At 44.7% G+C, this 572930-nt stretch overlaps 4 protein-coding genes across 5 annotated transcripts; all 4 read right to left on the reverse strand.

Moving 5' to 3' along the window:
- Window positions 1-1138: 1138 nt before the first annotated feature.
- ARHGEF16 (Rho guanine nucleotide exchange factor 16) lies at window positions 1139-12655 on the reverse strand (the record flags this gene model as incomplete). The annotated part of the gene is made up of 14 exons (XM_082328739.1): window positions 1139-2332; window positions 2811-2912; window positions 3384-3457; window positions 3867-4076; window positions 4452-4606; window positions 5291-5383; window positions 6491-6565; window positions 7272-7401; window positions 8014-8166; window positions 9281-9441; window positions 9805-9861; window positions 10704-10873; window positions 11359-11410; window positions 12101-12655. The coding sequence occupies 14 exons, from the start codon at window positions 12653-12655 to the stop codon at window positions 2193-2195; spliced, it is 2127 nt and encodes a 708-aa protein (XP_082184865.1). The 3' UTR covers window positions 1139-2192.
- A 10243-nt stretch (window positions 12656-22898) lies between these two features.
- PRDM16 (PR/SET domain 16) lies at window positions 22899-363369 on the reverse strand (the record flags this gene model as incomplete). 2 transcript variants are annotated; one of them, XM_082328865.1, is made up of 17 exons in its annotated part: window positions 22899-22976; window positions 25597-25771; window positions 26755-26985; window positions 28241-28415; window positions 29204-29373; window positions 35411-35488; window positions 37422-37591; window positions 41798-41885; window positions 45653-47054; window positions 51343-51496; window positions 52017-52164; window positions 56951-57149; window positions 64358-64460; window positions 74237-74371; window positions 187521-187571; window positions 235977-236326; window positions 363333-363369. In XM_082328865.1, the coding sequence occupies 17 exons, from the start codon at window positions 363367-363369 to the stop codon at window positions 22899-22901; spliced, it is 3744 nt and encodes a 1247-aa protein (XP_082184991.1). The 2 variants fall into 2 exon arrangements, with proteins under 2 accessions (XP_082184991.1, XP_082184990.1); XM_082328864.1 differs by having other exon boundaries at window positions 22899-23033.
- Window positions 363370-389677: 26308 nt separating this feature from the next.
- On the reverse strand, window positions 389678-390804 carry LOC309598426 (actin-1-like; the record flags this gene model as incomplete). Its single annotated transcript, XM_082328990.1, is given in 4 exon segments — window positions 389678-389980; window positions 389986-390185; window positions 390188-390723; window positions 390725-390804. Coding segments are annotated over 4 exon segments (1119 nt in total).
- A 656-nt stretch (window positions 390805-391460) lies between these two features.
- Window positions 391461-407925, reverse strand: LOC309598524 (actin-1-like; the record flags this gene model as incomplete). The annotated part of the gene is given in 7 exon segments (XM_082329204.1): window positions 391461-391771; window positions 391774-392087; window positions 392089-392145; window positions 392147-392471; window positions 392474-392646; window positions 399906-400014; window positions 407802-407925. Coding segments are annotated over 7 exon segments (1413 nt in total).
- Between the last annotated feature and the right edge of the window lie 165005 nt (window positions 407926-572930).

Here is a 572930-nt window from a genome sequence, read left to right on the forward strand (position 1 = left end):
TCTCCAGACAATCATACGTTTTGTTACATTTGCCTTTAAGTGACCGTTGCATTAGGCGAAAGTTTCTATTTATTCCCTTGGCCGGTTGGAAAGCCAACGCAGCCTCTCCCCGAAAGCGAGCGGCCCGTCCCCGCGGGCCCTTCCACCGAGCGCGGCCAGCCAGGCTCCGCAGGGCGAGCGCCGGGCCGGCCGGAGACCCGGGAGCCGTCGGGTGCGGCTGGGGGGGCCGGCGAGCGATGCCACCGAGCGATGCCACCGAGCGATGCCACCGAGCCGCACCGGCAGCCCCTGCCGCCCACCGGCACCGAGGTGCAGAGAAGCCCTCGGCCCCGAGGGCCCTGCTCCAGGAGAGCACGGAAACGTAGCCCTGCCTTAAGCATGGGGATGGATCGCTCCTGTCCCATTACAGCGTGAAAGCCTGAGCCGCAGCTCCGTGGCTCCCGGCAGCTGCTTGGAGTCAGCCGTACGTCTGAGCAGGGGAATGCAGCAACTCTGTACCTATATTTTTTATATCAAGTTTTTTTCCTGTTCCTATTTCTTAATACAGTTTGTTTGCCTCCTGTTTTCATGCAGCTAGTGTCTCTCTTTTTGGATCCCATCTCCTCTAATTTAGCACTGATGAAAAATTTTAATTCGTCCACAGTTAAGAGAAATAAACAGAAAGCCTGACTGAATTTCTATTGATCCGGTCTCTCTCAGTTGATTACACTTGAAATGTGCTGCACCTGACAGCAGGTTTTTAGTCACCCGTTCTGAAGGATTGTTCCCGAGATGTGGGTATGTCGAGAACAAGCAGAGGTCAGCAAGATGCTGCCATCGGACCGAAGGGTTCTTTTTAGAGCTTGTAACGGGGAAGCCCGCTCCTTGGCGTCAACGCGACGCGGAGCTGTCATGCTCGGGGACACCGTCACCACCAACAGCTTAAACACAGGGACCGACCGGTGCTGCCGACGTTGCGCACAGTTCCAGGAGAACATGCATTTCCTTGGGATCCATGAATTTATTGCTAATCCAATTAATCCTTTAACAGTTTAATCAAAACAGACACATTACAACACTGCTGCCCCTGTGAATGCACACCCAGACGGCACACGGGGCCGCCTCACCCCAAAATCCTTGCTGCCGTCTCGACCGGCCGAGAAGCGCGCAGCAGCGGGCAGAGCCGCGCAGCCCCCGCTCCTGCCACCGCCCCAAAGGCCCTGTGGCATTAACCATTCGACTCGTGAAAAGCCCAGATGCGAACTGCTCAGTACAACAAGAGAGCTGCCCTGCCTCGGCCCTCGTCGGTAATCGCTTGTCGGTGCTCATTCTGGGGGAGAAGGGGAGGAGACGGGACTGCTCTGCCTCGGGAAGGACGGGGTTTGAACCTCCATGACTACGTCCCTCTCCAGGGGCACTGAGCCTCCCTCTTCTGCCAGGGCACATCCACCTGCCCACCTCGGAGACGGGAAAGGCAGCCGGGAGCTGCAGCATTGCTCTTCTTCATGCTCCTGGCTTGCTCCTCCAGTAGGACTTGCAAATTGCTTCCCTCTGGCTGGAGCATCCCATTTCTGGCCCTAGCCCTGACTCCATGAGAACGACTCCGACTGCACCAGCCTCCAGCACCTGCTACTTTGGCAAGTGATGGAAAGGTGGGGGGCACCATCTCACCCTGCCGAGCTCACAGTTGTGTTCAAAAGAAGCAAGAATAATTGTGGGGGAAGAAAAAGAAAGAAAAGAAACAGGAGGGAAAAATTGGGTCAAGGAATAAGCCTAGCATACAGATTTAAGTTCTTAAATTCTCGGTTCAGGTATGCTCTCCCCATGCCCCAGTCTTCCCACGCAAGGTGTGCGGCCGCTGCCACCAGGCCATGGCCCAGACGGCAGCAGGAGCCACTTCACAGAGCCCAGAACACAGCTGCAGCCTCTTCAACTTGAGCCGACACCTTGGCTGCTTTTGAAGCCTGTTCCAGGTCATCAATACTGGCGTTGGCCAGGAGCACTCGGATGCCAGCTCTCACATTAATTAGCTACTGTCACAGCCGCTACAAAGACCAGTCCTGAACGATAAGATCTGCTGCCTGACAGCTCAAGACAAATGAAATTCAAGAAGAAAGGATCTCCCACTCCCTTCTTGCTATGGGCTCAGTCCGCAGAGGTTTGAAGACCCCTGAAATAAGTCACGACAGAGGCATCTTTCCTTGGCTGTAAGCCTACACATTGGTCTCTATCCGCAGCCGCTCCATCCGGCGGACGTTGCACTCCACTGCTGCGCGACTGGTGATCTGCCGAGCGCAGGACTGGGGGAACCAGCCCCTTTCACCATCCCTCAGCCTCTCACCCCAGCACCAGCCTAGGAGAAGAACAGAGCCGGTCACGCAAGGAGGAAAGGCCGTGGCTCCTGGGGACGCACGTGGAAGGAGAGGGCTGCACCGCTCCCCTTCCCACGGAGGAGCCAGCTAGGGGCGTGCAGGGGAAGCTTCGCAGGGGAGGAGGTTTCTGATGCCCTGCCTGTTCTGAGGTTGTTGCTCTCACTTCTGAGGTCTCTGCTGCTGGCTGCCAGCCGCAGCCTGCGCGCAGCATCACTGGTAAGTAACACAGCACCCACCCGTGGCAGTGCCACCTCCACCAGCCACCGAGGACCCGCCGTCACCTGCTGGGCCACAGCACCAGCCAGCGACACGGACCCTGCCAGTGGCTAGGGCTTCCTGGAAGCTTCTGAAAATTGCTAAAATCCCAGTTCACTGGGATCACTGAAGCCTTTCCCCCCACCATACCTCTGCCTAAGGTAAGCCTTGCCCAGCCGCAGCTGCCCACTCGCTGCCGCTTACCATCCTCTCCACCCAACACCAGGACAACGTCAGCCTGCTGCAGGGAAATCTCGTCCGTCTGTTTAGCCAGGTATGCGTGGGTTATCTCCACTTGGCTCAGATCTGCAGAGGACAGCAGGGACCCAGTGAGAAGGCACGGCCGGGAGCCGCAGCCCGGCACGCTCGGCCGTGCCACCCCAGTGCTGGGCAAGCTGCCCCAGCCCCGCCTGGCCGCCCACCGCTCCGGGGCTCCACAGCAAGTCGTGCTCTGCTCCCCTCCTGCTGCCCCCTCCAAGCACACGGGAAGGGGAAGCCAAATCTCTTCCTCCAACAGCCTGAGGCATTCCTGGAATTTCACTGTGCCTCCTAAGAACTGTATTTAAAGTTTAGTGTGTCTGATAACTTAATGGGAGGCAACTCCTAGCGAGCAAGGTGTGGTACCCTGAGTTCTCCTCTCCATCAACACACATCCTCAGCCCCTTCTCCAGCAGGAGCGGATAAGAGCAGGGTAAAAACCTGTGCCTGCAAACGCTCAGGCTCTAGGACAACCGCTAATCCCCGCACAGCCAGGCCTGACCTCCAGCATGCCAGTACCTCCTTTAGGAGTGGTGTCAGGCTTTTCCTTTTCTCGGTGCATCAGCGCAGCAATCCACCGGGCCCGGTCACTCCTGGCAGAGGGAAAGCCCGTATTACAAAGAAAGCCTTAGAGACAGCATCCGTGTTGCCAGCAGTAGCTGGGAAATTCCCAGCAGGAAAAGATGAAGGCTTTCAAGGGAAGTCAGACTGAGCAAACATCACGTTCAGAGCATTCAACATACAGATACTTCACAAGCGGTATGCATCGCCCAGCTGCTTTGCTTAATATGCGCAGGGGAAGCATTATATGGGAATTATAAGGGAAATCTAAGAGAGAGAAGGAAACAGAGCAAGGGGACAAGCCCGCACAGATCCCCCTTTCTGGGAGGAGGTGTAGGGAGGGAAAGGGTGCTTCACAGAAGCCTCAGGAAGATTTCCAGGGCACCAGTTTATCCCACAAGCAAGAGCGTGCACCCTCTGAAATCCCACTGGGCCACTCACAGCGTCTCTGCCGACAGCACGATCTCCTCCCGCCTGCCCTCGCTGTCCTTCTCCATCACCACCCGGAGCAGGTGCCCGCCGGCCACGCCGCGGGCCGTGCCACCGCTCCCGGTCTTGCCAGGAGGAGGGGAAGGCGGGTCCGTGTTCTCGATCTTCTCCACCGTGATCTGGTCCAGCGTGGCGTAGTTCATCACGGTGTAGCTCTCCTCACTACAGCAAAGACAGGATCAGCACCTTGGCCGCGCGGAGCCGCAGCGCGGACGCCACCGGCGGGGACCGAGCTGCTTCCCAGCACCAGCTCAGAGCCCCAGCGGGTGAAGCTCAGTGGGCACCACCCCGGCGACGGTCACGGCGAGGACATGAGCTGATGGCCAGGGGTGGGACACAGCTCTGCGGACTTGCCGGCTACCCACAAACAGAAGCAGGGCCAAGGGCTGTGGAGCCGGGCACTTCCCTTCTGGCTAACAGGGGACACTTCAATAAAGGTTAAAACAGGGAAATCTTGAGAATTTCTTAGGCTACGTGCTGCTTGGGAAACTGAGATTTTAATCCCCCTAGTTGTTATGTAGGGAAAAGAAGCCTTACCTCTTCTTCTTGGTTACGATCAGGACGTCGTTGAACAAGAAGAGGTAGCAGAGCCTGCCAGCGCCTCGGCGGAAGATGCCCGCCTCTTCCGACAGCAGCAGGTACAGCTCCCCCCGCTTCAGCAGCCAGCGGGAAGCAGAGATCAGCGGGAAAGGCTGGAACAGATCCAGGGGAAGTCTGACTTACTACCTGTCTCACAAGCGGCAGGCAAAACCAAGTTCGGAACCTGTGTTTGAACTCGCAGTGGACCCTGGGGTCCATTGGAGACTTTCCAGGAGGCAGGCGGGGAGCGGAGCAGCCGTACACCCTGCTCCAGCTCGCCCGGAGACACAGCCCCCCGAGCCGCAGCAGTGGGGCACGATGTCAAGGCTTTGCTACACCCCTTTAGAAAGCTGCTCGCATCTGACAGCGCCTACAGACAGGCGAAGCCCCGTGTCTGTCTGGAACAACACAGCAAGGGCAGACGTCGCTGCCAGCTGATCCAGCCAGGTAAAACCTCCTCTTGTCAGGGGCAAGCCCAGCTTCCACCAGCTGAAAGCACAGAGCGAAGCAGAGGAGAAAGTGGGGGGTCGTGAGGGAGCATGGATTATCCAGGACTACTCTGCTGAACCCTCCAAGCTGGCAGGGCGAAGGCCCAGAAACTCGTATTTAAGTCAGAACAGCAGGAAGAAATGGTCACCCCGGGCACGACGCAGCGATGCTGCTCGCGGCAGCAGCGATGCTCCAGCCGGTCAAGGCTTCCTGGAAGGAGTCCCAGGACAGGCCCAACGCGCCTGGGATGGGCCACTCTAACAGCACACCCCAGAAGATATTTTTTCCGCCACTGCCACGGTCCTCACCTTCTTCTTTCCAAATTCCAGCTGTTTCTGCAGGGTGTACATCTGCTCCGTCCTCTCCATAGCACGAGCTCCCTCATTGCAGTTCTTAACCAGCTAGAAAAAGAAACACCACCACAAGTGAAGCGGAGGATGGCAAGACGCTGAGCCCGTCTGTCCTCTGCACCAGCGCTGCCGGCGAAGGGTCAGGCAGCCGCCCCGCTTCCCTGGAGAGGAGAAACAGCCGAGTCCCGACAGGCTCCAAGCCAGGGCTGGGGAAAGGCAGCTGGAGGTTCTCCTGCCACGAGAGATCTCCAGGAGAGAGGTGGCACCTTTCCTTTGCCTGGAGAAGGACCAAAGTAAAACCACACCAAAACCGAGCTTCACCAAGGAGCAATACAAAGAGGAAGAATTAATCATCTGAAGGGAGGAGGTTAAGACAGGAGGACGAACGATCGAACAGTCAGAGGGAGGACAGAACCCTTCCACAGGCCACGTTTCGCGCAGCCGCGTGGCTCCCCGGCCCCTCGCGTTGCCTCTCCCGAGCAGATGCGCCTCTGCCTGCCGCCCCTCCAACCCGGGGAAGGACGGAGCGTCCTGCATTTTGTTGCCCCGCGGGATGAGCGATCAGGACAGACCACGAGTGGCAGGAGTGCGTTGCCGAGAGCCGGTCTTTAGGGGGACAAAAGGAAGAGCCGCCACCGCCGCTTTGGTGGCCATGATCTCCGCGGTGCATTGCCTTGTGTGAACGACAACCGGCTGGGCAGGCAGGTGAGACATGAGAGCAGGAACAGCGCACGGCTCACGAGTGCCACTGCTGCCGCTGTTCCTTCGCTCCTCTGCCCTTTGCTCTTTGCTTTGTTTACTGCTCTTTGCCTAAATCTCCAAAAACTGAGGCGAGTAGGTGTCGCAGCTCGCTGTCACCTCGAGGGAGGTTCTGAGAAGGGAGAGCACTAATGGGGAAGATGACACCAAAGGGAAGGACAAAAGATGGCCCAAAGAGAAAAGAAGAGAAGATGACAAGAAAAAGGAAAAAACAAAATCAGGTGAAAAAGGTGAGCAAGGGAGAAGACGTGTACATCCAGCAGCTATTTAGGGCCGAGAAATCTCAAGTGAACCAACGTAAGAAGGAAAACCAGAGGCCAGAATGGCAGGCTCGGGGCCGGAGCGACGGAACGGTGCGCTGGGAGGAGGAAAGGTGGAGAGCTGGCAGCCGGGCCTCACCTTGCTGATGGCTTTCAGAGCTCTGGTGGCAGCTCCATACGCTGCAGTGCATGCTTTTGTTTTTTGACAGACAGTCTAGAATGTCAAGATAAGATGCTTTAGTGATATCGCAGGACACAGAACTGTGCATCAACCTGGGATTTCAGGATGTGACACAGGCTCGAGACGTTCCCAATGGTCAGCCTGGCAGCGGGACAGGCAGACGGGCACAGCAAGGTTTAACAGTGCTGGTAGCTGTCAATCTGCTTTCTGCTGGGGCTTTCACATCAGATACGTACCTGCCCATCACTGTCACCCCGCGCACCGGCATCCCCCTGGCCCTCACTCCCGCAGCCCCTTGCGGACTGGGAGCAGTTCCTAGAAACCCCCCACCCAGCAGCTTTGCTGTTTAGAGCAGCTGGGTCCAGAAGTCCCGGATTTCAATGCGGCTTGTGCAAGACCTGCGGTCCCTTCCTGGGCCGCCTGACCATTAATGAAACAGGACGCTCGTGCCACCCCACCCTGGGTATCCAGACGCAGCACAGGGCACGGAGGAACCTCACGGCACTCAGGTAAGACGTGAAGTATTATTCACAAAGCTTTAAGCTGCACCTCTGACACCCACAAGAAGCAGATCGCTCTGGATCTAAATCCTGAACAAAGGCTCGGGCATCCCAGCCTCGGCTCCCAGAGGGATGGAAGTCCAAGCAGGAGGCTGTCCCCGGCTCGGCAAACCGGAGAAGGGAATAACACAGTCACCTCTTCAGAGGTGCCACGCAATGCCACCGTGTGACTTACTTACATCTAACAGCAGAGGAAGCCGTGTTACCCTCTGCATAGGGAGAATGAGAAATGATATCATTGGCAGGCCTCCGCATTCTGGTCTCCTTTCAATTTGTTTCAAGCTCTCTTTAAATAAGGGGTTTGTGTTTCTGGAACAGGACAAGAAATCTCCATTAACTCTGTTCTTCAGTTATCGAGATTTTCTGGCAGCTCTCCGTGCACAAGACCCTCTGGTGCTCAGCGGCAGTCTGCTGAGCTCAGGGCACACAGCTGGGGTGGAAAACGGCCCGATCCGTTAGCAGGTGATGGAAAAGCACCTAGAGATGTTGAGTCCACCAAAAGGCGGGTAAAGCCGTAGATGCACCAACAGCAGACACAAACTTGACCTGTACCACCAGTATGATCTGGAGACGACCAGCCTCCATAGATGTCCCTAACACACCCCATACGTGTTCTGACCTTGGCAAGAGCCGTCTGACTTCAGTATGTGGTAGCATCACCCCCCGTTATCCCTGTCCTTCACCTTTCTCACAGCACAACACAAACCACGTCCTAATCACCCGACACAGGCACACTGAGGCCTAGAAGATGAACTCTGCTCAGAAAGGAGACAGCCTTCCTTAGGGAAAAGGACTCAGCCACAGGCTGAGGGAGCCACCTGCAAGTCGCGGTCCCGTCTGCAGCCAGCTAGCGTCCCTGTAGCCCAGAGGCCCCTTGCAAGCGACTCCCCTGCAAGCCCAAGGCCTGAGCCTTGTACTCACAGCAGCTTCTGAAGTGTCCTCTGCTGGTAGACTTCATTGGAGCAGTAGCTGATGTAAGGATTGAAGTGGTTCGAGGCGTGTTCCTCCACTATGTCACTGATGTCAGGAATTAGGACATTTTCCTGGTGCCGCTTCTCTAAGTCTTCAAAGAATCTAAGGAGAGAATTTCAAATAACTTCACAGCATGACTCGTTAGGGCCAGACAAACCGAACAGATATGTGTTTAACAGTGTTCCCACTGCAACTTTTCCCCAGTTTTCCCAGAGGAGTCAAGGCCCTGGATCCCTTCTGCACGGGGTCAGCTCTGCGCAGCCGAGACGCCCACGTCCTCAGCGCGGCTCCCAGCTCCGCTGCAGAGATGGGGAGCGCAGCTCTCAAGCTCCCCGGCCCCCAGGTGTGTAGGCTTCCTCCATTCCCGCGTGCGATCCCTCCTCCGCTTTAGCTCTCCGGGAATATTCGTTTCTGCCCCATCAGGGCCGCTTCTGCCCAGCTGCGGGAAGCCGCGAGCCCTCACCGCCCCCGCAGCAGTTCCCACGGCTGCCGCAGCCGCGCCTGCGCTCTCCTCCCGCTGCTTTCCCACACGGACAGGGCTCGCCGGCCACCCCGAGCACCGGCTCCCAAGGCGTGCACTCCCCACCTCCCAGGGAGCAAAGGCCATGCTTATGCTGGCTCGTTGCAGGTGCAGTTTCATTTTTGGCACCCGAGCGATCCCCTGCCCATGCTTCGCAACAAGCAGCCGCTTGCTGCGGCTCAGCCGCCCCGTGCCCTGCCTCGCCGGCCCCCGCTGTCGGCCAGGCTGGAGCCGGGCGGCTGAGCCGCAGCGCTACCAGCTCCACCTGCCCCGTCTCACCAGCCCAGAGGCAAAGGGAGGCACCACCGTGGCGGCAGCACCAGGACACGCGAGGAGGAGTTTCCAGGCAAACGGGAGCGTCCCAGGCGCGGGGACAGGGGCTCAGCCAGCTTTCGGTGCCTGATTGCAGCTGCACGACCGAGCACCACCATTATAACCCATTAAAAAACTGGGTGTCAGAGTAACAGACCACCAGACGTTCAGGTCCCGAGCATGTAACAGCGGGAAGCCGGTGCAGCACGGTCCGGGGTATGTGCCGTGACATGAGGCACTAGGAAGAAGGGCAGTAGGTGGGCTGTCTCAGTACCTTCAGCAAATCTAAGGGACAGTTGTTGTTACACGGCAAATAAACCGAGTTCCAGAGTCGCGGCTCCAGGCCTGCCTGGTCCCAGCCCCACGCCGGCGGCCCCCACTTGCCTCGTGCTGACCGCCAGGACGTCGCTGATGTTGGAGAAGAGGTGGTGGTGCTCCGTCTGAGTCATGGTCTCCTTCAGCTCCTCCGACCTCATGAAGTGGCACACCAGGATGTTCAGGCTGTGCATGTAGGAGTACTCAGAAGTGATGATCTCAAACATTGCCTGAAAAAGCAGGGCGGTGAAGATGTAACAACGCAAACGGGATTATTACCAACTAAACAAGGCCAGGAATTAACACTTGCTACATCTTATTTACATTCGGTTGGCACGAAGGCACTGGAAATGACTTTGCTCCAACAACACGGCCTTCCCTCGCCTCATGCATTGCCTGGCCTACACCAGCTTCAGCATCTTTTAGGACTTGCATTCATGAATAAGCCACAGCCCTAAGGTGTTTTCCCTGGCAGCACGCCTGCTTCCCCGCACGGCGCGCGGGCGAGCCCTCCCAACGCCGCCCAGGCCCGGCCTGAGCCGAGCCCCGTGCGAGGGGTCCCGCCGCGCCCCGCGGGGGAAGGCCCCGCTCACCTCCTGCCGCTTGCGCTCCTCGGGGCAGACCCTCTGCAGGAGGCCCGCGTCCAGCACCTGCGGGCGGGGGCGGGGATGAGCCGGCGCCGGGGCTGCGGAGCGGCGGTGCTCGCACGCCCTCTAGTGCGGGCCGGGGCTCTGCCCAACGCCGCACCCCCCGCCGGGCCCGCGCCAGCACCCCCCGCCCGCAGCACCCCCCGCCCGCAGCACCCCCCGCCGGGCCCGCCCGCAGCACCCCCCGCCCGCAGCACCCCCCGCCCGCAGCACCCCCCGCCGGGCCCGCGCCAGCACCCCCCGCCCGCAGCACCCCCCGCCCGCAGCACCCCCCGCCGCCCGCCCGCAGCACCCCCCGCCCGCAGCACCCCCCGCCGCCCGCCCGCAGCAGCCCCCGCCGCCCGCAGCAGCCCCCGCCGCCCGCCCGCAGCACCCCCCGCCCGGCCCGCGCCAGCACCCCCCGCCCGCAGCACCCCCCGCCCGGCCCGCGCCAGCACCCCCCGCCCGCAGCACCCCCCGCCCGCAGCACCCCCCGCCGCCCGCCCGCAGCCGGTAGCCGACACCGCGCCGCAGGAGGAGCTCATTCCCGCCGAGGGCCAGCAGGGAAAACCCGGGTGGCCGGCAGGAGAACCTGCCTTCCCCGCGTCTGCGGGGGAACCTCTCCCGAGCACAGCCGCAGCAGCTCCGCCGGCATCCCGGCGAGCCGGGACGGGGACCTGCGTGTCCCAGAACACCCCATCGCAAAGACTAATGCTGCAGAATTACCCACCCGCAGTTTGTTCGACGGCTCAGAGAGCTTTTAAAATACACGCAGCTGTGCTGCGCCACGGCACGAGCGCGGGAGCAGCCCATGGCGAGGGCAAGCGGGGCTTTTCGGACCCTGCGGGCTGGGCTGCTGCTCCTACCTCCGGGAGCTGGCTCCAGGTCACCTGCGCCGGGCGATAGCTCTGCACCACAATAGCGGCATCCGGAGGGGATGGCTCTTCTGGGACGGATTCCTCCAGCAAATCCTCATCTGACTCATGGCTGACAGAGTTCAGACCTCTCTCACGGATTTCCTGATACAGCTGGGGCTCTGCAGAGGCAAAGGCACGAGGTCAGCGAAGCCTCTCCCAGCTGCGGCCCACAGCTTCCCTTCCCACCACTGCCTCACCCCGTCGGCCATGAGCCCTGCCACGAGCCAGGGCCAGCGCCTCCCCACCAAGGTCGGACTTTGCACAGCACCAATTAACCAGCAGCTCCTGCTCCCGACAGCTTCCCGCAGCCCGCGCGCCGCTCCCCCGTGTTTGCCCGGAGCAAGCAAAGCTGGGAGCGCTCCAGCTGCGAGCACGGCAGCAGCCTGAGCCTCATCACGCCCCAAGGAGTGGGGAAGCAGGGCTGCAATGCTCCTCTTGCAGGTGGGGAAGCGGTGGCAAAAGCAATTCCCCCAGGCCAGAGACAAGCAGCAGCACGCGTGGCAAAGGGACTTCTAGGGATTCGCTGTGCTGAGCAGCGCCCTGGTGCCCTGCGAGGCAGAGGGGACGCTGGAGCCGCGCTCGCGGGAGGACGGGAGGCACTCACGGTCCTTGAACGAGCCGCCACGCTTCTGCACCCGCCTGCGCCCAAAGGTTCTCTGCAAGAGGAAGAAGAGGAGAACACGCTGCAGTTACTGTATTTCTGTGGCCCTGGGAAGCATCCAGCTCCTGCAGGAAAGGGAAGAAGTTACCTGCGCGGCCAGTCAGCAAATACCACCCTGTTCTTTCAGTCTGGTTTTTGTCTGAGCTTTTGTTTGCCTTACCGAAGTGACTCAGCTTTCACCTTGTGTTATCGGGGTCACGATCTAAACCATTTTGTGGTTACGCCGCTGCCTTTCACATCTATGTGTCTCACACCTGGACTTTGCCTGCACTGGAGTCTCCTTTTCCCCAGCCCTGCTTCACCCATGTTTGTGTACACCCAACCGCCATCGCGGAGCCACACACCCGGCCAGCCCCACCCTGCAAACATGCCCGCAGCTGCCTGTCGACAAGCGGGAGCCCCGGAGCAGCCAGCTGCACTCCCCACGAAAGCCGCGGCAGCTATTCCCGCGCTCTCTGGGGACCTACAGCATCTGCTGGTGAGATGCAGGCCTCCCAGGGCACAAGTCACGCCAGCAGGCTCAGCAAGCCCTGCCAGCTCCGCGCTGGGCTCACACCGCTCTGTAACTGACAGGAGTTGCAGGAAAAAGGCTCTGCAGATCCCCCGGCAGCAGCTCATCGCCAGGGAAAGCGGGGGCTCGATCCCGGCCCGAGAGCAATCGGGTGGCAGCGGGTGCAAAACCCACCTTGTTCCTGCCGGGGCTGCGGGCAGGCAGGGCGCTGCCCTCCTCCGATGTGGGTTTCAGCAAGGGGACGGCGCTCACCGGCTCCGGCTCCGCGCCCAGGCCCTTCATGGCCGCGCGGTAGGACATGTTCCTCAGGTTGCGCTTGAGGGTCGCCCCACCGTCATCCTCCACCTCCGCCTCCAGCGAGAGGCTGGGGACGGACGCCCGCTTCGGGTCGGGGCTCAGGGGCTCCCGGCTCGACCCAGCTGCCCCCAAGCTCTGGTGCCGGGAGGGGTTGTTCTTGGTCTTGGTGGAGACAGCCAGGCTTCTGGGGATCAGCTGCTGGGTTCCCACCTTCAGTGCGGCCGGGCTGTCCGTGCTGAGGACGATGCGGCGAGGCTCGGCCGAGGTGGGAGAGCCCACTGCCGAGAGCGAGGCGGCATCGGGCGCCGTGGTGGAGCTGCGCTTCCCGGGGTAGGAGGTCGGGCTGGAGGGCTCCGGCCGCACGGGGTGGCATCGGTACTCCAGGAGAAAGGTCTTGTCATCCACAGAGGTGCCAGGGGGACTCTGAGACATTTCGGTGGCACAGGGAACCAGAAAGCTGCGTAAGAGACAGGCAGACAGACAGATGGAACGACTTTTCCCAGTAAGGCAGAGGGCATTTACACTTGGCCGCGGCCAGCGCACCATTTTGCACGGGGAACCTCGGGGCAGCGCAGAACCCAGCCTCCGCTCTCCCGGGCGCTGTCTGCAGGCAGAGCCCGCACAGGCGCGCGCGTGATGCTCCCACTGCCCACGCACCTCTCTCAGGGCCCCCTGGTGCGCAGGGGCTGGGCTGGCGGCTCCTGAAGCCCACGTCTGGCTTCAGAGAGCGCAGGATGCAGCCAGGCGCCAGGGAGCAGCCAGGCCACACAGCCGGCACCAGGCAGGCTCGCACCCGAGCGAGCAGCCGGGGCAGGGCTGGAGCACCCCCGAGCACCCGCTTCTCCTCTGCCGCACCTCCCTGTCCCCTCCGAATCCCCGCCGGGGACGAGGGGTGCCGCCAGCCTGAGCCACCAGGGCCAGCCTTTCCCTTCCCGGCTTCCACCTCCCCAGGGCTGCCGGGCTGTGAAAACCCCGGTAGGCGCCCCAACGCGAGCCCTGCGCTCCTCAAAGCTTGTACCTGTCCCAAACCGCCCCGAGGAGCGGCTCCGCATCGCGTGCCAGAACACCTGCCCGAGTCCCTAAAGCTCCTCCGTCAGGGTTACGCTTACTCATCCCCTCCTGTGCCACGGCACGTACCCTGCCCCTATGGGACGAACACCCGACAGAGCGTTTTACGCCCACTGCCTACCCCGTTGCATAACTTGAGGAAAAACTACAGTTTAATTTCCCTCAGCTGAGATCTCACTGTATGCCATCACCGTCTCTCAGCTGTTCCTTTCCAAAGGCCACGGACCAGGAAACAGAAACCAAGGCTTCAACTTAATTCCCTGCCGCAGCGACTGGCAGAAGCACAAATCAGACCCATCAACACAATCTCATTTGATCAAGATGCTGCTTATTTTCCCGTCTTCGGATGGGGGACACACGCCCCTTGGCCAGGGGTCTGCCGAACGTCCTGCGGGTGAGAAAAGCGCTACGTCCTGCTCCTAACCCGGTCCTGGCTGAGGATGGAGCCCGCCCGAAGCACCAGCCCCAACGGCACGAACCAGGCACGCCCCGTGTCAGAGGCACTGGGTGCCACCGCACCCCCGGGTCTCCGGCGCCACCGGAGGCGGCCCGGGCCGTACGCGGGGCCGGGGCCCGCACCGCCGCGGCACCGGCTGCCGAGGCCCCGCGGGAGCTCCCGTGCGCCGCGGGAGCGCGCTGCGGGAGGGGCCGCCGCGCTCGGCCTGCGAGCGGGGGGCGCGGGCCCCGCACCGGCCCCGCTGCCCCCAGACCCCCGCGGCAGCCGGAGGGTAACCCCCTCCGCCGCGACAGCGAGGGACGGGGCCGCCGGCCACTCACCGCCGCCGCCCGCTCCCCCGCCGCGGAGCGCCGCTCCCCAGCGCCGGGATCCGCCTCCTCCCGCCGCCCGGCCCGGGGCGGGCAGCGCCGCTCGGGGAGGAGGCGGCGGAGCCGGGCCCCTGCAGGCGCCCGCCCGCTCCGCGGCCCCGGCCCGGTCCCGCCCGGGGCCCCCGCGCAGGAGGCGCCGGTCCCGCCGCGACGCCCGCACCTACCGCGGCCCGGAGCGCAGCGCGGCGGCCGGGGAGGGGCGGGCCGCGGCGGGGGCGGGCGCGGAGCCGCCCCGGGGAGGGACGGGGCCGGGCCGGGCCGCCCCCGCGGCCGGAGGCGCCGGGGCCGGGGCGCTCGGGGTCCCCGACGCTGCCCCGAGCGCCGGCAGCCGGTGCCCCAGGCACCTCGGCGTGGAGGAGGGCAACGCTCCCCTCCTGGGCACCGTCCCGGGGGCCGGGACCTCACAGGAGCGCGGAGCTGACCAGACTTAACTGAACAGGACTTCTCGCCGCTTCTTGGCCTTCCCAGCAGAAGGTGCCTGCCCGGCCCTTCTCTCCTGGCCCCTGGACTCTCTCGGGTCGCCCATTCCCGAAAGCCTCGTCACCAAGGTCACTGAAGGGTACAGGATCCTTCGGCATCGCCCTCCCATCGTGTTAACGGGTGACAAACTACCGCACCTCCGACTGTCCTCAGGGCCCGGCCAGCAACAGGCACGCAGTCACTCCAAGCAGGCCAGGGACTGTTTCTTACTAAAGGCGCGTGTAAGGCTTGCCGTGGCAGCTTACATCTTCCCTGGTTAAACGCAATCGCGGGCCGTCCCTCCAGGGGCATAAACCGCCTGGTTCGGATGCTTTGGCACCGCACGGCCTCTGTCAGGACGCGCAGCTACCGGGGGAAAGAGGATCCGAGGGTCGGGCTGCTGACAGCCGCCCAGTAACGCGGCTGCCCAGTAAGGCCAGGCCCAACAGTGCTCTGTATTCACTGGGAACAGATTTTTCCTTGACCTTCTCTTTTGTCCCCCACTCTGATTCCCGCCCCCCCCCCCCAAAATGGAGCCTTTCTCTCGCTGGTTTATGGTGAATCTCAAGTGCTTTCTGGATGACAAAGTCCACTTGTCAGCAATATCCTTTTCAAAGACTGTTCTCTTCTCTCTAAGGCCTGCCTGACAATCGCTCTATTATCAGAGCTTTCTTATCCGATAGATTTTTTCCCTTTCCCTCCAGGGCTAATAAGGAGAAAGGCTGCCAGCCGTCACGGAGAGGCAGAGGGTTTCTGCTCAAGAGTTCAGCTAAGACTGAAACCCTTACATGGCAAACTCCAGGGAAGGGCTATTATGCTGTATGTAGGATACCATCATTTGATCACGGTGAATGACTTTTTGAAGCGGAGACCATTCATCAGTTTTGTAATGCATGTTGTTAGTTCAAAGACCCTGCTTTCAAGTCATTTTTGCTCCCAGGGCCCCCGCTGAAACATCTGACCGCTATCACTAGATAGTTCGCTAACTCTCGGCTCGTAGCTGTGAAAGGAAATATTCCTGACGGGTTTAGGTAGCTCACTAGTTCTGTCCTAACCTGTTCCCCCGCCCCAGAGCGTTCTCACTCTTCCCCGTGCAAACTTCCCAGCGAGGACGACGCACCCCTTCCGCGGGACGCAGGCACGGCTCGGCGGCACCACTGGTCCTTCGGGACCTCGGCGGCAAGGAGGGACGTCCATCATTTAATTTTTTGAAGCTCTTTTGCGGTATTAACAAGCCAAGCACGTAATACATCAGACAACGGTTACTGCAGGGGCGGGGAGCGCTCGTTAGCGTTATGCCCCATTACTCGGCCAGGAAGGGTTCTGCCGGCTCTGGGTGCCCTCCTGCGCCCGCGGTCGGCCCCCGCAGCCCCCGGCGAGGACGTGGGCGCTGCTCGCTCAGCCCCACGCCGGCCCTGGGAATCGGCCCCGCAGCAGAGAAAATCGGAGGAGGCCGGGCAGCGGAGAGGGCAGGAAGGGCTGCAGAGCCGTCCCGGCTCCCCGGGAGGACGCGCCGTGGCGCAAGCAGCAGAGACGGTGCAGGACTGGCTTCCTTCTGTACCACAACGAGCTGCGTGGGAGCCGGAGGAATAAAAACTGCTATTTTTGCTAAAAATCCTGAAATCCAATTCTTCATCAGACTGTTTCTTCCTGTCAAACACCCTCAAACCGCTCCCGTCCAAGTTCCTATTTCTGTTGCCTCCCCCTCAACTCCTGGGCTTGCTCGTCCGTGCCACGCCTTTCCAACAGACCTTTCCGCACAGTAAGAGCGCAGCCCATCCCAGCGCCCCATTCTGCGCGTTTGTCGTTGTGTCTCTACTGTTCTTCCAAGAAAAAAAGCTCACGGGACCATTGCTTATAAAAGCACACAGGTTTATTGCATATCAATCTCATGTATAAATTCATTGTAGCATTGGAAAGATTACATTTGGTATACATTCCTATTCTACAGCATTAACCTCAAAATCAGCTTTTTCTATTCATTATTTTAAAGGAATTTCTCTACACAAGTACATTTGCCTTTTATCACAAGCATCAAAATGAAATTTGTAAAATCGCTTTTTTAATTATTTTCTACACTTCATATCTTTTATTTCATTATGCTCCCAACAAAGCGATTTCATATTAATTAATAACTGCCAACACTTTTTTTTTTTATTCCTTGGCAGTTCAAGGCTTCTAGCCTCGGACGCAAAATCTAATCACATATACAATAAGTGCATCTACGGAATTTTTTTCTTTTTAATAAAAATTTCACAAACAGACACAATAATGACTGCTAAACACAAGTCATGCACAGTTTACTTATAAACATAACAGAAGCAATATACAATCAAGAATGATATGGAACAAGCACCATCCTCTTTCTCAATGTTTTTTAAACATTATATGAAAACCAGACATTTACAATTGATTTAAAAAAACACTATACAGTTCTAAAGAAAAAAAAAAACCCCTAAATCATATCTGTATTGTAACAATGGGCAAAGGAATGACATAGGATGCACAGATTTATGATTCTTGCAAGCACAATATATATATGTTTTAAATTACATCTTCTGCAGGCTGGAAATGACATCAGGGCAAAACATCTCTTGCTTTGAAGAGAGCAACCAGAATGTAAAATACATTGAGAATGACTTTCAGAATTACTTTGTTCACATGTGAATTGCACATTTGGAAATCAAAGCTGCCTTTTTTTTCTTTTTCATTCTTTTTCCAAAGTGGTAATAAGAATTAATGACAGAAGAAAGAGAAAAATAATCTTGGAATCATTCAATAACATTTTAATCACAGTATCACTCAACACTACAAAGAAAAAGTTCCATGGCTTTGTGAAAACACTACTGACCATCGTCTAGGAGCAGAGGCTTTGCCCTTATGTTACCAGCACTGATCCGAGCGGCCTGCGTCGCCCCCCGCCCGCTTTCCGACGGGCAGAAAGGGGCAGGTTCCCACACCATGAAGCTCTCCCCCTTCCCCCGCCACACACACACACACAATACAGCACGTAAAAATCGAACGCAAGTCAGTAGATTGGAATCGGCTGAGGGGAGGGGGCTCACAATCCAGTGCTTTGATGCTTAGAGTCAAACACGTTCATGTCATTGTGCAAGTGCTTTTCAAAATGCTTCGCATGAAGTGAGAAAGAACGTCTACTGGAAGTCTAAGTGCTGATTAGGGAGAAATCGAAAGCTTCCACTAGTCTGTTTTAGGCAAGACAGAAACCCAGCTTTGTGTTTTGTCCTGGAATGCAAGAGGCAAACGCGGCTCGTGTTTTGCTGTTTCACCCCGTTGGGTTCGGCCTTGCTGCTGGCCCTCGGCTGCGCCTGCGGAGCCCCGCGCACCCGCTCGCCGCAGCCCGCGAAGCGCGGGCCCAGCCGGCACGGGTGCGCTTCAAAGGCGAGCGGCCGGAGCCGCCGGCCGCCCAGCAGCAACGCCCGCACGCATCAAACAGAAACCGCGCTCCGCACCGCGGCGGCCCTGCTGCGCCTTCAGCTTTCTGCATCGGCCGCAGCGATTCGCGTCGGTACTGCCCGCCGGGCTCCCCGCAGGCACGAGAAAGGGAAAGCACAGGCGTCCGACCTGTTTTCTCCTCCCTAACTAGCTCAGGCAGAAAGAGCTACCTGTGGTCAAAGTCACATTCGGGAGAAGCAAGGACCCTTCTCGGGGTACCTTCACTTCAGCAGTGCCGAACAGCCGGGAACAGCCGGCGGCCGTCAACCTTATCTGGCTATACCAAAAATTCACAGGGCTCCTCCCGTTCTCTCCTCCTTGCTGTTGTGGCAATATGGCTACGAGATGCGAAAATGCTTTTAATAAATAGATCCTACACAAATATTCCTGGTTTAAATCACACCTCGAGTCGTGCCCTGGCTTTCAAACAAACAGCAGCCCGTATTCCAACCGCTGCAGCCCACACCTCGCTGCGTGGCGCCGCCGCGGCGGGTCCCGAGCACGCCGTGTCCCTGGCGCCGGACGGCCTCGAGCGCTACAGCTCCACGCCGCACCGAAGCCCAGGGGGCCCAGCCCTGCCGCACCGCGGGGGAGCGAGCCGCGCTCGGCGGCAGAGCCCTCCTCCGCACCCGCGCCTCTCGGGAAACATCCTTCGAAAGAAGGGATTGCTTTTGGCTACGACAGCAAACCAAAACCTAAACATCTGCTATGAGCTGCAACGCGTTTCAAGTGCAATTGAATGAAAGCTACAAGATAAACAGAGATTCGGTGAGGCTTTCTGTTTATTTATCTGTGGAAAAATTTAAACTTGTAATCAGTGCTAAATTAGAGGAGTCGGGAGATCCTACACCAAACAGAGACACTAGCTAGAGAAAACGGGAAGAAAACTGAATTAGGAAATATGAAAAGAAAAAAAATCATTTAATGATTTTTAAAACTATATTTTTCATCTCCGTAATCCCTGGCTGGATTGTACCCCCCGTCCCTGGCCGGCACCAGGCCGCGGGAGGAGCCCTCGCTCCTGCAGAGCTGCGGGGAGCACGGAGCAGCCCTGCGCGGGAGACGGCGGCTGCGCGAGCTCCGCGGTCAGGAGCTGCTGCCAAACTGTGCTTCTGGAGAAACGACGCAACGGACGGGAGGGCCGAGATACTCAAGGGAAGACCACACATACCCCAAATAAATCCCCACAGTAACATTCGCATTTCTCAGTACTTGGCCCACCGGTTGGAGACCAGCTTACTGCCGCCCCTTCGGCTGCGCTGCTGCCTCCTCATGCCGAGGAGCGCGACGTCGACCTCTTCAAAGCTTCAAGGATGAACAAAACATTGGGTCAGAGCATGCAAACACTTACTATTACCCACAGATCTTGTTCCAACATGGCAGACAGCGCTGCAGTCCCTATCAGAAAGATGCTCAGACGTACGGCTGACTCCAAGCAGATGCTCCAGGAGCCACGGAGCTGCAGCTCAGGCTTTCACGCTGTAACGGGACAGGAGCGATCCATCCCCATGCTCAAGGCCGGGCTACGTTTCCGTGCTCTCCTGGAGCAGGGCCTGGGAACCTGCAGGGCTGGACAGTCCCATCGGGGCCGAGCGCTCCTCCGGGCCGTGCTGGCAGCGATGGGCCCCTGGCCCCGCGAGCGCTCGCTGGACGAGTCTCTCTCCGCGTGCCGGGGAGTGAGGCCGGCAGCCGGCTGCGCGGGTCAGGGCTCGCAGGCCGGAGGCTTTCCCGGGGCAGGGCGCGGGTGCGCACCTCTGCTGCTGCCAAGAGCGAGTCCGCCAAGGACGCTGCGCTGCCGCCAGCTCTGCCGTGCCGTGGCCTCGGCAGTCGCCCGCTGGCTCGGTGGCATCGCTTGCCAGCTCGGTGGCATCGCTCGGTGGCATCGCTCGCCGGCCCCCCCAGCCGCACCCGACGGCTCCCGGGTCTCCGGCCGGCCCGGCGCTCGCCCTGCGGAGCCTGGCTGGCCGCGCTCGGTGGAAGGGCCCGCGGGGACGGGCCGCTCGCTTTCGGGGGAGGCTGCGTTGGCTTTCCAACCGGCCAAGGGAATAAATAGAAACTTTCGCCTAATGCAACGGTCACTTAAAGGCAAATGTAACAAAACGTATGATTGTCTGGAGAATCGGCAGCAAGGCTAGCAGGATTGATCAGGGTCATTTGGCACACGGACAAACTCTTCCTACTCCCTGGTTATCAATCATACAACATACAACCTTAATTACACAAGTTTGGTCCTTCACTACATACTTATATTAACATTATTTCTTCACAATAATGATATCTAATGCAAAAAATACTGTTAAGGAAGAAATAAAATAAGAAAAGAATTAGCAAAAAATTACAAGTTATATACAGATTAAAATAAATTCCATCAGGAAAAGAAACAATTCTTTTTTATTATTTTCAGTTGGCCCCTGTGGGAATAATTTAAAGGCCAAGCGCCTGGGCAGGGCTGTACTGCAGCAGCAGCAGAGGCAGATGTGCTGGGACGGGAACGTCCCATCTCCTTCGTAGAGACTGGGTTCTTTTGACGTTGTCGGCTCTCGGGCTCCACTTACCCAAGAGCTTTGTGCAAAGAGATGAAGCAGTTCGGGTTACGCTGACTGTTGGTCTCAAGAGCCTTGGGCACTTTCACAGGGTGTTGTGGAAAACCAAAAAGGAAGGGTAAATTTTCTTGGAAAATAGGCGGATGCTGCGAATTTACCTTCTGTTCCTTCTGCACCAAAGCTACCCTAGATGCTTTCCTCCACGGGCAGGCTGAGGCTCCTGGCTATCCCAAAACAGCCTCGCATGTGCTCTTGGGTGCAAAGAGTGCATTGCAAAGGTACTGTTCCTAACACAACCTCCGCTTTATTTGAGTAGCTGTTGCCTTTGTTTTAGCATGCTGGAATGAGGCTTCCCCGTTGCGTTTCTCCAGCCTGGACTGGCACAGAAGCCTCCGTCTGTTCCCTTCCATGCCAAGCAGACAGAGAGGCTACGCGTGTCAAGTATTCACAGGCAGATACACTGACGACTGCGTGCTGTTTCTCTGAAATCGGCCATTAACCCAGTTCTGCAAGCAGTTACTACCTGATGAAATACTTACTGGAAGCACACCCAGCACTAAAATATGCTGAAACTAATGGGAAAAGTTCCTCTCGACTCCGCTGGCTTTGAATGCAACCTTTACACAGCCAGGCTGCCAGAGCACCTCCAGACTCCGAGCAGGTTGCTGCTGCAGAACTGCAACGGCCGAGATGCAGAGGCACACGTTTGCACTCAGCGGCGGCAGCAGCCCAGTCCTCGGCATTTCTAACTTGTAGATGATGTAATGCAAAAATTCTCAGGACACGCCTTCTGAACTTTACCTGGGTAGGCAATGGTATCCTTTGCAAGGTCTAATTGCTTTCCTGACTATTCTGTAACTCAGCTTTACCTGCAAAATCACTGCTCCAACAGCAGATTGTAATTGCAATGTAGAATAGCACAAACATCACAGTATTTCTGGAGGCTGCTTTCTATCAGTAAAGAAGATGAGACTTTGAAGCGATTTAAAATCACTCATAAAATATCTGCGAGCAATTTTAGAGTCAGAGAGACAATTCGATTCTTAGCTATGTGCTTGAATAGAGGGCTGTACCCCTGAGGTTGCTGAAGCAAGTAAATTTTAACCTTTCTACTTAAATTATAGGCCAAATAGCAGCGTGCAATGCATAAGCAACCATCCAGCATACCAAAACAACTGCACGAGGCAGAAATTTCTGCCACAATTCCCAGATACTATCAACACTGAAAGGATGTCACTCTCAAAAAACCCTGGGAGATAAATGAGAAGATGTGTCCAAATTGGCCTTCCTAAGGCGAGACTCGCCCACCATCCACGCCCAGCTACACCCCTCCAGGTAAGGCTTCACCCCGGGACCCCTCTGCCTGGGCAAGTCCAAGCACTCTGAGCCGCTCCGTGCGGGGCGCCGGGCCGGCGCAGGGCAGCGTGCCACTGCCCCTCACCAGCAGACCTGCCGACCATGGCTTTTTCTGAAACACTCTTCGAGTCCAAGCAGCAGCTCGGGCTCACAGGCACTAGCAGAGATGGAAAGCACTCTTAACCTTGCAGCGTAGGCACAGACAGAAGGGCATTCAGGGCACAGCCGACGACCGTGAATCACGTATTTGCATGATACATCACTAACCCCAACCTCAGCAATGCTCCAGGCTGAAGATTTCTCAACCGGGACACTGCATATAGTGTATCATGACCGCAGGCAATGTGGCCTCACATTCGAGAAGCTTTGCACTGTGCCAATACGTTTTGTTGGGAACCAAGGATAGGACGGTATTTCTGCAGGAGCTCCGAATTTGAAATTCTTTTTGGGGTCAATTAAATGGGTTGAATTTACCCTTCCCTGGTATAACTCCAGTGACTGTGTCAGAATTGCACCAGGGATAGGTCACACCTGGCTCTCCTTCCTCATGACTTCATTATTCAGCTGAATTGAAAGGATATGCTACAGAATGGTTTCAAGCTTTCATTTATACGCAGGCTTGACTGGCTCAGTGACACTGTTTTGTAACGTTAGAGGGGCCAATATTTGATTGCACTGTTGCAATTGGTGTCTTGCTCATGCTATTCCTATAGACTGTGAAATCCTAGGGCTGCATCAGGGTTATCCAGTTTTGGAGAGGTTCATTCTGATAAATTAGAAATGAGAACTCTGGATAGATAAAAATGCAGGACTCGTAGGGTGGATGCGACAGGTTTCCTTCTCAGCCAAAAGTCCAGACGACTCCCTGAGGCCCTCTCATCCATCTTCTGCTTGCTAGGATTTTTGCTAGGATAATTGCAGCACCACCGCCTCCTCGCTTGGACTCTGGCCAGTGCCTTGTTGACCTCTCAGAGGTGGTTGATGGGGTTAAAGGTCCCCGACTCTGAAGCTGCTCCTGCCATGTCCAACCAAGCACCCAGAGAGTTCTGGGAGGACGTGTGGAGGGGAGCGTTCTCAGACAGGGACAGCATCATTGCATAAGCCTGGAGGAGAAAAGAGTAATGCAGAGGACACGTGTGAATACGCACACAGGACAGGCTATAACAAAGCGTGTGCAGCACAGCACCATCCAGTATCCTTTGGCCTGGGCTAAGAACCTTGCCAGCAGGTCTCAATTTACATCTGCACGCTAGGACGACACCCATCACTCCAACTACTCAAATTTGCCAGAGTTTATAGGCAGTTGTAGGGTTAGTCAGGAGAGGCCATCGTGCCCATTGGCTTCTATAGGACCAATTCTGCACCAGCTCTGCACTTAGTCACAAACCCACATGCTTAATTCTAGGCTCTGCTCTCAGGGGAAAGCAGCTACATGCAGAATGCCAATTACTTCATTTTGTTCTTAAAAAAAGTAATCCTACAGACAAGCAAGTGGCTAAGTGAGGCTAGGGCCCGGTCACACGCCACAGAAATGGTGTAGCAATGTCCACGCTAGCTGTAAGCCGATGGGCAGCTGCGGGCAGCAGGCTAACCACCCCGACTCACTGCTAGGCGTGAGCTCGCTGGTACCTGTAGAAACCTGCGCAGAGGTATTTAGGAACATAGGCATGAAATGCTCCCTAGCATTAGCAATGTGTTCACAGGTTTTTGTCGGGGTAGATTTATTGCTGCAGTGAAATGGTTAAAAGTGTCTGCTGAGAAAAATGCATTGAGACTTCTGTTTTCTCTATAACAATCTGCTTGCTTCTTTGTAACCCAGGTGCTCTCCCTCTTCCAGCACCACTTGTCTCATTCACCTTTGTGTCCTTCGACAGCCCACACAGGTGATGTGAAGACTTAGGTAGGGGCTAACCTCACATACTGGGGGTGAAAGCCAATGTAACTGCCACCCATGATCTGAAACAGAGGAGGACATGGTCCCCGTCCTCCCTGGTCTGTGTTAGCTGGTGTAATGCATGCTCCTACTTTGCAATGAAATCGTGGCCATGTAGCCCTCTCCTTCACGCTGAGGTTGCACCCACCCACACACAATCCTTTGCAGGGCAACAGACAAAGGCCATGCGTTATCTGGGACCATCAGTACAACGCTCAGTCCAGTAGGACCCTTAGTAATGCAACTGTAATGGTGACCATACTAACCAGTTATCCAACTTCAGTCTCTCCTCTTAAAAGCTAAGAGTCAGGTCTACTCGTCAAGTCAACACATTCAGGTACTGCAGGCGTGTGCTGGAAGAGGTACAGCTTTGTAGTGTTATGGAAGTGCCCGCTTCTAAAATTGCTTAAAAGACAGACAGCCACAAAGGAGTGCTGTGCTGCTCACACCCATGTTGTTTTACTATTACATTTCCTGCACAAGAGATGGTTCGAATTATTTAAGTTACTTTTTATGATCTAAGTGTAACCAGTCCTGCATCTCATACACTACAGAATTGGTCCAAAAAACCAAAAATACTTCTCCATCCAAGCATAGGCTAGACCTAACAACATAGTACAAATTTTAAAAGAGCAAGCTGTTCCTAAGTAGTTAGTACATGTGGCATATTAGTAACAGACACGTGTAAGAGTCAGGCAAGTGGCTTGTGTTTAAATTAGTTTCACCCAGAGAAAAGCTGTGTCCTATCTTCAAGCAGACCTTCCGCAGCTTCAGTACTAGCACCTACTACGAAGGAGGTCAATAATTTCACAAGTTTTGGGTGATGATAAATCAAAAATCATGTTCTGCTTGGCAACTGCATTAAGCTACTGCTTTGCTGGACATTTAAAATAAATTTCATGACAAATTCTGTTGCTTGAAGGTTGGAAAGGGACTCCAAGGCAACAGCTACGCTCATCCCCCAGGAAGGGCTGAGTATGCTCCCTCCAGTCCAGTCCGGTGATGTAACTTCATTGAACAGTTCTTTTGTGAGAATCCTTTTGTAGGGACCAAGATATGAACTTCACAAAATGACACTGAGTATTCTGGTTTAATGAAAAAGCAGAAAGCACAAATGGATCTGCCCTGCACCTCCAGATCCTTCTCAAAACTCCAGTAGGTGCTGAGATGTCATTTTGAGGTTTCTGGGTGGGTCTGAACTGGTCTAGCTCACAGGGCAGATTTCCATTTTATGGTTTGCTTTCAGAAATCAGGGAGATAAATGGGGAAGTCCTCTGGACTTGCTGGACTGCAAGTCCTGGAAATATTATTGTCTATTACACCCTTTATAATCAAACCCAAGGATACTTTATTACTGTTTCTGCAGAGTTTCTTAGTATATACCTACTGAAGACCCATCCCAAAGAATAAATAAATAAACAAAAGTTATAAAAACATTTATACAGACAGATAAAAACAGACAGATGCCCCTATCTTTCTATATAAGCGTGTTCCCACAGCACAGGCTAACCGATAAATGGATCTGCTGACCTAAAACTGATGCCCGCTCCGTTTCTCCTCTATTTCAGTGTAGTTGCAACAAGACACGGTTCACATACGATTCACACATTACAGTTAGAATCCCTGCTCGCTGGAAGGGGAAAATAAACCTCAGCTAAACGAGGCCAGCTGCTTGCTAATCCTATCGTACGTGCTGGCGGCAAGCTAGATAAAACGTTCTGTCATATACCTACCTGGTTTTTAGCCTGCCTGTACAGAGTCTGTTTTATTGTCTCAGAGTCTAAGGTGGAATTAAACACATCTTTAACTTCAAATGCTTCCTCGGCTGCTTTGCGAAGATCCAGCCCCTTCCCAAAATTCGGCATCTGCTCCAAATCTAACAAGCCGGCTTCGTCCTCCTCAATACACCTGTACCAATGACCAGGGGAAGGGGTTGACCTGTTGTTAGCTCATCTCACCGTTCACATCTAGCCAATGCGAGTGTTGCTATCCCAGTGCCTGCATGCACATCCCATGGGGGTCTCACAAGCCACATGCGTGAACTGACAGACAGACAAACACGAAAATGACCCAAAATGCAAGGAGCAAAGAAAAAGTGGAGAGCATGACTATGCACAAACAAGCATTAGTGCTATAGATATTTGTGATTCAGTGTGGCTACAGTTCACTTTGCTCTTCTGTGTGGAGATGTCCAATTGCTGTCCACTCCTTGAAATGTTTGGCACCGGCTCAATGTCTGAAGAACACTGCTGCATTTTCTTTGAGTTGCAATGAAAATAGTGATGCGCTGAAATCAAGTAAGATACTACTTTCCATCATGGGACGTTTGTTGCGAATACCAGTTGGGAAACTGAGGCAAACTGAGACAAAAAGAAAGCTAAGCCTATACTATGCGCAACAAACTTTAATTTTAAAGGTGTCTAGACATGGCTTGACCTTGGAAAAAAAAAGGCTTCACTTTTTCCCAGAGCTCTGAGAACTCCACTTGAAGTCAACAGCGTTTTGCTACAACTAAAAGGGGTAGAGCAGCACAAAACGGATCGCATACATATGCCTCTTCCTTTGCCCTGACCAGCGTTTTAGAGAGCAAGACATTATCTGCTGAACTGCGGTACCCTGAAAATGCTGTTCTCTGTGTTGGGCTAACTGTTCTCCTGATAGGAACTTCTCAAGTCTCGGACATACACCTTAGCACAGATTCTCCTTGCAGTCCACTTGTTTCATGTCCCCCACCACGGTGAAAATGGAATCTCTCAAGTGAATGCTTAAATCAAACCGGAGGTATGACACATGGCTTGAAAAAGAAAACAGTCGCGCTCACAATCTACCACCGACACAGGGTCAGAAGCCTGAGCCCCGTTTGACCTCTCAAAGGGAACGGCCCGCCTCACCTTCGGGTGTGGTCAAAGCTCATGGTGAGAGATGTGGGCTCTTCATCTTCTTCATCCTCAAATGCTCCTCGGGGCTCCGCAGTGGGCGATACCGTTTCATCCTGTGACTTCCCTGTCAGGCTGTCATCATCTTCCTCTTCCAGTTCTTCATCTTCATCATCCACATCTTCTGTTTTCTCATTTGCTAATCCATGACACTGGGAATTGCCATCAATATCCTGGATTTCTGGCCTGAAATATTTGGGCAAGGGGGGGAAGAAGAAAGAAAAGGAAAAAAGAAAAGATGCCAAATGCGTCAGTCATGCATTTTCACTGTAATGCGAGACTTTGATAATTTTATACATATGTATGAATACAGAGGCGTATTTATGTATATATACATATTACTTAAGCTACAAGGAAAAGGAAAACCGACATGTTTCAGGCATTTAAAAATCAGCCTTCACAGTGTCTTAAGGGCTAATAAGCATGTCAAGTATATACCAACCCAATGCTTTTCAAGCTAGAATTTTGTCTAGTCTGGATTTAAATGATGGTATTCCATCTCTTAAAATATAACATCTGTGGGACAAGCGGCTTTCTTCCTTCGCCGTGCTACTGTATTCTAACAATCTCCCTTCCCGCAACCAGAAGGAGGAAGCTTCCTCACAGTGTCATCTAACAGCCAGCCCAAGTTCTCTCTCCTATCACTTTTGCTATTCATGCCCGTACGGACCTAGCGGACTCCACAAAACTAGCGGTTTTGCGTTACGTGAAGAGAGCTCGAGTGGGATCACCAGTGCTATGGACTTGGGACCCACCAGGATGCCACCAAGTGACATAAAATAAGATGAACACCTTCACTAGAAATTTTATGTCCGCACGTTCCTCACTTCTTACTGTTCTTTATGCGGATCACATCATCGTGTGGATTTCTCATACTTACAGTTTGGACTTAAACCTTAATATTGGCATTCAACAGCTATTTGTGAAAACAGGATAGCAGCAGGTGAAATATCACTCAGTCAAAATAAGGCTTGTGATACGGCTAGAACTGAAACAAACTGATAGACTGGAAAAGCAGGTGCCGCCCGTTTCCTTCGTCAGTACTCTCTGAGCGGTGATGGACCAGGCCCGTGGTTTCACGGCAGAAGGCAGCAGTTCAATAATCACTAATTTAGCTAGAGAAGAAATGGTGTTTTCTCGCAGCTGCCAAGGGCAGCAGTCAGCCTGCCAGCCTGCTCCTAGTGCAACTTCGCTGGAAGTTTGCCCCACCGCTTGCAGCCCCGTCTCCAGCCGTCAGTGGCTCTCTGCTGTCAGCCCCCCTAACTTAAGTCACGGTCTGAAAAGACTTAACCCTGGGCGTAGAGCTTGAACTTGAACGCCCTTTCCTTCCAAACTGTTACAGTTCTCTCTTTCGAGCGTTTTAAATCAAGTACTGCAGGACAGAGGCTGACTGGTCTTTTAACCACGTTAACAATACAGAAAACTTTATGTGCTTGTCTACCTTTTATCTGCCAAAGTTGATGCTTGATTCATCTCACTATTTGCAATAAAATTTCTGATCTCAGAAAAATATGAATCCTCTTTTTCATCTAAAAGTGCATGGTTGTCTGATTCCGAGTTTGGGGAAGAGGCACTGGTCCCAAGGTGGTTTGTAATGACTCCAGAGTGCTGGCTCACTGAGAGAAACAAGAAAAGAGAACAGGAGAAACAATCAGGTACTGTCAAAGCTATTATTAAGAGGAAAAATACAGGAGGAACATTACACAACAATCCTCTCACTACGTATTAATGATTTAACATTAAGAGACATCTCACAGACCAAAGCTGCCAAAGGAAGCTCATGTTTTCCAGACTTGAACTACAGAGAGAAATATAGGTGCTATTTAGCATTTATGGATGGTATATACAATTGCATAGCTGTTTGCCTGTAACTTTTCAATAAATTTTTTTTCCTAGGCTGGGAAATCACTTAGTTGGCTTCAGCACAGGAATTTCTTCCTGCAGTTTTTATCCGAAGGCAAAGTCTATCTACCTTCTTGAACTTCACACATACCTACAAATGCATTTCAGGTTGAAAACCCTCGGCAGATCTTGACGTGTCCACGTCAGCATTGTACCGGGAGGCCTCACAGTGCGAGGTTAAGCTCCCTGGACAGAGTCCCCAGAAGTTAGTATCACGGTTGCTGCTTTACGGACTGGAAAAGGGCACGTACAAGCACCACCTGACAAGAGCTTGGCAGAGCTGAGTACTGTGCATGAGCGCCTGTGTGTTACAATCATGCACCGTGGATAAACGCATCTTTGGCTGCATGAAGAGCTGGCGTTTGTTTTTTGCTACCTAATGATATTCAGCCTTAAGAAACAGTGCTTTCCCTAAGGGCTTCCCAAGGACCAGAGAGACCAGCCCATGGTGTCTTCTCCCTCCCGTGCCCCACCAGAACCACGCGGCCATGCCCTCTCCTACCTGGAACATTCTCGTGTTCGTGTTTCTTAAGATGTCGGTCCAAGTTGGTCTGCTGCCCAAAGCATCGGTTACACAGGTGACATTTGAATGGCTTCTCCTTGTTATGGATGTTTCGAACGTGCCGCTGGAGGTTGGAGGAAATGCTGAATGACCTGTCACAGTATTTACACCTGAAAAATAGAAGCAAATGCCAAAGAGTGCAACGTGAGGGAAAAAAAAAAGGGCAGAAGAAAAATCTGACTATCAGAAAACCAGAAAATGTTGGTCTATAAATCTTTACTCAGCTGAGGACCTGGGAAGCACAAGGCATTAATCATTCCAGACAAATCTGATATTATTGTTACTCAAGGTGCACAAAGAAAGGATTAGGATTAATTAAGAAGCGAGTTGTCCAAACAAATAAGAATTTTTGAACAAAATAATTATTTTTCCACACATGAATGTAAAAATAAGAAAGGTGAATTTATTTCTTCCACCACTCTGATTTTGTAGGGGAAGCAGGTGAAATATGGCTGTGGAGGGAGGAGAAAGAAGACAGAAGGAGAAGAAAGAAGGGAGGTTAAATGTATACAATAGTTGTAAGCCAGCATACCCCTACATGACACAGTTATTTGGACATACAGAAAACTCCAGATTTATTTGTGAAATTCCTTGTGGTACTCAAGATGTAGGCAGTACAGCATGCCTTTAAAGGTAATTATGGTTATTATTATAGTACAATAGCTCCCAAGAAATACACCGTAGTTTCCAAACAGGATAAGATTTACTCCTATGTAGTGAATATCTGGTTTACGATGAAAAAATGTGGAATGTAAGGAGCCAAGCCAGAATGTTTAGGCAAACTGCTGAGTGAAGAAATGTCCTCTCTTTGAAACAAACCTCTGCAGGACCCAGGGTAGATGTGCTGGAAGCTTGTTCAAAGTTTGCAGGACCCAGGGTAGATGTGCTGGAAGCTTGTTCAAAGTTGCCCCCTCCCTCTCTGCACTGGGATTCCCCCCAAATACAAACAAGGCTTTGCTAAGCCCTGGTGCGGTGGGAACCCAGCCCTCTGCTTCTCCTCCAGCGCAGAAGGCGGCAGCCGACGTACTGAAGAGGGCAGCTTTGAGCCACAGTGAAGAGCTGCTGCACTAAAGCTGTAGGAAACCCAGTTCCTCTTTGAACCCGCCTGAATCCCTCATTAGATCTCCCCCGAAATACGTCATTTGTACCTCAACAAAGCTGCTTTCCTCAAGGCTCTACTTCCAAAACCCATGAGAAGTAGAATCCTTGCTCCGCTACAGACCTCTGCAAATCCTGTACACTTACAGGACAAAACAAAAACTGTTCTTAAGCCTTCATAATTCCAGCACAAAACCGCTTGCTTTAGCAGAACTGCTCTGTGCTCCTCTAACTGAGAGCAAAATTTGTCCCACTGAGCGGAGCTACTATCTGGTAAGGCGGGCAGACGGTGGTGCATCTGTGCACGGTTTGGGAAGGCCCGTAGCTCGCTAGGGGAAGAAGCGCACAGGACTCATCTCGTGCCCGCGCCATGCAAGTGTGACACTGGATTTGCCCGGACGCTAAGGACGTGGTATTGCTTCCTACAAACACAACAGGTTCAAACGCGGGAAGGAGGTGCGAGTGTAAAAAAATCTATGCTGTGAAACACACACACAATTTCCAGATGTGCTACAGCTGTGATTTTTATTTGGTCTCTAAAAATAAATTGATATTATTTTTGGAAATAGCAGAGATACATTTATGAAACACTCTCTCTTGCTGAATGTTTATGGATTCCATGTCCACCTCCGAATTTCCTACTGTTAAATCACCAAAAAGAATGAAGATATTTCAAATAATGAACCATTATCGTGATTAACCTAGGAAGAAAGCAAAACCTATTTTTAAACCACGGTTTTCTCAGTCTTCAAAAGTTTTGCATTTTTTCAAAAAACACAACTCAAACAACAGAAGAAAACAAGACGTTATTTGAACATCAGCAAGAATGAGCACCGTTTATATACGGCGAGTTAACACGCACAGATTTCCAGCTCTTGTTCTCCTCCTATCTGCTAGCAACCGATGAATCTGCTTTCAGGAGCTGCCAGGCTTCGGCAGCTTCTCCTGTCCGGCACTTCGGAAAACTGCAACGTCCAAACCAGCCAATACGCCAGTACCCTGTTATTCCACAGGACTTTCACACGCAGCTTTGCCCAGCTTAGTGCTACTGGCATTGTACCAGCAGCCCCCTCCTCGTCGCTGCTGGTGCCCGGGGCCTTCGCTCCCTGCCTGCCTCCCCCAGCTCCCTGCCCTCGAAGCCAGAGCAGCCCCCGCTCGGGCCTGCCCAGCGCCGGGCACAGCGGGTACCGGGGCTGCCCCGCGTCCCCACGCCGCGTCTCCCCTACATTACTCACACGAGCAGTTCCAGTGACTTCAAAGGCAAGAACGATCTGGCCTCCTGCATGTCAATTTATTTAGATGTTCAGGAAGTCTTTGAAAAGTTTCCTTTGACAGGTCCTTGCTCTAACTATGAGCTATGTGGATCCAGGTTAGGGTACGGAGAAAGGATAAAGAGCTTGTTAAAAAAATAGAAAACAGAGGGGCATTCGAAAGGAGCAATAGCTAACGTCTGAAAGCAAAGGGATGAGGGAGACGTACTGTATTATTTGTGGTCCCAGAGGGGTCTGTACTTGGATCTCTGCTGGTTTTAATCTAAATAAATGACCCAGACAGAGGAACCAGCTTAAATTCAGGGAAGAGGTGAACACAGAGGCAGGAGAAGAATAAAACTCAAAAGAAGTGGTATTTGCTTTGTAACCACACTGACAAAACACTAGCAAACTTTCTTCCTTATTCAGTTTAAAGTAACACACCAGTGGGCTAAAAATATATAAAGTGGGAGTGAATGATAGCCAAGAACGAGCCAAAGCCGGGACTCGGGAGCCCTGAGGAGCGGCAGGCAACCCTCGGAGCTCGAGGGAACTCAGGTGCCTGCTGTGACACGACTGGAGGGGAAAAACAGAGGGCAAAACCCAGCAACGTAAGAACGAGTAACTGAGCTGATCGCTATATGACTACGACAGTTTGGTAACACTTCACACGTGGCAGTGAGGCATTCGATACCACGCTTTGCAAAGTTTCAACAGCACTTGCAAAATTTTACACTTATTTGATGATCAATGTGAGCTGTAAAGACAGAACTGCAGTAACAAAGCATAAAACACAGGGGCAGCTACCCTTCCTCTGAGTAACTCCTTAATCTCAAGTGCATTTATACCAGGGATGAATTTAGGCTACATTTTAAAAAAAAGAAAACGAGAAAGGAGATATTTTTATTGAACTATGTGCAATCATGAATGACATGGTAGACGTCAGCTTTAGCGGTTAGTTTCAGCTTAATGCAGATAACAGGACACGGGGGCCTAAGAGGAAATTAAAGAAAAACAAATTCAAAACAGACGTCAGGAAGCACATCTTTATAGGAGGAATCACAGCCTTACAGGCAATGCTTCAGCACTGGGTGTAATTCAAGAATCAATTAGATGGCATCCTGGAGGGCAGGGACATTTGAAAGAAGAAAATAAAGTCTTGCTGAATCAAATAGCTTTTAGTTGTTCCCAGTCCAGGTTTTATGTAGTTTATGTGATTCTGTGATTCCAGACAATGAAAACAAAACTAAGAAGCAAACCTGCAATACACCCTTATGTTCACGTCCTCCAAGCACGAGGAGCTTCACTAAGAACGGCCTCCTCTGGATTTGGCTTGGTAAGCTCGGAATGACAGCAAAGTCCTATTTTTTACGACCTGAGTTTCCAGGTAAGTCTGACAGGATTTTACAAGCCCAACTTATTTTGCATTTCTCTGAAAGAAACAGCTAAGTTTGACAGTCCTTTTTACCACTGGGTTTTGAAATACATACTACTGAATTTTAGATTTGGTGTGGAAAAGAAGCGTGGGAAGAAGCACGTGGAATTTCACTGTACAGCATATTGTCTTTGAGTCTTCTCAAATCAGCTGATTTTTAGGAAGTGCGTTACCAGGTATTTCTTACTCTTCAAAAAAACATGTAGCACCTTCCCTTTACAAAAAGAATTAATTGGCCTCCTTATTGCTCATGTGCTATTTATTCCTACTTTATACATAATTAAATAGACACCTAGGAAGTTTAAGTGACTTGGCAAAAACCACATCGCTTCTCAATGACAACCAGGAATCAAAACCAAAGCACTCTATTTTCTGGCCTGCTTGTTTCTTGATCTACACTTGGACATTTGGTCAGTTCATGTTAGCTTTAAGAACATTTTAATCCATATTTAGATGAATATATAACACTGACAGAGTCAAAAGAAAAAATATTTAAACAATCAAAAGAAAAGTCGTAAGAAAGACAGCAGTAAAACACTCAAAAGTCAGCAACCTCCTTTTACCTGCCTAAAGTTGGCACGTAAAAAACAAGCTTTCCAAACAATTATTGCTGCGAAAGTTGGAAATCTCAGTTCTCTGAGAGCAAAAGAAAAATCAATGATAATTAAGCTCTTCTGTAAACGCAGCACTAACTCTCCGGAGTGCCATTATAATGCAACATTGTCCAGAAGTCAAACCTCCATTACAAAAAAAACACACGGGCCATTTTCTGGGAGAAGACCAGATCAAATAAATCTTTATTTTCCTAACCTTTGTTAAGTTGCAAGTCTCCTTTTTTGGAAGAAAACTGAACTAACAACCTCTGAATAATCGAGAGCAAGCATTTTAGTCAGACAGGGGTGTACAGTGAATACACAGTATTCATTCAAGGCGTATCAAATAACGCAACTGAAAAAATCAGAACGGGGAATGGTTCCAAAATATATGTCTGCTTTGGAGAGGGTTTTTTTAATTTTTAATTTACCTCATGTCTACACTCAAAATACTGTATGACTCTGTATGGAAAAAAAAATTTGACTCTGTGTGTACCAGGGATTACAATGTGGGAGAGAGTAGCTTCTTAAGTTAAACTAAGCGTAAAAATTTGATGTATTTGACCACATGGCCTTTTGCTGCTCATAAATGTGTTTGTGTTTCTCTTTATATAATAACTGTTACATTAGCTTTGTTGTGAACTTATGACTGTGTACGGAAATACCATAATACTAGCTACCAAAAATGAAACTGTTTGAATTGTTACTATCGTTTGACAACGCGCAAAACACTTACTCACATTATGGAAAACACAATGCTTGATTTTCAGTGAGCTCTCAGCTCATCATTCATTCCGGTTTGCTCATATATGTACCTATTCTAACAAGAAATCAAGCAAAGCATATTTTTGGCCAAAGTTTTTTGAAACCGACTGCAAAACACTAGGAGAAAATATTGGGGGAAAACATTCCTACTTGGTCTTCCATGAGAAAATGTTCCTCCATATATCTATATACACGCACACGTACTTACATGTATTTTCTTGTGAGTTTTATTCAAATTTAAGACGCTCACGGAAGCAGGCGTCCCTCTGCGAGAACCAGCCCCTGCGCGCGCGCAGGCTGGAGGGCGAGGCCTGCAGGCAGGGTGCTGTCCGCAGGAAGAGATGGGCCGTTTTGCAAAGCGCCCTTTTGCACAGACACAATGCAAACTGAAGTACAAAATCACATCACCTTGTCCACGACTCGCAGAAAACAGTCGTTCAGCCTTCTGCCTCAACCCCCCAGCTGAACCTGCGAAGCGGTGTCTGAATTTCCCCTCTCTGGTCACTCTTTATAAACTTCGCGATTTAAGGCAGGGCACTCCCTAACTTAGATTTTAAAGCAGATACACTACAGGGCTTTGCTTTTCTTTCGTTTCTTGATCTATTCCAGGCACCTCTGATACGCATTAGGAAAAGAAAAAAAAACCTAGCTAGACCCAGCAGTTAACCTACTAGCAAGCCCTTCAAACCAGCCCGGTTTTCAGAGACATTCAGCACCTTCAGCTGTCCTTGAGATGAATGGTTAATGTGAGTGTTAAACAACACTGCAAATCAGACCACTCATTTGCCAGCATACATCTAAATATAAGTTAAGTGTCTATCTTCAAGCTGCCAAGCCTGATTATTTTTGGCTGGTACACATAATATACAATCCTATGAATCATTATATGTAATGCTACAGGACCGCGGTATTATGTTGGCAGAGCTTTATAGAAAGCAGAAAAAATAACACAGCGGTGAATGAGGAGTGTGTCGGGAAAGGGGTTTTATCCGGGGGACAACATCACCTGTAGGGCTGCTCTCCGGTGTGTGTCCGCAGATGCCTTGTCAGGTTCGCTGAGCGCGGGAAGATCTTACCGCAGTACCTAGACAGCGAAAGGCAAAGCAACCGTCAGTGCCCGCAGGTCCTGCCACGCCAGATCGCTACGAACGCCGCACCGCCAGCTACCACCGGCCTCGCGCTTTTTGATACCGCTCCCAAGAGGGGAAAATCCCTCCACGCACTAACAGCTCTCAGCACCTATGCCCTGAGGGAGGAAGACGTGGAGGTGAAAACTAACAGAGCGACACCCGCCCCAGAGCAACAGGATTCACAGGGGCGAGATACTGGTGTAACCCATTTCCATCAGAGAGACAGAATGAGCCGATTGCACTGCATCATTGGGAAGGGGAGGAAAAAGAAAAAACCCTATCAGAGCACCCAGTTCAGACCCAAACGCTGGCTGACTTCTAAGCTTATCTTGGAGGCCTGGGCAAGTACACAGGAAGGCAGTAAGGCTGTAGTGACCCACCCCCAACATATTCTCCCAGAGATCCTCCTGAGCCTAAGGCTGAATAGCTGTGTTCGACACCCTGTTGCTGAGTTTCTTCCATCTATTTCTCTAAAAGCTTTCTGAATGCACATAAGCTTTGGACATCCACAGCCTCCTACGGCAATGAGTTCCTCTGCCGAACGGTGTGTCGTGTAAAAGAACCTCCTGCTTGTTCGAACCTGTCACTCAGCAACTGCGTCGATAACACCTCAGTCCTGCACGAGGATAAAGAGTGTTTAACCACTGCCTATTCGTCCTGTCCGTCGCTTGAGATTTTTATAGATCACCTTTATAGCCCTGTTTAGTTGCTTATCATACAGAATCTACTTGATCATCCTTCTCGGAATTCACTGAATTTTCTCCTGGATGAATGCTGCAGCCCTGTGTTACTGTTAGCGGGATATGCTGCTGTGAGTCTGACAGTCTGCTTAGAATAAGCAAATGCAGCAATAGGAAATGAAATAAGAGAAGGAACCGTGTTCCACAATAAATCTGATTCACAGTAACCTCAAAAGGAAGGGAGATATAAATAAAAGTATTAATTGGGAAATAAAATATTAAGGATGAAGGGTTACATTCTGTGACTATGAAACCTGACGCTTACTGTTGTAGAAGGAACACGAGTAGACTTTCTTAATTTCAGAGACATTCAGCACCTTCAGATGTCCTGAAGATGAATGGTTAACGTGAGCGTTCACCAACAATGAAAATCCAGATGTGAAGTTGTGAGTGTATACCTAAATATAAGTTTAGTCCCTATTGTAGGCAGAAACCTCAAATTTCTAAATAATCAGCTGCAATTTGAGCCCATAGCTTTTGTGGCAAAGCTGAACATAAGAGATACATCAAACAAAATATGTACCCACTTACTGCACCCAAGACAAATGCAGCGGGAGCCACCACAAGAACCTCTAGTAGCTGCAGGGAAAACAGCACAAGCAGATACAGGTTTCTATTCCCCAGCGATCTGCTCCGATACGAGCTGTTAGAGCTGCAATGGATACGTACGTATATCTGTGGGTACAACTGTGTTTGAAAAAGTTGTTTACTGTGTGCCATTTTTTAAATTCCATTATTTTGCATAGCAGAGATTGGGCATAGCTGAGATTGCACTCGCATTGGAGACCGTGGCATTTGCTGCCACACACAAGAGACTTGGCTTGGAGAATTCCGTTTGCCTGAGAACCTCCAGATCTGCTCTCAAGGTTATTAAAAATTACAAAAGAAAATAGAAGATGCTGATTTTCTACCAGACAAAACAAGCTATTTCAGAGTGAATTAGTCATCAGAATGCCCTGTTCTAATTCTGCTGCTTCTTGTTTTTCCTCCCACCCCTGCCGAGACAGTAAAGCTGCCCTGTCCCTGTGAAGCTGCGCTGCTGCACGCCGGCGGCTGGTGCAGCGTCCCAGCGGGGGTGGCACTCTGCCGGGCTGCCTCGACAAGCCGGGGGCAGGGTCTCGCTCCCGCGGGGCGCCCAGGCCCTTACCTGCAGGTGTAACGCTCCTTGCCCTTGCGCAGGATGGGATCGGATAGCGTGGGCGGTGGAGATCGGAAGTTGAAGGGGTGATGTGGAAGGGGCTGCAGGGAAGTGCCACTGTCTGCCTTCATGGCTGCAAAACTCTCCAGTTTCTCTGTCATTGTTTCTATGGCTGACATCTGCAAGTACAAGGCAAGACCTCATGTCATAAAAATCCACAGGAAGAACAGTATCTGACGCATAAAACCTGTCTTTTACCACTAGCATGGTGGTCAAAGCCTGTTGCTGGTGTTCGCTCTTACTCTCAGAAGCTAGCTGCACAGCGTGAAACGGAGCCACTGAATCCAGCCAGGAAAGAGAGAAATAGTGTATCGGGCTCGGAGAAATCAGAGAAGATACAATTGGCAAAGCCACGCAGTAAGCATTAGATCTCAGAAATTAGACACTTGTTTACCTTCTGCTATGTGAATGTGCTTACTTCCAACATTTCAGATTAAAAATTATCTCAGAATACGCTTGGCTTCCCTTTTTCCAGGGATGACACTGAAATTAGACTCCGTGGCCAACTGCTGGATGTAGAACTCACCACCCAACCCCTCCTCTCACACTCAAAACAAAGTCTTGGAGAGCAAGGAGGTTTGATTTCTCATACAGCATCCATTACCCTCGCACGGGCTCAGAGGGGCAGCAGCAGCGAGCTGCGGGCAGGCAGGCAGGCGGGCAGGCAGGCAGGCAGGCGGGCAGGCAGGCAGGCGGGCAGGCAGGCGGGCAGGCAGGCGGGCAGGCCGGCCGCCCCAGGCTAGAGAGGACAGAGACGTTTGGGGCAGGAGGCAGAAGGCTCCTGGCCAAAGCAGAGCGGGAGGGAGCACGGGGGAACGTGCGACCGCTGATCGGGAGCCGAGGCAGAGGAGAGGCTGAGGCTGCAGGGTGAAGAGGGAGCAGCTGGGGAAGAGGAGTTCAGATCAGACTCAGGACGGAGTGGGTCCACAGAGAGTTTGCTAGCGAAGAGGCCAACATTTTAATTCTATGTAAGAAAGGTTCAGAAGCCAGTAAAGGTGATGGAAGGGTGGGTGGGAGATGGCTGAGCTTCCGGGAGTGAAAGGGAATTCTGGCCAAAATGCTCCACGTGAGCTGTGGCTGGATGAGTTACGGTTAGGAGGACCACAACCTACACGTCGAAAGCCTGTTCGGATGGGGGTGGCAGGCACACAGGCCTAGAGATGCAACGCCGAATAAAACGTTTCTGGGTGCCTTTAGCAGCTTTAGTTTGTGTGACTCAGCTATGGCCATGTCCTCACGCAAACACTGGATTAAACGCCACACCAGAAAGAGGGAGAAAGGGAAAAACCTGGAGATACAGGAGAAGGGGAAAGCAAAAAAGGAAAGAAAAAAGCTGGCCTGTGTGCAAAAACCAAGGATAGGCGTAGAAGTCCTGCCTAAAGAAAACCACTTCTACTTTCATCAGCGCAAAACAGGAAATCCAAATCCAAGAGAGAAATGCAGCTCGGAGGACCACGCTGACATCTCCAACGCTCAATTTTATGCACTCTTGAGAGCGCTTTCAAGATACCAAGCAGAAAACACGGATAAAACAAACAAGGCAGCAATAAAGCTGCCTCCTGGCTGCAGCTGACATCACCGGGAGAGCAGGGAGCACGGGGGGAGCGGGAGCCTGAATGGAGAGCCAGCCCCGGAGCCGGGACCGCGAGCGAGCGGAAGGCAGTAGGAAGCCATATATCAAAACTCGATGCTCTATTGTACAGGAAGGGCTGACCTTTTGCACGTTTACACTTTATTAAACTGGGCTGGGGGGTGAGGGGGAAGAGAGCCAAGATATTGTTTAAAATGTATGACTATAAAAAAAAGTTGTCTTAATCACCAAAGAATACATTGTGGAAGGCTGACAACCATTCATAAGCTGTAAAAAAGAGGAGTAGTAAAACCCATTTCCCGATAATAGATCCACGGCCCCTTAGTCGGAGGCTCCCAGCCCATGATAAATAGTAAGTAATACTTAGCGCCAGCCACTTGAAAAGGTTACTTGATCATTTACAGCAAAAGCTCTGCCCCAGCTGCCAGTCATGTAACAAAACCATCACGTTAAAATGCTATCCGGATCTTTCAGAGCTATGCCACTCAGCCCTTTGCTGGAGTACCTGGAGATATCTTTTGTTGTGCCCTGTTCTTTAGGCACTTAGTCAGAGATGTTTGCTGGCTTGATAGCCGTAGGCTTATTTTAAAATTCTAAACACCGGCCATAGCCTCTCCAGTGGTAAAGGCACTTTGCTATTTAGGGAACAACTGCCTGGTTATAATGAAAAAGAAGGGGAGAAGAAAAGAAACTTAACAGGTGAGGAAAGGTTTTCCATTAAGTTATCAAAAAGTTACACCATTTATTTATGTTGTCCAGAGTTTCATTTAAAATAGACAATGTAAGAATAACTCCCATCGGAGCAGAGAAACTACTGTCAATGACTGGCTAGGAAAGAAAAGTTGCCCGAAATTCATTTTGAGAGAGAAAGCATCTTCTGAATGCTCAGTCTTTGCCACATCTTTTGGCTTCATCACACCCCACCCAGGGCCCTCTGTGAGAGCTGGGGAATTACTCACAGGAGAAAAGGCTGAGACCAGACTCGTGTTTAGAGCGAGAGAAACACAGGCAGAGCGTGCCTCTAACTGACCCGGGACACAAACGCCGGTCCTAACGAAGAAGGCAGAAGCAGGAGCCCCTGAAAATACGATTTCTTAGGAAAAGATCCAGGATAATATCGGATGGGGATCTGGTAGTAAAAATCTCACATATGCTTGAAAAAATGACCTGTCTTCATTCACGGTATTTGAAATACCTGATTGATTCCATAGCATGGGAACAGCAACTCTCTAGATCAAGTGATCTTTATACAGCAACCCGCTTTATTAAAAATTAGTTATCAGGAAGTTTCGGGCTCGAGTGATTGTAAATTTTAGGCTATTCTGTGTGATAAGCTATTAGAGATAACCAGACCTTCCACATCTTTTCATTGCCATGGGAAGAGGACGTGGTCAGGATTTCAGGAACAATGTTAACAACTTTCCACCCAAGGCCTGCTCCTACTCGGGGTCTGTACGCTTCTCCTCGTCTTGCTGGGTTGCTTTGCCACACTAGCTCCTCCCTGCTATCCGATTCTTTACAGGCAGATATCCCCACTATTCTAACTCACACAAACACAGGATGTTCCTGGCCAGCCTGTCACCATTATCCAGCCTGTATGAAGGAAAAATCGGGGGAAGTTATTAACCAAACTCTGAGGCTGATGCAAAACAATGAGGGAACTAAGTTTAGCTGTGAAAGCAACCAGGATCCAGCTTTCACAAACCTGCAAGTTATTTATCTAAGGTGGGAAACATTATCAGAGGGGAACAATGCATGCGAATATAAAGGAGAGTACAATAATGACCGCAGGGCTCAGCTCCCAGCGTGTGTTCGCAGCAGGCGAGACGGAGGATAGCTGGCAAGCCTCGCGCTGGAGAGGATGGCGGGCAGCGCGTGGCAGGACTCGCTGCGTTGTCATTACGGAGCGAGGAACCCTATGGGCAAGGAGTAACATCGCTTCTTGGGGAGTTCAGCTATCGCTTGTGAGATAAGGGGGGTTGCAAAGTGGGGTTGATTCTCATGAATGGTCTCGGTTGCACTGGCCTTAGCTGTGCCCTTCCAGCGCTCGCAGCTGGTATGGCCGCGCTGTGGGCTGACGGGCTGGCATTCCCGGCCCGCCGTCAAATGGGAAAGCTGTCCAGCAGCGTTTCCCATTGCTCTGCAGTGACTCAGACCTGGAGGAGATGCAGAGGGAGCAAATACCCGCGAGCTGTCAGAAGAACAGAGACTAGAGCAGCTGTGCAGGAAGGAGAGAGTACAAGTTCTCCGTCAAGTGACCCATCACCTTTTGCAGCAAGCAGAACCGAACCCCGGTTCTCCATTGCCCTGCACTTTCACACTTTCTAGATGATGTAAGGAAACGTCAGGCAGTTATAAAATGCTACTGCCTGGATGCCCGACAGTCATTCTCCACCTTGCACTACTGCAAACGACTGCACCAGGTGTTCCCAAAGAAAAATTATGTAGGCATTCTGGCATGTGAGAGGGGGATGGCAGACCATACCGTATGAGTTGTCCAGACCTCATCCCTGTTCTTCTGTTAATGCAAAAGAAACAGCAAGGCATAACTACCATCATCCTCAAACCAGGTAGGAAATTAAAAGTATCTGAGAGCAACTGGCGGCAAACAGTGGAGCTTCCAGTCAGGCCCATGGATGAGAAAAGGTCTGATCCCCGTGACCCGTCTGTACCAGCTCCATCTCAGACTTCTTGGCATTGAATCTGCACTGCATTATACGGTCACTGCCTTTACCTGGGGGTGAAAAAGCAGCGGGGAGGGTCGCAGGTACTTCTCCTTTAGGGCACCCACAGGGTCTGTCACCTTCCGCTTCTCCACCCTGCTGGACAACAACACAGAGGGTTACATACCTTCCAGGCTACAGGCAGCAAAGAAACAGCCAAACCATTTGCAGAGGTGTTTAAATTCTACATACGAGGTTATTCTCCTATTGACACAAATGTCTTTCTTCCCTTTCTGCTAGATACTACAAATTATCACCCACAAGTTATCCCACAAATGGCACTGGAAACGATATGAAAATGGATCCCCTCCTTTGGGCAATATTTTTTTAGCCATTAGGCTGACGACTAAGAAAACATTTTAATCTTTCTATGTGAGAACTAATGCCTCTGCAATACGGGCTTATAAGGCTCTGCTGTTGTGAAATATCACGAAAAAACCTACGGCTACAGCAAAAGCAACGTTTAAGTGGGAGACGCTCGAGAGTCCGCAGCAGGCAGCCACTGCGTGGAAAAAATTTGTCTTTGAGAGTTTGTCTTTATCTGAAGAGTTAACGCTGGGCCAGACTTTGCAGCCCCAAGCGTGCAGAAATCATTAGGTGTTTCATATTGATTTCCTCCCTTGCAGCTGAAAGATAATTTGCATCACGTTTCTTTGGCAAGCATATGTGGACAACCATTTAAAAAGTTAGGAACTGGTGGGAGATTTCTGAAGTGACTTAGGAACCCGAGTTCTTCTGATGTCACTTTGGTCCGTCCAAATACTCCATCCTTAAGCACCTTACTATGCAGCAACGATCCTAAAATTAGGCTGCTATGTTTGAAAATATTGGCTTTGCTTTCACAAAATATTCTACTTGCAGGGAAACCATGGTATGGAATCACCAAAAAGAGAAACTGAAATGTCCTCCATGGGAAAAAAGTGTTACGAAAGTAACTCCAATAAATGCAGCTGCATCTTTAAATTACTGGAATAGAGTCCATCTCAGCTAAACCAGCAGAAATCCAATAGTAAGAGTAATTTTAACTACATTAGTCCAGCATAAATGAGAGCAAATTATTTTGCTGCATTTCAGCTGATTGGTGTGTGGATCAAATTACCGAAGAGTTTAAAAGAAGAGTCATGCAGAGTGCCATTTGGTGAACTGTATTTAATCTGCATTTAATTTTTCTTAGGTAGAAGAGAAGAGCTGGATTTGAAACGCAGTCAGAATTACCGTGCTTTGGAAGGTACGTGTTTTTACGGCCATGAGTTTTCAGAAAAACAACAGTCTGTAAAACAATACGTAAAAAGTTTCTCCCTGACAGGAGGTAAAACAGCCAGGGGCAGGGAGCACGGCCCGGCCCGGGGCAGCTCTGCTCCCCGTGCGGCGCGAGATCAGCCGCGACGCCCGGGGGATGCCCCGGCCCTGGCTGCGGGCGGCTGGAGACGGCCCCACCTGCATCAGGAGCGTAAACCCTCGGTGACGGCGTTTCACACGGCTTCACCATCTCCCGGCCTCGGGTACCGAGAACAAAGGCCCGAAGTTCCTCGCCAGAGCTGCGCTCCGCAGTGACCAGAGGATTAAGCCGATCTTCTCAGCCCAGTGCCTGAGAACGTTACCTTAACAAGGCTGAGCTAAAAACCGCACTGATTTCAGGCTGTCTGGCTGCATTAAATTATATCACCAGGAGAAAATGTCAAGGATTTAAGTGGCCTTTGGGAGAAAAATGAAGGAGCCAAATGATGTGAGAGAGTCTGATAAAGAGAAGTTTAGAAACAAAATATTTCCATATTTTTTAAGCTGGGACTTGGAAGCTGTGCCGTTTAGCTCATTACATTAGAAGTCTGATTCGCAAGCAACTCCACCACTGACTTTCTATTTTAATATATTACTAAAACTATATGCATCCCATGGAATGCAACAAATGATGCCCCCATCCTTCACTTCCATCTGTCTTCTGGACCTTTACGGTTTTCCCGAGGCTGCTGTTTTAATTGGCAACGGCTTTTTCAACCCATGTTATTTTAACATTCCTACTGCGAATGCCCAGAGGTGGCAGGATCCTAAGCTAACTCGAAGCTTTTCCCTTTCTATCCTCTTTTTTTTTTTTTTCCAGAAGTACTTTTTACAAAAATAAATGCTGGACTGTTTACATCATTACTTATTTTTCCAGGAGGAGATGACCACGGCGGGTCCCAGACAGAATACATTACACGTCCCGGGTTGTGATGTAGCCGTTTCCATCACAGCTGGTAAGCATGTAAGCAAGCAACACAGCATCAACCCCGAGAGTGCTGGCAAAGCGAGAGACGCTTTCTTAATAGCAAGCAATGAGGGCTCACTAATCCTCATCTCAGCTGACAGTTCTTTGGCCTGGCTAGACATTGACATCATTTTTTCCCACAGTTATCAACCGTACAATAGCAGCAAGGCAGTGACATAGGTGCTGTTCTCTTGGCCTGCTTTTCCAGCCGGCAGCGAAGGCCACGCCACCCGTTGTTGTTCGCAGTCCTTTGAACGCTCAAGCGAACCATCCCAGCGCTGACATAATCGCTCTGCGGTGACTCTGAGGCTTTCCAGCGCTCAGAAAGCGCCGGCTGCTGCAGCACATCCCTCGGCGTTCCTGCAGGCTGGGTCACAGCTAGGCGCACCGCGCAGCCCTGCAGCACGCGACTCGCGGGCAGCTCAAGCGAGGCAAGAACAAACCCTTCGCTTCCAAGGACTCGGACCCCGAGTGCGGGAGCCCTCTGGGCCAAGCCCACCTACCCAAACGGGTGTTAGGAAGCATCCTGTCCTAAGGCAGAGTTAACCGCCGTGTTAATGTCTAAAGCAAACCAGTTCGGGGTGTCTCTTTTCACTGGACTCTGCTAAAACCAAGCAAACGGTATCTGCGATGCGACAAATACATCTCATCCGCAGCAGAAGGTAACAAAGGTAGGGCCAGCGCCCGGATGGGTAATACGCAAACCTACTGGTACCCTCACCTTAAAGCTTAAAATAATTTTCCTTTAGAAACAGGTTTTATAAAAAGCTCCTAAACAACAAAAGACTCAAGTCTTCCCTGCACATCTTCTTCTGGACTCATCCCTTCTGGAAGTTTAACTGGCATTTGGGTAACTTCATCCCTCTGCTTTACGCATGCCTTCCACGTTCAGCTCATTCTAGGCATGACATAACGAATCGGGCCTTCCTCAAAACCCATCCATTTCAAGTGAAACTAGAAAACCCCTGTTATCTTCTGAGAGAGATAAGCCTGCAAGAAATGTATCTGGGAGATCCGGACAATAACACGCTACTACGTATTTACACAGTAGTCGTTACTCTGGACTTAAAAATGTTTCAAAGGCTGGGTCCACAACAGCAGTTCCTATGAACTGAAAAACTCTAAGAAAAGGAATTAGGAAGAAAAGGGGGGTTGGGAGGAAGAAAGGTGAAGTGGCTCACAAAAGGGCATCAAGTAAGTCAGTGGGAGAGCTGCATTTCCAGGCTCCCAGGGCTCCTGACTCATTCCCAAGCCATGAGAGCCCAGGCTCCAAGGCATCTGAACTCTGCATTCTTATCGAATCAAACCTCTGGAATTTCCCCAGCAGAAGTGCCATCTTAGTGTTGGCTCGTGGGAGAGTCCTTAAATAGGTCAATTTTCTTCTTTATCAAAATAAGGATGTGTTCTTTATACATATTGGTTACAAGTACTCCTTTCAATTGTTCAGCCCTTTTGATTCAGAAAATTCAACGTGCTGTGACAAAGGAGAGAAGTACAACCAACTGCAGCAGACTTTTGCTGCTCTTTCTAAACAACCTACATCCCGATCTGCTTCGAGTTGCAACGTCAGCTAGAAAATGAGCTCATTAGAGGAAACGCTTAAGGCAGGGTATGTTAATACCTGTATATGGGGTCCATGAAAAAGGGTGATGGCTTAGCATAATGCAGGGATGGCTGCTGAGGCAGTTGAGACTGGGAAATCTTGGGTAAGACTTCACTTGCCATTAGCTTCCTTTCCCCATAAATGTGGTTTTTCCGTGGCTCTCTTCCTCCGTTCTGACTGGCTCGGATGCGGTTGCCAATGCTCAGATCCAGTGGCTGTTCTTCCCCTGAGGATGGGGCTGGCAGGACCTTAGGTGGCGGCAAGATTGGCTTAATCTCTTTTGGCTTTGTGGTGAGATCGAAGGGTGACTCTGAGCTGGTGCTGCCTACTTTGTGGAGGTCCCTGGGTGACTTTGGTTCTGCCTTGACCAGCAAGTTGTGATTGAGGGTCCGCTCCGTAAAAGGATAGAGTGAATGGGGGAAATTGGGGAGGAACTGAAAAGGGAACATGGAATGATACGGCAGCGAACCCATCTTTTTCTCCTGCATCCCCATAAAGCCAGGCCCAAAATATTTCTCTGCGATGGAGGCGATAGCTTTAATAGAGTCATTAGCTGCTCCCGTGGTAGGCAGCAGGTGCTCCTCGGGGGGAGGAAAGAAGGAATGCTGAGAATAGAAGAGAGGGATCTCACTCGTGTTGTTGGTGGAGCTTGCAGACACAGAGCTGCTGACAAAATCTGGCTTGCTCTCAATTTGCTTGCTCTTATCTTTTGTTTTGTCCCTGTCACTCTCTGCATCGCTGTCCAGGTCGGAACCGGTGCCAGTAGTGGTGTCCAGATCTGTGCCTGTGGTTGTATTGACATCCTCAAAGTCACTGCCATCGGACATGTCACTGTTCCTGGCTTTTAGCTTCTCCAGGTAGGAGTTTTCCAGGCCGCTTTCACATTTCTCCTCTCCTGAAGTGGCCTGGTTGCTGTTGCTCACTGCAGAGATCAGAGGAAGTGCTGGGTTCCCGAGGGGGCTTGGAAGCTTTGCGTCTTGAGTGTGGTTGAGGGGACTTTTGAGCAGTTGTGTGGGTGGTAATAAGGGGGGTCTGGGGTATAGAGATGGCGGGAAAATCCCTGGGAATCCCGGAGCAAGGGCAGGAAATGCTGGGGGGGCAGGTGAGAACGGAAGACCCCCCGGGTGCGGGCGGGACGGAAAATAATCGTTAAATCCCAGGCCGGCATGATTGAGGTTGGGAGAGGGCTTGGATTTGTCCATCATGGAAGTGGGCGTTAGGGGTAGGCCAGGGGCAAAAATCCCCCCCGGGTTGTAATGGTTCTTGCCCTCGCAGAAGCGCCGGTGTTTGTTGAGAGAGGAGGTAGTGCTGAACATCTGGCCGCAGTCCTTGCATTTGATCTGGGTGCGACAGTCCGCGTGCATCCGCTTGTGACGGCAGAGGTTGGAGAACTGCGTGTAGGATTTGTGACAGACCTCACCTAAAGCATCAACAGAAACCAACAACAAAAGCAATATGAAATTAACAGGAAATGGCAGGGGATCCGTGAGGGTCTTCCTCGGCGTCCCCCCCTTCCACCCTGCCCCTGAAACCCCCTCTCCCTACAGACGGACGAACAGAGGTGAAGAGCGGGCTGCAGCTACACGCGGGACGGGGTCGCGAGCAACCCCGCTCCACGCTTCTCCCGCTAAGGCTTCCCTACGTGGCTCTCCGCACACCGTTTAGTTTCTCTCTGCTTCAGCCCTCCCTGTACAAAACCAAGCTAACGAGCCCATCTGGCCCCCGCAGCTTGCAAGGATGTGGGAAAAGCCGTCTCCCTCCTTCGGTGTTTATACAGGACTCGGCCTCACCGGGCCGTGATCCCGGCTGCGTTTGGAAAGGAAGGGGCAGCCCGGGGAATCCCGGCCGAGGACGCTGGAGAGGGGCAGGGGTGCGGGCTGGAAGAGCCAGGAGCAGCTGACAGAGAGCAAGGCTTCCTCTGACCCCCCGCCATCGGCCAGCTGGCACGGGCCAGGCTCGCAGGGGCTACCAGCCCAGAAACACCACCACATTGCCCTTTCAGTAAACCGCCTTCCGAGAGACTCTCCACAAGCGACTCTACAGAAATCTGAGGGGATGTGCTACTCCTGCTCACGCATTTTTTTTGAATTTTCAATAATGATGCATGTTAATGATAATATCCATTCATATTAGCTAGTCTGCTTTCCCCTGCAGTCCTGGCATGGCAGAAAGCACTGAAGGCTGAGGGGAGAAGAACTTTGCCTCATTTAATCAAACCTACCCCTTCTTTAATGCCATTAATAGTAAGTAACCACTCCACAGGGATGTTCTATAAATACTTTGCCAGCCAGGCCTCAGTTCAGCTAGAAACGGGGTGAGATCTTGTATTCGTTATATTAGTAAGACACCCTAGCAATGCTAAGTTAATGCTACATCAGTGTTTTCTTTAACAACCTGTAAATACTGAGCTTTCAAGATGTGAATTTTTCTGACCTCCTTCACCTACAGACTTTGCCGGTGTGGAAGGAACAGTAAGAAAAAAATCCCACCCAAACTTTTCCATGTCTCAAAACACTGTAACCTTTCATTATCTGACGCCTCTTTCAACATAGGAAGAAATTCTACTTCTTAGTGAATTAACACACTTCTTTGACAGAACTGCTGTTATCGCCATTTTGTAAATGTGGAAACTGAGACAAAGAGAGGGAAAGTACACTGTTCAGGGTTGGGCAGGCAAGGACCCGAATCCAAATCCTTCTGACCCCCCGGCCTCCAGCTCCGTGACAAAGTGGTCCCTTCCTCCTCCCTCCCTCCCGACCTTTACTGACAGGTACACGCAAGCGGGACTTTCCCTGTGTTTTCTTCTAAATCTTTAGGATTTACATCAGTGCTTGGATATCAAATGACTGTCAGGAGAATATTTCACCGGCAGCTCTGAAAACATACAGGGAAGTCCTTCTTATTGAAATTCAAAGCAAAGATTATTACAATTTAACAAATTCAACATTCAAGTTCAAACGAGCATCCCGAAGTTCAGTGGATTGCCACTGAAGGGCCTGCTGGGGCTGGTTTCTGACTGCGCTAGAAATGCAGTATGAACTGTCTTTCCTCAGAGTGTTTCAGCATTTCTGCTTTGGGTTAGATACAGCAAGGGCTGCAAAGGACACACAAACAGAAGGAGAAGTAGTAATCAGCAGAAGAGTTTCAACATTTGAGTAACAGCTTTTTCAGATTAGTATGCTAAAGCCACCCCTAGTTTTTGGCAATCACACCTTAAGAACTTGTGTCAGTTCTTCTGAACTACTATTATTGTATACATACGGGTTTATGGCTGTTGCACGTATTACTCTAGCTACCTTAACTTTCAAAGAAGGGGTTTATTTATTTTTTTACTTCATTTTAAAATGCTTTCTTAAAAAATACCTAAAAGAAACACTTCTCAATTTGCTTTCCATAAAGCTAATGGTCCATAAAGCTAATGCTACAACAATCTCGGGTTCTACAGAGATTTAAGCAGAAAGATATGTCAGCATCTGCACAACACCCAAGTCCCACAAACTAGTTCTGCCTCTCGGGCCCGTTCCCGTGCTCCGCTATTGCCAGAGGCCACCGCTCGCCAGCCTGAGGGATGCCAGTGCCGTCCCCCGCCAGCGCCGCCCAGCCGAGGCCGCGACGGCCGGGCCGCTGCTGCCGCCTCGCCTTGGGTGCTCCTTCAGCTGCCCGACCCCTGGCTCTACAACGGGGGAGCGGTTCCCTGTCCCGCTTGTCTGCGCAAAGCCAGCATCTTTAGGGTTGTGGGGATGGCTCTGTGTGTCCAAATGAACAGGCAGGTGCAAATACTTCCACGGGTAAGGGTACCGTAAACCCCCCCTCAAATTACTACTACTATTTGAGGAAATGTCACATTTGGGTGGATTTCTTTAAAAGATATTTGTATATTTTTCTTTCCACAACAAAACTACTCCTTTCTAATTTCAACCATCTCCCTTGCCATGTGCCAAGGGATGCTATATGGTGGTTTAGAAGATACACACAGGTTTATAAGAAATGGCTAATCTGCTTAAGCAGATTGTACCACAACTGGGTGCGCTTGCTGTCAGCTCCCACTGCCTCGACACTGGGATCGTGATGTTTGTGTTATTTTTATTGTACGCATTTGCAGTTTTACAAAAAAGAAGTTCTACTGTTCCCAAGTGGCAAAACTTTATGAGAAGACTAAGGATAACGAAAGCAAAGTCTTCCAAGGCAATCAGGTTCCTTTTTTACATTTTCCACCCCGGAAAGAGCTGCTAGATATAGATGATGCTGCATAAAATTCCCTAAAGAAAAGTGCTACAGGTATGACAGCTCACATCACCGCTCTAAAATAAGGAAAACTGGAAAATTTTTGTTTAAGTTTCCAGTTATACAATGATTTAGTAACTCCGCTTGTGATGTCCTCTCTTGCTGTTCTGTCTTCCGCAGTTATAAAGTTAGTGTTGTGGGGGTTTTTAATGCCAGGTATAATATTGTAAAACACAAACAAACAAACACTCCCCCCCCTTTCTGCCACTGCAGAGGAAAGAAAACCGTCCCCGCGGGTCCTGCCTCGCGGCTCCCTGGAGCTGCTAATGGGTTCCATACTCACGCTCGTGACGCCTCCTGGCACATCTGAACTTGGCAGAATCAGTCTCAAGTTGTTTTACACGCTGATTTAGACTGACAACTCCCTAATTCTTATGAGGTGAGAGTGAGGAGATTATGAGAAGAAATCATTCATCTCACTGCAGCAATACTATGAGATTCAAATTATCTCTTTCATGTGCCCGTCATCAAATGAAAGATTGCATCAAAATGAGCAATACGACTATTTTTTCTTCCTCCACTGACACCCATCTGATTACCTCAGAACACATTAATGAAACGAGTCTCCCAGGATACTCTGGCATACTGTTCCCATTATACCAACAGGGAAAAAAAGGCAGAAGTGGGTTCAGTGGCTTCCCCACCGTAACATCAAAGCCTGGAATCAAACACAGATCCCGTTCTGTGCTTGAACCGCGCTTTCTGAAGGGTGTCAGGAAGTCGTCCCTAAAGTTTCGATAGCTTTGTTGTGACACAACCCACTTTTCTGCAGAGTTATCAAAATCCAATAGGAGCTGTGTCAATTAAAAAAATATACAACCCTGAGAATGACAAGGGATGAGATGCATGGCTCTCGAGGGAAAATGCCCTTTTGGAAATATTCCCCTAAAGAGAGCACTAAGGACAGAGTTAATCTGCTGTTTATCTGGCTTCCAAGCATTATCTAGATGAAACATGCAGTAAATAAAGAAGGAAAAAACTCTTTTTAAAAAACACCTTCTTCTCGTCTCTGTGACTATTCCAAATTCTTTACAACGGCTACGGGATTTAAGGCACCCCTGAAAAACATTTCGATCAGGCTGTGTCAGCTATTTATTTATGTCACCAACATGAACATTCAAAAATTATTAAGGAAAAAAAGAAGAGAGAAAGAAAAGATATGAGAAAATGGCATCACTAGGACTGCTGAGAGACTCAGCTTTTAACTTGTCAAGAAAGTCAAAAACTGCCACGAATGTTTACTGAAAAAACAGGGAGCATTAAAAAAAAGAAAAAAAAAAAATCGCTGCGGAATTTCATCTTGTGCTCTGACCTATAAAATTACAGCGGCTGCTCACAGAGGGACAGCTAGTACTGGGGGGCCCCCGCAGGATACGTGCAATTATAGCAAAAGCCAGAGCTCTGTGATGGCCGTGACAACTTACATATGAAAGGTTTGACAGTACTGTGAATGTGTTTGTGTTGTTTGAGGCCAGACGAGGTGGCAAAGGTTTTGCCGCAGTCCGGGCAGGCATGGGCCCGCGCGCCAACGTGCTGGGAACGGATGTGCCGCTGGAGGTTGCTGGGGTCGGTAAACACCTGAAAGAGAAAATGCCTTCAGGAGGGGGAAACAAAGCAGTAGGGAGAAGACCGTATCCGTGAAAAGCTTGACTATTTTTTCTGTTTTTTGTCACCGCCGCTGCTGGCATTAGGAGTGCAGAATATTCACCACCCGCTGCAAACAGATAAGGAAGCGAGCAGGGCTGAGCCGTGTCCCGCCAGGCTGCTGGCACGCTCTCCGAAGCGTGCGGTGCTCACCGGTTAGCAGCTGTTTGCTCACCCACATCTGCCCTGCACAACGCCCACCACCCCGGCAGCTCCCCAGTACCCGGGACAAGGCCAAAGGCGAGCTGCACGGGGCAAGGCTGAGCTCCACGCTCAAGCTGACGTGCCGGGGCCAGCTGAGCGTGCTGCTCTCCTTGTGTTACCGCGCTCCACACCATGGCTGGGCCACCGAACCATGCCGGCACAGGTTGCCCGTCCTCTGGACCCCTTCCCCCAGGCCCCAGCGCCCTCTCCCAGGCAAAGCTGCCCACGGTTACCATGTCTTGCACCATACCTTAACGCAGTTTTCACATTCAAACCGCTTCCCGCTGTCGTGAGACATTTGGTGACGAATCAGGTTGGATTTCCAGTTGAAAGCCTTGGGACACTGGTCGCACTTGTACTCCCTCTCCTCGGTGTGGATCACCATGTGCTGCTCCAGGCTGGGAAAGAGAGACAGGCTGACCTCGCATGGCAGGCGGCGGCCACAGCCCGGGCCGGCAGCAAACCGAGCCCAACTCCGAGCGCCCACCTGAACCGGGCACTTACTGCCAGGGCATACACTGTTACAGGAGTGCCCCTTATCAGGGAGGTCTGAAACGGAGAGAGGCGATCAGAGACGGCGACAGAGAAACAGGCTGCGAGCCCGTGGGGTCCGGGGGGTTTCCAGGGCTAGCTGGTGCCGCGGAGAGCGACTGCAAAAGCCCTTGTGAAAAGGAGGTGAGCAGCACATCGACCACGAGAGGTGCAGCGACACACAAATACCATTTCTTTTTTTGGCATTTATTTCACAGGTGGAAGCTGCCCTATTCTGCCTCAAAACATCGCTGCATTTTATGGTATTTCTTATTAAATAACTGAGTCCATTTAGAAGGAGGAAAAGGAAGGTAAAACCAGACCTGACCCTACAGGTTCCTGAAGGGAAAAATGGGCACTTTGTGACCAAGACTTCTATGGCATCCCCACAGGGAAAGACAAGATATTAGCTGTTGCTGCTGAGACTATCACGTTGCCGTTTTCGTGGGCACAAAGCCCACAGCTTCCCAGAACACAGCAACTTAACATTGGAAAGAAACACGATAAGGTGCAAACACATTTCACTTCTAAATGTCAGACATCTTTTATTACTTAACTCGGCAATTTTAACTTCTGCCAACTGGCAGCTTCTCCCAAACCAGGAGGACGATGGCAAACCAAAGTGGCTGCTGGAAGAGGGCCACGGCAGGGACGGCTTTTCAGAGAAAGGCACGGGGCGCGCTGGCTCCCCGACGCCGAAGCGCTGTCCCTGTGCCGTGGCACGCAGCGCTCCGCTGGGCCGCCGAAGCAGGCGGGACAGGCAAGGGACGCGCTGCCGGTGGCGGTGGGGCAGGCACGGCGCCCGGGACACCGTTCTGTTGAAGACCGAGTGCTGTAAAACGTGCTAAGCGAGCTGGAAATCCTGCGCCTCAGGCCAGCCCTCAGAAACAAAGGCAGAAAATTTGCGTCCCTTGCTGCGGTCAGTGTAGTTTAATGGGAGTTACAAATGCTCCTCCTTACTGTGAATTCGGATGAAGGACAAACTTATGTGAAATCTACCGCTGCCTGAAATCCCCTACAGATCGATATTAAACCATTCCTATGGAACTTTAAAGCACGGCTATATTTTTTATAGGAACATTAAAACTAAACACTGCTAGAAAATCCTGCCAGTCTCCATTAAATGCTCCAGGACAACTTCACAGCAGGTAGCTCCTGGGCATTTCCACAGAGCCTGAGGGATTTAGAAACCTAGGAGCCGACTCAGCCTTGGCATGGTCCTCAGGACTACACGGCTCGCGCTCCCTTCAGCGGCCCGCAGGGACCTGCATCCCAGTGGGACCGCATGCCGACGGGCACCCTGGCACCAGCGGGCACCCGCCTGCTCGGCAGCGGAGCAGAACGGACCTGACACCGGGGTCCTTTGCAATTCCCAGTGTAAAGGCTAATTGCACTGACGATTGACCTGCACGGAAATCTGTGTGTCCTGAGGGCATTTGCTGGCATGGGAACAAGGGCAACCCTGTAGAAGGTGGCTTCATCACAAGTGGGCTTGGTGGGACGGCAACCTGCCTGGCAACTCCACGTACCAATCTAAGCAGCCACCAGCCTGCTACTCCCTTGAAGAACCTCCTCTTCCTTCAAGTCAGATAGTTAATATTCATGAACATGCCCCTTATAAACTGCCAATCCAGTAATTTTAAAGAAGCAATATTCATTTTGCTAAAGAAATGGTGTTCTTAGCACCACAACATTTTTTACACATGCAAAGAAATATATACCTTTCATATACATATACAAAAATACGTTCCTGTTAACTGTGATTTATGAGTTTATTTAGAGCAAATATGGACAAACTAATATGCTGTTTAGAGGCAAGTACCTACTGGGATTAGCAAAACATTTATTTATTTAGTCAGCTGCTAAATGCTCAATTTCAGTTCCCCAGTGGCACTCTTGATTTGATCTGTATTAACTTCTGAAAAATTATAAGAACATCGAGGTACGCTGACTGGATATATTCTGTGTTTTAGTGGCTTTCTGAGGACATAAAATGCAGCAGATTGATGGGGGAGGGAGAGATGTGGACATTCTCGCCCAGCTCCACTAAATCCATCAGCGTGTAGTACGCTGAACGGTGATGTTGCTGACTCTATCTTTCCCTGTCGAAAAAAATAACTTCATATTGTTTGCTTAAAAAAACCCCAACCCAGATATTTCGAATCAGTGGTGTAAAAGGCAACGCAGCCACTGAGCCCAGGAGCCCCTATCACAACTCCAAACATTTTCCAGGCCTGTAGCTCTGTGGCTAGTGGGGTATCTCCACCTGAGTTCAGTTGGAAAGACCTTGAAAGGGCCTCTCTGCCACCTAGGGATGCTCAGAAGTTGGAAATCCCTGCTAGCACACACATGGACTTTTGCCTCAAGCTCGAGATGTTTGTGTGGAGCACGCTGATGACCGGTAAATGTTCTGCCACGTTTCCTTCTTAATTACAAGGTCTGTAAAGTAACGGTGAGGCGTGATGCTTTTGAAGAATCTCCTCTACAGGAGAAGGTCCTGAAAATATACCAGGACAGAGCTTGTAAAATTGGTGTTCTGTCCTTGGCCCTTCCAAAGGTTTTGGATCTGACTTTGAACAAGTCACTTGTTCGCTCCTTTTACCTACCCACACTTAAAACCAGTGCTCACGCCCGGAGCCTCCGCTCACGGCGGAGATGTGCCCTCAGGGCGAGTCAGGTCTGACGCTCGGTCAAGGTCTGCCTCACCCCCTGCTCCCAACAAGTCAAGGGAGGCTGGGACCCTAACTCAGCCACAGCTGAATACCTACAATTAGCTTCACCAGACAGCTCTGAACATCTTACCCACAGGGACAAGTAATCACTAAAGGGGAAAAGGGACTTCCAACGTTTCTGCTTCTCTTAACCCCTGCAAAATGGACACGGTGCCACCCCAGCGCCAAGGGGAGCCAGGAAACCCGGAGGTGTCCGGCGGAGGAGACGCACACGCACGGCAAGAGGGGTTAACATAAAAACTACAGAGTGCTGGAAGCCAAAGAGGGGAAAGTTTCTAACACAGCTAGAGAGAGAAAAGAACTGGAAATTCGACTAAACATCATAAATATTTAAAACATTTAAAGGAAGCTCTCCTTTCCTTGTCAGGTAAAAAAATTAAGAGACTTGCAGCCTCCTAGTATCTAATCAAAAGTAGCCAAGGCAGGAACACAAGGCGAGGAACAAAGACATCGGGCTGTGCTCACAGAGCCGCGGCACAGATGTCACCGGGAGACCGTATCTGTTACCGACTCTTAAATCGCCCACTGCACAGCCAAGAGCCAAGCTCCTTTCAATACAGATAAACTACTGGAATGTTCTTTACATTTCACCTTTCTCTACATTTTTTAAAACAGATTTTCTTCTTCATTTACCTAGATAAAAGATCTGAAAGTAACAATACAATTAAGTTCAAAGTGACTAACGCTGGTGAACATCATAAATGTTTAACTGAAATGAAACAGGCTTTATATCGGCTTTAAGCTCAACGCTTTTGCTCTGCTTACATCGTACGTGACAGAGGATTGCCAGTTCTCACAATTTTGTAACAAATCTTGCTGTGCGTGGTGTTTGTTCATCTAAGAAGTAAACCGAAATGAGTATGTGAGAACTTCAGCCTCCGGTAAACAGATAAAACCCTAGGCCTAATGCTGCAGAGAAAACCTTGAAAGTACAGCCCAGGAGTTAAAGGCTCAGGATGCAAATAACCTCAATCCTAAAATGATTTAAAAAAACTCAACTTTTTAAAACTGGCTCCTAATATTTAACCATTTGAGCCTCACGTTGCAAACGAATCAGAAATCTCAAAGATCTCTGCTTTAAAGCTGCATCTGATTACTATCACGTTATGCTTGAAAGATGGAAATTTTCAGTTAAAACTGAAAGACAAAGAATTCTTCCTTTCTTAAAAAGTTTTAATTCTTGTTTAGAGTTGCCTTATAATAATAATTGAATAATTATTGCAAATAAAAACATGAGATGGAGAATATCATTATCTTCTTTTTTTTCCTTTTCACACTTCTATTACAAAAATGCTTGGTGAACACAAAATTGTTCAGGAACATTTTCTTTAAAAAAAAAATTAAAACCAAAAATTTGATTGGAATAAATTGTTTTAATTGCTTCTGCAAGATCAAATAGGAGCTCATGACCAGGTTAAGAGTTCTTAGTATAACAAAGCCTCTTTATAGCCGCTGATCTCAAATGACCAAGAATTACATATAAAAAAGTCTGCATGCAAATATCAGCAGATCGTAATACCACTCTTTTCCCTCAGAACCAGATCACATGGGAGCAGCTGCTGCAAAGATACCAACCAGGTCTACCGACCTGTCACAGCCCTGAAAAAGTCACAGGGAATTCAGAAAACAACCATTCAAACTTCATATTGCCAATAATCTGCGGGTGCTTCTGCCAATGGGTAACGAAAAGCATCGCAGTCTATGAAATCACGGTGAAATAAAATGCTGTCCAATAGCTAACGACACTGAAGGATCCCCAAAACGACTTTCCCGAACCCCATGGAGAAGGAAAGGCGCTCTCCCGCAGCCACCCTGAGCCGCCCAGCTCCCACCTCGGCCCCGCGCCTCCCATCGTCAGACAGCACTGCGCAGCAGTACTGCGGAGGGGGAGGCCAAGGGGGCTCTGGCAGCATTCCAGTACCTGTATTTATTGGGGAACATCCTCTCACAGTCTTTGCACTCATAGACCTGTCCATCTCCAAGACCTTCTTGCTTGATGTCGTCATTCAGGGTCTCGTAGAGGGAGCTGACAGCGTTGCAGGCGTACTTCTTGTGTCGCCGCAGGTCGAGCTTTGACTGAAAAAGCTCATCACAGTCCTCGCAGCGAAACGTGTGCTCTTCTACAACAGACAGAGAACGTGATTTTGACTTGTGGATCAGGACGTTCAAACAAGTCTAATTATTTTACCCAGCACTGGGCTTGTAAAGCAAATGTAATATTCGGTGAGGATCTATCAAACAAGCAAAGAGGAAATTTGCAAGTGACAGGAGAGAGAAACCAAGGCAGGCTGTGCCAGCAGACTGCTTTCACTTTAAGCATTAAGAAAAAAAAATAAATCGCACAACCAGGAGAGATCTTGTTTTCTTTGTGTCCCGGCCTCTGCTGAGACGTAGAGACCTACAAGAATTAGCAGATACACAAAATACTGGGGCTATTCTGGAGCATTTTGTTTGTTTGCAATGAGGTTTTTTGAAAATACAAATGAGCTCTTCCTCAAAAGGGGCTGCCGGGGAAAGAGGAACAAACCACACTCCTCAAGACAGACACTGGGAAAAGCAAATGGCCACGGCACAAACCTGGAGAAGCTCCTTTCTACGGAAATGTCTTTCTAATGTTATCCTCTTAGCTCGTCCCGCACAACTGCAGAAGCACAGTGCGCCATCAAACCCGAGGAGTTCAAAACCAGAGTACCATGGAAGAAAGAAAAAGGAGCCAAATTCTTTGTTGTTGTGCTGTTTTGGTTTGTTCTTTTTTTTTTTTTTTTTTTTTTAAATCCAGTGCACATAATAAATTATTGTAGTCAAGGTCAAACAAATTAAAGAGAGGGCAGCTATTATTAAGTTTACAAGGCAGCATCCTGACCATGGTGCCAAGCCAAACAATCAGCTCAGAGCTGTAAATTTTCCAGGAGAACGACCTCTGCGAGGGAGTCGGGAAAGCTCCGGGTTTCTCCACCCAGCAGCCAGCTTGAAACAGAAGCTTTCCAGCCACCACTTAGTCACTGGTGCCGCATTTCCCTGTCCTCCTCTACCCTCTTCCTCCGGACTCTGCGGCTCTGTTTCCTATTAAGTTTTATTCTCTTTTTCTGATAACTTTACTTTCGAAAGGAAAGCTTGTGGTACAATGCATTAGCTCAGAGGGAAGAGTGGAAATATTCTAAGAGATGCAGCCAAAAGCCAATGTCGTGATGGAGCCGATCCATCCCCGCGCGCCGCGGCTCCGCGGGGAAGGGGACGACGGGCTAAGACGCGGGCGGCACTCGCGTCTTCGTGGCCGCTTCCCCGCCCGGAGCCCTTTTCAAAATCTGCAACCTTTCAGCAAACCCTTGGTTTGAAGTACCCCACGTACTCATCTGCCCAAAGTTTTGCACAATTACAACCCCTTAGGCTGTGCTTTAAGGCCTGAAATTGCGTTTTATATAAATCAGGGTTAATTTTGTTAAAAGCGCGCCACGAGTACAAACACAGGCGGCGTCACACCCAGAGACCGCCGCTTCCCCGCTTGCGCTCGGGCAATGCTCTCCTTTCTCCGTTTCTCTCAATACAGCCTATTTAAACTCGGGCTGTGGTTTTCGACCCGTGCCCCTGCACGCCGGGGTGTCAGTGACTTGCTGCTGCGGTGACTAAGACAGACAAGATCCCATAAGCTGCTACAGCAAGCTATGTAGGCAGATGAAACCCAAAGTGGTCCACACCTACACGGAAAGTATCGACATGCCCACAAACTGGAAAAAGTCAAACACAGCTAAAAAAGAAAATATCACTACGACACAATCAGCGAAGCCTTGCTATTTATCCAAGCTGCATGTCTAGTGGTACTATACCCCGTTTGCACACGGAATGAGTAAAATACAGAGATGCTATAGGGTTTCCTGAGCTGCAGAAGAGAGGGATGTGAAAAGAAATAAAATCCAGCCGTCAGCATTTTCCTTTGGGGGGGGGGAAAGGGGATTTTGACTAAAAAAGGAGACCTAAGGGAAGAAAATACCCATATCTTTCCCACTTCAACTAGTTTTGACAGATCGTATACTCTGAAATTGCTATCAGCAGCCTCACAGTGGTATGGATCAGGCCCTGCTCTACTCCTTAGAGAAATTCTATTTACCGGCATTTTGTAGAACAGTACCAATATGTATCTTGTGTGTTTTATGTCCCTGGGGAGGCAAACCTGGAAATCAGGATATAAAAAACTACCGAGCAGTATCGAGAGACCATGTGTACCCTACCATTAAAATAATCCAAACTACTTTATCGGGGTGGAGGGGGGGAAATAGTACCATGATATGTCTTGTTATTGCATTTTACTTGGAACAACGTTACCTAGCAAAATTTAAGATTTCATCTACACATGCTTATGGCCCGAAAACATTCTCAGCGTGAAAGCAGCACGCGAGGGGGCCCAGGGCTGTGATGAGGTGTGCTGCACCTTTGCAGCCTCCGCACCACACGTCCCCAACTTGGGTGAGAAGGGACAAGCCTGACAGCATCGAGCGTCCCGAACGTACGCACTGCACGGGCTGAGGCAGTAACCTCATCGTGCCGTCTCTCCTCCTTATTAACGAATTCACATGAGCTCTCACGCACACTGAAACAAGTGTTCATCTGCTACGACGCTCCGTTTTCATCGTCTCAGACGTCAAGCTGTACTCAAAAGTGTCACTGGCACTAATCAACATGACCTTACTTTTGTTCTGTTTTTGACTCCTAGAGACGTAGGTGGGATAGGAGTTCATTTGACTCATGCAGCCCACTGAACTGTGGAGTAACAGGATAAATCCCTCGGTAACTCCAGATAACGTGGAACTGCTCTGCCAAGGTGTTCATCTACCTCAGAATCACCCCGCAAATCCAGGGTTTCCCTTCCTCGCTCTTTGCAAACAGCGGTGGCTCAGCGCGAGAAGCGACTGAAAGCCCCCGGCTGGGGAGCTCCTGGATAGCTTCACCTCTTAAAGAGCTCCTACGAAACTCCCAGCATCTCAAGCTCAAACTGGCAATTCCCCAGGCCTGACAACCGGGAATGCAGGAAACAGATTTTTTTTTTTTTTTTTTTTTTTCCTCCTTCTTTTGACTTCGGAGAACGTGCATCAGAATACCTTCTGCAAATCCATACTAAATTCTTCCGACTTCAGTTTGAGATTTACATTATTAATTGTATCTTATTTCACCCAAACTATCCTCTAGGAACCAGAAATCCACTTCGACTTTGGAAAACTAGCCATGGAGAATAATTTATTATATCCCTGGCTAAAGATGGACAACTCGCAAGCACCCCCTCCCAGAGGATGCGACCTGATATAGCCCTGCCTGTTGTTACCATCGAGAATAACATTATTTTTGTCCTTTCTATGAGATTACAGAGTAGGGAGACAGACAGACAGACGGATGGAATACACTGACAGCCTCAGTAACAACTGTTAGAGAAGAGATTTTGCTTCTAATTCTCCTTGGCCTTTGTCAGCAGAATTGCAGATCTCTCGCAAATCCCACACAACACAACGGGATCCTCCCTCGGTAGAAGCTGCCGTAGCTACCTTTACACGAGCTGAGGCGCTGCCCCATCAGACTTTTATTAAGAAATGTTAAGAAACAAGACAGCTCAGCTGAGACGTGCATTTTTTGCTTTGCATTTGCATACTTCCAGAGCTACACAGATTTTACAGATTTAGCCCTTTCATGTCACTAAATTGACAAAACCCTATTTTGTACAGGCTCGTGCTTCAGTAACAACACCATTCCTCTCCTACCACCAAGCACAACAGCTTTTCCATAGGTAGAAAAGATGGATAATAGGAAAAGAAATGCACGTACTTCAGAATATTTGGGTTTAGAAAAAGAGGTTTTTATTGAAAAGAAGAGCGAGAAAACTGACAAAAATAGGATTAAAAGCCTTGTAGTCACACGTTATAGATGTTGCCACTGGTTGCAAATATTATTTTGATGCTCAGACAAGTTAAACAGAGGAAGAACTGCCTGGCTGGTGGCGTAGCTGGCTATATCCTATCAATATCCAACCCCATTCCTCTGGCGTTCCCGTTTCTGAACTCGAGACGACTGGAGATCAGACTTCTCAGTAAATACCGCTGCAGGGAAGGAACCGGCCTGCGGACTAAGGGCCGGACCATCACGCCGCAAAAACGAAACCTAAGTAACAAAGGGGGCTCAGGACTGAACGAAGACCTGGCATTATTTTGTGTCTTTATATCAGACAACCAGTCTGTAGGCTTCAGGTTCATTAAAGTTTTTTTTTCCTTCTTTAAGCATCAAAAAGAAAAATACTGCCTTTCAAAACAAATTCTCCTTAAAGTTTTCTTCTTTCTTTAAGCACCACAAATGAAAATACTACCCTTCAAAAAAGGTTACTGCTCCAGTATCTTACAGGGAGAAGGGGATAAAAAGGACAGAAAAATCCAGTTACAAAAAAATTGCTGCCTGTTCTCTATGTCTTGTTTGTCAAATCTATGGCTATATGTGTCTATCTTAAGTTCCATCAGTAACGCTCAGGACAAAGCAGGAATGTAACAGAAAAATAAATCAGTGCCTAATAGCTTTCAGAGAAACCAAGGGGAACACAATTATGTGGCATCTACATGCTAATCTACCAGACTTGAATCTCAAAGGAGTTCAAGTGCCCTACTCAAAATTCCTGCAGTGATAAGGGGTCTGCTGTGTTTGGCTGGGGTTTGGATAAAAGATTTTTATGATAATTATCTTTGTGTGGAACAATTTTGCATTTTCTTTCTTGTTAATTCAGAATCGAAATGGGGGTGCGAGGCAGCAGGAAGATAGCATTACTGAAAGTAAAATGTATTAAGAAGTCAAATATTTAATGTTGGCCTATTATAATTTGAAAGCAATTATGTGGCAAAAGCACTAGACATTACCGGGAAGATACAGATCAACGTTACACAAGGACAAAGACGGAAAACAAGGAGCACTTTTTGCTCCTTCAAATAGAAGCCTATTAGAAACAGAAATGCAAAACAGCGGTGAGTTTTCTTTCTGATTTCTTCCTGACATCAAAAAAAGGAACGTGTTACTCCATCACTGTGAATACAGAAACTACTCGTCTCTGTGTGCTGGTCTCAAGGAAATTATTAACTTTTTGTTGGGAGAACACTGAAAAAATAATCCCAAACCTGACACCTCAGTGAGACAGCAGCTGCCACGCTGCCTGCTCAGTCGCTTCACCCACCGACCTCCAGCAAAGAGCCTTCAGCAGCACTAATCCTCAAACTACCCGTTTTCTCAGAAATATTTCAAACTGATTGCGCATATCGTATGTATACTCTTAAAGAGTTTCACTGCAAATTTGAATCTGAAAATTATATTCATATACAGGTAAAAGAAAATAAACGTATTGTAGGATGTCCAGGTGAGAGAACTCAAATTTCGGCCGTTAATTATGCAGAACAGCAGTTCCAACTAACAGTTTAAAAAAAGACTGGTAGATGAGAATATATTTATAGAAATTAGTCATCAAATAATAACGTGAAACCTGCAACAGGCTCTACGTTCAATGAATGAGCAGAAAAAGACATAAGTAACGTGCCCTAATCTCTTCACTTGAGAAAATTCATGTACCTCTTACATTGTTCTCTAACTTTCGCTGTCAGCAAACGTCACGGAAACTAAGAACCCTACAAAAGAGAGGAGAAGTTTGCAAGTGCGGACTGCTTCCCCTTCCACGTCGGGACCACAGTGCTCCTCACACGAGGTGCGCTGCTGCGGCAGGGTTTGGTACTCAGCTCAGGAAAAGATCTGGACTTGCAAACAGCCATTTTAAAATAAGAATCTGTACAATTTTTGATTACTCCAGATATGTCTGTGCTGTTGCCTTGGTTTTATAATATTTTGGGGAACGGCGTAGCCCATCTTTCCTAGCGTTCCTACGGGATCACTACAGCAGGGTGTCTGCACCGACAGGCTCTGCCGCTCGCAGGGAAAGGGGTGGGCTACCAAACACCAGTCAGAGCCTCAGACGAATGTGGAGAAAAGCACTCTAACAAAGGAAAAAACCACCCTGGCGACACTCTCGGATTGCCAGCGTGTTTCAGGCCATGTGTCCCCTAACCTGCTCCCCCGTCGCGGACAAGAGCCAGCAACAGCCACTACGGAGAAGCATGCGAGGGCCCTGCCAAGAGCCGGTGAGCAGCAACCTGTCCCCAGGGAACGCAGGCTCTTCGGCGGACCAGCTCGGTCTGCGCTTCCTTCCCAGGCCCCTGAGCTACAGCTGTAATCTTACTGTAGGAATTCTGGCTGTTCTTACCCTGCAGCACCAAATGTTCCTGTTCTTTGGGAAACTAAAATTGAGCCCAAAGGTTTCAACGGTCTAACAGAACGCCAAGCAGAAAGCTCCGTGCTGCTTCTTGTTAAACAGGTTAAGTACTTTATAGCCATCTTCGTGCACCATGAAAAAGGAGGAAGGACTCGGTCTTCTCTTTGCCCGTCCCTCTCTATATGTCCTCTTGAGTTTCACATAGCACCCTCCTGGTGTAGGAAGAGAAACCAAAAACCTGAGCGCACTGCTCCTTGCCTTCGCTTACTAGAAAACACTCACTTAACCTGGAAAGCATCACGGTCTTTCAGATAGCCTGTGTGATGACTGAACGTCAGGAACGAACAGCAGGATATTTAGAGGGAAACGGTTATGCTAACACTTCATGAAGACGTGAGTAAGGCTTAGTCTTTCAGGCTGCTCCGCATGCAATACGCAGTTAAGGAAACTTCTCCCTCTGCAAGCCTGTGTGAGCTGGGCACCTTGTGCTGCAATGCCACTCACTGCAAGGCAGGAGAGGCACTGCAGTAATAAAAATGCGACCTTTCTTTTAAAAATAATCATTCTTTTGGCCTTCACTGCATCATTTCAGGGTTTCAGAGGTATCTATAGTCTAGCAATAATAATTCTAGCAACAACTCTTCCATCCTCTGCCTGGATCCCCCTTTTCCGTGTAATCTAAAACTCTAAAGACCAGTGTTTTGCAAGCCTTGGAATGGTTTGGCCCATTTTTATTACACCGAAAGAAACACGGTGACCCCGGGAATTCAAAAGGCACCTTCAATCATATTCAAAACCACAACGTTCCTCAAAGAGAAGCAGCAAATTGACCTGTTGCATGCCTTGAGGTTAATAAAAATTTGCTCGCTACCACTAAGACAGCTACTCTCACTAGAGAAAGCATGAAAATAAGCATAAAATATTAACAGTTACAGAAGGGGCAGGTACCAGATCAGGTTTTTGTCCCCGTTCAGCACTAACTGAGGTTCTCAACATTCCTGGTTTGCTGGTGAGAGGTGCAAAAAGGTCCTATCTAGCAAAACGAGGCCTTACCTTCCATGCTGGGCGCCATGTTCCCAAGTGAATAACCACCTTCCTTCAAATACACCAAGAGCTCTTCTCCTGGCTCAATTTCTTTAATAACTTTATAATAGATCTGGGAATCAGAAACAAAAAATTGAGAGACATGTTAAATATGCAAAGACTTGCACTTTACATTTTAACCAATAACTCAAATTATTCCAGCTAATAGGGGAGGCTGTCACTTGATTTGTGTGATAATTGCTACCGAGAGCTCTTTCTTCCTGCCTTTATTTTACTCTATGTGTGTCGGCGTTTCACGCGGCTTGGACAATAAAGTAGTATTTACGGTAACAGCCTCTCCCGTTCAAATTACACAAAATCTTCCCATTGTTTTCCCTACCTCCTATAAGCTCAGTGTATTTGTTATAGCAAAGGGAAGATTAAACTGATGGCACTGACACTTTTAAGTCTCTGCTTCTCTAAGCCGAAACTAGCCTGATAATTAGAGATCTGAATTAGCATATCCTCACGGAATTATTTTGTCGATTACTCTCACCTAGAGCTTGAGGACCTGAGCCCTGAAGCCAAGATGTGAACCATCGCGGGTGAGCAGTTTATCCCCATTCAGAGTTCCTGTCTAAGCACAGAACCTGGGCCCTCTGCAACGTACCGAGAACAGCACGGCTCACCCACCGTACCTGCGCCGTGACACCCCGAGCGAACCCAGAAACGGGCTTCAGACGAGGGCGGAGACCACACGCCCGCTCTGTGCCCCACTCACATTGCCATTTGAAGTGTGCAGAACATGATTCAGAGGATTCCTAGGCCTCACCCAGGTTTCCTGAACCAAAATGAATTTTCCCACTCCAAGGATGCATTTCTTAGAAAATATTACAATGAGAAAGAAATCCCCTTTATCCAAGGTGCAACACAGTGTAACGTTGCAAGGCTTCGACGTATTAGCGTATGATTTCACACACCCCACACACTCATCTTTACTGTTCCACCCCCAAACCAAACAGTCCGTCCAGCAACAAATGGGTTACGTGCGAGTGGACCCCAATGGCCTCATTCCTTCTGACAAACGGGCAGCGTTGGCTGGGAGGGGCAGCGTGCCGATAGCCGCTTATTCGCCTTAGCAGGGCGCTCGCGGGTTCCCTGTAACGCCTGGGAACCGCATCCTACCCCCGTTCGCGGGCTGCCCACGGGTACCACGCAACATGGGGCCCTGCGGGCTGCGGAGAGCGAGCTCAGTAACTCCAACCGGGAGGGCGTTTCATGAAACCCACGAAAAACAGCAGCAGAAGGAAATCAACAGCGGGATGGGAGTTTGCGTGACCGACAAAGAGGATCGGAACTGCATGAAATCCAAGAGACTCAGTGTCTTCCATATGTTAGCCAAATTTTTAGAGTATGCTGGAGCCTGTCCTCTTCTAACAATAATACCGTGAGAATTCAACAGACAGTAGTTATTAACTGCAAAGTTTTATTAGCACTGGCTTTAGTAGCAATGCACAAAATTCTTTTTCAGGTTATCAGCTACAATTTACCCAGAACGATTCCCTAAATTAGCTGCCACTCAGCCTCTGCCAATCTACCGCTTACGGGGAACGAAGACAGAAAACCCTTAAACGCCTGCGCGGGCTGCGTTAGTAGTGTCGCTACGATGCATTTTTCGTCCCCGAGCCTCCTTCGCTCCTCCGCAGGGAAGCGCGAGGCCTTGGAAGCCGCGTGGCTCCGAGCCCCGGCGGGAGCAGCGGGTGCCCGGGTCCTGGCTCCCCGCTCCGGCCCAAGACGCCGCGTCGCTCCCCGGAGCAGCCGTGCTGGGTTCGGCGGGTACAGCAGAATCCGGTCGCTGCTCTGGGCTTTCCTCCCGGCTGAGCTCGGCAGGCGCCCAGCAGAGGAGCGACCCGCGTCCCAGCCGCGCGCGAGGCGGCCGTTCGCCCCGCGGCAGCGAGCCGTCCCCGGCGCGCGCACCCGCGTGCCCGCCGCCGGCCTCGGTGCGCGCCCGCGGAGGGCAGCGCTCCCGCGAAACGCGCTGCCCGCGGCGCTGCCCGCGCCCCCGACGCCGCTCCGGCGGGCACGGGCCAGGGCCGCTCCGACGGCGGCCGCGGCAGCGCCCGCCCCGGGCTCCCACCCTCCCCCGGTAAAGACCCCGCCGAGCTCGCCCGCGGCGCGCACGCCCGCAGCCGCCGGCGCCGCGCCGCTTGCAGCCGCGGAGCAGGCGGCGGGGCTCCCGCTGCCCGCGGCCGCCGTCGCGGCGGGGCCGGGGCCGGGGCCCGGAGCGGGGCCGGGAGCGGGGCCGGGGCCCGGAGCGGGGCCGCCGCGGCGGGAGCCCGGCCCGGCGCGGCCCCCGCCCGCCCCAGCAGGGGGCAGGCTCCGCCCGCCGACGGCCCCGCTCCGGCCGCGGCTGCCGAGGCCGCGGGGCCGCCCCGCAGCGGGGCCGGGCCGGGCCGGAGCGCGGGTGGCGGCGCGGGGGAGGACGGGGACCCCCGACCTGTTCGCCCCGGGCAGCAGCCCTCCCCCGCCGCCCGGCTGCTCCGCCGCCTCCCCCCGGCGGCAGGGACGGGACGGCGGCGGCCGGTCCCGCAGCGGCCGGGGCAGCGGGGCAAGGGCGAGGCGCGGGGCACCGCCGCCGTGGAAGCGAGGTAGCAGCCCTGCTCGGTGCGGGGCGGCCGCTGAAAACCCTTTCGGTAACACGAGAGCAGCACGGCGTCTGTGATTTCTCCAGTTGCTCCGTTTATCCTCTCCTAAGCATGCTCTAAACCTCCCCGCCATTTCACCTGCAAATTAACTGAAACATTCATATCTCGCATACAAACAGATTCACGCTGCCCGACAGAAAAAGCTGTCAAATCTCTTCCTGAGAGTTTCAAACCGGCAGCACTGACAGGGTCACAAACCCAAACGTTTAAGAAGAGAAATGAAATCTAACTGCTTGTGATTTGCAAGTTGTCCCAAACTGCACAGAAACCCATCCCTGCACTTGCCAGAATCCTTAGCATAATTTTCATCACCATTTTCCACTGGTTTGTAACCAGTTCTTCCACTGAAGACGCCTCCATCCTCGCCCCGCATGCCGCCTGGCCGGGACGCGGTCAGAAGTGAACTTGTGCGGCTGGAAGGAGCTGAGCATCTCGCAGCGCTCCGAGATCCTCAGCTGAAAAACCCTGAGCAGCGCAAAACGGACAGCGAGCTACTTGCTTACGTACAGGTGTAAGGAGGCGAACGTACGTCTGAACGATTGCGCTTAACTGTTCCACATGGATCGGATACTTAATTTCTATGGATTCCACTGCAAACTACAAGTGGTATAAAATTCTCCTTTTTCTCATTATTTTTTTCATTTGCACTTCAACTCTCCTGCCTGCCTGCTTGTTCGACAAGAAAAGCCTTTCCCAGGCCCAAACCACACTGAGTTCACCGGCAAACCTGCCTGAAAAACAAAAGACTGGGAATAAGCGCAGAGCTTAGGGCTTCACTCGGTAAAACAGAACTCATCACGTGCCATCACTTGCAGTAGCTAAGAGAAAAAAGAAAAGCACTCAAAATAGCCATTAAGGGAGATTTCTCTTTCAGCTAGTAACCCAAACCCAAACCAGCACTAAAATACAGTCCACAATCTAAAAGGTACACCTAGTTCCTAGATACATTCACACATCGTAGGTTGGAAAAATCCGTCAGAACGACACTCGATGCTAACTGCCACTGCACTGCGATCTCTGCCTCTCCTGTTCGTTCTCAGGACAACGTAGCTAAAAACCCATCTGGTACAGTCTTTCAAGAAATATAGTACAAGCTTCATTAATGATTAAAGAAAAGTTGGGTTCTGCTGGAGTCACATTAATTTCATCAAACATTTCATTATAATAATTAACTTCATCTTGCAATCATGCTACTGATGGTCTGAATTAATTAAAACTACTGCTGTGTTTCCTTTCCTTTTTTATTTGTTGTGCACCGAAAAAGATCAGAGTTACTAATCCGTCAGAACAGTTACATTCACAAATCATTTATGTTCATTGTTTATATAAAAATTCCACACATTATCGTTTCTTCTTTCTCACAACAAAAGGGCACCTCTCCTAATTACCAGTCCGTTTTATTTAACACAAAATAGTTAACAATGTAACTGGGGTTTGGGTAGTGCTCTCACAGATGATTGAAATACTACATTTCTTGATTTTTATCAAAATTACTCCAGGAACGGAGCACTAAAGAAAGAAGAAAAAAAGGAAAGTAAAAAAGAACCCAGAGGAATCCTTTTCCAGTCCGGGCTTGACAGAGGGATCTGCCCTGCAACTGCTTGCGTGGATGTAAACTCGGGGTAGCAGAGCGCTGGCTCTGGCTGCAGCATTTTGCAGCACGTAACCGAGCAATTTGGGGCAATTACTGCAAGTACGGGTAATGCAGAACCGCAGACACAACCCCATCCTGAGGCCGACCTCGCTCAGAGCGGAGCGCAGCGTAATCAAAGCTGTACATCTCTCTGCTGAGAAAAAGTGTTCTTGAGACAGACAGGGCTCAGGAACACCGTGGTAACGGTGGAAGCGTTTCCAGCGTCACGGCAATCGGCGGAGATGAAACGCGTCAAGTGAGAAAAGTACGTCCGAGTATTACCTCATTATTTAGGTATCCTTCATAAGAAACAGCACTGTTTACCTGCTGTATGAGTTCTGTCTACTATTTATCTTGGCTTCGTTGCGGCAACATGTTTGTACTTCAGGAAAAAAAGAGCAGCAGAGACGGGAGAGAAGGGCTGCAGCGTTCACCTAAAGCTCAAACCCCACACCCACTAATTGCACCAGCGTGCGGCAGGGGGGATGGACAAAGACAATTCAAAATGAGCTAAAAAGCGGTTGCTTTACGTTCGTCTTGCAAATAGTTAACCGTACTAGAAACCCAATGAAATAACACGGCAAATATTTCTACCTACTGTTCGCCTAAGACAACGATCAGACCCATGTACACGTCTGGCTGGCTCAAGGAGGAGCGCACACGTCAAAGTTTGGCCTCCTGTATTTCTGGCCAGAACGGGGCTGCACATTTTGCTTTTGTTCAGATGTTTTCCTCCTTTGGAATCGCCTTCCCTTTGTTTCAACTAAGCCACATTGCCTTTTATTTCCTCTTTTTAAGCCATTGTGTTACATACCTAGGAATCCTGAGCAGAGTCACCGAATATGGATGCAAAATGCATATACGATATCTCTATTATACACACACACTCACACAAGATTGGCTTATTAAACAGAGGCCTGATTTTTTTCCATCACTGTAGCTCCTGTTAGTCCTTCTTTTTTCCAATGTATGTAACACAGACAAAAGCAGCAGCTATCATCCTGAAAGCAAGCTCATGGCTATTATATTTATTACATATATGCTGTTTAATATTACGGTCTCCTGAATAAGAACAGCTAAACTGCTGAAGTATTTGCCCTGTGAAGGCAGCAGTAGCAACATGAAAAAACAAAGCAGAAGTCACGTATCATTTTCCAGATGCATTTAGCAAATCGTATCATTTTTCTACCATTCTTTTCCAGTCCTCCTTTAGAAACACAATTATCTCAGTCAATCAAGGATCTTCTATTCTTTCCAAATACCTATCAAGTAAGAAGAAATATAAAGAAAACTGGCTAACATTATTTTACATTTGAAAATTGGTTTCTCAATTGAAAAATAGTTAATGAAACGTCTCAACTAATCTCTATCTAAATAGCAGCATTTTGATCTGTAAATTGGAAAAAAACCATGCAGAAGTCCAGATTCTGCTGTGAATTACTTCACTAAAAATCCAGGAAAATTCGCTGTACGTTCCTGGGAATGTTCCCAAGTTACAGGGGTGTAAAGAAGAACAGAATGTGGTCTGGGGAGGGAGGGGAGGTGCAAAGGACCATCTCCCCATGTAAACATGTTTGGTTTTTTTCCTGAAAAGCAAATGGTTTTGATTAAAAGCTTGTCCTGGCTCTTATCATCACAATGCTGCTTAGTTATTTTGTGGGTAATCTTTTATTGCAAAAGCTTTTATTTTCTTTATGCACTTACAAACGAAAACCAAATCTTTGCATGCCTCCTGAACAGGAATGATAAAGCCTTTCTCCCTGGTTTTTAAGTCCCTGTTAAAGAAAAGAGTGTACCCTGCTAGCAACGTGAAATTAAATAAAGTTTAAACCAGCAGCGCCAGGAGATAGCACTAGGTAGAAATCAGCAATGCTTAGTCACTCTGGAAATTTATAACATGTTTCCGGCTTTAGGAGTCACTCTCGCAAGGGCCTGCGATCTCTCCTGTCGGAGATCTCTGCTTTCGGAGATCTCTGCCTTCAGAGATCTCTGCCTTCGGAGATCTCTGCCTTCGGAGATCTCTGCCTTCGGAGATCTCTGCCTTCGGAGATCTCTGCCTTCGGAGATCTCTGCCTTCAGAGATCTCCCCTCTCTCACCCGCAGGATGCTCAGAGCAGAAGCACCCAGCAGAATCTCCCCGGGAACAAACGGTGTGTGGGGTTTTGTGCCCACAAAAGAAAGTTTGAAGTCGATGCAAATTGAATTTTCTAAATATATCTCGCAGGGAAAACGAGGGGATTCATTTTTAAAGCACACAACGGCCCTGGCCAGAAACGTACCCTCCTGGGAGGAATCCAGCTCAATGCCCTTGGCTGCAGTGAAGCAACCACACGAGCAAAACCGGTCATGGCCAGCGGTACCCGCAGGAAGATCATCTGTAACACCCCCACGCCCCTTCTTGTTAGTATGGAACTCACACTGACATCAGCTAAACAAAAAGCAATGAAGAGCAAAAGTGTTCTGCACCCTCCAACCAGGGCTAACGACAGCATCTCTGAAACCCCACGCCACTCCTGCTTTGGTGTTTAGTAGTCCAGCGTTTCTTAGGACCAGGACGAAGATCTTGGTTTTGCAATCTAGTAGTTTTATTTTGAGTGTCTAAGAGTTCAAATACAGGGGGTCTGTATCCAAAAGGCACCTTGGCTACTTGTGAATTATGAATTCACCGAGTTTGGAGAAAGCACACAGCAGCTCGCAGACATACATGCTTATGGACTGTTTGACATTTTTCTTGTCTATTTATATTTGCAGCTTACTCTCTTAGTTTTCGTGACAACCAAATGCACTCACAGCCACCTTTATCCTTTGAAGCTTTACAATCCAGAAGAATTACTACCAGTTTCAGTAAAAGAAGTAACCACCAACTAACACCAGAATCTTTCCAGGAGAGAAAGTAGTGAGACTTGGGTTTGTGTAGCAGTGGTGTGAAAGAAAACTTGGAACGAAGAGGAAATTCCAGAACAAACATGGTTAAATTGTCTCCTCTATAAATAATTATACAAAAATCCACAAAGATTTTCATGTGCTGCTGATTGCTCTAAGTACTGCCGCCACTCAACTGAGTCCATAGGCTGTCATAATCAATAGCTTAGGAAACAGTATATCCTTACTCTGACTTTACTCCTCCCCCCCAAAGCATCCAGTGCCTCTAGTTATCAATCACCATCATCCGCTGCTTTTTACTCCGGGTTTTTTCATTCCCACCAGCTGGCCTGACCTAAGGCTCTTCAGTCTTGCGGGAAAGAAGGCTGGGGGGGGAAGCATTTTGCTTTACTACTGTTTCGATATATTCTGCACCTTTTTATTTTCTTCCTCACGAAGAAGCATTTGCTTGCTACCCACCCCCTTTTATGTGACTTTTAGTAAATTTATTTATTAAGAAGTTGTAAAAGAGTGGTCATTGCAGAGAAAAAATACAGAAAAGAGGATGAGGGTGTATGATAAACAGCTGTTCTTTCCAAGCAGATTGCTGCATGCACTAAAAATACGCACAACCCAAAATCTCCAGATGAGGGACAAGGACAGAAGGACATGCAGTGGACTGGGCTTAGAATAAAATGTGATACAGCCTTCAGGATTCTGGCAAATTTTGTTTATATATGTAGTCCTTAATCGAAGCATTTATAAGAACCTGGGAAAAGCCAGCAGTGTACAAGTTAACATTTTAAAAAGAAGAAATGTGCATTCATGTAAAAAACCCTGTATGAACCCTGTTTTCTTTCCCCAGTCTAAGACTTTTTTAAAGAAACTCAAATTCAAAATATTTGTTTTTTCTCTTCCTTTAATATTTGTGCTTTTCTACTGCTGCTGGTAAAAATTCTTGGAAACAGCTTCTCCACCCTTCTGCAAGGATGAACGCTAGGGAAAAGTCACCTGCACAGAGCACTGAGCAAAACTGCACTGGGAAGAAGTGAACGTATCTAGCTGGCTAAAGCGCTGCAAGTATTAGATAGCGTACGCAGCTGCGCTGGTCCTGCTGAATCTTCCCGGAGTCCAGGAAGGTGTCCCTCAGCGTGGGCTCAGGTAAGCTGGAGGGTGCACAGCGAGAAGCCGGGTCAGTCGCAGGCTCCTGCAAACCAGGATCTTCTGGGCGGAATGAAGGACGGTAAAGGACCTAAGCAACAGGTGAGGGCAAACGTAACGGCCCCCAAGATATTTATCCCGTCATTCTGTGACACTGAGAGACGGGAGCAGCCTGTCTGTGTCACAGAAAGCACCGAGCGGCTCACGGCGTAAGACAAGGAGTTGATGATAAATGTTGGCTCTTGGTTAGAGGGCTCCTTGTTGTAAGAGCACTTGTGAGTAGTGGTGAGTGGGCACTGAAGCAATCAGCAGCTCATTTTAACTAAGCAGGCTGAAATTTAGAGCTTTGTGCCTCAATCTCTTCTGGATTGCTTAAATCATGAACATTTGTGATATTTTTGTATTCTTTTTCTGCATCCACAGTTATTTAAAAGCATTTTAAAACAGGAACTAAGTTCACAAAGTGGGCTGACATTTTGCGCACCCTGAGCGATTCTCATTTTACGTGAGCTGGCTCACTTCGGGTTCACATCGGAGCTGCCCGTGAGTAACAGGCTCAGGATTACAATCGTTACGGAGACAAACACACAGTTTTAGCATCCACATCAGCTTAAGTAAGCAAAGCAGGTATCTGCTCCAAACTGTATTGATTTTAACGATAAGGGCCTTAAACTACTCCATCTTCCCGTTATCTATTTTATCCTTTCACGCAGGAGCATTTCTTCCCTGTCAGCTACAGATTTGTAAATGGTTTTGTCAGAAGTGTGGTTTTCCATCCTCAGCTCAGTTTTTGTGTGCATCCAAATACGCCTCCTGTTTGCTAACTGGTAACAACATTAAGACTGCATTTCTCATTTAAGTTAGGTCTGAAACAGTAACTTATATTTGAATTGTACTCGATTTGAAGTTCGTGAAACTCCCAACTTGGATTGCTCATCTTGAATCCATTTTTGGGTTTAAGCTTCAAAGAACGTTACAAACGTTAGCTAACATTATCAAAAGCCTGTTAATTCCACGTAATATCCCTCGCCCACACCCCCACCTAGAGCCTGCTCTACCAGCATTTCTGTAACGTGCCTACCAGGTTTTTACTCTTCTTCCTCCTCAGCAGACTCCCAAACCATCTCCCGCTCTCACTCCCCTCTTAAATACCGATAACCACTGAGTTTACAGCTTGGAATCGCGCTCTTTACCCACCGCTGTCAACTGGTAACGTAAACTTTCTACCCTTCTGATGGCAAGGAAATACCCACCGCTGGTTTCCATTTGTCTCACTGTGTTTTGTTAAGAGAACCTATGTTTCACACCAGGTGCTAACCGTTCACACGACCTTCCCCACCACAAAAGGAGTCAAGGACTGGAAGATCACCTGAGTGCAGGGGTTTGGGATCATTTCAGGGACGCCGCAGCAGAGCTGCTGAACAGACGAATCCCTCGGTCGCTTCCATGCAGGGCTGCCACTACACACTGTCCTCTGGCCAACCCACCCCAGCATCTCTTGAAGTGGTGAGCTGAGCACAGCAGCCTAGTGATCGCCAAAGTCATTACCTGGTCGTTAACGTGACACACGGCTAGATTCTGTTCATCACAGGAGCAGGCCACGCGGATGTACTTCAGCCAGTTCCCAGCTCCACTCTGGCTAGCATCAATACAGAATTTCTCATTTCCCAGGTCATCGGCAATCTGTAGAACAGGAGAAGAAGAAACACATGGGTGATCTGAAAGCAAACGATAGCTACAGAGAGAATAAAGAAAGGAGAATTATTTGCAATGCAGGATTCCAAACCAGAAATAGAAAGGAGAAAGCTGGATGGCGTACGCGATTAATAGAGAGACATATGAAATCAGCTTCTATGCATAATCTGAAGTTCCTGGTTAGCAGAACCGCCAAGGACGTACATCGGAGCTGCCCGTGAGTAACAGGCTCAGGATTACAATCGCTACAGAGACAAACACACAGTTCTAGCATCCACACCAGCTTAAGTACGCAAAGTAAGTATCTGCTCCAAACTGTATTGATTTTAACGATAAAGGCCTTAAACTACTCCATCTTCACGTTATCTATTTTATCCTTTCATGCAGGAGCATTTCTTGTTATAAATATAAAATTACATTCCTTTTTTTCCTAAACTTTCAAAACAGGTCGCTTTCCACAGCGCTGTGAAATTGTATTTTAAAAAATGCTATAACAAATGATGCTTTCATTTATATATCTACGAGACCAGAAATTCACTGACACTAGAGGATCTGTGTGGCTGAAGATGAGATAAAATTTGGCTAGTGTGCAAAAGAAGGATCCTTCCAAATAAAAACCCTCAAATACTTAAAAGTCCAGGTGTAGGAAAAAGGGTTAATTAAAGGGTTGTGGTCTAAAGAAAATCACTGTTTTACCAGGAAGAGACTTAGCACTTTTTCTTTCTTAAGACAGTAAAGTAAGTTCGATGACACAGAGAGAAAAGATGCTCAGCCTTCCACACCAATGTTTGTGATGATCCATTTTGCAACTCACTCAAAAAAGCACATTTTAAAAATTGCACAGGACACCACCAACACGAGGAAAAGCCCACTGAGTCCTAAGGCTGGCAAGACTATATTCTGCTCATAGTGGGCCTCCTTATTACAGAAACTCCTTTTTTCCCTAGACTTAGATTTCCCTCTACCCCTACCAGACCCTGTGTCATTGCAAATTACTTCAGTCATCAAAAACTCTTTAACATGCTTTTCCTAGCAATTAATTCTCCCAAAATCTCACGGGATACGATAATACTTTCCCATCTATTTCAAGACAGAGAAAAAAGAAAAGGTAGGAACAAAGGAAAGGAAAAATTAAAACACAGCGATGACAGCGACAAATCAAGTCTAAGGTCAGGCTGAGAAATGTCGGGGCGACGCCGTCAGCTGGGGCTCTCGCTGCCCAGCTCCCAGCACCCGCGGCGCGCCAGGACCCCGCCGGCAGCGGCCCGCGCCGGCCGCCCGGCCAGGCAGCGTCACCGCGACAGCTCCCGCCGCTCCGCACCGGCGCGGACGTACCCCGGCCTCTCGCCGCCAGCGCTAAGCCTTTTCTTTTGTCAAGCTACGTGTACTAAAATGAACGAAGGGAACAGCATGCCGTTAGTATTTGGCTTCTTCCTTCCTAATCAAAATACAGCACTGAAGCTTCAGTGAAACACTGCATTTTCTCCCACATCATGTTTGTTTGGGACAGAACTGGTGAGAGAAGCAACCCTCCCTGCGCTCAGTTCCATTAATCCCCTGCTCGGGAACACTCTAGCAGTTGCTTACCAATTAGACTTCAGTAGATGTAGCTAAATGGACAGGCCCTGTCTCTAACAACAGTAAAGCGCAGAAAGTCACCGAGCTGCACTAGAATATTGCACAAAAGTATTTTAAACGAAAACTATGCGCAGCAGCACCATGCACCCAAATTGTCCTTTAGTTTTATAACACGCTTGTGAGGGATTCCTAATAAACTCACTTTATAGCTCAAGAAGCGAGACAAAGGGATGACCACTAAACACCTGGAGTATTCTTGCACGCTCCTGTGTTTCCAGGTTATTCCTCCACCTGGCGCTGGCGGCAGCTCTGCGGATTAGACCCCTAGGTCTCAAGTTGGGCATTCAAAGATAACGAGGAGCACGCAATTAGCGGCCACTTCAGGCAAGTTTGGCTTCAATGACTTCCTCAGAACACAGTAGCAGAAGCACTGACGGAGTTTAGTTTTCAATCCAGCTGTCTTGGCCACGGAACATCATCCTTCCCCTCGGAGAGAAACCCTGCCTTGTTCATGCCTCGCATTCCAGCTTCCTGAGTAAATAAAACGGGAGTTGCACAGGCAACGTCCTTTGCCACACTGCCCCAGTTAATGTCTAGAGCAGATCTACCTACTCAGGTTCTGTAAATGGAAGAGAGCTCCCCTGTCCAAACCAATATGTAATTCACAAGTCAAAAACCGCATTGCAAGACGTTTTCTGCTGGCAATGCTGTTAAAATTATATTAGCAAATTCTGGTTTATGTGAGCTGATTCTCAGTCATTTGTTTCCTTTTTGTCTCGTTCGTTTTGTTTTTAAAGCAAACTCTAGCAGCAGCAATCCCTCCTTGTGCTTTCAGACGTCGCGCACGTGGCTCAGCGCCGCAGGTTTCCTGATGCACGCAGCGAAGCCGGCAGCCGCGCAGGCGCCGCGGCAGCAGCCAGTCCCCGGCCCCGCAGCAGCTCGCGGGCTCTCTGCCCCCGAGCCCCAGAGGCTCTGCGGTGGAGAAGAGGGTAAATGATGCAGATGCAGGCGCTCAGGAGGACTGCAGGGCACTAAACACAAATCTGTTGCCCATTTCCAGGAATTTCACCCTGTGCCACCTAGTTCATCCCAAGTTATCCAGCCTTGTCTCTGAACCCCAGTCCCAAGCATTTTGCCAGACAGCTCTAACTTTCAGGACTCAGATTTTTTTTCTCCAAATCCCAGGTTCCTTGCCCATCAGCCCTAGCATCTTTTCCCTGTCTTGCCCCAATACATATTCCCGAGCCTGCAAACCTCTCCTCTTGCACCCTCCATGCCCGTCCCCTCGCCAGGATAAGCCTCGGTCCCCGCTCCTCCTGCGCAGTCTCTCTCCTCCCTCCTTCCCACCTGCACTGCACCTGGCACGGGTCTCCTCGCTTGCAAAGCCCTGGCCCGCTCCCCACACCCTCCGCTCCCCACAGCCCCGCCGAGCCACTCGCACGCAGTCCCATCACTTCTCATCACTCACTGGTTAAACAACTCCACCCCAGCCCTCCCCGGCTTTGCTCTTCATCTCCTGGTTGCCTTCTCCACCATCACCAGGGCCTCTCCTGATTCCTTCTCCCACAATAAACACAGTTCCCTTTTCCAATGGGAAGAAGGAAGGGAGCAGAGGAATTTCCCTAGGCAAGTGAGTCTCAGATCATTAAAACGTGTTACTGAACGTAGCCATGAGCTGAACCCAACAGCATGAGCTAGCCATTTCACAGCCAGGAGCCCTGGGGTTTTCAGCTCCCCACGTTTAAAAGACGAGCTGCTGCACCTTGTGCTGGCCGCGGGTTCTCGGTGGCCCTCGAGCGCCGGAGCCCTTCCCCTGCCTTGCCCCACGCTGGCCCCGCGGCTGCGACGGCGTGAACTCCTGTGGCGAGGGCGACGTCGGGGGAACAGCGGGTCCGACCACGAGCACCGTTTCCACAGTGAACACGTAAAACTGTACACTTGCAATTAATCCTCCATCGGCCAGAAGGGAGCAGGACGGCCGAGGTCAGGTCTCACACCAAAGTAAAGGACGATGTGAAAACCCCGTCAGGAACCACCAATTTATGTCCGATGTTAAATACACATGTGAATCAAATCGAAGACATATCGCATGCAAAGGGATCTGGGGAGCGTTTGTGCTTTTTTACTGTAGATACTCCCCTCAAAATTGCTTGCATTTGTTCAGGCACCTGAAGTTTTTAGGAGAACCACCCGGAGGTGCTGAATTTGCTCTTCAGCAATTTGGAGGGGGAGGGAGACCCCAGCAAAGCCCCTGCTCTTCCCTAAGCAGACTCCGTCTCAATAACTGGTACTTTCTAATGCCCTTGTTTACCTCCCCTTGAGCTCCACTCGTAACAGCAAAGGCCTGATACACAGCGGTAATGTCACAGGAAGCCAATTTAAGGCAGTTTGGACTTTGCAAGGAAAAAAACAACAAAAAATAGCATTCTTAACGTGGGTTGAAAAACTCTGCCGAGTTTACTCAAGCTAAAATAACAATAACTTCTGTTTTATCTCAGGGAACCCCTAGGAACATGGAGGCTGACTAAAGCTGTTGACTGTTGCTGAGATTAAAGTACTTGTCTCGGCCTTACTGACCCCAAATTAGCTAACGAAGCGGAACAGCCAGGCCAGCACCTTGGGGGGCAGGAGGGGGACACACCTAGGCAGAAAGTGATAACAGCTCCCAAGGACATCGGCTGGAAACCAAACCCGAGATGAATCATCAATGTTCAGCTGTTGACCTGAAGCCACTTTGGGTATATAGCATGTATTTTTTAATAGTTTGAATAAGCAGCAGCCCGCTAACCTCCCAGTACCGTTCATTTATACAGCAGCAATCAGTGAAATTAAGTCACCCTGGGAATACAATATGGCAACCTCCAGGACTACACAAATAGCCTATTTTGTTTCAGAGCTGTATCTTCCAGATACCCTGTTTCATATTCTAGAATTGCTTTGTTGAAGACACTCAGATAGCTCTGGGAAAACCCAGAATTCAGCTCAAATTCATCAACTGTTTCGCAGGGTCCCTGCACAAGGCTCAACAGCTCTGCTTCAGAATGAGGTCCTGTCTTAGCTAGAAATCACCTGAAACTCTGTGGTTTTATCTGAGTGGAGCTTTAAAACCCAAACAGGGGGTGTGAAATCTCACAGATCAAAATGAGGGGAAAAAAAAAAAGAGTTGTATGAAACCCTGAGAACTGAAGCCCGTTTTTCACACACACACTCGCTCCACTCCACAAATAGAACAAGCCATCACGAACCAAGGCCCAGCAGCATCACTGCACGGTATTTTGCGTATTACTATCCCTTATCGAACGGCATGCTTCTGTTGTTATCACTAAGGAACCTTTCAGATCGGAACGGCTGGAAAACAAAATAAATGTTACGGAGGTAAAGTGGACAGAGTATCACCAGCGATACAGCTGCTGAACAGCAGTAAGTTATCACTTGCCAGCTGAACCACAGTGAAGCAATTATGCGAGTTCTCCTATCCCATTACACAGATTAGTAAACGGCATTATTTTTAACTAGGGAATTCCCGAGGAAGCGTGCGGGCAGCCCACTGATGAGAGGCTACAGCCAAGCTGAAACAATATCATTGCATTTGAGCAGATGGGCAGACCCCGAGATAGCAATCGTGGCATCTGCACCTGGAGCCGGCCAGTTCTTCCACTGCCACCCGTAGCGTAGATGGAGGAGCAGAAACTCCTTCAAAACTGTACATTTTAGGTGTGCTACCTTTTATGCACGCCAGAGAGACCTGGCTCTGACTTCCACTTCTTCCATGTGCTGCAGTTTCACTCACTAATTCCGAGGAAGACACACGCCTCAGGAGCGAATAAAAATCAAGCACAATGGGACCTAATGACAGGGAACAGATTATAGCCAAGTTGTACAGGCTGGTCTACAGTTTTACTGGGTGTAAACCCTTGCAAGTCTAGAATTATCTAGCTTTCTAATTTTCACAGAACATTATCTGCCTGATTAATAATAGCATTTTTTTCTGTGTGCCCACGATCCAGGAGCAAACAAAGGTAAGTATAGGTTAAACTACTAGTTATTTAGTCCCTGGCAGTTAGGTATTCATTAGATACTTGCAATTTATCGCAGGCACAAAAATAAAAGCAAGATACTATCTACAAGAACACAGGCTAGTCTTATAAATCCTGCCTTTAAATGACAATTGTTCCATAAAAATATCAGTATTTGCAAACACATAGTATATGCCTTTCCCCTACAGCTGAAGTGAGAAACAGAGGTGATATCTCCAAGGTTGGCAAATACCTTTAAATGTTCATTTACTAGGATGCTTCAGTATTTGTCTAACAAAGTGTCAAACTGTCTGGAGAGGACGATTTTTCTCAGGCTCGGTGAGATACAGTATGCGTAATCCGCCGATCCCCCAAGGCGCTGCAGGACCAGTTACACAGCAGGGGCATTCTCGAGTGAGTCCGGCTCTTTGTGGTTGACACCTCTAATTAAAGATCAAGTTCACACGCTCACGCTCTTTTCTGAGGTTCTATATGAAAGTTATATCACAAATTAACAAACACTGAGAAATCCAATAGTAATCACAGATTACCATCTGCAGTATATATTTTTTTGCCAGATGTGCACACACAGAATAGTCTCCTTAAGTCCCTCTTCCCCCCACCTTAAAAAACTCCGGAAAAAACAAACCGAAATCTTTTACCACATCTTCTTCCAGTTTAGACCAGAAGGAAATCAGAAATTTCCTCTGCTGAAATTCTCCAAACCAACTGTCTACAAGTCATTGTCAGTAACAAAAAAGATTTTCTGTTTGAAGGCTTGCTTTTGGAATGCACATAAATCATCCATTTTTTGGTACGTTTTTTAGAAGAAGCATGACCAGCACTAAGAGATAACTGGTGCTCTGAAGAAGCCCAAATGGAGACAGAAAAGGGAGGCAAATGGTATCATCTACGGGTAAATTAAAGACAGCAAACGGAAGCACAGAGGGATTCATCCGCAGCAGCCTGCTGGAAGGCTCAATTCACCACAGCCACCTGATTTGGGATGTACCCATTAAAACAGTCATAGGTAGCGCTATTAAAGCAACTGGTTATTCACAGTTAAGACCAGAACTAAATTCATCTCTATCAAGGACTAATCAGTGCCTTTAATCATAAGACCATTCATCCATAGGCATCCCTGTTTTCCTGGACAGGTGAAGGCTGACGTCAGATATTTAGCACCAACAGCAAAAAAAAAAATGCCACAGGAAGAAAAAAGGCAACAGAAAATCCCGTGTAATTAGCAGGAATCTGACTTGGTGGAGTTGAAATTTAATAGCTGTACTGCTGCTTGTGCTTTGCGCTCAGGGGAGCTCCGAAAGCAGTGAGGTAGCAGAGAGGTCTCTCCGATGGATAATCGCTTAGACGTTAAAAGAAGTTAACAGAGAAAAGGACAGGGGAAAAAAGGGGGGAAGATAAGGGAGGGGAGAAAAAGAGAAAAGACATTTATAATTAGTAATCGGTAACATTTTTGCAAGTCTAAAACTATTACGTGCTGATATTCCAGTCGGCTGCAGGGCAATGCGCTTTACCTCCTTGCTTGTCTAAGGTCTGCAGTACGGTAGCATTGCCCCACAAAGCTGTGTTCAGTGCCAGAACACATTTTGTCCGTCTTACCTCTCCCCCAAGCTAAACTACAGACATGTGCAACTTGTCGATCTGCTGGAAAAGTAAGCTTTCATCTGGATTGCAGCCTGTGGGCATTCCCATAAAGTTAATTATTGTGGGAGCACTTCCTTTGCATCTCCCTCTGATCAGTCTTCCATTTTACCCCACCCACCCAATCATGGACTTCTCATTGCTTTTTCTTCATTGAACATGCCAAAAACTAAGGTCATCTTTTTTCCCTCTGCTGCAGATGGCGAGTTCAGTATATACTTTTATTTATTAACCCGAGGCACCTCCCATCACTTTTCTCTTCAAATCCAACAGTTCATCCAAGTACTCTCAACTCCACTCCCCCTCCTTGCCAGTAACAGTGCCACGATTTTGCCTTGCTGAGATGTTTGCTGTCCTTCCCTGCATGCTATCCTTTCCCCACTCCGAAGTCCTCATCCGCGTCGGTCTATCTGGTTAAAACAAACGCACCTTCGTGTTCATTTGGACTGCAGGGGTTTCGACTGGCCCATCGCAGAGACACGAATTTTGGATCCAGACCCAGAATGCTGGCTGTGGTTGTGGTTCAGACTCATCTCTATCCAGCCAAAAGGAAATTGTTGTCATGTTCCAGGACTCACTTTGCAGCTTCATCTGCTGTCTGCTGAACAGCATTCAGGATTCGAATCCAAAAGGCTCATTGATCTTGCAAAGGCTCTGTTTCATAATTTATTAACATCAGAAATGCTGAGTTATGAAGCAAAAGTTATGGAAAAATTCTCTTGAACGTTTACAATTTTTTTTGCACATCATTTGAGGTTTCCTGCTTCTCTAATTTGTGGGCTCTCTGTTGGGTTGTTTCTTTCACGTTCTAATGGGCAGCGTCCAACGTTTGGCCTCCGCAGAGGTGTGCTGTAGGACTGGAATGCCTAGGGATCTGTCGTCAGTTAGCTTAATGGATTCCTAGTGTGCATGAAGAAACGAAGCAACCATGAGTTTGCCATCAGTGACCCAGCGTCCTGTTGCTATAACATCCCTCCCCAGAAGCCGAAAGTGTAATAAACCTTCTCATCCCATAGTTGCAGGATCTGCCTTTGACAGTTTGGCTGATGTACGCATTTTACTTGGCAGCAGTTAGAGGGAGATTTTTCCTTTTTTTTTCCTTTTTGCTTTAATGACCCACAAGCTGATTTAGAGCAATAAACTGTTGCCATGAAGTTTTGTTGTGTTTCTTTTAAATAAAGGGGAGGGAGGGACTGCTACAATTTATGACTTTCAGAAGTAACTGAAACAGAAAGTCCATTCTTGCCACAAAATGAAGAGAAAAAGACTTCATCCAGAGAAACACCTCTGTCAATGTGTAGACACGAAGCCTAGATGAACTCATAAATTCAGCACTCTGCCTGCAATTAAGCAGGCTTCCTGGTGATTTGACAAAGAGTTAATGAGAAACGTGTCAGACAAAAACAGGTCATAGCACTGAAAACTGATGGGAAGAGCAGCTGAGCCAAACCCAACTTGTTTGCTGCCCCCAGCTTAGGGCCACAGCAAAAGCTCTAAGTATATTCAGCGAGAACTACTTTTCTTTGTGTAAATTCCTTATCCAAACGTAAGGTCCTCCAGCACAGCCTGGAGCCAGCTCCCCATCCCCAGAAATGCCAGATGATAAGGAGAGAAAATGCTATTCCCTGAAAGCCTCTACCTGTGCTTTAACTTACGTGTGTGCGATAGACCTCTCGCCATCACCCCGGGCAAGCTACTCGGGCCCTCCTCTTCAAAACGCTCGCGCACGCCCACGGACGCGTGTAGGTGGGTAGTCCAGGGGACTGCAGGGACCCCTCCTGGGAGTAAAGTTCTCAGTGCTATTAAATGACTGCCGATCAGAAAGCTTAATTCAGCTGCGACTGACTTTCCGGCTCCGTGAACTGGCTGCGTGGCCATCCTCGGGAGCGTCCTCCGTGCCCACATTCACCCCTGTTCGCAAGCAGACTTTCAGATTTTCAGCAGAATGGCAGCACGCACGGAAACCACGGGCTCCGTGACAAAAGCCCAGCATATCGAAACGCTGGGGAAGCTCCGAGGAGAGAAAAAGAAATCTTTATGGATCTCCTCCTCTCAAACAAGCACGTTGCTGTCTCACCAGTACTGAGACAGAGTGGGGAGATCCACGGGCGAGAGGCAACCCAGCCGGAGAGCGCTGGGGCAGGCAGATCTGCGATGCCGGGCAGAGGCAGGAGCAACCGCTGCCGAGCCCGGTGCCGCTGCCAGCTCTGGGATGTAGCGCACCGCTGTAGCCGACGGGAGAGAGACTGATTCAGGTTTTTAAAAGAACAAATGTTTTTGAACTTTCACTCCCACTCAAGCCACACGTCTGGAGTGGAAATTTTCCACTGGTGTATGCGTTTCTGAGTTTGCTGTTGTGCTACCGTATTATCTGGTTTCATGAAGGATCTGAGGGAAAAATATCAGCAAGCTGCAGGGAAGGCTGCTACTGAGACATACTTCTGTCATGGAAAAATAACCTCCTCATTCTTTTTTCCACCACATCTAAAGAACACGAGAAATCACAGGAAACAAGGCTGTTTTCTACCAAAACGTCCTGTTCGATTTCCAAAGCAGAGGAGTCTGGATAGCTCACACAAGCTTTGCAAGCGAGGCTGAATTTCTTGAGCGTGTTTGAATCCAACTGAGCCTTTTGAAGGTCTGCCCATTATTAACTGCTATTCTCTTACATACCAGCACAGAGCAGCCAGCGAGTGTTTCCTATGTGTCAGTTAGCTTTGCATGAGGATAAAAAGCCTGCAAAATTGCAGTGTCATCGATGTGTCTTTCAAGCACAGCAGATTCATTCCAGCTGAACGTACACCAGACCTGACCATCAATAGAAAGCCTCGCAGGAGAAACCAACAGCAGCAATAATTACATGGTACGCCATTTACAGAGCTCGTTAAATACGATCTCCATGAAAGCATCTCCTGCTCTGCGGAGCAGCTTGATGCAACAGGCACCACAGTGTTTCTGACGCCGCACTGATTACACAGCAGAGCAAGTTCTGTGCAAAGGGGCGAGGAGGAGAAGCCAAGAACTCGTGAGAAAAATCGACACTGGCTCTGCTTTCCCTCTCGCGTACACACCACTCCTCAGATTCTTGCTTCGGAGGTGTAGTTTTGCTACCCAGAAGACAACCCCGAATAACACAGGATGCCGAAGAAGGTGCTACCACCGCCAGCTCCTGTTGAAGCATGAAACCAATTCCACCCCCTTGTATTTCTCTCCCACCCTCGTTCTCTTTGAGGGCAATCAGCTAAGCTTGCACAGCAACATCTAATCACCACGCAGAAAAACACAAAGTAAAAAATGTCAAAACAGAAGACGACTTTCAAGATGATGGCAGGCATTTATCTCAACAAAAGCTCATTTTTCACTAGTAACGTAATTCATACCACACTGATTTAAATTAAACAGTAAACCGTAAAAAATTATGCTTGAATCAAATCACAGGGTTGCCTCAGATATTGTACACACAAGTCAAGAAAGGGATTTCCAGTTCTTTGCAATATACAGACGCAAAAACTTTGAAGTTTTCCTCCCCCCTGAAAGAGTTCAAGACATCACACTTTTGTACAATTCTACTTCATTTTGCCTCATTTTAAAAAATCATAATTAGTAAAGTTCTATAAACTTAGTAGATGAAAAATACATGGGAACTGGAGAGAAGTCTTCATCTGACAAACAACAGACAGAGACTACGTGCAGGCAGATGAGGATTTAGGGTTTCAGGACATTTCATTTCACTTACTTGGGAAGAGGGAGCAGAAGCAAGAAGTACAGCAGTGCTGAACTCCCAGTGCCTGTTGCAAGGGGACTCGCCAGTGTCTTAGCTTCTGCGAGACACAGAATGCTGTCGGGTATGATTAGCCAGGTAGTATTTCAAAAGGAAGATGTGGTGCTAAAATGGCTCTCCCGAAGGAAAGCGTGCCAGTCAGCCACGGGGAAGGAAGACCAGAGCAGCACTCCCGGCAAAAGGGAGCAAACGCAGGCCAGAAGCTGAACAGAACCTTATTGTAGTAAGTGGGGAACAATTTCTGGCGGTAATTTCTCCAGGAGTCCTCTCACCACTTGAGACACAGCTCCCCAAACAGCTCTCCTCAGCCTTTTGCCCCCAGTGCTCCAGCTAAATGAGCTTTGCTGTTTTCCAGAAGTGAACAATTCCCACAATCCAGCTGAAGGCCCTGCAAGGCCGGACACGTAAGACTTCTTCCTACGCTTCCCTGAACGGTACACCAGTCTGTTGTACGGGACCAAAATCTCAGCAGCCCCCACCCCTGGTGCAGTGTGGAGGTTTACGACTCCAGAGTGCTCACTAAGCGAAACATCTGGCTCGGTGTTACTGCGAACAGATTTGTAAGACTTCAAGTCTTAGCCTCATTGCTCTACAACCTTGTTGTAGGCATCTCGATGATGCTCAGCCTTGAGGAATTTTGCCACTTTTAGCAGCTATGCATGCCTTTTGGAAACGGCAGATGTTGTCTTACAAACATCTGATTCCTGGTGCAAAAGTGCCAAAGAAATAGGAAGGTGCCCAAGGAAGCCCACCCGCTCCCCTTCTGATCGCCTTTGCTTATTGCCTGCCCGGTGGTTGTGGTCCCTCGGCAGCCCGAGTGGTGCGGCACGGTGGAGATGCCACTTCCACCCAGGTCCTGCGTTAGAAATATTCACTTACGCGCTGCTGAGGACCGAAAACGAACGATTCTCCGCAGAACTCTGAGCTAAAGTGAACAGTACAACACCCTCAGGTACAGGGCAATGCGTGCCGTCCAAAGCAGTTAATTTTTGCAAATTCTGCAAATTAGGGCCCCAAAATCACATGGTTGTCTTAAAATTCATGAGATGATAAAAATGCTGATGGATTCTTTTCACTTTTTGGTTTCCGAGTCTGTTGTCTGTAATTGATTCACCTTGGGGTTCCCCTGTGCCCAGCAATTAAGAAACCTGAGGTCCTGTACTAACCGCTTGTTTCCAGGAACTGGGGCTTTACACCGAACATTAAAAGTGGCAAGACACACATCATTTGTTACGATGAAACCAAAGAAATTGGCTCCTTCTCCTTATTCATACTCAAAGGTGCTACTGCTGTAACGAAAACGCAGCCGACCTCAAAAATAAATTCTGATCAGCTCCTTTAGGTGTGTTTTGGGTGTTGCACTAGATCAGTATGTATGGAGGTTACTGCTGCTTGTTTTAAATCATTTCTTATTACTACAACTTTATTTTAATAACGTTTTGGGAACGGAGTTGTGGAACACCACTAACATGTAGACCTCTTCAGAGTGATTTATTGAAAGCACTGAGTGCCAAAACCATTTGCCGCATTTTACACTCTGGCCAAAAAAGTAGCAGAGACTTCAAATGCCCATTCATACTGCTAATATCAATTACAAAATACCAGCCTTTTTACAGCGCTAGCAAAGTCCACTAAAGGATCTAGCGCGAGAAGATCCACGTGAAATAACATTGTCTTATGGCCTCTTACGAGCCTTTTCCTCGGGAAGAATTCAGACTGTTACCTGACGGTCCTGGCAGCTCCACTCCCTTCCCCTGCAAACCCCTCGCCCTCCGATTATACTTGATCATTAATAATATATGAAACAAATTATACCATCAATTATCCAGGTACCCCAGGGAAAGGTGAATGAATTCAGATACCTGAGGTTCTTGAAATTGCACATATTTTCCATTTAATTAATAGATTTGGGGATATATGGCCCAAGTTCAAGTAACAGGAAGATGCAGATGGCTGATGTCCAGGTAACTAAGCCCATGTCCTGTGCTATATTGGATGGATACAGCTTCTGTGTCTCCCTCCCTAAAACTGAGAAGAGAATTGTTCTTAAAGCTCAACATATGGAGTTATCCCGCCACCTGGTTTTGGTGCTTGGGCCACGTTTTGAACACCTCAGCATACCACAAATCAAACTTTCTGTCAGGGAATTAAAATTACTGGGAATCGAAAGTGCAGGGAATCAAAATTACTGGCAGGGTAGGCTATAAGCAGCGTAACAAGACCGAGCTGTTAAATCTCTCCAGAGGTAGGAAAGGAGATAAGGTTTTATTCTGTCCATGGCTGGTGCCAGTTACACCCGTGCAAGGACAAACACCGTGTTGGTCCCACTTCTGTCTTCGCCCACAGCTTCTGCCCGACGTGCAGAAGCACCTACGCACGAGCGCCCTGCCTTAGGCACTGCCGAAACAAGGCTCAAGTTGGCCATGACCGACCGGCACTGGGCACAGCTGGGAAAGAAGGGCACCACCGTCAAAAAAGCTGCCAAAGGTGCGGTTCAGAGCAGCAAAGCAAGGAAAAGAGGGCAAGCCCAAGACAGACAGCTGTCATGCTCTTCTAGCACAAAATTTCCCAACAACGGTATGCCTAATACAGAGGATTATTATCCCTCCTTCCTTTTCATGTCAGCATATATAATGGCAATCAAGCGGTCTAGGAATATTTGTCTGGAAGTGTATACTTTTCCACATACTAGCTCTAAATGCCTTGAATTTGCAGGCCAAAAGGGTGCATATTACCATAGCTTTAGCCATGACCTTACACTTTCAGAACAGAGGTTTAAAAAAAGAAGAAAAAAGAAAAGCCAACCACAAAAAGAAACCCTCAAGCAAAGCCCAGCACCGCGCTCCCGCCGAGCCGACAGCCCCGCGAGCGCAGCTGCACCCAGGCCTCATTTACACAGGAAACCCCCCCAAAGGTGCCAGGGCCCTGCAAGGAAGCACGGTCCTTGTAACCTTTCTTATCAGAAATGAGTAAGGCAGCTGCTTTGCAGACTATTCTCATGCTCTTTAGAAGGTGTGAAATAGATGAGTTTGTGAACTGGGTTGGCACTGAGAAAAAGAATGAAAGGATATTATAGGTTTCCCTCCTGAACAACGCAGCTGATCACAAACAGGAACAGCAGACCCCTGTTTAAAGAGCTTTGAAAACAAAGCAGCCATCTCACACCGAGCCAAAGAGAAATTTTCTCTTGATGTAGTAACAATGTACTGCTCACCTCTCATAAAGCTGAAACGTGTGATTTCTTTATAGTTGATATTTACCGAAAACATTACCAAAAGAAGGTGCAAAAATGAGGCGATGAAGCCTGTGCGCCCGCTCCACAGCAGCACCGGAGGCTCCCACCCTGCTGAGCTACATCCTGCATAAAAGCCGCCTACTGATTTATTTTAAAACTATATACAAACAAGTTCGCACGAGACCTTCCCAGCACAAAGGCAGGCCCGATTCTGTCTGCGAGGCCCGGCGCTCGGCTCGCGCCCTCGGGGACGCCCAGGTAGCGCGGGCAGGACAGAAGCGGCAGGTCCCGGGGCAGTGTCGGTAGAGCCACGGCGCGACACTGCCCGTCGGCACGAGCCTGCGGGGTCTCAGAGGTGGGCTGGGAAGGAGAATGAGTTATCAGTTGCTCACCCGGCCTTGGGCTGCTGGAGGGACGAGGAGGACAGCTGTCCGGTTTGGGGGCTAGGCAGGCGGTTCCGCAGCTAAAGCCTCCTCGCTGCTTTGGGCTTAGAGGAGCGAGCAGTGAAGCACCCAGGCTTATTCTGTCCCTCTGCCTTGCAGCACAGGGATCTTTGCTGAACAAGGAGAGCAAGGCAAGGAAAGCAGATCCTCGGAGCGCTTCCAGCTTCCAGAGAATCTGTCTGCTCCTGGGCTAGTTTGCCTCCCAAGGGAGATGAAGATTGTTCATGTGCTCTACATCTTGAAGGAGAACTTCTTCATTTTGTAATTCTTACGCGTGGTTTGTCTTCAATCCATGTGTCACTAAAATGAGAACTGGGGACACCAGGGCTGGACATCTTTGCCTCGAGTGGTTTGTTTCCGCACCAGAAAAAAAAGGTTTTGGGGCCCCTTCCTATCCAAAGATATAAGAGTGTTTTTACAGAAGGGGAGCCACCCCCTGACAGCTACCTGCAAGTTAGCATCATTCTCACTCAACAGACGCACATAACGAAAATGAGCAAAGTAACTTTCCTTCACATTTATGCACTGAATATAGTACTTTTGCCCTCTAACACAATTACTCAAACTGTAAAGGAATTCTGAGGTGCTCGTTTTTCACCAAAATCTCAGAACCAATAATATCCCTGCTTGTTAAACAACCTGACATCCAGAAGAGGTTCATAAACCTGTTCAGTTATACTTCAAGTACGTTACATCTGAAGGTGAAAGGTGTCGGGCTCAACACCAGGCGACCCGCAAGCTATTTGCCAGGCCAGCGGCCGCAGCACGCTGCCTACGACGGGTCCCGAGGGAAGAGCGCCCTGATAACCAAGGTGTGCAAGCCAGGAGGCTGGGCTAGAGCTACCCACACGCTCTGGCATCTCCAGTATGTTCGAGACACCGTGACATCCCTGAGCCGATCGTGTTTCTATTTCTGAAGTGCTCTGAGTGTTGCCATAGAACCATAATACTGAGACATGCTGGATCATCTGGTCCATCCCCCTGCCAGAAGAGGATTATTCTCTTCAATACACTTGCCAGCCCTTTTTCCAATAGCCTTTTAAATGGCTCCAGCCCGGGAGGCTCCGCCGCTCCAGGGGGAGGCAAAGGAGCCACAGCCCAGTTCCACTGCCCAGTTTTAGCCCACTACTGCTGCCTGTTACTTGTGCCAGTCACAGGGAAGCCCAGTACAAGACGATGTCTCGTTAGGCTGTTTGCTAGGAGGAGAAGTGAGGTGCACAGTTCTTGGCTCAGGGAGCATCTTATCTACAGACCTCTTACTTCCACACACCATCCTAGAACAATTGCCTTCCTCTTCTGGCATTTGCATCCTCCAAAGAAATTCGACCATTACCCTCTCGTACTCAAATATGCGGAAATGTCTTTTTTTTAAAAAGCAAGCTCTAGAATTCTTCAAGCCAAAACTTGTTGCTCTTTTCAAAATTATGACCAATGAAGGGCTGATTCAATTATTTCCTCCCAGAGCGTGGCGATTTGACCTCTCTGCAGCTGAGACCAAACAAGTATCTTGTCTGACATCACGAACTGAAATCTGAGTTATAAGGAAGTACGAGGGTAAACTGCGTAGTCCCAAGTGCCGCCTGGACGAACTTTACCCCAAGCCAATTCACCTACTTATGAAATGATATATTCCAGGGAATTGATTCTGATGATAAATCTGCCCTTTGAATATGCTGAGAAACAACATTTCAAAATCTCCAAATCAGATCTTATACCATCTCTGGGTCAAAAGACAGTTCAGCAGAATGATGTTGTTAAGGTAAGTGCTCAGAGGGAAAGCCACAGCAAAGTGTCAAATGAAAGGTGCACAGATGCCTCTGCTCAGGTTATTTTACTTAGGCAATTCCAACACATCTGGTTCTCTGACAGCGGGTCTCAAAACAATACCTAATCTGACATACCATATATCTTGCAAGGCCTGAGCAAGTCAGGTTCGAGTTAAGGGGATTCTGATAACCTCCACACAGAATTTCTTATCTTCTGTGGACACTTCTCGCAAGTCTCAGAGACACTGCCGAACAACTGAAGCCAACATTTTGCATTTTGATCCACTTTCTAATCCAACAGAAGATGACTTCTGCTCTTTTTAAGATGTGCTGTTTTGACGCCAAATGGAAGGAAAAAGAAAAACATCTACCTTTTATAGCAATTTTCTCAACTATCAGAAAGCCAGACTTAGAGCCAGTAAACGGAGCTGAGGACGACAAATATTTGCTTTCCAAAATGGTCCCACGGCAGTATGGGAATATGCCTCACCTGTTAAAATAACGGACAGGTGGGGAAAAGGGAACCCCCATCCCGTCTGGGCCTGCGTATTAAACAGGGAAGACGTTTGCTCCTTGTGCAGAGTTTGCTTGCTATTGGGATTTCGGTATCACAACTGTTATTGCAGCAAGTGAGCATCTACTGTAACACGTGCACCTTCCCCCAGGACAACTGCAAAAAAACCCCACTTGTGTCAGTCAAACACGAAACAGGACACAAAGCGAAATGCCTGGAAAAAGCGGCTTGAGGATTTTTTTAATATATGAGCAGCACACAAAACGATATTATATTCTCAAGTCAACTCTCAGTCACGCTACATGTGAGGATGGTTGCGTCTCTTCAAACTGAACGCTCTTCCACCAGTGACATACTCTTGGAAAAACATTCAGAGACTTCAGGTATTTAGAAGGCCCACCTGATAATAACCTGAAAGCCTTCTTCATTAACAGATGGAAGCACTTTTTTTGCGACAGCATTCTTCTTAACTTATTTTGAAGTTAAAAATCATAGATTATAGAACACAGGACTTCACAAATTCCTTTCAACCATAATAAAAAGTATTAATTAAATGCTAAGTAGGAAGCACCATATCACATTTTTAGCAGCGCTTCAGCATGCACAGTAAGTGAAACACGCAGTGAAAACAAGAAGATTGTCTTCATTCCCCTTGCAGATACCCACACAGTGCAGCTGAAGCAACTGCACAAGCCTTGAAAAGCTGTTGAAACAGTTTATTGAGACCTAATCCTACGGCCTTTAAAAAAATCTCATAGCATAGTATTTCCATGGTATAAATGATTCCTGTCTGTATCTGGCAGCCCCATGAGTTCTCTAAGGATGAACATAAATTCAATTATACCAAATTAAATCTGAACATACATAAGCCACATAACATTTTAATAGGGGCAATTCTTAACTTTTTTTGGAAGAACTATACAATAGTCGAGTCTACAAAGATGATACGACACACATGCTTTCTCCCTTGAGCTGCCTGCTTTTATTAATTACTCTGGCAGCGATATATTTATATTGATGTTGTCAGTGTGTGAACAAAACCTCATGGACAAAAATGGTTTAATTAAAGCAGAAAAACATGGTTTATGGGTGGTTAGCAAATCTGTGCTTTAAAGTCAGTAAAACTTTCATAAGCGATTAGATAAAAATAAATCTTAGGAAAACATTTGCACCAAATATGTCTTTTACGTTTTAAACACTGAAGCATATCATAAAAAAAAGACCTAAGCAGGCGCATGGATTCAATAATCTGTTGGCTGCCCCTCTGGGGGTGATTTCACATGGCCTCAGCTATCTCGCGCTCGCTCTTCCTCTGCTTTGATTAACAAATCCTCCTCGTCTGTCCAAAACGGCTACCTCCCCGCACCCCGTTCTCTGTCGTGACATCGGCAACCGCAGAAAATAAGCCAAGAGAGGACAAAGCTACGGCCTGTCCCGCTCTGCCTCGTGACGGCCAGCGTGCACCAGTACGCAGTCACTGGTGGACTGGGGAAACAGTTAACTGGCAGCAGGGCTCTGCCAGCTCTGTTTTCCCTTCCGTTTCCAAAGGAAGAGTCTGTAAATAACGGAACAAATGTTTGTAAACTGCTTTGGGGACAGAAAGAATGTTTGGAAAACAAAGCTACGCTGACACCCAGGTGTGCACAGAGCACGCTATCATACCCCCGCGCTGCACACCCGAGGCTGGCAGGCGCTACCCCTGCACAGCGGCGCGAGTAAATCGTGCCAAATGGAAGCATTTCACTCTGGGGCACCGTCCCTGTCCCTTGAAATCAGGCAGCCAGAAAATAAACAAGCTGGGGAAACCCCAGGCCGGGGAGGGAGCGGTGCGGTGCGGGGGACGGCCCGGCAGAGCAGCCCCTCCCTTGGCACAACGCTCTCTTTGTTGATGGACAATATTCCTAAGAGAGATGCTGCTTCAGACCAAAGCTAGGCCGTAGATGTAGATCTCACATTCTAATAAATAAAAATAAATATCTGGCCTCAAGTAAAAGATCCTTCGTTCGACACTCCTAATCATTTTTTATACTTCAAGTTCAGTTTTTACTGGACCGGATCCAGTCATCCTATGGTAATGTAACAGTCTTTTTCTTTACGTGAACAAAAGTCCTTTTCTAGTCCTGAGGGCCGGCAAGTTTATCCAAATATTCTCAGTTACTACTAGCCCCTTTTGGAACCGATATATTCAATACAAGCGCACTTTGTACCTCCAGCACCACGGCCCGGAGCGGCGCGGGGCAGCGCAGGGGCCGGGGCGCAGGCCGGCGCTGGGGACGAAGCCGCCCGGCTGGAAGGAACCGAGCACGTGTCCGGCAGAGACGCCCGCCCTCCAACCCGACAAAGAGCTGCTCACATCTGATAGCACCGCAGAAAGAAGAGAGATAGGCAGAGCGGTTCCTCCTCCCCCTCCTGCCATCTCCCCAGGAAGAATGTTTGGAAATGCTAAATAGTCTTTTCCATGTTTCTACATCAGTTCTTATTTTGGCTAAGCTTGTCCAGTCTGTTAGCAGCTGCCAAATGCATGAAGTAATGAGAAAGCATAGGGAGAGAAAGCTGACTTCATTCCAGCAGCGCTGGAGCTAACACACCCAGTATGTTCTGTGGCTGTCAGCACGTCGCTGAAGTGGACCTCATTAGCAGATCTGACTTTAACAACCAGAGGAGATGCATTCCTTGGTGCCCCCTTCCTTCTGCTGCGAGCGAGGTCTAACCTGCTCATCCTTCCTTGGCTCGTACAGCTAGAAAGCAGCTGGGAAGTTCATATCGAAGCGCTGTTTCCCCCGCTGCCCCCAGACGTGACCTGCAGCTGGTGATGCTGATCACACCAGCCTCGGAGTCTGCCAGGGATGCGGAAGAGGGGGGAAAAAGGCAGGACACAAACGGCTCACCAACGTATTGGGGTATATCAGAGCCCTCAGGAGGCATTAAGCAGACTTTCATCCTACGCAGCGCTGGTACGGCCGCCGACGGGGCAGCACTCTCCAAGAAAGAGGCAGAGCAACTGGAGACAGTCCAGAAAGAGCAGGGGAACAAGCCAAGGTCTAGAAACACCACTGTGAGGAAAGCTGGGAAGAACTGGAGTTGTTCAGCCTTGAGGGACTGAGTGATGGATGCAACGACCATCTTCAGTTCAGACATCAGGACGCTGCCTAACAGCCAAGAGAGCAATGCAGAAAAGGACGATCACCTAAAGAGATTGTGGAGCCTCTGTCTGTAAAGAACGGGTTAGATAAATATCTGCCCCAAATGCCCTGGAGACCCTGTATTGGTCGAGGAGCGGGACAAGGTGGCTTCTACAGCCTCTGTATGATTAAACGTTGTGGTAAAATAAAACGATTGGGCCATCTGCTTTGAAGAAACACAAACTGATTAAACTAGGGCTTTCACAGAAAGTAGAATCTTTATCAATGGGGGAAAATCTTAAGCGATTAAATTTGTTGCACATCTACTGGGTGCAACAGATGCTGAACCAGCACCCCCTCTGCACCCCAGGGCCAGCCCAGCGGCCGAACCCCGCACCCCTCTGCGCCCCAGGGCCACCCCCGCGGCCGAACCCCGCACCCCTCTGCACCCCAGGGCCACCCCAGCAGCCGAACCCCGCACCCCTCTGCGCCCCAGGGCCAGCCCCGCGGCAAAGGTAAGTTTGCAGAGAAGCTCGCAGAGAAGCGCGGTCCTGCCCATCGGAACGGCTTGAGCTGGAAGCGGAGGCTGTGCGATTAGCGGTGAGCAGATGAATACTACGAAGTGGTCGCCGGGCACCTCTGCAGGTAGCTGTATCCCACTCCCAAGCACTTACTCAGCAAGTGCTACTATTTGGGGGGGAAAGCATTCAATGGAAATTCTTTCTCTCATTGAATTAGCACAGCAACACAACACATCCAACCCCTTCAAGTAAGTACATTGCCCTGTGATAGATTTTACAAATACTTGTATTATCAAGGGTCGTCTTATTTATACAAGTCTTATCCACACAATGAAACAAAAATTTCAGCAGATAAAGGTCCATAAATCTCTCTACCTTATTACAATGACTGCTAGCTAACGAAAATGAACCCAGCTTATCCCTGGAACATGTGCTGCATTTTTGACAAGGGGTTTGTAATAACATGCACAAGAACATAGCTGAGACCAGTGCTGTAATTTCCATGGGGCCGAGTGCCACAGGTGCACTAATATAGGCATTAGTGAATGATTAGGCCTCGTAAAATATATGAATGCTGTTTCTTTAAGAAGCCATAAAATTTTATTGAGGAAAAAATCCATGTGCAAGGCTTTTGGTTCGTTTCATGCGGTCATTCAGAATTTCACTCATTTCTGACAGGACTATGATAATTAAAACTGTGGCCTGGGTCTGGTTTCTATAAAGTCCATCTGGCCTTCCGCGATGGAGAGTTTTGGAAGTATGTAATTGCCTGGGCAGCAAATAACTATTTTGCCATCCGCAGTAGTTTAATTTTGTCCCTGCAGCAGGGGAGCTAAGTCAGAGGGGCAAAAGATCATTAACGTCTGCAGCTAGAAAGAGGGGCTCCCAGAGCAGTCGGCTGGCCCATATTTGTTGAAATGCTTGACACCAATGGGCCCCATTAATGCATGGGTTAGATACAATCTGTGGAAAAGGGTCTATTATAAAGGGATTATTTGGAAGTGTTCTGTAGTTGGGGGTGGGTGTGATTGAAGGACTTAAAACTGTTACATTAACCCTTAGGGCACTCCAAGCAGTAACAAACCTGGCATTAAAGAGCTGGTGTTTGTCACAATTTCTCCACTTCCCTCTTTCTCTGCCACAAGGTCAAAGAGATTAAAAACATCCATAATGCACTCTTCTGAGTTACAAAGATGAAGCTTGTTTTCTGTCCACTTTATGGCTGCAGCCAGCTCCCCCGCCTCTCTACTCTCACCCCAAACAGAATCATTGAACAAGAAAACAAATCACAAAGGACAGACGACAGCAATTATTAATATATCTATATATATACATATATGCACGTATGTACTTACTTACATATCAAAAGAAAGCCAATGTAGATGCAGTGCTGACAGAAGAAGCTCTAGAGCTCTGCTTAAATGTCCAAAATATGGCTGTTCATACTTTGCTTGACTAAAAACCAAGCTGGAAATTTCAGGCTTGCGAGCCGGTACCTTTGCTGGCAAGCAGCAAGGTTCTGTTGTGTTTTAGAGAACTGCACCCTGCTTTCCCCTTCCTTTCTGGTTGGTATCAGGAAGGGCACAGATGAAAAAAACTACTTAGAAACCTGAGAGACTTTAAAGTACTTCACAGAAGTCCATTTAAATACAGATTGTTTAATTTACTTTTTAACCAGCATTTAGTGTAATTTCTTTGTCAGTTGGATGCATATGTCTCCCATGGGAGATAAAAAAAAATGTATCAAGCATTACGGGGCTGAAGCCAACCAAGTGACCAAATCTGCATCACCAAAGGCAGGCACGTTCACCACCACCCAGAACTGCTCACGTGTTCTGGTTTTTTAAATATGTAAGCGCGCATTAACCAGTCTCACTCTCCATCCATTGTTCACTCTTCTCTTTGTGCCCAGTACGTGGTAGCGCCGCTTGAGACACAGGATACCTGTACAGTATTTCTAACGACGCAGATGATACTTCTGTTATGGGACCACAGTGCACCAAACATCGTGTGAGCAACCTGTCTGCTCCGTGTTTTGAACCCCACTGCTCTCATGTCCAATTTCTGGAAAGCTCTTATCTCTACAAATAGCTCTGCACGCACTCTTCAGTTCAGCTATGTGCTATTTACCCAGCGACTTCTTTAACAACGTGGTCTTCTGCTTCATTCTGCTTGTATTAAATAGCAAGTCCAACAAAAACATATTTCTGTTTGGCCTGAGGACGAGGTACTGCTATGCCAACCGTCTAAAAAGATGAGGAGATTCAGGATCAGCTGAATTCAGACATTCTGAGTGCTTAGAAACCTGATTTGTGGGATAAGAGGCAGAAAGCGCCACAAAAAATAATGAAAAGATCCAACGCAGCAATGCATGAGAAAATAAAATACATCTCAAGGTGGAAAACACACTGCTCCGATGACAGGTTGGATGAAATCCTCTAACACTTGCCCATCACCTCGAGATTCACCTGCTCTTCGCATTGCAGTAGAAAGAGATGAAGGAGGAGAAGACCAGACAGAGGACACTCGCTCCAGAGGCTGGGCAGACCCGTCTGTGAGGAGCCGGAGCATGGTCCTCCTCCTCTGGCTGCAACTTGTCAAGGTGACAATTTACCCAAGCGTGTATCACAATAATCTCAGTGACTGTGATCATCAGCTATTTCAAGTGCAATTTTCTTTAGAATAAGTGACTTTTGTTTTGCTTTCTTTCCAAGGGTTCATTCATTTAATACAATCTTACATGATCCTCAAATCAATCACTTGATTCACAGTGTGTTTACAACACTATTGAGAACACGGTAAAAACCCCAACGGTGGTAAGAGTGTCCTGTTTCCTTCAGGATCGTGCCATACTTTGATACAGGAATGTTAGTTACTGCCTTTACTTCACTGGGCAGCTCTGGGAACTCTGAGAGAAAACATGTGCGCATTAACTGTTCCCTAGACCCCACTTGAAAGAACAACAGCAGATATCACAGTGGAAAACACGCTTTATAGAGAATTATTGAAACCGCAACTCCTCCAATACAGTAGAACGTCTGTTTTCTTTGGCATGCCCATCTCTGCTCACCACAACAATCTGACAGCGTAAACGACGGTCAGAAATGATCAACATTTAAAAATTATTCTGTTTGGAAGACCAACGAGGTTGATTAAAACCCATAAATTAGGAAAAAAAGGTTTTATAACCTTTCTCTTACAGTGCCTGAGCCCGATCCACAGAAGTTTATATATACCAAGCAGTTACAAAAACAGACCTCCTAATTAACAAAATGTTCAAGTTGCTAATGCCAGTTAGCTTGTATGTTTGCCGTTTCAGCGCTCTGACCCGTGTGTGAGGTGGCACACCTGACAAAGCAGACGGTAGCCCGCGAGCCGCAGGCAGAGGGTACAGCCACACGGGAGGCACGCCAAAGGAAGCGACGAGCAGCCTCCCTTTTCCCAGGCAAGATGCTAAAATCAAAGCACCAGAGCCACTGCTTACTTTTAAACAATGTCTCTTCAATATTTTCCAGGAGGCCAACACCTCTGAGATGACTACGCCTTACAGGAAACACAGCTAGATACAGCCTTCTGTAAGACGATCTCACCGCCAACTAACCCAAACTCAGACGCAGTCAATAGCATCCCTAAAAGGCAGGGCTCCCGAAGCGACACGGATACCGACACGGCAGGGATGGGTGCCCTGGGGAGACCGACGTGGCTCCCGGGCCAGGCACGACCCCGGCCAGCTCCACGTGGCTGCGTCCTCCCGGGACGCGGGTCAGTGTCCACTACAGACGTCAAAGATGAATTTGAAATTCAAGTTTCTAATCCAGCGTGTTAAGAGACAGTCATCACAGCATAATCACGTGAACAACATTTTCCTCAAATTCATACTTTCTCGGAACTGGGGTTTCAAGCTCAGCCCTCCTCTAATCGCAATGGGATGTGAGACTGCTAACTTATTCGATACAAGAAGCAACCAGAGACGATAATAGCTGTTTTAAGAAAATATACGAGAATTTTTTAGTTTTCGAAGTCAAATGATACGGAAGATTAAGGAGCTTTTTTAAGAATCTGAGTCTTTTAGGATGAGCAAAGCTAGGCATCTACAACCGCATATCTCTGATGATCGCCGACAGGTATGTATGTTGTCTGCCCTTAGGTAAGATACAAACCAAAGCGGTCTTAGCAAACAAAGGGCTTTGTAGGAGGTTCAAAACGCAAACACCATTTTTAATAAGGCTTTTCCTATAATAATCTATCCTAGATGATGCCAAGTAAAGATTTTTTTAATGCCACTCTGAAAAACACGCTGCATACTTAATTGGTAATGCTCTTAATTAATTTGCCATTACCTTTTGTTAGACAGAAGTAAAAACAACTGGCTGTAAGCTTAATCAGCAAACCAAATAGATCTGAACGAACCCATCTTTAAAATTTGTTAGAATGCTCTTCACACAGCTACGCAGAGCACGACCAGAATGACGTGCCCACACCAAACCAAAAGCACGCTTCTGCTGTAGCACTTCGCAGACAACTCCCCTGAAGGTTTTATCTTCCCATGCCGCAGAAATCACGACTAGCAACAGTGCTATTTTTTCTTGGAAATCACATTAAAAAATATTCCGTTCTCCCAAAGATATTGTAGATGCATTAAACCTGCGTCTTTTCTGAATCAAGGAGAGCGAAATTTTGCTAGGCAAAGTAAGCGCAAGATTGCCAAAAATCCTGAAAAGGTCTCTCAGAAGAAAAAAAAAAAAAGAAACAGAATAAAAGAAGCTGTGAAAGTTTATGAGGATAAACACTGATGACAGGTGGAGTAGAAGCTGAAATTTGAACTCCAAAGTAACTGCAAATAAAGATTTGTTACAGATGGTTTTAATATGACCTAACACTGGGATGCCAGCTACAGTATCACTTTTTCCTGTAGGCTGGACAAAACTAATAATACAGTTATGGAAACATGCTACACTACTACAGACACCTAAGGAATAAATGGCCTTTAATACACATAAGTTATCCTCTTAAGGGAGCAAGACAGGATCAATAAAATGCTGATAAAGAGACACATAGCTGGAACCAGCAACAGTGCGTATTTTAAATAGGTAAAATCAAGTCAGCCCTTCACCCGCAGGCCCAGTTATAAATGTCTTTCGCTTCACATATGCGCAGGCACATGTGTGTGCACGTGGGTGTGTGCGTGATGGAAATGTTCACTCTTGGCACGCGCTTAATTTGAGCCACTGATCTTTTGATCTTGGAGAATAATAATTCTCTATTTTCTAAAGACTGCATTTGGCAAATGGGTTTTTTTTCCCCCCCTTCACTTTGCTAAAAGAAAGCATAAGCCGACAATATTAGTGCTAGTGGTTATAATTGTTTCACGACAACTTTTCAGAAGGGAACATTTTGCCATTTTTCAGCTATTACCAATTTTCTATTTTATTCAGGGCACGGAGAGTCCATTTCCTTCAAAACTGTTTCAATTGCGATATTCTCGCCGCTCTCCTGGTATGAATCATTGCACATACTGTAGAGAGTTCGTAGAGGAAAGAAATAAGATAAAAATCACCTATAATTCCCTTTTGTAAGGTCAAATTATCTCCAGTAACTACTTGTACAATTACGTACGGCCAGGTTTGTTTCACACGAACCCAGCCTGGTTCCCCTCGTTCAGAGCATTGTTTGCTCTTCAAATGCTGGAGGTGGTTTGAAACGGTAGCCGAGAAGGGCTGGAGAGAAGGGACGGGGCGGCCGCCGGAGGTGAAATGCCTCCCTGCCCCGGCCCGGCGGCACGCTGGGTGCGACAGCGAGCCGGTACGAGAAACGGGGCAGAAACTGCCCGTGCTCCGTGGACAGGGGTTAATCTGAACCACGGAGGGGGAAAGCGCGGCCCTGATCGCCACCAAACCTTCCCCATCCTTACCTTCTGCAGCACGGCTGCGCTGAAGAAAAGCAAGGGGGCCAGGCCCGTCTCTGCTGGAGCCGGGACACGTGCAAAGCCTTTGCCAAGTGCTCTTGAGAGCAGCCCACTATAATGCGACCGTGCTTCCGCTAGGGAGCAACACAAACCCTCAGAAAGGTTTGGAAAGGGATAAAAGCAAAGCACAGATGTTGCGTTGGAGGGCAGAAACGTATTCGAGAGTTAGAGATGCGTGGCACAGTAAGCGCGCGTTTACTGCGCCACAGCTGGGTTGGCAGAAGGGCTCCGCTCGGGGGGTGCAGACGGGCTCCCCGACGCCTCCGGAGCAGACGTGCCCGCGGGGCAGCACCCAAGGACACTGGAGAGGGGCAGAGCACCAACGTCAAATTCATGAGCCCCAGCACCGATGGGTGAAAACAAAATACAGATTGGAAAAAGGTAACGGGGAGAGGAGCCCGAGGGACAGCAGCCACGGTGGTAGCGCACGTGGGGGAGAGTGCTGTCTATAAAAAACTGGGATGCCGGGATCAGTGAAACACACTGACTGCGAGTGTGGGGTGGAAGTGCTTTACCCCAGCAATCTTCTTCTGATGTGGATTTTTAATTCCTTCTCACTTAATCACACTGCAGCCACTGGAACTTACTTGACAACGCTGGGCCCTTCTTCACGCTGTTTTTTCCCCAGCAAATTTTAGCAAAAAAGCATCCCAGAACCAGCCAGGGAAGAATACATCGATATGCTGACATTCAACATTTCTGGCTCCCAATGCTTTAGAGCCAGTGAACTTGGGCACATAACCTTTCCTGACCTGCTCCAAAACGCCTGTGCGCATTCCTACACCTACCGACACTTTAGGTGCTGGCTGAGCACGGTCCCACGCAGAAATCCAGCTGCGCACTGCTGAGCTTACTTGGAGCTCCTACTTTGCTGCATCCTGGTGTATCCCAGCACCCACACGTGGGGAACTGAAAGATGACTGTCGCTACTAGTAGTTATATTTGAATTGTACCAATGGTCGCTTAAATCCCACGGCCCTACGCTGCTCTGACTGAGCTGAAACGCAGAGCGACTTCTCTGGAAAGCGCAGCTCTCCAAAGCTCTGTCTCCAGAGAGCAGGGGCTGCCCAACCTGCCCAAGCACCTCCTGAGCCCCGCGATCCCGACTGATGCCGCTGTGACAGTATAAACAGCTCCTGCCTTCCTCCAGCGCTCGGCGGTATCGCTCGGCGATGACGGAGGAAGGGAAAGAAGCCTCTTCTCTTATTTCCACCGTAAATTCATTATTTTGGCAGCTGGACAGTCTCAGATAAGCAAACAAACTGGATCTTCTGAGGGAGAGTTGTGAAGTTCTTGTTTCTGAGCACTGACCTCCACCCCAATTTGTGGAATCTCTACTTAATTTCAAAAGCAAACTCCAGCTGAAACATGCCTGGTTGCTACATCTTCGTCTAGACTTCAAGCATATAACACAGTTGGCAGGTTTAAGCATTCTTGCCGAGATCAATGACAACTAACCTACTGCACCACAATTCTAGGAGGATTTGGGGTTTTTTTCACAGCATGGTAAATATGAAATGCAAGTCAGGGTAGGAAACGCTGCATTGTTACTGTTCTTTCCAGTATCAGCTGGCTTATTTATTTGTCATTGTTGCTTCAATCGGCTTTTAGAGGAACACGTGTAAAAGCTATTAAAGAAAGAAAAACTTAGCAAGATTTTCAGAAGTGCCAAATACCCTGACATTTTAAGCCATATTTATCAAAGACACAACTGAATGGAAAAAAAAGAACATTAAATCAGTAGTATACTGAACAAAATGTATAAATGAAACCACTAACGGTCACATTATCACATCAGCCACTCAAATTAATACAGCTAATGACAGACATAAAAGGAAGCTAACTTTCTAAGTTTGTACACAGCAATATATACAGATGCTTTATTTTATTTTTACTGGTTTTATATATTATTCTGACAGGCATAGAGTAAAACAAGGGAAAGATCAGTGAAGACCTAAACATGCTGTGTGAAAAGCAAGTAAAAAAAAAACTATACTGAGAAGTGGGAACCTTTCGCCTGTTGCCAAAGTGCCGAAGCAGGACTGGGTACCCTTACCACCTTCCCCTTCCTCTTAGCTTGTACAAAAGGATTCTTGATCGGTCCGCTACGGGCTAGTTATTTATGTAGGTTGGCTTGGAAAAAGTCTGCGTGGAGGGGAGAGAAACTACTGAGAGCGGTAGCTGGCTGCTGGCGCTGGCCTGGACGGGTGAGAGCTGGCGGGCTCGTCGTCAGCCGTCTTCCCTCGCTAATGCTGTCAGTCACAACACACATGGAGCAGTGGCCTTGCTGGAATAAACAGTAGTTCCTCTCAATTGCCAGCAAAATTTCCTGCGTTTACCTAAGAATATTGTAACTCGTAGCTGGAGAGCTTTCCCTCTAAATTCCTACGGCCATGCCAGGCACCTCGGAGAGCTTCAGCGTGGAACGGGGAGCCCGTCCCCACGTGCAGCGCCGCTGAAGGGCGGCTGCGGGCTGCAACCCTTCTGGCAGGAAAGCGCACTGGGGTTGGTGGTATGCCATAGCTCATAACGCCGAATGGAGTCATCAATAAATCCAACATCAGTAATAATAAAATTTTACCACTCACCTTATGTAACTTTTATTTTACACTCGATTAACTTTTATTACCAACTCCAAAGAATAAAGGCATTCTTACTGCAGAGAATTAGAAACAGCCTTTTGGAAAAAAAAAAAAAGATGCATTCTAATATTAGGGGCTGCATTCCCTGGCAGCTTAGAAATATCAAGAACAAATACAGTTTAAAACATACATGTCTAATTCACAGCTAACAGAGAAAGAGCCTTACCTTTCTTGAGACTTGTCAAGTAACCCCATGCTTTACCAACACACTGTGCTCTGCGCTTCCCAGGATCAAATTCAAGTGGTATACTGAGGCAAGAAATCCCCGAGCTCTGGATATACAATAACTCAGTATGACAGCAACTGATTTAGCAATTACTGTTTTCTAATTGCAGCAAAAGAAGACCCAACTGCACAAAATATGTATTAAGATCACCAAGGTAGACGCATCTGAACTACATACACAAGCAAACTGTTTCCCAGGGATTTGTGTTAGTAAACGAAAGAGGAAGCCACGCCTTTCTATATTTCCTTTAACTCATTATGCTTATTTTGTGAAACTTTTATGAACATCAATCACGAACAGCCCATGCTGAATAAGCTATTGTTTGTTAAACCGGACAGTGCCCTCAGCCATCATGCCTGAGAAGTCAGGGGACTGTCTAATGTCTGTTTTTAATATGGGCCAAGTCCTTTTTCCCCTCCTGTTTAGTATAATTTTATACTGGGTGGACATATTTAGGGCCTGAATGGTTTGACAGTAATGATTAATACCCTGCATTAGGAGATTCCAGTGAAAGTATTCAGGAGCACGCTGTGCAGTTTGGTTCTCATCAGATGGTCAGGTCTACAGGCCTATTAAAAACAGCAGGAGAGCTGCAGACTTAATCACAGAGGCTGGGCCCATGGAGGGAGGAAGAGCGAGATACAAAAACGGAGAGAATGAATAGAATGACAGACCAGAGGTACACGAGAGCACAGTTTAACTCACGCTCAAACCAGGTGAGGTTTTCTTTTTTAAAATCTCTGTCCACGAATGATTCAAACATAAAATCTCTTTTCAAAGCCAAAGCAGGCAAGGTTGGAAGGCTGTATGAGACAGTAACAAAGAGCTGAAGGTGAGAATTACTTACGGTCTAATAGCAAAAATTTTAGCAAGACAAAATAAGACCAAAAGCAGAACAGGTGACGCTAGTGCTCCATGTGGCAGTAGGCCCTAGAAAAATGTGTCAAAACAGCGTTTAGGAGAGAAATCAGAGAAAATAAGCCACCCAGAGAAAGGCATAGTAAGTCATTGTTGTTGTTTGGTGCCTTGCTATTAGTTCATAGAGTCAGAGTCATCCCTGGGTGGCTGGAAACCTCATTACAAAACACCGGCCCAACTGAGGTCCCCAGTAACCCAGCAGGAACGTTGAGAGCTTCAAGCGTAGCGAGGCTGAATCCTGTGTAGCCTCCTGACCCTTGGCACAGCAGGACAGCATCTTTCTTAGATGTACAATCAGTGACTCACGGTAAAGAACCGTAGATGATCTCCCAGGCAAGGCTAGTATCATAATCTGTGTAATTAAATATTCAGCATCCTTCATTTGAACTAATCTGGGGGGACGGTACACAAGGACTTTGAGCTTGGAAGTCCCTAATGAACTCTGGGCAATGTGCTTAGCAAAAAGAGTGGGTATTTTTGCCACTTCTCTCTTAGCATAAGAGCACAGAGGGAACCACAGAGACACCGAGGTGAGCGCAACATCTCACCTGTAGGAAGGTACGTGCTCCATGCAGTGGGCAAGGAGAAACTGCCATAGCAATGCCTAGCTTAACTCAAGGGAACAGAGCCAAGACCTAGTTTTGCTCAAAGGGCGTTCTCCAGAAGGTGAGGAAGCACCAGAGGCTGGTCAGTAGTACTGCACACAGTGCCGGAGCCTATCTCACTCCTGGTGTTCCACTTGCTAAGTGTTTTCTTCTCACCCCTTTCTTCGGTGTTCAGAGGTTTCAAATACTAACAATCCTTGAAACATTACCCTAGCCACCATTTTCCCAGTTTTCCCTATGGTTCTGTGCAGGGCTGAGGACTACAGAAGAACTTACTCTCCACCACCGGAGAAAAACCAAACCAACCCCATGGAGATGCTCAGTTCATCTTACGGAAGAGTCTGGAACTTCAGCAAGGGCTGGGTATTTATTCCATTATCCAGAAAATAGTCTTATAGACCACTAGGTAGCAGATTACATGCCTGTCTCACGAGAAACATAATGTTTCTGACAAAATAAAGCCATCACCACCAATTAAGATCCCAGGACGTTCCATACAGGCTAATCCCGACAGCAACCCCAGCACTCGCTCCCCACCTCTCAGAACCGGGAGAAGCACCGCAGCAAAAGGTGCCCGTGCAGGGCGGACACGGCATTTCAGACCGCAGCATCTGCCCTGCTGCCGAGCAGCATCTCACCGGTCGCTGCGGCGCTCCGTGCCCTCCTGATGAAGACAAGTCAGAGGGACGAGAGGGGCAGTAGCTGGAGCATCAGCAGGAGGCAGCTCTGAGCCCCGGCTCACGTCTCAGACCGGGCTTCATAAACACAAAAGTGCTGTGGGAAACGTAGCTTGTGTACTGTGAAGAAAAGCTGTAAAATATCTACATGCTAAATATAAAGGTTTGATGCTGTCACTCCTTGAGACCAACTATACAAGGGAAATAGATTAATGGATTGTGACACCTTTTATGGGACCAGTTGGGCCATTAAAACGTTACACGTTACTCACCTGGTCTGCTATAAAGTACAAAGCACGCTAGCAAGAAGGATGCAATGCCAGCAAAATGCTGCTCGATACCAAACGGAGTAGGGATTCCTCTTTCTTTGAAGAAAATGGCTAAAATCCACAAGCATGGGCAGGTGAAGTTCTGTTCCTAAAACTATTAAGACTCGCAATAAATTGGCTTGTTTTCAGCAGTGGTGAGCAGTTCGCAGCTCCCACCGAAGGCAAAGGCAAATGTTCTGTACTTAGCACTTATGAAAACGAAGCCTTTTAAAAACATGGCTTTTCACAGGTTGCGTAGACTCAGGGCCACACGGTAAACGTCCAGGAGGTGAGTTTTTGAGCTGCTCTTACAGGCAGGAAAGCTTTATGCTCTCCTAAATCTGCAGAGCTGAAATATCCCTCCCGGGAGCAGCAGCAGCTGCGGCAGCCCAGGACGCCCTGCCCGGCAGAGGGAGGACCAGGCACAGCCAGCCGGAGGAGCATCCTCTGCCCCCCAGCACGTTTCCTCCACTTTAGCAAAGCACCAGCAAGATGCTGTGACTGCTCTTATATCTTCCATTTTATAATTTTGGCAGTGAACTTTCAGATTACACCTCTTTATTTTCGTCCACACGTACACAATTTAAATAAAAATAACAAACGAGAGCAAGACTTCCTCCTTTGTAAGTATTCCTGCCACTGACATGAGCCACGGACTGCAAGAAAGTGACCAATAAAAAAAAAGCCTTCACAACATGCTCACTACAGAACTGATCTTTTAAAGAATTTAAAAGAAAGAACTGGAGCAAGGAGAGAAGTTCTGTATTTGCTGGAATAAACAGTACATTGATCGAGGTGAGCACGGACTTAGGACTTTATTATGATTTTTACAGTTTCTACGTTGACCTCAGAGGTGACCATCCACTGAAAAGCAACAAACGGCAACTGCTAAGCAGGCACCTTCCACGGCACACCAAGCAAAGAGGCCGCGCATCGCACCGATTCTTGTGACCTTCTTACCAACTTCCACAGCCTGGCTCAGAATAAGCATCCAGACGTTCCACTGTTTTCCTGAAACCTCTCCAGATTTCCCTAACATCTGGATTCCTCCTTCTGTATTTGAAAGTGTAAAGACGCACTCACTATCCAGTGTCCAGGTACACGTATGAAACAAAATAAAAACTACAACTTGGTGAATACTGTAGGTATTTTTTCTTTAAATTTTCAGTCATTTTTAACGAATTCTCCCAATGCATTTTTGTACCCCATCAGTCTAATTTCCACAAATTTTTACAAAGTCAGTATTTGTTTGCAAGAACTTTGTACAAAGCTGCATTCAAATGCTGGAAAATGCACGCTGCAGTCACACGTGTGATGGCCAGCCGGAGCATTTTTTCTACAACCACTTAATTGAGGAACAAAAAAATTCAGTTCGATATCAAAAGAACACAGCTGAGATCGCACAAATGTCTTATCAACTGCCTTCATGAATCCATGTGGTTCAGAACATCCGACAAAAGTATTATCAGAAGATTTGATCAAAGAAATCGATAGCATGTTGATCAACTGGTAAATACTCTATTCAGGAACGCTGGAGGCTACCAACATGTAAAAAGAGCTTGTTGGAATCACTAACTTTTGTTTATTAAAAAAGGGCGGACTTCAGCTGAGACCCTGCAGAAAGTGGAATTTTCCACTGAGCAAAACTACAAACCACCTGTGCTTTGGGAAAGGAATCTGGGAGGGAGCTAAAAGATATTAAAGTATTTGTTTAGTTAACGAACCGTGGAAAACTAGAGGGTATACCCTTGAAGAAGAGCTACCAGACTGATAAAAGGGAACATCTTGGCGCCAAAGACTGGATGGCGGCCAGAAAAACACGAAGTCTGATAAAACCGCAGTAACTGGGTGAAAGGTAAATGTGGCGAGGGGAGATCGCGACCACCGACTCGATTCAGGACCGAAAAGCCTTGCCCCCCCACCTGAGAGGAGCATGCGTGCTACTTTGCATAGCAAGCGAGGCTAATTTAAATACAGCAAACCAATAGTGTACGAAATGCTAATCACTAACCAATAAGTGTAAGTTTGGGCGGGTCTATACTGGTCACATAGCAGGATAAACATGCTGTAGTTTTGTACGAAGGTGTGCTTGATCTGTGGGAAGCCACCGAGCACCCAGATTTGCGCAAACCTGAAATAAATAAGCAACGCCTCTCCCGAGTGTGTGGTTATTGGCCTGTTGCACACCGGGCGAAGGCTCCGCTTTTTGGACAGCACAGGTACTTTTACAGCGCTTGGTGAAGTTTAGTTCTTTCCTCCCAATGGCGAGGGCGAACTCCTGCCGCGTCCGGAGCTGGTCTGCAGGCACCCGCCCCCGGGCAGGCTGCTGGGGCCGCCGGGGAAGAGCGCACTGCCGCTGGGGTTAAAACTCTTGCGTGGGTAACCGAGGGCTTTACTGGGCAGGGCTGCCACCTGTCAACAGTGCTGAATTTATATTAAAAACGAAATCATCATTAAAACCCCAACAACATACAAACGGCATGTAACAAAGCCCCTGAGGTGTTCAAAGTCTCCAAATCCCCCCTTTTTTGAACGTCTGAATAACAACAAACCCAAAACAATAATTAATTCTTCTCCAATGCACAGACCCAGTCCAGTAACAAGCGCTAAAAATACATCTGAACCTTAGAAACAAAAGAGGAGGCACGGAGCACTTTGAAAGTTTGCTCCAATGATTAAATAAATTAGACCTGAGCTGCTAAGAAGGGAAGGACAGAAGTTCACTACCAGCATGACAAGGTGGTGCTAGGTCTTTACTTGTTTACGAAGAGAAAAAGGGGAGAAATTAGCACGTTTTAACAGATTTCCAAATTCCAGGCTTTTTTTATTATTAAGTGACAATATGCTTTTCAAATCTATGAGATCAGCTGTGATTCTTGACTAAAGCAAGGACAGTGCCCTCTCACCGGGCTCTGACAGCTGCCAAGCAACAACCGCTACCGCAGAGGGAGAAGGGCCCAGCCAAGGACCCTCCATGCGGAGGAGAGACAAGCAACTAAAATGACGACAGAGCTCTCCTTTCGATCTGTCCTAAAAAGCTGCTTTTCTCCCTCCCTCCCCGCCTCCTTCAGCACTCCGGGGCATCTCCCAAATCCGCCGAACGCTCCGCTGCTGACCGCGCTGCCTCCGGTGCAGCCCTGGGGCTGATGCTCCCACGCCATCCGTCGCTCCCGGCCCCGGCGCGCGCTGCCTGGGCGCTGCAAGGCGACCTCCGGGCCCGCTCCTTCCCAGCCTCCACGCCGAACCGCAGGGAGGCTCCGTCTACTCCTTCCTAAAAATATTGTTATTGAAATCCAGTGCTTTTTTGTGAGGCACGAGGAATGCTCCCCTCACATATTTAGAATCATCAATGAAAAAGATCATTGTCTGAGGATAGTAACTCTTCTGACACGCGTTTAGTGGCGAAAAGGATTTCACTAAGCCTTAGTACATTTAAACCGAACTTACCACCCTCTACAACCTACACACAAAGCTAGCTGAAGCCCCACTTTTTCAACCATATTCGGAACTACTAATCCAATGTAACAATTCTCTTAGACACGAGGAGAATGCAGGGCTCCCTACGACAGCACTCTGCCGAGCCTGTGCAGAAATTTCTTGTATCCCGCTGCTTTCCCATAGCCTGGACCAGCTCTGGGAGCTGCAAAAGGAATGAGTGTTATCCTTTTGGAAGCATCGTCATTTTTTTTTTTTGATCGGGTGCTTGAATGTGATGGACAGCGAGAGAATACGGGGACAGGACTTCTGAACACCCTACTGATATCCTCACATTATTTGGATTTGCAGGTTATCAGTGGGGCAGCAACTTCAGCTATGACCTCATTAACTAATGTGGCCACATCAGCACCTCTCCACAGCCTTTATCACTCATCATGTGTCATAAAGCAGCCCGCTGACACCTCATAGTGAATACCGGTTGTATCTTATCTCCTGCAGGGATAGGACCCTCGCTGGGAGACAGAGAGCATGTCTAGGAATGCAGCTAGGAGACAAGTTCACCAGCAGCAGCTGACAGGGGATGATTTCTCAAACAAACACTGAGTGGGAAATTAATGGGCTTTGGTTTGCCACTGACAATACTGCGCAGAAATACATTAACTTCTGACTGCTATAATTTAAGAATTATTACTGTAATTTCAGACCGAAGCTACTGGGACACTTCCATCCCTCTGCATCCAGAATACAGCTGCTTTACTCTCCTGTTATCACCATTATACGAGCAACGTCCAGTGTCTTTCATTTACAAAAATACAGGCTTATTCCTGGTGGCTGGACGGTGGAATTCTCTTCCCATATGTGAAAATTGTAACGGTATTTTCTCCTCGTTTCTTCACATAAAAATCCTACTTCTGCTTCTCACAAGTTGGATACTGGGAGAAAAAGCAGCACACCCGAAATACGGTAGCTCCCAAACAGCTGGAGTGGAGACTAAAATGATGCCAGAATGTTTTACCTTGTTTTACCTAGCATCACTCTTCTAAAGATGGTTTTTAATAGGTGTATCTTGCTAGGAAAATGGCACATTTAAGTGGCAGAAGTGGTGTCTTCTCCTCTTGATGTGCAGGGAGGACCCAGCACAGCAGGGAGCGAAGCGCAGGGACGGGGTGGTGCCAAGTCACCAGCACGCACATCTCTGGGGAGTCGCGGGGGCCCTCTACTCGCTCCGTTGTTAAAACAAAAGACAGTGCGCGTGCTTATTTTAAAGTAACTCAAATGGGCCTGTTAAATGGTACTTCCAATTAAAAAATCAACAAACCCAGAAGGCATGGAACAATTCCTCAGATTTAAATCGAAGTAAACATAACGTAATACAGACTGTGAGCGCGTTGGTCACTACTAAGCCAGGAGTGCTCCGCGGACCAAAACAGGCAACGGCCACCGAAAAGATCGCGCATCCTGTCAAACCTCGCCGGAACAATACCCCGCGTTCTTCGCTATCTGGGCCTGCAGCTGGCAAGCCCGCTCTATTTCGAGCAATGAATAGGAAAGATGATCTGCTGCTCAAGGCACTGGGCTGGGATGACAAAAAGCTGGGGCGCGTGCCCCGATGTGTCACTGACGCTCTGGGCCACGTCGGGAAAGTTTTGTGATTTTTTTCTTAATGTTGCATCTCTAAAATTGTGTTAATAATCTTTTCTCTGACTTGATTTAGACCTCTAGCTGTTAGAAGCAGTTATTCTGGAATGATTACAGGAGGTGGGTAAAACCTGAAATTCCCATTCTATAGATTGAAAACTGGAAATACAGTTACAGTGCGTAACAATCGCATGATCTCTCACCATACACCCGGGACAGCTACAGCCAACACAAGCCCCGGACCATGTAATCCCTTTGCACCAGACAAACGCCGAATTTTGCTAAATAAGTTCACCGCTTAGAATTAAAAACAAACAAACAAACAAGCAAAAACAACCCCCTGAGATCTGGCATCGTATTGCACAGCGTCCGCCTGACGTTGCCTGTTCTCCGCCCAGCACCGGCGGTGAGCTGAACAGTCGTCGAAAACGGGCGCTGGATTGGGCAGCTGAAATCCCCCTCGGGAGCGCGTTCTGTCCGCGGCTCTCCCGGTAAAATACAATTTATCTTACATCACTAGGGGTGCTTTTCTGACCGCTTTAAAACCCGTGGAGTATTAAAATGCAGTTTGCATACCAACTTGAATGTTCTCTTTTTTCTAATTTTCTTTTATTCTCTGCTTTGTAAAAGAGCATCTTGTCCTCAGTTACATTTTTTCTTTTGTAAATGACCTAATGGCTTCACTAGGAAAGATCAACTTGGGGGATCTAACAGCTGTAAAATTCACAAGTCTGACAATTTGGTTCCCAGCAGCTAAACTATGAAAAATCACTCAAACTTCCATATTATTTTCTCGTATCCCAAACCTGTTATTGAGTCTGGAGGCTAAAAGATCCCTTACAATCAACACTGGGCTAAAGCCTCTTCTCTATGCCTTTTCCAGACTTAAAACCAGATCTTTTATTAAACCACATTAACCTAAACATCCTCCCTTTATTTCTCCCCTGCTGGGTAACACCATGTCAGAACATGAGCTGCCAGAAAAACTCAGTGTCCTGCTGAAAGCTGTAAAAGAGGCTGACTAAATGCACAGAACAGAAAACATAAACACGTCGGGCTGACGTATTTTGCGTGGATTGAACCGACCAGGAGCATCATAATGACTTTCCTCAAATGATATAAACAAAAGCAAAAACCGGTAAACATTTTCCATACCCAACATGCCAGGAAAAGTAATTTTTGAAAAATAAAGTAAAATCACACTGCTCTAAGAAGGTTCCACTTCAGCAGAAACAGCTAAGTGTATCACAAAGCCCATATTGTTTAAAATCCGCGCAGAGTCAATGCACCTCTGTGCGCTCTAGAGGCAGCATCGCCCAACGGACTGAGGGCAGCCGCAGGGACTGGGGACCCACCCAGCCTTCCCAGCATCTCCAGGCGCCTCGCCCGGCCCTTCCGCATCTCACCTTCTTGTGGTTCTTGAAAGTGGCCACTAATCATCGTCCACCTCCTTCAGATGGTGCTATCACTCATTAATTAACGATCGCCCATCTCCTTTGGAGGGTGTCATCATTAACTGCTCATACTCAGGAACCGCTCTGCAACCCCTAAGCGCTGATACCGACGCACGTGAAGGTCTCGGAGAGCTCTCCGACATGCCCCTGACGTGACACGCTGCAGGACGCTGACGTTACGCATTTGACATGCTGAGCCATGACGGCTTTGTGAATTTATCTGTTGTCAGCCCAAGTCAGGCCAGACCTGGCCCACCTCTGACAGCGACTCTGCCGAGGAGGAACCCGTCCGAAATGCAACACTTTTTTGGCCACATCTCCATTATGAAAACCCGATCCCCAAATGACATTTCGCTTCATAACAAATACAATGTTTTGTTCCAATTCCTTCTTCTTTAAACTTTTCTTCCCAAAAAGACCAAAAAAAGACCATCTGATCATTATTTTTGTACGGTCACACAATTTAAAGTATCATGGAAGAATTACCTCAATATGGAAGTATTTCTTCTTTTTCTTGTCACCTACATTACTACTGAAGGTATGTGGGCTGTCTGGCATTAGAATAGCTGGGGAATTTCTTTATGTCATATTTTTCAAATGATGTAAAATGTCTCCAAGGCCTAATATAGCCTTTATTAGAAGTCAAAATACACACATAATTACCTGATAGCCAAGCATAGCGTTACGAGCCAGAGCAACAGGACAGCTCAGCAATTTCTCAACTGGTTGTACCACGAGGCTTTGCTCTGCTCCAGGATTTAAGATGCGGAGACGGCAGCCGCTGTTGATCGAGGCCCATGTGAAGAAGGCTGACTGCGCGCACCCCTGCCCCGCAGCCCTCGTGCGTGGGTGCACGTGCGTACGCGAACGTGCATCACGGGGCATCAGCCTCGAGCGTGGGACGGTTTAAACCTGGGAAGCGCAGTGTCACCAGGAGGCCTGCTGCGAACAGAAACAGTGCAACGGCACTCACGGGCTGTATGTGGCTTTGTCCATACGGTCTCGTCCTCTTCTGTACAATTATCTTGAATTCAGATAGACATTCCAATTTGTTTTTATGGTAGGAGTTCTTCTCGTTAGCTGATGATATTCCTTTGTCTATTAAATGTAAAGGATCATTTTGTTTTTCTAAAGACCATCCAAAAGAACACGTCCCCTGTGAATGATGATGTTTAGTTAATAATTTAGCACCGTGCTGCCTGCTGAATTTTCTGAATCAAAATATGATCAATAGGAAAACAGTTGGTTTATTGAGTTTTCTGTCAGTTTTATTTCCTGAAGACATGGAAGAGAGTGCAAAGGATACCTGCTGTGCAGAGCACACTGCTGAAAAGTTAGACTGGATCGATGCAAGTTTGCCAAAAATAATTATTCTCTCAGGGAATGTTCAAAACACTCTCTGATACACCGACCTCTTAAAGCCGAAGCTTGGGAAGTGCAAAGACTTTTGCCCGTATTGGTGTTTTCTTAGCAACTTCAGAGATTTTGCAAATAAATATCTATGCTTCAGTAGCCTACTTTTAATTTTTATATTATCTGTACAAAAAAGATGCAGCTGGAAGGTAGAAGATGAAAAAAGTAAGTTAGCAAACACACTGCTGGTGGAGGCAGATAGCTCCAGAACCTCTCCTCTCTCTCAAATGAATTCAAAGTCCTTACTCTGTCTGCTGTATCTGCCTGCAAGCACTAAGCTTTGCACCGAGAAGATGCCCCCTTTGCACTGAGCATCTTTCAGTACCAAGCAAGGAACGCAGAGTTGGTCAATAGCCCAAGGCGGGAGAGGGTATTCCGACAAAAGCAAAGGTGAAAACGAGTCTTCAGCGCGCACGAGTTCAGCGCCCATGAGTTCAGCGCTGCGGCAGGGCCGCCGGGAAGCAGAGCGGGGGGATCGCTGAGCGGGCGCGCTGCTAACCCACCGCACGGAGAGGCGGCGAGAGCGCTAGCAGCACAGCACCGCACCTGCAGCCAACACCTTTCCTCCTGACTCTCCTAAGGACTAAAACATGGCAAAACGTAGATCTCGCCATGATGATGTTTCTGAATCCTGTAATTACCTTACTACTCAACTGCACAACCCTGCCATGTAGCGTCATTTAAATGAGTAAGAATCACCCAAAAGCCCCTCCGGTAACGACAACAAAGAGCAGCGCAGGAGATTGATCCGAAAAGGTGAACCGGCTTGTTTTCTCTCGTGTATTCAGAGCTGCGGGTTGAATGTTCAGAAAGCGGCTAGTGTTTGCATAAGATGCGATCTTACTTTCCCCGTTCCTTTTAAGTTTCCTGCAACCTTGCAGGTGTGGGTTGATTCATTTTTTCTCTTTTTCTTTTTTTTCGTAAAGATTGATTACATGCTAAGCAGGGTTTCTTTAGCGAGCACTCACATCTCTAATTATTAGCACTGCCAACTTTGCCAGCACAATGCTCAGTGTCAGATAAACGAAATCTGTTCCTGTCTGTTCTGTAACTGATACCAGCTCCATAGTGACAGTCCCTGACCTAAGGACCCCGGGCTTTGTTTAGTGCTACATCTTTACTCTGTTGAGAATGGAGTCCGTACACATCAAAAAATCACCAATATTAATTAAATCACAGAGACTGTTATCACTTCACCGAACAATGGGCTTTTTCAAGCCACACTGAGTAGCCTCAGCAACGCTTTTCTACTGACAATGTTCAAAATACTATACTTTCTTTCATCTTACTCACAACCTATTTGAATTAGTGGTTATTACATTCTGACAGTCAGAAACCTGTTAAAAATCTACACACAGCACAATCCAATACAGACATATATTTAGATCCTACATCATTCTTTTTCTAATGGAAAAAATAGTTAACCTAAGTATTAAATATGTAAATATCAGCAGTCTGCCTGCAAAATGGATATTCTGGCAATGTGACATTCTGGCAACACGGATATTCTGGCAACGTCTGGCACACCAGGCTCGAAGTAACAGAATTTGGGGTTTCTAAGTGCATATAATGGGAATAACAGCATTACCTGGGATCAGCGTCACTTTGGTTTTTAGGGATACCTCAGCATCCCATAAACGTTCAGTACTGACATTTACTAGAACTCTGTTACAGGCGACAGAACAGGGTACCCACCGAGGTACGCGACTCCTGCGGGCGCTGCACGGCACTACAGAATCCAGAACAGACTCTGGGGCTCCTGCTTTGCACCCGGGGGACGTTGCTAAGCATTGTATCAGAATTAGACGGGCACCTGCGGGAACCATTTGTGGCAGACGTAAGCTACTCTAGCTAAGGGAGAACACCTTTGCAAGGGAATTTTTTAAAGCATGATGTATGAATGCCTCCTTTTTCTATTTTCAGTGCTGTCCAAATCTAGGGAGTATATTCAGAATGTAGACATTTTCTTCTAAAACTTCACAGCCAAGTCTAGCTGTCACAACAGCGAGAGCACTCTGGCTTGCTTTCCACTGATGACTGCAACGGGAAATTATGTAATTATTCACGAGAGGACGGGCCAATGCCAGCCAACTCCATCTACTTTCAGACAACGACAGAGACTTGGAGACAGAAAACAACGGCAAATGGGTAAATAAATAAATAAATAAATAATAACAACAATAATAATAGAAATGTAGCTTCCTTTCCTACCTCCACTCTACAAGCAAAACCAGTGAAAAAGAACTTTTCAATACTGCAGAATTTCTAAGGTCTAACCAACTCGTGAGCTAATCCAGTCTGAGTCTGCCATTTCTTGAACATATCCCAAATATGGAAAATACCTGACTTTGAAGAAACGTAAAACATTTCCCCTCTGCAGTCATTCGAACACTGCTCGTTACACAAGCCATAACACCCCCTCCAGCAACAGCTCCTCACACGCGCAATCCCGCTGCTTTCCTCTACGGCAGGAACGCGTGGAAGCACGAACGCTCTGCACAGGGACCCACGCTCTAACGGCTCTCCAAGAACGTCTGAAAGCAGAACCTGCGACCGCTGCCGAGAGTCGATTTCTAAATTGTCATAACAAAACCACATCTCTAATCAATATGAAAATACCTCCTATAATCATTGCAATCCTTCTCCTGTTAATTATTTCATTAGCCTTATTGGTCTGATAAATCTCTGAATTTTCAGTCCTTCGGATTTCTGTATGGATCAGAGGCAGGGGCAGAGCTGGGAGATGTTTGCCATCTGGGGGCAAGGAACTGGCGAAGCAGGACGCCTTATTTTGCGTAGGTACAATCTGGAAGAACTGGAGTCCAATAAACTGAGTTATATTACAAAAGATGTGGAGTGAGATTAGAGCCTAATTTAAAGGTTGCTGAGGCAGATGTTTAAGAATATTAACATTTCTTTACATCTTTAAAACTGACCTGCATTTCCCTTTTCTAAGAAGCACCTACTGTAAATAAGCAGCGAAATAACCTAACACGACACATTCAGCAACGTGCACGGTTTTCCACTGGAATTTCCTTTTAGATTAATGCGTCCACAGATTCTTAAAGTCAAAACTTAAAGGTTAAATGCCACAGGTCTGCAGAGCTCCTGTGAAACGGCATTTATTTGGGTTTGTTGTTGAATAATTTTTAAGTGATTTGCTCATGAATGGTGGTGCGACTGAGAAACCACCTTTCTCATAGACCAGTTCTCACTAAGTCTAAAGGATCATTTTACATATTCAAAGGACTTGGCACAAATGTAAGCACAATTTAAGGTAAGAGAGTTAATACAGTCTTTAGACCCGTTCTCCGCTGCTGAGGGGAGCAGGCAGGGTCCTTGAGAGGACACGGAGCCCTGTGAGCTTCAGCTTGCTGCTGCTCGTCCAGGCCTCCGGAGGCCGGAGCCCCACCGCAGCGCAGGCGAAGGCCGCCGGTGCCCAGGTCTGCCTTCAGGGCCACCCTCAGCCGCCACGGGCTGTGTGCTGCCACGCCTGCAATGCCACGGAGGCCAACAGACTTCCAAGAAAAAGATTACAGGATTTTATGCCAAGCTGAGCCACTCAAAAGAGAAACCCCATTTTCGAACGGCACAGCACTATTCTGAGAGGTGTCTTCCCTATTTCCAAAGGACCCTACAGATGGAAAAAGTACCGGCAGCAAGTGTTACTGCCTTGTCATTAGGAGAGGTTAGCAAAAATATTTCCTACCCTCTCCGGTTACATCGACGGGCGACACGAGTGCTGGGCCTCGGCGTGCTCAGCGGCAGGGAACGCGTCCTCCCGCCGCGAGCCCTGCGGCGGCCGCGGACCGCTGCGTGAGAGAAGCTGCACAGTAAATCCCGTTTTGCTCCTCGCCGGCATCACCAGGCAGGCAGCAGCAAAACGCCTGTAAAATGAAACCTTGCAGCTTACGGAGTCTCGCGCAGCCATCGGGCAGCAGCACCCTTCCTCCAGGGACACAGAGTCTGGGACAGCTGCACAAAATCCTACAGCTTTTGTCCAACTGGACCCAGCGGCGGCTGTTTTGTTCGCAGGCTGCAACGATACTTTAGGTGAAACAGGTATGAAATGAACTGGTTTGCAGTGAGTAGATGAATTTCTCTGCGAATGCAATGAATGCCTATACAACAGAAAATTGGAAGGGGCAGACCATGCTAAAAGCTGTTGGATAAAAATGTTTTTAGAAACATTTTCCATTCAAATAGGTTTGTGTTTTAACTTTTTAACTTACTGGGAGGTCTGCAAACCCAGCATTCGCTTATTTTCACGTCTCTGATAGATCACGCTGCCCTGTATGATCGGCCACAGCACAGGGGGAAACACAGCACTTCCAGACAGGTTCGAAACTCTGGCCCCTACGCTCCTCTTGCAAACTTGAGTTCCTTTTTGATAAATTAAATATAATCGCCCTTCACGGGTGATGAGATAATGTATTTTATGTTAATTACAAGTAAGCTGATTTGTCTCTCAGCCTTAACCGCTTCCATTATTTGTGGAATAACAGGGATGTGGCGGTGCCTTCCCTTAGCTCGGGTTCTGAATCCTTTGCCTACCAATAACATCTGACTGGTACAGTTTGGTTATTTCCTCTGTCTCTAAAAATCACTGCGGCTGAACGATAAATCAGTGTAATAGGCACTTTTTGACATCCAGAATGTTGCCCTTCCTCCCTAAACTCTTTTTCACAACTTCTTTTCATGACAGTTATTAAAGGCATGTTGATTACTTGTATAATTGACTAGTACTGCTGGTAACAACACAGCAGACTAATTGAAATGTATGAGAAACAATTACGAGTAATTGGAATCAATTAATTGATGATTTTCTGGGGAACTGCTGCTTGATGCAGGCAAATTCTAATTACATTTACACAGTCTAAGAAAAAACTGAAACCACGTTATAGATTTTGAAGTAACGGTGTTATTTTTGTTAGACCAGTTTCTGTTTCGGCGCGAGTCTGCAACCAGAGGAGGGAAGGGAAGCTGCCCCAGCCCCGTTTCTCCTTACCCCCAAGCAGTGTCGAGCGGACCGAGCCCACGCCGGCGGCTCTCCCCGGGGACTCACCCCGGCGCGGCAGGCACCCGCAGAGCGGGTTTGGACACGCGGGAGGCTCCGGGACACCCGCCCAGCACCGCGCCCTCCGCCACCCCGCAGCCCTCGGGAGCCGGGAGCTTCTGCTCAGCCCGTTACTGCCTTCCCCGAGGCAGGATGGTTTTGATACTTAGAGCGATATATATGGCTCCTCTTGAGACACGCTGACATTCATAGCTTATTCCGCAGGGACAACTTACGGACTGATTTCTGAAACCTCCCTCTCAAACTTCTGCCTATGGTACCAGCAGTTTTGTCTTCCTTCACACTCAAAACGTTACTAGAAAGGAAAAAGGCGTAAGGTGGAGAGAGGGAGACTTGGGCATTCACAGGGGTATCGCACCCAGGTGGTGGCCTGTGATAACGCTCGGGTATCGCCGGCGCAGGGACCCCGGCGCGCTGAGGCCCCGGCGCTCCGCGCGAGCCTTCCGCAGCGAGGCAAGCAGTCACCGGAACGGGAGAGCAAGAGGCGTGGGGGCGAGAGGCGCGGGGTCAGCACTGCTCATGCCGACGAGGGCTAAATGATATTATTGCTTTGATTGTAAATACACAAAACAAACTCCGGCAGGCCAGTGGCTGCCTTTCTCCTTCGCCTCCGAGTAGAGCCGCCCTGTCAGTGTTAAGTTTAGTGTCTCTTTCTTATCAGATGAGAGCAGGCTGGAGTTTCACCATCCTGACTCCTGCCATTCTCCCCGCATTCATTCCGACTTCCTGCTCTCTGAAAGTCAAGCTCCCATTCACAAAAGACGGGCCTTATCTCCTTACCTCTTGACCCTGAATCATGGCTGCAAATACAGGATTTTATTTCTGCCGGGCAGCTAACAGGTGACAAAGTCCTTTGGCTCTGTGTCTTTACAGAATAAAAGAAACACCATCTGCCAATAGATTTTTGTTGTGTTGAATACAGTAAATCTCGATCTGCAAAAGCCCTTTAACACAATCTACCCTTTATAAACAGATCTTAGAAATTAGGAGGACATTTGCATTAAAATCAGAATCACCTCGAATTCTGCGTATTTTCAGCAACAGAAATGGTTGGGTTTAGTGAATTTTCTCTTTCGCTGAAGCCCAACATTCAAAGTGACCGTCAGACGACTAGCTTCTTCACCGAAGACGCACTACATAACAGCCCTTATCATAACTTACTTTCATACTTAGCCTGGCTTTGAAAGAGGTTTATCAAATCTCGCAGCCATACCACTTGAGCCGAGAAGCTTCGGTGGGGAAAGGGCACGAGACAATTAAGGTAACTACACCACGAGTGCCCATGAAAATTTAAAGTGGCAGAAATAGATGTGTTATGTTAATGATTTGGGAGAAAAACCATTTACTTGTGAGACAACATTTAAACTTCTACCCTTCAAAATTAACTATTAGCCTCCAGAAGCCTCAGGAGATTTTTTTTTTTTTTTTTTTCCACAAACCTGTATTTAAAGAACGCGGTACCCCTACGGGCTTACGCTCTGCCCGCAGTCCCTGCTTAGTGGCAGTGCAGCGTCCTTACATGCACGCGGACTTTCATAATTCAGCCTGCAGCTCTACTTAATATTTTGCAAATTAAAAACATACAAAACCTCCAAACCTAATGGTAAAATTGATTTTCGTATTTATGGCTACTAAAACTTCTGTTTTCTCCTAAAATATATCTTACTGTTAAAGTGAAACACTGACGTAAGCTGGCACTGGTGGAAGAGGCCAGGTAAGGGGGAGCCTGCCAACGGCAAGCGGCGAGCACGGCGCAGGAGACGCCGGAACGTTCGGCAGAGCTGAGAACTCCCAGCGGGTGAAGACAGGCCATCTGGGCCACGTGCAGGTAGCCAGCCTGGCAATGAAGAGTCCCTGGGAGCTCCTGGGACAGACCCCCCCATGCCAACCTTCGCTCCCTGGCTCTGCGCCTCCGCTGCCCCGCCGGTGGCTGCCGACGCTCCCGCTCTGCGGCAGGCCGGCATCTTCTGACGGCAGCACCGAGAGCGCGAGTGGGAATTGCCCACAGGCGGGCGCAGAGGCAGGGCCCGGCTGCCTGAGAAGGGACGCAGCAGCGGAGCGGCGCTGCCGCCCACCACCGTTCTTTTCCTTTTGTGATGGCTGGAGCTACCTGTGATTTGGCAGCTGGTGCATGCGGCTTAGGTCCCTAGCAGAAGGAACGCCTTGGTGAGAGAACCATTCCTCCAGCAATTCCAGGAGCGAAAAGCTGACCCCGATACCTGTGCTGCCACAGAGAAGCAGAGAGCATCTGCTGCAGCCAGCGCCTAAGGGCAGCACAGCAAGCTCCCCGTCCTGTCTTACCCAGCGTCGCCTGGATAACGGGAGGAAAGAGCTCTTCCAGGGGATCATCCCACAGGCTGGATGATCTTACAGGATGGTGCGGTCCTTGCTCAGATGAGTGACCTGGTGAAACAGGACAGCACATAGGCACCCGAGGAAAGCCGTGCAGGATCCCACCACGATTTATTAAAAAGAATTTGGTGCTACCTCTGTAAACTTGTCTCAGGCGTCCAGTGTCAGATAAAAGTGACATGAAAGCATTTCTCTCTACTGCATTCAGAGCTGCCCCGTGTCCCATGGCAGGACAGTGAGAGCTGACAGTGTACAGTAGTCACCAAATTGTTTGGCAAACTATGTCATGTACAAGATAGCACAAAGAGCCTGCATTTAACAAAGTGTTCGTGGTCCTTTGAACTCGTGATGAGCTTTGTGTGTTTTCTCCTCTTTATTTTTGTAACTGCTCCAGACCCCGAGGCAGGTGGTGCAAAAAGATCAAGACAGGGTTGCAGGGAGCACCAGGCGCTTGGTCTGAGGGGCAAGAGAGACAAACAGACACTTGCTGCTGCGACTGATACAAGTCTGATGGCACGACAGAAGGATTTCAGAGAGGTCCTTTTGGATGCACGGTAGAAGAAAGGAACTTCTTTGCCTGGACAGATATTTCCTTTACTTCAATATGAAGACGGAGAAACATAAATACTACCTCAAAAATATCTCCCCTTCCCTGAGAATCCTGTAGCAATTTGTACACATCAACAGAGAATAAAGAAAAGAGAAGTGACTTGCTTAAAATTGCAGAACCAGAGAGGGAGCGAGGAACACAAGGCTGAAGTCCTGCCTGCCAGCTAGGGGCCATCTCTTCAGCAGGCCATGGAGCCTCCATTCCTGAAGCATCACTCCTTATACTGACAAAACCTTCCCGCACTCTCTGCAAAAACCAGGCTCCTCCTTTCAAAGGCTCGCTGAAGTACACACACGAGCTGTGAGTGGACATCCCTTTTAGATTAAACATTTGGGAAGAATCAGAGCCTTTGAAGGAAGAGTTTGGAAGGATGTTTCCGGTGAGATTAATACGGCACACATTTTTCAAAATGTTGCTGTAATTAAAGCATCCCAGTTCGACTTATGAATGTTCAACTGCATCTACAGGTGATTAGCAGAAGCTTTCGGCTTCACTTTCATCCCCTTTTAATTGGTTTATCACCTTTCCAGGCAGCCTCAACAAACAGCTACTATGGTTAATCTGGAATGAATTATTCAGAAGACCCTTCTCCCCAGCCAGGAGAAAGAAAAATGTCCTAATTACAAGACATTTTTACTAGAGGATGTAAAAGCTTTTTTAAGGTGAGATATTCTTCCTTGATGCTCCTTCTCTGCCTCTAAACACAGTCCAACTGCAGCATCCCAGATGTCGCTGCAATGGATTTCACGTTATCAGCAGGTAAGTCAGTGAGCTGATACATTCCGTATCAGAAACATGATCAGCCTGAAGGTCAAATAACTTATTGTCAGCATAAACAGAATTACTATAATAGGCCCATCTAACTTTGTTGGCCCTAATTGTATATGGCCTCAGTGAAAAACGATTCCCAGCGCACGGAAGGGTGTGTGGGTAAGGGCTCCACAAAATGGGTGCAGCAGCTGATTCCTTTCACACCAGATGCAGACACACATGGATTAAAGAAAATACTTGCATTGAGGCGAGTGCAAATTTACAAAAAGCTGGCCTAAAGCTATCAACCACAAGGTATTGCTGCCTTTGCCGTTGATCTCGCAGAAGCCACAATAAGTTTTGCTTTCTGTGTTTTGTTTTTGGTTTGCCTTTTTTCAGAGTGCCTGGATATTTTGGACGCCTGAGATGAAACATGAAAGGCTGTGGCTATCAGTGGGGCTGCGTGCCCCACATCTAAGAAACCTGGCGGAGATGCCCCCGTGCAACGGCTCAGGACCACAGAACCTCAGTGTGCAGCGAGGCAAGCGGAACGTGCCAGAATTAAGACACATCTGGAAGGGCGACCTTCCCTTCTCCCTGCCTCTGCTTACCCAAGTAGCTATACTCATTTCAGAAGAGTGTTGCAAGGGCTAGTTCACTGATTTTTAGAGAACACTGAGTCACTGAGACTTTCCATGTTACAATCAGAAAAATTTCAAAGTCCAGATATCAGCCTCACACTCCGTACAAGCTCATTCCAATGCAGCGCTGCCTGTTACAATAAACTGAATACGTACGCGATCAGCTTTTCTGTCCTAAACACATCGGAACGGCGTATTAAAACAAGTAGAGGCACACGCAGGCTCTGACGGTCTGTACACCCACTGAGGGGCACTGCCTTCCTTCAATCTCCAGTTTTTCAACTTTGACAAATTTTCCTAAGGATAATATTTTACGGTTTTCCCCCAGAACCTGCAGAAACAGCAGCGCGAGGCAATTTAACTCCACGTTCAATCTTCTACGATAACAGGTTATCTACATAGCAGCCTGCAGGTCGGGCCTCCCATAATGAGAGATGCCTGGCAGTTGACTGAAAGCTGATTCCTGTCAGAAGCTATTTTCTCTCCGAGACAGAGGAGACATTGTGCCCCTTGGTGCTTGAGTGTGGCCTTGGCTACTGCCAAAAGACCACCTTTTTTTTTTTCTTCGCTGAGACAAAACAGAATACCCCCGCTGTCAGCTCTATCTGGAGCTGCTGAAAGGAGATGTATAAGCCCAGTAATGCTGCTGAGGAGATAACTGTCAAACAGCATGAAAAACGCTGCCTATCTACCGAGCGGAGGAACTGAAGCACCATGGAGGCTACAACTCAATGCTCAACAGCTCTTGGCATCTGTGAGGTCTCTTTCTTAGTTGCTTTTTAATACCCTGGTGAAAGAAAATACTGTATGCACCAGTGGGATTCAGAACCTGCCTCTCCTCACCAAACGCTCCGGGAGCTGGTCAACCGGGTGGCTCCCGGAGACGTGCGAACAGGCATTGTTCTTCTTGCAAGGGGAGGGAAAAGAGGCAGATTCTGCAGCGTATGGCGTGAATGTGAACTAGATTTTCAACCTGGTTTACAGTGCTGGGCTCATCGGGACAGAAAAACAGACCCAAAGAGAACTACAAACGGCTACCAAAGTCACGAGGACAACACTGTGCTGCTGAGAAGTTGCATTTGTTACCAAAGGCTTTTGCCACTGCAGTCACATACAAACCCATAAACAAAGCAGTTTGCACTGACTTCAGAATAGAAACTGTAAGTGAAGCATATACAAAAATTATAGAAGTATTTTTAAAAAGATCAAATACGGTATAGATGAACATAAGAAAACCGTATACTACTATTTGTAATGATACGCTAGAAACAGGTAAACTAATGTCCTCCTCCCTGGCATAAGCTGAAAGCCACAGCTGGAAGGAACCAACCCGCACGTTGTTCTACCTAATAGCACCTGCTGGGCAGTGGTTTAGTAGGGTGGGCTCCAAAAGCATCTTCAGCTGCCGTCAGGAGCCAGGTCCTCTTACATGATCCACATCTTTCTGCTTCCGAGGTTGCAGCTGGTCAATCAAGGTGTTTACTCAATGCCACACCTAACAAAGCCTCTGCATTTCAATTACTTTGGAAGACATAAAACAATACGCTGCACAAACAAGGATGTTAGCAACAGTAGGCAATAGAAAACAAGCAAAAAATCACCCCCATTCCAATAAAAAAAAGTTAAACTCCCTTTCACAGCACTGAAAGTATGAAGGTAATTAAGTTACATAAAATATATGGAGAATGCTCCTCATTTTTATATAGTATTTGAGAATGAAGAGAAAGCAAATTCCATCAACGTAAGAAAATGACTGTAATGTCCAGTCCCTTACGCTACTGAATATAAGAGTAAGGTGGATTAGTCAAGATCTGTGCTACCCTCCTACAAATCCCAATGCAAAATCAATGCCATTAGGGTAATGCAAAGTCAAGGTCAAAATTATTAGTTGGCAGAGAGTTTTTGCTCCCAAAAGCCTTTTTTGCTCCCAAAAGCTTTTGGCAGGCTGTCTTATGCAGCTTATGACAGGGAGCTCACCACTGTTAGAAGTACTTGTCTTACTTATGAAAGACAGTCTTTTTTTCAGAACGGGGGGATTTGCACAGACTCCAGACTCTCAAATTACTCCTGGAAGTTTACCCTAACTTTTTATTCTCCGCTGGGAATGTTTTGTCCTTAGCTTCTCATGAAGCTCTCACTACAAGCTCCTGAAGCATCTCATCACATGATGGCCACTGTCCGAGAGAGACTGTCCCCCAGTCTGGGTGGCCTTTCGTTACCTCTTGTTGACACCACACCACTGAACAAATGAGAAAGGTATGTCTATGCCAAATTCCAGAGCACCAAATTGTAGCAGGCAAGTATTTCCTTAAAAAAGGTTCACAGAAAAATCAGGTTTGTATTATGAGTTCTCTGGGCTAAATTGTGGATCCATTACACCAAAGAGTATTAATTGATTAAACTATAATTTATTTAAAGTGGATGACGTGCAGGTACAATGTGGCAGAAAGACACACAAAGAGTAATATCCGCAGTAATCCCTACCACTCTCTTAGGGCTTAACTCCACGTATTACAAAATGACTTGGCTATTCACGGGCAGCCCAATGCATCCTTGTGGATGTTTTCTGAGTGAGAGCTTTGACAAAACATTAGTTAAATATTTAAGTCAGTCAATAATATCAGACAGGCATTTCAAGTGCAGTTACAGTCATAACCACCATGTAGTCTTCACTACACAAAATGAAACATTTCTGTGACGTTATACTAAGACATAGTGAGGACTTGAGAAGCAATTAACACCATGTGAAGTCTTAAGACACCCATGCCCAGAACAATATCCTTAACGCAACACTGCCAGTCCGAGCCCCGCAGTTATCATCATCTTATTTGAAATCTAAGAAACACTGACCCTTCATCTGGTGCCGCTCCGTCCCGCACCTACGCCTCACTACGTGCCCGGACGTAGCTGGAGTAACTTGTCTTCCACATGCGTATTTTTTAATAATACATGAAAAGAGAAGTTTTTTTCCCTTTTTATTTCATTACAAGGTAGAGACACTACATAAATTGAAAACTCTGAAGCCTCAAAGGCGTTTCACTGAAATTCGGCTCTCTAATGAAGGGAAGCTGAAATTCTCGCTGAGGAGCGATTAGCCATGGCCTCACCATCTTTTACTTAAAGAAATTACAAGGTTTTCAGGGTTAGGAAATCTTTGGGTAGTATTAAATCCATAATATTTTTAGGCATACAAATGAGATTTTTACTCTGAGATAAAGCGTGCTACATACCTTCACAGAAATGCTTAATAATTGCTCTGGCTCCAAGACACAACCTTGATGGAGGCCAGAGTGAAATGACACAGAAAGCTTGTCTGCCAAGCCACGTCTCTGTGCTCATATTCCTCCTCACGCTGTCCACCTGCTTTGGCACATCTTCTGTTACCAGGGGCCCTGTACTGTGTTCTCCAGTGGCAGAGACTTCCACAATCCGTACATATATATCACTATAAATATATATATATGTGTGTGTGTGTGACGGGGCTCTGAGCAGCCTGATCGAGCTGAAGATGTTCCTGCTCATTGCAGGGGGGTTGGACTAGATGACCTTTAAAGGTCCCTTCCAACCCAAACTATTCTATGATTCTATGATAAATTTTACCTTAAACTTATGTCTACATGAGCTATGTGTCTTAATGTCTACAGGCATCCTTTTTCATTAACAGAGTTTCATCAGGCTAAAAGGTTTGGGGAGGAAAGCGTCCACCAGATGGTTTAACCCAGCCACTGACTCATTTGGAAACTTCTAAAAAGAAAGTGCAAATTGAAATCAGAATGTAGTGGGGACACAGCACACGATAAGCTGCTGCTTAAGCCATCACGATGTAGACCTCAATCCACAAAGTGATTAATCAGATACCTTCTTTTTGTTTTCATAAATGATAAGTAAATCCACTTAGTTTATATGAATTGTGCCTGCAGGGATTCCTTCTTCCTCACCCCTGTGCTAACTCTGGGATGGCAGCAAGCCAGAAACGAGCAAATACTAGCATTTTTGAATTATGTCAACTTGTATGTTTATTTCTTTTCTCAGGGAAAAAAAAAAATCAGTCTAGAAGGAATTGCTGGTTTCATTATTTAGTTCTGCTTTTCCTGCACTTAACCACAATATCATTATCAAAGGACCCCTTGATAACTAAAACACAAACTCTTCCATCTATAAGTTTAGCCAGTAACAGCATGGCCAAGTGTAGTAACCATTACTCTCCCCTTTACTGAATGAAAAGAACAATCTTCGCTCACAGTGTATGTCTAAGAAAGTATTTTAAAGTACAGATTTTTATATGTTTACATACCTAATAGTAGAGAAGCCACTTTAGAGCTTATCAGCTACAATAAAGAGAGCAGAACTTTAGGGCTTTGGTGTTAAGGCTTGGATGTTAGCCATGAGAAAGCTTGGATCGGGCTGAGAAATGCCTCCTTGACATCGCTACACAAGATATCACATTGTTACGGTGGCAAAAGGCTGCAAATAGACTGCGAAAAGCCCCTTATGTTTCTCCAAGGTTCCTAGAGACTTCTGAACCAGAGCTTTTACTGCCACGGATTAAGGAAGGAGGACCCACGCAGCTTTAGTAACTCCAGTCCTTTCTCCATAAACTCCATGTCCCCATATAACAATTATAAAAATGATCACCGAGACTTGGCTTCTAATATCAAGACAGATTAAATGCCAGCTCTGCTTGGTTAGCATCTAGCTCATAGGCGAGAAGTGGCAAACTGCCGCTCGTCTGGGGCACCGCAACATTAAAATATGCATCGTTCCATTTAAGTCCCTTTTTCACCCTCCAGAACACTGATAACCATCCAAAAGACTACCCCAGCTGTGGAAAGAGCTGCAGCCCATTGTATCCCATTAGCAACGAAAAAATAATAAAACACAAATCCCCGTTGAATTAAAAAATCTCTTCAGATGCAAGATTGAAGGCAAAACTAATGAGGACTGTAGCAAGCTCAACAATTGAGCGTTTTTCTTAAAATGCAAACCCTTAGAGCAAAGAGGCCGTAAATTGCACAATAATCAGAAGAATCCACTTTTTAACAGAGGCACCTCTGCCAGCCTGGGCGTCTTTGATCAGAAATATTATTGAAGAGAGGAGAAACCTGAACGTGTGAATTAATGACTCTCTGAGCTTCGTGGCCAAGTCAGGAAGCCTGCTATTTAGCTAAAGCCCCGTGATATGTATGGGGAGAGTGTTATCTAAACCACTAGGACGACTATAAAATATCTTAACAGCTTCTGCTGCTTAGCTGGAAGCAGGGCTCCCCTAGTATCTAATATGAAACAAGTGGTCCAGCCTGTGAAAGGCAGCTCTATATTCAGAGGCCACAGCGGCTGGAAGCTATGGGGTCGTCTCAGAAGCTCTCAATTGTTTTTAAATTCTGTTTTTACAAGGAGCGTGAGATTTATAGGCTCTTGAGGGGAAGAAAATGATGTAACTTGAGTAAATCAACAGGCCATTTATTCCTGGCCCTGTTTCCTCTCTGTCACTGAGCTCTGGAACTAGCCCCCAAGCACTCCCTCTTCAAAACAAGAGGCAGCCCAGGCTGCAGACATCTTGCAGGGACAGTTAAAGGCACAGCTCCTTTTTCCTTTGTTGCATGGGCCGAAGGTGGGGGCCAGCCTGCGGCTCGACACGGCCCCCGCCGTGCAGCACAGCCCAGCGCCGGCCGTGCTTGCCCCGCACAGAAATGGGGATATGGCAGCCACCTGGGGCACTTGCAAGCTTGACGCTTGCCTGCGGAGAGATGGCACGTGCAGGTTTGCTCCATCTTGGGGACAAAGGCACACGCGTTTGCAACTATTAGAGTGATAAACCCGACATTTGAGCTGTCTGATGAGAACGTTTCCCAAAGCAGAGTGCTGCAAACAGGAGCGAGCTCAGGAACAGAGGGGCGCGGGGGGCCTGGAGCGGGGAGGTGGATTTCTTTCCCCCCGTTTTTCCCTCTCACGTTCTGGTTCTCTAATGATAATGGATTAGTTCATTATAAACAATTTCCAAACTGCTCCTAAACCTTCAGCTTAATTTAATCACTGCTCAGTGACCACCAGCTCATGAAGTGACGTCTACTGAACAGCAACGCAGCTTTGGAGGCCAGGCAAAGAGGGACGATTTTCCTTCCAAGGCACCTTCACTCGGATAAAATTTCTCTTTGTCTAGAGTCAGCGAAGGACCTCCAGCCACAGGGCCCAGCCCGGCACCGGCAGCGGGTGCCACCGCCCTCGCCGGGCGAAGGCAGCGGCTGTTCTCTGGCGGTTAGCTGGTGCGCGGCTCCCCTGCCTCCGGCTGCGGGCGCGCACCCTTCCTTCCAGGACGCGCTCCCTCCCGCGAAGCGATGGCGCAATTTGAAGAGGTGATTCCCACCCCAGAGCCTGCTGTGATTTCCTCAGGACGCTTTCCAGATGAAAATGTGACTTCGCGGGTCTTGCAAAGCAAGAAGCGTGGGCACGAGGCGGGTACCCGTCGCAAGTAGTTCCCACAGCAAGCGTCAGCCACTGCTGCGCTAAACCTTGCTTAGCTCAATCCCCGGGAGGCACGGGGTGTCTAAGCGTGCTCGCTGCAACAAAGACCCTGGGGGAGGGTATAATACAGAAGCATGTGTTTGATAATGACTTATTTCACAGAACAAAATCTGAACGGCTGAAAAGCTTGCTCTAAACCCAGGTATGCCTACAGGCTCCAAATTAGAAGAACATTTTAACCTTTGCACTCTTCAAATTTCAAGCCTTGTTACCATCCCCTAATCTGCTCCCTTAACCTTGACCAGAGAAGGAAATTTTTTTTTTATAAACACCATTTGATGGATATACACTGTAAATAGAAGACCTTTACTCCTCCATCTCTTCTTTTCAATGCTCTGCCTATTCAACAGAGCAAAAAACTTTTGTTTCCTGCTGACACACAGCTGCCTTCAAGTTGCTGCTACAGCAAGCAGGGCAATTTTACCTCTCAGGTCAGCTAGCCAGGTTGACCCCTCACCTTTGACAGTGATCTTTATCTAGACTCCATCTTAATTATTTATCTCAGGAAGGTCAGAAAGAAAATGCCTCTCTCAGGACCCCGACTGCTTCAGCCTGTGTAACTTGTTAAAATGCAAGTTCTTTGAGGATGGTAATTCAACCAAGCCAGCTAAGAAACGGATGCATCACTTTTGTAACAATTCGGAAATGCTGACGTTTAGAAAATTGCTTTCAGTTCACAATTGTCATTCGTAAACCTAGCAATTGAGAAGCTTTTCTCGTAAAACTTGTAAGACTCAGAAGGGCCGGTAGATCTTCGCTAATGAGAATGTAAAAGATTTGACATCATTTTGAAAGCCATTAACATATTTTTGCCTGAAAGTTTAAAAGTTTAGCAAAGGTAAAAATACAATAAAATTTAAAAACTCTTGGAAAATACAGGTCACATTTATAGGAGGAATTCTTCAGAAACTTCAGCAGTATGAAAGCTGAAAGAGTTCTAGGCAAAGTTTTTAATAAAGTTATTAAAAATGCAACACTTTGTCTTCCCCGCAATAGTATTTCACAGCATAATTTAGGAAAAGCCACACACACAATAAAAGGAAGAAAAAGAAAAAAAAAAAAAAGCTTGTAGTAAAAAACTGGGGTATAATTTTCTTCAATCAACTCCAGCTCATGACTGCAATTACCCCAAATCTTTCCGAACCTTGCTGCGATACACCAGGGACAGGTCTTGGAGCCTCTGTGGGTGGCAACCTTTCATCTGCCTCTCAAACTGTTCTTTATTGTAAGGTTTCAAATTAGTGCTAGCAGCAATGAGCAAATTTGATAATTCGATCTCAAATTAGTTAATGTAATGTGCCAGGAACCACTAACTAAGGCACTGCAAAGATGAAAATGTATCTTTCCAGACTCAGGATGCAAGGTTAACCAGCCTGACATTTCATATTTGAAAAGTTGCTTTTTATTTTAATTAAAATGAAATATTGCTTTAAATGCCCCCCCTTTCTTCCCCCGCAGTGTATTTTTCCCATTCTGCGTGGAAAAACATACTATAAATACATGAGGTACACATTCTTTTGTGATACTACGTAAATTGTGTCTGACCCAGATAGCTGTGAATTGGGTGGAAATCATTAGGATCATATGTACTGATTGAGCCTTTGTAGATAGTAAAGTTAACTGGGGATATGTTTCCATGGCAGCTTTCAATGAAATGAGCCAGTGATTCACATTTCAGATCCTTATCTCAAGTTTACCCAAACTCATTTGTTCTGGAAATCAAGATGAAATATTTAACAAAAAACCAGACATAGAGTTTTCCAGTGATTCTTGGTTTTGACAGGTTGGGACCATGAGGGCACTTCATTGCACCTTGGTGGTTTTGCTTCGCTTTAAAGATGAAGCCAGAGAGACCAGGTTTGATCTTTATGTACTTCTGTTTGTCTCGGAAGGACTTCTCTTCCACCTCTACACTCACTTTTTCTTTTCAGGGCAATGCAACGAGCTACAAAGCCCACACCAGTGCTCGTGCATCTGCCCCCTCCTGCAACACCCCTCGGGCCCCAGCAGGACAGGCTCTCCCAGCCCCTGGCCCCACGCAGATGCAGCAGCAGCTCATTTTGCTGTCTGATCCGCCGACCGGGAGCACCCACCCCGCGGCGGCACGCAGCCCAGGTGTCCACCTAACCTCATCCTGAACTATGCCATCTATTGGGGTGCAGGCTCAGAGGATTCTTCTCGAGGAAAAGGGCGATCTGAATGCCGGTCTCCACCATCCCTACCCGTCAAGGTGCAAGTTATATGGCACAGGGCATAAAAGGTCCCTAGCTTCTCCTCCCTTCTGTGTACGCTGCCTATGTCCCCTTCTCCATACGCAGGCAGGCATTTCCATTTTACTATGTAAAAGCTGTTATCCGCCCTTCAGCCAAATAAAAACGTCATTATTTAGATGAACTGAGATATTAAACAAGGGAGTCCGAGAGTCCCCCAGGTGGGACTGCCTTAAAGCCACTGGGAAGGAAAAGGATACGGGGAGAATCATGTTCAAGACCCTTCTCTGAAACCATCTGTGGATTGCTGACATTTTTAAATTCATCTTTCTTTTGGTTAAAAATATCCATTAAAATTGACCAAATCTGTGATTAGTCTCAGCCTCCCGAAACGGAACTTCCTAGTGAATAAACAGTTTTTAACATGAAAAAAAAGTTGCCATAGTGGGGAGGACCAGCAGGTCTGTCTGGACTAGATGAGCACAAGCGGTAGAATAAAATGTGTAAAACTTTCCAAAAACGTATCGCAGACACTCTTAGTTAGGCTAACGCATGAAGCTTCAATTCTTCCCTAGGCATTATTCTACACCAAGAGTAGAGGTCACCGTCTGCACTGGATTTGTATTAACTGCCAGATTTACTCTAATACATTTATTCTAACGGTATGAATTACATTTGAATCGAGATAAAACTCGAGACAACACAGACGAGTTGAGGATCCACCCAGGAAAACTAACTCCCCATACAAAATCTACTTTGTTTGTTGTTTGGTTTTGGCCAGGATGGGAAGACACTTGCGAGAGGGAAAACAGGGAAGGGACATAAACTCCCTAACGGAGCAGTTCTGCAAGACGCTTGGGAGCAAACGCGCGCTAGGCCCGACCCAGCCGGCCCGGCCCAGGGGACGCCTGCGCACACTGACACCACCGGCAGCGTTCGAACCCTGGGCAGTTTGTTTTAAACTGTGAGAAGCTGGGAAGCAAATTCTGGAAGTTAAAATGGAATGAAGGACTGGAAAGAGTTTGAAAAGCGTCCCTGTTGCGCTGGCCTCCACACCTCGGTCGGAGCTGAAAGGCCTCCAGCCCGGAGCCGAGTGACAGATGATTCTCCCCTGAAATGTTTTAAAACGGAACAGAAGACGTTCTTTATCTGTGTGGTCTGAGCTCATTTACTCCAGGAGAAATCTCCAGCTCCTGCCCGACTGAAAGCCAGGTCTTGTTCTCCCATCTGATGGATGAATGGAATTTGGAAGTTTGATACTGTCCCCTGAGATGTCATTTAAATCCACAGATACATTCAGCAAGCAGGTAAAGTTATAATGTCATTCCACAGGCTCATCTCTCCGGCTCCCCACCCCCTTCCTCTCGCGTATCAGCCTGTCTTCACTTTTTCTTGTTTTTATAAATCACAGCACCTCTAAAGGAATTATCACATTTTCTTCCTTCGGAGACGTCTGTCTGGTTTTCTGTGTTTTGCTGTGAAATGACAAAACAGAAAAGCAAGCTCACACACACACAGCTTCTTAATCACCTGTCTACTGAAACTAGCTACAAAAAACTGCTTTCCTTGTTATTTTTAAGCTATATATAAACAAAATAGGGAAAGTAAGAGTTACTGCCACTTCTCACTGCGAAGCCGTACTGATGTAAGCTACAGAGTGCCAGCTTTCCCCATTGCTTCTGCAAGGTGGGAAAAATACAATTCAGTCAATGCTGAAGATTGGCAGAAACAGCATTCCTTCATGACAAACTTACCCACCTTCTTGAAATCCAAACATAAATCCCAAGCTCTACCCTCATCTTTTGCAAAGTATTTATGGCAGTTTGATTTATTTTGCCAGTTCCACTGCTGCTGTAGATTCAAAACTTTGAAAGCAAAAGAATGCAGCAAAGCAGCAGCAGAACAGAAGCAAGCCCTTTTTTTGGAGCAAATGACTCATTTGCTGTATTGACATCCACATAGATTCTTCTCCAGAACAGACTGCGCGCTAGGGTAACTGCTGCTGAACTGGACATAAAAGAAATTCTTCCCAGTATAGCAACATATAGAACATGAGGGGCTATTGCATCTGATTACCCACCAAAGATGTGCGCTCGTTCGGTCCATCCCAAATCAGATAGCGCTAGCCTGCACATTTCTCTGTGAGGCCACCTCCGCTTTGTCGCTAAAAGGGCTCCAAGACAGTCGGAGCTGCTACTGTTGTAATCCATCCAAGATGAACAGTAGAAAAGCCTGAAATAAAACCCAAGCTTCCCGTCCCATGTGTCTGCCAGACCGCTGGTAAAAGGTCAGGGGCATCCTCACTCCAGACTGGTAATTGCAAGAAATGAAGGAGGTGAACCCTAACCAGCAGATCAAAGGAGAGGAAAGGAGAGGATTTTACAGGGAACAGACCGACTACAGGGGGGAAAAAATATCTTGGAATAGAAAAAAGCCAGTTTAATTAGCATTGCCTCCATGAATCAGTCAGATACCAAGTAAAACTCAGCAGATAACTAAATATAATGATCACTGGCCAACTGTTTATTCCTATAAGCAGAACACGTTGATGTTTTATTTAAGTAAATTTTCTCTATAAGTCGTCATAGCCAGTCACGTACAAGTGCTGGAAAACTTGCTTTTCATTTACTGGGAAGAAACAAAACCGCAGCTGAGAATCTTCACAATCCTCAGAATATTTAGTGGACACAGGATTTGAGAGGCCAACAATTTGCTAGGCCACCCCAGGCAACTGCCGCAGCACCGACCCTGCAACAAGAGTCTGAACCCGGCCTTATCAGTTCCTTGCTCCCGAGCAGCCTTGTTCTCTGCCGCATGTTACTGGGAGCCAGGGAAGGAATGAGATATCCAGTTGCATCCGCAACGTGCACAGATGCATAAACCAGAGTTTGAACCTAACAGAAGAGACCACGCTAATCACGGCACACTCCTTTCCGTCCTCCCCTGCCCGCCAGCGAGACCCGCAGCTCCCGTGGCGCCTGGTCCCTCCGCCGCCGCGCTGGTGATGCCCACGTACAGCATCCCCACCTGGCATGGCCAGAGGACTCTGCACCTACCACCTTCAGTCCAAGCTCTCTTCTACTTTCATTCCTTTTAAAAAGCTCAGAAATTTCTTCTAAGCAGAAAAATTAATGCTGTCTCTCTCTCAAAGCAGGTACGGCATGGCTGTAAATGCCACCTCTACAAAGACAGCGCAAAGCGCCTGCCTGCTCAGGCTCTACGTTGAAAGGAATTCCCTCGCTTTCAGGTCTGTGTATTTAATGAACTAATCCATTAATGACATTTCCTATTTAAATGAACAAGATCATGCAACTAAACAATATTTTGCAACCAAAATGGATAATAAATCATGCCTTTGGAAGTGCTAATGGTGCTCACATTTATTCCTATTAATACTTCCTGGTTTTGAAAGCTGGGCCAATTCCAGAGATAATGTATTACAAACTTTCCCGCTGAAGGATTTGGGTTCCTCTAGGCTTGATTCCAGTTATAACTGGCAGCTAATACTTTCACACATTCACAAATCCCTAACTCCTCCCCAAGAGCAGGAGAGAGCGGAGAGGTTTTGGCTTGGGTCAGCAGATTTCGGAGTGTTACAGAAATGAATGGGAAGTGATGCAGTCCTCTTTAAACATTAGGCTCTAACAGTGAGAGCTCTTCATAAATGTATGTTCGTTACGTTATATGCTCAGATATATAGGTGTACACATCTGCACACCTATGTAATGCCCTGCATAAAAGCCCCTAAAATTAATGTACAGAAATGCGGCATTACAAATTTCCTTTCCGTTCCATAGAAGTACCACTATATGACTCTAAATAATATGCTTCTGTAAAAACTAACCAAGCCGTTCACAAGAATCACAACTGCATAGCGTTCAAGGAATGTTTGCAACAGACACAGGTATGAATTTGAAATGGGCGTAGACGGGAATTTCATTTTTCCTGAGCCCAAACTACCTGGTTCCAGGCGAGCCCAATTAGAGAAACCCCCACAGGCTGGGTAGGAAGGCGAGGGGAGAGGAATCCCTTGGTAACCAAAATCAAAATAAGCAGCACAGCTTCTGTTTTCCGACAACAGAGCTGGAGTCTGGCATTGGGTGAAGTTAGCGGTAGCTTCACCGTCTCCTAACAGTCCCCAGATCGCACAAGAAGGATGCAGGGGAATGCAAGACCCCGTGCAGAAATGGCTGAATGCTTTAGCAGCTTGCTGTGCGTTGGCATGCAACTGCCGAAGGTCATCCCTCAGTAACCGCTGCGCACCAGCGTCACTGGGGAGGTGGGCGAGGCAGGCTTACCCCGCCGGCGGAACAGCAGGCTGCAACCCAGCAGCACCCCAGAGCGACACAGCTCGGGGTTTTACCGCGGCCTTCCCCCTCGGGCCTTTAGCCCGTCACTGAAGCCCCCCGAATTTCAGTTCGCTACCTGTCAGAAGCGATGCTAATCCTTGGGTTTGTGATAGGGGCAACATGGGAATTAGCTGATGTCTACACAGTCCCTTGGAAATGAAAGGAGCCAAATACGCCATTAGGTTGAGGACAGAAAAGAATTTGTTGATTCCTATATTGCTAGCCAATTAAATACCACACAATACCTTAAATCCAACCCCAAAAGAAAGCTTCACAGACAGCATCCTAACCATCGCATATACACTACCAATATACATTCAGAAGAAACTCAGAACTCCAAGCATCAGTCAGCCACCATCAGATGCACCAAGCAAACTCTAACGTAGCGAACTGATGGAATAACAAGTCTGGGTGTGCGGAAAGGCTATTGTCTCATCACGATTCACAAGAAATATCTTGAAAAAAGCTATTTCAGTTTCCCACAGGTACTCCTTACTTTTCAAAATACATGTTAGTATACATTGTGCATTGTAAAATACTTCTCCACTGTATCTGGCAACACCTATATCCAAGACCCTCAAGCAGCTTTCAGAAGTTATTTCTGGAAATGTTGAATCTCATAACAGCAATAAAAGGAAAATATTGTTGTAGCCAAAATAAATGTCTATTTGGAACATGTTTAAAAAGCATTGGAATATTTGCGTAAGTTTGAAATACTAGCCTTCACAGAAGAACAGCTTGACTGTTGAGAGATACCAAGGAGCAGGATAAATTTATAAAGACCTCATAGTTGATTTGTCTATTTAAAGCAAATGCTCAGTAAGATAAAAGTCTGAATTCTGATTCTTTTGCAGTCAAATCAGAATCTCCTTCTATCCTCTACCAAATCAGTTACAAACCATGAAATCTAACCAACAGCTAAAAAAAAAGCCCCAGCACTGCATATTTTGATCAGGTTGCTAAAGCCCACGTCGATGTTGCTCCCGAGGTCAGCTAGCTGAAAGCACTCCGAAGCCTCTACGTGTCATCCAAGAAACACAGGCACAAGAGAGGTGAGATCCCAACAAGGATGTGCAAAAATATTCGCAACTCAAGCAAAAGTGTGTGAGAAAAATGTATTTTCAAGGTTCCACTGAAACTAGACTGGGTTTAAACTTGGGGTTTTTTCTAAGGCGGGGGGATCTCTGTCACAGTTGTAGTCACTTTACATCTGCCTAACAAGATCAGAAACAAGTGTTTTGGTCCTTGCAAGGGCCTGGGAGATCCCATCCAGAAAAACTCTAATCTTTCATCCGAAATCTGACAGTCCGACTGTGCGCTATGAAGTAAATATTTCTTAGGTCAAGTCTCCCTTCTGGTGCGCAGTCTGGTATGCCAGAGAAGCTCACAGACGGGAAGGAACGGGGCAGATAGCAGGAGCATAACGTTTGCTTAACAAAGTGAAATACAGCAAACAGCCCCTGTACATGTCCCCTGCCCCAAAAAAGGGCTGCGAGACACATAGTTAAGACTCTAACTAGTGTAACTTTGGTTATTTTGTCTGAACTAATTCACAGTAGGATCTGGAGCAATGGCACTGCAAACTCCCTCCCATTTTCTTTCACTTGAGACTCAGCACTCAGACCTGGCAACCCTTTTTATTTTATTTTTTCCAGAAAGAAAACCAGATTATAAAATAGATCAACTCTAGAAATATAATGTATGAGTTCAGGGCTTTTTTTTAATAGAAACAACAATAATGCGTCTCTCTAGCTAGGAACGGTATCTAGGAACAGTGGAATGATTGTTGTAGGAGTGAATCTGGTTTTCATTAGTGGGAAGTGATGGGTCCAATTTCTGCTGGGGACTGTTTGCTTGCATCTCTTGTTTGTGTTCTGCGTTGGCAGTTAACCCTTTAATTGAGGAGTAGCGGAGGCTGCCATCCAGGTCGCGCCCCTCCTGGCACCGCACGCACAGGGATAACGGGCTTACGTCGGGCCCTAAAGTCTACGCAGAACAGTATGAAATTACTCCAGGTAATGTCTGTAGCCAAGCTTAGTGGATAGGGAAGCTTTTGTCTTTGGTCTCAAGTTGGAAGGAATTTAGAAATTGATTATGGGCTGGAGAGATTGTTTTACACAAAAAGAAAAAAAAAATCCATCCATATATATATGTGCGTGTGTGTATATATATATCTATATATACTTGCAGCTATAAATTGGCTGAAGTTGCATGTATACTGTTGTGGTTTAACCTCAGCCAGCAACTAAGCCCCATGCAGCCGCTCGCTCACTCCCCCCCAGTGGGATGGGGGAGAGAATGGGAAGGGTAAAAGCGAGAAACCTCGTGGGTTGAGATAAAGAATAGGTAAAGCACAAGCCCTGCACGCAAGCAAAGCAAAGCAAGGAATCCATTCGCCCCTTCCCATCGGCGGGCAGGTGCTCAGCCATCCCCAGGACCGCAGGGCTCCATCACATGTCACAGTGACTTGGGAAGACAAACGCCATCACGCTGAACGTCCCCCCCTTCCTTCTTCCCGCAGCTCTATACGCCGAGCACGATGTCATACGGGGCGGGATGTCCCTTGGGGCAGCTGGGGGCAGCTGTCCCGGCCGTGTCCCCTCCCAGCTCCTTGTGCCCCCAGCCTGCTCGCTGCTGGGGTGAGGTGAGGGGCAGAAAAGGCCTTGACTCGGTGTGAGCACTGCTCAGCAATAAGGAAACCACCCCTGCCTCACCAACACCGTTTCCGGCACGAGTCCGAAGCACAGCCCAGTACTAGCTACTATGGAGAAAATGAACCCTATCCCCGCCAAACCCAGCACACGTCCAAATTGAGAGCAGGCTGACTTTTGCGCGGCTGGGCGCCCTCCAGGTGAATTGGGCACTTGTGCAAGCTGCCAGGAAGGGCTTCACCAAGCAGGTCCAGAACCATCGCAGCCACCGCCAGCCCCCGCAGTCTGCTACCTCCTGCCCGGCCGGGCGAAACATTACACAGTAATGAACTAATTATTAGGGAGATACAAACTCAGAGCAGGCAGCGAAAACTTCTGAATTGCTAACTTCGATTTCAATACACTAATTTAAATTATATATTTACTAATGTCATACTAGCATATTAGTATATTAGCATATACTAATTTCACCAGTAAACTGTTGTTTGGTATTCAGTCCAAGTTTCACATTGTCCAGATATAATAAAATCCCACAGTTACACAATGCTAATGAATTACTGGATTAATTTAACTTCTTTTTCGATTCACAAGTTTCTATGAATTAACTGTCAAACTTGGTAATGTATTCAGCTACTCAGAGTTACTGGCTTTGTGCGTGGTTGTGAATACTTCTTGATTTACAGATGCTTTGCAAGCAGTTCATTTCAAATTTGGTTCTTATTCCTTACATTGATAAACTCCCATACCTGACCCACTAAAAATGAGTGTCTCCGTTAAATTTTCACAAGACAACAATGCAAGTATTGAAACTTCTCTATTTATGAATGAATTCATCAATATCAATACTATCATTTGCATTATTTATTAATTAAAATGGGATAAATGAATGCGTATAAACGCAGTCAGCAAAAGATGTTTAAAAGTATAATTCAATTTTTTAGGGTATTTACTATATATATGTGGACTTAAGTATTCTGCCGCTGTTTTTAACACGTTAAAAGCAAGTCAGTCCAGGGACCACACACAGCAAGGCCTGCAAAATTCATACTGAATAGACCAAAGAGGTGTAGTACACACCAGGCCCTGAAGGGAGGTACACAATCTCATTAAAAAATGGTAATTGGGTACTAGCACACTGTCAACCTAAGGATTTTTCAAAATGCATCCATTTTGCAGCAACCAGCCCAAACGAACGAGGTTATATGTGGCACAGTTTTCATATGCTTTTCAGATTTCAGGGTAACGCAAGCAGATCAGATCACCTGCAGCTGGTTACAAAGCCCTAAAACTTTCCTCATGGTAGTTTTATAAATAATATCCTACCTTTATGTGGCACTGTTCACACCGTACCCTCCCAAACAGACCAGTGTAAAGTCTGTGTTTTGAAACATGAAACTTACGGTTTCATTTCCTTTACAGACCCTGAGTCCCCTGCAAACCAGCCGAAAAGCTTGCAAACTCAGGAGGGCACTAACGAAAGCTGCGGCGGTGATCCCAGAGTTAATTCTGACGGCTTATCATCTGCCTCATCACTGCGCTCGGGAAGCTCTGCCCAGAGCCAGTGCCGTTGTTCTGGGTGCTCTTCGCAGACGCAAGCAAGCACAGTCTCTGCCAAGAGGGATTTATAGTCAAAGCCCCTTATTCTGCAGCAAATTCACTGTACTCCCACACAGCATCCCACTGCAACACTGAAGTATTGTCAAGATGAGAAAAATGTGGGTGAGGTACGCGGAGCCAACATGGAAAGAGGGCGAGATTATCAATGACAGACTGATCTGATACTATAGACTATGTACCCAGAAGAAAATTGCAGTCAGTGCCTGGCCCTAAATATCAGAATTAGACACAACATGTACATACTGTCCAAGCTTTATTTATTAGGTTTGATTCACCTCCAGATTACATGGGATGGAAAAGCTAAGCGGAACGCACTGGGATAAAATGTTTGCTTGAAATGAGATTTCCTGGCCTCTCCTCTTTTCCCAACAGCCATCTCCCTACCAATCCCAACACTCTGAACCTGGAAGGCATCATTCACAGAACTACTCACAGACTAGATTTTAGATATAAAATTATAATCTCACCCCGTTCAACAACCACCTCCACTAATCTTTAACCTGCTTTGAACAGATCTGCCCTGGTGCATTGCCCTTAGCGCCATTCCTGTCCATGAAAGACAGAGGAGCCTCCCCCCCATGTCAGCACCATCGCATCCTCAGAGCACAAATCTTAATAAATAAATAAGGGGAAAAAATTACTCTGCCAAAAGGCTTCCTGGTTAGATGAATGCAAAGATATTGTTACTCAGCCACTAAACTAATACGTGCAGAACATAAAGAAGATTAAAAGGAACTGTCACCACCTATTGCTAAAATTGTGTTCTACCCTCCTGTTTCAGCCAGTCTGCATTTCACTGGTTCTTTGGAAGAAGTTGTCTTGGAAGGAAAATCCTGCTCTTCCTTTTATTGGAAGAAAACCTCTTACACATGCACACCCCTTTTATATCGAACCCATTCTGGTAGACACACGCCACAAAGGAGCACCAAGACTGTAACAGCAAAAGAGGCTTTCATTCGTCTTCCTGCCCTTAGCCCAAAGCCCAGCTCACGTTTAGCATAACCACAGTATGGCAGGTCGTAAAGTATTTATGGGAGCACGTATAAGGTAGCATTTCCCCCTCTTTGCCCTATGCCAACACATTTCAGCCTCTTCAAAGCAACGCATTGTATGCCTCTTTTCTGTTCAGATAATTCCTTCAATTACTTCAAAGATCTTTTGCTGCACTCCATACATTTATTATAAACTAGGTGTCTTAAGCCAAAACATTAATTGCATCTTCTAGAAAGGAAAAAAACAACGACGTTTAGTAATGTATTCATGAGGTGACTGATTGACGCAGCCAGAAACAGGGTTTTCAATTCGAACTGTAGAGGAGGACAGAGTGCTGGGAGTTTCTAGCATTCAGCTTCAGTAATCTCACCTCTCTGTGGTTTATCTCTGCAAGTCGGATAATTTATCCTCCTCGTGGCAAGACAAAAAGGGAACTTGGCAGAGGGGGCAAGACAAAAGTAGACATTTTGTAACTGCTAAGTGCTAACGTTTCTGAAGATAATTTTTGCAAAAGGTTTCTAAACAGCCCCTGTCAGCCAAGTTGTATTTTGTTATTTCAAAGTGACTGTGGGAGTCTAATCCAGTTCAAACCCTTTGTAAATTTTAATGGAAATGTTCATACACAAAGGAAAAAAAAATGCTTAGCTGCTGTTAGATATTCAGGAAATCTAAATCTAATTTGCACTCCTAATCAGCGCTACATCTCTGCCTGTTGTTTCTCTGTTTTCCTACTGCCATTTCAACTGCAGTATCTATTTTATATCAATATACAGTTCTGTATACAGCCATATATACAATTCTATATACAGATCAAAATACAGCTTTAATTAATCACAGGAAAAAAAGGGGGGATTTTTCAAAAAAAAAAAAAAAACAACCAAAACGATGGTATGTTGCTCTAACTTGTAAGTGTGTGGAAGCGTGGAGTAAAAAAAAAAAGATTACAGCCATCAAAGATGAAGTGGGCTTTTTTTTTTTCTTAACACTTAGGGAAGATGATAAACATCCTCGTGCACATTAAAGCCGTGGTTTCCCCGAAGCAGGCGTGCAAGGTACCTTTTTCAGTCAAAAAGGAGGAAGGATTCTGCCCAGAAAGAGCAGGACCGGGACCTGTGACAGAGCTCCCCTGCCACCCAGCCAGCCGCGCAGAGAGGACACCGCGTTGCTCCGGCCCACGCTGTCCCAGCACGGGCAAGCCATGCTCCGAAGAGCGGCTAGTAAGGACCAGGAGAAACCCTAGGAAAGAAATGTGAATGCTCGATGCTTAAACGGAATCAAATGCTTAGAGGTATGAATTAAATACAATTACGTTGCTGACAGACAGACAGAAAGCTACCGTAGCCATTTTGCAGATAGCGAACTGAGGTGCAGAGGAGGACCGCGGCCGATCAGTGCCAGGAAACCAAACAGCCTTGACCTACAATACTTTGCTCTAACTGCCTAATTTGAGTCTTCAGAAATTTTGGGCCTCACTAATTATGGATAATCCTACAAAAAATGAAGTTCATCAGGAACAAACAGAGGACCTCCTTCATCGCCCAGCCTGGAAGGTTAAGCAGACTGCAATATGTATTAGAAGAGCACGTAATAAGGCATTCCTTTCCTATTCAATGTTTTAATACGTTACCAGCTTTACGTTACCACAGTTATTTCTAGTTTGCTACATTTTTGCCAGCAAACTTAAGCACTAGCTGTAACATTATGAAAATTGCTATTTATTAAAATAATCCCACAGTAGGAAAGCAGTCTAACGGATAAGGCCTGAATGTGGCCAAACTGAAGCAGCTGTTCAGAGACCCCGCAGTTAGAACTAAACTTGGACAACATCTCTGCTTGAGCCATGAAGCCCCTAGTATTTGCTCCCTTCTTCATTTTGTTATAGGGCTCAAAGCCCTAGAAAACAGTGCTCCGTTATGCACAGTAAGAAATTCCTACTTATATTGAACAGTTGAAGCATGCTTTATAGATTTCCACTGACTTGAGCTGGAGATGATATAAAGTAAGATTAATCTTTGTATTAAAACATTGGCTTGCATTTTGGAACAAAAATACATTTAAAGCAGAATTTGTTTTTTCATTATGAACAGGGTAAATGTAAATGCATCAATTCTATAACCTTAAAAACACTTGTGAAGTGAGAAATTCATTCATATCATCTCCCCCAGGAATTTATTTTAACAAATCCCTAACAAAACAACGTAACCTGTTTAAGCATCCTAGGCTGGTTCCAAACTCGGACACCCTCCTACGGAGAGTTACGAAGCGCGATTAGGAAAGAGCTTGCTGAGTACTTCGGAGCCGAGTTCTAGGCTGCTCCCCATTCTGCACAGCCACACGCACACAGACATGCTTAAAATGAAGCCATCACTTGCAATACTGAGACTGAAGTGTCATGGTATGAAAATGAATAAATATTTTAAAGAAATATTTATATAAAAGCCTATACACAAAACAGACTTATTTTGCACAGTCCTCGTAACAGACAGAAACGTTTCAGGACTTTGTCCTGCTGCATTTTGGGAAAAGAGCCACCTTTCTTGGGGCTAGCTGAGAAATGTAACGTGTAGGGGGAGTTTAAGGTTTAATTATTGTACATTAAATGCTTTAAGAGATATATTAACACCTGCTTGCAAGTTGATTCTTAGTGAACACAGAGGCTGTGCTTCGAGGATGGGACAACCCCTTTGGAGGACGCAGCGGGCTGCCCGGTGCAGCCAGGGACGACCTGCCCTGAGCAGAAACAGGAACGCTGCCACGTAGGGATTTATTGAGTCACTGTTGGCTCCTCTCGTACTGTCTTCTGCCTGCAGAGCTCTAGAGGAAAAAGAAAGCCTAAAACCCAAATGCAGTCCAGACTAAACAAAAGGAAGAGGGGGAAAGTCCTAGTGCATTTCTCTCGGAAGCAGGACAACTGCATTTGCTGGAAGGAAAGGCTGCACAGGTCCTCCCATCTTACAGAAACCTTTTCGCTGTGAAAATAAAGTTCCAAACACTCCAGAAAATAACGATGGAGTATATGTTGTGTTCTGCTCTAGTGCATGTATGTATGTAATCTTTCCAGAAATACTAAGAATCTATTAGCTGCACACCTTGTATCGGGATCCCGCAGGAATATGCTAAACAGAAAACCTGCTCAACAGCAACTCTGAGCTCGCTGACCGTCCCTTCTAGCAGTGGGAATATCTGCAGGGAACGCCTGCTCGCAAAGCTGTGCAGAGGAAGGCGCTCTTTGATCTGAGCAGCAGGATTTTGATAGAGCCAAGAGGCACAGGATGGCCAAGCTCCCGGCCCAGCAAGCTGCACTACTGAACAGTCGTGTACCGACAGCCACGAGGCGTCATTTCAGGCAGCGGATGGGAAGGCAACTCCAGGGGTCATTCCCCAAGAAATAAGAATTAGTCCCACGGGTCCCATTGCTCCCCGGAGAAGCTGGGCCGCGAAGGGCATACAGCGAGGTCCCCACGTACCTCTGTCCCCTCGGCTTGGGAGACCCGGTGCCTCGCTTCCTCTCCTTGGGCTCTGGGCAACCCAGCAGCCCCTATATCAACGGTGTAAATCAGGATGATTTATTTCACTGTTGATTTAATTACTTTCCGATTTTTTCCTGTTATGAAAGATCCCATTTCAAAATGAGTAGTTTTGCTTCAGAGATACCTAATGCATTTTTATTTTATTTTCTCCCTCTCCCCTTTCTTGATGCAAAATTGCTAGCTCCACAAGCACACTTGTTATTTCCTTGCACGTCTTTGCACGTCCGGCAATGTCAGTTTACAAACACCCAAAAGGGGTTAAGAGTAAGTGAGGAACTAAATTTACTGTCAGGTGAAACTATCAGACAGTAGAACCCCTGACGGAAACGGAAGAGGACCATATTTTTTGTCTTATAAAACTAGAGAGGACAAAACACCAAAAACCAATCACCTAGGAACATAACAAATGGAGCAGAGGAGATCAAGTCACTCCTTCCCACCTCTCGGCGCAGTGATACTTGCCTAATATTCCTTAAAGAAAATATATCTGAGCCAAGCTGATGTAGCACTGATATGTTTATATGTCTGGAAAAGCGCTCTGCTGATTGAGTGGCTGGCCAGGAACCTACCTGGATAGAAAACGTATCTGCATATGTTTTCACAAGTACTTGTGCCTATTATGGATAAGCAACGTATACATTTGAGTAGAGCAAATAGCTAAGGAGTAAACATTTGGGGAGTTCTCTTCATTGTGGGAATAGATTTTATTATTCAAGTAACCACAAGTTAGAAACCACAGCTGAAGGTGGGATTGCCTTTGCTTGGGTTTTACTTTGGGTTAATAGTTAAGATTTCACAGTAAAAAAAGGCCCGTGAAAAAATAATCACAACTCTTAAAGGAAAGGAAATAGATGAGAAAGATGGATGGAGAATCTAAAGCAAGTGGTACTCTGTGTGGCCAAGCTCCAGATGCACAGAATTGCTCAAAAACCTATTCAACAAACTCTTGGAAAACAAGTCCATAATATCACTTGAGACAAACAGTTCCCCAAACCAAATACTATTCATGAATTTACCTAAACTGCATTCCCATACAATCACTAACTCATGGCCTACATACCTTAATCTCTTTATTTATGAAGTAATAATGGAATTATATTTAAAGCACAGAATCAAAGTTCAGCGCCTTCACTAAGTCTGCACTCTACCATTGCCCCTGGCGATACTACGCCTCATATTAATGCCTTGTCTTGGTTCACAGATGGATGAATCGGTGCAGATACCGATGCAGTTTTAGCCAGATACTATTATCAAAACCAGTGTCCATGGCAAGTCTAGAAGGTTTCATTATAATGCCACACGGAGGTGTGGGGCTGAGATGCAAATGTTTATGCTGATTATCATATCTCAGATCCCTGAATGTTTTCAGCTGTAACTGCGGTGCTAGGGATGACAGACCGTTTGCAGAGACTCTCGGGGCCCAGGCGGGCGCCGGGCTGTACCTGCCCCGCAGCGAGCTCCGGCTGCGGGCACTCCCTGCACAGACTCTGGTACCGGGACAGGAGAAATAAACCCGCAGACTGCACTCGGGAGCTCCCCGAGCACGTCAGTGCTTCTGGATTAAAGATTCTGTCAAGCATGTGATGTTGTGGTGTTTTTTTAATGCAGATTTCTGCACTCCTCTAAATATCATCCTTCAAAATGCCATTTTTAAAAATCTTTAAAAAAGCACTTACAAAAGTCTGAAAAATTCCCTATAAAGCTCTGCCATAGGAATACACAGAAAGAACATACACAAAGCTTATTCACAGCATAAATACAACCATATGCTGTGGATTGCTGTAATTTAAACAAACACGTTTAGAACAGTGAAAGATCTTGAGAAATACTTTTGAATGTATCTAAAAGGATTATGAAATTGTTTCTAAGAACATATAACTGATAAATTTAATGACTATCTTTCAACCGTTTGTGTTTGTTTAGAACTATTTCAATATACTAGTGTGTAGTATCCTTCTTAAGTGGGATGCTGAATTCTAGATTATACGTTTACCCTCAACGGAAAAGGCTTAATTTTAAAAACTACAAACACTTTCTTTGAAAAAATTATTCTTTTAAGCTGTCCCATGACAAGACAGTTCTCCCCCCTGCCCCCAGCGGAGGGCACAAGATTACCAGCTCGGATTATTGAAATACTGCGGCTGACACTTCCCCGCGGCTGCAGAGGAATTAGGCCCGCACTCCCACCGCCCCGGCCCCTGACGGGGCACTCGATTCCTTCACACGCAATTTGAAATCTCGACCCGAGTTCCGTACAGAGGACTGCACAAACACACCTTGGGACTACTACAGTGAAACCCACGTCCATACCCAGAAATACTTCAATTATGCAAACACTTAGGAGTTTTTTACGACTCGACGCCATCGTGCCACCAGATCTCGAATTCCTTTCCTCGGATGCTTCACTTCTGCTTCGCGAAGGGCCGGGGCTGCCCGCCGCGGCCCTCTCTGGAGGAAGATCAGCTACGGGCACGGGAGCACGTACCAGGACCAAACTCGGGAACGAGCTGTCCACCCAGCGTGCACGGGCTCCGCGCCGCAGCACAGAACCTGCAGCCGATACAGGCAAGTCGCGAGGACACAGCAAAAGTGCCGGGCTATAAATCCCATTGTTTGACAAAACAATCTCAGGCCAAGTGCGACGGGAATACTCATTCATTTCTCCATCCCCCGTTATCATGAGATAATGTCATATAAAGTAACTCTTGTTCGTGTCCTTTATCCTCAAATTTATAACTGTCTCAGACAGTGCAGTCAAGGGTGAAGGTTATTTGTGTCATACTTGCCAAGAAAGTGCCCCTTTCAACACTTAAGGAACACAGTCAAACTACAGATAAAGAAGCAGACAAAAAAGATTCTGTCTTTTTCAAGTATTATTTATCTCCCCTACGTTCTTTGTTTCCCTTATGGTGGAGATACTAGCTAGAGTAAGATTCACAGACTTAAATCCTTGAACCCAAGTGTGTAATTTAATTTTCTTTCATTTGAAACTAACATCAGATGGGAATACCAAGGGTCAAACTTGAAACTCACCCTCCTGAAACACTAAGGCATTCTTTTTCCTAAGAAACAGGTCTCAAGCTGATACTCAAAAAATTGCTTGATAAAACTAAGGGCAAAGCTTAATGCAAAATTCCCTATGGGAAGCTCAGCTGGGCCAAATATTTTTTGTTTTTGCCTAGTTAGGTAAAGTTTGTCAATAAGTACAGAGACATTATGATAACTCCCAGTGCATTAAATACAGCATTTACAGACACAGCCTGTGAGTTCAGGGCACTAGCCCACTTACAGCCACGACTACTCAAAGCCAGCACCAGCCCCGCAGAACTACAGGTGCCAGGCGCTAAAACGGCTTCAGGCGGCCAGCGCCGCTAACCAGAGTCCTCTCAAAGCCGGCAGCCTCCAAGGCAGCCCCGCGCCAGCCCTCCCGCGGCGGCAGGACGGGCAGAGGCCCCGGGGTGCTCCCGGAGGAGCAGAGGGAGCTCGTCCTCAGGATTAAGTCTCGCCTCCTGCGCTCTGCGTCAGGCTCTGGCACAACGAGGCATCGCTTAAGTTTACGTGAAGACGAGATCATTTTTTCCCTCGTGCCACAGTCGTTTACAAAACAACTCCCACTGCGAGCGAGAGGCCGCGATGCGGGAGGGAAGCCGGCGGTGCCGGTTCGGGAGAGGCGGCCTTCTGCCCCGCTGCCCCGCTCCGGGGCCGGGCCCTCTCCTAATAACACTGGTAAGACAGTTAATAAGACTCCCGATGAATGATTAGTATGGATTTCTGCACTGCTAATTTCCGTAACTATCACTCTTTGAAAGACAGCTCCAGGGATTTTGGGTCCGGGGTGCCTCTGTCTCTCCAAACACAGAGCTGCATTATACGACACAGTTCAAATTGGCGTATCCCGTTTCACTGATCTAATGTGCGCTGCACTTTAAAATGATACAATATTTTGAAACATGCAACTGCTTTAATGATACTGTCTGTGCCTAAAAGCCTTAGCGCAGCTCCAACAATGGCTCGTATCTTATTCTTTTGAAAGTAATACAGAGCCTCGGCATGTGCTTGATACTTTTTTATCCGTCGCTTTGAGACTTCGTACGGAGATCCGCTTCCAGGAGGAGCGCGGGCCCTTCCTCCCGGCTGCCCCAGGAGCGGCGCTCTCCGTCGCTGCGCCGCTGTTACGGCAGGGCCGCGTTCGGTTGCCACACTGCTGAAACACCCGACCTACTCTTTGCAAAAGGCAACTGTGGCCTGTCGGTTCTGAAACGGGCACCCAGGAGCACACGCGGGTTTTGAGCTGGCCGCAGGATCCAGGCGCGCGCCCAGAGGAGGAGGAAAGCGCCTGGAACTTTTCGTTAACAAACTTTTTCTCCGTGATGCAGGGCGATCTGGGATGCCAAACTCCGTGCAAACCAGGGAACAGAAACTCTGTGTTACTGCAAAGCAAGAGAGAGAAGCCCCATGTTCTTCCACCCACACACACTCACGCCAGGCCCCCCGATCCCTCCTCAGTAAAAAGGTTATATCTAGGCCAAAGCAGACATTTTGACACAGATCAATTTTGTGAACAACTTGTTGGACAGGTCTCTCATTCATTCAATTCTAAAACAAAAAAAACATGTGAATGAATTTTTCTCCATCTATCTATTCATATTCATATGTACAGATGCCCTCATTCAATTTTTATTTTAAAAGAAGCAAAGCTGAATCGGTGGCCTAAGTCTTCCTTTTTGCAGGAGATCGTTCCTATGCTTGTGACCTCTTTGAAGCACCTTTTTCTGTAGTGGTCATCAACCCCAGAATTATTATTAGGAATTTAACCTCGGATTCTGGAGGCAAACAAAAAAAAAAGAACACCCAAAGACAACAAATGTATTAATTATTCAAAACTACCACTGCTGGCTTTAACCAACCCTCCTGAATCCTAGTAAGAATTAAAGATTAAAGCACAAAGTCAAACTTGAAAGAGTATTTATGCCTACGGATTACAGTACACGCAAACTACTTATGTATCATACTAACCAAAGTGTATTTTCCTAAATTACTTATTGCCATTTCGTACTCAGCCTCAAGAGTACTCTGCATTGGAACATGGCAGTGAAAATACCTGAAAGCTTGAGACAATGTCCAAGTTCCTGTCAGAATGGAATGTAATTAGTGCAAATTAAGCAGCATCCTGAAAAGGGGGAGGTCAGAGAGAACTGGCAGGGTCGAACAGGGTCATTACCAAGCATTTTTATAGGGAGGCAAGCGGGAGGGATACTGAGTTACCTATTGCCACTATCCTCTGAACTCTGGCTCTGCGTCCCAGACCTGCTTTTCCACACTGAATGGGACTGGGATCCATCAATTGTAGCAGCAGCAGCCAAAGAGCCACCGACTAAAACTACAAAAAAATCAATGCAGTTGTTCTTTCCTTCTCCTTGTGGATTTTTGCTTTTTAAAATTGGAGAAAACAAAGTGGACTCATCAAAGCCCCGTGGAGTGCTACATTTTCATGCTTGGCTTTGCAAGATCAGATGGCTCGGGAGGAAAAGACTCAAAGCCTATTCATCCACAAATGGGTATGTTCAAGTAAGGTACCGCAAACGTACTCTTAAATGCCCACCATTTGCCTAGCCTGCAGGCCTGAAAAAGATGCCCTTCTTAGGCCATTTCAGTCACGTGAGTAGTCCTTGATCTGTGTTCAAAGATTTCCAAAACTTTACATCACAGATGACATCAGAATATTAGACTAGAATTAACCGATTTTATAGATACGTATGCATATGCATACACACTTGCACTCAGGTACAGATACATACACCTCTCTCTACAGATATATATATATATATCAGTGTTGACTAGCGGAGATTAATGTTGCAGGTGGGTATGGGTTGTTGGCCATCCCAGTCTTCTGGGTTAGAAATCCTAGGAGAACAGGCTCTGTCCTGTGTTTGTATTAGAGGGATTTTTCACGACGCACTTTGCAGCCATGCACTCGGATTGTTGAGGCATCCTGAACAACATTTCTTTATAACAATTCAGTCTTCAATGAGTTACAATTGCAAAGCAGTAGGTGTTATAAGACTATCCTCTTGAGCATCTACTACCATTTTTAAGTCATTTGCTCTAACGAAACCATTCCAAATTTCTGTTAGTGCAGTAAAACTCAGAGTTTTGTCTGTTCGGTGAACATGGAGCTTCTCACCTGCAGAAAAGCACTTCACGTGCCCGAGAGCCCGCAGATGAGATTATGATGGACCTTCTACAGAACAAACATCCCAGAAGAAAATTTGCACTGTGCGGAGATTTCAAAAAGGTACGCAGTGCGTTAGGCATCCAACTCTGACCAAAAGGCGATGGGATACGGAGCATATCGTTCTCCCAAGCCAATGTGAAATTTCTGGCAAAATTGCCTTGATGTCGTAGCTGTACTGGCTGAACTGGTGGCTGTACGGGTTTTGAATGCAACTGAAATAATTTTGACGTGTAATGCTGAAAAGGGACTTCATGGTGGATAATCTCCCTGGCTGGTTTCTGTGTAAGAAGCACGAACGCCAGTCCCTTCTCACAGACCAAAGACAGCTCCTGTAAATTATTTCTTTCTGACATACTGGAATTCTACATATCAGGAAAAGCTGCGGGGAGTGGGGGGTGAAGGTGAGAAAGAAAACTCTTGAGTAGGTCACACACTGGCTTAGGTGAGCTTTTCATGCATTTCTACTCAGTAGCTGCGTAGACCAAGATCTCAATGGTATAGACTTTTTCTTGTGTCTGACAAAACACTAAAAAACCCCTCCAGCATGACAACAAGAAATAAATATCAAAAGAACATTTGAAGAGCTCAATAAATTGATCATATTCTGCTGAACCTTCACCCTTGTAACGATAGTACCATTTAAATGCTAATGTCATTTTTAAAAAAGTCAATTACAGGAGTTTTAAAGTAATGGAGTCAGCAGTCTTGATGTAAATCTGTTATATTAATCTGCTCTGTACACTGTATCCATGGGCACTGATGCATTCACCCCCTTTTCCCTGGAGGTAATGTTCCCTCGCAGTGGTACCAGTAATTGAATCAAGCTGATACAGACACCAAAAATATTGTAAGTCTTGTAGGTAATGAAAAGCATATGTTGATAAAGCCAGTTGCTGTATTTTTGGATAGAAGAGCACTGACATTTGGGAAGTTCAAAATTAGAATTAACCCTTTGATGATTAAGTGACCCAAAATTGTCTTTACAAACTCTGCTAATTTCACTGAGAAAAACTGCTTGAAATCTGCCTTGAGACAGCTGAGGTCCTTTACCTCCCATTTTCCCTGCTTATTTCCAATTAAATTCACTTCCATAAAGCATGATTTTTTCAAAATTTTACCAAACTGGTTCAGACGAAACCTAAGAGGATCAGAAAATAAACACTGCTCAGGTTCAGATTCATTTCTGCGCCTCTTCTTCAGGCCTAACTGAAGCTGGAAAGTCACACTAGAAGAGATGTTTGGATTGTGCTTTTCACGTGCAGGTAAAATGGATGCAGCAGAAATCTCCAGGGGCCAGCCTCTACTCAGCAGATTTTTGGGTGCAGTTCTGCACTGAATACACTTGGATAAATCAGGCATCTGCAACCAGAGGTTTGTCACCTCTCAAGCCAACTGTTACAGGTGTATTAAAATAAAAATAGCATAAAAATGTCTCATAAATTAATGGAAAGCAAGCTGAAAATGCAAGAAAATGAGAATATATTCCTCCTATTGTGCTATATTGCAGTACACTGTATTGTAATCGCATTGAACTCAATGCAATCTCTCATACTGGAAGCCTGTTATCTGTAACTGTCTGTAAAGCCTGGTATACGCAAATGGTCTTTAGCATAGTAAAATAAACCCAAACCAGAACAAACATATATGTAACATTTGAAGAGGGACTTTTAGTTGGGAACAAACTTGGATAAAGCCCAATATTTTGCAGTTCCTCAGTCCATATTGGCCCATAATGAACCATTCAAGTTATTTAGACTGAAACAGAAGCGGCTCTTTCGCACACAATGGACAGTAACCGAGGGGTTTTATAACCGAGCTTTCCTGGGCGCGCTCAGAATCCCTTCGCTCCCGTCAGCAATCGGCGATGACGCACACACACCCTCGCTGAACTATCCCAGGGTTTGTGATGTTACCGAGTCACAAATCACTGTTTTAGGAATACATACTGGTAACATACGTCAGCAATTAATAACTTTTAAATCAGTTGCATCAATGTGGAGACCAAAGGCCTAACAGTAATCACCAGCAGAAGACTGCCACTTTGTGATCTGCCATCTTCTGCTTCAGCAGAAATACAAGGCCGGATTCACCTGTGGCTGCTGCCCCGTTAAGCCAGCCTGTTGGGCAAATGTACCACATCTCCCAGTCTGGTGAACTGGGGCCAGAAGAGCAAAGTGCCGAAGGTGGATGGTGCTCAGACTTCTGCCCAGAAGCGTGCAGTGCGGTTCAAACGGATCCGCAGGCGCGCAGCTTTCCCTACTCCCACAACTCATAAAAGCTGAAATGTCCCTCACGTTAAATAAGATCTATTCTGGTTCATGAAAACAGAAGATTATGAATGTTAGGAGAGAGGCCAAACTCCCTGGCTGATGACTTGGAAGTATTATAAACACTGACACATACCTGTGCGTTTGCCTACGTACATGCATGTGTGTATACAGAAGTATTATCATTTACGACAGAAGATAAAGCCTTCTGAGTATTTCCAGACAGTAAGAGTTATAAAAAATAAAAGACTAAACAAACATATTTTTGTAAATAGTAGTAATAAGTGAATAGCATTCACCATTACTCCGAAACAGAAAGAGTACTTCCAGATAAAGAAAACTGTCATTGAATACATTCAATTTGCTACCTAAAACATGTGGCTGGTTTAGCTTTTAAGAAGGGGTTGATTAATGGTTCAGCAATATTTTCCTGCTTCTGCCCTTTGTGAATTAATTTTCAAGTGTAGGTCTAATAAAATTTTAGCAAATATCACACACATGCCATAGAAATATCTCCAGTGCCATTATAAATCCGAGCAATTTGGAACAGGGTGCTCACAGTTATTTTGTTAGCTTAGGGCCTTATTCTGCTCTGGTTCAGGGGTTAAAGGGATCCACACAGTATTAAAACAAGGTTCAGGCAGCTCCAAGTTAACCACAAATTCAGAACATGTCTAACAACATTTCAACATTCTCAAAACCTGGAACTTTTCCCAAAATACTGCAGGCTCTAATATCTCAAGAAATCAATCTAGAATTTCAGAAAAGTTTTGTTACTAGCAAAGCCAGTTGATATCTGTATTACAGCCGTCTCCCTCCGCGTTCCCGTTCCACACGGGGCGGGCGGAGCAGGGGCTGGCATCCTCTGGCCGGGCTCCCACAGCGGGGCAGGCCAGCGTCACGGTACCATCTCCCCTCTCGGAGACCCCCCCAAATACAATAAGGAACATATAATCGTACAACAAAGCAAAAAATTCCACGTTAGCGAGGCTGCCAAATTCTTCCCGTTGGTATGCAAAAAGTGGTATTTTTTCAACAGTGTTTCGAATAATTTAATAAACTGACTTACAAGGCAACATTTAGCTACTTCCAGGGGAATCTTCGAGTTAAATCTTTTGCTGTTTTGGCAAAATTGAAAATCGCCATTCTGGCACAAAACTAAAGTATTCAATACTAAAAGCATCATAGGGCTTTTTTGGGTTTTGTTTGTGTGTTTGTTTTAGCGTCTGTTTTTAAACGTGGATAAATGAACTTCTAAGCTGTATCTCATTTCTAACAAATCTTCCCACACAGCTCTACGCTCGGTGCCCTGGAAGTCATGTATCCAGGAACAGTTTAGTTTATTGGAATAATAATATCCAGAAAAGTGCTGTCATTTTTGATGTAGTGTTCACAGATCCACGATTAGGAACAGAACCACAATCCTTGAGGACTTGATAGAGACATAAACTACTACACGGTCCCTTTGAAACCCAACCCTCCCAGAAGCTGACACTTTGAAACAAAAGAGCGTATTTGTTGAAGCAAATTCTTCTCCCACTTAGACCAATGTAAAAGGGAACAACTCTTCCAATGAAAGAAATAACCAAGACCAGAATTTAGCCGCATCATCCTTTAATAACAGTATCTCTGAGCACACCTGCAAAAGTAAGTAAAAAACACGGGACTTTCCCTTTTCCAAAGGACAACTTAGAAATAAAGTTACACTGACCATAACGTTGGGAACTTTAACGTTTGCGTTTGTCAGCAGGCACTGGCTACTTTTCATTATGGTTCTGCTTAAAGCCAAAGGCCGGCAGGTAAAAACAAAAAAGTTATCTCAAAGTTCACATCTGGCACAAAGCCTATTTTGCCTGACAGGAGACCGGCTTTGAAGCGAGACTCAGTCCGCTCCTACGGTCTCCCTCCCTCCCCTTGAGAAACGCTCCTCGGGCTGCTCCCAGCACGGCCCGTGCCCTCGGCCAGCGCCAAGGACCTGCCTCAGTTTCCCCGGGACCTGGCGCAGAGGAGGGGACAGACTCGGCACCCGCAGGGCAACGCAAATTAGGAGAAGTCCCAACTCTTTTGAAGCCAGCGGGCTTCTCTGTGCTGACTTCGCCAGAGCCGGGAACGAGGCCCGGAGGGTAAATTCCCAACAAGGAGCAAAACTCGGAGCCGCTGGGGAGGCAGGAGCGCGAAGGGAGGGTGACGCTGCGCTCCAGAGCCAGAACGGCAGCGCAGTCGCCCCGCCGCCGGGTACCCGGGTTACCGGGAGACCCCACTGCAAGGCAACGGCGGCCCCGGGCCCGCCGCCTGAACGGGCCCGCCGGTGCTGCTGCTCACACCCCGGCCGCAACGCACGCGTGCTCCGCTCCGGTTCCAGGGCCCAAGCGCCGCTGGCAGCGCCGGAGCCGAGCCCTTCGGGAAGGGGAAGAAAAAGGCGTCGGCCGGGGGCTGCGGAGCGGCTCGGCCAGCGCGGGCCGCCCTGGCGGCAGGGCCCGCCTCCCGCCCACAGGGGGCGCCCTCGCACAGGCCGTGCGCCGGGGCGCGGCGGGGGCCGGGGCCGGGGGGGACCCGGCGGGGCGGGGGGGGGGGGCGCCCCCCGGCCGCCTCGCTCCGCTCCGCTCCGCTCCCGGCGAGAGCAGGCTTCCTCTCAGCCCGCCGGGCAACGCCGGGAAAGGAAGGGGAAAAGGAGGGCGAGCCAAGCAGCACCTCCCCGGCGGTGCCCCGTCACGGAATACTGCGAGATGCCGAGCAGCTGCCGGCACCCCGCGGCACCCCGCACCGCCCCGCGGCACCCCGCGGCACCCCGCACCGCCCCGCACCGCCCCGCCGCCCTTCAGTTCCAGAAAGCAGTACACGCGCAGAAGAGGGGGATCGACCTCGGCGCACTGTACAAACGCTACGCGCGTCTGTTTAAAGTCTCCATCTCAGGCGATGCCTTGAAATTCCATTTATGTTTTAATAGCATATAACTTTAATGAGGTTCGCATTGATTTCTTTTAAGAATAGTTTAGCTTAATCCTAGACGGAAGCTACTGTATCTTGACGCATTGCTCCATAAACGCCAAAGCCTGGACTGGTTCGCACCCGTCCGCCGCCGCAGCGCCCGCGCTGCCGGGGCGAAGGGCCGAGCCAAGGGCAGTTTTCCCAAGGGCTTTCCCTCCAAGGAGCCGAGGAGCACGGGTGGGAAAGGACAGCCAGCGGGTCACGGCAACCACCCCACGCCAGCGGGAGGGCAGGACTCCTCCACACCGCCCTTCCACTTATTGCCCAGAACCGGTTTTAAACAGGGGTTAAAAAAAATACATCATTTACAAGGAATCATTCACCAGGGCAGACCAAACAAAAACATTTTAAAACAGTGTTAAAAGACAATGAAATCTAAACCGTTTCAGAAGAAGAAATGAAGTGCAATGGCCTGGAGGGATTACGTACACCTCGGAGTCCTCCGGCTGTTCCGGGGGTTTACAGTGACGCTTCCCGGGATGCACACAAACACCACCAAAACTGATGAACCAGCTGCGGAGAGAGTGAAAGTAACCGCCTGGAACTGGAAAAACACAAACAAACTGGAAGTAACGACTTTTTGTTTGTTTATACTTTTTTTTTCCCCCTTTTAAATTTGTTTGTAAAGTAACAAGTAAAAACAAACGCAGACTGTGCCATCTTGCAGCCTGTCGGTGTTTCTGCCTCAGGTCTGCTCTAGCAGAGAACGGGTTTCAGCCGTTTCAAGCGTTTTGCCTGGCACAGCAACGTTCGTCTTTTGTCAGCAGAAACCACTTTTAAACTGGGGTTTCAGAAATTATGAAATTGGACCTGGGAAAAGGGGTAACTACTTAAATCTTTCCGACTCAAAGAAAAACAAAAACCAGGAAAGGAGCCATCCTGAATTTCTACCACAGCCCCAGCCCAGATCAACTTGTTAACATCTAAAAAGTAGTCACTGTCTTGGGTTTTGATTTTTGAACCTTTTATTTTCCCGTTTTGATATGAAACCAAGGCCACAAAAATATTCCTAAAATACCTGCGTGGATCGGGGCAGAGAAGAGGCACGAAGCAGGACCGGCGCTCCCAGGCCAGCAGAAGCGGGCACGCGGGCGCAGCCCCTCCAGCAAGGAGCGCTCCCCTGCCCGGCGCGCGCGACGTGCCGCTGGTCACCTTTCTTACACCAGCACGATGCTTTGCTGATCAAGTCGCAACCAAACTGCAATTACTTTGCTGTAAATTAGTATTTCTAGTGTTTTTCAATGCCTCCACAGGCAAACACAGCCAAAGAAATGTGGTAAGAAAACCCAATCCCCGTGGTTTTTTTGTCGGCGTAACACCGGGTATGATGGCTCTGGTGAAAACACTTCCTCGAGAGAGAGATGCACAGGCCTTCCAGACATGCGGGATTAGCTCACCGTACCGAAAGCCCAATCCCACTGAAATCCACCTCAAAATCCCTCCTTGCGTTGCCTGGGCCACAATTTTGCACCTGAATTTTTGAATCCAAGTAGAACCAGCCCTTTGGCCCTTCATGTCACTAATGCAGGTGCAGCAACAGGGTAAGGGTGGTTATTTTAACATTAAATTCTTTGTCAGCCTGCTTCTAGTGGACCAATTGCTCTGAGTTTCCTTGCAAACATGAGGATTTTTTAACTCCTCTCATCGAAAAAGAGAGTTCTCTTCCAACTGAAACTTGGACATATGTGCTTATAGGAGCACATTTTACAGTTAGAAAATTTAAAAAACAAATGGTTCAGACATTTTTATAGGCATAAAAATGATAGCCAAGTTGGTTAGTGGTTTCAGATGCTTTTTATTTGCAAATCAAAAAGGGCTTCATTTATAAATTGAAATTGTACTGGCTGGTAATCCTGAAGGCAGACTAAGGCCTTTGGCTCTACTTGAAGAAGTAGAAAAAATGTTTTTTAAAGACAAATTATTTCATTTGGAAAAATGAGTGCTGTGGTTGGACAGCACGTTTATTTTTTCACAAAACTCATATAAAGTCTTTTAGATTACAGTTATACAGCTTTAACTGCATCGCATCGCAGGGACACCACCACTTTGTCGTGAATCCGCGGCGCACCGTGCCCTGTAATCGCCATGCTGGAGCGGGCATCCTGCGGCGCGCTCGAACTGCTTCACCGTAACCTTGCTCACAACGCGGATCTGTGCTGGGGTAAGACACGGACCAGATCCCCAGCCTCAGACTACCGGCTGCCTCTCTCTCCTGCGCCAACTACCCAAACTTAAGCAGCTCTCCCCTTTCTGAAGCACCGGTAATAACTTTATTATTAGGTAAAATGATGATGCTTGTCATCCAGTAACACGCTAAGGTGCCCTGCTTAAGACTGGATACTAGCGTTCTTAACTGCTAGTCTGCACTGTGATTTAATACTGGAACTTTGTAAACAGCGCATGTTTTGATACAGTGAGGATTATGTTTCTGGACAAGATGTACAAAATGGTAAGTTGTTTTAAAAGGTGAGTTCAGAAGGCAGGGATAAACAAAATAGGACTGAATTATCTTTCTACACCTCGGGGAAGGCTGGACACTAGTTTCTCCATCTCTTCCTCACTTAATTTCCCTCGTCCTGATGCACTCACTGCAAGATAAGTCTGCTACCTGCTGGGCTCAGTTCACTCATTTATCATCCTGCAGAGAGTATGAAAACCAGCAGACACAATGCCAGCGTTGCGCCCAGCTATTCACACAACTGTAAATGCTCACACAATAAGCACTTAACAGACCCAGAACATCTTGCTTCTGTCTTCAGCACTCCACGCTTGCCTCGCAAAAAATAACTGGATTTCCAGTGAGAAGCTCCTTCAGCATTCCTTGGTATACTGTCATAGCACCTAGGGAACTCAGTCGAGGATTGGCACCTTGGAGTAAATGCCGAGTAGTCAAGTGACAAAGAAAATAGGTCCTATTTCAAGGCATTAGTAAGTCACGAGTGAAGCAAGACGTAAAAATTAGACGCCACAAAGAAGCAGGGAAGGGAGGAGATGAACCAGCCGCTCCGGGTCACCGTGGGTTTGCCGTTTTGTTCCCGAGCACTTCACATGCGGTTTCACGAGAGGCGATCGCACTCGGTAGATTCCCAGGCATCACAGCAAACTCACGGACTTAATAGTTGATCAGAAAAAACGCCAGTGGGTGCAAGGACGAACACGGCACAAAACTAACAGCAGTTTGAAACGATGGGCAAAACGTAAACCTGCCTATTGAAGAGCCTGACAGACGACACATGAAACGCACAAAGTACTTGCTCTATTATCGGTGGGTTCCCCAACAGAACACAGAATGTATTCTTCCGGGTACCAATTCCATTATTTTAATTCCCTGAAACAATTACTGGCTCACTCTCTGGTTTATGGCTGCTAGTATCCAATCTTGCCCTCCTTTGCCTTCTGTTTAAATTTTTTTCTCTCTCTCTGATGGAAAAGAAAATCTCTGGTACTGGTGGACTGTCTCCCCCTCAGCTTCCCTCGCTGAGCTCATGGCTTGTTATCGCGCTAAGGCAGCACTGCTAGCTGTCTCCTGGAATTGTTTTTGCTCAAGTCAGATTTTTTTTTTTTGGGGGGGGGGAAGGGGGTGTTTTGTAATTTATTGCAAAATAAGAATGATTTCTTAGAACAGAAACCATTCTGTTATTACACAGAGTTCTTATTTAGCTGCATTTAAAAAGCTGTTCACTTGCTCCTGTACAGGAGATGGACAGCAGAACCATACAGCTTTTTTTTCTTAACACCTTCCATATGGCACATATCAATCCTTAACTTCCTATAAATGATAAGTAACACTCGTTTTGATTATTCGCAGTTGTTTTGGGAGTTTGTACGTGATAGGCTTCTCTCTCGGTCTCTCACCTCCTCCCCCAAACTGTCTGCAGCTCTCTGTGCCATCCCTGGACGCGGGCCCGTTCGGTGCAGACGGTGCCTTTACACACCGTAGGGCAGAGACGTGGAGCTGGCGTGTTCCAAGGGCTCACCGCACCGGTTACCACACGCTGTATTGCACACGGTTGTCTGCCAGACCCCTCGCAGAGCAGGGCCAGTGTTTGGGAGCGACAGCTACGACAGGCAGCTGTGAGCATCCTGTGCTCCAGCTGAAAGCACTACGGAGGCTGACTTGGTTTTTTAATACCAAAAAAACTTGTCGCGAAGTTTCATTTCCCTGTTTGCAAAAGAGTTTCTTTCCTACTCCCAGGAAGAGACAAGATTTCAGCCCCGCTCCTGAAGCACCAGGTTCCTGGTCGCTGCTCGCTCCCAGTAAAAGGCTGCTGGTTTGGGTTTTTTTTTTCTTTTCTCCTCCTCTGTGCTGGGGGAAAAAAAAAAAAAAAAATCCCCATTTGGGCCTCCTTTCTTTTGGACAATTCACCGCCACGAAGGCCATCCTGGGAGCAGGCACCCTCCCGAAGAGGCCGGAGCTCGGCGGCCTGTGTGCTGGCTCTGTCCGGCCTCTGCTGAAAGCACAGAGCGGCTCAATGTTCCCTCTCGCTGTGCGGGCCGGCGCGGCTCCCCTCGCTCGCGGGCAGGGCTCATTACCCGCCGGTGAGCGCTACCTTCAGAGCTGCCGGCAGCTAACCACAGCTGCGGGCCGAACAGTATCGCCCCTTATTCTCCAACGCGTCCATGACCTCCTGTCATCTGAATGTCTTGTTCTTTTCAAACGCTTTGATCTGACCACATTTACCCAAAAAAACAACTGCTTCTCGGGGGCCCCGACCTCAGACTGCGTCAGTATCACAAAACAACGTTTTATTCGCTTCCATATCCTATAAACGTATGGGAGATCAGCAGCTGTCTTCCCCGTTCAAGGAGAAGAGCTTTACACACCTAAGATCACCATCGACCCGGTTCAGCCAGCCACTGTCCATGCATCTACACGGAAAACCTCCCTGTTATCCTTGATCCTTTAATAAAGGAGCCAAGCACAAAATTCCTGGGATGGCTTACTTGTTTTTCAAAGACTTCAGAGCCTTATCCACAAGTAGCCTCACTCAGTCAAAATTGTATTTTCAGGGGGAAAAAAGTTGCATTTTGGTAAGTTTTTAAAAATGGGCCCAGACGAAATTTAGAATATTGATCTGCTGAAAAGGCACGGACATAAACAAGAGCTTATGCTCCATCACCTTCTGCCTCAGCAGCTAAGGTAATGAAATGGAGACCGAGCACCCTGCCCTGGATTTCGCTGTACGAGGCCAAACCTGAGAAGCAAGCAGAAGCAGACCAGGATTTAAGAGCAGCTTGTCTCAGAATTTTCCAGCTTATAGCCATCTCCAAGGTTGTTTTAAAAGTTCCAGTAGAACAACGGACCAGAGAAGCACTCGTGATGAAACAGAAGAAAACCTGACCTATTTTTAATTCTCAAAAACCTGGATATTTTTTAAATCCTCAAAAGTGCATTAACATGGGCTTACTGGTTTATTGATGGTTTTGCTTTTATGCTATTTTCTTATAACCATACGTATGTTTTCTACAGATATAGAAGTGCCAAGAAAACCTAAAACCTGGTCATGAGGTACTTCTTGTTGACTTCTAACTAGGAAGGACTAGTCATCTCACAAGTCTGCAGTACTTGCAACCTCTTTGGTGTTTCAAAACCACCTCAGAGTCCTCAGCACTTCACAGGAGCCGGTTCTGGGGTTAAAAGCTGATGGTATACAATTTACAACCTGATCTTTGGAGACATTTCCAATGCAGCTGAATTGTGAACACTGCCTTGGTGGAAGCCCCCACTGTCTGTTCAATTTAACTAGATAGCTGTACACACTTTGTGCTAAAATACAAAATCTATCAATTCATTAATATCTGGGCAATGCTTTATTCTAGGGGCTTTCTACAGTAACTGCCGTGTTTTTCACTCACAGTCGAGTGTCCAAAGCCACAGAACAAACCATGAATCTCGCAGGATTCTTGTAATGGCTTTTAAACCTTCCATTGTGGGCTGTTTATGGCGCAGTTGCATTTGCTTTAGAGATTTGTTTTAATGCTGTTGGTGTTATTTAGAGAGATATTAAATTCAAACAGCTTTATGGTTGCTAATAAACATCTATTACCATTACAGACATTCTGATATAAAAGCCTCATACAGGTGCTTTCTCTGAACTATGCAGATTTGATTGATTAGGCCACAGTAGTTTATTTTACACTTCAGTGGTCACTAAATCTATCGTTAAGATTAAAAATTGCAGTTTGTGCAGTCTGGGAATAACTTCACACTCAAGCTGTAAAATAAAAGTCACTTTACCAAAATTCTGTGGGGAACAAACACAACACAGAGAGCAGGTTAAAAGAAGAAAAGTTTTGAAACACCTCACTCAGTTCTGTTCAGAAGGCAGATTTATTCTTCTAATGTGCATCTCACATACTGTCAAGCCAAAGATGTCCAGAAAAGCAAGATACAGGGAAAGATTTTCTTAAAGCACTTGGCAGCCCTACGTACTGGAGGGTTCTGGGACACAAGCGTCACTAAAGCAAGCACGACGTACAGCACGATGTACAACACGACGACAACACGGGTTCTGAACCAGCAGAGAACTTGCATATGCGTTACCTCTAAGCATGTAAGCGGTCCCACTGGAGTCAAATTAAGCATGTGATTAAACACCCTCCTAGATCAAGAAAGGTCTTACGAACTATGCATTTGAGTGCAGTCAGCTTCCCACTGTTTTTATTCCTGCAGTGCAGACATTCTCTTGCAAAATACGAGAATTTCTAGTGAATTAGGAACATTATTTGGTCTGTGTATTGCAGAGTAAGGCAATAAATGAGGAATCTGCAATATTTTAATACATTCAAATTTTTTTCAATAAAAAATATTAATCAAGATTGCAGCAAGGCCTGCTGCAAGGAGATTAAGTCAAGCGTGCTTAACAGACTGTACTGAGTAGATATTAGAAAAACTTTTTTCCAAAGATTTATACTGAGGGTGCTGCTTTGATATATTTTATTTCTAGCTTATTCTAGCTTTATTTCCATTTAACGAGGAACAAACCAGAACTGGGCAGGATTCGTGGGACCCAGCCACTGAACTTCTACAGTTGCACCACGGGGGAAGAGCTTCTGCTCATCCTTTTTCCTTTGTGCAGGGAAGTAAATAGAGGATGCACCAGTCATAGTCCCGCGGCTAATCTGGGTAGTGTGGCACCTGTAGGACATTCATAACGTAACGTCTTCAGCTAAGGGATGGAGCAGAGAAACAGGATGGGTTTTTTAGACTTAACAGGACGGGCGTCGGAGCAGCCACTAAAGGGAACTGTGGATTTCTCCAGTTGTTTCATTCTGAAGTTCTAACTAAAGGGATTCTTCAACTCTTGCATCAAATTTAATCAAGGCCTAATTAAAACACAGGCAATACAGGCTTGCAGCTCAGGACCCGTGTCTTGAAGTCATGGAATTGAATTCTTGTTCTTTTTCCCACTCCCTTTCTACACTCGTTGCTGAGAGTAGGATGGGTGATTTCCCTAATAATTCCTTGTTTATGAAAGAACTGCCCAGATCATGGATTGGTAAAAAGATACTTTGAAACTTAGTACAAAAAGAAAGGAAAAAGTCATCATTTCAACTGTTGCCATTGTTTCTTTACACCTCTGCCTGAAGCTAATGCAAGGCTGGTTACCAAGTCTTCCCAGTACCTGCAGTAACAGTTCCAGGAGTTACTACAACCCTCCAGGCCCTTGGGACCTACGGCTCGCCCAGCACAAGCGTAAAGGTGGAAGACAGATGAGTGCAGAGCTCCCAGCTCTCCCAGGGCCCAGCTCTGGAAAGGAGGCCTGCTGCCCTTCCCGGGGGAGCCGCTGCTGCTCTCTGAGCAACAGGCAAGGGGGAGATGCGTGACCGTACTACGCTGCACCGGGGGCCCTGCACCACCTCCCTCCGTCCCTGGATTTTAGGTAAATAAAAATGTAAGTGAAGAATATCTGCATAACGGTTTTAAGGTGGTGTGTCTTTTTTTTTTCTTTTTCTACACACACACACACATACACAAACACAGCGTATAAAATCCTGAGGCATGCAGAACTTTAACTAAAATGAGTCTGTTACAGTCAGTATTCCGAAGAGCACAGAGAGTATCATCACCTTGTGGTACGCGAAAGGCATCTCATCATTTCTTGCGAAGCAGTTCTTTCCCTGTGCTGATAGTTTTGACCTGCTCCCACCTGGAGCAGGACCATTCAGCTGAGGAAGCAGCGCGGCCTGACACGCATCTAGGAGCAGCTTTTAGAGAAGGAAGTTGGTAGACTTTAAGCGTGACATTTGCACTAACAATTTTGATTCAAATACAGTGTCATTTATTACTGCCTCTTGTATTAGCCGCACCGCAGTGCCCGCTGGCTCCGGCTCTATCCCCCCCGTACCGCCGCCGAAGCCTAGCCTGCCTGCCTGCCTAACAGTGTGCAGACAGTGACCACCAGGGAGAAGGTTGATAAATGGCCAGTTTATAATGCTGTCATGCCAATTTTGTCCTATGGGAAATGTGTGTCTCTCTCAAAACAGCTTATTACCAACCTGTGGCTGAGGCAATGATCAATCAAACTGATCAGATATGGCAAACATGGTAACTGATATAAAGAAGATTTCTTACTACACAGTTTGAGGTTAACATGACAAATGATAGAGTGAGAAAGAATAACTTACAGAGGAAAAAAATAGCCCATTAAAGGCTGAACTTAAAAGTAGCTTTGGGAAGCAGAGTTAACAACAATTCCTTTTAACATGCACTCATATTCCCTGTTCATTAAGCTAACCCCTGCAAACTCCTGGTATAATCCAGAAGGAATGTTTTTTTAAACATGCAGCCTCATTGTAAAGAGAAATTTAAAGCACCTATGCACACCTTCAGTACTCGGATACGATGGCTGGCAGTGCAAGTAATGCACTGTTTCATGGCTCATTTTCTGTCGCATACGGCAGGTGGTGTATCGGGTGAGGCTGCGATTCAGTTGTCTGAAACGGGAAGAGTGGCCAGCATACAGCTTTACGCCAAAGTTCTGTATAAAGCATTAAATAAAACGGCAAAATCTGTATTAAGATAGGGGCCCAGGTTCCAGGAAAGACAGAAAACTGGTCTGTCCTAGGGGACGGAGCTGTATCGCGCGCTGAGGTTGGAGCCTTACCACGCTCACAGCCAGCAGCGTACTCTGCAGCAGAATGTGGCCCGCTGTCTTTCTGGGTCTGGAAGAGGGAGCATCCCTCGCAGCATCAGCCCACGTATCTGCATTTCTGACTGTTGGAGAGTTGTTACAGTGGCTGTTGAGCCTCTGGCGAACATCTGATATTATTCACTTGACTGAGCTTGTGAAAACGAAGCCTTATTTGCTAGCAAAATTAATGAGAAAAGAGTCTTCAATGAGACAATAATTTATGGCTTCCGCAGCAGCTAGCATGTACAGTGAAATTCATCTGACTGCATTCTTCACAGTAAAAGCAAATAATAGGGGAAAAAAGGTGTGGATTTGTTTTCAGAAACATTGTCTGTTATTTCACAATCAGGTTCTTAGCTGGGTATTTTATTTTATGAAATCCTTCCAAATTTGATGAAGGTTGAAATAAATAGGCCTTTGTCCCCCTCACCGTACCATCGCATTTAATGACAGTGAAATAAAATTCTACTCTATGGCTACATGCCAGAGATTAGATGATACGAACAACGCACAACATATTTTAAATTTTGTGTTACACTGAAAATTCAGAGACATTCAAATACGTTTAGAAATGTATACACTCAGCATTATCTATCGTTACTTCACAGAAAAGTGGGAGCTGCAAAACCGTATCCTTTTCCTTGAAACTCAGATCTCTAATCTGGCCATAAACACCAACTCTTTGCCTTTCAAACACAGAAAACTGCGAACAGAAAAGCCAGAAATGCATCAGACAATCAAAATACGTATAATGGCTACCAAACTCAGTTCTTCTCCCCCGCCTCTTTTTTTAACAGATAGGTTTTAGACTCTATAATAATCATGCAGCTAAGATACAAGGTCTCTTGTTGGCAATAACCTACATGACATGACTTAGAAGGCAGGTGTTACTGTAATTAGCTATTGTTTGACTATCAAAAGTCAGAGCTGATTAAAGCCACTAAGTACAAGTGCACTATTTTATTTCAAAGAATATTATGAACTGCATGCTGGGACTCTTTCACTGCGGACCTACCTTCCGGAGTCTGCTAAGAGCCCATGCCAGCAGTAATCAAAACTAAAATCTGCATAAACCTTCAGGGTTTTAATTCAAGCAGAGCCCTTTCATTAGAAATATGTTACTTTATGAAATCTGGTCGCCAGCAAGGGGAGAAAAATGTGACTTCTTAAGAAAAGTGAATGGCATCTCTTTAGTGATTAACCCAAGATTAATGGAGGCTCCTACTGCTAGGCCTAAGTCCATTTTATTGCTAATTCATTTAGGTACTATTTCAGATGTACTTGATGAAAGTCACCTGCTAAGAAGTCATGTTTTGGCAAGCAAGGATAGCCATTATGGTCAAATCCCAAATAGAATTTTTATTAAAGAAGCTTTGAAAAGTGTCTTGTATTAGTCTTTCAGAGACATACTATTTAATATACTCAATTAGTTAAAAATTTGGGGCCCAAGTCACTAATCAAACATTCACAAAGCTTTTTTTTTTTTTTTTTTTTTTTGTCTACATGCATCTTGTAACGTTCCAGGTAGGATGAAGACTGTACTGAACAGGGACATTTATATACAGACAAAAGAAGCAATACTAAGACTTACCAAGAAGTGGGTGGGATTTGGGATAAGTGCACGGTTGGATATGTGAAATGTTGGCTTGGCAGAGCATCTCTTTGTTCCCCATGATACTGTGAGGCGTGGGGACTTATGCAAATCACATGTTCTTAAACTGTACATAATCGTTTGGCTTTGGCTTGTGTATACATTTATAACGTGAGGTTTGATCTCCGAACAGAAATCATTTTGGTTTTAGACTTTTCTGCAGTTTGTTCTATTTATGAATTAGAGTTTAGGAGATTTAATGATTAGAGAGCACAGAAAACTGCTTTGTCATGTATACTATGTATACGAGAGGCATTCTACACGGACAAACCACCCCCATATCCCATCCAAAGTTCAGACCTCCTTTGCAGGCTGCCTGCAGTTTGGGCACGCTTTAGCTTGATTCATGGACAAGTCTATGTGCTGCCATCACATATTTGTTATGCTTTTATACTCCTCCCGAGACACTGGCTACCGGTCGCTGTGAAACACCTGATGCTCCGCCAGACAGACCTGAGCTCTGACGGCGTGAGCTTTGCTTCCCTGTACTGTTTAGATGCGAACCAATACTGCACCGCTTTCCTCGAGCTACCCGGAGCTGCAAAAGGATAGCGGATTGTTCGTCGCTCATCTCTCTCTCCGGGGGGTCGGCTCTAACCGCCGATGAGTGAGGCATCCCAGAGGTCACACGGGATGGCAGCTACAGATCAACTCGGGCTCTGTCCATCGCACTCATGGCTTCTCTTGGGGATGCAGATGAGCGGGTGTCTCGCCCAGCCAGCTTCCCTCCGCGCTAGACTCAGAGCACCCCAGAGGGCCCTGCTCGGGGTAACTGCGGCAGAGAAAGCGTCAACCAGATCCCCTAAATACACCGCTAAAGTGGGGCCATGTTCGGTTTGGGACATTTGAAAAAGGCGGCTTCACGTTACTCTCAGCAGTGATGATTTTGCAGAACCCAGTAATGGACTGAGTTTACCTGGGGCAGGAAAACGATCTCAAGTTTCCCTTCAGTACAAGGCTGTAATTTTAAGGAAGCTCTCCCAAGATCCCTCTCCCAGCAGACTGCTTCTTCACAATACTCTTTTATCGGGTTCATCAGCAATATGCTAACTTTTATCCTCACAATCTTCCACACTTTCCTAAGGGCTAAGTTCTTACTACAGCCACAAATATCATAATCGGCTTCTTTTCGGTGACCGGCGATGGGATATTTGGGTGTACCAAAACCCTGTGAAATTCCCCCCCTCTGGACATGAGTGGAGTCCCTCCCCCTCCGCGCCCCAGGGACGGCACTGGGGAGTTCTGCGGCAGCCTTCTCTGGCCGTGTACAAACGGTGCACACCTACACAGGGGCATTTGAAAAAATATAGAAGGATTTTTTTTAAATCTACTCTATTTTCTTTGGAAATTTATTGGAAGCTTCAATTTAAATAGATGCCTCAGCATGGAGATGAAGAGAGAGAAAAATATACACGTGTCTGTGATGCTGCAAAGCTTAAGATCTCTTAAAGCATGGGAAGTTTGAGGTGACAGGAGATTTCCCCTGTCTCCTGGCACTACAGAACACTTTTAAACGTAACAATCTGGTTCCTAAACTTTTTTTTTTAAATGACCTATACAGTTTCCAAAATATTTACTGGTCTTGTTAGAATTAGTAAGAGCAACAATACCAGAGAGGTGTGTGCAAGATGCTGCAGAAGAGCCTTGCTCGGGTACTCACTGTGACCCCCCAGCCCTTGCCGCATCCCTGAGGGGAGGCTGCCAACGTTCGCAGCAAGCGGAGCGAGAACCTTCCCAACGCTCTACTAGCCAGATTCAGAATTATTAGAAATGGCAACGCGTTTTGTGGCAGAATTCTTCTCCACGGAGACTGTACAAAAATCAGCATGGACTTTTAAAATACTTCACTGAAGGGAATGTACTACTAAAAGAGCCGCCTCCATGTGATAACAAAGTTAACCTAATCTGTTCCCTCTTGTGTGCCGGGGCACTCATACATGCAAATCTTGTCTTGTTCAACTGTGTTTGTTCACCTCCATAGTCCTTCGGTGATTCAAATCTCTGTCTTACTATCCTATAATACCCTTGTCTAACAGTTCCTTTTAAATGCATGTGTTAATTATCTTGCCACTGCTGTAATTTCTCCCTGTAGTCCATTAATTAAGAGGTCACAATCTAAGAGCATGTTTACCCAATAAGCTTTCTTTTTTAATTATCCTAATTGCTTGGATACTGACAAAGACTCTATCCCTCCCCTTTCTCTGAGTGGATTAGAAAACGACATTTCAAAGCCCCACACAATGATGGGTTTGTAAAACACACACATACATTTATATATATATGTATGTTTTTATAACTCCACAATGTTCAAACATCAAAGGTCAACAAGACACAAGATATTATATCTGTATAGCTATATAAAATGAAGATACAAATTGCTCTTCATTAATTTATCTATTAGTCTAGAACGTTATATTGGTCAGGAAAAACACAAGCAAAACTTTAAAACCTTCAGTACTAGAACAAGACCAGCGAGATGTATACACCTTGGTCTGTTCTGGAGACCATCAGAGTCTCTTAGAGAAGTGCATCTCTCCCTGCACCGACATGGTCGCCTTTGGATAAAAGCAAGCGGGGGGGGGGGAACGGGAAAGAAAGAAAGAAAGAAAGAAGGCAGTAAGCTTTTACTGCAGCAAAGATCAATTATTATTTCCCCACCCCCAAAATATTACCTTCCCATAGGTCACATCTTGGCAAGCTGGTCCAAATACTTTTTTTACTGACTTAGCAAAATTCAACAGACAAAATCTCCACCACTTCAAAAATTTTAAACCCCTCCTTTTGTCAAGCTTTTAAAAGGGAAAAGTAGCTATTTGAATTCCAGATAGGATTTTAACACAACAATTAGTAGAGGTCACGTCCAGAAAAATTACTACTTTGTCAGAATGCAAAACAACATTTGATATGTCAACTGAAGTAAACTTTTTTGTTTTAATAAAGCAAATGTCTCATTCAGACTAGTCATCTCAGGAACTATATAACAGAAGTATAATTACTTAGAAATTGCTTAGGTAAGCGTGATTGATGCATGGTAAATAGATGTTTCCAGCACTTATTGTTTCTTCCTGATGGATTAGGAAGAGTTGTTTAACAGTTCATTTGACCAGTCTCTCCTGGTGTTTCTCGAGTCTGGCTGTGCCAGTCAGCACCAGCAGTTCCTGGTAGTTTAAGTCTCTTTATTAAAGATTAAGATGTCAGAGGTCCTGCATTGCACAAAATCCCAATTTTATTAACTTCTCATTATCAGCTGAAATATGAAGTGCATTTCTTTTCATCATCTACAGTAAGGCACTTTCTCAAGGGAAAGAACAGATATATAGAATATACATTTCTGATGTTTAAGGGTGGGTTTGTTCCAACCTTGACCGATGCTGGTGAACGTTTGCTCACATGATGGGTACCACATACATTGGCGTTTCTCCCCCGGAAAGCATTCCAGTATTTCACGGCTGTGGACCGTCACAACATAGGACTAAGTTGGCAGCAGTGAATCGTGTGGTTGAATACTTACACTACAGCACTTAAGTCAATAGTGCTTTCATTAAAGAGTAGCAACACGCAATGTACTGGGCAGAAATACTGACCCTCCAAAGTCACTCTACCAGAACAAGTACAACACTGGCACTGGGGACATTCAGCCAGCGTTCCCCCTTCATACTCTGCAGCTCCAGGAAGACAACACAATAATAGCACAAAGACTACGCGACGCTCATTAAAACAGATCACAGAAGCATTCAAAGTCCACTGTCCGACCAGAAACGCAGATAAGTTCTAGTACCACCTATGTGAACTTAGGCAGCAACTGATAAAGTTAAATTGCTGAAGGCAGCAGCACTGTACAGCACCCGAATACCGTCGCTTTTGAAAGACTTCTTTTTAATCCCCTCTGTGTTATAACCAGACTCTCACACCAAATAGCTACAGGGCAATGATACACGAACAGACGCGTAAGCAGGGCCTTTCCCTGCGCGATCCTCAGAGCCGTACTTTTAAGGGATTTTTGAAAGCTGACAAACTTATGTATTCTGCATATTTTAAGGAAAGCCTTTGACGTACTTGTTGTTTTCACCCGTCTATTGCAGGAAGGAGAGAGCTGGCACCGTGCGTACTTTCCCAGAACAGGGTGACTCTTGCTGAAGTTACCCCACAGAAAGAGTTAAGAGGTAGAAACAGCTCTTGTACAACGCGCGTCCTGCACCGGGGGATCGAACTATACACAGCTTTACAGCGCAGCCCTTGTGAGGGTTAAGCTCTATTACTTCTGGTCTCTGACACTGCTAATGGCACTCTCAAACTAATTGCATTTCTATACCTATACATACGTCTAGGCAACAAATAAGCCCTTTAATCAAACAGCTTCATCTACTTCTAATTAATTCCATTTCTATGCCTTTTTAAGAGTACAGGAACATACAAAGATAGATGATAGAGTACATTCTGCTGCCAGTTGACTTCTACTCTGCTCAAGCCTCCCTCATGATTAAGACCGGTTCTGTGTGTCACTATCTTACATCTTTAGTATTTCTGCTGCTTGAGACTCAGCGGATTCATGCCAAAGACCAAAGGTAACAAGCGGTGGCTGTGTGGAATTAGTTACAATTTCCTCGGTGAATTGCTTTTGCATTTGCTTATAGATTTAGATCACTTTTTGTCTTCATTAGAAACTGTATTCATCTTGTCTTTTGAGTGCATACAACAATGCAGTAAGAGAAGACTATGGCATCAGCTGAGCAAACAGCGTTGTTGTTTGCATATCCAGACCTAACGTAAAGTCTACAGTTTGAGGGCCTCCGACTTTGAAGGAAATGCTGATTCCTCTTCTACATTTACTTCTTTGATAAAACAGGTCAATGTATCAGAAAAAAAATCAGCCCATCAGTATTTAGGAAAGAGAAATACATATGCCATAAGCTGTCTATTTCAAAGGTATGTATGTACAAAGGCATGATAAGTGGGTGCTGAATAGTTAGGAGTGGCAATTATCAGTTACACATATCATTATAGTCTCTCAACTTTTCAATAGCACAGAGTTCCTAATACCATGTTTACTAGATCAGGTAAAAGGGGACTCTTAATACTGTGCAAATATGACTTACCAAAGGACTTTGCTTTCTCACCTATTCTTGGGCTTTTCAAATCAACATTATTAATTGGCTGGCTTATCGCTAAGTGCTGTCTGGCAGTTAAAGGATGTTTCCACCCATTGCAACGATACATAGAAACTAAGCAATGTCAGCCACAAGGACAAATAACTTCCATGTTGAAACAGAAAAATATTTTGACACCTTAAATCTTCTTTATAAAAGCACAATGCATTTCAGCATTGATTTGCTATCCTCTATTGCATCGGTTATTCCACATTCTATCATCCTTGGTTTTCCTTATTGTATTAATTCAGAACTCTGGCTTATAGTTGCAAATACGGTTTGGCTTTTTTTTGCCTTTTTTTCTTCTTTCTTTTCTCTTTCTCTGGTTTTCTATTATTCAAGTGTGTATAAATACATGTTTTAGAATCCGGATCACCTAGTTTCCGTACTAGGAAACTCAACTACCTAACAGTTTAGGAGGTAACTTTCAGTCCTTCAGATCAACTTTCTCTTAACCTGCCAGCCCTCCTGAGCACCAAATCCACTTGAAAATGGAGAAAAATATTCGTCTGATAAGGAACACTGTAAACAAAGAGCACAACACTTACCAGGCACCATTAAAGAAAAGCAAAAAAAGTCTAAAATAGGAAGTAAAGCATTCACTGCCCCCATCTCGCATTTTTCAGTACGCTTCAGCCTGCACGTGCAGCCTACCCCGAGAATGAAAGGACAGGTTCAGCCTCCCTGCCCCGTTCACGCCAGGGCTTGCTTTCACACTGATTAACAAGATAAACTTATAAGCACCATAAAAAAACGCAAGGCTAGAAAGGATCTGGGGAAGTCATCTAGGCTATCCCTTATTCTAATGCAGGATTGTGTATATCTGGTCCAGCCTGGCAGGTATTTGTCTAAACCCCTTAAGAGCCTTCAGTGGCAGATATTTTATCTCCTCCCTAGAGAGTCTACTCAGGTACTAAACTATTCTAGTATTCCATTTTTCTTAACATCTAACCCAAATCTTTCTTGCTACAAGGCTGGCTTCTTCTCAACTTATTCTGATGGATGTGTGATCCAGATGATCACCCTTTAGGTTAATGCAGAATATGAATTTTAGCTTTATTTTACAGAATGACATCTGCTTATCTTATAGAAATTTTCCAGTAGAAGCATGATCAGACCGAATTTATTTATTTGAAGTATTTGTTTCTTTTAAAGAGGGTCTTCCTCTGCCGCCATGTTGGCTCTGCAGTTGTGACCCGTGAATTAAGATGCTCAGCAGTTTTCTTCCTTTTTTTTAAAAAGGAAATGGTTATTCATTTAGGTAGATATTTAAAGGAAATCAAACAAATATTTGATGTGCTGTGTTAGCATGAAAAGGGGGAGCGCTGTGTAAGCACAGTAAATGCAGGTGAACTGTTTTATGCGAGTGAAAACAAACCGGGGGAAGAAGGGCTACTAACAAAGGTAAATCATGGCTGTGTAAATATAAAGAAAGAGGTATGGTTATTCACAAATGGGAAAGATAGTAACCAAACACATGGCTATTATAATTCAGTGTTTGACACATCACAGAAAAAGAGTACAAAAAGCACGAGCCTAACAGCACAAGCAGAGAGACAGGATGATACGGTGAATGAAATCAACCAAATTTTTTTTCCTACCCAAAGAGAGTCCAGCACATTTTCTGACTGACACTAAATATTAATTTAACCACGTATCTGAAAAATATAATCTCCCTCTTCAAAGCATAAGAATACGAAGGGTTTTCCTCTGGCATAGTGTTATCACAATTAACGCAATTGTTTCCAGTCCTTCGAATAGATCTGCGCAGGACTGCGTCCATCTGAAGGCAGTTTGAGGCAGGGGCCAAATCCACCAGTGTTGCAAGCAGGCATTTTTTGGTTATCCGTTCCTTTTTGGAATAAATCACTGGCATATGAATTTGTTATTCATAATATTTACCATTCACTTACTATCTAGTCCTCTTCTAAAATCTGCTCCTTAGACCAACCGTATCTATGTTTGTGGTTCTCCTTTGTTATGGAACAATCCATTTAGATATACTAAAAGAAAAAGTCCTTGCTCTTTAATTCTACTAAACTTCTGCAAGAAGGAAAACACACACTCAAAGCCTCGTCCAGCTCTAAAAAAGCATTTTTGAACTTGCAGGGAAAAAGAAAAAATCCATTAGCTTCTTTTCTCATTATTTATGTACGTAAGCTTCTAACAGTTTAAGACTTTGGCTAGCATTGCAAACAGAGCAGAGAAAATACAACAATGAAACCTATTTCTTGGCTATTTCCAGCCCAGTTAGTGTGAGGAATTAGAAGAAATTAATTTTTAAAAAATGTCATGTGCAAGGTTTTCATCAATGTTTTTCAGACCAAAGGGTTCTGATGAATTTCAGAGATGCATCCAAACTTCTGAGCAAGTTTCCAAACCAAACAGACTGCAAACTCTGACATTCATCGGTGACTTGTTTGCCAACCTTCCTATCACACAGCAAAAAGGGCCATTTAAAATCATCTCAGAACAATCTGCTTTCACAGTCATGGCCATTTTACTAGCCTCCATCTGTGTAACACTTTTAAGTCACAAGAACACAAACATTCCTATAGCAAATGGCTAAAGCCTTGGTCCAGGTTCAGAAATAACATAGACATATACCACGATTAAATAATAAACCTTGTTTTTCTGACTTCACTTCTCTGAGAAAATCTTGTTATCTGGATAATAATAATAAAAATGTCTACTTCTTAATATTATGACTTCTTTTCTTAGATTTGTATAACTTTAGAAAGCAAAATTCATCATACAGCTGCATGAATAGCAATCTGGGCACAAAGAAGTGAAGTCCTTTGGCTGAAGTCATCCCAGCTTCAGGATGAGGATGGGTTTTTGCTGGATGCCACTACTGTAGACATGAGACATCTACCGATACAGCAATGCCTTGGAAAAATGAGTATGATCTTAAAGCCTAACACTTCTGTACACCAGGGCTGCCCAGCTTTTACCAGGGGCGGTACAGATAAACGGAGGTTTGCTTAGCAGGAGATAGGATGCTGCCTGCAGGAAGCCTATCAGAGCAAAGAACAAATAAGCATATGCTGAGCATCAGAACTGGAATGGAAGATGGGATACCATTCAAATTAGAAGTTTTTATTGGCACAAAGACCAGCAAATATAAACTGCCAGGAATAAATTTACATTGGAACTTATAAGACATGTTCTAGTCATCAGAAGACAAAAAGCCTGAAAGAAATTATCTTACTGAAGGGGAGCACGGTCTACTTACGAAAGACTGGACATCCTTACTGCACGCGATTGTAGGAAATCGGACAGAATAACCCAACAGGATTGCTCGGGACCTCTTTTCCTAACAGGAATTAAGGTGAGGAAGAAACAACCACCCATATTAAGCATATGAGCTAACAGAAAAGGAATTATGTCAGAATAATGACCATTATAACTCGAGACAGCCTGAAGTAGAGCTGAGCGTCTCAGAAGATTGACAGTGTTTTTCTTAGTGTGTAGATTTACACGGCAGCCTGGGCCCCATCATATCTGAACTCTTTCCATAAGTTTTTCAGGATTCACCTTTTTTAAGATTCCCATGACAAAATTATTAAATCTCCATTTCAAGGAAGCGGTAGCTGAGTAAGAGACTACTTGAATTTGCCAATATAACTCAGCAGGTAGCCCCAAGCTATTTCTGGGTGTAACTACAGAAAGAGGAAGAAAGTTAACCAGGTGTTAAGGGAAGTGAATGACCAATGAAAGTCAATACTTTTCTGGGTTTATATATAAATATATGTAATTTCAGGGAGGAATATGAAAAAGTAAAATTCCTCTTGATTAATTTTTAAATTTAATTCTTAAGGAAAGAAGAATTATACCTCTTAGCACTATCATAAAAACTACCTTGATACAATGGCATTTATGTAAACTTCCAGAGTTTCCACCCGCCTGCATATAAGGAAGAACTAGTCGTCTTGTGGGTGGTGCAAGCTGAAGCTTAATACTGAAGTTGCAGTGGAAATTAAGAGAAACAATTCCTTTAGGACTTGTGATTTATTCTTCCGGAACAGAAGGAATTATTGCATCAACCAGGGTCTAAAATGTTCTGACAGCAGATATGCATGACTATCTCTACAGTAATTATTAATGATCTGGAAAAATGCTCAGTAGCAAGCTAAACTCACTCTTCTCTGAGGGCAGCATTCATTGCAACAAACCCCTAAAATAATCAGGTAACTAACGAAGATTAGGAGATAGGATGCCTCGATATGACAGAAGATTTCTTAATTTCAGTTATTTATAGGACACGTTGAGCCTAAACAGAAGCATGAGGAAAACTTACACTAAAGCTTATAAACTAGTTTATAATAATCTATTCCACAGCTTTCTATATGTTTTTCCTATACCTCTGTATTGTATTTTAAAATAAGGAGGCGGAAAAAAAAAAAAAAAAGGAAAAAAAAGCCAATCACTTGGGTAGCCAAGTAAGGATTTAAGCACTTAATTTAGGTTCTAACTACTCACTTAGGTTCTAACTTCTAACTACTTCCACTGCTTTTTTTTTTTCATGTGCCTCCTTTCTGTGCGCATTAACAGCTGGTCAGATAGTACAGGCAGAACTGTAAATTTCAAAGAAAAGTAACCAGACTTCAAATCCCTACAGCTGCTCCACCGGACAGAAACTGTCACAAAAACCACCTCTGCAGCATTAAGAGAGATAACGTTCGTTCTTCTCGGCTCAGGAATTTAACCAGGGGATTTTCAACACCTAACATCAAGCTAAAGCTGGAAATTCAGTGAAAATTACGCAAGTCGCAACTGAAGATGGAAGGATAAAGTTCACATTTCGTGCTATTTTTTCCATTATCTTATCTATAGGGTTATGCGTCTGCCAGAAAGAAATTACTGCTAATTCAATAAAGGTAAAAGCAAAGGCAGCAAGGTAGGGAATTACACATTGCTAGCAATCAGACGGCGGGTGCGCGGGGCTGCGAAGCTTCGCAAGCGACGGCGTGCCCCTTGGCTGCGTGCAAGCAAAGCCGGGGGGGCTCAGCGCGGATCCGGGGGACCGGGGCGGTTATCGCAGCCGCACGCTGCTCAGCCTCCGCGCAGGCTCTCGCATCAGCCGCGCTCCTTTCGCGCTGGTTACGAATTCGGTAACGAGCTGCTAAATTTAGAAACTGCTCACCAGCTAGTGGGGCGAAGAAAAATAACACACATATCGGACTTCCAGGTTGCAATCAAATAACTCGCGCACAGGTCATCTTCAACAACTTGGAGGTAATTATAAATAGCATTAGTTTTTTTCAGACTTTGTACCTCTTTTCTCACTGTTACTCTGAGAAATACCCACGCACATGAAAGAATACTCAGATCTGCCCATTTTAGCAGGACCAAAGCCGTAGGTCCCCTGAACCTTATGCTGAACCTGCTGAACGTAAAATCGGAAGTCGACCCATGCAAGCAGAGGCTACGTCCTATTTTTCTGGAGGCTAAGCAGTCTGGGCTGTCAGCTGTAGCTCACAGCCCGGGGCAGAACAGATCACTACCCCAGCAAGCATGGGCTAACACTGAGTTGGTAGGTCTGAGAACGAACGATGCCAGCGTAGGATCTTGGACATGTTGCAATTTCCTCAACTGCTGCTTTATCTCCTCCTTGGGAAGGAGAAAATCAGCCCTGCAAGCTCCTGTGTCTCCGAATTAGCATGCAGGGGATTTTGGACTCTGAACTTGGCAAGTCCTCAGCGGTTTAAATACTACATAAATGCTCACTGCTATTGCAGATATAAATTAAAGCTAAGACTAGGATTGATTGTACATTTCCCAACCCAAAACTACTTTGTTGAAAAGTTACAATTTGATTAAATCAAAATATTCACAGATATTAACATTTATCACAAGTTAAAGGAAATAATCTGAAAGTATAACTCAATTAGGTTTAAGTGAAATACTTTTGGCCCAACTCAAAATGAAATAAAGTTTTGAAAACTCATGATGTTGGAAAAGAAACATCCATACTGAGTAAAAAAAAATTTGAGGACAATCTTTAAGATGCGAAGCCAGAATTTTCTCATTACCCTCAAATAAGTCTGGTTTTATATTGCAGGTTTTAGCATACAGCACTCATTCATGCAGCTACTGTATCTACTGCAAAGAGCAAAGGGAACGAACTTAATTTGCTTAGAAGTGCTGCTATTGCATGCTGAAATTGCCATGGGTAAAGACAGAAGGCACTACTGAACATCACTGAATAGCTGACTTTAGTAATTATTTTTCTCTCAAAACTGCCCCATGAAAAATAAATTTGGGCTTTTTTTCAGAACACATATTTTATAATCTCATAAAAACCTCATCTGATCTAAAACCCCATCTAACTGGCATCATCAAAATATACTGCACTCCTGGAACGTGCATGGGACAACAGTCATATCTTTACTGCTTTGTAAACCCCTGACATATTTCTAGAGCAAAATATGGGGGGTGGGGGGAAGAACGAAGGCATTTTTGGGGTTTGCTATGATATATATATTTAATCATAGGTCACTGGCATCCAGTTCCCTGCTTTTTGGCTTTTCCTTTTTTCTTTTTAAAGCAGCACCATAGGTGCTAGGAGCCAACTTCAAGCCACTGTCCCTGCTATTCACCCCCCCACCTTTCTTTCCTCCCCAATTACTGTCCAGGTTTTTCTTTTCAGCTAGCGAGCTCTAATAGGCCTCCTACCTGATATATATTCTCTTTAATAGCTGCACAATGTGATTAACCGAATACTGCACACACCTCAAGATCACAGATTATATTAATAGAACCATCTGGCTTCTATAATGTATGTAATGTATACAATAAATCCCGATTCCAAATTTCACTCTGGAACAGAAACCTGTCCTACTCAGCGCAATCTATTCTTGCAACACTGATGTATATTCCCAGTACCGCGTAAATAACTGGTGGCGACGCACACGCGCGCGCGCGCTTGCAGCTCCCTCCTTGGCTGCCGTATCGGTTACAGGCTCCTCGCGCTCCCAGTCCATCCCACGTGTGGTTCTGAATCCAGACCTAATTCCAGGAATACCTCCTGGCACGCTCGCCCTCTGCATCCAAGGAGGGATTGCAGAGCGGACCGAGGTGGGGGTTACCTTCGAAGTTAACATACAGTCTTGAAATCCCAGAGGCTACCATTCCAAAATTTGTGATGTTTTGTCTACTCTGGTGATTTAAGGTTTGTCAGAAAATGTCAGAAAGGCCACGAGGCCAAGGGCTTCCTGATGACTGAGGATTTTCTTTCACATGACCTTCCTGAAGTTGATTTTGGGCTCCAGACAGTGCTGCCTTCAGCTCTGACAGGGGCCGGCTGGCAGCAGATTCATGGGGATCTCTGGGGCATTCTGGCATTTTTAAACTGAGTAGAGGCTGTAATACCTCCTAATCATCCAGAATATTATTTCACTAGTAATCGTCTTACAGGCAGTACGTAAATGCCAGCCTTTCAGTTTGCAGTTCATTTTGTTAGCAGAAAAAAAGAGTATGTGCTCAAAGGTATGCAAACAATTAAAAACATATCTCGATTCAAATGAATAAGCACGTATGTAGAGTATTTTTAATTTCACATATGCTATTGCATGTGTTTTTTCAAAAAGGAATCATTAATTATATGTACACTTCGAGATAAGCAGGATTGTGAGAAAAGCGTTAAAACTGTTAATGTGTGCTTGTGATCGTTTTCGCAAACACAAAGTAAAGAGAGCCCACTCGCTAGGGTATGTGGGTTTCACACTACTTGGGAAGCTCTTTGCTATAAAAAACTTTCTAAATCTTAAATCTGCATACATCTTTAGCATAACCAGCTACTCAGCCAAAACGTCCTAACGGGTCTCCGTTACTCGCGTTGTTCGGCAGAGCCGCCTGACGCCGCGGCCGAGCAGGCGGCCTCGGACGGCGCCGCTCCCCAGGTGAGCGACCGGCGGCACAGCACGGCCGGGACCGTAGGTAACAGACAGCCGACCGTGCTGTTCTGTGAGTACGCATCAACCAAAGATATTCTGAACCACTTACAAAAAGAGGAACAGAATGAATTACTTGACCAGCTAGCTAATGAATTGCCGTTTCTGCCCTGATGAGATGAGGTTGCACCGATGCTGAAATATCACTCGGACACTTACTATAAATTACTAGTGGAGAGGTTTGGGCTTTTTCCCCCCTCAAGCAGACCACCGGTCGGGCACAGGGGTTAAACAAGACAGCAATTTAGACTTGACTTTACTGCTCACACTTCATAGCCAGAGATGCAGCAGATCACCGACTCAGATCGATGTGAGTGTGTTGGTTTGTTTTGTCAGGGGAACAGCCTCCTGCCTTCTCACGTCCAAAAAAGTGTAGCTCGTTTTGTTAAAAACTTGAGGCCACCATAAAGTCTGTGTGTTTGTTTGAGATGCGTTACTGGAAGACAAGGTGACCTCTCATAACTGTCTATGCCTGAAGTTAAGCGGACACTTTTATCTTAAGAGATATTGTTCAACAGAGATGCATGTCATTTGGAACAGTGTGTATAAATAGCTCAGCGATCCATTTCGGACACTTCCCTCTCAGCTACAGCAATTCACTTATTCAAGAAAATAGGACAGCAGGTTATAAATTAGTGCTAAAGGAACAAATCAACGTCATTGCTCTTTGGTTTACAGTGGTGGCTGCAGTGATTGAAGTAGGAACTCTCCTCGAGCGGAAGGGAGGAAAAGAACCAACTTAATTTACAAAAAGGTCTGATTTAAAATTGTACGAGGCATTCACACCGTACCCATAGTTTGCATTAACTTGCCAAGAGAGAACACGGTAAATTGCCGTTAAGCACCCTAATCACCTGTGCCACTGAAACTGCTGGAAATAGGGACCTGTGCTGAGGCGCGCTGTTTACATCTTGCTGCGATGCATGTGGCTACAGTTGACCGTCCTGGAGATACGGAGAGAGCAAACTTAACCACTGCTAGTCATCTTAACTGGGCCTGATTTATGGGTCCAAAACCCCCAGAGGAATCATTTATGGAATCATTTGTCATGCACACACTATACAATCAAGCCCAAACATCTGTATCACAGAAATTAAAAGCACGATGCTACTCCTGCAAAATAATTTAACCATCACTTTCTTCGCCGACTTTTCTGTGCCAGCCTTACACCTTTTTTTTTACTTTACATGCTTCATTTCAGCAAAATCAAGGATGCAAACTTCTTAGAAGTACTTAGTTTCCATGGAAACCTAAGCTGACCGCAACATTATTGTTCTCAAGAGGGAACTGACTTTACTATATGTTCATTCACTGAATTAATGGACTCCTGGTTCTTTTATTAGCAGCTCTCTAACAATGGAAAGAGAGAAATGTTATAAAAAAGACTCTCAGACAACTGTCCACTCTTTTGTCCAGGGCTTATTGGAATGACGCAAGTCTATTCAGGAAAAGATTATAAAAATCAACTCAAAGCTGCCTCTGTTTGTGGCAGCTAAACATACCTTTATTTCATAAAGATACAACCTATAAAACAAGCAAACTAAAGCTCTTTCTGACATAGTAACTGTAAGGCAGTGATCGTGTTGAGACCGGACTTTAACTATGATAACTGGGATTGTTACACAGTCTCACGGGGTTTTGTGAAGCATCATTAACCTCCAGTTTTGGTCGCTGTGCAGCGCTGTCCATGAGCTCTCGATAGTCTGGTACATTTTATAACACGCTCTCCTTTTTTAAGCTAAATTTAAGCATACAAAAGCAGGTGATATTTTAAAAATAATTCAGCCTGGTTCATAGTGTAAATTCTCCGTAAGTATGAAGACTGTTTTAAAACCACTAAAGCTGGGGGGGTCGATTCTTCAATATACAGAACGGAAAGATGAAGAAATATCACTGAAATTCAGATTTTTAAATCTTTACTAACAGCTTTAGAACACCTTTTATTAGATATATATAATAAATATATTCGTAATATATAGAAAATGCAAATGTATTTTGTGCGAAGCGCTGCGAATCCAGGAACTTTAAGCAGCTCCAGCTAAAATCTCTAGGTCAATCTCTCTCTGCATGTATAATATTACGACAGACTGCGCTTAGGCCTGAGGGTGTATGGCCCAGCTAGTAATTGCTCCACAAAAGACAGTTAACAGTTCCCTTGCTCTTCTCTAACTACCTTCCTGACTGCTTATTGAAGTCTGATTTCTTACTCCTCTGGGTCATCATTCATCAGTCCTACAGATCCCACCGGGAGAGACCGACCAGACCTTTCCATATCCCTTGTTGCCAGAGGCCATTTCTGACGGCCCATGATATAGAAAATGTCTTCACAGCAATCCAGTGGGACGAACTATGGTTATAATACCCAAATAATCATTTTGCAAATTATCATAATTATCAATCAATCATCTTGTGTGAACAATGTGTTTCTGAAGTATCAGATGGTTCCTGTGACCTGTAGCATTTTGTATATAATAATAAACCTAGGGAGATTTATGGCCCTATCCCGCTTTGCATCTGCAGTAACAAAACGTCAGTTGGTTTTTACTTTTGTTTTAGGAATAAAAGCTTTCCATCTACCTAGCTTTCTTGTTTACTACTTGATGCTTTCTAAGAGGTCAAGATTTCTAATCTCACCCAGTTTTCCAGCAGTAACTTTACTTTTAAAAAACCTATGTGATTTGGGAGTAGAGAATAAATTACTGTGCTGCATAAATTACTTGTAGTTTATAGTGTCATCAGCATTGTATTACCAGCTTCTAGTATTTTGCAATGTAGGTATGAAGTCAGCCAAAGTAGGGGAAAAAATTGGTTTTGTCTTCAGTTTTTGTTGTTGTGTTTTGTACAATACCAGATTGAATCCAACTCTTTTGAAGCCGATAGCATCTCCCGCTCCCTGTGTAGTACATTCTTGTTAATGGATAAATTCAAGCTCTCGAGAAAGTCAAAGAATAAATTTAAAGCCTTTTGCCAAATGCCTATCCTATTGGATTTTGATAAGACGGCTATTGAGCTTTAATAATGTCTTCTATCCTTTTTCAGCTGGCCCTTAACATGTCTCTTTATTTGTCCCTAAAGCCTCTTCAGCGATGCCTTTTTATTACAAGTCTCTCAGCTTGCTCTCAAGGGAGACAGGGTCGACAAGAGTGATAGATAGATAACTCTATAGATTATCTCCCACAGATGTTTTCTCTCCAGTAGCCCCTCAGGCTGTTCCCTCTAAGTAAACAGAAACTAAATAGAGAGTCTACTGAAGAGAGAAGTCCCTGAGGTCTCTTGTCACCACGGTCAGAAAAACAGCCCATCCAGAGGAGGCTGGCGAGGAGCTCTATACACAGACCCTCCTTCAATGTGATTCTCAAACCTTCATCCAAAGTGACTTTTAGAGGAGAGAGAAATACACCTAGCATTGCTCCTTGGATAAAAAGGTGGCTTGTAATGGACACTGGCCTGGCTTCCTGCCGGAGGAAGTCTAAATCTTTCATCTCCCTCTCAGAGTTAAATCAAAATGACAATGAAGATAATGGTAAGAAGCCATTTTCCCAATGTCTTAAATGCAGTGGAGAAGCTTAGACAATTCAGAGAACACGTGAGCTGCTCTCTAAGCAAAATAAACAGACTGCGGGAAGATGGCTTGGAAAAAAAGACGTTTGGGAATATGGGACAATATACCCACAGGTATAACTTACATATTTGTGCACACCTCTGAATGTATGCGTTCGGTTCACTGAAAAAAGTGGATGTCCCATCTTAGCATTACTTTCACAATCGACTATTTACAATTAAACAAACAGGATGAGGAGCTGATGTATATTTGCGCAAGCTAAATATCAGCAAGCAAAGCAGACAAAAGGAAAACTTGTTAGGACTACACCATGTTTTAGTCTATGGCACAGCACATTTCCAGATACAGAAAAATGATCCTGGATACAGGTAATAATATTGCTAGAAATCTTAATTCTTATGAGACGACCACTAACAAACAAATCAGCTTCCTGGTGTTAGTGGTCCCAGCAGAAATAACAGTAATACAAACTGAAAAATACTGGACATAGTGGGGAAATACTTCTTATTTTGCTCCAAGCCAAAAAAAGCCTGCTTTATTATACAATGTAATAGCGTCTCCTATGCTACAGCTTCAGACTTTTTGCTGCCTTTCAGTTTATGAGAAGTTACCTAAGAGAGCATTTTTTTCCTGGCAGCTTAACAGCAGAAATACTACCGGGCTCAATTTTTAAGCAGAGATTGCTTCCTGGCCATCTTCGCATACCTCTCACTGCTATCGCGCTTCCCTTCCCTGCTCTATTTTTTTACTGTTTTTACAGATTTTCTCTGCATTCTAGAGATTTTTTTCCTGTTTCTAGTCCTTGTTACTACCCCATTCCGAACCTGTGATACAGCAGCCAGCCAAACGAGCCACTGAAAGTCCTGGTCCCCCTGTTCGGCTCTGCCTGCCTTTGCTCCTGGGCTGAATCAGCCCACCCACTACAGTTACATTTGTCTTCAGTCACCTTCTCACCACCAACTTATCTCTGAAGGAACAGGAATAAATTGAAGTCAAATCTCAACTATTGTGTCTTCAGGGATATGACAACTGAATGATTTAGAGAGGTTGGGAAAGGAAATCTTCTCCCACGAGGATTTTGTACCACTGGAGCAAAATGCTAGGGTACTACTTACAAACAATTTTAAGATACTACAAAAATTGTACAGAATGATTTTTCATTCTTTATTTTTCATTTTCTTCTGACTGAAAAGCTGTCTAGCAGTAGTCTTTTCACAAGCCATAAAGTTTAGACTTGAACTCTTTACCTTACTGCTTTGACCTTTTTTACCCTAGCTGTAAAACCCTACTGCCCATCCTTCAATAAATTTATCACCTCATAAACTCCCACTAGTGCTTCTCTACAATGCATTTAAAAGACAGAAGTGGAAGGCCGGTCCTTCCCCCCTTGTCAAATATCATGATTGTCCAGTTTTATACCTGCTGTACAGGAAAATATTTAAGGAAACAGTATTTTTCAAAGACCTGCAGTTTTTGCAACATTCTCCTTTGAAATAAAAGCAATGAAGTTTAAATACAAAACCACGTATTGAACACAGAAAGCTGCCAGTCTAATGCTTCCTTCTACCCTTGTTTCATACAAAGCCTGCTCTCTTTAGGGTAATGTAGATTCTGCGAGGTAGGGATGCAGAATTTATTTGTGATATTGTAATTAAAGACTGAGAAAGAAATAGCTGAGCAGTCCTGAGCCATGGAGAATTTACTCCATCCTTGTGATAAGTGTGTTGTGATAATAGGAACCTGCCACCTTGTCACCATGTCTGTTCAGACAAAAGGATCCCACAGAGGCAGAGACAAACACCAAATGAGTTATGGAGATGAACAAGGTAAAAAGTTCAGCAGTATTGCGATAGGACCTTTGCAAGGTCATTGGATGGTCAAAGGATGTTTCATACTGGTAGCCTGGCTTTCTAAAATAAAAGCTTATTTTTCTCGACATGGTAAGAATGGAACGGTCCATACCGGACATGTGTCTAAGTATCTTTTCCCAAACTAACTTTGGAGCCTGACAAGTATTATATTTCACTTTGTTTGGCAGAGTGAAACAAGTGTTTCCTTTTAGCTTTCAGAGTTAAGAAACAGCATTGAAGCTCGCCTAAATGGATGAATAAAAATGGCAGCTGTTGCAAGTTCCAATTTAAAATATTTTCCACTTTTGAAAACTCATATTTTATGAATAGGACTGTGAATACCCATTATAAGACAATTGCATCTGAAAAGAGTTACAGCTAGCTCATTATTTCAAGAAGGACGCACTACCTCTAGACATCTAGAGAGGCTATAATCAAATCTGACTTGTAACACTTTACTTTATAAAGCCGTTAACCAAAAGATAGCCATGGAAAGAATGCCATTTTAGCATTACTGAGAATAACCCCAACCGAAATAGTAGACTGGCTACTGAAATATGTAGTGTTGAGGCTGCCTCACAGCTACTATGAAGAAATTTATACAGCTGGGCTGTATTTGGAACACATTTTTCTCTGGTCAGTATTACAGTTTAAGCATCACAATGTGATGAAAAGCACCAGTAATACCTCATAGGAGTTAAATTTTATCCTTTTATACATCTATTGCTTTTCCCTTGGACTCTACATAAGCCACACATACATGGTGAAGTGACCTTTAAAAATTTAGCACTTTTAACAAAGGACCAACATTTTCTTTTACTGGAAAAGAGGTAAATGAGGTTTTTCGATTTGGACTGGTAGCTGTTTATACTGTAGCTGAATCAAGGAACACTTGAAACTATTGTTTTCTTTTTCATAAATACTGGAATCACAAAAAGACAGAAAAATATGCCAACAGAACCACAATACTTAATCCAAAAAAGCAACAGCAAATATTGGAAAACTTTTACGACGCTATTGCAATACACACCTTTGTTCAAAAGTAAGGAGAGAGAAAAAAGTGTCTAGGTGTATTTCAAAGCCAGACAGTAAAACAACTTGCGTAAGATTGATCCATATCCTACCTTTTTTATGTTGCCCTCTTGGGATGTCACCTCGGGATCAGTCAGTATTTGCTAGGAAAAAAACAAAATAGAAAAAAAATTAAAGTGAATTGCAACTAAGAATGTTATAAAATAACGGTGATGATTTTTAAAGGCCAAAACTCCCAACTGCAACAGAGCGACGCCGATGTTTTGGAAGCTAGGAGGAAGGCTTATAGCAGAACTACTATTCTGTTCTCCCACACACTGTAAGGTTTTCTGTAGCTTCTAGAAATAATTTCTTTAGATTTGGCTGACGAGAACACGTCTGTGTTTCCCAAATGGCAGGTGATGTAGCATATGGGCACTAAGAGGACGGAGACCTGTGGGCTCTCCAAAAGCGAGTCCCTCCGGAGCGGGCGACCAAAGCCAGCTGCCAGCTCGCCCCGCCGCCAGGCCAGGGCCGAGGAGCGGTGACAGGGTCAGGCCTGATGACGGCTGCGCTCCCGGCACCCCCGCGTGACGCCGGAGGCATCGTTCACCGCACAAACACGAACGCTCTCCCTCCAGGTGCTCAGCCAAGAACTTCACAGCACACCAGTAGCTGTATCCCAACGGCAGGGACTGACCGTGGGGTCGGGGGCGCGGGGTGCTTCGGTGCCCCAGCGCTTCCAGCAGCTGCGCAGGAAGCTCTTTAATTCCTCCTCCAATAGAGGTGTGCTGATACAAGCCATTAAAACGCTGCTGTGTTCTACCTCAGATCAGATCTAGGTCAGCAGGCGTTCAGGGCGGTCAAGTACCTAAACTTTATATCACGCTGGATAGCCCCATCAGGATAAACATCCTCTACAAGACTTGATCGAGCAGCCAGACTCCAAGTATTTAAGTAGTTTCACCGATCTCAGTGGGGATCTCAGATGTCTAAGGTTAAACACATACTCAAGTGCTAGGGTGGGCCAAGGTACTCGGGACTTCCAGGCCCGGGCAATGTACTTTGGCTACCAAAGAGCAGAAAAAGGCTCCAAGGAACAGAGATCAAAACGCAAGGAAACCCAGGATAAAATGAGAATGGTTATACATTGCAAAGGAACCTTACTTAAAAAAAAAAAAAAAAAAAAAAGGCCAACAGCTGAGGATTTGGCACACAGTTCTTGGACCCCTTTGACCATGCCCAGGTGAGATGGACCAATTTACAAACTTCAAAAATGCTGGCAAATATCTCCAAGCTCAGCTGTAATAACAACGTGTCATGTTTTAAATAGTAAGAATCCTAAACCATTCTGTATTTTACAACAGCTCTAATAGATACTGAAATTGCGGTTTAGAAAGTAGCTGAAAGCAAATAGGAGCACGAGGTGAATACCAGAGCAATAAAAATCTGTGTGTTCCTGCACTTGTGTGCACATACACATGCTGAAACCTCACCCGGAATTACTGGCAGTTAAATATCTGTCGTGCGCAGCCAGAAGCACGTGTCACCACGCCGCTGGGGGACTGCTGACTCTTCTCAGGTGCAGGGCACTGCCAGCTCCCGCTGCTTGCATGGGGAACGAGCGACCCTCAAAAGCCTTTTGAGAATTAGGCCGTGAAACTTTCAGAGCTGTAATATAAATACGCCTATGCTAAATGACTTGAAAGCCTTCATGGAACACTGCTGATTCCAAATGAAGACACTTAACTATAATTATTATATGCAAAAAATCTTTAAATACAATTGGTTAAGTATGTGCATTCAGAGTGCATAATCCACCCGTTCAACATGACCATAAATGTTAGAGGGGAAAAAAAATCAAAATGAAGTGCAAATTGGGCTGTGGTATAGTCCTATATAAACAGGCTTAAGAGTCAGGAATTCCTGAGTCTGAATCTAAATGCCAACACAAGCTTCCATTTGTTGGTTTGGATAGATCTGTGCTCAAGGGGCAAGCTCTGTTTCTCAAACTGTATTTTTTTTTCCTTCGACTCATAGCAGATCCCAAATTTCAAAATTCTTAGAGAACAGAATTTCTGTAAAAAGTATTTCATACATACTCAAAAATGGTACTTCTACAGAAAAGCATCAGTGGCTGTTTATCTAACTGTTCATTCAGAATATTTCAAAATGGCTGATTTTTGACAAGGTGAAATATTTTTTCAGTTTCTTTCTACTACGGAACTTCTGGGGAAACAAACCCCGATTTCACGAAGAATTTTAGTTTTGGTGAAACCATCTCCACACTCAAACTATCAGAACATTTACGTGTGGGAAAAGGTATTTTAGCAGTAGGGGGAGGTTAGGAACTCTTTTTAGATGGTATTTTCCATCCTTCCTTTACACTGGACTTTAAAAAAGAAAGATGATTACGTCCAAAACGCAACTGTACGGGACTAAGTTCTGCCACAGACTTTCTGCATTAGCTTGGACGTGGCCCATACCCTGAATGTGCCCACATTTCCTACTTGCCCCCATCAGTAGAACAGGTTGAGTTTGATGTTGAAACGGTTTTGCTATTTGGCGGGGTGTGGGGTGTGCGTGTAGGGCCAGAGGACAGAAACCAAAACCTCCTGCCGCCAAACCACTGCCAGGGCTCTGACAGAGCCTGCGGAAACTTTCCCGGGCTGCGGGGGAAATTTCAAAATTCTTCTGCCTTCGCAGCTTGGAATGAAAACTGTCTGACACCACCTCTCTAGATGGATGAAAATTCCGCAGTCGGATCAGGTACGCCTGCACACTGTGAGCTCTGAGGGGCAAAGGCTGTCCTGTGGGATCGCGCTCTGCAGCAAAAGGAGAACCTGATGATCGCAATACCGTGATGTAAAGAGTACCTCCTAATTAAATGAGAAAGGGAAAAAGAGGGAAAGTAAGTACCAGATGCGATGTTTATTAATAAGAATAACAAAAGATACTTTGAAAATCTACTCATTGGGTAATTTTAGCTCAGGCTGGACTTCATCTTATGCGAATGCCATGAGACTAAATATAGTGCTTGACATGTACAGTGGGCTGCATTTTTGCAGTTAACACAGATGTTCTTAAATGTACTCAAAATTTACACCATATGCTTTTTCTATCAACTGATATGTTGATTTTAGCCAAAAGAAAGCCAACATGTCAGCAGCAGCCACGTCAGGAGAACTCGCGTCTCAGGAATCCGGTCGGAGGTGTATCTCCTCCGACGGCTGATGAATTTCACCGCGTTTCATGTCCTGGGCTCAGCGAACTGGTGGCAACAGAATCCTGACTCAGTTACATTACTTAGGGATGTGCTATAATTTTTGCAAAACCTCCTGAATGTATACTAAACATGTCAAGTAACACCATGTGATTCTTTTTGAAAAACAGTTTACAAGCTGGCATTCTCCAGCTGCAGTTAACCCTAATTTGATTACATTACCGAGACAGATCACAATGAGCTTATGTAAATAGTAACGTTATCCATTCATTCCCTGAGCTCAGATAAACTGTCATTAAAAAAAAAAAAAAAAAAAAAAAAAAACCAACCCAAAAAAACCACACCAAAACCAAAACTTAGAGAGGCATGGCTTGATGCATTCAGCAAACTCTAACGGCGAAGAAGATGACAGACTAGAACCTGCCCCTGTTGTATCACTGTGAACCTTGATTTTAAGAAGTATTTCCATGTCTGCTCCAAGCTGGAAACACAAGAGAATGCCCAGTAATTCCACAGAAGCCAGTATGCAGATAACAGCACCTTTTTCAATAACTTGTTCTTCATTATTATCCGATTCTTTAGTAAGACCTCAGTACACCACCACTGAAGTCAGTAAGACTTAAAGCTAAGCAAGCACGTCAGTGTTTAAACCAGCGCCCAGGTATCTGCTCTTGAAGCCCGCGCTTCCCAGGCTATCCCGCTGCACGCCCGCTCGGCAGAGCCCCCTGCACCCCCTCCCCTGCCCAGCCCCGGTCGGCGTTACGGAGGCATCACTTTCGACTCGGGGACCCAGGCTGTGCCACCCGCGCTCTCTTACACCTGCCTCTTTTAAAAGCTGGGTAGACGCGGTGCTTGAGGACATGGTTTAGTGGTGGGCTTGGCAGCGCTGGGTTAACGGTTGGACTCAATGAGCTTAAGGGTCTTTTCCCACCTTAACAATTCTATGATTCTGTGATTCTTCTTCAGGGAACACCATGCAGCCGGATCATAAAAAAAACTATCTTGAAAACACTTAATTTGCTGTTGTTAATAGGTACGTTACCCTGCTTGACTGAGATGCGACGGCTATACTGTCTGCATGATCACCTGGTGCACACGCAAACAATACGACATACAAACATCTTCCAGCCAGCTCGTTACGGGCTTTAAAAAACCTCTCAGCTGTGCAACTGAGGGACAGTCACGCCCGCACAGCCATCACACCAACCTGATACTGCGCACCGTAATCCTGATCGGGGTCTGCCACCTCCAGGACGTGGTCTCTAAGTAGGCAAAACCATTTGACCAGCTGCAATACGCACCAGTTGAAACACAACTTCGTATTTCCATGGAGCCACCTCTCCTGTCCAACACAGACAGCAGCTCAAGTATTCACACGCTTCACCTACTTTCTGTACTTCTATTCCCATTCAGCTCAGAAGAGAACAGTGTTATTAAGCTACAAATCTTGTTCTTCATAATTTCCATTAATTATTCCTTTAAAAGTTTTATCCTGCAACGTCCTGAGGGTGCTGGCCCTGACCCAGTCAGGTATTTAACCGAGCAGTATCAGTGAAATGAATAGAAACAGAACTGTTGGCCTACAGAAGCGCTTTTCTGGACGGAGGCCAGGAGCACCAAGCACCTTGTGGGTTCGGCCCTCCAGCACGGAGCATCAAACCTCCTCCCAGGCATTCGGACGGCATTCCCACCGGCAGCTGCTGGGCTCCGCGCTGCAGCACCTCGGTCCCCGCAGGAGAAGGGACAGTGCTCAGGAGACTCCCCTTGTAGCAGATCCAGCCGGGGTTCGAGTTGGGATATGGGGGTTTTGGTATGGAAAAATGAATCTTCTTTTCAACTGTCTGCTTGGCTCACGTGCCTCTAACACGTACGGACATTCTTCACAACTTGATGCCTGTCTCTGTCTGGCTTTAGCAAATATCACAATAACATTGTCACTCCCTGGTGCCCAAGGGCAACTTTACCAAAAAAAAAAAAAAAAAAAAAGGCACGTGAAGTATCTTTCATTGTTACTATTTGCCCGAGACATGAAAAGCCATTACTCATTATATTGACAAATGCTGTTGCTGCAGCAGTAAAGAGCTAATCAACTCTGCCATTAACAGCTCTGGAGACTGCAAATAGCAAACACACAAGCAGGAAAGGGTTGGTTTGTTTATTAACAATTTGCCCATTTTGAAGTGAAACCAAAAAGCTGATTTGTGCAAAACGTAACACCGTCACAGCCGCTGTTGCTGTTCTAGTTCCTCCATGAAGTTTGGCATTACATGTAAAAACCTCCTATAGTTGTAGCCAGGTTAGCACAAACGCACCGCTACTGCGCAGCCACTCCTCTCACGTAGTTCAGATACATCAGCAACCAAACACCAACGTTATCCTGGATACCACAGAACTTCAAAATCGCACACAGAACCAATACAAAATCTGTTGAAGTAATTTGCAAACAATCATTACATAAATATAAAAAAGTAAAGAGTAAACTTTGTAAGCTCTCAACTCTCCATGGAAAAAAAATACCTACTTGAAAAGCCTCCAAATTGAGGTCCAAAGTTGCCTGAAGTTATACGGTAAATCAGTGGCAAAATTCTCAACCGTTTGCCCTCGCTAACAGACTATGGAGCCTCCCAATTGAATAAACTGGAATAATTAATAATCTGATCTATTGTCACCAACGCTATCAAGTCCTGCAATACAAACGGAACCATCAGTTCTCTGCTCGGCACGAATGCTACGTGGATGGCCAGACAGCGCTTCACGAGCTACAACAGCTCGTGCGAAAAGCAGTAAGGGTGTTAATCCAGCTCGTGATGTTACGTGAGTATTGGCAGGGAATGAGCTGGCTTAATATGAATTTTAATCCAGATGCTTTCTGTGTAAACATTTTCACCTGTAGTTTGCCTATCTGTTTTTACCTGCCAGCGCAAAGAAACACTCTTCATCTGAGCTTCCTGAAGTCCCTTAAACACTGGAATGATTAATGCCCATTTTTGATACTCGATGCTTTTATCTTTATAAATGTAACATCACTCGGCTAGGAAAGCTTTGCCCAGGAATGCCTTTAAAACACGATCATCCCAAGACCCCCCAAGGTGGAGCTATGGAAAAGGCCAGAAATTACATATGCTGATGTAGGCCAAGCGAGTGGATTAAAAAGCACTATAATGCTATTTGTGCATACAAGATTAACTCTGCTGGTAACAGACCTCGAAGGCATGTGGGCTCACGAGGACAGAAGAGCCATATGAGCACGGTATTAAAGAAAATACATATAGAACACACATAACCCTAATCTGGGATCGCCAGGTTTACATTGTGTTTCTTTACTGTCATTTGGTTTTCCACTGGGAAGCTGTCCCACCACTGCACGAACTGCTGAAGAATAAGCCTACTCAAACGCTTCAGCCTCCTTTGCAGTTCGGCGCAAGGCGGATGAGCAGGACAAGCTTTTGAAAACTGCGAATAGCATGGCTTGGGCTCACCCCGGTGATGACTGTAAGCATGTTGCTACACTTGGCATTCAGGGGCTGAACAGTCCTTTAAAAGACACCGGCTAACAGCCCCAGAATAGCCAAGTCACAGAGATGATGCTCTTTCATAGTAAAGCCAGAGGGAGAAGGAACCCAGAGAAAACCATTTTGGCACTTAAGAACTTTTTCTATTAGCTGTATTTTTAAAATACAGGGATTTTATAGCACCTTCTGGCCAACAATTTACCAAAATTTTACATTTTCTATAGTAAGTAAATTTGTGAAGCCCTATTAACATGAGGAAATTTTCAATATCCTGCCTTGGGAATTTGAAACGAATGTGCCTGGAATTAAGAGGAAAGGGAGGAAAGCTCTTGTCTGAGAGGAAGAATTTCCTTTCCTGGCTGGTGAGTGAAGGAGGATGAACAGCACTACTCTCACTGGCAAGAAACAAGCCAAGGGCTGAAAAGAGTATAAAGAATAAACCAACCATTCACTGCTAAGGGCAACCCCAGCACAATTGGGAACGCTGTAGAGCAGCCAAACGGCAGCCAAACTGTGGTTTGTGGACCAGTAACAGTCTGTAAAGCTGTGGTATGCACTCCACAGACCAGTTTATAACCATTTAATTTTCAGTTGAAAGTCTGAACAAAAAGGTGGTACAGTGCTGCATGAAAAATGTTCAAAATTAGGAGGGATCCGTGGCCCAAAATTTCTGGTAATCTGCCGCAGGGAACGCCTCTGCACTTGCTCTGCCTGATGTCCTGCACGGCTTTACGGAGGAATTCTTCCTGTTTGCCACCTTTCAGGAGAACAAAATGCAGTTTACAGACATGAATCATGACAGGTTATTCCAAAGGGTGCGCAAAAGAAAGGAACATCCTAAGTCATCTTTTAGTAAGAAACAGCACCTTCTTATCACACAAACCAAACTTCTGCGCATCCAGAAAGGCGCAGGAAAACGTTGGGGCAGTTAATGTTAAGAAGAATGAATGTCAAACATTAAGAATATGTTTAAGAACAAAGAGTGCAAGTAAGAAAGCAAACATGCAATTTACATACATGGTATCGCAACTTCTGTATCCCTTTTTAAAGACATAACTCCTCCGTGACATTGTGATCAAGTTCAACTGCAAACACCAGGAAGTTACACAGAATCTAATGGAGAGCATTTGTAATAACTTCAATAAGCTGAGGACTTGAGACTTTCAGCCAAGACAAATACGAGAGGGTACTGATTAGTAAATGTCACCGTTTCTCTTGCCAAGCACTCAGGGACTGGTGATAGGAGAGTATTAAATATAATCTCACAGTCTTTAGGGGCTCTTTGATTTTATATTGCATTCTTATCGGGTTCTTAAAGTCCAGTGTTAATGAGCATGAGAAATGCACTTGATAGTTTGGCAGTTTTGCTAAAAGAAAACGTATTTCATTCATTACATGTGTTCCTTGGATCCAAGTTAGAGATGCATTTCCCCTTCATATGGCACCACATCTAACCTCCCTCTATTCTTTTTCTCCATTTCAGCAATCCAACGTCACCTTTAACAACCATCTATTTACTATTCCTGTTCGAAGAAAATAGGTGTTACCAACTACAGAGAATGAGATCTTTAAGGACCCTGGAGTGGAGACGAAACATTTACACAGTAAGTGCGCACCCACTGCATCCCCCTTTTGCGACATACAGCGAGTCCTGGAAGAAGAGTAAGTCCCATTAATAATGTAAGCCTGTAAATCTTTTGTCTAGTATTTTGCTCACTACTTGAAACACGTCCCAAGAAAGAAATATGTAACAGTACACATGAAGAAAAAAAAAAGTTTAAATAAATTATGACTTTCTTTTTAAAATACCCTTACAGATATTATCTATATATCCCCTTTTCCTGAAGGGAAATTCCGTTATAAAACTGAATTCTGAAAAGATGAAGGGGACACTTCTATGTCTAGCGCTGAGCAGTGTGTACAGTCTAAGGATTAAAACGAGCTGTAAGCATCAAATTGTATCTGTATTTACTCGGTTTGTTTCTCTTCAAACCTGGGAACATGCCTAGCAGACTTTTATGCTCAATAAAATATGAGATCCTCTGACACAACGTGCTTCTGAACCGCAAACCAGTTACATCTTCACTCTAACCATAGAGAAAATAGCAGTAGAATGGAAGCTTAGGGTCACCAACTCTAAATTCCGTCTGCCACAGAACTACAGAACACAATCACTTAATGTATCTACAGCTATTTATTACCTGAGCAAAAAATCATCTCGAAGAGTGAAGTGTAATGTTTTGGTTAACAGATAAAGCTCTGCTGTTTGCAGCAATGTAAATGGATTGGACAGTTACCTTTAGTCACATATGATCCATCTATCTTTTGTTCTCGACCCTTTTTAGTTATAAAAATGACCTTGATATTGACTGAATAATATAAATGAACTTCCTCTGTACTTCATATATTGATAACCTGTTTGTTAAGATGATCAGTAATAATCATAAGTAAATAAAGAGAGATCATACATCATCTTGTAATGGCAATGCTGACATGCACTTGATCTGACGTATGGGGACCTCTGGGCTTCAGCTGAAGAGTTCATACTTCATATTAAATTGCAGCCTTTCTATCCAGGACGCGCACTGACATATAAATCTATATAAGGCAGTGCACTCAAATCTTAGTATCTAATTGTACCTGTTATGACTGGGATATCTTAGACAATACCCTCAAAGGGAAGAAGTGTATTGAAATGGATTCAACAAATACACTATCTAGTCCCTGGAATTATTCATTGTTCCAACAGCAGTCACCTATGCCTTCCTTTGGCTGAGGTCCATGTACAGCTCATCGACTGATTTGCCTCATTCTTGGTATCGCTGGGGTGGGATTAATTTCCAATTCTATCGGCAAGACGTTCAGAAACTCCCTGCCCCTCTCCCTTCAGTGGCAGAGGTTAAGTACCTTCAAACCTATATGGCAACACCAACACTATTTCTTTTTTCTTACAAAACCCCCGCCATCATAGACGCAGTCTTGCCATCGATGCTGGAACTGACTGGCACCAATATTGTTGGAAACAGGGAAGTCCCAGCACTTCAGTCTCCCCATGCGCACGGTTGCCAAAGAGGAGGACTAGGACTGGATGTACCAAGGGAAAAGATTTTCTGCTGCAGGTCTCAAGAGACAGAGCAGGGCCAGCTGGCTTTGGCTTCTCCCATCACCCATGCTGAACGATACAGCCTCCATCCTTACTTAAATGTAATAATTATACAGTTACGAATCTGAGAAAGAACAGAGAAAAATGACCTCATTTCATTCTCTTCCTCACAGCCTAAAAAGACACTGATAAGAATTATGAATTGTTTTACCACATTTAAAGAATATATAACGAATAATTTTTTTCATAGGCATGCTTGCCTGTCTTGGTTCAAAAGCCAAGTCTTTTCTCTGCCCAAGTAACACACAACTTTGCCGAGCTCACTGAAAGCGTTCTAGTTCCCCACATGCAAGCATGTCAAATCACAAGCACAAACATAAAAGCCAACTTGCAATTCACTGCATACAGAATTTGCCAAAAATCCAGCTCAATAAACTGCATCTATATCTAGAGCTTATCCTCAGTTCCATCAAAATAATGGCCTTCAATGTAACCATAGCAGTGCACCAAAGCTAAATAGCTAAGCTGTGACATGTAGATTTTTGATCATTAATCACACTTGAAGGAAAATAAAGCCAACATGCAACGTTCCCACCATTTTCAAAAGTCTAAAGTGGGAAATGCACTGTCTCGTTTAGCAGCTTAGCTTTGCTGCTCACACTGTGAAAGGAACGAATGAAAACAGCAGCCTTCCTAATAGCTGGTACCGTCCAGGGGGAGCATAGGCTGTCTGGGAATGTATCCCTGCCTGGCACTCAGACAGAAAGGATGGGATATGTCAGTTTGATACCCATCAGCAGGATGACCTAACTGTCACTTTAGCATGACAAGGTCATAGTCAGTCAGTGTGATGCAGTAAGAAAAATGGCCCATTAAAGCCTGAGAAGAACTGGAAGAGAAACATAAGGTTGATTATGAGATGTTCAAGTCCTATTTATTTTAGTGGAAGATGCAGACATTCGGTGCTCCTTTGCAGGGACAATCTTTTCTGAAAGAAAAATAAGATGCTGATGACTACCGTAGCCACCATGGGTGCCTGCCACAGAGAGCCTGAAGGAAGTTTACATCACTTCACTCTCATTTAATTTAGCAAAATAAGTCTTTGATAAACTGAAGATATGAAGAGCCTTGCATGGGCTCTACACAGGAGGGGAATTTTCTGTACTAGTGTGTTTCTTTCGTGGTATGATTTGTGTTAACCACAAGGAATAGCTTCTGCTATTGTATATGCCACTCTTTTGCCACTTGTCCCCAAGACACGCGGCTGCTCAAATACGGAACAAGTACTTACTCTGAGTCGGTAAGTTAACTTGGAGAGGAATTCCCTGTAGTAACGTTCTGTGCAAGGAAAGAGAACAATAGAGGGACAGAGAAGGGCACTTTGTCTTCCTTTATTCAGAAGTAATATTAAGCAAATGATACTCTCTATAAAGAAAAGTTAATACGGAATTATTCTGTGGACTTACTTCAGACATCGGCACAATCAGTTTCTTATTTAAAAAGCATACAGTGTTGGTTTATCTGAATTGATACGGGGTGCCAGGTGAGTTCCCTTTTAAGAGCTGTAGAAACAATCTCAGACAGAACTGGATAATATTATGCTTGGAATGATAATATTGTGTTTGGAAAAGGTCAATATTTTATTTAATCAGCCAGACAGAGAGTGGGTGGCAATTTCAATGCATTTTCTTGAGACAGGAATTCAGGGAGTCCAAATGGAAATAAGTTTCTGTTTTTTTCTTGGGCTGCTGATGTCTTCCACAGGTAGGAATTTGTGTTTGGAGTGTTCAAGGGCACGATACGATAGGGCTGGGTATAGCTCCAGCGCTCCTTTGGAGGGAATGCCATCTTGAGTGCGGCACTTTGCATCTGGCTTGTAAACCAGCTACGCTTCAGGAACTGACAAATCGAAGAACTACAACTGCAAGCTAAAAAAAATTAAACCTAAGGTAATCTTTAATCTTTAGAGCATCTCTATAAACAATAAATACTAATCACTTCTCAAAATAAATGTATGACAGCATCTCCTATGCTATGCTGTGTATCACGAGCTTAGCAGGAAGCATGCGGTTTTCGCTTTCTCAACTCTACAAAACAGTTACTGAGACACAATACATCATGGCTACTACACTGTTAGTTGGTTTAGTCCCATTTCCAAAACTTCCTAAAACAAAGGTAGGAAAAAATTGAAGAGTGAGAGAGAGAATTTTTATCTATGCAGATATTTGGCATTTGTCCCAAGTAAGCTTCCAGAAAGGATGGAACCCTAAGAGTAAATTCCCCCTCTCAAAGGCTTTTTAAGTAAATTCTGGGAGAGAAGACTAAAACCTTCTGGTTAGATGTGGAAGGATGCACTGAGCCTCTCAAGAACTTCAGAGATGGAGGAATGTGAAGATTTGAGCTCATTAGGATCCCTTACACTATGGATGCCTCTTCTACCAAGTTCCAGGCCGTGGAACACTGCACGTTCTGTTTTCTACAGTGCTTTAATGCACCTCTGATTATCGTAAAGATCCTTCTGAACGTGAGGCTACAATTCTTTAATTTTCTTTGCTGCATTCTTTTTACCAGCTTTTCCAGATGAGCTGCCGGAGGTGTGAGAGCAACATACCCTGAACAGCAAGACCACACAGCCAATGCGATGGAGAGTGAAGAGCAATGACTGATTACTGGTGACACCACCGGTTTACAACGGGTGCCATTGCACGAGAAAGCCTACTATACGCTGAGCCTCCAGAAAATGTACAGGGTTAGAAAACATGACCTCTCCTTTATAAGCACCCAACTATCACTTCCTGCACAAATTCTGGATTTGGGCTGATTGCAAGCGATAGGATCCAGAGAGTTAAGATCTGTCCCAGCACCTATAGCAGGAGATCCTGCGGCACTGCTAGAGGTGCACAGACCCCCTGTGCCCAGCACACAGCTGGGAGCCATCTGTCCAGCAGAGGCGCAGGTCTGCTGGAGCAAACGAGGCTTCCTCATTCTTCAAGAACACCAGAAGCACCTACCCTCTCCACCAGGACCACCTCTGGCCTCCAAGACAGAAACGGGCTTTTATTCCCCAAGAGAGAGGCAAGCCCTAATCTAGACAGAACACTGATTAAAAGAGAAATGAGCTTATAAATACAGTGAGCACTTCATTTCTTGAGGTCGGAGAATTTGACCATTATCTGTCTGCTCGGTTTTCTTGATTAGACATCTTCTCAGCAAAAAGGCCTCGGAGCCAGCCACTTCAAAAAGACACCTGCCAAAACGCTTCCCCCACTTTGACCGCAAGCTTCGAGCAATGGTCCTGGCTGTCAGAGTGTTTGCTCAGAAAATTCTGCAATCTCTGCAGAAGTAAGAACGTCTTCCTGAAGTAAGCCCAAGCGGCTAATAGATTTTTTTTAAAAATTCCATATGTTATCCCTAGTTACTCCAGTTGTTTGCTACCACAATTAAAATGGATTCTACATTTGGAGCTTCTTTCAGAACAGTACGAGGAAAAAAAAGGACTTTTTTTCTCATTAAGTTTTGAAAAGCATGCACAGCCCTCATGGTTGTTAAACACTCCAAGTAGAGTTCTGAAGAAAATGTTGGGAGATCCAGCTCTGAGTATTGATTACAAGGAGTTTTTTAATCTTGTGCCAAAAGGAACATTGAGGTTAAAAGATGGCTCCATACACGATCTTGCCAAATAGCGTTTCTGTTTGCATCTTAAAAACTACCACCAATAGATCACAGATAAAGAAATGTCCCTAATGCATCCAGATGCTGGAAACTGAATGTATTTAAGCCACTGAAGAGGGTTTAATGAAGTAAAGCATCTTTTAAGTGCCAGCCCAAAGTAAATAATCACTGATTTGAGTATAGTTAAGAGATCCTATCTTACTCACCAAATAATCTGAATGTGCCATCAAGGAAATTGTTGCTTTGTGGGAATAACGTAACAGCAGTTTAACGGTCTCATAAACTTGGTTCTTGTCTTCCTCAACACCCTAAACCTCTTGGGACTGAGAAAGCGTAAAGCAAGCACTGCAAAAGCAACACAACTCCCCAGTGCTTGTCAGTCTGTCCTGCTTGGTCACCAGGGTCAATCGGTCCTGTTTCGACTTAGGGAAGGGAAGGATGAACTCATTAGCGACAGGCTGCGGTGATTTGCCCCCATCGGCCCATGGCACCCGCTCGGACTAAGTTGGAAACGGACCAAAACCTGGCAAGTCGGACGGTCCCGGCTGCTCTTCCTCCCAGCACAAACAGAGGAATGGCTCTAAAACAAATAGTGTGGCTTTTACACAGAAAAACATGATCATCCTCAATCGAACGTTCACACATTTCTTGTTGAAGGCTATTTTGCTGGTTTAAATATTTGGCATCGTACCGCAGGTTGTGCTAACACTCAGACAGTCCCATAAGGGACGAGTTTGTGGTGTCTTCAGTTTCTCAAAAGACACCTCCTCACCACATCCTTCCATTCCAGGCTTCCTATATATCACAACTGTATTTAAGATGTGCATTTTTATAATGCAGAAGTAACTTGCATTTAATTTTTTTTTGTTTAAAACAATAAAATAATGATTTCTGGTATCAGGATAAGCAATGGCATAAAGCAGAGAACCAAGAAAAACCCATAGTATATTATATAATTACCTATTTTGCTCCAGCCAAGGCTGTCAATTTGACTGTAAATTTCTAATTCACAATTGTATATCCTCCTTCCCTAATTCAGGCATTCAGCCTTTTGGTTAGAAAAACATTAAAATTATATCCAAAGCAATAATCTGGCTGACATTTAGCCGGGACAGGAGCTCAATTTGATTAATCCCTCACCTTCAAAAGCCTTACTTTTGTGCTCTCACTTTTGCCAGGAGCGCAATGACAACGGCATTATCTGCCAGACTATACGCTTTCTAAATTGTGTTTTGGTTCAAATAATAAAAAGTGAAAACAGAACTTTGCAACAACGTATCCAGGCTGTACTAGTTGGTGAAAGTACTAAGAGATTAATTAACTCTTCTGAAAGTAAAAGCTATTTAAAGCAAGAGTCCTCAAAAACAAACAAACAAAAAAAGGTAAAATACCTGTTTCAACTGGCGCATGATAAGCGCATGACTCAAACTCATACAGACAATTTATTTTTTTGGAATAACTTATTCCACAACTTTAAAAGTTTGGGGTTTTCAGGTTCTTGCAAGCCTTCCAGGATCTGTCGGGAAGGGCTGTACGCAGCGCAGCCCTGGGGGCTCTCCCAGCAAGCTCAAGGGATATACCTGCTCCAGTGTTTTATTCGGGCAGCACATCAGTGGTGTTCTGCAGGCATTCTACAGGGAAACAATTCTTCAGGTGAAAACGAACATTCCTCCTTTATTGGAAAGTAAGCATGAGAGAACACTTCCATCCCTCTTTTGCTCTCAGACCCTTCTGTCTACACAACCGGTGTAACGTTTATGCTGTTTTTCACCTTTGAGGATGCACAATGAAACGACCAGCTGAGCACAAACAACAAAATAGAGCCAAAGAAGAAACAATCCAGCCATACTTTTGGTTTTCTCTTGAGCATGTATGAAAAAAGACGATATTCTGTAGAGGGAGATTTGGCCCTGTAGAACTGCTGTCCTAGGTCACTTAAAAAGAACACACAAAGCAGCATTTGCCACATTATGTCATGAGCCATAACATTAGAATTCAAGTTATACGCATTTGAGTTATATGCATTTATTTCCCACTGATCTCGTGCAATCTGGTTCAATTACAAATTTGACTGCTTTTTTTGCAGAATATAAAATCCTTTTCCTTGCACCACATAATTGTGTTCCATGGTAGAACTGGTATTCATCATTGCCCCGCTGTCCCCTAGCCTAAAAGATAAAACATCCACAGGGTAATAAATGTCAAACTATGATTATTGATGCTTTCAATTAAATTGATTATCTATTTGAGGTGCATAGCATGGTGATTTATTGCTATCTCTTTACGTTGCACTTGGCACAATGGCTTCCCTGAAAGGTGAGCATTTTGACTGTTTCAATAGATTTTCTATTAAATCTGATCTTTCAAAAGTGGCTCACAACCATCCCAGTGCTTGGTTAACTGAAATGGCACCTGATCGCGTCTGAAATACACTACCTGTTTTCTGTTATCTTCTGGAGCACGGAGGTTGGGAAGCAATATGTGAAAATAGAAAAGGAAAACTTTTGTTTAAGTGTTAATGGAAGGACAGAATACATGCTTGATTCACATCCCTCAAGAACTTTTATTTACAGACTATATTAGACAAAAAGCGTGTGTAATCTTGAGCTTTGTTGAGTACTACCCACCTCAACAGAGAGATGAGATGACCTTCGACTCATCACTGGCATTGTGTTTTTATTAGTTTCAGATAACAGGAGCTATAAAATTCAAAGACATTTGCTCACCAATGATAATCAGCAGCTGCTTCACAAACAACGCTTCTGTTAGCTGCGTCATGGATAAGGGGACACAAGTTGACCTTTATCTGATAATTTACTTGAAGAAATGCCTTATGTGGCTGGACAACCTAGCACCAGCTTCCAGTGCTGGTTCTCCAAAGCACAGGATGGTTTGTTTCAGTCTGTTTCAAAAAGCAAATTTGGCTGAAAACCACGTATAGTCTCAGCAAGCTATGCATGTTTTATGAAATGCAGGAAATCAGCATGAGAAACTCATAATTCTCTTAACGTGCTGTTCTTGTTAGCTATGAAGAAAAAGACGTAAAACTTCTCTTTGAGCAGGTAGACTTAGAGAATCTCAGTAACAAACCCTACCATCTTCTTGGGGAAGAAATTCAGTGCTGATAAACCATTGACTTTAAATTTGAGACAGGGACAAATTTTTCTCCATTATTCCCCTCACCTGATATTTCCAAGCAACGGGGAAGCACCACGTCAGATACCCTTGTGACGGAACTGCCTGGCCCGACACTACGCCTGACCCAAGTTTCCCACCGTTTGTTATCAGGAGCACCCAGGACAAAAGACTGAAGCCCAACTGTGCTAGCTGATACATCAAATATGAAGATGAGTCTGCCTAGAAGACCTTGAGAAATAAGTAAATGCAATAGATAAACAGTGAGAACAGGAAAACAGAAGGATTACTATCCCAATTTTACCGACAAGACTGAGACAAGAAATTAGGTGACGTGCCCAAATCACACAGTCTCTGGCATTTAGAAATTGAGTTTCAAGCTCCTTAGACCTAATCTTAACAATAAGGCTGCCATTCCTCCTCAGATGCAAACACCTTTGACCCCAGTAAGCTCAGAATTATACACACATCAATTCAGACTTTGAAGCCTGGCTTATCTCTCAGTAGTGTAACTGTCCCCTCCGCTATAACTAACAGAGCTATCGGAGTAAAAAAACAAGCAATCAAGGAAGAAAAAAGAAGAACAAAATCCCTGCAGCTCAGGTCAGAATTAACTATTTTACATTTGCTATGTTCTACCTCCATCCTGGCAAAGCCCAAAGTGTGTTATCATTTCTGCGCGTGTTAGGAATCTATTAAACACGGACATGGTTTAGTGGTGGACTTGGCAGCGCTGGGTTAACGGTTGGACATGATGATCTTAAAGGTCTTTTCCAACCTAAACAATTCTATGATTCTATGAAAAGTGACCAACTTCAGAGAGGAACCACAGCAAGTATCTAACAATGCAAAACAACCCTGCAGAAGAGGTAGGGGCAAATATTAAAGTAGCATTTCTACTTGATAGTGTTGGCTGCACTTGAGAAGGCAGAATGTAATAATCCAGGCTTAAATCTGGCCATCAAACCAAGGTGAATACCAGTTACAAGTTTCTGACATACCCCTACTTGAAAAGTCAACTCTCTAATAGCTTGGGTTCATCAAAACATAGCATAGATTGGGGCACTGACTCAGAAGAACAAGTGAGACGATCCCTGCAACGCCCTGGCTTTTTATTAAATATCTCCCTTCAGAGTATTAGACCCACCCCTGGCTGACCTGTAATAGCAGGTAAAAACACTGGTACGGCAGCAGCACCTGCACTGGTTGCCAAAGATGAGGCTCCAGAAAAGTCACCTGGAGATTCCTGCTGCTGGAAGGTGTTTTCCAGCACTGGACGCGTGGGCCCCCACAACTACCAGCCATACATCAGGGGTAGCCAGTGCTGGATTATTGAACTGTGGTGCTCGCTGAGAAAAAAAGAGTACAAGCAACGGGGAATTAGGACAAACTCTTTTTAAAACTACAGAGCAAGGCCAATTTGCTTAGCTGTTTCTGAACATCAAGGCTATTTCCACAAAAAGATAAATATATGTACTGTAAAGTTTCTGTGGCCAGCCACTGCCCCTGCAGCAGAGGTTAGAAAATGTGACATCTGGTTTCCAAAGGATCTCTGTGTGGCCATGCACAGTTGTAATTATAGCAACAATTTGTAGAGAACATGAATGTATTTTTTTGGCTTGAAGGATGACAGCAATGGCCCGGAAGGAGAAAAAAAAAAAAAGGACCAAAAAAAAAAAGCAGGAAACCCCATATGACAGAAGGTGCCGACCTCCCTCCTTAGCACACATCACAAGCTCCCAGACGCATGGAAACAAATTCAGAGTAACCCTCTGTGGTGAGGGTTACTGCGCTGCCCCACGGACGCGGGCTGACCGACAGAACGCGCCCGTTCTGATGGGAGCAGCAGCTCGGAGGTGAAGGTGTTTGCGTATGTAAAGTGCCTGGACTGCTTCCAGTCCTACAGAACTGAAAAAAAAGTGCGTGCACTAGGATGCAGGAGGAACACCCTGTTCAGGCTAATTCTGCCGCCGTGTCTGGCTTCTGGCATGGGGTGTACGTCCACATCTGCACACAGTGAGAAAGCACGCCCCATATCGCTCTTGGCTCCTGCTTTGAGCACTCTCTTTACGCTGGCTGACAAAGAAACAAAAAATGACCAAGTGACTCAAGGGGACTTGGTGTTTCTTATCTCATTTGATTTGAGAAATAACCAAATTCCTTCACCCTGAAAAATTTTTGAACCATGAGCACCACTCCCTTCAGCAGTGATTGTCCACAAATGCTTTCCTCACTGAAGCAATGCACACAGGAGGTCGCGGCAAGTTAGCCGAGCAGCCTGAGGAGCTCAGTCCACCACGACTCACTCGCTGCATTCTTTGGATAGCAGGATAATGATTTAAAAAAAAAAAAAAAAGGAATAACTTTCTGAGCATTTATTGCTGCTTCCCATACAACATTCTTCTTATTTTTCAAATTGTATTGGGCAAAGTTCTGCCCCAGAAAAGGCAAAGAAAATGAAAACTGAAATGGAGGCAACTGTGGTTACTTACTCATTCAAGTACAGACTATGGCTCACAGATCTTTCCACCCAGCCCCAACAAAAACTTCCTAAATCCTCCCAGAAGTTTGAATCACTCTCTCCTTTCCTTTCCTTCCTGTACTGGATGCTAGAATGTGCCTCTTCACAGGAAACTAATTCTTGGATTCACTGAAGGGCTTGGTTTCATGCGAAAAGTGCTGGAGCTCCCTGTTCTGGCAGTGAGCGTTGTGAAAGGCCTGTCCCAGAAAGGAAACACATATTTGGCCTTCCATTCTGCAACGTTCAAACCGGGAACCCAAAATAAACTGCTTTTTCTCTCTCCCTTTCTTCATATCAACTAAGTAGTACTGTTTTCATATCAAATCATAAGTAACCGCCTGCTGAGATTCACATGAATGAAGAAGCTGTAAAAGTGACTCTTAAGAATAGCATCTTCATTCCTGACAAAAAGAAACCATCACATTTGTACTTCAGCATTATCTGACTAAAGGCAAGGTCCCTTTTTTTTTTTTTTTTTAAATAGGGACACATTGAAAATGTTACTGTCTTATCATGGCAGCTGTACACAGCTATCAGTAATAACTGTGACGGCTGGACTGGACTATGCCACAGAGGAACTGAGTAGGCATCTGCTCTGTTTAACGCACAGGAAGCGCAGGGCAGGTTTTAAGAAGTATGCAGAGGATGTAATGGAGCCTCTAATGTGTTTAGGTTTCTCCAGCGGAATCTAGCTTTATCAGAAAACAAAGGTCCTGATGGGATTATCAGTAGAAAGAAACCCAGAACCTGTCTAGTTAGGAAGGGGGCCGTGAAGATTGTTATGTCAAGGTGCAACAGCTTCCTTCCAGGCAAAACTGAAAGCTACTTCTGTACCTTAGTCTCCAAATTAACTGGAATTCTGTGCCCACATGTAAGATTTTTAGCACAAATAAATCGGTGCTTGCCTCACATGCTGATGCCTTGTAGAAAGGAAAGAGAAATTCAGATGTCCCTAGCACATTGAAGTTTCTCTACAAGAGGTTCCAGTGTCTTAGCAAAAAAAAATGTTACTTTCCAGCAGCTGATTAAGAAGCACACAAAGTTTGTCCCTGTTACGCACCCGAGTGCTGCAACGCACTGCCCATCGTGACGAATCAAATAAATGTCTGAAGCTTCCGAGCACTTCACACCTTCAGCATCACTGTTCCGTGTTCAGCTAATTAGTCTGCACAATAGGCAGAAGGAGAGCAAAAGGTGGGCTGGGAGCAGCAAGGGGGAAACGGGAACCAAAAGCATAAGAAACTTTTTCACAGGCAGATAGTAAGATAGCCATTTAAAAAGTAGTAGGTTATTTGTGAACTTGATCCTTGTCTCATTTTTCTTTGTTACCTGATTAATAAAACAACTATATTAATTATTTAAATTCAAATACCAGCCTGGATAACATAAAAATGAGCCATGTCAATCTGTTAGCCTCAGCTCTGCTCAATGCATCTGTGTAACAGGAAAATATCAAGGTGAAGCCATAAAAATCAAAGCTGGTGCCTTCTGAATCTCTCAAAGGTCAGCGTGGACGATTCAGATCACTAAAGAGTTTCATAAAATCCAGATTTACATCCTAGTTAAGGTATTACAATACACTCAAAATAGTGTTTGGATTCAAGGGCTCTTGACAAGACCATGAAATAAATACAACATGGGAATTTTAAACAGAGAACCACAACAGTGCTGAAAAACACAGACAGATTTGTTATTTGCCTTCCGTAGCCCTGCAGACTTGCACCGGCCTCTGCCCGCTCCTTTCTCGCTCTCGGCCCTTTGTCCTGGCGTTGGCATCCTCCAGCAGTTCGCAACGATTACGCTCTTCACGTGGTGAGACGTACCATACAAATCTCTTCCTCTTACACAAGCAATACACAGGAATATTACTACTGTCATTAAAAAACAACTGCTACTGCTGTTGGGTGACACTTTGTTTTGTTAAGGATGCGGAGGGGCTGTTCATCCCGAGCCTTTATCTCCAGCACAAGATTAACTTTAGTCCACCTGATATCTGTGCTGTAAGAAAGGGTGCTTGGTTGTATCGATTGGTTCCCAAAATGGTTATAGATGGCTCAGAGCGGTATTTCGCCTCGCTACAGCTATCCGGGGTCTCTGTCCTCAGACAGAAGCGGAGGATGAGACCACGCACTTCGCTGCGGCTGAAGACAGCCCTCCTCCCTTTTCTCTCCCGTGCCCCCCTTCTGCTGTACCCTACCATCCCCTCACCTCCCCCACAAGCACCAACTAAAAAAGGGAAAGAATGAGAAAGTGAGTACTCTGTAGCTGGCACTGCAGACAATGTATGTCTTGTGTGAGTAATTTAGCACTATGGCCAGTCAATCTGGTTTCTGGGCCCAATGCCCTGACCCTCTTTAGAGCTGCTCTCTCTCTCCAGCACAGTGTGAAACATTTCCTTTCACAGCACTGACACTTTGCAGATTGAGACGTCAGGCCTGTCCAACTGCAGCAAATTAGCAATTTTTCTTTTACTAATTGGAAATAAAAATGTTTGCTAAGGGAATAATTTGTAGGAATGCAGTGTTAGGTTTCCGGCTTTTTATAAGGATGCTTTAAACTTTATACATGTGCACTTTTCTTCTGTTTTGATGCCTTGCACTGTAAATTTTAATAGGTTACTCGACTGTTAACTTTACAGTCACAGCCTTCCAAAGGATTAAATGAAGTTTTTAATTTATCTTCCTCTCCAAGGCAGCAGGGTCTTCTTAAAGTAGTGCCTAGCACAGCTTGCCCACTTCTCAGTAGGCAAAGAAAAGGAACACAGCTTCAAAGGGTTAAAAACATACATGGGTACATGGCATCTGGATGAACCTTGGGCAGGCTATTTGTTTGCAAAGCCTTCAGTTCACAGCTCTCCAAAGCTCCCTACGAGCATGGTGGAGAGAGATGGGTAGCAGATTCAGGAATGCTTTTCAGCGTTAACCTGCCACAAATGGGCAATTTCATAATTTTGAATCCACGCACTTGCACAGCAGTTGCACTCTGAACAAACACAAAGCGTAACGACCGGCTCCCGTCTCTCTGCTGTTAAGGAAGGGGGCAAGGAGCCTCTCCTCTTCCAGTTTTTCAGCTTATTTGCACTAATGCAGCTTTGCCCATTCAATGAGGAAATATTGATACTTTGGGCAGTGTTTGGTGGTGATGGTGTTTGGATTTTTAAACTCCTTTCACATGCAAAAGTGGACCGGGGACAGTTTGATCTATTTGATCCTAAAAATCACTGCAGTTAAGAAATGGCATGCAAATGGCAGTCAATAAAGACTTCTTCAAATAAAAAGTTCTTCAAGGGAGTGGGATCAGGAAAGAGCCTCCTATAGTCTAGAAAAACCTGCTAAGAAACTAGAAATGAAAACAAAATGCCCTTTTGCTGAAATACAATATTTTAGTTTAACATGTCTCTGTAATTCTTAAGGCATGTAATGCCTTCCTGCAAACCGCACTCGAGCAGTAGTACATTAGCTCTTATAACAATGCCAGCACATAAAGAGTTACTGTTCTTTCCCCCGACACCCCCCCCATAAAGCATTTGACAGCCATGCCTAATAATTCTTTCTGGTGTGGTTTTTCTTTTTCTTGATGTCTTTATGTGAATATGAAGCCAGAGTGAAAGGCTTTGGGTGACCCCCGTGAGAGAGAAGAAGTATGAACTACAGAGAAAAAGAGTGAGATATAGACTCCCCGCCGAGACATAGGCATCTTCTCTGGCAGCTCACAACTTGGCTTCAGAGGGCCTTTGTGAAGGAAAAAGGACTCTTCTTCACTCAGGCTGTGACAATAGGTGTTTTGTCAGAGAGGGACAGGATAAAAAGCAGGGGGTGGGAGGCGAGATCATCATCGGCAAGGGGCTAGCCTTTGGGGCCTGCAGATGTTGGAAGGAGGATGATTTATTGCTCCAGTGTCCTCAGTGGCATTTGGCTACCTTCCCAGACCCCACCATTGGTGGCTGGGCGGGAGGAGGGAGCGCTGCACAACAAGGCATCTCCAGACCTTCTATGGGCAAGGCGTGCTGGGGGCTGCGGGGGGGCACTGCCAGGCCGCGCAGAGCGGGGCCGGCGCAGACCCGCGCTCGCGGGACCCGGGCTGCCCTGACGCGGCCGGGGAGGGAACGGGTTATGCAGGAATTCGTTCTAAACCACTCTAACGCGAGGAATTAAAGAAAATGTTTTTAATTCCTCCGCCTAGAAAGGCCTAGCAGAAAAAAGAGGTGCAATGGTTACCTATAAATTACAGGCACTGACAATTAAGTAATAGGACAACTTTGTGCTTAGCATAAGCAGACCCAATCAAGCCGTCTTCATCCAAAACTTGAAACGGAGAAGCTTGGAGGTGGTTTTGTGGGTGGGAATGCACAGGAGATTACCCTTCCCACAGCTCCTCTTGCCAGCTAGTATAACTGAGGCTATTTCTGCATGGCCGTATCTTTGCCCATTCATTAAGGAAGGAGTGAGCAGAGCCGAGGTGCAAAGCTTCCTGCGGTAGGACAAGTGGGCTCTGCATCTGGCTGGCTGATCCCAACGACAATCTGGTTTGCTGTGTGAATGGGAGGGAGGGATCTGATGCCTGTTTCTTACTCAGAAGCTACAGAAAGGCTTGGAAGCAGGGAAGGAGGATTTATGCAAATCAGCTGAGAAAAGGCACCAATATTTTGGATGTCTCTCCATACCCCAAAAAAATCTCAGAACCGTTTGAAGTTTGCCCACTGCTCCATATATCCAGTATATTGAAAAGTATCCCAGATCGCTGAGCCAGGAAGTTCTGGATAGTTTCCAAGAAAAAGGAATCACAGCCTAGCAAGAAATACACACCAAGACAGTATATTGCCAGGAGTCTGATTTAGGACTTTTGCTCCAGCTCCTTTCCTCTTTTAATATACAGTTTTCCACCACACTTTCTATATAAATACTGTATCCTATGGCTGACAGCCTCTTTTAGTAGATTTATCCGTTAGTGGATTTACTAAAAATGTTCTCTGTTGAAACAAGGGCGCATGCTTCACCTCAGCAAAAGACAAATCCAGAGACAGTATTAAAATACAAAACCAGTAAATCCTAGGCAAGACAGATGCGAAGAAAAACTTTTAGAGTCATTTTGTACAGAAATTGCTAGGTAGGAGAACTAAAAAACTAGAAGACAAAATGCAAAAGGGGAAAGTGACTGAAAAAGGCACGAAAGAAAATCTACAAAATTCCCGAGATGAGTGCCGCAATAATAACGCTTAACAAAAACCCACTACTGAAGAGCGCTATTAGTTTCAATTGCCAAGACCCAATAGCACCTATTATGAGGGAAATCTCAAAATGCTTTACTAAGTTCCAGACACACTTTTCTGCATGTACTCAAAACTGTTATATCCATTTACAGAAGGAAGTGAAGCATTCAGAGTCTAAGTGACATGTCCAAGGTCACACACAGAGTCAACTGCAGAGTCAACAGAAGAGTAACGAGATCTTTGCTAAAATCCCTTGGCTTTGACTGCTAGACAATGGCTCCCCCTCCCACGTAATCAACCGGTTATGGAAAGGCATGCAGGACTAAATATGTTCACTTGAGAATAAAAATGTTTGGATGATTATCTATAAATTATATGACATTATCCAGACCTCTCTGGTTTGGAAGTTGGATAGAAATTTGATGAATTACAAGCAAGACACAAATGTCATAAGAGAAGCTTTGCTTTGACTATTTCTCTTGGTCTCTGCAAAAAAGTAAGACTTGCAGAGATATAGCAAAAGAACACAAGCCCCACAGATCTGAGTTTTCCAAAACCTCTCAAGTTATTATTGTTATTCCTGATATTAGATGGTTTATCACTATTGGCATTTAATATTCTGTCATCATCTTGCCACAAACTGAGGTTTTATAAAGTAAGGCAGTGACCACAAAGTTTGAGCAAGAAAGTCTATCTAAAAGGCAAAAGAAATGTCGTCTGGACTTTCACAGACTGTCAGGTCTCAAATGTCTCACATTTTCTGATGAAATTATTAATGCTACTCTATGAATAAGTCTTACATAGTTTGCACGTCTTAGGAGCTGTAATGAAAATAATCAAGTTGGTTTTGTCTTGATTTCCATTTTTTGAGACTGTTCGTATGTGTTCATCTATATACAGATTCTCCTTATTTGAGGGCAGCAAATCCTGTACACTGTGTGGTGTCAAGCGCTCTGGCTCCTGAAGGACGTCATGGTACTGGAAGTAGAATATATGTCAAACTACGCTGTAAGGGAACACGCTGTTAAAAGCTGGCTTTGTCTACTTTTTTATTTTTTTTAATAGGCAGTGTTTGGACTACAGACATGGATAATACTGCATCTTTAATGCTTTGCAACAAATTGCCACATCAGCACTAAATACCTCCACTTAATTTTTCATTTGGATACGATGAAACATTTTTTCCCATGGAAGGAAAAGTCTGGTCTTTGTGATCGTGGCACTGCCAGCCCAAGTTACAGTAAAGGTTAATCACAAACAAGAGACAAGTAAAGTAGACAAAGAGCATCATACACTTCACTTTTCAATGGATGTTTTCATAAATGTATGAATAATTTAAATTATCATTGCTGAGTATTTATTCGAGTGTTTCAGGGGAAAAAAATGCCTCCTCTTTTTTTTTCCCCTCCTTGATTCTTTTCATTTCTGTCTCATCTCTTTTATGTGCTGCATCGGCTGTTTTCTTGCCATCTGAATCAGTTTTTTGGAACAATGGGATGTATGAGGGCTGAGGGGGCAGTTGAAGAATACAGCCCTTGTTGTACACTCTGTGACTTGACATTGATTAATGAGGGTGCGGACATGGGCAGAATTTGATAGAGAGAGAAGGGGAAATTGGAGGACCTGAGGGCACCAGAAGGAGGAGGGCAAGGAGATGACAGAGAGAAGACTAGAACGATGCCAGTGGCTCCGCGCGTATGTGGAAACAGCGAGCGGCGGAAGCCACCCCACTCAGGGCCATCTACCGCGAGAGATCCAAAAGAGACGGAGAGACTTTGTCTATCACGAGAAAGACCTAACACCGACAGCGGGGCATTTCAGAGAGTATCACGCCTCTCTCCAGGTTTATCCTGCATGTCAAGACTCGTTGTGTCAACACAACCCTTTCCTTCGTGTGAACATCTGCCCCCAAAAATATCGGCAGGAGAAGCTTTGCTGCTTCCTCGATTCTTTCACACACACCTCAGTCTCCACCCTGTTGGTTTACTTTCAAAACCTAAATGCACTGCAGTTTGTAACCTTTTCTGCAGGACTCTATAACACGTACGACTGTGCTTACAAAGAACATTCAGATCAAGGCTGTTTGGATGTTAGGGGAGGGTTAGGTTGGTACTGCTTTGGAGAGAGAAGAGAGTTTTCCAAATCCTATTATTTCAGTAGGATGCCTTTTATTGTCTCACGCGAATAAATCAGAAGTACTGATGCTGGTCAGAAAAGAGTAACGTTCATACACTGAAAAGCCAGAGAAGTTTTTGGTTGGCTCAATGTCTGGGGGCTGTGGCGTGGCTTTTTTTTTAATCTTATTTTTTTAAGAAACCCACCTTCCCCCTTCAGAAGTACAGGCCTACAATGCGCTTAATCACTCGGTGAAGTTGTGGGAGAAGAAAAACATGTTTCTTGAGTCTTGCTGGGTGGTTCAGGTTTAACGAAGCCTGAAGTATACAGTCACCAGGTTTTCTTTAGTTGTATTAAATTGGAAAAAAATTAAGTGTATAACAGAAAAATTCAAAAAGCAGAACAAACAATGAAAAATGACTGCAATCCCTTAAGATCCGGGAAAATTTTTTTTGCACACAGAAATCTTCAGATTTCTTTTCACAATGTAGCAGACAAAAGCACTTAAATATGATTAAACAGAATTTGAAATTTGTTGCTTCAAACTTAGTATCATTCTTATCTGTTTTTTCACTGAGGTGCCAGTATACGTGTTCTTATCATGTATGTTCTACACTACTAGCAAAACACTTAAGTCTGAGTAACAAAAATCTTACATCCAAGATACATTGGATTTAATAGTTCTGTAAGTTATGTGTAACATTTCTAGGATGGAGATACAAAAAGACCAGTCTGACCACGTGGAAACATTCTCATTCAGTCTCAAAATACAAGAATGCAAAATAACTATTTTCCTTAGGTGTGGCAAATGAGCGTACTAGTTGGAGAACAAATTTTACACGTCTATTTAGCACTTCAGAGTGGTGGGGCGGTTCCCCGCACGAGGCATAGTATGGCCTAGAGGAACGGGCTGGGTCTCCATTTTGCGGAATCGCAATTGTAGATGAATTGAAAATAATATCCTAAGTAAAATCGAGGAATTCCTAATGGTGTTAAATAACCCAATACAAATTATAAGGCGGCAAACAATAAATGCTAGGCATGCCATCTGGCCTAGGTTACAGACAGACAGCGCGGACACGTAAGCCCCGAGGTGGTGCTCCAGTTGGCCCACAGGCGCTCTTCTGCAACAGAACTTGCTGCTGCTCAGCAGCGCTGTCCCAAAAGGGGCTGGCCAAGGAGCCTGAGGCAGCAGGGGCGACGGAGACGACTCTTCTCCACCCCGCTCCAGGACTGACTGCAGGTCTTTCCTGCTCCCCGGTTGCCAGTGCGCCGAGCTGTGCACCACGGGTCTGGGAGCCGCACGTGGTGAGACGCTGGATGATTAGGATACACCAGATGAGTGCATCAACACAGCATAAGATATACGCAGACAGCTGTCACACGTCTCTTCCTAGTATTTGGAAGATAGATTAAGTGTTTGTTTATTCTGCTGTTTCAAGGTGCAACTGAATAGCATTCATTCAAACCAGTAACTCTTACGCCTGTCTTGTTGGATCCTGCCCTCTGCAGAGAAAGATCAAGCCTGCTGGCTCAGACAGAACTGAAACGGTCACCAAAGTGCTCAAAAGCCATCTGAAAGCTTTACACTGATCTGTGTGACGTTCAGTTAGCGTCCTCGAAAGGGCTTCATCAAATAAGGTGATGCATCAAGAACACGGTAGCCACCAAGTGAAAACCTGCTGCTTTAGGAGTGAAATACAGCACGTTCCGTACAGCAGTACAGACAGACAGGACCTACAGTACGTCTCGGAATTATTACTATTAAAAACATCAACAGCAAGATCTTACTAGTCAGAAATCTTTACAGAAACCACTCTTGATGAAACCTGGAAACAAAGCTGCAGTTTCAGTAATTTCAGTCAGAGAGAGAGAATCCACCCCGAAACAGCAACAGCCCAGTTCTCAGACTCAAATTCAAATTGTTTTGCCTTTCTCCACCGCCCCAGATAAATTCGATATCTGCCAGACTACTGACTGTTCATGTGCTAATCTGACTCAGACTCTCATTCATGGCTGCTCTCTTTTGCATAAAACATTAAATGTTCATTTAAGGGGGCAGTTGTCCCTACACCCTACGCCAAAGCTCTCGCTACCAGCCTGCTGGCTGCTCTAAGTGTGTCTCATTTTCCCTTCATGTGGGGGAGAGCGAAAGATCCCGGGCTGGCTGGCGTGTATATAAAAGGAACGCAGAAAAGTTGCACAGATGAGCACCGAATCTCCTCCCTGTCTCTCATCTGCCGTGACCACCACCAGCCAGCCACCAGCTTTAAAGCCTCACCCAAAGAATAACATGAAAATACAAGATGTGGAGATCAGTTGCCTCCTGGCTGCTAGATGCAGGCAACCTGTTTGAGCACCAGCGATTTCTGCTTGCCCAGACAAAAACAGGCCCCTGTCCCTGAACATCTGGCTGAGCGCAACGTCTTCGACCTTTTCACTGCGGCAGAGTCTTCCAGCGTTTCCCTTTCTCTCCCCTCTGCATCCAAGACAAGCAGGCCAGCGATCACCTGCAATGGCAGCCACAGAGGGTGACCTGAGCCCTAGAGCTACTGCTGGAACAAATGAGAGAGCTTAACTAGAGCAAGACTGGCATAAAAAGGAAAGAGAAAAAAAGAGAGGAACAAAGATTCCGTCCAATTTGCTCTTTTCGGCATTGTAAAAACTGGCCTGTTTCCCAGTATATCACTCTGCCATTGAATAAGGTCAATTGCAGAGCAGTTCTTCAGTCATCCTGATGGGTTTTCATGAGAAAGTGAATGGAGTGCAAATTAGCCAAAGTCGTCACAAGCTTTTTTACTGTCACTCTAAGCCTGACAGTCCAAAGGAAAATGAGGATTAATAAATCTAACGAACTTTCTCTATTATCCAAGCCAGGTTAGGAAACTATTTATTGTCTCTCTTTTTCTATGTTTCATCCATTTTGCCTACTGTGGTGAAGCATTTCAAGAAGAAAGAAACAACAGACGCATGCACACACACGCTTGCACGCACACACAGAGCTTAACCTCTCCAAATCTGCTAGACAGAGCCATAGACATACCAGAAAATAAAGGCACTGGCATCATGCAAGCAAATCAAGATTTTAAAATAATTCAACTTTGCACATACCGTAGAGTTTTATATGAATCCTTACAGCTGCTGATTTCCATTAACCAGTATGTGCTCAATGTGCTAAAGGTACATATTGTACGGGAGAAAGAATAAAGACTGCTAGCAAGTCCTAAAAATTACCTTCTTTTTAAGAGCAAAAAATTGGTTTCAAGTTAAAGGGGAAATATTTTTTAACAATTATATCCACATGTGTGAAGTAGATTTTAGTGTAGTTTCAAAAATATTTTTTTTTAGTAGGATAAGGCATTTCCGTATCTACTGGTCTAGAATGCAAATCTTTACTAATTTATTAAAATCATTTGTATTCGGGTAGCTTTTGGAAAACCAGCTTAATTGCCTGAAACATTCTCAGAGACCAGGAGGTCACGTCCAGCCTATGCCAGAAGTGATGCAAAAGACCTCTAGGAACCATTTAGCATTTTTCGTTTGGAAGGTTTAAGTCTGTGTGTATATGTATACATACATATATGTACGTATGTATGTATGTGAGTCTAGCATAATGCAAATCTGTCCATCTTCAGCGTTGGACAAAATGTTATCCCATGTAATTTGTAACACATTGTGATTAGTACAGTAGTTTTCATTCAAGAATCTCAAAGTCCTTAAAAACTTTTATGAATCAGGCCTCATGCTGTCTGAAAATAGATGTATATGTTTTCAGAATGCATGTTTTAAGCACCAATTAAGACATTTCACATCTGCGGTAAAACAGGTGGGGAAAAGGAGACAAAGAGATCAGCCATTTGCTAATGTCCTCGGAAATAAATGCCTGGGAGGAGACCAGCATGAATTTCAGGTCAACTGGCTCCTACTGTAACCTTAACAAAAAGTGATCAAGCTCCTGATTTCTGAGGATTAGAAATACATTAATGGCGGAAGCAAGCAAAATACACTGTAAGCAAAAGTTTGGCACCAGGATCCTAATAAAAACACCCCTAGTATTACGAACAAGGACAAAGGTGATAAGAGAACATTGAACTAGCCACATGCAAAACTGACAACTCTTTTTTAGACTAAAATGCTGAACATCAACACTAGCTACAGTCTAAAATGATGCAATTTTTCATTTTCCTTCTGGTAACCATGAAAACTGTTCCTTCAAATCTTGCTTCTTGCCTTTGCGCTGGTACTGACTATAATTGTATTCCTCTCCCATCATAATCTGCTAAACTTCTTTCATTAATAAGAAGGAAAAAGGTCAAAGGAGAAAATGCAAGGTTTCATTCTGGAAGCTACTCAAAAAAAAGTCGCTTTAATTTCTTCTTTGTTTCTTTGAGATAATCAAAATTGTAGAAAAAAAAATCATTAAATACCTAGTTGGACATATTCATGGCTGCAGTGGGTAACGAACCGGTTTAAAGTCAAGTCCAAGAGTTTGTTTCAACACTTTGTATTCAGCTTTTATGTGGAGACACTTATGAGAATAAATTCCCCCTGAGGAAGCTCATGCTACAATCTCACTAACCAAAGAAAAATTGTTTAGCATTCAAAGCAATCTGGGGTTTGTTGAGATTTCCCTTCTCCTACTTTTACAGTCACTTGTCATTCCATTTAATAAGAGAGAAAACTTTCCTGACCATCTAAATTATGCCATTCAAGATATTAAGGAAAACACACATACCCCAAAGTAAAGGTAAAATTATACTGCAATCATCAAATCAGCCTTCTCTTCTTTATCCCATCTGTATATTCTCCTTGTAAATGCTCAAGTATTGGTTAGAAAGCTACACGAGCAGCATAGTCCTACCTGCTTGCCACTTAAATTGCTGGTATTTTAATCTCATCAAAGAATCTGAGTTTTTCTTCCTGCTGTTTTGACTTTGCTGTCTCTTAGTCTTGTCACATTCACTAGTTTTGAATAACTGCAGAACTTGCATTTACAGAATTTGCAATCTGCAAGATTGTTTAAGTGATTTATCAAATACTTTGATTGAACACTTATTGCTGTTCCAGTTCTGAATCTCATTTAAATTGACTGGGCTTGACATAAGCCTTTAGAGTGAACACAGAAATGAGTCCGGGCTGTGTCAGGTACGGCATGAGGGGAAGAAGGTTCCACCTCCAGCCACGACACTTCTGGAACTGCACGCTGGTAAAATCAGCCAGGTAATACATTCCTTATTAAGCGTTTTATGTCTGATAAAACCAGGATACCAACCGTCAGACAGGCTTTATCTTATTAATGATGCAGCACAACGTCTCTGCAGGTAGGTTCATAACACACAGAACATCTAGCATCACCCAGGTTTCTAAAACTGTCTGTGGGGCGAAGGGGTCCGTAACTTCGGTAAGCTCTGCACAGCCACAGAGACCACGTTACTTAAACCAAAGTTGCAATCACTTGGCGCTCACAGACAACACACAGATCAGAGTAACGCTGATCTCTAAGGAGTTTTGAAATATCTGCAAAGTTGAAACATGGTAAATTTTTGTCACCAAATGGATGAGGTACTTCTGGGGGATACTAAGCAAGTTGAGGACAAACGAGTTTGAAGGTCCACACAGAAACCTAATGCCACAACACCAGAAGGGATGCAGCAAAACTCTTCTTCATCAACTTACAAAGCAATGCACCACAGACAAGTATCATTGGAAGGTATCTTTTTAACATGAAAAAGGAAAAACATCTGTAACCACAAACTTCCTTTGCATTTACCTCTGTGATCCTGTACTAAGTGTGCACCCTGCATAAACTTTTTAGCACGTTGTTTGTATTTACCCCTACTCCAAAACAGTATTCAACAGATGAATTAACTGAAGCCATCAGAGGTGACTCAAATGACTGTACCCGATTATTATACACTTTTGGTCCACAGAGGCATGGGTCAGCTCTGACAAGGAGAAGAAGGTTCTTCTAGCAGGCTGCCCCGAGAAACCCTCAGCTTTGAAATGTTTATATCCACTTTACATGACATAGTCAACATTTGTTGATCTCCAAGGATGCTGCGAATCCCTTCCTTCCTTCAGGATTTCGGTGAAGAAAATGGATGCTGAAATGCGTATGTTGCTCGTGAATGTAGCAAGGGCGCTGCCAGCCAGCTGTGCGAGTCTGGCTGCTCCCATTCATCACCGACCTTTCTGGCTGTGGTGAGGCCACGAGTTAACCTCTACAGATTTATATCAATAAATATCACGGAGGCTTTTAGACTTGCCATTTCCTAATAACAAATAAATAAATGTTTATTGCCTTTCTTCCTAATTTGGTTAAGTTCATGAGATTTTACAGAGCTTTACCAAATCACCTAGCTGTTCCCCTTGCATGTTCAATGCCTTATGCGTCATTGAGGTACCATATGAAATTAGGTGTTAGGTTACTAAATTCATGCAAGAGAGGGGCTTCCCTAGTGTTTCATAATTTAAGGTAGAACAAATACAGCCCCCAAGAACATTTGCTGTCTGCCGCGTCACTTTCAATGGTATAACTATTTAGAAACAAAACTTAGAAATTAATAAAAGTACACAAATGCTGTAATAAACCTCTTCAAAAATAACAAGTAGAGATGGGCCAAAGCTAGAGTGGATTTCAAGCACCCAGGATTCCGAGGTGATCAGCTACAGAGTTTTCATCATTAATAACAAGCAAGCAAAGATAGACCAAATGAAGAGAATTTGTTTCAGTTTGTAAGAGACTAAAATTACATGCTTTTGCAGCATAACGGTTGTGAGTCTTTCTTACTAAATCTGTTGTCTTTCAGGCTCATGGCATTTTCAATGCTTCCTCCAAACTCGTGTGGGATAATGCACTTCCAAAAAGTAGGCTCTAGGTATGCACATTCTTAAAATCAACCACTCAACACGCATCCAAATAAAAGTGAGCTTTCCTACCCATTTTCCCCAAGAAAGGAAGCTCAGAGCCCTTTTATGCATTGTGAATGGCCCACCTAATTTAGACTGAATTATACCCTAACCTTCATTTCCCCTTTACTTCTTTGCTCCATTCAGCAGTTTCTGACTTCAGCTAATTCACTAACAATCCCAGCTGGTCCTTCCCAGCTCCCAGTTCTTTAGCACATTGTCCAAGGAAACTATGTGCTCCCATCTACACTGGTATGCCACTCTCCAATTAACCTACTGCTGAGAGGCTTTACCCCTTTCCACCATCCATTCCTCTGCACATACATTTTTTTAACCTTTTACTTCTTGAATTGAAGTTTATAAGATCTCTTCCAGGTGAGAAGGTGTTAAATTTATTTGCTAAATGTGGTGCTGGTTACACAGGAAGACAGAACACACGATCAGGCGATAGCTATGAAAAAGTAATCTGGTTGATCTAGAATGCATTTCAAAGCCAAGCATTGAGGCGCAGATGTTTAAGATACAAGTAAACAAATAACAAAAGAATTTCCACACTTGCTGTATGACAGGCATATGCTTGTTCTTATTACTGAAACCATGCAGAGTAACTAAGGTCAGCCAGAGGTATGGCTGGTATTTGATCTACACAGCCCTGCAGTAGCACTGCTTAAGACATGTAGATGGATTTTCTATTCTCATTATTTAAAAACAATCACTTTTCTATCATGCAATTACAACTTCGATGACAATAAAATGAATGCCTGTACCCATGCAACCACGTGTTCTTTACTGTGAAAGTTTTACCATGTCTGCAAGAGACAGCAGTCCTCAGCATGTCCGTATTTCAGATCTATCACTTCAGTGTACTGTTTTGGCTGATCAGGGACATAGATGATCCTAGCTACTGGGTGCCTGATCACCTACTTGCACAAGTGGAATAATCCAGGCTAGAAACAGTTCTGCTATCTTGGGATAAAAGCCAAGACTTCAACATCTTCAGGTCCCCTATCCAACGACCATGTAATTATATACAGAAAATTTCCACAGCAAATGTTAATAAACCTCACTTGATTCAGACTAGAGACTCGTCCCTCCTCTATTATGGTGAGTGTCTGCACATAGCCCGTGCTGATAAAAGTGTCCTCCTTTTCACTTAAACTGTTGCCGTTATTCCAAAAACTCTTTTTCTAGTGTAGATTAAGACCCCATTTTAAAAGACCTAAACTTCAACGTATGCTTCCTGAGAGCCATTTAACATTTCATTTTCTGACAAAATGCTAAGCGTCCTCTTTCTAGGTAAATGGCACAGATCTCATTGTTGACAAGATCCTAGATAAAACAAAGATAGCGAAAATGTAATTGATGGCTATTAAACACCTACCTCCCCCAATTCATTCTTTCTTGTACATTTGCTTAGAACCAAGTGAGCATAATAGCAGCACAGTGCTCCGAAAGTGGTTTTCAGAATCAGGCAGTGAGAAAGTCAATATGGAGCAGTGTGTCCATTTGTTTTGATTTATCTCACTAACTTCAATTGACAGTTAATTCATCAGAGTAGGAAAATGCCAGTCTAGTGAAAACACAACTCATGAAGGGGAGAGAACAGAGTGGAAAATGTAGAGTGTGGATAATACAGGTAATAAATTAAAGGATACAGTATCAGTATTTTATCATTCACGTTCTGAATTTGCTATATTCTTACTCTTGCCAATTACAGTTTATAGCAAGCAGTAAATTTACACATGCATTTACTGATATATATCACACACACACAAGCCCTTACAAAATGAAGCAACTTTGAAAAACAGGAAAAGGCAGGAAAAGAAGTCACTTTGGCTCAAATTTCTAAATCTGAAATTCCCAGCAGATTACTACAAAATCTTGTAATAAAATGCAGGCAAGATGAAAATTTACACTGTGAACGTGGGCTTGGATCTAAAATCCACAAAAATAATAACGAGTTGAAAATGAGATTTGCAACAGAAATACTGGTGCACCACTGACACCAGTGCAGCACTGCCCGAGAGCAGGGAAGGGAACGGAAGACCTGCATCTCCCTTACGCCCTGGGAAACGCCCGGAGCAGGGCAGCACAATGCCCTGCCCAGCAGCCTCGGGGGGCTGCGTGTCCCCCTCTTATCTGGGGGCACTATTTGGTGTGTTCCCTGTTTTAGTCCCTTGACCCCACAACTTTATGTCATTTGTTATCACCCAAAAACATTTAATTTCTCCCTATTTTGTTTTTTTTTCCCCTTAATGCCCCTTTCTCCCAGAGGACAGCTTCAAGGACATTTTTAGGGTTGGTCTTTGCCTGACCTTATGAGAACATCAGTGATGACAATGAAAGCTGGAGGCGGTATTTAGGGAGGATGTGAGCCTGGCACATTTCCACTGCATTCGCCTCGTAGCCCTCCAGTGTCCAGAACCGTCGTACGAGAGAGATGAGAGAGGATGCCCCTGCCTACTCCTGCTGACGCAACCATTTATGGACTGGATTCACACCAACCCAGGCCTCTCTGAACCTTCTGAGCTACCTGTCTCCGCAGGTAGCATGTTCTGGAATTCACTTTTCACTACATAAAGTAGTACCTGTTTGTATTTAATTTCAACACTTCTTCTACTAGTTTCATCAAATGCTCCTACTGCACGTATTATATTATTTCTTAGATAGCGATTCCAAATTCACTTTATCCACTGCTTTCAGGATTTTGTAAACTTCCAACAGTATCTACTCTACCCTACACCTTCTCCTCTCCCAACTCAGCAAATCCAGATTTTCCAGTTCTTCCTCCTAGAACAGCTGCTCAGTCCTCTTGGAAATTTTAGCTGCCCTCCCCTGTTCTTTCTCCAACTCTGCTCTATCTCTCCTCGCACCGGAGCTGCAAGACAGAGGCACGCCAAGGTCTACACAGCAGCATGATGATGTCCTCTGCCGCCTTCTCAGCATCCTCCTGGCAAGTCCAGGGCACTGGCGACTTTTTTGGCTGCCACTGCACACTGAGCCAATGATTTCGGAGACCTGTCAGCAGGGACTGCAAGCTCTCTTCCCTGCCTTCTGTCTGCCAGTCTGAAGTTCAGCATCGCACAGACACGGCTTAGATTACTCTTCCCTGGATACACTAAACTACGTGACCTTATGTTTATCTAAATGGAAGTTAACCTGCGATCGCTTTTGCCCATTCACTAAGTTTTGCAGGGTTATTGACATTTCGGTCAGCACCATCCTTGAAGCTTAACTTATGTCTGTAAAGTACTGCTAGTCCACTTAGCAGTAAAACCCAATTTCTGCCCCAAAGAACACCGACAACTCGACAAGAATCTGAACTTCCTGGCTTTTTTTTTTTTTTTTTTTAAATCAAGCTTGTATGCTTATTAAAACCTAAGCACAGCTGCAGTGGACTAAGAAATTAAGCCTCTCTCTGTCTATTTCCCAGGAAACTGGACAAGAGCCAAAAATAATCTGTCCTGTTTAAAGTAAGTATCTGCATTTTGCCTCAACAACTCTCCAGAAAGGCAGCCTTTTTATCTCCCTTTCACACCGCTGAAATTCATTTTGGAGATGATATAAGCACTTACGAATAGCAAAAGATACTTAACTTCTGAGAGTGGAAGTGTCTGTAAATTAGTACTTTGAACAATAGTTTAGTTAGTATTTAAGAGATGGGATGCATGCACCTTTTGTTTGAATGCACGTAAATATACAACAAGGTGCAAGCTTCGTAACAGTGCAGTACTTTTACATTATTAAGCTCTCTTAATAAGAGATAAAACACAGCAACTGCTGAGAGCAAACAAGATTGCATCAACCCTAAAAATCCTATGACTTCTATATTGCTAGCTAAAAGACTGCAAAGGCACAAATATGGGTTAGCAACACAGAAGATATAAAGAAATCACAGCCTGAACTTTCACCCAAATATCTAAATTAAATCAGAAGTCTTCCAAAGGTTCAGAAAAGTCTAGATGTTTCTGTTATAATCACAAGCCACTGCACTTCGAGGGCTTTTATTGCTCAGAAAGGAAAATACCAATTACCGCAGTAGGGTTTATTGGTGCGTACGGTCACAGGAAGATATGAGAGTCTCGTAGCCAAAATGCCAGGCCTGTCCAGCGAATAGGCTGAACTCCTCATAACCTTAAAATAATTTCAAAACCTTGGTCTTTTATCTGCACCTAGTTTCTAAACATCTTGTGGCTGATGTTCACCATCGCTAGACACCTCAATATGAATTTCACAAGCTGGCTCTTCAGTATGTTTTCGCCCTGCTGCTCACTTGACTGCTTCCACGCTCCCCACACACCTGCGATTCCATCCTTTGCTTCTTCCTTCTTTTTCACCAAAAGTTGAAATATTCCAAAACATTCAAATATATCAAAAGTTCAAATAATCTACTGAAGGTGTAAAATCTGCTTGCATTAAGTTTTTATATGTAGACACTTCTGCTACTTGGCTGGACGCGGCAGTCCCACTCCACGTGCGCAGCAGCGTTACCGCAGGGCGAGGTCAGAATTCCCAGCCTGCCTTTGCGCTTCGGCCGCGCTCCTCGACTGCCGGTACAACATACACATGCAATAATACAGCACTAGCAATAACCACCACTACCAATATCAAGGGCTAAGTCACTGGAGCTGTATTTAATTCTTCCCTTGCAAAAGCTTTCAAGTCAACTCAATTAAAGTAATCCACCACAATGATTCAAGTTTTACAGACAAGGATTTCCCCCCCCCCCCCCAACTGAGCAGCTTGTAATTGAACAGTAATGTTTCAAAGTTGTTAAACAACCCTTCTTTCATTATATAAAAGATGAAGAAAGCTAAAAGGTATAAGCACTAAAAAGATATCTGATGTCTTACGGTATTAGGGGTGGAATTATCCAATTCCACTGAAGCTAACAATAGCTGCCTATGTTGTACAGCCAGGATATTCACCCAAACTATAGGTGACAACTCTCCCCTCCTTCAAGAGACAAATATTTATTCCTCTCCTCACAGCAAGTCCTTTGGACTATGGCTGTTGTCAGCTAAAAGTGGATCTTTCATTTCATATTGAGCTCTTTGACACTTGTCAAGCTCACTTTAAAAAAAATTCAGCTCTTGTAGCATTAAAATCACACTCCCAGTAAATTTTTTGCTGGTCTGCTGCACAAAAGTACTTCTAATACATACATATGTAATCCAGTTTTTAAAATTTGCTTTACATCAATAAATTGGATTTAAATTTGCAAGAACCCCTTGTTAACAGTTCTGAAAAAGGCCGGAGCCCGTCTCGCCGTGAGGCAGTTCTCTGCACAGCCGACAACCCCTCCCCGCACCTCTCGGGGACGGACAGGCCTACCAACACAGAGCCCCCCGCGCAACGGCCAGCAGAGCCGGGGGAACTCCGTTACTGCTCAGACCTACCACTTTCTGACTTCAAGACAGGAGGTTTATCCAGTTTCCCACATCACTCCTCTTTTCCAAACATTTGGCTTTGGTGATTTCCCCCCCGCCCCGCCCCTTCCCTTTCCCTTACTCCAAGTTTAAGGCAGTTCACCACTTACGGTCATTTACAGCTTACATCTCAGTAAATCCAGAAGGTGTCTGATGAAAAAGAGGGACTAGCCAAGCATCTTAATCCCCCTGTTCATTCATGCTCTCTGTAATGTTCTTTCAGGCCTCTGCTGAGAGACTAGGCTGAAATGAAGGCTGATAAATTAGTCTGGAGGGAAACAAGGCAGATTCTGCTTGTAAAAGGTCATTCCAACTTTGTTCTGGGTGAGGGTTTATCTTGACTGCAGCTGCGACAGACAATGGCCGGGGCCTAAACGGCAGAAATCCTAGCTCTGCTCATGAAATTACTGTGCTGATAAGGTAGAATGGACTTCAGTGAGATCTAAATGGGAAAAGGGAGGTGGGGGACAAGGGTGAAATGTAGGTATTTTTGAACATGATTGAACAGGGATGACACAATAAGATGTACAATTAAAGCAATGACTTGCCCAGGCATTACCTGAAAGTGAAGAAACATACTGCTCGCTAATCAGATCAAAAGGAAGAAAATACCCACTGCTGTGTGCTGAACAAACTGCCTCAGTACAAATGCAGGCACGAGTGGGCTGAATGCTGCAGTTTCTATACCAGAAAGGTTATGAAATACATTAAACACAAAGGTGATTCTTAAAGATCAGGGCTTCCGAGCTACTGCATCCTTTACTGTACATTAGATGGCTTCCAGGACACACTGGAGATTTACTTCACGAGCAACATGTTGCCAAGAGCAACCTAAATAAGCCCCACTAAAGAGCGCGCACGAGCAGGACATCTGGGTGAGAGTCCTCTTCAGTGAAAAGCACTTTAATTTTTTTTAAGCACATTTAGTGCAATTCTGGGGCAAAGAGAGTAAGTGATGGCAAGTTCTGACGAACCCTCACTAGTCTGTGCTTCGCGATGTGTACACAGATTGACTTTCCTTGTGAGAGAGATGCCTCTCCTTTATTTACATATCCCACTTGAATGTGCATGTCTCTGATCAATGCAAACACATTAAATGGTCACAGCATACTGTTACCAGTCTGGAACCCAATTACGCTAACCAGCTCCCACTTAGGCCCGCGCCTCAGACGATCTCGTTATCTGTTTGCTTTCAGAGAGGACAGAGAACCGGGAAATGAAGCGAGCTGCCCCAGTCAGTCGAGGTGGGTATTTCACAAGGACGCTTCGCAAAGCAGCTGGCCTTAGTCACAACTTGAGAAGCAAAGCACACGATTAGTAATAAAATTTCCAAAGACACCCCTATGCACAGAAATGCTCCTTCCACTCCGCCTGGCCAATTCGCCACCTTGTCTGACCACCAGACCTCCTCCTCCAGACGTGCTTCTTCCATTAGTGTTTCTAAATGTGACTCAAACTTAGCTTCACACCTTCCTTGGACAAACAGCCCGTGTTTTTCAAAGTTGTAAACTTTCAGTACAAGGACTGTCTCATTTTGTACAGGTCCCAGTACTTTGCTGTGATGAAATACATAAAAAGAGGAAAGGATGAATAATTAAATGGTATCTTAACAAGTGAAGGACAAAGACCCACCTATGTTCCACTACTTCAGGAAGAGCGATAGACCCAGCTTTTCACTGTCACCTCTAGATACAACAACACAACTGCCTTGCATTTCCAGAGCCAAATAAGAAGCAATCGAAGTACCAAAATGTGTGAAGTGCTAAATCCCACAAAGTAAGAGTTGCTACATTTAGCAGTTCTCCAAATCTGCGGTGCTGCTCCATATTTGCCATGGGAAGAGGAGGATGGTGCCAAATTATGCAGAGAATGTGATTTCCCCTTTCTTTAGAAGTAATTAACATAACATTTTACTCTGGAAAATTCATTGTTGCCACTTCTTGTATTGTACAGATCGAGTTAAAGAAATTTAATTTAAAACCTTCAGACTTCATGATTAACCAGGAACTCAAAAGAGGTTCACTGAAAGGTTTGCTAATGTCACAAACCTTTGGAGTCTAAACACAGCTCTAAGTATTTAAGCCTTGACTCAAAGTTCAGTAATGACTTTCTTGAATGTCTTAGCACAAGGTTCCTGGAACTCAGGGGCTAGGGATAAGCGACACAGAAAAAGGACCCCAGAAAATACCTGGGTGAACACCTAAAACATTCACACAGCAAAAGACGGTACAAGCAAGGTGTGGGTAGCCTACCTCTAAGTAGGAAAGGTGGAGCAGCTCAGGCCTTGGCAGACAGTTCCCAGGTTCCCTAGAGAACTTGGGTACGTTCTGTATCGCTAGCTTATGCTGGACTCCTCGATGCCATACTATCAGATGTACATTACCCACCAGTAAGTAGCACAAGGACTGTCTTCTCAAACAGCAACACATCCCTGATGACCATGTAGAAGCAGCCTAAGAACTGCAAAGCAAGTTATTTTGCATTGCTTCTGCCTTCTGAAATTGCAACTGGAAGAGTCCACAGAGTGATGCCTCCTTTAAAGTCCCCTGTATATTTATGGTTTAACTTATTGATCATTTCCTTTACAAAAGCCTACTGTGTTCCAATGCTCCATCAGCCAGGCTTTTCTGGGAACAGACAAAATAAAGGTTGGATTTCTACGTAGGTTAGCATTCCAGAGGAAGAAGTAGTGCCCTGTATTCTGCAAGGCTTTTGACAACGAAAAGAGCTATTTTTCAAACCCTGCGGTCACCACTGAGCTATTAGTGGGATTTTCTTTTCCTCATTTTTTTCTTTTTTTTTTTTTTTTTTTTTTTTTTTTTTTTTTTTTTTTAAGTGTGGATGATAAAATACTGTTTCAGAAGCTGGTATTCATGGATGTCTCTCGAAGACGAAAAGAAAATATTTATTTCCTTTTTCTGCTTGTGAATCAGAATGTTCTATTTAAAGAAAGTGCCCTCTGCCGGATTGCTCATGAGTTATTACCCCTTATGGAAATAAAGGAGAAATATCAGGAGGTATTCTTAGTCATTCCCTTCCCTTGTCTCTTCTTTTTTTTCCTTAATTCCTTATATACCCATGTTTTAGAGAAGTGCCTAAGATAGAGCAAGATATCTTGGCATTCTTGGGCCTAAAAAAGACTTACTCTTTTAACCCTGACATTGAAGCATTTGGTGAAACATCAAAAAATGGTACAAATTTCAGTCATTTCACTTGGATGTCATAAGGTGTATTTTTCATTTTTATCCAGGGTTGAAATTAATAAATTACACCACCACCACCCCCAACAGATTTAGTTGTAGAGAATGAGATTTTGCCTTCGATACAATAAGCCGTTCCCCCGCGCCCCTCCCCGCTTTTTCTTTCTCCTCTTTCTGAATCAAAAGCCAGTAGCATGTGCCTACCGGCACGCTTTTAATACAGGCATAGGAAGCAGTCTAACAATTGACAGGACCTGGAAGCTGACTCTTCCCCTTCCTCATGATGGTCTCCTAACAGCAGAACAAAGGCCGTATACTGTGGAGAAAATTAAAGTGTTGATGTTCCCACCACAACTGTTCTCTGGAAAGACGACAGTATCTAGCACGTACAAAGTTGAGCAACTTTACTGGCCCAAAATCGCACAGTATTTAGAATATTTAGAGTTCAGTAAATCTTTTTCCTCCTTGAGATTAATTTTTTTCACTTAAGTGCCAGGTTTCAGCCTAAACCAAAAGTTTATCTGCAGTTTTATAATGCATGTGCATATACATTCCAACTACGGATGCCTGTTAGCAACTACTCGTGGCTAAGGACATATGTGGGCAGTCCCCGAGTGCTCTTACGTTCTGTTTACCTTAGGAACCCATAGATTCTTTTTTTTTTTCAAAATTATTCTAGCCAAACAAAACTTTGAGAAACTGCGAAGTAACCCTGCATGGGAAATGTTTTCTGCGTAGGTAACGCACTCCATCGAGGGAATGGCCATGCACACCATTCTTCAGCAATTTCCAAGACTGCTCATTCCCTGCAAGCGCATTAGATGTGGTTTTGAAAACAGCAATTCATAAGCTCTTTTTCCCTGAGCGATAGAAGCTGTTATAGTAACATTATTCTCAAGCCAAAGGGAAAGGCAGAGGCCAGAGAAAATGAATGAATCAGAAGACACATGAAGAAAAACTACAAGGAAATGTCATCACATCCTTTCAGTCTAAAAGTTGAAAGAACGTTAGCAAGAGATGAGTGCAAACAGGTTTTGGGACTTCTTTGCTCATTTAAACGACTCGTACTTCTTCTAGCATCTTTTGTTACAAAACAGGACAGACAAGAACACGCTTCTTTAACAAACCGTATCAGCTTTTAAAGTGAAATGAGGGAATTTGGGTTGTATGTTCTTTTAACTGGGAAGCATGACAAAACCATCACAGTTAAAAGAATGCTTAGAGTCTCCTTCCTATTTTAATATTTTTAAGACTCAAGGAAATACAATATAATTCTCCTCTCAGCAATCAAGGCCCATCATGTGAAGTAAATTTTCCTTGGCACTTATGAGTATTTCTGAAAAACAAACAAACAAACTAAACAAAAAAAGACCCCCACACCAAAATTTCAATATTCCATTTTGTGGGAACGGGGAGGTTGAACTGCTATGAATCACTGCCACTATAAAGCATGCTCAAAAAACAGCAGAGTTTTCCACTGGCACAGACGTGAAGCCAAGAATGCCTGCTGCATCCTTAGCTGCCGGCTCTTATTTTTTCCACAGTTATTTGTCTTTCATGGGACAGCTTCTATCTTCACCCTAAAGTATTAAATGAAAGCACTTATTTTTCAAATGTAAAGAAGCAGCCTGCCTCTTACACTTTAGTGTAAGAGAAGTCTCTTGTGTTTCAGCAAATAATCTCTCTTAAAATATAAATTAAAAGGAACTAATAACTATCTTTTATTAATGGTATTTACTCTGTGAAGCTAACTGAGCTAAAAGCATATCTGATTGCTTCCAAATTCCCTAGAATTCAGTTGCTGAATTTCCCTCCAGGACGTGATTCCCATTCTTCTCTCAATTAGCAAAATAAACAGTGCTATGATAAATATCATTATTTACTCAACAAAGTGATCAAAATCATTACGCGATTTTTTTTTTTTTTTTTTTTAGGTCCCAGAGGCAATAAAGTGAAAACACGCTGTGATTTATTTGGGGTACTCTGAATGCTATGTTCTGTGTCAGCAGGCAAGGAAGTAATAGGATCAGGAGAGCAGAGCAGAAATGCAATCACGTCACACTAAATAATCACAAGGCTTTTAGTTTGGGTGGTATCTTTTAAGGACAAAAAGGTAGATAAACACGATCAGCACAGTAGTGTCAGGGAAGGAGGCACAGAGGGAAAACACAGGGCACACCATCCCGTACGAGCACTTACTGAATCATCTCTCTGAGGGGGCGGGGGCCGGAAGACCGACACATCTCATTTATTTTTATGAAATGAGCATGAATCACTCACTGCCATCTCATGTTAAAAAAGCTCTTGAATAATAGGTGTGGTTTAATTTAAAGAACATTTTTTAAAACATATTCCACAAAGCAAATGTTGGAGGAAAAACATATAAAGAAACAAGATAGTAAAGACTTGCTGCAGATAAAGCAGGGCACGTATTCACCCGGTCTTAACTCAGTCCCTTCTGTCTGGCTAAAAGGAAAAACATCTATAAGGAAAAAAATTACACATCTTTTTTTCAAAATATGGCAACTAAGACACGACATTCTGTATTCCCTATGATGTTTTAGGCTATTAGGGGAAATAATGAGTAAAGCTGAAAGTTTCAGCAAATAGCATTCTTCTTTTACCTCCTGCAGCTGGATGTTTTACCTCAGAGCCAGGACTGGATCAAACAGTTTAGATGAAAAAATAGCTGGCCCCTACCTCCAAACAGAAGCCCGTGTTTCTTGAGGACTTCGAAGAAATACAGTTAACTGTTTTGTTTCATTTTAATTTTCACAAATCTGGTCTTACTGAGGCTTGAAAAGAAAAAGCTGTTTCTGCAGTGTTAATGCCTTAGATAGAAGAGAGATCCATTTTCAAATCAAAACCCTTAACAGCACATTTTCCATCCCCCCAATTTTTTTTAATTACAGAAATCAGAAGAAGTGGATCTTAATTGTGAAGTACAAACTGAAGCATTTTTAAATTTTTATTGTATTTGGATATGCTGAATTAGCATGCTCAAGCTTTAACTAAAAAAATCCACAGAACAGCAATAAAAACCTGCCTTCCTACACACCTACACACACCACGAGCCTACTCCAACATCCTCCAGCACTGTTTCATCCCTTATGCTATCTAGGGCAGATGGGGGCCCATTACAGAGGGGCACAAGTCCTAACACATTAAGAAACTTGCATACTGCCCATGTTCAGAAGCCAGATACATGTTTTTAAGCACAAAGATGCGTCCTATAGACAACATAAACAACAGTTTCTAGCAAAACTGAGATGTTGCTAATGAACGCCCACTTAAAATGTGATGTAAAGCATTCTTCGATATTGCCACTTCTAGTGGCGCTCAGTTTAGGCAAAGTCTGACAACAAATTTCCTGTGATGAAGGGCAAGAACTTTCTGTGCAAAAGGCAGAAACACTATTACAATTAAGGAACTGATGGCTACTAAAAACAAACAAAAGACGACCAGGTTTTCAGGATTTGGGTGGGTGGGGTTGGGTGTCCACAGAAGTGGCATTATTAAGAGTATAAACTATAGAAAATGAACTGAGAAATATGAACAGAGAAGAAGGTTGAGTGTGAAGAACAGATCTTTCCTGAAGTAAAACTACTAATATAACTAATGGAATAAGCAATTCAAGTATAATAGTAATATCTCCATTAGCCAGCAATAAGGAGTTATGTGTAAGAAGTCTTACAACGGCATTTGACTTTCAAGTCACTGCAAGTCAAACCTACAAGTTAGAGAAGTATTGTCAAAAATGCCAAACTGCATAAGGAACACTTCTCCTCGTACACTACAAAAACTAGATTTGTCAGATTCACCACTATTGTAAGAAACAAGATACAGAGGCAAAAGTCCAGCCAACAAGTTACAGGGTGACAAAAAACTCACCCCTTTCCTTTTTTTCTCTTGCTGCCCATTGTCTGCCTACTCAATTTTATTAACAGAGGGTGGAAACATATCCCAAGTTACAATTTTCTAGCACAAGTGCCATCACGTAAAGCTGCCTAGAACATCTCTTTAAGGCTTTTCCAACCTTACACCCAAAGGAAACAGCTCACGAACCAACACACAGGCAGAGATAGTATTTATTACATGAATTCCTGTTTAGCACATGAAGGTATTTGTGTATGTTTTTCCCAAGTGAAATAATGAAGGTATTGAGTGACTAGAACCAGATTTCTGAACTTTCTTTAAACGTACTGGGAAGTGGAAAACTTCTAGAGGTATCTGCAAGTACAAGCAAAGTCAAAAGAGATAGTGTCAGGGTGGGTCTAAGTGTTTGAGGACATCTGATGGAGGACAAATAGTCCTTCCTTTCAGGTATGAAACGTACCTGCCAAATCAGAGAACAAAAGAATGCTGCTGAAATGTGAGAAGCACCACAGAGAAAGAAAGTTTGTTCAATTACACTACAAAAATAAACAGTATCGCAAAGTCAACGTAGACTGTTGTTAATAGATAGGGCTTCTATCAGGCCTGGCGTTCAGTGCAGAATGGACATAGGGAACATTTCTTAAAAACATGAATGTAAATACAAACTTTTATCAGAAATATAAAACAGAAGGACAAAGCTTTGCCAAGGTCATAGAAAAAAAGATTCGCATTACTCAAATTTCGTCTGACTTCTAGCAGCCAAGGATAGCACTTTGTTCCAAAAAAATTGTTGTCTAACAAAAAAAACCCAAAACAAACAAACAAACAAACCCAAAACAAAACCAAATGCCATCTATAAATACTAGGCTCAAAAAAAAGAGAATTCACCTTTCTGTAGGAGCCACTTCCACACTGCAGCCTACAAATAATCAATATTGCATATTCCTAGAGGAAAATCATGCTTTGTTTCAGAGACACCTTAACGTGACCAGTACATCTCAAACCACCTCACACCTACAGCCTCCCTGAACCACGCAAGTATTTCCAGTAGATTAACAGGGATTTCCGCCCCCCCCACCCCCCCCACCCCCCCAAAAAAAAAATGTTTTGAAGCTAATACAGTAACACTAATCAAATATTCTGGAACAATATTCACAAGAAAAGCAGCTAACACAAAGATGAACTTCTGAGGAATGCCATCAGCCAGAGGGAGAGGGAATTAAAACTCTCAGCTGAATTTCCCTTCTTTCCCTACATAGGGGAGAGAGAAAAGGAAACTCTTGGCTCATTCAACCAAACTATGATTTTAGCTCTTCAGACATTTCCTACTGCAGAATGACAAAACATGATTGAGTTTTGCTTTTATAGCAAGTGGTTTTTGCTTTCTCCTGCACTTTCGACACATTAAAAAAGTAAACAAAAACATCTGGACACACAGAATGTAACTGTTCACTGATTTTTCAGACTTCACAATCAAGAGCGTAAATATAATCAGACACAATTTAAATGTTAATGCTTAAGTCTGGCCTTTTTCACCTCATTTTCTAAGAAAACAGGGCTTCTGTGATTGCACTGTTGGCTTGTCCAATTGGTAAGTCTTACCGTTTTATCCCTTAGTTGCTTCCCACTGTACTCCAATAGTTTTAAAACCACGGCTTCATGTCAGTTAGTGGCCGATGGAGAAAACGGGCCAAGTTACTGCTTCACCCAGGGAAAAGGGAGGTAAAATTCCGCTTCCACACATTTGGAGGGAGAGGGCTAGCCTATCAAACAGCATGCGGGTCCTAGCCAGCCAAACCCTCTGAACCGGCTGCCCCAGACCCAGCCGCTTCCTCAAGACCACAGCCAGCAGCTCCGACGCGCAGCAGGGGCAGCGGTGGGGTGGGCATTAGGGCGGCGATGGAGCAGCAGTTATAGATTAGAGAATGGACACTGGATGCACTGGGATAGGACTGTGGACACAGAGCATAAATCCTAGGCTACATTTCACTGTTCGCAGAATCTACTATAATTTATGATAATTCTTAGGAGTACGGATATTTTCAAATCAAGAACAGAGGAGCAGAAGAGACTAAGATGATTTCTGGGACAACCCCAGAAAAGCAGGGAGAAAGATACGAGTTCTGGGATAGCGGTGCTTTTCCTACTGAAGATCATTTTTTGTTTAGCTCTTAGGGGAAAATGACTTTCACATTTCTTTATCTTTGCTGCAGAACGAGAACTCAAGAACATCTAGGGTGTTAATGGGTACATGCTATTTTTCTATGACCAGTTAATAATGCCTGCACAGCTAACATGGACTGGAAGTCAAAGGTAACACACCCAACTACAAAACATGATGCGACTAATCATATTTCTTCCATTGTGACAAGTTCTGAACACAATCTGAAAATGACAAGCACTTTAAGAAGTGACCCAACATCATTTAAAACCAACCTTCTAAAATGGTGCTAGAGCAGTATTTGTAGCCCAAGAAGCTATCTTGAAAAGGACTTCTGCTGCCTTTTAAATACCGCATGTAATGGGGGACGCAAAATAACGTAGGGAAATATGGCATTAGCAAAGTCACTACTTCTGTCCCCAGGCTAGTCAGGACTCAGTCTAGCTTCATGAACAGTTTGCACAGAAGACAAATGAATGTGATTATCACATTCAACACGCTTACCTCCCATCCAAAGTTTGTTTCCTTTAATGTGCTCCTTCGTACTGTCATATAGGGTCCAAATCTTTCCCCAACTTCAATCTTCTTTTTGGCCCAAATCCCTAGCCCTGCCCCTGGAATCGAAGATTCTCTGAGTTCAAAATCTGGTGGGACTGGAATGTCATCGGGAATGTAGACGGGAGCTTCATAAGGTGAGCCCTCCTTGGGAGTGAAGTCCTCACTGGTGGGAAAGGGTGATGGAGGTCCGACAGGAATGGGGGACATAATACTGTCCTCTGTTTCCTCCTCTGCACTTTCGCCAGCAAGGAGATCAGGGTCGGTCTCGTACATATTATTTACAATCTCGCTGTCACCTAAAAGGGGAAACAGCAGAACAAAACACACTGAAATACTCACGTGAACATTAGTTAATCTCTTCTTGGGACAAAGTTTCATAAAGCCTAGTTCGCATGCTTTAAGGATAGAAGTAGTGGCAGAAAAAAAAAGATAATCCTCACCTACAGAACTCAGGTAGAACTGAGGTAAGAATATTCATACTGGCTGCACAATATTCAGTGTTACTGAAGGATGAGATGGAAGCTAATTGCAGGCCTGTCACGTTACACTGGATCAGGGCTACTGTCGCGATTGTCTATCAGTAAGGGAAAGAGGGAAGAAAACACAGAAGAGGTGTTCGAGGTTCTCTGTAACCCTTTATTGTTTTAACTGGCTCAGTATATTTTGTAGAGGAAATAAAAGAGAAATTAAGGTAAAACCCAACTTCAGTTTGGCATGAACAAATGTTTGCCTAGTATTTGGGTTTCTTGGGTTCAATGTGTCACACAACAGAAGCCGTGGCAGATGTGACCTCCCAGCTACATCTCAGCAATGTACCTTCTCAGGTGTAACAAAAGCATCACTAGCTTGTGATACTACTTTAAGACTAATGTGTCCTACAGGCTTAAACAGCGAGCATTTTAAGCTACGCTCTCAACCACAGCACAGGTATTGTTTCACTGGAGTCCACAGGATGGGGACCTGGTTGGCAATAGTGCTACGACAGTCAAAGAGAAGGCTAGGGAAAAGCCGTACACTTCCTCCTATTCCACGCAACATCTCAAACTAGACAGAAACAGATTAACCCCAGTAGCGTTATAGCATTATTCTTTAAAAAGAAACCCAAGCACTTAAAAACAGGGGCATAAAATGCTTATTTAATTTCATACTATCCAGGATGTAAGAATTTCAGAGGCAAGTCACTATCTCTTTTTTCCTTTTTTCAAAATAATGATTTGTGTGCTCTTTCCACAAAAGCATCGGCAGAACTGCAGCTGTTTTTCCTATGCCTCAACTTCTTCAGTTGTATGAGGGAGTAGGAAAAAAAACCAAACACACATAAGAAGATTTGAAAGGGATGTACATAGAAGAAAGGCATAATTTTAAGTAGGAGGAGCTAACATTACTAGCCAGAATTGATAACTGCATCCAGTTAGAAATACCATGTCAAATCTTTCATGCTTAGCATCTTCAGTATAACCACAGCACTGTTCAGCTCAGCGCCTTCAAAAGACTGGGAATCAAATTAGTCCGGAGGACGGGAAGGGAGTGTGTGTGTGTTTGGGGAAAACAAACAATCCCCCCGGCCCCCAAAGTAAATACCCTTAATCCTGCAAGGATTTTTAAGCTTAATTTTCCACCAACGAAGTATTACACTTCAGAGAATTACAAGTCAATCCCATTATTAAACCTGTAACAACATGCATCCATTTTCTGGTTTGATATAGGCTTTTACAAGCTAAAAAAATTCTTCAAACATCCCTTCCTCTTCCATCACTTGCCAAAAACAAATAATCTGAGTCATGTTTACCAGAATGCACTGAAAGAAAACCAAATAAGAAAAAAGTCTGTGAGCACAGGATTTGATTAAGAAGTTTTCAGAAAAATACTTTTAACTGGAAAATGATAGTCTGCTGAATCCAAAATGCTTCATTCAGACACGCATTTCAGCGATTTCACGGCAGAATTCTGCTTGCTGGATGCAGTTCTGCTAAGAAACTGCCACATTTCCTCCAAATTCATTCATGATCAAGCAACGAGGCCAGTCTGCCAAGGCAGCCTTGCCGGAGGGACTCTCAGGGCCGCCTGCGGCTACGCCCCGCTGTACAGCCGGGATTCTGCAAGTGCCCCGGACCTCGAGTTCTGACAGAGACTCGGCCGCATTTCCACGTCAGGAGCCGGGACGACAGAGCCGGAGCTCCGCCTTGACTCTGCCCGCTCTCTCGCAGGGCCAGGGAACGCCGGGGATCGCAGCCGAGCGGATGCCAGATCTCGGAACCCAAGAAGACATTTCATTTTTCTATTTTCAGAACCAAACACTCCAAGCATTTCAAAATGAATTGTTCCCTTTCCTCATTCGCTTTCCTGACCATAGAAAATTTTGAAATTTAAGTCTTTTGACTACAAAATTAATGATTTTTAAAAAGTTATTATTTTTTACAACATTGCCCAAAGACAGAAAACTCTGGTTTTTGACCAACTTTCCCTTGGACTTGTATACAGTGAAATTCCCACAATCAAACCACATTCTGATGCACTTGTGTTTGGAATACACTTATTCTTATGAAATGCAGTTGTTATTATTATTATTGATACTAGTGCTGAAAGCTCCGATTCAGTTTGATTAACCAGCCCTGCTTAGAAGAGAGCTCCTTCTTCAAAGAATTTACAGAGACAGAAGGGGGAACGGCTTAGAGAGTCTTACAGGCGAGCGAGACGGCCGTAGAGAGAACAAACAGGCTGCTAACAGAGGTGGAAAAGGAACCCCGGCACTTAGCCGATCCCCTCCATGAGGAAGCATCCTCCCGCTCGCTCCAAAGGCAGAACAGAAAGGAAAGAGACTTCAGTCTGCAAGATTGCCATTACAGTTCCTGCTGAAGAAAGCGCCTTCACCAGAACTTCTAACCTCACAAACACCTATAGTAACTATGAATGGAGGCGATTATTTTTTCCAGCAAGTGTACAAACCCAGGGCAGGGTAATTTGTAGTCATCGCCAGTTTGCAACCCAAACACAGGCCTGCAGTCACTGCTAACCAGGCTTCAGTTATGACAGAAGGGTCTCCAATCACTCCTACTTTGCTGGAAAGTCAAGAACTTGAGTTCTTTCTAAGACTCCAAAAATATGCTACACAATAGTACATTCTTTACATTTATGAAATCTTGAAATTCTTTGGTTTTTTAAGGTTTGATGTTATAGGTTTTTAATTGTAGCGATCATTCTGAAACATTCCTTGGGCAGCCAAAAGAAGCAATTGAGAGGTGAACAGAAAAAAATATGCAAGCTGCCGTTTCAAAAACAAAACCAAAGCCCACGTCACTACTTTCTCTTATCCACTGCAGCATCAGCTTTCTGACTCTAAAACCTTGACGACTGTGATTTCCCGAGCCAAGCTGGTGTGCTGCACTAGAGAGCTCCTACACAGCCATGCAGAGGTGTACCGGGAACAAACCAACGGAACTGCAAATAGATACGTCATTGATAGATCTTAAGGACAGAAAAGAGGATTTGTGCTAACTCCATATGACCTCCCGCATTACTTAGACCACAGGACTCCCCTGAATTATTTCTGTCTTCAAGATCAAAAGGTAGTACATAGTTTATCTTTTAGGCTGAAACCCCCCTACTTTAAGATTTTCCAGCAGTGGCCAACAAGCCCTGGTGCACTGCTCCGCATTTATACTGCGGCACCACGCCGCTGCCCAGCAGCGACCGCCGGTAAGGGAAGGGGGTACGGCCCCCCCAGACAGAGCGCGCAGCGCGACGCGAGCGCTAATGGGGGAATTAGAAGCCCCTTTGTCTCCGCTCTCCCTGGCAAGCCGTCTGCCTCCTTTTTACCTTCTGCATTCAACATCTCTCCCTTTTCAATTTTTGAGGATGTCACCTCTTAACCTCTTGAATGAGCTACATAGGATAGAATATCTTTCACTGAAATGCGTGTTTTCAAGCCTTTAAAGACTCCTGACTGAACCATCTGTGGTTTTTCAACAACTTTTTTGAACTATCTATATTACAACCAGCTAGAGGATTCCAGGATCATCCAAGTGAGTGCTAAATCCAGAGAGACATTTTCCAGAGGAACTCCACTAAGGACAACAGACTTGATCTTTGGGATGCATTTACCTCTTCAGACTGTTAGTGCTAAACAGGGCCTTTTACAGATTTTACGATCTTTATTATACAAAGTGTAATACTTTAACATCATACACTGCACTTAAGTGAACAGTTATTCAGGCATCATAAACCATTTAAACATAGAGTTATCAGAACTGTGCTCTTACATCTCATATTTCCTATATCTGAAAAATGATCTACATATATATTTAGTTCCAACTTCCCACTGCACAAAGCCCGTTAATGAAATGTCCCTCTAACTAAAAAAGAGTATTTTCGCTCCAGTGGTTTGAGATTAAGAAGAAAGTAAGTTTCAGAAATCTTCTCTGAAAGCTACTAGGAAATAAAAAAGTAATTACTATGTATCTTCAAAGTTTTTGTCACATTAACTGGAGTGCTCGTTAGCATATCAGAATACTCTATTTGAATTAAATGTGATGAACTGATATTCATATGCCTCATATCAAACCAAAGCAGAATTTATGTTATTTCTAAATACACAGCGGTTAGCTGGCAAGAAAACTGTAGTTGTAACAAAAAGCTGGGCAAAATGTTAAAGTAATATTCCAAAATACCAGTCAGTAAAAAAATTAAGATTCATTGTGTAAAGCAAAAATGGTCCACATGAAATTGCATTTACTGAAAGTCAGTTGCAGCTACACCACAATAAATCCATAGTTTTTAATCACAAATTAATCTGAATTAACAAAAATACAAGTATTCCCATTAGCTAGTGCATCAGCTTTGTAGCATACAATTTCAGCCATTAATTGAAACTCAGCGCGGATTATTATTTCCTTCCAATTCTGTAGTTCACAGAGCAAAAAGGGATGTTTGTTATACCCAACTTTTTCAACACTAAACAAAAGATACCCTATCTGTTGAAAGGGAAAGCATCTCAAGGAATTGCAAACAGTGCTTACTTATGCACCAAAATATTATTCTAACAGGGAAGTCTCGGAGCAGAACCTCTAAAAGAGGCACACTGAAATGCAGAATCAGATTTAACAGAGGGAACAATGCAAAAGAAGTGGCAAGCAACCGAGCTGGATGAATATACCGACTTGGAAAATGGCTAGCTTTGGGCAGGTGACCAGCATTGCCCAAAAAATCAGCAGAGCTTTCCAGTTCTGACTCTGGAAATTCCACCTGATAGGAATAAAACTGGTATAGAGATGGTCTCATTTTTTAATCTAATACGAAATAATTTTCACCAATCAGAAAATTATGCATAGGTTGAACAACTGCTCCTGATCAAGAAAATACCCAAAGTGAATCCCAAGCACTCCCATCAGACAGGTGGGGATGATCCAGACGCATCTTTCAGTAGGCCCCAGCACTTCATTACATGAACTCCAAAGAGTCAACAGAGCTATGGTAGGTAAAGAAAGAGGCAGGGCAAATAAGCTGAGAACCAGGCCTCATATATACAGAATACAGTTATATACCGCAGTGTACAGTATTCAAGAGCAATTCTCTGGATGTGGCCTGTCTCACCCTCTAGAGGCATGAAGGCATCCCTGCTGACCAGGTCCTACAAGAACACACCTGTGATGATGCCAAACATCAGCATGAACGTGAAATAAGCTCGAGAAGCAAGTTACACAACCAGTTCTGAACATGCTAAAGAAAAAAAAAAGGGGGGGGGTGTGGGGTGTGCAAATCCCAGGGAGCCTGAAATACGTAAGAGAGAGGAAGCTTAAGAGGGAAAACTGTAGACTGAGGGTAATAATGTTTGGGGACTTTTCCAAGCAGAGTCAATTGCTAAGCTACAACATTCATATGCAACGAAAACGGAGCTTTTTTTTCATCCAAAAAGGAAAAAAGGGGGGGAGGGAAACAGATGAAGGGAAAAGAAAAACACATTTGTCATACAATACAAGTAGTTGAAGTATTTTGGGAACAGATTTGCCATCTCTCAATTAAACATGAGGCAGCATGACTGTGCTTTCATTGCACAGTAGTTTCCACTATGATAACAAGTCCAACAACCGCCTCATTGTGGACCACGCAGAAACGAGAGGGACTCCCACAGTGCATATTAATGACTGACCTCTGATGTAATCGGGGGGGAAACAGCACCCAACAAAAATTACAGTTTTCACTGCAGCATGGAAGACAGTTCTTGCTGCCAAATAGAAACCATCAGGGAAGAATAGCCGAAAAAGCAAGGCTCGACTTAAGGTACACATACTACATCTCTTCTGTAACCTCAGAATACACCTTCTGTGTGGAACACACATCTCCTCCTCTATTTTTTTTTTTTGATGCCTAATAAAGATTTTCCTGAGTTCATGCCTAAGAAACCTGGTGGCAGACTTTACTAAAGAAGAGGATTTGATTCCTTTGCCAACATTTTTTTGCTCCAGCTTTTCAGAAATCCAGAGAACTGCCTGCTACAGCTTACAAATGTTTTCCTCTGCTAAAAAGTGCAACCCTCCTTACTCAAACATGTCACCAGAAACAGGCTTTCCTAAGTATGATATACTCCATAATCCTGAAAATACTTGTGGTTGCTGTAAATGTTTTCTCTTCTAGTATTAGCAAGTCAAATTATTTTCTACTCTATGATTAGCCTCTTTTGCACTTAAGAAACAGGAATTCCAACTGAGTTGAAAAGCAAAACTAGATTTATTGGAGCACAACCTGTGAAAATTTTCAAATGATACAAGTGAAGTATAAAGACACCTCGCTACTGAACACCGTTAATTTAATTTCTTCTACAGGACAATCAGGCCAGTTCTGGTTAAATTTTAATTTACTCTGAAGTTGAACCCACATCTGACTGACCTCCTCTTTCAAGAGAAATCATAAGACACAGGTAGTCTTTTCCTTCCACCTCTTCAGTTGCTAAAATCAGTTATCAGGGACTGGCAACAGTCATGAAATGACAATGAAACAGAACATTTTCAGGTCACGGTAGTTCTGATACAAGAGATACCATATGGCATCCGTGTGACCAGAATCACCAAACAGGCATATGTATGCACGTCGGGTTTGTCGCCACAATCAAATATTTAAGATCAATGGCTTTTACATGGTATTTATTAGCAGCCAGGGTTGTCAGAGAAAATCAGAGCCAGCCCTGTACCTGTCGCTCCTTGTGCGCGCTGCCAAGCAGAGCCGTGCGGGGCAACGGGCACCTGGCCTGCGTCTGCCCAGGATCCGCAGGAGGCAGCGGGCGCTCGCACAGCACAGCTCCCATCAGCTGGACCTGCCTTGTCCAGGACTTCACCTGGGGAAATCTCCAGGCAGCATGCCTTCTGCGTCTAGCTCTGAAGTGCCGTGCCCTGCTGCGGAAGAGCCTCCAAAGATACTAGGTAAACTTCACTAAAACATACCTATGTGCTAGCAAATCTTCTCCACATGTCATGCTTATTCCAGAGATTTTAGGCAAATTCAGCAGCTGGGGTTTAGTTTTCATTAGAGCTGAAGCATCTGCGACAAGTCCATCTACTTGCACTACTTCTTCAGTATTGATTTAGCCGCCTCAACTTCTGGTTATTGCATTGCTGACAGGCCTATAATCATCGCACTGCAGAATCTTCTATCTCGCCTTCACTGCGTATTGTACCATTTATCAACCTCAGTGCTCCTCTCAGCATTACTCTAGATGTAACACAACTGGTTAAAAAAAAAAAAAAGGCAGAAAACATCTTGATATTTAGGAACAATCTTCAGTTCTACTGAGTTTCATCACAAATTAGCTGGCTGCTCTTTGAGAGCTGTATGTGGGATGTGGCCATTCACTGATGACAACCATGCTGTCCTACATCTGTCCCTCTTTTAATGGCAAGTATTTCAATGCTCTGGAATGTCTGGTTATGTGAAAAGCAGTACAGAAATACAACTTGACCTTATTGTTATTGTCATGAAACTAAAATTAGTCCTTCAAAGCTCACTAGCAAAATTACTCAATAAAAAGACCCATTGAAAGGTTGTTTCCACAGATAATCAGATATGGGCATAGGCTTAAAATCTGTGTGACACCAATGAGGTTCTTGCAACAATGAGAATGATGCTTTAGTACTGGTGAGAGACCTCATGAATAATCTATTTAGCAGCTGTAATGAAAGAAAAAGAAAGTCTGATGTTAAAGGAAATGGTGGTAGAAGAAACAATGCGTTAGATTTTGGGTGGGGCTTTTTGTAGGTTTTGTATTTTTTTAATACATTCATTAATATGATATATATGCTAAGGAAATATCTACTTCTCTGAAATGACTAAGCATCTTCTACATTCACAGACACTGCAAAGAACATCTCCGACTCCTTCGCTAGGGACACTACAGAATACGCCAAGAATGAATTCATATCGGGCAACCAATGTCTGATCAGTAAGCACCATCTGCCTTGAATTTCGCTGACCTTGAAATAAATGTAAAACTGGGCCCGATCCTACATTCCTTCTGTACTCAGAACTCCCATCGAGAGCAATGGGAGTATCAAGAGCAAAGAGAACACGGGACTGAGCCGGTAACGCGTTTGTCAGCCTCCGTGGCACTGTGCTGTTGGCTGACACCGGGTGACTTTCCAAGCTCAAATTTGGCAGACAGCTCCAGAACGGGATGTCCACAGAAAACAGCTCATTTTCACTTGTGCACAAAACAGCAACAGGCTGAAGTCCACCATGCTGTCAGGTCAGAGGACGCTCTTGTCAAATTGTCTGTATTAACACAACACATGTGTAAAAAACCAGGTATTTTCATTTTCTAAACAACAAGGAGAAGAATTACGGCACCCACTGAATTCATACTTTGCCTCAGAAGCTAACCAGGAATCTCAGGCCCAAGAAAATAATTTGAATAAAAGAGTAGAAAATACAAATATGCATGCAGAATTGTGCCTTCGTACCTAAGATTGAAACAATACAGTGACAGACTGACAGACTTTTTCTTTAGGGATTAATTGGTTGTTGAAAGTTTTTTTTACTTAGTTACTCAAATTTTGCAACTCATTCCTAGCTATAAGTTTAGAAATGCATACAGGTATTAAAACCGTAGCATTATCTAGAACTGTTTGCTATTGGGCTATTATAATATAAAAGGTATCATCACAAAAACACCCACCAGGCCAGGACTTCCCTGGGATTCTTTTCCGTTTTTCTGACTCCAGAGGAAGAGCAGTGGGTGACCTCAAACACCTGTTCCACCCCGAAGAGGGACATGGCCACCACCTTTACAACCCCACGGAAGGTATCGAGGTTCCTGCACTGCACGGATTTTCCTTTAGAAACATTCCCCAAGGAAGAAAATAAAATAATCAAACAAAAAAATTCCAGATATAGTGATATGTTAGAAAGAAGGCATGGAATATTCCACACCTCCAGAAAACAAGACCACTTACATTTTTAACTCTGGGGTGACGGGATTCTGTCTCTATTTGCTGTACACTCCGCATGTTTCATCAGCAAAACCAGACATTTTTATGACCGATTTGTAGACCAGCAGAGCTGGAACGAATCATCAACATCACAGCCTAATTCAGCCAAGAGTGCAAATACTTACATTAAGCAAGTATATGCTTAACTACTGCCAACAACTGACAGGGTTCATTACCTCTGAATATTGTGCTGCCCATCTATAATTTACTTCAGGTAAATTATAACAAGTACCTATCCTATACCCTGCCTTACTCCGTTCGGAATTCTGCAGGAACCTCGCTCCCCGCTCTCACTTCATCCTGACCAGGGCGGAAAGCTGACAGCCAGGCGCAGACCAAAACTTAGAAGACACGTCTATAAATCACAAAGGACACTGGAAAGCACCAAACAGCACCCACCCAAACAGTGACTTCAGAACAGTGAATGATCTTAGTGATCAGATTGCCACCTGATGGCCACAGCTGAAATACAATAGAAAATCAGAAACGTAGTCCCTACTTGGACTGAATCTGTCTGGCCTTGGTTACAAAGCCTGATTTCCACAAATTTCAAGCACTTTGCAGCACCAGGAGCTGGCATGCCGTCTCACACCGGCTCACGTTCTTTACAGCGCAGGTCTTCTGCAGCGTGCTTTGCAAACAGCAGCCTCAAAATAAAAAAAGTCAAGCTGTCCAGCACAATCCTCAATAAGACTCCATTATTCAGTTCATCTAGGAATGGTTTCCCAGTCACCCTACTGGTGAAGGTAACCAGCTCCCAGTTGCTGGCAAGACAGTTCACCTCCAAAGGCACGTTCCCCTCAACACACAGGGACTCTTCGGACTAAAGAAAGGAAGGGCTGGTACTAGTAACACTTCCAAGACATTGCATATGTAAGCCAAAGACCAAAAATTCAGTGCAAGACCATCTCTGGAAGCTAGTCTAAAATATTTGGGTTTCCTTCTGCCAGAAAGGATGCAAATTAGTGCCAAAACTGTGGTGACAAGAATTATTCCTCTTTCATTAAGGATGGGACTGAAGCACTAAATGCTTCACAGCCATACAAAAATGGCTTTTCCTCCATCCACAGACGATATTCAATTAATTTTAACGGCTGTAGAGAAAGCACAATAAGGAATAAGTCACTTAAGATTCCTGAGCCTGTCACACAATTTCTTCCTTCCATTCATTGCAAGAACCTTTCTCCTCCATCTAAGCTGTGCTGGTAAGTAGCTACAGCATTTGCTAGTGGATGCTGGTCAGCAAGCAACACATTCAGCAACCAAAGCAGAAACTGCCCAAGAGCAACCTCCCGTACGCACGCGGGGGCCAGCGGTCTGCACGGTTCTCAGACTACGGAGCGATGCTCTGAAAGGTTTTCCATGCAACTCTAATTGCAGCAGAAGGAAAAGTAAATTCTGCTTTAAATGAACATTTAGAAATGTCTTTTTTCTCTTTCATTCATTCATGAAAACCCGTCGTCTTCACAAGTTTTACAGTTGAAAAATAAACTTGGGAAGTAAACGTACGGGGAGGGAAGTGGTCACAACTGGGAAGTGGTTTTGCCAACAAGCCACTGTGCCAAAGGAGTGCCACATGGTCCGCTTCCACCTTTGAGAAATTATACTGCTAGTACAACCCTCTATTTAATTTTTTAGTTTAATGGGCACTTCTGCTATAACTTGCTGTGATTTTGCTTATTTTTTTCCTCCATAGATGCTGAACATATCTAGAAATATCCAGCTTGAAATATATTCCTTCCTTTCACTTACCTCTGATGCCCCGCCCCCCCCCCCCCCCCCCCCAAATTCTGGGCCTTGAACAATAGATGACACGAATACATAAAGCACGTTAGATAAATACATAGATAAATACGAATACATAAAGCACATTAGATATATTTCTCAATTAAGCAAGCTTGGTTCTTCTTTAGAACATATCCATAGGTTTCCACAGGCTCCCTGACTTTATTATCTGAAAGCACCCAAAATGCTACAATTACAAGGAACTAGGGACAATCAAAATGGTTCTAGGTGAAGATCTAGTATTTCATATTCCCTGCTCAAGACGCGACAGTCGCACAGTTGCGATAGGCTAAGTCACGAGTTACTGGCTTTGTTCCAACTGACAAACCAACCAGCTCAATTCCACTGAATAGGTGTGCATATAAAATTCAGATTCAGATTCTGCTAACCTCAAATCATTGGAATACACAGGCAGATCTGAGCTGGTACCATAATAAGCCCTTCCTAGCCAGCTCTAGCAGCCACCCGAACTCCAGCTCTCTTAGCTTGTTGGTCTGCATTTTCCCTTAAAACACTGTCGTTATATTTTACTTACACACTACCAAGCAGAGTATTTTAGGAATGCTCAAGAAGCAGGAAGATGCTGATTTTGTAAAAAGGGTCCTGGAAATCAGTAGTCAGGTAACAGAGTCCGGACAGACCCAGCTGTTCAAAAATCCGATCGCCAAGCTCTCTGTAACTCAGTAACATCATTGTGGGGCAATTAGCACCTGGTCTGACAAACCCATGCAAATTACGCCATCCCAAAACACTCGCATTTGCAGGACTACTCATGGAAAATTTTATTTATAGATGTCATTGAAATTAAGTCCAAAGGAGACGCAAGTTTTAACACACCTCCTGTGTAAAATTTCAGAAAAGAGCAAGCTACGTGCGCTGCTCTCACAACAGGAAACTTTCACAGTCGCTGCTGTATTTGAGTGTCCTAGCCTATCACTCAAATTACTCTGTCTTTGCAATTGGTGTTTAAGGACATAATAGATGAAACTTCCCTGAACCTCTGTCTAATGCAGAACTGCTGCAGAATACATTAAAAAACAATTTAGTCCTGGAGAATACCAAGAACTGCAGAGTTATTCAGAGACGGAGACAGTGAGGGATGAGGCAGGGGAAGGCGACAGGAGAACGAAAAGGACTATGATAAAAACTAATCATCTGCAAACATAACACCTTTTCCGTGTTTAATTTGTATATTCATTTTTCAGGTTTCACGTTTATGATCTGTTTTGTCTTGATTGTAATTATGCCTCTCAAAGCAGATTCAAGTCCTTTTATTAAAAAGGACCAGAAAACACCCTACATTGGAAGTGAGCTGTAAGAACAGAATGACTGAGCACAGAGCAGAAGAGTTAATTGGATGTATTTTTTGATAAACGTTCTAAAAAAATAGCTGCTTCAGAACTTGGCTGTAAGAAGACAGGTATTAAGGATTTAAAGTGCTTTTGGTTTTAAAGTAAAAAAATTAAGTATTTTCTTTTATTAAGGGATTTTTTCTGGCAGAAATGAAGAATAAAGCTTGAAACAGTATTTCAGTGTGTTCCTTAATACGCATTTTCCTCTAGTAAAACCAGCAGGGAAAGTGTCCAAATTACTCTCCACTAAATGCCACTATTATATTTCCAGTAAAAGTCTATCTAGCTCAACCAGGCATCAAAAATATTTCCACATAAGATCCTTTTAGAATCAAACTTTTCAGGGAATGTTGTTGTCCATAACCATGCTTCACCTGATCTCTCTGTGTTCATTATTTTGTTTTATAGTTGAATTCAAGATGACATTTCTACAAATCGTGCTATGTTAAAAAATTAATTCAATGCATATTTGGATGCAGCAGATAAACTAGGTTCTTTTAAGGAAAAAAAGCTCTACTATCTTATTATTAAAGCCACTGGAAAAAATATTAGCCTTTGGGATTTCTGTCTCTGAACTATTTACAACATAATAGCTTCAATGAAGCATCACAAGAAACGTACAGTGTATTACACATACAGTCGTAACAAACATTTGTGAAGAATCTATAGAAATAATGCGGCAGAAAGAAAATCTGCAAAGGAAGAGATGAAAGCCTAAAGAAAATGCTCCACTTCATAAAGAAAAATCATAATTGCTTTTCAGTAGCTTGCTTATTTTTGCTACAAAATACCTCCCCTTTAAAAATCTATAAAGCTATAGAAATGCTCCAATTCTGCAGAAATTTCTTTGCTGGAAATGCAGTAAAGTGGAACTTTAAAAATGACTGCAAGATAAATTCTCCACTAAGAGAAATGTTACCTATTTAGAATAAATAAATAAAGGCAGTTAGACTAGCTCTCCAAAAACTAACAAATGATGCTGGATATTTCTCTCAGTCCTGGATGTCAAACCATAGAACAAGAATAAAGCATTTGTAAGTCTCCAAAAGGAGACCTTGCAATTGGAATTCACATCTTTGCCAAGTGAAAGCTTTTCGGCTGTTGTCACCGTCTCATTGTCATTCAACTCACTGTGGGTTCCCCAGGGTCCAGAACAGGAGTCCTGGCATTATTAACATAGCAGATTAATAGCAGTGGGAAAAGACATTTTCACAAACATGCTAAATATTAATATTAATCGATAACAATTTATATTTCCTAACATGAGCCAGACAAACATACCCCAGGCACGGAGGAGAGGAGGGAGGGCAGAGCAAGGAAAGGGACAGTGTCAACAGACTATACAGAATAAAGGGGAATCAGTGAATCAATGCAGGACAGAGGACTGAGCCGTGAGGTGGGTGTCAAAAGCAGAGCTCTATTTTCAGAGGCACAGAGGCACACATTTTAACGCCACAATATAAGTTGGATTTTCCACCCCTGGCCAAAAAAATTCCAGGGAAGATCACCAATTTTGTATCGCATAATAAACACCACAGCTCTGCAAAAACAGTGAAAAATTGCTCCATACTATTTTTACCATCCTGAGTAATGCTGTACTCTGCAAACTGTATTTTCCTCAACACTCATAACACCATATAGATTTTTTTTTTTTTTTAAATTCAGATATGCACAAATTTACCAGATTTCTAGATTTGTATTTCAAGCCTGCCTCGTACTCAGGCTATTTTCTACCATCTACCCCTTCTATTTTAAAGTCAAAAAAATCTTAAAACCTGTTGCATTTTTTCTAATGGACTAGGCCAGTCAAGTTTTTAAAATTCAGTCTTTGAAAGCCTTTATCATTATCTCACATACTTTTTAATTATGAGCAGCAAAAGTAGAATGCACAGTCCTATTGCTCAAGAGTCTCCCAAATTATCCACCCCACGATGTCCGCGTTGGTTAAACCAAATCAAACCATTCCAGCTCAAGACCTCTTAGCAGAACATAAAACTGCTGAGTCCTGGTCACTGAGCTGAGTCCTCCTAGAGCTGCGTATGACCGACGAAGTTTTTATTCACAAAATTCAAGGACATATTTCTGCAGCAGCCTCAAACTTCAGTTTGACCCAAGAATCGTGTTTTTTCCAGACCCGGACGTCAAATGAGGATCTGTGCAAAAACTCCTCTTTGTACAGAAGAGGCTGCCCGACCTCCTCCCCAAACAGGACACGCCAAGGGTTGTCAAACATTAAGCTGAAACTTTTATCTCTGGAGATTTTATACAACCGCATTAACTGGCACGCTGGAAGAACAGGCACTGTCTCTGTGCGCAGACAACAGCAAACCTTATGATTGCCGGAACAGGGGACAGACGAGGACAGAGCACTGCACCACCCGTTGCCGAATTCCTCTGGGCTGGTTCTGCCTTGACGAACGCCGAGAGCCTCCGAGCCGGGCTGCCCCACGTCGCACGGGCAGGGCCTGAATGCCAGGCCAGGACCCGGGGCTGGTGCGTCACCCCCCAACGTGCCACCCGCTTGCCTGGGGTTCGCAGCAGATCTGACTGCTTCTGGCTCCAGAGGCATACGTTCCGACCAGCTACCTCCTGGGTTTGGGGGGCACAGGCTTGCTCTACCTGTTACTAGAAAGCACTCTGGCTTTGGCTGCTGCTCCTGAGTTTCTACGCACAACCCTCAACTTTTCTTCATTAGGAAGCGTGGTTTGGCCACAATTCCACGTCACTGTCCCGAGCCTGTGATTAAGAACTGGCAGGGCTCTGTAGAGAGGGCTGTCTGGTCAGGCTGTGAAGAGTTCCCTCCCAGAGAGGGTTAACCACAGAGACAAGTTCCTCAGATTAGACAGGGGCTGGGAGCAGAGGCTTCTGTTCAAAAACCAACTGGAAATGGCCTTCCCGCTTTCTACAGATTCGCTTCCGAAGCACACGGAATGCTGTGAGGTTTCACAGCCGGCCCCTGACTGGCTTTGAGTTTTATTTCAGTGCTCCCACAAATCCTTAACGTGCCTCTGGAGCCCACCAAGCCTAGCGGTGGCCTGGAAGCCACAAGGAGTCTCACAAGTAACTGGGTTCTCTCTGTGTCCTTGGCATCTACAGAGCTTTGTGATCGCATTCTCAGTCCTTTTTTCATAACCGTTAAAAGTAGGAATTATCAACTGATTTTTCTTAACAGTAATTGCCCATAAATTGATGATGCAGCTTTATGGAGGGAAAAACATTGCAACAATCAAGCGCTACGACAGCAACCGAACCTTAAATTTGTATCTGACCTTCGTGGCTGAGACGCACCTCTAACTAAATCCATTCGGTCAACTTCCAGCTCTGGTTTAACCTGTCAGATTTCAAACGTGCAAATAAGGAAAATTCAGCAGACTGACTTAGAGGTCTACCAAATACTTCCCACCATTAGGCTGAGGAGTCAAGTTACTGATATTATGGGAAAAAAACTGAACTCCTTTCCTGGGCCAGGCACCTTTCCTCCAGCTACCAGTGTTCTGATGGATTACAGAAATGTTTATCTACTCTGAAAAAATGGAATTTTAATGGGGCAAGCAATGACAGTAAGAAACACAACTGGTTTTTTAAATCCCGTTCTCTGCAGAGACCTTTATTTCTCCTCAAAACGTTTCAAATTCGCGTTTCGGTAAGTGTTTGCATTGTGAGCACCTCTGCAGAGACTACTGTTTGGGGCATTTTTTTCCTGACCACTCAAGTGCTCTTTAAAGACAGGCTTTCCCCTTTATAAGAAAAACAAAAGTACCTGACAAAGAACTAAGAGTATGTTTAATCCTAGTGCTTTTTTCCACTGAAGTCTATTTACAAGTCACTTCTGACTGAGAAAGCGCTCCTAGACTTCTCCTACAAAATGTAGGACAGTAATGACGGCAAGTTGAACAAATGACGGTGGGACATAACACTACATATAATCCTTCCCTAACGCTTTGTGAACAAATCCTGTTAAACAGGTAGGTTTCCTGAGCGTTTTGCAGATGGGTTTCAGGACTTGCCCAAGGAGCTGTGCATAAATGTCAAGCAACAGTGGATACATTCGTAGGAATCTCATGATCTCCAACAGAAATTCACCCGATGCCAGGGAACTCCGCGGTAGATTTAGACCCATTCAATTCACAATCACACCACAGTATTCTTATGGCTTAGCTTGACAGATCCATTAACGGGATTTTGAAGCCGATTCCATCAGATTCTGTTTTAAGTCAGAATATGGGAAGATGTGGAAGCGTGAGGAAGGTGGGGTGTTTGCAGGGCACATACCCACCTCCAGGCAGAGGTACGCCATCCGACTTCCCTCCGCTCTTTTCCAAAGCGATCTCGGGTGTCGCACCCACCACCTGGCCCTATTTAAAGCCACTACATTATTCTAAAAAGGATTATTTATACTAAAAACGCTCCCGGGACTACTGTATTTGTATTTCAGGGCTGCTGCATCCCCTATTTCCTCACTGCTTTAATATAGCCTGAGGCAGAGCGGGTGAAATGACTTGCGATGCCACTGTAATTTTTATCAAGGCTTGTTCCTGGTAAAAAGCCTCTTTGTTTCAAAGAAATGTGATTTGGCCTTTTTCCTCCTCTGCTCTATTCCTTGGTTAATATACCACTTCCACTTGCCCTGGGGCTAAGAAAGGTATTCCATGGAATTGGTCAAATCTCACTGTTTTTCTTCTAAATCACAACTGGCTTTTTTTCCTCGACCCTTGCTAAGCACTATCTAAGCTGACAGTCTGAACTTGAGATTTTATTTGTGCCTTAACTCTTCAACTCCTGGATTTTAACAGTCACATGGCCACGGTAAAGAGACGCACGTCAGGACTGGTCAGTCCGCGGCGGCAAAGGAGACGGCAGCGATTCAGAGCAAGACAGGACGGAGCAGCTCTGGCTAACGTTATTTACTATTTGAAGCAAATTCAGCCATCTCTGGAAGAGGTATACTCAGCCATGTATTCATTTACTATGAATTTGAAAATTCATATCTTCTGCTCAGCTGACAACTTTCAATCTCATTCATGTAGTTTAAAAAACACTTCTCAAGGATAATTGCAGAAGAGTATATTAGATTATAACATAAATGGAAAAAACACATAATGAAGCATACAAGAATTTAGATGTGTTATTGTGGAAGTTCCAATTCCACACTGAAAACAATTCTCTCGGAGATCTGTATCAAAACAGCTTGATGCAAGTTAAAAAACAGTATGGACGCTTTAAAAAAAAAAAAATAATATATATAGTTCTCTTCAAATAAAAAGTCCAGACTAACAAAAATATACAAAAGAAAAAAAAAACCAAAACAATGGTACAGATAGCTAATGGGCTCAAATACATTGGATAAGCAGACTTTGGCTGCCAGAGGCCCATGATCCTAAGTAAAGAGAATAGGGCTCCCTCAAGTAAAAGGCACGATTAAAATTACAATTAAAACAAAACAAAAAAAAAACCAGACAGGACAACAGAGAAAAGAAACCTGAGTCTTGACAGCTTCACCATTCTTTTGCTAGACTGGTTCTTTTAAGGAGATTCACCATAACGGCATTTGCTTTAGGAAAACTTAAACCTTTTCCCAAGTAACATTACACTTCCAGCCTCCTCTTCTGGAAATAAGACGTAATCCCAATCCTGCCGTGAGCCCTGATCAGGGATCTTCCTGGACCTCTACGGAGTCCAACAGAAGCAACAAACTGCAGCAATACGGAATACCGCGTCACAGCAGCACAAGCGAAGTAAAGCAATGAGCCTTCGTACCAGGCGAGGCAGCCAGCCTCTACGAAACAGAGCTTGGAAATGGCATCCAAAGCTTAACTCCTGTGACTTAAATGGTCAGGCGTAGCCGAACCAGTGAAATTTTGCTGTGCAGCTAGGGCTTCTCCCTTCTGCATCAGTACCTACAGAACAAGGAACCGATACGGGAAGCGCTTGGAGAAATATTATTCTTTCAAAACTCCTCACGGCAATCCCATAAAAAATGATACAGCTTTGAAATTTTATTTCATTGGAAGAAATGTATAAGCTCAATTTTTTTTTTTTTTTTTTTTTTTTTTTAATAACATGCTCCAAAATATTTCAGTTCAACATTGCCAAATCACTTCAAGTTCAAGATATTTCAGCATAACTTTATGGAACAACCAACATTTTAGCCTTGTTAAAAAAAATCCGTTTCTCGTTGGAAGTTAAATAATACTGATAAACTCCCACACAGCAATTAAGATTTATTCAACAAATATTGTCCAGCTCCATCGGAAAACATTTTACAATTGAATACACGTGGTTCTTGGCCTATTTCCTAGCACCAGATATCTGTGTATAAGCTCACAGATATGTCATTAAAAATATGAATGGATCTACAGTGTCCGAGACAAGGCCAAAACAACGTGTACTTTATTTAATACAGTATTGTTTTATGTAAGTAAGTACCAATGGACTTTCACATTAGTTACTAAGTTTAAATTTATAGTTTTCAAAGTCTTTTCAAAAGACAGGCTCTTTGTTTCTTATGTACCACAAAGAATTTGTTTTTAAACACAGTAACGCTTAACCCAGATTTGGGATTGCTTAATCAAGTTTTAATTTATTCTGTCTCTCTCATTGACAAATAGGGTAGATTTTCCTATGCAATACATGCCAAACCCAGCGTTCAAGTACACCAGTAAAACCCACTTCGAAAGCAGAAGCTGCAGCAAGATGTTGTTTGCTGTTGTCGTGCATTTATACAATCCCCACAGTCTCTAATACAATGTGAAAATTCCAACATTGTTCCAGTATTTTTTTTAGACATTTCTAAACTGGTCATATTCGGACTGCACACAGTTGAAAGCATAAGGGAAGAACACTTCACCTCGAGGAAAAACATGAAACCTGGACTATACATCATTATCCAATACACTACTGTTTTTTCGCATAGGAAACAGGAGTTACAGTCCTAATGGGATCTTTAACAGTCAAAACCAAGCAAGACTTTGCTTAGTGTTTAGTCTGAAAGAGAGCATCTCCATCCTGAATTACATGGCAATTAATAATCCCTGATGCAGGAAGTTTTCGCTACTTCTCAGCGATTTAAATACATTTCTAAACTTTGCTACCTATAAAATTGTAGCCACATAAAGTGGATTAAAATCACGAAATGACATTCTGCTTTCTTGTGGTTCTTCTTTTGAAATTGTTTTTCTAGATGCAGCAAACACGTTTACATTAAAATTAAATTCAGACAGGAAAAAAAGTTCATTAAAGGAAACACAACCCAAAAGTATACAAAGCCTTTACTTCTCCCAAGATATTATCTACACTTTGTTGTAAAAAGCAATGTATTTTTAAGTAGTATAAATACTTCTCCTTGCGTTCACCGAGAAGGTCTCCATCAGAGCATCTCTGCAGAAAACAGAAGGAAGCACGCAAGACAGCCTTTCCTACGGCGCGCACACACACACCACACACAAGCTGCAGGATTGCTGCTGTGCCCACGTCTGCAAAGTGAACCTGGTCACTTCACATTCATTCCAGCATAACATTGAGGTCTTTTGTTTGTTTGTTTATTTAAAAGCTTCCCCATGTTTTCCTTCTCTAATCCCTCTGTTTTTCTGTTCCCTAGATAGTCAAATATAGGATAACTTGGAAAATGTTAAAGATCTCCAACAGGTCAAGTGGTATTTTTCTGCATATATATGACTTTAGAATGGTGAAATTGCTTGAAGATTTCCCATATGTATTTGATAAAACAAATAAGGCCTTATAGCAGGGTTATTTAACATTTGTTTTCTACTTAATACTAGGATTTTCCAATGGTCCTTCATCGGTCAGCTTGGCAAGAGCGTAACAACTGCAGCTAATGCAAGCAAAAAGGAGTTGATCAAAGCTCCCTGATCATTTCCATAAGAGTGCATCTCCCTACAGCGGTTCCAAACACCACGGCCACGAGGACTCAAGCAGTGTTCCCACCAGCCTCCCTGGCAGCTGAGCTACTGCTGGCCTGCACCTTCCACACCCAGAGTCATAGGCTCTATAGATTGCATCTATAAGGCAATTACCTCGCTAATAGGACCCAACATTTCTCATCAGCAGACAGAATCAAAGTCCTCATGAAACCAAGCTAAACTCTTTTCTAATTACCTATGAGACGTAGCTCGCTAGTTAACAGGTAATCAAGCACCGCTTCCTGCTGCAGCGTCAAAAAATTCCGCCGACTTCTTTGAGGATGCTGCCTTTGCCATCTCATTTCTTCCTCTCTCACCCCATTCTCCCGCCTAGTCTCCAAAGCCACCAGGGGCACGAACGACCTCTCCCGGGGGACCACTCCGTGCCTAGGCTTGGTAGCAAGTGTCAACCGTGATTTGAATACTCGTGTAATTGGAGGCTTGATCAGGCAAGGAACTGATAGCAAGGAAGAAGCTGGCCACCAGCGCTCGGCAAGCACAGAGGGGTGGCTTTGCCAAAGTTCGGCGCCCAAGGCACTCTGGATACATCCCTGAAAGAATGAAGGGAGGCAGGGATCCACTACTTACTAATATTAAACATTCATCCCCACTACAGCAGATCAAACCTCTTTTGTTGTCTCTCTCTTCTCCCTCCCAACGCAAACGCAGACACAAACTTTCAAAAAGCCTCTGTGCATCTGAACAAACCTCTCTGGAACGCAAACAAAATCCCCAACAACACTTGCCACATCCTATCACAACCGTAATAAAGATGTTTATAGTTTTAACCATCAAATAAAGTGCTTAATTCCACCGAGCTTGTCCCCTCCACTCAGTCACTCCACAGCTTCATTTAGCAGGCCAGTGGTAAAAAAAATTCATTAATTTTTATTAACAGGGAGAGCCATTTGTTCCCTGTGACAATATTTGACTTGTCGAAATGATTTTCACCTCTGCCATGAGGTGCGCGCTCCCCACATACATCACCCGATTACTCCAGGAGCGGCCAGAGTTGCAGTCATTAGCCAGTGAATTAACGACAATCCACAGCGCTATTAATCACGCTGACAAAAGCGTTAGCTTGCTGCTGACCCGAGCACGGCTCTGGGACACGAGCAGAGGAAAGGAGAGCACAGCCACAGGGCTAGGAAAGAAAGGATTTTTTTTTTTTAAGCTGCTGAGGCAGGGAAAAAAGGGATAGAGAAAGAGAAATTAGATACTAACAGTGGAGCAGAAGCAAGCTACACATGAAAACTGAGGAAAGCACAAAGGCGCTAAGAGAAGGAGGAAAGAAGGAGAAACATCAAGTCACCTACTGTAACTCAAAAGTACTTCCATTAAGCACCATGGATTAATTTCTTTTTAATTGTCTAGGTGGTTCAGGGTGCCCATGCCACTGACTTTCACTAGGGTACAGCAAGCCTCCAACCGAGCTGTGGTGACTTGCAGCAGCACAATTTCAAGTTTCCGTCTCAGGGTGCCCTCCCCTCCCCACCAAGCCTTCCTTCTCCCGCAGCCTGCAGCCTTCTGCGTTAGCAGAGACCAAAAGCAGTGGTGGCAGGTAAGGCAATGCTTTGGGTGAGAAGGATACCTACCGCCAGTTCTGCCACCCCTCCTGTAACTTCGAGAGAGAGAGAGGAGGCAGGAACGGCAACCTCTTAAATCAGCAGCACTTCTCAGGGGCCAATTTGGGAAATCCTTAGAGACACCGTTAGTTTGATCAAAGCTTATTCCCAAGGGCCTCTCCTCTCGCCCCTTGAAGATTTCAAGTAACCGCATTTCATAGGGAATTGAACGAATCCTCCTATTCTACTTCCAAAATAACAGTCTCTGAAAGCTGTTGGCTTCCAGATCATAGAGCACTAGCCACTTGTGCCTGGAAACACTTCGAAAGAAACTGTCAGCGTAACACACGGCGCTTTCTGGCATATAGCCCCATTTTTTTCCTTTAACATGGCTTCTAATTTCAAGTTTCTGAACACCGTGCAAAATATTCAGAAAAGATACACACCAAACCCAACCACTACAATTCTTTGAAAATTTAATTTTTTTGAAATGGCACAGTCTTTGTGCTCTTTATGACAGCACTGCAGTAATAAAAAACAATACACATATTTGACTGCAATTTTTAAATTGAAAAGCAGTGTCAGCAGAAACAGCCAAAAAGGGAAATCTGAAGAAATGCAGTTCCCGTACAAACGCATGAGGAAGGAGACTTACACATGCTCTGCGGTAGTGGAAGAACAGAGCAAAGAACAAATCTTTGCAATAGTTTTCAATGTTCCTGCTGTATTGTACGAGCAGTGGCAAAGAAACTGCATTCTTTCAGTCTTGCCCTGTACCATCAGTTCGTAACTCCCACTAAAGCAGTTTCAACAGTAAGACCATTGAAAGTTATGAAGATAATAAAACCATGGTGAGAATTCCAAAAATCTCTTTTGAAAGTTTTTACTGCTTTTTTTCCATTCATGACCTAATAAGGGATTTAGCGGAGAATTTTCAGAAGTGCTCAGTGGATTCTTCCCCACAATTGCGAAACCATATACAGCAAAACGCTGTACCTAGGACGGCTGTAATACAGACTGCGAGGACCAGTGCTACAAAGCAGTTGTTGGGGTGTTCGCAGGGTATTACCACCTCTAATAGACATTACGCCTCCACTGCAACCCACCATCTACTAATCAATTCTCTGCACTCTCAATTCCCTCAGTCACAGTTTATCTTTCTCTAAAACCCTATTTTAAAGGCAGTGGAACTGCTACTAAACAGGTTGGTGATATTTCACTCTTACCATACAGAATAATTTTAGAACCTGTTTCTTGTTACTCACTTTCACCGGTTTAATTCTCCTTTTGCAGCAAGGAATGTCGTAAGGAAAGCTGGGTTCGGAAATCCATGATTTCCTGTCACTTAATTCATTTCAGCAAAACAGAAGGCAAGGTGATATTCCTGTTTAATGTTGCAACTCAGATACAGTAATAACCAGGGGCTATAAGGGATTCCATCTGCTGCCATTTTCTCTGCACTACTGACAGCACCAAGTACCCACCTTGTGCCAATTTATACTCTTCCACCCTGAAGCCATTTTGTCCCATTTACAACTTCTACGAATTTAAACATCAAAGCAGGAACAAGAACTGGCCTGGGTGCAAACCACTAACCCTGATTCTACAGCGGACTGTTCACCCATTCGGATTAGCAAAGTTCCTATGGCCTTATAATCAACTACCTTTCATTTTTTAAGAACTCGGTTTTGAAGCAAAAATAGCATTAACTCTAATAAGCAGCATTCTACTTGAAATCCGTGCTGCGTGGAACACCCGTCTGGAGTCACCCGTTTCAGGACTAGCTCAGCAGTGTCATCCAGTCCAGCCAGGTTCTAAAGATGATTGCAAACTCATGGCTCTAAGGCAGCCCCCAGCACCCATCTCACTGGGGCAGCAGCCCTTCTGCCCTGCCTGTCCGCTTCCTTGAGTCATGCAGAGAGCACAACTGCTAGAGGCCGTGACGGAAAGAGATGGGGAAAGAAACGCTCAGCCTTACTACGCCCTCCCCTACAGTTCTACCCCATGAGTCTTCATCTTCCTCGGTAATATTACATTCAGCATCCCTATCTCCTCACTCAGGGGCAGGAGATCGCCGATCTAAGTAATGAAATAGTTAACTGTCCCATTTAGCAGCTGGTGGTTGCCTCTCCATTCCGCCATCTTTTCAGCCCATTGGCACCCAGGCTAGTTACACTCACCACTATTGATTATGAAGATTTTCATTGAGACTTGATAGCTAAATCCAGAAGGATTTATTATAAAACTTGATACAACTCTCTTAGTCCTGGAGAGATCTCTGCGCATAGATCTACACAACACAACGTTTCTTCCTCCTGGATTACTCCTGCTAGAAATACTTTTGTTCGGCCATATACCACGGCAAAATGATTCACATTCCAGGCTGTCCAATAACAGCACCAAAAAGCAAGGTCTTCTCTTCCCCACAGCTTGGACTTTGCCAGGCCACAGCATACAACAGTCAACTGCAGTTGAACAAGCAATTTTTCTGCCTTTGAAGCTATTATTAAGAAAAATATTTAAGATAAAAATATTTTTACATTTTGCTTCTGACTGGCCAGCAACAGTCCCACATTGTTTGAAATATTAACTGTTACTAAAGGGAACTCAAAGCTTTCTCTTTAAGAGGAAAAATTGTTATGCTCTCAACCAGGTGTCTAAACGACTGTTATTTTTCACTGTTTATTTTTCAGGAAAAAATGCAGATGCACTGAAAATATACCAATCAAAACCAGCATTTTATTTTTATTTAGAACTAAATACAGCTATTGTCTTCTAATATTGCCTATTAATAAACAGCATCCACTCAGAACAACAAAAACACCTCTTCCCAGATGCTCAAGAAAGCTCTATACCCTGTAAAGAATACTTTTAAAAAAGAAATAAATAAATACGTTCCAAATTTTGTATCTTCTGTATCTTTTCAGTGTTTAAACTTAGGTTGCGCAGCACCAAACTTCATCAAACCCGACCCCTGCACCTACTTTGGTGCTAAGCCTTTCCTTTTACTTTCCTTTCATGGCCATTCCCATTCTATCCCCCCTTCAATACGTCACTTTGCATCGCACCTGAAAATCTATTTTCTTACCTGACTTCGTGTTCAGTGCCTTTCTTCCTATGTTACCTATTGTTTAATTTGCAGTCAGTTTAGAATACTATATGGATGGAAGTTATTACAGAAAGTTCTCTTTTTGAAATCACATTTTAAAAAATTACTTTCCTTAAATCAGTGATAGGTTCTTTATCTCCGTTTTGGTTTTTAAGAGATTTTTCTTTGAGAAAACAGATGTCTGGCTTTGAAAGAGAGAAAGACCATCTTTTTCTTGCCTGAGGCAAGGTGGAGATTCAGAGTCCCTAGCTTTACTGCTCTTGTTATATCCAGCAGGAAGGCAGAAAGCAAAGTTACTTTAAAAAACAAAACAAAAACAAACAAAAAAACCAAAACAAACAAAAAACAAACCAACCAACCCTAAGCTTTCTTGGCTGACCAGATGCCAGGTATGATGCATGACTAGCAGCCAGTATCTCTCTGAGACACTGAACAATGAAATCAGCTTCCCTGTGTTTATTTTTGTCAGCTCTTAGCCATTCCTGAGAGCTCTTCCAGTCGAACTCAGCTCACGATTTTAATTGCAGCACCTCTGTATTTCTTAGATCTGTGCTCTGCACCCTGCTGATCTAAAAATGATGAGCAAAAATTAGGATGCTCATGTACAGCAAACGATAAAAGCTGTGAAAGCATGCTGCTGCTGCCCCACAAGATAAGTTAGGAAACCTTTTCCAACCAATTCCTGGATATGATCCTTGCTATCCTGGATCATGATTTTTTTAGCTCATTCTCAAAGCAAAAATTAAAGAGCTTAATGCATATCAAATGACAGCAGATTTTTTTCAAGGTTTTCAATTAACTGAAAAAAATAATAAAAAATAATAAAAACTCTATTCACAATGGAATCTCTTTTTCTAAATCTGGGACATCTCAGTCCTTTCATGCTTTCTCTTTTCCTTTTTTAAATTTAGGTCATTTCAGGTCAGAGCTGAATTTTTTAGCTTTTCTGAAATAAAACACTATTCAAGTCTCTGTTTGGACATGTTCATGATTTTCCATTTTTCTGATCGAAGCTGCTTTCCAAATTCTACCTCCTATACTTTTTTCTTCTTTTATAAATCAATTAGCTGTTTAAAAAAACCCAACACTAAATCTGGACAGATACCCTACACAGAGATGACAACTTATCACTCGTCATCTTTACTGGAATTCTAAGATTCATCACAGCATTTACGTAAATATGGGTAAACTGAGGAAATGAATCTGAACTTGATCATCTCCACGGTTGTTCACACTAGCACCCGTGTCCAGTTTGCCCTGCTTTGTAAACAAAGATTCCGAGATCCAGCGATCACAAAAAGGAAAATCTGGTGCTTAATTTTTTTTTTGTACCACTTTCTGGCTGCTTTATATCTTCTTCTGAAATGCATGGTGAATGAAAACATTAAATGTTTCACAGACTTTTTAACTTAGGGTCTTCATCCCCACATATTTTTCATATTACTCATATTCCCCTGCTTGAGTTAAACTCAAACAGGCCTGGAACAACTTCATTAACATAAAACCACATGATAATAGGAAACAGAGCCTTTTAATGGTTTATTTTCTTATTATCTTGTGATATATTTCATCTTCTCCCCCTTTTCAGAGTGCTACTACATTCTGTTTTCACTCTGCTTGCTGGTTCTAGCCGAGCCCCGGCTTGGCAGCAGGGAGCAAGCGCGCACAGAACAGCCGATTCCATTAAGTCCAGGCACTTCGAAGCTCACAGGCTACAAAGCACAATGTCACTACCTTAGTATATATATTAGGCCCAAACTTTTCACGCCCTGAAACATCTTCCACTGCTATACCCCAGTTGCTGCCGTGTAATCGCCCGATGAAGTCAGTAAAAGCACAGACTGGTCTTTGCCGAGAGATCAGCGCGGGGACGATACTCCTCGCGCTCTGCTGATAAGGGAAGCCCCTCCGACAAACCGCGCCTGTTCGTTCAGTTCTCAGCCACTTCCTTTGCAGCTCACGAGCTGGGATGCTGGGAATGCTGTAGAAGCTGATTTGGGTTCCATCAAACTACCCAGTTTGGTACCAGGGCAGTCATAAAGGCTCCAGCAAAAGGTATAAAATGGCCTGCGTTCAGTTTTAACTTAATGCACAAGCATGCTATGCTACATCCTGACCTTACCCAAATAACCCCCACATAATGCCACACATCATCCGTGAAAAAAAGAGTCTTTACCCTCTAAATTTTGTCATAATTCATAGGCTTAGATGGTCAGGGAATATGACAAGCTCTTTTGCAATAACACATTTTCTTTTGTCCCAAGACCACAATTTCAAAATTCTGGAGTTGCAACATTTTTTTATGAAGGTTAAAGGAATCTGAATTTCATGAGAAATTGCATCTGTGTCAGGATGGCTCTTCTTAGTTCAGTCATTCTTACTTTTAATAATGAATAAAAAGTTCTTTACAGGATTTCTACTTTAAAATACTTGGTTTTATTTCCTTGCCTTTTTAAACATGTCTTAAAAAGCTTTCACAACAGCTTACATGCTAAAGAATTGCTACAACTTCCTTACTCTTTTGGACACGATAACTTAAAGCCTAATTAATCAAAAAACGCAAGGTTAGTGTATTATGTCTGACTATAAAGTACATTAACCTAGCATTCATTGACTGTATTTAATCTGTTGCTTGAGAGGCCCAGCAGCAGCCTCAGACTCATCTTTAAAAAGGAATGGCGATTTCTAGGATTCACATTCTATCATAGCTCAAAGTAGGTTCTCTGAATAAACAGGAGATGGAAATCAGTGAGATATATTAGCACCAGCATATATTTTTCATCTCCCTCTGTCTCTGCTTCCAAAAGAATATTGGTGATGAATTTGCAAATGGTTCTGGATTATGACAGAGTTTTTTACCCTTCATTATTTATCCCCCCACTGAACACCTCTATTAGAGATTACAGTGACAAATGCACGAATAAAAGGCAAAGACAATATTTTAGCACTGCGGTGTAAATCTCCTTTTACGCATTATTAATTTAAAGAAATCCATTATAGCATACAGCTCTGAGGGGAAGACAAGGTTACATACGAAGTGTTATAGGCAGCTGGGGGTCAGCTGAAGACAGAGCCCCACTGCCGTCACCCTGCGATGCTCAGTCTCCCGGGCACCTTTCTGGGAAATCTGCATTTCTTTCGTATTCTTCTGCTCTTAATTCCCCTCTTCGCTTTTATTTTAACACAGGCAAGAGGTGGCTGACAGCCTGGATGAGCTCTGCCTGTCTCAGACTAGACACAGCACAGGCAGGAAGATGACCAGTGTGCCTCAAGCATGGATTAGCCCCCAGTCCCACAGAGGCGCGTGGAAGGAGCTACATATCAAGGGTGGGAGAAGAATAAACGCTCCTCCTTCGCCAGCTCGGCACGTTCGGCCATCCGCTGGAACTGCAAAGAGAAGCGTGTGTGGTGATGGGAGAGGAAGGAGGGAGCAATCAGCGCTTGCTGAAGAAGGGTCCTTCTGTTGTGGGCCCTTAATTCACCGTGACCTGGACTAGGGCCCAAACTTGTATCACGGGGGCCACCCACAAGCTATTAAGGTAGCAAAAATGGTGATCCTACTCTATCTAGGCTCCCTTTTTGTAAAGCCTTCCAGATATACTTTCTCCAAAGGCCTTTGAAACAAGCGAACAAAAATGATTCCTTCTCCCCTCTTTCCCTTTTTCTTTTCCAAAGACAGGGCTTAAATCTTGGGCACCATCCTATAACACAGAGCTAAGCAAGGCTTTGCACAGAATCTCCCTCTCCACCCCTCCGACAGAGTAAGAAGGGGAGGAAATGCTGCTCCTATCAAGAGGAAGGAAATAGGAAAACAGATGGAAAGTACTCAGAATTGGAACAAGTGCGTTTTAAACAATACAACAGGTCCCTTTCGCTCCAAAATAACAGAACACTTCTGTGGAAATCTATATACAATCATGCCATCGACAACAAAGATAACAGGGAAATAATTCTGTGAACCTGAACGGCGAGTACTTTTTGTGAGAGACGCTAATCACCAGACGCAATCTCCATCTAGCTCCCATCATGCAAACCCAAGCCTTTGATTTCACTTGATTTATTTTTTTTTTTAAATCTTGCAACAAAAGACTTAGGATTAAAATACCCATAGCTTACACCTACCAGTGCCTTAAAAAATACCCACCCATTTGCAAGAATTTATCACCAGTTCGTTTCTTACGCTGCAATCGACTGAATTATTTGCAGTTCCCCTATGCGACAAATCTAGTCTTGTTTTGTGCTTTTTCACTGACAGTCTTCTAAGAGAGTGTATGTTGCTCTGATTGAGCTCAATCCTACAAACACTTACTGATGGAGCACAGGACCGCAAAGATTTCACTGGGACTCTCTCTCCATGTGCTTACAGGAAGGCATGAGCCCCGCACAGATACAAAGGATGAGCAGTACTGGAACGAATACACACCTGCAATGTCTAAAAATGAGCGCTTTCTGTTGTATTTCCTGCATCACTACGGGTTTAGGCACTTGAGAGACTGTGTTTGAAACTGGAGGGTTTAAACATACAGCCACTGAAGCATTAGAACAATACAGATTAAGCACCTACTCCTGCTCCCATTGACAAAAAAGTTAATCTCCCAGTTTTAAAGGGATTAGCAACAAACTCATAAACTGAAAGGTTCTCGCACTTTAGGCCTTTGTCCTTCAAAAGAGGAGCACTTCATCACAGCATTTGTACCACATGTTGTCACCTGAGCCCCGTTTCTATTTCTCTACCTGGCGTTTCTTACAACGTGCCAGGGTGTTCCGCCGAGGTTCTACATCATAAATTCAGGCTAATGCCAGTAATAAAAGGGACTAAAGAAGGACCAACGCAGTTGGTGAAAAGCAGACCCCAGAACAGTGGAAATTTTGTTCTGAAAGGTCAGATAAGGTTTGCACGGTAATTTGTGAAATTCTTTGATTTTATGCACAGGACATACTGAATATACCCCATCTGAGTATCCAGTAATTCTGCTTCTGCTCCTGATGACACAGCTCAGAGTCAAAAGAATCCAAATAAATACAAAGGAGGAGGAAAGATAAAATACTAAGCTTCTCAAAAGCCTGGCAAGGGCTAAATTCTGACTTGATCTACTTGTTCACTCAGCGGTGTTGGTAACTTCTCCCAGTCATCAACTTTTAAAATAAATTTTGGGGAAACAGACTTGGAATTTTTTTAGCTCGTACATTATGAAGCACAAAAAATTCCACCCCTTCATAGCTGAAAGGACGTTGGGAAATAAATGGTTATCGAACATACTGTTTTGAGCTTTCGGGACTGATTTTAGATGTGCCAGCATTTGCTACCCCACTGGAAACATCACGAAGCAAATGTCTGTGTAGAATGCAGGTACTTAAAGCTTTCTGAAAAACTGGGTTTCTTTTAAGATGTTTAATATTGGAAACTTAAGCTCACTAGTTCTCTTTCAAAATGTAGACTATGGTTCATTGATTTCTCTCCTTCTGAACTGAGGATCTCAGTCAAGGGGGTTGAAAATAAGATACTTAATAGTAATTTTAAACCCCTAATTTGTTTGCCCTCCCCCATGCTCCCTATACCTTTACAATAAATCCTTTGAAAAACTGGAAATGCTTTAGTGAAAAGACTGATGGGAAACGTTAAAAAATATCATGCAAGCAACATCAAGTTATCTCTGTTATTTTAGGCAAAACATATTTCCTGCTTTTTTCCCTTCAGACTTACTTAAAGTCTGCTGTAGAGCTCTGGCTTCAGACTGTTCTGTCAATCAGCGGTTAGAGAGGTCGCTCCTATTGGGGTTTTGCCAGTGCACAAACCTCCCTCTGTAGAGGTCCCTTCACCTGTACAAAGCCCCGGTGTCGGCACAGTGACCACAGCAAGCCGCTCCAGCTCACGCCGGTGCGGCAGGTCTACGTGGGCAGAGCTTAACCCGGTTCAGCCGCACACACAAAACCAGCTGCAAATTCCATTGCTGCTGACAAGGCCACAGCACTGCAAAGAGGGGCTGACCAGGCTTGCGGCTCCAGCGCACGCGGAAGGAGGAAGGGCTGCGGAAGTAACTTGCAGGATTTTCTTATTTCTGGGACAGGGGATACCTTGTATGAAGACTCTTCCCCTACGGGGACTTCGGCTTTTAAAACATGAACATATTTTATAAAATACACCACCTGAAAGCCCACAGTGGCACTCTCCGCACCACAAATGTCTGAAAAACCACCACGGGAACTATCGCCATACACTAAAATTTATGTAAAAATCACAGAAATACTTCTATAACCCGTCACTGAAGTTGATGAAAAGGGTCATTATTGCACCTCAGTGATCCTGTCCTAATAAAAAAGAAATTAGTTTGTTTAATAACAGTGCATAATGAAGACTGTAGAATAAAGCAGTGGATAATTTGTCAGTGATTAGAAGGTCAATGGGTCAACTTATGAACAACTGAGTTGCTTTACCTGAGGGGAGCCACTTATGTCAGAGGAGAAAGCCCCTCCTTTGTCTCAGTTATCTCAGCACCCGAACATTATCAAAATAAAGCTGTAACTTATCAGTCACGAGGGAGAGACAGCCAGGTAACTACAGCGTCTATCAACAGAACTTGGAATTCGCACGGTTTGTTTGAAATGCCTTTAAAAAACAAGACTTATTTTTTCAAATGCAAATATTTTCCCCCATTTTTTTGAAAAGGCAAATTGCACTTTCATCACAAACTTATTATGGGGTTACATCACTTCTGCAGAAACATTTGATCGTAGTCATCTCAAACAGGAAAGTCTGCAGAAATAACAAAGATTTTGCTCGATTTGGTTTGTAATCCCTGCACCATTTGCCTCTGATCCCATCCTGGATAATTCAAGATCTATTAAACACAATGCCATGCTGGTCTCATCGCTGAATGATCTACTGCAAAAAATGCTTCTTGAGAAACCTGTAAAGGTGAATTATTACCTGCCAACCCTCAAATTCTAAATTCTGTCTTTTTCCCAAACAGTTGCTGGTATCACTTACAGCTAAAACAGAAGAGGAAGCCATGTTCTCACTCTGTGCTGGTTTTGGTGACGCTGTCAGCTGCAACCAGGGAGGAAAATTCAGAACCGTGAACTGCAGGCTCATGAGATTTTCCAGGTATCCTGCATGTATTTGCATAAACATTTTAGGGGCCAGGTTTTGTCCTCAAATGCCTGCACCTAGCCCTGATTCAAACTATAGCTTGTGTGTGTAGTAACGTCATTTATACAGGCTACAACTAAGATTAAGACCATCTTGTGCTGGATGCCATGGAGACAAAAACTATACAACATCTGTGCCCGAAAAACTTTAGACCTGAACAAACAGAAAAACGCCGAATTTTTATCCCAGTGGTACAGATAAGAAACTAAACAGTAGAGATACGAAGTGATTTGGCCAAGGTGATAGAGCGAGGGCTAGGAAACTATCTTTGCTTTTACTAAATCCTATTTTAAAGCCTTTGCCGCAAAGTTATCTTTCCTTTTCGCTGTTGGGGCTCCATAAATAGCTGAACGCTACTGACAGGGATCTCTGTGGTAGGCACTCAGGTCCTCTTTAATGCGAGCAGAAACCAGTCCTTGTCCTGATTCATGCAGTGCTCTGCAAGAGAAGAGGAGCGATCCCACAAAGTGCTGAGCGCGTTTCCTGGAAGCATCCCTTCCAGCCCGTGAGTTCAACAAAAGTTCCCCTTCTCTAAGCACCGAGCTTTAAAGTTCCTTAAAGATTACGGGTATCATCTTGGCAAAGGTTTTCACTAACAATGGGTTTAAGTATGTGGCATAGTGTGACCTGATATTCCTGTGTTCCTTTTGAAAATTTAATTCACGAGTAGACAACAAAGAACATCTCTGATCTTTCAAAAGGCTGAAAGTTCACTCTGAACCTATATAAATGAAAATAATCTTTATTATTTTAATGTAAAGTAATAATGTAACATAATAAAAAAATTAACGTAGATGATTCCATTTATTTCTAACACAGATTAAAGAAGGCTAAAAATATTAGTAATAATTTTCAGTGCACATATGTGCGCACACACAGAATCAGGTAAAGCATCTCTGTTTCATAACATCAGGTGTCATGCAGAGCCAAGGGATATAAAAGATCACTGAATTTGAATTGATAATAACATTGTGAATTGAGCTCCAAGAAACTCCCCCACAACCACCTTTTTTTTTTGCTTAAAATAATTAAATTGGATGAGGCAAGATACCTGATCAGTTCACTTTTCCATTCCTCCATTTCCAATGAAATAAAATCTAGCAACAAGTTTTTGCAAAAGACTCTGTTCCATGCCAGTGGGTCAATGGCCAATTTAACCATAACAAATAATAGTCTAGTCTTTCAAAGTTTCGACTATATTTTTTTTAAGGGAAAAAAAGAATCTGAGTGCTAGAAGACAGTTTGGATTTCCTCTGCATTTTTACACTGCCAAGTCACTAGCACATTTTCCCTCTAGCTGGCTAACACATCTCCCTGGTGAACATGTGCAAATTGAAGCTTCAGACAGTCCCATCGCAGCAAAGTCACTGACATTAACTACAGGCATATTTGCTCTGAAATTATGTAATTTCTAACAGCACAAAATTCAAGTAACATCCAGATTCAGTGCAACTTTCTTGGCTTTGCTGTTTGCATTCTGCAACTTAAACGGCTCTGGTTGCGGAGGAGTTAAAATATTTCAGTTCTGAGTTAAGGAACAGTAAAAGTTCTAGTCCAGAGACACTTTTTTCCTCCTTTCTGATGGCGATTGGCTTCCCCTGCACCTCTTTTGTTTTGAGAATTTTGGAGTATGTAGACTTGTGTAATGCAGAGATTGCTTCCAATTTAATTTAGTTGTTTTGTCTTTTATCATAATGGAAACAAGCACAGGATCCTTCTCAGGCTTTTTGCCATATAAAAGGATGCAGACTTTACTCTTGTGGTTCCTCAGAATAATGGGGGAGGGAGAACGGGGGGGAAGGATTAAATAAGATGCTAACTGAGGGTAATACGGCAACTTCTGCACAGCTAGCAAGACCCAAAAATCTACTCTTGGACTCTATGAATTAACATTTGCCTAAGTATTACGCATAATCTGCTAGATGTCATCCCCAATAATCTAAGAGCCCTTGCTATATTTCATGGGGAAAAGCGTGCCAATGAGGGACCCAATGAGCAGGTCCTCTGCTTTTGGATCTGAAATTCACTGTAGATTCAAATGGGTAAAGATTATATTCATTATAAACTTAGCCGTTAACTTTGCTAACAGATTGTTTTTTCTCTGAATGTGTTTGATTTTTTAAGTATCTGCTAAATGGTTGGAGTAATCACACTCAGTTCACTGGTTTCTCAAATAGTTCACTTCAGCTTTTTGCTGTTAAGGCTTCTTCGTGCAAGTTAATGGCAAAAGTGCTATCAAATACAACGCCACGTGAGTGGACCTTCAGAAATTACCTGGGGGCTGGTCGCCGCAGACACTAGTGCAAAATAGTGCCCCAACTGGACAACCAACCTTTTTAAACAAGAGAATAACAAATAATGACTGTTGTCTTTTCACAGAATAAATATTTGAACTAATAATCATTCAGGAGAAATATGCGAAGCTTTCAGGATTTACAAACATTTTTCCAAATTCCTGGCGTTCTGCCAAGCACTTAACAGAGTATTATACTAGGAAGCACAAATCAAACTACAGGTGCAAAAAAGACAACTAGTTCCTTTTTTCATTTCAGGTACACTCCAATACTAACACTCCTAACAATTTTTCAACAGCACGGTTTCCAGGACGGATGGAGGTCACAAATCTGTGTGAAATGGGACGCTAGACAGTAGGGCACCTGATTTAGGTGGCAAAGGTACTTCTGCCTGTGAGAAGAGACTTGGACTTCATCAAATTCACAGAAGACAACTAGCCACCCTTCTATTTAGCCAGATGAAAAGTTCCAAGAAATATCACACTGGAGGAATGAAAGGGTGAAGCAAATACTGAGGAGTAGAAGATGTATGACTACTTGTGACTGGTAAGCCTGCTTCTACGCTAACACACACTAGGCAAATTCATGATTTCTGGCACCAACTGCAAGGGATTATGAACCCAACAGGAAGGTTTTATCCTGCTGGACAAAACGGGTGTCAGGATCAAATCACCGAACCCCATTCTTATATGGGAATAAAAATCTCTTAGTCAATATTACTGGAGTTATTTTCACTGTAGTGCTTTGTCTTGCCTTTAATTCTCTACGTTTTACCGTAAACTAACTGATATTTCTTTTGGAAAAGATTAATAGGTACAGGAACACACAACACCCTTCCCAGCTCGTGGAAGGAATGCAACTGAACTGTTAATAGCACCCGTTAGTAGCAACAACACTCAGAGAAGACCGGGCAGACAACTTCACCATCGGGGCAGTCTGGAGCGTCCCCACAATGACGACGGGATGCCGGGGACGTTACATTCAATCTGCAATCGCCTCGCCATTCACCCCTTCACTGTGCATATTGGGTGCAAAAGAAATCAGCATTCTCTGTATTAAAAAACCTTACAGATGGAAACCTGTCTCAGATATGAGGTCAGAAGTAAAAGAGGAAGCTCTGCCCTCTTACTTGATCCTTGGAGACACATCCTAATCAGAAAAGCGCACACACACACACGCCCTCAAGGTCTAAGAAATAGCCAAAGGCGTTCTAAGTACGAATTGAGATGTATTTGCTAAGCTACAGACACACGTGCCACTTGTTCCACGGAAAGCAATATCCTCCTGATTGGCATTTTGAAAAAGGCCATGTTTTGAGAGAGAATATGCAAATTTTTTTAAGAAAATAACAAAGTACATCTTAATTTTAAAACCACTTTACATTGTCACAAAACCCTCATTTATTGACTAACCTGACAACTGACTTTTGAGAGAGAAATAGCAAGTAAACATTGTGCAAATCTATTTTAGCCATGAATGACTATTTAAAGAAAGCTCAAAATATTAATTCAAGATAAAACAGTACTTTCAATCTTATAACCCAGCATTTACACGCAAGAATAAGAAAACAAAGCTATGAGCGTACTGACTGCAACAATTTTGCGCATTTAGCAGTTGGCTTTAAGCTTTATTTATAGCTTCCAGGAAACCTCAAGCATAGGCTCTGCTGAGCCCCAAATAATAGTGGCACACAGAAGCTAAAATTTGCCACTGTCACCCTTTATGCAGAAGAATATGAAAGATGAACTATCAGGGATTGGGTTTTTTGGAGCTTGAAAGTTCTGACTAGACCTTCAAGAAGAACTGTTAGGTATCACATCAGTATTGCCCCTGTGAAACAATGCAACATCCCCATTCTAATCAAGAAATACATGAATGAACCTTGAAAAGCAGCAAAAGCAATCATAGGGTGTATATACAGAGTTTCTGTTAACACTGGCAAGGGGACAATCAGCTATGGACCTACACTTCAGTCTCCAAGCTTCTATCCAGAAGCCTGGGAGACACAGAAATGGGAGGGACAGATCTCGATATGTATTTAGTAATGGAATCAGTTCCAGGAACCACAGCTTCAAAAAACCTACGTTATTGTCACACTGTCAGGCACAGGACAGGCAACACATGATGAGATGGCAACAGTACACGGCTTTAAATACAATCATCTTAATATTTGCATAAACCCAGGACAGACATAGCTCTCCAAGCATCAGTCTGCACGCCTGCGTAATGGGAGCACCTTTACAGATGAAAGAAGTTATCAGTGCATTTTAACCATTATTTTAACAATATGCCAAACCCCTAAGTATTTGAGAATATATAACACAAAATCAGCATATTCAGAAACTTTTCAAAAGCTACTTCCCAACACATTGGACAAGCCATGTGATCTGATAATCCCTGTCAAACAGAGAGAGCAGATTACATGAAATCATACCATACAACTATGTTGAATTACAACACGCTACAAACCTGGCATCAGATACTCATTTGTCAGTGTATCAGATAAATTCAAATAGCTCCTCCTCGATCCTCTGGCTACCTTGTTAGCCAGTGTTCGGTGATTTGCTGGAAACACATGCGGAGTGCCAAGTTTCTGATTACACTGTTAAACTCTTCTCTGAACATGATTCAGCAAGACAAAACACGCACCCCTGGAAGTGCAAGAGTGCTTCTGCTACAGGGTTAAAGGGGTGGAGAGGGGAGAGGAAGAAACCCATGCACAACACAACACAAACAAAGCCAAACCCTTCTTAGGTATTTGTCCACCTGCTTGGACTGCACAGGACTGTAGCAAAGCAAACAAAATCTCCGTCCTATCAGCAGATAGCACAGTTCATGGTTAACTTCAAGTAGCACAGAACACACCTCTTCAGAAATAGCAGCAGCTCAAACAACTTCAGAAAAAAAGAAAACCCACACACCCACAACCTTAGGAAGGGTGGATGTCCCTGGCTTCCAAAAATCAAAAAGCAATGTAAACGAGATCCGTGCTGCTATACATACAAGTCAACATGACAACAGGGAGAACCTGAAATATTCGCTAATCCCCACAAAGCAGAATTTTTCAGGTGGCTCATTTTCACTACATTAAGCCCAGAAGCCTCAAAAGATGTCTTTCTGGCCTGTAGATCTGCACTCCAACCAGACTACAAATCTCTGAGGCCGTTATTATCTCCGATCAGTGTTTGCAGCGTATCTAGCACAACATTTATGGGTGGGCCTTTCAGAGAGGACCGAACCACAAACAACAGCAGGCACAATAGCAACTGCACCGTATCAGGGAAGGGCACGGTGTTGTTACTCCTACTGTTGTTACGTCTGTCACACTTGACACGTGAGTTAAGTCACAAAAATGTTATCTGAATTAAGATGAAACCCCCATTTTGAAAAATAACTTTCCCTCACAGACTCTCTCCCTCTTCTCTATCCCTAAAACACCTATTACCATTAGACATAGGATACAGATTAGCTGAACCATGGGGCTGATCTGTAACATCAATTCCCAAGCATCAACACCAATTTTCCAGGTGGATAAACTGATGACATCATTACCACTCTTACCGGGAGTCAGAACACAAGCACCTCTAAAACATTATATCACTTCAATAAGTGCCTAAACATGGAACCCAGTGTCCAAAGCCAGACAATCACGACTCAGTAAAAACTAAAAAAGAAAACAAAAACCTTGAGTCCAGGGCTCTGTCTTGCTCCAACCACGTTAACTTTAATAAACACAATTCTAGGAACAAGGTCCCTGAATCTGTGAATTGAACATTGCAAACGAGAAAGCTCTGGATAAAATGATAGAGCAGTAAGGAATCCAGAAGAACAAACCTTGAAGAAACAGCCCTCTGGCAGTCTAGCTGCTAATTTCTGCAGCTTCAGAAGACTGAAGGTAACGAAGGCTGTTCATTCGAAATTACTCCTCTGCTTCAGATAGGTATCTCCAGAAGTGCATTTGGCAGCAGTGGTAATCACAGCAAAGATGGCGTTTACAAACACAGCATTCATTAGAGCATGTTAATAACAGTGATATACAGGCATCAATAATTTCTCTGTTGGATATTAATTTTGTGGGTTTGACCCTTTGCTGTGGAACATCCACATTGACAAATCTTTCTCCCCACACACAAACCTTTTTTTCAAGCCATCTTTAGCTCTAAATGGAAGACTATAAAATATCTTTATTAAAGTTTGGTCTTAGATTAGCAAGAGGGCAATAGCCCTGTGACTCTCAATCTAGCGTACACATTTCCCCCCTAATGATAAAGTAAGGGAAAGCAATGTGATGGCTCCTTCTACCTTCCTGATTTATAACTGTCTATGACTATAGGTCAAATGAATGAAAAGCACCTGGGGAGCATGCTGCAGGAACAAGTCCTTACTGCGATAGCAACCCTGGAGTGCAGAGGAGATAGCTAGTCCGACTCGGTCAGACAAATTAGATAATTAAATGGAAACAGGCTAGATAAATTGCACTTTCTTAATTGGGTTATCAAGAAACAATAGTCACTATGAATGACCTCACTGTCTGTGTAGTCTAACACTTCTCTCTGTAGGAACTAGGAGGGAGTTATGCGTCTAGGCTAGGGTTATTGTTGGCCTAGAAAATGAATGCTTAAGAACAACTTTCTTTTTTTCTCTCTCACCAGAAGCCATTACAGATAAAAATCTAGGTCTGCTGATTTGGAGGTGGGAGTGTGCATGGGATGCAAAGAAAAGAAGGATTGCACGAACCTTGCATTAAAAATGAATAGCACTCTCACCAAAGTTAACTGATGTGCAGCAGATCATTGGTGCTAAAGTCTGGGATTGCTCACACCCACAAGTTTGTCATCACTTGAATCATTCAAACAAAACAGTTGTGTGCTCTGTGCATGTGTGCTGGAGAGAAACAAAATACTGCGGTGCTTCTAAGATGCTACAGAGAACACAGCGGTCAGAAGGCAACAGACTGGGAATTAGTTACCCCCCAGTCAGACCAAAAAAGAACCCATAATTGGGATTTTATGGCTCAAATCTTCACTGCTCCACAAAGTCGTAAGTGTGCATCTTCTTGGCAGCTGGCACTGGGAGAGGGGAGGAAAGATTCTCAACTCCCCCACCTGTAAAGCATCTGTACCCCTCTACCAAGAGTGGTGGATATGAAAGAAATTAACGGATTCAAGACCATGAGATCTAAAACGATCTGTGTGATCACGGCTCATGTCTCTCCTGCTGGCAGATCAGCATATTCTGATACAAAGGATGTCTAAAGACTCCTGATGTAGGGCCAGTATCAGACAGTTTAATATGCTTGCCCTAGCCCTTCTCACTCACTGTTTGCCCTTAAGTATGCATAACAATTTAGTTCCTGGTTGACCTGCGCTGCTGAAAGACTATCGAAAGCCGTAATGCCAAATAAAAAAGCTCCTCTATTCCTTCCTCATAGGACCATGCACCACATTGGCTTAGTACCTAGTAACTATTTCTTGTTCAGATTTGCATCACTAAGCCCAAGTGCTGTGCAGTTTACGGATTCCTAAGCTGTGTGTTCTCAGGTCCGCAGGCAGTCACCTATCACAGGCGCAGGGGGAGGCCTGGAAGCATTAACACCTTACATCGCTGACGGACCTCTCGGACACCTTGCGGGGCGAGGAGCTCTACTCCTTGCCTGTCCCACTGTCTGTGGCTGACCAGGGACTGGCATCAACCTTTGCCTCTTTTCCAGGACAGGTATGCGTGGTCTGCGCTCCAATCCCCCATTATCTCTCTAGCTCCCTGATAACACAAAGACTCTTCGCTTTCACCAACTACTAAATTCTAACAGGAAAGAATTATTAATAAAAAACGCTTCACATTTGCCTGCATTGCCAGGCAAGGTGGCCACTTATTTTGCTTGCACAGTGCTGGTCTGAAAACAGACCTAGGAAAACACTGCTCTATGTTGCAACTGAGTCAACCAAATATTTAGATATGTCACCTCTTAAGCAAAAAGTGAATTACATCCCCCTCTTAGTATATTGCTACAGAATAGCGTCTAAAGCTATCTGAATTCAGTATTTTAAAACATTTTTTTAGTAATGTCAAGATCTTATCTATTGAGCTATCCATTATGCTCAGATCCTGTTTAAAAAAAAAAAAAAAAAAAAAGAATCGTATCCAGAACTCCTTTGGAGAAAAACCACACTAAACGACTCACATGCTTACTGTGCATAACACAGAATGACCAAGCGCAGGGGTGGAAAACTGAACATATACTTTAAAAGAACATTTGAAAGAAAGAACAAGCATATGGCTTATGTTTAGAAACCTCTCTTGATTCAACAACCCCGAGGCTACAGGCTGCATTGAAGCCCAAGCTTAACTTGGTCTTAGTTGTCTGCTGTATTTTGTTAAAGTAGCCCCTTTACCCTTCACTGAGTTAATGAATATTATGATCTTACTTGTGCTCAGTTATTAACATCCTGAAATTGATTCTAATTCCACACACACTTCCATTTACTTCTGTTCTCTATTTACAATGCAGAAAGTAGCTGTACCCGACAAACTAATAGTAAAAATGCATTATAGGATGTTCGCAGCTCGTTAGCTTAAATTTTAAGCACTTCCTCAAAGACAGTGCTACCTAAAGCTACTTTTACTCAAGGTTCCTACTAAGATATCACATTCTCTATCCTTATTTTTATTCAAAATGAGAGGAAACCAGAACATCAAGCGTAGACCTTCTATTTAAGCCTCCAAGAAATCTAATGAAAAACGTAACTAGGGGCTGCATCCACGAACATGTTTAAGATTCTCTAACTATGAAAAGGCTACTGACATTCTTCAGCTAGCCACCCAGCATGAGACACTGGCAAGTTTGGGTATTTTGAGACTCAAACAACAATTTCAAGAAACGGAAAGGAAGACTCATTTCTTCTGCACTTTTTGTTCAAGGATCTCAAGCACTTGGGCAATGCCTGCAACCTCACTGAAGCAGTGAAGCACTGACATTCTCATTTTTAGCAATAAGCAACCTGAGGCACAGAGAAAACAGACCCAAGATAGCATCCTATCACTCCCAAACAACGGGTACTCGGGGAAAAAAATGAAAAACAAAAAAGTTGTATACTGGTTGACCAGTTTAAAGCAGTCGCATGCTTTTTTGTGAGCGGTTCTGTGCACAGCCCTGGTATCCTCCTGTGTCCCTACCCATTAAATACTAACAGGCTGGCTGAAAACAGAATGCTTTCAGAAAGAAAAGATGGCAAGACTTTCCACCTTGAGAAACATCAGGAATTTACTCCATCAGATCCAAGTTTCCTCAAAGGCCCTCAGGATACCGGCTGCCTGGTCAGATCTACTGCAACGAACGGGCAACTGGAGAGCACCCCGATACTGCTTCTCTCACTCCCACACCCCCCTCTTCTTACTTTTCAGGAAATTCTTAAATGAGAAATTGTTCTCATAATTTTTTTGTAAATGGATTTTTCTCTATCAGGGGATGGGATCCCCTCCCACACACACAAAAAAAACATCAGAAAAGAGCTATATTAAACTAAACATCTCTATAGGATGAAGTTTAACAATGCAGCTCTACGGGCATGAATTTTAGCATGGCAAAGTCTTCTAATTTTATCTTGTTAAAATCAGGCATCCAAAAAAAAATCTTTAATTATTTACAAATCTGGATTTCCTGTGACTGACCATTTGCACTGAATTCAAGCAGAGTAATAATTCCATTCCATTTTAGCTAAAGTTAGGTCATTTTTCTCCTAAACTTTTTTTAATAAATTAATTAAACAATCCCCACAGCTGCTGCCAGCAAACTAAAATTTGCTTTTGAATTCATTCGGCCCCTTCTAAAAGGAATGAAGCCATGAACGTTACCTCAAAAGCAGTATCAGTGATGGATAATTTGCCTTTATGTATTAGACCAATCTGTATAGGTTCAACATAAAAATATCAGTTACCATTTGGGAGATTTACATGAACCTTCTGCAGTCCTGCTTTATAGTCAAGCAGGGGAGAGTTAATTATTTCTCCAGAATTTATCTTCTGAATGGATATTCACTCGCTATGTTATTCACACTACTTTGCAATGAACTCTGCACTTTCCTACTTTTCTCCCAGGAAGTCGCAATCGAAGACAAAGCCTGGAAATGACAGACAAGGGCAGAGGCCATGTCCAACTTTGATATCTTGTTGATAACGTATTGTACAATTAGATCAATTTGACAATTTCCATTATGGCTGATAAAATATTTATTGAGCCTTGGAGATGATGTCTGATCCCTGTGCCATTTGTTTTACTAATGGGGGAGATATTTACCAAATCAGTAAAAAGCATTCAAATTTCAGATCCTCATAGCCTCCCCAACATTAGATTTGCAAATTACTGGCTGAAGCCATAAATTACAGCACAGCACAGCCAGACTGATGCCAAGCTGACAAGGTAGGTAGATGGCTTGCGATGACATTGTTTCATAGAAGCATTAATCATAGCGGGAAAGAAAATACTCTCAAATTGGTCCATAAGTCTAAATATTAAGGAATGAGAAGCAGGTTGCCGGGAGATAGCTTTAGCTGCAGCTGGAAAATTAGGAAATGAAAAACCCTTTCTATTATTTAACAAATCATCTTAATAATGTTTTACGCTGTAGTGCCAGCAAGCAAACGAAATTCCTATTCCTTCCCATTTGCTCTTTATCCTCATTGCTCTTTAATAGGAATATTAATAATCTGAGGATTGGTGCAGATGTAGCCCAAGCTGTATTTTTCTTCTGTCATAGGTTAACTAAAAAAGGATAAATACTGAAAGAAAATAAAATTTTAATTTCCATGTTTAAACTGTTTGCTTTGTCAGCAACACCAACGGGGGCTATAGCTCCTCTTCTACTATTATGTTCAAGGTCAAGCACACGTTTACTTATCTGCAGGCCAAACTTATTAAAATCCCACAAATCAGATAAACTGCAGAATCCAGTTCACCATGAACCAGAGACAGAGGTCTGTAATCTTAGGAAAAAATATACATGTATCACTGTTGATTAAATACAAGCCCTGCTGATTAATTTAGAGAAAAACACCACCTTACAGGGATGATTATACAACGAACAGCTTAAATGCTTCCCTGCTAATAGCATTGTCAAAACCCAGAACCTTACAGTACATTGGCCAAGGGAGATTCATAGCATGCCATGACTAAAGTAAGTTGAAGGTGACATATTTGTCTAGCAGACATAATTAAAGGTATAATATTGGTGCTAGAGGTCAGAGTTGTAGAGTCCTAAGGCAAAAGCACTTTGAAAGAAAAAGCTCTGAAATAAGGGAATGAAGAATGATGTTGGTCAAGAGTCTGACACCTCTCTAACTAGAATTGCAAAGGTTTGTCTCAGCAGGCCTGATGCTCACATTTTCCTACCTTTCACCAGCAAAAAAGCAGGTCACCCAGGGTTCAGAAGTGCCAACAAGAGCCCAACCGCTAAAGCACTGTGCCTCAGTAGCTCCGCTTGTAACCACTGACGGCGAGATTTCCAACAGGACTCAACACCCACTGCATACCCAAATCTTCAGAAAACTTAAGCTGCTAGTACCTAAATGGAATTTGGGCATCACAACGCACAGCTTTTAGACATGCTACTGGTATTAGGATCTACTCTCCCTTTAGAAATCGATCGGAAAGCTAGACGAGGATTCGTACAGAACCACGATAGTGAGCAGGGGAGCGCTTACATAGTTAGTCACTTACAGTTTGTCACAATAAAATGCTAAAGAATGGGTTTGCCTTAAGCTTTGTCTCTGTCAAAAGCTTAAGCACGATCTCCGTCAGCCGGATTTGTGGGTTCCATCAAAATGAGTGGCAGAAGATGACCATAATGGTCTTCTGTTGTGTAACTCCTCCTCCTGTTCCCAAGGGAAGACGTAATTTCCTTTTTTCACTGGGGAAAAATGTCTTAACCACTAGGGCCTGCATACTGTCAACCTTTCCTGCTGAAGCAGTTTCTCCTACGGAAAAAGCAAGACAACAAGAAAACATCCCAATCAGCTAAACTATTGCCCAAGGGTTTAAAGATGCTCTTCCCATTAACAGACTCTGAGCAAGTAAAATAACTGTATCTTCTCAAAAAAATTTCTGAAATCCAAAGAACCTTTATTCAGTATCGTCAAAACAAACAAGGAGAGCGAGCCGCCCCATGTCTTAGGCGAGTACCTAATGGGGTTATTGTATAGAAGAGTTAGGCAAGCAGCACATCTCAAAATAGAGTAACGTTTATTACAATGGGCATTCTGAGGATCCACATCACTAGCTGCACACCTGAAACACTGAGCTGGATGATACTTCTTAATCTCCATAGCTCCCACTGTTGCTCGTTTCCTCTGCTCCACGTACTTCACACCCACGTACTTCACACACCAAAGGTTTCTTTGCTTTATGCTTCACTTAGGCGTGTAAGCTGTATTTCTCAGCACAGTACACATTTCATGTAACCCCTCCTGTATGAGTATTCAAATGGTATGCATTTTAGCATTTTGACAAGTGATGACATGGGGGGGAGAAAATTCACCTCCATGCTCTTGGGAAAGCCCTCGTTACCCTTGTACATTTGTTGCGGGAAGAAATGATTTGGCGTGTGTAAAACAAGAACTGATGGAACCCTCTCTCAGGATGCTCTGGGGTTCAGATAAAAGTTGAACTCTTTATTGCTTCCAACTTCTTAAAATCTTATGCAGCTTTGCAAAGGCACCTTCATGCTCACGCAGTCCCTTATGCGTTTTGCCAGACCACCACAGATTTGAAACAGCTATAAATCCCTCTTCATTCCACTCACTGACACCCTCACTTAGTAATTCACAATGGTCAAGGGAGAAGGTTACTACACCTTTAAGAGTGAAATCTCAAAGCAGAGCTGTCTGTTTTGTTTGAGATAGCAAAGTTATTGTCCTTTGCGCTGTCTGGCAACCCCTTATGTCCCTTGGATTTATCTCACACACATGATGCAGCTTTGTGGAAGGGATCGGGAGAGACTTTGCATTCCTCTGGTAGGACGATATGAGTTTGTATCTAAATCTGTTCCATATGACCCACCTCACATGGTTAGTGTCTCGCCGATTCACTTGTAAAGGTCAAGAAGTATTTCAGCAGAGGCTTCAAAGTCAAAGGGTTTGTTAATAAAAAAAATCCTACTGATAGAATCAGGACTTCATAAAGATACTGCGAACGTTCCTTGCTCTTTTGTACAGATATATTTAAGGAACACGAGAGGCACAGGTGCAAGGGTGAGGCTTTACTTGTGAGAGTGCGGGTGCAGTGTTAAGGGTCTCACCACCTTTCCACCTTAGATGGCTGAGCCTTAAAACAATCTGGGATAACTAAAATCCTTCCAAGTCCAACAAAATTTGCTAAGCCAAGAGAAGAGGGCTTCTCACCAGATTTTTAACAAATAACAATACTTTTTGAGCTAATTGAGACATTTTGCTTCTGGCCCATCAGAACCTGGAAGCAAAAAGCTGGGCAGAAAAGCTATTCACACCTCTCCAAAACCTACGAAATGTAAAGATTAAACAAGTTCAAAACCATATCCAAAAGCCTCCCAGATCATCTGTCTCAACAATGATCTACTGGAAACCACTGGAAGTGAATGGGGCCAATCCTGATCCCAATTTTGTTAACTAGATTGCTCTCATCATGTCGTAACCTTGACAGAGGTACTGTGTTCAAATCAACCCTTCAAAACAACCAAAAATTCCCAGTGAGTTTATCTTAGGCAACCCAGTTCTCCTTTCTCTAGACAGCACTCCCATATACATTTTTGGGAGACCGTGACAGACATCATATCCCAGGCTATCACAATCTACAGCAGAAAGTAGTCGATATTTTTGTAAGGAGAGAATTTGAGGGATGGGTGTAAAGTACACCTGACATTTTCTATTGTATGCATTGATTTTTAGAATTTTAATCTCTCTAAATATTTGAAGTTTCAAATCCTGAAAGCCAAAGCAGAGATTTCAAAGGAATGAACAGAGAGAACTAAGTTTGTACCCAGGTCTGCTGCACTTCCCGATTCCCAAGAGGCTGGATTTATGCTCGGGGTATGGCTATGTGAATAAGACTCTCCCAGGCCATCAACTGAGTATAAAAATTTACAGTGCATCCATGGAGGCTGCCAGTGTCCACAGTTACTTTGAAATACGCACCACATAACATACTCCTCTTTCATTAACTATCCAACACAGCGTGTCACAGGATCTTATTCACGTAGTCATCCAGCTTCAAGTATCAGCATTCTCCTGGCAAAGCTGAAGTACAAGTCAGTTTGAAAAACTGCATCAAAGTTTTACTTAGCTACTTTAAGAAAAGCCTCACAGAACTCCATGGCAGCTCCCAAGCACTTTACAAATTCTCTATACATACCTAGCTCAACCAGACCACAGCCAGCCACATCTGGAATAGGCTGGAGGTAGATAATCACATCGCTAATAAACTACCAAAAAAGGCAGATAAAACCATTTTGTTTTGCTGTACTCTTCCATGTGCTTTACAAAAATTGGGACTAAAATATCTATACACAACTAACACTGCTTTGTCTGAAAGCAGCACTCACAGCATCTTACTATTTCGCCTGTCTCCCATGGAAAGCAGAGTTAGTCCCTCTGTGTTTGAATCTACAATTCTAAGGCTTACAGCTATCTGGAAACCTGATGTGTTGACTTACACATTTTACAGAAAGAAATTTCCATAGCATTTACAGCTTGAGCACATCTTTACTGCTAATGCTACTCCATTTAGAATTGACTGGGACAATTCTGCACCACAGTTACACAAAACCCCTACCAGCAATGTGTCCATTTAAAAGTACCAAAAAATTAGGGAGAGACAAGTGCAAATGGAGACTAGAATGTCACATAGCTAAGCCAAGAAACAGGAATTTGTACCGCGGTACGGGCAGTGCTGTTGTGTGCCCCTGGGACTAGCAGAGAGGATGACAAAGCTCTTGGGTAGGAGACTGTGGAGCTGCACACTACAATATCGGGTTGCTGCAAGTCAAGAACTCTTTGCAATACTTGTCAGGAACTGAAGAAAAGTGCTGTATTTCCCTAGAGTGTGTTACAGAGCTGGCTGAGAAATAATCCCATCCGTATTTTCATTATCTGTTTGCTGCAAAGATTTTTTTCTGGATTCAAGTAGCAGCAAATTTAGGTGCCCAGAATGATTATCCAGAAAGCGAACATACTTCAAACAAATAAGCAAGCTCATGAGAAAATAGCAGAGGTATAACAGCCTTTAGATAACCCTTACACATCCCAAAATCTTATGTTACAATACAGCTAGGCATGAAATCAGTTTAAATCTGACTATCATTAGATAGGTCTGAAGATCATCAACAGCGAGAGAACAGCGAATGGCACCACATAAAGGTAAAATGCTTAGAAATGCTTCCCTAAGGTTCTGATCTTGGAGGAAAGAAAACCAAGCTTATTTTTAACCAACAGGTAAAAGGAAGATTTAGGTAGCTGTTTTCCATCTTAATATTTCTGCTGAAGTTTGACAGCAAAATAGCTGTGCTGCAGTTGTGTGCTTCACCTCTTTGAGGGCTCCGTAGATAGTCTGGAAATACCCGTTTCTCATCAGGCAATATGACCCCTCTAATTACCAGTGATTCTCAGGCAGTGATGCTGTTTAACGCCAACCATAAAAAAAAGAAAACAACAAGATAAACCTATGAAAAATGCCGTACTTTAAAAAAAAAAAAAAAAAAAAAACGTATTGGCATTGGCTGAGATGATTTGAGGCTCTAATGTCTTAACACAGGCACGCAATATAGGAATTTGTTCAGGAACAGTATTAGAAAATCTGATTGTTGCTACCGGTTTAAATGGTAAAATCCATCCAACTGCTTTAAATCAGGTTTGCCTACATCCTGCTTCATTCTTGGTCCATAGGATTCAGCTTGCCCTTGGTCAATTTACAACCAAAATACCTCCATGCTCAATCTTACACCCTGATTTTGAAGAAGTCCTTTTTAACTATAGGCATTTGTAGTTTCTCAGAAATTGGGAGTTTACCACTAGACATATGATGTCCATCTGCATCCATGCAACAGGCTAGACTGACCCTGATTAAGTACTGCGCTTACCTGAAAGTCCATTAGACTATGACCACAATGTCTTGCAATAGCCTACCAAAAGAAAGGCAGAAAATGAAAGGCAAGACAAAACGACAATACAATTTATCCTTCAAGGCCAGTGCAATCTCTAAAATATGGAAGCCGATTACTGCACATCAAGTTGATGGGTCTGTAATATACAGCTGTGTTTATCAAGAACTAGTTTAAAGTCACAAACTCATTTCACATAGACCACCAGCCAAGGACAGGAGGAAAAGTTTTTGGACAATGCCCTGTATATGACCTACATGGACTAAAGAACTACGATCATCATTTGAAATCCCCACAGTATTGCCTATTCACGGGTAGCTTTTATCCTCTTAAAAGAAACATTAAAAAATTAACAACTGACCGTCTGAATAAGACCTGATTATACACTAGGCAGCAGACAGCTAGTACCTCACGCAAAATCAGTACCTTAACTTCCTTCCTGATATGGCTGCTTAAAACATTTACCATCTGCATGTGCATATCATGAAGGTCTCAAAACTACCTAAGGGTAAGATTTAGGAACCTGTATTCATTTTCAGAGGTCACATGAACCTGCAGAAGCCTAAGTGCTATTTAAAGTCAGTGGCATCTGTTATCCATACCTTAACACCAGGTCAGTATTAATATAATGAATCCAAGGCTCATTTACATTAGCACTGGGAAGATCATTGCCCCAATTTTTCCTCTCGTTTAGAGAAAGCTTTTACAAACTTGTCTCTCCAGCAGACCTTGTGGGTGGCCAGTGTTTTCACTGCTGCACTAGCAACTTCGACTTTTAATCCCCCTGCTAATACCCCAGCCTGATTCGCTTTACTGGCGATAGATAAGTCATGTTTCTGGGTCCCGCACACAGTGACCGGACACCACCTCTCAGTGGCTTGCAAGCAAGCTCCATCGCTAAACAAAGGGCAGTCTGTTTGGTCACCCTTCCTTCAGAGAGGCTTAAGAACATTTTTGTCATTTTTGAACAGCTAAAATCTTGCAGAGGGAAAAAAAAAAGTTGTCTAATCTCTTTAAATTTAATCTTTACTTTTTGAAAAATCTGAGCACAGATGCTTAGTGCTGGACTATGTTCCATTAGACTAATTAGGTCAAGATTACCTAAAACAGTATGACTCCACCAACTCAATTTAAATTCCCTCCCTCCTGTCCCTAAAGTTGCACTGTTTGAATTTTATTCCCTTTTTCTCTCTACTCCCCCAGAGAGCACAAAGTGTGTGGGCAACTATGACTGAAAAACAACAAACAAACAAAACAAAACCTGAATGAATACTGCAGTGAAATCTAAGGGATTCTTCTGTTGGTCTTCAGCATCAGTCCAAACCAGACAAAACTTTTACTAACATTTCCTGACTTCAGGACAGCCGTGCTCAATGGCACTGGTAAAAAAAGTCTGCTTATATTCTTATATTTTGCTTCGTTTACAACATGGATCCAACTTAGCTCTTTTATTAGTCAACAGTTTCCTGTTAAGGAAAAAAGACAGATAGTATTTTTATTTCTTTTCTCGGTTTTTGAGGCTTTCACAAAGTTTTAAATATTTCATACCCGTTAAAGCAAATAATAATAAATTAAAATGTAAAACAGTTTGTGGATTTAAAAACAAACTTTAAGAGATTTGCTTGCACTGCTTATCTATCAGAACACCCATGGCTATCTGGTGCATCAGTTCATCCACCTGCCCCTCAGACCAACCTGTGTGGATGGGTTTCAGTTTCTGGATTTTTCCAGTAAAAATTTCTCACATTCTCCACAGCCAGGACAACAGCAGACTGTTTGGTTCACTGGTTCAAGATTAACACAAACACCTAAGAAAACAAAGGACACATTCCCCTCCCTCCCCCAAAAAAGGGGGTTCCCAACTCACCCCAGCATCTAAATCTCACTGAAAGCAAGTACCTTCTGAAAGGCACCTTTAGACAACTATGGAAAGAGTCCCTCAAATTTCCTGTTACCTGAGCCTTGTAACTAATTACTCAAAGCGATCAAACAAAACAAAGATAATTCTTTTTATTTGGGATCCTTCAGAACATGAATGAACAATCTTAATCATTATTTTTTTCCATGTGCTTATATAATTCTTCACAGACTGATAGATTTTGCTTTGAATTCCTTCTGTACTTGCTTTACTATTGAAGTCTTAAAGGAAAATGAAAATAATCCTGAGCAGGGCTGTAAATCTCCTACGCAGCAGCAGAAGACGAACTACAAGTGGAAACTCAGCTCCTAAACTTCTTCCCTTGAACTGACTAACTGAAGCAAGAGAAAAATTTTAAAACCAGCGGGATGTATAACTGGCAAGCTTTTAAAACATGTACAGTTCCTGGGAGAGGGCAGACAATTTGCTTAGCACATACAACCTCATGAGAGAGCAGAACACGCCAGCGCTTTAGCTGCAGGAAGAGGAGTTGTGTGAAAAGAAAGTCCAGTGAGCAAAAATACGCTGAGTGCTCTTGCCTGAGCTGTAGAATTTTCCAGTGAGTGTTAACGAGTGCTACTTGAACCTCAAGGTGTTTGAATTGGTCTGCACTTCATGAAAGCATCAGACCAGTCTAGTGCTTGTCTCTAGCAATCCCAACGTCACAAAGTTGCATAAAGCAGACTGGAAATCTCGCGACAATGCACTCCTGTGATATTGCTTGCACATTCAAGGTTCAAGTCTAGGCAAAAAAAAATCAATACTGCTGATACAAAAAAAGGAGAAAATGAAACGGAAAGCAATGACCCACCTTTAATCCTTGCAAAACCGGTTCGAACCTTGTACATCTCCCATTAATCCACCCTCCAATAAAGTGTGTGGGTTTTTTTAATTTTAGATCAGGAAGAAAGCAATGTGGGTGAAATACAAGTCTTGAGGGTCCTTTTTTCCAAAGGACTTGCAGTTTTCACCCCTGTTCTTTATGGCGGCTTTCCACTCCTTCCACCATCATCCAAAGAGGTCACTCTTAAGAGGACCTTCTTCCCCTTCCACTTCTAAGCTTACTCATTTTTCATCTAGATACTTCATCTGAATTAGGTTCTAGGAGTTTGGAACTGAGATTGGCTTATTATAGTATGTTAAAAGCTTTATAAATACAGTCATAATTTTCAAAGTACCTAAATACACTTTGCCTTCCATCTCTAGCCTTGAACACCACTGAGATAACTCTAAATAGTTAAGTTACAGTATTACCTAGGGAGCTCAGACATTAGAACATCTCAATCTCATTTCATCCTTACAAAGAACACAGAAATTTCATCAGTGTTGCCTTTCGTCTGCAGAACTCCTTCAGCTCACCATCTCTACAGTCTGTGGGACAGGAATATTGCCTGCTGCTGCCATCCAGAAGACAACAGATCATCTGTGGATCCTGAGCACAGCTTCACATCAGCATGCTGCTTTCATCTGAGCTCCTAAATTGCTCTGGCCTCGTTCCGTACTCATATAAACATCTCGTCACTTTAGATATAGAAGAGTGCAGCACTTCAGGCTTACATATAAAACTCTGGAAGGATACATATGCTCTGGGGTAAGCTGAAAGAACATAAAAGAATCAGGGCCCAGATCCTCAGAGGAAACCACACCGCTAGGCTAGAGATTTCTAAGTTATGGAAGTTACGAGTCTGTTGTGCACGTCACGTCAATATATGCAACATTAAAGAAGCTATTAAACATAGCTTGATAGAAATATGAAGAGGAGTTTTGCTAAAGGTTATGAGTGAAAGTATTTGTAGTTTACTAGCGTTTGAGGCTGTGAATATGCTTAACTGGCATTCTGTCAAATGTACTGTAACAGATTAAACCAGCTGAACAGTACAGAAACAGGATTTTATAGAGATATCTAAGCAGGGTTTCCCCTTGAGAAGGAGAGCTTGTGTGTATGCACACATACATATTTTCTCGCTCTCGTCATTTTTCTTGTGATCATCAAGCAGGCTTTAGTCAGATACCACCTTCCTGTCTTCACCATACAGCATCTTTTGCATCCTCAAAACGAGGATGCAGACAGTTTCGTCACTGAGCTAGACTGTATCAGTCATCTGGGTGTAATAAACAGTAAAACTGATGTACACTGATTCACTGTTTCTTCTCATCCCATCCCTTCCTCCAGGCAAGCAAAAAGCTGTCACTTAGGCAGGGGAAGTGTTAAGGAAAAAGGGGTACAGGCTCACACAGCAAACTCAGCAAATTTATGTTACCTCAGTTTACCTGATGCTCTCAACACTTCACTTTAGCTTCAAAATCAATTAAATTCACAGCATTTAAAAAAACATTACTTTAGCACTTGGCTATTTTCAGACTGTCTGAACAGTCTGCAAAGTGCTGGTGAACCACATTACACTAATAGCCTCAAAATCATTCTTAGTGTTGCTTTTCATGGCTCTACCCAGTAGCTAACTATTTGAACTGAAATCAGGCAAATTTCTTTAAGTCTCCAAAGAAATATACAGAGAACAGATAAGTTGCACTGGTCTAGGAAGGCCTGTCTCTGCGCCTCTGAAACACCCAAACTGTGCCACTGTTGAGGTTCAGCTCTACTAGCAGCCTGACCACCGCTCCTGGAGAACAGCGTGTCCTAAACTCCAAAGAAAACTACCATTCACAAAGGATCATGGTAGATGTCTCAGATTCTGCAGGTTATAAATATATCAGCTGTAGATATCTTGACAAGCCCTGCTTTTTGACTAAAATTAAGGACATTTGTCCTGTATGCTCATGCTTTGTGGGTGTGGGCTTCCATATTTACCAACAGCCAAAAATCCACAGACAGGTTAGGAAAGAGAAATGACTAGCTAAATTACACCAGGATGTTTTCCAACTCAAATGATTCAAAACAAAATACTGTTATTGTTACTACATGTTTAAAGCAGACAAGGCATTAGGAATTATACTGCAAGTGACCATCCTGCACTGTCATAACTGAACTGTATACATCTTTTCTACAATGCTAGTGAAATTAAAAAGCGCTGCAGATAGGGCACACTTTCAGAGAAAGTTTTAGCCACACCTTGTGTTATCAAATCATCCTTCAAGAAGGAGTTGAAGTTTTTAGTGAATCATATCTATCAAAACAAAGGATCAGAGGCACAGCAGATAATTCTAGCTTCAGTCATGTATCAGCTTCTGAATTTCTCCATACAGTAGTCTCAGTCTCTGAAATGGAGTCAAACTACAAACATAATCATACTCACTAAATTCTACTATTTTAGAAAGAAGTGGTATCACATTATACTACTAAAACTGGAATTATGAAGTGGTACAAGAAACTAAGCAGAAGGAAAACGGCATTTGCTGTTGCATGGACTAAGCAAAATGTCACCAGCATTAACTGCTAAGCTTAAATCAATGAACTGGTATTGCTTAAAAACATGGTAAAATTTATTCACAGGACCACTTCCATCATCATCACTGGCCACAGAATGAAATGTAAGAAAAATCTCCTTATGCATACAAGTGACTGAAAGATTCAGTTACAAATTAAATTGTTTACAAAGCCGTGCCATCATCATCAAGATGCAACAAGCAGTTCTCAACAGAATACACTAAAATGAGTTCCTATAAAACAATACTTGCCTATTGTTTTAAGCACATTTGATTGCAAAATATAAATGAATGTTAAGATCGGAAGACTTCCCACACACACAGATTCTTATTTTCACTATTTGGTTAGTTTTGCCCACTTGCATTTTGCCTGGCTTGGATAAAGAACAAATCTGGTGAGCTTCACATACAGCTTATGGTCAGCAGACTTTCTGGTTTTCGACAAATTAAGTGCCATCATGTTTTCCTTTCCATCTCTGAAGAAGCTTAGGTATATTTCTTAAAGCATTTATTTTACCCATTTTTCACGCTAACAGTTTAATCTACATTTGACTTTCCTAAAAGTTACATCTATTTTTACCGATTCAGGGTTCAAATAGTTGAAAAACTGTCCCATTTTCAAACTGCTGTTTTGGGGTTTGCTTTGCCTTGTTTTTTTAAATGTACTATAATACAGATCAATTTTAAAACAGATGTTAAAATACGAGGAAGGAATAGTTCAAGACTATACGAACGGGGACATAGTGACAGACCACGAAACAGTTAAGACACTACCTCAGCACACATGAGTTCCCAGCTCTGCCACAGACTTCTCTTGTGACCTTTGTTAATTCACCAGTAAGATCAACTGACCCAAGTGCCGCTGAACCTCATCAAGTGTTAACACCAACTGCTCTCCGTTACCTCTCCATCTAGCGTACTGCCCCATTAGCTGTTGCTTTTACCGGTTCTATCAAATGATCTACATAAAAATAACCTATTAAGTTAAAAGGACTCACTTTCTTGTAATGTTACAGACTCCGATTGCAGAGAGATAAGATGAACAGTTAAATTGTCGGATTCAAAGGGTCGGCCGCATCTGGCGGGGAGCAAGGCCAGCAGGTGAGGGCAGGCCGGGCGCCGTAGCCAGACCAGCAGCAGCTGGGTTAGTTCCGCTGACCGGGTGCCCTTACAGTCGTGACGGATGAGCACGGAGGGCTGACAAGGTTACTGCCCCAAAACCATCAGCCCTGCCCCTGCAGCACAGATGTCTAAGATGCTGTGCATCAGCTCCGGAACCGCCGCGGTTCACATCGTGTTTTAAAGAAAATTAGAAGCTGCAATGGATTACTTTAAAAGTTTCATAAAGGAATTCTCTTCCCCGCCCTGTAAAATGGGGCCGGTAGCACAGCGCTACCTCAGAGAGGCAATGCAACACCAATTAAATTACGTATGCTGAAGTTTATACTAAGATCAAAAACATGCGCTCACCGAATAAGCAGTGCAAAATGAAGTAGAATCGGGATGAAGGTGATTTACCCATCCTGCTGATATTTTCAAGTTTTCTTTTCTCCAGACACAAATTTTAATATTTTGAAGCTCTTTACATTCTATTAAAATGACTGAGACAACTCAGAACAACTCCGTGATAAACAGTCATGGGAGAAAAAGGTGTGAGTCTCTGGTTTGAGTCAGATATTATCATGGGCTGGGTGTTTGTTTCTCCCTCTCACAATCAGTTCGATCCTGATGACTAGAAACACCCTTTAGGAAAGGCTTTATCAAAATTTCTACTTAGCTTCAGGGTAAAGGCCTTGAGAAAGTCAAAGATTCCACAGAATTTTAGCAGAGTAGGCCTAAAGCAATTCATTTTTCATCCTACAAACATTTAAACACAAGCATAACTTTACACACTTATTTACCCAGTGATGCGTATCTAATGTGGGTTTGTTGTCATTTCCTTTTCTTAAAAATATGTTTTATCCAACTTAATATGGAATTTAAGACACAGGACCAGTTATTAGTATGTTCTTTCAATTTTTGGAAGATATGAATATCTTCTTTGGCTGAACAGCATAATAGTCCATTTATCAGTGAGGACAGTCTCCAGAGGAATGAGATTTTTATTTCAAATACACTTTCACAGTTATTGGAAAAGATTCAGCATTTTTCTTGGAGAAATATGTCATTAAAGTAGAAAGATCAGGGAAATGCTTGTATGCAACATAGGCTTTTCTCTGACAGCAGACTGGTGCCCGTCTGGACAGATCCCTGAAGACATAAGCAATCCCAATTAAATCACGAGCATAGAGCTCTGCCTGCATAGAGCTGATGTCTAGATCAAGACCTTGGAATGTCAGCTTCGAAATTTCCCTGGCAATTGCATCACACAGCCTACTGATATGAAAAAGCTACAGCACAGGCAGGCGTCTCCCCCCTCTTTCTATTTTAGTGACTTGTACCTCTAAGTGGCGGGGGGGAACCAAGAACTTTAAAAAACCCTAAGTGCTGCATTCAGTATAGGAAAGTGTGAAAGGAGTGAGTTTGAGATGTACTGTCAATGAGCTAAGGGTTAGCTGATTAATTTCAGCCTGATAATATTCTGTAATATTTCAGTGAATTCTATGGCATGAAATATAATACATATTTGATCTCTCTCACACAAACTCATAGTGAAGTAATAAATATTTCCCTACAGAATAATTTTCCTGTAAGCAGAGATTTACTGTAACCCAAATTGCAATTTACTCATTTCAGAGCATTAAAAACTAATCGGACTCTCACTAGAACTTAGATCACTGGAAGAGGATTCCACATTACAATTACACTCCCAAACAGTATCCACAGTAAGAAAATTGTTATAGATGTTCTTCATTCACTACATTGGGGGGAAGTGATTTTTGTTCTCTTTCTAGCCATCTAGAAGACATGGAAAAAATAAGTTTATTAAAAGGAAAACAATAAACAATGGCGGCCTTTTAGAAGACTGGGTGGTTATGTTTAGAACTAACATTTCCAAAATAAAATTGTCAGGAACTAAACACAATCATGCTTGGATCAAACAAAACTTTTGCAAGTAAAACAATGAAAACTATATTGGGTACAGCAGAATTCCCCTGCCTTGTAAAGGTTAATTCTCTTTCCTCACGCTCATAGATCCAGAAAAAAATCATGTATTCTCTGCACCAAGAAGAGTTAAATAATATCTTCCCAATAAGCCAAAATTATGTGTAGCGAAGAGGAGAACAATATTCAAGAAAAACTGCGTTAAAAAAATTTGGGAAGGTGGGCTTCTGGCAAGTACAAACACAACCGTTAATGGATTTTTTAATAACTCTGTGCCACACAGTAATAGGGAACCACCTGCCAAAAGCACAGCAAGGTCAAGCAAGTGTCACGTACATGTTACAGCCAAAGAAATTCTGTGATCATCTACTCTGACCTTCCACAGCAACCACCACTAAAATAGTCTCATCTAGTGGCATGGTAGGTTTCTAGCTTGCTTTTTTGTCTGGCCTGTTTTCTTTTTCTTTACTTCAACATGTTTATTTTGTTGCACATACCACCTAAAATAAACACAAGCATTTTATGATGCCCACACTTTTCCCCTTCCCCAGCAGCACTCTTTGCTCCCACACCCCAACTGCGATTCCACAATTATTTGATGAGGGAGAGTGTCATAACACACTTGGAGTGAATCAAACCCAAAGGCAGGCAGAACAAACAATACAGTGTGTGTGCGCGTGTTTGTGTAAAAATCAATCACTCTGGGTTTCTCTGGCTTTCGGCTGCCAACAGCTGAGTGGAGACGCTGAGAGCGTGCGTGCGCCTGCACAGGGGGGTCGGCCAGCAGCGCTTGGGCCTGCCGTCCCCACCCGCAGCTTCTCTGAGCTCAGCCCTGCACAGGCTGCGGCAAAGAAACTTGCTTCCACCAACCAGTTCCCTGGGCGGCCTGCACGCCTCCCCCGGCTGCAGCCAGAGCACAGGCATGGCTTCCCCTCTCGGCCTTGCCCCATGACAGCCCCCTTTTCCCTGCCAAAGGGGCCTTGCACGCCCCGGGGCAGCCAGCCTGGCCCGCTGGCAGCGTGGGTGGCCAGATGCATGGGCGAAGGTGGGCCCTGGACCCCGGAGCCAGCGTAAGTGCCCAGCAGGCGATGCCTGGCCGGCCACGCATGTGGCTTGGCAACTGCCTGGGCATGTGGCCCAAGGTAGGACCGGCCCTCAGGCCAGGCCTCAGCCCCAGGCTGGCCCACAGCCCTCAGGCCAGGCCTTGGCCCCAGGCTGGCCCACGGCCTTCAGGCCGGCCCATGGCCCTCAAGCCAGGCCTCGGCCCCGGGCCGGCCCACGGCACTCAGGCCAGGCCTCGGCCCCGGGCTGGCCAACAGCACTCAGGCCAGGCCTCGGCCCTGCGGCGCCCGGCCCACGGCTGAGGCGTGGGGGCCTGCTGCCGGCCGGCCCCGCGGGCCCAGCTCCCCTCTGGTTTCTTGGGGCAGGTCAGAATATTTAAACAGTTGTATATTCAAAGACCACAATGGAGGGAAGAGAATTACCTAAGGACAGGGTTAGCCTGTTTGATCAATGCATAATCAGATAACTGCTCCAGCTTTTTTACAAGTCTTTAAGCAAAGATCAGCCACTCAAATTCTAATTCCTTTTGCTAATTAAGCAGCCTGTTAATTGCTCTCGGGGTCTCTAATGCCATGTCATTATGCTTTTTAACAGCCTGCTTGACATCAATAGGGCTGCAAGCTCCACACAAACAAAGCGGGCATCTAGCACTTACTGAATTAGGCTAATGCCGGCATTGGAGCCGGGCACTGGCACGTCGCCTCCAGCGGGCGGCATTTCATTATCATTTCATCATCCCTCACAGGGAAGAAGAAAAAAAAAAAAAAAAAAAAAAAAGCAAGTTACAAATGTTCAACACTTACCAGAGCGGGCAGCGAAAAGTGCCGAACCTGAGGAGAAGGGCGCGCAGCACTCCCCGGTCCTCGCCGGTCACCCGCCCGCGCCGCTGCCGCCTCAGCCCCGAGGCCTCAGCCTCGCCGCCTCACCTGCACCGCCCGCCCGCCCGCCCGGCCCGGCCCGGCCCGCGCCCCCGCCGCGGCGAGGCGAGGCGGCCCGCGGGGCCGGGAGCGCGGGGTCAGCAGGGCCGGCCCACGGGGGGGGCAGCCCGGGCTGGGCTCCGGCTCCAGCTCCGGGCAGGGCCCCATCCCCCGGCCGGGGGCTAAGCATAACATGTGGCTCCAGCTGAGGGACTCCAGTTTCCGCACTCCATTAGTCCGGGAGAAATTCCACCGGTGAACCGCTGAGTGAGGGGCCTTGTCTGCCTGTCACAGATTAGTCTCTAGGAGGGTAGTGGCAGGGAGCGAGTGCTGCCCGCACCCCATGACTTTTATTTCAACAGGCATGCACGCACACACGCAAAGATACGAAGCCGCATGATTTTTCAAGGCTCCCAGGGAGGAAAAGCTGCATCTAGCAGCGTAAAACGCACAGGGCCCCTTCCTAGCAGAGGCCGGGGGAGGAAACGGCGTGTGAGGAATTGCTCCTGGGGTGCCAGGGGTGACCGCCAGCCCCGCCGCCGAGCCTGGGGGTCCCAGGGCGGCCCGGCGCGCGCTGCTGGCGGCTGCCCAGGCCGCTGGCTCCGGCGCAAGGCACGCTGCCGCGGCGGGTGGCTCCTGCCCGCTCGGGATGAAGGGCTGGAGGCAGAGGGAGGCCTGGCCCGCGGCAAACAATCTGGCGCCCGTTTCCAGCGCCCTACGTGTAGCACACAGGCGAGGGCTGTGAGGTGCGCCAAGCTCTACACCGCTGAGAGACACGGCTGCAAAAACCCTGAAGCATTAGCTTAATCCCAGCCGCAGCCGACAGGCACCGCAACCCCTGACCATAGGGGACTTCAGCTACACACCTCTACCTCAGCTCGTCTTCTCATGAGCTGCTTTTATCATTATTTTCGAAGTAAACAGACTACTCCAACTGAATGCATCCCTTCTTAATGTTACCACCTTATCTTTGCAATCAAGGACAGAGCTGCGCAGCTCTAGGTGCAGGTACCAGCTAGGGGGGTCACTCTGCAAAGCCGCTGCTCTGTTTAGCCCCAAGAGCAAACCATGGTCATCAGTTAGAAGAGAGGTCACGTTAAAACTCTGCTTTACAAGAACTTCCAGACCCTGAGGACTGCAGTTAGCAATGTGAGATCACCTAAAAATGCACTGATCTTCCCTGTTACTGAATAGCCATCATTCATGTCAACAAACAAGCAAGGAAGTAAAGCTAGAAAATAGCCTTGATTTCTCTGCCTCGCAGGAATAATGTTTACAGACAGCACAGAGATCTTGGCATCCTTAACATGTTAGTATCTGAATGACCTATACTGTAGTTGAAGAGTCACTGTTATAACGCATGGGAAATATTTTCAGTTATGCTAAGAATACACAAATTGTATTATGTTGCTAGACAGGACAAGTTTGGGTAAAGTAAAAAACCATGAACAACTTGCTAGACCAGACCGAGATCTCCACTGAAGCAGAGTCAAAACAAAGTAATTAAACCAAAGTGAGAGTTGTACTGGATATGCCCAAACTCAACTGTTCTTATTTCAGTCTCTATTCTGAATTTATTTTATTTACTTTGAATTTCTTCATTTAAAGAAATTCCCAGTAACCCAAGTGAAGAATTCTGCATACAAAGATGTATCAAAAAATCTAGTAGCACAATAAAAATAACTTATATCCTAAAAAGAAAGGGTGTACGTACAAGCCATCTCTTACCAGCATTTGTTTCTTAAGAAAACTGAGGTCCTAATCTTGAAAACGTTTATGCGCGTTCCTCATTTTTCACCAGTTTGTAGCCCCATAGATATGATTTAAGGGGAACTCCTTGTGCAGACAAAGCTAAGCACATTCTTAAACCACAGTTACAGCAACTCATTCTTAAAGTGCAAAGATTAAAGAATACAATGTAAGAAATAAAAGCTCTTTTAAACAAATTATTAAAGCATATTTTTGTATTTTGCAGCAGAAATAAAAAATGCCAAAGTGCTTTAGCAGTTTGCAAAATATTAATTTGTCAGGAATTTTAAATCATGAGATGGAATAGGTAGCGGATTTTACAAAATGCTGCCTATCAATTAATAGAACAAGAAATAATTATTACTAAAAGCTAAATCAGGGTTGACTCTTTTCTCTTGAGGACCAGATGTTTGTTTTCCACTATCAGGCTGTTTACTGGCTCTTGGTGCAGAAATTTGGTGTTTGGACAGAACAAATTCTAGGTCTGGGCTGATAACATCCCAGTGCTTCAGTTCCCATCAAAAAGCATCAGCAGACCTACTTCTCCCTTAGTGCTTTTAGCACAGAGGCACACTCCTTTGAGTTACATTTTAAAGCAGTTGATCTCCTAAGCTCTCTTGTACCTTAAATAATGCCTGATAGCATCCAAGAGATGCATCTTTAGTAGAAACATTGAGCTTCGTCCCTGACTGCAAAGTCCAGAAATTAGGGAGGCGCAACCAGCACTGTCACGGTAACGGCACAAACGACTCCGGAGGCGACACGGGGCATCACAGCATCCAGGCTGTTATGAGGATCTCAGCTCTGAGAGCAGAGTGACCGAAGCCATCTTTCAGCACAAAAAAAACAGCACATGGGGAACTCTCACAGGTAACGAGCAGGCAAGTGAATAGGGCTTTGAGATCGGAATTCAGTAGGAAGGGACCTGATTCCCCTCAGCCGCTGTCCTCCTCCCTCACTTACCAAAGAAAGCATCGCTGGTTTTGGCAAACTGACTTGACTTAGTAGGTGCCTGCTTGGGGCCACTCTTCATTTCTGAGCTCCAAGAATAAAGAGAAAGTCTTGGGTACACCTGGCAGGAACTTTTGTTTAAGTTTTCTCAGCTTCTCATCCAAACCACAGTTCCACCTCAAAATAGCTAAAAATGTGATGGTTAGGGAACCTTGCCTGGTAGAGAATGGGAATTTGAACCCACTTCCCTCTCGTTGCAGGTAAATGGTGTACTGCCAGGTTGGAAAGTCAGTTGTCCTCCCCAGTGCCCTCCCTCCGCCGGGGAACTGGTGTTTATTGCACCAGAGGCATTATATCTGCCTACGTGGGGTCGTTGTCAGGCAGGTGACAGGCTGAGAGAGACCCAGGTTTAAATTCCAGCTCCAGATTAAGCAGACAGAAATCTGAACCTGCATCTTCATCCCAAGCAAATGCCCTACTTACTGGATCTGTCTGGATTTTAATGCAAATGCTGAAAGATCTCCATTTTATCCCTGGGTAAATTTAAAACAAATTTTGTAAGTTTGGTTATTTTTCAGTAACAAAGTTCTTGTTTGTTAGCACACTGTGGAGCCAGGCTTCTCTAGCTCAGATCTACTTATGCACCCCTTCCCCACTTCTTTTTCATTGTCTCCTCTTCTGCTCTTCAGTATAACCCATCTTTCACTCAGCCTCTTCCCCCTCTCTTTTCCTTCATTCCTTACTCTGTCCATTTTCAAACAGCAGTAGCAATATCCTCACTATTACTGACAGTTTCCATCTGGTTGCTATCTCCCTATGCTCGCTGTAGTCTGGGAAACTCTCCATGTTGTCCTCTTCCCCTCACCATTTCCTTTGCGGCTCTGGCAGGAGCGGCTAGTGCTCTTCAAACAACTGGCGAAATAATGAGACGGGACGAGCACGCGCTGCCCAGATATCTGCACTGATCTGTACCCACGGCCTTAAATATTTCTGTTCCAATGTCACCAGCAGAACTCATTTTAGACTGCTTCCCTTTAAACTTCGCCTTGTTTTATTTGCTCAAATCAATCTCTGCAGTTCAGACTGTAGCTCGTCTCAAACGTGCCTAGTTATTAGCTAAGTTAAAAACCCATTTCAGCTTCATTTCTTTTTCAAGTAAATTTTGGCACGTCAGAATGAGAGACAGAAATATTTAGTATGTGACTTTCTGCATTGTGGGGTTGTCTAAGGAACTGCCATTGCTGATATCATACAGAATTAACCCTTTGACTGCTGACTTCATATTTAATTTATAATTGAGATAAACAAGGAAAATACATGCATCTGTGATCTCCGAAATATGCTGCTGTTCTTAAGTGAAATAAATCTGAGGTCCCTATGTATGCCCGTTTAGGTACAGATATTTATGTGCACACATGACAGGTAAAAATGCATACACACAGAGAGAATAATTTTATGCATCTCCTATGTCTGCTGCAGGATAGCAACACAATTAAGTCACCGTGACTGAGACAATTATCCATACAGTAAGTAAAATGAGATGTCCACAGTATGCTGAGGAGTTTTTAAACATGTGGGAATAGAGTATAGAAACTCTGCAGAGTCATGCAGCTAATGAGCAATAAATACACACTGGCACACCCTCATCAATTTTAAAGTCTTGGTATGAAAAGAATGTAATTAATTAAGATATGTTGATTTATAAGAGGTGACATAACAAGATGGATAGAGAAATCTTTTCCCTCCAATCTGTCATGGTTTCTTTCTAGAAGACGGCCCAACATGTGACGATGCCCTCCTTGGACAGTCACAAAGAAATCAGCTTGAGTTTTGTTTTGGTTTTCCCCACTGTCGTAAGGAATATAAGCTTCCTTTTCAACCCTTATTTGCATTTGGCACAACTATATTTAAAGTGAAACAGTTCTAAAGACATAACAAGAAAAAAAAAAGAGCTGAAAAAATTATATTTAGAAAAATCCTTTCCACTTTTTTACTGTATTACGTTTCTGCACATTGAAACGTATACCCTGTTTCCCTTTCTCCCCCCCCTTACGTCAGATGATTTTTTTGTAACTTGGCATACAGACAGTCTGCTATAAGACAGGACTGTAGCATTTGTTGAGTCAAGATGTTTAATTTTTTTCACTCACATAATGATCCTTTTTTCCCTCCAGCCACTTGAGTTTTGTTTATGTTGCTTGAGCCCTAAACTAATACATGAATTCTCTTCACTGCCAAGATGACGACTGCGGCATCGGGCTAGATGAGCCAAAGAGGACTCCATTCACTTTTAAGGATAGAGGTATTTTAAAAGACCTTTTTTCCAGTTGTGACAAATTAAATGCATTAAAGGAAACAACTGCTGTTGCGAGAGCTACTGGACTTCAAGGAGGAACCGGGAGAGTTTTATTTTCTTTGCGAGCACTTGACTTTTGCTAGGGGGCACTTTGCTCCTGTGCCAACTCTGGCTTATATTTTATTATTCTTAGAACAAAAGGTTGCAGTAATTAGAATTGGGGAAGTTGTGCTCAAAGAAACTGAGTCATCAGATAAATTTGATACCATTAAGTGGTTATAAAAGGTGGGATTTCTGTAAAGAAGAATAACTGCTTCAATATATTGGTTTTATCCTGTCAAGAAAAGATGAATGAGAAGTACAGCTACTTTCACTCAGGCCAGACATGTAAACCTTGTACTTAATGACTGATGAGCAAAATTTTTTCTCTTCCAAGTGCAGATGGGCAAATCCCTCGTAATTACAAAACACAAGAAAATCTAATTTTACCAGCAGAAAGCAGTGCACTGTCCAAATGTTTCCCAAGCAAGAGCTTTAGGTGCTTGTTGAAGAAAAAAAGCCAAACAACATTTCTTATAATGTGATCCATATTCTACCACATGCACATTTAATATAAAAGTTATGTTTGATATATACCGCCTTAGCATTTTTCTATTTTAACTGAAAGCCTTTTGTTCTGTCAAGATTATAGTAGGATTTGCTTTCATTTTTCATGATGTTTCACTCAATACATCACTAACATTAGCAGGACTTAATAAGCGCCCACCTTCTCCTTCCCCCCACCCTGCCTGAGGTCTTTTGATGCATATTCCTCAAGAATCTTCAGATGTTCGACGTTGTTTGAAATGTGGCCTCTCTATACCCTGCTATCGGAGATAATGAAGAGGACGACTCTGTAAAATACTGTGTGGTGCGAGCAACACAGTAAGCAAAATGTTTTGCAGCTTTAAATTCTGCCCTTGGTATGGTCTCTGTAATGGGCTTCCCTTCCTCCTTTTCTCTGTTGCAGATTCACATCTGTTTCTCTGCATTTTGAAACTGTGTTCATTTTTCACTGCTGCCCTTTGTCCCACACTTACTAGCTCTCGCCAAGGGCTTCATTTCACTTATTCAATAAGCGAGAGGCACTGCAGACTAGAGAGAGCTTTAGGACAAAGCTCAAACTTCTATTAGGCCTCAACAAAAATGTTTTTGTTCCCTATCAAGGAACTTTTTCCTATTGCTTGTTGATGGTTTGTTTTGTTTTTAATTAACATTTGTAGCTTGTATAAATTGCCCAAACAGCTTGCAGTTTCAGACCTTTAAAACAAATGAAAAATAGACGCAACAAAAATCTATATTGTCTGTTACCAGAAAAACTTTGTACTAGAAAATCCCATTTGTCCTTCATCCTTTTACGTCCGCAATACTTGGCTGTGTCTGCAAATACAGCGCATTTGTACGTCCGAGATGCTGGTTTCTTTATACGTCTACGCTTGCGTAAGCACTCTGTTAACATACATTTTCACGTCCCTCTGGCTTCACACACGTTACATTGGAAACCAGGCGGGACTGCCTGGTAGTGCCTTGCCAAGTCATCCCTGGCTGCGCCTGGGTTGCTCCCTCCAGCCTGTCCTGCAGTCACAGCACTAATTGCTGCGTTTTCCTGCACAACAAAACTAAAGAGAAGAGACCAGCCACGTAGGTTTTCCCAACACAAGATTTCTGACACGTTAACGAGTTTATTATATCCTGTTGCTAATCTAAATACCAAAGAGCTCTTCTTCAGAGAAGAAATAGCACGGATGAAACTTAGAACACTTAACTATTGTACTAACAGCTTAATGCCTGCATGTGAAATTATTTAACTTTTGTGGCCACATTCATTATGCCACAAGCACATGAGTCAAATACATTTTTTTTTCTTACTAAATCATCCCACTATGGTGCCAGTATTATAAACCCTCCTGTAAAACTGTGAGGTTCAGGAAATATTTCTACGTGTGTGTTGCTCGGCCCAAGATTATTGACGGTCTCTATGTGCAACCCATTTTTTTCTGCTTGCTGTATTTCTTTAAAAGCACTCAGCCTCCTGTTTGAAGCTCATCTCATGCTACAGTCTGGAGTACCCCTCTTACTTGCGTGTGTTTCATTAGTAATTACATTCTATTTTACAGCTTGAAGCTTTAAAAGGCACAGAACATAAAAGTCGTCAACTCGTACTTTTATAACTACTACATCTAAGGAGAAAGTAAAGAATGACAGCAAGTTGCGTGTGTGTGCTGGTTTAGTGCCTCTCCCCAGCACTCAAGTACGTATTTCTTTGGTCCAACAGAAAAAACCCTGTGCGAAACGAGCGGTGCTGCGCCCTCAGCCTTGGTGGGCTCTAACCGTGCTTTCTCTGCTAGGGGAAACTTCAGAAGTATGGGGCGAGGGGTGTCTTACATCCCTCACCACTCCCATTTAATCCATGATTTTTTCTGTCATTAATATGAACCTTACATCCTAGCTACCCTGCAACTTTTGCCACAAATGCTTTGTGTAATTAAGAGCGGACACCTGTGGTCCTTGTCAGCAGCAACAGTCCTTGTGCCGCAAACACAAGCAAGGAATGAACGCTCAGCAATTACCCATCTACCTTGCTTTTGCTTAGGTATTTAGCATTACATTTCTTCTGCGGCCAGTACCCATGCATCTTCTGGTCTTACTATGTTATCACAACTGGTACCGTTGCGCTCTTTGGTTTAGGTTCTGTCTCCTGCCAAGGAGTTTTTGAGGGAGTTATCTTAATGCCCCAACCACATTTGTAGCCTCCTGACTTTCTCAGCTCGTTTACTGCAGAAGTTTTAAGTGTGGATGGGCTTTTCAAGGGCAGCCCAACTATATTTACACTTGTTCCAGGCTCTGGTAATTTAAGCCCATAAGTCAAAGTGAACAACTGGTGACATTAATGAGGCTTCGGAAGAATGAAATTGGTGGTAACTTGCATCCCATGGGAGGGGTGTTGATGATGGAAAAGGGAAACTTAATATTTGTGAAATTAAATAATACTGAATAAACAAGAGGTCTAAACCAGACTGTATCTATCTTTTTAATTATTTAGGGTTTGTTGTGGGGATTTTTTTTTGAACTAGAACCTGACTGTTAAAAGTATTTCTATTTTCCTCGGTCTCCTATGGGACCCAGAAAGCATGCTATTAAAAGCCTTAACGTTGCTCCTAGAGGGCTGGGAGAGGTTTGATTGCACAAAACATCTTTCTCTAGAGATCTGAATTCAAATTAATGCCTTGGTCTTCAGATACTACCTAGCACAACCTTGCCAAGTCACAGTCACAAGGGAGTTCAGCATCTAGTCAGCAGCATCAGTTAGAGGGAAGCCCACAACTCAGGGTGCCCACCGGGCTACCATAGGTCTGTGCCTGAAAAGGACCACCCGGTTTCATGCAGGAGATGGGTAAACTGGGAGAGAGAAGAAAAAGGGCTAAGCAGAGTTTGAGAAGAAAAAGGGCTAAGCAGAATTTGAGAGGCAAAAGGGGCAGCCTTGTTCAGGTATCTCTATTTGGTCACCAAAACTAGATCCCAAACCAATTTCAAAGACCTTAGGGAGTCACGTATCAGGTTCTTCAATAGTGTAAAATATTAGGATCTATATCGGAAAATAGGAAGAAAGGGGGGCGGGGGGAAGGAGGGAAATGGAGCAACTGATTTTTGTTCACACAGTTTCTATCATTTGGCTGCCCTCCCCAACAGCACAACAGATCTTTACAGCCCTTGCACTTGTTGAATTTGGCCAAAGAATAGTTGCACTTCACTTTATGTTGCATTAAAAATAGTTAAAAGGAAGGAGGAAAAAAAAAAACCAACCCTAAAACACATCTTTGAAAGTAGGTGGCTTTCGGTTCTAGTTCGACTCCATCCGAGGTCTGAATGTTTACGCTTAAAATTGTCAGATTCTTCCCACTTGGTCCTGTCCCCGCTTCCTACCCCCACTCCCCATCTGAACAAATCAGCACATGAATATTTACAAAGACACGGAAGAAGGTAATTGTCCCCCGAGTTCTTTTCAATTGAAATATCATTTCAAGCTGGAATCATGTTAAAGATAATTAAAAAGGATTCCAAAGGGACAAACCCATCGCCAGCTCACCCGTATGGCAGCACAATGGGCTACCACTGTGCAAGCGAGCAGGCCTGATGGCACTTTATTTAACACGTCTATCTTGCCTTGATGAGCAGCTCGTATTGTGAATCACAAGGAAGACGTACTACAGGACAAGCAATGCTGACAGACACAGTCTGTGACTGTTCATAAAAAGGAAACAGCGAGAGCTCTCTGCAGAGCAGGGCACTGTCCCGCTCTGTCGCAGCATGGAATCGATATGTTTCTAGCTGAATTCACTAGGGAAGTTTGGAGGGGGTGGGGGATAGGAAGCATTTTGCATTGATAAAAACTGCAGCAGGAACCAGCATCACCACGCTAGCAAACTTTGCCAGGAGCAAAGATAAACCAGGCTATTAAACCATACTACAAGTTTCTCCCTCTGCAAGATATTTATGCCAATGTGCAGTTTTCTTAAACCGTGTCCTCTATTAGCACTTGCTTTCATTCAAATTAGGGCTACAATAAAGACAAATGACTGTGGCACATTCAATGCATTTTTACTTGTCAAATGCAACGCACATACTTTCCTTCATGTGCAGCTGGCTGTTAAGGTAACTAGCTGCAGTAGCCCGCTACGCCACAGATAACTCATAACGTGCAGCTAGCCTCTTTTCAGAGTTCCTATTTTACACAAAATGCTTCTGAAAATGCAAAGTGTCCTTATTTCACGCAATGCACATAGGGGCATGCAAATCCCTTGTGCTGCACAGGTGAGGAATCCTTTGGCCGCTAGCTTTGGTCACAGACACGTCCAAGCTTTGTGATTTTCTTTAAGAAAACAAAATTAGTAGATTCCTTTGAGATACCCGAGTGGGGAATTAGCTTTCATTTATTATATACATTAACTGATTCCAATTAATGCCTCAGTGAAGCAATGCATTTATTAGAGCTAAGCAGAAAAGGGACGTAAGCGTTTCCTGGGATTCTCAAAGCTTGCCCCCACCCCACCACCCATATGACGTGCAATTTCTCTGGCCCAAGCAACCGTGTTACAAGGGAAGACAAGCCAAAATAAATGCAAAACACTCCTTTTCCCTCTAGCTGCTTTGAGCACACGTTATGCATAAATTACAGAAAAAAGAGAAAAGATAATAAATAAGAGAGGGGGTTTCTGCTCGTTAGTTGCTTTAAAAATTGCTGGTGTTCAAGACGATTCAGAAAAACAAAGGCAACATTTGAAATCTCTGTAAAATTGCTTCACTTTCTCATTCTCAGCGTATCATTTCTATTATTTTAGAACTGTCTGACAACCAGAAGCAGTGAGATCATGTCAGTAACCAAGCCAGCCAGACAATACTGAGACTGAACTTCTCTCTGCCTGGCCCCCCTCCCCTAATGCGCCCCCCCCAATCTGATTTTAAGCCAGGTCAGCTCCCATGGAGCAGAGGTCCTTAACTGGCAACTCTCTCTTCTCCAACCTCCTTGCCTCCAGCAATAAAAGCAAGGTACATGAGCATTCCCTCTTCTCCAGTAGTCTTGCAAAGAGGGGAGAGGATGTCAGTCAAAAAAGTATTTAAGAAGCAAATTCCCACTTCATAATGGCTCTTATGCCTTAGCAATTCCCTTTCAGCTTCTTTATTGCCCTCGGAACGAATGTGTCATCGGTAGGAAGCAGCGGGGGCCCCCGCCCTGGCAAGGTGAGCAGGCAGGGTTAGGCAGCGCGGCCGCAGCTGGGGCACAGGGACTGGCTGGTTGCTGGCTCTGCATTTACTGAAGGGTACAGGTAGGAATAAAACCTTGGCCGTCCTAATTCCCCCCTTTACCCTCATACGTCGCACAAGATGCGACTCCGGAGTTGCTCGCACCGGGAGAACTACTGCGAGGCTGCCACTGGGTGACCTGAAGGTGCAGTAAGCGGAGCAAGCCGAGTCAAAGTTGGTATTTAGCGCGTCCTGAAGAATTTGATCAAATCGTTCACATTTATGAAGGATGTGTGTGCATGGAACATATCTGCAGAGGTTTTTTTCTGTACAAGTCCAGGAGCACCATGTTTCCATTTAAGCTTCATCACTTTCCTCAACTCTTAATTTGCATTGCATCAGTGTTTGTGAGACAAGGAAAACAGGGGGAATATGCAGAGCCTTTCAGAGGCTGAAATGCGTGTATTTTTAAATTGTTTTATTTTACAAAGTGTCCATATCGGTTATTGCAAGCCATGTGCATTCTAATACGTCTACACAAACTGAGAATACTTGATTTTAATTAAATACTACACCATTAAAAACGTTTACATTGTTCATGGCTAAGTTTCTCCACGATTTATTTCTATATATTTTGCTTGGAATTTAATTTGCTTTTTTAATTAAATGGCTTTCATATAAACCTTGCCTTTCTATAGCATAGTTATATATAATTTCTAAAATAGCAGCTTGTTAGACTCTAATAAAAAATACTTGCTGCCTTCCAAAGAGTTCCTTCAGATGAGATAATGCCTATTTATCTAAAATATCAAATGGGTAGAGAGAAATATCAACAGAGAAACTGATAGGCACACAAGAGGCTTTCTTTCCTTCTCTTTCTGAAGAGACTTTAAAGCTGAATAAACACCTTGGAAAAGCACAAGCAATATACGGATCTCCTGGGCTCTGAACCTGACCTTTCAAAGTTAAAAATACACATTTTCAAGGCTGATCCTACAAACCCTTGCTCACAAGAGCAGTCCTACCGATTTCATTCCTGTGAGCCCTTCAACGTGATCTGTAGGATGGGATGTATAAGGTCACACTGAAGTTTGTTAATTCTTTCTGTTTTCTTGATCAAGCAAAAGCATTCCTGCAATGTCTCCTTAGCATTAATTTCATGCTCGTGATGATTAGCATATAAATCTAAAAGCATGTGTTGGTCTGTCCAAGGGATTTTTTTTCCATATTCAGTACGACATTAACCTTATTAGCTCAGGTAAACAACTAATAGCTATTAAACAGAGTGCAATTTATCAGAAAATAGTTAACCCTTTCGAGCATGCCAGATGAAAGGGGAAAACTCTCAAGAAGACAGAAGTATATATTTTTAGTAAAACATACTCGAACACGGCAAATTAGGTGCATTTCACAGGAAGACGCCTGGGGCCTCCCTTCAGGCTGTAGCTGGGGCGAGCGCTCGCCCCAGGCAGGGCGCAGCCGGGAGCCGGGATGCCTTACAGGGCTCCCCACCCGCGGTCCCCGGGCAATCACCTCCATTGCTCTTCCCAAAGCTGCTGGAAGCTTTTGAGATGAGAAAAGAGGAGGGACAGGACCGAGTCTGAACGCTCAAACGCAAAAGAGGCCCATCAGGAAACTTTCAGCTTCGCAAAGCCTTCAGATTAAATCTCCTTGCTGCTGGTGGAATATATAAAATTGCCATAGTAAGGCTTCAGCATCCCTCGGCCCTGGGGCGGCCGCCCTCCGCTCTGGCTCACGGCTGGAGGCCGAAACGGCCCCCGCGCCGCGGGTCCGGCTGCACGCTCTTTATCGGGCGCAGGGGAAGGGGCTGTCTCGCAGTCCCTGGAAAAGGAAGGAAAGGAAGGGTGCAGCTGGGGTGGCAATCGCAGCAGGACTCTGGACTTGCTAATCGGCAGGGAGGAGTCTCAAGAGCCTTACTTAAGAGCAAAACAAAAAAAAAAAAAAACAACTGGCCCCTAAAAAACCTGTGTCAGCTGGGGGTGGCGGCGGGCAGAAAACTTAAAAGCTTGACAGAGTTATGCCAAAGGCTTTTGAGCACCAGCAGTTGATATATCCAGGTGCAGCCTGCTCCTCGGAGAGGGACCCTGAGCTTTCCTGCCTGCGCCGGGAAGATGTAGAGGCGCGCACCCTGCTCGGAGGCAGAGGGTGGCTTCCACGGTCCTCGCTTCTTGAGGCGTTTTCAGACTCTTCCCTTCCTTTTATTACCGTGGCATTTCAGCGTTGCACATAAACACGCACACATTCTTACTTCTCTTCCTCCACTGCCCCCCCCAAAAGCTCTAAACTGCCTTTTTTACTTTTTTTGTTTGTTTGTTTTTTCTCCTTTCCCCAGAGAAGGAAGGGAGGAGGAGACGATATCTGCCTTTGTCCAGGCCTGCAAGAGCTATCGAGATTCCTGAAGGGTTCTCTTCTGCATCACCTTATCCCCTGGGAACTCCCCTCTTCATTTGTGAGGACCATTCCCTTTTAGAGAGCCCATAGACCACGTCCCCTGCTTTCTGTCACTCGTGGGAGATGAAGAGAAAATCTGCTTAATAAATAAAAATAAATGCTTTACACAAATCTTAAGTCCTCAGTGCAACCAGCACCTGAAAAGAACACGGCTATTCAAAGCAAATCTTTAGCCTTACACCTCTGGCGGCCCCCACTAGTGGAAATGTTTCTTCAGGGGAAAATTAGAGCAGTAACAGAGAAATCCCGCCGGAGAAGGAGCTGGTGCCTGGGGAACGGCAGAAGGGCTCCTGACCGCTGACACTGGGACACCCCGCTTGCCTGCAGCTTGGCGCGACACCGACTGCCTGGGCATCAAACATACAGAGAGGATCTGCTTATCCTACAAGACTGCCAGCTATTTTTTCCCCATACGTGTGTAGGCACATATTTGTATTGAAGAAGGGGCATGTTTCTGCATCGTGCAGCTAAATAGCATAGAAAAAACACATCCCATCAGTTTTTCCGAGTTCCACATAGAGTGAACCCAGTTCATACCAACTGGAGGTTTTGGGAACAGAAGTGGGCAAAGTCAGGAAAAAAGGTATTCTTTTTATACGCACAGTCTGCCTTAAAGTCCAAGAAATAAACCTTTTTTTTTTTCTCTTCAGAAGTACTCAATTCCACATCCCTGCCCCCAAGAAAACCCAAAACAAGGGAAGGTTTGAAAGAACGAAGTGAGCCCAAAGCCTGGCAGCTGCCAGAACTTTGGAAAAAGACACAGCCTTTGCCACATCTCTGTTTCTGGCATTGGAGGAAGGGCTCCCAGAAGAAAAGGTTCCCCTCAGCCTGCAGAAGTCGTACTGCCCGCAATTCCCCTTTTAGGCTTGCGCTCAAGTTTTACCGTGCACTGGAGACGGGGCTGCGCGAGCCACAAACGCACACGCTATCAGCAAATATCTTTCTTCTGCCCGTACAAACGCTATTCACAAGGTCTCGAGCTCTCTTGCCTGACAGAGTATCGATCCCCCGGAGTGCAAAGTCCAGCATGCCATTAGTCCAATCTGTTTTCAAGCTGACACAATCCCATCATTTGTCATCTTCTCCTGTCCTGCTGTGTTTGTTTAGGAGCAGGATATTTGCTTTATCTGTCACTTTCCAATCCTCGCTGTATTCTTTACCTGACATGGGGTTTATTGGGTCCGCAGTTTTCTCAGAGTCATTAACAAGGGACATTTTGACATGCTGATGAGATCACTGGAAAATGATGATGTCGATAGCTGGGAAAGCGCTCATGAATTAGACTCAACATATGTTTTGAACGAGGATGTTTTTTGTATTTGAAACTAGATTTCAGTGGAGAAATTTCTAAAGAATATTTAATTTTCTACAGCAGACATGAAAAAGGCAGGCCAGCAGAAGACTGGCAGGTGATTTGATTCGATACGAATACTTGAGAAAAAACAGTCAGCTCAGTAACTACCTTCAAAATTTCCTTGAAGGAAGAATGGCAATACCTGCACTATCATCCGTTATGAAAAGGGGAGCAGACAGCTTGCAGAAAATGTTCAGAGACATAAAACACCAAAGCACGTTGCGTGTTTGTTGTATCACAAACTTGCCGTTTTCTTTTTTGTTTCATATTTAAGAGATGTTTGCATCTCATAACACAGCTCACAAACATCTCTCCAAAGTCTGACGAAAGTGCCATTTAATCATTTTCATCCACCTTACCATTCACTACTAGCTGTAAAAATGGTAGTTAGCTTCCACAAAAATTTTGTTATCATAACCGTTGGTATTTCTACACCTACAGGCATGAAAAGCACCACGAGAACGGCATCTGCTGATCATCTGATAGCCAACATTTATAGCCATTTTATGATTTTTTTTTTCTTTCAATACAGATAACCCACATTGGAGCAGCGGAGTCTCTTGTGGCTCGAGTGACCAGCACCACCCTGATGGCAGGTCGTGCCCAACCAGTTCCCTGAGGCAGGCGCTTCTTGTCACAAAGCGCTAAACTCTCAACTTTGGCTCACGCTTGTAAACAGTGAATACACGTATAGAAATTTGCATCAGCGCACAGGGAATTTACAAATGGAAAGAAAAGACCTCATTTTTCAGCTCTTGCTCCTACAAAATCAATGCTTTTGTTGAGTGGAATATGCACTTTTAAATCTGCAGTTTCCAGTGGAACTTCACAAGTTTTGTTATTGCAGGATCTTAAAATAAATACAAGTAAGACAACTCTCCCCAGGCTAAGAAAGCAACAATGCAGCCACACACTTAAGTAAGTGTTTAATTACAAAGAAAGCTGCAGGCGCCTGGGAGTTGAAACTGCAGTTAACGCACCTTCTAGCCAGCGTGCCTAGTAAAGCTGGTCCAGCTCTCGTAAAAGCCTGACGATATTGGCTATCCTTGTCCTTTCCCAAGGTCCAGCAGCGCTTTCCACTGCTGTCTGTGGCCCGGGATCGGGCCCTCCCCACCCCTCCCGCTGGGTAGGTTTAACATTATATTTAGTCAACTGAAGCACAGTGCGTATCGCACTGACCTCTGCGCACACAGCAAAATTTATCTGGGGTGAAGACCAGCTTCAGCCGAGCTCTGGAAATGCCTTATTTCTGCAGAAGCGTCCCCGTCGCACCAAAGCTTCCTTCGCGATGCAGCTGCCGGTCTGCGCGCACAATAACAGCACTTTGCAACTGCAGGTTCTGCTTTTGTCCTCCGCTACTCTGTAATAGTTTACTCCTCTGTAATAGTTTACTCAATATCAGGGTCTTTCTGAAAGACATACCGCTTGTAACTACTTGCTCTTCTTGCCTTTTCCCGCTTGTTTTTGGAACAGCGGGAAGAGTACTTTGAGATACAAAGGGATTAGAGACACACCAATATCTTTTTCTATCTCCCAAATTTTCCACACTTGGTTTGCTATAGTCTAGGTAATAAAACAGTGCCCCTGGCTCTTCACATCTCCTCTTTATGTGCCCTTATCTGTTCTTTTTCACAATTTCTTTTTTTTTTTTTTTTTAAGTACATTACCCAGTTTTCCTGTCGAAATATGTTCTATATGCTGGGGAAAGTAGTAAAAAGATACGGAAGAAGTAAATAAGAAGCCTGGGTAATTTAGGAGGTGGCATTTCAAGGGTTCTGGAAACCTCTAGCAGTTCAATATCCCTTAGAGATTTGGATTAGGTAGGTTATAGATCACAGGATACACTCTTCAATAAAATTTTAAACATTCTCATTAGCTAACAGAAGTCTATACACAGAAAACAGCTGTACAGCTGTTAAGGATTGTCTGTGCTCGCTCGCGTTGCAAAGGCAGTGCCGGCAGTCCTGCCAGCCGAGGCCCGGGAGGGGAGGCGGGGAGGGCTCCCGCCTCTCCCGTCACAGGGAATTCGCGCTGGGCTCCGCGTCCCCGTCACTCGCTCACAGATGTTCACCGAGTTTACTGCCGCTTTCTGCTCGCTGCTTGCAGGTTGCCGAAGTAATTGGTCAAACCAAAAAAAAAAAAAAAAGAGGCAAACTACTGCTAATAATATAATAAAAGCAAATTCTAGCCAGTACAATAAAAATAGGAGGCAGTTTATGCTTTCTGAGCGAACAGTATGTGAATTTATGGACAAACAGGCCTCTGCATTCTCTCCCTTACACATATTGGGGATAAGGTTACATTTTATTTGTAGGGAATTTTATGGCAGTAAAGCCCATTCATTAAGGAAAGAAAGAGAGAAGAGAAAAAACAGATGATTGTTACCCAGAAATCCTCATCAGCTCTCCCCCAGTTGTTTATCCTTTAACTTTTAAAAGGAATTTTTAGACAAAGATGCTTTCTTTCTCCTCTGGAAAGGAAAAAGGAGTGGGGGGAAGACGTACAGTTTCACCCAGGCGCTTTTTAAATCGCTTTAGGCAGCACCCTGAAAACAACTTTCCCTTTAATGAAGACCTTTCTGGTGCTCTCTTCAATATTCACTTAAAAAAAAAAAATTAAAACTTCACAAGTTCGTAAGGACGGATCCCTGGGTAGGACTTTTATTAAGTCTTTTCTATTTACTTCCTACCTAGATAAGATCTTAATCACAGCCCCCAAATTATCCGCAATGACATTTATCAACTCTAGTCATCTTTTCTTTAGCATGCTCCGCCTGACCAGTCGGCTTTTCTTCCACCCCTTCCTTTCAATGGAAGTTAATTTCGAGTACATGATTTATCTTGCTGGGCTAACAGCGCTGAGGCAGCCCACCTTTTCAAAGGGCTGGCCAGGGAGTGAATTATAGCAGAGTTGTCCAGTGATTGCGTTCCATAGGGAAGGAGAATAGGCAGCCAGTATGTTGCCCCGATGTGGCGCTGGGACCTTTTCAGCAACTGAAGAAAAAAAGATTGGGCCTCTGACCGTGGGGCTGACAGGCAAGCGTTATATCAGCAGACAAAGGCTCAAATACCTGAAAGGATCAGAACTCCATGTACTCCGAGATGTGATGTTGTTTACAACACCATACGCTGACCCTCTCCTGAATTTACATGATATCAGTGCAGTGGTCTTTTAACCTTTCCTCATTCTTCTTCCTGCATCTTCACGCAGCTATTAGCATACGGAGAATTAGCAACGACCACATTAAATCCACCAACACTTTGAAATCCTTTGCACGCATTCTGCAGCAAGCGTTGCTGAAATGTATAATTTCCCTGCATGTCCTGTATATATCCAGGGGCTCTGTTTGGTTTGGCAGTGGGTTTCATTCAGTATCTATTAACATTCAACTTCTATTTGTAAAGGGCATGTACAACCCACTCAAGTACATATTTGGCACAAGCCACAGTCATTTAGTATTGGTCCAGGAGTACAGCTGGTGCCATCTGGGGCAGGATAATAAGAATCTTTCACAGAGATCTCAGAAGCTGTGTTTTCATATTCCTTGTTCCTTCATTGCGTTATACAAATGGGGGTGGTTTATGAATATGCTCCAGTTTAGAGTTAGCGGCTCGTCCAGACCCACCAGCTCCAGCTGTATCAGGAGGGGATAGCTGGGGTGGCTTCGGGGGTGCCATTCAAACAAGCACCCCAAGCCTGCAGGGTCCTGGCTACCAGCAGCTAAACAACCTGAGACCCCACCAGTTTTCAAGCAGCAAGGAAGATTTCCAGCACTTTCTGGCTTACTTCTAGAAAACTAGGTATCTCCTTGCTAATAATTCCACTTTCCCTATCAACAGGGTCGGGAAATTCAGAAGGTATGGGTTGTCTGAGGGAGAGGGGGAGAACTTCTGCAACGTAAGAGGAGATTCTGCAGGGTTTAGTGCAAAAATTTCAGCTGGTTCTTAACACATATTGCTGCTCGAGACGGTGAAAGGAAAGTTCTTGGATACAAAAATCACTTGACACTGTTGAAAAACCTGGGGCCCGATGACTTGAAGCCTTCTGCATCCACTTAGCTGTTTATTTCCCCGTTCACCGAGTTACCCTAGATGGTACGCTACACAATTCTAACACTTTGCATCACTTGGAAGAAATAAAAGCCGGTCACGTTCCAGCTGGTGCATCCACACCGACCCTCCCCTTCGCAAGGAGCCTGCAGAGCAGCGGACAGCCCGCGCCGGGGACCGTCAGCTTGGGCTGCCGACCCGCGGGGCCGCGCTGCCGGCGGCCTGTTAGCGCGACCCAGGCCCGCCCGCGTGCGACTGCGTGAACATCAGTGCCAAGTCTAAGGGAGAGAGCAGCAACTGCAGCCACAAGAAAGCCACTCGTCAACTAAGGAAGTTCTTAGCATCAAATGATGTCCCTCCAGGGGATGGGAAACTGAGAAATAATTATGTTTCTGGTCGCTACCAGAACATGGATCCTTTCTCAGAAGAGATTCCTTTGCCATGTCACTGCACCACACAAAATTAAGATGAGAACAGATGTAACCTTCCTTTGATATGAGGACATCCTGGTTATCCAGTCAAGCCAGGCACTTTGTTTGCTCTGCTCTTTTAACCAGGTAGAATTTGTTTTCTCAGCCCATGCTACCTTTTACTGCTTTCATAGCTCTATGGAAAGATGCACATTTCTTTTACTTACTTTTTTTGGACTGGGGAGAAGGGTGATACTGCTTTGAAGAGACCAGTGACATTTTGGACAGTCCACTGCAAATTTAACATGAATGCAATACTCAGGATTCATTCCATACAAACCTGCTCAGCCTTCTGAAAATCAAACACTGTCATCTGCCCTACTTGTTACCAATGCAGAATACAAGCAGCCCCCTCCCCAACATTTAATAAAGCTTATATTTCCCTGCGTGATTTTTAAAATACTTTTCTCCACTGACCACGTTACTTGAGCTTTTGTTATGTTCCAGGGGAAAGAAGAGAATTCGGCAAGCTGCATTCCTCCGACAAGCTACCACAACTGTCAAACTTGTGACTGACTGATAGCGATTCTTTACAAAGTGGAAACCTTTGGTTATTTCTCATTCCATCTGCAATGGTTAAAATCATATTCACCATTCAACGCAGAACTTGGGCTTAGCTGCAGCTGCTAACACTGACCCGCTCACTGATAGCAGAGTCACATGCGATAATAATTCTACATGTGAGTTGGCCTGAAAGCAATGTATAATTTTCTTGAATCGTTTTACTAGCCTCGCTCTCAACTTGCAGCAATAAGCCGCTTCCGAACAAGAGCTGAAATACGAGCTCCGTTATTCTCTTTTGGTTGGATGCATCATTCACATGATACCATTTCTATTCTGCAATTGGTGAACATACAGGAACTCAGATGCAAATTCTTCGGGACTTTTTTATGTTCAAATAGAAATTTAAGTTCTGTTTCCACAGCCACACGCTGTTCCTGAACACTGCTCCACCTGCAGGGAAGACCAGCTAGGAGGAGAGTCATTAGCAATGGAAACCAAAGGGCTAAACGCAGTCAGAATCCAAGTAGACATTTGTGAAAATTATCACTGGCAAACGTTTCTCATCCAGCCAAGATGAAGATATATGTAGCATGATACATACAATTAAGTATTACACTGAAGAAAAACAGATTGATAACCAAAATAGGTATTCATCCCTTAATCGGTCTTTGTCCAACTCTCTGGCTCCATCCTGGTACGGATATTTTCTGGTTCATGACTAGCCATTGCTTATGGGAACAGTAAAAACACTGAGCACCTACAGGGTTATTAAAAGATGTCTGACTTCTTGAAACTTTGCAAATCCTAATCCTTCTAACATCTCTCTAGAGAGTTGTACACATCTCTTCTCCAACCTCGTCTTTACAGAGAAGGGTATGAATTAGCAATCGAAAAAAATCAACATATAGACACATGAGGAGAAAAACCATTTCCAGGTTTTACTGACATAAAGTTTGCCAACGGTTTACAAAGAGGAAGAGGGAGAACAATCTATTTTGTTCTAAAACATGTGCATTTCTATTCTACTGATAAACACGATTAGATAAAGATGAAGAAAGCCACTGTTGTTAATAAGAGAAATATATGTTTTTAAAAGTTAAAACTCTGTGTACCTATACTTGAGTATAAAATTGCCTCTCATTCAACTTAAGACCATCTTGTGACAGTCAAATGCATTACACAAATTGTAAACACAGCTACATTTTTACTGGAATTCTGTACTCTGTGGCCTGTGGTGCTCTGTAAGCCTGTACAAGAAGGAAATTGTATGCTGTTGGAGACAGCGTGCTTAGCTTTGTTTCATTATTCATATGGTTAGATTTCAACAATGTAAGAGTAAACTGCAGAGGTGAAGAGGGGGAAAAATAATTAGGAGTGCGACAAAATGCAAGAGCACATTAAGGTGTTAAAAGGGTTGGAAGTGTGAAACCCAAAAATAAACATTCTGCTTAATATATTAAGATAATGTTTTGATGTATGCTAACCAAATCAATATTTGAAATCATGGTAAGAGAGCTTGCATTTCCAGCTGGTGTAAGGACATAAAAACTGAACAGATTGTATTTAGAGCAAACCTTACCATTGCACTGTTCTGCAATATCACAAGTTTGCATTTAGTAGCATATAAATCGTGTTATTCTTTGCTTACGTTAGGATTAACTTTGTGGATTGACACTGAAGAACTGTAAAAAGAGTTTTAAAACCCCTCACTTCTGTGATCTTTCCTAACCGCGTTAGCTACTGTATGCTAACCTGACCAGCAATAAAGACAACTGCATTTTGAGTGCTTTCTTCAGCAGGAGCCTCCCAAATGCACTCCTCTTTGGAAACGGCCTTTGCAAGGGCTGGTGAAACGGAACCAGTTGGGACTTTTCCCCATCTCAGGTGCTAACATTCAAAAAAAACCAAAAAACCAAAACCAAACCCAAAAACCAACACCAAAACCACCTCTCCTAAAGAAGCGATGAAAGTACTATTGTCCTTATTCTCCATATGTTGAAAGTATATCACCACAGTGGACCAGCAGGAAATTAAACATTTTGTGAGAAAACAATCAAAGCAAACACAGCTGATGAAACACAAGGTGAGGTTCACATTAGCTTCTTTCTGAGCAGAGAGACTATCCCAAGGCCGACAGGAAAGATGCACGATGGCGTGCACGTTCCGGTAGCTGATGGGCCCGTCCTACCCTGCTTAAATCTGGAGGCAGTGGATGAAATCCAAAACCATAGCAGATTCTTTCATCCTCAAAGAAGAAAGGCCACAAGTACAGAATGGAGGAGTCGGATGGAGTATGGCTGTCAGGAGCAAAAGATGGCATCCAGGGAAAGACCCTGACGAGATCATCCCAGGAAAAAAAAAAAAACAAAAAACAAACAAAAACCCAAAAAAACCCAAAACCCAACAGGCTTTCTCAAAGCACAGGGCAGAGCAGAGAGCCCAATGGGACGAGCATCCTCATGCTTTTACTGTGTTTCAGGAATGTGGGAAGCTCAGTTCCCTTCAGTACATCCCTTTGTGCTAAGGCGTAAGTTATTCACTACTCCAACTTTGATTTAGCTAACCCATGCTAAACTGAACAAAATCAAGCCAGGCCTGGATTAATCTGAAATAGCAACATCCATGAAGTATTTTGGCTCAGTTTAAATGGATCCTCAGAAAAACCCACTTTGGTTAGACCACTCAGATTAGCGCAAATCCCAGTATGAAACAAACCCTGAGAAAATGGTTTCTCTACATGTTAGTATTATAAACGCACTCAATCAGATAACATCTTTCAAGCAGCAAGATGACCTCCAGAGATCCCTTCCAACCCACGCCTCTGTGATCCGGCGAGTACAGCCTTCGGCTGCGCTGCAGATCTGGATCAAGTTTGCTTCAGTCCTGTTCGAGATATCTTTGTTTTGTTGAACCACGCAGGGTTCTGGGTTCAAGCCTCAGGCATTTTGCAGAGGTAAATACTAAGGAACTCGCAAGCACAAACACCTGCGTTCAGCAGGTATCGCCCAGCTCGCCTAGGTTTCCTAGGTGTGGAGGTGGAGGGAGCTTAGCTAAGACAGCAAGGGCCAGCTACGTTTGGGGTGCAAGCATCGAGCCTGTTCTGAAGGAAGACAACGGCTCATTCACAAGTGCGCCTAACAAACCGGGGACCATCCCCGATGACGCTCCCGTAGCTAGCTATTAAGGCCCGCAGATGCCAAGGTAAAGCACAGGCAGCCCGGGAAGCGCAGTTCAGAGGACGCTGAAACGTGCTGCTGAGGGTGTGCTGGTTTGCCAAAAGGCCAATCCGCGCACAAAGAGAGTCCTGTCATTGTGGAGGAGGTCCATCTTCATGGCAAATCTGACAAATGTCTTATTATTACTATTATTTTTTTTAAGTGGGCTTGTTCTCTCTGGGTCACTTTACTCAAGCCTGCCCAACCTTGGTAATAATGAGCTGAGGCTGGTTAAGCAGCTAATTAGCATGCCGTTTGTTAGACGAGTTAAGAATGTAATTATTGTGAGTAGGCAGAGCCTGCCGATGGAATGCATTTTGAAGGTTACCATAGGAATCTTTCCTTGGTCTATTCATTCTGAGTGTAATACTAATCACTATCATAAGGAAAGGATTGCTTGGATATAGACTGTAGGTTAACATCTGATTAGATTTCCAGTGAACAAAGCAATTCAGGCAGTTTGTTTGTTAACCCTTTTGGGTCCTGCCAAAGTGTCCTGACCTGCGCGAACAACTCCACGCTGTTGGGTCCCCCTCCCCTGCCCTGGCTTTGAAGTCACAGCATCCTGCTGCAGAGCTCAGGGCTCTAATTGCAGAGGGCAGGCTGAATGCTGTCCTCCAAACGTGCTGAAATTAGTGAGGTATTCACCAAAACTGGCATGGCAAGCCATCTATTACTGCTTTTTTCACTTGTAGATCAGTCGGGTTCAAATTGTGCTGGATAATTCAAAGATCTGATTAAAACAGTAACTGGGAAAAACTAAAGAGCTGAACTACAGCATTATTCTTTTTATTTATTTAAAATACATGGCTCCTCAAGCATTCAGTGTGCAATCCCGCAAACAAACATCCCGGACGCAAGTCCATCCTAGCATTATGACAACTCCCCCCATAGCGCTTGCACGGGAGCTCAGTTTGCTGACCACCAGCCTTCGTTCCATCGCCTTGGAAAGCCCAGGGCTAGCGCCCCGCGCTGCAGGGAACACACGGACACGGTCCCCGGCAAGCCTGTGCGGCCACAACTGCCACCAAAGGATGCTCTCGTTTGACAGCTCTCGGGTGCCCGGGGGGACAGGAGCTGGGAGCTCTGCCGTCCAGGTCTCGGGCACCTCCGCGTTCCTTTGATCACATCAGCAGAAGAGCCCCAAGCTGCCCAAACCCAAACCCAAACTTATCTCTCACCTTCAGAAGAGCTCCTCCCAAAGCAGATGCCTTGGTGGAGCACCGCCGAGTGAAGCACCCATAAGCCGTACCTGCTTAATATAATTCTTCTGTGGATGAAGAGCAGCTCTCTGTTTAAAGAGTGCAAATGTGCTACCTTTTGTCAGGAAGGAAATTCATGTAAATTTATCCTTTGTTCCCCTGCCCCCAAAAGTCACAGTCGGCAGAGATCACATTTACACCAGTACAGCTTTAAAGAACCGTGGATGTTCATTAAATCGCCTCTGCATATTTTGCTCTTTTTTTCCCCTCAAGGCTGCCTACCAAAATCCCCCAGTGGTGTTCCTTAGCTCTTATCCTAAAAATATTATAAGAAATGAAGTAGTGAATACCACAATCTGAATGCATTCTGTGTCCAGCATCATGCTGTTAGCAGCTCACTTGCGAGGCCCAAGTCTCGGTGGGAATTTACAATTCATCAGCGACCAAACTATTTTAATGTTATCAACACATCTTTACCCTGGCATATGAGTGTGTGACTTATCAAGAGAGAAGCAATTTGTTTCATGAATTTCATCCTTTGTTATTGAAAGCTGCTGGATTTGGATGTATAAAGACTTGTGCCATTAAGCCACAGGGCAGAAGCATCCTATGGGCTAACAAGTTTGTTTGCTTGTTATTATTATTTTTTAAATACAAATTACTTTAAAAGTAGCATTATGTAGGACTCTGAAGGTGCTTTACTTAAGTCTTGTGCTTCTTCCAAAAGGTTGTAGAATATGAAGAAAAATGCACGGAACAGTCTGTGATCTCAATTCAGTAGGAAAATACCAGCTGATTTCTAACCAAATTAATGTATGTAATTCAGTGGTTTTACAATTGTCCAATCCAGCATACCTCTAAATAACTGTATTTATTAGAAAATGTGGATTTATTAAAACAGGAATTTGTCTGGTGTCTTTTTAAGGAAATTTTAAAAGATAAAGGAGGATAAGTGTGAAAAGACAATCTGACATTTACTATACAGCTCCTTTTTTACTGCAAAATGCTGTCTGCTTAAAATGAGAGGTCTGATTTGTAAAGAAGAGAGTCTTAAAAGCCAAGGTGAAATTGAAATAAATATTTAAGGTTACCGAAATAAAATGTTTCTATTGAAAAAATCCATTTTTTCCAATAGTTACCAATTTGTGGTTTTAAAAACCTGCTCAAACCCAATTCAGACCGCTTGAAAGCGCAGCAGCTCTCGCGGAACAGAACTCTTGGCTGTGGCAAGGTACGGCCCCAGCCGCCGGCCCCCCGCGGGCGCTGGGCTGCGGGGCGGACGCGGCAGTGCTGCCCCGACGCCGCATTTCCCCCCGTCAACGTTGGTCAACGTTGCACGAGCGTGCAGCGGGTGCCAGATGTCACCACAATCCAGATTACAGCTCCAGCGCTTTAATTACAAACCTTTTCGCATTAATGCAGGCTTCCTGAAATAACGCAAGTTTTGTGAGAGCAACTCCAGGTTTTCCTTGAGCAAAACTTTAGAACCGAGACAATTTTAGGCAGCAAATAAATGGGATTTCCTGCAATAGCAAGGGACTAGATCAGCTCTTTCATAAGACGGTTGGAAAAAGTAGGAAAAGTTTTCTTTGTATTATTTCAAATACAAAAAACTTAAAACGTTATTTTGATCATTTATTTTCTCAAGTTAGTGTATCAAAACAAGAAGTCAGGCAACCAAGAGGAATAATATTTCAATCCAGCTTCCCCTAGATTACCAGATTCAACAAGAAATAGGAAAAAAGTGTTCTTTGCAAACTATTGTTCTCAAGCCAGTTCTTTCACTCTATTTTTGGCTAATTAAATTAATCTGGTAAGCAGGTGTAAACCCACTTGTTTAAGCAATGGTTTGGGTTGCTAAAAGGAGAGATTGGAGGTATTTGCACAGTAAGAGATTTGTACAAGGGAGCATTAAACCCTATCAACAAGAGGGAACTCCACTCAGGATGCAGAAAATCCTGTTTAGCACTTACCAAATCGTACCACATGCGAAATGCAGTCTGCTTCTAATCCAATGTACTAACACGAAGGTGAAGTATAATCATCTGTTTCTTAAACTGAAAAGTCTGATCGCTATGTTGAGTATGTCTTGCGTAGTTAGTATTTTACATGGTAAATAGAAATATTAAAATGTTGCTGTCCTTTGACATTTGTATTGTATGTCCAAACAGCAGTACGCTTGGTTTTGACTGAAGAACAATTACTATCCAACCTTTAATTGCCACGGGGAACTTTTTACACATGCACTTTATTTTGCACAAATATAAACTGACCAGGCTACCAATAAAGACTGCGGACAAGCACAGCTTCAAGCACCCTCATCATCACCACAGGCAAAGTAATATTTCATAAAAACAAATAAATTCCAATCAAATTAAAAAAAAAAAAAAAAAATCAACAAAGAGCCAGAATTCAGTCTCGCCTACATAGATTTATAATCGATCATGCTCGATTTACAAATATTAAAAATTGGTGTGGTGTGGTTATTGTAATTGGACACTAAGGAGTAGCAGCTAATATGAAAAATACTTGATTTCCATTTAAAAGTTCGTTTGAGCCTTCCCTGGGTTCTAAGCACACTGGAGGAGAATGACGGTTCTCCACCCGGCGTGCAAAGGAAGCTGTACAGGAACCTTCAGCCTTTGGGATCCCCACGCAATGCCTTATTTTTGAACACGTCAAGCTCACTATCTAACACTCGGCTCCACCAGCCAAGCATTCATGCCTCTGGGTGCTGCATTTCAAAAGTACTTCTTTGAACCGCCAAAATAACGGGACACCATTCATTCCCATTGAGGCATCTACAGGTGGGATGCCAGAGCATGCCGGCATTTTGCGAGGAGTGCTGCAAGGGTGAGCGTGAGGGGAGGAGGAGGAGAGGATCACAGTGACACAAGCAGTGACTGCGCGTGTCCCTTGTCCTCACAGTGCTGGGCCCTTGCCAAAGACCAGAGGAAGCGTTTAGAGAAGAAGCAGTGGTGATGTTGCCTGTGGGCTCCTTGAGACGTTACATCTGCTCAAAATATTCCTCCTTCCTCCAGCTCCCACCAGAGCCCAGCCCCTCGGCTGCTAAGGGTAAGCCAGCTCCAGCAACTCAGCAAACGTGTTACAAAACCCCTGAAAAAAATATTTGCCTCGGGTCTGCTGCAGCCATTCCTCCCAAGACAACCTGGGTGGCAGAGGGTCTGCGGCAGCGCACCTATAGCCCATGCCTCGGCATCACCAAAAGGCTGGTTCCTCCCTTAGGGACCCCGCAGGAGGATCACGCTGCCATTCGGGGACTCACTGGACCACATGAGGACATCCCTTTGCCCGAACCACCCTTGCACTGAACGATGCTCGTTCCCAATACTCCACCTCATATTTATTGCAATGGCGAGGAAGCTGGAGAGTCAAGCAAAATGGCCATTTCATTTACCTCGTTCAGTAATAACGACCTGCAACAACAATTAACATCCCTCCTCTCTTCCCCAGTCCAAAGCACTTTTGCTCTTCCCCCTCCCACCCGCCCCTTCCAGATTTGCTCCTGTTTTTCGTCTATTTGTGAAGGTGCCCAAGACAGGAGCTCACTTAATACGTTCCCTTACGCTTGTGGCGCAACAGCCTATTCAGTACAGATAAGCCCCTTTAGAAATGAAGGGGAATTTAATTCAGTGCTTGAGTGACAGCAGGAAGATTTATCCCCTCAGTAGACAATACGGCTTTTGGGGCTTTAATCTTGCCCAGACAATGGGCTGTTTCTCGGCCCTCATCTTGTGCTTTTCCCACGATGTTCGGTGATTAACCGGGGCTCCATTGGATGGAAGCCACTATCTCTCATTTAAGAGTGTTTGCGCCTCTGTCAAGGACCAGGGAGGGAGGGAGGGAGGTGGGAAGAAGAGAAAGGAAGGGGAGGGGGGAAAAGTTTAACTCATCTCGGAGAAATGCTGCAAGGCTGCAGCCTGGGCGCAGACAGATGCCAGGGCTATCTGCAGTGGGCAGGGCTGGAGGACAAAGCAGATGGATACTGGCATTGTCACCGCTGGGAGAGCGGTGGGCAGGGCCCTATCGATTTATTTCAACAAACAGGAGCTCCTCATTTATTTCATTACGGTCTTTATTTAGAAAAGCACCTGTCGCAGACTGGTCCTTAGATACGTGCTGCCTAAATTTAAGCATAAGGGCTTTTCTAAAAAGGAAAGAATCGAAGGACGCTCTGGAGCCTGCTCTTAAATCAGCCACTGTGCTCACAGCTTAGAGCAAGAAGCTGAAGCTCTGCCCTTTCCTAGCAAAGATGCTCAGATACCACGGCAGAGGACAACCACACAGAGCTGGCACATCAGAAACACCTGCAAAACACAGCGGGTACTCTCAGCACCTTACCAGAGAGGCATCTGTCCCTGCGCCTGCATTGCACAAAGTGTTATGGATTATTTCACTTTATCGACGACGACTGTTACATCATTAGAAAGTTCACCACCACTAAGTTCTCATCCCTAGTGAGGGGCACCCATTACTGTTACTCTCATTTATAAATTAGTCTTTGTGGCAAAAAAACGTTTTATGTCTTTCTTACTGAGAGAAAATATTGTGGACACCAATGCTTCCATTTTGGTAATGAGCAGAAATACAGATTTAGCCTCAAAATAATATCACACTGTTCTGAGTGGGTGATTATTACAGTTACTCTATGCCAATTCAGTCGTAATGGTCAATATTAAGGCACCGCAGCGTCAAGATCTTTTTACATGGAAGAAGTTCCTGCCAAACTAATGTAATTTTTCATTTTATTGGAATTTTATTGTCAGTTTGTGTTTGAGAGTTCTGTTTATTATAAAAATGAGATTGCTGTATGCACCTTCCATCACGGAGTTTCTTAACTCCCACAGAAGATGGCAGTGGCCCGTTTGGCACAGGGAGACGGGACTGAAAGCTCCTCCCCGGGGCTCAGGGGCTGCCAGGGAAGCAAGCATTCAGCCTTCCAGCTTTCTCGAAGGGCGCTGGACCAGGCCAGTAAGGCTTCTGCAGGCTCACGCGCTTGTGGTTGATAAATACCTCAGCGATCCTAATTTGATGCCCGCTAGCTGAACCACTAAACAAAGCGGCAAGCGGAACAGAATCGCTGCACACAAATGGCTGTAAAATTAAAAAAAAAAAAAAAAAAAAAACAAGTTTACTTTTGAAAGAGGAATCATTTTCTTCACTCTTGAGACCTGCCCACTGGGGATATCCTGCAAGAATCGAGGAAAATAGGTTCTATATGGACAGAGGGCTCTTCTGTAGGTTTCCCGCTCCCAGCTAGCAAAGCCTCATCAGATCACGCCACGCACACTTTGGGACCTGCAGGCATCAGCCGTGGCCACAGCACAACAGCATCAGGTGCTGCGCTTACACGGCCGAAACAGCCGGAGCTCCAAAGCGTCAGCTGGCTTCGATCGCTCCTGCCAGACGTGTCAACATGGAGCTTCTTTCCTACGGCCAGTGGACTGGCTCAAAGATGCTTTGTTTTAGCTATCACACGTCTTTCATTCTCTGATCCTACAACTGCATATTTGGATGACTCAATCAGCTGAAAAAAAATGTTGCAGTGTTCTCTTTTGTTGATGTGAATGTTTGGGAGCAGCTGAGCCAAAAAGCGAAAGCATATGTTTCTCCCTGCACTGAGACTGGAGTGTGTAATCCAATAGACACAGCTGAGTCAAGGCCACCAACAGACTGATGTGCCCACGTTTGGTCCACGGGGCGCCCGAAGGATGGCACGGATTCTGCCCCTGCGAGAATACTCTCTCAGTCCACTGAGAGGAGGGTGGCTACTATTTCAATTAGAAACTTTGACCTGGAACTAATAAGTGACGCGGTGTTTGTGGCTTTACAGAGAGAAGAGCCCGGGGGGGGGGGGGGGGGGGGCGGATCACTAGATGGTGCTGTTTCACGCAAGCGCTCCCCTTCCCATCGCTGGGTTTGCAATGGTGGTTGCTTTTGGGAGGCTGTGGCAAACAGCAAGGAGAAATACTCTGTATCATATTCTCTCCAGTTGAAAGAATTTTTGGCGTAAAACCATGGAAGCCAAACGACACGCGTGGGCTGCCGCTCGTGCCTGCCTGTTCCCGAGGGGTGATCCCGTAGGCTCTGACAAACGGCCCAAGATAGTGGAGATGCTCAGCCTCATCTGCGAAGCTCAGCGTTGCCTCAGCTATCACAATTAACTTGCCTCCTTTTTTCCATCTTTTGAATCTCCCAATTTCTGAACTTCCAGGTTTCAGTTATCAACAAAAAACTAAGTTGTCTACGAGGCTGTTCAGGCAGCAGATGAACAGTCTGAGAGGTCTGAGAGCAATGCAAATGACCGACACGTGCATGCTAATCACACGTGATGACACCTTTCGTTGCTATTAAAGGTACCTTCATGGTAGATTTTTTTCTTACTACTTTGTTTTTATTTTTGCACTAAGAAAATTAACATGAAAACAATCAGAGCCTTTAAGCCTCAGCACACATTAATATGAGGCCATTAGAGGGTATAGCTTCGGATTTCCTTAGGATCATATTTGGGACTTCTCAGTTCCTTCAACCACAAGTTCAAGTCCCTGAGGGGTCACTTAAGTTCCTCAGTCTCTTTAATGAGAGCAGCTGAGTGAATGGGTTGGGGTTTTTTGAGTGGCCTTTAAATGTAAATGGGCTGAAAAGGTTTTATAGAATATTTTAAGGTCTTAGTTTTATTTTTGGTTTGGGTTTTTGTTGTTTGTTTGTTTTTAAATTTGACCACAATCTAACTGCATTGTAGGACACGCTGGGGACTGCCAGCCCACCACTGCTCACCTGCCAGCGTTGCTGGGAACCTTCAGGACAGGAGTCATGAGTTTGTGGAATAAAAGTCTATAAAGCAAATGCCACCAAGAGGTGTTTAAACAGCTAATATAGCCCGCTATCTCATAGCGGGGACTCCCTGTCCACACTCTTTGGCCTCTTCCTTTTGTCTTTGACTCTTGTGAACTCATTTAAGACTCCTCTGAGGCCTCGCTACAGTTCCTGGGAACCCTTTCAACACCTTTATACTGAGCTGAAATGGGCCTTTAGCACGCTGAGCTGAGAAGCACGTCTATACGTCCCCTAGCACGCTCTAAATGCAGAAGGGCTTTGGTTTGCTTTCGCTGCACCTCTGTCTTAAAAGATAAAGGCCCTGTCTTCCACATCGCTTTATGGAAATGAGGCACGTATGAGACCAGTGTCTTCTAGCAAGTGACTAAAGCTGCCTGCAGCTGGGCAAACTACGGCCCTTTCTCTTCCCCCGCAAAGCATCAGGGCCCACCAGCAACCCTGGGCCCGCTGCAAACTGGTAATTGGGGCTAGACGGGCATCCTGCAATACTTTCTCTGTCTTGCCTTCCAAGCTCCTTCAAAACTGTTTTTCTGTTCTATTTTAAATGATGAATGCAGGGAGGAGGGAGGGGAGGGAGGAAAGAACACGAGGAACAAAAATAAGATTAAAATAAAAGACCATATAGGGAGCCCACAGAAAAACAAATGCCAAGTCCCAATTCCCATGTTGTCTCAACCACTGTGAACCCAGAGTCACTGCATTTAACTCGCAGAGATCAAACTGTGGCTTACAATTTTTACAACACCTTTGTCTGGTCCAGCATTTAGAGGAAGTGGGGAAAGTAGAAGGAAAATTATTCTGTACAGGCTTCCTGAAAACTATGAGGGACTTTTGTGGTAACAGCAGTAGGGGAAAGCAGATCTGCATTTAGAAGAAATCCACCATAAAAATCAAATTCATTTTGCAACACACACCCCCCCCCCCGGTCCGCACACCCAGGCCAGCACCGGCCGTACCCATCGCTGTGCTTCTTCCACTGCGGGGAAGGGACGTGTCGGGGGCTCACCAAGGGCACAGGAGCTCCCTCACCCTGCAGAGCCCCCTTTTTCTTTCAGAGGTATCTTTGCAGAAGACCCTGGAATCAAAAGCAAGGGCTTTTGCATCCTTTACTTGAAGCTACGCTTTCCCTCCGCTCTCTCGCGTTTGCAGTACAACCCCCAAAGCGAGCAGCAAGGTCCCCGCGCAGCGGGGCCGCGGCCAAGGAAATCCCGTGGCAGCAGAGGGGTGCGAGCGCAGCGGGCTGCGCGAGGGCCTCCTTTGGATACGCGAGACGGAAAAACTCCCACAGGCGGCAGCAGCCACAGGACCGAGCGGCTAGCGTGCGCGGAGCAGGCTGACACCCCTCCAAACGTGAAGTAATTCCCGCAGCAATCGTACCAGGCTCTTACGCAGGGCTCCGGAGTCCCCTGCTTCAAGATGGGTAATCTCGGACCCAAAGGGCCAAATCTGCGACGCAAGCCTAACGAGTCAGACATCGCAATACCGCCAACCCCCAAATAGGAGCCACACATTTAACACCATTGCAGGTTGCAGAGAGAACACTGATCGCTACCATGTCTTTTGATTGCCAGTTCAGCATCACATTAGCCATATCCCGGTGCTCCCTTAACTGCATCTGTTCCCCGGAGAGCCCAAGTGATGATTACCATTTGCCAGGCTCGAACTCCAGCTGAACCCTAGGAGGCCAAGGCTGCTGAGCAGTAACAAGTGGCATTGTACAAGTACGAGCCAAGCTGGCAATGTGGCGCAGTCTGGCAAGGCACGTGTTCCTGGTTACTGCCTCTGAACTGGGCAGCTCAGAGGGTTTTCCGCTTCTCTGTGTCAAAATACCCTGTGACAGTGGTGCATGCAAATACCAGCTCACCGCTGCTCCAGAGGAGCCCTCCAGAGCTAAGGTGCTCCTCTAGGGAAGAGCGCAACACTCATCTGCAATAACCAGTGTCCCTTCACCCTCTTGACTTTAAAAAAAGTATTTCTAATGGCTGCTTTCAGCTCATTCAGGCTGGCTGCTTTGTGAGAAGCTGCTGAGAGAGGAGATCAGGAACACATCAGACCCACTTTTCTAGCAATTGCTCGCACTTTACGGAGGTTTCCTCTCTCCAGGCTCTGCACACCCTCTACAGTTCCCGAGATGAATCTGTGGGACTCACTCAACGCTGTGTGACACCACATTTCTATTTGGTCTCCAGGTTATTATTAGCATGCTTACACAGAGCAGTTCCCGAGCTGCAAGTCAAAAGCAAGCCAGCTCTCCAGGTGACCCCGATGGGATACAAGACCTGAAGGGAAAAAACCACCTTACGCTGCTTGCAGGTATTTTTGGTTTGGATTTCTGATCAAGTGGAGCACTGCCCACAGGCAAATTAACACACACTGCTCAACCAAGCTGACGTTGCCTTAACTCATCTAAGGTTATTATTCGTGCTGCAGTAGTCCCCAGAGGCCTCGCACTGACGCTGGACATGGTACCCTGTGTTAGTAAGAGCGAGTCCTTTCCCCGAAGAACTTACAAATCCTTACGTTGCTTGTTAAGGGTGCAGAGCAAAGAGAAGAAATGGCCACGGAAAGGTTATCCTGCAGGGTAGTGGCAGAGCCAGGACTCTTGCCTTCCTGAATCCAAGTCCTGTATCCACAGAGCTAGCCTAGCTAGGAACAGATTCATCCAAGCCACGCACATCTGCCCCGAGTGCAAACAAAAAGGTGTTAAATAGAGTTAATACAATCTCATCATCCACTGCTTGCATTATAGGTTTATAATATTAATATTTAATATTAAACTGATTTAGCAGTTTGTTTGCTGCCTTGGAGTTTAGCAGCAAAAAGCACTTCAACAAGAAGTATAAAACCCTTTGCCCTTCACCAGTCTTTGCCCAAAGCCAGTAAGCGACACGATAGCTATTATACAGAGAAGCTCACCTTGTTTTTCTAATAGGTTTTTGTTTCAAGCATCCTTAACTTCCCCAGCCCCAGGTCAGGCTAACATAAAAGCACAAGTATTCAGGAAGCTGCTTTGCTTTAAAATCGCTGCATTTTGGCAGCAGCACTAACTCTTCATGAAATTACTCCTTTTCCTCAAATAATCCACTTAAATATACATAGAAAAAAACTTGTCCCTATAAGGTGCAGCCACTGCAATAACACAACTCCTAATCGAGCAGTGTCAGGTGTTCCATTTATAGGGCCTTTCAGTTCAACATGCGGGTGTGTGCATTTGCTTCTAAATATCTACAGAGTCTCTATAAATAGAGAGATTGCTTCCCATCGTCGGCTGCTTGACAATTCATATTAACCTGGTTAACGTTAGATGTTATGAATCAGTTCTTACACAGAGGATTTGCCCCAGATAAATCTCTCAAAACGTAATCATGCCAACTCACTACTGATTGTTACACAGATGCAATACTTTAGAGGCAGCATAATCCATTTGTTAAGGGAAATATCCTTAGACTTTTGTCCTGACCCGGCACAGATGAGGTACAACTGACAGGCCAAAGGATCAAAGTCTCCCCTTTATCAACACGCACTTGGCAGAAATGTAAACTTCCCCATATATGGCTTCATAAATTTGTTTGAACTTGCTGAAAAAACAGCTAAAGACATCTCAAGGAGTGAAAACTCACTGGCCCTTTCAGCCTCAGATTCTGAATAAGAAAAGTAACCCGGGTATATTCTATTGTAGAAGTAAATTTTTTCCTTCCATCTGTTTTTAAGTTTTCAGAGGAGAAGGACTGTGTAAAGATTAGCATATTGGGTATCTTTTGGTAACAGCGGAGAGGAAAAAGTAAAAAGAAAGCATCAAAAGATTTTTTTTCATATAAATGTAATTGGTTTGATAGTGAACTGCTTGCTTATTACAGAAATAATCAGTTGGTGCAAATCCAGATCAAAAGACTGGAGAGCATCTAATCAAGCTCCCGTCACTGGCTGTCCCAGTTGCAGAAGGCAGAGGAGGGAAGGGCAGGTAAGGCAGGCAAGAAATAAACACAAATGAAGAGCGACCTTATCAGAAGGAACGATTAGCGGCAAGACAGACAACCAGCAGTGCCAAACATATCTAAGTGCAGATCAGTAAGAGCTACCAGACTCTGGGGAGGAAAGCTCCTGGCCTCACACAGTTCTGCAATTTCTGCAGCCCTTTACAAGGTGTTTTCTAAAGGAGAATTGTCCAAAAAAAGTTTGATATTTTTCTTCCCTATTTCTGCAGCCATCCTTGCCCTAGAGCAAAACCTGACCACAACAGTACAGCAGAACAACTGCTGGAGGACATGGAGACTATGCAGTGGGCAACCGTGTTCACTGGGAAAAGCATGACCGGAGTGGAACCGTGGCTCCCAGGCTGGCGTCCGTCTGGGAAGCACAATGGCCAAATTCAGCGGCTCAGATCCAAAAGCCAAAGTGGGTGTCACAGGTTGAAACTCTAGTTGAGAATAAAGACAAAATGAAGGATTGCCAGTGGCTGTAAAACACCAAAGCCAACAACAACAAATTAGGTGTGCGTTTGAATTTCGTACGTGCCATGAAGTGTTTTTTATTTGGTTAGAGAAATACCTGGAGCAGTAGGATATTAAAGGCTATCAAGCAGATATGCTCAAAGACAAACAAGCCAGTACTGATCAGAACACTAGAAATGAAAGGAATCCGTAAGAAGCCTTAAGGATGTGGCCAGTAACACCACAGCGATGTGATACACTCAGGGAAAAGTTTGGGATGATTTTAAGCAGACGCATGTGCAAAAACACCTACAGCTTTTTTCTGAATAAAGGAACTTTTAAAACAAAGTCATCAGTAAAGCAAATAGAAACACATACCAGAATTCTGCCAGCAGCCAGTCTGATCCAGTGCTCTTCACGCTTTACTGCCCTGGAAATCTTGTATGCATGGGTCTGATGCAGCAGAGAAACCTAGGCTGTTCCTCAGAAGTCAGATCCACATCCCTTGGGTAAAGAAAAAACCCAAGACTCTTTCCTAAGGGACCGGTGAAATTAGTTTACCTGACCAGCCATAGGCTTCAAAGAGGAGGAATTTGAGATGTGGTTTTTGTCTGCAAAAAAGGCAAGACAACAGCTAGAGACAGAAAGAGGAAGGAAAGAGGGGGAAGAACTAAGAAGGAAGTACAGTTCTTTGACACCTTTTTGATGGAGTTAGATTTGCAAAGCAGAACATACCCCCTTCCCTTTCACTAGCCTACCCTGTCTAATCTGATTTTAAAAGAACTCCATGAAATGAATCATCGCTCTCTGCCACACGTACTGCAGTAGTTTTGCCTTTGAGGGGTTCTGCATGTTCACCTTTGCACCGTGCTCTAGCTGTGCCTCCGCAGCGCTGCGCAGGGTTTAGCAGGAGCAGTTGCGGCCATAAACCCCAGCCAAGTCTGCGACGGAGGTGCTTAAAGTGCCATCAAAAGGATGGACACAAATGGCAGCTGCCCTTCAGCACAGCGTTCGCAGGATATGGTGAGATGTCCCCTGGAGACCAATGATTTCAAAGCAGGCCAGAGTCCAGGTTTGAAATCCCCCTCTAATGGGTATGTAAATGCCTTGGGTTTTGCTTTCACTGCTACTAGCAATTTGCCAGCAAACTTATCTTATTCGTTGAGCCCAGTTTCTCTCTCATTTATCCCCCCAAAACCCACAGGGGCTTGATTTTTATGAGGTGCTGAGCAACCACAGCTCCTGTTCACTTACACTGCGGTTGGAGGCGGGAGGGCAGGGATGCTCAGCTCAGCACCTCCGAGAAGCGGACCCCGAGGAAGGACGCTGTGCGCGTCCTTAAGGAATACACACGCTGGCTGAGCAGCTGGGGGCCTGCAGCCGGGACCCTCAGCTTCACACACCCCGAGAAGCGGGTGTTCTTCGGGACCTGCACGTTCGAGTTGCCACCTGGCTCTTTACCAATGAAAGAGGGAAAGCACAAGCTTTGGAGAAAGGTTTCTCTTGGCATACAGCTCTGCCCTACTTTATATGAACAGACGAGTTGCCTGCTCTAAAATCTGTGTGGTAATATAACTTAATTCGAGGGCTAAAGACATTCTCCGATGGTAACGCTGGCAGTTGTACTCAGTAAACTGAGCCCCGCTTACTTGCTCTGACAGCACGATGCTGTCAAGGCGGCGCAGAAGATGTCCGATTCCTGTGTTTCCTTGTGTTTGAAATCACAGTAAGAAATATCTCCCTTTTTGTTGGATGAGCACTTGGCCGCGTGTTCGTAACCTGCTGCTCTGGGGAGCGCAGGGACTGGACGAGTAGTGAAAGGGAGCCGTGAGCTGCCACCTCCGCCCCGTCCCTGCTCCCCGGTACGCTGCAGCGCGGAGCGAGAGCCACGCAGCAGTCACGAGAGCCAGCGCTTTTGCGCATCTCTCGCACCTTTCCAGGTCCCAAAGCATCTCCCGGGTGGAATCCGAGGGGACTGCTTTTATAGGCCCCTCAGGAAAAAAAATCCACCTCAAAACAAGAACAACCTATTTGTGATGCATTGCGTTATAATTGCTGTTTGTGAGACCCGGCTAGAATTGAGACAGTACTGTGCGTACGTGGCAAGTGCCGTACGAGACAGTCTGTGTCAAGAGAGAACGATGAAGAGACTTGCCCAAGGTCACACAGGGAGTTCGTAACAAGAGCAAGAACAGATCCCAGATGTCCTGCATCCCCGTCCGCCTTGTCAGACGCGGTAGTCTTCATTTTCTACCTTGGTAACTCTTGTGTACCATTAAGTTTCACAGGCGCGTAACAGTGTCCCTGACGGACACAGATGCGCCCCTTGCCAGGTGACGGTCTGGCACTCGTAAGGCAGATGACGGAAACAGCAGACGCTTCCATGTTCCAGTGGACGAGGAAAAAGGATTTGACAGCTAAACGTAGCAAGTCTCCTGTTTGCTGCACGGACGGAGTAACAACCACTCCTTGGAGAGTGCAGGACATATCCAAGAATTTCTCCAACAGCATCCTGAGCTTTTCAGTAAAGAAATGAAATAAGCCACTTACATTCTGATCTACCAGTGCAAACGCAACCGAAGCTGAATAAAGGCTGGCAAGGCTTACCCTTCGCTAGGATTAGCCTGTTCTCCGTGTTGCTGATCATTCCTTGTTCCTCCCTCTTAGCGCTGCCCAGAAGAACAACGGCCCGTATCCTACCAGTCAGCGGCCAGAGGGAGACGGCGCGATTCAGTGACCAGGGCACGGAGACTCTCGCCTCATCTGAGCCACAGACCAGCGGGTGACCGCAGGCAAGGCGCTTCTCTCTTCACCACTGTTTCTTTTTTCACCTTTTTCTTCTTAGGTTAGGCTAACAACGGGATTTTTGACCGCCTGATTTGACAGATCTTACACATCTACGCTCTTTTTAAAGCGGACCAAAGCCTGCTTTACAGCAGCATTTATTTCACCGTGCATCTATGCAGCGCCTTGCATGTTGGGACAGTGATTTCAGCTGGGACTGGCACGAGACCCAAAATGCAAATTGGTAATTCATATAATTAGGAAATCCCATTCAAATAATTATTTCCCTTCACTTCTGTGTCATCGTTAAAAAAATAACGTGCTAAACTGATTTAAGATGTCGATTACAAAACCAAACCAGAAGTGTTCAGTAACACCAGTAAGAACAAAATTCCTCTGTGCCAAAATTTGCATTAAAATAAAATTAGGTGTTTACCCTGGCAACGCTACAACTTTTCTCTCTGAACTTTGTAAAACTTCATCCCCAAATGGATTGACTTCTACATTATCTGACATTTCCTCATTAGCTTCTTTCCTTTCTCTCTTTTCTCTGCAAAAAGGCCCTTGAGTCTAACAATGTCAGAAGTCTCTGAAATTTGACAGATCTTACATTTCCAGCTCATTTTCTAATGAGTTTGTACATCAGGACTGATTAGTGTAATAGAGAATTCATGAAGCAAATAAATGTAACATGAAGACACCTTGAAGAGAGGAAAGAAAGAGCAAGTCAAATATGTTGAGAAAAGGTCTGGCCTTTTTAACCTTCATTTAATCGTTCTGACAAAGACACTTCATCAAAGAGACTTGGCAGGTATTTGGACTTTGTGCGCATAAATACCAGGCTTTGAACTTTTTCTCCCCTGCATTACCCAAGAGAACCCATCATTAGCCTAATTTAGGCAACTTCTTATCAAACCAAGCTTTTGCTAACCATCTACTGACCTGCTAAACATGACTTAAGCACTGCAAAGGATGAAATGCATCCTTGGTGACCAGCTGGCACGGGCACCCTCCCTATTGCCAGGATTCGATTTCTCAGCCATTGCAGTCTACGCGCTCGCTCTATTTGTAGATCAACTGGCAAACTTCCTGAGGGACAGCGACCGTCTCGCAGACTAACATCATCAGTAAGTTAGTGCTCTCTCCATTAATGCAAATCTCGGGTAACCCTGCCAAGCAGAAGTACTGCAGTTTTTTCCACAGTAGGTACTGCTTTTCCACATAAAAAAACCAGAAGAACAGCGTGTTCGCTTATAAGACTCCCATCTCTGGATTCACTTGCATTTTATTTTCACCATATTCAGTATCACTTTTCTGTCACCTTTTACTTATCTTTCAATAGAGCTTGACACACACCCACCCCCAAAGTTATCTGAGCTAAATAAGTTTGTACAAAGACAATTTCCTCCTAGATACAAACTTTTTGGGGGGAGAATTGGCAAGGAACAACCACCCAGATGTTCATATCCTCTGGGAAGGAAATACCAGTATGTTTTATTTTTATTTATTTTTATCCACAGAAGAAAAAATAGGCTTTTTTTGAATAGGAGTGGATTTAATCTCTATGCTAAAGAAACTATAAATTTGAGAAGTTGGCATGGAAAACAGGCCAGAGGTTTTTTGACCAGCTTTAGTTTGGAGTCTCTTCCGCTCTGGCCGTGGCTCTGGGCATCAGCGGCCTCAGGCTCAGCGGGAAGTTGCCCACGCTGGTGTAAGAGAACGTGTAACAGTAAATAAAACTAGTGAAGAATTATTCTAGGACATATGTTCAGATGGGTAAACTAAAATTCCTGAGAATTTCAGTCTTCGGGTCTGTTTCACCACTGGGCTCTACGAAATACGGCAAAGCAAACTTGCCGCCGTCAGTCAGGAATCCCTTCGGCGTTATTTGGTCAGTTGTAGTCACCGTTCTCCTCGTACGAGAGAGGCTCACTCATGCCTCCAGACGTAATATTGTCAGGGCTCCTGAAAGAAGATTCTTTTGAATAGGGACTGTATGTAAAATAGTTCAAAAGAGTCCTTGTCCTGTACAGGCTAGATCTGCATGGGAAGTTACTTTTTTGTTCTTCGGAAGAAAGCAAAAACCCACAAGGAAAAAAAAAAAAGGAGAAAGAAAGAAACCAAAGAAACTTCAAAGAGGTCAAAGAGCGTTTCATCAGCATCTCAGTCTTCAAGAGTAAGGACCCCTTTGTCATCCTTGGGTGACTGACTGCTCCCATGAACTGGATCTGCACAGAGCATCCGATGGGTAGTTACAGCAAAATTATTCTTCCTGAGCCACACTGAAGATCCACTATCCTTTGCAAAAACCTCTGGCTGTTTTCTGCACCCGCACTGCTCGCTGCTGTCAGCGAAGGATTCTGTGCACAGAAGCACGGACTGCGACGGAGTCGCGTGGTCCAGGAGAGACGCCCGACCTAAGCCCAGCGCTCCAGCACTTCAGCAGTCTGGAACCTCTCGTGACCGTGCATCATCTGCTTCTGCAAGGAGAATCACCTCTTTTCTGATTAAAGTTTCACTAAGAAAAAAAAAAATTCAATCTAAATCTGATTGTCCTTGAAATTATAAAATTTAAACGCTTTTGAGGTTCTCGCTAATGTTTTAAACTGATGTCTGTTTTTAAAACTCTCACAAAAAACTGTAGCATAGAAATGCTCCCCCTCCACTCCACTTCCCATTTTCTGTGCTCTTTTGACCTCATTTATCCTAGCCACCTTTTTTCCCCTTATTCTCCTTTTGCATCTGATCACATTCTGCATCCTCTTTATTCTTATCTTCCATCGCTTCAGCTCTTCTCTCTCCAAGTTCTGCAATGCTCTGGCCCAAACCCCACCCCTCCTTTGCCTTCCACTTTCAAAGACATTTATCTACCTCTTCACTGAATATCACAAGAGAAAAGCGATTTCCTTCGCCGTACAGCTGCTCTAGCTTTACTGCTACTCTTCACAAAATTCTCATGGACAGCGAAGCTTGTATTATTTGCAGAAGGGAGAAGACGTACTGCGGGTTCACACAGTCAGCACGAAAGCCACGGGCGGATACGCTGCAGGGTGCCTCTGTCTCACGCCGCACTTCAACCTTTTTTTCTTCCATTCTTACACACTTTTAGCGAACCTGACTAAGCAGCACCGCTATGGTAGCGGGTAACGAACAAGACCGTTTTCCAAAAAACTACAGGAAAAATCAATACGAGTGAGAAGATGGTCAGAAACCTAAACAAGTAATAGGATACCGGGGAAAAAGCGTCCAGCCATTTTGGCATAACAAATCATAATATATATGATAAAAACAAGATACAATACAATTAGCATGGATATGGCAAACTTCCAGTATGCTGAACTAAATAAATGATTCTGTATTTGTTTTATATTGTCATCACAGCGCCTGAGGGATAGCTCTTCCCCGGAGTAACGCTACATACCACAGTAGTACAATATTGGCCCTTCATTTTTAACTCAGGCCTTCCAACCTATGGCTTGAATCCCGCTCATTTCACCGCTTTTGCACCTCTTTTGCAAAATCGGAGAAACGCTGCAGAAACGTCTGGGCGAGACAGGGATCTCCTGGTCCCAGCTCAGCTGGACAGAGGCTTTCAGCAAGAACTTTTGTGGAAAAAGACACTTCCCAGTTTTTCCCTTTTTGACAAAATTGGCCAGCAAACAAACCGAATCTTTTTCCATCTTTCCCCCTCCCCACATTTCCAGTAGCCAAATGGAAAAGGGAAACTCCCTAACGTTTATTAAAACAAAAGTTCCCGTATGTTTTTCTGAATAGCATCCAACTACTCACCCTCCTTAAAAACACAAAAACTCCCTTTCACAACCTTAGTTTTGAAACCTTCGCAGTCGCTTGGTTTTCAGGGACAATCTTTCCCGGCCCACCCCGAGCACCCCGTCTCCCTTGGGCTCCATCACCCAGCCTGCCCCGGCCCCGGCGCTCTTCGTGCCCTGCTCCGGGCTCGGGCAGCTCCTGCAGGTCTCCCCCGGCCTCCCTGACACTAACCAAGGTAAACTTCCAGGTAATTCCACCACCTCACCACTTCTGTTAAGAAACTTCTTGATTTGCACTAACCACATTAAACAGTTTTACCGCAGCAGCAGAAACGTTCATTATCACACAGGAGAGCGGCTGTTCAGGGACACCTTTTTTCCCCCATGGAGGAGCGAGTTTCTCCGCATGAAACTCTGGCCATCGCTGGCTCAGAGTTACCCGAGAGGAGACAGCAACGGCTATGAAATCATCTGAAAGCCACTGGGGGCAAATGCCCAACCAAGAGAGAGGACCCTCATCATCCTCCCGGTTTGGCTTTGACCTCGGTTGCGGTAATCACTCCCCACTGAAGAGCACCCTGCAAACTCCGCCAGATGCAGGTGGTCTTTTTGGCTCGACTAAATCCAAAAATCTCATGTTTAAATACAGCTTTTGGAACAATCATTTACAAAACAAAGTCGAGACTTTTGGTAAAGCATGTTGCAATGAGGTGGAAGAGAGAAATACATGCAACTGTCCTTTTTCAGGCCTAGCTCTGATTTTAGCAAGAGTGAAAGGACACTTTTACCCTTTAAAACAGAAAATATTTCTGAAAACTGCTAATCCAAAAATTATAGCTTGAAGATAGAAGCTGACAGTCCAAAAGAACAGCGACACTAGCCTCATAAAAGGCAAGGTCAAAAGGGACTGTGCTGTGGTTTTCCAGGCTGACCTCCTGTACAACAAGACTTCCTCAAATTAATTCCTGTTTGGTACGTGCAGACCTTTTAGGAGGCATCAGACCTCAGTGTTTAAATTGTCAGCAATAAACTGCAAGTCACTGGCAAATTGTCCGCCTGTGGAAGCACTGTCCCGGGCAGTTTTTAAGAACACACTCAACAAGCATCTGGCAGAAACTGATAGGTGAAGTCTATCTCGCTGTTGTCCAGGAGGACGCGCGAGGTCTTCCAACCCTGTTCTCTTCGATTCCTACTTTTTGTTTTTTATAATAAAGGGGTGTATTAAACTGGGTATTGTCACCTTTAGTCTGTTGAATCAAATTTTGTTGTCAGGTAAGTACTTTAAGACAGCAGTCATGTCACCTTTTCACTTTCTCTTCATTAAACTAAACAGACCGAGCTTCTGGAATAACAGGCAGACTGTTTATTTCTAGGCTTATAGTTGCACGTTTTCGTTAGAAATTATGCATGAAGGTTTATGTTACAAAGCAACAAAATGTGTTTTGCATTGTTGTTCCTTTAAAAACCCATTTCACAATGAAATCCAGCCCCTGATCATCAACGGAGAATAGTAAAACAAGATGTATTCTAATCCGCTTTATTTAAATGTTTTAATGAAATTAAATTTGAAGATACTACAGTAGGGTCTTACCCACTGCTCTCAGCTGAAAGAGGGAAGAAATGAACTGACTTTAAAATGAAACAGGTTTCTCTTCTGACTGACTGAAAGTTACAGGATGTTGGTAGTGAACCAATTAAAACACATCTTAAAACGATAAATACAAACCAAATGTACATTATCAGCATGTTCAGCCTTTTGTTTCTCAGTTCTATTTTGTATCTGCTTATTGCAATCATATGTGTTTTGAAGGAGGGGGAAAATCAAATCATTTTAGGAAATAATAAATAAAGAATTCGGTGGAGGAAACAAAGGAGGACTGCATTTATTCGAACATAAAATAAACCATGCTTTCACAGAGTATGTTAAAAAAGAAGCCACAATGTTCATGGATCAGCGGAGCTCAGAAATACCTAGAAAATATCAGAAACTCTGTCTCAATTGAAGACAGCAATGTGGCATCTCTAGACTATTCTGCAGAGAGGAAGGAATCTGCTGCAGAGGTGCTGGCTGCCTAGATCTGCGGGGACAGACGGACGGACACGCTCACCCAGCAGCTGTCACCTCGCCCACTCTACCCTCCAGCCTCTCCTTGTGCTGGGAAAGAGCAATTAAACCGAAAGCCAAGTGAGTATGTGCGTATCAGCAATACGCTTCCTCTTCTCCTTCCACAACTAAATTACCCCTTGGCTTTCTGTTCTACGCCTCTTTACCTCCTCTGAGATATCGCAGGTCCCTTTTTCGCTCGGTGCTGGGCTTACCAGAACCACAGCTGCTGTGCAGTATCAGGATCTTCACCTGCTTGTCCTCCCCAGACACGGGCTCCTCGAGATACACCTTGTCCGCCTCTACTGCGTTCGCCATCCGAAATGCCAGCAGCCTGCCTTCTGACACCTACAGCATCTCCGGGTAACCCAGCATTAATCCTCTAACGCCTCAAGAAGAGCTGTGTGAAATTACCAGTCTGAGCTCCACTCCTGTTTCCACGAGAATACCGACATTTTCACAAACACAGATTAGTGCTGGAAGAAAATTGTCATTTCTGTCACGCAACAGAGTTTTCTACAGTTGCAATGAGCGGAATTAAGTATCTATGTGCATAAATGTAAAAAAATTATACCAGCTACAGGCATTCACTATTTTCATGGTAAAATATACATAGATTTTAGAAGTGAAAATGTTTCACTTTTCACGAGTCCCAGAAAAACAGATTTTTTTCTGCATATTTCTACCCAGTTTTGCTTTCCCAGGGCATGATTTGTTTCTTATTGATCTGTTCACAATCCCATACCCCAAGTCGATTCTTCTTAATGAAAAACTATAGAAAGTTTGCACAATTTTTCCATTATTTGAGGCTGCAGGTAAGTAGCTGCATAGTCCTGTGCTTAGTGGAAGGAAGTATTGAAAATCTCCTTTGCTATTCCCCGTTTCACGGTTTATAACGTGATACTTATAAATACTTTTGTAGCAGATTAAGCTCCAGAGAAATGAAAACATTTAAAAAAGAGCACAAAGCCTGCAAGTGTCCAAATGAGGGACCAGAAACTCTGCTGTAAGCTCCAGGAGGGGGTTTATGAGATGTAGTGCCATGTGCCATACAATACAAGATAAACATCTGTTGTTATTTCAGTAAACTTAAATCAGATGTTAAGCTTTTTCTTCAGGGGGATAGTGGCACAAAGAAAGATTTTTTTTTTTTTCTTTTCCCTCTCCTTACCAAGGAGGCCATATCCTATGCCAGGAAGACTAGGAGAAGATTCTGGAAGGAACTTAAATAAATACCTATAAAGCAATACAGCGACGATAAAGTGACCTTTTGTGACCTTTATTGCACCCTAGGCCTTCAACCTTGGATTTCTGCCCAGAAAGACATTTATTAATAAGGAGGCCAATACTGCAAGGACTAAGGATGAGTTATTACATTCACATACTGAAGAACAAGTCCAGAACTGGATGGCTCCAATGGAAAGACCTTTATAGTTTTTGGTGGGCTTTGGGTCAAGCCTTCCAAAGCTGCCAAGATGAGCAGCCTGTGCTGGACAGCTGCTCTGCAGTACCCAAAGCGTTCAGAGAGGAATACTCAGAACCCTGTGGTCACCTTAAGGCATCGCGAGCTGGCTAGGGTGCCGTTCAAGGAAGGGTGCTTTGCTTTGCTCCAGTCTGTTTCCATTAGTGCAGTGAGCAGTTTTCCTTCTGAGTTCCCAAATGAAAGACGCCCAATTCCTAAAGCGGGCAGCACCCCCCGGACACCAGCCTATCCCCTGCGCAGAGCACTCGTTCGTGCAAAAGGTTCGGAGGTCGGGGCTGGGAAACGGCTGGATGCTGGATGCCTTACAGGCGCACGCTCCGTCCCAGGGCGGGTACCGCCGCCGCCTGCCAGATACCTGGAGAACCTGCTGCAGCTTTGGAGGGGACGGCTCCCCTCCGCCCCAGGCGCCTGCCTTGGCCGTGGGGCGACGAAGGGCCGCAGCGATGAAATGCGTGCCCTGCCTTGGCTCCAAAAGCGTAAGGGAGGTCACACGCCTGCTCGCACAGAAGATAAAATCAAAATCAGCTAGTGCTGATTTGCCACTGTAAGCCCACGCTGGTTTGCCATCAGTAAGGTGCTTTGATGAACCAACATCAAATAGTTCAGTTTTATACGCGATACTCCACATTTTTAATTGTAACCGATCAGACTTAATTGCTAAGTTTGACAGCTCGTCTACTTTTCTCATTACACACTGTAAGCTGTAAGGTACAGCTAAGTTAATATTCCAAGCTGTTTCTGTTTTGAACATATTAAAAGGGACCTTATATCCAAAGCACCAGACAGCATATGGAGTTCAGCTCTCCAAGCCTTAGGGTAAAACTGCTAGGGGTTGTGCTGGACCACTGGAGATGTTGTAAAAAGGAAATTTTGCAAGGTACAGTTCCAGGAGCTGTGCTTGCTTGTGTTTCTCTGCACAGTGGTTACCGGCAGCGCAAATGAACCATAGACCAAATGCAGAACTCCGGATAAAGTAACAGTAATCTGCTTTTGTGTCCAATTCCAGATGTATTTCTGTTCAGCTTTTAATTCGGAAATTTTGTGGCATAAAGCGATTTAACAATGCACTTTTAATGACCCAATATATATATCTTTTGTTTCATTTTTATTTACCTTAGCAGCATACTAAAATGTAACCAGCATACTTCAGTTTTTTAGATTATACTTTAATTAGTGTTGTTATATATGAAAAACAAAGACACTACTCAGTACAAACACACATCTACTGTGCTGTATTTCCCAAGGCATATAATTTAATACCCAGAACACTAAGTCTCTCTCCATCAAAATTAATATTCCCTTGCTGGGTACAGGCCTCGGTCCATCTGGTAGCTGGGTTTTAGGATCTGCGTGAGGAGAGAACAATGTTTGTTGTTCTTTTAGAAGTACTTAATGTTTTATAAACTCATGAAACTTCACAGAAGAATTAGTATCACTGTGAAAGTAAGGCCGGGCAGGCAGATGTGCCCCACAATTCATTCATTCTAGGTGGGGGTTTTGTTTTCTTTTCTTTTTAATCGTCATATATTCAACAGGGACAACGTAAGAGAAAAGACCAGGACTTTTCCCAAACTGAAAGCGGAACGCAGCCCTCCTTAGCACCGCGTGTTGCTTCCGCGGCTCTGCCTGCGCGTCCCCCTGCGTGTTCTCACGATGAGACCCCTTCCCGGGCTCAGCGGCCCAGCAGCAGAGCGAAGGCGACCCCAGCGCAAACCCGCGGCGCAGGGGGTGCTCAGAGCCACTTCGGGGGCAGCCAGCAAAGCTGCCGGAGCTGCGAGGAAAAGCGCAACGTGAGAGCAACCGAGATGAAACCCGCCGTCCACCTGAGCTAAGCCACTGGCTCCTCACCCCCCTCTCTCCTCCGGACCCCTGCGTCGTCCTTGTCTTTACCATCCTCCCCCAACACGGACAGAATCGTTCTGCGCTGAACTTGGCCTGGGAAAGCCGAGAAGCAACAAGCACAGATCGCCCCCAAAAGAAAACTCTGGTTCGTAGTTCCTCCAGGCTGCAGGTTCAGGCTTTTAGTCTCCATCCATAATGGTTTGGGCATCTACAACTTCCATCCTGCGCGGCGTTTACGGAACATTCCTTTCCTCCTCCTCTGAAGCAAGTGCAAATACTATTTGGCAAAGAGGAACTACCCACAAGGAAAGAGTTCCTCAGAGCAGTTGCGCTAGAACTTGAACTAACCATAACATAACACGTCTGAATAATACTGTGAAAAATATATAAAATATGTTATGGCATTAAAAGTTTAAACATCATAAATCTTCAGCGTGCTATTTACTAGGCTGAGAAGGTGATAGAAACAACATTCTGAAGTGGAATGAGAAAAGAAAGGAAAATGCAGCATGGAGGCCAGAGTGCAGCGAAACCCCCAGGGACCCGGCTAAAAACACAGCTTTAAAAGAAACGTTGGCCTAAGCTTCGCACAGCCCTGGCTGGTAGAATTTACCTCAGCACCGTAAACACACACCTTCGCAGCAAACTGCTTAGTTAATACTCTGGAAAAAGACTTTAAAGAAACTTACCCAAGGAGATAAGAATTTAGCAGAGAAAAAAATCAGGTCAGAATTAGTGAATATCATAATAAGTGAAAAGAATATCACACAAACAAAACCAGGTTCTCAAAGCGTGCCATCGCAGGGGCCCCGTCCCCTTGGCGCTAGGGAAGCGCTCCATCGCAAACCAGTGGGTTGGGGGGGGGTACTACACAGAAAGCGGAGATTAAACATTGCCAGCTACAAGATGTGCTCCAACATCGCCAAATTTCAATATAAATTCAGAGTTCAAGTTTAAATCCAAAACCCCATTTTGTCAATTTTCAAGTTGGAACCTTGCTGAAGTATCAGATTGGTCTGAGCTTCTTTCTACATACACGATTACTGATTTATGGCGCTCAGGCTCTGCATTACATTTCAGCAAATAGAATATTTAAGTAGCTACTGTGAAAAATATTTGAACAAACAACTGCAAATTTTGCAAACTGTCAGTCCAAGCCATGGAGAAGTTATCTGGGGGCTCTGACTGCAGCGAAATAGGGTGGCTCTCTTGTTTTCTGGAGGGGGCGATTTTTTTTTTTCTTTTTCTTTTTTTTTTTTTGTGGATGGTTGCATATGCAAACTTTCAACAAGAAATCAGTAAGAACCTGACTTGTTTGCTCCTCCGAACTGGTAATTTATAGGAAGCCCTGTAAAACTGTAAAATCATTTTCTTCCCAGAACTCCTGTTCCCTTAACTCTCAGCAAACACTGTTTGCCAGTTGAGCAAATTATAATTTGGATAATAATGCTGTTATGGATCAGAGCTACACATACAAAACCTAGAGACAGTCCTGACCAGTTTCACTACCCTGACATTAAGCTAACGTTTAGCTTAATATATTGTACACGTGGACAGAGCCTGGACTGGGACCGCAGACTATTCCTCATGCAAACTAACTTTATTTCAGTTATAATTCAGAACAAATTCAATTTTCATCTGTAACTGTGAACTTTTCTAGCTTTTGTAGATTCAAGTCAGCTCATTAACATTACTTAGACATCGTTTTTATAGTTGAATTATACTATGTTTATACTGTGGAATTCCATTACTTAATTGCTTCACTACTGGAAATTTCAGTGGGGTTCTCATTTTTCGCATAAATCTTGAGAATAAACATGTTTCTGTATTTCTCTTACTTAATTAAGTGCATATTTCATAAAAATAGCCAACATAGACAAATTAAGCAAAGCATCGTTTGCTTAATCAAATGGGAAACTCATGCCGCATGTAAATGGGGAGATTCAAAAGCTTTGGCATTGGCTTCCGGTAGCTGCCAGAGAGGAGGGGTTCCTCCAAACCCTCCCAACCTGGTGGGCCTACGAAAACGCTGCGCTGGGAGCCCCTCGCACAACGTGCCCACGGCAGAGCCAGCCCCAAAGCACATGCAACCGTGAACCAGGTCCCTGCGAAATGACGGGGTCGGTCTGAAACGGGGGAGACTGTGGGTGCGACACCCGTAAGGTAGAGGGGGAAGGAAGGTGTACCGGTGCCTCCACTCGCGTCAAGGGCGACTATATCAACGTATTATATCACATCAAGCAATCCGAATGTGGAAAACGTCTGCCGTTCCCTACTGACGCGTCTCCTGTCTCCCAGGAAATCTGCTCTGGATTCAGTTTGGGTTTGTTTTCTTAAGACTTTTATCTAGATAAAGTGTAGAAGACCCATTTGGTTCACTGCAGTGGTGGGGCTTGGGTTTTTTTGTTGTTGGGGTGTTTTTCTTCCATGTAGCAAAATCAGCATGGAGCCAAGTGACTGGGTGATGGGGCTTTAATAAAAGTCAATCAGGAGCACACAGGGACAATATTACAGCACTTTCCCTCTCCTAGTGTGGAAGCAGCAAACAGAAGACAGACATTCTTGCAATGAAGAAGCAAGAAATGAAACAGAGAAATAACAGGAATAAACGTCTGACTTTTAGGTCAATGGTGGGATTTTTTTTTTTTTTTTCTGTCAACAATTTGCTTCCTCTTCTGTACAGAAGTTTTCACAACTAATATGTTTGTTTTGAAGTTTAACAAGGGATAAAATAATGCCTTAAAGTGAAGAATTACTGACATTTTAACATCTATTTTGGGTGCCACGAGCTAAGGAAAAGAGCAATACACTTTAAAAAAATGACAGATTTGTTCCCACCAAAACGAGAAAGATCTCATCTCATTTTAGCCACACATTCATTTCAATTCTAACGTCTCTCCTTACGCAGCTTTACAATGCGGAGGTCAAGGTACGGTGATAGAATGCGGGCTTTTTCTGCAACTGCAAAATAACTCTCAGAATTCCTTTCCCTTGCAGACAAAGAGTTTTGCCTTTTAAAGCTGGTGTCTCTTGTCATTCCAGCTGTCCCCCTCCTACAAAGCCAGTTAGATGTTTTCTACTTATCACATAGCGCAAATCAGCTCCATAGCAGCCCAAGAGACTGTTTCTAAAATTCCAGTACTTGACTCAGAAGAACTCCTTTTGCCAGAAACTGCTCCTACAATAATTGTGCAGACAGAATTCATTCGGAAGTAACCTTTAAAATGAAGATGCCTTCCTTGAGGGAGTAGCGAGCACCGAACGGGGAGGCCTTTGCAGCTCGCTATCCCAGAGGCGGTATCATCGCAGATGCAACTGCCCTGTCTTTAGAGGAGTTATGCCCTGGGAGCCAGCGCCGCGTATTTAGAGTTACAAATATGTTTACTGAAAGATCCTATTTTGAGCAACCTTTTACTCAAACATCAAAACCATTTAGAAATTATCACCTGTCTTGGCAGAGAGGCCGCAGCTGAACAATACGAGCAGCTGGATTCTGCATTTGTGTCAGCCTTAGTAGCTGGCATTGGACATCAGCCTCACTCATCGCTTTCTGAAACACAGCCAGGTTCTTACTTCCCAAATGAAACCTGCCTGAACAGTGACATTCCGTTTCACTGGAGCCCTGGAGGAATCAGGTGATTTATGGAAACCAGTTACTCACACATGAAGCCTGGGCTAAATAATAATCAATAATTTATCAATATTTTTAATATGACATCATGGACTCTGATTTTTCTTCCACCGAGACATCTGTAGTACTATAAATAACCTCCCTACTACACCGGAGAAAGATCCGTCCACGGGCCTGACCTCCGAAATAAATGTCTGCTCAGGTCTGGGCTGTGCCACCGGCTCCTGGGAGCTGCGGCTCCCTGCGCGCGTTTGCAACGCGCCAGGAACACACCAGCTGGAGAGGCTGGGCCAAGGAAGAGGCTTTCACCGGACAGTTCAGGTATCGGGCAACACAGCACAGAAAAAACCCAAGAGTATATTTTTGACCTTCCTTTGATAATAAGGACTTCTTGAGGCACACACATGTCAAGAGATGCCTTGCTTCTCAATAGCTCTGCAATTCCCACGTAACGCCAGTGTCAGTAACGCAGATAACTTGCCTGAATAGATGGAAGGACGCCTCGTTCTGACCACAGCTACCCAAGGATGCCTTCATTTGAGAACTGCCTTCTCCAGATACCATGGCTTGACAGGAAAAAAATACCATTTTAACTAAGATGGCATCAGAAAGGACTTGATCCTACAGACAGATGCCTCAAACAGCAATTGTTCCAACCTCTTAATATTTCAGGTGCTACAAAGCTTGTAGCAAAGGATCTAAGCATTCCCATTTCACCACAGGAGAGAAAGATGAAGAGCAATAATAATATTCTTGAAGTGTTTGTCTTAACAAGTACCAGTTCTCGGTTCCAAGGGACGAAACTAAAAGGCAACGTGACCCACTGAAGTGACGGCTGTAGTCTGAAGGGAATCCAAAGCTGAATCTCTCATACAGATACACAAAGTCCTGTTGATTTTTTCCTTTTCCGAATGCAAGCAGGGAAGCTCCTCCCATGGCCCGATGGAGCATGGACTACGAGATCAGCACGTACTTTTACCACGTGTTTCCACGTGCAAACTTGAGTTTGACAACCAAAATTATTGCAATTTTTAAGGGATTAGAAATGAAAATATCAATTCTAGAGGACAGGAAAAATGGTTTCGCTTTGATCTGAGTGACCTAGCTCATGCATTTCAAAATTCAGGTTTGGTTTTTAGCTGTATATTTATTTAGTTTTAAGACTGCAGCTAGCACAAACAATCCTGAATCTCCCAGGCCCCATTTTGGAGGATCTAAGGTCACAACAATTTCAGTTGCATTTAAAAATGGTCAGTGCTTCCCAGCACAACTTTACACTGTTTAAAACAAACCAGCAATAGATTTTGGAAGTCAGATAAGAAAGGGTAGTGAGAAAGATTTGGCAAAAAACAGTCTACGTAACGCAGAAAAAAAACGTGTACATAAAATAGCTATTTGGAGAGCGGTGCCTTTTTCGCCATTCCCTCCCTTATCTTCATTCTACCTACTCTCTTGAGAGCAAGAAGTAGGCAGGTGGGAAAACAGAGGACCATAAGCTCAGGCTCCATTACACAAATGTTTCACTATAAGCATAACTTTACCCTTGTAAACGATGCCACTTGTTCCAAAATACACATTTACTGAAGAGCTCAGGACCAAAACTAAGGCTGCAGTCATCAAAACATTTCTCCTAGTTCAGCTGGTGTGGGTATTTCGTTGTAGACGTTGTCCCAGCAGCTCCCATCCCACAGGCACACGGGGATTCCTCCTTTTAGACTCGAGTCCACTTATCTACAACATCCCATCTTTACCATCATTAAACTACCTGCAAGACACCGAAGGCAGAAAACCTTATCGGAAGCGCCTCAGTGTCTATTTCCGATACTAAAATGTTTTCCTTTGCCTCGGACACCTGGCCTTAAAAATTTTGCTCTTCATCAGCTGTAGTCACAAGATCCAATACACTAATTAATCGAACAGCATAGTGAATTTTTGGCCTGCAATAATGAAAATTACAACAGGTGATACAATGAACCAGCAGATACACCGGTGAGTTTTTCCCTTTCTTGACAAAACAGAAACTAGATGAAATGAAACCCAAGGCAGTTCCCAGACATGTAAATCCACAGCAGGAGTGGACTGTGTTGCCTCTCGACGCTTCTGCCCTTGCCACAGTCCACTAAAGCCCTGATCAGATGCGTGGCTCAGCGTCTGCTGCTTACAGCGGATCTCAGCTTGGCCCACCATGGCTCTTCGTTAGCTCTCGGTATGTAATCACCATTGTCCTAGCAGCTTTCCAAACGGGAAAGGAAACACCGGAGTACAGTATTTCAAGCTGGATGCCAATATGCCAACTCCAGTATTGTACTCCCATTAACAGAGAGTTTCACGCCTTGCTGTAATGGCATATTCTACTTCCGACGAGTATTTTGTCTCCCTGAGATATGATTTAAAACGGACTTAAAGACATCAGAAGTTGAGACATGAAAAACCCCAATGCTTTCAAATGTAGCTCATGTGTTCTTACTGATATCTACAATATGAAGCCTTTTCTTGCATGCACAAGCAAGGGGGGTGACATTGCTCAGGTGTTTTTCTGCAATTGGTAGGGTTTTTTATGGCAGGCTACCGTAAAGGTACAGGGATGCCACTTAGCTATAAAAAAGTGACTCTCTTCTAAGAGCACTGTAGTATCTGGAGTAGTCCCTAACCTACCTTTGCCAAAAGAACATTTCTACATGGTGCATTTTAAGGGGAACGTGACATATAACAAAACCTATTTCCAGCAGGCGTGGTTGCTTCCTGCACATCTGTGCAGCGCTATACAGCAGTGCAGCAGAGGGTTTATTCCTGACTGGCACATGGCTGCAATGAAACATCGATACTTCTTGTAAACCCCAAGATGTTTAACGTGTTGGCACAGAGATGCCTTTAATCTCATTTCACGTGCAAAGTCCTTGCCCCTTGAAAAAAGCTCTTCCTCGTACAGAAACCATCCGCAGTGTGTCAAGTAGCCAGTGGCTGTGGCTTTCAAAGCAAACCCAGAAGTATTATTCCATTTTCCGCTGAATAAAAGTATTGAGGTTTCTTTGTCAGAGAAGAGCGAGGCTGGATTCCTTTATCCCCCTGCCCTTCCTGCTCACAATGCCGTACTCTGTTTGGTGGGCCAAGGAGGGGTGGCTCCCAAGAGATCCCAACAGGATTCAGTCCTCTGGTAATGGACTCCTAATACTTACTAGAACCATCAACCTCCTCCACATTTCTCTTTGAACGAGGGTAGTCTGTCAGGAGTGGAAAGCAATTTAAAACCACTGGTAAAGAGAGAGCTTAGGTAGAGAAGAAAGAACGATTTCTTATCAAAGCTGCCAATAGAGAAGACCCAGGTGGTATGGCAGAGGGGGATCCCAGACACCTTCCTCCAGCCCAGACTTAGCAGATGAGATTCAGTAACAAACAGTGGCTTTTAGCAGCTCAACACAGCCTTCGGAGGGTGACGATTAACACCTCTGCTGGGGGGAGAGGGGAGGAAAGGAAGAGCCCAGCGTCCTGGGAGGTTTCAATGCTGACATTCCCCTCTAGGAAACAAGGGATCCGCAGGTTTGCTGCATGGTCTGCGCCTGACGTTTCGGAAGGGACGTCAGCTTCAGCGGCCTGCTTAGGGAACTTCCAGTAAATGTTTTACATACATACCCACCTGCGTGAGAAGACCCAGGCGGCGGGAAGCCACAAGAGCACGCGGCATGCTTAGGCTTTGGAGGTGATCACCGGCGGAGTTCTATAAGCCCTGCTGGGGCTGATTTCTAGACGCAAAGAGGGTGGGCATAGCAGACTTACTCTTTGAATGGTTTTCAATTTGGCAATTTGTTGTTGGGCTGTATCAGAGAGGTGGGTCGAATTATACCCTTTGAGAACTGCCCCCTTATGTTTCATTTCTCATCTTGAGGGAAACTGAATTCTCATTTCCCTGTTTTTTCTATGAAGACTAAAAGCAGTTTGTGCAAGAAACAAGCAAAGTTTTAGAACTAAAGCATGCTCTCAGGCAAAGAAATGAAAGGGTCTGCTTTCACCAAACTGTTGCGATTTAAAAACTACGTGCAGAGATGCCTTTTAGAGCATTATCTTTGGACAGGAAACATCCCAGACTTCAGTGCATACAATTTAGAGTTCTTCTAATACATTTAAGTGTGTGGGGCGGAAACATAATCTGTTTTGATAACTCTTGACATTAAACAGTGATAAATAATTAAATATGTTTAACTGTTTCATTAACTAAAGATAGATAGATTGAGAGAGCTCCATAGATAGAACATAGATCAAAAAGATTGAGACTGGCTGTAAATTCCCCCGATGTTTTATGACACCATTTGTATTCTGTCACTCACTAGCTTTATGTATAGTCCAAGCTGTGAACTGAATACCCCATTCAGAAAGCCACTCACTCTGCATGTTATTGCAATTTAATATTTTCACACACAGACACATCATTATCTTGGAACCTGACACTGCAAGGAGAATTCAGTAATTTTTCAAGAGCGCTTTTTTTTTGTTCTAATGTGAGCACTGAGGCACAAGATTGATCTAAATGACCACTCTTCCAATATTTAGTCTCTAGACAGATAGATCAGCAGGTAGGTATTTGTCTGTGTTTTCAGGGATTCTTCTCATTTCAAACATGTACGATGGAATTTCACTGAAAGAACTAAAAAGAAAGATTAAGGATCTGTCATTAGCAACAAGAAGACTACCCCTTACGTAGTTACAGCTCGTGACTGTGAACTAGATACACATATATGTATATATATATTGACAGGGAAGTCCTCAAAGCTGTCTCTTCCGTCTTCAATTACTGAAACGTGGCTGTGGAATGGGATTATTCCACTTACGCTCGGATTCTGAAGGGGCAGTAAATACCCATTCCTCTAGGCTGTTTGAGAAGAATCAGGCATACAGCTCTTCAAATTACGGGTAAAAAAAACCTCATTTGTTTATCAATATTTTAAAAGCGAGGTCACATCAGAAAAAGGACTTTAGAAGTAGAGACAAAGGCACAGCTGACTTCATCCATGGAAATAGGTATATCTTATACCAGACCCTCGGTAGCTAATCATTAACGAGCATTATGTACAAACTCAGATATAAGAAAAATCTTTATATGCAAATAGCGTTGACGTCCCAAAGAGTTCAGTGCCTTGAGGGCCTGCTCCAAAGTCCAGCGAAGTCAATGGAAAGACTACCGTGAACTTCAGCAGGCTTCAGGTTCTGAGCAGCGAGGTTGCAGTGCTGCTTTCCGAGAGGAAATGTCTGGCTACGGTGGAGGTTCCCTTAAGACAGTGATCAGCTATACAAGGTGAAAGGCAAACTTCCATCGTGGAATTCATATTTCCTGGTCTTGAGCTAGACAGAAGCCTCAAATTGCCCTAAGTTACGCCCTCGGTATTTTCCTTAGGAAAGAAAGGAAGGTTCCAAACCAAAGCAACGCTCCAGAAATCTTCTGCAGGTTCTTGTTTCCCTCTCTTCCCCCACCTCATTTATTAAAGCGCTGGCTGCTTCAGTGAACGACGGGGGAAGCCTCTAGGTGCGGAGGGGAGGGAGGACCACTTCGCTGAGCGCTGGGCTCAGTCTCCAGGGTGCGATTTGGGCTGAATTACAGACCTGCGAGAGCCTCGGCTTCCCCAGACAGGCCAGCGGGTACGTCCTTCCACCGCTGTCACGCTGAGAAGCAAAATCCACCCATATAATGCAAGTCGCCCAGATCGCACGGCCATGGACACGCGGAAAAGACGCTTAATGGAATTAATTCTGCGGCAGGACATTTCTCTGGTTAACGCCTCAAGACTTATTTCACAAACTGCTAAACAACAATACTTTGAAAAAAACCAGTTCCTGTCCATTGGGTAAAAATAGATTTATAGATAGGTGTTAAATGCGGCTCCTTTTTCTGATCTACTGGAACAGACAGCGCTATTACGTAAATCAATATTTAGCTGGGGTATTGACTCCTGGATCATACAAGAAACTTTCTGATTATGGCTAGAGGCTATGATGTGACTATTTGCACCAAGCCTCTGTGTTCTTTCAGGACACAGAGATGTACACATTAACCGACCAACTACACAATAACGCTGTTTTATCTGAAATAGGAGTTAAAAAGTAACACCTAAGTTTAAAGAGGAAATGAAATACATACTATGAAACATGTAGGCCTTTAACATCCGTATCATCCACCTCTCTGCCTGTCTGAACAGCTACAGAGAATCCAGAAGTGAGTTTTCCGGGGCGTATTTAACAGGGCGATATCCATTTCGCTTCACAGGTGCGCACTTTATGTATAAATAAATAATCCTAAAGCCCCCGCAATAAACAACTTGAGGAAGCACTAGAATTTACCTAAAGGGCCTGAAACGCACAGACACTGCGCGTCTGGGAAGGCAGGCGTCCCTGCCCTCGCTCCCCAGGCGTCGCGTTCCCGTCGGGGCGCATCCGCGCGACTCGCTCGCGTCTGCCGAAGGCGCGCCTTCCGCCGCTGCTGCTGAGCAGCTGTTAAAATCACTCCTTAGCAGATACCATCGTGACCAGAAGACGAAGAACCCAGTTCTGTCCTGAGCTTCAGCTGGAGAAATACTTGAAGAGTATTCTAGCAGGAAGAATTTAAGAACTCCCAAAGTAACAAGGATCTGTTTTTTATTCATTATATATGGGATACATGAGCAGAACTGTTTCTGAGCAGAGGGCTTTTCAAAGTTCTCCATGAGGTATCAACTGCTTTTTAAATACGACTATTGTGCCATGTAGGGATTTAAGTTTATTTTATTCCTATGTGATAATTCTAAAATAAAATGCATGATCACTTGCAAGTTGTGCGTGTTCTTTATTTCACGTTTATGTAATAAAATATAAAATGAAACCAGTCCTTTTCTATAAACAGAAAAAAAAACGGTAAAGCAATTTTATACTACACGAACTTCAAGCACAGCCATTTAAAAATTAATTTATGTGATTGAGCCCCAAAGGTCCATTCACTGTGAATCACGTAAATTAATATTTAGTATTTACTATCCTGAAAGGAAAGAAAATGCCAGACTACAGGTAAACAAAAGCATTTTTTTTATAAGCATCTGAGACGGAATAAAAGATTTTTAGCCAAACCTGAAACTTGCAAACAGAAGAAAAAAAATCTGATCCAGTAAATGCAGCAAAAACGTCCCAACGGCCTCAGTGGGAGTTGGAACAAACACGAAGATCATTAACGAGACGTTTATCCAGAAATCACGAAGGCAGGTATGCATATACCTCCCATTTTACAGATGAAGTAGCTGAGGGTAAATTATTTGCTTAAGCTGGTAAAGTCAGTTCATCAGCTTAGCAGAAAACATACTTTCTGCTTTTTGTGCATCTCAGACCAAGCTCTGGTCAGGTCATACTGTCTCGATATGCTCAAGGGTTGGTGGGTTTTTTATTTTAATAATAGCAGCACAGGACCCCACCGCCAGTGCCATTGCTGCACGCTTCTACAACTTTTCCATGTTCTGAACAAAACTTCACATCCAACTTTCCATATTTTCTTACAGCCAAAGAATCGTCTACTCAAAGCACAATAACGCTGGGCTGAGAGAATAAACACGTGTGCTAAATATAGCCTTTATGCTGGAGGCCAGTTCGTGGTGCAGAGTTGGCCCGAGCCCAGTCCTGTGCCTAAAACTCAGGTAAAGCTGCTCTGCGAGGCACGTTTACGTAGCAGAGGGAAAAGTATCTTTCTTGCCCCGTTCTGTAGCCTCCCCGCGGAGCCCAGGAGCGGGGCTGGGCTCTCCGGAGCAAGGCCGGGGCACGAAGAGAGGCACGGTCGTGGTCCCATCCCCACCCTCGCTGCGCGGGCACTGGCACTGCCTCTGCCTTCCTCCAGACCCAGTTGCTTCCTCAGCCTGACGAGGGAAACCGCACTGAGCTTCTTTAGTCCCCCTGAAGTGGCTTTATATCAAGTAGGAAATAAAGCCGATTTTTTTTTTTCCCTGTAATACCAATAAAACAATAACTCGATATCACTTCTACCAAAACACCGCTGCTATAAAGTTAAAGATATGGAAAAGAAAATTAACTACTGTTTATGACAGCAGTGGAAGGGAAAAAAAAAAAAGCACAGTGCATGCAAGGGCACAGATGGCTTATGTCCAATATGGCCCATCTTCTGTGTATTACTTCTTTGGAAAGAAAGTCCATGCCACTTCAGAAAATAGCAATCTGTCTAAAATATGGTGAGGTTATATAATTGATCATTCCATAAGTTAAGAAAAAACCAAGCTACATTTCTCCGTCGGATATTGATCTGCAGACGCCAAAAGTGAATCCCCTTAAACCAGCTATATACCGATATTTGTATATTTTATGCACATACGCACAAAATCTCCTGGGTCATGTCCTCAGCTGGTGAAAATTAGTTTCATTGATGTTGATACTGATTTACATGAGTTGAGGATGTGGCCTCCCATTTAAAAAAAAATCCTGAATTTTGTCACTTTAACCTCAGTTTTCACAGAAGAGAATTAGGCACGTGTGTTCGGCTCAACATTATTCACCGATTATACGTGCATCTTAAACCAATACCGTGTGCACTTACATACGAAAGACATACGTATGAACAAAACCGGTAAAGAACAGCTTTGTGGCTAAATCACGGCATCTAGAAAATACCTTGCCTAAATGACGCGCGGGGAATCTAGCTGCGAACCGGATCGAGTGCCACGTTCCGCCCCCCCGCCGGGCTGCGGTCCCACCGAGCCCCGCGTCGCTGAAGGCAGGCTGAATTTGGCCCTGGCTACAACCTCACGGAATCACAACGGAGATCTGTTTTCAGGAACGTACCAGGAGAGGGATGCACGCACCCTCCCACCCTCAGAAGACCAGAGAAACACGCAGAACTGCTTGAGGGAGGTGCTGCCCACGGGGCAGCGTGTAACGAAAAGCCAGCAGAAGGGGGAGGAGGTATCTGAAACGATGCCGAACTTCATAGTGTTCGTAACCTGCACTGCTAGGAGAAACCGTTCCTTGCGCTTGCCTTACCAAAAGCTGGGCTTAGCAAACTGGTACGAGCAAATTCAGTTGAAAAAAATGTACAGGGAGGCGTGTGTCACTGCGAACGCACAGTCCCTCTTCAAACTGGGGAGCTTCAGGCGGACAGGCATGGATTTTCTACAGGGGAAGCAACCTATGAATCATTCAATAAGACGTACATGCGATAATGAATAGCCAGCCTTCTTTGGTGGTGATAAGATATTTTAACTAAAAACATCAGGGCATGTTTAAAAAATGATTACAAATTATTTTAACAGTGTATTTGCAGAGGGTTATAAAAACAGCTATAATATTTTTGTCTTGGATTCTAGAATTACCAGTGTGACAGCTAATGCAGTAATGATTTGTTTCAAATGCCAGTGTTTAAGCTGTATAAAGCTGATTTTATACATTTTTCCAGTAGGCCGCATTGTAGTTAATGAAATTAAACACACCAATCGCATTTGTCCCCAGGGGATGAGGAACTGAACACGCCACTGGTTTATTTTTTTATTAAAATAAATTGCAGCCAGCAAGATGGACTAATTGCATACAGAATTGAAAAAGAAACATTCCATTGATATAATTAAGCCAATTTTCATGGACAAAAATAGTTATAGTGGATATAAAATAAGCAGAGCATTCACTACGGTTTGACTTCTCCCCACCCTCTGTATTTTGTACAGAACATTAACTATTAAACAAATATGTATCTCAAATGGGCTGACAGCGTTATCTGGTAATGATGGCTAAATTGATCCCAATAACTGACGCCGGGCCATTGTGTCTCATAGCTTTGGTGAGAGAGTTCGTCAGCCAAAAAAAACAGACCAGCAAAAACCTACCACATCAAAATGTTACCTTAAAGCAAAACACCTGAAAGATGTAAAACTATCAAGACAAAAATAAATCACCGCCCAGTGGATTTTGGTCTGACATTTCACCCCAAATGCTTGCGCAGTCACTTCTTTTCGGAGAGCTGTGGTCCAGCCTCCCCTGATTTTGTCCACAGCATTACAAAAAGCGAATGGTTAAGCGAAGATGAAGTCTTTCCACACCAGCTCAACAGAGACCAAGATTTACCGTGATAGAAGCATTATTCTGTGACCTACTGGAAATAATTTGGCTGCCTCAGTCCATTTTCAGCTGGAAAATGTCTCCCCAAGAGAACCAGGGGCCTTGTTTGCAGTACAAAAGCGGGTTCAGTGGTACAAAAAAATGCCTTACTGGCTTTCTGTCATAAATTTGGGCGAAGCCCGTCTTGGGGCTACGCGCTGAAAGCTCGTCCACCCTCTGAGCAGAACCTTCCCTCTCCCCCGCCGTCCTGCGCGCCGGGCGCTGCTGAGCGGAGCACCCGCGAGTCGGTACCTTCGCCCAGAGAAGCGCTTTTCTCCGGGGCAAAGGAGTTCAGATTCTGGCCCTATCTGCCGGCGGTAAGCGCTCATCGTGACCCTTACCCCAGGGAAACTTCTTCCCAATTACAAAAAAAAAAAAAAAGCCGGCTGCTTATTCAGGGTATGAGCATTCAGAAGCACTAAGAAGTACACTTATTCCAGGGATGAAAGTCATATTTCATTTTTATTAGCAAAGAGGGTCATATCATTCACTGAGTGAAGAGAAGGAAAAAAGCTCTTCAGGACAGGGACACTCTGTTACAGATTTGGACGCTACATAACGCGCAACCTACTGCAATAAAAATAAAAATAAACAGCCCATGAGTAGGTAGCTGTGATGCATGAAAATCCATTAAGAAAATAAAAGAAATAATAAGGTCATAGATCTTTTCCACTACAACATCCCTGACCTGAAATTCCTCCAGCAAAAAAGGGCGTATTTAAGATCAGAAAACACAGCAGTAACTTTGGTGTGGAATGCTGTGGAGTACTGACATATCAACAGGCTGTTATCCAGAGAGTGGAAACAAATGTGTTTGCACATATCCTTCAGATGTCTTCGTTCTTAACTGCAGATGGCCGTTGTATGCGTATGTATTTATTGATATGCTGGTTACTTACCCCTACGGGATTAAAAATATCTTTTGGGAAATGGGCGTGAGAAAATCATTTTTCAGCTTAGATTCTGATCCTTTTCAATTAGCATTCAGAATTTATCGCGAGTTTATCATTTAAATAATCTCTAACTGGAAAAAAAAATAGACATATCCAGTAATAGTGGGAGAGCATTCAAGTTGTGGAAACAAAGCATGGGCTTGCCCTGGCCCACAGAGAGCACGGACAGCCTCACATGCCAGCAGCCTGCACTACAGAAAAGGCCTAGATTCCTTATCGGAAGAAAAGAAAAAAAAAAAAATCTACATTTACAATTTCTCACACCCTAAGGTTACTGCAACAGGGAAAAAAAAATATAATAAACAGAGAGAACACAAATTTTACAGTTAGGAGGGCAAAAGCAAGTCTAAAAAAACGTGGGTTCTTTTCCTGATCCTGTCGCCAGGAGCGGACGGGGGTCCTCGGGCAAGTCACCACATGCTGCCGCCGCTTCCCCGGCCGTACCCGAGGACTAACAACGCGCTCCCCACCGTCGGGGTGGCTATGAGCCTTACCTCATTCATGTTTGCAAACTTCTTTAGGCCTTTGTCTTTGAAGCACTATATTAAACGGTACAGAGCTTTTATAAAATATATAAGCCATAATAATCATAGCCATAATAACAATAATAATACTTTTCACTCAATAGGGCCTTTCCTTCTGAGAATCTGAGGGTGCTTTACAAACGCTAATGAACGCAGCCACGCCGCAGAAGGATATTTCCCTCTTCAACAGAAGATTCCCTCGCCATGCACGTCAGGTATTTCCCTCCGCAATCGAGCCCGTTTGCGCAGGCAGCAGCGCAGCCGGCGCGGGCAGGTGTAAGCCCTGTGCAGCGGCGGGCTGCGGCATTCCTCGAGCACCGGTCATGGAACGGTTACATCCGACTGAGGAGCTGGGGTATTATTACAGGGAGCAACAGCGATGAATTACACTGCTCCTGTGTTGTGAAATCCTAGCTCCTGCATTGCATCTTGCCTAGGAGTGAGTGGAGATTTTGTGTGCTTCAGGTACGCTTGGCTTTCTCCCGTTTGGTAGTTCAGGATCCTGCCCATTGCAAAGTCTTATTATACTGGTAATGTACGACTGAACACGGGACGGTGTCTGTGCGGGGAACAGAAGAGCGATTCTTTGCTCTTTCTGACCTCAGTGTCTTCAGCAGGTATTTTTAATAGCAACCTTTAGAAATACACTTGTTTTAATTTCTTCCCTTTAGCTCACTAAAGACCTAATTTGCTATTGCTGAACTTGAACTTATACTGCAGTTCCGATACAAAGTCTAAAAATAAGGCAGCTTTATTTGCTGTTAAACAAAGTTTTAAAAATACAAGTCACAATTTCTGCACATAACGTACTGGTTCGTGGTCACAGAGTACCCGTGATTTTACTGCATCTTATAAGATCTTTGTGCATTATCGGTTCAACAGGCAAATGCATCTGCATAGCCACGTTTTGCGTCTGCACGGTGGGTTTATAGGACATGGGAATTTAGTGAAATTGGAATAACGTACCATTCTTTGATGCACTTTATAAACATTTCTATACGCGCACGCAAACGCCCCGTGATGCAAACACACGTGGATAAAACAGCACGCAGCTCGCACGCAAACCAGGCGGACGCCCACAAGCATTGGCTTTATTGCGGGCCAAAATTCAGGCCCCGGTTCCTGCGTCTTTTCCAGCTTTAGCACCTTGGGCCGGCCGGCCCGCGGGCGAGGCCAGCTGTCTCCCACGCCAGGTCGCCAGCTCCTTCCCCCGGTCGCCGCGGTTCCTCCCGGGGCGAGGGAGAGGGAAGCGCTTTGCAGTTGTTCCCTCCGCACGCTCTCAAATAAATCAAGCGGGGAGAGCAGGGTGATTGATAAATTATATTTGTACTATTTGGATTTTTTTTTTTTTTTTAAAGACTAAACCGATCTTAAATCCTGGGTAATTTTTGTTGAAGCGCTAATTACACATCACCTTAATTAGCGGATCAACCCCCCCTTCCCTGCCCGCCATCCCTAATTGCCTAATTGAACAGATCCGGGGCAGGGCGGGGGAGGGCGAAGCCGCCGCGGCGGCGGGGACCCAGCGCCGGCGGCCTCCGCGCCCAACCGCACCTGCGGCGGCTCCGCGGAGCGCTGCGCCCCCGGCCGCGGCCTCCCCGGCCCCGCGCCGGCCCCCGCGCCTCTCCGCGCAGCCCCGGGCCCCGGCTTGGCGAGCGCGGAGAGCGCCCGGCCACCGAGGAGGCGGCCCGGGGGGGCGGGCAGGGAGCCCCGCACCGCCGGCAGCCCCGCACCGCCGGCAGCCCCGCCGTTCTCTCCGCCGTCCCGGGATCTGTCTGTCTGTCTGTCTGTCCGCAAGCCGGCGGCTGGCAGAGCCCGGGAGGCTGCTCCCGGCCCGGGGATCGGGGGGAGACGGGGCAGAGGCGGCGGCGGGCTTGAGGGTGTAAAAAAACCGAAACGCCCGAAACCGCCGTAAATTCTCGCCCTCCGCGGGTCCCGATTCGGGAAGCGGCCGCCCGAGCGCACCCCGTCGCACGGCGAGAAGCGGTACTTGGACTCCAGCCTCTGCCTTCGCTGCTCTCCCGCTCCCTTCTCCCTCCACCATCGCATCAGCCTTGACCCCAACGCCGCCGCCGGGGCAGCCCGTCCTCCCCGCAGGTACGGGCGGCCGGGGTGCGGGGCCCCCGGCGGGGACGCGGCAGCTCTGCCTCGAACCTCGGGCTGCGGGCTCGGACCCGGTCACGCTCCTAACAACGAAAGGCGAGCGGGACTGCGGGAACGCTGGCCACCGTTTTGCGGCACCGACGTTTCTTTCGAACCCGAGGTCCAACGAGCGCCCGCCGCGCGGTTTGGGCCCGCGTTTGTGTTCTGCAAGCGCGACTCGGGGACTTCGAAAGGGAACGAATGCGCTTTAACCGTGCGGCGCCCAGCTCCTTCGTTTGCCGCCTCTCCGCCCTCCCGTTACCCCGCCGGAGGCCGCCAGCTCCTGCAGAAGCCTCGCCCCGCTCGCCAATATTTTATTTTCTCGCCAAGGCCGAGGCCCGTTGCCCGCGGGGGCGCGGCCTGGCCTTCCCCTACCTGCGGGCCCCAGCAGGACCCCCCGGGGCTGCCGGGCTCCCCAGAGCCACCGCGCACCCTCCTCCGCGGCCGCGGAGGGCCCCAGGAGCCCGAGGCCGGGCGGGGGGCGCCCACCTGGGGCACCCCCGGCTGCCTCCCTCCCGCGGGGCCGCCGCCCCTCCTCGCACCCCGGCTTTTGATTTACAGCCGTGGCATCCGAAAGGCTCCCACCCCAGGGGCGAGCGGCAAAGCGAGCGAGAACCACCCGCGGCTGCGGGCCGGCTCCGCTCCCTGCCTTCCTCCTGCCGAGCCCGGCCCGGCGGGCAGCCCCCCAGCCCCCACCGCCTTCATCCCGCTCCCGAGCCAGGTAATAGAGTCCAGCTCCCAGAGGAGCCTCACATCTGCTTAAAATATTGTCCAATGAAATGAAATTCTACCGCATACGGTGGTTTTAGTGCACGGGATGCTGCTGCCCCGCCGGCCCTGCGCGGCTTTGCCCCGGGACGCGGGCGGGAGCAAGCCCCAGCACAGGCCCGCGGCGGCGTGCGGGGAGGCCGTGCGGGGTTCGTGCGGGAGCCCGAGTTCGCACTGCCTTGCCGGTGTAAATACAGCGAGATCCGTACACTCGTGTCCGTGTTTAATCTGTTCTGCAAATAAATACTCCTGGGATATTGAAACCTAAGCTTTGGACTACTGTTTTGAACTGTGATACCTAAAAAATCCTCAGCTGAAACCCCATAAACCGTTGGGCCTTGTATTGTATTAAACACCTGATTTTAATCAGAGCTCAGCCTTCCAAACAGACACTTCCAGTTCGTGGTAGCAGCGCCCGCTCCGCGGCCGGAGGTTTCTGGCCGGCGGCTCCTGCTGCTGCAGGGCAGCGGCTGCTCCGCGGCACAGAAGCCCCCACTCATCTCCCTAGCACTTCAGCCAGCCAGGCACTGAAAAGCTCTTAGTCCTTACGCTGCAGAAGCTTCCTTACGGCTGCCAAGCTGCGAGGGCTCCCGGGGAGAGGCCGGGGCAGCCTGCGGGAGCCGCGGCCGGACCCCGCACCGCACACCCGGGCACACAGCGGCCAAACCCGCACCGCACGCAGCTGCAAAATCCCGGACCCGGCACCGCACGCAGCTGCAAAAAAATCCGGTGCCTTTTGCAGAAGCAAAGAGAAAGAGAAGGAGGAAAAAAAAAAAAATAAAGAAATTATAAATATTCCACTCTATTCAACCTCGCTTTCACAGCCAAGAGAGCTCTGAAAATTACTCTTCTGCGTAACAACCTAAAGCACTGAGTGATGACTTTTTTCAAAAGTTGTTATTATTCGAACGGAGGCGTTTAAAGCTTGTGTTTATTGAAAAAATGCAACCCCGGGATTAATTGAAAGACAACTTTGGGAGCAGCGCGGCCGCGATGCGCTGGCAATGCCGGCCCCGCTCGGCGCGGCCGCCCCCGCCTCGCAGAGCCGCGCTGCTCGGGGCGCGGAAGGTGCGCGGATGCCACGCCGAGAGGCGCAGGGGCTGGTTTGGGAGCTGGGGAACCTCACGGGCGCGCACCGCCAAAGGTGCCCGCAGCAAGGGAAAGCGCCGGGCCCGGGGCTGCCGGCCGCGTCCTTGCGGGGACGGAGCGGGGCGGCGGCGGTGCCCGGCCGCGGCGGGACCGGCTCTCGGAGCGGGGAGAGCGGGGTGAGGAGCCGCACCGCTCCGCGGGAGCGGGGTCCCCGCCGGGGGGGGAGAGGGGAGCGGCAGCTTGCGCCCGGGAGCGGACCCGCAGCCAGAAATGCCCGCCGACCTTGAGGAGTTGAAAAGGCTCCCGCATAACGAACTTGAATGACAAAATAAACCTTTGAGCCCACGCGCGGCAGCGCTGCCGTTCGCTCCGTGCCCCTTCGCCAGCCCGGCTTGAAACTGCGCCCGGCGCTCGCCCCAGAACGGGGTTTGTCGGCGCAGGGCCGGGCTCGGGGCGCCGGCTGCCCGCCGAGCCCTGCGGCAGGGCCGCGTACCGGGGGGGGGCGGGCCGGGGACCCCCAGCCTCCTCGGCCGGCTCTGAACTGGTCCCAGTCCGCCCCGAGGGCTCCCGGAGCGAACGCCCGCGGTTTCACGGGGCCGGGCGCCGCTGCCCCGACCCTTCGAGCACCGCAAGCCGAGCCTCTGGCAGGGCGCAGGCTACGCTGGAACTTCTGCAGCCTCCAGATATTTCGCACAGAGCCAGAGCGAAACAGAAACTAAATATTAATAATAATAATAATAATAGTAGAGAAGCACAGCCAGGCTGCCCGGGCACCGGGATCCTCTGCTGCACCGAGCCTAACTGTTAAATCGGCGAGGAACCAGACCGAGCGTTTGCAGCTGGACTCTGCGGGAGCGGGGGCAAAAAAGCCCCGCTCTTCCCTACAAAAGCCACGCTCTCCTCCTCTGGAAATCCAGTCTAAAAACGATTCGAAAGGAAGAAAGGAAAAGGGTCCGGTGGAAGACGGAGGAAAAAGCTGCGCGAGACTTACGAGCTGCAATTCCACCCCCAAGTAAATTTTAAAAAATTAAAAATTAAAGACACTCCCCCACACTCCCCTCCCCCAGACCTTCTTAACCCCCAGCTGGGACACCCGAGCTGCGTTCAGGATCTTCCCTCTGGACCTGCGAATCCAAAGCCCCTCACTGAGAGCGGATCCATTTTTGCTACAAATTCTCTTCCTTCCCTCTCCTCGATAATTGTTCCCGAGACCAGAAGGGTTTCTTTTCCCCCCCGTCTGCCTCTGCCCGGCTCTCCCCCCCCTCCAGCGCCAAGTCTCTCCGGCTCTCGCAGGCAGATGCCAAACGCAGACCTCTAGCGCCCACTATTTCAAAAGCCAGGAATATTATTTCACAAGACTTGGAACGACTCAATAAAAAAAAAAAAAAGTTGCTATCCCCTTTCGTCAACTTCCAGCTAACTTTCGCTTTTCTCCCCCGGCCCCGCCGCGCTCGCCGTCCGCCCGCCGCGCCCCGCTATAGCGCGCCCGGGCGCGGAGCAGCGCGGAGCGGCGCGGAGCAGCGCGGGACGCCGGGTCTCCGCGGCCGCGGGGCGGGCGGCGGGGCTGGCCGCCGCCGCGGGGAGGGAGAGGGGCTGCAGCCCCGCGCAGCCCCCGGCCCCGCTCCGCGCCCTCCGGCCCCGGCCGCCGGGGAGGGGGTCCGCGGAAGAAGGGAGGGAAAGGACCTACTTTTGGGCAGTTTTCTCGCCCGCGCCTTGGATCTCATCGTGTCGGCTTGTGGATTCCTCTCCTCCTCCTTGAGCCCAGAAGCAGCTACACACTATCTTCATCTCCCAAGCATTGTCAGTTTGGACACCTTCGCACATGCGCACAGAGCATTCAATCTGACACCCTCACCAGGGCCAAAAAAACTTTCCAATGTATTCATCATCATCAGGGTTTTTTTTTTTTTTTCCTCCGGTTTTTTTTTTTTGTCCTATCCTCTTCTTCAGACCACTTATCTCTCCCCCCTCCTCTCTCCCAGCACCATCACAGCCTTCCCCTGATCTGCCCCTTTAAGAAAAATCAGCCCTCTCCGCTCCTAACCCTCCGCACACTGACCTTACACACTGGACAATATTTAAGGATCAAGGTGCCATCCTATAAAGAGGTGATTATCATTATATTATTATTATTATTACTACTACTAAATAGCAATGCTGTAGAGAGAGTTTGTTAATGGCTGTCATCCTGTAACTGTACATATTTTAGACATGCTTTTATTTTTAATCTGAAAATTTTATTTACAGTAACTTTTCAACCCGTGCCTGTCTGTCTTTTCTTCCCTTTTCCCCTTCTTCCTCCCTCGCCCCCTCCGGCTCAGGGGGCCGCATAACTTTTAAAATAACATCATTTGCGCTTTGTGTTCTGCCGTCATTCCTCGCCTTTCCACCAGAATATTTCTGCTCGCCACCGCCGCTCGCAAGCCTTGCCTCTTTCCTCCCCCGCTCGATTTTGTCCGTGTTTGTGAACGTTTTGACCCAGAAGGCGAACCCCGGGCTCTCGCTCCCCGGGCCCGGCGGCGCGGCGGCGGCCGGCGCGGAGCCCCCGCGGGAGCGGGACGGGGCGGGCGGCCGCGGGCAGCCGGTACCGCGCCGCTTTCTTCTGCCTTTCAGGTGGAAGGCAGCGAGCTCGGGAAGCGCTCCCGAGGGACGGGGGACGCCGGGAGAGGCGCGGAGACCCGAGAAAAGGGGGGAGAGGAAGGAAAAAAAACAAAACCCAACCCACCCCAAAATTACCAAGGCCGCGGAGCGATGCCGGCGAGCCCCCAGGACCTGCCCGTCACCCCCGGAGCGGAGGTAGAGCGAGCCCCGGCAGAGCCGCTTTGAAGAAAGGAGCGAAGTGTAAATAGCCCGATGATTGATGTGCTGTCTTTGACTGCGGAGAAAGCACTATTTTAATTCAAGTGGCCAGGTCAGATGGTCACGGAAGAAGGTTGAAAGGTAGGATTTAATGAGATTAATATGGAGAGAGAGGGAGAGAGAAAGCGCGCGCCTTCATAAACATTCAATAAAATAATCGGGTTAGGGAGAGCGCTCTGATGTGCGCTTGAGGTGCTAACCCTCACCGGGGCTCGGCGAGCAGAAAAATCGGGAGCCCTCTCACTGAAGGGCATGGCAAAAACAAAGCAAAACTTCTGTGGGTGCGTCAGGTCTCTGCTGGAAGCCATTCTGCCAGCTGCACTTTTGCCCTGCAGGTGGAACTGGGGAGGGGGGAATATTCTTGCTAATTACCGGTTTTCCCCTCCTCAATAAACTCTTTAATTGCAAATGGGAGCAGGGCCCTTTCAGATGCTACCTAGGAGCCAGCGCTAAAGGGAAGGGTGGTGGAGCAGGAGTCCAAATAAAATAAATACGTTTGAAGGGAACTCGCAGCCACGTGTCGCCGAAAATGTTGAAATGGTGCCCGTGAATTCCTGCCTGGAGGACGCCTCGGCGCACAGGTAGCCGCTGCACGGCACGCCGGGCACCCCGAGGTTGGAAAAACAAGCTCCTCTGAGCTTCACCGGCGAAACAGGAGCGCTAATGTTTCCAACGCATTGAAATATTTCTTTCAGCGATCCCGGGCGCTGGCCGTCTCCCGCATGCCCCCGCTGAGCTGCTCGCGGGACAGACAGATTTCAGTTTGAAAATGTCCTCCCGGTTATTTCTCCCTGTTATTCCAGCGGCCGCGACGGGCTCAGCCCCGACCCGAAGCCAAGCCGTGAACCGGCGGCTGGCGAGCGGAGGGTGCCCCGGTCGCCGTCCCCCTCCCCGGGCCGGGAAAACAAAGGGCACGGAGGGCCCGAGCGACCGGTCACCGGGCCGGGACGCGGGCAGGGCCGCCCGCAGCCTCCCCCGGCACAAGCCCGGCTTTCCCTTCCTTGCCAAAGCCTCCTGCATCCCCAGCGCTCAGGTTGCCCCTCGGCAATAGTTCCTACGGTAAATACGCACGGACCGGCGGACCCGCTCGCAGACCTTTCGGGAGACGCAGAGCGCTTTCGGGGGTGCGCGGGGGGTTTTCCCCCACGCTTCTGCAAACGAAGCCACAGAGAAGCGATCGAAAAGTCGTCGTGCGACCCGGCCGAGCCGAGGGCTGGGGTTGCCCTCAGCTTGCATCGGCAACCAGTTTTCTTTTCTGGCATTTCTGGCTCGCTCTGGCCGCGCTGCGAGGCGAGAGGCCGGGCGGGAGCGGGGCTCCCTCCGCCGCCGGCGGGCACGGCAGCGCCCGGGGCTTGCGCCGCGCTCTTGTCGGGCCGGGAGGCAGCGTTGGGAGGGGGGGGGGAAGGGGAAAAAAAGGCGAAAAAAAGGGGAAAAAGGGGGGGGGGGAGAAAGGGAACGAATTTTTAACTGAGGGTGCCGGGGCGCGCTGGCGGCGGGCCGCAGGGCGTGCGGGAGGGGACGCGCTGCCGCCCCCGCGGCGGGCAGGGGCGGGCGGCGGCGGCTCGGCAGCCGCCCGCCGCCGGGAGCGGGCCCCGCTGCTCGGGCTCGCTTGCGGCCCAAACCGCTGTGGAGGAGGCCCGGTCGGTGGCCAGGGCAGGGAGCCGGGGAGGCTGCGGGGACGCCGTGCCCTCTCGGAGGGCGGCCGCCCGCCCCGCCGCCCCCAGGGCTGCCCCGCCGCCCCCGAGTGCCCGGGGAAGGAGCGGGGCCTCCCGGGGCCGAGGCACAGCACGTCCCCGGAGCGAGGTGCGCAGCTCGGGGCCGGGACGAGCCCCGCAGCCCTCCCCGGAGCATCCCGCCGCTGCCGCCGACTTTTACGGCTTGCACCTGTTTGAGTGCGGGTCGCTTCCACGGAGACCAGCAAATTAACTGGCGTGGAGGAAGGGAGAGGGGCCGGGAAGCTTCTCGGCTCCGCCGGGGTCAGCCCGGGTGGCTGCTAGGGACCTGGCAGAGGGAGCCGGCGGCCCCTGCCCGGCCGCGGTGCCCACGCAGGCGGCCCCGCACGCCGCAGCCACGCGTGGCCGGCCGCCGGCGAGGGGCTCTCCCCGGGCAGCCCCGGAGCCGGCGGGAGGGGAGAGGCAGGCTCCCCCGGCGGTGGCCGCTTTGCCGCCGAGCCTTAATAATTTTCTCCCGCAGGGACAGGAGCGGCCTTTCCTCCACACGCGTGGCAGGGGAGCGGGACCCGCCGGGCAGGGCAGAGCCGAGGCGGGGGGCTGGCCGGGTCTGGGGGCACAGGCAAGCCGACGGTCGTGAAATCCCCCTGTTAAGAGTTTATATCATCCGCCCCGGCTCCTGTTTGCACCTCCGTCCCCGCTCCCTCGCCCCGCTAATGGACATTTCAACACAGGGACGCCGCAGGCATCGCGGCGGGGGCTCCCGGCTTTTTCACCACAAAGCCCCGCGCTCCCAGGTATTTTATGAAGCCAGCTTTGAAAATACGCTCCAGGTGAAACCTGGCGTGCGAGCCTCCCTGATGGGCTTTGTTGAAAACCAGATGTGCTGCCGCCGCGTCCCCCTCCCCGGGGTCCCGGGCTCGGGGCCGGCACCGCTGGGCGACCGGGGAGGGGGAAGGCGTTCGCGGGTTGTTATGCACAAGTCTTTTTAAGCAGTAAAGAAGATTAAAATGGTTGAGATAGTCCGGCTTGTCCGGGAGCCGCCGCACACACGGAGTAACCCCTTTCCCTTCCCGAGGATTTTCGCACAAATTACTTATTGTTTCTGCGCAACGTTGCGGGGAGATTAGAGCAAGAATTAATATTTTAAACTACGCAAGATTCCCGTGGCATACGACGGGGCTGCTCTCCGTTAGGGTCAGCGAGCCCCGGCCAGATTAGGCGGTAAGAATGTCACACGCTTCCCTAGAGATTTTTTCCTTTTAATCTGGCATTAATAAGCGGAGGAAGCACACGCACAACCGCCACATCGTAATTAGGCTCTGCCTTAAACCCACGCAATCAAACAGCAGCTCGCCTTTCATCCCCGCCGGTGCCGGGGAATTTCGACACCTCCCGGCCGCGGTTCAAAGCCCCGCGCCCGGCGCGGGCGCAAGGGGGCGGCTGAGGACAGCGCGGAGGGCGGGCGGCGGCGCCCCCCGGGCCCGGCCCCGCCGGGGGCAGCTCGCATCGCCGCCCCAGCAGCAGCGCCGCTGCCTGCCCTCCGCCGCCGGGGCCCGCCGGCGAAACAAATACAAATTAAATTAAAAATACCAAGGGCTGGCTGCAGCCTCCCCGCGGCGAGGAGCCGGCGGCGGCCCGCGGGGCCAGGCAGCCCGGGCTGGCGAGCGCCCGGGCCAGCGAGCCCAGCCGGGCCCCCCCCGCCGCCGGTCCCTCCCGACGGAGCGGCCGGTGCGGGGCTCGGAGGCGCCTTACGCGCAGGGAAACAGCGCTGCCGGCCCGGGGAGGCGCAGCGCCCGCCCAGCGGAGCCCAGCAGCTCCTTCCCTGAAGGAACCTATTTGCACACGCGTTGGCTTAAAACCATTTTTTTTTACCTAAAAACCTTTGAGAAGCCCCCGAAGAAACACCACTCTGCGAAAGACAAAAATGTCCGCATTTGGTACAGAAAAAAAAAAAAATTAAGTCACCCTTACTGCTCCTCTTAGCGAGGAAATACCCGGCGGGGGGGGAAACCATTTCAAGACCTGTGCGTGCACGTTGCTCACTTTCCTGATAGTTAAGCTGCACTGAAATCGGTCTTTGCATCAAAATGCATTTATCAGACTTTTTATTCCCCTTTATTTCTAGAAAAAAACACTGGCTCCTCTGGCCATGAAAAAATACCGTGTAAATTGCCATTTAAGATTTTTCAAAAAACATGTTCAGCTCTAAGAATTCCTTCGAATTCGTTACACTCCGCTACGCAAGGCTACGCCTTGCTGGTCCAGGGCAAGGTAAAAATGCATGTCCTAAAATGAGAAGTCGTAAAAAGAAAAGCAACATTTACATTTGAATATCTAACTTGAACAGTATTATAATTACAATCGTAAAAAGATCGCGCACTGTTGTCTTTAAAACGCCAGCCCATGAACAGACAGTTTTCGGAGGATGTAAACACAGCAGTTTTAATCACGACGGTCTCGTGGAATGAAGGGAAATTAGGGAGTTATAGCAATTTTTTTAGACGTTTGATCAAAATATTTTTGCCCGGAGAACGCTTGCCAAATGAAAGCGAAATGGAAATGATGGGCGCTGTAATTCGGCAAACGGGTTGGAAATGGAGGGAGCCCAAGCCCCTGGGCTGCCGGGGCAGGGGTTCTCCTTCCCCGGCGGCTTTGGGCCGGCCCCTCCGGCGGGAGGTGGCACTGGGGACAGGTACGAGACCGAGGCAATTTTCGACCCAACATTTTTCAGCCGAAACGCGGTGTTCGGAAGCCACTAAAACGATCTGTCTCGCCTTTCTTCTCGAAATTACCAGAACTGCCCGCTGCTCGAAGGCTGACGCTGGCCGCGGCGGCCGGGCACGGCTCCTCCCGGCCCGGGAAGGGGAGGGAGCGGGCGGCGGAGCGGCCCCGGCCCCGGCCCCCTCCGCCCCGCGGCCAGCCCGGAGGCACAGCCGGCAGCGCGGCCACCAGCACCGGGGGCTGGCAACCCGAGGAGGGGGCTGCTTTAATTAAGTTTTAGGGCGGGAGGTGAGCGAGGCGAAACCCCTCCAAATTTCATTAGCCATCCTGCCAAAGATCGACGCCTTCCCAGCTCGTCCCTGCCTCGCAGCAGCGACCGGGGCGGTGCCCCCCCTCCCCCGATGCTCCCCCAGTCCCGACGGGGGCGATGCCGCCCCATCCCGGCGGGGGGACGGGGACGGGCGGCCCCGCTGCCCCCGCCGCCACCGGAGGTGCGGAGCCCCCGCGGGTTACGCGCCCGCTTTGCTTGCGCTTCCCCCGCTCCCGATGGCTGCAGCGGAGCTAGCTGTATAATTATTAGCTATTAATTGAGTTCAAGACCTTTTATGGCTATGGGAAATGAGGAGTCCGACCACTAATCCCAAGAAGGGTCTGCGCGCAGCCAAGAGCTATGAAAAAGCCATCCAGGGCTGGCTGGGCCCGGCCTGACACAATGCCCCTGGGGGCGGGGAAAGCATTAACGAAAAAAATTCATTAGGTGAAAATTATAGAAACTTTAAACCGATGGATTTATTTACGAGAGCCCTTCGGGGGCTGCCGCTCGGGAGCGGGGCAGAAGGGGGCAGAGGTGCGAGAGCCCCGCGGCGGTGCCGCCCGGGGGGACGCGGGGCGGCCCCGGCTCCGCCGCCCGCCCCATCCCGCGCCGCACCGGGCCTGCTCGGGCTCCGGCTTCCCCCGGTCCCCACCGGGCTCCCTCCTGCCGGTTCAGTTTCCATATAGCCTTATCTTTACACGCTTCCACCTTCCAATTAAACTTCCCCAAATTGCCAAAAGCCTTATTTGCATGCAAGGGACTCCGTTCAAAGATGCTAACTTATTGTCTCCTCTCAGAACTTAACATTTCTCTCTTCAGTTCCCACTTGAAAGAAGTTTTAGAACAGTATTCAAAGACTGTCCAAACGAACAAAACCTTCCCCTTCGCTAGGGAGAGAAATCCGGTGTATTCAATAAGAGGGCATATTCTCAGAAGTTTGCAGATTTGGTTTTAAAGGCTGTATTGTTCGTGCTTTTTTCCTGAAACTTTTTTTTCAGAGAACGGCTCACATGCCTGCAAAGGATTATTAAAATAAAACATCATAGAGCTTTATTTTTTCCTCCCCCCCTTTTTCACTGTTTAGAATTACTTTTCTGGAAGAGCTTTCTAAGCATACTCCCCTTGCCCCCCAAGTCATAATTAAGAACACTTTTTTTTTTCCTAGCAAACAGGAAAAGTAACAAATCAAACCCCTTTCCAAATGCTCCTTTTCCTTTAAACGCTAACAGAGTTCTGCACTTCGGAAATACTTATCTGTTACAAATACACCTGAAAATATTCCTGGTGCTGAATAGATGTTGTTCATCTACAGCAGAACGAATTAAAGCAGTGAGACTTTCATACTGGGCAAAGCCCGAAGCATCGCTGCAGGCATAAAAATAAATGCAGGCTACAATTCTTACTGGGTTTTCGAAAGCTGTTTAAAAGGTGACAGGATCTCTGCTTTCAAACCCCCCATCCCCGTGTTTTTCTTTTTAAGATTAAAAGAAGATGATCCAATGAGCTGAGGATGCAGAACTCCTTTTGGGAATGCAATAAACCGCAAAAAGCCGGTGGCAACCCATTTATGATTAACTCCTTTTTATAAAGGTGCATAATGGAAGCAAACAGGGACCCGACGGGACACGACCATATTTTATTCATTTAATACAAAGCAGCTTTAAAAAAAAAAAACACTTTAAAAAAAACGCAGTTCAGAGCATAACTCAAAGGCTGGGGGGAGGAAAAAAAAAGCAACTTATGGGGTGTGATGTGATTTTGCCGTGATCTGTCGCTCGCCAGCGCGGGTGCGCAACGCGCCGAGGATGCGCGGGAAATGCGCACGGCGGGGGGGCCTGGCCGCCCCTGTGCGGGGGGACCCCCCAGCCCCGGGCAGGGCCCCCGGCACGGGCGGGTTTCCACCCCCAGGACCCTGGCTGCCCCAGCCGAGCGCTGGCAGGACCAGGGCTTTTCCCGCTAACCTTAAAAGCGCAGTAAATGCTCCCATGAAATCACAGAAGCGCGCGCAGAGACCTCCCGTCCTCGGGTTTGCAGATCAGAGATGGGAAAGCATTTAACAGCACCCTTTAAGGGACTGGTGTCGCCTCCATATATCCCAGTCCAAGGGAAAGCCATCAGTACCAAAAATAATTTTTTTTAACCATAGGGAACCAAGAGTTCATTTAGATTTACAAATTAATGAAGACTTACTGTAGAAAGTAACTGTAAGAACATGTGTTAAAACGCAACAGAAAGAATTTCATCGATTTCCATGAGAGGTGGACTGGATCCAGGAAGAATGAGTCAACTTCATTCCTTGAGTGGAACTCACCGAGCTGAAGAGAATTACACCAGGCATGAATTTGGATCATCTCATTCCCCCCCCCATTTCATCTACTGCTGTCCAGCTAATTCCCTCCTCAGTCTTGCTACAGGTTAGAGCTAGATGGGAATTTTTAAAAAACACCTCTCATCACTGGAAAATAATGATTTGACAAGTATTTTTCCCCCCAATATGACAGTTACAAGTAATGATTCAGCCAAGCAGAGTCACACACGAGACGAGACGCTCTGGTGCGGGGAAGAACAGCTCAGTGGTGAGGGAGCAGGGAGGAAGCAATAGAAGATCTTCCACATATCGCAGAAACGCCTGCGTTCCTGGCTGTTTGTCCTGCTGCTAATGCTTGTTTCTCCTTTACCCACATAGTTACTGTTAAACTTTGCAAGGTTTTGGTTTAATTTCCATGGAGGAGATGAAAATTCTTGAAGCCACTGAACATTTTCTAACCAGGTCTATTCTTACACTAGAGGGATGCTATTCATTTCGGAGGAAAAAGCAGCATGTTTAAGTAATTGATAGAGAAATCTTTCTCCAATCGCACAAGCACATTCACTGCAGTAACAGTGTTCTGTTTTACAGGCGGAAGAATAAACTACTTATTACTTTAAGAGATTTGGGTTGAAATCTCAGAACACAGTGATGGGAGCAAGGGCCAGACGAACGCTAACGCCCAGCCAGAGCTCTGGTCTTTGCATTCAGAAACCCAAAGTTTCACACAGACCCTCCCATACTTCTGTTAAGGCACAAAGAGCATCTCGAGCATCAAGAAGCAAGGTCGTTAGGCTTCTCGACCTCACTGTCAGGTTTTTAGCCCACAAATTGGCTACATGAGAACTTGTGGCAATCCCACGGGAGTTCAGCAGTTTGGTTGTCAGAACAAGGCGTAGCTAGTGATGAGCTAATTGATGAACGGTTAAAACCAAGCTCCATTTTAAAGAAGCAGTTAGAAAATGAAATGCAAATATATACAAAATAGCCAATGGTTTCTATGAATATAAATGTCTGTCTACCTTATGACCGCTATTTTCCAGCCAGCTTGCCAACCAGTGCAGCCTTTGCACTTCTGTATCTACAATTGTACCATTTATAAGCCAGGAGCCCACCTTGCCCATATGCTTGCTCCTGCAGTGACTCATGTTCCATTGGGCTCATTCCTGCGAAGACTTGTGTTAAAACAGAGGAAAGAGCAGGACCTTTGGGGAAGGAACACTACATTTTGGAAAGCACCAGACATACTCACTATTCCCCGACAAAAAACAAAAGCACTGATTTACATCCTGCATAGGAGAAAGGCTTCTACAATTGGTATAGCATTAAAAGTAAAAAAACGCATTTGATACCTGGGTCAAACAAAAGTCTTGCTGAATAATAGTGTTTACTCAATACCTAAAAAATAGTCTTCCTAAAGGAATACACTCAGGGAAGAAAAACTCATAAGTTACCCAGCTAAGGCATGAAAGATCAACTTTAGTTTCATTTATTGATCTATTGAAGCCCCTCCGATCAAACCTCCCTGAAAAAGCTTGCCACCACTGCTTGCTGGTAGCATTTGCTGAATTCAAGAAGCAATTAAGTACCTATCACTTCATCTCCAAGTGGTAGCTCCCAAGTAACACTGCCAGCAAAACCACGTTCCTGTCTGACCACTGCAGGTTCCTGGGTCCTGCAGGGGAATTTCTTCCCTACCTTCGCAATTAAGCAGCAGCCCGAGAGCTCCGGCTGCCGCAGCGCACCACTCCCCGCGCCAGCGGCGCGATTTGGGATGTGCAAGGGGTGCAGGGTCAGGCCTCTCCCTTTGTAGACACCGTCTGTGTGATTTCAGCTCTAGCACCTAGCACTTAACAGCTACAAAATGTCTGTATTGGCAGAGTCCCACAGGTACAACTCCACCCAAATTATAAAGACATTCATAACTCAATCATCTCCAGCACTGTCTGTAAGCATTAAGGTTCGTATTTAGTTACTCTCTTTACATTAAGTGGGAAAACCAAAGACAAGGAGCTTTCCAGGTAATAGCTGGTCTGACAAGTTGCAACTCAGGGATCCGGAAGGGCTCTGTTCTCAGGACGAGTTCCGACTCTGCCTCATCATTTCTATGCAACAAGAGGCAAAACACAAAGTGCGACACTTCCCATTGAAGATAAGCAAGGTACCTCCAGCCAGAGCGCACGTTTCTGAACAACTGACCAGGGCAACCGCCTAGTAAGGCATCGCCTGCCACGATTCCCATCCTCCTCAGCTTTATCACGTCACTGCCCTGCCAGGCATTTCGCAGGAAGCAAACCCAAACCTCTGCTGCTGCCAGAAAGGCAAAGTTTCTCCCGAGGCCTGGTGTGGGTAGGATGTTCCAGCGGGTAAGTACTGCAAAACCAAAGACCTGAACGTGGCATTTAAAGGTTCCCAAGGCAGAAAAGATCCTGGCCGTTCTCATTTTTCTTGTGGTATTAAGGCCCATTGCCTTGATCCATCTACCAAGGGAGTCGCATTTCCTACTTTTCCCTAGCAGGTTGGCAGAGTAAGCCTTTGAGCAAAGGCAGAGCTCTCACGAGATTGTCACTACTAAAAGAAGAAAAAAAATAGCGTCACAAAAAGTTCCCAAAAAGGGTGAAGGGTTTTTTATACTAAAGTGGCACAGCAAGCTGCAAACTTGAACCCATTCAGTAGAAAAGGACATCTCATTTTTCTCTTAGAATCTTGTTTCATTCGTTTACTAAAGTTGCCCACTCTACTGCTGGAAAAGTAGCTTCCAAACTCCGTGATGAAAGAATATAGGAGCAAAAGGGTATTATGGTAGGATACTTATATCCTCCGTGCAATAACAAAGCTATGCAGGACACTCAAAAAGAGCTCCCAGTTTTCAGAATAAATCATCTTTTGAGTTGCCATGTAAACAGCAGCAACGAGCCAACAGAGCAGGCAAGCACATCGCACCAAAACAAATTCAGCAGCAACGCAAACATGCTGGCTCCAAGCGCTGCAGACAGACTACGCTGTGATGTTACACGGGGCATTCTCAAAAATCGGAATCCCTGCAGAGAGGCTTTGCGCAACGCTGTGGTACGCTGCCGTTAGCTTGAGAAAAACGTGTGTATTCCTCAGCTGTTAGCCATGCTCTCACGACAGTGCCAGTAGTACTGTTTCCCGATATACACCCAAAGATCTTCTCATGTTTTCATTCCAGTTTCTTTTAGTACCCTGAAACAGATACATCACGACTTGCTTGACTACCATTCAGCTGCAGTTCTGTTCCTTCAGTATAAATGAGATGGGGAAATAGTTTCATTTCTCTGAAGTATAAAGTTAAATAGAGTGAACTGAGAAGTTTCTTTAAAAATAATGGCGTGAGATCACCCATACAGTGATTTATAAGCGGCTCAAATAAGAGCAGTACTTGCATTTAGCAAGTGCATCCTGAGGAACAGGAGGCTTTCTCAGTTTCAGCCACTTGGGTGCATTAAAAGGGGGACAGCGCTCATTCATACGGAGAACATATTTTCTACAGAATTATGACTAACAGCTTTTTAACTCCACTCTTAAGCAACCCAGAATGTGAATCAATTAAAGATCACAAAAGACCCTGACATTTTCAAGGGAATTTGAGTCTTAATAATTTATTTTGTCACAAAGCTCAGCTGAACAATCCATCCAGGCAGCAAAACACTTTATTCCTAAGCATATTGACCACCAAACCCGGGCTGGCAGGGCACAACATGGGTGTAAAGACTGGCTGTGAAATAGTAAAACCCAATGAAGTTGCAACAGGAGCAAAAGTGCCCAGTGTCCCCAACTTCTTTTCAAACTTGTTAAGAATTGCTGCTCTTCGAGAGCAGCAAAAGCTCCGGCAACAAAGCAGGCCAGCATTTCTGCTTTGTAATCACCTCAGCCCTAATTTTTACAGCTGGACCTGTTTATCACAGCCTAACTTCCACTTGAAAAGGAAAACCCATCACTTTAAACAAAGCCCTTCAGAACTCTGCATCTCACCATAAATCAATCATAGAAAACAAGCTCTATGGTCTCAGTGCTGCCATTCACCTAGGCACCGCTGCTTTGCCAGGCAAACCACAGTTCAGTATTTTCCCCCCATCAAACACACAAACTAATACTACGATTGTTTATTTTCTCATCATCCAGGTTGTTGGAAAGTCATATTTCTGACCATTTCACCATTTAGCCATTTTCTCACTGTTCATACAAGCATATATTGCACAATGAAATTCTGGATGCTTCCATATTAATAACACCCCCAAATTTATCATACATATGGTCCAGATCTGGAAAGTGCTCAGACAACTTTAGGCATAGGAACTGTCACAAACTCACAGAAGCAAGAGATGATCTATTAAAGAATAACCAAACCCCAGAATACATCATCCAAGAACAGCATCACAGCTCGTAGAACTGCCTATCCAATGGGTAAACCCAGCATTTTGGCCACTCAAGTGGCTGCATTTTAGCAAAAAAAGAAAAAGATCACAATAAAAGAATTTTATTCTGGAAGGATGAGAAAAATGTTAAACATGTTTTTATGGGAGAAACAGAGATACAGAGCTAGCCTGAAAACTGAAAATCTCTCATGCCCTGATCTATAAATAAAACTAGTGGAGCTTTTCTTTTGTACTAAATTTAAAGGAAAGTCTTTTCCATGGAGAGTTTTCTTTAAAACAAACTCTGCCCCAGAAGGACTTTAATGATGGTGTTTCCAACAAGCAGCATGAATGAATTAAACAATAAATGCAGTAAGAAAGCAGCTGTATTTTTCCTTAACAGAAGCAGATGAATGTGTGGTTCAAACATAGCTGTGTTCTCGGAGAGAAAAGGCCGATTCCCGACAGTTGTCACCCAGATTGCAACAACGGTTTCCCTTCACCACGTCCTCCAGGACCTTGGCTCAGGTGCCGTTGGCCCTCTAGCATCACAAAAAGCTTCCAGGTTAGCGCCAGTGACCATCAAGCAGAAATTCCAGGTTCTGTGGCATACACAGTACCGCATTATTCAGCTCTCTTCTGCACATTATCCACAGGCTACGAGGGGAAGGGGGAGGACAGATACTCGGCTCTCCTTGCCAGCGTCAGGTCAGGTCTATCACCACCATAGAGCGATCAGAGCCTAACTGCTTGTCTTTATTCACCTTCTTCCCTTTGGGGGTAAACCCCAGGGTAATTACTCAGTCTGGAAATCACCAAGGTCTCTCTCTTCTCCTCACAAAAAAATCTCACAACATCCTACTATGAGCCAGAAGTTTCAAGACAACTGATTCAGAGGAACACCAAAAAAGCCTCCAGCAGTTCATCTGAACACACACAAAATACCACGACCAAAGGAAGCTCAGGAGCTCCGGTGGCGCTGCAGGAGAGCCTGCTGCACTTCTCAAGAACAGCGGTGTTCACCTGCTAGCCTAGCAACAGCCACTGATTATTTTCATGCGATGTTTCAGAGAGATACTCTCCCCTTAACTTCCTGACCAAAGCCATTACTCAGAATTGCCGAACATCCACCATGTTCCACCCCAGAAACAACAGCATTTCAATCGGAGCAGAAGATAGAGGCCCTCACAGTTATTCAGGTTTCCCACATCACTTTTCGTCTTAGCTCTTAAGTTCCACTTCTCCTTTAATTTGCTTTCAGCCTTGAAGCTTCCTATCCTTTATGTTTTCTAGAAAAGAAATTGGTTTTCTCCTACTTACAAGGTCTGCATCTGCTGTTTTCTTCTTCCTCTGCAGTGAAGAGATTTCTTGACACGCAGGAATTGGGCATCCATACTGATAACACCAGAGCCCATCAAATCTGTAAGAAACGTCGCACTGTTAAGCTGAAGCAAGCAGCTGTTTCCTTGGAGCAGAATGGCCTCCCCCCGACCCCACTGCAGCCTCGTCCCTGCGGTAGCACGGGAGGGACTCTCAAACTCAGGAGGCAGCAGAGTTTTCTTTTTACGCAGTAAGAAAGCTACAAACATCGCAAAGGTTCCTGCAGGTTATCCAATCCTTTGCTGATATGCATCATCCCCGAGCAATTTTTTCAGCATAGACTTTACTGATACATACACAATACAGATGCACAAAACAAGAACTTAAAACAGCTTGTATTTTGCTGTTGCAGCTCTGATTATCTCTCTTTCCTATAGTTGTGAACTGGCCTTCAGTTCACTACCTCAAAATAGCTGAAGAACGTACATACCTCCAAGAAGCTGTAGACCCTCCTGGCTCCTGAGTCGATACAGAGAGGACTCCGCATGCAACAAGCATTCCTCTGACAAAAAGCTGACCCTTCTAGGGAGGGGCTCAGAGGTGCCTATGTAGAATTAATTGACTTGATGAAGGTAATCTAGTTCAGGTGAGTGGAGCCAGCTGGGCTCAATTCAGCTCATCAGGTCTCGGGCTGGGTCGTGCTGGGGTCTGTGGCATCAGGGCAGCCAGCTGGCGACGGAGAGCAGCGCCCGGAGCAGCAAGCGCCCGTGCAATCCAACTGCTCCTCTGCTTCCCAGGGAGCTGCGCCCCAAGGGCAGCAACAACCGTGGTGGCTGTTACAGCTGAGATGGCACCTTGCACATGCAGGGAATTTCGTCATGGATGTGCCAGTGGTTGAGAAGCATGAGATAAAATCGCTGCTGTGGATGCATTCTCCAGGCATACTGGATAGTTTCCTATTGCCTGTTCTAAGAAATAGAGATTTATTACATTACAAAGAGAGATAAAACACACATGTTGAAACAAATCAGCTCACCAAGTCTACAGACAGACAATTAATTAATTTTCGGTGGGCTGTCAATAACTCCCAGTGATATGTAAAGCTCGTCTTGGGTCATTCAAGTAACAGCCCCTCGCTGCCCCCCCTTCATACGCTCATGGCTACTTGGAAAAGGCAACTACGGCAGCACTGGCGAATATGGGACAGATTTTGTCTCGCAGATGAGTTAACTGTTAGGCATCCCAAAGGGTCTACATTTAATATTCATTATATTTCCAATGCTTAGATTCTTTTATTTGTAGTAACGGCATGTTTCGTAAGTATAAAGACTGAACTTCCTCATACATACTGTGGAAATACATAAAACATAACTCCATGTCAGTCGGCCTGCTGATATTTCTATTTCCAGAAGAAAGCAGGAACACTGAAAAAAACCCCCAAGTCTTTCCCAGCAAATTCTGATGTATAGGATGTGACATAATGGCGCAAAAACTTTTGGCAAAAACAGGGATTTTAAATTGCTCTGCTCTATTTTGCTGTGGTGGGAGTTTTAATGCAGCGCACTTTGCCTAGAAGTGACACAAAAGAACAGACAATCACCTCGAGTGTGTTACAGGGAAGAACAAAACAATTTCCCGGACAAAAATATATTGAGTTCAGTAGGCTGTTTGTAGGTTACAGTAAGCAGAAGCATTTGATGTAATGGATGCTTTCTGGCTACTAGGGAACCTTTCAAGGGCCCCCGCGCAGGAGGGGGGTGGCAGTGATGAGGTGGCAGGTACCTGCTACAGAGAGGTGAAAGGGGACAGAACTTTATTTCCCGTTTTACAAAACAATTTGCGGGGCTCCATGCATTTCCCTGGGCCCTGTCAGAGCGGAGCAGGTAACGGCGACTGCAACGCGCGCACGGCGGTCCGCCCGCCTGCGGCTCCAGGCGGTGGACGGGTTCAGGTCCCAGCGCTCCCCTGCGCAGATGGGGTTTCTGAAGGGTTTGCTCCTTTGACAGGGACTGACTGGCCACCTGGAGGCTGTGGGCTAGGAAGGGGCCAGCGTGAGGACGATGCCCTCTTGCAGTCCCCCTTAAATAAAGCAGTGTCTTTTGGGGGGCTGCTCCAGCTGCCAGGCGCTCTCCGGGCTAGGGCAGAAGGTGTTTCTCCATCAGAACAAATGACTTTCTCAGGTGGCCACGGTGCCAGCAACGTAACTTGATTTGCTTTATTCCCCATGTGTTGGTGCGAAGAGGAGATGCTTGTGTGATGGTTTGCATTTAAAGCATCTCACCCGTGCACCTTCATCTCCGCGCAGTCCCCAGCAAACTGGCCTCTGCAGAAGTGTTTCTAAAGCCGCTTGCCATATGTCACAGTGCTTGGGGTTTATTAGCTTACTCAGAAGTGTAGTTTTTAATGCGGCGGCTGTTGCCTACAATAGCAGAAGTGGACTGCAAAAGCCCTGTCTAAGTTTGAGCAGCGAGGACATCCTGGGCACGCTGATGCTAACACTGCCTCCTTGTACATTCTTTCTTTTTCTCTTCCCCCTCTCTTTTTCTAATGAAATCTTTCCATATTATTAATGGATAGGGTGGATCTATAGAGTGTGTTCCTTCCAGGATTTTCTTGTTTGCTGTAGTCTTCAAATTTTCCAGTTCATTTCCTATTTTCCTGCTCTAAAACCCCTGCCAAAAAAATCCCTGAAGCACACTTTGGTACTTGAACAGAAAAAAGCCAACATTTGAGAACAGACATTTGATCCAGACTCTTGTAAATCAGTAGCAATTCTCCCCTCAAATACGAGCCGTTTTCATCAGCGGCTGCCAGTTCCTCAAGGTGAGTTTTTATCTTATTAAGTATGCAGATGCATTTCGGTCACTAAAATGGGGAACGCTGCGCATACAATTGATGTGAAATTAGTAGTCCAAGAGCATTCAGCCAAAATATAAAGACTGGACTTAGGATAGGCTATTTAACCAGGTTCCTTTAGGAATTAAATGATCAGGAATGAAATTAATGAAATGGATTCATGCCTAGATATTCTAAACGACACTAGCTCTCATAGGCTAAGAAGAAACAGGTACCCAAGAAAAAGTTCCTCACTCATGGACTGGATATTAGAACAAAAGTGGCTATGTAATCCCCCATGGAAAGAATTATTTCGGTTTCATGTAATCCCTCCCCAGAAAAATTGGAAACATTACAAACTCCACTGATATTAGAGCTCAAGTGCGTGATGGTGCCAATTGGAACAGGTTAGGAGTTGGGGAATTCCTTAGGACATTCGAGGAGAAAAAAATTCTGAAATAATTTTGTGGATTATTGTTGGTTTTAATTCCTTCTGTGGCTTCTAAAAGAAAATCCTCACGCATTGAGTCACTCATGACATGGACACTTCTCTGTAAACATAAACTGAAAATAAAAGCAGTTGGATGTCAGTCAATCTGGTGGAACTACTATTAAATGCTCAGGCAGCCTGATACGCGAGACTGGTTATTTCAGTGTATAACACTGGTAATTTGGGGCTGAGCTGATTCTATTTATGGGCGTGATCCACTGTTCTGTGCTCGCGGATAAAATAGCAGGTGATTCTAAGGGACCTTTTGCTCTGACCCCCCTTCGTGTGCTCTGCAGGGCCAGACTCCCTCATCCACAGGAATGGCCAGGGTGTCAAGAGAGCTCCCTGCAGGCTGAAAAGGCGCATCTCGTGCTGCGGCGGCTCACGGCATCCCCTCCCTGAGACCGCGCAAGACTCAAGCCAAAACAGAGGAGAACAATATACGCCGGTACCTTGACCGGGATTTTTTCCTTCAAACACACCTGGGCACATCCGTGTTTTTTCAGCCTTTGCACTCGATATCCATTCATTTCCTTCCACCGATGAACAACAGGACACAAGATGACCCACGGATTTTTCATGGCTACGTTTGGTGAGATGCTGCCTTCAGTATGAACGCTCAGTTAAACGTATTGGCTTAACATGGGGCAGACTCACGGTTCCTGTTCTTCTGCAATTACAGCTCGATATTTTGAGGTAACCATCACTGATTTCAGCTTGCCTGAAAACGTCGCGCTGCGCGCAGCGGTGGCTCAGCTCGCTCCACGGCTGCCCACGCAGGAGGGGCAGGGCAGGCAGCTCGAACAGCACCGTGTCAGGTCCCCCAGACCGGGCTGCACCGACAGCTCTCTGCTCGTCAGCTGCAAATCTAACGAGCTGCGTGTAATGAGGATCTTAGACTGCTAGGCACTAGAACTGGTGGCTGTGAGAAGGTAAAGAGGCCAAGTCTTTATAATGTTTCATTTATTTCAATATATTTTCTTTACAGGTCTCATTTTGCCTCTCCCCCCCATCTCTGATGGTGATACCCCCCCCCGAGTATTCGATCGGGCAAAGCGGAGTACCTGAAAGTTAGCGTGTATGCCACATCAGGTACGTCTGCCCGAAGCAGGACACAGCACAGCCCTACAACATCACCACCTCAAACAGCAAAAACAGATTAAGTCCAAGTAGTTTCCTACTACTTTCCATAGTATTTAAGTATCACACAACTGGAACTGATGCTCAGGAAGACAAAGACCCAGATTCAGTTTCACTGAAGCATGAAGAAGACAATTCAATTAGGAACTCAGTCCCAAAAGATTTTCTCTTCAGTAAATGGAGAGTGATAAAAGCCCGGCAGCTCAAAAGTAGGTGAAGTCTCTTTCTCTCTCCACTGTTTATCTTCTTAACCGGAGTTTGAAGTTCTTTTCTTTAGTTGTAAAAGGTCAGATGGGATGAATCCAGATCTTGTCGACTTGCCCTAGAAAGCCTGTGACAGATCTGGAAAGAAAAACTCCAAGAGGGCAAGCTGGAGGTTATCCACTTACTCTGGATATGCAGGGATCCGTTCTTCCCCTCGTAAAGGAATAATGATCTCACATCAGTAAAAGGAAAAACAGTTTCAAAGTAAATCCACTGAATACCGCGGGTTTAAAACAGTGTAGCCGAAATCAGCATCTGGACTATTGTCTCGGATACCTTAAAGGTCCATGATTTCTTCCTCTAGGGGCATGTGCTTCTAGGAAATATATATTACTTTGGCTGAAAGACAGTACTTCAGCGAATGTCATCAGACCACCAGCACCGTTTAATAGTTCTGCTGTGTTGTTCTGAGAAGTGCTGCTTTCTGTAGGAATTCGGGAATGACCCATAGAAACAACTTTGGCAGAGCGTGTATTTCCCTTTGGATTTGTCAGGGTAGCAAAGGATCTGAAGAGCTGAATCTTTCCAAATCTTCTCAGCTCATCTGCATTAAGAGGACTAAGTGGCTCACCAGCGGTTCCTTGGTTAGTCTGAGGCTCTGACATTAGCAGGGTTACATTTGATCCAAGATGTCTTGAGAACTGCAGGGAGAGTAATGTTTTCTAACACCATCAAATTCCCCTCTCTCTTCTCGGTGAGAGAGATTCATTGCAAAAACAAGCAGTAAATTCTCAAAGGCTGCAAGAGCGCAGCGCTGAGGGCCAGACAAATTAAGACAGATGTTCTGAACTTTGGGATAGCGAGGATGTGGTTTCGTGCGGCCGGCCATGTGAAGGCTCTCAGAACATCCTCCCTTCTCAGACACAATAACGAAGCAGAAAGCGTAATGAGACACAATCCATCGAATCCAAGATGACTGCCGCGGGTGGGGTTGCAAACCTGCAGCCGTTCTTGGGGCCTGCAAACCGAGTCCGCTGCTCGGCTGACTTTCCCAGCTGGATTCGTGCTGCTTGGCACGTTCCCACACGGATTGCCTTCCTGCGTAGCACAGCCGTAGCAGTTCTTCCACCTTTGGGCCAACGTGCCCCCGCAGCAGGACCCAGGCCTTTTTTAGATTGCACAATGCAGCTCTTACATCCACGGTGAGTTAGTTTTGTTTTCCTTATGTGAACTACACAGAAGCACAATTCAAGATGAAAAATGCTTTTTATCCAAAACTGTTAGAAAATTAACAGGCAAAGGCAAAAGAGAATGATACTCAAAGTCAGTGAAGATACTTAATTCTCCCAGTCCCCTTTTAAGGAAGCCCAGTGCTGTGGCTCAAATTTGATGCCCATTAGAAATATATCTGGAGCTTGCAGTGAGAAAGAACAGTTTCTACCACTTTTTTCCACCAAGAAGAAAAACTCAAACATGACTGACAGCTGTCACATCACAGCACATTTCATTACTTCCATACTGTCAGTCAGGGACACAATTTTTCCAACATCAGGTTTTTCTGGTTTTTGGTTTGTTTTTTTTTTTTTTTTCTCTTCTTCCCTTTCCTTGTATATAAATATCAGACTGTGGACACAGAACAAGTCACCTTGGTGGGAACGGTCATTAAAGACATGGGTAATATACATGTTTATTGTCCCACATGCTTTTCCGTTTAAAATATTTGGCCTGAGAATATGAGAGGTAATGAACTTATGTTTTGAGGTCTTTATAAAACATGGCTTACATCCCCTGATTAATGCTCCTTGGGACTTGTTCTATGTAAAATATTTAACTAGCTATACTTTAGATAAAAGAAACATCTGAAGCATTGGTTGTTTTGGAGTTTCTCATTCTTTTCTCCCATATATCTTCATAAAATTTAAGTGCCAGACACAATATTTTAAGTTCGGAACCTTTCCTCTTGTTCCTGAGTTCTCGCTTCTTTAGCAACATTTATAACATCAGTTTAATATTCTCCCCTACTGCCGGGCTCTCAGGACCAACACAGCCCCCGGTTACACGAAGCAGCACAGTGCACCTATCGAAGCAGGGGATCGGTGTTTTAGTTCCAGTTTTGCTACTGAGGACACGAGACAAAGCGTGCAAAATGCAATTCATGCAAAGCGAATGCATGAAACGGCATCAGCGTCCGGAGGAGCAGAGTGGTATCACCCGGGGTGAGACCCTCGGCCCACTGGTGCGCCAGGATCACCCTTTGCAAAGCAGAGCGGCGCGATGCGTTGAAGATCTAAACCGAGCTGGGCGGGTAGGGTGAAAAGAGCAGCAGCCCCTCCTTGCTTGGATCAGAGGTCTTGTACTGCGTCTCTTTAGCAGACCTACTGCCTGACGACACGTTCCTGAGCAGAAACAAATAGATGTACTTGTGCGTCCTGCCAGTGCAGTGTCTCGGCCTCCCTTGTCCTGCCCTTCTGCCTTCATCGCCGTTTGGGACGCACACGCACATACTGGGGCAGTTTGGCCTCGCAGCCATGGCACTAGATGGGGATGCAGAGAAATCTAAATTAAATTCCTGGCTCTGGCACATACTTTTGTCAGGATCTGAGCCGGGCGGTTATTTCCACCTGTCTCTGTTTCCCTTTGGTAAAACAGCGACTAGATGGTTTCTGTTCTTCTGCGCTGCGTGCAAAGCTCCGCAGGTGGCTCTGCAGGGCGTAGGGCAGCGCTGTACGGAGGAACCTCGGCTTGTTCAAAATGTGCTCCCTCTTCTATGGAGGCCCAGCCACCTTAACACCTGGCTGATTTGCTCTTTCAAGAAGCAGGGGTGCTGAGGTGGTCCAAGCACCCTGCTAAACAAGCTCTCCCGCTTGTTCAGAGCTGGCTTGCGCGTCTATGCCCAGCGTGGCATTTCGACGCAGACGTGTCATCGAGACCAGGGGCAGCCTTGCCGTACGTACTGTTGGGCCTACGCGTTGGATGCTTTGAACAGTCACGGCTTCTACCAGCTATTACTGTAGTCATAGATACACTGCCCTTAGAGAAATCAGAATCAATTTAGGCACCTAATACTGGGATGTCTGTGAGTGAATTGGTTTTGAATTAATCGAGTAAAACAAGGCAGTGAAAACTCATGTAACATGTTGGTCTGGAAAGTGCTGCAGCCCTGGGGATGGAACGACAATGCATTTTTTACGCCTTGAATTTTTTATTAAGGGCTCTGTTTTTATTTTTTATTATCGAATATGAATATTTTACACGTCCGAGTTCAGAACAATGCTTTTTTTGGCTGCCTCTGCACTTTTCATGGTTGTGTACCCTTGCATTGCATAACTGAGAGAGATCCATTTACACACAGGGGGAAAGGGGACTAATGAATCTCGGCAAAGCTAACTTTACTGCGTGTGGAAAAAAGCACTCTGAACTTTCCCAAATAAAAAAATATATACATACATAAAATACTTGCATAGAATAGCTTAATAAAAGCAGTGTGTGTGTGCGTGCGTGTCTGTGTACGTGCGGGTGCATGTGTTCCCGTGGGTACATGTATAATGACTGCAGAGCCTCTCTCAGCCAGAGCTACACCTTACTCCGTGTAGTGACACCTCCGCCGGGAAAAGCTCTAGAACGTTCTTACCTCCTTCACATCGAATCCCTCATATTCAGTACTCACCTGGATGTTTCCAAAGTTGGAGAAGCGGAGGTGGGCCTGCCAGTCGCTCAGTAAATGAACTGATGGAGCTGCCCATACTCAACTGCAGGACTGGTATTTATCTGTCTTTGGTAAAGCCATTACTCTTTCTAAATGTCCGCAGAGCTTGCTTTCACACCCGCCTCTGCAGGACACCCCTGCAAGGCCTGCCTACCGCAGACCCTGAGCCTTACCGCTCCTTCGTAGGCACTCCTGGCTGCGCCGGGTCTCTGCTGGTCTTTGAGACAGCTCCTGCTCCGCACAGCCCCATCGCCGAGCATCTCTGACAACGGCCGTGCTCCGGCAAGCAGCCACTGGTTTTGCTGTTGGTTTTGCTGCACACGCTGGCCTGCTGGCGTCGCTTCATTCTGACCACGGATGGTGAAGAAACGCCTAATTTACCCAGACAATTCTGATCTGACCTCGCTTGCTAAGCCTGGCTACTGGCCCTCAGGTGGTAAGAGCGTGAGCGCGGCACTGCTGAACTTCTGTAAGTTCAGGTCTCTGTGCCGTGCCCCAAGCATCGCCCTGCCTGGGGAAACAAAGGGGCTCGTTTCCCTGCCTTCCTCTGTGCCCCTTCGGAAGGGGTGCGCTTGGCTGGCTCTCCAGCTGCTTTCAGAACAAGTATCCATCACCATCCTCCCCGAGACCCGCCATCTGCCAGGCAGGGGTGAGGGCACCTTTTCCAGCAGTGTGCTCACACAGCTCAGCAGGGATGAGGGCACGGGACGGGAGATTTGAATAATAAAGATAATAATTATTTGTCTAGTGTATATTTGAACCCAGCCTTTTTATTGTGCATATGATAACAGGGAGGAGAGGGAGAAAGCAAGAGCTCTTGTACGGTTCTCGAGAGCTCGCAACCAAAAATGGGCAGGGTGACAAGAACCACATTGTTTTGGGTAATCAGTGTGCATTGTCCCAGGCTGACATTACTGCATACCAATAAAACCTTTAAATTCACAGGGAACAGGGAAAGTGCAAAATGATGAATTGTTTGACATTTAAAAGAAAATAAAGAGCTGCTGCTGGATTGAAACTTAAATGAGACTTGGGGAGGGAGGGAAAAAATTACCAGGAGCAGGTTGAGATTTTTATGTAATTCCAGTGCAAACTTCACAAATGATTTTGTGTTTCTGATCTTGTGGCCCCCAAATCCCAGATCTTTGCACTGATACGTGCTCTTAAAGCAAAAGCCAGCAGTTACCCCAAACAGCTTTCAGGACAAGTAAAGGATGGAACAGAAGAAGAGTCTTTATAAGTGGGAACTGATACCTGATGTGCCCAAGATTAAACTTTTCATTCCACAACGAATCACTGGTAAGTCTAGGAATTAGCTCAGGCCTCTTTAATCCCTGCAACCAGTCCCATATTCACCAGACTAGTGTTGCTTTCCTGAGGCTAGAAAGATCCCAGGCATTTACAATTTAAATCCCCTGTGCATGCAGAGGACAGGTAGAGCACAGGTGGAAATACATCAGAGAAAGGATTCCCGCAATTCATTTTCTATGGCACGGGGGCCAAGGGAATAAGGTCCCGAATGATTAAGACCTCAGACCTCTTCAAAGCAAAAATGAAATACAAATGAAGTAATGAATTTCCAGTGCCCTGTGCAGCGATGGAAGCACAAGGTGACCAAGAGACTGAAGAGGCTGATGTAAAGTCTAGAGACGTGGAACATGTGCCAGCTTCTGCTATCTTGTTGTGTGTCCTTGAGCAAAGTCATGTCTAAAGGTAAATGGAAACAGCCAGGCCAAACCAGTACCGTGGCTGTTGCATACCTGTAATAATGGTTTGTTGAATGATTTTCAGCTGGGAGGAGCTGAACCAGGCCCCCTGATGTAAAACAAGTTTGGTATCAATGAATCCATCCTAGATTACATCAGGCAATGTCTTGTTCTGCAAGGGTGAAATCTCATTAAAAGCACACACAGAGCTCTGCTAGGTGTCACTCTCCAAACACCTTTTGTGTCTGCATCTGCGTTTGCAGAGTTATCATGCTCTCTGCTTTGCTTTTCTTCTTCCAGACCACAACCTTGAGCTGCACTGTTTGCTCAGGTTCCCTTGGCTTTCCAGCACACTGTTTTTTGCATTTTTATTTGCATTAGATTATTGGAGCAGGAGTCTAAACGCTTAAGTTACTGCAAATCCCTCCTCATATGGAAGTCAGTGAGCTGTAAAATATTTAAACTGTCTACAGTTGTACCTCGTTTGTTTACACATTTCCAGTGGGCTTCTAAAAGGTAACATACTGTAATAGAAGAGAGATCCAAGACGCTGATTCTGATTTCATAACAGCTCTAAAAGTGCTCTGAATACTTGCATTAACTTGATGGAGTAGCATGTATCTCAACTTTCTGAAGCCTGAGGGCCCAAGTGGAGCAGGAAAGCTATGTGCTTTACTCCAGAATCTTTGCTTTATGCTTTCACTCTGATCACTGGGGAAAATGAGGTTAGGTGGGTCTTACTGTAGTAACTGCTGGAGTCACCCAGAAATCATCCTTCACGCCCCTGCCCACGGCCTCTGCGGCTGGGCCTTTCAGCCCTTTTTATTTTTCCACTTGCCCTGCTGAGGAAGTGCTCCAGGGCTCAGCGGGCAACTGAACACGGAGTTAGACGTGCCTCTCTTCAGAGCACTTGTAAACGTCTTGTAGAAAAGGAAAAGAGCGGTGTGATTCTTCAAAGGGCAGCGAGAGGAGGTGACAGACGACTAATCGGTCCCAAGGCAGCAGAGGGCATCAACGAGTTTGAAGATTCATCTCCAGAGCTGAATGAAAATAGCCAGAGACTGCACTGAATAATGAACGAGACAGATTTCAGCTCTTTTCCTGTTTTCATGTTAGTCTTGAAGAAATTCAAGAGGTTCTCAGGTATATCTTGAGGGATTTTTTTCAAATAATTTTTGAACAATATATAAATCATAGCGCTAATTAGCTTCACAAATTATGATGAGATTTCTATTGCCTGACTGGATGCAGTGCATGTATTTGCAGGTGTGGATAAAGATGATCACCGTAAAGGCATAATTTTCAAGTTGTTTATTTGAATGCAAATTTTATTGCTGAAAATTCACACCTTTGTTATGAATTTCATAGTTCACTTTGGAAACCCAATCAGTTAGCCATGATATTTATGCTAGTTAAGCTCATTTGGCGGAATTATTTGTAAAAATCGAGCTTGGCAAGGCAGATTTGCTTAGTAATTCAAGCAAATATTTGCAGGATTATTTTGTCGCTTGCCCTAGCTCTCGGTGATGAGGTAGGAATGACACTTTCTCCTACATATTCAGCTTTTCCCAAAAGAGAATCAGTGTCAGCTAGGCACCAATGCCTCCACCTTCTCTTAGATGCCTGACATCAAAACATTTGTTCAGGACTCCTCAGAGAATAAACCCCAAACAGATACCTTTCACCTTCTGCTCTCTGATTAAATTACTAATTTTAATTAACGTTATATAAAGTTATCTAAACGTTGTCTCACATAGTCCTTATGCTAGAATATCAGTGAAATCCCACAGGTGGACAAACGGAGGCAATGCTTCACGTGATGTGACATAGCAAATCACACGGCAAGGCCACTAATAGCGCAGAGATATCCTAGGTCCGAGAGCTCTGCTTTAACAGCCAGGTCAACTTATTTTCATTTCATGAGCAAAAACAAATTTAGAAGTCCAGTCCCCTCTGAGCTCCTCCAGGGCTGCGACAGGAGATCGCCAGTGCTATGGTGAAGGGTCAGCAATACCCCTGAGCCCGCATTTCTCCCTCTGAGGTCTCTTTCCACTCTTTGGGAGTTTACGGTGAATGGCAAGGAGCCAGCCCCCACGGGCACGGGATGGAGGTGGCTTGTTCTCAAGCGTTTAAAAGTCTGACAAACTGTTTGCAGTTCTAGCGGGGATCAACACATTTCTAGAATTAAAACCAACATCTTGGAGAGCAAAAATGCTCTGAACAAGGACTCTTTCTTCAACCCAATGCACAAGGGACCTTTTTTTACTAAGCTATAAAATCACTTACTATAAATCAATTGTTTTTGTACTGATTTATTAACTGCTCTCCAGTTGTTCAGATTGGCACTTAAAAATTCCTGGATGGTCCTACTGAAGTTTTCAAAAGCATTTTCTCTGGACCACTGTTGGTCCAACCTCGTTATGGTCTTCCCTGGTAACCCACCTATTCCTAAATGCTCTTAAGCTGGCAAGGATGGAAGCAGCAATCCACACGGAGTACATCCGATCTTGTGGGGAGATGATCTTGATAGGAATTGTGTTGGGAACTCCTGTCTGGAGCTCCTTCAGCAGCCTCTCCTTGAAACCTCGGAAAAGAGTCAGCCTGCCCGGTAACAGCACGTGCCTTAGGATGTCGGACTGGATATGCTCATGACACTTGGCGACGCTCTGGAGGACCGTCCCTCCAACCCTGGCCTTGGGATTTTTGCCTCTGTGGGCACAAAAAGCGCTTCAGGTGACCGGAACAGCTGGTCTCCTGCCCTGACAGCCCTTCCGTCGGGGAGAACGTACCTGCACATACAGTTTTCAGGCTTTTCCTGCATATCTTGGCTAGGATCTAAAGCAACATAGCACAGCTTCTCCTTCATATCCCTGACAATTTCTCTGCTGTGCTCACGAAGGGGTGCCCGGTCTCTGAGAGGAGCCTAGCAAAGTATTTGGTTACACCTCTGTCTGCAAAATCCAGCCTGGTAATGCCGTGTAGCAGGTAGTGGCCTTTGTAGACAGGGACGGTGACAGTGACACTATCACCACTGTCCAGCGTTAGTCCAGTTGTGCGGGCACAGGCATACTGGGCTGGTAGTGTCTGCAGAGTCACGGAAAGGGCAGGCACCTGGAAGCTTCTGAACTTTGCCTCAGCCATTTTTTCTTGATGGGACAAAGGATTGAGAGGGGTCTCGGTCAGCTGTGCTGGCCTCTCGCTCGGTTTCATTTTGAGCTCTTGTTCGTGCAGGTATCTCCAGATCTTCTCCATGTGGTCCCAGGATGTAACTACCCCATTTTCCATTGGGTAAGCAAAAGACAAAATGCCCCTTTTGGACTGGGCTTCTTCCCCAGTATAGCCGCGCTTAGGACTCACTCCAAACATGACAAGTTTGAATTTGGGGTATCCCACAACAGCAGAAATAACCAAACAGGGTGCCTGTTCCAGACAGAGCAGTCTTACACTGCCCGGAGCCGATGTCAAAAATCACTGCGTGAGTCCCTGCCGCCGCGGAGCCCGGCATCCTGCCCAGGACGGTGCTGTCCCCGGCAGCGGCTGCTGGCACAGCGCATGGGCGAAACCTTCTGGATCCCCCGGCCGCAAACAGGCCCCGCTCGGCTGAGCTCACAGTCGTCCTCCGCAGCTGCTTCCCCCGGGGAGCCGGCAGCGCGGAGCAGTCTGGTTCAGGGCTAGTACTTGGAAGTGAGACTGGGTGTTCTTACATCCCAGACAAATTACAGCAGAGAATCAATGGATTTTTTCAGACCCTCAGGCACAGAGGAGGGTCGGTTACAGTAATTGCATTTGCATTGATTTATATTTGGATTCTGTTTGGGATTTTGCTGGGTTTCTAAAGGAAACATTTTTAATGAGGTCAAAAATAACATGAGAGCTAGTTTTAGAATACAAACCCCAGATATCTCAAAGACCTTAGAGGGAAGAATCTCCCAGCAGAGGAGGTATGCTGCTCCCCACAGGACTCCAAGGCAGGCTGTGAGCCAGATAAGGAGTTACTGCATCCCTGTGATATGTGCACACCTGTAAACACTGTGGAGGGGAAGGGGAAAGGAGATGATAAGCAGTAAGATCCTCATTACCAATGGGGTTTTTTTTTCCATACAGGTTTTGTCAGCCAATAAACGCACAAACAGCTGTAGCACCTTTTAGGTCAGTCAGCTCTCAGCAGGGTTTGAAAGGTGTTGGGCAGGTGAGGATGGAGGCCCCAATCCACACACGGTATTTTCTCTCAGGGGGTGCAATGATCCTCACAACCATGCCAGCAGGCACTTGCAGCTTCATCTCCTTCAGGATCCGCTCCTCCAGGCCAGGAAAGAGTGTGGACCCACCGGAGAGCAGGACGTTGCCATGAAGATCCCTGCACACATTGATGTCACACTTCGTTATGCTGTTGAAGATCATTTTGTGCACACCAGGAGCTTCAACTCCAACGTTTGCAGGCACAAAAAGGGTTTCTGGTGCACAAAAGAGCTGTTGCCTATCTGGATGATATTGCTGTCAGGCAATCTGTATTCTTTCATGATTTCTTCTGGCTTTGCTTTCATTTCTTGGATGGGGTCTAAAACTATGTAGCACAACTTCTCTTTGCTCTCTCTCACAATTTCAGCTGTGCTAACGAAAGTGTGTCCGCTCTCCAAAAGAAGCTTCATAAAATATTCGGTGGTATCCCAGCCAGCAATAGCCAGCCTGGAGACAGCATGGGGTAAACAGCATCCTTCATATATGGGGACACTATGGGTAACACCATCCCTGCTGTCCACAACTGTTCCAGTAATACGGGCTGATGCAGAGTGCCAGAGTTGCCTGGACTGCAACGTACAGAGCCGGCCCCAAGAAGCCTTCAAACGATCTCCATCATTTTTTCCCAGTTCTGCAGAGGATTGAGGGGGGCTTCAGTCAGCAGCACTGGCCTTTCACTGGCTTTGAGTTTCAGCTCGTACTCATAGACATGTCTCCAGATCCTTTCCATATCATCCCAGCAGGTAACTATGCCATGGTCAACAGGATAATTCAAAGACAGGACCCCTCTTTTGCACTGAGCTGCTTTTCCACTGTAACATTCTTTCTGTCCAGCTCCCAGCACTGTAGCTTTGACTTCTGAGTGACCAACAATTGCTGTAAAAACAGACCTTGCGCTACTGTCACCTGCAATATCCACTTTGAATAACCCAGACCATTGCCAAAGATTACAGCTAGGACATCCGAAATGTTGGGGTTGAACGCTCTTTGCAGAGTTGATGGCTCCCCAGCACTGTTTGCCCGTTCCCCTTTTGCAGGCTGGTCACCATTGCTCGGGAAGTCTTCTCGGGGATGTACAGCTTGCCTTTTCCAACGTGCCTGCCCCCAGCTGCCTCACAGTAGCCAGTCACACAATAATACATTTTCCCAGCAAGTTACCTGATCCCAGGCACTTCCCTGGATATGGCCAGCGTAGCTTCTCCGTGACTCCAGCCAGAGGACTATCAATTCACCGAGTCCGATCCACAGGTCACGGACCATGAATGTATCCCTGTAATGAGCCCGACAGCACTTTTTTCCTCAGAATAGAAAAGCACATATTGCAAAATACAGACATGACAATAATTAAACTTCTCACATGTGTCTCTGGCTTAGCTAAGACTTTAGAAATATTTCCAAGAGTTGGTGAAGATTAGGACAATTTTGCCTCCCTGTAAGAATTAACTGAATTACCAGTTTGCTTTTCTGAATAACGTCTGCTTAGAAGCAGACCTTTTTCAACTGAATCCTTTCTGATCCTTTAGAGGAAACTCCTAAAAATATTTTTAAATAGGTAGAACTACGTTTGGCACTGATTATGGCATTCTGCAGTCTTTTTTTCCTGTCCTTGTTACTTAAAAACTATATTTTTGATAAAATCACAAAAGTGAAATAATAATTTCTGCCTCTGGCTGGTTTAAAAAACCCCAACAGCTTTAAACAATGCTAATAAGTCCTGCTAGTGCAAAGGAATTCCTTCCCCTAATGAATCTATGTCCTAGGCTGCTGACAAGCCGACCTGCCTGCAAATAAACAGACAGGCAGATGTCTTCCTTCCATGCTTCCCCTTCCCCATCAGCACTTTGCAGAGAAGAACAAACTCTTTTTTTGGAAGTTTTCTCAGAAGGATTAAAAATATCCTAGATCTTTACAACTGAGCCCCATTTCACATCTAAGTGTTGTTTTGTTTGTTTGTTTTTAATTTTGCTTCAAGAGAAGATTTCCCGAAGAAGGAAATTTCTATAGCTTTGAATCCAATCAGATCTGACAATCCAAATCCGTTTACAGAGAAAATTTCCTTTAAAAAAAAAAAAAAAATCACTATATAACTTCAGTTTGAATCCTTGGCTGCCAGAGTTTAATTGCTTCTCCTTGTGGCTCTAAATCCAGGGCAGCTTCAAAGCAAGGGTGGCTTCTATTAAATTTAATTACATTTTCCTGCAGCTCACATGGCAAAGGTGCTAGCTACTAAATGAAGGTGGTTATGAATTAGAGGCAGATTCCAAACAAAGATATATATTAAACAGAAATTTTAAGTGTAAGCAAATGACCTCCTTGTACAGAGCCGTTTATACCTCAGATGAACTACTGAAAAAAAAGCCATCCAACAAGGGATCAGCTCTGCGCATGTTATTTCCATTCAGCTTAGATTCCAGGCATGTTTGTGTTAAATGCCACTCTATCCATTTTAGCAATTTCTCTAATCCTCTTAATATTTGTGTACATATATTTCAGTGTGTGGCACACTTGTTTTCATGCATGCTTCTATATTAATGTCAACAGGTGTCCTAATCATTTAAGAGGTTGTTACATGCATCACACTAGAAGCCTCATTTAATCCTGCGTGGTCTGCATGCAGCTTACAGCGAAGCACTCTGTTTTCAACACGATGTTGAGTATTAAAGCCAGGGAATATCGACTGTGATTATTAAATGGCAGTTGAACCGAGACGCAGGAATGCTTATCTGTTCCCTCATATTGGTTCTGTCACAAATCACCTTAAAAAGAGCATGCATGAATTAACTTTGTTACTATAGGGTTTCTAATAAGTGAAATTAGTTTTTGTTTAGCTGAAGTACTGTAAATTGAACTCATAGAAGAGACAATATGAGGCATCAAATACTTCTCGTGCTCACCTGGCGGTATAGCTTACGCTGATATGACAAGATCTCACTCAGGAATGGAAAGATAGCTCATTTTCTGAGAGCCAGCCTGTCTTTGGCCTTTGACGTTCGCCAGGGGCTGCCAGCTGTGGAAAGACACATAAGGAACTGGACTGAGACGGGCAAATCCATTCCACGCGAGCTGCTGATGCCTTGACGAGATGGTATCCACTGTTTGTCGCCTCTCAGTGGGATGGAATATGAACTCGAAGCTGAGACACACATTCGAAACGCAGTAATAACGTAATTCCCACAACATACCAAACATAAAGGAGCTCTGTCCCACAGACATTGGATTGTAAAAATTCATAGATAGTTAAACGCATTGTTCATAGGCCAGACTCGCTTGCTTTATATGTCAGCGCTGAGCACACATTTTCGCTTACCGGCTTACGCATGTCTCTGCTTTATTGACCGCGTCGCCTGCACAGAGTCGATCCCCCCAGGCAAGCCAGGGCTTGTCCTTTCCCCATAGCCGTCCTCTGTCCAAATACTACTGGAGACAAACACATAACTCGGGGCAGATTCTGAGTGAATCAGGCCAGACTGGAAAGCACCTAGAAAAGGGTGATGAACTTTAGAAGGTCTGAGTTTACCTGGGGTAAAAGCAGAGGGAAAAGGGTTGGCTAACTCTTAGTCTGTAGGCCCACGTAAACCCCAAGGGCCTGACTAATGTGTCACACCTGTAGCAGCAGGGATAAATGCATTTCCACATCCAGCAAGCATTACCGAAAGAGAGGCAAGTAGGACCAGAGACTGAGGGAGAGTCGCTTCTCTTCGTGCCTTTCTATACCGGCTTATTTTGATATCTTCCCTGTTTTTCCTTTGCATTTTTGAGAGTCTTGTCATCCTCAGCTGACTGTTTTCTGGACGTAAGCTCATTCCGAGCAGGCACAGTACAGGGCAGCAGTGGAAGTGATGCGGTTATAGTACATCAAATACAGGTGATACCCCAGAAATAATAACACTTCATCACAGAATCCCTTAATGAAATCCATGGAATCTTTTCTGTTTCACAGAAAAAGGGGACTATTGCAAGGAATTTGTTCATTCCCCAAACTCATTCCGCTCTGAGTCTTTCTCGGTTTCCTACAGGCAACTGATTTGCTGGCTAACACAATTATTAGGAAATCTCAGACATACAGCTCCAAGGAAGACCCGCCTTATCCTTCATAAACTCGACAGGGACTTGATGAATTGGCATTAATTTATCCATAAAATAATTCAGCTTTCTTGGTCGAGATATATCCGCCACCTTACTGGGGCACATCTCCTCTCCTCCATCTTTGTTCACAATCCCCCCAAAATGCTGATCGTCTTCTTGGCTCTTTGCCTTCTTTGGAGGGGGGGGCCAGATGTTGGGCTGGTGTCTAAGACAGAGCCCCGTGACAGTGGCTCTGCCAACAGGATGACCAACGCAGCTTTCCAAGTGGATTTTAAGCTGGAACTTTTGATTGCTGTGAAGCAATGCATTAAATAAATCAAAAAGAGGAAAATAAGAAGAAACAAGAGGCTGGCATGTGGTGGACATGAGTCTCAAGGCAGAGAGTCATGTAAACAGAAGTATACTGCCTTTTTATGTACAGTAGTAATTTAGCACTTTCTGGGATATCCCAAAAACAAACCAAAGGATTTATTAAAGTGCTAAAGCTTAAGTGTTAGAAGTCTGCGCTTTTACAGCTGAAAGATCACAGTTAGAGAACCGTCTCCCTGGAGCATGCATATGATTTGTGTAACAAATAGGACTGCATTTATGGAGTGAATCCAAATGCATCAGAAATAAATATTACAAGAGAAAAAGTGAGGAAAAGAGGGTATGTCAACCCAGTGGAAGTGTGAACGAGGAGGGACAAAAATCTTCTGTTCAGAATACCACCACTGAAACTGTATGCGGGGAAGAGAGAACGGAGGCTGCTCAGCCTTCCCCATGCCCTAAAATCCCGGAGCGGCAGCTCACAGCGCGCGGAAGAACAAGGGCATCAAATGCCGCGGCAATGACAGACGCCTTTACCGAGTCAGCCTGTCAGCACGAGGACAACACTTACCCTGTGCCACAAGTCATTCTGGTACAGATACAAACCGAATTCCTTGTTTATATTGAGATAGTGCCTGGAAATCAGCCGAGCTCTCCCGAGGACTGCAGAAACGAACAGCAAAGGGCAGGCCCTGCTCAGAAGAATTCAGGCTGAGAAGCGAGACCCCAAAGCAGCAGGTCAGGGCGGGAGGCAAGGGACAGGGTGACAGACATCAGGGGCTGAGCAGTTCTTAGCCAGTAAGAAGCAATAATCACCATCACAGATGCTTAGCTCTAACAACTTGACAAGATCCCTTTCTTCACATAGGAGTTGTGTTTGCTCCCATACTTGTTTCCATCTAAAATCCCCATTTTGCAATGTCTTTGTGACACTGCAAACATCCACAAGCTCTCTGAAGCTGAATTTTAATGTGTTTATTGACACCAGTTATGATATTTCAAAACACATGGGCTACAAATTGTTACCATGCTCTCCTAGTGTTTACAGTAATCCCCATATTAAAACAAACTCAGCCTTTCCTGATGATTTTATATCTTCTTGCTGACTCACTTGCCTGTGTTTATTTAAACTCCTGTTGAGGTTTTCTTTTTTTAATATTCAGCACTTTTGAAACATAAAAAAAAAAACCTATCTGCAGATTTCATATACTCTTGAAACATTTTGCATTCATTTTTATGGGGAGCACACGGCCAAAAGCCTCCTTTTCAATTTTCTTTGCAGCTCTGTGACTTGCAACATGGGCTTCCCACGCTCAAGCCCAGCAGTTAACCCCGCACATGCAGCTGGCCGCAGTGTTAGCACGGCTGCCAAGGGCCGGCCCGGCGATGGGTGCTCCAGAAGCTCAGCCCTGATGCAGCAGCTTGGCCCAGAGGAGGTTTCTCTCCAATCTTCATGTGTTAGAAGTGGGCTTAAGCTGCAACAAGGGAAGATTTTAGGAGTTCACACCGTTGCCCGTTAGAAACGATTAGGGTAGCTCTTCCTTCCTTTGACCAGGGCTGGACTGCCGAACTTGCCAGGTCTCTCTCTCCCATCCTACGGGGACACCTTGGCCGCGTGGCCCAGCTGCCGTTCCTAAGGAACATGAACCTGCCCAGTGGTTCAAGTTCAGGACTGTGACAGGGCTTTGCCACCCTCGGGGGTCATGCTTAGTCAAGCAGGGCCAAATGAGCTGCCTGTCCAGCTACTGAAAGAAGCAGGCTAGCAGGCGCTTGGAAATGGATGCTCTCGAGTCGCTTGGGACCAGGCGTCTCGTCTGCGGCTCTGGGCCATAAAAGGTTTCCGTAAGCAACTCAGAGCCAGGAAGGTTGGGCCCTCCACCATGCAGCATGAAACAAAAGCGTTTTAAAACTCTATGTTTTAGTGTCTACTGTTACAAGTGAACAGTCTTATAAAAGTCCCCATAAAGCAGGAGACAGGCCTGGACTCCTCGTACTGGCTCCAAGACCCTTTCAGCACCAAACCTCCCTGGTGGTGTCACGGGCAGCTGCGCCGAGCAACGCCAGGGAGGAGGGAGCAGGACCCACTCCTCTTCACGTCCCCAGACAGACCCTCTGGAAAGCCAAGCCAAAAAGAGATGTTAATTTTGGCAGTGAACAAAAGCACTGGGGAAGGGAGCAAAATCAATGTTTGCTAAATAGAAAAAAAGGATCTAAATTGGGGGAAAATACATTTATTTTATAATTCCTAAAAGGTACTGGAGGGAGGGAAATCGAAATTGTAAACAAGTTATAAAATATAAAAAGAAGTTACAATGCATTGTCCTTTTAAAGGAAACTTAAATTACTGCTTTGGTAAATTGGAACAGCTCTGGGGACTCACTCATGGTCTTCTACTCTTTAGACTCACAAAGTCTAACCAGTATCTCTAGGGGTGGCTGGATTTAATAGTATCATCTAAAATGTAATAAACCCTGCAAGTGATGAACAACTGGGAAGGTGCAGAACCCACTGGGATTCAAATTTAATTCAGATGATTTGGAATTCAGCATCTGAGAACTACTCAGAGTTCACATGTTATTTTCCACGTTGGAGAAAAGAAAATAAGATCTACACCTAGGAAATGATATAAATTATGCATAAATAAAAGTCTTGTTTGAAAATTCATATATTTTAAAATAACAGTCTTGATTATTTGAAAATGAAGAACAGTCCAGGAAAAGACTTATATTTTTCATTGTTTGAAAACTCTGAATCAGGCAAAACAATTTCACTAAGCTGAGCTCCACTCACTCATCCCCAAATTAACCTTTCCCGGGGGAATGGCAGAACTGAGGCCTTGCGGCTCCACTCTCTGAAATAACTCCAGCTCCTGCAGGTTGCCCTAGGACACTGTAGGAAGAAGGCAAGTTTTAGGATTAAGACCCGGGCAGAGGAGCTGACGGCTGCGCAGCGTGTGTCTCGGGCTGCCCGCTCCTGCCTGGCCATACGCACGTCTCCCCAGCCCTGTGCCGCAGCGCCCACCTAGAAAACAACCGCAGCACTCACACGCCATCTCCCGCATCTCAACAGATGGACAGTTCCAGACCGCACCTGATGCCTTGCAGCACAAGACCAGCACTAATGCTAACGTCTGACACGAAAACAAAAATAAAGCAACGCTTCTCACAATCCTGCAAGAGCGCTCCCCACTCAGGCCACCTCAGGACGAGCGGCTGGTACAAAGACACGGCCTACAGCTGGCCCTCCGACATCGGCTCACAGCTCCTGTGTGCCATTCCCTGTCACACATACGGCTCCGTGTCTGCTCACGTAAGAGCCCTTGTAAAAGAAATCAGAGTCGTTGGGAGTTTTGAGACTGTACGACGGAAAAAAGGGAAAGCAGGGCTCTCTTACCCTTGGAAAACTGTTAATTCAGCATTAAATACATACTGAGCCATTCTGGAATGTCATTGTTACTTTATATAGCCAAGTACCATTACCTTTAACTGCATCCCAATGGCTGTTGGGGTTGGGTTTACAAGCAAATTGTTAAAAGCTGTGTCTGAGGTATGAAAGCGACAAGTGGAAAGCATTCCCATGCAGTATGCAGGGCCGCTGGAACCGGGCCAGCGGTTTAGGTCAAAACTCAGTCACATGTCCTGCTAGCTGGTCCCGAACATCCCTCAAATCCAGCTAAGCAAACAGCTCCGAGAGCCCTGCGCCAAGTGCCAACTCCAGCTGGCATCCTGGTACATTTTATTCTACAGTTGTTGCAGTTTTGGAGGTTATGAAAAGTTTACTAATGAGAAACATTTTGGGACGCTGTGCCAACAATTTCGGCTGAAGGAAGAGCTGTAATGACATGAGCATATATAACTTTGGTGGAAAGTCTGAAACATCGGTTCCACCCCCTGAGAACTGCCTCTCTGTTTATAAATCCCCACAATTCTGAACATCAAGAGAAATCTGTCTGCTTGCTCTTAAGGTGTTTACATTGTGCTTTCTAAATATTTAAAACCATTGATGAAATTAAAGACAACTTTCACGATGTTGTGTTCCTCGGTTCTTTCGTTCATGTTGGCTTGCAGGGCCAGTTCTTCTTCTGTAAACAGGAATTCGATACAGCAAAAAGGGGTGTGAGAGCACTGGGCAGCCAGGGATTCCCAGCATACAATTTTGGTAACCAAGAAAACCCTCTTTAAATGATCTTACCAAATTTCTGTTGGAAAATAATACATTGTTTAGGTTTCCAAGGAGGAAGCACTTGCAAGCAACGTTGTTTTTTCACCAGCACAGACAGGCGATCAGATTTTCAAGCGATCAGTTCAACTTCAAACATCCACTTTGCTGCAGAAGCCCACCACCAAACCTTATGTGACAGAAGGTAAAGCAGCAAAGCCCAAGACAAGCTTCCTCTTCTCGCTGGTCTGATGAGAGCAACTCCAGCCAGCGCTGCCAGCATTGCACACGCTCAAGCAGCGCGCTGTGTGCCCAGAAGCGTTGCTTGCTCAGCCTGCTTTTTAACGGCTACAGACACTCAGGTGCTCTGACATGCGGGAGATGGATTTTCAGCAGCTGATGAAGCAGTACTTATAAAGGCAAAATACTGCAAATGTGTTCCTCCCTGAACCCAGGATTGGGGAAAAAAAAGTCCTGATTTAGAACTGGATATCAGCAACTCCAATGGAAGAAAAACCAGACATACAAGATGCAGAAGATGGGATCGGTGGACGGAGAAGCTGCCTCTCAGGATTCTGGTATCAACCATAGATGCAAAACCTATTTGAGTGTTTTTCAGTGTCAGAGAAAAGGGAAGACAAGGAATCATTACACTGGTTTCTCACAACAAAACAATTTAAAGAACTTCCTCAGCCGCTGTGTTTCTCTCTTTCATTTCAAAGTCCTCCTTTGGCTGGTGCTCCAGCTGGCATTCAGCTGACAGAAAAAGAAAATAAACCCATGGCCCCAAGAGGATTTCTAGCAGAATGTTCAACATTAGAAGTGAAAGAAGAAATACTGAAAGTGCAAGCGAAACCTCTGTTCCCATCTTCACTCTGTGACAATATTTGGGTGCAGTAGGAGTGCAGAGCAGTGTTTGTCTATCTACCAGTGCTATTCATCACCACGTTTACCATATTTTCCTTTTCTTTCCATAACTCCTGGCTTCACTCATGTCTGGGTGTTTTCTAACCAGCCTTAAGGCAATAAATCAAAGCTGTCAGCACTGGAAGAAAATTAATGTGAGAAGTTGTTCCAAAGGCCACCAGCCTTTTCCCTACTCTGTGAGCTGTGTTAATCCAGGATTCCTCAATAGCTTTCAATGTTTTGCTATTTTCACAAGGTTTTGAGGCTACAGATGCATTTTTTTGAAGGGTGGCTTTGAATCGTATCGTCTCAGATACCAAATTCCTGGACTTTCTTTAGATTTCAAAGAGAAGTAAGGGTGCTCAGCACAGGCCCAAATCTGACCCTAGGCCATCTCTGGCCAAGCCACAAGCAAAGCCCAGATCCAGAGTTGGAATGCATCAGGGTCTGAATCTGGGTTGAACTTTTCATGAAGAAAAAGGCCAAATGATTCAAAAACAACCCTGTTCCTATGCCCTGTAGTGATGACGCTGGTTGAATTATTCATTGCAAGTTATTTATCCAAAGAACGCGGCTGGCATTTATGCTGAATACATTACTTGCAAGTTTTGATTTCTTGTTTCATTACTCACTCTGTTCTGTACCACTCAGAAACTCCAAGCTCTTCATTTCTGAAAGTCTCTTTTTCGAGTCTGAGAAAAAGAGCACTTGGGAAACAACCTTCAGCTGGTGCTGATCTGATACTGCAAATACCTCCCTGGGAAAGGACAGCCTGGCAGTTAAGGCATTTTCCTGGAACTCAGGAAAGCAATGTTCTTACCCTATTGAGCTGCAGATGAACTCCATAACCCTGGGCAAATCACTTAGTTCCCTATACCTCTGGCTGCACATTTATAAAATGGACATAGTATTTCTCTCTGTAAGATACTGTAAGGCTAGATACCTTAAAATGATGAATTGCCTAGTTACTATGGAAACTGGAAAAGCACCTAATGCAGATGGATGAGTTTAGAAATAGATCCACCTGACTGAAAAATCATGAGCAACTGGGAACTTCATTAGATAAAATTCATCATGTTGTAATCAGAAGTATTGCGGGAGCCACTCAAAACTTCCTTTGATAGCAAGTACCAGCTTATTAGATTTTTCTCTGGATAGACACTGAAGGTTTTCCCTTGTATATTTTCAAATTTTCACGGTTAATGTATCTGTTTGGATTTGTTTCTCTCCAGTGGCTTGGCATGTTTAGGTAGCAACTAAAATTCTTGTCCTACCAAACAAAGAGCATTAAAACCAGAACAGTGATTGCAGAAATCAGCCCAGAAGTCTAAAGACCGGGACATATTGAGAAAGAAGTTAAATTCCAAACCTAAAATCTCATGAGCCATTTAAAGAGAAAGTACCAAGCAACTGCTGAATGCAACTGTGGCGGTTTTTCCTCCACGGAGAGGCTACTGGTTTAATTATATCCTCACAAAACACTGCTGCTCACTGCTTTTGGATCAGACTTCATCTCCAGCTGCTCAACCAGACATCTAGAGGTAGGTCAGTTGGAGTTTTGTCCAAGTACAAATTGAGCAAGGAATTCAAAACCCAGGCCAGTGTTTGCATGTTAATCCCTGTTGCAGAACCAACGGAGAGAACCCACTCATCATTTCTTTTGCCCAGATCCTAAACAAACACGGGATTTTCTTTCTTACTTCTCGGAATCTGACTCATGAATTTGTTTTTTAAAAAGGTATTTAAAGTACGGAGGTTCCCCCCCTCCTGCAACACATCCAATTATAATAATTTTGAGGTATTTCAAACTTTAGACCTCGAACTACTCCTCATTGTCCTATCAAATTATCCAGGTCTTTGACATGAAAAGTCATTATTTGCAAAGACTCCTGGTAGCAGCACTTACTGAAGTGAGGCTGTTCAGGTTTGGGAGTTTAAAAATGGGTTTGCCATTGCAAATGGCTCATCGAGTTACAGTTGTGTCTCGGTAGGGTAAAGCACTCAAGGCTTTCAATTGCAGCGGGCCCTGCTGACTCAGGGAATGAAAGCTATGGAACTGCTGGCAAAGGAAATGCTAATAATTAAAGCAGTAATCGTGACTCCGGGGCAAGAAATAAATGCCTACAGGGTGACGAGAGATTGAATAAACAAAGCAAATAAGAGCCTCATGCTGCACAATGGCACAGAGCAGTGATTACAGCTGGCAGCATAACCCCCTGGCCTTCTGCGCCAGCACGACGGGTACCACTGGGAAAGGCTCACAAAACCCAGCCTGCCTCCCCAGCGGGAACGCAGGCAGCCTGCGGGCAGCGCGCAGCTCCGCGCACATCGCTTGCTCTCCGCTTTGCGCAGAGGAAAGGCTCTCACCCAAACACTGGAACCAGTGCCACGCAGCAGGGACTTGCGCTGGGCACCCCAAAGGGTTACGCTCTTCCTGCGATAGACAGCCCTCCCCTTTGCAGCGCAAGCGGAGGACGCTTCCCTTGGGTAATGGGCACGACAGGTCCGCGCTGATGTTAAAATCAAGAGCACTAACAACATTTGTAGTTTTTTGGTGAGAGATGGCCTCATTTTGGAACCACGTGCGCCATAACTTATTTTGGAGGTATGATTATGGAAACAGAAATATTGATCGTGAAATGACGACAGCAGCAGTAGAAAGCAATAACGATAACTTTGACCTCGCACTGCACATTACAACCAAGATCCTCAAAACGGTTTCCAGACAACCACCTCCTCCTCTCAGTACTCTTGAGAGGATTGTCAGCTGCTTAATTATAGTGCAAAGCAATGAATAATACAAATACTTTACTGATAAAAATTTTCCACCCAAGTCACTGGTGTCCCCACGGTGCTAGCAGATCGTACAATTAAATAAAATGCCGTGTGCAACGGCGAATGGGAACAGACAGGCCAAATCCAATTTGGTACAGAGGAGAACTGTCTACCTGTTTAATCTCAGACTACACTAAGACACCTGAAAACATCAGATTTCTATGAAGTACGATGTAGCTCACAGAGAGGAACCCTGCGTAATCCAGGGCAGGTGAAGCGCTAAGCGCCTTCGTGGCAGCACAAGCTCTGCGGACTCGGGCAGCCGGCGAATCGCTTGGGTGGCTCTCCGAAGGGCTGCGCAGGACGTGCCGCCGAAGGCAGCCCAGCACGCGCGTAACCCGGCCCCTTCTGACTGGCAAATAACCTCATTTACTGTCACTCAGGTGTCCGCTTCCACTTCCCTGTTTACTGAGTGTAATAATACCCTGCAGTATCTGGCTTGCACAAGGGACTAAGTGAAATAATTTCACAGCAAAAATAAACAAATGAAAGGAGTCTTTAAATACCTCAAAGGGAAAGTGTGCTGCTATCTGCGGGACCATCGTCACAAGCTGTACTGCTGATCCTAGCTCTGAAGCAGGGATGAACTTCAGGTTCCTGCCTCCAGCGCCACAGGTCAAGGAACACTTTGCTCCTGCTTGTTATGCTTGCTCTATACTCGCTGTTTGCTATATCTGCAATACTTAAAATTCATCTGAGTTTTTTCTTCCCAGTCTGAAGACTGTCCTTCCCAAGGAATAAATTTGGCCCTTTATCCTAAGGTTGCAGATAGGAGGCTACTAAATTTGGATCAGGAAATCCTCGTCAGGAAGGCACTTAATTTTAGGAATAAAGACAACCGGGGAGGAAGTCTGGTCCAGGAGCGGAAAGCAAAAATCTGCTGTTATACCTTCAGTAAAACACAGTGTTGCAAAGAAGACTTCTTACAGAAAGGACTGGGAGTCCTTCATCAAATGCAGCTAAAAAAAATTCACTGTGGTTTTTTTTTTTTCATTTGTGGGTGTTTTTTCTCTCTAATAAAACTAGCCTAATGATGGTAGTAATTAAATTATAATGCCTACACTATTGTTTGAATAAGGCAAACTCCCTCACATGCCATTAATGTACTACTGCCAACAGCAGCCAGGGAACAGCCTCAACAATAGAGAGGATTTTCCAGCTCACTGTGCGATTTGATCTCTATAAACCTCCCATAACATATACTGTACGGCGGTAAATCATTTATAACATTATTATCCGCCCATCTGGGATCAGAGTGCAACCACTAAGACAATGCAAGAAATCTGGGCTCCTTTCAGCACTCTGGGAAATGAACCTCGTTGGTAAGTTTTCATTAATTCAGCAATTCAACAACTAGATCACGCTCCCTACAGGAGGGACTGTACTTTCCATTGGCTGCCTTCCTAGCATTTCCCATGGCTCTGGTATTTTTATTCTCCAGTGTTGCCGATACTTTCACTTGTGTTTCAAAATGGTTATTGCTTGCGTGTGGTTGGCTGGTTGCAGTCCAGTTCCTAGTGAAAGAAGGAAGTGGTTTCAGAGAGAAAAGACCATGTTTTCTAAGTTAGCATCAGACTTTGTTCCCAGCTTAGCTTTACTGAAAAGCCTTCTGAAGTCTCGTTCTGCAAAAGCCCTTCTGAATTTGCAAGCTCAGAATTGGAGTAGGGGAAAAACCGGTGAGAGTCCAAGCTCCCCCCAGCCCCGGGCACGCGTGCGGAGGAAGCCGCGGGCCGCTCGCTGCCCTCTGAGGCACGGCCGCCTGCTCCCTGCCCGGCGTGATGGTAGAGCTTCACGAGGTGCGTGGAGCCCACAGATACACCTTGTCTACCCCAGGCGGTCACAAGCTGCAGACACCAGCAAAAAAGGGTTAAAATGCCTTCCTGCGGAGCTTTACTTTGCCTGCCGTGGGCTGTATCTCACAACAATGTTCCTCCTGCGTGAACATCAGCCCAGCGGAAAACTCAGGGGTGACACAAGGCTGTGCGTCTACCTCACAGAAAATCTGCACGTTCGTAGCAGAGCCTGTAAAACTCGACAGCTGCCAATTTCTCCCCACAGACGAAATTTCAAGCTGAAATCTCAAAGTGAAACTCAGGCCGTAGGACGTTGCCTACAGATTGACCAAAGCAAACGTTTGCACGACCGCCTGGGAACAATCTCTGCCAAATTCCACACAGATCAAATGCATGGGCGTCCAAACATTAAAAATTATCAATTAAAACAAAAGACCACCACTTCACTTGTTACCTACGGCATGAACCACAGCCTGCTGAACGCTAGCTTTCACCAGGCCCACGAGCTGCAGGTTTACAGGTAGGAGAAGGTGGCAGAGCTGGCCTGGAAGAGCTCTGCTCTTCTGCAAGAGCAGCACATCCTTGAGAAAGAGGAACCGATCAGAGGCAGTGGGGGGAAACTCATGTCGCTGGCCATGGTATGAAGAACTCGTGAACGTGGTAGAACACAATTTTCTGTGTGATTTCTCAGCGTAAAAATCAGTAAATGGAAAGCTAAGGCAGGGACAGCACAACCGTCAGCAAGCTGCTTATAATCAGATCCATATTAGCATTGAACCTGCAATCTTTTCTATGCACACCTTCAACAATATTAGCACTAAATAAAGATAACGGAGCTCACCAAATCTATTCAAAGCATCATTTCTTTCGAAGCCTCTGAATAATTTTATTTAGGCTTAATCAATTCATATACATATACATTGATTTATCTAAACTGGTTACCTAAACCCAAGCCAATTCTTTGGCTACAAGCCTACAGTTTTTCACATGTTCTTCAGAATAAAAGGAGAAATTCACTGCTTTTGTATTGAGCTGCTTTTAATCCAAAAGAAGTATATCAAGAAAGAGACCGACCTTCAAACAGCTACCCTCTGCCCCTTGATTATTTGCTGCAAGTAATGTTTTTGTACCAGCCCTTTTAGAGAAGATTCTTTTTTAACGTATCAAGCCACAAGACCAAATTTTCTTTGGGTAAACATTAAAAGATAGTATTAGAAAAGCCCTCCTACAAAACCTACAGTCCTCTACCCGTTGAGTGACAATAGCTAACACAAACCGTGCCGTCCGTGTCTTTGGGGGAATGAAAACCCCGGTCTAAGTAGACAGGGAGAGAACTGTCCAGCCCACAGCAACTGCTGTTTAAATTGCAAATGCCTCTGCCTGCACGGGGCTCGGTGTCCCTGCGCATTTCGCCGGCCAAGCACAATGCCTTTCATTTCTTTACAAAGCCGGGGATGACTGACAGGCCCTCCTTTTCCTAAGGAGGCCAAATTCAATCCAGCTCCTTTTTCGGACGCCCCTTCTGAAACCCATCCAAATCTCGTCTCTCAAGTCCTGTTTCTGACCTGTCCATGCTGCGGTAGGTAGTGAGCAAAGCCTTTTTTTCATCAAGTCAATCCTCAGCCCTCCTCAAATGTCATGTCTTTTCAACATACCTGACGGGGCAAAACACACCTTGGCTCCGTCTCTGCTGGGGCTGAGCGCTCAAATGGCTTGGCTGGGAGCTCAACAATAGCTGAGCGAGGCTGCAGGCTTGTTCTGTTCGGAAGACCTCGAACCATACCTGACTGGATGGGGTTTCCTCTGTCACGTCGTCAGCTGGGGCTCATAATAGTCCGTATATCATCATTGTGATTACGATAGATGAATGGAGCAGCCTCCTCGCAGGTCAGCGAGCGTGGCCCTCGGTCCCACTGCCCAAAATCCTAGCGCCCCAGCCGAAGGGCAGCTCTCCCAGCCCAGCTTTGCCACTGGTCTCCCCCACCGTGTGCAACGCACTGCCTGTGTGCCGACCCCGCTGCCTGCACGCCGACCCCGCTGCCTGCACGCCAACCCTGCTGCCTGCACGCCAACCCCGCTGCCTGCGGCGCACACAGGCGCACGCCTGTGCTGGGGTACGCGCGCAGGCCTAGGGGATGCTGGCTGCGATGAAGAGGGGAGAGAGAGACAGACACACCGTCTGTAGGATTTATCTGGAAGTCTTTAATTACAGCACCTGCTTCGCTAGCTGTATTCCAAATAAGCTGCATCTGCGGGTATCTCTTAGTGCCACAGGTCTCCTTCAGGCTCGTTCTCCCCATGTCAGACCCACATCTTTGGCTGTACCTCGCTAAGGCATCAGAGAACAGGCGCCTACGTCTAATAAGCCTCTGTGATACATTCACTTGCAAAGCTAAACGATACAAAGTTCTCAAAATAAAAACCAATAGAAAAACACAGATTTGAAAATAGGGACCAGAGCCATCTTCTTTTCTCGCTTGCACCTTCTCTTTTCATTTTGACTGAAACAGCACCTTATCCTTGCAGCCAGTTTCAAATGTATACGTGTAGACATATATGTAAAAAAATATATTCCGATTCTAAGCAGCAGCTGCTGAGGTAACTGAAAATGTTTGCATACACAGACAGACGAATGACCTGCTCTTAAGTGCCAGGTGCGCCATAATAAATTTCTCTCTGCTCTGAGTGGCTTTTGATATTCTTGCTGCTATCAAATAGCTCACACACCCTAACGACAAAGCCAATTTGTTCCAGAAAACAAATTTTATTCTTATAGTGTAAAAAATCATTATATTCTTAACATTTCAGAGCTTCCCCAGGCCAAACGCTGCCACGACAAAAAGTTCATGCACCGAGAAAGCAGGCTGTGTTCTGCTAAAGCATGTACCAAAAGCAAGCAGATCACGGTCTAACACACACATACCTACCAGGATTGTGGATTTAGCCTAATCTAACCTGAATGCCTGTTTGTAACGTAAGTGAATATCTAAACAGATTATTAAATGTAACAGCAATAGCTTTTTACGAAAATCACTGGGATTATTCAAATTCTAGAAGAGAAGAAAGTAGAGAAGAGTGTTTCAGTAACCTGATCCGCCAAAATCGGACGGAAACTCTTTAATAGCACCTTGCCAGAAACAATGCGTGGCCGAGCCTGTTTTAAACAAGATGATTTTTCAGAATATTGTTACTGACTTTTTGTATAGTGTTAGTGAGTTTTGTGTACACTAATAAAAAATGAAAGCTGCTATTAAAAACAAATCAATGGACTGTACCTGGTTTTGATCACACAAGAGCTGGCCATTTGCATTGGTATTTGCAGCATCTGTTCCAATTAAGCCTTGTTTTCTAGTTTAAAGATATTAGTCCAATCACTAGTGTTCTGTTGAAAACATGAATAGAGCATTGTTCTGGCAGAATGTAGTTAAACAGACTCCACAGACTCTATTAAACAGCTTTGCTACCCAATTAGAATGGGAAGGAGTCGGGCAGACACGACTGTACTGCGTAGCCTCTGTTCCACATGTATTTTTATGGATTCATAGTCAATGAAAACAGTTAACATGGAACATGTGTTAAGAAAACACAGACTGCCTGCTGTCTTGGAGCATGACAAATGGCGCATCAAGCAATTTATCAGGATTTAACGGACACCAAGTTTAACGATTGCAACGACTGCATGTAACACAACGCACAAGAGTGGTGAACACGCTACTTCCACATGATGAAAATAATTGTCTGAACCTCGGCAACACGGAATCCTCAAAGCCTCAAAGCCGCCAAGGGCTGTGTTCACCTTCGTTTTGGCACCGCAGGCTGATGACCACAGTAGGTAGTGGGACTTTTCCAGGGTGTTCTGTACTTGACAAAGTGAATATTTATTGCTGACAGCTTGAAGGCTGGTACGGGCATACGCTAATACTCACTGGAGATGACGTGGTGTCAAATGGACCATACTGCATATGGTACGAGAGTGGAGATTAATAAGCAGTACATATTTACTCCATTTAATTGACTTGGGATAGAAAAAGACTATAGGAGTGAGAAAGATTTATGTGACATTCTGCTAAGAAATAACTGTTGAGAGTGTGATATTTATTGATGAGTAGCATGAAAATAAGGTTCACGTTTCTTAAGAACTGCTCTGCTTTTGGAATGTGTTTCCAACACCTGAGTGCTGCTAACACGTTCTTTTCTGATTTTTGTCAGGGAAAAAAGTTGACATATCTGGCCCACCCTGGCAGCAGGAGAAGAGACATACAGATTTTCTGGGGGTCGCTGTTCCTCGCCTTTGGATCTCCACAGAAGTGCCTCCTTCACTTCATGCAGATCACCTCTACAAATCTGTCCGAGGTGTCACACTTCTGGCAGTTTCTGCTGAGTCAGCTAGCCCCACGTTTTTCCCTTGCTGTCCACTGTTGGGTAATAAAAAAGAAAGCTTGTATACAAACAACACTGTGAAACACCCAAGGGAAACAATCCTACCCCATTCACGGGCTGTTCTTCCCATGGTATGCAGCCCTGTGCCTCTGTGCCTTCAGTGGATTTTTTTTTGTAGTTGTGTATCATCGATAGTCAGGTAAAAATGGGTTACTGCAATAGCAGTACTGTGGAAATTCCCTGCAGCACCAAGGGCAGAAATCAGGGCTTTGCACAAAAGAAGCCTCAATCCCAAGAAACGAACCGTACTTCAAACAACATAGCACTCCGGTGATATTCCTTCTTAATACACCACCCGGCTGCAGCCCGAGCCAGCTGAGCGGTAACGCTACAGGGACTGCCCACAATATTTTGGGCTCAATCTCCAAGCCCGCAAGCCACCTTTCTTTCAACAAAAGTTTTCATCCTCCTTGGCCTCTGCCCAACGCGCTGGCTGTCTGCTGGCCGGGGAGGGGCGCGGATCGCCTGCGGGCGCAGGGAGCAGCCGTGCCTGCCAGGAGCGCTGGCGGCTGGGTGCAGGGCCAGGCGGGCCAGGCGCCCGGGGAGGAGGCTGCCGGGAGAAGGTCCTCGAGTGCCTGCGCGACTCAGATTTCTCACCAAAGCCAGCGCTCGCAAACGCAGCGGGGATTGGATGCCTGGGCCTCATGGGCAGCTTTAAGGCATACGCAGGGAAATGTACCTTGTATCCCCCGCCGCAATTTTATAAGGTATTACGTACCCTACTGTGTATCAGAGCTATTGCTGCTTTGACTCCAGCTAATTAGCTTTTGTAGCTTTGATGGATGGATTGATTCAGCAGTTAAACAGAGATAAATTAACTGTCTGTCTAAACAGAGTTTAAGTGAGGAGGGAATTCTGATTAGAATGTTATTTCATGCAGTACTGCTCTTCTTTTCAGCCAACACTGAAAACCACTAGCCTCCCTTACAGAAGCAGCCCATGGAGCTAACCCCACTTCAGACCTGCAGAGCTCTCGAGGAATTTAGCAAGCCTGCAGGCCTTTGGAGGACATATTTGGGTCGGGCTATGCACTTGGTAGGAACCAATGATGCTGCGATGATTTCTACAGGTTGAAGAACTGGTCTATGGAATTTAATTTCCTAAGACTTTCAGGAGCATCTGAAATGTGTGTGATTCTGAAACCCGTTAGAACACGCAAAGTCCAGCAAAAAGTTTGCATTTTCTATTCACTCCAAAGGACTTTTATGTTAAAATGCTTTTTTTGTCCTGACGTGAGAAATACCTATAAATTTTTTTAAAAGGTGTCATTACAGAACTAATATAAAAATCTTTAACAACTATGATAAGGGCTTAGATAAAGATAGGTTTTGTTAAAACTGCATGCATCATTGAAGTACCTTAACGTGCAAGTAGCTTAAAAAAAATAAATACAACCATCACCTAAATATGTTAAACAAACATGCATCAAGCTAGATGAATTTTAGATCATTTCATGTAAATATTAACTTTGAAAGCTTTCCAACTGACAAAATTAAGGCAACAGAGAATGCCACTTTACTTGCATCCTCATGCACTCAACAGTCCTGGAATGGAACCAATAGGGGAAAAGAAACAAAAACAAGCAAAGCAATGTGAAAAACAGTGCTTAACATTTCTGTAGACATGGCCAACGAAAGCTGGCACAAGGATGAACTTCCCTGGATGCCTCACCTCTTCAGTAAGAGTAATGCGCTAGCACTGGAAAGGCTGGCCAACTCCTAAACTTACCCTCAGCCAACGTTGTTGTCTCTTCACTCGGGTGCTAGAACATGTGGGCCCAGTATTCAGGTCATCGAGCATAAAAGTGTGCCTTGTTTTACATTAAAAATGTAAAAAAGACTGATGAAGAGAGTAATCAAGCAGCCTCTATGCAGAACAAAGGAAAGGTTTTTCTGGTCTCTTCCTAAAATACTTGGACTTTTTTGAGCCAACCTATGTGAAAAGTCTTCTTTCTTGACCTTGCTCAGCTTTGGTTGTCCAATTTCACCAGTTCCATGGTGGGGGAGGAATGAGATCTTTTCATGGTCAAAAATGTGATTCACACCCTCTTGCCCAGATGGAGCCTCTCACACAGACTGCATTTAATCAGCTCTTTCTATTCGCCTGTCTTCGATCCAGCACAAAAGCCACTTTCTCCAAGGGCCAGAGTGTAACAACCTGCCCGGTTTAGTCCGTTGAGTGCTAGGTGCTGAGGCCCAGTTCTATCGAATGCAAATGGCACCTTCCCTCCAACTCCACGAGGCTTTTTTCCATCTCTCAGTAGTAGGCTCCGACGCTTGTTTGCTGTTGCGATGCACCTAACTCCGAAAATTACAGCCGCAGCTTTGTTCTGTGCCACTGGCGTTCTGAAGGGAGGGCACTCAAAGGGCCGAACATGGCCCAGAAGAGGTAAGCAAGTAAAAGTAAACCAGAAAGGGACATCTCTCTCTCATACAAAGCACATTTCTTTTTGTATGTGTTTGGTTTTTTTTTTTTTTAACTTCAAGAACCTTAATGAGACTTAGTCACACCAAGGAGAGCCAAGGGTATGAGATTTTTCTTTTCTGTTGAAGAGGCTGTAGATACATTAAAACTAATTACTCCTTGTTTTATGCTCCAGTAGGATGAGAAATTCTGTTTAAGTTAGGATCGGAATTAATGCCTGCGGACAACTTCTTTTCCTGTGTGAAAGCAAAGAACCAGGCAGCGTTCAGTGGCAGAGCTCTCAGGAGCAATCCCATTGCCCCAGCCTCAGCGTTGCCACCATGCATCATCCGAGATGGTCACGGGCAAGGGGGGCCACGTCCCCGCTGCCCACGGCAGCATCTGCTAGGCTGCTAAGGCAAAGGCGAGGGCCCAACCAGGCTGCCGCCATGCAGTTCGCACTCAGAAGACAATGGTAGATCGTGGCGGCTCTGGACTATTTTGCAGGTCACCTGACTAGATGAGCACAACACCTAAAAATGCAAATCTAACATTTTTAATAGACTCAATTCTTTCTCTACAGGAAAGAAACTACTGATGACAGTCTTTACTGCAGAAACGCAGTATTGCAGAAACATGCTGAAACAAGTAAAATGCAGGCAAGTAAATTTTCACTTCAGACGCAATTCATGTCCCCAGCATAGTCCTACAGATTTTATACCCTGAAAAAACCCCTTTGTGTACTTTCTGCACCTCACCTATGCAGCAAGGACAGTCAGGATTTCTGATAAACAGAAGTGACAGAATCTTATCCCAAGGTCCTTGCAAACCAACACAAAAGATGAATTGTAAATCAATACGCCGATAAGGCGGAGGCTGCCGGGCAGCGCAGCACCTCGCCGGGCAGGGGCGGCCCGGACCCTCCGGGGTCTGCTGGCAGTCCTGCTCTGGGCCTCCTCAGCTCCCTTTTGGTGGCGTTTTCAGTGCACCTGGAGCTTTTGAAATATCATAGAATTCCCTGTAACGCACACTTTTTTGAATATTGCTTTAAAAGAGAAAAACAAAAGGTGCGTTGATTGCTTTTTTAGTGTGCTCTTGCAATAGAGACCAGCACAGTGTTAATCATTTCAGTAGCCTCTTCTGCTGCAGCACTTGGACGAAGATTGCCTGCTACTAGTTGACTGGGATTCACGTGGAAACGCTAGATAAAACTCACGTTACCTCGGTCCCACACGTGCACACGAAAGGCAGAGCGCCCAGTGACCACAATCACGTCCCGCACCTCCATGGGCCTCCTTCGGAGCGCGGGCAGGTCTGTGCATCAGTTCCAGCGCTGCCAAATGGAATCACTTTCATTTGCAGGGAGATTTGAAAGAGACATTTTAAGTTTGTAAAGGACTTCCAAGCTCCAAGTGCAAATTATTACTATTAATAGGATATTTTAGCCCATCTGGGTAAACTATGCAAACAGCGGCAATATTACCCGGGGCTTCTCATGTTTATGCACTTCAAGCAGATCACCTTACTCTCTGTAAGCAAGTAAGCATGTCTTTATATCACATTGGACTTTTTTTTGTCTTTCCAAAGCTGTTTAGCCTTTTGTTATTATTTTAACTGTTTATTTCTTTAACAGCTCATTATTTTCAGTGGGCTCCTGTGTCTCATTACACACAGTTCAGTTTTAAGAGGAAATTTATACTTTATACAGGTTTATTTTGCCTAAAAACATAATCGTGTTTCCTACTCTGCTGATAGTCATCTATATAAAGACTATTCTGTGCTTTATGTTAGAATCCTTTTGTATGAAAAGTTTTACTTGCTTGAAGTGAACTGGAGAAAGTCACAAATATTTCCAGAAAATATTCTCAATCTGTTCTAATTTAACCTATGTGCAAGAATTTTCATTCAATAAGACTAGCTTGGGGAAAAAAATTCCTTCATCGCTTATATTGCTAGCATTATTTCTACAGAAGAACTCTATCTGCATCACAAAATTTAATCACCTTCCCAGGTCTCAAGAGACTCCAAGACAAATGGTCATAGAATAAAAAGCAGAGAAGGTTAGTACAGCCAGCCAGCATGCAGATAGAAGAGATCTGAAATTTCAGCTGCACACGTGCACCACAGAAGTCTTCTGGCATTTGCAAAACGATGCAAAAAAGCTTATGAAAACAGCCATTTCTTGTGGCAGCTTCATTACTGCATCGTCCAGCCTGACCAGAAATTCAGCTGGAGCATACATTATTTGGGTTCTTTCTGCTTTTTCTTTGGCCTAAGCTAGAGACAGGCATTGCACAGATGCTCTCTGATGTCTCCTCCCATATCCCACGGTTTGACTCCAGGGTCATTTAATTCAGGAAGGGAAGTTTGGCAGGATCAGTTCTTCAGAATGTGTCGATCTCTTTCCTGCAGGTTCTTGCACTTCCAACGTACCTAAAGCAGAGATGCCCTTTGCTTACGTGTGGGACAAGGAACGTGAATCATCTCTGTGCTCAGCCACAGGCGGTGTGATGGTACAAAGCCCCTCAAATCTAATTCTCAATCGAGTCCGTGAGAGAGGTATGTCCTGTGATCCATGTCTGCCTCAGTTTCTCTATAAAATGGTGATGGAAGCTGCAAAGATGGTAACTGTATTCAAGGAACAGCCTTCTGACAAGATACTGAGAGGAAGGGATGCGATTCATCAATTCTGTAAATGCAGGTGACGTAGCACGCAGTGAATCTGCTGACGCACGGCGCCTCAGCCGCACCACAGTTAGCAGGGCACTTAAAAAGGCAGAAAAAGCTGAGAAGATGTAACCAAAGCTGTGAGAGGGGATCCTCACTTCTGCCTGACACCCCGCGTTCCTTCCAGGTGCCAAAAGCTCCCTCTCCCACCTGCACAGCCACGGGAGACACCTTTCCGATACGTCATCCCGAGAGCAGCACAGCCAGCGGGGCAGCTCCACTCCTAGCACGCTCCACCAGCCGAGAGCGAACCCTGGTGTAGAGCTTAAATAACCTTCTGGCCTGAAGGTGACCGTGCTGCCAGCAGAGCCCAGGTAACGCTGCATCAAAACTCAGGTTTCGTAAGACATACATCACTGACATGACACATCGCAGAAGAGAAAACCCGCGGTGCAGCGGGTGAGGCTGATATCAACCTCTGCAGCAACGTGCCAAAGAATCCATCGTGGCTCGTGCGTGTAACGCTGCAACGTTCATCCTCGTCTTCTGTGGCCTGATGACTTCACTACGCACAGAACTGTTCACAAGCATGAGCGTAACAAGCACATTAATTAATGTTAATATCAGCACTGATATCTCATCTGTTTTAAGTTAGGAATACACGTAAAGACACCCACCTAAAGTAAAGCGGAAGCATCTGACAAATTTATGTATTGCATCATGGATGTCTCTTTTCAGAACAAGTTATTAAAAACCTAAAATTCACGGGCCATTTTTTCTTTGTCTCACTGTAACAAACCCCAAGGCCTTAAGGTTTAGTTTGCTACTGGAGTAATTCAAATTAGCTTGTTGGTATAGGGCCCCAACATTCAGGATCTCCGAGTCAGATGTGCAACAGCACGTACCTTTTTCAACAAATGCTTAAGTTACCCATGCATGCGATAATCGATGCACTTTTATGAAGCTGAGATTTTTGAGGGAGCGAGAGGAGAAGATAATTCTGCGCAGCGCTCTTGCCTGCAGAAATCAATATTGAGTAGGAACGGGTCTTCTTCTATTAAGGCCCTTTGACCCAGTGAAAGGCTGGGGGACGGTCCCAGCTTTAGGGTGTCTCTGAGTTTAACAGATTCATCAAACCCAGCATTTGTTTTGGAGGAGAGGGTGGAATTTTCTTCACAAAACAACGGGTTCTATGATTTTAGCTACCGGAGAGCCTCGGCAGGCCACAGGAACGCTCGGACGCTATCAGGGCTGGCTCACAGGCACTGGAGGACACAAATTTCACAGCCTGTGTCCGTCCCAGCAGGCAGCATCCCGCAGCGGGGGTGCGGAGTCAGTGGTGCCTCTGAAGGTTAGCAGGCAGAGGCACCTCTTGTTTCTGCAGCCGTGCCACTGGAGCCGCAGTCAGCGTCACACAGCGTTATCATGCTTTTACCCCTCTCTCCTCTTTCACGAAGGGTTCCCGCAGGTGCGGGGTGTTTGGTACGCTGATTTAAATAACAGCTCAACCAATACAGCTCTTGCAAAAGAAAACTGGTTAAAAAAGAAAAACAGTACTCAAAGAATTTGGGAAGCCGATTTTCAGCCCAAACAAATTAAAGTGAGAAAGGGGGGCTGGGGAGGGCAAGAGGGAGAAAAAAAAAGCCAAGCTCTGGAACCACTGAATTACCCTTAATTCTAGGAGCCTGGCCAATACAGCATACGAATGATTGCACAGACAGTTCCAAAAATTACACATACACTCTCTCCCTGGCTCACTCGTGGCAAACCCGCAGCAATGAGTTCTTTTTTTTTTTAATGCCCCGGAATTCCCATGAAAGCAGCGAAAGGAGCCAAAGCAAGAGGAGCTAAGATGGTCAAACATCGCAGTAGCGCCCTATATTTAAACACTTCTACAAGCCCTTCAGTTACCAAACGCGATTCCAGCCAGAAGCAGCCCTTTGCCCAGTACTTTCTTTCAAAATAGAAGCCCCAAAAGGCTATGACCTGTCAGTCCCACCAACTTTTTTTTTTTTTTTTATAATGTAACATACCTTTTCAGATATTCAGCCTCTTACAAAGGAGGTAAGTCTCTCTCTGGTGTTTTTTTGGAAGGAAAATGTGGCATGCACCTATTTTGTTTCATTCTGTGCCAGGACCTATAAAGTTACTGTGGGCTGCAACTCCTGCCAAGTTCTAAAGGTGACAGGGCAATGGGCACCCAAAGGACGCTTCTATCAATGCCCTTTTATTTCCCTCTCTTTCCCCTTCCACCGAACTTTTTTTTTCTAATAGAATTACTCTTATCTGCAAGTGATTTAAACTCTAAGGTTTACAGAAGATTTAAAGAGTGCGAACACAGTTGGAATGTTTTAAACTAACAGTACAAGTTGCATTTTAAGAAAATAATTAACTCCCAGGGGAGGTGCGGTTCTTGGAGTAATGACAGATTCAAGGCTGGCTTTCCCTATATGGAGTTTCCAAATAATAAAATATCTTTGGTTCCCTACTGGTGTCAGATGAGAACCTGTTAGTGTGCTAGTTGCTAGTGGACTGTCATGGGCTTGGCTTTTTTTTTTCAGTGGGCCCATTAGCGTTTTAAAGACACAGTACACAGTAGGTAATCCTGCATGCAAAGCTGTAGCACAAAACATTGTAAATGCATTGAGTTTATGTGCTTACAACCTTCCCCCATCCCTTCTTCTTGCTGAAAAAAAGAAAACACTTTCATCTGGTTTTGCAGTCCTGGGTTCGCAATGTCTCTGTTCTGGCTGAGGACTTCTCATAGCCACAGACAAGCCATAGAGGAGACCGGCACAGGGCGCCCAGCTCGGTCCAACTCGCAGCCTCTCGTGTCCAGCGCTGGTGGTAACGCAGTGCTGAGGGGGTACACGGGCAGACGCAAACCCTCCAGTTAAGGCGGCTGCTACAGCAGGGCCTGGATGGACAGCATTTCGTTGTCAGCAGTAGAGGTTTGGGTGGAGGAAGAGAGTTCCTTGACCAGTCACTAGATCTCTTTGGGTCCCAACCCCAAGGCTTTTGCCCTGGCATCATACAAAATCCCCAAACCTTTGGCCTTTAAGGTGAAATACAAGTATTGCTTCGTGAATACCTAATAATATCCTTTACTGAAACCTAATAGCGTGCTTTACTCCTTTGACCATGCAAACCCTGGCATTTTGACTGGATAAACGTTCACTTGAGCTTTGGGGTTTGATGAAGGGAATGGACCAGCCAGTTCACAGAAACAGGACACATTGGAGGGCTGTAACACACCCTGCAGGTAGGGGGGGAAGAGGAATGGTTTTGACATTTGTTGTATTTTCAATTCATCGTTGTGTTACAGGTATCTTTCAAGTAGCTTGTCTAAAGAAGGGTCAGAAGATGAATCTGAATGATGAACCCTGCGATGCAAAGCACATTTAGCAAGATACTCTCAGAAAAAGGGGCAAAAGGAAAAGACAGGCAGCACTGCTGTTCTTTGTCCTATATGAGACATATGAGGTCCAGTATTGCGTATTAATATTTTATTTTTTTTTTAAAAAGGCGACAGCTTATTATTGGAGGAAAGAAGTATTCAAGCTGATCACATTGTCTTTTGCTGATGTGGACAACAAAAATCACGTGGATGTCATCTCAAATTCTCTTCCATCCGGGAGATAGGGCTGTCACCTCTTTCACTGCTTGGGAATTATTCACATAACTTAGAACGGATCCTCAGGCCTGATCGTATGAGAAAGCGGTCTGACTCCTCATACGCATTACTGGAGAGGCCATGTGGTTGGTGAGCTACAGACCTCCGCAGCCTGCGTAGGGGACATGCAGTACCCCTGTGACCAAGAAAGCGAAGACCTTCTTTCAGACTGGAATGATTACGTGTTGTGCCTCGTCCCTGCCCTTGGAGCTCCTCTCTCTCTTTACTTTCTCTCCCAATATATTGCCACATACTTTCCAAAAGATGCTGCATTTTCTCCCCAAGATGTCTGGTTCACAGCTCTCTGGGGATGAAATACACTTGGCCAACACAGGCCATCAGCACCAACTGAACTCTGTTAAGAAGCAAGATCCAGCAAAGAGTAACTCCTAGTCAAAGACGCACTCAGCTACTTTAGTAGCGCCTCAACCAGCAAAGATCCTCCGTAGGACACTTCACCGCCACAGAGGGAAGACAATGAATTAAAACGTTAGGGGCAGTGGTAAAAAATTAAGACCATAACTGAGACTCCACTGCTAGCACAAACAGCTTTACCCAGGAATTAGGGCCACACACTTTTGCCAGGTCAAACTGGATCACCAGAGTTTCCTCTGTCTTCAGTTGCGTGCTCGAACATCCCATCACGGGCCAACTCTTTACATCCCTCCCTAGTCACTGCCATTCCCTTTGCTACAGCCATCTCCCAGGACCCTTCTACAGCCTATGCGATGTGAGGGCTCAGCAGCACTAATTAGAACCTACCTAAGTGTGTCTCTGATTCATTAGAAATGCTACATAATAATTAACCCATAATACCCTAGGCTGCTGCTTAGCTTATCTTGGCAGTACCCTCTCTTTGTGGCACCTCCGTAGCTTTTTTGGCCCCCCTGTCTAATTCATGCCTAATTAACTCCACATAAGTCAGCATTTCAGAGTGGGCACCACAGATTTCATCACACATAGTTCTGTATCAGGCAGTTAGAAATGCATGAATAATGCACGACCTTAGTAACAGCAACCCCGATGTAAAACAAAGTAAATAAATCCAGTCTTCCAGGGTGTGAAAAACTGGGTTTGAGCCACTGGAAGGACTAGCCCTCTGGTGAGGTTTCCACAATCTTGCCCTCTCTTTCCAAGCACAAACGTCACAAATATCTTTACTGCAACCAGGATGCTTGCTCAAGTGTGGAAATGAAATTTTACATATATTTAGTTTAATGATTTTATTTCATACTCTCAAAAAAGCTGTGATCTGAGATATTGGGTAAAACTTAAGGTTGCTTCTTATTTTATCTATGACATCTCCCATTCATTTTTGAAATATGGTCATATAGGCCCAATACTTTGAGTGAAATATAGTGGCCTATCACATTACTGAAGGATAGAACAAAGGCTTAGATGAAGATGACACTAACTTCATAAAAAACAGACTGGTTGAAAGATAACAAGAAGACTCACTATGACTTGTGCACGAATCCTAAAACAATGCATGTATTACAAAGCTAAGTTTTAGGAACGCACTATAGCATACACAACAGTCCATACCTTCTCTTTGCAGAAAGAGGGCAGATTTAGATTAAATACAAGGAAAAAATTCTTCACCATGAGGGTGGGGAGGCACTGGCACAGGTTGCCCAGTTGTGGATCCCCCATCCCTGGAAGTGCTCAAGGCCAGGCTGGATGGGGCTTTGAGCACCCTGCTGTAGTGGAAGGTGTCCCTGCTCATGGCAGGGGGTTGGAACCAGATGATCTTTAAGGTCCCTTCCAACCCAAACCATTCTGTGATTCTATGATGACTCTATGATATATATACTCATACTTAATATGTAATATACACGAGATTCTAAGCTGCAATATATTAAACCTTTTTCTATGATGTATGCAAGTTGTATCTCATGTCATGTATACTCATGTCATTTATTTTGCCCAACAAAAAAAATCAGATGGTCATATTCTATGATATAAACATGCATGCCTTAGTTTCATAATATTTGTTTACTAAGTTCATAAAATACAACAGCAGTAGTATGTCTAGCTCAAGACTTCGGTTAAGAGAGCCACCTGGATTGATGAGTATCAGCTCCATTCAAGCTATGCACAGCTAGCCTACTAAAGTTTAAGACTCTAGCAACACACAGATGCATGCCTGTTCTCAAATACACTCTTCAGCCTCTCAGGGATAGCGCTTTCTGCAAATTTAATTACTTGCAAAACCTTTGGTCATTAACACCCAAGCTAAATTCTATTGCAGGTCACAGGCTATTAAAAAAATAAAGTGTCCATGCTCCCTAAACAATGATTTGTTTAACTGTAGCTTTGATTAAATCTGAAGCCACAACAACATGGGAATCCTATTGCTAATGTACTCACCCTATTACTCTATCTGCTAGAAACGGTTACGAGCTAATTATTTCTTCCCAGGTTTTTGTATGACACTTCATGATACTGCTAGCCATCCCTCAGGCCACTGAACTTCTGTGTGCGTGCATATATGGGCCAAAACATCTAGTCACCATGATGAAACACATCCCTCTAATTTGCTAAGGCCGGCACACCACTGAAGCCCAGCATAAAGACAGTGAGGATTACTTTTAGAGAAGGCTTCATATTGGTCTGCAGTATGAGGTAGGGCTTCAGCCAGACAACTAACTCCTATTGAATACCAAGCCATTGAAAAAAGACAAGGAGAGCCACATAACCATGATTAATTCTCAGCAGTGCAGACCTCAGAAGGCATCCACGCTCTCTGCAAGTCTGTCTGGAAGTTTACGCACCAGCTTGTTACGAGACTCCCCGTTGGCAGAGCGGCTCCAGGTGTATAGCACAAACTCCATGGACGGAGGCAGATCTTTGGTACCTCCCTTTCGCCTTGGTCTGGAATGGGCTCCATTAGGGACACAGTGCAGCTGCTGCTCCTGTATTTTCTACAGCTTTTTTGCATAGCCTGGCTCAAGGCAACAGAAGACCCAGGTCTGGCTCTCCAGGGATGAAGCTGGCTGGAGAATGACACATAACTAAATCTGAATGCATGTACTCACAAAGGGAGAGGCCTCTCGGGCTGCCTGCAGTAGGGATATTTTATTGCTTTCATAATATTTTCCGGGTTTTGAAACACAAACCACATGTTTAATATTTTTTCAAAATTTACCCATTGCACTTGCTGGATAGTGTTCATTCTAGGACCCACAGCCCCAGACCTTTCTCAAAAACAAAGAGAGGGAGGAGAAAGGAACACACCAAAACCTGCTGTTGCAGCTCTTGGGCAGCCCTGCTGCTGAAGTCCAAAATCACTGGGTGCACTCCTCACCTACTTTGATTTTACAGGGCAATAAAAAGTTAATTTGGATTATCTTGTCATCAAGGAAATCATTAACATCCGAACAAAGGATAGACGCTTGACAGCTTGCTGAAAATAAACAGTTAGAAATGCTCTAAGCCAAGTTCACCTGGGGTGTAAAACCCTCAAAATTAGTCCAGTTCCACCAGCGATTAGTTTGGCCGCATGCAGAACGGACCGCGAACCTCCAGGAGCCAGGACCGCCTGCCTATGGCTTAGCTGTACAGTTTCTGGTGCAGCAGGGCCCTAGCGCTGGCCACCAGAAAGCAAGAGTCTTTCTCTTGTATTCAGAAGAAGGGATTTAGAGTTAATAAGTAATTACTCATTTCTGGTGGGGTAGCAAGAATTGATCTCATCCACTCTTCACGCCCTACAGAAATCACATGACATGCTATATACGTGGGCATTGTGACTGCAGGCGGATCACTCTAGTATTTGACCCCAGCCCATCTTTAGCTTCTTAAAACTAAGAACAAGTTAGTTCATTTGCTTTTGTCCTCAGCTTTCCTCAATCTCTGGGCCAGTTACTCCATTTCTTTTAAACCACAATTACTACACCTCCTCCAGGACTTTCAGTTCGCTGGTGCACCCTATTTCATCGCAACGCTTCCCTGCAAGTCATCTGATCACTTGTATTTGGGAGACGGAAGAAAAGGTTATTTGGGGTTTGCTTTTTTTGCACGCATATCCGGGGTGAATAGCTAAGGTCTTACCCGCTTTGCTCCGGTGACTAAGCTGTTAATTGTTCTGTGATGTACTGGTTTTAAGTTTTTGATCAGATTGGCCTAGGTGAGAGAGCTTGATACGCTTCAGGCTCATCCCTAGCTCTTGCATTGGCAGCATTTGTTACTTTGGGGAAAGAGACCATTTTCCAGCTGGCAGCGAGGGGCAAGAGCAGCGTTGCCCCCAGAGCACACATCCCTCTTGCTTTCCCCTGTGAAGATATCCCAGCTGCCATCACGCAACCCGGAGAATTTACAAAACAGTTGGGTTTGCTCGGGGTTGGGCTGGTGAATTCCTACCTGCCATGACCACACAAAGCTACGCTTGGCAGGCAGCTTACCCCATAAAAATCTTTAAAAGGGACATTTTCACAAAAGGTGAAATAACCGTGAAGGTGGGTTATTTTCAGTTAATACAGCATTTCAGAGAAACACTGTAAGCTCTAAGCTTCTGGCCACCTAAGCAACTTGGGGAGGACTGGGCAGGCCAGGGCCCAGCGTACGTGACGATGCTTAGCAGATTATTCATCCCTGTCTCCCACATACGGTGCTCTGTGCCTTCTTTAAAGAACCTCTAGCAGATATTTGAGAAGTTATGATCACACCCATGCTCTTGTCCCACAAACTCAAGCTATTGATTGCTTCAAAATAAAGCGGAGGCTAAAGGTAAATATGCAAAACATGCATCAGCACAGAAAATTCCGTCCTGCTTTTGGGAGCTGCAGATAAGCTGGACTCTACAGCTGCTGTGTATGCATATGTAATACAAAGCATCGCCTTAACCACAGTGAGGATATTCACTGAAATACAATCACTCGTCTTTTGCAAAGAATTAATTTTTAACTAAAAATTTGAAACTTGATGAAAGATGTATTTTGCTTATTTACAAGTTTAAGTGTTGTTGGTTTTCCCAGCAGCAGATAGAATCTGGAAGTTATTAGACAAATCCTCTGTTTTCTGCACCTCAGAGGAGAGTCTTCTCTGAAACCCAATCTTCTGCTGCGTCACTACCAGCTCCTCTTAGTGACTGAGAAGTTGAGGCAAGCCTCTGAACTTTTGAGTATTGTTCCAGAAGATAATGGGAAGATTCCCAAATTTTTAAAGCTATTCATTTAAAAATAAATGCAAGGATTTTCAAAAGCAGCCAGGAGCCTCGGTCTCCTTGGAACCCCTTGTATCAGCCCTTCAGGAAAACTGTGTTTACTGGATGTTATGGGTGTTGCAAAAACAAAGAAATTATCCTGTGCCTTGGGGACAATCACAGCCAATTGTGCTTATATTCACATTCAATTTGCTGCCAAGCAATTTACAGATCAGTGGGATCTACACATGGAAGAACCTCTGTTTGTAAATCATGTCCTATAAGTGAAGGCCAATTCCCTCACGTGAAATCAATGGGAATTAGACACCCAAGTGCTTTTGAAAATCCTGTTAAGTAGCTATTGCATCTGTAGGTTTCCGTTAAAATCTATCACTCTCCACTTGAGTCTAACGGGTGTTGAATCAAGCCCTTGATGCTTTCTGACTTTTCCCTCAGTTCTTCAGTCTTACGAGTACCCACACATACCAGGATCCCTGCTTCTCAGGCCAGGGAAAATACGGATCCTTGCCATAACAGTTGTGGTGCTTTTATGCAGAGACACGGTGGGAAAGCTCCTGCTTCCTGCGGTGCGGGAAGGGCAGCGAGGCACCTAGCCCCTCCCTGCCACTTTTTTGCTGGTGTTGAATACATTAATAAAGAATGCCATATTTTTATTATAGAAAATGCCGATATTTGACATTTAATATGTTTGTCGTTACACATTTTAACGAGCGTATTCTCCATGAAGGAGCTCTGTGTCCCCCAGGCAGGATACAGTCCACACTGTGCTGTGTGTTGCTTTGATTAGGACTCATTTTAATGGAATAACAGGTTAAAAATGCACATAAAACTCACATAAAGGGTCTACATTTGTGTGTCAGGGCTACTCTAACATGACGCTTTTGCAGCCACCTCTCTTCACTCTCATTTCCTTACAAGAAAAACAGAGAAGCTGGCACATTTGTTCCAACTCCTGTCACGTTGCAGCATCACCAAAATGCTTCAGTTGTTGTGAAAGGCATCCTTAGATCTCTGCAACGTGAGAACTTTCCCTGACAGATGAACAGCATCATCTAGGGGCCAGAGATCAGCACTAGGAATCACACATACTTGGCCAAGCAAGCTCGTGGAGTTCCGTAAAAAGAATTGCTCCTGAGCACGACAGCCCGGCACGCGAGAGGCCCGCTGCTTTATTCGTATTTGAAGCAACACATCGTGCGATGTCTTACATCAAGAAAAAAAAAATACAACTGAGCTAGTTCAGTATTACAAGTTATCTTTACTTTGGTGATTTTCCAGCAGGGTGCAATTACCCCAGACGAAAGAAAGCAACCCAGAGCGCCTTTGCCTTGTGAGCTGGAGCAATGCAGAACAGCCTTGTTCAGAGGCTGTACAATCACGATAACATCGTGACAGAATTTGCTTAAAAAGCCTCCAGAGATCTGGCTAATGGGACTATAAGACATCCAAACGGGAGCTGGCTTACCCCATGCCCGCCCAGTCAGCATGCCACCAGCCCTTGCCCTCAAGGTTGCCATCTAAATCACCAAGCAAGGCACAGTCCGGGAGAAAAGGCATTCACAGCAGCAAATATAATCCCCCCCCCCATGCACACACACTGAAATCAGTCGAAAAACTCCCCCACTGATGTCAATAGTGCCAAATGCGGCTCGGTACCCGAGGCAGAGCGTGTTAGGGCCATCAGCCCTCTCAGCGGTAGGCCCACCACTAGTTTGCCTATTTAAATTACTGCCTCCTGCAAGCTACAGTTTGACTCTTAAATCAACAGATTTCCGTAAGGATGTAAAATATCTTTATAACAATGATGATTCTAAACCACATTATGTCCAGAGGGAAGCGATATTCACTGGGTGAATGAAAACGTAAAAACAAATAAATAAATGATCCCATCCCCAGGGGACAATTACAGTCAATTGCTCTTGTATTCGCATCCAATTTGCTGCCAAGAAATTTAGACAATCAGGATTTACACATGGAAGAATCCCTGTGAGGCAAGAATGTCCTAAACGACCGCAAATTTTCTTATAGGAAATTATGATTTGTAACTGAAATTCTCTATGCTGTGCAGCAGATATCAGTCTGAGACCAAGAACCAGTGCAAACTTCTGATTACAAACATCCTCATCACAGCTATGCAACAGCATTAGCTATTTGTTCGCTGTCATCAATTTAAGATACTATATTAGTAAAGTGCTTTTATCACAATAATATAATGAAAAATGTGATTGCCTTGCCTTGTAACAGTAGGGACAAAGGAGCTATTCGCTTTTCGCTGGGTGGATGAATGTTCACACTTTTGGACAACAAAAGCCTAAAAGGAACTTGGCACTCATTACTTCGGATACAGCTTTAAGTGGCAGGGGTAAAGACTAGAGCATGTTTAACATTTAACAGATGAAGCAGATGCACATCCCACGTGGGACACAGGACTCGCACAAGCCTGGTTAATTGATGTGTCATGTAACGTGGCTTCCAAAAAATACATAAACAGAGCTCTGAGCCAAACAAGGCTATTTCAGTCGTTATTTTTTAGGGACTTAAAAATAAGCACATTCTGCAAGACACCATCAGCTGGAAGCAAAAAGGCAAGAAACCACACAAAGAAGGGACCTGGACTCATGCTTAAAGCCAAGCCTAAGTGTAAATGCTTTGTTGAACTGGGGGCTAACAGAAGAGAAGCTGCTCGGCAGAAGTCAGTCAGGTTCCTCATGACAGATTTCTAACTTGCGTTGCCCTGGCCACCGAGAGGCTGAGGTGGGCACTTCAGCTACGCTAGGAGGGCAACTCCAGACTAAAAAGACATGCTGGCACAAAGGAAAATGAAACAGAAGTGCTCAACATGCTTAAAACCACTCCAATAGAAAAGAAATGAATGATGAAATAATGGAGGTCCCGATAGTCCACGTTCTCAAACGTGGAGTTTGGGGCAATCCCTGGCTATTATTTTCACAATACCTTGCATTCATTACTTTAAAAATGGTGTACTATGTCTGGAAAACAGGAAGTAAGCCATAAATCTCTAGTTTAAAAGCCATCTGAAGCCTGTGGACCAGATATGTTCTCAATCAGTAGTCAGGCAGTAAATAAACATTTATATACAGCAACTGCTCTCAACCAGCCTGACCTCCGGCTATTACAGGGCACATAAAGAGGAAATTTGTTTAGTCCCATAAAAGCCCAGGCAATATATCAATAGATTATTAAAAATGGAAACAATGTAGGCTAATGGATTATATTGATTTTAATAAACATAAGTATATGGGATTCAAAGATAAGAGTCAGATATGACATCCTTCCAAGCTCACCTTTAGGGAGATCTCCTAAAATTAGCAAAACTAGATCTGTCAAGAATATCAGTGACTGCTATTTTTTGCTTTGCAAATTGACATATTTTTGGCTGAAGGACTTAAATTGGAGGGTTTGCATTTTTATTTCTGCCTGTGAACCATGAACGCAGTCAAAAAATAAAACTTGTACATCTTTTAATGTCGTTACTGTACAGAAAAAATTTCAAGCAATTGCAGGCTATCCTCAGGCATGCTAGATGAAAGGACACAGATGCTACTGGGTTGTTGGTTTTGTTTTGGTTTTTTTTTCTTTTTAGGAGGATTGCTGCAGCTACTATTGGTGGCTGATACTGAAGCCTGAACCTCTTCTGCTTTGGAAGCGTGGCAGGATGCGCAGGTAGTCCCAGTGCTGTCCTCCAACGACTTCCAAGTCTGAAAGCAGCTAAGTACATGTGTGCTTGCAGCGGTTCTGACAATGCCAAAACCCAGCAATCCTGCAAATCAATCTGATTCTTGTAATGTCTTTACCTTTGAAATAGTTGGCATGTGCCCTGAATATGTGGGTGATTGTCAGAACCTTCTGATATTTGTCCTCTGCTGGAGTATACTTTCCCTCTGCTTTTCTGCTGAGCAGCAGGCTTCCTCTGAAAAGGTCCCTTCAATTTGCCCACCACGACTGCTCCCCTTTGATTTGGCCTGGAAGTTCAGCAGACAGCCAGCATTGTTTTGAAAAATGACTTTTATTTTTAACTTTAGAAGAAGGTTTGTGGAAGAATTAAATTCAACAGTCAGGCATTCTCAGGGATGAGGGAACAGAGAGGCTTACCAAAAAACCAGGCCAAGGCAGCTCTGCAGATCAAATGGCATTAGTAACTGCGACACAACTGGTTCTGGGACGAAGGGAGCTATGAAGTCTATTAACATACTCTAAATGTCAGGGTAGGGAAACAGTGTGCTCTGTGTGATAATTGGGTCAATGTGATTACAAGTTTAATCTACCTCAGCAATTATAACCAGACTAAATTAAAGCAACACTTGGTGCTAAAGAATGGAACCATGGACAAAAACCTAAGCCGCTTTTCCATTTGGAGGAAGGGTTTTCCATCAGCAGCAAGGCCTAAGTGCATACACCCCAATTATTTAACAGATCAGAAGACCTAAATTCACACTCCCCTTAAAGATCATGCAAAGCAAATTCAAGTCCCTAATTATGAACATCCTTAAAACCTGGAGTAACTCAGCTCTAACCTTTGTGGAAGGTTAGGACACCTTCCCAATTTATAGTAAGGACACGTGTCATGCGTTTTATTGCACCAATCAAGTGCTGCTTGAAAGCAAATGAATGCAGGGCTAACCGCAAATACTTCAGAGTTTGGGTGTACACCCAGAAGTTGAATACTTAGGAGAGCGCCATCTGAACCGCCCGAGTTTCTGGACATCACAAAGAATGGTTATAAGAAAGGATTTATCTTGCTGCCTACAATTAAAAAATGGAAAATAAAGGAACAGGCCAAAATGAGTTCCTTTAAATTGCTAGAGATGATCAGAAGTTGTCCAAAGGACAGACATGAACTGCTGTCCTCCTCTGGGCATTACTTTCCATTTCTTTCCTTGCAAAAGGAGGGATTAAAAGCAGGGGAGCATAGGTGAGATCCATTTGCTTGAAAGGTCTGGGTTCCCCCCACAAACAAAATTCAGTGTAATACTTTTTTTTTTTCTGATTACAAACCAAGGGCTGAAGTCTTTATGTAGCATCAATTGTTTTCTAAAGAAGAATACAAGACTAAACTTACAGTAAATTTCTACCACTGTTCATTAGCTCCCAATGGTAGAAATAACACCCTTGCAAAATGCTGAATACCTCACAAATTACAGTAATCTGCAATTATAAACTACAGTGTTAATGAGCTTTGATTGCCTGTTATTTGTGATGCCACCAATAAATGCCACTTACATTTTACAGCATATTGAAGTTAACAATCTGTTTTGAGAAGATCACTAATAGTCAAATGGACTTTTATGAACACCTTTTGTGATTTCAATTTGTTACCTAGAAACCAAGCGTGGTCACACAGCATTTATCCTCACCACAGCACTGCACCCATTTGATGCTTCCCATCACTATGATTTCCCTTCAGTACTGATACTGATCTTTATGCAGGAGGGCCGGTTTTCTTAATTAAGGCGAGTAGCATCTGAATTTTTATGCTTGACCTTTAATCAACAGTATTTTGGTAAGTCTCTAAGAGGACTAATTGTGTCATTCATATACTTAAGGGATAATGTGCCTTGCAGAGCAGTACAGAAGGCAATAAACAGCTTTTACAAGAGATTAAACGCCCAAGCACAGCTAAAGCATTTAGATAACTGCAAAAGCCATTTATTGACACTGCTCTGATGCCAAAAAACACTTGTCTTATACAGTTCTACTCATAAAAAAGCAGCAAAAAACCCTCACAGCCATCACTTTTCTTCCTAAGAGTTCTCTGTGCTTTTGTCCCAGAGATATTTCTTCAGAAAGGCTAAGTAACTTTTTGGGTGGTTTGCTTACAAAAGAAAACTCTAAGGATGACTTTGAGGTGTGCTATTTTCAGAGATTGGATTCAGTTTCCATAATCTTGGACTGATTGACTTGAATTGAACCTGGGTTTGTGCTTGTTTTCTCAGTAGCAGCACTGATACAATCAATCATAACGGACCTGGGACGTACATACCAACAAGTGAAAGCAACTGAACTGTACAGGGTTTTTTTGAGAGATGTAGTATAAGAGAAACAGTTGGCAAAACACGAAGACAAGCTGCTGTGGAGAGGAGGAAATGAAAGAGTAGAAAAATTAAAGGTCTAATTCAGCTTATATATTTCATCATGCTTGACTCTCAGCAGTTGGCGGCAATTAAAATCTGATGGCTAAAGGCAGCTCACTGTATCTAACAGCACAGGGGTCACAAATAACAGCCTAAACATGGTAAGAAGCAGTTTCATAGCTGTGAATCCCTCAAACTCTGTGCTTCCCCAGGCACCACTTAACGCTGCTGAGGGTACAGAGAAGGTCAGTGAAGTCATTCAAACAGCTTGAACATCTGTAGCATCACACCAGCATCCAGGCGGGCACCTAAGATAGCTAGGGCCTACTTTCTTCAGGGTGTCATGAACTAAGTCTAAAACAGATGGAGAAACTGAATTTCCTCCCCCTCTCAAGAGCTCTGAGCAAAAATTTCATTGCTTTTCTTTTTTTTTAATGCTTCTGAATTTCCAGTCAACGGCCTTTAAAACTGACAATTAAACAATCTTTGGACAGCCATGAGAGCTCAGTATAAAATGTGACCAGTGTCATCTCTTCTGGAGTTATTTTCTAAATCAAAGGGAACCTTTCCTAGTTGGAAGTAGGAGAGCTAAGGCAGAAAAGGATGTTTGAAGTTGAGTGGAGAAAGAAAAATAAACCATCTGTGCCAGTGTGTTATTGTCTCTGTCTCGTGACAGATAATTCCCAGTAAACACTCAAACAACAAGTCCAAACCAAACACCACCATTCGGCACTGAGATAGTTGCCAGAGATGTCCAAAGCAGACTGTTTTGAGAAACCGAGAAAAGTGAGGAACCAGGTTGCCTGGGTTTTAACCCCTTAGATCGGGCTGCCCAGAGCCTGCTCTCCGCATCAGGCTGTTGCGGCCACGACTGCAGCGCACGCCCGTGCCATGCTCTCACAACACCCGACACCCTTCCAGTTACCAATGTACACAGAGGGGAAAAACCACCATATTGCTGATTCCTATAGAAGGAAATATCTCCTACAGCTCAGGGACAGTTGTCATTCTGGGACAATGACAACTTCAGTTTAGTGTTTGCTGGTGGCCCACACAGGAGGTCATTTACAGACAGTCCAAAAGACTAAGCAAGGGATACAATTTAGGGCCTCAGATGAGCAAAACACCTCGCCACAGATAGAGCTACAGGAGAAAAGCGTCTCTTGCCACCGCCAGCCACCAAGGAGGCAGGGCTGCGTGCAAGCCCGCAGACGTGGTACCCCGCGGGCGGGCACAAGCTCCTTCTGCCTCTGCTTCCAGCCGGGCAGATGCGAACTGGTCCAAGAGCCACGCGCTGGCTTGGTCCCGAGCGGGTCCACCCCACCCCTTGGCATGGTGGAGGGCCCAGGACAGCGGCACGCAGACCAGGTTATGCCCGAGATGCTGGGGACTTTTAACTCTATACACCCCTACAGCATATTCTGCATCTTACAGAATCCAGTCCGCACCTGGTCGGACAGAGGAAGGAGCATGTTTCTTCGTGATGTCATTTCTCTTTTTTAATTCAGACGTTCCCAGGGGAAGGAGTTAGTCCTGCACTGACACTCCTTGTGTAAGGCCGCGGAAGGCACCGGAGTGTGTGCATTCACCTGCTCTGCGGGGCCAAGAGCTCGTGCTTTCTCTGCCCCCTTCCCCTGGAGCATTCTCAGGCCCACCACCAGTTGGCTCTACTCCTGTACATGACAGAGGAAATATCTGAGAGATGCTCAGGTAAATGGATTTCTTAATTTTTCTTCCACAAAACCAATCCGCATTTACCTTTCAGACCTCTGGGAAATCTTTGTGTCTTTAACAGGTTCCTGCTAGCATGCCACATCCAGGAGAAGAGAATTAATGCATCCTCTGTACAAGCTAAGTACATAAACTGTCACAAAATATTAACACAGATATGAAGCTATTAGAATAAACTCCACTCCATAAACAGACTTTAAATATGGGTAACCAAGACAGCAGTAAAATAGAAGGACACATTAAAGTTATATCCCTTTAAAAAATTAAACAAATCAGTTCTATAGTGATAGGCACTTCAGAAAGCTTATGTTTGAAAGTCTAAGGGCAAGTCAATAAGGCATAGCTAATTGGAGAACAAATTGACATTCATAAGCTGGCATTTAACACGACCACGGTAAACAAGGTAATAGACAGCTAATGCAGTGGAGAAGGGTGGCGAACAGACGCAATCCAGGCTGAATAATGGAAAAGGACCAATTGAGGAAATTCGAAGTGCAAACATTCTGATTTCAGCCTGCTTAGCAGGGATCGCTGACAAGCTCACAGCTGTAATAGGCTTATTTGGGTTGTTGTCTTTAAAGAATGAGTGTGTCAACCAAAAAAAGAAAAGAAATCTACATAATGGCAAATGAATCCGGGTTACTAAGTGCACGTAGTGATAAGGTTCAGGTGGGTAAATACTAATGGCTGCTTAGCACTGATAGATGTCCGAAATAACAGCGAGCAATCAGCACGCGATTGGCCCGTGCATTACTTAATGATGCATTATCTTTATATAAAAATTATAAGGAGTCAGAAACCAAAGGAGTCACTGGAGTTAAGCTCTTCCTTACACAGAGGCCTCTTGCTCTTAAAAGGTGTGCTGCTTCCTATGGCATGGAGACAAAGTCAATCTGGGAGGATCGGAGACCTCTTTCCCATACAGTCACAAATATTAACACGGAAAGGCTCATTAGGATTGTTTATTAAACTGTATAGTTTTATATTTTGCAAAATGCATGTCCTGAACTCTTCTAATGCTTCCTGCACACATCAGTCCTTCTGCATGAATCAATGCATAAGTCTCAGCATCGCATCCACACCGGTGAAAAGATTTTTCCTAAACCATGGACTCACCACAGGCCTTAAGTTATTGTAATACCACTATTACCGCACATGGCAAGTTCTTTAGGGCCTTTTCTTTAAAACCGATGGGAGGATTTGAGAATCTTTAAGGGAACAAGCAGAGAAGTGATATTTTCTCGCCTTTCACCTGACCAGCGGCACAGCTTTAGGTCTAGGAAGGGAGAAGCAAGGAGGACAGGAGATACAAGACAGGGACAGCCAAGGCTGGAACTACAGAGCTGAGTTTAATTCTCTCACTCCAGGCCTTCAAATATAGAGACTATGTTTACTCTAAGCAGTTATAAGTAAAAAAATTTTTGGTAACCAGAAAGTTTGATTTCTCAGCAAAAATCCTCTCTACCACATCTTACCAGAACTTGCTCAGAAAGTCAAGGTCTGATTTCAGAAGTGTAAGTGAAATTTGTTTGTTGAAATTTCAGTCATGTTTGATGTTCAAGGATACTTGACCAGCTTTTGGATTTTGTGCTTTCTTTTTCCAGTACAGTCATACAAAGGGCTCTTTACTTACTGATGTATTGCTGATTTTGTGTACCTACTATTCTATTTGCATGCCTATTAAACATCTTTCTCTCCAGTACTATTCACATAATAGCTAGGAATTTCCCCCCGCACCCCCGGAGGTGCTAGGATGTGTCCAAGGTCTTCATGCAGCCCAGCCCAGCTGGAAGAACCAAGAACAGCCCCCTGCCCCACGCAGGATGTGCACGATTTTTATCGTCTACCATCTAATATCAGGTTGCGCCTTAGCCAGACTTCCTTATCCTATGCCCTTAATTTAAGCAACCACCACTGCAACAGTTAATACTAACAATTTACATGGCGTCTCAGGCATTTTGTCTAAAATTAATGAAGTCCAGCCATTACCAATTAACATCATGCTCCTTACTCCACTCCTCTGAAATCGATTAATGTTACCCCAGCGCCTAAAGGTTTCCATTTGCCTGTGAACAAGTCAGTTTGCCATCCTATAGTTTGGATCAAAAAGACAGCTAATGCTTGCTGTACAACTCCAGACTTTTTTCTGGGTGTACGGTGTGCTTGCAGAGAGAAGACCACTTTACAGAGGGTTGGTAATGATCCCCATATGCCATCTGACAAGGCCATGATCTCTGCTTCAGTTCCCTTCCATCTATCAGCTCCTCTCAACGCCCTTGGCCAAGAGACTCTTGGAGCACTCAAGGAGTGATTTCTTTTGTTAGGGTCTCTGCCTTTGTTTCATTCATTGATTAATCTAGAGCTGCCATTCTAGGGCTGCACATGATTTTCTGCAGACAGCTATCTGCTGTTACCCTGTCCCACAGAGACGTCTTTTGGAGCCTTTCTTGATTAACACATTTCCTCTCAACTCTGAATTCTAGACCTAGCATTCAAGGCAACTATAACACAGATGGCAAGCAACTCTGCTGCTAAATGTAAACCATTTTTAGTACCTTCCTATGTTTCAGATGTTAAGCTGTTTTTGAGTCCCATTACTCTGATTTCAATTACTTTACCATCTTCAGTAGAGTTTTCCCAGTTTCCACTAGAATTGTTGTTTTGTTTTGTTGGGGTTTTTTAAACCTGACAAACTTCCCTGTCACCCTCCCTGCTACAGATTGTATAAAACTGTCTTCCCCCATGCCTTTGCTCTTCAGAAACTTGGATCCCATCCAATCCCAATTTAGCCTTTGAAGACTCTTAAATATACCAACAAGACACTTTTTGTCATCAAAGAAATATTTTTGTGTTCAGACAGCCCTCAAAATAGATCTGGGAAGATTTTTAGATATGTCTATATTAGGGGTGACTAAACCAGAACGGATATAATAAGCAGCAGCTTTTTGCAACTGAATAGGCAGCTTTTTTCCCTCAAGCAATTCATCCGGATTTGGGATATGCGCTGAGCAGTGTGGAAGCTGCATCACTAACAAAAGGCAAGGCTTTGGCAGTGCTGGAGGCTGTTAGATGCGTCTCCTCTGTGCGTACACACGAAAGAGCACGTGTGAGGCAGGGAGCTCCAGAACAGCATGCTTTCTAACAGACTCCACTGTATATTAATGATAACCTCACTTATTTTTGCTGGTATACAATGTGCTTGTAAGGCTAATATTGATAGTTGTCTGCGTCTCTTAAAGCCTGCAAATTAACTAACCACACACGACTAAATTATGGAAACACAGTTGTGAAGGATGCTTTCTCTAAAGCATTGACTCATGTAATTGATGACAATAGTTTCCTTTTTAACTGGGTGCTGCTACATATAGTGGGAGGCAGCATGAATTGCATATCCTCTATTGCTAAGTGACAGCTAAGATTAAGCAGATGCTCACTAGGGTATTATCCCTTATGCAAACAAATGATAATTTCCTTCATAAGCGACCTGACTCATAAGGAATTGTGTGGGCTGCACCATTTATTCTGAATTTCTTCTCCACCAGACAGGACACCCAAGGGCTCCCACTTGCCTCTGTACAACTCGAGAAGGACCTTGCTGAAGTTAATGAGAGAGTACCTGGTTAGAGGTGATAAGGGGAACAAATGATGTGGTCCTGGCATGGGGAAAGCTAAAGACTTGCATCTAGAATGCCTTACTGGAAAGTCCCGCTCTCATGAAAGGATGGTAGTGACCATGTGGCTTTTGCACACTGAACATGCAATTCTTTGTCCACTAAGAGCAGACAAACTGGCCTAGAATACGGACATAGCGAAGGACTTGCCAGGAAGTTATGACAAGCATAAATCTGCATCTCTGAAGACCACAGCCCTGCTCTGTTCCCGCACCGCAGCCGTCTTGGGCAGCATTTGGCAAACTCCTCAGTCTGAGTTTGTCACGTGCATTTAAGCATCTGACTGCACGTGTGCATACCATAATTTGCAGCAGATTTCCCACCCATTTGCTTTCACCACTACGGTCCCTAGTGAGCAAAATCCTTCTGAGGATTCAGACCTCAGTTGCAGCTGATAAAGTGGAGCTACCAGCACTCCTCTATTCAGCAGCTTGTGACAGGAGTCAGGGCCTGCAGGGGTTTCACGTGCTGATGCACCACTGGAATTGCAGTGCAGTAACGGTTAGCTAGGAAGACGAATGGCCCCAGCATGGTAGTGGGACCTCTGGGAACTTTGGCACGTCCGTGTCTCAGAAGGCACCTGAGAACTACATAAATAAGGTTGGAAAAGTTTCAGGAGAAGGACCCGCACAGGCCAGGTGGGAGCCCTCAGAATGATTAAGGTCATTACAAACTGATATTAGAAATGTTTGGTTAGACAAAGTGCAGCACATCCATGCAGTTGCTGTTTACACGTGTTTTGTAAGAGTCAATCCCACAACCACAGCATTTTCATTATGAGCAGCAAATATTTAAAGCTAAATAAAATACCCAGATCACAGAGTGCAGTTACAGGCTAAGCAGTATTTGGACAAGTTAATCTTTGAGGTATAATACATGGGTGTGAATAAACTTAAATCAAGGAAAAGTTAGGTTTAGTGATTTTAAATTACAGAACATCTTCCTCATAGGCTGTGTATTTCCAGAACATTAAGAGATTATGCTTGTTTTCCCCTTTCAAATCCTGGTTTTGAGGAGCATCTGCCGCAGCCAGGGCAGCCCTCCCCTCCAGCCCTGGCAAACCAAGTTCAGGGCGCCCACAAAAGCTGGCACAACTGACTTCTGGTGGCTGCCCTGCCTGTCGGCATACCACCCTGCAGGAAGAAGATGCACCCTGGAAGTGAGAGCTATTTCCATTACAATCAGCTGCTACAACTGGACTGCACTCTGTAGTAGAGCACCAGAGAAACAGCAGTTTATTGGAGTTATCAGTACCAGCTTTCTAAGAGGCCCTTCTCTCATCCAAGACTTCAGCAGCAAACAGCTTTCCAGTGGTCATCCTCAGCCATGCAGAGGACAACACAGGCCATCGCAAGGATGGAACCAATGCAGCTATTAAACCTTCCTTTCATATGCATCGTTCCTTCATCAGCACCTTGGACTGGGGAAAAAAAACCCAATCACAGCCTTATCAATGTGAGCAGGGAGCGTCTTTCCTCGGAGCCTGGTTCACACAGAGGCCCCAGCCCAGAACACGCGTGCTGTTTTCAGCACACGATTGACCCTGTTGATTTCCCTGCGCTCTGATGCCCTCCCAGCTCCGGTCCCAGCTCATTACAGGACGCTACCCGAGAAGGGGCAACCACCTTTGCCTCACCGCAAGGCAGCAAGCTCTCTGCAGGAGCATTGCTTTCATTGCCACTGCACGGACGTGAACTCCTCCAGATGAGCCCCAGGCTGAGGGTGCCGGCCCTCGCCCGCGTTCGCTGTGCAGCATTTTACTATGAAATCCAGACTCGGTTTGCCTGATCACGCTGCCCGTCCCCGTGCCGACAGACTGGGAGCCCCCAGCAGCACTGACCGTGACAAGAGGCCCTTTCCCCAAATAATTTCCAGTTTAGAAAGCCTCCAGCCGGGCTTCTGTCTCAACGGAGACATGCTACCCATGCTCTAGGCATTAACAAGTTTACAAAGACAGTTGCAGCACAACAGATACCACGCTTAATGGGAGACTGTTTGCTTAGGGGGTAAGCAGCAGAAAGGCAACTGTTGGTAAAGAAGTCAGTGTACCGGGATATAAAAGATCTTGAAGTTTATTTTACCCAGAGTTAAAGTAAGGACTGCATAGGGGTAGTTCATTGTTCTGTTTTCATAAAGTCATTTAAGTAGCAAATGGCCCCTGAAACTGATACTATGATTTGAGTCATGTTGGAAGACATATTGAATTAATGATGCAGGTGTGGGTTGTTGTTCCAAAAAACTTTTTTATAGCAACAGTGGGAGAGGAGAAGGGGAGGGGGGGAAGTTAAATGAAAAGATTTGGTCTATGTTATGTTTTTCTAATATTTGAATTTTAGCTAAGATTACTCTTTCTCCTCTCTTTAATATATTGTTTTAAATAAAAAATGCTAATAAATCTTGAGAGAAATATGTCATAGTGGAGTTTAAAAACTGTAGTGCAATATATAACAGTTCATAAAATATTCTATTCAAATAGCCAAAATTGTAGTGCATTTGGACCAGAAGTAGTTAACTGCAGGAACAGCATTTTATTAGCTACTAAAATTAAGAAAGAGTACTGCTGTTTCACAGCCAGATAATTAAGTACCGTTTTCTCTTTTTTAATACTATAAAATTAAACTTCCTGTTTAAATGGCCTGGTGGGGACTGTAGGCAAAGGGTCGTCTGATGAGCCCTCCGGGCAAATCCAGAAACACAACATAGCACTTATTCACACAAGGCTTTAACAGGGTGGAAAACACTGATTGAGGAAAAAAATGCTGCAGTAAGCGAAAAATTGCAGGTAATAAATCAGAGATCCATTTTTTCACATCATTTTGGCTAATCCATTAAATCTCAGCGCAAAGGAATCTATCAGAAACAGAAGCCGCTGCCTTCACTTCGACGTCTCCAAATGTTATTAAAACTGTATAAGCAGTGAAAGAACTCAATTAAACGCAGTGCACTGATGAGATGTCCCAGTCACGCCTGGCCCACCAACTTCTCCTGGCTCCTCTTTTGTTAGTGACAGTTTTGCTAGGTCTGTTCTTTAGAAGGGATTACGCTCCAGCGCTTCATTAGGGCGAAATTTTTCTCCATGTTGTTTTACAATGCATTTTTCCCACCCCCTCTCTCTCAATGCCTACCCAAAATTAATTGTTAGTAGCAGAATAATGCCTAGGTTAAGAGCCTATAGTAGGTGCACTTCTTTCACCCGTCAATCTTATGCTGCTATGAATCTGTAGGCTGTGAAAGAAAGTCAGTCCTGTTTTGACTGAGAAGCACAAATACCGCAAAGAGAATTAGCCCAACTTTGCAAATATGAACATGAATTCTGACAGTCTATAATTAAACAGTGAACGTACACTATGCAGCACGCTATTAAATGAAAGATTGCTGTACAAAGCAGGCAAGAGTCTCACCATTAACTACCCAGCCTCCATTCCTGTATCTTATAGGGCTGTTTTTATTGGTTCCCCTCTAACGCGCAGCCTGCAGAAGCAGCAGCGCGCGTTACTGCTGGCGTACGGCCAGGCAGCGCCTCCCCGGGACCTGAGCCCCTCCGTACCGCGGGGAGCGGGTCGCAGCAAGCAGGGATCCTGTCCCTCCGACCGGGAAGCCACACACCTGGCCTCTTCGTGCACAACGTAAAAGCCAGCCTACTCTCAAATTTACCGTTCAAGTTGCAGTTTACTTTCTATTAAAAGCTGGAGAGGTTAAAGTCACCCACAAAGGCTAAGCAATAAAATATTGTCTTCAGTTTTACCGAACACTACAAGCGCAACTGCTGTTGGTCTGTTCAAATATTTTATGTTTTGTCCAGAACCACATACTAATAAAATGCTTCCATATACCACAAAATTACCAAAAGAAATAATGTTATGGTTAAGGCACTTTACTAGGATTTGGGAGATCCACGACCATTCCTTCCTTCGCAGATGATGTCCTTTGGACCCTATGCAAACCGCTCAGCGGGAATGCATCCCCACCACACGTTAGCATCCAGATAACTAGGTGCCTGGTCTAAACTACTCACTAAACTACCTAAATCACTCCCCAGCCTATGGGAAGACAGATGGGACAATTCACCTCATCTTAAAAAAATATTCAAGATTTAGGGTTGATTGCCCCTCAGTATGTGTCTACTTATATGCGTGTTAGTGCTATCTCCTTTGCTCCAGAGCACACAGCCCCTTGGAGCCACGACTCCTGGCACAGACCGTGCCCCTGGCTGGGACCATCCTCCACAAGCAGCCTACAGGTGTGAGCTTACGGTAGTTTTGTACGAACCACACGTTCCCCCTAAGAGAAAGACCTTTGCACCGCCTTATAGGAGGGGAAGATCAGGTCTATGCAGAAGAGGGAGTCCCAGTTCACAAAGAATTCCAGGATTTTAAAAATTAATGGTTTTTTTAGCTGAGAGCAAAACTCCAAAATACCAAAATCAATTAAGTAATTTAAAGCCTGGATTGCTTGAAATATTTTATTACATCAAAATATTGCTTCAGTTTCAAATCTCTAACAGTGTACGTTCATTCTGTACTACAGAAAATACAAAAATTTTAGAAGAAATCACTGAAAAATCCATGGTGACACTTGATAATAGCATGAACAAGGTCTGCTTTATTCTGCTACAGCTTTTTGCTTACGTTTTTCTTCTGAAACAAAAATTCAGGAAAATTTGACTTAGCTTTATGAAGCATTTTGATGTAATGTGGTTTCAGCAACATTTCTGTCTGGCACCAGAGCATCACATTTTGTTTGCAAAAAAATCTCAGGAGAACGTGGGATTTGCTTTGCTCAGCTTTCCTCCTTGACTAAGTTACCACTGGTTCCCTGGATGTTCAACATCGCAGAAATCTTGTGAGGCTAAAGGAGCGGGTTGGTCGTTTTCTTGTTGTGTGGGGGGTTTTGTTGTTGTTGTTGTTTTGTTTTTTCTCCCGAGAACACGGACAGAAAAGAACAGGAGATAGTTTGTCTCAATCCTTTTTGTTATGTTTCCTTATGGCTTCCCGAAATCTGAGTAAAACTCACCTGGCCAAGCATCACATAATTCCCTCATGAGATCCAACAGACAACTTTTGTCATCTCACTGGAGAGAACGTGCAAATGAAAAAGCCGCCCAGCATTGCCAGTTCTGCCGCAAGCACAACTGCTCGCTCAGCGAAACAGCGACATTTCAAACAGGCTGAAGTAGCCCCATTGGCAAACAGCAGTGCCTACTGGAAGGAATCAATTTTCAGTTTTGCAAATAAACAAAGCAAAGACAAATCATCGTTCTTCCAGTGCTTCATCCCCCACACTGAACCGGACAGTGGTCCATCAGGGGTGAGGACACTTCTGCTCGGCCCAGACAGAGCTGGCTAGCTCTGCCAAGGGTCATTCGCAGGGAATCTTTAGCAGTATCCAAACTTATTTTCCTGGCTTAACTTTAGGTGTATGTTTTCGGCCGTTCTCAAGTGTCCCACTTTACCAACCCCAACTGTCCATAGGATACAGTAGCTGTGAAACTTTATTGAAGGCTTTGCTTGCAAAATCCTTTTGTGCATTATGGTAACGTAACACCACATTTTCATAGCGAAATACATTTCCAACCTTAAAAGAGAAAATAAAGTCTTTTATGTTGCTATTAAGTTTGAGTAAAACCTGGTTATCGGGTTTCATCCCTCTGTTCTTCTGGGGCCGTCGCATCAGATCGCTCTGCAGATAAGCCAGGGAAACTGCGGGACCTCCTTCGTGCATCCTGTGCACAGCACCAAGGGAGCTCTCGGGGAGAGACTAAACACTCCAGCCGCGCTGCAGCGAAGAAGTGCTTTGCATTATAGCAATAATAAACTACTTCTAGAAGTAAAATCACACTATGTAATGTTTAGTCTCATTTAATCTAATATTGGTTGCTAATGGGCTCTGATCTTGCTTGTATATGTAAGGAATTCGTCCGAATTGGTCAAGTGTTGAGATCAGCTTTTGCATTTCATTTGGAGCGCTCAACACTTGATACCCCAGTAGGTCAGCCTGAGCTACTTTTCAAATCAAATATCAAGATCTGAAAATGCAAGAGTTATAAACTAATACTCCAACATTTTTTCTATTTATTTCCTATTAACTTTGAAAATGATAGCAAGCATGTATAAAGATGGATAAGAACACTCAACATAAGGAGTAAATGTTTAGAAAAATGCATGTTTAACTTCTTCTGGATTTATTTATTTATTCATTTTTAGAAAGCACCAGAACACAGCACAACTATGAACCCTATGTTAAGAAGGTCTGAGAGAGAAAGCAAGCAGCAGAATACCTTTCAGATTTTGTTTTGCTGAATTGCAGAGTTTTAGACAAGATTAAAACACGCTGCATTAAGGAAAAACAAATTATTTAGGTTTCTTGCTTGGGCTAAAAGGGACACAATTGCTTTTGTCCAAAGGAGTATCCTACCATTACAGGTGCTAATGATATCAGTGAATAAGACTGTCTCCAATTTTACTCTTCCACAATTTTTTCATACATTCATTTCACTCTAGACTCAGATAATTTTCTCCCCAATTTGATTTACGTGGTTCTCAGCTGTATTTAACTTTGTCAAAGTGCAATTGCAATGCTACACACAGTGTTGAAAATATAAGTCGGCAATATTCATCAAGTTCCTATACACAGAACAGCTTTTGATACAACAGGTCATGTGGCAATATGTATAGCACTGGCAATGCAGCATCGTGAAATTATTGTTGAAATTGCAACAATAGATCATAGACCAAAAATGTAATAGAAGTAGAATAACGGGATTAAAAGGGATCATGCTTTATATCAGACTAATTTTGAATTAGATGATCTGGAATTGTGACCAGTTTGATTTAAGCCATGGATTAGCAAGAGAAGAAAATATCTGTCTTGAGGCTAGTATGTACTTTACACACATTTTCACTGTTGTGCCTCTTCCTCTTCTCCCCTGTTCCATAGTTGTAAGTAACGCTATTTTCATAGAAGAGTTCCCCCCAGATTGTTTTCTCTTGCCGTTACCATGTACGGCAGGTAGCATAGCAAAATGGCTTTAGAACTAAAATGCGCAGCTCTTGGGACTGCTTCCCCAGGCAGACAGGCTGAGAGCAGGTTTGGGCAGCTACTGAAAGCTCAGGCCAGCCTTACTGAAAGTGGCTTTTAAATAGAGGAACAGTTCAAACAGACTTCCAGTGAACCTGAGATAAATTTAAGTCCCCAAACTACACAGGCACGCACGGGCTGGGTGAGTTTCAGTGTGGAATTTTAGGGTTCAGTAGCGCAGTGAAAGACCTAAGAAATGGCAACTCATACAAAGTCCCTGAAATCCAGCCCAGCCTCCCCCTACCACCGAACACGGCTCCAGCCGCTACCTGCCTAGGTGAAACCTATTTTTCATCTTTTTAAAATTCATTTTTATTGCACAGACCCACTCCCTTCAGCCATGCTCTTTTCTGAATGCCAGGCAAACAGCACAGTAATCTCTGCATGAGACTCCCTAATTGGCAGCAGAGCACTGGCCCAGCCAACATCTGCAGCTGGTTTCAGTGATAATAAATCAGGGGTGGGGGGTTTCGGCATGGCAAGCCGCCAAGGAGCTTTCCTTTCCCCATTTAGCCAAGAAACGGGAAGGCAACAGGGAGGACTGGGGCAGCTCCGGTGCGCAGAGGTGGTTAGAGAGAGAAAAAACAATCGGATATATCTACAGCCAGCCATCAGTCGCCACGTAGGCTTGCAACTTTCTAAGCAACAAGTTGGACCGTGTCACGCAGGCCAGACAGCAAATGCCTTCTTCCACCACTGAGCAGTAACTTGTCCAGGAAGCCTCAAAAATATAAAATACTAAAACAAGGGCACAAACGCAGGAGCAGTTGCTTCCCAGAAATGAAGGGTTCCTACCCCAGTCCTAAGAGGATTTCAGAGCTGCCCGAGTTCGCGGTGTTCTGTGATCACCTAACACTCACTGAAAACACTTCCGCAGATACATTTACAATCATCAGATTGGATGCTCAGACCCAAATGCTGGATTTCTCCAGATGCCTGTGGTATTGACAGCTCAATGCAGTCCTTTGCTCAAAAATCCAGGTGAAACAGAGACCATGGATGTGAGGTAATCCTAATTCTGAATGGGGAAATTCAGACTAGGAAATAAAAAAAAAATTGACGGCTGAAACAGCTGTCTGAAACAACTAAGAAAGTGAAATTTGTAGCTGACAGAACAGTTAAATGCTGCTGAGTCTTTCCTGCTGATCCTTGCAGCACAGGCTTATACTAAATATTGGGGCAAGTTTTTTAAAATCAGACTGCTCAGGTATCGAGCAATGCAAAAGGGGCTGGCTGCAAAGGCCAAGGCACAGAGCTCCACTTATTGCACATTCATATCCACACCCCAGCTGTATTCTTGCAGGGAGAAAAAACACTTCAGAGAACACATTTTTAATTAAAACAATTTGGTTACAGAGATGCTGAATAACAAGCTACAACTTCCATTTATTACAAGCCTAAGTATCCAGGCTCGTACTGCCTTTCTTTTTGCAGCAAAAAGCCCTGCATACCGGCAGCTTCGGGAAGAGGGCATGCACGGTCCTCCTTGCACAGACAAGCCAGCAGAGATGACATCCTGCAGCAAAGCCCCTGTGCTGGGTTTGGTGGGGGTAGAGTTAATTTTCTCCATAGTAGCTAGTACTGGGCTGTGCTTTGGATTTGTGCTGGAAACGGTGTTGGTAAGGCAGGGGTGGTTTCCTTATTGCTGAGCAGTGCTCACACCGAGTCAAGGCCTTTTCTGCCCCTCACCTCACCCCAGCAGCGAGCAGGCTGGGGGCACAAGGAGCTGGGAGGGGACACGGCTGGGACAGCTGCCCCCAGCTGCCCCAAGGGACATCCCGCCCCGTATGACATCGTGCTCGGCGTATAGAGCTGCGGGAAGAAGGAAGGGGGGGACGTTCAGCGTGATGGCGTTTGTCTTCCCAAGTCACTGTGACGTGTGATGGAGCCCTGCGGTCCTGGGGATGGCTGAGCACCTGCCCGCCGATGGGAAGGGGCGAATGGATTCCTTGCTTTGCTTTGCTTGCGTGCGGGGCTTTTGCTTTACCTATTCTTTATCTCAACCCACGAGGTTTCTCGCTTTTACCCTTCCCATTCTCTCCCCCATCCCACTGCGGGGGAGTGAGCGAGCGGCTGCGTGGGGCTTAGATGCTGGCTGAGGTTAAACCACAACAGCCCTGCTGTGGCCTCCATGGTTTTTCACTTGCCCCTGCTGTCAGGGGCATTTCCCTTAGCTCTTAATGCTGAGAGTGGGTTTAGCTGGGAGGTCTGTATCTGCAGTTGGGTAAAACCAGCTGATCTCAACTAAGTCCTTCTGAATCCCAGTGAGCTTGTGTTGCACTAGAGGAAAGAGAAGAAAGTGGTCTGAGCTGCAAGTGAAAGACCTCAGTTCAGAGTGCAGTGCAAACAATCCTCCCATTTTAGAAGTCTTCTCCATTCAAAGAGCATAAATTGTAGGCTCTACCTTTCAAGGTGCCTGGTGCCATATCAATTCATTTTGGCAAATGATTTCTACTGATAGTCTTCATACTAATATTTCCATCCCCAGAGCAAGCCAATCACCTGACTCCCGAGACTGCCTTTACACCAACCCTACATTTGTACTCAAATGCCTTCTGCAGCTGCAGGTATTTAAGGCATTTTGCAATCTTCATTCACAGTTCTGCCCATCCATCACATCTAGTTCGGTCCCAGTCCTTCCTTCAACCTTAGCACCTTGCCACCTCATACCGCTCTCCCCTGTTGTTGAAGGGTCCCCTGCCAAGTACCCCTCCCTGCCGCAGTCGTGTACCACTACCGTAACTTGTCTTCCATAGTGAACGCCCACCACATTTACAAGGTCACAGCTATTGTTAGCCTGAATCCAGTTCTGCAAGCAACACGCTACACCTCCGTAGTGCAAAATCACTAAAGAACGCTGAAGACCGATTCAGTTACGGGAGAATTTAGTCCTTTAAAACCAGCAATAATAATTAGCACAATTAAGCATGCATCTGCCACTTACTGCAGTGCCACCTTTGACAACTGTAAACAATCAGGTGTTACACTACTTGGAAGCAGTGATTCACATTTGCAAAAATAATATCTGGCAGGAAGTATTTCTTGAGCTTATTTAAGCTCTCAAATCTATGGAAGGAGCTGTGCATGATATGCTGTTTGAAGGCATTTCTAATTTAAATTAACGACCTGAAGGATATCTCAAGGCAATAATGATCTTATTGTACTAAATCCTGCAATAGCTGAAATGAATTATAAATTCCTCTAACTGATTTAGCGGTTAACATTCTGAATCACAGCTAACCGATGCAATGCTTTCTGAGTTCCAGCATCAGATTAGATGAAACTATATAGGCTGTCTTCAACTTCCCTGGCTGGTTTGGAACAGTCAGTGAAAAATGTTCTCCTTCTGAGTCAGTGGAAAGCAGCGCAGCCCTGGAGGTGATAAGCCTAGACTTCTGGGAAGGCAACCGCATTTTGTCCGGGCACCTCATTTCCAACACTCCGCTTGACAGATGCTGGAGCATCCAAGAAGCAGAGGAACTGACTTGCGGACACCAGGTAGGAAGGCGAGCTCACCAACGAGATGAGACCTGCTCCCCCCAAAGACAACTGGAGATTTGCCACCGACTTTACAAAAAGCATGATTTGACTAAACAAGAAACTCTCGAAAATTTACATTGCACACACCGTTTGCTAATGGTAAGGATCATTCTTGCTCTGGTGATGATTTGCACATTTGTAAGTCCATATGTCACATGTATACGGAACACAGTAAAAAATAAGACGGATAGAATTTCCCTTTGAAAAGACATAGAACCAAATTGCCCCTGGAAAAAGTGCTTTCAGCAGCTGAGAAAAGTAGCCTGTTATTTTACTTGCAGGCCAAACTGCACATGAAGCAATTGGTCAGGACTTGCATTTTGTACTTGTTCCATAGACATTGTTATGAGTATCCAGGTCTTCCTCACTGTATAACCTAAGGGATTTATGTACAGCTCGGAACAGCCTATTTTATACATGATCTGCATTTTCTCAAATTTTGCCTTTTCTTATTCTGTTCAAGATGCAGTAAACAAAGCATTTACTCCAAACGCAGCCCTATTTTAAGCTCTAAAGATATTATTAGTATAGGGTTTGTGCGCCGTTATAAACTTAAAGTACATACCAAGCTGTAAAATGTGACTTACTAAAAGTATTAGCAAATCCACAATCCATTTCAAGTGAAATCTCAACAGGTTTATTGTTGTGATACCTGACTGGGAGGAAGTCAATGTTTTCAACTCTGTTTCCTTTTGAGCTGAGCAGATTTGTTTGAACCCCTAATTCAAAACACAGCTTTAACTTTCCCAGCCCACATGGCAAAAAAACCACCGGTGCGAGTGTAAGTAAATCACCAGTACTTAATAATTAATTATTAACAAGAACTTTGGAGAAGTGGAACTACTGAGCTGCATATATCTCTGGCCACGGTCATCCTTATGAGACATTTCAACAGTGAGTAATGACCTCCCCGCACACCTCCGCGCCCGAACGCCCGCAGCGAGGCTGCTGCAGTCGTCCTTGTTCTTTTCACTGCTTTCCCTCCTTCTGCCTAACAGCATACTTCAACGTGGAATCTAGTCAATACTTAGAGACACCAAGATGCCACATAGCAGCTGCACAACATAAAAATCTTCCCATCTCGTAAATGGCTAATTTATTTTCCTTGGTCCTCTCCTTCCCAGCGTATACTTTATTATTTTAAGGCACTTTTCTCGGGGACAAACTTTGCCTTCCATTATTTCTAGCTTGTACCCAGTGTTGAAAGCCTGAAAAAAAGTGATAAATTAAATGAGAAGGAAATGTTTAAGGGTTCCTATTCATAACAAAAATACTTAAGGCAGCTTGGGCCATGAATCTTCCACAAGCAAGTTGAGATATACATAAAGAACCTGATTCAGAGGAGAAGTGTGGAGGACTTTCATGGATGCCTGCTGTTCGGTGGATTTATGGGGGTAGAAGCTGGTATGTGGGTAGAGTCCAGGCAAGTAATTAGTTCCTTGCAGAACTCAAATATGGAGTTGGCTTTTTCCAATTGTTCAAAGGGCTTTTACCCAAACAGTGGGCTAGCAATAAGCAGGTCTGCTTTCACATTGCCCAGTGTCTGCTTGTTCTGTGGCTGAACACTGCACTGAGCTAGTTGCCCCTGGTGTGTGAAGATTAATGAATGATCAAGTCCTGTTTTTTTGTCAGCGGAGACACGTGCATCTAATTAAAGGATTCAGAAATCTGGCAGAAAAGTCCCATGGTGTTTTTCAAAGCCACCCAAAGTTTTTGTTTGGTTTAATTTTCCAGTTATGCCCAGTTAATAGGCATTAGCTTACAAACCTCACTTACCTTTTTCTATGTATGTCAGCTCTTGAGTTAACGTAGTAGGGAAACTGCTAGATCCATAAATCCTGTGGATTTAAATCATGTGTTTACCCACGGAACAGGAATAGGCCTGGACTACGGCAGAGAGGTGCCCCTGTCATCGTGTCACTCTGACACAGAGGACCACCTTTTGGGTTAGCTCCCCATCATCTGTCCTTCCAACTCTGATGATTACCAACAAATGTCGACTCCTGCCAACAAACCAAGGTTCTGCAGTTTTTATTCCTGGAACCCACAAACCGAACCAGGACCACCCATTTCGCATAAACAAACAAAAACAAGCAGGAATTCTACAAGAACTGGTCAGATATGGACAGAAATGTTTAAACTTTCTTTTACAGGCTGGAGAAGATATAGCAGCTTCTTTCTACAGGTACACCTCCATATAACAGAAAGGTCCTGCTCATAACCCTCCCCACGACAAGCCCTGCCGCAAAGGGAAGCTCCCTTCCTTCTGCACGTTTCCTGACAAAATAAAAGAATAACGCATTATTGTGGGTAGTTCACTCTGAACTGCTTCAAAATACGTCTGAGAAGTCGTAATTCTGTTCATGAGACAGCAGAGTGAGAGAGCGTGGGCATGGCAGCCGGGGTATGCCGGATAACCAGACCTGGAAATAAACTGAGTACACCTTAATCAGCCTGCGTCTGGACTGGAGGGGGGGAATAAAACAATCTTTAAGCCTGCATAAAATGGTGAAACATATTCGTCCTTAATTTGAACCACCTCAACGTTCAGCTGTGCTGAGCACCAAGACCTTCATGTATAATATCTCCTAACATCCAAATTTGCCTGGACTTTCAATTATCCAGACAATAATGAAAACATGTTGGTGAGGCAAGCATCAGGTTACAATCACAAATTCTTACTTCAATAACAGCCATAAAACAGAGACCTAAAGCATGTTTTTTGCTTTTTTTCCAAACATTAGCAACTCATCTGATACTTAGTCCAAGGATCCAGTTTCCTGCAAGCTGATGACATGTGAGACCACAACCCTGAGGCTGATATTAAATTATACATATATACATATATAAATATACAGAAAGAAAACCTGTGAAATTACAGACACAGATGTGTTATTGGTGTCATAATTTTTTTCCATTAAACACCGTATTAGGTTTATCCCCTTTCTATACTTGAAAATCTTCACATATAAAAGATGAATAGCAACTTCTCAAGGGGATCCTTGTGGTTTAACCTTGCTACAGGAGGTCAAACGCAACATACAAACTATATTGGTACAAAGATGACTGTAAAATGGAATTAGCCTTTTGCTCTCTGTTCAAATGGAAAGGAAGCAAACTTTAACATTTCTGAACCACTCCTGCTTCAGAACCCCAAAAGGGACCCGCGCACACTGGCCTCAGAGAAGCCTGAAGAGCCCATTTTGTAGAGAAAGAACCAACAACGTGACACCCAGATCCTGGCTGGCACGATATCACACTTTTGAAACACTGAACCATAACAATTTAGGTTTGAAGTAGTCCAGATTCCCACACCTTCTCGCTGCTGACCCCCAACTTCAATAATTTGCTTCTCCTCTCACACACACACGACTAACCTGCTCGGCTGATACAGGTACAAGCTCCTCTGACAGCTCTCCAGTCTTCTGTGTGGCAGGAAGATGGGACTCCTTTAAATTTAGGGGGGAAAAAAAAAAAAAGGAAAAAATTACCATAAGAAACAGAGGCAGAGAGAAGGGGGGTTGGAAAGAGAACTCAGCTTTCTGTCCTCTCTTGGCGGCTCTGGCAGAGCCCCGCATTCTCCCCACCCGCGGCCCAGGAAGGTGAACCTTTACTTGCACCCACTCCATTTTGCACAACGAGCTCGGGCGCTGAGCCTGCGTTCCAGCTCTTGCGTATCTACAGTGATCCCATGATTTCCTACAAGTGGGCTTGAAGAACACAACAGAATAACTCCTCCAGCATCCAGGGGAGTTTTTTCCTGGAGCCATACCCTCTCACCTTGTGGAATATGCTTCCACCTACCTCACCAGAAGGGTTAGCTGCTGCCTGCTTGTGGAGAGAGGCCTGGGCCCCAGAAGCGCCCATTTGCCTGTACGAGAACTGTCTCATTTTCAGGCTTTCTCCTTGAAGTAGCTGGGTTAGGGGCCTGGGATGAGCAACAACAACTGCACTACTGAAATGAGGGTGAGACAGGGTGCGGCAATGCTGGCATCGGTTGCGAGATAGGCAGCGTCCTAACGCCCGACACGCCATTTTTCACGAGGCTCTTACATCCAGTCCAGAAGGGCACCTCCGAGGCCCCCCCTCACGTTCCTGCGGCCCACTTCACACCTCACACAACCGCAGCTTCTCCCGTCTTCCCGAGACGCCCTGCGCAAAGGGCCGGGCGAGCATCGCGCCGCGAAGGCAACAGGCGCGCTTCCAGCCCAAGCCACAAAGCTGCGGCTCCCGAAAGCTCCTCCACACAAACCACCCGACGCAGGAGCAGACCTCTCACAACACCTCTCGCTCCAGGGGCGGGTGGTTAACGGGGTCAAGGAGGCTCTTTGGGCCCTAGAGGAAAGGCCTCGACGTACCAGCCAGGGCTCCAGCAGCGCGGAGGCTCAGCAGCACGAGGAGGAGGAGGAGGAGGAGGAGGAGGAGGAGGAGGCCCCGCAGCCCGCTTTATCCCAGCTGCGGCTCCCCACCCGGCCCACGGCCGGCCTCCCCGGCCCTTCGCAGCCCCTAAACAACCTGTGGCACACCTGGGGCTCGTTAGCTCGTTAGCAGGGAAGGGTGATTCTTTGTCTGCTAGATTAAACTGCAACGTACAGTGCAGAACACTTCGGCCCATGGTGAATTTACAAATGTCTTTCTTGGCTCTATTAAAGCCACACTGATAATACTGTAACTAGCAAGGAAGCACTGTTACGTGATTTGAGATACTGCTGATACCCTAAAAACCTGGGCCCTCTTACCCAAGGCCGCTGCAGGGGCTCGGTGCAATTAGGGCTGAGAGCCTGCGCCCCAGGTCCCGACCAGGTTTTCCTCGTTTGTTGGCTGCTGTGAGATATTGCAGATAAGGAGCGTGCCCTATCACAAGAACATCTCACCAGTAGCTGAGCAGAGAAAGCAATTCCCACCACAATAATTAATACCTCCAGATAATTATGATAGAGACCCTATCAAGTGGTATCCAAAGAGAAATGTCAAATCATTATTTTCTCACAATGCCCTCGGTAGTGTATCCGTTGGGATTTCATAAGGAAAAACTTCCTTCTCCTCCAGATGCTTAGCAGGCAAGACATCTGCAGGCCTTATGAATTTTACAGTCACATGAACAGAAACACAAAGCATAAGAACTTCCAAAGGAAGACACCAGCAGCAACACAATAAAGATATTCATTATTTTTCCTTGACATTTTCATGACAGAATTCATGTAGAACATAAAAAAAGCATAAGGCATGTTTACTGGATGTTTTATAGTTCAATAAAACATAAATAAACAGCTTTTTAGATCAAAGCTACATAAATAAGGAAGCACTGTGGCTTCTGAGACCAAACTAATATATCACATAATCTGAAGTTGAAAGAAGTACTCCTGGCACTCCAGCTTTACTCGGGAGGAATCCCACCTTAAAGGCATAGTGCCTAACTTACATCTGACTCCTTATTTTTTAAGTATTTTAACAAAGTACAATTGAGGCATTTTGGGTTTTAGAGTACCACCATCTGTCTCGTGAAGCCTTTTGTGATGAGATTTTTAGGTTCTATATATAAACTAATAAAAAAGGAGCGAACGGTAGCATTTCCAGGAGAGCTTAGGGCTGATTTTCTGTGTGCCCACCACCGCTGCCGAGCACCGAGTTCCTCACAAGCGGTCAGTACCAGCCAAAGGGATCCAGCTTTCCCTACAGTTAGTGGAAAGGCTGCTGTTGGTATCGGTCAGCTTTGGATCAAGTCCTGGCCGTCCTGAGCAGCGTGAGTCGCTCTAAATGCCGCATGTAAAGAAAAGAAGAGCGCCCTCTAAACTTGCACCCTCCTCAGGGATACATGCCTGCCTTCTCACCCTTTTCTGTCTGTTGGATGCAAACCTGAACCTACAAACCGAAGAATGACTGGACTCGCAAGCTAATCTCGCTGGCTTTACTCACACTGCTCTCGTTACATACGTGTGAGTATTTGCAGGGCTCTGATTGCACGTGATGCCAACAACCGTTGAAAATATGTATGCAGACCAATGTCTGGCTTAGTCATCTACAAATCCAAAGGCTAATGTAATTTGGTCGCCATCCTGATAAACCTTTCCTATGTCAGTGCAAAAGAACAGCGCACGATGTCAGACGTGGACTTTTTATTAGGGCCATGCTTCGGTTTGCGCCAGAATAAACTCAGTGCATACCTGCACACATATTCCAGGATCTTGTGTGGTTTGCTTTTCCATTCCTGCCAGAAACTGTGCAGATTATGACTTTTAAGCATTATTGACGATCATGCCTCAGTCTGTTTCCTGGCCTGCATTTTATATTGTGTTCTGTGCATGGCTATAGGCTTTCGCAGTTATTTTGATCCCATGTCTCCTAATACGGGGTAGCGGGAACTGGAAATACCTCACAGAGTTCTTCTTGGTATGCATTTATTAATCTAATGCCAGGGTACTGCTGGCCACTCCTAAAAACCGTCATATGCCCATCAAGACTGGGGCACCCCTTAAACAGAACGAAACCAAAGCGAAACCTTCCACGCCGGCACTTCGCACAGGCGTGTGCACACATACACAGACACGCACAAATACAACGTGCGGGTCCCTGGCCGCGGTGACGGCGCTGTGTCCCTCCGGCAGCAGCAAAGCCTCCTTGGAGGACCTGGGGTCCGACTGCTGACCCTGCAGGTGAAAACCCTTTTGCTCGTCCTTGCAGTAGAAAGCATTGACAGAGGAGAGGCGTCTGCCTCTTCCAACAGAGCGCAGGGGTTTGCTGCGGGAACCCTGGCCTGCTGCCCTCCACGCCGGGGGAAGCAGCCGACAAAACGACAAAGTCTGGTCAACCTCAATATCTCAGCTTAAAGGCATCAAGGAAGCCCCCAGTGCTGATCGTGGGGATTTAGAGAGGTGACCCTCAGTAGCTAGGCCAAGCTGGCTGGCAGGCCTCCGACGCGCTGTCGGGTAGAGACTCACCACTGTTTTACCAAGCTGAAAAAAGTCTCTTTTTGCTAAGGATTCTCACATGGGCTCGAAGTGCCATTCTGGCATTAGCACGGCCCACAGTGACACAAACCCGCTCCCGTGGTAGTTTCTCAGTAATTCAAACGCATCTGTGGCCGAGCGGTAAACCTTGCTGAGGTCCAGGATCTGTTCCAGCCTCAAGGATTCCCAGGTCACGCTCGCTCAAGTGTACAAATGGAAACAGCATTTTCCTGACTGCCTTTGTGGTGACTGTGCCCAGCACCTGAAGGCCAGGCTGTGCTTTTTCTGCCTCACACATCATCACCCTCCGCCTGAATTAACTGGCAAGACTGGTGATGATGCGTGAGGCCAAACAGAATCCAGCCTGAGCTGCCAGGGATGCCTTGGCTCTGCAGTGCTGACAGGGCTGGAAAAAAACTACAAGCGGATCTTAGAAAGTTGGACCCTGAATCACTCGAATGAGTCTGAGCTGCAGGACGGGGCCCCGGAGATGCACGGGCGTTGTTGGCTGGGGGACACAGAGGGATGAACGATGGCCGCACCCCAAAAGTGCTGGCCGTGGGCGAGGGCTGTCCTTTGCCTGCGGTGCTCCTCGGTGCGAGGGGACGGGAGGGTTCCTCCGTGCGCGGGCAGCCCCGTTTCTCAGCCCCTTTCGCTGTCGTGGCTATGTCAGGGCTGGAGAGCGGGAGATGCGGGTGGAGCGGTCCTGCTTTGTGTAGGCGTTTGTTAGTTCTCCGTCCTGCTTTTTCTGCCAGAGCGAGCTCTGCGCCGCGGTGGGACGGGCAGCGCGGCCCCACAGCAGTTCTCCCCTGAGGCTGACCTGGGGAATACGCACGGCCTCTCGCAGAAAACACAGGGGATCGGATAATGCAGGAGAAGGAAAAGACTTCCACCCTCACCTTCCGTGCTCTTGAGCCTCGTGCTGCCGCAGAAGTGTCCCGTCCAACAGCACCGAGAAGGGACGCCCTTCTGCATCGATGTCCCGCAGTGCTGCGGACAGACCAGGTTGTCCCTCTGCACACTGGAGGGGGTAATTTTATACCAAATGTGCTTGTCTAAAAATATCTCACTTCTGTGTTTTTTGACCATATGCCCAGGATCATGAAAATTTTTCCGTAGGAAAAAAAGCTGAAAAAAACCCTTAAACCCATAACATCTTGGAATGATTTGACCACTTTCTTCTTAGGACATTCTCTCCTTTTTATAACATGATGGGGTTTCTCCTGAATTTAAAACATCAATTTGGCCTCACATGAGGAGAGTGCTCATTCTTCCAAACCATAAAGATCAGAGCCTATAAACTGTTGTTTCTTAAATGTTTCACGGCAAAAGGCATTCAAAGCATAACATTAACACAAAGTTTTTCTGTAAAACAATCTGGGAAGTGTAATCTCTGTAAGAGGTTTTTTATGCACCATGGCTAATTGTTCCTGACAGTATGATTTTACATCAGGCATTTTTTGTAAATTCAACACCATGCAAACTTTATGGCAGGTAATACTCCTTACAACTCCTAAAATCTTGACCACGTCTAAATTACTGTTGCAGAATGACGGGTTTGGTTTTTTTTTTTAACGACAAAATATTGGGAGCAAATTCTCTCCTGTCTTGCAGCTTCTACCGCCAGAGACAACTTTCTGAAGTTCTCCCACGGCAGAGTTCCCCAGGGAGTCAGCAGGAGCCTTTCACACGTTTCGTACTCACCAACGAGCAAAGCGCGTTGCGGTGGGCCAACGCCCTGTGCTCGCCCGGTGCTGCCGGAGTCGCGCGGCCACAAGCGGCTGCGGTCACCTTTGCAGCAGAAGGGATGGAGGAGGGTGGAGACGCTTCCAGCCTCCGAGGCCGAACACGTGACTCCTTAAAATTCAAATTCTACAACTGTTTTGGACGGCTATGTTTGAAATGTCACGATCGTACAGAGCCCGATTCAGGATTACTTCATGCTTGCATTCACCTACACTAAGCTGAGGGTGTCAACGCGAATCAGATGGTTTTTCCAAGTAGTTACCAGTAGGCATCTGTCCTACAAGCAAAATGCGTATTTTATAAGAGAACCTGAAACATGGGGCAGAGAGCTGAGAACGCGTGCGCAGACCGATGGGTTTCTGCAGAGCTTTGCTCAAGCCCAGACTGCGCTAGGAGCATCATGCGGAGATACAACTTCCCGCGGCACAACCTGACACTCCGTGGAGGAATTGCGACCCTTGCGGACCACAGAGGAGGGCTCACCTCCTGAGCCGGGCAGCGTGACGCGCGCCCCCAGCCCTGCGCTCGATTTCCTCAGCTTTGCTCTCACGGCTGTGGGTAACAGCTGAAGCTACAGGCCGGGGCTCAGAGTCCAAAACCAGTTAAAACAAAAGAACCACAAAACCAGTTTCACTTGGGTAAAAATCCCTGTCCGTGCTTCAAACCAGTGCCACAACTACCAGGCAGACTGCTCTGAACAGTAGATCCAAGATTCGTTTCTCTACTTGCAGTTTGCAGGCATTTCTAATCTGCGCATTTGATTGAAAAACATGCCAAATAATAGTTAACCACCTGAAATACACTTTGTGGAGCCCATGAGATAAAAAGATGCATAAACGTTTTGTGTGCCCAGCATTCGATACAGGGACCTCAACATTCAGAGATGCACCAAGTTACAAAAGCTCTGGGTTTTACTGGAGTAAACGTTCATTTGGGGAGAAAAGAGAAGCAATCCCCTGTGTTGTTTTCCCCGTCGTACCCGCGCAGCACTGATATACCTACACCATCCTTCATAATTAGAGCAAGGTTTAAAAACCTGATACATAAGGAACAGTCACTTTCTGAGGATTTCTTACATGAAATTCTTCAAACCCACAAAACGTAACCTGGAGAAGGCTGGTCCTTCACTGGCAAACCCCTCCTGCTGTATCGCTCGAGGACATGGTGGGCTGCTACAAGGAGAGCTGTTTCTCCTGCTATGAAAATGAGTTTTTGAATGATGTCTCTCTAACCATTGCCATACTCTTCCCCACAGACTTTACTGTCATCCGCATCCTAGGGGACAACTTAGACAGAATTTGGGACTGTGGTCCAACCTACTTTGCCAGGCTGAATTACTTGTGTATTAGCTCTGATTCATATGCGCACACATACACGTGAAAAAAACTCCTTTCGTCCAACTCACTATACCTTATAAAATATGGGTTATAAAAACTTTATGGAGCCTGTTCCTCCGAGGGGCTCATTCCACAGCGCAGTACGCAAAACCCAGCTCTTTTATAGCATGGCAGAAAAAGGGCTCAGTCTATGCGGAGCACCTCAAATGAATCAGAAACAGGATTGGGCTTCCAAATGGACCACACAGCCTTGACCGGGTTGCTTCAAGGGCAGCAAATGAATTTGTGTCTGAAGCAAATTGACGAGTGAGAAAACACTAGTCCTTTCTACTAGAAATTCTCCTCACCCCACCTATGCGCAGTTCCACCATAAAGGTCAAAAAGAAGGTGACCGCGTAAAGCGTGGGCCTCATCCATCGAGCACCATGGAGGCAGGTCATCTCCAGAAAATCGTGGGCAACCTTACGCAGCCTTTGCTGCAGACGAAGCTCTTCACCTGAAGTGGCTTCCCTCAGGTCTGATTCACTCCCAGCTACGAAGGAAGCTCCGCAGCATTATCAGGAGTAAAGGATGATAATGAGAAATGATCTCCTCCTGAAAGGGAGAATTAGGCTCCTGGCAACTCATATACCTGAGCATAGAAAGAGCAATAATAAATGCCCAGAGTGTGATATTTATGAAAATTAGAGAGTAAATCAGGCTCAATACTGTGAACATATAAAACATTTTATGTGGAGGCTCAGACCAAATCAAAATAGTTTCCACTTTTTCTCTCCATCCATCCCCTAAACACTGTAACTCGGGTTTCGTCTGCTGCTATACTCGGCCCGTACCTTCTCTTTGTTCTACCTGAAACTCACCCCCACACCCGCTTTAAGCACTTTCTGAGGATGACCTTGATCTGTTAGAGAGATCATGCTGCCCTCCCTGCTTTCGAGTTTTGGTATCATCAACTTTGCTTCAGCCATTGAACTATACTTCTTTTTCGAAGACGTAACAAATAGGCCACAGCAGGTGTTTCTGCAGATGTAGCTGCTTCTAAAAGGCTCAACTGATTCTGAAATTCTTTAAAAATCTGCAGTATTATCTGTACACTGTATTAGGGACTCATTACTGGCTTATGTCTTGGGGTTATTCTGGGGTAACTAAGGCATTTATTTCTTAAGAGAACAAATGTGGGTCCTCCTCTACAGGCAAGCCAGTTCTAACTAGCAAAGCTCTCCTAGCATGGGATTTAATCTCACCGCTTTTCATGGGACTTCAGCTTACGCTTGACTTTGCTGAGGAAGGTTGCATATGGGCACTAAGTATTTCAAACTGTGAACTGTGACAAGAATAAGAGAATGCCAGCCACCTTCTTCAAGATCACCTTTCTATGGTGTTCAGAAACATTAAGCAATCTTATGGTAAATTCTTCAGGATAATAGCATGGACAAGTTCCAGAGTCACAAATGTCGCTGAATTCAGGTGCTGTTCTAGTGACTTTCACTCCATGTTTATTTTTTTTGTGCTGAAAGTCGATTTAAAGCTGGTGTGACTACATTCACTTTCGGAGGGTGGCCCCGCACCTTAGAAACTGCCAGCCCCGGGCGATGCCCCTTGCTGCCGCGCCTCGGCCCCGGGGCTGCACAGCGCCTTCCGGAGCAGTCCCAGCAGCAACACACTCGGCATTCTTGGGCTCTACTCTACTAAATAAGATTAATGACAACAAAGAACACTGCTAATAACAATATTACAGAGACTCCCCTGCTATATCTAGCTTTACTCTCATCATTCTTCAACCAGATTCTTAATTTAGGGGATCTGGACTAGTTCACCCTCAGATTTATTTTACACTTGTTCAGCAAATCGATTTCCTTGGTGCATAGTTGAATTATTCATTATACTTTTTTCTAGGATGGAGAAGTTACTAAAAGGTTTCTTTCTTGTATAAAGCATTTTCATGTTTGAGTATTAATTTTTAAAATCTCCTGTAAATCCACAGTACTTTACAGTTGTTTGCCTAGCCTTCTTCAAATTTATCACTAAAGCTTGTGAGCGTGCATGCACGCGCATATATATAAACTTCTACAAATCGGTGCTCGCCTATTTAGTCCTCACCTTTCTATTCTGACGCTTGCTCCCCAGGCATAGTGTGGCACCCTTCCCACGTATGTTTAGATCTATCCTTGCTGAGAAACACAACTGAAAGTCTGCTAAGCTGAAGGTGGACGAGAAGCCTCTGTAATTTAAGCACTGAACTCATGTTCAATAGAAGAAGTCGTCCTTTCCAAGTCCAGAGGGCCGTCCTCCATCGTTATCAGATGAATGCTCTGCCGCTAGGTAAGCTCCTGGCCCAAAAATGGTTCCCTGTCGCTGGAGTCAGAGGAGCAAAGCTTATCCCACACCTCAGGTAACGCTCAGCCAGGAGGAGCGACACACAGCACCTTCCACAGGCAATTACTGAAATCCATACCGTACTGCTAACACCAACATAGAAGAAGGGAATTTCTTAAGCAACTTTTTCATTCAATCTCGCTCAAGTAGGTGCATCGCAGGTGACATCATTGTAAAAGTGCTTGCAGCCAGACTGCCAAGTGTACGCATCCCGCTTGCGTTAACAACATCTCTGGGTATTCCCGAACACAGACGCGTGCACTGCACGCAGAACCCGAAAAGCCAGCAACGTCTACACTGACAAGCACGAGTGCTGTGCAAATTGTGAGAACTAGTGCAGCTCATCCATTTATCTCACCGGGCCAGATCCCCTGGCATCTCATTCGTAAAGTGGCTAGCATGATTTTTGGTGTTGTAATAATAAGTACCGTAAAATATAACATTACCATTGTGTGCAATATTAAGGCAATACTGGCTTCTTGATCAGGGATCAGACAGGCTGTATGGCAGCGTGCAAATGTCCTATTTCTTCTATCTGCTCATTCTGCTTTGTATGCCCACCTCTGCTGGGAAATGGAGTATTTTAAAAGTTTCAGCAGCTCCATGAGGTCACTGTAGCTACAGAGAGCTGTAAAAACTGCCTGGGTTGATGGTTCAAGCAGCCACAGGTCTTTTTCATTACAGAACAGATATAACCCTATGAAATTATTATAATAATAACATCATTTATTTCAACAGGACTGAAGCAAAAAAGCTTTATGATGGTGTTTTATATGCAACATGTGCACTATAAATATTTCCATAAAAACATGCATTAAAATATAAAGTTGGCAAAAAGAAATCAAAAGTCAGGAGGAAAAAAAAAATCCAGTTAAACAAGCATTAAACCATAAGCCATGGAATAGTGAATAATGAGCCCCTGCCAGTCATGGCAACAGGCCTTTCTTTCTCTGGTTTCAGCTACTTCCAAACACAAAGGTAGGAGCCAAGCTAGCCATGGAGAGAGTCCCCGATAAACTCGCACGCCGCACTTCCCTGGTCTGTCACCCTCCTCGTTACTGTGAAAATACCCTTTCTTCCCCCAGCTGCCAGTACAGGCCTTCAGCCCTCTGCCTGCAGGAAAGCCCCCAGCCGACATCCAGGCTTCGCCACGGCTGGTGCTGCGAACGCCCGGGGTAAGGAACAGGTCTGCGCGAAACAGAAACGTTCTCACGCTTGCGTTGCCCGTGGGAGCAGGGGCCAGGACACGAAGGGAGTGATCGGCCCAAGGTCTCGGGCAGGAGCGTGTGGCTGAAAGAGGAGCCGACCCCAGACCTCTTGAGATCCGTTCAGAGCCAAAACGGGACCATCGAGGGCTGCCCTTCGCGCTCACCTGGCGGAGGAGGCCAGATCTGCGATGGGGTTTCTGACCCCGCAAAGTGTGCTCTCAGTTGTAGCTCACACAGTACCTGTTAGGATGCTAAGAAGTACTCTGCCTTTATGCGCTATACCAGGCAAAAAAGCCCTCTGCCTGTAGCTCTCGCTCCCCCTCTTAAAAAACAGTTTAAGGGGTCACAGTTATTGGTCCCTTCTGGCTTCAAATATAATAACAGTATGAAAAGAAGCTGTGCACCTTCTGCCGGCTACGTACGACAGGGACCTCTCAGGTACCAACACCCAGGTCTGAGCAGTTCCGCAGGAGCTGGAGGACTTGAGTTTGGCTGCCAAAACCCGGCAGGCACTGTTTACACCAACCAACACCCTCACAACAAAATTCTGCTTCCCAGGCCAATTCTGCTGTAATACATCATCCCCAAGCTAACTTGTCAGATTGGTTTGTCTACAAATATGTTCACACTTGGAAATATCTCCCTTCTGTGAACAGCAATCCATTAAACATGCATCTCTCTGTTTTCCCCATCTTGCTCTCTGTACATAAAATAAGTTCTCTTCTTTTGTCCTCAGTAAATGCCTATTCCACATTCTTGCATGTTTTAAATATTCACGCATATGAAAGAAGCTGTAAAAACATTGCATGGCTTATTTATTATTTAGTGTACACACTTTTTCCTGCAGAATACCAAAATAAAAAACATTTTAGTCAATTTTTTACATTTCCTTTGTATTTTATTTCCATTACTCTGCTCGTTAAAGTTTAAAAACTGCTTTGTTTCTTGACAGTTGGGATTTATATGTCTTTCCGTCAGGGAATACATTTGTACCTGCCGAGACGACGGCAGAGGTGGGGGTGAGATGCTGCGGGAGCTTCTGGCTTGTCATGTAAGGGTCCACCTAGAAAGCTCGAGTCACGCTGGCATGGTTGCTGGAGGTGCTCGGAGAATTCAACTAGGAGTCCTAACGCATACTAACCCCAGACTTTAAAAGAGCTCTGAGTTCAGATATGAAGCCTACAGCTATTAAAGGACAAACAGAAGGGCATTTTACTGCTGACAATAAAATTTCTGGAGTAAATATTGCCACATGTCAATCTTTCCACAAGAGTCACCCGATTCATAGATTTTAAGGGCAGCTCAGAAAGATGACTCAGGATGACCTCTTCGACAGCGCAAACCGAAGAACGTCACGCAGGAATTTCTCCATCAAACCCTTAACAACTGTTTGGGTTGTGGCATCTCCGCTGGAATGAGACATCAATCTTGATCCAACGGCTGCAGGAGACGGAGAGTTCACCATGTCCCTCAGGAGGCGATTCCAACAGCAAATTATCTTCATCCTCGGATACGTGCACTCTAGTTTCTGTTATTTTCACACTGCTGTAACACTCCACAAATATCTCGTTCACTCCAGGAATTACTTGTACAGAAAAGCCCTGTACGGTTGGAGCTGAGTCTGGCATCAGATAGCAGACTTCACTTGTTCAAGCGTCCACGTTCCAGCAGCAACCTAATAATCTACCAAGACTCTAAAGCAAGTCGGAACGGTGCTACCACAACACCGCCAGAGAAAGATGTTTTCTGCGTATGCGTACAGCAAAGTAACGCAAGCTACCTTGTGTCACCATCACCAGCGCGTTTCAACCTTGACCTGAGAAGACCACCCGTGGGAGAGCGGCGTGGGCTCTGGCTCCCTGGCACCTTCAGAGCTCGCCCCGCCGCTAATGCTGCTAACAGCGCTGCCAGATGGGATGGTCGTTTCAGCAGCTTGGGCACCTTTCCATCGGGAACTGGATTGAAACCAAGAACTCTGTTCATATAGGTCACTCAGCAGACGTAACTACCAACCTGGTCTGGATTCAAATGACTGGCCCAGTGTGAAAAGAGCTGGATCTTGTAACCGGTGCCATAAAAAAGTGACTAGTTTTTTAAAAAAAGTTCATTGCTCCTGGAATCAGATGGTTGTGTGCATATTCCATGTGACAGGCTTTAGCACTCCAGTGATACATAGTGAAAGGCATTTCAGAAAGAGATAGGCAATACAGCTAGTTTTTAGCATATTTATATGCTATTTTATAACACAGAAGTTAAACAGCACATTGTAAAGCACCTAGTACCTCATACGTGCTATGCAAACACTACATTATTATGTACTGTAGAATATAATCTTGTCTTACCAGGGAGCTGTACTGGGTAACTTAAAATACACTTTATGTTATTTTACTCTGGGTTTTTTGCACCATTGCTCCCCACAGAATTTGAATATCCTTCCCATGCCTGACTTTGAGGTGTACACACATATCTGTGCACACAGAGTACACAACTGTAAATATTAAAACCTTGCTCACACTCCCAGAAAGAAGCTAATTATTTTTCTACACGCTCCTGATATAAAGGAATACTATCATGTCAGGCAATTCGGTTGTACCGATACGAAGCCAATCTGAGAGAATTAACTCAAGTTCCCTAACCTTACAGTGGGCTAAATCAGGACTTAACTGACCTCACTGACTTGAGGAATGCCATTATTAAATCCATTGAGCTGAGCCTGAAATGAAGGAGAATTTTCCTTATGGCCACATACTGTGTTCAAAGAACAACAGGCATTTTCTAGGAGATACTCCTCGCTTTTGACTTTCTAATTTACCTTGAGCTATTGGCTAGAGAAATTTGCAGGAGTCTTCACAGTAACACGTTGTTCCCAAGCCATGGCAGAATGCTTTACATTGTTAAATGTTCGTGGTAATCATGTCACCGATTACCTAGGGACAGTATAATTAGATATTTAATTAATGCATACGGCTAGTTAGAAGGTGGGATGTCAGGGACTCTGGGCACTGTTGCTGCCAGTGACCTCCCGCGTGTTCCTCAAAGAGCCAGGCACCCTCCAGCTCCTCCAGGCTCCCACCCCCAGATGACCCTTCTCTCAAACCCTTGTGGCTGAAGCGTTACGTTGGAGCTACACCGATCAAAGCATGTGTAAGTGACTGTCGCCCGAATCTAGAAACTCCCCTTCGGTCCTGGGTTTATCAGCAAAAAGCACATGTAAGAGCCTGCCGCCCTGCTGCCTGCTATTCGGAATTGTAAACTCTGGGATTGTAAGGCAGGGGTTGTTTCTAATTATGGGTTTGTACTGGTCAAGTACAATAATAATGAAGCATTTCCTAGTTCTCAAAGCAAAAAATGCTAAAATGTTGTTCTGTGTGTGCGTGTGTGCACACGAGTGTGTGTCTGTATGTTTTGAGCATTAAATAGTATAAAGGGAAAGAAGGATAGGGTAATACTGGAAGACAGAAAGAATAGCAAAAAAACAAAGAACAGAATTCTGGAACATTTCAGTATCCTGTTGACTCATAAGATTGGAGCAGACAGGTACAGCCCAAAGACAGCATGATCTAAATGTGGGCCAAGCTCTAACACACAGCAGGAATGTCTAATTTTAGTCTGTCCAGTTTTGGCAATGTCACCTTTAATTGCATGGCTCATTTGAATTGTAAAACACCTCTAAAAGCTAACTAGTAAAAGGAAATAGGCCATATTTTCTAGACTAACAGTCATATTCAATTTTAACTGCAACGAAATTGGTTTTAAACAGTTAATGCACATTAGGACTTGAGTTACCAAAGAGAAAACACAGCCTGCAAACATACATGCAGATGTTTCAGTCCTTTAATTGAGACTGCAGTCAGATCACTTTGTGGCAGTGCTTCTGCAAACTTTTCTGTGTGACCCACAATTTACTGGTACGGATTTTTCCCAGCTAACAAGTTGCAGACTTCTACGCTGTCTGCGTGGTAGTGAACCGCATTTCAGAGTTTCACAGACAGGACTTCGTGATGCTCTAATCAATCTGAGAAGCAAGAGTGCCGGACCAGTTCCACCTGCTCCAGCACCCGCAAGCGAGGCTGGGCTTCCGAGGCACAGGATGTATGAAATGGCGATGTTGTAGGTAGTAGTGTCCTTTACGAGTTTTCAAAAAAGCACAGGCCTCAATAAGTACACAAATACCTTGTCCTGTCAAAAATTTGGATACTAAGTAAAACCTATTGAGTAACTAGACTGTTGTGCCAGTTTAGGATTTGAAAAAAAACAAAACTGTTTTAGCAGAAGATTTTCTGAAAAGCTGGGCTGAAGCTAATAAGCAGTTTTTCATCAGCCTCAGTGAGGCAGGATTTTATCTCACATTGAGAACACGGTGCAATTTTCAAAATCTGTGATTTTGTGAATGAAGCCCAAGGAAGCACCTGGTGGAACCGCTGAATACACGTGAGAAGACATTCGTAGCAAACTGCTCATGGTCAGCAGAGGAAGGAAATATATTGGGAAATGCATTTGAATACTACTCACATTTGGGAAATAATTAGCCACCATCCTGGAAGCCCAGATGTGAGGACTGGACCACTCTGTTATGACTTCTAGTCTTGATTAGACAGAACCCAATTCAGAGCCAGTTTTCTCAAAGCACCCTCTGGTTCTGCACTAGAAGGGCTACAATCGGAGATCTGCAATTGCAGGAAAAGTGCTATACGGCTTTTGCAAGAGCAAAATCCTGCTGAGCCAGTGATGGAGGTGAATATTTAAGGACTTTGCCACTAGCATAACCTGTGCTGCCACCTGAAACATACTTGACAAAGAGTGCTTTTTTGTTGCTGCTGATTGTGCTGCACACATAAACTATCAAATCCTCCTGGAGAAATAGCTCTCTGCCTCCCTCTAGAGAGATTTGTATGGTATTCACAAGTGTAAAACTCTTTTCTGCTTTTGTTAGCATGTAGTCAATGGGCTTTTAACTTGCTCTTTCGGTCTTCCTAAAAAGTTTTGAAGCCACTAGCGCTAACGGGGCTGACAACCCAGCAGCTGATCTCCTCCATCATACCTGGTGCCCTGCAGCCTACACATGTCACAAGAAGGGCCCCTTCTTAAGGCACTACGGGCAAACGTTGCGTGCTTACAGAAAACCTAGCGCAGCCACGTCCCTGTTGTGATCATGAAACAAATAATGACTGCTGATATTAAGGATTTTAACTCTGATTCTGCCCATTATCAGATATCCCACTTTCTTAAACAGATTTTGTTATTCTGCACTATACTTGTGTTTTTCTCAGCTTTGGTTATTCGTTGCCTTGCCACCTGAAATGCACTTTTCCTTCATCACCACTCACCCGCCTTAGCTTGTTGCTCTGTGGGATGAGCAGAAGCCTTGGATTAGCTGTCACTCCCCGCTGCTGGGGAACCACGTGAATAGCTTGAAAAACTGGTGCAAGATGCAAGCAAAAGTCCTTGCTGAGCTGGACAGTGGAATAAAGAACCAAACTCCCTGCAAGGCCCTCCTGCAACACTGAAAAAGCTTTAAATGGGAGAGCCTGTGGCAGCACTGTTACACTGGGAAAATGTGAAAGTCAGCCGTCTCCCCTCAGAAACATCCAAGACAAACAATAACAGGAACTATTCCACAGGCTGGGCTGAGGCTTGGCAAAGCCCTCGCCATAAACAAGCCGAGGAGGACGATGAGGCAATTGGAAAGGGGCTCACCCCAACTTCCTAAACCCTCTTCTTGCTTCTACGGCGCAGTTGTGCCAACTCGGTAAACACAGGCAAGAGGCTTGCTGAGTGTGCAGGCCAAGGGTTTCGCTCCGCCTGAAGCTGGCTTGTTAACGACTTAGTGTCAAAACTGAAATGCTCTAAAAAAAAAAAAAAAAAAAAAAAAAATCTACGCCAATGCTGGCCCATAAAAATCTGTGACCAATTTAAGAGCTCTGTCAAGGTAAAGAAAGAAAAAAAGTGAGTTTCCCAAGTCAACATCCTGCCAAAATTTAAGCAGAAGCTCATGCAACTATTTTGTATGTGGATGTTGCGGGGGTGCATGCAGGAGCGTGAAATGGGCCCACACTGCAAGCCAGGAAAGAGTCCCGCAGTAGACCTGATACATGCAGAAGAAGAGATCTCTAGGGGCACCTAGAAGATGCTGCTTTATACAGCTTGAATTAGTGGCTAATATTTTACTTGGGGCTCGCACCTCTCTGATATCTAAAATCAAGGCAAGGCTTGTATCCCTGTGTGTGAGACGGGGGTATTTACATTAAGAACGGCAAACCAGTCCTGCAGTTGCATCTGAAAAGGCATTTTTATAGGCCTAGCTTGCTTACACAGGCACCACGGCAGGCATCTTGGAGCCCGTTTCTGATAGCATGTGGCAGTGCTGGAACGGGCAGTGGGTTTAGCAAACTCAAAAGGGCTAGCGTTTCCTTTTATTCCAGAACAGAGACCCAGCAGGTGCCCTGCAGATGCGGCTGCCCGCCTACCCTCAGGTGCCCTCAGTCAACACCTCACTTGCAGGCACCAGACAGCAATGCATGAACCTCACAAAAGAATTTGTAACCAAAAATGTCACCTCTTATCCTCTTTGGTCCTGATTTCACAAGGTTTTTAAGGACACGTCCGAATTTAATCTTCAGAACTCTGAAATGATCCCAGTAGACCTATTTACACATTAAAGATTATGCGTATATCGATATCTTACAGAAATCATGTATATCTTGAATGCATTTCTTATCAGAAATAATTGTTTAAATAATTTTAATAAACAATGCCTGATCTGAGGCTTTCTTAAGAATTTTTGTTTTACCTTGAATATCCTTAATACTTGAAAATCTGAAGTCTTCTCTCGAGATACACAAGTCACATTTTTCCTCCCCGTAATGTATCACTTCCCTTCTGAAGTGTCCAAAACTTGATGCAAGATCTTAGGTGGACTAAATTCTATTCTTTCCCCTTAAGCCTAATGAGTCATTAAAAAAGGCAAGTGGGAAATAGCATAGCAATTAAAAACAGAATATGGAAGAAAAAATTAAAGTAATGCATCCTTGGACTGTAATTTAGAGAATTTATTAGTCATAAAACCTTGATGAGTTATTCTTATGACAAAACCTGTAATAAGAAGGAAAAAAAATGATAAAAATAACGAACACATTTGTATGACAGCAATTGTAACAAGTATAGGGAATGACAGAACCCTCCTTTGGAAGGATTTAGCCTCATAATTACAATCATATGGATATCTTTTAATGTCATTGTTTCAGTAATTTATTGTTAATTTTATCTTGGAAACCTTTCCACTGAAACTACTTGCATTTTATCTTTCAAAAACAAACACGTCTCTTTTCTTCTGTGAAGCCAGCTGCTGGGAGTTGTGCAAAAAAGTTCCATAAGAAAACCAAAGAGTGATGAAACGAGTCTGCTGGTCGGTTTTGGAGCAATCCCTGTCGGTGGATGGGGCTTGCAGAGGTCTACAAATGTGATTTATATATTTGGGTGGGACTGCAATATTAAGCAGTTTCATATATGTGGGAAGGGCACTGTAAGGGTGTCTAAACAAAAGCAGGCAGATGGCTGATGTGAGTCACTATGAAAATAAATAACTGGGGTTCATCCAGCAAATGAAAACTCTCCTGTTCAACTACAGTCCCAGAGGGAGCAGCAAGGGCTGCAGGATCAGACCTTTAAGCGCTGAAGACAGATTTACACATCAGCAACAAAGTCAGGCCTTCAGTACACCAAGCGCTATCTCGGTCCCCCAGTGCAAGAGTTAACTGTCGGCGCTGTGCAGGCAGGCTGCCGAAGCTGGGGTTGCGAACACTGATACTGTGTTCACAGAAATGCAGCCTGACAAATTCCGAGCTTTATTTCAGTTTCTTGGTGTGGCACCCACCTAGGCTTAGGTGCCTTGTTTCAAGCCCGCACAGGAGAGAACGGACCCTGGCTCAGCCGAGGGGAGGAGTGGGGACTACCCTCTGGAAAGACTTGCAGTCCCTTTGCACGGTATCTGGGGTTACTTCATTTGAAATACCGCAGGAAGCAGGAAAAGAAAGATTTGAATTAGACCCTGCAGATTGAATTTCAGAATTAGAAACCAGATCCTCCTGAAATCCCACCTGCAAACGAACTCTAAGCACAGCCAGTTCTGGGACTAAGATTTAATGGATCGCTTCTGCCTAAACTACCGCCCCTCCTGCACTTCCTCCCCATTACATTTCTTTATGCATCTCCCCAGGAGACAGCCTCAGTGTCTGATCCATGTTTCAACAGCGAACAGTCCACGAGCAAACAAAAAATAACAAGCAATAAAGAGAGGGACCTGCAGCAGTGTGTAGTCAATAATACATGCTGCCGCTTCGCCCAGCTAAGTGACAGTGTTTCTCCATTGCATGTGTCAAGGCTCATTTAATTTCCCAAGCAGCTAGTGTCCTGACAGGCGGGTGAGTAACACCTATGTGGTACTTGATGTATTTAATGGGTGGCTATGAGCTGGTGGGAAGCTGGGGTCCTCCCAGAACCGTATGATCTCTGCCAGAAATAAACATCAGTTGGAATGGAAGGGCTCTGATAGGCACAATCTGTTAGCAGCAAATTGAACTGTCACCCTTGTATGTCATGTTCATTTGGCTGATTAAGGAGATATTAATCTACTGTCATTGTTACAGTATCTGTCATCCTGGGGAAAAAAACCAAGGATATGCAGGCAGCTTTCCTGGATGGATATATATACACAGAGAGAGGGGAAAGCAGAGGTGTGCAGAATACAAATGAAACTCTAATCTGCTACAAATATTGAACCAACTACAATTGATTACAGATGCAGGTATAAAGCAAACAATGGGTCCCGCTTCAAGTAATGCTGAAGCTGGTTTCTGACTAGTTTTGACTACCCCTCAAAGGCACCAAGACAAATTCTGTGCAGTCATGCTTTGCCTCCTCAGAATACAAACATGTTTAGCCATCTGTATAATGGGTATGATAAGGTGTTAGGATAAGGAGTTTCTGATACCACATTTCGTTATTCCAGGCGGCAACATCAAATACCTTCATTGCTATCTTTGGTAAAGGAGTGTGGAGACACCAATTATTTTTTCTGAGTGGCTTCAAGCTAGGAAGCTCTTGAAGTGGTGAACAAGCCTTGCATTAAAGCCTTTTCTGTTACTCAAATACCAGGACCTGTTTCTGAAATGTGTGGCGCTGAATGCACATAAAACATATCCAGAGCAAACTTACTAGTCGTTCAGCAACACTGAAAAAACCAATCTCCGCTCATCTGCCAGACAACCTCTTCCTTTCTTCTACCTCTTTGTGCCTTTCTCGCCTGTTTGTCTGTATTTTCCCCACGGAAGCAACTCCTACATCCTGTTCTCAGCACCATCCTTTCCACCATTCTACCTGAGAAGAGATGAAGACCGAGCTAGATTATTTTGAAAGTAAATGTTAGACTCCACAAAATTTGAAGATGCCACATCTGCTATAGAATAACAGTGCACTGAATGTCATCTGAGGATTAAGCACAAAATGCCTCCAATTTAGGGTAATTTAGAATAGTGTTGACTTACAGCAGCACATAGTTAATAAGGGTGAACAGTGACTACAGATCTCCTCAGAGAAAATGATAAAGGAACAAATTTGGGTCTAGTGTACGTAGATACAACTCCCATTGCCTTTCGCTTGAAAACTCTGGTAAATAAATTTAAACTTGGGGGCAGTTTCAGATGGAGATAGTTCAAGATATCAATGTCAATGCTGGTTAGCAGAATCCTTTAATGAGAGGCAAGCTGCCACAGCTTTTATTTAAGAGCACAGCTGCCATTAAAACAGGATTTTAATGAATACGCACACACAAAATCTTGTCTGCATTGGTTCTTACTCATTTTTGTAGTGGGAACATTAATACAACCTGAAAAGCTCAAGAATACATCATTAAAATAAGCTGCTAGTTCCACATTTTCTTGGATGAGAAAATGTATACTAAACCCCTCAACCCCCCCCCTACTTTTGCAATAGTCTTCATAGTTTATGTTTGAATCAATAACTATTTTAATATGGGGAGTTTAGAAAAGTTTGATTCAAATTCCTTTGACACAGTTCCATCAACATCCAGTTATAGAGCCATTCTGCATATGACTCATTAAATATTTAAAAGATTCCTATTATTGAATTAACTATTTATTGATTTATAATTTAAAAGATTTATGCTTGGCCATTAAAAAAAATTCCAAGCTGACTTTCACTTAAAGAGATGTCAGGTGCCATTTGCTGCTAGTGAATGTCTAATGTACCCTTTTCACCCCTAGAGTGAAGAAAGGACAATTACTCAAGGACCTCTGGTTCAATATTCATACTGTTTAGATGCTGAGGTCTGTGGTTGCTTTTTTTTCCTGCGGCATTAGGTCATGCTCAGCAGCGTCTATCCATCCCACAAAATCTCAGCCTCCATGGAAATGCACAGCTTGTAGTTTCTCTCCTGTTACATTTATTGATTTGCATCCCGGATGAATTTTGCAAGCCTTATGAGACTTCCTGATTATATTCTTGTGGCAATGATGTTCTTGCTGAGGTCATAAATGCAAAAGGATAAACACACATAGATACCTACAGGCACAGTTGATCCTTTTCTTCCACCGCTGCTCTTACAGGGCCTGATTCAAAAAAGCTTTTCAGATGGGGAGCCTTGCCTGTGGGAAATAATGGGTTTTTCTAAAATTAAGAATGGATTTAAGAGCTCTGCTGAATTGGGACCACAGAAGTTAAAATATATTCTGAGCAGTGTAACATTAACTCCCAACTTTAAATCCAACACTTATCAGGCTATTGCTTTGCTCTTTCTATAAGGAGCCCGAGTAAAAAATATTACTATATTGCCTTTATTTAGCACCTTTAATCCGAGGCTCACAAAATCCTTTACCAACATTAATTATTTAAATCTGGAAGAGCCCCTGAGGGGTTGCCTATTATTATAATACTCCTTTTACAAATGAGTAAACTGATGCACAGGAAGGTTAAGTGACTTGCTGAAGGCCACACAAAGAGTCCACACCAGAGCCAGCTATAGTCGTTCAAAGAGAAGAAAAAGAGGATAGAGCAGAAAAAAATGCACTGTCTGCCCTAACTGTACAAACGCAAGATATCTCCAAATACAGACAGAAAGACTACTTGGATGTAAAAGAACAAAAAGAAACACAAAACATGGGAACGACTTTTTCCTGTACACAGCTAGTAAGGGTCTGCTTCAGATAATGATCTCTCACTGTTTGTTTTACTTTTGACTTTGGGGACCTAAGTTTTAGCGATACACATTTTTCTACAACCCATTCTTGGCTCTATATCAAAACCACACAGAGTAATTAGCACAGGTCTGTCAGACAAAACTATAGCAGAGTAATGCATTATACTGTAGAAATTGTTGCTCCAGTTTCTCCAATCCGTGAATTATAAATAAAGATTCCGATGAACTGAAAAGGCTGCTTGCTCTAAGTAGTAACTATTTCAAGTCTGCCATACAGCTTTCCTAATGGTATTGTTGGGGGTTAGGGATTAACCCTAGAAAAATAATGTTTGGAATATCAGACACAAAACTGTAATAAACTGAGGTAAAATTGATACAATAAGGAAAAATAGGGTATTATGGAGCCAGAGAAAAAGAAGCTCACACCAGTGTGATATGGAAGAATACTTAAAGAAATATATATATACACACACATATATGTTTGTCTTGTCTTTCCAAAGCCCATTTATAAGGAATAAAGTAACACTTGGACTCTGGCAAAGGTACAGAAGGTCAGCTCAAACTAGAAAGAAAAAAGGTGAGGCTCAGACTGGTGAGCTGCATACTTATTCACTAGCAATGACATCTAGATACGTTATTTCAGTTACAGCTGTTCAGATCAATGCTTTGGGATGCAAGCCCCCATATTCTATCCCCTGGTCTGCTGCAGAATCCCTGCTGGCCACAGACAAGTCACTGCCAGAATAGACTTTGCCACTCAGATCCCCTTGGATTAGGCTGCAAGGTCCCCACTGAATGCAGACAAATTCTGTGCAGATCTACCTGTTTCTGCTGCAAAATGGGAATAATAGTTCCCACTGAGAAGTGCAGTATGACCTTGATTGGTTTATAGATGTGCACTTTCTGTAAATGAACGGAGCCATATATGCCCAATATGTGACTGCACAAAATATATCACGACTGGCCACAGCTATCAGATTTTTGTTCCCTTTTTTCTTTCATGGGTGATAGATCCAGAGCAATGCTGTCTGCTGTGGCATTTCTTTCCAAAGCAGTGGGTTAGAACTGTTCACAACACAGGCTTACAAGTCTTCTTCTGACCCACTCAGAAAATGATAGGCAGTGATTTATTTTAAGCACTAACATCCCCACTTGGGAAGAGGTTTGTTCTAGAGCGGCCATTGCCTATGAAGTGCTAGGAGGGGTGTGTGGGACAGGGCTTGGCAGGGCTGGGAAGCTGTGATCTGGTTCCCAGTGGAGCTTTCCTCACCTGCTGCCCAACACGATCTGAAAAAGCATGAGCAGACAGCTCTGGTGTGAGCACAGGAAGGGATGAAGATTCGCCCCTCCAGGAACGACACTGACAGACAGGGTCTTTATCAGCTACGTCACTTGTAATGGACTGGAAACTGAAAAGCCCACGACAAGGAGTCAAAACGAGTGTCCGCCTTTCTCTCTGCAGACCAGGAACTCTCAGGCAGTCAAAGATAAACCATCTGCCCTGCCAGCCCTGATTAGGAGCTGTATGCTCACAACTTGTTGGCTGTCCAAGGCAGGAGAATGCACAGCAAACCGATTCCCACTGGAATTTCCATAAACCTTGGCCATCCCATCAGTCCCGCTCGCTGTCACGATACCTTGTCCTCCAGAGCCATACATCGAGCAGCCTGGCCGACAAATCCACCAACACCGAACAACAGTTTTTAAATGTGAATGATACCTATTCCAGAGCCAGACCAGAGCTACGTGCAGTTTAGACGTCCGTGCAAATTTCAGGTGCTTCTCAGAACTTCTCTGACAAATCTGATCTGATCAGAAAATAGGCTCCTTCCCTCTGCTTTTCAGATGAACCTGCTACAAATGTTCTCGAGCTGCAGGCATGTTACCAATGATGCTCAGGCAATTTCAGTGCTGTCCACACCCCTCAGGGAACGCCATCGCTAGCGGCAAGTGCTTCCTTCTGTTCACAGGCTTTGCTTGACCGAGGATCCAGAAGTCACTGCCAAGGTAAAGGTAAGGTAAAGTTGTGAGTCTGTAAGCTGATCTTTGGCAATATATGTCATTGCAGAAAACTTGCATCTGAACGTTGAATAGCCCAAAATAGTTGTTTTGTAATTTATAGCCAGGCCAAAATGATTTGCCCTCATTTGCAAGTTTTTTAATATTAATCCTAGATAGCCATCACAACAGCAAATACAATGTGTCATGTTTCATCTTAAAATCAAATCCTGAATTTTATGGTACAATATACAATGCTTACTTATTCATATGTAATCACACAGAATAGTCAGGAACATATGCAGGGAGTAGTAGCTATATTGCTTTGATATTTAAGTACCTGTGAATTACAACATTGCTATGTAAATACATGCATGCACAGAGACAGGCAGACTGGAAAGGATACATACATGAATAGGCTAATTCAAAATGAGTGGAGGCAAAATGAATTATTCACTTGAGGTTTTTTATCTGCATTATTCACAGGATGCATTGGAACACAATTATCCACTTGGTCAGTAGACCTCTGCCCAAAGTTTACTATGTTGGACTTGCTGAAGAGACAAAAAAGGTTATTTCACAAATTGAGGTTCAATCCAGCTCTGCATTTAGCAGTAATCACTTCACACCAAGATTAATAGAACATCATTCAGTCACTGAGAAAGCAAGTTATGATGAAGAAGCTGTTGAAACAGGAAACAGTTGATTTCCCAGGAGTCCCGTAAATCCACCTCTGATGTCCTTTCAAATTCTCTGTTATTGCTGCAAAAATTTTAAACACCGGTAAGAGGGTGAAATGGCTGACATACTCATTTACCACGCGAAGAATTGTGTTCTGGGCCTGCCTTTGCAAACTAGTTCAATGTGCTCTGCAGATACATCAAAACGGAGAGACCTCCTCGGAGGGGCTTTGGAATGCCTGATGGCACCCTGGGATCAGCCGCAGTTCAGCACCTCCCTGCCTTTGTGTTGCCTCGCTGTGACCACTTGGCACCCGCTTGCTCTCCCACAGCATTCCTCCCCTTCAGCATCTTATTTTGGGGTCTCCAAACTTTCACATGCCTATAATCTTGGGAGCTGGGAGGACCCTGCTAAAGGGCTTGCAGGGTACTTCTGCGCCGTACATTCCTTCTAACGTTCTAGCGACAGCATGCCATAAATCTTTGCTAGGCACGCAGCAATCCAGCCAAGAGAACTCTAATACCATAGGATTTATTTTATTTTATTCTGTTTATTTTAAGTCGACTAATTTTATACTAAATTAGGTCTGATGCTGTTCTGGGTATTTTGCCAACTTTTAAATTGAGCCACCCAAGAAGGGAAGGCCAGGTACCATCTCACAGCGAGATGCCAGCTTCATTTAGCTGCAAATCGGTTAAAGGCAGATCCAGAACCAGGAGATACTACTATGTAGAGTTATTTTTTCGTTTAAAAGTCTACTGATTCTCCGCACATTTTGTGATCCATAATTAAGAGCCACTGCAGCTGTCATCAGCACAGTAGCCCATCAAAACACTCAAGAAAATATGATTTTCTCAATTCAGACCTGACATTCCCTCAGTGCAGGGAATCTGGGTTCAATTTTCAGCTCTGTTACAGATGCACCACCTTTCTGCAGACGAGTCACTCTCCCTGTGACTGAGCTCAGCACTCGCCCATGATGTGTGCACAGCTTTCTTTGTTGGCCACGTAACCTATTTAGACTGCAAGGTAACACCACGGCAACTATTTTCCACAGCAAGGATCTCTTGACATAAATGCCTCACCATGACATTAAAAATGGCAGTGTTGAGAAACTGATAACCAGCATGTGATTCTTGAAGAGTCACAGAAAGAGGAGGTTAGTGTCCACACATGGACTTTGTTTGCTATTGTGCCGAGAAACTAATTTTTCAATATCAAAAAGTGCCTTTTCTTCATGTGTGTTGAAGCATTATTAATTTTCAACTGCATTCTTTATTTTTTCACTAAACAAGAAAGAACAAAATATAGATTTATATCCACAGTTGTCTCAACATTTTTGTTTACATGGTTTCCTCCCTATAGGTCACTTCTATTGAAATATTTTTGTGCATGAAAAAGAGTGCACTGTGCTGCTTTCCGTAACAGTATCAGCAAGTCAAAAGCACTGCTCATCAAGGAATAAACTCCCTTTCCATGCATCAGACTAATATTCTTCCTGAGAGGATGACAAGCACCTACTGTATTTCTGTGCTTGGGAAAGAGACACTTTTAAAACCAGCTTTCACAGCCAATGCTTTAGATTCAGTAAATCCGAGTGAACGAGAAAAATGCTTTTTGCCCTTTCCATTTTATTGTCGTTTGATGGAGATGCCATCAGTTCTCCGTATTCAGTGGCCCTTGAGCGCGGCATGAATTCTGGTCCTGGAGCCAGCTGCTTCTGCCATTAAACACAGCCAGTCTCCATCCTCATTGCTGGAGTTTAAGAACACAAAACACATTTTAACCAACAGGTCACATTTACCAAATCCTAGCCATGCATGACTTTATTATGTGAACAGCCGATTCTTATGTTTCTTCATCAAGGAGTTTTTCTTCCTGCTTTCTCAGCTGTACAGTGTCTCTGAATTTTTTTTTTTGGCTTGAGGTCTCTGCCTAATTATCTGTAACCTTCTGTTCGAAGATCGCTGTCCTGGCCTGATAAAAACCAGTAACTTTGAAAACAAACTGGGTCTTAATTTTCCTTGACAGCCCTTCTTTAAACATGTGGGCAAAGCCCTGGCTTAATTAAATGCACATTCGTATTCCAAACAAATTAAGTACAATTAAGGACTCTGAGTTATGGGTATCTATCACTCGGCGATGTTTTTGTAAAAATTACCACATTTAGATCAAACACAGAGGACCCTTTGCTTAATTGCTTCATTAGGGCCCGATGCAATAGGCTTCATAAATACAGGGTCTGATGTCTCTTTGGGAATTGCCCAAAAGACGGCTCTTAAAGTAATTGCTTCCACATTTCTCCTCGTGCAATGTTCATGTGCTCACTGATGAAAATGGGATGGCTCTCAGACATGTAAGTGCATGTGGGTCCCGTCTTGTCTTCCAGCGTCATGCCTCTTGCACAGCTCTCGGAGGCGGAGAGGTATGGGCGCCTGGCTGGTGCCCGTTCAGTTTCTGCGAGGAGTTTGACAATTCAGACGGGGTAAGGCTGTCTGCTGTACGCCGACAGCACGGCGCTTTGCTCATGTATCACCTAGAGATCCCACAGACTGAGGTAAACAGGATGCTTTGGGATTTATTTTTCCAGAAGTTGCACTGAAACAATAATGAACTTGCAGAAAACATTAGATAGATGTCTTCAGGTCTTTTACTAGTTTTATCCCTTTAATTCTTACAATTATTATTATTCTTACAGTTATTATGACACTTTAAAAAGAAAGTCTATCTACAATGATTGTTTTAGCTGAACATAACCTACTTTTGATTAAACTAATCCTTCCTTCAAACACACCTAGAGTGAGGAATCCAGTTAGAGGGAGTCCAGATTTAGCCCTTGCTCAGATTAATGCCATTCAGTGCATAGGTATAACGTGGATGCAGAAAGGGACTGGGGCACAGTTTTTTCTGATGAGATGTAGAAAGAGCAGGAGAAGAAGATACGCCATTCTTTCCCTTTTTGCGTTTCTCTTCTGGCTTACTTGACAGACTCAGGAGTTCTGCATTTTCACTGCGGAAGCCAAAATAACCGGTGTGCACCCAGAAGCAACAATAATGATTGCAGCAGAGCTAAGAGGTAGTGGGAGCTACCTTGACAGAACAATGAGAAATGGCATGTCATTCTCAAATGAAATGTTTGCAGCGGTTTTGTATTTTTGTTCAAATATTCCTGTTTTTTACCAAGAAAAAAGTGTAACTAAAAGGTTTTCCTCTCCAATTCTTTCTCTTCCAGCTCCCTTTGTATCTATCCTTTTTTTTTTTTTGTCTTTTTCATTTGCTCTTGAAAAAAGACAGGGAACAGAAAAATGGAAAGAAATAAAAGGGAAAAGGAAATCCATCTTCCCCAAACCAAATGCTTCCAAGTTTTTATCTGAAGCTAAAAATACACAGAAAGACATTGTTTCTTTGATGAAATACTTTAGTTTCTAGAAAAGTGCAGTTTTTGCATTGAGATCATCACTAGTTGCACAGAACTGCTACCAATTTAAATCCATGCTAGTGAAAACGGTTGTAGAGGGGTTGAGCTGTTTCATTTATGAATAATATTATTTCATCATGTTAATGTAATTTCATCATGGCCACATTGACAAGATCAGCGTTGACAAAACTGGAGGCAGATGCAGCAGAAAAAGTAGAAAACAGGCAACAAAAATATTAGCACTGCTGCTGTGGCGATAGGAGTTCTCCAAACATCAAGATAAGATAAGGTACATCGCCCATATCGCCCTGCTGAAAGTAACTGCAAATCATACAGAGCAGAGTTTTCCATGGCCCATTCTCTCCAGCCGTCTCAACCAGCTGAGGAAGCTTTGGGCTGGAGATACCCCTCTCCTGCAAACCGGGCAGAGACACCCTTGCCCCAACATTTCATTAAGCATCCAGAGGCTGGTAGCTGAGCTCTCTAACCCCACTGCACCGCCATCATTGACCTAACCGTAACATAGCGTCTGACCATCAGTCCTTTGAGCCACCCAAGCCTCTAGATCTGCAGATTTGCAGATTTATCCTGCAGATAACAACAGGATAAAGAACTTAGCAGGCATAAAGAATGCGCTAACAGCTCTTCTGTAAAACGGAAGTCAGCCTGATTTCCACAAGTTATAAAAGTCCATCAACCTCCAGTGGCCAAAGAAACATAGCTGCTTATTTTCTGACTGCTTTATTCTCCAGACCAATTTTCCTCAATGCTAAAGCAAAAAAATGAACGGCAGATTGTCCAGTTCATGACTGGATGGCTGGCAACAGAAATCCTATTTCCAAACTGACCCCTGCTTTCCAGCATGGCATTCATTAATTCCACAGTCTCACATTTCTAGGAAGATGTCAGTCATGTATGTGATTTTTCTATCAGCTATTAATGCCAGATCACAAGGTGAGAAAGCAGGGGTTTTAATCTCAAGACCCTCAGGAGATGGAGCTGCATACATTTGGTGTGAGCCATGTGTCTGGAAATGTCAAGGACAAATATTTTTAAAGTAAGGAGTGTTCATATCCATGTGTAATCTTAAGTACTACAGAAGTGATCCAAAACATAGCCCTTTTCTCCTTGTTACGATTGTTCGGCTGCTACTTCCCAGGAATTAAGTTTAGATCATTTAACTAGGCATCTATGCATTTAGGAATTTGCATATTTATACTGAGCGACATTTTAAGGCTCTCCTAAAGGCTTTGCCCATGGCAGAGTGTTTCGTTTTCTATTTGTAGAAAGGAAAAGTTTTACTGTAGGAACAGTAAAAGTTCCCTATCCGTCTCAAAAAATTGTTTCCTTCATTCTAAATATGAGACTAGTTCCTCACCTCTGTATTTTTTGTCATTCCCCATTAGGTTATTTTCCCATGATCTGCAAAATCAGGCACTGAATTTATTACAAAGTCCCTGATTTTAGACCTAATTACAGATTCCACCTTCCTAAGAAATTCAGAAAATCCCCTTTTCTACCCATCCTTAGCTCAACTAAGTGATAACTTTGAGTCCCATTATAATCCAGGTGTCAGACAGTATATAAACATGCTACTACTGCTGGAACAGAAGTAACTAAATTACTGAGAAACATAGAGAAACCCTATTAAAATGCCATTTATGTACATGTATTTCTAACATAACATACAAAGAACTAGCACTGTGCTTCACCTTTCCTCCTACGAGTTCCACTGAAAATCTAACACTGTGAAAGGTTCCCTAAGAACTGTGATGTCAGAAAAGTAGAAGAGAAGACCAAAGTTCTCCAATTTTTTTGTAAATTATGGACTTGCTGGTTACCAGTTCAAGAAATGCCACAGTCAAGGGTGGGAACAGAACCTTACCCTAGCAGATTAACTCTTGCCAGTAGGGTGTACTGATGCCTGCCATAGGATGGCTACAAGGGTGGACTGCAGTGTTACCACCCCTGTGAATCTTACTGGGAACAGAAGTGAACTGGGAGAAACAACAGTCATGTCCAGCAGCAGAAACCCCTCTGCCTCGCCAGCCCGTAGCGTCATCAACAGCTGAAGAAAACATTCGCATGACACCTATTTCACATGCCACTGCCTATTGCTGCAACCAAGGAATGTTATTAAACTAACAAAGAGTGTTGCAAATAGTTACTCATTTGCCCTTCACATGCTGTCACCAATTTTCTTTCTATGGGCCTACTTATAATCATTCAAGTTCAAGACTAAAGGGTGTAAAAATTGTCAGCCTTCCTATTGATGTGAACCAGGTGTGTGCATTTGTGTGTTACCATGTAAAAAGAGAGAAAGAAAGAGAAATCTCTGAAGAAACACTGATGGTGTGCACCCTTTTGAAATCTTTTCCTAGATAGCTGCTCCATTGCTTGAAATACAGATCTGAGCCTGCTTTTAGCTGCTAACTGCCATATAACATATTATCCTACTTATTGCATACAGTTACAAACATCTTGTATCTGGAAGCAACAAGGGAGAAGGCTCCTTTATCAAGTCAATCTCAAATCCCATTATGTTCCTCTACAACAGTTTCTGTAAACATTCAGCAATTTTCAGTGTCTGAGTTGCGCAGCTGAAGAGGTGCATAAACAGGCTCCACTGAAATGTGAAGATGACTGATAATGTACTAACATTGAGACCCCTTGCTGTGATTATTACCCCCTGAGTGCTCCTTACAGAATGTGCCTCTTATCTCACACTGACAACGCTAATAGAATATGCATAGCCCTATTAGCATACAAGATAATAGCACCCTGGAGGGGACAGAGCCATAAAACTTTAAGTAGAAATCAAAACAGAAGGAGGAAGAAAAAGGGAACATTGTCACAAGCCAAAAAGAAAAAAAAAAAGGGAGCCTGAGGGCAAATTTTGCTGCAGAAAACACACATAGTCATAATTCTTGTGCTAGTCACCATGCAAATGGTAATAGTCTTTAGTCCCATGAATACTATCAGTGCCATGTTTGCTGTGAAACATTAATTGAGATAATGTGCCCCTTTCGGATGCAGCAGGGAGTCGTATGTCAAATTGTACCACAACAAAATTATGGCAACATCTGCAAGAAATATACAACAGCGATTGGGGTACCTTGCATTGGATAAGTCCAACTGGGTCTTCGTCTTCGCAGATGGAGTCTGTGGAAGAGCTAGAGCCTGCAAGGGAGGCAAGCAGCTGTTAGTTCAGATGACATGTGTGTTTACCTGTAGTTTACTACTTTTCAGCTGCTGCACAGTTAAAAGCTTTGCAGGTTAGACGTGTTATCTCTTGACCCTACTTCAGTCACTGGATTAAACCTCAAGCAGCTCTTTGAATGCCAAAGCCTTTCTTTAGTCACGTCTGCCCACTGCATTCACATTTGTTCCATGTAACCGTCCATTGTACCAGACCTTTCACTGCTCACCCATAGCTGGCAGACAGCCATGCATTCATATGCTTTCCATCTTACAGCAATAGCCAAAGTAAATCTTTCAGTGCTTGGCACAAGAGTGTGAATTCAATAAAAAAGGCTTCAAACAAGTTTGAGATGGCTTGTCTCTAAACAAACGAAGAACAGTGAGCTTTTTTAATGCTCATTGTGGTTCAGTTCCTGCCTACAGCTAAATCCAGATAACCCCCAGCAGCCCTGACAACCCTGTCTGGTAAAATAGTCACCTGTCAAGTGGGCATGAAAATATCCACACATCTAGGCTCAGAGGGGTTGGAGGGAAGTGACCTGCTTCTTACCAGGAGCTTCAACAGGGGCAATCAAAGGTCCTTGTTGTCTTCTTTGTGAGATCTGAAACTTTCCAATATTAGTGCTGAATGCATAGGACCCCAGGGTAATCGCTCCACAGAGCGCTGTATGCTTTTGCCTTTACAGAAAGATGGTGTCAGGAGGTAACAAGCACAGGATCCCTGTGGTGCATTTTGAAGCATCATGCAAAGTTTTCTGGGATTCCTCCTAGCATTCACTGTGGTTTCTATAGAGCTAAACTCTTTGTAAAGTGGCTTTGTGTTGCAAAATTTTGCAGCTTGTGTGAGTCTGCCTCACTTCATTTTGGTTGATGGTACTTTAGGCTGACGGTTTCAGCAATTAGAACACAGCTGGAAAAGACTCTGGTAAAGAAAAACCAGCCATTTTGGAAAAGGAAAGTAGAGTGAAGATTAGAGGAATGATTCGCGAATGTACCTCTGTATGTGTCCATGTTCGTACGTGTGTTTATGCAAGCATACATCCCCTGCATCTATGTTACCACAGGCAAAACAGCTCATCTCAAAAACAGATCAATTTTGGAGATTGCTGAAGTATTTTGTTTAATGTTGTTGTGCGGTTGATACACACTCTGCAATACTTTCTCCTTTCTTCCTGGAAAGAAAACAAACCACCAGTATAGGTAGCATAGGAACTAATGTTACCTCATATGAATCACAGATGTACAATTCTCATAGGTTATCTCCAGCCTAATTTTTCCGAGTCTGACTCTCTGACTAGTCTTATTATCGGGAATTAAACAAGGAAATGCTACTTCCACAAAAAAGGCATCCCAGCATTGGCTAAGGCTAATGAAATGCCTAGGTACCTACACCTGAAGACACAGCATTTTGTGAGCGGCTTCTAAATCTGGGTCCAAATGGGATCTCAGAGGCATGTCTCCAGGACACTGAGCGATGGTTCCTATCACTCAAGCACAGCTGGGAAACCTCACTGAATGTTGGTCAATGCTTGGCGTATGTGGGAGGAATATTTTGTACGTTGTGTGATTAGCAATTACCGCGTTTAAATTGCTTTCTGTATGAAAAAAAAAAACCAACCTAAAGATGCAAAAATTTGGCAAAAAACTTTAGAAATGTTAAACTATGACAATGAGAAAAGAGAAAAGTTTGTGCACTTTAGATGAAAGTGAGTTACCTTCATGGCAGCTTCTATCTGTAACTTTTTGCTATATCTCCTTTCGTATCTTTCTTTCGTGAGGCCCAGCCCCTCTTTTTGGATCTTGCTGTGCCCACTTACTGAATCACGCCTCAGTTCAGCAGGGCACCTAAAGACAGACTTCTTGCTAAAAGTTTAGCCTACAAATGTCAAGGTTTTGCTTGTGGACATTTCCTGGCTAGAACAGCAGACAACCTTCTAGGAGAAAAATTGTTAGTTGTGTATTACTTACATATTCATCCAGAGAAGTATAGGTGCTCCAACACAGCAACATTCTGGGTATGATAGAGAGGAACGCAGAGCCTGTGTGCACTTCAGAAAGACAAACAGGGAGAGACAGGATTATCGGCCAGCTCATTTCAACAGCAGCAACAGCAGTCATTTAATGCACAAACAATTATTCCAGAATAAATAAGTATCTATTTTCCCTATACTAAGGCATAACTTTTATTTAGCAGACATTATCTCCAAGGATCCTTAGCAGCCCAGGACACAGTGAAGTAATACAGTGCAGTCTGGATGTTGTTATGTATTTATTAAGTTGTATCAGGGCCCATTTAGTAGCAGCTCTGCAGTTTATCACATAAATATCGAATGCCAAATACAAAAGAGAAGAAAATAGCAACATAAAAAATTTATCTTTGCGGGGAGGAGAGGGAGAAAGGGAGAGAGAATGGTGCTGATAATGTGATTGTGCCTTCAGCAATAGCGGCTAATATCCTTTTGCAAGGGGTGCGGTGTAAAAATATTCCAGACCTGGGGGAGGAGAAGTGAAGAGAGGGGAGCCTAGCTGTTGTTTGTTTGTTTTAAAGTGTATTCTGGTTGCAGGCTAGGTCAGCGGGTGGCCAGACTGAGAAAATGAGTCCCCCGGGCTGTAATAATTGTAACTGTCAGGAAAAAAAGTCAAGGTCTTAGATAGCAGTGGTCTGCTCTGACTTCTGACCATGGAGAAATATATATGAAAACTATTGCCTGGGGCACTATGGGAAGAAACCAAGAGGTTTTAACTCGCGGTGGCTTGTGCTTATGAATTGGAAAACTCATTTTGCACCTTGGTGGTTTGTATCTTTATGATTATTTTCATTTGCAGTATAAATGAAGCTAGAGGTATTCCTTTTCTTTATGCCCAAATTTGTGATGCAACGAACACCTATTACTAGACTAGCTTTGCATTTCTGACTCCCAAACAGCGTGGAGGTTTATAACTGGTCTTTTAACAGTGAATATTCACAAGGAGAGCCTGAATTTGATTATCTCTTGCAGTGCACTCATTATTTACCTGAGTGGTCCATAGCTGCCTTCGATGGATTAATCCAGAGTTACACACAGGTAGCTTCACTGACTTCACCAGAAATATTCCTAGTATAAAAGCAGTGCAAGAGAGAGATAAGAGGTTGAATAATTTAAACCGCACAAGATTAAATCTTGCAAACAGGAGGGGAAAAAAAAAAACCAACACAAAAAAATCCACCAATAAACTTGGTTTCTTTTTTCTTTTTTTTTTTTTTTTTTTTTTTTTTTTTTTTTGTTATACAGCCATGGACTGGCTAGCTAACTGGTCAGGTTTTTTGTGAATCATCAATTTGCCCCTTTATTTAAGGAAGTATGGGAGCTCTAATGAAGTTTGCTAACAAACCTGAGCCCAAAAGGTAATATTTTGGTTGTCTATTATGCAACATGGTTGTCTACTGTGCAATATCAGGCTGGGAGTCTGGATGCATCCTTCCTCTCTCATTTTGCATCTTTGCATCCAAACCAAAGGGAGGAGAGACAAAGCTGCAGACAAGATCTGCTGGTGAGAAAAACTGACACGCATTTCTTTCAATATTCCTTCCCCACCTTGCTCTCAGATTCCTGTGCATTTTTGTTGCACTGGCCCTAACTTTATATCATCCATGGGGACTGAGTAGGAAAGACGTAGTCAAAAGCACATGTTGGACAAACAGTCAACCAGCCCATTTAGCACGCGTACGCGCAGAGCAGAGGGACATTTCTGAGAAGCAGCTTTGCCTGCACATCTCCTCAACGTTCCCAAATGTGTTTCTTACATACCATAAAGGAAAGACAACTGCCCAAAGTAGAAGAGAGAATGCAGAATCAATCGTATTCGCTACTTAAGCTGTGAGGTAGGTAAAAATGTAGCCCAGACATTCCCGTCTTTCGCCAGGGGTCATCTGAGCACAAGAACAGCTGGAAAGCAATACTATGACACAGCATTGCGAGGTTTCGAGATCTTGGACATTGTTTCTGTTTGCATGGGGTGAAAACAAAACCATCTGAACAGTTTTGCAAAATTCCACGGTATCAGGTCACCTGTTTTGGAGCTTTCAGTGTGTCCCTTTGGCTGGAGAATACACTCTGATGCTGAGAAGCTCCCTCATCAAAATCCATTCTCTGATAGCCTTCTAATATGAATTAATTAGTAAATCTAATTCCTTTAATATGAAATAATAAGGGGAATTGAAAATATTTATGTACACAGTGAGACCCAAATAAACTATATAAACATCAAACAGCAATGAATCCCAGTTTGATGGTGACAACAGCATGTAAGGCTTTGCTGGTAAAAGAGGACAATTATTGCCAGAATGTGATTTACTTGTTGAAAGTCACCGTAATAGTGAGCTGGATAACTTTTATGGGCCCCATCTGTACTTTACTCACCTTCCTTACAGCCTGTTTGTGTCTTGTGAGGAAAGTACAGCATATATAATGGAGAAAGAGAGAGCAGTAACGTTAGTAGTAAGGAACCAAGTCCAGTGGAGCAAATAGGCATACATATGAGGAAAGAATACAGCAATGGTACTCATGTGTTTCAGCGTTACAGAAAAAGCTCCCCTGCTTTGTCTCCCAGTAGCCCCAAATCTCAGTAATTCACATTTCATCGTTCATTGCATTTTACAGAGAGGCAGCAGAAATAAGAGACATGGCTTGTGAAAAGAGGGACACTAATTTAGGACCCTCTTTAAAGTTCCTTTTCCTCTGTAACAAGGCAGTGCTGAGAGGAGCGTGGCAGAAGCAGAGACTCAAATACCAAAAAGAAACACCAGCTCCTCTGGCCTGACCAGAAAAACAGAGCCCAGACACTTTCCCTCTCTTACCTTGCACTAAACCTAGTAAGTTATGCTTGGAAGAAGTATATTTTCCAAAATGGCATCCAGTCTCTATTTAAAGATTTCAGGCACAGAAAACCTACCACTTCCATTGGACAGTTGTTCCAGTAGCTAATGACATCCAGTGATAAGAATAATGTACCTTATTTGAATATGGCTTCTCACTAGTGGTCTTTTCTGCCAATGTGAGGACTTGTTCAGGACTTTGTCTTTTCTACCTGTGAAGATACTTATACATGGCAACCACATTGCCCCTGGATCTTCATTTTAGCAATAAATATTGGTTCATATAGGCCCATCCCAAGTCCTGGACTGAGGAATGTGGTCACTGGGTAAGCAAAATGCACTAGTGCAGTGGAAACACTTGCAACACTTAAAGCTTTCTGCTTTGAAGATAAGAGCGGGAAGCCTGAGAGGAAGGCTCCGCTCCTAAGGGACTTTCATGATTTTGAACCTTGCTGAGCCTTCGCTTGCTGGTGAGCTCACCCTGAAGACAGGCACAGGAATTCACGGGGCTCCCCTCTTCTGAGCTTCTCAGAAATGCCAGCTGGCCGCACTGTTCTATTTGCGGGAAGGAGACAAAGGCCCAGCTGCACTACCTGTGCCGTGGGCTCTCTTCATGCTTGGGTGAGGCACAGCACCACGCTGCAGGAGAGGCGTTACAGCAGCTCTACCTGTAGCTTGCTAATGCAGCTTGTGCCCGGACAAGCAAATGATTGTTCAAGCGATTTTCTATTTTAAGGTGAAGGTGGTACATGCGGAAGATCTCAGTGTCACTACAAAGCAGGGAGGGTGGCTGTAAGGAGGAGGAAGGCAGAAACCTTCACAACTAATGTCAATTTTCTGCATCAAATATTTTGATAATTAAACAAAGCTGATCAAGAGAGGAAAACAGCATGTCTCCAGAGCTCCGGAAGCAGAGGCCCATTAAATAGAAGAGTCAGAAAGTGCCAGAGGCGGCAGCCTCAGATTAATGGCACTCCAGTAATAGATTTTCCCAGGCACAGTCACACAGGAGACAACTACTGTGTAGCCAGAGCAGCGATGAGGCCGTTAAAGCAACAGTAACATTAAATCACCTGGTACCACGGGGTGAGGGGATGGATGGGAGCGCATCGGCCTCGGCACTGCAGAAGGTGTAAAGCTCAATCTGCTTTCAGGCAAGGGGACTGGATCCCAGCGGTCATTTACAGCCGGGAAAGCAGGCAGCTCAGATGTAGGGCGCATATAAAAACAGATAAACACTAGTTCCAGAAGGATGGCGAGCTGAGCGCCAATATCTCTTCCTGAAAGGGAGAAGCAGGCGTTAAACATCACAGCGTTTGGTTTTGCTGAGGCTGACCATGTCTGTTTTGGTTCAGTTGCTCTTCTTTTCTTAATCGATTGTCAAGTACTGGTTTTATCTCTGGTGTTTCTCCACTGACTTTCAGGGTGTTAAAACACCATTTTGAATTTGTTTAAATGCAGCTAAACCTCAGGAAGGGAATGGGAGGGATGGCAGCAGGGCAGGAAAGTAGCCCTGTTTTCTTATTATCAAGTCAGTTTTATCTCAGCAGTGTTTGAGCTGATCGTCCTTGAAATGTCCATCTTGTCTAAAGCATTTCTATCCGTTTTTATAACACAGTAACAGCAGAAATGAGGGCTTCTTCCAAGCCAGGCTGGCATGGATTAGAGTCCACTGCAAGAGCACTTCACTCCCAGCTGGGATGTATGGAAACCAGATGAAGTGGCTGAAAATCGGAAACAACTTTTAGATGTACTTGAATCCTGATACGATCACATCACAGGGATGGGTTAAATTTATGATCTTATCTAGGATTTTTGTTTGTAATCAATCCCAGACCTACGGGCTATCACTCACTATAACCTTATGATTTCCCGGTGCTGACAAGGAAAAGTTGGGACATCAAACTACGAGGGAGTGAAGCCAAACTATGATATTAGCAGACAGGATCAGAACTGGAATGCAACAACAATAACAAAAAAACCCCTCCAAAACACACACCACAAAACAAAAGAAAAATGATAGCCTCCTGCAGCCTGTAAATGTCAGCCTTTCTCTCTTTTGGCCCATGCTTCATACATAAACTATGGCATCTGCATAAAAACCCCAGTTTCCAGGCAGAAAGATTTGGGGATAAAAGCTAACAAAAAAATTAAAACAGAATACCCTGAGGTCAACGTACAGCTTCAGTGTGGAATACAGTTGCTATCCTTAATCATGCATAGGCAGTGGGACATGCAGCAAAACGCACCAATTTCCTAGTCTTCTCCCTCTGAGGTTCTAGTAATCTCATCGTACAGTGCTACTTATTTTGCTGGATTGCCTACCACATTTACCATGGCAAAGCCCAAACCTTTTGCAGGTGACTTGGACAGCAGATGGCTAAGAGTATCTCTCGAGCAGATTTGACCCTGGTAGCTCTCTTTGCTTACTTGAAGGCAATTAAAGAGAAGAACTGCAGACAAGGGATGGAGCCCATGGCACTAGGATCTAGCTAATTCTAGACATCAGGCATGTTTCACAATTCCAGCGCCAGCGTATGAATAGGGAAATTGCATCTATTTGTGCATGATATTTCTTTGTATCTTCTCCCATTTGATTAAAACAGAGGCCTGTTTTCATACAATATCAGAGCCCGTCTAAGTCAGGGCAGGAGAACTCTTCCCTGATTACCACTCTGTTTTCCAGGTTGATCACTGTTGAACAAGGCACTGCGAAGCGCTGGGACTTTTTTGCAATATGCAAAAAATTGCATATTTACCCACAGCAGATCAAACTTGCCTTGCTTTGGGGTCTCCCTCCTACTTAGCTGTGACAAAGACACACTGGAATTTGGACAACATTTCATCCTAATTATGTCATCAAAACGTGTTTGAATATGACCATTCAGGTGGTGGGAATGGCAGGGTACCAGCAGTGAATACCCAAGTGCAAGTGCATTATTTCAACCATTTCCCTTTCTCAGATTTCCAGATCCAGTGGAGCTCTTTGCACGCCTTTTCCTGCGGGCCCTGGCACCAGTGGCACATTCTGGTACTCCGTTTATCTGGGATGGGCTGAAGAGAAACAGACTTAAAGGCCAGATACCCCTCATCGGTTAAATGCAGAAGTTGAAGTGTATCCTCTACATCAGTTGTCTTAATATGTAGATGCAGCAAATTTCCCTAACAGGTGACTGTTGAGCTGCAAATAAGCATCTCAGTTTAGAAGGCATTAGGAACGTTCCTGCTCAGCATTCTGAACAGCCCTTCGCACAGTGAGGAGCTTCCAAATCCACACTGAATTGCTTCCTTCTCAACTTTGCATGGATTAGCTCCGAGACTAACAGTGTGACAAATCTGTTAATGTTTCAACAGGCAAGTATTCATTTTGTACATACCCTTCAGTCATTTTCCATATGGAAATGGAAACTTTTTTTCACAAACAGTCTGTTAATATTTTCAATACAGGCATAAAAAGATTGTTCAAAATCAAAAAGTTTCAACTGGAGGCATTCAGATTGCTTCAAAAATTAGAATTCTTGCGCAGTACCTATGGCTTTCATAAAAAACCATTATATCGACTGTATAAACGGAAGAGATAGGCTTAGAGCAGAAGAGGTTTAGCAGCTTGCCTAGGATCACTCCAAGTTGGAACGTAACCTATCAATCCCAAGCTCCAAACCCAACCCAAAGAGACTTTCTCATAACTACCAGACCATATTCAAATCTGCATTTGGTTCATGAGCTCACAGTCAACCCTATGCACGCAGCAGCCTACAGTATAATTAGTCCCCCAAAGCAAACAGAACTGTAACAGGGAAATAGTTAGGGCCAGGCTCTTTTATTGTGTATAAATCAGATCTATAAATCAAGAGTGACACAGCTGAAGTTACTGGTATTGCTCTCCTTTGGAATTAACAGATCAGAATCTGGTCCACACATTTCTGACAATCAACATTTGTAACTGTATCAGTAGCCTGGAATGTCTCCTAATTGGCACCAAATGTGAAACAGCTCATTACCTGGGCAAGGCAACTAGCAGGAGAGAGATGTCAGAAACTGAATGTAAAGTACAAGCAGAAACATAAAGAACAAACAAGTTCCACACACAGATAGGAATTGAGGTGTAACAAGCATTAAATAATAGCTATAAAATTTTATGCATGTACATGAATTACAATATTATTTCTTCCAAACTGATGCTCACAGTAAAGGTGTGTGATGTTTTCCTCTCTCTGTGATGTAAAAATGACTCATAAAATTACTATGTAACACTATTTGTGTTGTGTAAATATCTTGCAAATTTGTACTAGTGTATATTGGCGACACTGAGATTTATGTGCATGTAGAATCTTTTGAACCTACTTGACTGCAAACGGCTTACAAACCAGCTGTAGAAATATTGTCTTACCCGTGAGCTTAGTAACTCACCGTTACAGGTGTACACTTTGGGGTCGATAACCCTTGTGCTACCTAATAAAAGATAAAGGTTGGGATCTGTAAAGGAACTTGAGGAGAAAGACACCCATAACATGCTGAAATTGCAGTGTCAGGCAACCGGGTTGCTTGTTAATCTTCAAAAAAAGAAAGTGCTTGAGGATCCCGCTGTTTATTCAAGCAAACAAACTTAATACATCCTGTTAAAATGTTACTAAGAGTTTTGCTGCTCTACTTCAGATTTGTACCCTCAAGTCTGAATGCCGACTGAGGAAAGGAAGTACTATTAACTAATGCAGAAAATAAATCCTGCTTTATTCACAACAAATGTAACTTCTTGACATTCCAGACAACAACAAACCATAAGTTTGAACGATGCCATAACAACAAGGCCAGCACAGAGATATGAACTTTCTACTGTCAGAATGCTTTGGATCAGCTTCATTATTAAAAGCAGCAATTAAATGGTAATAACTACCTGTCTACATCTTCCTTTCTGAGTTAACCTGGTCCCTAGAGGCATTTTGAAAAGCACATCCTGAGATTAATTGCACATGTCCAATAACTGGTCTTTGCCTGATGATCAAATCACAGCCCTTCCTCCAGTGGATGTCCGGGATGCCACCCTTTGCTTCAAGATATCTCCTTTCCTCACACCAACCTCATCTAAACTGGAGAATGGAAGCTGACACTCTTTCTGGAAAGCGAAGGCACCCTCCTCTCAGAAGTCGCTCACACGGAGGCAGCAAGAACACAAACCTGAAAGGCTTCCCCCCCACCCCGACCTTTAAGACGAATTCCTTGGGATGGGGCAGGGGTGAAGTCGGTCACAGGCGCAGCAAAGAAAGATAGGATTTGGGTTTTTGTTTGCTGCGAGTAGGTAACCCCAGCCAGCATGCAATACAACAAGATCCGCTTAAAACACAGACAAGGTCAAAAGCTGACCTTTCCAAACTGGTCAGCCATGTTGCCTCGCAATGAGCATTAGTACCACATCATTATGTTCTGATAAAACTCAGTTACTCTTCAGCAAAAACCCATAAATCACAAGGCTTCACCCAATCAGGGTTCTGTCACTGTAACTAAACAGTGACTGAGAAAACACTATATTTCTATTGGCTGTGACAGGGGGATATAAATCTGCCCCTGGCCAATCCACTGCAGGCAACAGGGCATGTCAGGAGGGGTGACAGCCAATCAAGGACTCGGCACAGGAGAGATCAGAATCACCCCTTCGGTTTGATACGGGGGAAACTCACAACACTTGTAGTAGTTGCTGAAGTGTCTCTAATTTTACAATATGGTGAAATGTTATTTCAGTTATCACTACCGAGAAAGGTCAATTTGTGCTTTGAAAGGTTGTGTGTCACAGTGAGCACACGCTGGGAAACAGATTTCCTCCTTGCCAGCTTCACAGGTACTGAAATCCTGGGGATTTATTGGGAAATCTTAAAACGGGCATCGTTCTTTGTGCAGCAGCCTCCGCATGCGGCCCCACTGGATGGTTTGGGAAGCAGCAGCACACGGGACCCCCCTCGCCCCCCGCATCGCAGGGAGAAGCTCGGGTGTGCGGCAGAGACCTGCCCGGCTCTGTGTGGGGCACATCTGGGCCCTGCCCAGGGGCGGACACAGACGAGCTGGGGCTGTGGCATGAGGCTGGCGCTAAGGCCATCTGAGGTCAAATTCCCATGAAGGAAAGAGGCATTAAGGGCTGGATAAAGCTCTTCAAGCATAAGGTGTCACCTGGATTATATTTTTCTCCAGTTTCAGCAGTGTGTGAGAAACTCATTTCTTGAGATAATTCCTAGTCCACTGTCAAAATCACAGCATAACCTGAGCTTAGAAATCTCTGCTGAAAGATAACGGCTTCGCCGTGTGCTCCACAGAGCAATCCTTCATGATGCACAAACACCCGCCCTCACTCTGGTCTAACACCTTGGCCATCGCCTCAGATTTATACCATGCCAGTGACTTGCTGTGCACACTGAAAATCACCATTGTGCCTCAAAGGGTCATGCTCTTGTTTGCTCACCCATCAGTCAGACTGGAACCTGCCAGAATATCAGCTCTCCTCACCGGTTCTCACCCACCCCATCATCCCCGCAGTGAGCTCTACGCAGGCAGACGGGCATTGCCCGGCCCCAGCTGTCCCCCAGCCTCTCCCGTTCCCCGTGCCCTTCAAGGAATTCCAACTGCCACAAAAATCATAGGCTTCCTCATCCCCTTTCATGCCTTTTTGAGCCTCTCTTGCCACGTCAGTGGAAGGGACCTGTCTTTGCCTCCCAGTGCACGGGAGCAGCTCTCTGCAGCTCCCACCTGAACAACTTCATCAAGTTGCCTCCCCTCCTTCTCAGGAAGGGAACGACGGGAACTCCAGCTACTTAGCTTCTCTCTCCTCCTCCCCAGCTTGTCATCCATAACCCAACATTGCACCTTCATCACAGCTTATAGGAATTAGTTATGAAAGCCAGACTTCACATGGCTAAGACAGCATTTGATCTCCTGAGGTTCTGTAGACAGGCAGACTGAGGCACAAAGAGAGGAGAATGGTCCTTTTCCCTAAGATAATTCAAAAAAAGAGAGCAGCGAGTGGGCTCCTGAGATCTCCATTCACAATACCCAGTTTGTTCCTCTCGGGCAAATGGCTGTCTCAGGGTTTCTCTTCTGAAAGCTCTCATGGAGAGGCCAACGCCTGAGAGGGAGTCTCCGAGATGAATAAGCCGCGTCCATTGAGAATCACTACTTACAAAGGGAGGCAAATGCTCTAACTAGGCATTTTGCCTTTGGAGATGGGCAGCTCCGCTTCAAGGAGAAAACTACTGTGCGAATTGGCCCTAAAATTTAATTTGCTCTTTAAAAAAAATCCCTGCATTGGCATTTTAAGCAGGACCTTAGTGATTTACAACACGGACTGACATTTCAAAAAAAGATAATGTGGGTAATGAATTATTTGCTGATCCAAACGAACAATTGGACATACCTACTTTTCGTGGATTTAATCTTTGCCGAGGCGTTAGCTAGCAAGCATGAAGTATCACTTTTCGGAGGCGTTCTGTTGCATTTATGCAGTGTACAATTACATTAGGCAGCTTTATGACACATTGACTCAGTCGAGTGTGATGCAATGTAATACAACCAAAGTAATACGAGCTTTTAAATGCAACATGATGGCAAAAATCCATCTCGGATCTGATCTTTGTTTCATTTCAGATGCCAACTGTCATAATTCACAGAGAGTCAAATCATTCTGGTTTTGCTCACGTGAGCAGCTCTATCAAAGCCAGTGGGATGTACCCATACCAGCGAGGACGCAGCATGCCATCAAACAGGGGTGCAAGCATGACAATGAGTTAGCTGCATTAGCTAGTATGCATTCTTTAAACTGGAACCCAAAAAGCTATAGATCAGCTGCAATTCACACAGGGTTAAAAACTAGCACGTTCAAAACTAGCACAAAAGGGTACAGTATACCTGAATTCTATTTTGCTAGCCAGGAGTTTGCTCCCCTCACTCTCTTTTGCCTACATAGAGTAGGCAGTTGTGAATACACTGGCTTTTGCAAGGAACCCAGTTGGCATTCCCTGATCTATTGCTGCTCAAGAAGCTCGTAAGAGAAGATTTTATCCAAATCTTGATAACAAGCAACACAGGATAATACATTTCAGTGATTTTCTATAAGCAATGCCCTGTACTTGAATGGAAATGGTCGAAGGACATGCAGATACAGGGATAGGATATGAGCTTGTTTCTTTATGCTGTCTCTCTGCATTTGCTGCCTCTCTTGTGAGGTATTTCAGCTTGCACTTCTGCATGACCGGACCATGCTGTCAGGATCGGACAGTAGACAGAAATGTGTCCATTTCAATTTTGATTCTGATCCTGGGATATTTCTAACTCTCTCCATATCCTTGATAGATAATGGTTTAATAAGCGATCTGTTTTTTATTTAAAGGGTCGGTAGTAAAACCCAGATCACATTTCTCACTTGGTGGGTTAAAAAACCGCTTACGCTCATTTCTGCAATGTAAAACGACACTATATCAAATCAAACATTTCCAGATGTGGCCAGCTTGTGTATGTAAGTGCAAGAGGAGCGAGCATTTACAGACAAGGTTTCCCAGGTTTTTTTAACAGGATTGGAACCCCACCTACTGGCAAAGATTGTTATAGTAATGTCAAGACAAGAACCCATGCAGGCTTCGTTCCTTGACTAGGAACTACATGCCTGCAGTGAAGTTCCTAAATATGTAGTCTGGTTTCCACACAGGTCGAGTATCATTGAAGCCAATATGGGCACCTCAGTGCTTGGCACTTATAAAAATCATATCCTTAAGAATGTCCTAAACGTCAGTGCTCTGACGGACACAGGGAAAAGCACAAATATCACTTAAGAGCTGACTTGTGTTTCCAACACATATGGTACTTTAGAAAACATCAGCTTTACTAAAGTAATTTTGGTCCTAATTTTGATAATCTAGGTCAAATCAGCCTTACACAGCCCTTGTTTAGATAATGATCCCAGAAGTCTGAAGTATCATATTCTAGTAATGCACAATGATGAAATAAGTGATATCCCTCTATGCTATGCCACTTACGGCAGATGAAAAATTAAGACAGTTAGAAAGCAGACAGGATGGAAAAATACCATTCTAAATGCCGACACCTGAATTAGACAACTTTGACAGGAAGAGTTCTTATATTTCACCTAGAATTCACTAAAAAAACCCCATCACTTCCTATGTTACAGCTTTCCCATAAAAACAAAAATGAAGAAACCCATCTTAAAGAGCATTTATGCAATCTTAGGTCTTGTTAAAATAGTCCAATTAGAAATATAAAAATTTGAATTTTAACATGTTTCAAAGCCAGGTAAGTTTAAAAAAGGAAGAAAAGCACAGAATCTAGCACTGGAAACCCATGTTTTAACATTCCCAAATGAGATACTTTCCACTTGCAGCCAGAACAAGAGAGAGCATTCCAAAGACAGAAAACCTACACCTCATATTGCTCCAGCACTGCCGTTTTATTAGCATCAACCCAGAATGGCCCAGGTCTGATTTACCGCAGAACAAAGCGTTGCAACATTTTCTCTCAAGAAATCACAAGCAAAGACTGAGGAGAGAGCAAGAAGAGGGTGCTACAGAAAAACTTTCAGCCCATTTCCAAAGGGACTCAGCTTCAGGAAAACCACACTGACTCGCCAGCAGCTGCTGCGCATAATCAGACTATTCCACATTTTTTTGAGGGCAGCACAGTACAGAGCTTTTAAGAGCTACAGGCATCCTTGGAGATGTGCGCAGATCTGTGCCGAGACCAATAACATTTGCGACAATGGAGTGACAATCCCCTGAAGAAAAGTCCTGGGGACAGAAGCAACTAACTGGAGGTGGGGGCATGCCTGATGTGAATCTAAACAGAAATGCAAGCTCATGGTGAGGAACTATGCTGGTCCAAGACAGGAATCTGCTGTTAGGGGGAAAACTCCCCTCTGCTCCTGAAAAATACCACCTCCTCTACCACTTGCATCCTTGGTATGGGCTTAAGTCTTGAAAGAAAGAGTTCCTGTAATGTTTGCCCTTAAATCCCCATTGCAAAACACAAGAAGGTATCTAGTTCTGAAACAAGCTATGAAGTGGGACCACCTCCCCGACAGCTCGTTCTTTTGCTCTTATCCCTTACGTAGCTGAGCAATTGGGTCAAAGTCTGCCGCTCTAATGACACAGAAGGAAAAAGTCCAGATGCTGCCTGACGAAGAAGAGAGACTGGGCTATTTGTGGTATCTGGGATATGCACCGGGCATGTCCAAATATGAAGAAAAAAAAGTCTCTGTCCTGGGCCAAAGTACTGAGAAGAAAAAGAGGTTTCCAAGATGTGTGTCAGAAAGTCCTGGAAGTATTTTCCTTGATGAACTAATGATAACAGAAGGATAAGTTAAAGCATCAAGCTAGCTGGTTAGATAAGGCTGAGGCAGACACATAGGAAACAACAAATGCAAGGGAACGAGGAAAGGAAACAAAGACATGCAAACCGAGACTGAAGCATGCTAGCTTTCAAGAGTTTCTTCTGCCTACGGAGAAAATAACTTTTTAAAAAGTTGCATTTCTAGCACACTTGGGCACTGGCATGAAATGGCAAACAGAGGATTGGTTATACCTGGCCAGAAAGAAGACTCGGCAGGTACCATCTGCCACAGGGACACCGTACGTACGGATTGCCAGCCCTCCCCTGGCCCCTGTCCCTGCCACCTTCTGGGAGTCCAAGCAGCTGTACTGAGCTTATACAGAGTGGTTTTTTGAATAAAAAAAAGAAGTTTGCATCAGCATTGGGTTTGCTTATTCTGCTATCTTCTGTGATCAAAGAATTGAAACAGCTGCATGTCTCAGCTCACTGGCAATAAAACCTGCAGTTGATCGGCTTTGTCCTAACCCCACAGCTACAGGGAAAGTGCAACCACAGGTTTAAAGAGAGTGGAAAAAAGAAAGCGAACACCCAAGCTGCATTTAGCCACACTCTGCATCCTCCTAACCTGCAATCTCTTAAGTGCCACTTACTCAATTAATCCAAGCTCTTCTACTTTAAAAGCAAAGCTGTAACGTATTTAAACAGCTTAGAAACTCTGCCCAACAAGCCATGCTCCCTATCTTATTCATCAGCTGCAGGAGTGACTGTGCATTAACTAAGAAAGCACACGATTTGATTAACACTTCCGCTGCCACTTCTCTCCTGCTGTTAATTTCTGCTGAAATTCTGCTAAGGCTGAGATTTCTCAGCTTTTTTTAGTAGGGTGGATCTCATCTCAGTAGGGACTGTCTTTTGGACCAGCTCCTAGAACATCCTTGCAGCAGCTATAGTAACTATTTTTATAGGCAAGTTTTATTAGGAAAGTATTTTAAAATGGCCTTTGAATGCAATTTAGCAGCTGGAAATAAGGCAGTATGCCAGCATCATGTGATCAGAAAATCTGTGGAGCACCAACAAGTGCTACCAGAGATCATCAGCACTCTATAGACCGTGCATGAAAACCCATGACAGAATGCGCCGGGGCCATTCAAGAAGGCAGAAGGTGCCCTTACACTGCAAATGCCTGACAGGCTGAGCTATGCTATTCCTGCATCCCTTACTAGAAAAGGCCCTACTTTCAGACACCTATAGGACACGCTTAGAGCCTGTGTGCAGAGCGAAAATAGGTATGGAAATGGTGTTTTTTATTACACAGGGGATGTCAGCGTATCATAAATATGTGTAAGGACGGAAGTAGTACAACTTGCACTTCTGTGGTGACCAATGAGTGTGTAAAAGGAGTGTGAGTTAGATGCTTAAGGGGTTGGTTCTAGATGAATGATCTAGAGTATAAAATGAAGTAGCCCAAACACACAGGTCCCAACGTATTCATCTTCTGCCACATATCCAAATGAAGCAGGAAAAGATCTGCTTGCTTCTCCGTTTTGACTGGAGCCAAGTTTGATTCTGGACAAAGGCCTTCTTGTCCTTTACCTCCATTCAAGCGTCCCTCTAAGTGTGCACAGGACTCTGTGCTGTCAAACCTAATGAGACCTCTCTTTCCAAATGTTTTTTTATGCTTTCTGTACAGCAAACATCTCCCCCAAGAACTAACACAGCACTCTGCAGTAATGCTTAATGTAAGTAGAGAAAGCCTGATGGACAGACTGGGAACCTGTCGCAGGAAGGCAGAAGACGAGAGCTGAGAGTGCTCCCTGGTACAGCAGGCAGGCTTCAGCCCTGTGACACGGGAGAAGCAAGCCTCCATTGACTCTATACGGAAGACGGGCTCCGTTATCTGAGGCAGGTGCCTCCAATAGACGGTTAGAAACCCCCGGAAAGATAAAAGTTACCCATGGCAAAGAGCCGTCACAAGCTCCTCACACCACAGTGCTTACTGTTTTTTAAAGGATGCATATATCTCCTGTTCCCACCGGCGCACAGCATGCAACATTTAGTAACACACATGTGGGTTTTGAAAAGTGCTGAGCACACACTAGGTCCTGTTGCTGCTGCCAGACTCTTCTGCATGGCTACGGCAAGTAACCAGATTGGCATCACTATGATCAATCAGATGACTACGAAAGTAAAAACAAAGCTTGAAATGGCTAGAGAGCCAATTCTAATCTCAAGCCATACTGGCACAGTCGCATGTAGAGTTACTGTGGCTTAAACTCATGCAAATGAGAGTGGAAACTGGCCTCCAGTACAAGTGCATGCTGAGGGAAAAGACAGCTTTCCTTTTAGACATGACTCCAATTGTACAGTCTGAGATTCAATTAAGTTTTTCTTTCCTGACATCTCCTTCCAAATAAAGGCTCAGTCTTTGTGCTAGGCATTTTTAAAAATAAAATAAAACAAAATCATACGTTTGGCAGGACCTGGACATTCCTGCTACTAAATTGTTCTGTACTTCATGCAAAATTTCGATGTATTAAAGAGAAGGAGAGTCCAACTGTTTAGAACTGTTAAATGTGAGTTTTTGCCCATGTTTACATGTGGAATGGAACACAGCCATTCAACCACAAAATGTTCCCAAAGCAAACATCCAAAACCTGGTTGCTGGCAAGGTATGTTGACAGAATCGCCTGAAACCAGTCATTCACAGAATGCCAAAACAACAGATTACCATTGGTAAAAAGTACGCAAGGTTATTTTCTTACCTCCTGGGAAGAGGCCATTGCAAGTGACAGGAAACAGCGATCAGCAAAACAGAACGTAGGCTCAGGTTTTTTTCATCTGGAGGGAGAAAGAAGATTGGTGTTATTTCAGATATGCAGAAAAGCACGCCATTAACACCATAACGCTAGCACATGTTGCCAATAGCATGTATGAAGCACCTGAATTAGAGGATGCATATTCTGCTAAGTCAAGACTAGCTAAGCAATACAGAAATAAAGCAACAGAGGTAAAGGCAAACACAAAGTAACTCAAGCAGGACACAGCAGCTCCAGGCTTTTGTCAGAGGGGAAGGTGAGATCAGGAGGTAACCTGTGTTCCTTCAAACAGAGGCCTACATTTTTGTGACAGTCCATATTTTTCTAATCCTGGATCGTGTCACTGTAGCTCTATGCTTATTCAGATAAATGACAATACATACTTGAAGTTGTATGAAATAGAAAGAACATAACATGCTGATATCACCCTTCGGGATGTTGTGAGAAGGGAGAAATCTATGAAATAGGGCGAGAAATTACATCCCTGCAAAAAAATGTAAGTAATAGCTCAGGACACAGCTGGGAAGGATCCTTCCTAAGGAGCGCAAGTTTTAGAGTGACTTCTAGAGAGTCCACTCCATTTTGCACAATGCTAAGATATCTACCCCTCTTGCATTTTCAAAACCTTTTCCAGGCGGGACTGTTCCTCATCCTTCTGTTCTTTGGCAGACAGACATGCCCATTCACATCTCCTTCTCTGTCATGCCCTGTGAAAGCCAAGCCAGTGTCCGTAGATTGGATCTGTTTTCCAGCATTAGCCTGCAATCTTATTTGTACTTGTCAAAGCCCTGTGTCCCAGAGGAGCCAGGTTCCCTGCTGCACCTCCCCGTGGCAGCCGTGTCTTGGCTCTGGCAGGGGAACTTGGGCACAGGGGTGAAAAGCTGAGCATGAGGTGTTGCCCATCCCCAGTCAGAATGGGAGAGGCAGGCTTAGTTTCCAGGGAAAGTCTCAGCAAGGGAACACACTTGGAGAGGAAGCTGAATCGGGAGCTGTTTCCTAGCTCTACTCTATCACAGCAGAGCATGCTCATGTTCAAAGCAGAGTCCCTGCACTGACAGGTTGCCTTGAACCGTACTAGCGAAGCACTGGATGCTGCTGCGGGCTGGGCAGCAGTCCACGTGAGCTTCCCGAGGGGAAGGAACATGGGACTCAGGTCCCCTCCCCAACCTTTGAATTGCGTCTCACACTTGCAATGCCCTTTTAAAGAGTGCTTGCATTTAGACCCAGACAACCTATATGCAATAGCAGCCCTCTCCTGTTTCACAAATGAAGGTCATAACCACTTTCTGCCACCGTCAGCTTTCCATCTTACTCACGCTATGCAGCTCTGAGGTGTCCAGCTAGCAGCAGAAGCCGTAGGTGTACCATACCTTACCCGCCTTGCCACGCTTCATCTGTTGCCCTGCTTCTTTCACATCTCCCAGAATTATGAGATTGTTAACTAACCAACAAATAACAATGTTTCACCATAATGTTTTCTTTTCTCCCGCATGTTAACACCTCCCCACCAGCTGAGTGATCCCTGTATGCACCGAATTCTTGTTATTATTCTGCCTGTGCATTGACACCTTGTTGTATGAGCCGTGTTGATCGATTGCAGGTGCCCCTCACTATGAAACTGGCCAACAACCTACTCACAAATTTGCTCCACTTGTTAATATTAAAATCATATGGCCAATGCCTTCCTAAATTAGTTCAGGCTTGAGGTACTGCTGCTTCACAGTAGGAAGAATGTTGCAACAGGCTTTCTGCAGGCCCTGCTATTTATGGTAAACACTCCGCTTTGTTGAAATAACATAAAATTTTGAGATAAACCTATTCTAGCAAAGGAAACATTAAAGTGCCACCATCTCTGCTTTAGAGCATTAAAATAAGTTGCATTGCAGCTGCCTCACACGGTACGTAGTTAAATGCACGGGGCTGTTGAAGATCTGAGGACCACATGTTCTCTGCTTTGATGAAAATGGTAAGAAAAAGATTTGAAGTGCTCCTACTGGTTTGATTATCTTTGTGGGTACATAGCAGAGTTAGAATACAAGGAAATGTCTTTTCTTGTAGGTTTATCTGGTTACACAGCTGTCTGGACAGCATCAGGTAGGGTTCTGCCCCTGATGTTTGTCACAACGTGAACGACCTCTGCCGATCCAAGACTGTGAAGAGACTGCAAAGAGTAGTGGAAATCTTGCAAGGTGAAGACCAGCTTAGATTCTCAAGATTCACTGCTTACCGAACCTGGAAGGGAGCACGAGAATATTTGCTGGTGCTCCTCCATTTATCAAGCAGAAAAGAGAGGGAAACTCTTTAAACTCTCAGGCACAAAACTTTGGGCTGATTTTTTATATGGATTGGCCAAAGAAAGAGCAAAGCTGGTTTTCACCTTCCTGCACGATTTATTTCATTCTGTGGCATTTGTTTGCAGGTCCCAATGCACTCTCTTGGGAGCCACCATCAAAATAGAAGCCAAGCACCTCAAAAGCCTTCGAACATAACACATTATCCCAAATATTTATGATGTGCATGTACTCCTTCCATACTTTGTTGTCTGAAAAATATTTTAACAGGTGGATTGGCAATGATGCCTAACAGCTATTTGAACCCATAACTTTATTGGTATTTCAAGAGATAAGCACCAAGCTGTGTTTCATTCGCCTGCAGTGCCACAGAGGACTGGAGTTGTTATAGAAACTCACACACTTGCCAGAGACCCAGGCAGGAAACAGCGTTACTGTACGGTGCCAGAGCATCCAGCCAGACCGGAGGAATTTGCCTATTTTCTGCCAACTCCTCTCATAGAACAGAAAAACAAAGTAGCATGAAACATGTCCCTCAGTGCTGGTACAGTCCTAGCAAGAATCCCTTGCCAGCCAAGGCTGTTTCCTTCCTTTAAAAAGGTGACCACCCTATTTTTTATCACTAAAATACATAGCTTTATTAAATACACTGATTAGCAGATTCTTAGCTATTCCAGATGTGCTCAGATGACGCAGTGGCAAAGGTATTAAAGAGACCATACTGAATGAGAGTATTTGTCTGACATTTGTAATGCACTGCCGAGCAAAGTAGATCGGCTATCATAAATGATCCCATCTTGCTCTGACGTTAAGCTTTTGAGTTAAACTGCTTGGTGTAAGAAAGTTTGAGGTTGAACTGTTGGACTGCAAATAGAAATGGTGGAAATACCATTGTTTTAAGACACTAACAATTCGAATGAGCAAAGGTCTAGGCAAATAACCTGTGGAATAGTGTTCAGCGGGCCAGAGAACACCATTTATGATCTGCCATGGCTACTGTAAATCCAATCGGAGTAATTTTATGGTTGTGAATGTCAGTGAAAGACATCAGAAATCTACGAGATTTTCCTGGAAATCCCATTCACATATCAAAAATGAGAAAAACTAGGAAGAGTGTGTGATTCTGCAACTAACAGTTACTTTAAAAAGAGTTTACATGCCACCATTATAGGTTTATTAAAAAAAATTCCAAGGAATATGTTTCCAAGAACGAGTGATATTGCATGCTCCAGGATATCCTGTTAATCCTTTGCAGAAAAAACTGTGGCTTCCCTCCACAGATACACACTTCAAAGCTTTGACTGAGATTCCTTCCCTCGACTTTTAAGATATCCAAGTTAGGAGCATATGCATTTAAGTGTTCTGAATTTACTCTTTGCAGGAACCAGAGCTGGGTATCTCATTTAGGACACATTCAGACCTGGACTCAGGTAGTTATTTGAACTCTAGATGCCAGACAGAAAAGCAAAGAATTTGAGGCAGCATACAGACACAGAATCATTATCAGAACAAATCAGTTGAATGCTGAGAGGTGCGAACAACATCGGAGAGCAAATGTATGCACCTTCCAGGGGGACTTTCCCAGAATAACTGCATGCTCTTGCCTAGCATTGCTTGGGAAGGCCACCCCAGAAGTTGATGGTTTACAGTAGTTGAAGTGGGATTAGCCTTCATGAAAGACTCAGGAATACTTTTTCTCAGTGAAAGTTTACAATAATATTTTAAAGACTCTCAACCGACACCCATACTTAAGCTTTGAAAACAGATAATGCATTTTTAATGGGATTGCACATCTGACAAGGAATTTGACTAATTCCTCTGATAGCAGACAGCTTCCTCCCCATAATTCATCTCAAAAGGATCAAAAATCAAAACACTCCCTACCATCTTTGGAATGGCCCCCCCCCGCCCCCAGCCGCCTGGAAAGGATCAGATCAATTCCAGCAATTCAATGGCAAGAGAACAGAGCGACAGATACCTGACCTCCCCACAGTCTGCTCTACCAAAATAAGGGCTTGAGTCAAGAAGAGAAGCAGGCAAAGGCCCATTGGGCTGCTGACACTGAGTCCATTGTTTCACAGATGCAGTTGGCAACCAGCGTTGGAGCTATCTGAGCCTTAAGTCTAGCTACCAAAACCTTCAAAGGTGTTTGAGTCAGATAATGTCTTTGCTCTGGTGAACTAACAGTCATGAAGCATTGGGAGGTATCTGAATTCCAGGTGTTTTAAAAGGAAAAGCATGAGAGTTTTCATTAGCTTTTTTCTAATTTGCCTAACGAGGATTTCCTACTCATAATGATATGTTTTGCATACACTAAAGCGTTTCTCCAAAGGAGGAGACAAGTCAGTACTCTCCATAATCACATGGCTGTGCCTTTAATGCCACTCGCAGCATAATCCTTTGTAGATGATCCACAGCACAAAACCTAGCAAGGTCTGTCAAGGCATTTTTAGCATTTGTTCTGTTAAAAAAACAAGAAAAAAACCCTGAGGTATTAGGGTGCACTAATCTTTAGAAAGGTTAATTTATTCATAGAGATTTTGACAGAGATGTATGGCTAGGCTAGAGTCCCAGGCACTTCTTCCCAAGGGGAACTGCTAGTGCAGAGACGGCTTTCCTGACATAAGAAGAGAGAGGCTTCAGAAATGGACCCAAACTGCATTAACTTGGGGGCTCCCGTGCATTTAGAGCACTTCTACTTTCTGTGACCGGCAACTGAAGCTTCTCCTGCTCCAGCCAAACTTTAGCTGCCTGTTGATGAAGCAGGGAGGAGCCCTGTCATCCCAGAGACCATGGTCGCGTATGAGCCACAGACAGCAAAAGCATTGCTATCTCCTACAAAAATAACAGGCGATGAACCTCGTTCCTCTTTTACAGCAGGCATCTCCCCTGTAAGCAAATTGAGAGCATGCTGCAAAACCATTTCAGAGTGGTGTAAGCTGATGTTAGCATGGGATGGACAGCACACGATGCTGTCTTGATGAAAGAAAGATCTGTTCTTTCAGATACGCCTATTCAGGCAGACCGTGCTTCTGTTTGATTCTTCAGAATAATGTTTTGGATTTCTAGACAACATCTTGGATACTTGTTCTCAGACCAAAGTTTAGTGAAACTAAATGAAATTTATTTTTCTGGATATTTTGGGACCTCTCTTTCAAAATGCCAGAAGATAAATCCATAGATGCTCCAATAGGAGACAGATTTATTTATGCTAAAATAAATTTATTTATGCTAAAATAAATTGTATCCTTGAAATAAAACACATCAGAAAGGAAGGGGGGCATAACTTTAAGACATCTGATCACATCCTATTTTTTCCACTTGGAACAGAGTCTGCTCCATAACTGCACAAAGATCACTTACAGATTAGAATTTTTTTTTTTACCTTTTTAAACTTAGGCAGAGAGGATGTGGCAGAGGATGTGGCAGAAGCCAGCCCAATCTCTTGTCTCTGCAGAGACCTCTGGGACCTGTCAGGACACTGTAGGAAGCCATCCTGATAACCAATTTGGTTGCTTCTTTTTAATTTGCTTGGGGTCTGTGCAATTAAAACTAAAGTTTCCACCGTCTGCAGAAAGATAGAGCTAATTTGTGACTGCCCTCCAATTTCTGCAGCAATTCTTCAATGTCAGGAATACCTGCACTGTTTCTTTCGAGCTCTTGACCCAGAAAGCAACTTAATCCTGCTGATAGTCAGGTGAACCATATCCCAGGCTGTACTAGTAAGAATGCAGCCAGCAGGTCCAGGAAAAAGATCCTTTCCCTCTATTCCTATTGCGTCTGGAGCACTGTGTCCAGTTTGGGGCTCACCAGTTTAGGAAATACATTGACAGACTGGGGCAAGGCCAGCCACAAGCCACCAGAATGACAGGGGCTGGGACGCATGACTTACAGGAGGAAGCCGAGAGAGGCGAGTCTGTTCTGCATAGAGAAGAGAAAGTGGAGACGACATTGCTGATTACAACTACCTGATCAGAGAATACAGAGAAGATGGGGCCAGCCTCTTCTTGGAGGTGCATGGCAATAGGATGGGGGCAACAGACACAAGCTGGAAGATGCAAAATTCCAAATAGACATAAGGAAACCTTTCTTTACCATGAGGGGGTAGTCAAATACTAGAATAGGTTGCCCAGAGAGGTTCTGGAGTCTCTATCCTTGGAGGTGTTCAAGACTCAACTTGATATGGCCCTGAGCAATCTGATCTAACCAGACCTGCTTTGAACAACAGGCTGGAACAGACGACCTCCAGAGATCCATTCCAACCAGTGTTCTGTAATTCTATGATTTCTTTCAGTGGATGCCCAGTTAAGAGCATCTGACATTCTGGACACATGCTACGAGAACTGACTCCCCACATAGCATTGTGAGTCAAGCACAGCCGGGAGTTCTGCGTATTGTTCTTGTGCTGCAAAGACATGACCATTTGTTCCCACAAAGAAAGAGAGGGGTTTACCTGAGCTGTCTGTGTGCTTGGCTGGACAAGAATCTCAAACTACACCTGAATGAAGAGCTCATCTACTCTTAGAGAATCCACCTCCTCTTACAGTCATACGCATGCAAACTGGTTACTCCATCAGTATCTTATTTCCAATCATAACATCTCTCCCAGTGCTAAAATTAGAAGTGGCTCATCTGCAGCTAGCCTTGTTTGGTCTCCTTGTTTTCACCTGCATCTCCAGCACTGCAAAGGACAAGGGACCAGCTTAGCTAGCATGAGCCAAAAGCAATAAGGCTCTGCTGACCATAGCTAGTTAACTGCTAGTTTAGATTATTAACCTCTTGCACTTAATGAGAGTCCTGAGGCCGCTTAAGCCACAAGACTCAATTTCTCCTAACCACAAACATGGAATCCTCATTAATATGAATCTGAGACACTTTCCCAGGAAGAAATAACTTGTAGAATGTAGAATCTACCCAGAAGCAAACGATGCTGGATTTAGAAGTATGTTTGAAACTTCTGCAGTTCAGTTTAATTTGTCCCCAAGGAGAGGAAGGAAGGTCTGGATCAAGAAATGGATTTTTATTTTTAATTGCCAGGTGTCACCAGACCTTAACAAGAAAGTTTTCTGATGTTTTCCCCAACACCCCCAAATACTTGTAATTATTTTCTGGGGAATTTTACTTGAAAAATGATCTATTTCTAACTGAATTTAAGCCTGTGTTATGCAAACAGTAAACCAGCTTGTTTGAAAGTAATCTGTACCCAAGGGCTAGCAGAGGAATAAAAATAAATACAGTATGAGAGGTTTTACAAAACCACAGACACCACCAGGTTTTCCAGGTCTGAAGGAAGAAAATCTCATTCTGCAGACTCCCTTTTAGATTTTTGTAAGTTTAATTTTTTAAGATGCGTTACAATTGATATATGGATCAAGTTTCCCAACAATCGGCACCTGCTACCTCTGAAGCGGAATGCGGCAGTGTCTAGCAGCATATAGCAAACTAGTTGAGGACAGGAAGCAAAATTTATTGCGTTAATTTGAAACTACAGAAGGTAAGGGTTTAGCAACACATGACTACTCATTTTCAGTTCAACTGTTGATCTTGCCACTACTCAGCGCAAAGCCAACATTCCAGGATTTCCTTAATGGCCACAAGTGATCAAGGCCCCTGTATTTACACTGGATCCCAAAAATGGGTATGCTCTCTCATCTCAGGATCATCAACCCCATTCACCCGGTACCTGAGCTTCAGCAGTGGTCCCCCGGCCAAACCCCTTGTGACGGAGCCTGCGACGCGGTGTGGGATCCGCGCAGAGATGGGCAGGTGGCACATCTCCTCTGGGAGCCACTTTAATCTCAGCAGGGTGTTCCAACAGGCAACCGCTTTGAAGTAACAAGCGAGCCTTTCTCCCAGGTGGGATCATGCTGTAACAGAAACGGGTTGCTTTCCCAATTGTTCTGTCCATTGTCTGAAATACAAATCCCCTGTCTCCAACCTCAAAGCGTAGCCGTGCTAGGTGAAACCTGAAGACTCCAGGAAGATGGAGGCATTTCTCTGAAGTAAGACTTGATCTTAACCTTGTACTGCCAAGACAACACCCTGTGGGAAACTGTGGTTCAGGAACTCACATCCTCCGATAGAAACAACCCACCACAACGGCTTCAGAATCAACGTCCTGGAAAGCATCAGTGTGCAATGCATTATCCCCTGGTGTCTGCGCTACTGTGCTGGCAAAAGCTTTTCATAATGACAATCACATACCACCACCACCACCCCCCCCCCGCACACACTGGTTTGCATTACAGAAAACATGGTACAACAGAAAGCCAATTTCTCTGTGCTGCAACTGGGTTTGGACTTATTCCAAGCAGTCACTATCAAACAATCTCCTTCCAGGAGTTCCCACTCACTTCTCCTGTATCAATCTACTTTTATGCTGGTATCTTGTTTTAATCTTTTCTTTCACATGGATGCGAGTGCAATACCAAGAGCAGATGTGGCTCATTTATGTGTATAGCAAGTCTCAGTCATAATACATTTAAAGAGCTTTCTCAGGTACGTTTGTTCGGCTTCTACAACACGTACACAGTGTTTTTCATTAGATTTATTTCTGGCAGGTGTGGTTGAAATGTGAAGGATCAGTGGGGCAATTTTTCCTCTCTCTAATTTAACATCCTTTTTTGTAGTTTTAGTAGCAAAGGGATAGTTGTCAGATATACAACATTCATGTGAAAAATCTATTTTTTCTGTAAGAAATAGCTTTTTGACCAAAACAGGTGCATTAATTTTGATTTGCAAAATAATTATTTCATTCTTGCTTGGCTTGGGGATGTGTTGGAATTCCCCAAAATATAGGGGGACAAAGCTTCTGCCAGCTCTGCCCACAGGGTCTGTTCTCTTCTCAGGTACAGCAGAGATGGCCTACCAGCTCAAACCTGCGCCAAGGAAGGCATAGAGGCAGCACATGCTACTGCCCTCCACGCCGTACTACCCGTTCTGTGCATATGCAAAAAACATTTTCTGCAGTCTGTCGATACAGAGCACTCCACCAGCGTGAAGTTCACTTCAAACCACACATCATGCAGCAGTGAATTTAAACAAGAACCCACAACACAATGGCAAGTAATAATGGACTATGCAGGTTTCGTTCCTGATGGTCATCACTAGCTCAAGTGACAAATAAATTCCACAGGCTTCCACCTCTTCCTGAAATACAAGAGCTTTCAGGGATCAGCAAGGATCAAGACGAGCTTGAGTACCGCCAAGGCATCTCAGCAATGGGAGCTGCTCAGCTTTCCTCCACTTCTGTGGACCACGAAGCACTGACACCCCTACAGCCACTTATCTCATTTGAACTGCTACTGTATTTTTAAATGTCCTGCTGCAATTGTCATTTTAGTGTAAGTTAACCTCTTAGAGTGGAACTATATCAGACTTTCCCTCATTTATCAGATGGCAAAAGCTACTACATATCATCATTTAAAATAAGTAGTTTTCACTAGCAAGGCATAAAATCCCCTTAGTGCAGTTCAGAATCTGATTAGCTTAACATGCAAATAATCACAAGCACGGCACAAACCCCTTTCTGACCGTTCAGGTATTAGAGGGCCCAAAGACTGATTTTCACAGCATTTTTCCTTCTTTTTAACCTTCTCTTGCTGATGTATCTGATCAGTTACATCAGGAAAAGATTGTCCCCTATTGCCTCATAAACAATTCACTTTTACGAGCATGAAACAACTATTTCTTCCACAGGTTCCTTCTACCTGTGCATAGTATTGATTTTGAAGTTATCTGTTAAAGAGCTCCATTTTGTGTAGAAGACAGGTTGATGATATTTTTATTACTTTTGAAAACATACATAAACCCGACAAAGAAACGTCAGAGAGAAACAAAAGACACAGCCTACTGCAACATGCTCAGCACTTTTACATCTCACCGTCAGTCTGCCGCTTCCTGCCAGGGACTGCAGGGTATGAACGACCACCACTCACAGCATTTAACAAATTCCACCGAACGTACCGTGCCCCGACTCCCAGCCAACGCGGGCTCTGACACCACGGCTCCGATACCTCCTTCTGACCTTTCTTCCTTCTCTGAATAGCGTAGGCAATGATGTTGGAGGCTCATTTTGGTGTGTGTGTCTGAATAACAATTCTGATACCTCTATGATTTTTGCTAAGGGTTTTTTTGTGTGTGTGTGTGTGTGTGTGTGTGTGTTTCGGTTTTTTTTGTGTGTGTGTGGTTTGGTTTTTTTTTGGTTTTTTTTTTTTTTTTCTTTTTTTTTGACATTTTACACAGGACAGATGTTGTCACCAAGGCTGCTCTTGTAAACAAGATATGGAGATGGTCTGGATTGGGTTACCTTGGTAAAATAGTTTAAAATAAATAAAAGGATGGTTGGTCTCTCTCGGATGAATTAGCTTGATTGGAACTGTCAGATTAAAAAGGCCTAAATAAACAGAGTTGTGCATCTACCCTTAATGGAGTTAAGAGCCCAGGACAAGTAGTAAAGATACACAAAATGAAAGCCTAGATGACAGAATTCATCCCTGCGCAGACATGGCTGATACGCATGTAAGCATCAACTAAACCCCAGTCTAAAGAGGGTCTTGGATTTACAGAGACCATGGATTTAGTTCACAACACCCACTAAAAGCTGTGCTGATTCTTTTTCCCTGCTAATAAATAATTTCACAGAAACATAAAAACATGAGTCAAGGACATCTAGAGATGAGAGAGACCATCACTGCTTCCTGCAATTTCAGAGCTCCTGGCCCAGGGTAAGATGGGACATTGCTCCACAAACTGTGCTTTGGATTAGTTAAGTCCTTAAAAATCAAAGCTATTCTGCTACTCTGTCTCCTTCCACAGGATTACCTGAGTTCTAGCCTATTTACAGTGCTCTTGCATAGGCTCTCCCTTCCACTTCTGTGCCATAACGAATTCTTTGCTGGCTGCTCTGAACCGCTGAGCCGTTTTTGATATCGCGTAGCAGACAAGTCTTGGCATGGAGGCGTACGAATGTCAGTGATGGATGAGTCTTCCTGCATAAAACTTTCTCATGATGTTGCATAGTCATTGCAGGATGAAAGATATGTAAGTGTAGATGTCTACAGCTTTTCAGAAGGAAATGTAAAATTCAACAGAGCATCATCCTCCAACTCCTATTGGTACATTTAAAAGACCCATAGTAACTGTGTTACTGGGGTGCAACATCAAAACACTGATAATTAAGGACGCCGACTCTTTTTACGGTAGTACCCTTTTTTATATTTACCACCTTGAGCTGTTCAGACTGAAATTTTCAAAGTCTGTCTCAGACCAAGTTTCCCCCCCCTCCAAAATAATCTAAAATAGCTCATCTGTGGGTTGGTTTGCTTGTACACAAATGAAAAGAAAAGCATATTATTTTGCCACGCTAAATATAATCTATAAATGGCATGGTCAAAAACATCTAGGAGGTTTAGATTTCAAGTTATTAGAAATTACTGGATACTGTGACTCTCTCCCAGTTAACAGCTATGAATGCAGCACAGAAACAGAGGCACCTACACAAAGAATTTGGCCCACAGCAAACATATTATTGTAAAGTTGTCTAGAAAATAGATGCTGTTCAGACCAGAAATTACCTTAAATGACTGTTGAGTTGACTGGGTTACAATATTTTAAGGATCATAAAAATAAATATAGTTGTCCAAACAGTGAGATGCAGTGTATTGCCAAGTAAAACACCACAGCATGAAGGGGTGCTTACCCTGTGTAGCACTGGGCTGCCTGTAAACTACAAGAACCAGGATGAAGTGACTCTTTGTTCAGTCTGTGTGTTTAAAAATTGACGAGTGCTCCGTGGTATCAATCATGCCTGTCAGACAGCACAAGTGCAGATCTGTTACACTTAAAGGGTTGTCAAACGAGACATGATTTAATTTGTCATTTTTCTCTCTCTCTCTTAGTGCTGCATGCACGTGCTCTTCATTACTCTTCATCATCAGGAAAATGAATACATTTTTTGTATAATTTTTTTTCTCCGAGAGGGTGGAGGGATGGTTGTTTACCAATGACCCAGCACTTGTGAAGAGATCATAAGCAGCTGTTCCCTACATGCCCTCACGATCCGAGAATTTAACTAAAGCCGTGGGAGGAGTGGGATAGGAGAGGGGACTATTTGGTCCATTTTTTTCAATAGACAAAGGCCCCAGTCGCACACAGCTCCGCAAAGAGACTGCAGGAACAGAGGCTTTGGAGCTTGTCCTGCATTCTATTCCTTCATTAAATTTTCCTCTTCAAACTTCTCTAAAAAAATGTTAACATGGTATCTTCACGTTATGTTTTTGGGAGCACAATTGTTGGAGTTTTGCCGGCTTCAGGACTGCAAGATTTAATTAAAAAACTTTCTGACTTCTATAACTCCGTGAGCGTGGTTTATTTTATTCTTGAGAGAAGCTTTACCTGCTGTCATAATCCAGGAAGTAAAGCAGATAGATATATGAAATATCAGAACGTTGTGGGAAAAGATTAACTCATTTGTTTCACAGTTCATGTGGGATTTTTCCCATCTAAGATAAAGAATGAATAGTAAAGGAGAAAAACAATATAAGGAGAAATATATTGCAATAGGAGAAAGAGAAATACTACCTATTGATAAGCATACTTTTCAAATTGGTGGGAAACCTGAAGCTACATCCCCAAAAGAGCTTTTAGATACCTGTGAGTGCAGTTACGCTTTTTCTCTTCAACAACAAGTCTAAACTAACAAAAATGTTCTTAACTCTGGGCAGAATTCCAAATACTTCCTGAACCAGGTAAATTCCTGCTGCTCTTGGTGGGAGCTGATGTCCCAGCATTGTCCAAGGATGCCAGTTTGGCCTACCACATAATAATGCTTTCACAGTATAAAGCTTTATTTCATCTGAAGTTGAGAACCTTCTAAAAAGCACTAAGCAGAACCAAGGCTGTCTAGCGCTTGTCTTCCAAAAAGGAGGTTGAGGGGAGACCTTATTGCTCTCTACAACTGCCTGAAAGGAGGCTGTAGCGAGGTGGGGGTCGGTCTCTTCTCCCCAGTAACAAGCGACGGGACGAGAAGAAACGGCCTCAAGTTGCACCAGGGCAGGTTTAGGTTGGCTATTAGGAAAAATTTTTTCACCGGAAGGGCTGTCAGGCCCTGGCCCAGGCTGCCCAGGGCAGGGACTGAGTCCCCATCCCTGGAGGGATTTAAAAGCTGGGGAGATGTGGTGCTTACGGACATGGTTTAGTGGTGGGCTTGGCAGTGCTGGGTTAACAGTGGGACTTGGTGATCTTAAAGGTCTTTTCCAACCTAAATGACTCTATGATTCTAATGTCACAGGTCACTTGTCCAATCTGTAAAATGGACTAAAACTCTGGAACAACACTGCCAAACAGAGTAAATAAATCTACTTCAAATGAGACTGGAACACCCTGATCCTGGGTCATAAGCCATTGCCTAAGCTTGGGACTGCAAGAATTCAGGTGAGATCCAGCTGCATCTTTCAATTAACATTTCATTCATTGCGAGAAATTGGCTAAGAAAGTCTAAAAAACATGTCTCTCTACTTTTAATGACACCTCTCTTTCTCTGCCATAAACAATTTGTCTGCCTTCTGCAAACACGTTTCTCATGCAGCCAGGACTAGGCCAGCTCAAAAGTAGATGTCAGGAGAAACTCCTTCCAAGCGCAACAATGACAGTCCTGTCTCACATAAAGGAGAGTCCAAACTGAAGTCTTACTTATTCTAGCATTTCCTATGGAAAGATTTTACAGGTCCCCAGTGAAAGTGAGCTTGAATTAAGTACAGTGCTAAACTGGTAAATCTCTGCCACGTTCCATCATGGTATATCAGCAAGGTCATTTTCTGAAATGCTTCTAACATGAATCTAGCGATACAGCATTGGAAATTATGAAGTAGCAACTGTCAACAAGTTTCTTCATCTTATTTTACCTGCTGATCCTAAGGTAGCACTTAGGTCCACAAAGCAGTAGATGCCACCTGTAATTTAATTCAGGACTGGGGGACAGAAATACACAGTGAGTAGCAGAGTGAGACATCTAAACTTTACAGAATGTCCATGCAGTGATGCTCACTTTGAGTACCTGGAAGTTTTAAAGGACAGTCTTGGTTCAATGCCAGCCTTAGTGGCAATGAGTACTCTCAGGACAAAAACACCTGCAAGGATCAGGGTCAAAATCAGAACTTTCAAGGTGGAAAGGTACCTTTTACAATCCTGAGAAGAAAAGGTATCCAGGTGGAGGGGCCTGGGCAGAATATGATATGTAGTTTGGCTGAAGTAAAAAAGTGGAGTAGAAGGAGGTAAAATATGAGCAGAAATAAAGCATACATACCATGTCAGAAGGGAGCAGCACAAACACTCACTGAGCTTCACCTTAGCTTTGCAAACCCAGAACTAAAAAAACCCAGAACTCCAAATTCAGCATCTTGAAACATGTCTTCAATTGGTTTAAAAGAACAATTAAAACATGAAGAAAACAGAAATTGTAGGGAACCCTTTTTTTTTTTTTTTTAACATAAGGACATTTTTCCTATAACAAGTAAATGTAAGATTTTTTTTTTTTTAAAAAAGAGGAATTTGAAAAGTTGAAGAAGGATGCTTTCAAGACTTCCTTGAAGACCTCTGCTCATTCTTGTGCTAACAACAATTGAAATGCAAGGGAAAAAAAACATTCTTCAAAAATAGTAGAAAGCACTTGAGAATATTAAAGGGTTTATCTCCCAGTTCATTTAAAGAAAACAGCAAGGTTTGACAGATTTCCCATTCAGGCACAAGATGAGCTATTGTTCCTTTAAAATGTATTTAAGTTACCCCTTACTTCTCTTGAACACATCGCAAGGTGAACGCAAATCTTCTAAAGACAGACACCTAAATAAGGACAATGAAACATAACTTACTTATTCTGATCCTCCTATGATCCACAGTGATCTGAAGTGATCATTGCGCTCTGTGCAAAAGGAATCCTTTCTGCAGAGCACACAATTAACCTGTAGATTTTTTTTCCTCTCCACATAACTTTCATGTCAGAGACACAGGTAGATTTAGTCAAGGATTAGGCATGTTCTGTAAGTGTTACCTAGTTAGACTATTCCTGTTAGCAGTGCATGAAGGGTCTCAAATTCATAACATCTAAGAAAGCCTGAGACAGAGAAAGTATTTTTGTACCTGCATGATTTTGGTATGTTCAAAGGACCATTTAATACTGTAGGATGGCCAAAATGTTTTCATACAAGTATCCCACTTGGAAACCCAGTCAGAATCCTGGACCCTGAAGGATGGAAATAGGAGCGAGAGATGAAGACTTGCCTTATTGGATAGTAACGTTACTTTTCTTTCTTTCATTCTGTCTTTACTTGAGGCATAGATATTTTTCTGCTACAGCCCTCTGAGCATCTATCACAATGCTGTCTCAGATGGTTTTTCCAGACTGTATTTTAATACTGAAAAATGTAGCCAGGATGTGAGGGGACCAACTAGGATGATTGTATCCCTCACCGTAAAGGAATCTATACAATATGCATTAAGCTCATACAAGTCAAATAATAGCTATTCCAAGTCTTGTCCTATGCCACATGCCACAGAGCATTCTCCAATGTCCAAAAACTAACTAGTCCTTCTAAGGGACTAGTACTAAAAGAGAAAGCAGGAGAACCCAAGCACACTGCTAACATCTGCAGACCCTACAAATAGCAGGGAATTTACTTTATTTGATGCCTGTTACACGTGAAATATCACCAATCCATAGAGGAAGACAAAAACCAAATACAAGGGCAAATCATTCAGCTGTAGCCTTAAATTTGGCCTGCACTATACCCTTTCCAAGCATCCCATCCGCAGGAGACAAGACATGCGACTCCACTAACCAACAACTTAATAGAGCATTTCAGAACTGATATTCCTAGAGTAGCCAACAGCAGCAGTGGGGAACCAAAAGGACAGTAGGCCTTAAGCACATGCTTGATGGTTTTTCTGAACTGAGTCCCAAGTCCTGCTTTACCTATTCATGTGAATAGCCCTATTGAATTCAATTGGACTGTTTATGGGAATACGGATAGAAAACTTTGGCTCTACTTTGGTAAACTAAACTTGAGGAACTGTCTGAGTTTACCATAACAAAGACCCTAAAGCCAGCAAGCATCATGAAAGGAGCTTATTTCATTACTAAATCAATTTATAAGTATAAACAGAGAGTTATCTGACTAAAATATGGATATTGCCTATTTGAAATACTGCACCTCAAACTTACTAAATGTCACCAATAGGCATCCCTCAAGGAAGCAGGCAGCATGCTGCCTGTGGATGCCCCAACTATAAATCAAGAGATTTCCTGAAGTCTGCCTGGAATGGTGGAGCGTAGCCAAAATTACATGAAGTGCTATTTGTGTGCTATTAGTTGTGGGGTGGGAGGAGGAGGAGTGTGGGAAGGAAAAAGGGGAAGAAGGAAAACCACTTTCTTAATAGTTCCTACAACGTTTGGACAACATTCCTTCATAGCATCCATTTATCAGGCTTCCATGTAATAACTCCAGGCCAAACAAAAAACAAACAAACAAACAAAAAAAGGCTGAAAAGGAGGAAGGTGGGGAGAAGAAATCAGGGATACTAGGTTTTAACAGGGGAAAAAAATTGGAATGTTGTCAATGTTTCCATTTAAAAGACATATAGTAATTACAAAGTAATGTTTGTGTCTAGGTGCCATTCAGAGGTAGCACATGATGTCAGTTTGTTCTGCTCAGCAGTTTTATATCTGAACAATAGTCCAGTCTTAGACAGAACTTTTAAGATTTTACATTCAGTCAACTGCAGCCTCCCACACCCCAGACGCATTTGTATTCACTTAAAAAATGTCCACGGTGTCATTTGGATAGGTGGAAAAACCTGGCAGACGGGAAGGGCAGGTCCTGCAGCAGACGCGGCGCAGCAAAGCACAGGATCCGCAGAGACACCTCCAAGCCGTAGCTGGAGCATTCCCAGGTTCTGCGCTAAGCAGCACCGTTCTAAGAAAGGGATGCCATGACATGTAGATGACATGCGTATTAAACAAGGAATATTCATGAAAAACAAAACAAAACAAAAACCAGTCACCACTGCAACCACAGTGTTCCACAGTCCGAGTTCCAGCTTTGTAGCTTGTTCTCGCTAGTGACCGAAACGTGGTGTAGTCATCTAGTGGCCAGGTGAGATCCTACAGGGGAGTGTTTCCATTTTCTAACATGAAAAATGAAAAGGTACTGAGCCATTAGCCCCCAGTATCTAATTTCATCGTGAATTTGAAAAATGCAGCAGGAACCAAGAAATTGAAATGGAACAATGCGCATATGTGAAGCCGAAGACAGAGGATGGTAGCAAGCCATTATTAGAGCATTAGAGCTGTCATGAGTGACCTGCCCTGCTGAGTATTGATATTAGCTTAAATACAAAAATTTTGCATCAACTGTCATTTGCAAGAAAGACAGATCTCAATGCAGCTAGAGCACAAATTCTTTTTCTCATATTTTAGTGGATCACATTCATGGTTGTCTTTTGATGTTTCTAGCTGAGAGAACACTTTCATAAAACAAAACAAAACAAAAAAATCTCTTTGGGAATCCCTGTTGGTGACATGTTTTTGATTAGTGCTAATGTTTTTCTGGCCGGCTGTGAAAATGCATTTAACCATAATTGACTAGGCACTGCAATTCCAAAGCTTTATGAAACAAAAATCCACAGAGTGACAATCTGATACAGAAATCTGGCAAAAGATGATGTATCTTGCCCCTCAGAGACAAGTTTAATGGAATAAAAATATTGATCTAATATAGAAAGATTGGATATACATTTTCCTATAGCTTTCAGTATTATCAAGGGGGTAGGGGAGAAAATTCTTAACATGGAAACCTATTCATATTTGGAATAGTTTCCTCTTGAAGGAAATGGTGTAATTGTAATTTCAGCGCTCACTGCACGAAAACCAGACAAAGCACTGAAGACTATACCACAGAGAGGAACTCTGCACTGGCTGACGACGCAACCCCATCTTCCCCGATTCTGATTTCTATGATTCCATGATTTCCTTTTCCACTGAAACTGGAAGCAGGGGAGAAAGAGGCCGGAGGAGAAAAGCAGCAGAATTCCCGCACTCGGATCACAATTACACAAGTGCTGTATTCAGCCAGTCAGAGATGGACTAAAAAACCGTTTGCCGTTTCCTGAAGAGCTCCTTTTTATGGTGGCCATAAGGAAACCATGTGTTTTCTCTACTCAACCTCAGAACTGGAAAATGCAAGCCTGGTTGATTATGATACTGTAAATTTCAGAGAGTACTTCTAAATAATGCTCTAAATTGGATCTTCTTGTGGGAAAAACAAATCTGTCAAGAGAACAGACTTCTTAATTTGTGAAACAAGGCGCTCAGCTGTACGGTAGTAACAGTGACACCATCAATTTGCTTCTAATAGCTGATACTAAACTGAAAGAGATCACAGAGACGGAACATAGCACTGGCTAGATGGCACCAGGCGACTGTCCGCTGCTCTCCCTTCTGGTTCATTTTAACCACAGAAAAAGTTGTGGATGATTTCTGCCTCTTTACGTTGGAGGGGGGACGGGACTGAAAAAAAAAGAACAACCCAAAAGAACACTGCGGATAAAGAAAAAAAATCGCAGCATCGAATCAATTAATGCGAGTTCTTCCTAACTTCCATGCAAGCTTTGCCTTCAATTAGCATGATCTCACTGAACCCTCTTGTGTAGGCCTGGAGCAAAAGCAATGGAAACTTTCTCCCTTCTTGTTTTAATCTTTCACCAAGTCCTGACTTTCGCCTCCAGCCCGTCTAATTGAAACTAATCTTCGCGGGCGAGGCCTGTCTCTTTCCCTTAATCCCTCTCTAAGGAAGCTCACATGGTCCCAATTACAGCCACACCGGCCCCTTTTATTCCCCTCCTCGTCTCCTTCTGCCAGTTTCATTTTTTGAAAGTTTGCATTATTAACTCCATGCTTGCGAGTTCCTGTCTGTCACGGGGGCCTAGAGATGTTATCACTGGTTGCCGATGTATAAGGTTACCATGAAAGCATTTTATGGATTACATTTTGCAAAAAGGCGATAGAGGGCATGATAGCTAGCACAGTGGCGAGCTTCATAGGAGTTTATATCTGCAATAAATGAGAGGCCAAGGAAGTGTTTATCTTGGACTTAAGTGTATACCTGCTTAGTTATCTAGAGGCAGAGACAATAACAGCTAAGAAGGGATCGCTAACATTTACTACAAGGGTTTCACAGAGATGCTTATGAGATGGGCTGCTACCCTAGGAGGAAAGCAGGCCACAGAGACACAACCAAGGAGCCCAGCTGAAGAATGTGTTTAACATTACAGAGTTAATGAGGTTTTATGAAGGCAAAGATAGCACTCACTGGTTCCCAAGCTGGCTCCTAATCCCAAGTCAAAGCCTAGCCCACTAATACTGAAGCTCAAACAATTTATTAAGAAATAGACAATTTTCTTTCTCTTCCTTTTTTCCTTTTTTTTTTTTTTTTTTTATACTTCCTTCTCATAACTTGCCGAGTCCCAGGCAATAGCTTCTGTGTTCCTCCAGTGCCATGATTTATTGCTTGCTTATACAGTTTCTGGTTCAAAGCTAGGTGCATAAATCAATCACGGTGGTTGCTCCCCTGAATACATTCATTTGAACTTTTCTGTTGTAGCCCTGAGAAAGGCTGCTCAGCACCACCACAGTGACCTCCCTCCTTTCCATCCCCAAAGTGCACTCTGGATTTCTTTGAGCACTAGCACACGCATCCCAAAATGACCCTCCCAACCTCATCTCCCTTCTTAAGCAGGGCAGCAGACATGCAAGAGAAGAGAGCCTCTGCAGATGGCATCAGTACTGGGCTAGCTGATGGCAGGCAAATGAAAGGAAGACAGGTGCAAACACATCAGACAGTACTATGGCCTTAATAATCACCAGTGGTACTATGATTAATAATCACCAGTGGTACTATGATTTAGGCTCTAAGCAACCAAAACCACCAACTGCTGCCACTAACCAGAAGCTGGAGCAGACATTCACATCACCAAAATATAGCTCATCTCTGGAACCACAAACCTGCCCAGTTCTCATTCAAGGTGGATGGCAATTGAAGTCTCGCCTTTCTGTAGCAGAAGAACGCAGCACCGCAACCACCTAGGACATTCAACTGCCTAAATAAAGTAGTATTTCCTCATAGCGATTCCCTTCCCTTTGGAGAGGAAGGAAAAGCAAGGGGAAGAATCACACGCGGCAGAGGCGAACACCACCTCTTCAAGGGGAGGTTATACCGCGGCTTTAGGCACCCAGCTCAGCTGTTTAGCCCATACATCCCCCTGGGATTCTTCAACAGCTCGAAGAGAGAGGCTCCTTTTCCTTGTTCTCAGCCATCTGAGTTAGGGTACCTAAATTACAAGGTACTTTATATATGGTCCCGGGAAGGGTGAATGCTGCAGGAGTTCTGGATTTTGGCTCCATAGATGAGATTTTTTTTTTTTTTTCCCAAGAATATCTCAAAATATGGAAAATGCTGATTTGACTAAATGTGCTAAAAACTAGAAATCTAGAGAATCCTGAAGTAAACAATAGGAAAAAACCTTATCACTTCTGTCAATCAAAATGGCTTCTCTATATTTCAAAGCATTTCATGTGCGAACATTTTTTTAAGTATCTTTACTTCAGTTCACTAAAGTTTGAAAGCAAAAAGTCATTTAAACCAGAAAGATGACAATTGCATTTTTTAAAATGTCAAAATAACATATTTTGACAAACTCAAAGCATTTTTCCAAAACACAATCAAAGTCAAGAATTTGTCAGAAACCTTTCCCACAAGGAAAACTGGCATTTTTAGGAAGAAATAATAACTTGCACATCTGGATAATGAATTCTTGGCCAACACTAACTCATGAACTGTGGCCCAGTTAGCAGCAGTGCCACCTGTAGAACTGCAGCAGACTCATGGTTAGATCCTCAAGGAATCAGCCCCAGAGTAGACACTATAGCTCTTTCAGTTACTCTTGCGTGAAGCCTGCTCACACTTTGGCTTTGAGTGCTCCTAATCTTTCTTTATAATGGAAATACAACACGTGCTTTTCCGCAGTGTTTTTTTTCAGTATGGAAATCTTCATGACTCATTTGTCATTATTTCAGTGTCTTTCATAAGACACTTAATAAATGCCTGAAAATCTCACCCTTCATTAACAAAAAATGTTTCTGCCTTCTACAGCTGAGAGTCAAGCTTGAAAATCCCTCCCCGCCCCCAAGTTTAGAATGATAAATTGATAAAATAATAAAATAATCCAGCTTGTTTTAAGTCTAGCTGCTAGAGGTGCTGAGGTAGTCTGGCGCAGTATTTTTAAAATTTGTACTACTAATACAGATTTTATAAAGAGAAAATACATCAATACACGCTTACATGTGTATGCATGCATGTGATCCTTGCTGTCTCTCTTCTTTCTCCTGGGAGATTATATTGTCTTTGAATACATTTATGCCCACCTCCTTTTTGGCCTAGTCAGCAAGAAACTTCACATTGCAACCTCTGGTTTGCTGCTGACTTCTTCATATGTGAGCTGAGAAGTAAAAACTCATAGCACACCACCATACATTTTATGGCACAGCACGAACGGGTCATTCTTTTCCTTTGCCTGTGATATTTATGAGGACTTAGAGAATGATTAACTGAGGGGGATGGTGGAAATGAATCCTTCTAAACAGTGAAGCTTTGGATTCTCCAACCAAACGAATGGCTTTTATTCCAGATTTATGATCTTCTCACAGCCTGGCTGTGATGAGTAATGACCTATCTTCACACTATTAAAGAATTTATTATGACTATTTATCACCAAAGTAACGTAACAAGATTTGAAGAGGTACACAATAATGCTAGGAGAGCAGCCAACATTGTCTTAGCTGTTAACTTGCCCAAATACCATATAGCTAAAGTGGGGCTAGCAAAGGAGGCTGTCTGCTTCTGAGCACGTGCTCGGAGGGAAAAGTAGTATGGGAGAGTGTGCGGCTGGGTAGGAGAAAGTCCAGAGTCCAAAGAGGTATGCATCCAAGGGGAATATCTCCAAGGGCAGGAGGGACAGAGAATATAATTGTGCGCACATACACATCTGTTTTTCCCTCTTTTTTCCAGGCTTAATGATGGGGAGGGAAATAGATCTACAAGATGGTATCTAAGTATGTAGGCTAACGAGGCTATTTCCAATGGAGAATGAACGCCTCTAACGGCTGAGTAAATGAGACCCTAGAGATGTTGCCCACAGCAGAAAGAACTTTTAGAAAACAGAAACAGTGATGGTGAGTGAATGGCGAGTACTCTGGACCTGAGGGATGCTCTCGGGGGACGTCCTAGGAGCCGTACAACATTCTTCATACCAGTAACTTTGAATTCTTCAGTTTTCAGTTGTAAAATGACCAGAATTACAGCTGCCTTCAAGACTTTTCAGGTTGGTGATGTACCTTGAGCCCAGCACATAAGATAAAAAACCACAGCATCTCTGCCCCTTTGTTAGCTTTGAACTAAGCACTAACTAGCTGACCTCAGTGCCAGCTACCTGAAAGTTTCAGAGAGGAGTTTCAAAATTTGCTCCATCATCTGAGCTAACTGCTGAAAATATCACTCCTAAAAGAAACATAGTCCAGCAGAGCAAGTCATCTACTTACAAAGAGACTACAGCCCCTCCTGTTAGATGAGTTTTCGTCTTTGCAGTGGGTTACATCCTGATGGCAGCTCTACCCGTGGAATCAGGAGCAATAATGGATTGCCTCCAGAGTCTCAGCACATGCTGTTCCACTTTTGAAGCAGGCTGTCAGTAAATGTCATATTTTATTTTGCTTCCGAAAGACAAATATGGCAACACATACTTTGTTAGCAGGCCAAAAGAATTATAACTGTATTTTGCTGAAAGCAATGTTGATTTGGATTTAGCCTAACACTGCTTGTAAAACTGAATTACATTGAATTTGTTCTAAACAGCTGTGATGTTAGGATCTACACACACACACACTCCCTGCTGGCTATAGTAAAACTGCAGTTGATGCTCTGGGGAAACGCAGGTCCTCTCAAAAGCACAGGAAGTCTCTATCCAGGCCCCAGGAGCCAGTGAAGTGAGTGAGAAGAGAGAATTCATAGGAAAGTCTGGCTTCTAGATAGCCGTAGATGACCAATACCAGGTCAATCACAGAGACAGGGAGCAGAACCTACCTGGGTCCCTGGAATCTCATTCAGTCTCCGGCCAGACCCCAGAACCAAAACATAAGAGTTTCATAACACTTTCATTCCCCTGACACAAGAACTTAGTACTAATGGCCCACATGCCTAGAACACCATACAAATTCTAGGCAATAAGCCTGTCTGAGGGTGCAAAGCCCAAAGACAGTGGGCACCACTGAAGCAAGTACAGTAGTTGGAATTTAAAGAGGAAATCAGCAGGGTTGGACTAGACTCAAACATCTGATACCACTGGCAAGGCATCCACTTGCTGAAGGCTGATACAGTTTTCCAATGAAGTGTGACTGAGCAGAATTGCAGGAGGCAGATGCAAGATGTTTGCAACATGCAAGACAACGCAGAAGCGTTTGCATTGCACCCTTCTGCACTGCTACCGCAGTGCACCAGGGACACGTTATGGACAATTCTGGATTTACTTACTGGTAGGGAACTTCCTGCTGACCCATCTCTTGTATGGATGCTCAAGCGTTTCTAACAACACAGAAGACTTCGTATATAATTAAGGTCTAACAAAATAGACAGCCACAGAAGAGGAAAAGATGCATGCATGGCTATGCCTGTCCTCGAGAAAGTAAAGACCTCACAGTGCTCATCACTTTCTGCCACAAATGTCAATGTCGCTGTTTTATCCTGTTTTTTTCAATGAAAATATAGGGCAATGTATGTATATATACACCTGTGAAAACAGTTCCAAGATCATAGCACTATTTCATACAGTTTCTTTCCTAGGAAAAAAAATTACCAACACCTGAAAGGTGTTATTGCTGCTCCCTGAACAGACTACAGGAAAGCCCCCAATTCCAGGGAAAGGAGCAGAGAAGCCCACAGAACAGAATAGAGCAGAACAGTGCCCTACCTACTCCTAATTCTACCGACTGATGTCCGAGATTGCTGTACTATGACACCAGTGACAGAAACCACTTGACCTGTTCTGCTGTACTGGGTTTTCTAATGATCTGCAGAGACTGGGCAACCGGCAGAAAAGGAATGGGAGGCTTCCTCGAGCAAAGGGGAAGGCTGTTCCCTCCCTCGTTGGCAGAACAGCTATAAGAAATAGACCCTTGTTTTTCCTAGCACTCCAGGTTATGTTGTTTGCTTCCTCTCTCCATAGAGAGCTCTGTCGCAGAGGCAAGGAAAGCTTATGCTTTAAGGGCTCAGTTCAGAGACTGTTGTTGATAGGTCATTACATTCTAATGGAGTTTAGATCGGGTCTAACATCTGAGGCAGTGGTTCCTCTCTTTCCACAATGTATTTTTGTTCCATAACCCAAAGAGTTCCAGGAAACTTCACAGGGTCAAGCCCCGGTCCGAGCCAGAGTCTATGTTCAGGCTAGGATCCCAAGTCTGCCAACTTTGGGCTTCCTTGGTCACAGTGTCTCCGCTGTTCTCACTAAGCTGCTGTGTTGACCCCTGATACCTTTTTCTTTTTCTTCAGGAAAATAGGCCTAGTTACTAGGCAGAGTCTAGTTGTGGCAGCTAGTTCTAGTTTAACCATGTAGGTGGATGAGAGGGGTCACTAATACAACAATGATGGTTTCTGTGTTCCTAGAACACAATCTCAAACCCAATATACCAGTGCCAGGCTCCAAGTTCCCAAACCCCATCTGTAGCAATCATTAAATAAACTCTTAACGGTGTCTTCTGTAGCTTTTAATAGACTAGAGTACTTATACTGTCAGCTTTTACTGGGCAAGATGTAATTTTCCAATAAACACGACCTCTTCCAAAAAGCAGCACTTTCTGAACTTTTTCCAGACTCCAAAGGTTTTGGCTGCAGCTGCAGCAATGGGAATCAAATTATAAAAACAAAATCCCTCCTTTCATTCCAAGCTTTCAAATGTTTTTCCAGGGCTGAAATGAGAGGCGCACTCACTATTTGTTTCTGCTTCTGTTGGCTTTTAAAAGCACAAGAGGGTAAAGGAGCTGGATGGCTGTAACTTTCACAGCTTGCTTATGTACACAGTGCCATAACCTTTGTGTCTTGCTGTGAGCAGCTGCACTGCAATTGTATTAGTCTGACTGACTGTAAACTGTGTGGTAATATGTAAAACATATTGTGAGTGATGATGACTAATTGGAGAACATCTTGCGAGACACTCTAAACGTGTGTAAAATGTCATCCAGCTGTAAGCTGCATTCTGTCCCGATTGGCTCTGTATTACTTATCAGGGCTTCAGGGCTCACCAGCAACTTTACAGATGAATGGCGTAAGAAGAAGGATCCCTTGTTTCAAACTCCTCCACCTTTAGTAACTGATAATTGATCAATTCAATGAAACTTAGGTATCAAGTTCTGGTAGTCATTTAGAGCACCCTGGCTAGAGGAGCCCGCTTGTCAGTGAGGAACTAGGAAAAAATCAGCCACCCTTTCAAAAACAAACAAACAAAAAAAGCACACACCAGAAAGAACCCTAACACACACACCCCAATTCTAAAATCTTGTCCTTGTTTCTAGTGCTGTTACAGAGGGGCTGAGCTCTGCTAGCCAACTGTCATATTCCTGGCATTGGCATTACCGCAAATGCCAGAGATACAGGGTGATAGCAACTGCTTCAAAAAGCCAGCAGGTCCTACGTTCAAAAGAGAGAAGTTACCTGTTGGAAGGAGTGTGTTAGCTGCCTAGTACAGGAACAGAGACTTGCACTGGCTAAAATATTAGGTTTGCTCCATTGTCAGACCATCGGCCACTCATGCCGGTCTACATAAGACATTCTCTTCTGGCTCATGTGGCAGGAAAGGTATTCCCCATCTCAGAAAGCAATTCCGTATTTATCTGTAAGAGCCTTTCTCTGCAGGTGATAAAACCAAATAAATTTTGCAGGATATTTCAAATTAAATGTCTAAAATTTCTTTAAAGTTACAGATTTCATGCATAAAGGACTAAATGGTGTATAGCAGTGAAACGGTACCTTTTAACGGACATAGAAAGTGGATCAGCTCTTTTGTTAAATACCATAATGCAATATACTTTGGAAGCAAAGAAGATCTTACACTTACGAATAAGAGAGTAACTAGACCAGCTCAGAAAAACTATGCCAGTTTTAATAAGAAATATGCTTTGTAAAAGCATAGCTGCCCTATTGTGCTAATATTGCTTGCCTATGGGATATGTGAACCGCAACTGCCATGCAATACATCCACGACTGGAGTACATAGTAGGCAAAGTATAGCAGATTAATGATTAAAGCGTTACAGCTTGTCTAGAGAAGCCCCTAAACTCACAGTAATGAAAGCTGAAATCATGTAGGATTCCACAGCAAATGGGAAGTCCTCTTTAAAACAGAGCGATCCGTGTGTAAAGGAGGCTCCTCGAGACTGTACAGTAAACGTCTCCAGACAGTTACACTGCAGATGCCCTATGCCTTCACAGCATAACATGCATTTAAAAGCCTTCAGCAACAGATCTCCAACAATGTCTCCCATTGTTCACTTTAGCTCACACTGGACCAAAACAATAGGTTGGTTGTAGTCCCAATAAGCTGGAACATATCTGCTATCTGGTGTGCAGGCAACAGGGAGGTTAGCTAAGGGTAAAAATAATTCTGTCCTCCTTGGTGCTGAAAACCCTTTCATTTGTACTGATATTCAAGGCCCTAATTTAAACAGGGACCATCTCTTTCTGAACACATCTGACTGGCAGCACAGGATAGAATTTCAGCTGTATGGTCTAGCTTGTCCATTATGCATTTAAACACTGTCAAGACGATGCTAATAAACTTTACCATGACCACTGCTCCCTAGGGATCAGAGCTAGCTACCCTGAGAGCCAAGGAGTTTTTGGAGATGACCAATAATTAGCAGTGGCGTTGGGTTTCCTGTACCAGACCACGGGCACAGGCGGGACCCAAGGGAGCCTTTGCAAGAGCTTCATCGGTTGCTGGCTCGCCCCTCTGCACGCACAGTGTGCCTCAGGTGGAGCGCACAGACACTGAACACAGCAGCCTGCCAGTGACCTGGTATTCACCTCCACCACTGGTGCTTTAACAGAGCGGTTTTGTTCCTCCCTGTAGTGGAGGGCGTCCAAACAGCAAATGTTCAGTGAGGGCAGGAAGAGCGTTTGAAGCAAATTCTTGCAGAAATAAATGTGAATTTACTTAACTTACCATGTCTCCTGCTTTTCCCCTCAGCCCCCCTTTTCCTTCCTACTGCTGTTCCTCAATAGCATCCCTCTACTTTCCAAGTCATCCTTCACACTCACCACTGTGTACCTCTCTCCCTTTTGCCACCCACTGCCTGTTTCTTTATTTTCTTTTTCTAATTTCTTTCCCCTCCCTCCATCTCAGCACAGACTTCTTTCCAGGTGAGAATATTTTACTCCATGATTCTATTAAAAAAAAACATTGTAAAAGAACTCACTCTTGCTGCTTTTAGCTCCTCAGAACACACTCACATGAACCAGGCAAGCAAAAGGGCTGGGGCACCCACGGAATCAAACCTGCACGGAAATATTTGTTTCCTGTGTTCTTTCCTCTAAGTGGATCTGAGGTTTTATGGCTTTGTCAGCCACACAGATTTTGTTGTGAGTTGCAGCACTTTGCATTAAGCTGCAGCTTTTGCATGTCTGTGTTTACATGCTAATTGAGTTTTCCTTTTTAACAAGTTTCTACCTCTCATGCTATGGACCACAGCTTGAACACTAGAAATACAAAGCTTCAAAATCCAAAATTTCAAAACAACAACTTTCAACAATAATCTTGTGTTTTTAAACCAACCTTATCATTTTGGGGCTAAGATCATTTTTCAAGGCTCCTTGGTGAGTAATTATACTGTTTGACGCTCCAATACTACAGACCAAAATCTAAAAGCCAGATATCCACATTTCCTAGACACAGAGAGTGAAACTCGATGGGTCAGTTCCTGCTCCGAAGGCTTAGGGTAGGAAGGGGAAAGTCAGTCAGCGAACAGCCAGGTGAAGGAAGCACTTTGGTCCTTGTGTTCAGCACAGCTGAGGGCAGGAGCTTTCTGTGCTGGGGGATGTACAGCTTCCAGGAAGGGCAAAGCACAAGACCTTGAATATCTGCTCTCTGGAGAAGCGCAGGAAGATGCGGCACACAAGAAGATGGCAAAGTGCTTTTCTGTACTTTGGAGTCCTGCACACAGCATCCACACTCACACATACATGGAGACACAACCCAGGTGGCAGTCAGGCTAAAAAGACAGTTAACAACCATGCTGCTGTATGGGCCAAGAAAACAAGTTTCCTTTCCTGTTTCTCTAGTTATCTCTTTTTTGGAATGGTCTAACCTTCTTCACTCGCTCATCCTCCACCCTGCCACGATTTAAACATGTACACCCAAGTAACAGCCTTCCCTTCATAACAGTTTCGCCCTCCACATCTTGCCAGTCTCAATTTTCCTACTAGAACGGGCTCAGAAGAAACATTTTATAGAACAGAAGTGATCCCAGCAGCCAAATGACGAGGATATGTTCCTTGCTTGCAACCTGCCAGCGCAGTTCCCAGCACTGAAGTTTGCTCTGTGTGGTAGCAGCTAATACCAGGTGCCTTTGCTACCCAGAGTGCCTAGGAAGAGTTAAATACTTTCCTCTTCAAGCTCACAGAGGTTTTTGCAGGGCAGCTATGTTCAGAATAATATGCGGGTTGCCATTAAGTATGTTATATTAACACTTGACATTAAATTTTAATATAGTGATTATAGAGGAGAAAAATTGTACTTCAGATTAGAAAGGTATTAGAGAGTTTCGAAAAAATCTTTATTTTGAAAGAGGCATTTATCAGGGAGTTCATAGGACATTGTTTATTCTTCATAGCACTTAGGCAGGATGTTCAGAACGGGGGGAAGCCTCCCCATTAATAAGAACAGGAGATTCAGCAACATGATCTCTTCACTTTTGTTCATCACAACAAAATGGACTGGAGGTATATTTCCAGACCTAAAAAGGCACCTAATCCAAAGGGCCTGGTCATCCATTCCTCCCAGTACATTAGCTGTCAGTAAAGAACAGTGAGTCTATTGACTAAGGATTCTCTTTAACTAAACCCATCAATTCAGATACTAATAAAAAATAAACAAATAAAAAAAAATCCCAACAACCTTCTTTTGGCAAATCCTTTGCAAACCCAACACAAGCCAGGCTTCAGTTGGATCCCAGAGTCACAGCTCGCTTGCCTCCGTGGGGATTTTTATGGTGTCCAGTTCTCCTCCAGACTACCTGGAAGGCTTCATATTTTCCAAAGGGAGGAGGTGATATGGTTGCGCTGGGACAGCATTGGAACCATTGATCCCAGAGGCCCAGGTTCTCCAGCAGCAGAAGGAAACAAAGAAGCTAGTGTTTTCTGGGAATGAGATGGAAGAAAAATAATTTTGGCTGAACCAGCACTTTCCAGTGAAAACCCTTTTTGTCAGAAAATTCCCAACTAAGTCTACTGATGGGAAAAATATAAATATCTTGTCCCATTGCTCTGAATCACCCTGACTGACTGCCCTGTCCTGACCCAAGAGACAGCTGATCAAGGAGGGAAGTTCTTTCCCTTGAATGCCTCATGGCATCAGTAGCAGAGCAGTTTGTAAGAAGTTGCTCTTTTCAAGTAATGCCAGTTACAAAACCATTTCTTAGAAATATTTCAGTAGAAGCAAAAGATTCCATTTTTCCTCTTAAATTACTTCTGTAGTTTTGCATTACACAACGTGAAGAAATAAAGATGAAACTGGAATGAAACAGATTTTTAGTGTAGCAGGATCACAGAAGCACAGACATCTACAGATGGAGTCAAAATAGTTTTTGTTTCACGGAAAGTTTTCACTGCCTTTTTCTTTACCCTATTTTCAAAAAGAAAAAACTGAGCATTTCCTGAAGTGACAAGTCCAAGCCCTGCTCTAGCTTCCTTATATACACAGGCATTTATAAAAGGCAGAAAATAACATTTAGTGTTAATTGCCAATAGCTGCCTTGCTGCCTTAACTTCTTGTTTCCTTCAGGTGCACCTTGAAGACATATCAAACAAACACAGAGCCAGCAGAGCGCTTGAATAAGCTAGTGTCTCTGGACTTTCATTAGCAGAAAAGCCACAGTTAATTTCCTAAAGAAAAAAGGAAATTGAAGGGTTGGTTTTAATCTTGTCCCGGACTGAGTGAATCCAAGAGTTGGAGCAAATGGTATCCCCGTAAATCTAACAGCAGCCACAGTGAAACATTATCCCGTGCCTTTTTTAGGAAGTACTTAGTGTAAGAAGTAGCAGAAATGGTTAGTGGAAACAGACCCTTGCCTCAGTGCTGCAGCCATTCCTTGATGCTGTGACCCTACCAGATGTGTCCGTTTCAGAGGCAGCACCAGGGCCAGATAAGGACCCTCACCATGGAATTAATCAGTTCCCATTTTCTTAACCCCTCATGTGCCTGTGCAGGGGGACTGTGCAGTGCCTAAAGATTTCAGAGGCCATTCAGGGCTGAGAAAGATGCAGTCAAACCTTACTTGCTCACTGCAGCCCTTGTAAGAGAATAGAAATTCAACCAACCCATAAGATGTTTGCAATTCTGTAAGGCACCCTTGGAGCCCGGGCCCAGAAAAGTGCACCCATGAGCTTAAGGCTGGTGCTTGGAACCAAAGGGCTTTGCAATGACAGCGGAAGGAAAGCCTGCTGCCCTGACCTGCACTTTTCACCAGAGCAATATATTTGCAAAGTACCGATAGGAGTTCAGAGTCCCTGCTCTGACTGCAACTTCACACCCTCTCTCTGGGTCCATGCCCTTAGACATACCTTATCTCCCACACTGCATCAAGAGTAATTCCTGGAGTAGCTCTACATGCACCCCTCCAAGCTGAGTTTTGTGTCTGGTTTCTCTCAAACTCGCGTATAGTGATTTCTGGACTTTGGCAACACAGTCTAGCATCGTCCTAGGCAGGGTTAGTGCTCCAGTCAGTTCTCCAGGCAGCCTGCTCCCTTCCCACCTGTTCCTGCTGATCCTGGTCATCCCAATGCCTGAACTAGTCGGGAATCATTTGGGATACAGATGAGCACTGCTATCTGACTGCTGTCATTCATGAAGGGAGAGGGGAAGCAATAGCCTAACGCCGCAGGAAGAGGCAAGCTTACGTGGCTCATGTGGTGGATGACTGAACTGGAAAACAAAGGGATGCCCTTGAGGTGAAAGGGGGGAAGCTGAAATGAAAGCTTGGGAAGGGCCCCGAGAGAGAAGAAACGTACCTTTTGGGAGTAAGGGGAAGCACTAGTATCTGAACTCACTAATAACTAGCAGGACAACTACTGTGCTCTCTCTGCCCACCTGTGCCTGAGCAACATTATTTCAGGCTTCCTCATGTTGTGTTTTTTATTTAATTTTCCAGCGAACACACTCTTTTATCATCCAGAACCGTGAAAGTAAATTAAGAAGAAATGGTTTTCTTTCAATTAGACTCACAGTTGCTTTGAGTAACTGCCTATAATTCTATTTAATGAAAAAATAAAATCATTATTCCAGTTCTCCCTGTGCCCTGTGACAAGCACACAGACGGGCCCCATTAGCAAGCACTGTAGATTTACTTAATTAGAAAAATATTTTGTTTTCTCCAATTCTTAAAAAAGGAAAGAGAAAAAAAAGAAGCAAAAAGAAACCTCCAGGCACAATATTAATCTAACCTGTTACCTGGTGCTTAATAACTTATAAACGAAAGGCATCTATCAATCTATAATTTAGTTTTCCCTTTGATCTGTTATAGCATTTGGTTCACAGTCTAGTCAGCAGGCTGGTGCTGTCTTACCCTTTCTGCTTCGCTTCTAAGCACGAGGTCCTATACTCCTGCCTAAGCATTAATGGTCTTTTTGGAAACAAGACCCTGAGGTTGGTGGGTGTAGTGGAACAGAGCTCACGCCTTGAGCCAGAGGAAACAACAGATCAACAGAAGGGAGCCAACTACCAAGCCTGGATCCCAGCTCAAGCCTATCGGCGTTGAATTTGAGGCCTGGCCTGTCTGCAGAAGCAAAAGCTGTTCAGCGCATGTGGCCGCAGCCACTTGTTTCGAACACCGCTGCCAGTGCAAGCAGGTCAGAGCCTGCGCTCAGACAGGTCCCACCGAAGGGTCAGTTCATCTCGGGGAAATCAATGAGACTCTCCTGCCAATTCCTATCCATTTTACCTCTGGCCCTAAGTATCCCACCCTCCGTCTCCTTCCTTTCGCTCCACATGATGCTCCCCTATCCCACTCTTGGCTGACAGACAGGAGACTTTAAGGACACAATATGCAGTTGTAAGTGACTGCCTTGACAGCGAGTGTTTTCAGGATCCAGATTTAACAGTTTGAGAACAAATATCCTGCTCTTCAGTTCTTTTGTTGACCTCAGCAGCATCTCCACAGCAGAAGAGCAGAATGTCAAAGGGGCAATTGAATAACATTGACCAGAAAGGATAGCCCCACTGTGCCATGCACTGTGTACTCTTCATGCAACGACACTGCAAATGAGGACGCTCTCTGGCAAGGAAGACTAAACCCACGTTTCAGACAATGACAGATCTCCCTGTGGAGCTTCTCCTAGACTGCTGTTAAAAAGCAAGCAGAAAGTCCAGTGGAGATCCTTCAGCACGGCTGCATGCTTGGCACTAGGTGTCAGAGTTTTCCTGGCATTTATGGGTTACTTGAAACAATGCACTTTCGTTTTATCTGCATCTTGCTTTTTTTATGATGATTATTATTCCGCTGTAGCATGAATGCCTCCAAGAAGAGGAAGTTTCAATTAGGATGCCAAAACCCTAAGCTGTAGTTTTATGGCCTTAAATTAACATATAGAGATTCGCTCCAGGTACCGTAACAAAATCAACATCCAGCCATGCTATCTGATTACATGAGCTGATAAAGAATTTATGGAACATAGCACAGGAAGCTCTCTCTTTACTGGCTGCCATTCCACAGAGCAGTGCCCCTCGCGAGGAAATGATGGGGGCCAGTGGCAGAGGAGATAAAACGCACTAGGCTGGATCCTCAGCTGGCGTAAATCAGCCATGCTTCACTGACTGGGCCATTGCTTGAGCTGTGCTGGGCTGTGGAGCTGGCTGGAGCACTCAGGGCTTGCCACTCTTGGCTCACACAACAATTCATTCCCCTTCCGGCATGTACTGTCTTTTCTTTGGTAAAATTACAGACTAGCCTACAAGGGCTGTAGTTCTCAGCTGTACCCTTCTTCTGCCATCATAATCTCAGCTGGTAAACTACCTGAACAGATGTCTTCTGTGTGTGCATTAGTAATGTGTGTGACAATTCTTCTGAAGGTATCTGAGGAAAAGGGATGAATTGCCAGCATCTGATTTCATCTGTCTATTAAGAGATTAGGTAAATCAACAAACACTTAATGCCAGCTTCCCCCCTTTCAGGTGAGCCCTGAACTATATGGGCTACTGCTAGCAGTGAGCAGCTAGTTCTGCCTCCAAACGCACTCAGCTCTGGGCTTTTGCAGACCGAAAGATGCAACAGGGCTGTCAAAGACAGACCTGGATTATCTTCTCAGTTCAACAGACAACTACTTCATGAGGTGGATAGTGTCTTTGAGCTGTCGTTCGTTTGGGAACTGAGCACCATGGCTTATTAAGGCATGGCCACAGTTGACTGTATTAGTGACAGGACTAAGCAGAGCTCACTTTAGCTGGGTTCAAAGCTACACAAACAGACTTTCAGAACCAAAACGATGGTTATACTGTAGTCAGTGGCCAAACTGACTTGAACAGGGCTGGAATACAGTGTTCAGCACAGAGAGCTATTTGGGGCTGCATTTCATTTTTGTGAGGTAGGACAGTTGCAAACACAAGCCCCAAAGCATTCTGATAGGCATTCCTCAGAGATGCTCTGCATTATTATAAATTACACAGGCTCTTAAGAAGAAAAATGTTCGACTAAATTCCTAGCCCTAGTTTGAAAGAAAGCTGCTCCTGCAATGTAAGATCTCACTCAACTATCATCCAGATCCAGAAACACAACCCTCCTTAGCTCCAGAGTTCACTGGACTTCTTCACTCTCCAGTATAGCAACTCAAAGCCTGCTGAGCTGGAAACTTCCAGATTTTCACCCATCCTTACAGAGTATCTTGAACTAACAAGGGCCAGTGATGTCCCAGCACATAAATTCAAAAGTCCAAAATCAAAATCTTTCTGTCTGGGGGGGGAAGCCATTTGAGCCCCCCACCATTAACTCCTTCGTTCTGCCTGTAACAGTCAGGATTTTGCAAGCAGCCACTCGGGGCAAATTCCGTGCACTGAACTCACAAGCCTCACAAGGCAGCAGCTTCCTGCTTTTGTATTAGCCCTAGTTAATCACACAAAATAAAAACTAAAAAATAATTTAAAAAAGATTTCCAAAGATGGCCATTTCAAACAGTGCACTGGTACCCTCTACTGGTAATGGTTTGTCACGGCAGAAGGATGAGCATTCTATTACCAATGAGAGTAGCATCCAGGTTGTAACACCTTTTAAGTTTAATTTTGTGCAAGCATACATTTCTTTACACATCATAACAATTATCTTTATCATGATGGAGAGAATCCCTAGATTCCTGTGGAATAAGGAAGCCAGCCTGATTTTTGGATCAAAGCTGCAGTGAAATGAGTTTTGTCAGATTCCAAATTTCCCAATCAAGCATTATGGATGCTCTGCAGCCACATCACAGAAAACTGCCTGGTTTCAGACCTTAGGTCTACCCTGCTATCCTGGACCAGGATTGACAATACCCAAACCATCCCTTACAGATATTTATCTAAGATATTCCTAAAATCTCTGGTGACAGACATTCCACAATGTCCTCGGACAATGTGTTCTCATGTTATGACAAAATTCCTATTGCCTTTCATCAAATGATTGATTCTCGATCAAATGAGAAGTGGTCTTGGCAGACTAATGTGGTATAATTCCCAGACTGACATTTTATCCATTGTATAAGCAACAAGGTGAGCCTCGTCTGCATAGCTAACCCATCAAGGATCTCAATACATGCAAAGAAATTCAAACTCCACACAGATCAGTGCCTGTTTACACCACACGCCTGCCATCAGACGCACTGGGCAACACCAGCTATAAACCACAGTTAGCATTTTTTACTTCCTATTAAGATTTTCCTTCCTTTAATCATTATGTCCTTTGTAGTAATAAGATCTGATTCCAGGTCTCCATTTAACTCGTGAATATAATAAAAAAAAGCCTTAAAAAGAAAAACAAACCCACACCTTCAAAAATGCATGTGAGCTAGCTACTATTTATTGTAATGTATATCAGAGAATGGAAGTATGATAACCTGGGGGGGGGGGGGGGGGGGAAAAAACAAACCACAACCAAACTCAATTTTTACCCGAATTTTCCATTAAATCATCAGAAAGTTTCTGCCAAAAAGGAAACAAAAAAAAAAAAAAAAGAGAAAGCAAATTCTTTTTTCTTATAAACTTCAGAACTGCTTAAGACATTCACAGTTAATGCTATTCAGGAAGACAAGCTCAGCCCTTGACTGCGAGCCTAGCCTAAAATGCAAAAGCCCTACCTGGAGTAACAGCACCATCAGCGAGCCTGAACGCCTGCTCTTAAACATGCACATAGTTGAAGCCGCACACACAGCGGTGTCCACCGAGGCCACAGCGGTGGCAGCCACAGAGCCTAGCCTTGGCTAGAGGGGCACTGCGAACGGGGTACCGCTGGTGTTCGAAGTAGTGCCAACACAGTCTTGCTCAAAGCAGGGACCAACTGACACTGCAGGGACTGCAAGTGGAATCAAATCAAGTCATAGCAAAGAGGGCCTAGAAACAACAGGATTAAATAAGGATTGTTATCAAAACTATATCATGTTTTGGTTGACCATGCTGGAATTTCGGCTTTCCCAGTGTCTATCTAACACAACTATTTGCTACCAGACATGGAGGAGAAGGGCAGCTCCTCTCAGAACGCTGACAGAGCCTTCTGCAGAAACAACGCCTGTTTGTAAAATGAAGCGCGGACACCTGAAGCACGAGTGTGCGCACACACATGTGTGTGCACATGTCTGTTATCCGCATCGCCCAAGCACAAGCACAGTGCTGCAGCAGGGAACAGCACTGAAAAAACATGCTCATCTGACTTCATTAATCTAACTCTTGCTCGTGTATCAAAGTGCAGCACGTTTTCTTGTAAAAATGATTAAGCTGCTAATTAAGCTGTTTATAACTTGTTTCCCTGGTTGCTAATGATAATTAACATGCAAATTAGCTGAGGGAAGAGAGGCACAGGGGTCCTCAGTTCATTACCAAGTTAATTACTGTTTGCATACTTAAACATAACAGTTATAAATGGTGGCATTTAATGTAATGGCCAAGATGATAATTATACCAATGACATTTTGAAAAGTCATTTCACTGTGTGCTATTTTTCTGGGTGATTAATGTTTCCATGGCCAGTTGATAAACTTAGTTCAAACCAATATGAGTTGGAAACTTAGTGTAACCAAATAAGTTATCCCTTAACAACATTTTCTTATCCCTGTTTGCTTGTAAAGTAGGGAGGGAATGAGAGGAAATAAAAGCAGTAAGTTTCAATATTAACCGAGGAGGAATAAAGTGGGCTGGTTAACACTGTTTAATTTGAGTTGGCAGCATATCTGCTGAGATGTTGTAACAGCATCCTTTTTTATACCTCACGGTTTGTTATTCTTCATGTCACAGCAGTGCTGGGAGATCCCTTCTGAGATTCAGCCCATCATACTCATCATACCAGGCACTATCCTTGGCCTCAAAAGCTTATATCCTAAATAAACATGGCAAACATGTCACAAAACCAAAATTTGATAATGGGCATTTTGCACAGGGAAGAATGGAAGCAGAAAGCATGATTATTTTTTTGGACTGCCACTTGCTTGGCGTATGGAGGACTTTGCTCAAGCGAACCTGTTCCAATGACTCCCTCACTGGACACAAAGGTGCTGAGCTAGTTGAAAAATCAGGCCGGCTGGCTAACTATTAGGGCGCAAGAGATGTGAAGTCTAGTATGTTGAAATGCTTTGCTCTTCAGGTGCTAGCCTTGCTCCCCAATTATACGTGGTGCAACTGCTATTGATTTCAGCAGTCTCCATCTAGAAAAATCTTGCACTTGTAAAGCTAGGCTAGGAAATGCTATTGAAATAACTCAGAGCAGGAAATTTCAGCTAGAAACTTCTACCCTTGAGCCTTTGTATCGGAGGATGTGGCATCAGAGGGGAATACAGGTGTCGACTCATGAATATCAGAGGAACACAGATGATACTTCCCTAAGGGGTACACTTGGTATGCATGCTCTGCCAGTGGACCACTGGCATGATCCAACTGCTTTAAGGGAAATTTTCCTTCTCAGGTCTCGGAGAATGCGATGTTTGGGTTGTCCTTTTCAGTTAAGACAATTGTTTTTCAGTTGAACACAAGCTTATTAAAGGTAATTACTGCTGAGGGTCATACACATCATACCTACGGAAATAGGCAAGGAAACAGAAACCTTGCAGAAGACTGAACTCTTGAATACCTCACAGGTATTCAAGAACCACATGCAGTTTCAATAACTAGGAAAGGCCATTACTTTAAAGTTAGTATTACCCCTTGGAAACATTTCATACACATCACAGACCTTTTGTTCAAAATCAAGTACACCTATCTGTCCCCAGAGCAAGCAGATCCACTTTACTACCTCATACAGGAGAGCAGCTTTGGGACTCTCAGCACAAGAGGAACTGATTAAATTATGTGATTGCACTGCTGAATCCCACAGTTAAACCATAGACAATAACTGAGACAGCAAAGTATGTGTGTGGTGACCTCTGGGTGTTTTCTGCTGCTACTGCTTTAATGTCTACAATATAAACAAAGGGATTATTTCTTTCTCTAACAGAGCAACAACCTTTTTCTTGTAATCTTGCTCAAGTGCATCTTAATCCTGCTCTTCATCAAGGAGCCGTGAAATCCTTTGCATTCTCATTTGGGTAAACATAGATGAAAATAGTCCAGGGCATAAAGAGATCACGTTGGCTTTCTGTGACTGTATATCTTTATGCACCCAGAGAGTGCTAGGTTGTTTAATGTATCAACAACCGGCAAAGCCAAGTGAAAAGTTAAGATAGGCACCCCTCAAGGCCTTTCTGAGAAGCTTGAGCAAAGGGGTAAATTTTGTAATACTCAACCAGATCCAGAGTAATTGGGTCAGACTATAAAATGGCAAGGCTAAAACTTCTTCTCTGACCTATGCCACCTTTCACCACTCTTTACAAATACTGATTTAATCACCTTATAGTTTTCCTACAATGTGTTATACTTCTGTGATTATCTGAGGTGCAGAAAGGTTTGACCAAGCAGCAGTGTAGCATATTCTATAAAGAACAGCATATAGAAGGCTGACTGAGAACTTGAACATCCTGAAATGTTTCACATATGCTTTCCCACCAGGCAGTGTTAGGAAGTAGATCTGTCAATAAAAAAGCTTAGAGGTCTCCATTTGAAATCTGCTGTCCTAACCCAAAGGATCAGCAGCAGCTGTGATCACAGGGATACAGTGCCAGGGTTGCAGATGCCCTTCACAAGAGAATATCCTAACTCAGTCTGACAACAGAGTCACCAGCAGTCTAACTCTCCTGGCAGACTGCAGGTGTGGAACTAAATAGGCCTAGGGATGAAATTTCATCTTGTGGCTTAGTCCATCACCAGAGCTTCCTGACTTCAGTGTTGTGGGCATTCAGTCACCCAGTCTGTATAATTTAGTACAAGGCATCTCCGTTCCCTAGCCTGCATGCTTACACCAGCCTAAATGAGAGCAGAGTTTGGTTGTCTGCTCTCCAACCCAGGTACAGCTCAGAGTAAAGAATGTTAGTCAAATAAATCAAAGATTTTTTTAAAGTTACTAATGTCCCACCCCAATACACTCCTTTCTATCAAAGAAAGTTCATTCTCTTCTTTTTTAAGCCACATTTTCTGTACCAAATGCACGTATTACTGGTTTCTCACCCTCAGTCCTAGCTCCACCTAGCATTTAAAAGCCCTGAGGGGAGGGACCTGTTGCATGCACTGCAGGCACTGAGAGCCTTTAAAAGAAACAAGTGCAAGATTTCTCAGCCCTGTCTCTTTGAAAAGTGTTATTGCAGATGTGTTAGTGTATCTCCTGCTTTGCAAAGCCCTCTACATGTTGTGCTGTGTTTACTTCCTTCCCACCCACCTCCCTTTAAAGATTTATCAGTAATCAGAGACATCATGAGGAGCTATTGTAGTATACTTAATATTTAATCAGTGTAGCATACTTAATGTTTAGATAAACATCTTCATACCTTTTTTTTTTTTTTGCCCAGCATTTTTATGATCCTAGAAACAGGGCTTGCCATGTCTACCCCACAGGACAAACAGCAAATTGTCTAGCAGCTTGAGAAAAATGTTAGGAGCCAGGGCCCTCTAAGTTACATTGCTGGTTCCACCACTTATAACAACGGGTTTTCGCACTGGGCTCTATTCAGATACCTCAGGTATCATAGTAGGCCACAGGCCTTTCCTCCAGAAAAATACTCTCTTTTTCCATCAGCATTGAGCTCTCATAGATGCTGTTCCTCTTATTCCTTTAAGGACCGAAGTTAGGAACCTAAATTAATGTAAGCTGAAGTTTGATGCACAACTTAAAATCGGCTGTATTCATACCACCTGCTCTATAACCCTAAGTCAACAAAACCATTTCTTCATGTTGCTGCTACCCTTCTGGACAACCATACAGGCTGTAACAACATCCCTTAAACCATCCATGTATAGCAGTGAGCACGCTGGATCCTTAACTAAACTGGGACTCTACACTAGAAATGATGAATGGAGGATACTGGCATCCTCCATGTTCTTTGTATCTGCAAGGCAAAATGTGGCTGCAAGCAACTTCCACACCACTCAGTCATGCAGCAAAGTCAAATTATGGGTAATGATTTTTGCAGCCTGGACCACAATCCATTGAAGGCACCAGTCTCGTTTTTATTCCCACAAGCTGTGCTTGAACCTCAGTGGAGGGGCAAAGAAGCACACGCGTTTGATCAACCCAGCTCCTTTTAATGTGATTTCTATTTCAGAACTGTTTCTTTTCATGCCCTCAAGTCTTTCTTGGCAATATCACCTGTGGCCTAATGTGACGGCAATGCTAAATTATATCTTGATGGCTAATTAGGGTAATTAAAGTGAAAGTAATCAAATCAAAATAATGGGCAAACTCTTAATAAAATGGCAAAAAATCTCTATTAATCATAGTGAGGTTTTTTTCTCTTTTGAATGTCAAAGAACGCGAATAAGGAAAAAGCTGGACTTCAGAAACGGCCCTGGCTTAAAGGAACATCATCGGTCTAAACACTCCTAAAACCATCATTGATTTACCGCTAAAAAACATTTTTTTATTATTTAAAAAGAAGGTTAAAAACGTAGGCTGCGCCACAGGCGGAGTTCGCTGCTTTTGGTACCTCATTCACCCGACCGAGCCCCGCCGAGGGCAGGGGGCCTGGTTTACTTTTCCTGAGGTAACGCTTTCCTTTCCGGGCCGCCCCCTGCCCGCGCCGTGCCCTCTGCGGCCGCCGCGCCCTCCTCTGCGGCCTCTCAGGGGAAGGAACGAAAAGCGCAAGCAAAGCCAAAGCAGCCCGTCCCGAACCGCACGGCGAAGCCCGCCAGCAGGCCGGGCCGCAGCGGGGCCGGCAGCCGCCACCCCGGGGCAGAAACGGGCAGCCGCAGCCCCGGCTTCCCCACAGGCCGCCCCCGCTGCGGAGCCGCAGGGGGAGGCGGCCCCGGCGCCCTCGGGCAGGCGGCATGGCTCCCCGCCGCCACGCAGGCCTGCGGCGGCTGCCCGCTCCCCTGCCCGCCCGCAGGCAGCGGAGCCGGGGCAATGTTTGCGGTCTCCAGGCAACGGGGCGCCTGGCTGCCCGGCGCTGCGCTCCGTCCCGTCTCGTCTCGTCCACAGCTGCCTCGCCTCGCTTCGCCTCACCTCACCTCAGCTCGCCTCGCATCGGGTCGCCTCGCCTCAGGAGTTCCCCGGCGGGAGCAGGCCGCGCTGGGGCCCACCGCAGGGCCGCGGTGGCCCCGGGCCCGCTCGGCAGCGCCCCGGTGGCCCCGGGCCCGCTCGGCAGCGCCCGGCAGCTCCCGCCGACGCCCGCTCTCAGGTATTTGCGCTCTCCGCCCTGCGCAGCCGCGCCCCGCCCGGGCTCTCCCGCGCTCCTGAGGGCCCCTCGGCGGGAGGGCTGCGGCCCAGGTGTGCGGGGCCGAGCGACGGGCGCTGGAGCTCGGGTCCTGGCGCTAAACCGCGTCTTTCCCATTGACTCCTGGGGTAGAAACAGGGAGAAGGTGCGAATTTTCTTCTCCCTTTCCTGTCTCTCGAAGGCAAAGGAGGAAAGGCAAGTGGTGGGCAAAGTATCAAGGTGCTATTCTGTCTCCTCCTTGTCCACCAGCAACACTGACATGCCGCCCGATGATTAAAAATTTGTCAAACTGACATCTCAGCTGGGGAGGACAAAGCCTGGTAGGCCCCCCAGCCCCATGGCCTGGACAGTCAATGGGAAGGGAACACTGACAAGGTTGTGCGGCTGCTTTCTGGCCAATGTTACGTGGCTGTGGACTAAGAACCTCTGTGGTGTTTCTTCTCATGGCTTTGCTCCCTGGGAAGCCTGTCAGTGACAAAACGCTGGCTTTTCACAGGACCTAGGCTTGCTTGTGTCTGTCAATTGGAAAGCTGCCCCCCAAGCAAAAAAAAAAACCTGTACTCCACAGCCCCTCATGTTATTTATTTTCTGTTTTACAGGCACTAGCCACATTGTGATGCTGCTTGGTGAAGATACAAGTGTTGAAAATGTCACCTCAGGAGCTTGCTGCTCTGCTCTGCAAAGAAGGGGACCACCATCTCGCCCAGCAGGAGTTACCAATAGCCACTGCTTTCTACGTGGCTGCCTTCAGCTGCAGTGCCCCCACAGCAGTACAGAAAGTGAACTCCTTGGACAAAGGGCTCTGGGAGAAAGTGATAGCCACTCTGGAGATGTGGTGCAAAGGCAAGAATCAGATTCCCAAGATCCAGAGCAAGAACTTGGCTGTTGTCTCCCTCAGTGTGGGAATAGCTGCCATCTTTCTCTCCACCTTAAGTCCCAACAATGTGGTATCCTCAGTGTATAAACTGGAGACCCTGCTCAGGCGAGGATGCTCAGAGGAGGTGGTGAGTAAATGCAATACCCTGCTCAAGGCTAACCCAAAGTACTCAATGGAACTGCTGCTGCTGAGGGCGTTGGCATGGGTGCTGTCAGGGACACAAGGGAAGGGAGTTGCAGACTATATCCAAGCCTTTGTGATGCATCGGGCTGAGGCAGTGGCCTATGTGTGTACTAGGCAAAGGGAATACCTGCCACAGGTCATCCAGGCCTTCTCTAATTGTCTCGCAACATCTCAGAAAGAAAGCCCAGACTGCAGTTCCTTGGATCAGTGGCTGGGCAACTGCTATGACTTCCTGTCTGCAGTGGCACCGGATGATATCTGGGTTTGCAGGGCGCAGGCAGCTTACCTCTTTAAGAAAAGCAAATTTGAGGAGTGTGTGGCAGTTTGTAGCAAGGCCCTCAAGGGCTTCTCAGCTGATAATAATCTCAGAGATGAGAAACCTTTGGGTCTGCTATTGGAACGGGCTGCTGCATATTTCTTCTTGGGTGGACGGATGCAGGAAATGATGCAGGATTTAGCAGAAGCCTTTGCAGCAACCCCTGCCCAGGCAATGAGACACTTTGAAGAGCTTTTCTCACCACGTGACATTGAGAGGATAGAAGAACAGGCTAGAACTGTCCTGGAGGTGAAGTTTGCAGCATACAGGGAGGCTGTGCGTACTCGGACTGAACTCAGAGGCAATCATGGTACTGAACTGCTCCCTTCTGTCATCCAGACAGTCCAGTTCCTCCTTCAGATCTCCCCAGGGTCCAAACGTGAGCTCAGTGTTCGGCTAGCAGACTGCCATCTCCTGCACGGACACATCAGAACTGCCCTGGATATCTGTGACCACCTCTTGGCAGCAGAGCAGAAAACTTACTACAATACTCTCTTAGCATTGCGAGGATTCTGCTCCCTCCACACTCATGACCATCAGCAAGCTCTGCAGGACTTTCAAAAGGTCATTGAGCATGATTCCCCACATCCTAACAGCTGTGTTAAAGCCTTATGTGGGCGGGGACTTATCCGGATTTCTGGTGGCAGCCATTACTTGACAGCCCTAGATTATATCACAGCTTGCCAGTTAAAGCTGGAAGAAACCATCTTCACAATCAAGTCCTATGTGCCGTGGAACCAAAGAGGACTGCTGCTAAAAGTTCTTCAAGAAGAAGGACAGAAGATGCTCCAGAAGCAGAGGTACCCAGGAGGCAGTTCACCTGTGGGCAGAACAGGGCTTTCTAACAGAAAGAGAGTGGCTTGAGTTGTAGAGAGGGTACTTGCTTCAGATAACTGAGAACAGGGTAAAGACCTTTTTAAAGTTCATAGTTAACATAACAGGTTGAAATAAAACTGCAGAGGTGTGGTTATTCCAGCAAAATATTGTTTTGGTGGTATGTCAGAATGCGGTAGGATCCACGTAGCCAAATCAGCACAATCTTTGTATGGAGTTAATCCATGATATACCAGTTGGCCTAAGCTAGGAGTGAGCAAGATGCTAGAGGGAATATGACAGATTTCTCCTCTAAAGGAGTAGATACACCCATAATAAAACAGAATCATTGGGGCTAGCTGGCTCCTTTCACTCTCAGCTCTGAACTGAGGGCTTTGGGGGGCCATGAAGTACCCAGCCCCTAGAAAGTGTCCTTCCAAGACAGAGCTGAGGTGCTACTATGCACGTACTTGGTGCTGGCAATCCAAATTCTTTTTTCAGTGTTAACTGTATTAATGTCATATTTAAGGCTGGGAGATCTGAGACAGGAACACCAAACTACTCCAGATAAATCCATTAGAAAATCCATTAAAACCTGAGTTTGAAGGTAAAAACAAGGTGTAACAGAGGGACTCTGAGGTTTTAATACTTAAAATCATCTTTCTGAAGATCAGAGGATTACTCGTCAAAGTAGTATCTTTATTAGTTTTTTATTTTTTCCAACACAAAACAAGCTACTATTTAAATCTAAAAGTTTCAGTGTTTAATTTTCAAAGTTTTGTCTGATACCACCCCAGGCAAAGTCTTCCATTTTCTCCCAAACTAGCTTTTTATGTTACTTTCTCAGTTTTTCCTCACATGAAATACTAGTATTTCAGGGGAAAACTTGAAAATTTGAACTGGGAAATAGCGTATGAAAGTTCATCTCAGATGGTTGCTCTTTACAACTGATACCCACATTTATTTAGTCTCTTAATAATTTTAGTGCTATTATGGGCTTTTTCTTCAGTTGCATGATGCCTATTTCATACGCAGTACTTGGGGCCTGCACTCCAGTGGTATAACTGAAGGACAGAAAAATGTGCTAGCTCATTCGTTGTTGCACTGGCAGATCGGTGCACAAACACAAGCCCCCTTACACACACGTCACTGCTTCTGGAACGAGAAGCTACCTATTAACACAGTTCTAAGTCCATGCAAATTTTAACACACAGCTCTTCATTAGAAATGGTGATTACTCCCATCCCCATTACTTTTTCCTTTTCCCATTGTGGTATCAGCTGCAACCACAGATATGGATAATTATTTGTTAACCTTTCTTTAGAGCCATAACTGCTTAAGAACATGTTTTTATAAAGAGGGGTTATGATTACGGAATTAAGTGGCAGAGATATCTGTGGTACTGGATATGGTAAAATGTATCATCTCTTTTGATACTGGACTGATAACCTGCTTCTTAGCTTCCAGGTGAGACCAAGAGGCCCTGTTACTCTCATTACCATTTTTTCCTTGAAGGTGGTCTTTCCCTTTTTCTTAAAAAAATTTTTTTTTCCTCCAGAGATGCCCCTGGGGTTTACCAGCTGGCTTCCCTGTTGGTGGAGCTGGACGCTTCTGATGAAGCATCACAGATCCTTTGTGCTGATGCCCTGTACCAGATGGGCTGTGTAGAAGAAGCTCACAAGCTCCTCTTACTCGCACTCTCAGGAAATCCACAAAGCTCTCCCATCCTGGCTAGACTTGCGCTTCTGCAGTTGAAGAAAGGTTTCATGTATGATGGCAACCAGGTAAGGAGCACCTGGCTAGCCGAGAGAATGAGTCATCAGTGATGGAATGGTGAAGAGGGGTAACAGCCCTTTTGGCTGATACAGAAGACGCATGGTAGAACTTAAGAGGGACCACCTTAGAGACATAGACTTGTCAGAGGGTGTTCCAAGGGCTTTCAGTTTCCCAGCACAGTGCTCTGCTTGTCTCCCGCTCCTCAGTGTTACATGACAGCTGTAAGGCTCTGGCCACCTCACCACATGGTGCAAAGTTGGAACCCACCCCATCACACAACCTGTGATGGGTTTTCCAGTGGGGCTGCAGCTACACCAACCTGTGCGTCAAGACATTTCTCAGGAAATGGTTGTAAACTGGTAAATGCAGGCCTCACGAGTAGGACTTTCTGTCTGTAGCACAGGCCACACAAGGACTCCTAGCTAAATACAGCCCGTTCATCACATGCTATTTAATGGCACTTTTCGTCAGAGATTTAACTACGCAGAGCATGACTGAGCATCCTGCCCCTGGTGACAGCATTGATGGGATTGGTAATTTTCCCCTAGGGAAAAGAAGGCAGAACTTCTACCTATCTGATTATCCTAATGAAGCATTGGGGTGGGGGGGCAAGAAACAAAACCAGAAGCTCAAATATCAATCTGCAGTTTTCTGTCTTTAGTAGCTAATGATTTGTGCTTGAAACCATGAAAGAGATTCCAACATGTTGGTTCTACCAAGGATTACGAAGCTGAATTACCAGGTTCTGCCATCAGAGGGAACTATTGCATTTTTTAAAATCCCATATAAATTCTACTAGCAATAAAGAGGAAGATTTTGTTGTCACCACTTCACTACTCCCCATGAAAAATAAAAGTTTTGTATAATTTGCTGCCTTTGGGAAGGCTATTAATGAATGACATGACTTTATTAGAGTTCATATGTTGCCTTTGGAAGTTGGATTCTTGTCTGCAGCTTCTGCTACAAGTTCTAGATGGAACATATGTGTCACCGAAAATCTGGCTTCAAAATGTTTTTGTCCCACCTGCCTGTCAGCACCCAGACACTTGTATCTGTTAATAAAAATAGAGACAGTAATAAGTTCAATGGATGTGTCTGGTGCATCACGATAACTTTGTTCTTGTCCTTGCTTCTCTGGCTCAGATTTGAATGTTGAGTACCTGCTAAGCACATTTGCTTTACCGGAGGAAACATCTTTTGATTCTTTTCCTTAGGAAATGTAGTAAAAAAGTGCTTGGCAATTTTCACTTTAGTGAATGGAGGCAAAGATACCATATGTCAGGCAAGATTCTTTTCCAGGAGGACGGTAGTTTGTGGATTTGAATCTGTACTTTTCCCAGATTCCCAATAGCAATACTAAAAGAAAGACACAGCACTGAACTGATTTTTCATTAATTCACTGATTTCCATTTTACAGTCAAAAGGGGTCACTGGAATCCTTCTGTTCCACAGAAACTTTCTCTCTTTGGGGCAATCATCCTGTGGTTCAGCTGTATTTGTAAAAACAGTTAACTGCCAGTCTGGAACAGATGCTGCCCAAAGTAAGCAAAGCAGCATTAGTATTTCCCCAGAATGATTTACACAGCTGCAGTGGTGGTGACAAAAGATAAGCAGCAATGTTTTCTCCAATGTGCATTTGCACTAGGGCCAGCTGAGGAGTTAAGTAAAAGAGGTCCCTGGTCCTTGGCTGGACCGTGGCTGGCTGAAGCCCCAGTGAAATGTGGGGAAGCACTGGGTAAGAGCACACGTGTCTCACCAGACAGTAATATTTCCAGCTTTAACATGACTTAATTTATCTTTTCTTGCTAATCTTTCTCTTCTGCCTTTTTCTCTCACATCATTAAGCTGCTAAAGAAAGTGATGAGAATTGGAGATACCTCCTGCCTCCTGCCAATCATGGACATTTTCAAAGATGAAGACCGGAAGTTGATGCAAACTCACTGCCATTTCAGAGCACTGACCATCTTGAAGGACAAACAGGAGGATGCTGACATCAAAGAGGCCATTGCTTACCTTTCCTTTGCCATCATTGCTTCAGGTAGGGTTGTCAAGATACTGATAGGAGATTTACTTCTATGGGAAATCAGATCAGTGGGTAGGCAAGCATGTCCAACCAATTCTTATCTGTCATTTCCCCAATGAGAAGATTGAAACAGTAGACTTACAAAGGCAGGTGAAGAGCAGGATAAAATTTGTTTAAAGTAGCAACTCATCTGGACCATGAAATAGTGCAATTAAACAGTGACTGCAGTACTTACTGTCCCGTAAGTAGCTTGTGAACTCCTTGAAATGGGTTGCAAGGGTCCAGTTCAGTTCTACAGGGACATCAGCCCCTTTTCTTCACCAGTCTAGAAAGCCCAGCATGTGATTTTGTTCTGTTGTTTAGCACATGAAATCCTCCTGGAGCACAACTGAGGATTATTTTAAATTGCATTGTTCACGTACTAAAAGTTAAGTTCAGGCATAAACCACCCTTATTGGGTCATATCGACACAAAGAACCCACAATTCCTTCATAACTTGGAAAAGATCTTTAACACCCTGAACCCATCTATTTCCAGCTGGTAGTTTGAGATTTCCAATCTAATCATTTCCCTGTTTTTCCTGCTCCAGAAAAGTAATGTGCAGAGTGTACAGAAAACACAACGTATGTCTTCTTTACACTTTACAATCTTTTGTTGTTGTAGACCCGCTACCAAACATCAGACTGCAATTACTGTTCAGTTGCTATAGGTTGCTTCTGAGTATGGACAAATTGATCTGTTACCATAATTTTTTTCATACGTATGGTCACAGATTTTCTCACAAGTACAGCTGTGCTGTTGAACAAACTACATGTTTTAATGTTATCAGTGCTATCTTCTCAGAGCCATTAGATTATTTTCCTTTTTATGTGCCATGCATTCCTTCTTTACTGTGGTTTAAAAAAAGACCCTTTTAGGATAAGCAGTGCAATGCTGTTCTTCCATTGGTAAAGGAAAACCAGAACGACAGGGGGATTCTTCTGTACTTAATGTAGGGAGGCTGTGTTACAGCCACAGATACATGCGCAAAATACAGGTAAAAGTCTCAAGGAAATCCTACAGAATTACTTTTCCTTCCATAAAACTTGATTTTTCAGTAAGTAACTCTGCACACAGGTGACTGAGGTAAGCCTGAAGCCTTGCAATGTCAAGAGAAGCCAGGGATTTTTGATCCTGTTGTCCAACTGCTAGGTTGGATGACCATATTTTTGGAAATGTTTCCCTAGAAAATTAAACTTGATCTAGAAAGAGATGAGAGCTTCTTTGAAAATATAACATAATTGTTTCTTAAAGAGATCAAAGCCAAACTTGTGATAAATGAGAGGGGAATTTGGTCCCTGTGAGCAGTTAGTCCTTGAAAGAGTGTGAAGGAGGGGACGCTTCACAAAAAATCCCCCTTTCAGAAGAAAGAAGAAGCCTTCACCTGTTTGTTCTGTGTAACTTTTAAAGGAGATGCTACTTGGTAAGTAATTTGGAAAAGTTACTGAAACAGAGCCAGCTTCAGCCCATTTTAGACGAGCAGTGTAGAAGGCTCCCCTGTTTCAGCCTTAGTCTGTTACATCAATTAGTACTCTGAAAACCTTCCTGCCAATGAAATTTATTTAGTACCTCCTGTTTCGTTAGAATGAACACACTGTAAGTACAGTCACGCAGCAAACAACCTGCCTTCTTGTTCCAACAGACCAAGGAATGCATAGTTCCAGTGCAAAAGAGTGAATGCACCCACTTACATGCATCATTATCCTAGCTTTTCCTAAGGAGAGAGATCAGGCTAACATGGGAGCGCTTCTGGCGTGTTCCAAGTAAAACCATGTTTGTATGGAAATCTGCCTTTCACTCTGAGCAAATATTATGACAGCAGCATTGAGAAGAAGAGAGATTGGTTTATGAAAATGAAAAAAAAAAAAACCTGTTAATTGCTTTGAGATGGTTCCATTTCACAGCCCATGCATTCCAGCTTATCAACTCCCCACCTGCTAGAACAGATGCTTGTTAAGAAATAGATATTGTCTTTATGGGAGCCAATTGATAGAGCTCCAGAGCGATAATAACCTTTGGTACAGAAGTTTTGGAGCATATCAGGAAGGAGAAAAAGCCTCATTACTGTAAAAGAATTTCTAGGAGCCTGTCTGCTGGCTCATCTCTGCAGGCAGCTGTGCAAGACACTGCATTTGCTGACCTCCCTAGGAAAAAATATTTACAGTGGCACTGATGATTTATCATCCAGTATCGGGATGCCACAGTTAGTGATTGCAACCCTAGGCAAATTAAGATCCTTATCGAAATTGCCTTGAAAGGAAGGAGCGTGTAGATGGCAGAAAGATATATGCTCTGCAACCAGTGAATGAATGGACCGTGATTTTCATTGTCAACTATATGTGTTTATTTGGGCAGCACTTATTTGAAAGCAGAGAAAAAAGAATCTTAGTATCACAAATCCCAGTGCATATAAAGTGTGGCAGTAAATTAGTCAGTCCTGTCTGGATTACTGGATGTTGTTTATATCCAAAACAACGTGTACCTTCTGACTCCACTTTATTAAAACAGCCAAATGGCCTTGTGCCTCCATCCTCACATATCTTCCTTTTAGTGCTTTCTTGTCTCATTTGTGCTGCTCCTATTCCATCATACTAAAATCTCCAAGGATTCCTTCCAATGAATTGGATCCTAATCCAGCTCAGATCCTGAGATGACGGTCATGTCATTGGTAGGTTGCCTCCATTTGTTGCACATTAATGATGTCTTTGGAGAAAGGTGTGGTGGAGGGATAGATGTGGAGATATGAAGACATTCCCTTTTACAATAGTCTCATCCATCTTTGCTGCTTTCCAGAGCAGCATGACAATGCTGTCTTTTAGAAGTCCCCATGAAAATGCATAGAAGCTGATAGGGCAGAATAATAAAGGCTAAAGCTTTCCAGACCTCCACAAAAATTGATAGAAGTAGTTTCATGACAACTGGCAAACATGGAATTTCTCTATACTGTCAGCTGGCTGAGTCTAGGTATCCCAGAGAAGGTAGAAAAAAAACTGCCTGCATGGGAAGGTTGAGTGCTTAATAATTGCAGGCCACTCCTTTTGCTTCCTGTGGCTGTTCCTGAGGAGACCCACTCTTGCTGAGACCTTGAGGCAATCAGAAAAGCAGTCATGGATATTTGAGGAGAGACAGTGTTGATCAACATGTGTATTTGTTTTTATTAGAAGCCAGGAAGCTTTTGAGCTAGTTGAGCAATGTGATTTTATGATTTTCATTCTGTTACCTCTTCTACTCATTCAATTTTTTATTACAATGTTCTTTTGGCATGTTTAACTCGACTGAAAGCTCTTTGAAGTGGGGCCTTTATTTTTGGTGTGCCTGGCACAGCGTGGTTACTGTTCCCGTCTGGAAAGTTAGAGTTGAGTCACAGTAGGACAGTTACAGTTATAAATCAAATTGCAGCCATGCAACTACTCTCAGCAAAGTGACCTTTCTTTCTGTAAATCACTGTTAGAATTATTTTTTTCCCTCTCTGTACTATTTCCAGAACTGGTTCTTCTGTTTATAACATGCAGAATCTTTCTTTTTTGAAAAATTCATCTTGGTAGCAAAATATACGCCCTGAAAAGTTTTTTTATGCCTACTGCAGCCCAGACTTTTTTATAGGTTCAGGCTTGCCTGTTTCTTGGTGGCCTATAGAGAAAATACGAAGATACACTGGTTTCTGCTGTCAGCCACCCGTAAGTGAGAAACGTGGCTAGCTTTATCTCACAGAGAGAAAGACCAGGTTCAAGTTCGTATTCACATTGGTGGGTGGGCCTGCTGGCTGTGTGGGAAAGCAGCTAGGCTGACATTGGTATTATGTTGGCATAACACCCAAACTGCCTTGTCTCTATGTCCCATTAATGTTTCTGTGGCTTGTGTCAAACACATTGAAATTACCCCAACCAGCCATGAAATATGTGTTTCCCGAGTTAGATGATGACATTCAAAGAAACTGAGTGCTTTTTCTGAGGTTAGACAGGAATTTTGAAGCAAAGCTAAACATTGAACTCCAGCCCTGAGCAGCAGCACTGAATGACAACTCACCATTTCCCTGCAGAATGACACTGGTGTGTACACCACAAGACCTAGAACATCAGAGTAGCCTTGGCTTTGTAATACACACCAGGAAATACTTTCAAGACTTCACCAGTGAAAATTCATTCTTTGACAGAATTCTCAGCAGGACACTTAACTGATCCACTACTCTGTTTTGGAAACCAACCTGACACAGATTTTTTTTTTTTTTTTCCTTTCAACTCAGAACTGATAGCATGCAACAGGAATTCCACTGGCAACAAAAACAAAGGAAACTACCACTTAAGTACTCTCATAGTACTTAGTCAGGTATCCTCAGGCAAAATGGAATTTTTCTTTAGCTTCATATGGATATCCTTGGATATCCTCTCCAGCACCCTCCTTATTCTTCTTCCAGTCACATCTGTGGACTACAGTTCCTTACCATAGCACGTTTGCCTCCATCCAGCACACCCCTCTTATTCCAGCCTTACCACAGCTCTGAATAAAGTGATACTTACTTTTCATTCCTGCGGTCACCATAACACAACATGTAGGTCTACTGCATCATTTTCACTTAGCTGCTTGAAGCCCTTCAGTGGGGCTTAATGGTCCGCACACACTGGGATTTACTGCACCCTGATTTAGAGCAGTAGACTTGAGACCTTTCAAGTAAGCATGGCTGCATTTCTCTCCTCCAGGTGGTTATGCTGAAGATTGCCTTCTCATCAGAGCTCGATGTTATGGGCGCCTTGGTCAGAAGAAAACTGCTATTTTTGATTATAATGCCATCCTAAAGGAGGACCCTAAGAACGTGCAAGCTCTGAGTGGACGAGGATTCATTTACCTTACTCTGAAGCAGCAGAAGGTATTATCACTATATTGATTTGCTGGTGATTTTTCTGATGTTATTAAGCAATATTAGTGTAAGGTACCACAGGCTTTGTCATGGACTCACTGAAATCAAGAGTTTCTCACAGAATTTGGTCAGTGAAGGCTCTTGTTTTGGCTGGATGTATAAGTAGTCCACTTGACATTACTGATTTGCTTTCCTAAGTCTAGAGAAAGGAAAACTAAACCTTAAGCATAGATCGTATTCAGTGTCACTACTATGCATGGATTTGCAGTGCTGCAAACTCTCCCCTGTATTTGGTCTCACATTTTTATGACATGATGTTGTGCTAGATGAAAGGTAGCGACAACAAGAGGAAAAAGGAAGAACAGTTTCAAGGTTTAGTGAGTTCCTCTCCATCGTCTGTGAAAAGCTCATGTGTGCAATTAGCGTTACTTTGGAGACTGCAGTATATCATTGCCTGGAAATCGTCAGATGTTTGCATGATTTATCTGCTTGTAATATCGTCAATAGACTTTACCTGCATATCACACCAATCTTACAGTGAATGACACGGTGCATCTCCAGTTGAGCGTGTGGATTTATGCTGGTTTATCCTGCTTGCGCTTACTCATTCACAGCATCTCTTTCTTGTTGCTGTAAGAATTTTTTCCAATGATAATCTGAGGAGTTTAAAACACTGTGCAAGTAGTCATTCAAGCCTATCTTTATGCTCTTCTATCAGCTTTGCAAATGGAAAAGATGCAGCACAAGGACAGGAAAGAGCAAAGAGCTTCCAAAGGCGTGCAGCTGACCTATGGGACAGCAGAGAACTGAAAGCACCTGAAAGAACAAATTATCAATACATTGTTATTGCTACCATTTCATTTTTTGGTCTTGTTTTTACATAGGAGGCAGTACAAGATTTGATCTCCGCACTGAAAGTGGAGGCAGGAGCAGTGATCCCAGCAATCCTCTCTTTAAAGCCTGAAGCCCAAGGGTTGATCACTCAATGGCTTCTTCAGCATGGCAGGACTGCGTTAACTGAGCTTGTTGCTACTAAAGACCTTTCAAAAGAAGAAACCCTCGGGGATCTTCTCATGATTGCAAAAGCACTAAGTAAAATTTGCAAGGATGCACAATATCACATCTTCTACGCAGATGTTTTGATTGCAAATGGTAAGTTCCCATTCTTTTACATAGCTAATCAGACAAAGTGAATGAGCAGTAAATTAAAAGAAAGTAAATATTACATGGCAAGTGTATTGTTGTATAGTACTTTTCAAGAGAAGTTTGCAAATATTTTGGGAAAGGGTATGAAATAATACCTTAGATGTGGACCGGCTACCTAAATCCTGCTTTAGAAAGTTTTCTTGATGTTTCTTTCTCCACATGGAATGGGTTATATAGCTTGTACTGGTGTTAACCAACAGGAAGGTATGAAGAGGCCCTTGATCACCTTCAGGAAGCATTTGGCCAGTCTCTTGCTGATGATTTTGCTAGTGCAAGACTAGCTGTGCTGCAGCTGAAGAGGAGGAATGTGCCAGTGGCAGCTCACTCATTCAGCATCCTAGCTAAGAAAGATGAAAGAGAGTTGGGGTTTCTCCTGAACTTCGTAGATGCTAAGCAACAGCAGCATCTCTCTCAGGTACAATCCTTTTTTGATGCCACATCTGTGGATTCAGTAGGGAAAGAAATAGGAAGCAAAATTAGGCCACGGAGATTTTCCCTGCCTTGTCTTTAACAGAAGTGTGTGGGAAGACCATTTATCAGATGAATGAGGAACAAATTGGCTTGTTCCTCCAGCCTTCACTTCAGCCAGAATAGGGAGTTGAATCCAAACTTCTTTCATTGCAGTGACCTTGCTCCAGTCTGTAATAATTCATCATTACCACTTCTTACCACTTGGAGGAATTTCTTGTTGGTCTCCCTAGCATGAGACCTGTTTAGTCCCAATGCTGAAACGCAGGGGATGTGAGGGGCAGCAGCCAGAGATTTAACAGGATCATTGCTAGTGTTGTACTCTGTATGAGTTACATGGTGCTCGTAGCTGCCTTCTGGGGAAGGGGCATTCATGTTTTGTTCATTTTCTTGATGAAATGAAACTGAAGGTTCTGATTCAGTCACATTAAATGCTTCAATCCTTTTTTCCCTGTTGTGTAACATTTAGAAATTTAAATATATTCACATTTTTATGATATGACTAGCCTTTGAGGTTGGTATTGGCTTTCTTAGATAAAACTGCTCAACACAAAAATGGCACGTTGCACTAGTCCACCCAAGTATGTATTTTTCAGTATTTTTTTCAAGTTTCTCCCCCAAAGTGCATCCAGCTCTGAGAAAGCATCTCCAATAATAAAACAGGACAAGGTCAGATTGATGGTGAGGAGTTTTAACATTCACTCAAGCATCTGCAATTCTGATTACCCAGAAGCTCTGTGTTCTGAGAATCAGTTTGCTTCCTTTTATTCAATTTGTAGACTGTGTGCGCCCTGGTGAGAAGCTATATTGTTATACTTTCTCCCAGGTTATAAAACAAACAACCTGCTGATATACTTAATGCATCTTGAGAGGAGTACTTTGTATGTATTTTAGCAAAACAGCAGGAAGATATAAGTAAACAAGTATTAATTTACCGGTCCCTAGATATACCCCATTACAGGGAAAAGAGCCCCTCTCTTCTGAATAATCTAAAAAGTTCAGTCTTATGGGGGAGAGTTTGAAGATTTTAGAGCCAATTTTCAATCTTTCACTATATGAAGCTGATAAAGGCACAATCAGGAATGTGTCTATGGAGGCCCTAAGGACGTGTCTATAAATGAAGATACATTTTACAGCTGCCGCATCACTCGTTCTGTATGGAAGCCTCCCAGCTAAGTCCATCCGTGCTGCTTTCCGAGAAAACACAGGAGCGATTTTCTTATGCTGTCAATAAGGAAAAAAAAAAAAAAAAAAAAAAGACGAAAAAAAACCAACCTAATTTTTGTACAGCTTAAACTGCACTGATGTATTAGGAACTCACTGGTGCCACAGATTAGTGAGACCTTTAAAATGGGAGAGGCACTTTATTTCTGTCTTCTTTTGGCAGCTGTCAACAGGGTCTGGAATAAAACCCTTTACTGGTGGCTTATTTATCATGAAAGATTTCTCTGCCACTTGAGAGAATAGGGGTGGCTGGACTGATTTCAAGACTGGAACTCAATACCAGTGTTGGAAGTAAAATAGAGAAGTTTTTTGATTTTGGTTTTTGGTGTGTGGTTTGTTTTGGGGTTTGTTTTGTTTTGTTTTTTATCTTTAATCTTGTGCTTTTGTTCAACTGGGAAAACATATGGACTCCAGCACCTGGGAGTCTTTCCATATTCTCTAATCTTCAAAGATTTACTGAGTGTGATTACTTTTATTACTGATTAGCCCAGAATCACAAAGGGTTTTTTTATATGTATTTTGTGACAAGGGGATAAGTGTGTACTTTGCTGGAGTGGGGAAGGAATCGGTTAATTCACCTGCCCGGTGTCTCAAAGGATTTTCCAGTAGCGCTTCCTTTTGCCTGCAAGGTTACTGCAGTTTGTGTGTGAAAGGAAGATCCCAGTAAAAGCAAAAAAGCTTACAGACAAAATTAGTGCCCCAAACCCAATGATGGCCTGCCTTTGCCATGTAACTACACTCTAGGGGAGGGTGTTCTTTCTGTTACCTCCATTTCACAAGTCAGGAGACTGAAGCAAAGAAGAGTTTAGTGGTTTATGTCTCAGCACTCCAGGCACAAAAGTATTACTGCCACATTGGTTTAGACTGTTTGGAGATTACAGGCATTATAGAAATGTGTCATCATTATCCTGGAGTCTGGTCTGAAAAGCTAAAAATAATTCTACAGAAGCTGAATAGGAAAGGGTGGAGGAAGGAGAGCTCCTTGATGTACTGATTTTTTTTCATGAAAAACAAAGCAATAAAATTCTTCCATTATTTATAGTCTAAGGGGTCCCATGCTAAGAAATTTGTAAACAACTGGGAGAGCCACATGGGAATAGGAATCTGAAAGATTTATTAAACTGCAAAAGGTCAGAGGAAGGGAGTTTGCTTGCCGCTAGTGCAGCTTCAACCCTTCAGTTTCCTATGTCAGAGGTTAAATGCATGACTGATTGCTAGCTCCTTGCCCAGATCCTCAGAGCTGCACTTTCTGTTGGCTGTTGACATGCCATAGGATATCCAGAGCCAACTCCTACAGAAATGGTCTCAAAAGCTATATGGTCTCTGTCAGAATTAGGCCCTCAGCCCAAGGTAGAAGTTGCCATTCCACATGCCTTCATGGCCTGTAGACCCCAAATAGGGTCTGCAAGTAAAGAAGGAAAGACTTCTTCCAAACTGTTCTGAAAACATCCAACCCTCTTCCAAAGCTCAATGCTTATCAATCCATCTTTTGGTATTTACTGCTCAGAGACTAACCCTCGGCCACAATTCCCTGTCCGTTAACCTCCTCACTTAGTTGCTTTCTAAGGAATTGAACCTTGGTCTATTTCAACATGAGATTTGTCACTAGGGACTGGAACCAAAAATGCAACAAAAATAGGTGTATTTTCAGTCCTTCGTCGCACAGTGAGGTAACTAGATGGTAGAAAGGGACACAGAGCCCTAATCCAGGACACAGCCCAATCACCAGTCACTTATGGCCTGCCAAGCCTTTTTTCCAGATGGCACCAGAATCATTTCAGTCTGGAAGCCATAATCAAATCTTTAGTGACAAGTCTAAAGATGGACTACAGTTGATCTGTGAATGGACTACATAGCCTGCTCTTGGCCTTCCAAAGTTACCTGCAGCAAGGCTCATGGCAAAAAAGTACTTCTTAAAAGCCACATGCAGAGAGCAGCTGAACTCAGTTGTGCAATATCCGTCTGGCTTTCTATGCACTTCCTATATCTTCTTTCCATCAGTTGTCTTTTCATATTTATCTTTGTTCAGAAGATGATGTGCAAGTAAGCTGCTAATTAATCCAGCTGTGTTATACACCAAAAATGGATCCCAGCTCAGTTCCTTTAAGTCAGACAGAGCCAAAAGAGAATCCAGCTGCCTAATACCCACATTTACTCCATCAGTGAAGATGAGAGAGAATCATTTATTCTCAGATGCTCCTTATTCCTCCAAGTACAGCAGGAAATCCAGAATCTTGTGGCTTGCTTACTTCAGGGACCATCAGTGAAATGTGAAGAAGTCAAAGCGGTGGCTCAGTTAATAAGTGTCAGCATTGTATGCGGTGCAGTAAACCAAAATGATCCTGGTTAGCACACTAGCAGGTTCAGCATTAGATTAGTCATTCAGGAGAACAACAAAAATTATGTTTTTCTTCTGCTATTGAAACAACAAATGCACTTTAAAGGCTGAAAATTACAATTTAACTATAAAAATGCAAGGTATTTTGAGGAACCACACTGTGCTCTTTAAAACAATGTGATCTAGAACTTTAGAATTTCTAGGAAAAAAAATCTCTTGTCAGGATGCTCCTCACATGCAGGTGCAATTCCACCTTGATCCCTTGTTAAAACCCTGCCACTGAGAAAACGCTTGCATTGACGGGTTGCCTTAAAAACACTTGAAAGGACAAACTAAATTTGCTGCTCCTTAAATGTATACACAGACAGACATCCGAGATGTTTTTGGACAGGCTGCCTTACAATTTATGGCCAGAACTACCAAAGCCAGGGATTGATACTATTTGAGGAGAGGTCCTGTCTCTATTTCTATGTGTGGAAGCTGAGAGACTGTCTAATAAATATGACTACATAAAAGGATTTTACATTCCTTTATAGCAAAATAACCGGGGTAGAATTCTTCATAAACTGTTAGGAATGGCTAAATTATTTCATGCGACTGGTCTCAGATGAGGTGCTCAGACTTGACCTGCAATATTGATCCATTTCATCCAGAACCTGTTTTCCTTACTTCTGTTAAACAGCAATCAATTCCAATCTAAGTCAACTAAAATAAAAAGACAAAGCAAAGAGACTGAAAGACCTGACCTGTCAAGTGTGGCTCCTGAGACAGTGGCTGGGCTAACTGAATTTTGGGGAGCCACAGGCATCCAAAGGCAACGTGTGGTATCGCATGGAATGAGACTGATGAAAACATTTAACCTGTGCTTGAAGTCTCAGCTTGTTTGGCTCAGCCTTCTGTAAGACCTAAGCTGCTGGTGGCAGTCTTGTTTATAACTTAAATATTCACTCTGCTGCAGCATGTTAAAAGCTTTGTTTATTACCAATAAAGGGAAATAATGAGAAATCCATTTGAGGCAAATAGTTCTAATGGCGTTTTCTTTATTGACCTTTATGAACCTAAAAATTATGCGGCTCTGTCTTCTCTATTTTCTTGTTGTTGTTTTTCCCTTCAGATAAGAGCAGATAGTTCGCTTGCACTTGAGATTAATGATTAGCAAAGCCATCAGTTGGCCATTTTTTTCCTATAGCTTGGGTAAAATTCAGTAGAGACCAGCCTTCATTGTTAGCACATGCAAACATTTGTGGGGCAGTACATGGGACTAATTATCTATTGACCAGAAGGTGCAATTTCCATATAGTCACCTGTTAGAGCAGAGCATGGCAGAAATTTGGTTTCATGAAGAGAACACTGTCTACTTCTAGAGTTTGGTCCATTCAGTTTTCAGTTCATGTATCGTTCCTAAGGAACGTAAACAACTTTAGAAGAAATGTTCTGAGAAAGTTTTAGCAAAACATGCAGAAACAAAGAAGAGTGGTTCAGAAACTCTGGAGAGAACAGCAAGTGCCCATTGATCTGAGATTTTTGTATCTGCATGCAAAAAAACATGCCAATTATGTTCTCCAACTAGATGCAATTTCAACATTTGAAAAAGTATCCAAAATTTCTTAGTGTCGCTGTCTACCTGTGGTCAGTCCAGACTAGATATTTTACTCGTTTTTTCACTTTCAATAACTAATATTAAGTAACTTCCTGTTCACAGGTAGCAGCCCAAGAAGGAAATGTGTTGGTTAAAGAACATCACTATGAGAAGGCTCTTGGTTATTACACCCTGGCTATCTTGACAAGCAAAGATAATCCAAGGTATCTCCGACAGAGAGCCACTTGCCTTACACACCTGAAAAAATATGACAAAGCTTTAGAAGATATGGAGAAAGTGATCCAGAAGCATGGCTGTAACAGTCTTAAAACACGCGTTGAGGACCACTGCTCAAAAGGACACCTGCTATTGTCAGTGTCTGAGGAGGAAGCAGCAGTTCAGCAGTACATTGAGGCGCTGCAGTTAGACGAATCTATAGCATTGTGCAGCATCATGAATGGCCCTGGCAGTGAAATTTTAACCAAAATATTTCATAAGATTGCACAATATAATTTTGAAATGCAGCATTATGAAGAGGCCTGGAAAATCACAGACTATGGTCTTAAAATTGATAAAAATACTGAACTTAAAAAGCTGAAAACAAGACTTAAGCGAGAGGCATCAAGCTGCAGCATACATTAATTTATCTGTTTTGGATATTTCCAGCGTCTGCTTTTCGTTTGAGAGTTTGTTTGTGAGGCTGCAAGAATAAGGGAAAGATGCGAAGCTCATGATAAATATGCAATGGACATGGCACTGAACGTGGTACAGCAAGATTAGAAGTAGAAAGGTTCAGGTAGTGAAACAAAACTGACCAAGAGAGCTATGAGAAAAAGGCAAATTGCAGTATTCAGTATACTTTAAAATTATTGTGGATGTATGTAAATTCCCCCTTGTGAAGAAAGTGTTTTGTCTGGCTAAACTGAACTAATTCTAACACATGGGTTCCAATCAAAGCGAAGGAAAACATTCAAATAGCTTGCAGTTTATGAATAATAACCATGTATTTCCTTGCTATTTATTTGGTTAGCTTTAACACATACTGTTCAATTCAGTAGCCTTATTTTTATGGGCCAGTCAAAAAGATCAGTCAAAAGTAACATTTGTAATGTGTTTGTGAAGGACCATATGTGTTACAACACTCAGACGACCCACTCCTGAATGGAAGGAACTGCCCTTATCATCTAGTGGATTTGCAACAGTCAGCACCAATACAGTGGAGTGGAGCAGTACGAATGCCAAGTAAACTGTTTTTCTGTCCCAGGGAACATAAATAATATGAAGAACGAGACTCAACAGAGATGAAACATCCAATCTAGTGACTAATACCCCGTTATCTGGGACACACAGGCAGCTCTACTCCAGACTTCACCTTGGACTTCAAGATCCCTGTGTCTCAGTCTGCCAGTGCAGAGCCATGGAGATAATCTCTCAGTGGGGGTGTCTACAAGAGCCCGCTAAATATCATCTTTCACACTCCTGGGTGTTGGTGCACAAAAGACAGCACTGGAGCATGAACTGATCAAGAAGTGGTCAATGTCCAAGCAGGAGGTCAGGGTTGGAGGCAACAGCCACAATGGTAATGTGATTGCTCTGCGGTGATTCAGCACTCATTCTTCATCCTCCATGCTGGACGGCACGGGAATCAACATCTCCCACGCTCTGAGGGGATTTGCCCTCTGTCACACATGTAGCTTCACCGCTGTAAGGACAGCTAGGCTCAGGGGGCAGCACACAGTGCCGATATACCCAATTTCCGCCTGGTTTGGTGTTTCTTCTGCGCAATGGGAGCCATAGCTTAATTTGGAAGCAGCGTGCCTATGCTGTGCAAAAAGGAAACAATGAGGTGGGGCCCAAACCAACACACACATATTTGTTTTGACTGCTCCAAGTGAATTCCTCCCAGTGTTTTTGGAGTGTAAAAACACAACCATGAAGACAAATAGCAACTACTACTGAAAACAAAGATTAAAGCAATACTGAGAACTGCTTTGATTAGGATGAAAGGGAAATGGAACGTTTTCTTTTTTGTTACATTGTTTTCTGAAAGGCAACATTTTGTTACCTTGTTTTCTGAAAGGCAACATTTTGTTACCTTGTTTTCTGAAAGGCAACATTCCTTCCAGAGTGAAACTTGATTCAGCAGCTATGCAATCAACCCGCTAGGCAATGATACCATCTGTACCCTTGCATCTTTTTTTCTTCTCCGCATGCTCCTTTTTTTCTTCCCTAAGAGTGCAGGTAAGAGTGGGCTTCTTCCCTTTCAAATTCAAGAAAAGTTACTCTGCTTTTAATCCTAGTGACACTGATGAGTACTTTTTGCTCCTAATTGGCATCAAGATGCTACAGGCTGATTTCTTTCCAAGCATGAGATTATATCCTTAAACAACTGTTGGCTATATTTGTAAGCTGAAAGAAATAACTTTGTTCATTTTTCTTCAAATAGTAATCAACAGACAGGAATTTCTATGTCTCATGGTGAAATTTTTGAGAAGCAGTTGTTTAGGGCTTTGAATTTTTTTTTTAACTTGATTTTTGTTTTGGATTTTTGATTGACTGGGATAATAAATCTCTTTACAGCTTCACATTGGCTATTCTGTTAGCATTCCCTCTTTTAGTTGCAGGTTTGGTCCAGTGTCAGTCAGCCTATAGTTTCTTTAACAGTTCGATCCTTCTGTGGCTTTTAGAATAGAATAGTTCTGGTTGGAAGGGACCTACAATGATCATCTAGTCCAGCTGCCTGCGCAGAAGTTAATGCATCTGATTAAGGGCGTTGTCTAATTGCCTCTTAAACACTGACAGGCATGGGGCATCGACCATCTCTAGGAAGACCCTTCCAGTGTTTGACCACCCTCTTGGTATAGAAAATTTCCTAATATCTAGCCTGAGATGTCTATGCCTATACAATATATTTGCATTGTATAGACAATTGAGCAATATATAGTTTCTTTTGCCACAATTAATATTGCTGAAGATGTTATATAAGCATGGAAATCTAGGCACACAAAGAACAGACACAGAGATACTCAGCTGCACTCAAGTGAAATAACTTCATTATAGAGAGACCATGATCTGGTTCTCCTCCCACTTATCCGTGCTGACAGATAGAAATAATATCGGTACAAAAACTGTATAAGGAAAGAATCAGGGTTTAAATCAGAGAGAGAAGAAAACAGTCCACGTAGCCCCCTGGATTAGTGGCCTCTCTGCTGAGAGAAGCAGTACCAACTTTCTGAATTTTACTATATAGTTTCTGGTGAACTGAGATTTTCTTAAAGCCCCAAGTCTCCCCATTATGCAAACTTTTCTCAGGCCACCTGATAGTCATGCAAAGTACTGGGAAGACAAGCTAGTTGTCCTGTCTCCCAGGCTAATATTCCATCCATTGGCCTGGGCTGCCTTTTAGGAAGTTTGGGGGGTTTTGGCATGTTTTGTTTTGTTAAGTAATATATATTCTTTGCTGCTCTAAGTAGAGTGCATTTATTGCTCCTAAAGAAATTTTTTTTTAAAAATAGGGACCACATCCATCCCTGCAAGATTGCTACAGAGTTATGCTGAGGAAAAATTTGTTTTCGGGTGACTATAGCTGCTGTTTCTTTAAGCACCAGGAAGGGACATAACTTCTTATCTATTCCTCATGGTCTAGATTAACGGCTTCTTCTCTCAGCAGATCCTAACTGTTCTCATCAGCATTTTTATTTATTTCTTTTATCTTCTCTATCCTCTTTCTGTGCCCACTAAACTACTGTGATCAAAGTCCTTATCTTTGCCTGTGCCTAAGCTTCTGATTTGTTCTTTATTTCTGCGTTTTGTGCTTGCTCTTCCAACTAATTTCTTGGAATATCAGATAGATCTTTCTGATTAGTCACAGTGAGAGAGGTTTGATTAGCAGCATCACTGCATTATGCACGCCTAGCACAATTTCACACTCACCACAACCCATTCTGACACTCGTTTCCTGGAGTCCTGGGGAGCAGACAGGTTTAAATGTGACCCATCTATTTCAACTACTGCCCAGCCCATGCACCAAATGGCCAAAAGCATCCCTCTGCCTGCATATTCACATACCCGCACCACACTATTGCATTATGCTTTGCCAGAAGATGCTATCTTCCAAAAAACCAACATGCTGCAGTTTGCAGGGAAGGAGTCCTTTTGAGTACCCAGCATTTTTAATAGACGGTCGCCATCACTGGCTTTAGTTATAACTCAGGCTAATTGTAATCTTTCATTCAGTGCTGGTGAGGCCATGAAGACCATTTAAGATGCCTTAATAGGATCACTGCACTTGAGTCTGGCTCTAGCCAGACTGCTGCTATCTCAAATAAGCTATCACAGCAATCAGCAGAGAGGGCATTGTTCCCGCTAGGGAGCTAGCTTTGGCTGCTTTCCTTTCAGCCCAGTCTCCCCCGCCAGCAATAGTTATGCACCAGAAATCTATCAGTATTTAGCAACAAACATCTCCCTCCCCTCCAGGCTGATAAATCTCATTCTTATCTGTTGCCATACCCATGTCAGGGTCTGGGACCACTCAGCTGAATCACGTACTTCATTACATACACGCCATTTTCTAACAGGGTATTGTTTCCACTTCTTCCAGATTGAAGAATCTGGGTAGAAAAACTGCAGTGGTCATTTCTGTACGCTTCTTTAATATTAAGCTGCAATTCATCAAGATTGTGGAGCTGTTTCCAGCTGCTTTGAGACGCATCCCTCATTCTGTGCATGCAGCCGATGGTTGAAGTTATTTAGAAAAGGAACTCTATTGTAACCTTTGCTCCTCGAAAGTCTCTTGTGCAACATGCTTCAGGACATATTCTTATGGCATGCTGCTGTAAATGTTAGATAACTGTGAAGAATTCAAGTATATTTATGTGAATCAACACTAATGTAATCAAGAAGAGAATATGGCCTGATAACCTATGTAAATAGTGGAACTGGATACCTGTTGATTTGTAAACCAGCTTGAAACTACATTCATCCCAAGGAAAGATTAAATATCCATAGTTTATTCAACTCTGAGCTGTTTACAGACACTACCAAATGTTTCTTTGCTCCCTATGAATTTTGTTCCTTTAAAGCATTCAGCAAACCGCCTGTAATAATTGCAGAAAGCCTACCGTGTTGCACACTGTCACCAGGTAATGAATAATGAAAGAAAACTTGGAAATCATGATTGGGAATGTTTCTACTCAAACGATTGCCTGCCAGTCTTGCCTCTATGAAGTATTCAACATTCCTTACAAGAATATAAAAGGAAAATCAGATGTGAGAATATTTGCATCACAAATAGTTACACAAGTAAATTTTCCTGACCTTATGCTCTGCAGTCCAGCAGGCAAAGAACAGCTTAGAAATGATGGCAAATTATTTGGAATTAAATATTCAACTGGAAGCTTTTCCTCAGAGTTCAGACAGAGCTAAACTTTGAACTTTTGTAATCTCAAAAGGTTTTATTTCCTTTAAAAATCATATCACTCCCATTTATTTCTCCTCTTTCAGTTAGTTACGTGCTCCCAGGTACTAAGAGAACCTAAACACATCAGCCAACTTCAGCAACTGATCAAATGCATTTTTGAAGCTGACATATCGCCTGGGAAGTCATCTTCCTGACTTTCAGTCTAATTCATTGTGCTTCCCAGATTTAGATCATGGTGGAAATTTGGCTCTGGCTTACAGCCATGCAAACCCAGTAACTTTAATGAGTTTCCGTGTGCATAACTGAGGACATTCCACTTGACTTGCAGAGGCAGATGTTTCACTTTAATGACAGCTAATCTAAAAGCCATTTCTTTTACTATCATTTCCCTGCGGAAGATTAACATGTTATCATTGTACTGCTTCTGCATCAAGCAATTTCCAATTTGCCAGGGCTCTGAGGAGTCGCTGTCACCATTAATTTAATGTGTTACATGAAACTATCACTGGCATTATAGTCTGCCTTTGGAGTCTTGGCTATTTCAATCATATTTCAGCTGAACTGGTCTAGGTTGGAATCTGTTGGTTCAGTCAGCCATTACTCAATGACACCTTAAGGAAAGTGACTCATTACTTAGAAGGCACAGCACTCCAACGCTGTCAGATTCGCAAGGCTCTTTCTCCTCCTACTCCTGCTATGGGTTCCAGGAATTACTTTTTCATATTCATTTGTTCTGTAGGATGCCAAAGAATGCTGCAGACCTGCACCTGCCTCACAGATGTGTACAACTCTGACACCCCAAGCACAGGATCAGTGGCTTATTTGGTCACAAAAGTGCTCAGAGGGTAGAAGACAACTGCAGGATGATATTGCTGTTTGTAGCATTCAGCAGTTGAGACTGTCTGAGAAAAAGTGGGGAACAAATTGCTATCCCAAATAGCAAGGTTAGAGAACACGAACCAGTCCCAAAGATATGTCAGCAGAGAGTGGAAAACAATCATGATCATAGTGATGTTATTTTCAGTTTCTCACTAACGGACTGGCAATAGGTATGGAAGTGAAAAAACCTAGCTTCTATTCTGGTCAGCTGCCACTGCCTAGTCTTGGCCTTCCCTTTTGTCATAGCCTGGTGCCACTGCCCCTCTGGCTTCCACACCTCAATACAGATGTATAACCTACACATTAAGACCTGTGCAACTATTTAATTTTCATTGTTTCATTTCCAAAGTTTATTTTGGACATATTGTGCACAGCCAAAACTTCCTTGAGACCTTGAGAAGTCTACTCTGTGGTCCTGAGAACCACTGAGTACTTATTCTGCATGCAATGCAAGACTGAGTTTAACCTGCCAGATTAGCTGTGGCTTTAGGTGTCTTACCATCCAACCCAATCATTTTTGTATGTTCCCTACATGATTCAAAAAGTCAAGAGCTACAGAGAATAAACTAGCATAAGGATTTCCCCAGAGACTGCGAAGGAAATTAAGAACAGTATCTGATAATAAGTTTGCATGTCTCGTTCCTGAACTGCGTCACGGTAAATGAGAAAATTTAGCTGTAAAGCCAGAGGGGGAGTGTAGGAGGGAGCAGGAAACACAGGAGGATTTTAATGATTCCATTCCTTTCCTGGTTTGCATTTTGTTATGCCCCTCAGTTGTACTTTCATATCCAGGTCAGTGCTGCGTATGCCTCATGCAACCTAGCAAATATGCTTCACGGGTGTCACGTAGCATGATGTATAGGGATCTGAAGTCACAAGGGGGCCACATTTTCAGATGCAGATCAGTAGTGGATGAAATGAAAAACTGACAGTGATTAGTATTTCCCCACTTCAAATGACCATCTCATGGAGCATCTTGATTGCTTAGAAACCTCAGATGTCATATTATAAGACATTCAAACACTGGTATTATACTCAAAATGTTCTCTAAAAGTCACATTAAAATCTTAAAATATTAGGAACACCTCTGAGTGCTGGTAACAGTGTAGGGGTTGTTCTTTCAGTATGGAGTTTTAACAATAGAAACATTTATACCTTGCCTTTTTTTTTTTTTTTTTGCAACCTTGCCAACAGTATTTTTGCAATGCTGTTTCTTTTCTCCTCATGCATCATTTGTCCATTCTTGGGCAATAAAATCTACTTACTGGAGAAAACAGGTAATTAGCCATCTACATAAATTGCCCTGTGTCTACATCATTAATGTGTTTGGATGTTTTAATTGATTGCATTCTCAACTGTTTCGGATGGCTTAAATGCCAGCTAATGCAATCCAATTAAGCCTCCTAATAAACCTGAATGATGAACTGCAATATAATCACACATCAAGTAGAGATGTAGAGGGAAATGCCACAGAACTGACAGTTTAGAATAGACTGTGTCATTTTGAAAGACCCAAATCACTTCTCAACAGGGAAACTTCTAATTGACTGTAACTGGTAGTGGATTTGGTATCCATAGACCTGATTCAACACACCTTTGAAGCACGCGCTTGAGCCAATTCCTATCCACAAAACATTTTTTATAGAATCATAGAACAGCCCCGGTTGGAAGGGACCTCAAAAGATCATCTGAGCCAGCCTCTCATGGGAAAGGGAGCCTAGACAAGATATCTAGCACCCTGTCTGATTGCATCTTGAAAACCTCCAGTGATGGGGACTTGGGGAAGCTCTTCCAGTGAGTGATTGTTCTCACAGTAAAAAAAAAAAAAAAACAACCAAAAAAAATTTCTTCCTTGTATCAAGACGAAACCTTTGCCAGCGCAACTTGCACCCATTGCCCTTGTCTCCTCTTGCAAAGAGAGCGCCTGTGTCCTCTTGGTAGCCAGCCTTTAAGTACTGGAATACTGTGATGAGGTGCCCCCTGAGCTTTCCCTTCTACAGGGAGAAAAGGCCCAACTCCTTCAGTCTTTCAGGTTCTGCAGCCCTTCAGTCATCGTGGCCCTCCTCTGGACCCTGTCCAGTCTCTCTGCATAAGTCTGTTACTGACTGAGGTTCCTCTCAAGAGCTTCCCCTATAATCGCCATCTTCATTCCGTAACATTTGCTAAAATGTATTGCCATCCCTGAAATTATTTATTTTCTAGACTTTTCAGACTCATAGGGACATCAGTTTATTCAATTCATAGAAATCTAAAAAGTTTATTCAACAAATATGTGAAGTGCTAAGAGTCCTAGAGGTAAGATTAGGAGTTTTACTTTAAGCTGAGCTAAACTAAGTAGTAATTTTACCAGAAAACTGCCTTTTAGTAATCTGTGAACAGTCATCCGAGTACCAACTGTAGAGTTAAGGTTTCTCAAGTTGATTGTATTGCTGTTGTTTTTGTTATGTTATACACAAATAGCAATGCACATAAGACCTTATTAATGAAGGCTCTAATTCTACAAACACTTGACCGCTCATATTTCCAAAGATTCTCATACTACAGGCATCGCAATAGGGGCCAAAAATTTAAAAAAAAAAAAAAAAAAGCAGAGAAATAAAACAGACAAGGTGGGAGAGAAGAAATTAACAGTAAATACTATGGACACTTTCTAAAAATCATCTAGCATTTTTTAAAATTTTTAAAAGTCTAAGTCCTGTTACCTGAAAGGATGAGTTAAGAACATGTGTAGCCTAAAGGAATAAAGAAACTCAGTGGTGTCAGCTTATCCTGGAGAAGGTAGCAACTTGATAATTATCTCTAGGTAGCAGAAATGCAAAGGAGATTTTAGGCAATATGGGGGCCTCTTAAAATATTATTCAAGCAAAACTAGATAAGGAAGCTAGAAGTTAAATAAATTCATACTGGAATATCATGCAAACTTCCAATAGTGCCCTGCAAACAACTTACTTCAAGATGGCATAGTGTCTTTCTGTCAGCTCTGGAGGTCTTTTTCTAAGCCCAAACAAAGGTTATAGATTTAATGGAGTAATCTGTGTGAAATTCTCTGCTCTGTTCTGCCAGATGCCAGACAAGACATAATAGCTCCTCTGGCATCAATGTCTATTAATCTAATCTTGACTTTGATTCTCTGTGTGACTTTCTTTCATCTGTAAAATGGGGATAATACTCTATTTCAGATGCTTGTCAGTATCTCTTCGTTCTGGGTACAAAGTGCTTTGAAGATGACATTATTTTTACATTTTTACGTGATTGTAAAAGAGCTGCAGATTGTCATCAAACCCATTCCCCAATCAGCAATGCTGGTAAAGGTCACCCCTCTGTTCGGTGTCTGACACCCACTTGTTTATTTGTACAACTGTCTCTGGCACAAGTAAAGGCAGAGCCTCAGCCCTCAGTGGGAACACGAAAGCATCCTGGGCATCCCGCAGTATGCGGCCTGCTGGTACAGACTTTGTTTCTTAACCCTTGCCATTGTCAACAATCAAAACATTTAGATACCTTCCTATAGGCATGACACTGCCAAAGTTTTAGCCCCAGAGTCTTTGCTGTACGTTGGAATCCACACGCCACTTCGGCGCTCTGTACTGCATGCAGGGTTGGCTGCTTCCGAGTGAAGCCGATGCCAGCCAGCTGGCACCGAATGGGAAACTGCCCACGGAGGTGCAGCCAGAATCCAAATCCTTTTCTAGCGGGCAGTCAGGTACCTCTCTGTATCTCCAGAACCAGGGTCCATTCCTAATGTAAGGCACCTCCGGCAATTACTATGTGAAAGAACTGACCAGACCTCTCTACCTTCTTTTATCCTGCAGCTCCTGATACTGCCACAACCGCTTTCCACACAAGCACCAGTTGTTCATTCGTGATGCAAGTCCGGTATATCTTCAGGCTGAATGATGCAAACCTGCTAGCTTCCACAGCAGTGTCCTAATTGTCAGCGGGCATACAAGAAAGAAGTAAGGTATGGGTGAAAAGGGGAAGTTCGCTAAAAGTTAAGCATATTTATAAGCATTTTGGTAATTCAGGACTTTACACCAGGGACAGTCTTGCTGAAACCAAGCGTAACAATTTATTGAAGAGGATCTTATGGTTTGGTCCTCTATGTTCAATTAAATGATATGTGCATGGTGTTTAAATGCATATGACTGTGCTTATATACTCTAAATTTTTCAACTAGTCTGAATATCTTTCCTTGGAAAATGGAACTATCTATCATTTGTAAGATATAAAACTCTTCTGTCATTTGTAAGATATAAAACAGTCCATTTAATGGATATTACAGCTGAAATATTTATGTGCTCCATAGCTGGAAATAATTTCAAGTAAAATATCTTAAATTCATTTTGTTTGTAATCCATCTTCCCATATAGCAAAATAAGACAAAAATACACCTTCTAAGTCACACGCGTATAATTTTAAAACTGTGTCGTTAAAAATGTAATTGCAAAATTCATCACTGTACTGAAATTAAGTGTATGGAAAATGAGGCACTGCCTTTCAGAAGAAGTCTTCCTGCCACAGATACTTGAAAAATCTTTTGGGAAAGAAGTAAAGTGTGTCATGTAAAATGAGAACTTTCCTAAGAATGAATTACTGTAGTAGGAGAGACTTTTCTAAATGCTAACAAGCTAGGAAATCATGTTGTCCACTTAAGGACAGCATTGCTTGTGCCTGCTGCACAATCTGTTTTCCAGTCTAGATATAAAATCAACTGATTTCAAATATGGTGGAAAGGGTTAATTCTCCCCGATAAGTCTCTGAGCACAGCATTTAATTCATTGGGCATTCTAAGCCACCTGTGTGTGAGAGTGAATGTGCAAGGGAAAGAGAGAGGGAGATTTAGGCACAGTATTTTGCAAGACCATTATTGGGGAGAGCCTGTTAAAGAGATCAATGCTGATAATACAAATACGCATTTGTTTCCGACTGCCAGAAAATGTAAACATTCCAATTACATCCCAGAAACTACGCAAGCCACCTCACCTCTGCAGCTGAAAAACATTCTCTGCAAGACAGAGGTAAGACAACTTCACATTTTTACCTGCTTCTCTGTTCAAAGTGCATGCATTTAGAAATCCATTGCAGAAATCATTGCATACCTTTTATACATAATACCACTAATGTCTGATATTTTTTTCTTCTGATGATGTTCAAAAGATCATTATCTCTAAAGGGAGGGTAAGTGAAGAGTTTTGAAACATCATCTAAACTTCAAGGTTTTCCCGATTCTAATCTGTTTCAGATGTGCATCTACTAGGATTTATTTACACTACACATATCTGGTAGCCAACCAGCTCTAAGATATTTGAGTACTGATTTTTTTTTTTTTTTTTTTAATGCTAGTTGACAGATGACAGGGTTAAACTGGCTCTTAAAGACAAACCCATTATTTTTGAGCACAATGAGTTATCCTCTCTGGTCCCCGTCCCTGCTACAATAAATCAAAGGGTAGCATCCAGCCATTGTCCTGGAGGCATTCATTGTGCTGATTTACTGGGGGCTAGGCTGTTCGGTTGTTTGTTTTTTTAATGTCACCCTATAGCTTCAGATTGTCTTCTGTATTTAAGGTAAATGTGTATACTAGACTCACTTCTATCACAGTTTCTTAAATACTCCTTTCACTCTTCAGAAAGCAACTGCTTAGACTGAGGAGACTGAGGTTAATGAAGATGTTTACTAACATTCAACAGTACTGGAATAGTGCATACTGTTTTGGTTATTAAACAAAACTAGTGATGTTGATAGCAAATATGACAATTTTAGACATGCATTATAAATCTTGGTTCAGGTGAGTTTTCCTATTCAAATTAATTCATATACACAGAAGAAATATATCTTTATCTGTGTAACCTGAACATTGAAACCGGGGTCACAACCGAGATAGCTATCTTTCCAGTCTCGTGGTTTTTTATTGTACTAAAGACAAAGAGGTAAGCAACAAAAGAGTTCTTAAGCAGTTTCTTCGAAGAGTTTTGAAGCTAGTCTCCATACCCCTGCCTCTTACACACACCCAGAGGAGGTGGTAATTTGTAATCTGCACTAAAGAAGAAATACAAAATATTTCACATGCAAGTGATTTCAGATCTGGTATTGCAGTCCTACCGGGAAATGGGGATAGATACAGTTGCTAGATTGTACATGGTGAATAAAACTGACTGGAAGGAGAGAAAAAAAAAAAAAAAAAAAGATGATTTCACACATTTAAAAAAAAAATCCACTCTTAACTGACCCATCTGTTCTGACTGAAATATTTGTTATCCATCAGTAGCAGAATCCAAAGCAATAGAATCAAAGTGAAACGCAAGCTGCAATGCAAGGTAGCATAAGCATGTGCTTTGCCTATCAACACATTCATTTACATTCTTTATTGTGCCCCCACTAGAATTAAGGTGTCACCCAGTCCTAAAACTCTCATAAGTTAAATAGAACACAATAGCCCACAGTGCTGTTTTCCTCTGTTGAAAGAGGAAAGGGCTCAGAAGGAAATCAGAAAGGAAAAAAGCAGACATGTAGGACAAAAAAGTATGAAATTCATTGCTAAACTACTTGTCTTTGTGTTCTCACCTGTGGGTGACTTTTCAAAACAAGCTGCTTTTGCTGTTTGTATCAGAGACAAGGAAAGTATCTTTCCACAGAGCAGTTCTTGTTGAATTACTATTGGAAGAAAACTGTCCATCCAACACACGTTACAGAATTTTTGCTTGCTGCATTTTGCAGTGTCCTTCTTTTTGCATGTGTGAGTCACAAATCCCTATCTATGTATGGTGTTTGTATATGTGCATGCATTATAGAATTGGGAAATGAAACAGTAAGAGAAGTTTTCCAGCTAATCAGTTCTGATTTCTAAAGCCAGAGTCAAAAACTCTGGTCTATGACCAACAAGTACTAAAGCAATGCCCTTTCTGCAAGATTTGTGCTGAATTTTCAGAGGCGTTATTGCACGATGAAGTGCAGCGTCCTTTTCAGTCCTTCCTTGGAAACTGCATCTGCATTACGCCAGTTTGACACTAGCGCTGCTGCATCAAAACAGATAGCTCTTCACGCTTTGATGCGCCAGCCATACCTAGAACACAAAGTCTGGCCATTCCAGGGGAATAAATTTGTAGAAAAGTCACACATCATAGCCACTTCACACTCCACTAGGAGTTGCACTGAATTCTTGTGGAAAGTCACATTGCAAGTAGCGGCCAATGCCAGCCCCTTAGAGCCCTTCAAAAGCCTCTGCATTAACCACCTTGTACAGGAGTGATGTCATGACAGAAGTTGCATGCCCACACCACTCGAAAGGCTTTGGATGACTGCCTAAAACCAAGATTTATAGGTGACTGTTTGCATAGGCAAAGTATTCGGGGCAAAGTACGAAACCCTGGCATCCAGAGGTATGTGATTTTCTCTCCCATTTTAGTATGGATCAGTTTGTAAGGAGATACAAAGTGTAACAGATAAAGATGGCTACCTTGTTTCCATGGTAACAGTCATACTAAAGATTATGTCAGCGCCATGTCCTGTTTGGTTTTGATTGCTTTAGGACACCGAGTTGTTTATACATTTGATGTAGCTGTTTAATACCTGCAGGAGAGCCCCAGAGCACTGGCTGGGAAATAACTTACCCTATTGTTCATGCAGTCCCTGATTTTCTTGGGGTATACAGAGAGCAGCAACCATTAGAACACCTATTTAGATGACCCAGCACATTCAATTATATCAATACTAAACACAACAAATTGTCTTCATGCAACCTGAATAAGTTGTTGGGAGGTCATAGTCAGCACTGAGGAAAGACACTGCAAAACCTCGGGATGGCAGGGAACTAAATTAGGTAATATATTCTCATATAAGCCTAGCACAGGGTTTTTGAGGTACCCGTCACCGATGGCAAAGCAAACATACAGAGAAAAGAAACAAACAACCCTTCACAATTTTTATCTTTACAATCAATTCCTCCTAAATGAAGAGTTGAAGGTCAGTTTGACATTGCGGGCAACTAAGACATAGCAACTAAACTTCTGAGAAAGGCAGTAGTATCCTTCAATACTATCTTCTCCCAGCACAGTGTCCCAGGTATAGCCATGGTTATTCCAGATCCTCCAAAGGAAATATGAAAGCAAAAATATTCACAGCCCTGAATCAAGTACAGTCTCCCAGGCAAGTGTGGCACTGGCTCGAGTATTTGCTCTTCAGGGCTGGAGCTCTCTGACCATAAATTCCTGCCACACTTGAGAAACTTTCCCAAGAAGAAAAGCATTGCATAAAACCTCCCAACCAGCTCCCTCTCTCTATACTGGAACTGCATAGTTCTGTACGGTGTGGGATGCCTTATGCCTGAGCAAGCACTTCTTTAGTAAATAGTCATATGTGGGGTCTTAAAGTTCACGGTAAAAACATCGCAAAAGGAGGCAGTCATCCAGATTGGCTCTCAAGCCTCACCTCCCCAGGATCCAACTGTAAAATTCTGTGATTTGAAGCTTTTTCAAAACTGCAACTGTGCCATTGCAAGCTCTTTACAAATCCAAATTCCAGTAACAGAAGAACCTCCTTTAGTTACAAAGCAAGTAAAAAGGGGAAAATCCTTTCAAAGTAGCCCAATAAAAACAACAAATACCTCATTGCTTCATATGTTTTGCATCTATATTGCTTTGGGGAAAGAGCCTGTTTTCCAATAACTGAAACCCCCTACTGTTTGTCAGTTTCTGGAAGAAGAAATTCCCAGATGAGTGTTCTCCTTCACATTATTGTAAATAGAGATTACACTTTTTAAGCTAATTTGTAAAATAAGGGTCTAATGGATTGTGAACTAGACCAGCAGATGAAAGACTAGTACATGAAAATTTCTGCAGGCAGTAACTGCCATTGTAACTTTGACAAATCACAACACTTTCCTGTGTCTCAGTTTCTGCATTAGGGTATAAAAGAACTGACCTTCTTTTAGCAATTACTGGTTGAAATGCACTGCAGAAAGAAAAATTTTATGAATATTTTAGTAGAATGTAAGATTTAGGGGAAAAAAAATAACAAGAAACCCAACTTCCATGTTACATCATCAGATCTCCTTTGCCATACAGGCTACAAGGTGATACTGAGACTGTGTCAGAAACCAAAATAGGTCTTTCCCCTTAGAAGCAAT

The sequence above is a fragment of the Platalea leucorodia genome (assembly GCF_965183815.1).
Source record: "Platalea leucorodia genome assembly, chromosome: 17".
NCBI lineage: Eukaryota > Metazoa > Chordata > Aves > Pelecaniformes > Threskiornithidae > Platalea > Platalea leucorodia.